Source organism: Vulpes lagopus, chromosome 14 (assembly GCF_018345385.1).
Source record: "Vulpes lagopus strain Blue_001 chromosome 14, ASM1834538v1, whole genome shotgun sequence".
Classification (NCBI taxonomy): domain Eukaryota; kingdom Metazoa; phylum Chordata; class Mammalia; order Carnivora; family Canidae; genus Vulpes; species Vulpes lagopus.
The window spans coordinates 33,346,127-33,856,812 of NC_054837.1; the positions used below are offsets into that span (position 1 = coordinate 33,346,127).

The 510,686-nt window shown below is 47.9% G+C and overlaps 1 protein-coding gene across 1 annotated transcript; it reads left to right on the plus strand.

Moving 5' to 3' along the window:
• Positions 1–160,207: 160,207 nt before the first annotated feature.
• Positions 160,208–463,400, plus strand: TMEM132C (transmembrane protein 132C). Its single transcript, XM_041728365.1, has 9 exons — positions 160,208–160,507; positions 266,156–267,047; positions 355,105–355,251; positions 401,761–401,944; positions 438,766–438,909; positions 452,751–452,956; positions 454,374–454,647; positions 455,500–455,691; positions 460,730–463,400. Exons 1-9 carry the CDS (start codon positions 160,423–160,425, stop codon positions 461,912–461,914), a joined length of 3,309 nt encoding a protein of 1,102 aa, XP_041584299.1. The 5' UTR covers positions 160,208–160,422; the 3' UTR covers positions 461,915–463,400.
• The last annotated feature ends 47,286 nt before the right edge of the window (positions 463,401–510,686 follow it).

Consider the following 510,686-nt stretch of genomic DNA (forward strand, 5'->3'; position numbering starts at 1 on the left):
GTGGTTTTAAAAGATGCCGTATTGTAGAAAAGTAATGGTATAGCTCAGCGAAATGTGGGTTCTTTAGCTTTCCAGGGTACAGCTGACTATCCAAACCAATTAGTGTTTTTTTCCCCTGAATAAAGGTATTTGCTATATCCACATCATCTCAGAACGTTTTGAACAGTTAATTCCGATATTTGAATAATTTCGTAAAGCGTTAGTAATCAATTTGGTGCTGGAAAGGGAAAATGATTCAAGCCCAGGATAATGTGGTGTCACTGCAATGGGAGAGAACTGACGCGGCGGTAGCGGTGGCCGTGGGCTCCGTAACGGGCTTCTCTGCTCCTGGTTCAGGGGGAGGACAGGACGGAGGGAAGCTGGTGGCTGCTGAGCGACCCTGGCGTGGCCCGCTGGTTCCTGCGCGGGTGTGGTCAGTGCATTGTCCCCTGCGGCCAGACCGCGTTGTTGCAGATTTGCACCTTCACACCACAGGGTACTCGAGCCCTGGCTTCGGCCCTGGTTTGGAGGGGGGCAGAGCCAGGGTTCAGGGGCTCTGTGCTGTCGTGTCGGCGGTTCCCGCGATCCGGCTCCCCTGACCTTCCTCTCAGGGTGCAAGTGGCCGCACGCCGCCAGCATCCTGTCCTCCTCCTGCAGCTCCCGAGCAGGTGGGGAAGGGTCGGGCAGCAAGAGGGAGGCTCCCACAGTTCCTCAGAAGCCTCCAGCCAGCGCCGTACCCCGCGCTCCACGGCTGAGTTGGGGCAGAGAGACGGGGTTACCGTGACCAGTGTCAGCAATCACACGTTTTGCACCTGCAGGAGGGACCTCCTGGCCCGGGGATGTGGCTGCCCGTGTGAGTGACGCTGAGGTTAGGGCAGGCAGGACGTGATGAGGGGACCCCCCTTCACAGTCAGGGGCGAGGCCTGAGCGCCTCCCCGTTTGTGTGACTCTTCCCCCGCAGAATCTTACGAGTCACTGTCCTTCCCACAGACGCTGCGAGGGCCACCACCTCCGCTCCCTCGTAGCTGGCCCCGAGCCCGTGACCTCTGCTCCGTCCCTCAGGGACACTCCTGCTGCTGGGGAACGTCGCCCGAAGCAGCTCCGGGAGGTGGCAGGTCGCAGCACCCCGGGCCAGGGCACTGCTTCCATCCGTTTCCCCGGGCAGTGGGGCCACTGTTGGTGACAGAGCCCGGTGGCCCGCGTCCCTGCCTCCTGCGGGCAGCCTGGAGCCTGGCCCCACAGCGGCCCCCCTGGCGTCTTCGCAGGGCCCTTTCCTCAAGGCTGGGGCTCATTTCCTCTTGTTTCTTGGTTGTCGTAAAAACTAAAATGTAGTTGGTGCCTGATAATAGTTTCCCGTGTACAACATTGTCACTCAACATTTGTGTGTTAGGGGTGATCGCAATGAGCCTGGCTCCCCTCCGTCGCCGTGGGAAGTTCCAGTATTAGCTACGTGAGGCCCAACACTGCCCCCCAGTCTCCCTTGAGCCCCTTCCCCTGGGCTTCCTGTCGCCCCAGCGCCCACCCTGCCCTTGGTAAAGGATTGTTTTCTGTTTCTGTTTGTTCCGGGTTTGTTTCGTTGGCTTTTAGATTTCACAGGTTCGTGAAATTATGGGCCGGTTCTTTCTCTGACTCCTTTCACTGAACATAGTATCTTTAGATCCATCTGTGCTGTCACAAAGGGCAAGATTTCATCCTTTCTCGTGGCTGAGTAATATCGCGCACACGTCCACGTGTATGTTCACGCATCTCTATCCCTTCAACGACCGAAGGACGCCTGGGCTGCTTCCACACCTTGGCTGTTGCTCGTAATTGCTGTGGCTCTGACATGCAATTCTATGTGGAATAAAGGTGATGAAATTGGGCATCCTCGTTCCTTGTACTGAGGCTGAACTTTCTTTTTTCCCTTTGAGGATGATGTTAGCTGCGGGTTTGTCATGTCCTTCATCATATTGAATTTCCTCTATATTGTCTTTGAGACTTAGTATATATAGATGTTGAATTTTATTAAACGCCTTTCCTGCCTTGTGACATGCTTTTATCCTTTTCTTGATGTGATGTATCATGTTGATTTATAGATATTGAATCATCCTTGCATCCCTGGAATAAGTCCCAGTTGATCATGGTGTATGGTCTTTTTCATGAATTGCTGAATTCCAATTTGCAATCTCATATTTTGTTGAGGGGGGCACCTGGGTGGCTCAGTGGTTTAGTGTCTGTCTTTTGCTCAAGTCATGATCTTGGGGCCCTGGGATCTAGTCCCACCTTGGGCTCCCCGCGGGGAGTCTGCTTCCCCTCTGCCTATTTCTCTGCCATAAATAAATTAAATCTTAATAAAATATTTTAAGAGTTCCTGCATCTGTATAAGAAAATATAACCTTAATTTTCTTATTATTCACTTTATCTTTTCATCATGCTATGTGCGCTTTCTCATCCTTTTCCCCTATTTCTCCCAATCTATCCCACCCCACTTGCTCCCTTCTGGTAACCATTAGTTGTCTATAGTTAAAAGTCCGTTTCTTGGTTTCTCTTTTTTCTTTTGCTTGTTTGCATTGTTTCTTATATTCCACATATGAGTGAAATGGTATTGATCTTTTTTTCTGACCTGGCATTATATCCTCTTGTTCCATCCATGATGGAAATGGCAACATTTCAGTTTTCATAGCTCAATAATATTCCACTTATTTATTTACCACATCTTTATCCATTTATTAGTAGACACTTGGACTCCTTCTATTATTTGACTATTATAAATAATTCTGCAGTAAATATTGGGGTGCATGTATCCCTGTATATTAGTATGTATCTTTGTCTTTTTGGGGTACATACCCACTAGTGTGATTACTGGATCATAAGGTAGTTCTGTTTTTAACATTTTTGAGGATCTTCCATATTGTTTTCTATAGTGGCTGCACCAATTTATCTTCCTACCTACAGCTCTAGAAAATTCCTTTCCCCCCAACATCGTCTCCAACAGTTGTTTGCGGTTTTGATTTTAACCATTCTGACTGGTGTGAGGTGATACCTCATTATGGTTTTGATTTGCATTTCCCTCGTGATTAGTGATTTTCAATAACTTTTCATGTGTATACTGGCCATCTGGATGTTTTGGGAGAAATGTCTATCCATGTCTCCTCCTTTTTAGATTGTATTATTTTATGGGTGTTGTGTAAGTTCTTTATATATTTTGGAGACTAACTCTTTATTGGATATGTGATTTGCAAATATCTTCCATTCGATGGTTGCCTTTTTAGTTTTGTTGCTTGTTTTCTTTCCTGTGCTGAAGCTTTTTATTTTGATGTAGTCCCAATAGTTTATTTTTGCTTTTGTTTTCCTTGCCTCAGGAGACATATCTAGAAACACGTTGCTGCTGCCAATGTCAGAGAGATTTCTGCCTGTGCTCTACTTAACAAATTTTATGGTTTCAGGTCTCATATTTAGGTCTTTAATCCATTTTGAGCTTATATTTATGAATAGTGTAAGAAAGTAGCCCAGTTTCATTCTCTCGAATGTAGCTGAACATTTCCCAAGACAGTTTGTTGAATAAAGATGGGCTTTCAAATTGTATATTTTAGCATTCTTTGTTGAAGATTGAGCATATAATTGTGGGTTTCTAGACTCTCTATTCCACTGACCTATGTCTACTTTTGTGCCAGTATATATGGTTTAATTACTACCATTTTGTAATATAACTTAAAATCTTGAATTAAGATACCTCCAGTTTTTCCTTTTATAATATCAGAAAGGGAGACAGAACATAAAGACTCCTAACTCTGGGAAACAAACTAGAGGTGGTGGAAGGGGAGGAGGCTGGGGGGTGGGGGTGAATGGGTGACGGGCACTGAAGGGGGCACTTGACGGGATGAGCACTGGGTGTTATTCTGTATGTTGGCAAATTGAACACCAATAAAAAATAAATTTATGTAAAAAATATATAAGATCTCTTTGGCTATTTCAGACCTTTTTGATTCTGTAAGAACTTAAGGATTTTCTAGTTCTGTGAAAAAATGCTGTTGGTATTTTGATAGGGATTGTATTAAATGTAGATTGCTTTGGGGAGTATAGACATCTTAACAATATTTGTTCTTCCAATCCATGAGCATGGAAAGTCTTTGCATTTCTTTGTGTCATCTTCAATATTCTTCATTAGTTTTAATAGTTTTCAGGGTACAGATCTTTCACCTCTTTGTTTAGGTTTATTTCTAGATAGTCTTTTTGCTGCAGTAGTAAATGGGATCATTTTCTTAATTTCAATTTCTGTTTTATTATTAATGTGTAGTAATGCAACAAACAAAAGAGTTTGTTTTGTAGGTCTGTACATTGATTTGTATTCTGTGATATTACTTAATTTATCAGTTCTAGTAGTGTTTTGGTGATCTGTAGGGTTTTTTCTATGTAGTATATTATCTACAATAGTGCAAGTCTTAGTACTCCTTTATCAATTTCTATGACTTTTCTTTTTCTTGTCTGATTGCTGTCACTAGGACTTCCAGTACTATGTTGAATTAAAGTGATGAGATTGAGATTTTAGTATTGCCAGTTTTTGGTATTCTCTTTTTGCCTGTTCCTGACCTGAGGGGAAAAGTTCTCAATTTTTCCCCTTTGAGTGCAATGTTAGCTGTGGGTTTTTCATGTATGGCTTTTATTATGTTGAGGTAAGTTTCCTCTAAACCTACTTTTGTTGAAGGCTTTTATCATGAATAGATGTTGTACTCTGTCAAATGCTTTTTCTGCACCTATTGAAATGATCATGTGTCTTTATTCTTTCTCTTATTGATGTATCATACTGATTCTTTCGCAAATATTCAACTACACTTGCATTCCAGGAATAAATCTCACTTGATCACAGTGGATGATTTGTTTAATGTATTGTTGGATTCATTTTGCTGATATTTTATTGAGGATTTTGCGGGCTGTGTTCATCAGAGATATCGGATTGTAGTTCTTTTCTTGTGATGTACTTAATTTGGTTTTGTATCAAGGTGATACAACCTCATAGAATGAATTTGGATATTTTTCTTCATCTTCCACTTTTTGAAATAATGAATAAGTATTAACTCTTTAAATGTTTGGTATAATTCTGTGAAGAGTTCTCATGCTGAGCTTTTGTTTGTAGGGAATATTTGAACCATTGACTCAATTTCATTGCCAGTAGTCAGTCTGTCCAAATTTTCTATTGTTTCATTTTTTCGTAGGTTATATGTTTCTAGGAATTTATCTATCTTTTCTGGGTTGTCCAATTTTGGGGGATACAATTATTAATAATCTGTTACAATTGTTTGTATTTCCTCTTTCATTAGTGATTTTGCCAGTTTGGGTATTCTCTTTTTTGATCAATGTGGCTAGAGGTTTATCAATTGTGTTGATCTTTTCAAAGAAGCAGCTCCTTGTTTCATTGATCGGTTCTATTTTTCAGTTTATTGCTTATGTAAGCTCTAATCTTTATTCTTTTGGGTTTGGTCTTTGTTCTTTTTCCAGTTCAAATGTAAGGTGAGATTGTTTGAGATTTTTCTTTTTTGGTAGGCCTCTAACCCTTTTAGACCTGCCAATGCGGAATTGCAAAGACTTTTTGGACCATTGTATTTTCATTTTCATTTGTTTTCATATAAAGTTTGATTTTTTCCTTTGATTTTGTGGTTGACCCATTTGTTTCATAGCATATTACTTACCCTCCATGTATTTGTGTTCTTTCTAGAGCTCTTCTTGTGGTTGACTTCTAGTTTCTAGTGTGTTGAGTAAGATGTATGGTGTAACTTCTATCTTTCTGGTTTTGTTAAAACTTGTTTTGTGCCCTAACACGTGATCTATTCTGGAGAATATTCCATGTGTATTTGAAAAGAATGTGTATTCTCTTGTAGGCTAGGAGTGTTCTGAGTATACCTATCAAATCCATCTAGTCCAGTGTGTCATTCAAAGCCACTCTTTCCTTGCTGATTTCCTGTTTCAATCATCTGTCCAAAGATGTAAGTGGGCTGTTTATAGTCCCCTACCATTATTGTATTACTATTGATTATTTCCTTTGTGTTGTTGTTGCATGGATTTGGGTGCTCCCATACTGGGTGTATAAATATTTATAACATTTATCTTGTTGGATTGTCACCTTTATTATATATATGTGTATGCACGCACACACACACACACGTCCTTCCTTTTCTCATGTCTTTGCTTTAAAATCTACTTAGTCCAATTGCTTTCCTGTGAATCTGTTTGCATAAGTTTTTTCCATCTCCTCACTTTGAGTTTGTAGGTGTCTTCAGGTCTGAAATAAGTCCTTTGTAGGTAGCATGTAGATGGGTCTTATTTATCTATCGTGTCACCCTATGGAGCAATTAGTTCATTGACATTCAAAGAAGTATTGATATGTATGTATTTCCATTTTCGTACTTGTTTTGTGGTTTTTGTAGTTTTTCTCTAAGCCTTCTCTTGCTCTCTTTCATGGTTTGTTGGCTTTCTTTAGTGATATACTTCTATTCCTTTCTCTTTATTTTTGTGTACCAGTGGGTTTTGATTGGTGGTTACCATTCAGTTTGTATATAGCACCTTCCACAAATAGTGTATATTGAGTTGTTGGTTACTTAAGTTTGAACCCATTCTTTACCCTTCTGACCTTCACATTTTACATATATGGTGTTATGTTTAATGAACCCCTTGACTGATTTTTACAGAAATACTTTTACTGCTATTCTCTTTTTACTTTTAATATTCTCACTTCCCTTTTGCTTTTTTTCAGATATTATTTGACAGAGTATAAGCAGGGAGAGCAGCAGGTAGAGAAGAGGGAAAAGCAGGCTCCCTATTGAGCAGGGGAGCTTGATGCAGGGCTCAGTCTCAGGACCCTGAGACCATGACCTGATCTGAAGGCAGATGCTCAACTGACTGAGCCACCCACACACCTCTGATCTTTCCTTTTTACTCAGAGTCCCCTTTAATATCTCCTGTAGGACTGGATTAGTGGTCATGAACTCTTTTAGTTTGCCTGTGAAACTCTTTCTCTCCTTCTGTTCTGAATGATAACCTTGCTGGATAAAATATTCTTAGTTGGAGGTTATTCCCTTTCGATTGTAGGGAAATTTTTCCCTTTTGATTGCACTGGTTGTATTCTGTCCCACTCCCTTTTGGCCTGTTGAGTTTTTGCTGAGAAATCCACTTATTGTCTCATGGGGTTTCCCCTGTATGTAACTGTCATATTTTTTCTTACTGCTTTTAAATTGTTTTCTTTGTCACTATTTTCCATCTTAATTTCTGTGTGCCTTGGTGTGGACAACCTTGGATTGACTTTTGGGGGGATACCTCTGCCTCCTTGGTCCCCCACAGATTAGGAAAGTTTTCAGCTATTATTTCTTCAAATGGTAGTTTTCAGACCCCCTTTCCTCTCTCCTCCTAATTGGATCCCCATAATGTGAATATTGTTATGCTTGTTGGAGTCACCTAGTTTTCTAAGATTATTCTCAACTTGCATATTTTTCTCTCATTTACTCAGCTTAATTTCCATTTCTCTGACCTCCAGGTCATTAGTTTATCTGTTTCCTCTAGCCTATGTATTCCATTAAGTGTATTTTTAATTTTAATTTTACTGTGTTCTTCATCTCTGATTGGTTCTTTTTTATCTCTTTGTTAAAAGTATCACTGATGTTCTCCAGTCTTCTCAAGTCTAGAGAGTAGCTTTGATCATTACTTATGTTCTCTGTCAGGTACATCTATTTCACTTGGTCCCTTGCTTGGCTTGGTCCTATTCTTTCATTTGGCAGATTTTCCTCTGACTCATTTTGTCTGTTTCTCTGTGTCAGGAAACTCAGCTACATGTTCTGTGATTGAAGATAATGGCCTGTGGAGAACAGGTCCTGTAGTGCCCTGTAGTGCAGTGTCCATTAGTTGCCAGAACCTGGCACTTTGGGTATGTCTCCCGTGTGTGTTGTGTGTGCCCTGTTGTTGGGTCCTGGATGCTTTTTACCTTCAATCCAGTTGTCAGCAGAGGCTCTCTTTTGCCTGTTACAGGAAGTTCTTGGTCTCTGGGCTGATAGGTGCATTTTAACAAGGTATGTGCTGTTTTGGTTACAAAATGAGACCTGCCACTGCCACCTGAACCAAGGCTCCACAAAATGCATGAGTTGGAGATGAGATGTTGGTTAGGTTTGCACTAGTCTTCTGGGGGAAGGGTGCCTGCAATATTGGAACTGAGGCAAGTGTGACTGGGAAGGGGGGATCCCCTGAGTATGGAGACAGACCTTGGTGTGAGCAAGTTAGGTATGGAGTGGACACTGCACCACTGGTGCCTGTAGGTGATTATGTTTATAGTGGGGGGTGGGAAAGGGCAATGGTACCTGCCAGTTCCTTTGTTCCTGGAGGGGTTTCTCTATGATCCCCTGTCTCTCTGGGCCGTGCTCTGAGTTATGAATACATAACTCTACCACCTGTCTGCCCCTGGTATGTTTCAAGCTGCTGCTTCTGTGCTGTATCTGCATGAGCTGTTTTGTCATATTGTCTTTTGAAGAGCAAGGACTCAGCTTCCTAACAACCTCCATGCTCTCCCAGAGCTGAGCTCACTGATTCTTAAAATTCCAGGCTTCAAGTCCCACTGGTTATAAGAACTTATGAAATTTAGCCTCTCTCACGTTCATAAACCAATGTTATAAGGATTGGTCTTCCCCAGATGGGCTCTCCAATGTAATAGCCTGTTCTTTACCCTTGTCAGTGCCCCGGGCTCCCTCTCTCCTTACCACAGGTAGCCGTGGTACATTTCAATCCAAAGACGCATCTTCACACTTTCTAACTTCTTAGCATTTATTCATGGAGTTTGTTATGCCAGTCTTTGGATCATTTTCTGTGGTAATTACATAGATATAGGTGTTTATCTAGTTGTATCCATGAGACAAAGTGATCTTAGGGTCCTTCTGCTTTGCCATCCTCCCAGCCTCCTCCTATATAGTCTTTGTTTCAGAAGTCTATTTTGTGTGACATAGACTTGCTACCTTAGCTTTTTGTTTCCATTTGTAGTAAATCTTTTTCCAATCATTCACTTAGTCTTCACATGAAATGTGACTCTAGTAGGCAGCATTTAGATGGATCTTGTTTTATCCACCCAACCAACCTGTGTCTTTTGGAGCACTTAGTCCATTTAAATCAATTATTGATATGTACTTGTTACCTCTTAAATTTTACTGGATATTGTAGCTCCCTGTTCCCACCTCTTCCTTGTGATTTAATGACTTTTTTACACTAGGATTTCTTACTATTTTCCTATGTATCTGTCACATGTATTTTGTTTGTGGTTACTATGAGGTCAATCTATAACCCCCTATGTAGACAATATATTTTATGTTAAGTCATTTAAGTTCAAGCATATTGTAAAAGCACTACATTTTTACTCCCCCCAAAACACTCCATTTGTTTGTGACATATTTTGTGTCTTTGTGTATCTCTTGACTAATTATTGAAGGTCTAGATGACTTTAATACATTGGTCTTCTTCATACTAGCTGTGTAAGTGGTTGATTTACTACCTTCACTATGTTCACTTTCACTGAGATTTTTTTTTTCTTAATAAGTAATTAAAACCCTTTGTTTCTCAATTTATAGTCCCTTTAACATTTCTTTCAGGGATGGTGTAATGGTGCTGAACTGCATTGGCTTTGGTCTTATCTCTATTTCAATTCCAAATGGTAAACTTGTAGAGTATTCTTGATTGCAGGTTTTCTTTTCAGCATTTTGAATATATCTTCCCACCCAAATTTCTGCTGAAAAAATCAGTTGATTGTCTTATGAGGGATTCCTTGTATGGAACTAGTTTTCCTCTTGGTACTTTTAAGATTCTCTTTAGCTGTTGACACTTTGATGACAGTGTCTTAGTGTGGGTCTCTTTTGGGGTCACCTAATTTGAGACTTTCTGCTTAAGGATATGGATGTATATTTTCCTCACTAGGTTAAGGGAGTTTTCAGCCATAATTTCTTCAAATATTTTCTGGGCCTTTTTCTCATTTCATTCTTGGAACCCTAATATAAATGTTAGTGCACTTGAGGTAGTCTCAAAAGTCCCTTAACTATTATGCTTTAAAATTCTTTTCTTTTTTACTGTTCCAGTTGGGTTATTTCCATGACCTGTCTTCCAGATCACGGATTTATCCCTCTGTATCTTTCATCTGTTGATTCCAGCTAGCTTTCATTTCAGTTATATTCTTCAGCTCTGATTGGTTCTTTATATTCCCGTTGTTGAAGTTCTCACTTTATTCTTCTGAGTTCAGTGAGATTTTCATAAGCATTATTTTGAGCTTTTTCTGAAAGTTCAAAAGTTTTCTTTTTGAACATATTTCTTTGTCTACTCACTTTGCCTGTTGTTTCTATGTATATTTTTAAGAGTTTTTTTTTATTTATTCATGAGAGACACAGAAGCAGAGACATAGGCAGAGGGAGAAACAGGCTCCCAGTAGGGGAGCCTGAAACAGGACATGATCCCAGGACCCCAGGATCACACCCTGAGCTAAAGGTAGATAGTCCAATCACTGAGCAACCCAGGTTCACTGTTTCAATGTATTAAGTAGACTAGTTACACCACCAGGTCTTGAAAAAGTGGGTTTATGCAGAAGGTGTCCTGTAAGGACCAGGAGTGCAACCATATGCCCCCCTGCCACCAGTTCCCAAGCCAGGGGTTCCAGGGATGTCCCTTGTATGGGCTTCATGCACCCTCCTGTTGCAGCTGGACCATGATTGCTACAGACTCTTGGGCATGTGGGTCTCTCTGTCACCATGGCTGCAAGAGCTACAGGGAACCGTGGGGGTGGGCCGGGTCTCTAGGCAGCTGGTTGAGTTCCAGCTGGGCCTGTGGCAGGTGCTTTCATGTGTGGAGCTGGCTCCCTGGGCAGAGGATGCTGATGCCAAATGAGACTGCCTAGCCAGAAGGGCAGGGGCCCCTGGGGGCCATCTAGCATTCCATGCATCCATGATGGATGGTCTGTGAGCTCCCCAGTGACACTTTAATGAATTGGTTCTCAGCTTAGTGTATCAGTCAGGGTTCAACTGGAAAAAAAGAAACCCAAAGAGCTATGGTGAGATATTTCTGGCAAGGAATTAGCTTGTGTGATGGTGGTGGGGGTATGGCCAGACCAGCGTGACATCCATAGGCTGGATGCCAGGAAGAGCATGAAGTAGAGCCGCAGGTCACAGGCAGAGAGTCTTGTTCTTCAGGGAGGTCAGATCTCTTCTTGGATGCCGTTAGAGTTCAGAACCCCAACCAGTCCCATGACATATACCAGGGCTCTGGATTTCTCCTAGGCAGGCAGGTGGCCACATGAAGCCATGCAGACAGAGGAATGCAAGGGCGTCCTCCTCATAGTGGCACAGTCCCAGTTCAGCTTGCATCTCCTGCTTCCCTGAACACCGCGATCTGCCCAGTGCCAGGAAGTGTAATGCAGTGATGACACTCAGAGGAAGCAGCGGGAGCAATGGGGTAAAAGTCGACTCCCGCCTCGAGTTCAGCTTCTGCCACGCAGGACAGAGCTCTGAGCCCCAGTTCCTGAATCCGGAGAAGCTGCTTGTCCAACCTGCTTTCCAGGTTGCTATTTTATCACACCTGCCTCTTGTCTTGCAATTATCAACTACCTTTAGGATATGCCACCAGTATCTACTGTGCCCTGAACATGGGGAAATCCTTCTCACCTCTATAATTTTGCATGTTGCTGCCACTGCTGCTCAGAACGTCAGGGCCACCTCCTTTTCCTTGGCCGATTCCCTCTTGCCTTATACATAGTCAGGAAATAGTTCCCAAACTCCTTGGTGGGTGCCGATGACCCTCCCCCATGTCCCGCAGCATCCTGAACTCCTAGTGGCTATTACAGACCATGAAGGCCATGGGTGCCAGGACCATGCCAAGTGCTGGGGATTCAGTGGCCCAAGGGCAGATGTGGACTCCCACTCCAAGGGGCTCATTGCCCAGCTCACTCTGCGGGGCTTTGCCTTTTGCCCATCAAAGCTTTCCCTTCACCTACAGTGAGATGGACCAGCAGGAGCTTACGCTGTCCTGGGCCATGAGCCCTTGAAATGTCAGGTGGAGCATGATGCTGAGAGCTCAGCTCAAACGTGTTATTTTGATACACGTTGAAGAACAAATGTGTATCCCCCGCAGTGGGAGCCTTGGTGGGTACCATGCAGCTGGTCTCCATCTCATTTCCCCCTTCTGGTCTAGGACAGAGAGCCGTTTACAGGAGTTAAAAACTACTCTGCTGATTCTTCAATACTGTAAACGTGAGCTTACCATAGGAGCCAGTGATTTCACTCTAGGGGACACACAGCCAAGGACTGAAAACCAGTGCGCAGATTTATCCGTGAACGTTCAGAGCAGCGCTGTCCACAGGAGCCAAATGGTAGCAAGAACTCAAATGCCCACCAGGAGATGAATAGACAAAATGTGGTCTCTCCGTACAGTGGAATAGGACTCAGCTGAAAAAAGTGAAGTATCGGCACATCGTGTTCAGTGAAATAAGAAGCAACAGGGTGCCTGGCGGAGGGTTCCACTTACCCGGAATGTACAGAAGAGTCATGGATTTCAGGACTTGGGAGGGGGGAGGGGGAATGTGGAGTCACTGCTTCATGGGTACACATTTCCTTGTAGTGGGATGAGCATAGCCTGGAACTAGATGGGGAGGATGGTGGCTGCATAACCCGGCGAGTGCACTGATGTCACTAATGGTGAATTGTGTGTTGGGCGTGTTGTGCCACCAGGGATGGGTACCACCCCGTTGCTCTGCATTACTGTGAGATCTGGTCGCAGCGTCACAAACCCACAGAAGCACATACTGAAAGCTGTGGAGAGCCTCTGGATCATCTGCTCAGTGTGATTGGACAGGTTTGAAAGGTTATTTAAGAATACCTAATATGCTACAAGCCATCCTATCCGAAAATCCTACTGTACCATTTGCCAGGGGGTTAGTTCATACCTGCACATCTCACCCATTCTCCTCGTCTGCTCCGGGCTACACCAGAACACCCTCAACTCCTTTATTTCTCGCAGGGCCGGGGCTGGGGGTCGGAGAATTTGGTTCCTGGGAGGCCATCCCGCCTGGCTTGCAGACAGCTCCTTCCCTGCTGGGTCTCTGCAGGACAGCTGCTCTCCCCACAGGGGCACTACCGCATGCCCGAGGCGCTCCCCTCATGACCTAATTACCTCCCCAGGGCCTGCCTCCTCATCCCTTAGCCTTGGGCATCAAGGCTTCCTACAAACTTGGGGGACACAGTCTCGGGCACACCGGGCTTGGAAGCACCACCATGTAGCGGTTTCTCTCTGAGGGTCATGTTTAAGGCACCGATTCTCTGGCGGCAGCAGTGAACTTGCTCGCACAAAGGTGTGAGGGACTCTCCAGGCAGACGCTCCATGGTCTTTATTTCTTGTCTGGTTTGATGCAGGGAGCCAGGAATGTGTTCTGAGTTTCCCTGAAATTGGGCCGCCTCACCCCATCTGGGCTCTATCAACAGCACTTGAGTGTGAGAGTCAACGTCTCCCTTCTAGATGTGCCCTTGTTTCAGGATGCTCTTGGTTTGGCTGTTGGTCTTTAATTCTTTTTCACACAGCAAAGTAAATGCCTACAAGCGGGATCTGGGCCCTAAGGTTACTGAACTCTTTACAATGGTGCTGGTTGGGGCATCTGGGCTGCTCAGGGGCCCCTGTTTATCGGACACCTGCTGCTCCTCTCCCTCCTCTCCGTCCTCCTCCAGGCTTGTGGGCTTTCTCTCTCTCTTCTCAATCTCTCTCTCTCTCTCTCTCTCTCTCTCTCTCTCTCTGTCTCTCTTGTTAAAACAGCACATGTTCAAGAGTGGATGCTCCTCCCCAGCCCAGGTCTACGACTGGTCCCCACGGCACTGTTAGGACAGCAAAGGCTCAGCCATCGGTTATTAACTTGGTGGGGGGAGTCGATAGTAAAGTGGGCACGTGTACTTGATTATCACTGCAATCCTTACCTGCTACCTTAAAATCTCAAGGTCTTTTAAAAACCAGAAGGAACGTTCTTTATGCTTTGGGTTCAAAACTTGACAGGAAACACCGATTTGAACTGACAGGAGGCTCCTGGTGGCCTTCATCCTCCTTGGAGTGACTGGCCACGTTTTCCTGTGGAAAGGCTCAAGGGTGGAGCTGCGGGGCACGGCCCAGACCTCGCAGCAGCAGACACAAAGGACGACGGAGCATATACGCCTTCCTACATTCCAAACCACTCTTGGATTTCAAAGGTCTGGCCCACAAGCCTAGGAAGGAGAATTGTAGATCTATATTACCCAGCAGTGTTGGGCTTTGTCTCTGAGGCCTGGTGCTTACGTACTTACCAACACACACTGGTTCCTACAGTCCTGTGCTGCCCGCCTGTGTTCCAAAAATCATTAGAAGTAAAGCGTGATCTTTAATCCCTACTTAGTCTGACCTCCCACGTGGGCTGGGGATCCAGGCCTGGGGCAGAAGTGCCTCCTCAGTGTGCCATCCCTGCACCCAGCACTGGGGGCATCTGAGACCCCATTCACTCACTGTCATCCTGGTGACCACAGGGGAGGCCTCAGGGAAAACAGCTCAGGAGGTGGAGCTTTAATCCTCTGGCTCTCCCTGGCTCTCCTGCCCACCCTGTTCTACTCTTAACATGCCTGCTGCCATCTCAGCCCCATGGAAGGACTGCTGACATCCCTGCAGGGACAGCTGGAGCCGCAATGACCTGTCCTGCCCATGGTGGCCAGGAGGAGCCCCTCCCAGCCTCTGGGGAGCTTTTCAGCAACACAGCTTTTAAAGCACAAAGCAGCAGAACGCAATGAGGTGTGTTACTCGATAAGAACTGTTAGGACAAGGCGTCGTGTATTTACAAGGGAAGTGATTTTGTATTGATCGACAGTGAATTGAAGCAGGTGTCTGATGAAGGCGTTGTGCACTCAGCTGTTTGCAGGTGAGTACAAGCCCCATGAGCTGCCTGGTTGCCCACTCCCCAGGAGTCCCCTCTCAGGATCCTCTTATAGGAAGGGACCAAGCTAATGACTGTTGGTACGTACTTGGGCATGTGAGACCAAGAAGAACAAACGTACAAAAATACCAGATACCTGACCAAATCTGTAAGCACATTACTAAACACCACAGGGCGGCTGCTGGAGAGTCACAGGGACCTCGCTGGATTCTGGTTCCACATCTCAGGGGGCTGGTCCTCTCCACTTGTTACCAGACCCCCAACCAGGTTGTTTTTAAGACAGTCATAAGATGCCTTTTCCCATGGTTGGCCTTCTCTTAAGGCTTCTGGAAAATAGGAATACTAGTGCAGCAGGCTTTAAGTGGTCTCTTTTAAGTTTGTCCAGACAATCCTTCCTCCCCACTGGCTGTTATCCTTTGTTTGCTTTCCCAGGAGGCGTTTGTCTCTAAGTGTAGAGACACTTCTAACCCTTGCCTCAGATCAGGGGATCTATAGAAGTTAAGTCCCTTGTTTTTCTATATGATCTCATCTCTGCCTCCACCAAGATTTCTGTCCTCATTATTCTTATGGGAGGATGAAGGTCCATAGTCCACTTGCTTCTGGTTCTCAGCAGCATTTGTTCCTTTATTTCCCTGGAGGTGTAAAAAAACTTGCTGACAGTTCTGATGACTTCTAAGGACTTGGATCCTCCTGCATGGTGTAGATTGGAACACTTACGCCTCGTTAGCTTCACTTGGAATTATTAAGGCCTGGACGACATAAACTTCAAGAGGCTAAAAAGGCAGGGCCCGAAAGTGACAGCAATATAATGGCCATTAAGCATCTAAGGAAAGGCAAGAAGCAAGTAGCATTAAGTAGGTTCCCTTGAATGGAGTCCCAGATGGTTTGATTTGTGAGGGTAAAATTTTGTAGCCCAGTGGATGATATCAGCTCTTGACAGTTTATAATGCACACATGCTTGGAAGCAACACCACTTAAGGTTTTTCTGAGACTCGATTTAAAGGACGGGTTTGTATACACGTATTGTATGAAGGGACCAGGAATGTAGATACTGTTATTGACAACTGCCTGCAGTGTTTCCCTTTCATGTACTAAACATGCAGGTATATATGAATATGTGGTGAATCAGAAGTCTTGAAGGTTTTCCACAAGATACACCCTGACATCCTATCAAATCTGCACCCTGCCACCCTGTGCATTCCAGAAGCTGCTTAACTTATTTTTCAGGACCCATCACTTGTAACATACAAGTATTCATAGTAATTAGTAGATACTAATTTCATTGTGTCTTCTCTAACCCAGCACCTATCAGGTGCTAAGAGGTTTGGCTACAGAATCTGCAAGACCCAAGTCTAGTTGCAATGTTGCAGTTTTCAAAACCAGAGACTCTAAACTCAGAATTCTCAAGCTCCCAGTATGCTTTTTTGAAATGTTTAACATGTATGCTGACAAGTTTCAGCTTTTGCACACATGTCACAGAATCAGGCTCATAAGATGGATGGGCCCCTCCTAGGACAGGTCTCCTGCATGCCCACATGCTGCCAGTCTTAACCTGGGGCCTGGCCCCGCTGCCCCCTTGGCACTACTACTGCTTGGTGTTCTGAACTGCCCCAGGTGTGGAGGGGAGGCATCCTGCCCAACACTGGTACCCCATGCTGCTTTATTCTCAAAACTTTTAACTGTCTCCTTGGGTTCCTTTTTCTTGCTTAATTCATCCCAGGTACTCCAGGAGTTAACCTGTTCTTACCATCCACCATGAATGCTACTGCATTCCAGAATGTCCGGATATGGTTCAGGAGGAAAGAGGTAACACTAAATCTTTTATGAAACTTCTCTCAGGTAATGACTAGGAAGCTGAGAAAGCTGTCTTCCTTTTATAACTTCTGAGTGTGGGGACAGCTGTAAAGGACCTATAAATGGAACAAGGGCTGAATTATGCACCTGGTCTCAGTACATTAAATCAACATGGCATCATGACTACCTGGCAAAGGCTCCTGATGGAGGCGTGCTGTAACAGCAGAGACGGTGAAGAGGATTTTATGTTTAGTGATAGAAAAGACTGACAACAAAGGGATCATGACCCCCAAGTTCACAAATACTGTTGATTGAAGACTGTTCCCCGTGGATTCTTCCAAAACTCCAACACCACAATAGAGCTCTTTTTGTAAAACCCTATATTTCATTGCAACTATAATCCTGAGGACAAAAATCTTGTGTCCTTTTGCTCTGGAGAATGTCCTTCCAAAGGGATTTTGCTGGCTCTGCAACCTGTTAAGATGGAAAATAGTGCTAAGCTCAGTGGTTACAATCTCTTTGCTTCTGGATCAGAACCTTGATCTTCCCAGCAATTCCCTGACACTACATCTGAGTAAGCTACTGGACTAGTGTTTGTATTTGGAGGCAGCAGACTGAGGACCTGCCCACATCTTCAGGTGTGTTATTCAGATTAATGATGGGGGAGATTCCATGATGTTCAGTCATCCCCCGAACAGGAACTCTCACCAGGCATTTAAGATTCCCCATTTATTCTTTATGACCTTTGTTGTTGCTATTGTGAATTATTGATTAGAGGAAGCAAGATTTTTATTTTCAAATGATTTGTGGGAGAACCCAAGAGAGTCTACTAAACCATTAGCATTAAAAACATTAAAATGATTAAAACTTATAAGCTTCTATAAAATATTCCACCTTAACAATTTGTATGTTTTTTACATAAAAGCCTGCTGTAAGTCAAATTTTATTTAGGAAAAATTGCTCTTGTAAAGATGAGACATTACTTGAACCTATACATTTTCATTGTTACTATTAAATGTAGTGTTTCACTTAAGATCTTTTATTTTAAATCCTATCTGGCAGCTCAGAAAAATGCAGTGAGAGGCCTGAGCCTCAGTCTGTGACATCCATGCAAAAGTTGGAACTTGTATGCTATTTGGTAATAATTACACGTGGACATTTTACTAAAGCATACTGGGAGTTAGAGAATTCTTCCGAGTTTAGAAACTCTGGTTCTGAAAACTGCAGAATTGCAAAGTTTTTGTTACTGAGATGTACCACCATCCAAGAATTTCACTTGGGTGTATATTTCCCACTCAACACTTCTATCTTGTCTCCATATTGAAAGGTGTTTGAGGAGAATAAAACTCAATAGTGCTCCAACTAAAATTACTTTGGAAGTAGAAGAACTATTAAATCATGGGGATTGTAGCAGGGCCAAGGAGGAGGGTGGCTGTGGTATGGCCCGTCCTCCATCCATTTGGTAAGCATCAACCTCTTATCACCCTGCACAATCCAGCTACAGGGGTAGAGGGACTCGATGTAAATTTTGGATTGTGGGGGCCTTGCAAATCATATAGCTGGTCCCTTAAGGTTATCATCAAATAGATCTAGGCTCTGAGCCTGCCTCAGCATTTCATCTACTGCCATCCAGTTCCTGATTCCCATCATCTGGCTCTGGGGGCTAGAGTTGACTCTTCGGGAGCTCTGTGCTGTGGTCCTTGACCCAGCCTATGGTCTAACCACAACCAGCAAATCAGAGATGTTCTGGCTGTGTTTATACCCTCTACTGGCCCCTGCTCACCAGCAAGTCCTGAGAGATGCCTAACCCTTCCTGGCACACAATTGTTCCTCTATCTCACACTCTCTTCCATAACTGGCCTTCTTGCTCTTCCTCAAATACACTATATATGAATCTGCCCCAAGGCCTTGGATTATTCATGAATGTTCCTCCCATCCTCAGCCACCCCCATGACTCCTTTATTTGTCTCAAAGTTCTCAGTAAAGCCTTGAACAGCATAACCTAGAAGTAATGACCAACAAATGAATGGATCAATGAAATAAGAGGAAATTAAAGAGAAATAGAAATGGAAACAACTTTCTAAAAATCAGTGAGACACAATAAAACAGTTCTGACAGGGAAGGTCATGGTGGTAAAGGCCTACCTCAAGAACTAAAACCCCAAATATACCTTCACACCTAAAAACTAGAAGAGGAAATAACATTGATAAATCTTTCTCCAGACTCCTCAAGAGAGTTACACCTGACATCACAGAAACAAAGGATCAAGGGGTCACTATGAACAGTTATATACCAACTGGGAAAACCTAAAAGAAATTGATAAATTCCTAGAGACACACTATAAATTGAATTTTTTTTAAATTCCAGAACAAAACAGCTTCACAAATGAAGTCTACAATCATGAGTCAGTATCTTTCCTTCTCAACTCATTTTGAGAGCAGCATTATTACCCTGATACCAAAACCATACACATATATCACATAGAGTATCTATCCCTAATGAACATGGATGTAATCCTCAACAAAATATTAGCATATAACACTTAACAATATATTTAAAGGACCATACACCATGATCAAGTGTGATTCCAGGGGTGCAAGGATGGTTCAATATCCATAAATCAAGGTTATATACCTCAAAAGGATAAAAATTCTATGATCAGCTCATTAAATACACTTAACAAAAGTCAATATCCATTTATAATATTCCTATATTATATGACTATATTATAGTCAACACAGGTGAAATATACCTTAACGTAATAAAGACCATAAATGACAAGCTATAGTAATCAAAATAGTATGGTACTTGCACAAAAATATAGAACAAAGGAGTGCTCAGAAATAAGCCCATGCATGTGTGGTCAACTGACCTATGGCAAAGAAGGCAAGAATATAAAATGAGGAAAAAAACCTTCTGTTCAGCAAATGGACCACTTCCTTACACTATACACAAAAGTAAGTTTAAAATGGATCATTGAAAGATGGCTGGATAAAGAAGATGTGGTGTATGTATACAATGGAATATTAGCCATTAGAAACAACCCACCATTTGCTTCAACATGGATGGAACTGGAGGGTGTTATGCTGAGTGAAGTAAGTCAATTAGAGAAGGACAAACATGGTCTCATTCATTTGGGGAATATAAAAAATAGTGAAAGGGAATAAAGGGGGAAGGAGATAAAATGAGTGGGAAATATCAGTGAGGGTGACAGGACATGAGAGACTTCTAACTGGGAAACAAACAACGGGTAGTAGAAGGGGAGATGGGTAGGGGTTGGGGTGACTGGGTGACATGCTCTGGGGGGGGACTTGACAGGATGAGCACTGAGTGTTATGCTATATGTTGGCAAACTGAACTCCAATAAAACAATATACAAAAAAATAAATAAATAAAATAAAAAAAGACTTAAACAGTAAGCTCTCTGACCTTAGTCTTGGCCACACTTTTCTGGATCAGTCTCCTTGGGCAAGGGTAACAAAAGCTAAAATAAACAAATGAGATTATATTAAACCAAGAAGCTTTTGCAAAATGAAGGTAACCATCAACAAAACTGAAAGGCAACCTACTCAATAAGAGAAGATAATTGCAAATCATTCACCCTTTAAGATGTCAATATTCCAAACAAAGAACATACAGGACTTGAGAGAACCTAGGGAGCTGGTGATACAGGAACAGGGGACATTGCCCTGCAGGGCACAACAGGACTACAGGACATCGTCTTCATAAACACCACTATTTTCAGAAGTAGGAGACATAGCTGACTTTCCTAATGGGCAAAAACAGGGACTTAGACAAAAGGAAGAAACAGAAGAATCTCTCAAATGAAACAAAAGGACCAAGCCACAGCAAGAGACCTAAGCAAAATGGATAGAAGTAATATGCCAGATAGAGAATTTAATGATCATAAAGATACTCACTGGACTTGAGAAAAGACTGGAGGACATTCATGAGATTCTTAATAAAGAGAAAAAAATAGATGAACACAAGAAATGAAATTAAAAATACACTAAATAGGCTAGAGGAAGCAAAGGGATGAAATAATGACCTGGAGGACAGAGTAATGGCAATTAAACTGAGCAAATGAGAGAAAAAAGGAACTCAGTGATTCTGTCAAGCATAGTAACAGTCATGTTATAGGGATCTCAGAAGGAGACAAGAGAGAAAAGAGGGAAGAACATTTGGAGAAATAGCTGAAAACTTCCCTAATCTGAAGAAGGAATTGTGTTTAGATCCAGGAAGCACAGAGATTCCACCCAAAAGAATCATCAACCCGAAGAGGTTCACACCAAGACACATAGTAATTAAAATGTCAGAATAGGAAGATACAGAGGTTTCCTGGCTCACAGAGGCTATAAAATTTATTTTGGATGAAATTTGAAAAAAAAAAAAAAGTCACAGGAAGTTCCAAACCATACTTTGTAGTTTAAGTATGAAATGCTTGATGGAAGCTTTATCATGCAACATTAGTTTGCTTATCTTCTGTCACAAGAATAATTGCCTAAACATAAATGAAAACATGAGCTTTTTCAGTTAAACATAATGCTAAAAATAGCATTTTCTTTTGGGATTGCTACTAAAAGTAAACATTTAAATGAACTAAAAGATATTAATCAGAACTGCTATGTGCTATTTGTATTTTAAAAATCTTTTTTGGGGATGCTATTAAGGTACCTCACAGTCCACCAGTTGAAGACGTTTGTGTTTTCAAATTACCTTTTTCAAAATATAATAAAAATAACCAAGCTCTTTACATGTATTAACAAATATAGTAATCCTATCACCTGAAACTATTTTACATGTGAGAAAACATTTAAGAAACTTGCCCCAAATCACACTCCCAGTAATGAGGGAGACTTGGATTTCAATGTCTGTATAAACTAAAAATCTTAACTGCTATGTATATATTTAATAGAACATTTTCAAAATGCATGGAGGAAGAAAAATTCAGTCTCATTACCCACCGATGAGATAATCTTCTTTTATATATATTTTTCTTTTAGTCTTTTTATGTTTTTAACATATATTGAGACTATATGGATAAATAGAATTTAGAGCTAAAACCTCTAACATTTAAAGATTATGATGCATATTGCCAATGGCTTTCCATAAGATTGTAAAACAGCAAGACTAATGGAGGAGAGGGACAATCTCATTTGCCAGTATTGAATGTTCTCTTCATAAATAAATGATCCATGATTCAATTTTAAATATCTGCCATTAGTATTATGTAGGCTGAAGTGCAGACATTTTTTTTAATTCATTGCACCTAAGTTCCTGTCACATGATAGTTAAATGTTTAACCAAGCTGAATTCTTATTAATATGTTATATTGTTGGTGGTACATAAATACTTTTTATACCTCCAGAAACGTCTCTGGTACACATGAGTGATTTCGTATCTTTGACCTTTTGTTTTCATACCTCCTAATACTGTTTAGGAGAAAGATGAAGGAAGGGGGCTCAGGGAACCGGTATCAATCATAACTACTTATGTTGCTCTGATTTCTGTGTTGTTCAGAAACTTCAATTTAGAAGTTTGAAAAAGTAATGGTTAACTTGAATCTCAGAGAAGGAAAAAGTTGATTAAATTGGGGATCTGAAGAAATAGCGGTTCTTAAGAGAGGCCTTTTTATGCATAATCATTTAATTTTTAAAATAATCTTGAGCACTGGGTGTTATTCTGTATGTTGGCAAATTGAAAACCAATAAAAAAATAAATTTATTATTAAAAAAATAAAATAAAATAATCTTGTGAAGTAACTATCCCACTATACAGGTTAGAAACTGAAACTCAAATGTCAATAGCATTCCCATGTTCACACAACTAACAAATGGCAAAGTAGAATTCAGAATTAAGCTTATTTAAAGATCATATTCATTTTAATATAGTACAGTAGCTGCTATAAATAAAAGATTGTAGCTTTGTTTTAATCACTTCTTGACGAAAACAATGCTGGTAAACATTTGACTTTTCTCCTTTAAACTCTATAATTATTAGAACTATAGCCATCATAGAATTAATCTTTATCAGCAGAGCTCACTGCCACTCAGCTGCATATAATTACATGTGTAGTAAAATATATCTGTGCCAAAAATACCAAAACAAAACAAAAAAATTACATGGAAAAATATGAAAATGGAAGCAACAGTCCAAAATTTTCGGGATGCAGGAAAAACTGTTTTAAGAGGGACATTTACATGGGATACTTGGGTGGCTCAGTGGTTGAGTGTCTGTCTTCAGCTCAGGTCATGATTCCAGGATCCTGGGATTGAGTCCTGCATTGTGATCTCTGTGGGAATTCTGCTTCTCCCTCTCCCTGTGTCTTTGCCACTCTCTCTGTGTCCCTCATGAATAAATAAATAAAATCTTTTTTTTAAAAGGCCTCTATTTCTGTAAGTAGAGGCCTACCTCAAGAAGAAAAATCTCAACCTAACCTTACACCTAAAGGAGGCAAAAAAAGAACAAAATCTGAACCCAGCAAAATGAAGGAAATAATAAAGATTAGAGAAGAAATAAATGATAAACTGAAAAAAAGATCAATGAAACCAGGAACTGGTTCTTTGAAGAGATCAACAAAATTGATAAATCTCTAAACAGATTCATAAAAAGATAATATCAGAAATGAAATAATAACCAACATGACAGACATACAAACAATTGAGAAATATTGTGAAAAATCATATGCCAACAAATTGGACTACCTAGAAGAAATTGGATAATTTCCTAGCAACATACAATCTACAAAATTGAAGCAGGAATAAATAGAAAATTTGAACAGCCCAATTACCAGCGATGAAATTGAATCACTAAAATTCCCAACAACAAAAAAAAAGTCTAGGAGCAAACAACTTCACAAGTGAATTCTACCAAACATTGATAGGGGAATTAATCGTTATTCTTTTCAAGCTATTAAAAAAAAATTGAATTTGGAAGTTTTATTTCTAGGAGTCTAGTTTTACTCTGATAGAAAACCAGACCACCACCATACAAACACAACTACAGGCCAATATCTGATGAACATAGATGCAAAAATCCTCAACAAAATACTAGCAAACTGAGGGGATCCCTGGATGGCTCAGTGGTTTAGCGCCGCCTTCAGCCCAGGGCCTGATCCTGGAGACCTGGGATGGAGTCCCACGTCGGGCTCCCTGAATGGAGCCTGCTTCTCCCTCTGCCTGTGTCTCTGCCTCTCTCTCTCTGTGTCTCCCATGAATAAATAAATACTAGCAAACTGAATCCAACAATACATTTTTTAAAAAATCATTCACCATTATCACGTGGTATTTATTCCTGGGATACAAGAGTGGTTCAATATTCACAAAATCAACATGACACATCACAGCAATAAAAGGGTAAAAATCATATGATAATTTCAATAGATTTCAGAAAAATTATCTAACAAAATACAACATCCAATCATGATTTAAAAAAAAAACACTCAACACAGTAGGTCTAGAGGGAACATAATTCAATGTAATAAAGGTGATATATGAATAACCCACAGTTAACATCCTACTCAGTGAGGGAAAAATAGAGCTTTTCCCTAAAGTCAGACACAAGACAACAATGTCCACTGTCACCATTTTTATTCAATTAGAAGTCCTAGCTACAGCAATCAGACAACAAAAAAGAAATAAAACTTTCACTATTTTCAGATGGCATATTACATATGGAAAACCCTGACAACTCCACAAAGAAGTACTAAAACTGACAGATTAATTCAGCAAAGTCACAGGATACAAAAATCAATGTACAGAAATCTGTTGCACTTCTATACACTAAATGCAGAATTAAGAAAAGAATCCTATTTATAATTGCAACAATAAAAATACCTAGGAATATGGGCGCCTGGGTGTTCACTGGTTGAGCATCCACCTTCGGCTCAGGTCATGATCGCCAAGTCCTGGGATTGAGTGCTGCATCAGGCTCCCTGCAGGGAGTCTGTTCTCCGTCTGCCTATGTCTCTGTCTCTCTCTATGTGTCTCTCATGAATAAATAAAATCTTTAAAAATATACACTTAGAAATAAATCAAAGATGTGAAAAAACTGTACCCTGAAAACTATTAAATATTGATGAAAGAAACTAAATATGACACAATAAAACCCAAAGACATTCCATGCTCATAGGTTGGAAGAAGATATATTGTTTTTTAAGATTTTTTTTAAGATTTTACTTATTTATTCATGAGAGAGCCAGAGACACAGGCAAAGGCAGAGGCAGAAGCAGGTTCCATTCAGGGAGCCTGATGTGAGACTCAATCCTGGGTCTCCAGGATAACGCCCTGGGCTGAAGGCAGACACTTAACCTCTGAGCCACCCAGGCATCCCAAAACATATTGTTAATGTCTATACTACCCAAAGCAATCTACAGATTTCATGCAATCCTATCAAAATATCAACAGCATTTTTCACAAAACTACAAAAATTTTAAAACTCTATGGAACCGCAAAAGACCTTGAATAACAATGCAGTCTTGAAAAAGAAAAAAACTTGAGATATCACAATTCCAGCCTTCAAGTTACATTACAAAGCTGTAGTAATCAAAACAGACACATAGATCAACGGAACAGAATAGAAAACGTAGAAATAAGCCCACAGTTATATGGTCAGTTAATCTTGAACAGTGGAAGAAAGAATATCCAATGGAAAATAACAGTATCTTCATCAAATTCTTGGGAAAACTGGACAGCTATATGCAAAAGAAGGAAACTTGATCACTTTCTGACACTGTACACAAAAATTTTAAAAAGGGAGCACAGGCAGTAATTTCTTTGACATCAACTGTAGACACATTTTTCTAGAGGTCTCCTGAGGCAAGGGAAATGAAAGCAAAAATTATTGGACTACATCAAAATAAAAAAAAAACTTCTGCTCATCAAAGGAAACAACAAAAGTTAAAGGCAATCTACCAAATGGGAGAAGGTATTTGCAAGTGATATATCTGATAAAGGGTTAATATCCAAAATATATAAAGAACTGCTATAACTCAACACCCACAGTGTTTTATTTATTTTCTTAATAAAAATAAGCAAAAGACACATAGATTTCTCCAAAAGCAACATCCAGATAGCGAACATACACAAAAGATGCTCAACATCACATGTAAGGAAAAACCAAAACCACAATGAGATTCTGCTTCACATCTGTCAGAATGGCTAGTATTAAAAAGACAAACATGTTGGTGAGGATGTGGAGAAAAGGAAGCCTTATACACCATTGGTGGGAATGTAAATTACTGCAGCCACTATGAAAAATAGTATAATAGTCCCTCAAAAAATTAAAAATAGAACTACCATACAATACAGCAATTCCACTTTGGGATATTCATCTGAAGAAAATGAAAACACTAATTTGAAGATATCTATGCAACCTCATGTTCTTGGAAGCATTCTTTATAATAGCCAATATATAGATGCAACCTAAGTGCTCATCCATAGAAGAAGATGTATCTATAGATGTATGTGTATCCATATATATATATGGATGGAATATATAAAATGGAATATTCAGCCATAAAAAATGAAATCTTGGTGCAACTGGGTGGCTTAGTCAGTTAAGCATCCAATTTAATTTCAGCTCAGGGCATGATCTCAGGGTCATGAAATCGAGCCCTGTGTTGGGCTCTACACTCAGCTCAATCTGATGGAGAGTATCTCCCCCCCAGCCCTTCTCTCTGCTCCTTGGGCTCTCTTTAAAAAAGAGAAAAAAAATCTTGTCATTTGTAACAAAGTGCATGGACCCACAGGGTATTGTGCTAAGTCAGAGAAAGACAAACACCATATGATTTCACTTATGCGTGAAATCTAAAAAATGAACAAAGACTCAGGTACAGGAAAATTATTGGTTACCTAAGCAGGGAGGAGTTTGGGGGACAGATGAAATTGGTGAGGTAAAAACTCCCAGTTGTAAGTCATGGGGACATAATGCACATCACAGGAAATATAGTCGATGATGTTGTAATTACTTTGTATGGTGACAGATGGTAACTAAACTTATTGCTGGAATCATTTTGTAATGTATAAAGATATCAAAGGAGGGGATTCAGGGATAATGGTAGAGTAGGAATATCCTAAGCTTACCTTGTCCCACGGACACACCTAGATAACAGCCCCACATCAGTGCAACTGACCCAGAAAGTGACCTGACACTGGCAAAATAGGCACCGTTATGAAGAGAGAGGAGGCTACAAAACACATAGGAGTAGGGAGGATGCCATTAGGAACCATCCTCCTGGGGAGACGAACCACAAACTGGAGGAACATCACAAGCACAGAGAAGACTCCATACCAGGCACCCAGACACTGATACTGGCACTCGGAAAACAAGTCCCAGTAGCATTTGGCTGTAAAAACCAAAGGGGCCTAAATTCAACTGTGTTTACAGTCAGTGAGACTTAAACTCTATGTACTTTAAGTATCAGCAGGCTCAGCTCTGGGAGGGCCAGAGAGTGTTAGGGAATGGAGTCCTGGCCCTTAAAGAGACAGCATAACCAAACCCCACTGTGATGCAGCATAGGAGCAACAGTTTTAAACCTGCTTGGGATATAAGGGAAAACATATTGATTAATCTCAGAACATATGCCGGAAGACCAAAGATCTTTGAGAGGTTTCTACAAGAACAAAAGAACTAGCAGGCACCATTTCTCTCCCCCAACTCCAGCCTAGATACCTGGACACCTGTGAGAACCAGCATGAACAGTGGCCACCTACCTGGCTAACCCCTCCATCCCACACATTCTCCTGCAAATCCACCCCATCCAACACACCCCCCTCAGCAGGAGTCCCTCCAAAGTGGCACTTGACATGTCTCATTCTGCAAGCAGCTTTGACAGTGATAGGACATTGACCCCTGACAGATGCCAGCACCACTCCAAAGTGACTATTGGGCCCTTGGGGAGGAAAGGAATAGAGGGCATACCAATTCAACCACAGCCGCAGCAGTAGGCTGGGGGCAAGGTGCCTGGTATGACTGCTCTCTCACCCCCACACACCCACCAGCAAAAACTTCACAGGGTGCAGCACAAACAGAGCCTTATAGTTTTTGGGTCATTGCAACTCTAACATATGGACTGGGACAGGCATGTGTTCTGATTGCAGTCCCTCCCCACCAAAAAGGGCCTCTCAGAGGACAATCCAGGGAGCAACTGCAGCCCTGACAAGCAGGCTGAGAGCAAACATTGCCTGACCCAACTGTAAGTCCAAGGTGGCCCCAGTCTGACCCTTTAACAGCACAGGGACCGAAATCTACTGCCAGCAAAGGGGCCATGGCAGCCAAGTGGACTGAAGGCAAATGCAGTTCAGCCACAACAGCAGGACACATGCAACACACATAGGAGACACTCTGAAGTGCCTTGTTCTGTTGAGCAGGGAACATTGCACTGCAGGACCTCATCATAAGGACACTGCTTCCAAAGCCAGAAGACGTAGCTGACTTTCCTAACACAGAGAAACACACATACACAGAGGTAGACAAAATGAGACTAGGAATATGTCCAAATTGAAAGAACAGGACAAAACCACAGCAACAGAGCCAAACAAAACAGAAATAATCAATATACCTGAGAAAAGAGTGGAGGATCTCAAAAAAAAAATTCAAAGATGTAAAACTCAACTGAAATTAAAATACGCTAGAGGGAATCAATAACAGACTAGAGGAGGCATAAGAACAGATCAGTGAGCAGGAAGATGGTAATGGAAAGCAACAAAGCTGAACAGCAAGAGGAAAAATAAGAATTTAAGAGAACAGTAACATCAAGCACACAGGGGATCCTAGGAGGAGAAGGGAGAGAAATGGAGCAGAAAATTGGAAGAAATAATAACTGAAAACTTCCCAAACCTGAGGAAGGAAAGAGACATCATGATTCAGGAGGCACAGAGAGTCTCCAACAAAATCAACTGAAGGAAGTCTACACCAAGACAGAACTAAAAAGGCAAAAAGTAGTGATAAAGAGAATTTTAAAAGAAATGAGAGAAAAGATGATACATACAAGGGAAACCCCATAAGGCTATTGGTAGATTTTTCAGCAGAAACTTTGCAGGCCAGAAGAAAGTAGCAGTGATACATTCAAAGTAAGGAAAGGGAAAAGACCTGCAGCCAAGAATACTCTATCTAGCAAGGCTAGCATTCTAATAGGAGATAAAGAGTTTCCAAAACAAAAGATAAAGGAGTTCATCACCACTAAACCAGACCTACAAGAAACTAAAGGGGATTCTTTGAGAGGAAAGGCCATAATCAGGAATAAGAAAATTAGAAAAGGAGGGGCACCTGGCTGGCTCAGTTGGCTAAGCATCCAACTCCTGATTTCAGATCAGGTCATGATCTCATGGTCCTGGGAATGAGGTCCACACTGGGCCACATGCTCAGTGGGGAGTCTCTGTTCCTCTCTCTCCGCCCCTCCTCCCCACTTACATGCACACACTGTCTCTTGAAATAAATGAAATCTTTAAAGAAAATTAGGAAAAGAAAAAATGTCATGGGTAAATACAAACAATGGAAATGGTAGATTAATCACTTATAAAGCCAGTACCAATGTTAAAGCACAAAAGCAGTAACATTAATTATATCTATAAAAATTATTCACAAAGGGGCACCTAGATGGATCAGTTGGGTAAGCATCTGCCTTCAGCTTAGGTCATGATCTCAGGGTCCTGGGATCAAACCCTGCATTCTCCTTCTCTCTGTCCCTCCCCCTGCTTATGCTTGCACTCTCGCTCTCAAATAGAATCCTTTAAAAATTATTCACAAAATAAAAGGATATAAAATATGATATCACATACATAAAATGGGGAGTAAGATTTTAGTGCTTTTAGAATGGGCTCACTTAAATGACCATCAACTTCATAAAGAGTGCTATATGCATCAGATGTTATATATCAACTTAGTGGTAACCATAAGTCAAAAACTTGTGGTACATGTGCAAAGAATAAAGAGAAAGGAATCTATCAAACCACAAGAAAGCAAGAGAAGGAACAGAATTTAAAAAAACATAAAACATGTAACAAAATAGCCATAAATACATACCTATCAATGATTACTCTGAATGTGGGTGAACTAAACTTTCTAATCAAAAGACATAGGGTGACAGACTAGATTAAAAGATTAAAAAGTGAGTCCAATCTATATACTGCCTACAAGAGACATTCTAGACCTAACAACTCCTGCAGATTGAAAGTGAAGGGACAGAAACACGTTTATGCAAATGGTAGGGAGGAAAAAAACTGCGGTAGTAATACTCAGACAAAATAGACTTTAAAACAAGGCTATAGCAAGAGACAAAGGACACCACATAATGAGAGAATAATCCATCAAGAAGATAACAGCAATTGTAAACATTTATGTACAACATGGGAGCACCAGAATATATAAAGCAACTGTTAACAGACATAAAGAAATGGATAGTAATACGGTAATAGTATGGGAACTTGGGACGCCTGGGTGGCTCAGTCATTGAGTGTCTGCCTTTGACTCAGGGTGTGATCCTGGAGTCCCGGGATCGAGTCCCACGTGGGGACCTCTGCATGGAGCCTGCTTCTCCCTCTGCCTATGTCTCTGTCTCTCTCTCTCTCTCTCATGAATAAATAAATACAATCTTTTTTTAAAAAAAGGAGGGGAACTTAATGCCCCACTTACATCAATAGACAGATTATCCAGATGGAAAATCAACAAAGAAACAGTGGCTTTGAGTGACCCATTGGACCAGATGAATCTAACAGATACACTCAGAACATTCTATGCAAAAACAGCAGAATACATTCAAGTGCACATGAAATGTTCTCTAAAATAGACCACACAGTCGGCTACAAAACAAGTCTCAAATTCCAAAAGATTGAAATCCTATCATGTACCTTTTCCAACCACAACTGTATGAAACTAGAAATCACAAGAAAAAAAATCTGGAAATTCCACAAATACATGAAGGCTAAATAACATTCTACTTAATAATGAATCAACTGAGAAATCAAAGAGGAAATAAATAGATGGAGACAAGTGAAAATGAAAAAACAATCATCCACCATCCTTGAGAAGCAACAAAAGCTGTTTAAGAGGGAAGTTTGTAGCAATACAGATCTCAAGGAGAAAAATTTCAAACAACCCAACCTTATAGCTAAAGGAGCTAGAAAAAGTCCAACCCATAGAAGGAAGGGAATGACAAATATTAGCACAGAAATAAGAGACGTAAAAAGCAAATAATTAGTGAAATGAAAGGCTGTTTCTCTGACAAGATCAACAAAATTGATAAACCTCTAGCCAGATTCATTTTTAAAAAGGGCTTAAAATCAGAAATGAATAATTGAAATCACAAAAATGCAAAAGACTGTAAGAGCATATCATGAAAAATTGTAAGCAAACAAGTTGGACAACCTAGAAGAAATGGATAAACTCCTAGTAACTGAATCGGAATACAAAATTCAGACTGATTACTAGCAATGGAATTGAATCAAACTCTCACTGATAGTCCAGGACCAGATGACTTCACAGGTGAATCTTACCAAACATTCAAAGAAGATTTAATATCTATTGTATTCAAGCTTTTCCAAAAAATAGAAGAGGAAGGAAATATTCCAAATTCATTCTATGAGGCCAGCATTACCAGATACCCAAACTAGATAAAGACACCATAAAAAAATAGACTCTAGGCCAATATCTCTGATGAATACAGATATAAAAATCCTGAATATTGCAAACCTAATCCCACAATACATTTAAAAAATCATTCATCACAATCAAGCGGGTTTTATCCCAGGGATGCAGATGCAAACATGGTTCAATATTCAGGAATCAATCAATATGACATATCACATTAACAAGAGCTATGATGAAAAACACATGATCATTTCAGTAGATACAGAAAAAAGTGTTTGACAAGGTATAACATCCATTCATAATAAAACTCAGTAGTATAGGTTTAGAGGGAACATATTTCAATATAATAACAGCCATATATGGAAAAAAACCACAGCTAATATCATACTAAAAGATCAGGAGCAAGACAAGGATGTCCAATCTCACCACTTTTATTCGACACAGTACTGGAAGTCCTAGCACAACAATCAGATAAGAAAAGGCATCCAAATTGTTAAGGAAGAAGTAAAACTCATTATTTGCAGATGATACGATTCTATGTATAGAAAACCCAAAAGACTCCACCAAAAAATTACTAGAACTGATAAATGAATTCAATAAGGTTGCAGGATACAAAATGTGTTGTACCTCTACACACTAGTAATAATGCAAAAGAAATTAAGAAAGCAGTCCCATTTACAACTGCACCAAAAATAATAAAATATCTAGGGAAAAAAACCTTAACCAAGGAAGTGGAATACCCGTACTCTGCAAAGATTGATGATGTAAAGTGTGATGAAAGTAATTCAAGATGAAACAAATGGAAATATATTACATGCTCATGAATTTGGTAAATGTATATTATTAAAAAATTCATATTGCCCAAAGCAATCTATAGGTTTAGCACAATTCCTGTCAAAATACCAACAGTATTTTTCATAGAATTAGAATTCTAAGATGTATATGGAACCACAAAAGACCCCAAATAGCCAAAGCAATCTTGAAAGGGAACAAAACTGGAGGTATTACAACTCCAGATTTTAAGATATTCTACATAGCCATAATAATCAAAACAGTACGGTACTGGAGCACAGGCACACAGGTCAATGGGACAGAATAGAGAGCCCAGAAAGGAGGCAAGTATATAATGAGAAAAGTCCCTTTAACAGATGGTGATGGGAAAACTGGACCACTTTCTTTACACAATACAAAAAAATAAATTCAAAATGGATTAAAGAATTAAGTGTGAGAACTGAAACCATAAAAATCCTAAAAGAGAGCAGAGGCAGTAATTTCTTTGACATCAGCTATAGAAACGTTTTTCTAGGTATGTCTTCTGAGGCAAGGAAAACAAAAACAAAATTAAACTACTGGGACTACACAAAAATAAAAGGCTTTTGAACAGTAAAGAAAACCATCAACAAAAGGCAACCTACTGAATGGGGGAAGATCCTTACAAATAATATATCTGATAAGTGGTTGATATCTAAACTGTATAAAGAAATTATGTAACACCACCAAAAAATCCAATTAAAAATAAGCAGGGGACCTGAATATTTTTTCCAAAGATGACCTACAGATGGCAGACAGACATATAAAAAGATTGTCAACATCATTCATCACCAGGAAATGCAGATACAAACCACAATGAGGTATCATGCCCTCACACTTGTCAGAAAGCCTAAAATCAAAACTCAAGAAATAACAAGTGTTGGCGAGGGCAGGGAGAGAAAGGAACCTTCATGCACCGTTGGTGGGATTGCAAACGGGTGCAGCCACTGTGGAAAAGACTATGAAAGTACTTCAGAAATTTAAAAATAGAATTACCACACAACCCAACAATTCCATTACTAGGTATTTACCCAAAGAAAAGGAAAATGCTAATTGAAAAAGACATATGCATCCCTATGTTTACTGCAGCAGTATTTATAGTAGCCAAGATATGGAAGCAGCCCCAGTGTCCATTGATTGGTGGACAAAGAAAATATAAAATTTTATATATACATACATATATATATATATATATATATATATATATGAATATTACCCAGCCATAAAAATGAAATCTTGTCATTTGCAACAACATGGCTTTACCTAGAGGATATAATACTAAGCACAGTCAGGAAAAAAAAAAAAAACAAATATCATATGATCTTACTTATATGGGGAATTTAAGAAAACAGACAAAATGACAGACTCCCTTAGAGAACTGGTGGTCACCAGCGGGGAGGTGGGTGGAGGACAAGCAAATTAGGTGAAGGGGATTATGAGTACAATTATCGTGATGAGTACGGAATTATAGAATTCTCTAGAATTATAGAATTATATTGTACACCCGAAGCTAATAGAATACTGTGTTAATTATACTTGAATGAAAAATTGAATCACTATGATGTTCACTTGAAACTAATAGGATATTCTGTAGAGTTTTTCTACTTCAGCTTTTTTTTCATTAGAAAGGTTGCCAAGGTCAGCAAGTAAAAATATAGAACCTCAATTAATTTTGAATTTTAGATGAACAGTGAATTTTTTTTCAGTGGAAGTCATTATTGCATGGAACTCACACTGAAAAATATGGTCTTCCCAGTTATAAAATTCAGCACCCTGCCACCGCCCGTCACCAGGGGCCCCCGTCCTCTTTTTGCCACCTGCCCTGCTATATATTTGAGTTATCCTTTCATTACATGCCTATCCGCTCAGCCCCTGTGAGCTCATGGCCATAGGGGGGTAAATCACCTTCACCCCAGCATGGTTTAGAGTCGGGGGATCAGGGAGAGCCAGCTGGTGGCTGTTCAGGACAAGTGTGGAGGAATGCATGGCTAACCACCACTCTTGGAGCAGCATTCCTATACCTCGTGCACAGAGAGCATGCAAAAAAAAAAAAAAAAAAGAAGGTGGGGGCGGCCAGTCCCTTAATCCGATCCCAATTCCGTCCTGAATCTGACTGTATTTTGGGTTTCCCCCAAACACAGCCTTTTAATTAAAACTCACTTTATTTGCTCCAGCTGCTCCATCTGGTTAATATCACTTGCAACCAAAGAAATCTTTTTTTTTTGCTAAAGAAATCTTTTTAGCAATGGAAGGACCCCAGGAAAAAGTATTACAGGATCCTATTTAAATTCAGAACATCCTCTTCCCCTAATCTAACCCACACTATGTAAAGCTAGCTGCTTCCTTATGCCCACGGGTCAAACCACCTCCTTATTTCAGGGTTCTGTGGGACTCCTGTTCTCCAGAAATGCTCTCGAGAATCACCTGGGTGACAAAAGCAGCATTTTAGGGGTAGAAAGCCTGACATCAGAACTTTAAAGATCTGCTTTCTAATTGCAACCAGGATGGAGAGTGCCGTCCAGATGGTGGCAGAGCTGGCCTGGAACTGTGTTTTCATGACTCAGCGGTGGTCTTTTTCGGGACATGGCATCATTGAGGGTCCCTGTCTCTACCCTGGTGGCAATAGTTTAGATTGTCCAAGTGCCGAAAAAGAAGCTTCTACCTTAGGGATGATGTTCTTTATGGACAGGAGAACTCAGGTCCTCTCGTTTCCAAGGATTGACTGTTAAGTTCCAGGTAGATTCACTAATCTACCTTTATACTTTAAGGAATCTGTCCATCTCCTTCCCTAGGGCAAGCCACTGTCCTCTCCTTCCCTGGACCACTCTGAAGATCTCTTACGGAGTCTCTGCTTCCACTTTAGTGACCCATGTCCTCCATCTATTATCCTAATTTAAGCCAACATTGCCTTTAAAGACAGATGTGAATAAACACTGTGGTATATCCAAACAATGGATTATTCAGCAATAAAAATGAGCTATCAAGTCATAGACAGGGGGAAACTTAAATGTGTAGGGGCACCTGGGTGGCTCCATTAAACATTCAACCCTTGATACCACCTCAGGTCTTGATCTTAAGGTTGTGAGTTCAAGCCCTGCATTGGGCTCCATGCTGGGTGAGGAGCCTACTTTAAAAAAACAAAAAACAAAAAACAAAACAGAGTTAAATGTGTATGGTTAGGTGACCAAACCCAGCTTGAAAAGGCTACGTTCCATAGGATTCAAACTACATCCAGGACATCCTGGAAAAAACAAAACTATAAAAACCATGGAAATCAGTTGCCAGGGGTTGGGAGATAGGGGAGAGAAAATGTGGTGCAGAGGGTTTCCAGGGCATGGAAACTACTCCAGGTGATCTGTGACATCCTGCGTTGGGTATTCGCTCTAGAACATACAGCACTCAGGGTGAGCCCTGGTGTAATCCTTGGACCTTAGTCAACACTGGTCCACCCACGGTGGCAGATGTACACACCCAAGCAAGATATTAACAAGGAGGACTGGGATGGGGGGTGCCATGGGGATTCTCGACCATCTGCTCAATTTCTCCGTAAACCTAAAATCGCTTTCAAAACTAATGTCTATGGCAGTTTACACATATGATGAAATAGGAATCAGCCCTAAGCAGGAGGGAAACCGACACACATTACAAAGGAGATAAACGTCGAGGACATTATGTTTGAATTCAGAGAGACAAACCCAAGGGTGAAGGGTGGGGAAGGGGTGCGGAAGTATGTAATGGGGACAGAGCTGCAAGTGGGGAAATTGAAACTTTTTGGAGGTGGATGGGGGGACGGTTGCACATCAATGACATAGTTACACTAATGCAATGACCTGTACACCTAAAAATGGTTGAAATAGTAACTTAGGTTCACAATAAAAACATGTTTGAAAAAATCGATCACATAAAGAACAAACTTTCAGCTTCTCCCTCCCACCCCATTTACCTCTTCTCTCCTCCTGCCCCCATACACGGTCCCCCAGCTGCTGCTTATGTGCAGAGTGGTTCACCCACAGCCCCTGAGGGAAACAGGACACCCCACCCGTGATGATGCTTCAGTGTGACTTTCTCAGCACCCTCTGTGGGGGCAGGGAGCACCCTGGAGGCATCCCCTCATCCAGCTCCCTCCTGGAAGAGACGGGTGCTCAGGCGCCCACTGTGGAGTCACTGATGGAGAGTCCCTCCCCTTCCCTGAGGAAGCCTGCCCCATGGCAGATGGACTCCTGGGGCTTGTCACAGACTCCCCTGGCTCCCCTGCCCCTAGGGGCACCTGCAGCCATCTCCAGCCTTGCAGAGCACATCTGGGAAGTGTCAATCCACCTGTCCCAGTCTTCATTTCTGCCTCCCCTCTCCCTGGAACCCTCCTCTCCGTGCAGAGAGAAAGCAAGGCTCTTGAGCGACTTCTCGCTTCTCCCCAGACCTTGTTGCATGGTTCTTGTCTCACGGATGAATGATTCTCATGGATACGGAAGGGTGAAGTGAAAGTTTACTAAGTGAAGGTGAGAACAGAAAAGGAAAGCTCTCTGGAGTGAGGGGGGTTCCCAAATGGGTTGCCCCAAGGGCTTTCACTGTAAGTCCTTTATAGAAAAATGACCGGGAAGCTGAGTTAGTATCCGTAGCAGCTGTCTACACCTGGGATTTCTGTGAGCCTGGCTACACTGGCCCCTACCCCTCTCTCCCTGCCTTGCCTCACCTGGCCCTTACCCCAGAACTGTGTGGCTCCCGGGAGCCCCACGCCCTGCTGCTCCACTGGGCCCATCTGCTAAGGGAGGTGCCGGCGGCAGCAGGGAAGCTTGTGAGCGGGTCCCTGGCTACTCGCATACACTGTCAGCAACCCCGGGGGACCGGAGGTGACAGCTCCCAGGCGGCACAGAGTGGAGAAAAATCCAGCCCTTCCACGCGTATGGATGGTGACCCTCGTGCTTAGCCCTGTACTTACCACAAGCAATCCTTGGATCAAACAATCAACTTTTAGGACTAAATGAGGATTCGAAGCATGAATCTGAACTTCGAAATAGGGCTCCGAGCGTTTGAGGTCGCAGTGCCTGGATGCTATGCTGCCAAGATGAAGGGGAGGAAGGCTCAGAGGAGCCCAATGTCTCATATACGAACAGCCCGAAGCAAAAAGAGCATTCCAAGTAGTTAAGGTTTCTAAAAATCAAAGTGTCTTTAAAAGCCTAACTTGCTGAGTCTCTTAAAGGCACTGCACTGGGTGTGGGGACAGAATGGTCACCGCACTCCACTGCATGGGCCTCGCTCCCCGTGCTCACAAGCTGGGGCAGCACAGCCCGTCGTGCAGCAGCAGGACCGCCTGCTACAGCCACCTGTCACAGGCACGTGCTACAAAGGAATCTCAAGCTCCATGGCCCTGAAGAGGTCACCCCCACCCCAAATCCTTCAGTCCATCCCTTACAACGGCCACTACCACCACCATCCATGAGCGTGCAAGTCCTATATTTCAGGGGACTTTCCGGGCACGTGGGACGGCATGGCCCTAAGCTGGGTGGCATCCCCACCTGTTGTGTACCTCGCTTTTGTGTTTATTGCTCTTCAAATGTCTCCATCTTACCCCTCCTCCAGGCTCCAAGATGCCTTTAGCAACTTGCTCTTCTAATTGGCTGCTATGCAACTAACTCCAGATAACCAATAACTGATGTCGGATATAGATGGACTCTGGATTCTTGCACAGAAATATTACAAAATACATTTTTTAGAGTCTTTTTCAGTAGTAAAATTTCCTCAAAATATTTCTGTTCATTAAATATGGTGAATAAATGATTACCAATTCGACTCAGCTCAAGGTCAACCTGGCTCAAGGTGAGAGACAGAGCTGGCTTCCGGGTCCTATGGATCTGGGAGCTGAAACTACCTTATCAGGTGCCGGTCTCCCAACCTCCCCAGGGCTTACCTGGGCTGGCTCCAAGCTCTGGGCCTACATCCCCCCAGCTCAGCATCCCCTGGGGCGCACTAGTCAGCAGGTGCAGCAGGAGACCCAGCACAGAAGCCTCTGCTTATCCTAAACTCAAAGCAGGAGGGGGAGACGGGAGCAGCTGAGAAAGGAAGTTCTGGGAGGGGGACCAGCCGTGGAGCCAGGAGAGGGGTGGGTGAGTGTCCTCACCAGACTGGTAAGGAGAGCGCCTGGGTTTTCCGGGGAGAATGGAGCAGCCATCACCAGAATGTGGGGAAAGTTACTGAGTGAACCAAAAAGCACATGTTCATAACTGTGTTCAGTTTCCCTTTTTAACAGATTTTTTCCACATACTTGTATACAGGAAAGTAGAGAGGGGCCCCAATTTGGGCTGTTCATACAGTTTCGGTGTCAGGGAACCAATTCTACTCTGCCTCGTTTGGGCTGGGAGGACGGGATCTCCAAAATGGAAAGTATAAAAGGAACATTCTAGATCTATATAAAAAGGCCAAAGCAGTTGCCATTGGCACCGAAGGCTGGTTAAAGCACCACCTCTTGTTCCTGGTCACTCTGCCTGACAGCAAAGAACCCCTTGACGGAGACCCTATGAACACGGTCACCCTGTTTCCACCATCAGCTCATCTCTGAGACACAGCAGCTGGGAGCAGGAAAGGATGGATTGTAGAGGTCACCACTTTGTCCCTTGCTGGCATCCCCTCCACCGCTGCCACACTAAGTGGTCATCCAGCCATGGTGTCTGGGGCTGCATGAAGTACAGGTCTCGCTCGTTATTTTTTTAATGTAGAGTTTTAGGTTCATAGCAAAACCGGGGATGTATCTTGCAAGAAGTTACTGTGGCCAAGTTCAAAAAGGGTGTTGCCTGTGTTCTTCTCTAGGATTTTGATTGATTCTTGTCTTACATTTAGATTTTTCATCCATTTTGAGTTTATTTTTGTGTGTGGTGTAAGAGAGTGGTCTAGTTTCATTCTTCTGCACAGTGAGGTGATGGGGTAACTGGCTGACGGGCACTGAGGAGGGCACTTGATGGGATGAGCACTGGGTGTTATACCATATGCTGGCAAATCGAACTTAAATTAAAAAAAAATTGGGGATCCCTGGGTGGCTCAGCAGTTTAGCACCTGCCTCTGGCCCAGGGCGTGATCCTGGAGTCCTGGGATCGAGTCCCACGTCGGGCTCCCTGCATGGAGCCTGCTTCTCCCTCTGCCTCTCTCTCTGTCTCTCTCATGAATAAATGAATAAAATCTTTTAAAAAATTAAAAAAAAGAGGGGGAAATAGATCATTCACATACTTTCTGGCCCCACATATGCATAGCCGTCCGTCCCCACCAGATAGGGCATCTGTTATGACTCATGGACCTACATTAACATGTCATCACCTGGACCCATGGTTTACATCAGGATTCACTCTTGCTGTAGTCCATCCTGTGGGTTTGGATCAACCTAGAATGGCAGGTACCCACCATTATGGTCTCATGCAGAATAGTTTCACTGCCTTAAAAATCCCGTGCTCACCTATTCATCTCCCCACACATACACACACCAACACCTGGCAGCCACCGATCTTGTCACTGTGTCCATAGTTATGCCTTTTTCCAGAGCTTAGCATCCCTGAGTCTGCAAGAGCCGTTTGTTTCTGAGATCCTCAGTCTGTATCGAGTAGTAATATTCCAGCTTCAACCTTGGTTCTTGTGCGTTAACAGGTGCTATTTCAGTAGAATTCCTCAGATGGTTGGGGTCTTGGATTCCATCACACAAAGAAATGACAGGCAAGTGTGTCCTTCACTAACTCAGGGCCTGGTCTGAGACGTTAACTCATCGTTCAAAATGAGCACCCTGCTCAATCCCAAAAGCGTTGTATGGGGGCTCATGCCTCGGCCCTGGGAGGGCTACAGGCTTGTGTAATAAAGTCCACATGTGTGGAGGAGTGGCATGTCCTCTGCACTGGGGACAGCCACCAACCAGCCCTGCACAAGCATCATCTGAGTTAATCTGCAGGTACCTCTAGAATGGAGCGTCCCTGCTCCCATGTCCCAGCAGGGGACCCAAGACACAAAGTACATAATTCCCAAGGTCACAGCCTGTTATGAGGCAGAGTTGGGATTCAGAGTGACTCCTAGTCCCTGCCTCGTGTCATCCACAGGTTCCCCGCAAGTGGAAAAATCAGCCCCAAGGGGAAACTCCTGGTTTCCTGTGCCTTCTACCAAAATTAAAGCCCAAGGTCTCAAATGAGCAATGCAATCTTAAGTAACTTCTTTCAGCTCTGTGGGTTTGTTTCTTCAAAGGAGAAGGCAGGGATGTGTGCCACCTATTTGATGGAGTATTTAATGGAATTGTACAAGGATGCCCGTTTCATTGCCTTGATCTTGGAAAGGAAGATAGCCAACAGCCAGAATCATCCTCCATTCCCTGAGGCTGAGATAAACCAAACTAGGGACCCAACACCCATTACTCCTGAGGCCTTAGGAGACAGAGTGCTTCACACTGAGTGTGCCCCCACCCATGCCAGCCAGGCTCCAGGCACCTGCTGCCAGAGAAGACTCCATCAAGCTGCGGGCTCCCTGCTCGGAAACCCACCCCTTTGACACCTGGTCTCAAGGGCTGCCAAGTTGGAATAGACCCTGACTGGGTCACCACCTCCACAATCCCTCATCTCATCTACTTCGCTATTCTTACAGCTTTCCCTGTGGGTTGTGTTTTCTATATATGTAATTTAGTTGGACTTCTCCAAACCAATTTAGCCAGAACAGAAAAGGCAACAACCTTGCCACTTCTCTCCCAGTTTCACCATGATCTTAAATTACTAGAAGGGTTTTGCATTCACAACAGAAATACAAAGCGATCGATAGCACTTAGGTCATGCGAAGTTTTTTCCTCCCTCCAATCCAATAAAAGAACAAATACTATAAAAAAATATTTCCAGGCAGTTATAAATACAGCAAAATAACGTAAAGGTATGGCATCTGAGTGGAAGCCCTGGTAATCATTTTAAAGCAGTTACACATTCCCGAGTAAATGCACCTGATTCTATGTACTCCGAGAGCTGACGCAGCTGAATGCAGTTCCGAGCAGCTCTTGAAGAAAGGCACTGTGTGCTAAGCCAATTGGAGGGATGAAATCAGAAAACTGAATATTAAGTCTGATAATGTGAGTCTGAGGTGTGGGGAGAGGTCAGAACTGGGGTGATGAAGTCTCTTCCAAATAAAACCCTGAGATTCCAGGATGTGATACACCTAGTTTATGTAGCACTTGGACCTTGCATTTAGCATCTTTGTGGGTCAAAGAAATCAGAGCATTTGACCTGGAATTAGTCAAAAGCAATTTCACAAGGGGGGAATTGCAGCATGTAGGCTAGTGCTTTGTTTTACGTGAGCTGTCCTGCCTTGGTCTTCCAGGGTCAGCAACCAAAGGGATCCCAAGATCCATAGTTTAGAGCAGGGTCAACAGGCTTATTCTGGAAAGGGCCTAAGTGCATGCCCCCTGGCTCTGCAGACTAGACTGTGCCACACCCACTTCCCCTGCCACTGGGGCAGGGAAGCATCCACCACCGATGAGCGCTCTGTGTCTAATGGCACTTCGTCCACTGAGCAGCCACATGACTGCCTTCTACCTGAGGACTGTACTCTGCTGACCTCTAATTTAGGAAACAGTCCTCCGTTTTGTATTTTTTAATATATATTTCAGGGTCAGGGAGGAGTCACTTCTCTAACCATGAGTGTCGACTGGAGAAAACACTTTTGCTTCGGAATTCAATAAGAACTTGCAATAATTTCCAAATTTGGATCCTGACTGCCCGGGCTCAGGCCAAGGTATGTGCTGAATTTCAGAACAGTAGAGAAAGAAATGACCATCCTGCAAAGAGTAACAGGTGAGTTTTACTATAGGGTAGGGTTAGCTTGGGGTTCTGGATGGGCTCAGCAAGCCAAGCTCACTGCACAGAAAGGTATGTGGGATCCTTCCAAGTTGGGATATTAAATATGTAGTTTTGAGTTGGAGACTGGAGATGGTCTAATTCTCCATCTTCCAAATGTTCAACAACACCCAAAGGCTTTGGGAGAGAGGAAACCAAAGTGGCAATCAAGAGCTGGATTCCCAAATCCAGGATCATCCGGGGACCATGGCAGCCTCACTGATAAGATGAATGAGCTAAACCATCCGGAGGAGGTGGCTAAAGCCAACAGGGCCAAGAGGGAGTTGGCAACATGGTGGCAGATACCGTGAGGTGTCCACCACCCATGAGACTGGGCTGAGACCTCCTAGCATGGATGTGGCAAAAAACACCATAGACTACTAGTGAGTTACACAAATCTGTTGGTCTTGTTGCTTGTCTGCATATTATGAAGGCATATTATGAAGGGCATTTGCCTGATTGTAGACTATTTGTACCAAGTAATTCTGCACCAAAGAGAGAAGGCAAGAACCTTAAGGCCCATTAGACCTTTTGCCAGCAGCCAAAATATAATGCCACCGGAACACACCTGTGCATCCATCCGCAGTGGACAGACATCCTCCTCCTCCTCGGTGGGTACTGTCCAAACTGGTTGGGACCCAGGCTAGGTCAGGTGTTAAGTACTTTGAGTATCATACCCAACTCAACACAAAATCCTGTAACTTCAACATGAAGGACCCTGGAACCAGAAGCTACCTCTTTCTAATTAATTCCTGAACTTCAGGTATTACATGGGAGGTAAATAGCTCTGTGTACTGAACAAGGATGCAGCATCAGACTCTGAACTTCCTGTTTTTAAGACATTAATCCATTTGTGCAAAAAGCATGCCACAGCTAAGCTTTTATAATCTCTTTGTGTTCTCTCTTTGATGAAATGAATCCTGACTGGTGCATAAGAAGTATCAACAAATCCCTGGATTACCAGTGATTTTTTTTGCAGGTTGTGGAGGGGAACAGTTGTCATAGGGGGGGATTATGGTTCACAGGCAGGCACAGGAGTTGTTAACACACACAAGGCCCCAGCCCTGTTATGATTTCATCAATCCTCACCAAAACGCTAAATGATAAACATTTATCCCTGATTTTTAAGGAATGAAAAGTACAAAGATAGGACAAAAATCATCCAAGTTACACATCTTGTAAACAGTGGGGATGGATGGGGCTCATCCATTTCTTTGTTTGGGTACCATAGGTTTGGCAACCCTTGGACAGAGCCCCAAGTGTGGAAGAATGGACTGTACATACTCTGTGCTTAGATCAGGGGACAGAGACCCACTGGGAGATGTATAAGTCAACATGGAACATCCCCACTATACAATCTCCAAACACCGGGTTTCTTAAGAGTAGGATCTGGTTCGAGCCACTGACCACCAGCCTAGGGCTTGGTGGACAGAGAGCCATGGAGGCTGATGTGTGATAGAATGAAGGAATATACACAAATCTCAGCCCAAAGACACACCTGGTACACTCTCAGGGTAAACAGTTAGAAGGTTAAATACTGTGAAATAAACAGGGCTCTGGAAGTCCATCATGCTATGTAAATAGAACTGACAAAACCATGCCTTGTATGCAGGGAAAGACGCGATCAACCTATCTGTCAAGGCCAGAGATGTGTACAGGGCAAAGCAGCAACAGAAGCAGAAAGCTGGAAATCATCCCTATGGTTTCCATTTAATTGAATCACCTGAGAGCACAATACCAAAATATATTTTAAAAGATGACTTTTTAGTTTTTTTTATGTTACTGATGGATGTTTCTAAAAATTGGAACAAATGGTGAGCCAAAGTAACACTATTTTTAAGCATACAAACCAGCACCAAACCAGCAAAGGAGCCTTTCCCCAAGATCCTGGAACATTAGACAGGGAGAATTGCCGGAGTTACAAAAGTAGGACATTATTTGAACATTTATATTTAACCAGTAGACTCTTGTGATAAAAAATAAGATGCTATCCAATTGTGATATTCTCCAAATAACTAAAATGTTGGGGAAAGTTATTTATAGTAGACCCCAAGCAGTAGTTAGATCCTGGCTTAAATATTTGTATGGAATGGTTTCCACCAGCCCTATTAGTGGGTCCCTGAGACTGAATGTATCATTGTGTGTCAATCACACCTACTCTAAATCTTCAGACATTTGTGAATGGGAGGTCCCCCAAAATAGATCTTTCCACCGTCTTCACTCGGTGACAGGCCTTGCAAAGAAGAAGTACATCTATCCCTGAAAAATATTTTTAAAAATTCAGATACATCTAAGATTTTTTACCTTTCAATTAGATAACATATGAATATTCTTTAGAAATGGTTCTGCAAATTTTAGGTTGCTTTATTATATGGATCCTGAAAAGGAACCGTAGCTCTAGGTAGATACCAAGTGTTATTCACCAGAATGATGGAAGTCATAGTAAACAAGAGAGAGTGGGTGCTTTAGACATCAAGCTAGAAGACGGAAGACGGAGTTTCCTGCCAGGAATGATGTACGGACAAATGAGGATCTGTGACTTACCTGCCTTCTGACAGGCTTGCTTGGTGTCCCAACCAAGAAGAACGGTCATTGCCAGACATTGGGAAGAATGAAACACAAGCAGTGTGCCCTCAACACAAGATGATCTTCTTTTAGGACCTCATTGCTTTACTTACCCAAACATAAAATCTAAACCTAAAACCTTTATTACACTAATGTAGTAAGGACTTCACAGATAAGACACACCAAATCATGATTCATTAGAAAGAGTTGCTAAGGGATGCCTGAGTGGCTCAGTGGTTGAATGTCTGCCCTTGGCTCAGGGTGTGGTCCTGGAGTTCCAGGATCCAGTCCCACATGGGGCTTCCCGGCAGGGAGCCTGCTTCTTCCTCTGCCTGTGTCTCTGCCTCTCTCTGTGTCTCTCATGAATAAAAAAAAAAGAGTTGTTACATTTCATCATAATAAAAAAACCTGAGTTCTAGCAATTATGCTGCCAAGAGAATGGACAGGCAGGCCTCGGACTGGAGAAAATAGTAGCAAAATTATGTTTGAAGAAGGGCTTGTATCTAGTACATTAAGAATGCTCAAAACTCAAGAGGAAAACATCCTAATAATAAGGCGAAATTATTTGTAAGGAAGCTACAAATAGTACAGGAAAAATGTTAGTATTAGTCATTAGGACAAAAAGTTAAAACCACGAGACAATACTGCACACCTAGAAGTTACAGTATTGTCGAGCAAAAGAGAAGCACTGGTAGGGGACACAGGGTATCTGGCAACACCTACATTGTTGGCATGCACGCACAATGGTATGCCCACTTTGGAAAACAATTTGGCAATTTCCTGTAATGCTAGACAAGCACCTACCCTCTAATCCAGCCATTCTACTTTTGGTATTTAACCAAGACAAATGAAAACTTGTGGTCACGAAAAAAGCCACAGGTGAGTGTTTGCGGTGGCTTTCTTCAGAATCACAGCACCAGAAACCACCCAGATGTCATCTGCTAAACGAACGAATGGCACCATGTCCAGACGATGGACTGTCTCTCATCAACTAACAGAAACACAAAATCAGATCAAATGTTTTGAATAAAAGGTAGACTCAAGGTTTGATATTGTATCATATGATTGACATTACTCTCTAGGGTTCCACCAGAATGACACAAAGGTGGCACTGGGTACCAGGGTTAGAGGTTGAGTAGAAAGGGACAGGGAATTGGGGGAAGGGACTTTTCTATTTCTGGACTGTGGTAGTGGTTCCACAAATGTATACATTGGTCAAAATAGAGCCATACATAAACAGGGGGACTCCCATGGGGCATAAATTAAACTAAAAAAAATAAATTTAGTATCACCTCCAAAAGGACATAAGGAGAGAGACTTCAGGCAGGAGGGAAGATGAAGGGGGAATGAACATAGGGGATTTATCATGAGGGAGGAAGAGCGAGGCAGGCACTTGCATCCCTGCCAACATCTTCGGTCTCCAGGCCCTGTGCAGAGTTTCTTTCCTAAACCCAGACCCTGAACTTCCTCAGCAACCTCTGCAACCCTGCCAAATATTTGCCAACGTGCACTACTTTCTACTGTCTTCATTTTCTTATAATTTGTGGGCTTTCAATCATTTCAGACACTAAGACACTGGTACATTTCATGATTGAAGTCATTGATTTTCTGACTTAACTCTTCCACAAGATCATAATATCAACATACTCCCCTATGCAGACCTTGACTTAGGTGAACCCCTTTGCTCATAAAGGACCCACAAGGTCACAGTGAGTCAGTCAGAAGGGGCTGCAGGCTTTATTCACGCCCCACTACTCACCACGGGGTGAGTGCCCTGGCTCTCCACATACCCAGCAGTTCTGACAGTGTGGCTTATCAGATCCTTCTTGACTGATTAAAGCCAGCTTGTATCAGACCCCAACCAGTCTATTTTCCTAGCATCTCCTAAATACTCAGATGGTGAAGGAAGTCCAAGAAGAAATGTAAGAAATGTTCCCTCCACTGGAGTCAACCATAACCTCATTGGGAAAACAAGACCTACACTGAGCAAGCAGATGTGCATATCTTATTATTAAATATTGTACAGAACTGGAAGTATCAGAGGACTTTAGAGCAAAGAGGTGAGCTGGGCACCACCAGAGTGGGCTTGTGAAAAGGCACAGCTGGGGCTCTAGAGGAGATGCTGAGCATGTAGTTATGTGAGAATAGGGAAGAACGTTCTCAGAGTTTGATCCAAGTGGATTCATATTCTATTGAATTTCGTTGCTTAAGATTGTCATGGTGGAAAAGCACGGGATTGAGGAAATGCGGACCAACAATTGCCTCCCCCAAAACATACACCTAGGTCTGCCCCACCACGGCCTTCCCTCACGGCCAAGAAGCAAGATCAACAATGGGTTTGAAAGTAGTAGTAGAGCTACATGGTGGGGAAAACCAGTTTTATGTGTCATGTCCCAACCACAGCCCAGAGACTTTCGCCTGTATCACACAGCTAGTCAGTCATTGGATGGAAAAGCAAAGGGTGGTACTAACTTTGAGGCTGAAGCCCAGGACATGGCCTCATCCCTGCCCTTACAAATGCCTGGGTAGGTATGAATCCTTCAGAGAGCCTTCACTTCTAGACTACTTAGTCCACAACCAGTTTCTCAGGCACCTCTTGGTCTGGGACATTATCATCTCTTTGGCAGGAATATGGTTCACTCTTAATTTTTCAAATATACCCTGTAAAATACACCAGCTATCTTACTTGTCTGTACCATTTTCTTAGATTGTATTGAGCTCCATCCCATTTGGAAAGCAATCAAAATCCTTAGGGAAAATAGAGAAGCCATGGCATGACCTTTTGAAGACTAAGCCAAGGATAATAGACGCCTCCCAAATATTGGGATTTTTTTCACTCCAGTATTCCCAGAAAAACCAAAGACTTAGAATTCACATTTAAGTAAGCCTTGCACAAAACTAGTTTATTATGGTAGGTACTGATGATCCATCATAGATGTAGTGAACATACTACCTTGTCTTATGATGCCAGTAGGGTGTGATTTAGTTCACAAGTCCTTGCTACCAAATAGATTACTCCTATTTAGACATCATGGGCCACAATTACTGAATTTTCTAAATTAATTCACTAATGCTAGTCTTCATGAATATTGCATGGAGATCCTGGGGAGGGAGGAAAAGAGAAATTCGTATGTATGGTGGGTAAATTTTGCATTCTTTGACATTTAAAATAGTCACAGTATTTATGTCCATAGTATGCTTCACATCAGAGTGCTCTTTGAGGAAAACTCAGACGTGACATTTACTTATTTGTACTCTTAGCTTTCATAGTTTACATGGATGATGCATAATTCATGCCAGAAGTCCTTTGGCTCAATAAAAACTAATTCAGCTTATTCCCTTCCAATGCAACTTCAAACACACATGACAAGATGTGTGGATTCGGGGATAGAGCGTGGATGTGTGTCAGAGCACAGTAAAGCTAGGTTCAATATTTCACTTTGTCTCTTTTGGGAGTCTTTAAATAGAATTTCTCATTATAGGGAGTCTTGATTTATTTTTCTAGAAATAAATCATTATTCATTAGTAAGCAAAGATAGACATTGGCATTGCAGATAAGAGAAAATGAACTAAAGATAGCTTTCCTGTGTATTGAAGTTGCTGTGCTAATCGTAGCATAAAAACATAATCAGTATTCTCTCACTATAATAACAATTCACAACGAAACATGAGGTATGCTTGAACAAGTTTAACACCCAAACGTTTAACAAGTAATGTCAACAAAATGGCAGAAGAGGATTTTTCTGTTCCCTTCAAGCCTGAACCCCCACCTTCATAGCAGTGTTATCCACAATGGCCACGACATGGAAGCCACTGAAGTGTCCATTTACAGATAAACGGATAAAGAAGTTATGGTGCATATGGACAATGGAAGATTCTTCTACCATAAAACATAAGGAAATCCTTCCAGATGCAACCATGTGGGTGAATCTAGAGGACAGGATGCTAAGTGGAATTAGCCAGACAGGGGAAGGCAGATACTATGATCCCACTTATACCTGGAATAAAAAAAAAATTGAACCCCTAGAAACAGAATGGTGGTTACCAGGGACTGGAGGAAGTAGGGAGAGGTTAAGTCAAAGGGAATAAACTTCCTATTGGGATATTCTGGGGATTTAACAGCACATCAGGGTGATAAGAGCAAATTTTAAGTACACAACAGAATTAGCTTAGTTCACACCAAAGAGAAAAATGTAGGTACGTGAGGAGGTGATGCGGGGTAATCAGCAGAGAGTGAACACACCTGCTAACCCCCCCCCCCCCGTACCCTAAGTATGTGCAACTCAGCAGTGCTACCTCAGTGAACTGGCCAAACAAACAAGGTGTTTAACATGGCCATGAGTTCAGAGGACTCCTGGCCCCCTAAGATGCATCAGTGATCTACAGGTGGCATTTCCAGGGAGCGGAGTCGGCCCAGCCCCACGTGCCACAGCAACTGAATTTGTGATATGTGGACATGCAGGTGCTGGAGTTGAGGTCTTTTCTCTCGAGGGAAAAAGGGCTTGGCATCATGGGGGCTATGGCACACCCGTGTCGAGTTCCCCTCCCTTCTCTGATAGAAAATCTGGGTCTCAGAATGAGACCAGAAAAGGGGGATTCAGCAGAAGGCAAGCAAAGCCCACCTGTCTCAGCCTCTTGGGATCTCCTGTCAAGGCCAAGCAGCCCCCTGTTCAGTGCCCTCGGGCTGGACTGGGGCCAGGGCACCTCCAGGAAACCCTAAAACAAAGGACCCTCAGAGTTCTCTACCTTCAAAAAAAAAGGGGGGGGGAAGGAAAAGGAAAAAAGCAAATCCTGTTAGAAAACTAGGCATCCACATGTCTGGGTGGAGCGGAACAGAAGAGAGGAAACTGGGCATCCCGAGCTCCTACCTTCCGACACAGCCACAGTGTAGTCTTGGCCTATTTCCCGCAGCTTCGCTTACATAAAGGGCACTAGGAATAGAATCCCGACTTCTCCTCTCTGAAACTGCACCCTAAGCATTCTGCACACTAGGAGAAGCTTTGAAATTTTGATTCAAGGATTTTTATTTTTCAAAGTAAATACTGTAAAATTATTTCAGAAAAAGCTGCCAAGCAACGAATGAGCAATAGTGTCCCTGATTTTGTCACCCACATTCAGCACCTTTTGTCCACCCAAATATCTTCCTATGGTCCATCCCACAAGCTAATGTTTCTGGAATAGATCTTGGGACACAGGCATGGAGGAGGGGAGAGCTGTACCCCGATGCAGGGCTTGACCCAGGCAGCCTCTAGCAAAGATCCTACCATCATCTGTGACCCAGAAATATTCCCAGCCTTCGAATGAAGGGTGCTACCTTGTTGGAGGGCCAGATTCCCCTCTCCCCAACCATGAGGTCTCCTACTGGATAAATCCAGAACCCCAGGTCAACCATGGATGTGGGCTGGAGTTTCACTCTCAAATCAACAAGCCTGGTCTTTGGTAACTACATCAAAACTAGTTTAAAAGAGACAGTTCCTGCCCTGCAAGCATTGCTCCAAGCCCCTTAGGAAGGTTAACAGTTTTTGCCATTTACAGCAATAAGGAGGCAATTGTTAAAACCATTTTACAAATGGAGAAACAGGCTCAAAAGTCATGTGACCTCGGACCACGCGGTTTGTGAGCAGGAGACAAGACTGAAGCCAAGGCACCTGCTTGGGGGGTTCCTGATTCGGTCTGGTTTGGAGCACAGCATCCTCACCCCATCGCCCCCAGCACTACTGACAGCCCAGCACTTTTCACGTCCATACAGTTGGTTAGGAGGATAAAGCTGCTCTTCTGTGCAAACCCCCTCTAGAAACATTATCTCGTCTATTATGCCATTTCCATATAAGCATTTCCAGGTCCCAGAGCAAGATCTGGTTGGAACCCCACCGCAAACACCAGGCAGCATGCTGCAAAGCCGCGCATGAACCACCTGTGAGATGCACACCTGGAGTAGCAAGACACACACACTGTTGGACAGTGGCCCTTGACCTGGAGAATCACCAGGCAAAGCCTGAAATTCTTCAGAAGCCCCGGCTTCCACCTGCAGAGATTCTCAACTACCTCTGAGTAGAGGTGGACAGGGGGCATATTATAAGTTCCCCTCTGCTCGTGATGGACTCTGGAGTTGAGAACCACGCTGCAAAGAGACATCTGTGCTGAGCTAGCCTGCCTGAGAAAACCACCACCTTGGTTACTGAGCGGAAGAGTCCATGAGAGATTGGAATTTTTTTTATATCCCTCTCTCAAGAAAGCAGCCCTGAATGCCACTGTCAACTCTCCTCCCTCAGGAAGTCAATAGGGAGCCTGTGGACCTTCCCAGAGAGGAAGGGCTGCAGTGTCGGTGTGAGGAGTGGCACACTGTGAAGGAGAGTGGGCACTGGGGCTTCTCCTGAGTTTTTCCTGGCACCTGAGGACCGGGCTCAGGTGGAGCTGGCCACCTGCCCAGGCAGCGGGGCACTGGGCTTGTCAGGAAAGGGAAGGGTGGGCTGTCTGAGTGGACCCTGTGGCCCAGGAAGGGGGCTCCAGGTGCAGCAGCCAAGGTGGACTGAGCACCAGAGGTGACCTCGATTGTGGCGGATGTGCTATGCCAAATGCTTCAGAATCCCACAAGAAGGACATCCTCTCAACTACCCAGGATGTCCTGCCAACCACTGTGGTGGAAAGAGAGAGACTAAGATACATTTAGAAATGGAAATGTGATGTGGTGCACTTGAGGGCATATCAGAACTGGTTTTTACATAATTTTGGACTATTTGAGGAGTGTGATAGGTGACATACCCCTCCCAAAAAAGTGTCCAGTCTCTAAGCCCCACAACTTATAAAGAGCTACATAACAAGGTGTATGGGGGGAGACTTTACAGATATGATTAATGGTCCAGACCCTAAGAAGATGGGAAGAGCATCTGATTATCCATATAGGATGCATCGAATCCCATGAGCTCCTAAAAGCAGAGAATTTTCTCCAGTTGAAGCAGGAGAAAGACAGAAGCCAAATTCAAAGCATGAGGGTAGATGCAGCAGGTCCTCAAGGTTTGAAGATAAATGGACAAGAAACACAGGTACCTGGCAGGCAGCCAGTGGGAAAACAGCGACCAGCCCCACAGAACTGAAGTCTGCCCCTTACCTGAACTAGAGCCAGGAGGGAGATCCCTCCCAAAGCCTCCAGGTAAGAGCTCTGACCACAACACAGAGCCGGCAAGAGCTCCCTGCTGCACTTCTGGCCCACAGAACGGACACCATAAATCAGGATGCTCTAAGTCACTACACTGATGGCAGCAGCAGGAAACCAGAGTGGGGCAGGGGAGGGGACCAAGCTTCACCATAACAACCCATGGCGAGAGGGAAAGGCTGAACCCTCCTACAAAGGCATGTGATAAGCCAGGGAACACTGGACAGTGTTGTTTCAACCCTAAAAGATGTGGATGCTAGAACCACAGAGCTTTCTGGAAAGCATGGAGTTACCCGGAAGAAGCAGGGAGACAGTGGACCACTGATGCTATCAAGCTGATGAGACTCTCAGACAGAAGAGTGATCCATGAGTAGGGTAGGAAACCTCATCATTTCACGGGGTTCTCTTCATTTGTCCAGAATTTAGGAACAGAGGTTCTCCTGAGTTCAACGGCCTCATGCAGCTATTTCTTTGAGAAAAAAAAAAAATTCATTTTCATTGTTTAAATAGGAAGTAAAAAAAAAAATCTACATGACGAACATTTTTACAGTCTAATTTAGTGAAAGTTATATGAAAAATATAGAAAAATCACTTTTCCCTAGTAGTGTGGATCTGAATTCTTTTCTATTTATATGCAAATGTCAGATGCCTGAGCCTATTTTATGTTTCACAATTTTGAAATATTGCCTATTTCATAAACCATACATTAATGAAGTCCTGATAAGATAGTGAGGTCTTTCAGAAAGCAGTTTCAGAAAATGCGTTCCTAAAAATAAAGTTTTCAAATGTACTTCTTTGTTCTGCATAAAGCCACAATGAGCAATTCTTAGATGTAATCTGTTTTCCCCCCCCACATTACATGAGCACGTGCTGATCCTTTCTTAATTAAATGTTAAACTTAAAAATAAACACCAGCCTCACAGAAGCAAATCGAACTAGCTGGATCCTCCAACATCTCCTGCAATGACCTGCAAAGTTCCACCTGTGTAAGGAGCTGCTGTTCAGAAAGTCTTGTCTTACCTTCCTCAGGGTTTCACTTGATTGGGTTTTCACTGTACTGAAGGTCCCCTTAGAAGAGAAGCATATAATACAAATTAGAGAAATTATTTAAATCCACTGAAATTATAAAACACTCTGGTCCATGCAGAAGGATAGTCTAGCAGAAGGTGACTACACAGAGAGCGGTTTGCCTTATTTTTAACCACGCTGCTGGGGGAAAAGCAGCTCAGCCAAATACTGCTACATTTTGGTGCTTTAGGACTGTGGCTGCAGATAACCCTGAGAGAAAATAAGGCTCCAAGCCCCCGCCTGGAGTTGCTCCGAGCTTTTCCGATTGCCAAGGGGGAGGGTGGAGCAGAGAAGAGACCACCTCACTGCAGATGGCACAGGAGCAATCCAGCCTGGCGCCTGCAGCTGTCCAGTGGCCCTCCTGAGTCCTGTGGGGGCTAGTAATGAATGGGCTTCTAGATTTCTCCTCTTAGAGCTGGTTTCTTTGTGGGTTTTTCCTATGTGGGTGATTGTCTATGCTAAGTACCAACCCTTGAGAGGGGACTCCTGGGAGTGGGCAACCAGGCAGCTCATGGGGCTTGTGCTAGCCTGAGTGCAAAACGCCTTCATCAGACACCTGCTTCAATTCACTGTCGATCAATACAAAATCACTTCCCTTGTAAATACACGACGCCTTGTCCTAACAGTTCTTATCGAGTATTACACCTCATTGCGTTCTGCTGCTTTGTGCTTTAAAAGCTGTGTTGCTGAAAAGCTCCCCAGAGGCTGGGAGGGGCTCCTCCTGGCCACTATGGGCAGGACAGGTCATTGCGGCTCCAGCTGTCCCTGCAGGGATGTCAGCAGTCCTTCCATGGGGCTGAGATAGCAGCAGGCGTCTTAGAACAGGGTGGGCAGGAGAGCCAGGGAGAGCCAGAGGATTAAAGCTCCACCTCCTGAGCTGTTTTCCCTGAGGCCTCCCCTGTGGTCACCAGGATGACAGTGAGGGAATGGGGTCTCAGATGCCCCCAGTGCTGGGTGCAGGGATGGCACACTGAGGAGGCGCTTCTGCCCCAGGCCTGGATCCCCAGCCCAGGGGGGACGTCAGACCAAATAGCGATTAAAGATCACGCTTTACTTCTAATGATTTTTGGAACACAGGCGGGCAGCACAGGACTGCTAGCACCAGTGTGTGTTGGTAAGTACGTAAGCACCAGGCCTCAGAGACAGAGCCCAACACTGCTGGGTAATATAGATCTACAATTCTCCTTCCTAGGCTTGTGGGCCAGACCTTTGAAATCCAAGAGTGGTTTGGAATGTAGGAAGGCGTATATGCTCCGTCGTCCTTTGTGTCTGCTGCTGCGAGGTCTGGGGCGTGCCCCGCAGCTCCACCCTTGAGCCTTTCCACAGGAAAACGTGGCCATAGTCACTCCAAGGAGGATGAAGGCCACCAGGAGCCTCCTGTCAGTTCAAATTGGGGATTCCTGTCAAGTTTTGACCCCAAAGCATAAAAAACGTTCCTTCTGGTTTTTAAAAGACCTTGAGATTTTAAGGTAGCAGGTAAGGATTGCAGTGATAATCAAGTACACGTGCCCACTTTACTACCGACTCTCCCCACCAGGCACATAACCGATGGCTGAGCCCTTGCTGTCCTAACAGTGCCGTGGGGACCAGTCTTAGACCTGGGCTGGGGAGGAGCATCCACTCTTGAACATGTGCTGTTTTAACAAGAGAGACAGAGAGAGAGAGAGAGAGGGAGAGAGATTGAGAAGAGAGAGAGAAAGCCCACAAGCCTGGAGGAGGACGGAGAGGAGGGAGAGGAGCAGCAGGTGGTCCGATAAACAGGGGCCCCTGAGCAGCCCAGATGCCCCAACCGGCACCATTGTAAGAGTTCAGTAACCTTAGGGCCCAGATCCCGCTTGTAGGCATTTACTTTGCTGTGTGAAAAAGAATTAAAGACCAACAGCCAAACCAAGAGCATCCTGAAACAAGGGCACATCTAGAAGGGAGACGTTGACTCTCACACTCAAGTGCTGTTGATAGAGCCCAGATGGGGTGAGGCGGCCCAATTTCAGGGAAACTCAGAACACATTGCTGGCTCCCTGCATCAACCCAGACAAGAAATAAAGACCATGGAGCGTCTGCCTGGAGAGTCCCTCACACCTTTGTGCGAGCAAGTTCACTGCTGCCGCCAGAGAATCGGTGCCTCAAACATGACCCTCAGAGAGAAACCGCTACATGGTGGTGCTTCCAAGCCCGGTGCGCCCGAGACTGTGTCCCCCAAGTCTGTAGGAAGCCTTGATGCCCAAGGCTAAGGGATGAGGAGGCAGGCCCTGGGGAGGTATTAGGTCATGAGGGGAGCGCCTCGGGCATGCGGTAGTGCCCCTGTGGGGAGAGCAGCTGTCCTGCAGAGACCCAGCAGGGAAGGAGCTGTCTGCAAGCCAGGCGGGATGGCCTCCCAGGAACCAAATTCTCCGACCCCCAGCCCCGGCCCTGCGAGAAATAAAGGAGTTGAGGGTGTTCTGGTGTAGCCCGGAGCAGACGAGGAGAATGGGTGAGATGTGCAGGTATGAACTAAAGCCCCTGGCAAATGGTACAGTAGGATCTTCGGATAGGATGGCTTGTAGCATATTAGGTATTCTTAAATAACCTTTCGAACCTGTCCAATCACACTGAGCAGATGATCCAGAGGCTCTCCACAGCTTTCAGTATGTGCTTCTGTGGGTTTGTGACGCTGCGACCAGATCTCACAGTAATGCAGAGCAACGGGGTGGTACCCATCCCTGGTGGCACAACACGCCCAACACACAATTCACCATTAGTGACATCAGTGCACTCGCCGGGTTATGCAGCCACCATCCTCCCCATCTAGTTCCAGGATATGCTCATCCCACTACAAGGAAATGTGTACCCATGAAGCAGTGACTCCACATTTCCCCCTCCCCCCTCCCAAGCCCCGAAATCCATGACTCTTCTGTACATTCCGGGTAAGTGGAACCCTCCGCCAGGCACCCTGTTGCTTCTTATTTCACTGAACACGATGTGCCGATACTTCACTTTTTTCAGCTGAGTCCTATTCCACTGTACAGAGAGACCACATTTTGTCTATTCATCTCCTGGTGGGCATTTGAGTTCTTGCTACCATTTGGCTCCTGTGGACAGCGCTGCTCTGAACGTTCACGGATAAATCTGCGCACTGGTTTTCAGTCCTTGGCTGTGTGTCCCCTAGAGTGAAATCATTGGCTCCTATGGTAAGCTCACGTTTACAGTATTGAAGAATCAGCAGAGTAGTTTTTAACTCCTGTAAACGGCTCTCTGTCCTAGACCAGAAAGGGGAAATGAGATGGAGAGCCAGCTGCATGGTACCCACCAAGGCTCCCACTGCGGGGGATACACGTTTGTTCTTCAACGTGTATCAAAATACACGTTTGAGCTGAGCTCTCAGCATCATGCTCCACCTGACATTTCAAGGGCTCATGGCCCAGGACAGCGTAAGCTCCTGCTGGTCCATCTCACTGTAGTTGAAGGAGAAGCTTTGATGGGCAAAAGGCAAAGCCTGCAGAGTGAGCTGGGCAATGAGCCCCTTGGAGTGGGAGTCCACATCTGCCCTTGGGCCACTGAATCCCCAGCACCTGGCATGGTGCCATGAAGGCACCCATGGCCTTCATGGTCTGTAATAGCCACTAGGAGTTCAGGATGCTGCGGGACATGGGGGAGGGTCATCGGCACCCACCAAGGAGTTTGAGAACTATTTCCTGACTATGTATAAGGCAAGAGGGAATTGGCCAAGGAAAAGGAGGTGGCCCTGACGTTCTGAGCAGCAGTGGCAGCAATATGCAAAATTATAGAGGTGAGAAGGATTTCCCCATGTTCAGGGCACAGTAGATACTGGTGGGATATCCTAAAGGTAGTTGATAATTGCAAGACAAGAGGCAGGTGTGATAAAATAGCAACCTGGAAAGCAGGTAGGATAAGCAGCCTCTCCGGATTCAGGAATTGGGGCTCAGAGCTCTGTCCTGCGTGGCAGAAGCCGAACTCGAGGCAGGAGTCGACTTTTACCCCATTGCTCCCGCTGCTTCCTCTGAGCGTCATCACTGCATTACACTTCCTGGCACTGGGAAGATCAGGGTGTTCAGGGAAGCAGGAGATGCAAGCTGAACTGGGACTGTGCCCCTATGAGGAGGATGCCCTTGCATTCCTCTCTCTGCATGGCTTCATGTGGCCACCTGCCTGCCTAGGAGAAATTCAGAGCCCTGGTATATGTCATGGGACTAGTTGGGGTTCTGAGCTCTAACGGCATCCAAGAAGAGAGCTGACCTCCCTGAAGAACAAGACTATCTGCCTGTGACCTGTGGCTCTACTTCATGCTCTTCCTGGTGTCCCGCCTATAGTCTGGCCATACCCCCACCACCATCACAGTAGCTAATTCCTCACCAGAAATATCTCACCATATCTCCTTGGGTTTCTTTTTTTCCAGTTGAACCCTGACTGATACACTAAGCTGAGAACCAATTCATTAAAGTGTCACTGGGGAGCTCACAGACCATCCATCATGGATGCATGGAATGCTAGATGGCCCCCAGGGGCCCCTGCCCTTCTGGCTAGGCAGTCTCATTTGGCATCAGCATCCTCTGCCCAGGGAGCCAGCCCCGCACATGAAAGCACCTGCCATAGGTCCAGCTGGAACTCTCAGCCAGCTGCCTAGAGACCAGGCACACCACCCACCCCCCAGGTTCTCTGTAGCTCTTGCAACCATGGTGACAGAGAGACCCACATGCCCAAGTGTCTGTAGCAATCATGGTCCAGCTGCAACAGGAGGGTGCATGAAGTCCATACAGGGACATCCTTGGAACCCCTGGATTGGGAGCTGGGGGTGGGCATATGTTTGTACTCCTGGTCCTTACAGGACACCTTCTGCATAAACCCACTTTGAGACCTGATGATGTAACTAATCTACTTAATACATAGAAGCAGGCAAAGTGAGGAGACAAGGAATATGTTCCAAAGGAATCAAACCTTTGATAAAGAACTATATGCAATGGAGTTCAGCAATCTATCAGCAGAGTTCAAATAAATGGTCACAAAACTGCTCACTGAATTCAGAATGAACTCAGTGAGAACTTCAACAAAATATAAAGAACCAAAGACCTTGAATATAATCCCTGAAAGCTACACTAGAGGAAATAAATAAGTTAGATGGTGATGAAGAATGAATCAGCCATCCGGAGGACTAGTCATAGAAATCACCCAGGTAGAACGGAAGAAAAAAAAAAAAAAGAAATCAAACGTAGTCACTTAAGGGACCTGTGGGACAACATCAAGTATACCAACATTCACATTACAGGGGTCCTAGAGGGGAAAGAACACCTATTTGAAGAAAAATGGCTGAAAACCTCCTTTACCTAGTAAAGGAAATTCACCCTGTTCATGGCAATGAGTCCCCAATTAGATGAACCAAAAAACATCCACACTGAGACAGTATAAAGTGTCAACAGAGAGAAAATTAAAAGCAGTAAGAGGAAAACTCATTACGCACAAGTGGTGCCCATAAGACTCTCAGTTGATCTTTCTCTGCAGAAACTTTGCTTTCCTGAAAGAGGGGCAGAATATATTCAGAGGGCTGAATGGAATGCCTACAATCAAGAATACTTTACCCAGCAGGTTGTCACTCAGAATTAGAGATAAGGAACCAACAAATGCTAAAGGAGTTCACCACTGGGAAGCTGGTGGAGTAAGAGGACCCTAAGTTCACCTCCTCCCTAGGGGCACAACAAAGCAACACATCAGTCTCAATAAACCCAGAAAATGATCTGAATGCTGGCAGAACAAATCCATAATGAACGAGAGAAGTGGCTACATACAAGAAGGTAGGAAGAGCAAAATCATAGTCTGGGGGAAAAAATGGACCATGGCCATCCATGGTGGGGAGGGAACTGGTGGTCCAGAAAAGGGAGAAAAATCAGACTTTCACACAGAGGAGCCCACAAATGGGGAGGGTGAACTTTGCAATAGTTGCCTCTCAACATACAAGAGGCAATCTCAGAAGTTCTTGCAGCAGGACGGCCCAGGTGGCTCAGTGGTTTAGCGCCACCTTCAGCCCAGGGCGTGATCCTAGAGAGCCAGGATCAAGTCCCACATCAGGCTCCCTGCATGGAGCCTGCTTCTCCCTCTGCCTGTATCTCTGCCTCTCTGTGTGTGTGCCTCTCATAAATAAATAAATAAAATCTTTAAAAAACAAAAAAAGAAGTTCTAACAACCAATGGGACTTAAAGCTCAGATTTAAAAAAAAAAAAATGATGGACTTGGCTCTGGGAGAGCCAGAGGGTGCCAGGAAGCAGAGTCCTTGACCTTAAAGAGATAGTATGACAAACAGCCCATGGAGATACAGCTGACTCCCAAGAAAACACCAGGGACAAAGAGAAAGAGGGGGGGGGCAGAGAGAGAGGGAGAGAGATGCTCATCTCAGAGTGTGATCCAGAGAGGAAGGGATCACAGGGAGGCACCGCTGGAAACCAAGGAGCTGGCAGGCACCATTTCCCTGACCAGCTCCCAGCATAAACAGAGGTCACCTACAGGAACCAGTGGGGGGCATCAACACTGTCTACCTAACTTGCCTACCCCAACCAATGCATCTCTATGCTTCAGCACATCCGTCCTTTCCAATCACACTTGCCTTAGTCCTGGTGCTGTGGGACCCTCCCAAAGAACATGGGCACAAAACCAATACTACATATCCTGAACAGCACATCTTGTATTATCTCAGTTCTGGTGACAGGGGTAGGTCATGGTTTTCAAGCAGACTACCCTTCCTGGGAACCAAATACTGCCAACAAAAGGCAAAGAAAGCCTCTGCAGAAAACTGAAAAAGAAGCCGGGAAGACTAAAGAATGTCAGTGAGACCCTTAACAGAGTAAAACACCAATCAAAGATGATGAATAAATGAAATTAAAAATACACTAGATGGAATAAATAGTGGGCCAGAAGAATGAATTAATGAAACTAGAGGACAGAGTCATGGAAATTAATCAAGCTGAGCAAATGGGAGAAAAAAGAATTATTCCAAGTGAGAATATAGATATAGGGAACTCTAACTCCATGAAGCATAATAACATTTGCATCATAGGGATTCCAGAAAGAGAAGGGAATGGGGGAAGGGGGGCTGGACACAATTTATTTGAAGAAGTAACTGAAAATTGCCCTAATCTGGGGAAGGAAGTCTGGTATCTGGTAATCTAGATCCAGGAGGCACAGAGATATGCCAACAAAATCAACCCAAGGAAGTACATATTGAGACACATAAAAATTAAAGTAGCAAAAAAGTAGTGATAAAGACAAAAAAAATTAAAAGCAGCAGGGGAAAAGAAGGCAGTTACATACAGGGGAAACTCCATAAGGCCATCAGTTGATTTTTCAACAGAACCCTGGCAGGCCAGAAGGGACTGGCTTGATATATTCAAAGTGTTGAAAGAAAAAAACCTGCAGCCAAGAATACTCTATCAAGCAACGCTGTCCTTCAGAATAAGAGAGAGAGTTTCTCAGACAAACACACACTAAAGGAATTCATGACCACCAAACAAGCCCTACAGGAAATGTTAAAGGGAACTCTGAGAATGGAAAGACAAATGACAGTATGAAGGTAGAGAAACAAGCACTAAAAATAAGTGTTTCTGTAGGAAGTAGTCAAGGGAATCCTAAAATAAGAGAATATGAAACCATATACCTAAATGTGTGACCTAAAAGGAAGGAGTAATGACTGGGTTTAAAATTAAGCAACCATCAACTTTATATAGACAGCTATATGCCAATATTCTACACAAACCTAATGGTAACAAGTCAGAGACCAGTAACGTATATGCAAAATAAAAATCAAAGTCACTAACAGCCAGTAAACCATGAAAGAGAATGAGAAGAATCAGAGAAAAACTATAAACCAACCAAAAATAACAAAATGGCAATAAATACATATTGCTAATTACTTTGAATGTAAATAGATTAAATGTTACAATCAAAAGACATAGGGTGACAGAGCAGATACAAAAAACAAGACCCATTTAAATGTGGCATACAGGAGACTCATTTCAGAAATAAAGACACCTGCAGATTGAAAGTTAGTGGAAGGAGAAAATTATAAAAATGGATATCAAAACAAAGAGTAGCGATACTTATATTGGACAAAATAAACTTGAAAACGAAGCCTGTAATGAGACAAATAAGGATACACTATAATAATAAAGGTGACAATCCAACAAGAGGATATAAATGTTGTAAATACTTATGCACCCATTAGGCAAACACCCAAATCCATAAAACAGTTAATAACAAACAAAGGATATAACCAATAGCAATAAAATAATGGTAGGGGACTGTAAGTCTTCACTTCCATCAATGGATAGATCATCCAAACAGTAAAACAAGGAAACAGTGGTTTGGCATGGTACAGTAAGCCAGATGGATGTAGTAGATATACTGAGAACATTCCATCCTTAAACAGAATACACATTCTTTTCACATGCCTATGGAATGTCCTCCGAAATAGAGCACCTATTAGGCCACAAAACAAATCTCAACAAATTCAGATTGGAGTCATTCCGTGCATCTTTTTTGACTACACTATGAAACTAGAAATTGACTGCAAGAAAAAGTCTGGAAAGAGTACAAATACAGGAGGATTTTTTTTTATGATAGTCACACACAGAGAGAGAGAGAGGCAGAGACACAGGCAGAGGGAGAAGCAGACTCCATGCACCAGGAGCCCGACGTGGGACTCAATCCTGGGTCTCCAAGATTGCGCCCTGGGCCAAAGGCAGGCTCTAAACCGCTGCACCACCCAGGGATCCCAATACAGGAGGATTAAATGACATGACACTACATGTAAACAAATGAAAACAAATACACAATGGTCCAAAATCTTTGGGATGGAGCCAAAATAGCAATATAGGCCTACCTTAAGAAGGAATAATCATCTTGTAGAATGTAACCTTTCACCTAAAGGAGCAAGAAGAAACAAAACCCAAAACCAGCCAGAAGGAAGAAAACTATAAAGATCAGAGCAGAAATAAATGATATAGACACTAAAACCTCAAGAGAGCAGTCAATAAAACCAGGAGCTGGTTCTTTGACAACATCAATAAAACTGATAAACCTCTAGACAGTCTCAACAAGAAAGAAGACTCAAAATCACCAATGAAAGAGGAGAAATAACCAAATCACAGAAATACAAGGGATTTTAAGAGAATAACATGAAAAACTATATGCCAACAAATTGGACAACCTAAAGGAAATGGATAAATTCCAAGAAGCATAAACTATCAAAACTTAAGCAGGAATAGAAAATTTGAGCAGGCCAATTATCAGCAATGAAACGGATTCCATAATAAAACCTTCCCAACAGAAGTCTGCAGAGGGGGGCCCTACCACATATTTAAAGAGGAGTAAATATCTATTTTTTCCTCAAACTATTAAGGAAAATAGAATTGGAAGGAAAACTTCAAAATTCATTCTATGAGGCATTAAATGATACCAAGACCAGATAAAGAGATCACTAAGGAAGAAGCCAATCTCTCTGATGACCATGGATGCAAAAATCCTCAAAATACTAGCAAACTGAATCTGACAATACATTAAATAAAAAAAAGCATACACCATGATCAAGTAGGTTTAATCCCAGGATGCAAGTCTGGTTTAATGTTCATAAATAAATGAATGTGATACATCACATCAATTAGAGAAGGGATAAAAACCATATGATCATTTTGATATATACAGAAAAATTATTTGACAAAGTAAAATATCCATGACAAAAAAATCCTCAATAAAGTAGGATTATAGGGAACATTCCTCAACATAATAAAGGCCTTAAATGAAAGTCTCACAGCTAACATCATCCTTAATGGGGAGAAGCCTGAGAACTTTTCCTCTATGGCCAGGTACAAGACAGGGATGTCTACTCTCACCACTGTTATTTAACATTAGTACTGGAAGTCCTAGCCTCAGCAATCAGACAACAGAAAGAAATAAAAGGCATCCAAATTTGAAGTAAAACTTTCAGTATTTGTAGATGACATGATACTATATATAGAAAACCCTAAAGACTCCACCAGAAAAGTACTAGAACTAATTGGATGAATTCTGCAAAGGCACAGGATACAAAATCAATGTACAGAAATCTGTTTCATGCCTCTACACTAAAAATGAAGCAGTATAAAATGAAATTAAGAAAACAATTATTTACAATTGCACCACCACCAACAAAGTATCTAGGTATAAACACAAGCAAAGAGATCAAGAGCTGTACTCTGAAAACTATACAATAGTGATGAAAGAAATAGAGGATAATACAAAGAAATGGAGGATAACACAAAGAAGTGGAAAGACATTCCATGCTCATAGAATGCAAGAGCAACTATCATTAAAATGCCCGTACAACCCAAAGCAATCTATAGATTTAATGCAATCCTCATCAAAATAACAGCTTCTTGTACACAGAATTCTAAAATTTATGTGAAACCACAAAGCCCCCAAATAACCAAAGCAATTTTGAAAGGGAATGAAGCTGGAGGTATCAACTCTAGATTTCAAGAACTACTACAAAGCTGTAATAATCCTAACTGTATAGTACTAGTACAAAAAGACACATAGATCAATGGAACAGAGGAGAAAACCCAGAAATAAACTGACAATTATATTGTCAATTTCAGCAAAGGATAAAATAATATCTAATGGGAAAAAAGTCTCTTCAACAAATGGTGCTGAGAAAATTGGGCAGAAACATGCAAAAGAATGAAACTGGAGGACTTTCTCACATCAGACACAAAAAAATAATCTTAAAATGGATTAAAGACCTAAATGTGAGACTTGAAATCATAAAAACTCTGAAGAGACCACAGGCAATAATTTCTGACTCGGTCATAGCAACTTCTTTCTACATAGATCTCCTGAAGTAAGGGAAGTGAAAACAAAGTAAACTACTGGGACTATATCAAAATAAACTTCTGCACAGCATAGAAAACAATCAAACTAAAAGGCAACCTACTGAACAGGAGAAGATATCTGCAAATGACATATCCAATAAAGAGTATGACAAAATATAGAAAGGACTTATAAAACTCAACACCTAAAAAACAAATAATCTAATTAAAAGTGAGAAGACATGAACAGACATTTCTCCAAAGACATCCAGATGGCTGACACCTCTTTTCATGAAAAGATGCTCAACGTCACTCGTCATCAGGGAAATGCAAATCACAACTATAATGAGATATCACCTCGCATTTGTTAGGATGGCTAAAATTAAGAAACAAATATTTACAAGGATGTGGAGAAAAAGGAACCTTCATGCACAGTTGGTGGGAATGCAAACAGGTGTGGCCACTATGGAAAACAGTATGGAGATGTCTCAAAAAGTTAAAAATTGAACTACCCTACAATCCAGTAATTACACTACTGGGTATTCTGCAAGAAATACAAAAACAGTAATTGAAAGGGATATTTGGACCCCTATGTTTACTGCAGTATTTACAATAGCCAAGATCTTGAAGCAGCCCAAGTGTCCATCAACAGATGAATGGATAAAAATGGATATATGAAATATGTATGTATAATGAAATATGTATACACACATCTACATGCATATATACAATGGAATATTATTCATCCATTAGAAAGAATGAAATCTTGCCATTTACAACAACATGGGTGGATGTAGAAAATATAATGCTAAGCAAAAAGAATAAATAAATAAATAAATAAATAAATAAATAAATTCATTAATTAAAAGAAAGACAAACAGCTGCAGAGAACAAATGGAAGATTAGGTCACCAGGGCGGAAATGGGTAGGGGGATGGGCAAAATAGGTGTTAGGGTTTGAAGCATACACTTTTCATGATGAATACAATAAAAATAAAGGAGTTTAGTGACACTACACCAGCCATGCAAGAAATGCTAAAGGGACTTTTAATGGAAAAATAAAAGTTTGTAACTGGATATCAAGAAAAAGGTAAACATAGTAAAGTTAGTGGATCAACCACCTACATATCTAGCATGAAAGTTACAAGACCAATATAGTAAAGTCATCTAGATCTACAATAATTAGTCAAGGGATATGCAAAATAAGATGTAAAATATGTCAAAAACCGAACAATATGGGAGATAAAAATGTAGTGCTTTTACAGCACATGAACTTAAGGGATTATCAATTTAAAATAGACTGCTATATACATAGGATGTTATAGATGAACTTCATGGTAACCACAAACCTAATCCCTGCAATAAATGTGTACAAAAAATTAAGGAATAAAACTCTAACGCTAAAGTCATTAAATCAGAAGGAAAAGAAGGGAACAGGGATCTACAGAAACCAGGACGTTTTAAAAACAAAGTACCTAACAATTATTTTTTTTTAATTTTTAAAAAATATTTTATTTATTTGACAGAGAGATAGAGCCAGAGAACACAAGAACAGGGAATGGAAGAGGCAGAGGGAAAAGCAGGTTCCCTGACACAGGGCTCAATCCCAGGACCCTGGGATCATGACCTGAACCAAAGGCAGATGCTTAACCGACTGAGCTACCCAGGCACCCCTCAACAATTACCTTAAATATAATGGACTAAATGCTTTAAAAAACACAGGATGGCTGGCTGGATAAAAAAAAAAACCCAGACTCATCTACAGGCTTCCTTCTAAAGACTCACTTCATGTAAAGACAGAAAGTGAAGGAATAGGAAGAAGATATTCCACACAAATGAAAGCCCCCAAAAAGCTGGGGTAGGAATTCTTGTATCAGACAAAATGGACTTTTAAAATAGACCTAACAAAAAAATGAAGGCATTACATAATGATTATGTACCCAACATAGGCTCACTTACGTACATATAAATAGTAACAGAGAGACACTGACAGTAATACAATAGTAGGGAATCTTAACATCCCATTTACAACAACACACAGATAATCCAGACAGCATCTGCAAGAAAACATTGGCCTTGAACAACAGATTAAACCAGATGGACCTTATACACAGAACATTCCATTCCTAAAATGCATAATACCATTCTTCTTAAATGCATTTGGAATATTCTCCAGGATAGATCATATGTTAGGACACAAAACAAGTCTCAAATTTCAGAAGATCCAAATCATATTAGGCATCTTTTCCAACCATAATGGTATGAAACTAGAAATCATTTATGAAATACGAAACCTGGAAAAGACATCCACCCAGAGGCTACACCTGCTACTAAACCACCAATGGGTCAATGAAATGAAGGGGGAAATCAAAAAATAAGATAAAGAAAATGGACACACGATCATCTAAAATCTATGGGATGGAACAAAAGTAGTTCTAAGGGGGCAGTTTATAGCTATACAGACCTACCTTCGGACGTAAGATCTCAAGTAATCTAACATTCTGTTTAAAGGAGCTAGAAAAAGAACCAACAAATCAAAGTACATTAGAAAAAAGGAAGAAATTAAGGTCAAAATTGAGAAGAAATGGAAACTAAAAAAAAAAAAAAAACAATGAAACTAATAGCTGGTTCTTCTAAAAGAAAATGGATAAACCTTTAGCCACACTCATCAAGGAAAAGTAGAGCCCAATGAAGTCAGAAATGAAAGAGCAGCTACTACTGATACTACAGAAACACAAAGAATGAGACTACTATGTATATTTATGTGACAGATTAGAAGTGGATAAACTCCTAAAAACATACAATCTTCAAGACTAAAAGAAGAAACAAAATCTAAGCAAAGTGATTTCTAGTGATACAATTGCATCAGTAATCAAAAAAAACTCCAAAACATCTCGGATCAGATAGATTCACAGGTGAATCCTACCAAGCATTTAGAGAACAGTTAACATGTATTTTTCTCAAACTATTTCAAAATTTAAAAAAACACACACAAAAAACAAAAAGTAAGAGAGGAGCTCATTCTATAGGTCCAGCATTACCCTGATACCAAAACCAGATGTCACCACAAAAATATTACAGGCCAATATCCCTGATTAATATAGATGTAATAGTCTTCAACAAAATGCTAGCAAGCTAAATTCAACAACATTGAAAGACCATACACCGTGATCAAGTGGTATTTATTCCAAGGATGCAAAGATGGTTCAATATCTATAAATCAACATGATACATCACATTGAAAAAAGGATAAAAGCATATAATAATGGCAGAAAAAGTGTTTGAAAAAATTCAACATCCATTTATAACAACTCTTGAAGTCAATATAGAGGAAACATAATAGCAAAATAAAGGCCGTAGATGACCCACAGCTAAAGTTATACTCAAGGGTAAACAGCTGAGAGCTCTTCCTCTAAGATCAGGAACAAGGATGTCCACTCTGCCACTTTCATCCCACATAGTGTTGGATGTGCTAGACCATCAGACAAGAAATAAAAACCATCCAAATTGGAAAGGTAAAACTCTCACAATTTGCAGAGAGCATGATAGTATAATAGAAAACTCTAGGATTGCTAGAACTAAGGAATTACTTCGGTAAATGCACAGGATACAAAATATAGATAAACCTGTTGCATTTCTATGCCCCAATAATGAAATATCAAAAGAAATTAACAATCCGACTCCTAATTGCACTGAAAATAACACCTAGAAATAAATTTAACCCAAAACACTGAAAACAGTAAGACATAGACGAAGACAACTGGAGATGACCCAAATAAATGGAAAGATATTATATGCTTGTGGTTTGGAAGAATATTAAAATATCCACACTACTCAAAGCAATCTAGAGGCAATGTAATCTAAAAACTATCAATGACATTTTCATAGAACAACAAAACCTAAAGGAAAGACCCAAAACTCAAAGTGGATTAAAGACTTTCATATAGGACTGGAAATCATCAAATTCCTAGAGGAAAACATTAGGCAGTAAGCATGGGGACACTGGTCTCAGGGCTAGTTTTTTTATTCTGTCTCCTCAGACAAGAGAAACAAAAGGAAAAACAAACAAATGGGACTCCACCAAACTGAAATTCTTTTGCAAATTGAACGAAACCATCACAAAACGAAAGGCAAGAATGGGAGAAGATATTTTCTAATGATACATCCTATAAGGAATCAGTATCTAAAATATATGAAGAATATACACATATTAGTATCCAAAATATATAAAGAATTCGACAACTCATTATTTTAAAAGTCCAGTTAAAAAAAGCAGAGAGGGGGATCCCTGGGTGGCGCAGCGGTTTGGCGCCTGCCTTTGGCCCAAGGCGCGATCCTGGAGACCCGGGATCGAATCCCACGTCGGGCTCCCGGTGCATGGAGCCTGCTTCTCCCTCTGCCTGTGTCTCTGCCTCTCTCTCTCTCTCTCTGTGACTATCATAAATAAATAAAAATTAAATAAAAAAAAAAAGCAGAGAGGGATGCCTGGGTGGCTCAGCGGTTAAGCATCTGCCTTAGGCTCAGGGTGTGATCCTGGGGTCCCGGGATCGAGTCCCACATCCGGCTTCCCTCAAGGAGCCTGCTTCTCCCTCTGCCTGTGTCTCTGCCTCTCTCTGTGTGTGTCTCTCATGAATAAATAAGTAACATCTTTTAAAAACAAAATGATCAGAGAACCTCAACAGACATTTCTCCAAAGATGACTTACAGATGACTGACGCAGGAAAGGGGATCAATATCCCCTATTGTGAGGAAAAAGTAAATTAAAACCCAGTGAGGTTACTTTACCACTGTCAACAGCATTATCAAGAAGAAATAAAATGGGTCCCTAAAGATGTGGAATAAAGGAAATCCTTGCGCACCAAGTTGGTGGGAATATAAAATGGTGCAGCTAATGGAAAACGAGATGGAGATTCTGGTCAAATTTTAAAAGAGAATTACCATATGATCCGGCAATTATCTTCTGGGTATTTATCAAAAAAATAAAATAAAAAAGATGTATGCACCCATGTGTTTGCTACAGCATTACGTGCAACAGCCAAGGTGTGGAAGCAGCCCAGGCGTCCTTCGGTCGTTGAAGGGATAGAGATGCGTGAACATACACACGTACGTGTGCACGATATTACTCAGCCACGAGAAAGGATGAAATCTTGCCCTTTGTGACAGCACAGATGGATCTAAAGATACTATGTTCAGTGAAAGGAGTCAGAGAAAGAACCGGCCCATAATTTCACGAACCTGTGAAATCTAAAAGCCAACGAAACAAACCCGGAACAAACAGAAACAGAAAACAATCCTTTACCGAGGGCAGGGTGGGCGCTGGGGCGACAGGAAGCCCAGGGGAAGGGGCTCAAGGGAGACTGGGGGGCAGTGTTGGGCCTCACGTAGCTAATACTGGAACTTCCCACGGCGACGGAGGGGAGCCAGGCTCATTGCGATCACCCCTAACACACAAATGTTGAGTCACAATGTTGTACACGGGAAACTATTATCAGGCACCAGCTACATTTTAGTTTTTACGACAACCAGAAAAGAAGAGGAACCGAGCCCCAGCCTTGAGGAAAGGGCCCTGCGAAGACGCCAGGGGGGCCGCGGTGGGGCCAGGCTCCAGGCTGCCCGCAGGAGGCAGGGACGCGGGCGACCGGGCTGTGTCCCCAGCAGTGGCCCCCACTGCCCGGGGAAACAGATGGAAGCAGTGCCCTGGCCCGGGGTGCGGCAACCTGCCACCTCCCGGAGCTGCTTCGGGCGAGGTTCCCCAGCAGCAGGAGTGTCCCTGAGGGACGGAGCAGAGGTCACGGGCTCGGGGCCAGCTACGAGGGAGCAGAGGTGGTGGCCCTCGAGCGTCTGTGGGAAGGACAGTGACTCGTAAGATTCTGCGGGGGAAGAGTCACACAAACGGGGAGGCGCTCAGGCCTCGCCCCAGCCTGTGAAGGGGGGTCCCCTCATCACGTCCTGCCTGCCCTAACCTCAGCGTCACTCACACGGGCAGCCACATCCCCGGGCCAGGAGGGCCCTCCTGCAGGTGCAAAACGTGTGATTGCTGACACCGGTCACGGTAACCCCGTGTCTGCCCCGACTCAGCCATGGAGCGCGGGGTACGGCGCTGGCTGGAGGCTTCTGAGGAACTGTGGGAGCCTCCGTCTTGCTGCCCGACCCTTCCCCACCTGCTCGGGAGCTGCAGGAGGAGGACAGGATGCTGGCGGCGCGCGGCCACTCGCACCCGGAGAGGAAGGTCAGGGGAGCCCCATCGCGGGAACCGCCGACACGACAGCACAGAGCCCCTGAACCCTGGCTCTGCGCCCCTCCAACCCAGGGCAGAAGCCAGGGCTCGAGTACCCTGTGGTGTGAAGGTGCAAATCTGCAACAACGCGGTCTGGCCGCAGGGGACAATGCACTGAACCACTCCCGCGCAGGAACCAGCGGGCCACGCCAGGGTCGCTCAGCAGCCACCAGCTTCCCTCCGTCCTGTCCTCCCCCTGACCCAGGAGCAGAGAAGCCCGTTACGGAGCCCACGGCCACCGCTACCGCCGCGTCTGCTTAACCTGCTCCAGCTGCTCCTCACCAACCGTCTCCAGCCTAAGCTGACCTGAGCCTTCCCCGGTTTGCACTGTGAGCCCCCCCCCACCCCCAACCCCGGCCTTTGGGCCTTTGCCAGACTCGGGAGGCTGACGGACCCCCCCAGGGTAGCAGACTCGGAATAGCACGAGCATCCACTTGGCTGACCTGTGCTTGCACACCTGTACTTCCTGCAGAGACCGTGGGGTGGACACGCCTTCGCTGCACTAGCATATGGGCACACGTGCTGTGGCTCGGGGCCCCCGGTGTCTACTGTCCACCACCTGATCCTTCTGCCAGACAACTCTCGGGAGGGCACGGACTATGGTGGACTGAGTGATTAACGCCCACCTCTCTTCCCTGCTCCCAGGGCCCAGGCAGGCACGGAGCCGACCCTGCTCATCCCCACAGGACGGGCCCCCGATGGAGCCTCTGACAGGGACAATAGTCCACCAATACTCGCCCTCTGTGAAAGGAACACGAGAGCCGAGGTTTGCTTTCCTATTACACATGGAGCCTGGCTCCTAAACTCTGATGTGGGCCACATTGAACCCCAAACCCCACAACCCCCTTCCCAGGGAAGATACTAGATAAGTTACTTCTGAGAACGGAACTTTCAAAACATCAGAAGTCTCTGCATGGATGTCTCCAAACCTCTGATGTTTAACACACAAGTTGCCAGCACAGGCCTCAGCCCGCGCTCACGTTTGATGGATCCTGTGCGTCTGGAGGTGAACACGTGACAAATGCTCAGAGAGAAGGGAACAGGCTGCGGAAGAGCAGCTGCGCTCTGCTGCCCGAGCCAGGCACACGGTCTGCTCCCACAGCCCCAAGTAGTCCCGGCCGGGGTGCACCGAGCAGGTGGGGCCTTCTCCTAAGCTTAGGATCAACAGCCACTCAGGGTGGACCCAGTGGGTGGTCTAAGGCGAGGTCCACAGGCTGGGGGGCATCACGTCAGCTCATCACTCCTGTGATTATGGAGGTGACCTTGGCGGCGGGGCCCTCATCAGGTGGGTGTGGACATCAGACCCTCCTCTGGGAGAAGGAACCCGGTGTCACAGGGCACCCTGTGTACACTGTCCACCCAGCACGGTGAGGACTTCATATCCAATGGGCCCCTGTGGTCCTAATCACGACCGTGTGACAACAGCTCCACACCAGCTCCTGTGGGTGCTTTCCCAGGGAGCTTATGGGAGGCAGAGACCGGTTTGCTGGATGAGCTGCGCTTTAAGGCTGGAGCACATAGAGCGTCACTTGGCCAGGAGAGGTCACCAAACAAAGGACCCCCAGGGCCCAGCCTCAATGTGGACAAGACATTTCGGGAAGGAGAGAGCAAAACTCCCATACGGAGCACCTACTACTGCTCTGCATATAACTGAATTTTCAGAGGTAAGTTGTGTTTTCCCATTGCATGTGTGGGAAAGTGGAGGTTCGTAGGTGTGACGCCCTGACACCCGCGGGTACAAGTGACAAGGGACCTCAGGCCTATCACCTTGCAGCAATGTCCCAGGACCTCAAACCACAGCTAGAGCAATACCCACCAGGCTACACTGAATTCTGGAGTTACTGGGGAGACTTGATTTTTATTTTGATAGGAGGGAGTGTCGAGCTTTCTGCATGAAAAGAATTTGAATAGAAGTGTTTGGAGATGAATTGGGCCTTAGCTTGAAAGGAGCCTGTGCCAGCACAGAGGGAGGGCAGGAAGGACAGAAACAGAGGGAGGAGGACGAGAGGAGTGTGCCAAGGGCAGAGGGCAGGAGAGGACGGGGGGGGGCGGAGAGGACAGCCCACGGGGGCGGTGGAGGGCAAGGGCTGCCACCTGGATGTGGTTCAATGAGGAACAGCTGTGAGAGTAATTGGAGACGGCGTTACCTTAGGCCGAAGGTTTCTAGGTGAAACACGCGTTTCTCCGTTGAGTGGCCTCAGGTTCTCAGAGGCACGCGAAGGATCTCATGGTGCCGCGTCTGCAGGGGCGTCTGAGATGTCCAGGGGCTGTGGGTACGCACACAGCGGGGGCCACACACAATCTCAGCAACCTTGGGATCCGGGTGCCGGGGATGCGCTCGTTCACTGCACTGTGCCCAGCAGCCTGAGGACCTACAGTGCGCAATGGGCGGAAAGTCTTAGAATGAGCGTGTTCAGAGTCATCCTTCCCTTGGCTTTGCTTCTTACCCGGACATTCGCTGCGGCAGAGACGGTGCCCTCGAGAGCCTTCCGGCTTCTTCCCAGGCTGAGGGGACCTGGTTTTGATTCAAAAAGTGCCAAGACCTCAGGGGACGAATCAGAGTTGCTCTGATACTCAGAGCAATACCACTCCCCTTGCCAGACACTCATTTCCCGACCTCCGTGGCAGTGAGGGGACCACGTGACTCGATCCACACCAGGGTCACATAAGGGAAAGTTTGCAGAAGCTTTGCTGTTGCTCAATATTTTACTCTCCATGAAAAGCTGTAAGGGTGAACGAGCTCTCTTCTCTTTGGAACCTCTCATGGGGGAATGTGATTCACGGAGCAGTTGCAGCTATCTTGTGCCCATGAGGAAAGTGCTAGAGAATGCAGAGATGCTTGCCCAGAGTGCTGTCATTGGGGCCCGAACAACCCAGCATCCATCCCCCAGAGTGTGTCGTGTACGAATGAGCTCTCCCGTACAACACCTTGGGCGACGTGCTACTTGAGCTCACCCCCGCCCCCCAATCATAATCGGCTTATCTTCCTAAGATTTCAGGCAAATACATTAAGTTTGTGACTTCTTTGATGTGGTGTCTAAAAGACGAGTGAGAACCCAAATCAGAATCAAGCAGTTCACTGACCAAGTTACCTACAGTAATGGATAAGCCAGAAAACCAGGGGATTTTTTTTGTAAATCAAGTAGTTCAGCAGCAAGTTTATCTGAAGCCTCCACTCCCAGGGAGAAAACAGGCTTGAGGGGCGCCATCGTCCTGTGTCCTTTGAGGGTGGTAGCGAGGGATGCTCTTTGCTGGGCTGCTCCTCCCTCTGGGGACGGGGTTGAGAAGCCCTCACGAAGGTCATTTTGCTCGGTTGTCAGGGTCCCACCCCAGCCCCGCTCTGAGGTGTCTCCAGGACCCACGTGGATTGTGGCAGGGGAGGGAGATCCAGGTCTCAGGAAGTGCATATTCCCAGCAAGAGTCAAATGAATGAGCTCGGTCCTCTGTTCCATGTGCAAAGGCTGCATCCTGAGTGCGCTCTGCAGGGTCTGGGGTGTGACAGTCCAGATCTACCCACAGCCGTCACCCGCCTGCTGGCTGGCTTTGGGCAAGGGGGTTCTCGCTGACCTCCCTGGTGCTCCCAGCACCTGCTCACACCCAGGGTGGGCTCAGAAGAGAGGGAGGATGATGCAGGTAGCCTGCGTCTCGGGGTTGCCTCGGGTCTCCAATACACCATATGATCGGAATGATGCTGAGAGTGGTAGAAACTTGCCACCTAACCAGTATGGGGCCGACAGTATGAGTTTCTAACGGCCACTCCAAGGCGGTGTTAGAATCGTGTCTCCACAACCCACTGGGAATGGCTCAGAGTGGTTGTGGGAACCGGTAGTAGGCTCCTGGGCCCCAGAGAGGGGTCAGACTGTCCCTGACCTGTGCTCACTTTGTGCTGAGATTAGTTGTATGTGTCGTTTGGTGTCAATCTTCACTCTCTCAGTTTTCTTCCCCATATTTAATATTTAAGAAATGTACACCTGGGGCCCCTCGGTGGCTCCGTCATCAGTCAGCATCTGGCTCCTTTTCTTGGTACAGGTCATGATCTCAGGGTCGTGAGATCGAGCCCTTTAGCAGGCTCCCCACTCAGCACAGAGTTGGCTTGAGATTCTCTTGCTCTCTTGCCCTTTTCCCCTCATACTCTTCTCTCTAAGATAGATCAGTCTTAAAATAAATGTACACATGAACGAATGTACAAGAAATTGTGTCTGGGGAGATGTGGTTCCATGATAGAGAGCACGAAAGCCGTCAAATCCATACACAAGTACAGTGACGGGACCTGCAGAAGCCTCCTGAGATGCACATCATACATCAACTGGCCCTTCCCGTGGGCGGGACAAGTTAGATGCTTTAGAATGAAGATGCCACGGTCCCCATCCACCACACATCCCTGAAGTCCCCCATTTCCTTCCTGCTCTGTACACATGGCTCCTCAGAACAAAGACTACGTCCTCCAGCCCCCTTGGCGGCTACACCTGCAGGCAGGTCTTTAGGATCTTGCCCATGGGCTGTGAATAACATACAGGTCTTGCCCTGAATCCTGGGTCCCTCACATCTATGGGAGTCAAGACAATCCGCTGAGAACACGAGGCCGCCAGATACAAGGCCCCTGTGGGTTGACAACATGGTGCAGACACATCTGACCAGGCAAGACCACACACCTGCCCCTGGATCATCAGCAGATAGAGACCTGTATGTCACACCAACCTTCTGTCCCTGTGTTCGGTCCTCACTGATGAGGTAGTGGAGCCAGTCCCCAGAACGTCCGACTCGGCCCTGGCATGCTGTCCTCCACTCCTGAGTCAAGCTAAGGTATTACATTATTCCCACTTGGCTGCTGAGAAAAATAAAGCAGAGTTGATGTCAAGGGTGCAGGATCACACAGCTAGAAACTGTCTCGCTGGTCGTGAGCCCACATCTTCCAGACACAAATGTGAGCTTACAGGCCTCGGTGAAATCGTTTTTGCTGTGCCAGTAGGAATGTGTACAGCACATTTGAGAGGTCATTGCTGTGCTAGAGAAGTATCGAAGCCCCTTTGACTATGTTGACGAGACAGCGCCCACGGGAGTGAGGGAATGTACCCAGGACCTTCATGCTGGACCTGTTGGGACACACAACAGACAAAGAGAGGATGTGTGGACGTGACTTCCCAGCGGAGTGTCAAATGACTTACCATCTACATAGGGCACTGGGCTCCTCCTTAGTGTGGAGCAACCAAGTCCACGAGGCTAGAAACCCGCAGCCGTCTGCACCGCTGTCCCCCCTCCAGGGGGGAAGTGTCCTGTCACTCAGAGCAAATCTGAACATGCTGCGCTGAACTCCAGTGCTGGATTATTTTTTTTTCTTTTTATGCTGCTGGATGGTGACACTGAGCCTCAACGGCTCCTTAAATTTTAAGTAAAAATTTCTATTCTTGATATTTTTGCAGTAACTTCTCAGTCTGTTAATTAACAACTCCACAGAATGTTCCAAGGTTGCATTTGGGCATCTCTCTTTTACAGAAAATCTCCATGAAGCACATACATACCTGATTCCTGAGAGAGGATGCTAAGCTTCGCTCTATGGTTAAAATCAGAGCCAGTATAGCACTTGGTGAACTCTTCTTGATTTCCCAGTAAATTCATTTTGTTCACACAAAGTTGTACGTCAGGCACATACACATACATAATGCCTGGCACAGAACACGTGTGTGAACACCATCCGGCAGCAGTTCATGCGTTACTACCACACCCTTGACCTTGAGTCAGTGAAGAGGGTTCCTCATTTGAATTAAGTCCTCAGTCTCAGGGCAGCAGCCCTCATTTAACTACAGAAGAGGAAAATCAATATTCTCATTACTTTCCCTTTGACTGGGAGTAGAGAGTGGAAGTCGGTGCAGACGGAGAAGCCTGTGATCAGGTGTGTTCCAGTCTGCGCAGTTGAGAGGCGTCCTTGCTGTGGAAAGGACACCGTGTCAACGGCAAAGTCACACCCACTGCACCCAGGGGATTCACACCCATCCCACCCTTAGAATCAGGACAGCTCGGATGCCCATCCTTCCCCCTTGAAAAGGAGTGGATCCACTGTTGGACTCATTCGGTGTGCCAGAGAGGTGCGGGGGCTCCATCTGGTTGAGGGACATTTAGGCGGCAGCTTCCAGAGACTCCTGCACTGGGTCTTTGACCCCAACAACACTTCCTAGTGAGTGTCATACCTCAGGAAAGCAGGATCACATATGACATCTCAGTCATTGTCGAGTTGCATCAAGACGCTCCAGCCTCTTCAAGCAATGGGGGAAAATGAGGTTAAGCCTGAAAGCGGATCCTGTTTGTTTGGGTCTCTTCCTTCCTGGTGGTTTTGGTCTTTATGCCCATGTAATCAGACAAGGGAGCAGTTTTTCCCTTTGGGACCCAAAAGCCCACCAGGTTGCATCATGAATCCACACTGTTTCATGGAGAGGGATACAGAAAGGTCATAACCATCCTTCCATCTGCTGTGCCATCATCTGTTAGTTCCTCGGGATTCACCCCCAAGTGCCTGAGGGTGCAGTGTATAGTGACCCAAGGGGGCCAGTGGAGCCCAGATCCAAACCCCGGATGCTTAGTTATGGGCTCCTACAGCCTAGATAGGATCCATTGTGCAGTCCCACCTCCTGTCCCCTAGGAACACAGAAAGTAAGCAGAGGGAGGAGGTGACCACAGGAGGGTCAAGGGGCAGTGTTGGCGCAGTAGCCTCGATGGAGGACTGAACCAGCTTCAAAATTCAGATTCTAGACTTGTCTGCCTGTGTCCTTGACTACCACCTACTGTTTCTAGAAGAGCTTTCATCCTCCTGATGGCCCTAGAAGACCTGCTAGTACCCGTCTCAGGGGAGCAGAGCAGGGGCTCAGAGAGGCTCATGGGTCCAGGATTGTAAGGCTGATCTCCAGTGTCCCAGGGCCGCACCCCACTGTCTAGTTGCACATTTCTGCTCCCTTAGACATGTCCCTGAGGCTGGAGGATCAACCAGCTTATCCTCCACACACCAGCAGGGGGCCCAGCATGCTGGGGCTGCTCCCAGCATCTTGGTTCTCACCTGAGGTCCCTTGCCTGTCAGAGGGAGCCCACCTTGCTTCAGGCCAAAGGCCGCCTGAAGCGGGCCCCTCTGTCACACCAGCGAGACTTAGAGCCAGTCGATTTAGGGGACTGAACCCCGTGGTACCATCGGTGTCTGAGCATCCCCACAGGAAAGGCAGGAGCAGAGACACTGTGGTCACCGTGTGGCCAGAACAAACCACAGGCGTCTGCTCAGGTGGTCACAGCATATCCCTGCCCTCAGAGCACTCCCATCGCTGTTCTGAGCCTCCATCCTGTCTCAGTGAACTTGGGGGGGCCTTGGGCACCTTATTTCACCCAGGGCTATTCCCTCAGCTTTGACGTTGAGATAACAGCACCCACATGGCAGGTGGTTAGGTGGATTCTAGAAACCCGTATGGAAGGTGTATGCAAGACTGTACAACGGGTGTACTGTTGGGTCATGGTCACGTTGGGGTTCACCCTGCCCTTTCTCAAATGTGTCAGGTTTGAGGCAGTGGGGGTTGGATCCTGGCCATGTAGCAGTTACCTGGCCAAGCAGGTGATGCTGAGACAGCGCCTGTGCTGCTGCCCCAGCTACGTCAGGGCGTGGGGGTTGCTCCCAGTCTCTGTGACACTTCGGCCACTAGCCGTCTGCGCCCGCTAACCTTACATACATTGAAAGCTCCGTTCCCGTTTCCAGAGCCACATGTGGCACGTGGCCTCCATAGTGGATGGTGTGGACAGACACCATGTCCACTGTCACAGGAGGTTCTCTTTGCAGCCCTGGTCTACGTGGCTCGTTCTTCCCCGAGAGGCCCTACCCGCCCAGTGACAGTTTCATGCCTGTTACAGAGGACGAGGGAGTTCATGCTGGGCCCCACATCCCACTGGGGGCTCTGGGGACTCTCAGTATCCGAAGACCAAAGAGAAACTAGGAGAAAATTGGCTACAGTAAAATTCAAACTATTTGAATAAAAGCAGGCAAGAGTCCTTTAAATGAAAACTCTACAAATCAGTGTGCAAAGTGTAAATCATGTACTCTATCACTGATAGAGCTGCTACGTTCTAGGCCTGGAGTATACGCCAGATCATGGTTACAATGAAGATTAATTGAAATATTTTAATATGACAAAGAGGACTACATGTTAATTAGTCTAGTAACTTTATTCTATTTTCCTTTGAAATCACTGTTTTGGATACAGTCCATTACTATCTTTACTACTGTTTGTCAGAATCTTTTAGATGATTACTCCTGTGCATTCAGTAGCAGGAAAAGAAGGAATGTGGGAGAAGCATAACTGGTACAAAATTCCTAAAGTTTGCAGAGACCTTCAAAGACTGTGATTTAATAATTTTTTTTCTATTGAAAAATAGTTCTGGGATTCTGGGGCAGCTCAGCGTTTGAGCATCTGCCTTGGGCTCGGGGCATGATCCCGGTCCGGAGATCGAGTCCCCCATCAGGCTTCCTGTGAGGAGCCTGCTTCTCCCTCTGCCTATGTCTCTGCCCCTCTCTCTGTCTCATGACATGAATAAATAAATAAAATCTTCAAAAAAAAAAAAAAGTTCACCACTCCTGAAAACCTGTCTCCGCCTGCCTTTTGGCAGCGGCTAACAATAGGACTTCATCAATGGGCTCCATGATTTTGTTGGGTTTGGTCAACAAGAAGCCTCGGCTCGGAAAGGGAATTCTGCACACTTATCCCTCTGGATTGCTCTCCAAGAGACCATCAGGCTGGATATGTCTCCCAGGGCTCCCTGCTCCTCTCAAGGGGGCTTCTCTCCCCTCAGGGTCTGATAGAAAGTCAACGGCAAGGAGAGACTGTCTGGAAGGGAGAAGGGCAGCTCCACAGGGACCTGCTTTGGTTCCTGCTCCATCCCTGTGATGCTGTCACACTCCACAGGTTGTAAAGTTAGCTCCCTGATAATACTCCCTCTTCAGAGGCCACCCTGGTAAAACTCCTCTTTGCACACTCGCACGGGGCTGGTTAACCATTCCCTCTGCTCCCAACCACGTTGGGGCTTAGAGACCGCCTGCCTCACGTGCCCAGTACCACCTGGCTGTTTCTACCACCGGGTCCTACACCTGCAATGGTTTAGATCCAGGAAAAGATGTGCATGTCTTCTTTCCCTGCTTCATAAACCCCTGAAACTTGGATTACTTCCTTAGTGTGGGAAAGAGGAGGTGACCTTTCTCAGGGACCCACCAGGACCTAAAGGATCAGGATCTGGTTTTCCTTCCCTTCACCTAGGAAATGTCCTATTTCATTTTCTGTGCAAAAGTCCTTTCAATTACTCAGAGTTAGACTTTCGAAATCCACAAGTCAAGCAGGACCATTGCTTTCATGGGTCTTACTCTGAGTTGAGCATTTGCTCATTTTCTGGCGTAAGTACTCCCCAGATGGCAGATTCCAAGGTACCAGAGGCCCTACTTGCTGATGTAAACCTGTGTCTAGGGAGAACACACAGGCCAGCACCAGTGCACCATGGATGGCTTTCCTCTGACTCCTGACTCCTGGCTCCTGAATGACAAAGTGATGAATTAAGGACCTTGAGGAGCAGGAAGAGGATGGAGTATGTGGACCCTAGGCTCTCCTCCTAAAACACAACTGGATAACTATCCAATCAACCTAAACACCCCAGAAATCTACCTGAAGATTGAAAGAACAAACTCCACAATGGGAGGGAGAGAAGAGGCCACATGGATGAAAGTAGGAGATACACAGAGATGGTTTGGGGGAGAAAAGATTCACAGCTGCTGTGGATGGGAAGGCGCCGTGGTCACAGAGAAGGAGAGGAACACACAGAGGTCATACGGGGACATTTCCCCAAATGGTTTGGAAAATGAGAAGGGCTGAATTTCATGAGTCATTGCAGCCGGCAGGGCTTATGGCCTGGCTTTGTAAAGGTCAGCAGGCTTGGCTGGGTAGAACCTGGAGGGCACCGCTCTGGCTCCTGAGGAGAAGGCAGGACAACCCCCGGGCACAGACAGCATGGAAACCTGCAGAGGGCTCGGGACACACGGTGGGAGATGATTCATTCTTGGCGCGCGTCCTTGAGAGGGAGTGTTTGCAGAGATAGTTCTCTGGGGACCAAGGAGCTGCCTGGTACCATTTCCTCCCTCAGCATAAACACAGAGCCACCTGTGGGAAGTCACTCTGTGCCCTCACCGGCTGCCTAACCTGCTTACATCATGTCCCCCACCTCTGCCCCCTGGGCAAACTGCCCCTCCCAGTCATCTTTGCCTCAGTCCCAGCACAGTGGGCCTCTGTCCCAGAAAACCAGCACAAACCCTGGCCCACATCCCATCCCCTGGCCAGAGACTTTGCAGGGCCTCATTTCAGTGGAGGGATTGACAGATCTCATGTAACAAGCAGACCAGAGCACACCTAGCTAACACTCTCCACATGCAGGCCAGGGACCAAACACTGCCCAGAACAGGCTGGGAGAGCCTTTGCAGACACCAGCCTGAAGGCCAGAGCAGCCAGACGGAACAACAGAGGGCACAGTGCACACACTCGAGATGCTCCCTGAAGCGCCTGGCCTGGGCATGACATGACCTCTTCTTCCAAAGGTCATTAGTCTCAAGAGTGGGAGATGTAACAATCTTTTCCAACACACAGAAGGAGGCAGAGACTTTGACAAAATGTGAAGATAAAGAAATTTATCCCAGATGAAAGCACAATGGAAGACCGTGGCCAGATATCCAAGCAAGACATAAGTAACATGCCTGTGGGAGAATTTAAAGCAACCCCCATAGGTCTACTCAGTGGGCTGGAGAAAAGGCAACCCCAATGAGTCCCTTACCATAGAGATAAGAGTTAAAGAATCAGAGGTGAAGAATGTAATACATGGGATCAGAAACATGCTTAATGCAATGAACATCAGGCTAGAGGAAGCAGAGGAATGAATTAATGATGGGGACAAAGTAATGGAAATAAGCTGAATAAAAGAGAATTATGCAACAAAAGAATAGACTTGGGGAACTCAGAGACTCCATCAAATGTAATATCATTCAATTTAGGAATCCCAGAAAAGCAAGGGGGGCAGGAAAATTTGAGGAAATAGTAGCTGAATACTTTCCTAACCTGGGAAAGGATTCAGACATGTAGATCCAGGAGGCCCAGAAAACTCCCATCAAAATGAACAAAAGCCATTAGAAATGACGAATACTCACCATTTGCTTTGACGTGGATGGAACTAGAGGGTATCATGCTGAGTGTAGTAAGTCAATCGGAGGACAAACATTATATGGTTTCACTCATACAGGGATATAAAAAATCTTGAAAGGGATTATAGGGGAAAGGAAGGGAACTGAGTGGGAAAAATCAGAGAGGGTGACAGGACATGAGAGGCTCCTAACTCTGGGAAATGAACAAGGGGTAGTGGAAGGGGAGGTGGGGGGGGATGCGGTGACTGGGTGACGGGCACTGAGGAGGGCACTTGATGGGATGAGCACTGGGTGTTATACTATATGTTGGCAATCTAACTCCAATAAAAAATATACAAACCTCCCCCAAAAAATTTTAAAAAAAGGAGACCAACATATTATAATTAATTTTGCAAAGTATAGTGATAAAGAAAAAAATTAAAGGAAGTCCTAAACTTACAAGGGAATCTAGCTGGAGAATTTTGAGCAGAAACTTCATAAGCCAGAAGGGAGTGATAAGGTAAATTCAAAGTGCTGAAAGGGAAAAATCTTCATCCAAGAATTCTCTATCCAGCAAGGCTATCATTCATAATAAAAGCAGAAAGTTTCCTTAACAAAAACCAAAGAAGTTTGTGACCACTAAACCAGCCCTGCAAGAAATATGAAAGGGGTCTCTTGAGGTGAATGGAGACACCAAAAGGAACAGTATAAATGCAGGAAACACAATCCTTAAAAATGAATATTTCTGTAAAAAGCAGTAGAGGAACTCACACCCAAAAATTTGTAAAATAGCATATACCTATACAAGGGCAGTTTTCTCTCCATGTTTGAATGCATTAAACTTGAATGACTATCAATGTATATAGCTATTCACAGAAGAGTTTATATACAAACCTAATAGCAACCGTGTATCTAAAAAGCCACTAACAGGCAAGTAGAAAGAAATCCAAATATATTACTAAAAAATATCAGCAAAACATGAAAAATAAGGACCACAGAAAATCTCCAGAAACAACCACAAAACAAGAAGATGGCTGTAAATACATATATATCAATAAGTACTTTGTAAATAGACTAAACATTATAATCAAAAGACATAGGGTATCAAATGAAAATAAAACACTGAGCCTCATTTACATGCTGCCTAGAAAACACCCATTTTAGACCTAAAGACACAGTGATACTACAGGGATGAGAAATACGTATCATGCAAATGGAGGTCAAAAGAAAGCCAGAGTAGCAAAACTTATATTGGAAAAATAAACTTTAAAACAAAGCCTGTAACAAGAGACAAATAAGAACAATAAATAATAAAGGAGACAATCCAGCAAGAATATAGAACAATTATAAATATTTATGCACCCAACATGGGGACCCAAATATGTAAAACAAATTATAAAGGAACTAATTGATGAGAATATAAGAATATAAGGTGACTATAACACCCCCACTTATATCAACAAACAAATTCAACAAGGAGACTGACTTTGACACTGGACCAGATAGACTTAACATATATTCAGAACATTCCATCCCAAGGACGCCTGGGTGAGTCAGTGGCTGACCCTTTGGTCCAGGGCATGATCCTGGAGTCCCGGGATCGAGTCCCACATTTGGCTCCACGCAGGGAGCTTCTCTCTGCTTCTCTCTCTGCCTGTGTTTGTGCCTCTCTCTCTCTCTCTCTCTCTCTCTCTCTCTCTCTCTCTGTCTCTCATGAATAGATAAATAAAATCTGAAAAAAAAGAACATTCCATCCTAAAACGATACATATTCAAGTGTACATGTCAATGATACATCCAAGTCTGGACATTTGCCAGAATAGATCACGTATTAAGTCACAAAACAAGCCTCAGCAAGTACAAAAAACAAAATAAGTCACCCCATGCATCTTTTCTGACCATGAAGCTATGAAACTAGGAGTCAACCACAAGAAAAAAAAAATCCGAAAGATCAAGAATACATGAAAGTTAACACACTACTTAATGGGTCAATCCAGGAAGTTAAAAAAGAAATTTAAAAATACATGGAAAAAATGAAAATGAAAACATAGTGGTCCAAAACTGGGAAGCAGCAAAAGTGGTCCCTAGGACAGAAGTATATATAGCAATACAGGAATTCCTCAAAGAAAGAACCCCAAAGACTCAACCTAACTTTACACCTAAAGGAGCTAGAAAAAGTAATGAATCCTAAAGACAAAAGGAAGGAAATAAAGATTAGAGCAGAAATAAATGATTTGCTAACTAAAAAACAATAGATCAATGAAACCCAGAGCTGGTTGTTTCAAAAGATGAAAATAGATAACAATCTAGCCAGACTCAAAAAAGAGGTCTAAAAATCAGAAAAGATATAGGAGAAATAACTGCCAATACCATAGAAATACAAAGGATTGTAGCATTATGAAAAGTTACATGCCAACAAATTGGGCAACCTAAGAGAAATGGATGAATTTCTAAGAAACATAACCTCCAAATTTTCTATTTCTTCCTGATTCAATTTTGTTTTTTTAAATAATAAATTTATTTTTTATTGGTGTTCAATTTGCCAACATACAGAATAACACCCAGTGCTCATCCCGTCAAGTGCCCCCCTCAGTGCCCGTCACCCATTCACCCCCACCCCCCGCCCTCCTCCCCTTGCACCACCCCTAGTTAGTTTCCCAGAGTTAGGAGTCTTCATGTTCTGTCTCCCTTTCTGATATTTCCCACACATTTCTTCTCCCTTCCCTTGTATTCCCTTTCACTATTATTTATATTCCCCAAATGAATGAGACCATATAATGTTTGTCCTTCTCCGACTGACTTACTTCACTCAGCATCATACCCTCCAGGTCCATCCACATTGAAGCAAATGGTGGGTATTTGTCGTTTCTAATGGCTGAGTAACATCCCATTGTATACATAAACCACATCTTCTTTATCCATCATCTGTCGATGGACACCGAGGCTCCTTCCACAGTTGGGCTATTGTGGACATTGCTGCTAGAAACATTGGGGTGCAGGTGTCCCGGCGTTTCACTGCATCTGTATCTTTGGGGTAAATCCCCAACAGTGCAATTCAATTTTGGAACAGCCCCATTACCAGTAATGAAATTGAACCAGTAATTTTTTTTTAAATGCCCAATAAACAAGTTCAGGACCAAATGCCTTCACAGGTGACTTCTACCAAGTATTTAAGAAGAGTTGAAGAGTTAATACCTATTTTTCTCAGACTCTTCCCCCAAAAAATAGAAAAAAGGAAGACATCTAAATTCATTCTATGAGGCCAGCATTACCCTGATACCAAAATCGGATAAAGACTCCACTAAGAGCGGCAGCCCTGCTGGCTCAGCGGTTTAGCGCCACCTTCAGCCTGATCCTGGAGATCCAGAATTGAATCCCACGTCGGGCTCCCTGCATGGAGCCTGCTTCTCCCTCTGCCTGTGTCTCTGCCTCTCTCTCTCTCTCTCTCTCTCTCTGTCTCAAATAAATAAAATCTTAAAAAAAAAAAGACTCCACTAAGAAAGAGAACTGCAGGTCAGTATCCCTGATGAACATGGATGCAAAAATTCTCAAAAAACTAGCAAACCAAATACAACAATACATTGAAAAAAGTCATTCACCACGATCAAGTGGGATTTATTCCTGGGATGCAAGGGTGGTTGGATATTTGCAAAAGAATCAACATGATACATCAATAAGAGAAAGGGGAAATAAAACACATGATCATTTCAATAGATGTTCAGAAAAAGCATCAAAGTACACCAATTCATGATAAAAATCCTCAACGTGGGTTTAGAGGGAACATACTTCAATGGAATAAAGATCATATATGGAAAAAAAATACAGCTAACATAATCCAAAAGGGAGAAAAACTGAGAACTTTTCCTCTGTCGGGAACACAGCCAGGATGTCCACTGTCACCACTTTTATTCAACCTAGTACTGAATGTCCCAGACATGGCAATCGGACAAAAATAAAAGGAATCAAATATGTAAGGACAAAGTAAAACTCGCCATCTGCCAATGACATTATATTCTATGTAGGAAACCCTAAAGACTCGATCAAAAGAACTGCTAGAACTGGAAAATGAGTTCAGTGAAGTCAGAAGATATAAAATCAATATACAGAAATCTGCTGCATTTCAACACACCAAAAGAAAAAAAAAAAACAGCAGAAGGAGAAATTAAAGAATCAACTCTATTTGCAACTGCACCGAAAACAGTGTCTAGGAATTAACAAATAGGTGAGAGTCCAGTTCCTTGACAATGATAATACACTGATAAAAGAAACGGAAGACAACACAAAGAAATGAAGAGACATTCCATGCTCATGGATTGGAAGAATATTGTTAAAACGTCTATACTACCCAGAGCAATCTACAGATTTAATGCAATCCCTAACAAAATGCCACCAGTGATTTTTCTCAGAACTAGAACAAACAATCCTAAAGTTTTTATAGAACCGCAAAAGACCTTGAATAACCTAAGCTATCATGAAAAAAGAAAGCTGGAGTCATCACATTCTGGACTTCAATTTATATTACAAAGCTGCAGTCATCAACAGTATAGGATTGGCACAAAAATAGACACAGAATGGAACAGAATAGAAAACCCAGAAATGAAACCACTATAGGGTCAATTAATCTTTGGCAAAGAATAATGGAAAATCCAGTAGGAGAAAGTGTTTTCAAGAAATGGTGCCAGAAAAACTGGACAGCACATGCAGAACAATGGAACTGGACACTGTGTCACATGATACAAAAATTACCTCAAAATGGATTAAAGGCCTAGATGTGAGACCTGAAATCATAAAAATGCCAGAAGACAGCACAGGCAGTAATTTCTCTGACATTGGTCATAGAAACTTTTTTCTGGACATGTCTCCTGAGGCAAGAGAAACGAAATTAAAATAAACTTGACAGGATGAGCACTGGGTGTTATTGTATATGGTGGCAAATTGAACACCAATAAAAAATAAATTTATAAAAAAATAAATAAACTATCAGGACTACATCAAAAACAAACAAACAAACAGAAAACCCACTTCTGCACAGTAAAGGAAATAATAAAAAAAATAAAGTTAACCTATGGAACAGGAGAATATATTTGCAAATGACATATGTGATAAAGGGTTAATACCCACACTATATAAAGAACTTATAAAGCATCAAAAAGGGAGTAGTTGAGTTAAATTGGCAGAAGACATGAATAGACAATTTTCTAAGGAGTTACAGATGGCCAACAGACACATGAAAAGATGCTCAACATCACTCATCAACAGGTAAATACAAATCAAAGTCACGATGAGCTGTCACCTCACACCTGTCAGGATGGCTGTAATCAACAACATAGGGAACAAAAGGTGTTGGTGAGGATTCCAAGAAAGGGAAACCCTCTTGCTCTGTTGGTGGGAATCCAAACTGGTGCAGCCACTCTGGGAAACACTAGGGAGTTTCCTCAGAAAGTTAAGAAGAACTACCTATAATCTAACAATCTCACTACTAAGTGTTTACCCAAAGAATACAAGAATACTAACCCAAAGACATGCAGGCACCCTAACGTTTATAGTAATGTCACATACAATAGCTAAATAATGAAAATAGCCCAAGTGTCCACTGACTGATGAAGATGTGTGTATACAAACACAGATTCCTCAGCCATAAAAAGAAGTGGAACACTGCCGATAACAACATGGGTAGATACAGAAAGTATAAAGCCAAGCAAAAGTAAATAAATAAATACCCTTAGATTACACTCATGTGGAATTTAATGAAGCAAATGAGCAAAGGGGAAGAAGAGGCAAGGCAAGAATAGACCATTAACGATACAGAACTGATGGTTACCAGAGGAGAGGAGGGAGGGGGGTGGTGAGATAGGTGACCGGGACTCAGGGGCACATTTGTCATGAGGAAAACCAGGTAATGCATGGAAGTGTCACATCACTGCATTCTACACTTGGAACTAATATGACACTGTATGTTACGAGTTTAGTACAAACTTTAATAATGATATTTAAAATAATTCTCTTAAATAAAGGACCATGACATGGGTTGGGGGTATGGGGAGTAAGAGAAAAATCTGTTGGCATTTCAAAATACCATTTCACCACAACTACAGGTTCACCTTCTGGTGACTTCAGAGGCTGGGGATTCCTGGCTTTGGGACACCTGACCCTACTACTTTAGGGAGACACACGCAGGTCACCTCCCCACCATATAGGAACCCTGTCCTTACAGCAGATTTCACCACTCCGGGAAGAAGAGGGCAGAGGAGAGACGCAGCAGACATGGAACATGCTGGAATTCGCCAGGTACAGACCCTCCAGAACATGTCACCACTCTCACAAGTCCCCTGGCAGAGGCAGGAAGAAGTCCTCTGCAGATGAAGGGGAACCACTTCGAGCCAGACTGAGAGTGAGCCCCAGGTCTGAGCCCCAGGCTCTGCCCACACCCAGCCCACTCCACAACCACAGGGCCCCACGTGTCTTTGACAAACGGCTTCCCATCCTGCTTCGAGAGCTATAGGACTCCCGTGCTCCTTTCTGTTTTGTCCCTTTGTAGCTCATTAAGGGGTTTCCTTAAGTAAAGCGAGAGCAGTCTTACTGCTTACGTTGACTAAAATTACACAAACTTTAAAAATTGGAAGAAACGACTACTTTACCACAAGTTATATGCCATGTTCAATGTAGATTTAAGGCCTGGACAATCATTTTTCAGATTATCAGAAATTCACTATTCAAACTTTATGTTAGACCGTAACAGTTAATCTTACACCCAAACATTATGGGGTAGAAATACATTTCCTTAGAAATGCTCCGTTGGTCACGTTTCCCCCAATAGCGACCTCCCCGTAACGTGCCAACTTTAGCTCAGAGCCCCACGACGGGCCTCCAGTATCTCTCGCCCTGGAAAGCTGGAAAGGCGGGAGGCAGCAGCATCCTCGCAGAGTCGTTATTCCACAGGAACTCAGAGCAAACCAGCTAGCGCTCTTGCAGGCAAATACACGATGCAGGTCAGTAGTCCCAAAGGCATCGAGAACAGTGTCCTGAGACAGAGCAGACACTGAGGCTGACCAAATGTGGTTATGTGTGGCTTTCCCAAGGTAGCTTCTCTGCAGGTCAGGAAGCAGAACTAAGTGAGAGGGTGCTACTAGGCAAGAGCCAGGTGCTGGAGACAACTCCCCAAACAGCTGTGACCCCACCAGGATGAAGAGACCCAGATGCTGGAGCAACTTGAAGCATCCCTCTTCCCCTGGGCTCTTGGGAGTCGGATTTCAACTTCAGCATCTGGATTCTGGTCCATTTTGTTGGCCGGGCCCCTTGCTTCCGTTCATTCTTCTGAGACCTAGGGCGTGTGGCGTGGTTCCCAGACCATTCGCATGAACGTCTTCCTCTGTTTCTATAGTCTATGTGGCTCAGGGCTTACCAGCCTCCAAAATTCACCAGGAAAGCTCATCAAGTTTGCCAGGTCCTGCACCCACCTCAAGAGGTTCTCATTCAGAAGGTTCATAGTAGGGTGCCAGAGAGTGCACCCAGGAAGACTCTGATGCAGGTCATTTGGGAGTCACCACCCACAAGCCGGGAGTCCAAACCACTCATCTAGTATTCCAGAACTGGGTTTTCCATGCACTGTCTGGTTCCAACTCCTCCCTTCCCCTCCCAGAACACAGTTCTTCCTCCCAGCTCACAAAGTCGATGTCTATTGAGTACTTTCCATTTGCCGAGCATGACCTTAGACTCTTACCTCATTTAGCTAGAACAATCCTCTGAAGCACACGCTGTTTTTCTTTTTCCTGAATAAAGTAAAGCTTGCAGGTCCAGCCACTGGCCCAGCTCCCCAACAAGCCAGCAGGTTGGGTGATGCAAACCAGGCCTGTCTAAAATCAGAATCCCAATGTCATCCATGCCTCCAAGTTGTCTTATCCATGCTGCTAGACTGCCTGTCCCCGTCGCCATGCCCCATCTTGGTGGCTTGGAAAAGATCCGTGTATTTATCTAAAGAGTCAGGAAATATGGCCAAGCTCCTGCCCATCTCTGAAATTCCAAGATGCTGAGCACATGGTATCTCCCCACCTCAAAACCCTTCAGTTACTGGATTCAACACACCCAACTCTGTTCAAAGGAATCATTTTTTAGAGTTTACAGTTAGTAGGGCCTTTCCCAAGCACAAAGGCTCACACAAAAAGAAAAAGTCAAATTGCCGGCCTTTGTACAGCCAGTAGCTGTCTACCAGAAAGGCCAGACCCAGTACTGTCGCCTACCAGGGCCCTGCTGTGAGCTTCTGTGGTGGGGACATACCAAGGCAGGAGCACAGGAGCGGTGGACAGGACCCAGGGATCAGGGAAGGATTTGTTCCAAGGATGTTTCTAAATGTGTAGACTTGATACTTATGCAAATAAAGTATTGAATGCTTCCCATGCACCCTTCCTGCATTATGTCATTAACCCCACAGCAGCCCTATGATGAGGTGCTCCAGCATCCCCCTTTGTCAGATGAGAGCTTAAGCCTATGAAGGGTTCAGTAACTCAGATCACTCAGCCCGCAGGAGGGCAGCTTGGATTCCACCACAGGCAGTGACTCGGGAGCACTGGTGTTGAACTGTCAGCATAAAAAGACTGTGAGGCTCCCGAGCTTTTAGGAAGCCACTGGTGGTTCTATGAGGCTATGAACAGAAGGGGCAGAGAAGAGGACACAGATAGGGGGGGCACAGGCTGGAAGTCAGGGCTTGTCTATGTGAGTAAAACCAGAAGCCTGTCCTAATTCTTGACCAGAAAGAAGCACATGAGCAGATCTCACTATTGAGACCTCACTCTGTCCTATCATGAGCCAACGATGTAAAAGGAATGGAGGCAAAATTGAGGTTGGTTTTGAAACCTTCCCATCACTGAGGAATTAAGGGCAAAGAATGAGGTGTTAGAAGCTGAAGGACAGTGTTCTATGGTCAACTGGCTGTGGGATCCACCAAGAGATGCTGGCTATTTGTTTGAAGCCTAGAATGTTGGGACCAAGCATCTTGGAACAGGTGTGAAGGAAGCTCCATCTCCATCAGAAGAAGACATCTGAGAGGAGCAGGAATGTTCGATGGTCTGAAAGGAAGATGTGGGTCCCAGGGGAGTGGGTTCCTCCCATGCAGGTTACTCACCAGCTCTGATTCCACTTCCTGCATAACGTCTGGGCAGAGCACCCCAGCCTGTAAGGGCTCGCCCCTTCACTGGTCTCTGGACCTGGTACATACACAGTGGTTCTTCTGGATCACTGTGCATCTCCCTGTTTCATGCATTGCCTTATGCTATGGTTTCATCGAGACCAGTGACGCTGTTCTGTGCCCCATGTGGCTACACTGCATCACACACACTCCCTTGTCCTCCTAGTTAGTAGACCCAAGAGAAGAATCTCTGATCTGAGAATCTGATCTCACCAGGGGCACATCACGGGAGGAGTACAGATGGGTCAGCGTATTTATGCACCACTTCTGCCTCAGATGCTATGCTTTGGCATGTTCTGTGTGCCTCCAGACAAGTCCATGGAGATGTCCTTCCCAGGCCTGTGCCTCCCCCATGGACACTTGTGCCCATCCCATCCCCCACTTGTCTCTTTCAGCCTCGGGGAAGTAAGGACTTCCACACTGCAAGCCCTGGGTGATCCCCTCAAGCCTTCCCACACCACTGCCATCATTTGACAACTTACAATCTCTCTACGCGGTCACCTAGTTCCTCCTGAGACCCTGACTGGTACAGATTGGTTTTATTTTCTTCAGTCTTTTCCAGGACCACTCAGTATCTATGACATCTCTCTCACCTGAGCCTGGAGGCCAGACTTTAATGAATGGCCCTTTGTCACATAGCATCTCCCTTTGAGGAGGGGACCACACAGTGGAGTAAGGAGAACCATTCCCCACTGACAGGAGGACAACCTTCTCTGGGGAGACAAGCCACGTCACCATCACATGGTCCCTGAGCTAAAACATGCACCTCCTCCCTCCTCCAAACAGTCACATATCTTTAAAAATCAACACAGGTGTCTTACAAAGGGTGAAGAGTGACCTCAGGTGTAAGGGAATAATTGGAATGAGGACAAACTCCCTAAGCCTTGCTGTGAGACACTTCTGGGCAGTTGGAAGGTCCCCGTAGAGGAATCCCTTCCAGACAATCTGTGCAAGGAGCCCCCTGTTGTGTGGGTATAGGGAACCAGTGGGGTCTGCTCTGGGCCGCTCAGGATACTGCTGGAATAGATGGCAGGGAGTCCCCGAGAATCACCACCCCCCTCCAGCTCCCAAGAATACGTCTCCTCTCACAGACCAACTTTCCTTTCAAAGACCTTTTTAGGGAAGCAGCAGGAGAGCCCAATATGCCAGCAGGCTCCATGTCCACGTGGGCTGGCATTGCTTGGCATCACATGATTCAGGATGGAAATTCAGCCTCTTTTGCTGGTTTCCATGAGAAAATTAATCTACATGCTAGGTCTTTTTGGGTAGACCTCATTGCTAATTTGGTGGATCATAGGGCCTGCTCACATCACTCTACATAAAGGCCTTACCACTACTTGCTTCCTCCTCACCAGCCCCCTCTGCCAGATTCCCTGCACCTATTTTTCACAATGCCGAGGGGCAGCACAGGTCAGTGGCCACTCGAACTGATCACCAGGTATTTCCAGTCTCCACCTCCAAGGTAATCCCTGCCCTCTGTGGTGGGGTTAGTAGGGGTCAGGAAACTTCTGTGCATTGGGACTGTAAGGGAGAGATGCTCTATCTGTGGTGCAAATCCCATCTGTTTAAGACTCTCTGGATGAGGGCTCCCTCTGCTGTGACTGGTTGGTCAGTGGGAGACAAGGATGGACATACACTATCCCATAACTGAGCTACAAGCTGATGTAGGGAAAACATGGGGAAACCATAAGCTCACTAAAATATTCCTGCCATTTTGGACAATAGGAGCTTAAAATCAACATTGTATTTTTAAAAAATAAAGGTGGCTTTTTTCCCTACCATTGACTCAGTGTGCTGAGTGTCATACATATTACAGAGGAATTCCAGGGCAGTCATTAACTACATTTCCCCATCTTATTACATATACTCCAACTAACTCCTGGCTCATGGCAGCAGAAGGTACAACAAAGTCAGGTCTTTATCACCAGAGGGGTAAATCACTGCTTCCTTCTCGTGACATGTAAAAACTATTTCCACTGTACATTTGCTGAAGCACCAGCTCATTCAGGAATAGTCTGTAGCTTGACAGTGTTTGCTGAATGCTGCTCCTAATGCATGTGCAGAACATATGGGGAGAACGTGGTCTCGGCACTGTGCACCCATTGTCGCCCTTAATCCTCCTGAACCTGTAAGGTAGATATCTTGGCTACTCCAAACAAAACAAACATTTTCCTGCTCTAAGAGTCCGTCCATGGAGAAAGTGGTGAGACTGTGATCACAGTTATAGAAGTGTTAGTAATCTTGAAAGTAAAGAGGAAGGCAGAAAGTGAGAGGTAGGAGGTGGTCCAAGTGAGGATGGAATGGAAGGAGCAGCTGGAATACCTGAATCTTCTGGAATTCAAGTCACTGACTGGAGTTCACAAAACAATTCAAATTACAGAGTGCAGAAGGAGCAGCCAGGAGACCTCCTTACTGCTAACCTTTTGGAGCTGGAAGGAGAAGCAGCAGGTGAATGGGAAAAATTCCCTTTCACAGATGAGTAAATGTCATCTAAAGCTGACAAGTACAGAAATATGCTTATTATACTGTTATAATATTCTGGAGGAAAGTGGCATAAAATCAAGTCTTTGAAGCTTAAGAGGATGGTTCAGCAGTGTGGGTGAAGGGGCTGGGTGGAACAGGGTCTTCTGAATTTCATCACAGGCTTCTCTGAATGACTTAATTAGCACCATATGCAAGTGTTACAAGAGGACAAATATTGATTTGTTCAGGACCACACAAATTAAAAGGATTAAGTGTTTTTGGAAGCTGAAAGCTTTTTCACATCCCTAAAACGTGAAGTATGAAATATTGATACATAACCTACAGTCCAATAACTATCCTGGGAGAAAACTCACCCCAACTGTATTTTCATTCAGACACCACAAGATTTAGCATCCTTGTACAGTTGTAAATATCTATGCACCCAACACAGGGCACCACAATATCTAAAGTGAATATTAACAGATGTAAAGGGAGTGACAGTAATACAATAGTAGGGGCACTTTAATACCCCACTTACATCAATGGATAGATCATTTATGTAAAAAAAAATCAGTAAATCAAGGTCTTTAACAACACATTAGATCAAGTGGACTTAACATATATACATTCCATCCAGAACCAGAAGGCCTCTTATGTACATGGAACATTTTTTAGGACAGATCATGTTAGGCTACAAAACAAGTCTCAAACCGAAGACCCAAACCACATCAAACATCTTCCCTAGCACAATGGTATGAAACTAGAAATTGCACACACACACACACACACACACACACGCACGCACACGGAGGCTAAGCATGCTACTAAACAAATGGGTTGTAGAAATCCAAAAGGAAATGCATGGAAATGAAATATTAAAAATACAAAGGAAAATCTTAAAAAATGGTCCAAAACCTGACACAGTGAAATCTGTTCTAAGAGGGGCAGAAACAGCAAAGCAGGCCTATTCCATACAAAAATTTCAAAGAATCTAACGTTACACCTATAAGAACTAGAAAACAAAGCACAAAGCTTGTAGAAATAAAGATCAGAGCAGAAATGATAAAGACTAAAAGTAGGAAACATCAAGGAAAGCAAGAGCTGGTTCTTTGGAAATACAATTGATAAACCTTAGCCAGTCACTAAAGAGGACCCAGATAAAAATCCAAAAACAGACACCACAGATATAAAGAAGATTGTAAGAGATTGTCCAATTTGTTGTATAAATTGTCATAACCTAGAAGAAATGGAGAAATTCCTAGCAACGTATCTTCCAAAACTCAATCAGGAAGAAACAAAATCTGAACAGACCAATTACAAGTAACAAAGTTGGTTCAGTATTTTAAAAACTCCCAAACCAAAATCCAGGACCACATGGATTCACAAATGAATTCTACCAATCATTTAAAGAAGAGTTATAACCTATTCAAAGCAATTGAAAAGGAGCACTTTCAAATGCATTCTATGAGGCCAGCATTATCCTGATACTAAAACCAGAGATGCTAGAAAACCAACCCACCCATAGGCCGATATATCTAATGAACAGATACAAAAATACTCAAGAGAATGTTAGCAAACTGCAGTTAGCAATACATTAGCATTAGTCAGGACAAAGTGGGATTTATTCCAGAGATGTGAGGATGGACTATTTGCAAGACATAATATCCATTAACAAAATGAAGAATTAAAAATTATGATCACGACATGCAGAAAAAGCATTTCATAAATTCAACATCTGTTCATGATAAAAACTTGCAACAAAATGGGTTAAGGGGAAACATACCTCAACATTATAAAGGCCACATGTGACAACCCCACAGCTATCATCATACTCCGTGGTAGAAACACAGCTTTTTTTTCTGAGATCAGGAACAGAACAAGGACATCTACTTCACACTGTTATTTAGCATAAAACTAGAATTCCCAGCCATAGCAGTCATATAAGAAATAAGGGCATCCAAATAATTGGTACAAAAGTTCAACTGTTACATACAGTGACATGATACTATACATAGAAAACTAAACTCCACCAAAAACAAACAAACAAAAAGACAAAAACTATTGGACTAGATTAATTCACTACTCTTAGTGGCTTCAAAATATACAGACATCAGTTCTGTTTCTATATCCTAATAATGAAATATAATTCAATCATTTTAAATTGACAAAAGATACCTAGAAAAACAAGCATAACTATGGGGTAAAAGACCTGTACAGAGAATTCACTGAAGAAATTAAATATGACACAAATGGAAATATGTTCCATGAAAATAGGCTAGATGAGTACTGTTTAAATATCCATAATACCTAAAGCATGCCTTTCTAATGCCATTTTCCACAAATTAGAACACAAACTTTTATGGAACCGCTAAAAGATCTCAAATCATCAAAGTAACCTTATGAAGAGCAAAGCTTGAGTTACCACAATCCCAGATTACCATACAGTACACGAAGCTGTGGTCATCAAAATAGTATGGTGGTAGGACAAAAATAGACAAACCAATACTACAGAGAGTCCAGAAAATAACCCACCAAGGAGGCAAGAATACTCAGTGGAGAAAAGATGATCTCTTCAACAAATGTTGCTAACAGGATGCCTGGGTGGCTTGGCAGTTGTGCGTCGGCCTTTGGCTTGGGGCAGGATCCTGGGTCCCGGGATAGGGTTCCGTGTTGGGCTCCCTGCAGGGAGTCTGCTTCTCCCTCTGTCTGTCTCTGCCTCTCTCTCTATGTTTCTCATGAATGGATAAATAAAATGTTTAAAAAAAAAACCACACACACACAAATGTTGCTGGGAAAACTGGACAGCTATATGTGGGGGAAAAAAAACACGTTCTTACCAACTCAAAATGGATTGAATTCCTAAATCCACAGAACTCCTAGGAAACAGGCAATAAGCTCTGACATCAATCTTAGCAACATTTTTCTAGATATGTCTCCTTGGGCAAGAGAGACAAAAGTAAGAATAATCTGTCAAGACTACACGAAAACAAATGAAGGAAACCAATAAAAAGAACCTACTGGATGGGAAAAGATATCTGCAAATGACATATTTGACAAGGGGCTAATATCCAAAATATATGGAGAACTTGTACAACACCAAAAAATCTGATTAGGAAATGAGCAGGAACAGGGATGGACATTTCTCCAAAGATGACCTATAGATGGTCAGACATATAAAAAGGTGCTCAACCTCACTGATCAGGGAAATGCAAATTAAGGCCATAACAAGAGATCACCTTACACCAGTCAATGGCTCAGGTCAAACAGACAAGAAGTCTTGGTGAGTATGTGGAGAAATAGGAACACTCATGCACTGTTGTTGGGAATATAAGTTGGTGCAGCCACTGTGGAAAACAGCATGGAGGTTCATGAGAAAAATGCCAAATGATCCAGTAATTCCATTACTGGGTATTTTCCCAAAGAAAACAAAAATACTAATTCAGAAAGATAGGCACCCGTGTGTTTATTGCAGCATTTATGCGAAGATATGGAAGCAACCCAAGTGTCCATGGATAGATGAAAGGATAAAGATGCAGTATATAAAATAGAATATTACTCAGCCATAAAAATGAATGAGATTTTCCATCTGAAACTACAGTGATGAATCTAGAGGGTCAATATGCTGAGTGAAAGAAATCAAAGAATAATGATCTAAAGAATAAAAACAAGGACTTCCAGGGACGATGGTGGAATAGTAGGACCCTAGGCTCCCGTCATTCCCAGGCACGCAACTAGATAATGCTCACATCAGTGTGAATACTCCAGAAAGGGACCTGGAGAGTGGAAGAATAAACTCCACAGCAAAATGTAGAGAAGAGGCCGCATGGAAGAGGATAGGCAGAGTGGAGACGCTGATGGGAACGAGGAGGACTCACAGCGCTGTCCATGGGAGAGATGCTGTGGATACAGAGGGGAGAGCAACAGACTCCCACACCAGGGAGCCTGCATAGTGAAGATGGAGGCCTTAACACGGACATCGAAATCCAGAGAGGAAGAATGTCAGGAGTTCTTACAACCAGCGGGAGCTAAACCACTGAATTTTAAGAACTCAAAGGGGTTCAGCTCTGGGAGAGCAGGTGGGTAAGGAAATTGGCTCCTTGCTTTTGAAGACACAGTACAATGGCCCATGTAGAGCATAGAAGCAGCAGTTTGAAAGGTGCCTGAGGCACATGGGAGGTTCTTCACTAATCTCAGAGCATGTCCTGGATGGACAGAAATTGCTGGGTAACACCTCCAGGAGCAAAGGAACTGGCAGGTGCCATTTCCTTTCCTTTCCCACCAGGATCAACACAGGGCCACTTGCAGGACTCCCTTCCTAACTTGCTAGCACTGCATGACTCCCACCTCAGTCTGGGGGTGCAGGACACCTCCCACAGTGGCCAGGAAGGGAGGATGCACAGAGCTTGCTAGACACATTCCAAAGTGACTCTTGCCCCAGAAAGAGGGAAAGGAAACCACACACACCCTCAGAGGCCCCCAAAATGGGCTGGAGGCAGACAACTAGTCTGACTGCAGGCCTTCCCCACCAAGCTTCTCAGGAGACACCACAGGTAAAGCACCCTATAGTTTGGTGCTACTGCATCTCTGTTAAATGCCTGGTCTGACTCAACTGAAGCCCAAGGTGTCCCCAGGCAGGCTCATGAACACCATAGGGACTAAACCATGCCCACAGCCGGCAAAGAACCAATGCAGAGGACTGTATTGGGGAAAAAAAGTGTCCAGGACATGACAGCGAACATAAGCAACACACACGGACTCCCTGAAGCACCAGGTTCTAGGGAACAGGGGACACTGAACTGCAGGACCTTTCCTTCATAAGGCCTCCACTTTCAAGAGCAGCAGAAGTACCTGACTTTCCTAACACATGGGAACAGAATTAGAATGAGGAGACAGAGGACTTTCCCAAATGAAAACCAAGATGATAAATGAGGAGCTAGCAAAAAAAAAAAAAAAAACAAACAAACAAACAGAAAACCCACTTCTGCACAGTAAAGGAAATAATAAAAAAAATAAAGTTAACCTATGGAACAGGAGAATATATTTGCAAATGACATATGTGATAAAGGGTTAATACCCACACTATATAAAGAACTTATAAAGCATCAAAAAGGGAGTAGTTGAGTTAAATTGGCAGAAGACATGAATAGACAATTTTCTAAGGAGTTACAGATGGCCAACAGACACATGAAAAGATGCTCAACATCACTCATCAACAGGTAAATACAAATCAAAGTCACGATGAGCTGTCACCTCACACCTGTCAGGATGGCTGTAATCAACAACATAGGGAACAAAAGGTGTTGGTGAGGATTCCAAGAAAGGGAAACCCTCTTGCTCTGTTGGTGGGAATCCAAACTGGTGCAGCCACTCTGGGAAACACTAGGGAGTTTCCTCAGAAAGTTAAGAAGAACTACCTATAATCTAACAATCTCACTACTAAGTGTTTACCCAAAGAATACAAGAATACTAACCCAAAGACATGCAGGCACCCTAACGTTTATAGTAATGTCACATACAATAGCTAAATAATGAAAATAGCCCAAGTGTCCACTGACTGATGAAGATGTGTGTATACAAACACAGATTCCTCAGCCATAAAAAGAAGTGGAACACTGCCGATAACAACATGGGTAGATACAGAAAGTATAAAGCCAAGCAAAAGTAAATAAATAAATACCCTTAGATTACACTCATGTGGAATTTAATGAAGCAAATGAGCAAAGGGGAAGAAGAGGCAAGGCAAGAATAGACCATTAACGATACAGAACTGATGGTTACCAGAGGAGAGGAGGGAGGGGGGTGGTGAGATAGGTGACCGGGACTCAGGGGCACATTTGTCATGAGGAAAACCAGGTAATGCATGGAAGTGTCACATCACTGCATTCTACACTTGGAACTAATATGACACTGTATGTTACGAGTTTAGTACAAACTTTAATAATGATATTTAAAATAATTCTCTTAAATAAAGGACCATGACATGGGTTGGGGGTATGGGGAGTAAGAGAAAAATCTGTTGGCATTTCAAAATACCATTTCACCACAACTACAGGTTCACCTTCTGGTGACTTCAGAGGCTGGGGATTCCTGGCTTTGGGACACCTGACCCTACTACTTTAGGGAGACACACGCAGGTCACCTCCCCACCATATAGGAACCCTGTCCTTACAGCAGATTTCACCACTCCGGGAAGAAGAGGGCAGAGGAGAGACGCAGCAGACATGGAACATGCTGGAATTCGCCAGGTACAGACCCTCCAGAACATGTCACCACTCTCACAAGTCCCCTGGCAGAGGCAGGAAGAAGTCCTCTGCAGATGAAGGGGAACCACTTCGAGCCAGACTGAGAGTGAGCCCCAGGTCTGAGCCCCAGGCTCTGCCCACACCCAGCCCACTCCACAACCACAGGGCCCCACGTGTCTTTGACAAACGGCTTCCCATCCTGCTTCGAGAGCTATAGGACTCCCGTGCTCCTTTCTGTTTTGTCCCTTTGTAGCTCATTAAGGGGTTTCCTTAAGTAAAGCGAGAGCAGTCTTACTGCTTACGTTGACTAAAATTACACAAACTTTAAAAATTGGAAGAAACGACTACTTTACCACAAGTTATATGCCATGTTCAATGTAGATTTAAGGCCTGGACAATCATTTTTCAGATTATCAGAAATTCACTATTCAAACTTTATGTTAGACCGTAACAGTTAATCTTACACCCAAACATTATGGGGTAGAAATACATTTCCTTAGAAATGCTCCGTTGGTCACGTTTCCCCCAATAGCGACCTCCCCGTAACGTGCCAACTTTAGCTCAGAGCCCCACGACGGGCCTCCAGTATCTCTCGCCCTGGAAAGCTGGAAAGGCGGGAGGCAGCAGCATCCTCGCAGAGTCGTTATTCCACAGGAACTCAGAGCAAACCAGCTAGCGCTCTTGCAGGCAAATACACGATGCAGGTCAGTAGTCCCAAAGGCATCGAGAACAGTGTCCTGAGACAGAGCAGACACTGAGGCTGACCAAATGTGGTTATGTGTGGCTTTCCCAAGGTAGCTTCTCTGCAGGTCAGGAAGCAGAACTAAGTGAGAGGGTGCTACTAGGCAAGAGCCAGGTGCTGGAGACAACTCCCCAAACAGCTGTGACCCCACCAGGATGAAGAGACCCAGATGCTGGAGCAACTTGAAGCATCCCTCTTCCCCTGGGCTCTTGGGAGTCGGATTTCAACTTCAGCATCTGGATTCTGGTCCATTTTGTTGGCCGGGCCCCTTGCTTCCGTTCATTCTTCTGAGACCTAGGGCGTGTGGCGTGGTTCCCAGACCATTCGCATGAACGTCTTCCTCTGTTTCTATAGTCTATGTGGCTCAGGGCTTACCAGCCTCCAAAATTCACCAGGAAAGCTCATCAAGTTTGCCAGGTCCTGCACCCACCTCAAGAGGTTCTCATTCAGAAGGTTCATAGTAGGGTGCCAGAGAGTGCACCCAGGAAGACTCTGATGCAGGTCATTTGGGAGTCACCACCCACAAGCCGGGAGTCCAAACCACTCATCTAGTATTCCAGAACTGGGTTTTCCATGCACTGTCTGGTTCCAACTCCTCCCTTCCCCTCCCAGAACACAGTTCTTCCTCCCAGCTCACAAAGTCGATGTCTATTGAGTACTTTCCATTTGCCGAGCATGACCTTAGACTCTTACCTCATTTAGCTAGAACAATCCTCTGAAGCACACGCTGTTTTTCTTTTTCCTGAATAAAGTAAAGCTTGCAGGTCCAGCCACTGGCCCAGCTCCCCAACAAGCCAGCAGGTTGGGTGATGCAAACCAGGCCTGTCTAAAATCAGAATCCCAATGTCATCCATGCCTCCAAGTTGTCTTATCCATGCTGCTAGACTGCCTGTCCCCGTCGCCATGCCCCATCTTGGTGGCTTGGAAAAGATCCGTGTATTTATCTAAAGAGTCAGGAAATATGGCCAAGCTCCTGCCCATCTCTGAAATTCCAAGATGCTGAGCACATGGTATCTCCCCACCTCAAAACCCTTCAGTTACTGGATTCAACACACCCAACTCTGTTCAAAGGAATCATTTTTTAGAGTTTACAGTTAGTAGGGCCTTTCCCAAGCACAAAGGCTCACACAAAAAGAAAAAGTCAAATTGCCGGCCTTTGTACAGCCAGTAGCTGTCTACCAGAAAGGCCAGACCCAGTACTGTCGCCTACCAGGGCCCTGCTGTGAGCTTCTGTGGTGGGGACATACCAAGGCAGGAGCACAGGAGCGGTGGACAGGACCCAGGGATCAGGGAAGGATTTGTTCCAAGGATGTTTCTAAATGTGTAGACTTGATACTTATGCAAATAAAGTATTGAATGCTTCCCATGCACCCTTCCTGCATTATGTCATTAACCCCACAGCAGCCCTATGATGAGGTGCTCCAGCATCCCCCTTTGTCAGATGAGAGCTTAAGCCTATGAAGGGTTCAGTAACTCAGATCACTCAGCCCGCAGGAGGGCAGCTTGGATTCCACCACAGGCAGTGACTCGGGAGCACTGGTGTTGAACTGTCAGCATAAAAAGACTGTGAGGCTCCCGAGCTTTTAGGAAGCCACTGGTGGTTCTATGAGGCTATGAACAGAAGGGGCAGAGAAGAGGACACAGATAGGGGGGGCACAGGCTGGAAGTCAGGGCTTGTCTATGTGAGTAAAACCAGAAGCCTGTCCTAATTCTTGACCAGAAAGAAGCACATGAGCAGATCTCACTATTGAGACCTCACTCTGTCCTATCATGAGCCAACGATGTAAAAGGAATGGAGGCAAAATTGAGGTTGGTTTTGAAACCTTCCCATCACTGAGGAATTAAGGGCAAAGAATGAGGTGTTAGAAGCTGAAGGACAGTGTTCTATGGTCAACTGGCTGTGGGATCCACCAAGAGATGCTGGCTATTTGTTTGAAGCCTAGAATGTTGGGACCAAGCATCTTGGAACAGGTGTGAAGGAAGCTCCATCTCCATCAGAAGAAGACATCTGAGAGGAGCAGGAATGTTCGATGGTCTGAAAGGAAGATGTGGGTCCCAGGGGAGTGGGTTCCTCCCATGCAGGTTACTCACCAGCTCTGATTCCACTTCCTGCATAACGTCTGGGCAGAGCACCCCAGCCTGTAAGGGCTCGCCCCTTCACTGGTCTCTGGACCTGGTACATACACAGTGGTTCTTCTGGATCACTGTGCATCTCCCTGTTTCATGCATTGCCTTATGCTATGGTTTCATCGAGACCAGTGACGCTGTTCTGTGCCCCATGTGGCTACACTGCATCACACACACTCCCTTGTCCTCCTAGTTAGTAGACCCAAGAGAAGAATCTCTGATCTGAGAATCTGATCTCACCAGGGGCACATCACGGGAGGAGTACAGATGGGTCAGCGTATTTATGCACCACTTCTGCCTCAGATGCTATGCTTTGGCATGTTCTGTGTGCCTCCAGACAAGTCCATGGAGATGTCCTTCCCAGGCCTGTGCCTCCCCCATGGACACTTGTGCCCATCCCATCCCCCACTTGTCTCTTTCAGCCTCGGGGAAGTAAGGACTTCCACACTGCAAGCCCTGGGTGATCCCCTCAAGCCTTCCCACACCACTGCCATCATTTGACAACTTACAATCTCTCTACGCGGTCACCTAGTTCCTCCTGAGACCCTGACTGGTACAGATTGGTTTTATTTTCTTCAGTCTTTTCCAGGACCACTCAGTATCTATGACATCTCTCTCACCTGAGCCTGGAGGCCAGACTTTAATGAATGGCCCTTTGTCACATAGCATCTCCCTTTGAGAAGGGGACCACACAGTGGAGTAAGGAGAACCATTCCCCACTGACAGGAGGACAACCTTCTCTGGGGAGACAAGCCACGTCACCATCACATGGTCCCTGAGCTAAAACATGCACCTCCTCCCTCCTCCAAACAGTCACATATCTTTAAAAATCAACACAGGTGTCTTACAAAGGGTGAAGAGTGACCTCAGGTGTAAGGGAATAATTGGAATGAGGACAAACTCCCTAAGCCTTGCTGTGAGACACTTCTGGGCAGTTGGAAGGTCCCCGTAGAGGAATCCCTTCCAGACAATCTGTGCAAGGAGCCCCCTGTTGTGTGGGTATAGGGAACCAGTGGGGTCTGCTCTGGGCCGCTCAGGATACTGCTGGAATAGATGGCAGGGAGTCCCCGAGAATCACCACCCCCCTCCAGCTCCCAAGAATACGTCTCCTCTCACAGACCAACTTTCCTTTCAAAGACCTTTTTAGGGAAGCAGCAGGAGAGCCCAATATGCCAGCAGGCTCCATGTCCACGTGGGCTGGCATTGCTTGGCATCACATGATTCAGGATGGAAATTCAGCCTCTTTTGCTGGTTTCCATGAGAAAATTAATCTACATGCTAGGTCTTTTTGGGTAGACCTCATTGCTAATTTGGTGGATCATAGGGCCTGCTCACATCACTCTACATAAAGGCCTTACCACTACTTGCTTCCTCCTCACCAGCCCCCTCTGCCAGATTCCCTGCACCTATTTTTCACAATGCCGAGGGGCAGCACAGGTCAGTGGCCACTCGAACTGATCACCAGGTATTTCCAGTCTCCACCTCCAAGGTAATCCCTGCCCTCTGTGGTGGGGTTAGTAGGGGTCAGGAAACTTCTGTGCATTGGGACTGTAAGGGAGAGATGCTCTATCTGTGGTGCAAATCCCATCTGTTTAAGACTCTCTGGATGAGGGCTCCCTCTGCTGTGACTGGTTGGTCAGTGGGAGACAAGGATGGACATACACTATCCCATAACTGAGCTACAAGCTGATGTAGGGAAAACATGGGGAAACCATAAGCTCACTAAAATATTCCTGCCATTTTGGACAATAGGAGCTTAAAATCAACATTGTATTTTTAAAAAATAAAGGTGGCTTTTTTCCCTACCATTGACTCAGTGTGCTGAGTGTCATACATATTACAGAGGAATTCCAGGGCAGTCATTAACTACATTTCCCCATCTTATTACATATACTCCAACTAACTCCTGGCTCATGGCAGCAGAAGGTACAACAAAGTCAGGTCTTTATCACCAGAGGGGTAAATCACTGCTTCCTTCTCGTGACATGTAAAAACTATTTCCACTGTACATTTGCTGAAGCACCAGCTCATTCAGGAATAGTCTGTAGCTTGACAGTGTTTGCTGAATGCTGCTCCTAATGCATGTGCAGAACATATGGGGAGAACGTGGTCTCGGCACTGTGCACCCATTGTCGCCCTTAATCCTCCTGAACCTGTAAGGTAGATATCTTGGCTACTCCAAACAAAACAAACATTTTCCTGCTCTAAGAGTCCGTCCATGGAGAAAGTGGTGAGACTGTGATCACAGTTATAGAAGTGTTAGTAATCTTGAAAGTAAAGAGGAAGGCAGAAAGTGAGAGGTAGGAGGTGGTCCAAGTGAGGATGGAATGGAAGGAGCAGCTGGAATACCTGAATCTTCTGGAATTCAAGTCACTGACTGGAGTTCACAAAACAATTCAAATTACAGAGTGCAGAAGGAGCAGCCAGGAGACCTCCTTACTGCTAACCTTTTGGAGCTGGAAGGAGAAGCAGCAGGTGAATGGGAAAAATTCCCTTTCACAGATGAGTAAATGTCATCTAAAGCTGACAAGTACAGAAATATGCTTATTATACTGTTATAATATTCTGGAGGAAAGTGGCATAAAATCAAGTCTTTGAAGCTTAAGAGGATGGTTCAGCAGTGTGGGTGAAGGGGCTGGGTGGAACAGGGTCTTCTGAATTTCATCACAGGCTTCTCTGAATGACTTAATTAGCACCATATGCAAGTGTTACAAGAGGACAAATATTGATTTGTTCAGGACCACACAAATTAAAAGGATTAAGTGTTTTTGGAAGCTGAAAGCTTTTTCACATCCCTAAAACGTGAAGTATGAAATATTGATACATAACCTACAGTCCAATAACTATCCTGGGAGAAAACTCACCCCAACTGTATTTTCATTCAGACACCACAAGATTTAGCATCCTTGTACAGTTGTAAATATCTATGCACCCAACACAGGGCACCACAATATCTAAAGTGAATATTAACAGATGTAAAGGGAGTGACAGTAATACAATAGTAGGGGCACTTTAATACCCCACTTACATCAATGGATAGATCATTTATGTAAAAAAAAATCAGTAAATCAAGGTCTTTAACAACACATTAGATCAAGTGGACTTAACATATATACATTCCATCCAGAACCAGAAGGCCTCTTATGTACATGGAACATTTTTTAGGACAGATCATGTTAGGCTACAAAACAAGTCTCAAACCGAAGACCCAAACCACATCAAACATCTTCCCTAGCACAATGGTATGAAACTAGAAATTGCACACACACACACACACACACACACACGCACGCACACGGAGGCTAAGCATGCTACTAAACAAATGGGTTGTAGAAATCCAAAAGGAAATGCATGGAAATGAAATATTAAAAATACAAAGGAAAATCTTAAAAAATGGTCCAAAACCTGACACAGTGAAATCTGTTCTAAGAGGGGCAGAAACAGCAAAGCAGGCCTATTCCATACAAAAATTTCAAAGAATGTAACGTTACACCTATAAGAACTAGAAAACAAAGCACAAAGCTTGTAGAAATAAAGATCAGAGCAGAAATGATAAAGACTAAAAGTAGGAAACATCAAGGAAAGCAAGAGCTGGTTCTTTGGAAATACAATTGATAAACCTTAGCCAGTCACTAAAGAGGACCCAGATAAAAATCCAAAAACAGACACCACAGATATAAAGAAGATTGTAAGAGATTGTCCAATTTGTTGTATAAATTGTCATAACCTAGAAGAAATGGAGAAATTCCTAGCAACGTATCTTCCAAAACTCAATCAGGAAGAAACAAAATCTGAACAGACCAATTACAAGTAACAAAGTTGGTTCAGTATTTTAAAAACTCCCAAACCAAAATCCAGGACCACATGGATTCACAAATGAATTCTACCAATCATTTAAAGAAGAGTTATAACCTATTCAAAGCAATTGAAAAGGAGCACTTTCAAATGCATTCTATGAGGCCAGCATTATCCTGATACTAAAACCAGAGATGCTAGAAAACCAACCCACCCATAGGCCGATATATCTAATGAACAGATACAAAAATACTCAAGAGAATGTTAGCAAACTGCAGTTAGCAATACATTAGCATTAGTCAGGACAAAGTGGGATTTATTCCAGAGATGTGAGGATGGACTATTTGCAAGACATAATATCCATTAACAAAATGAAGAATTAAAAATTATGATCACGACATGCAGAAAAAGCATTTCATAAATTCAACATCTGTTCATGATAAAAACTTGCAACAAAATGGGTTAAGGGGAAACATACCTCAACATTATAAAGGCCACATGTGACAACCCCACAGCTATCATCATACTCCGTGGTAGAAACACAGCTTTTTTTTCTGAGATCAGGAACAGAACAAGGACATCTACTTCACACTGTTATTTAGCATAAAACTAGAATTCCCAGCCATAGCAGTCATATAAGAAATAAGGGCATCCAAATAATTGGTACAAAAGTTCAACTGTTACATACAGTGACATGATACTATACATAGAAAACTAAACTCCACCAAAAACAAACAAACAAAAAGACAAAAACTATTGGACTAGATTAATTCACTACTCTTAGTGGCTTCAAAATATACAGACATCAGTTCTGTTTCTATATCCTAATAATGAAATATAATTCAATCATTTTAAATTGACAAAAGATACCTAGAAAAACAAGCATAACTATGGGGTAAAAGACCTGTACAGAGAATTCACTGAAGAAATTAAATATGACACAAATGGAAATATGTTCCATGAAAATAGGCTAGATGAGTACTGTTTAAATATCCATAATACCTAAAGCATGCCTTTCTAATGCCATTTTCCACAAATTAGAACACAAACTTTTATGGAACCGCTAAAAGATCTCAAATCATCAAAGTAACCTTATGAAGAGCAAAGCTTGAGTTACCACAATCCCAGATTACCATACAGTACACGAAGCTGTGGTCATCAAAATAGTATGGTGGTAGGACAAAAATAGACAAACCAATACTACAGAGAGTCCAGAAAATAACCCACCAAGGAGGCAAGAATACTCAGTGGAGAAAAGATGATCTCTTCAACAAATGTTGCTAACAGGATGCCTGGGTGGCTTGGCAGTTGTGCGTCGGCCTTTGGCTTGGGGCAGGATCCTGGGTCCCGGGATAGGGTTCCGTGTTGGGCTCCCTGCAGGGAGTCTGCTTCTCCCTCTGTCTGTCTCTGCCTCTCTCTCTATGTTTCTCATGAATGGATAAATAAAATGTTTAAAAAAAAAACCACACACACACAAATGTTGCTGGGAAAACTGGACAGCTATATGTGGGGGAAAAAAAACACGTTCTTACCAACTCAAAATGGATTGAATTCCTAAATCCACAGAACTCCTAGGAAACAGGCAATAAGCTCTGACATCAATCTTAGCAACATTTTTCTAGATATGTCTCCTTGGGCAAGAGAGACAAAAGTAAGAATAATCTGTCAAGACTACACGAAAACAAATGAAGGAAACCAATAAAAAGAACCTACTGGATGGGAAAAGATATCTGCAAATGACATATTTGACAAGGGGCTAATATCCAAAATATATGGAGAACTTGTACAACACCAAAAAATCTGATTAGGAAATGAGCAGGAACAGGGATGGACATTTCTCCAAAGATGACCTATAGATGGTCAGACATATAAAAAGGTGCTCAACCTCACTGATCAGGGAAATGCAAATTAAGGCCATAACAAGAGATCACCTTACACCAGTCAATGGCTCAGGTCAAACAGACAAGAAGTCTTGGTGAGTATGTGGAGAAATAGGAACACTCATGCACTGTTGTTGGGAATATAAGTTGGTGCAGCCACTGTGGAAAACAGCATGGAGGTTCATGAGAAAAATGCCAAATGATCCAGTAATTCCATTACTGGGTATTTTCCCAAAGAAAACAAAAATACTAATTCAGAAAGATAGGCACCCGTGTGTTTATTGCAGCATTTATGCGAAGATATGGAAGCAACCCAAGTGTCCATGGATAGATGAAAGGATAAAGATGCAGTATATAAAATAGAATATTACTCAGCCATAAAAATGAATGAGATTTTCCATCTGAAACTACGGTGATGAATCTAGAGGGTCAATATGCTGAGTGAAAGAAATCAAAGAATAATGATCTAAAGAATAAAAACAAGGACTTCCAGGGACGATGGTGGAATAGTAGGACCCTAGGCTCCCGTCATTCCCAGGCACGCAACTAGATAATGCTCACATCAGTGTGAATACTCCAGAAAGGGACCTGGAGAGTGGAAGAATAAACTCCACAGCAAAATGTAGAGAAGAGGCCGCATGGAAGAGGATAGGCAGAGTGGAGACGCTGATGGGAACGAGGAGGACTCACAGCGCTGTCCATGGGAGAGATGCTGTGGATACAGAGGGGAGAGCAACAGACTCCCACACCAGGGAGCCTGCATAGTGAAGATGGAGGCCTTAACACGGACATCGAAATCCAGAGAGGAAGAATGTCAGGAGTTCTTACAACCAGCGGGAGCTAAACCACTGAATTTTAAGAACTCAAAGGGGTTCAGCTCTGGGAGAGCAGGTGGGTAAGGAAATTGGCTCCTTGCTTTTGAAGACACAGTACAATGGCCCATGTAGAGCATAGAAGCAGCAGTTTGAAAGGTGCCTGAGGCACATGGGAGGTTCTTCACTAATCTCAGAGCATGTCCTGGATGGACAGAAATTGCTGGGTAACACCTCCAGGAGCAAAGGAACTGGCAGGTGCCATTTCCTTTCCTTTCCCACCAGGATCAACACAGGGCCACTTGCAGGACTCCCTTCCTAACTTGCTAGCACTGCATGACTCCCACCTCAGTCTGGGGGTGCAGGACACCTCCCACAGTGGCCAGGAAGGGAGGATGCACAGAGCTTGCTAGACACATTCCAAAGTGACTCTTGCCCCAGAAAGAGGGAAAGGAAACCACACACACCCTCAGAGGCCCCCAAAATGGGCTGGAGGCAGACAACTAGTCTGACTGCAGGCCTTCCCCACCAAGCTTCTCAGGAGACACCACAGGTAAAGCACCCTATAGTTTGGTGCTACTGCATCTCTGTTAAATGCCTGGTCTGACTCAACTGAAGCCCAAGGTGTCCCCAGGCAGGCTCATGAACACCATAGGGACTAAACCATGCCCACAGCCGGCAAAGAACCAATGCAGAGGACTGTATTGGGGAAAAAAAGTGTCCAGGACATGACAGCGAACATAAGCAACACACACGGACTCCCTGAAGCACCAGGTTCTAGGGAACAGGGGACACTGAACTGCAGGACCTTTCCTTCATAAGGCCTCCACTTTCAAGAGCAGCAGAAGTACCTGACTTTCCTAACACATGGGAACAGAATTAGAATGAGGAGACAGAGGACTTTCCCAAATGAAAACCAAGATGATAAATGAGGAGCTAGCAAAAAAAAAAAAAACAAACAAACAAACAAAAAAAACAAAACAAAACAAACAAAACCCCACAAGATGAAGATCACATTAAGAGACCTTGAAATCCCTGAAATGGATAGAATATGCCTGTAAGAGAATTTTTTTTTTTTTTGGTCCTGTAAGAGAATTTAAAGTAATCATAATGATGGTCTCTAGACAAGGGTGGAGGGTCTCATTGAGACCCTTAGTAGATAAAGAACCAGAGATAAAGAACACAATAAATGAAACTAAAAATACACTAGACTAGATAAAGCAGAGGAATAAATCAGATCTAGAGGACAAAGTAATAGAAAATAATCAAGTTGAACAGATTTTTTTCATCTGCAAAATGAGAATAGACTTCAGAAACTCAGCAACACCAAGTGTAATAACATTCACACTATATGGATCCAAGGAGAGAAGGGGCAGAAAAGTTATCTGAAGACATAGCTGTAACCTTTCTTACCGGGGGAAGGAACAGATCAGATCCAGGAGGCAAGAGATCCCACAACAGAAAACACAAGTGAGCTGACAGTACAACACAGTAATTAAGATGGTAAAAAGGTAGTGATGGAGAAATTTATTTTATTTCATTTTTTTATAAATTTATTTTTTATTGGTGTTCAATTTGCCAACATACAGAATAACACCCAGTGTTCATCCTGTCAAGTGCCCACCTCAGTGCCCATCACCCAGTCACCCCCACCCCCCGCCCTCCTCCTCTTCCACCACCCCTAGTTCGTTTCCCAGAGTTAGGAGTCTTCCATGTTCTGTCTCCCTTTCTGATATTTCCCACTTATTTTTTCTCCTTTCCCCTTTATTCCCTTTCACTATTTTTTTATATTCCCCAAATGAATGAGGACATATAATGTTTGTTCTCCGACTGACTTACTTCACTCAGCATAATACCCTCCAGGTCCATCCACGTCGAAGCAAATGGTGGGTATTTGTCGTTTCTAATCGCTGAGGAATATTCCATTGTATACATAGACCACATCTTCTTTATCCATTCATCTTTCAATGGACACCGAGGCTCCTTCCACAGTTGGGCAGCCCGGGTGGCTCAGCGGTTTGGCGCCGCCTTTGGCCCAGGGCCTGATCCTGGAGACCCGGGATCGAGTCCCATATAGGGCTCCCCTCATGGAGCCTGCTTCTCCCTCTGCCTGTGTCTCTGCCACTCTCTCTCTTATGAGTGATGGAGAATTTTAAAAACAACAAGAAAAAAAACCAGTTACATATAAAGGAACCCCATTGGCCATAAACTGATTGCTCAACAGAAATTTCACAGGCCCAAAAGGAGTGGAAGGATATATTCAAAGCCCCAGGGGAAAACAATCTGCCACCAAAATTACTTGACCCATAAAGCCAATCATTCATAAGATAAGGAAAACTAAAGAATATCTCAGACAACAGAATTGTAGGACTATTAAATTAGCCTACAAAGATATTAAAGGAGAGTCTGAGTGGAAAAGACTGAATGTTAAGAACAAAGTAGGTAATGCAAAAGCAGTGAAACTAAGTAGATCTGTAAGCAACAAAGAACTCACAAAATAAAAGGATGTCAACTATGGCACCATACACTTAAAACATGGGCAGGAGAGAGGTGAAGAATGAGTTCAAAAAAAAAAAAAAAAAAGAATGAGTTCAAATTAAGGGCCATCAACTTAATACAGTCTGCTATATTCAGATGTCATGTACAAACCAAATGGTAACCATGAATCAAATCCCACTAATAGATATGCAAATAATAAGGGAGGCAGCATCTCAGTGGCTCACTGGTTGAGCTCTGCCTTTGGCTCAGGTCATGATCCTGGGGTCCTGGAATCAAGTCCCACATCGAGCTCCCCGCAGGGAGCCTGCTTCTCCCTCTGCCTGTGTCTCTGCCTCTGTGTGTCTCTCATGAATAAATATAATCTTTAAGAAAAAATAAAGAGGAATCCAACTATATTAAAGGAGACAACTAATTAAAAGAGCAAGAAAGGAACAAAAAAAAGCTATAAAACAAAATAGCAATAGCAATACTTATCTTCAATTACTTTGAATGTTAATGGACTAAATGCTTCAATCTAAGGACAAGAGTGACAGAATAGATTAAAAGAGCAAGACCCATCTATTTGCTGCCTACAGGAGACTCATTTCACACCCAAACATACCTGAAGACTGAGAGTAAAGTGGTAGGAAAATATTTATCATGCAAATAAATGTGAAAAGGAAGCTAGGGTAGTAATAATATTGAACAAAACAGGCTTTAAAACATGGACTGTAGGGATCCCTGGTGGTGCAACGGTTTAGTGCCTGCCTTTGGCCCAGGGCGCGATCCTGGAGACCCGGGATCGAATCCCACATCGGGCTCCCGGTGCATGGAGCCTGCTTCTCCCTCTGCCTATGTCTCTGCCTCTCTCTCTCTCTCTTTGTGTGTGACTATCATAAATAAATAATAAAAAAAAATTAAAACATGGACTGTAATAAGAGACAAAGGAGGATACTATTTAATCATTAAGGGCACAATCAAGATGACATAACAACTGTAAATATTTAGGCGCCAAAATGGGAAGACCACAACCTAAAGCAGTTACTATCTATTAAGTAACTAATAGATAGTAATACAATAGTATCAGGGGACCCTAACACCCCACTCACAGCAATGAATAGATCACCTACCCAGAAAAATCAGCTAGGAAACGGTGGCTTTGAATGGCACACTGGACCAGATGGACTTAACCAATCTGTTTTAGGAATGTTCTGAACACACATTCAAGTACACACAAAACATTCTTCAGAATAGATCACATATTAGGCCACACAGGGGGTCAAATTCAAGAAGATGGAAGTCCTCCCATGCAACTCTTCTGACCACAACACTATGAAACCAGAAATTAACCACCAGAAACAAATCTGGAAAGATTGAGACACATGGGAAGTTAAACATCCTATTACTAAACAACGAATGGGTCAACTGAGTGGTCAGAGGATATAAATATATGGAGATGAATGAAAATGGGAACAGAATGATCCAAAACTTTTGGAATTCAGCAAAATGCTATCCTAAGAGGGAAGTCTATAGCAATGCATACCTACCTCAAGAAGAAAAATTTCCCCTTGGTGTCCATCAAAAGATGAATGGAAAAAGAAGATGTGGTCTATATATACAATGGAATATTCCTCAGCCATTAGAAACGACAAATACCCACCATTTGCTTCGACATGGATGGACCTGGAGGGTATTATGCTGAGTGAAATAAGTCAGTCAGAGAAGGACAAACATTATATGGTCTCATTCATTTGGGGAATATAAAAAATAGTGAAAGGGAATAAAGGGGAAAGGAGAAAAAATAAGTGGGAAATATCAGAAAGGGAGACAGAACATGGAAGACTCCTAACTCTGGGAAACAAACTAGGGGTGGTGGAAGGGGAGGAGGGTGTGGGGTGGGGGTGACTGGGTGGTGGGCACTGAGGGGGGCACTTGACAGAATGAGCACTGGGTGTTATTCTGTATGTTGGCAAATTGAACACCAATAAAAAATAAATTTATTATTAAAAAAAAGAAGAAAAATTTCAAATAAACCATGTAACCTTACACCTAAGGCACTGGAAAAAAGAACAGACAAGACCCCAAACCAGTAGAGGGAAGGAAATATAAGAGCAGAAATAAAGGAAATAGAAATAAAAACCAAAACTTACCAATGAAACCAGGAGCTGATTCTTTGAAAATAAAATTAATATCTAGCTAAATTTATCAAAAAATAAATAAATAAATGAGAGAGAAATAACTTACACCACAGAAATAAAGGGTTTTTTTTAAAAAAATTTGCTGGAGGGTGGGGGTAGAAAGCACACATGCATGAGCAAGGGAGAGGGAGTAAAAGAATCCCAATTAGGCTCCATGCCAGTACAGAGCACAATGGGGCTCAATCCTTGAACCTGAGATCATGATCTGAGCCAAAACCAAAAGTTGGATGATCAGCCGACTGAACCACCCAGGTGACCCAAGGGTTTTATTAAAAACAATATGCTGACAAGTTGGACAACCTAGAAGAAACAGATAAATTCTAGAGACCTATAACCTTCCAAAATTGAATGATGAATAAATAGGAAATTTGAGATTAATAATGAAATTGAATCAGCAGTCAACTCCCAAACAAAAGTCCAGAACCAGATACCAGATAGCTGCACAGCTAAATTTACCAAACATTTAAAGAAGAGTTAATATCTATCCTTCTCAAACTATTCTGAAAAAATTCCAAATTCACTATGTGGCCAGATCACCCTGATACCAAAACCAGATAAAGATACCATGAAAGAGGGACCCCTGGGTGGCTCAGCGTTTGAGCGCCTGCCTTCGGCCCAGGGCATGATCCTGGAATCCCGGGATCGAGTCCCACATCGGGCTCCCTGCAGGGAGCCTGCTTCTCCTTCTGTCTGTGTCTCTGCCTTTCTCTGTGTCTCTCATAAATAAAATATTCTTTTTAAAAAAAGATACCATGAAAGAAAAGAACTACAGGCCTCTGTCTCTGATGAACATAGATGCAAGGATCATGAATATTAGCAAACCAAATCCAACAATACATTTGAAAAAATCCTTCACTAGAATCACATGGGATTTACCCATTTCAGGATGCAAGGGTGTTCAGTATTTCCAACTCAGTGTGATATATCCTGTCAATAAGAGAAAGGATAAACACCATGTGATCATTTCAATAGATGCAGAAAAAGCATTGGACAAAGTATAACATTCATTCATGATAAAAACCCTCAAAGTAGGTTTAGAGGAAACATACCTCAACATAATAGAGGCCATATATGAAAAATTCACAGCTCACATTATACTCAATGGAGAAAAACAGAGCTGATCCTCTAGATCAGGACCAAGACAAGGATGACCACTATCACCTGTTTTATTCAACATAGTAAAAGAAATCCTAGCCACAGCAGTTAAACATGAATAAAAGGCATCTAAGTTGGTAAGAAGTAAAACTTTCATGATTCGCAGATTACGTGTGCTACGTATAGAAAACATGACTCCACCAAAAACTGCTAGAACTAATACATTTAGTAAGGTCACAGGATACAAAAATCAACGTACAGAAATCTATGCATTATTATACACTAATAATGAAAAAACAGGCAGAAACTAAGGGATCAATCCCATTTACAATTGCACCAAAAAAAAAATGTCTAGAAATAAATTAACAAAAAAAAAAAAAAAAAGAAAGAAAGAAATAAGTTAACAGAGGAGGTCAAAGACTTGTATTCTGACAGTAAGAAACAATGATAAAAGTGATTCAACCTGACACAATTGGAAAGATTTTCCATGCTTGTAAGAATGTTGTTAAGATGCCTACTACCCAAAGCTATCTGCAGAATTAATGCGATCCCAATCAAACTACCAACAACATTTTTTTTTTTTTTTTTTTACTGAACGAGATCCTAACATTTGTATGGAACGAAAAAAAGACCTTGAACAGCCAAAGCAATCTGAAAGAAAAGCAAAGTTGGAGATACTACAAGTCGAGATTTTAAGTTATGCTCCAGAGCTGTAGTAATCAAAGTATACGGTACTGACACAGGAATAGGCACGTCACTGGAATAGAAGGCCCAGAGTTTTATGGTCAGTCCCTGATAAAGAAGGGATAATATGCCGTGGGAAAAAGTCTCTTTGACAAATATCCTGGGAAAACCGGACAGCTCCATATAAAAGAACGGAACCGGAGAACTTTCTTAACCATACACAAAACAATCTCAGAGTGGATTAAAGGCCAAAATGTGAGATTTGAAACTTTAAAGATCCCAGAAGGGCACATAGGCTGTAATTTCTTGGCTATCGGCCATAGAAAATTCTTTCTAGATACATCTCCAGAGGCAAAGGAAACAAAATAAAAAATAACTTTGGGACTGCATTAAAATAAAAAGCTTCTGCACAGCAAAGGCAAGAAAATTTGCCTCCCAGCCCAACGGCCCGTGGCCCCAGCCCCGAGGAGGGCAGCCTCCCTGCGCTCCTCCTGCTGCTCGGGCTGGGTTCGGGGTGCGTCTCCCAGGGGGACGGGGGTGCCCAGAAGAGAGCAGACTGGCCGCGGAGCAGGAGGCGTCCTGAGGGAACAGCCGAGGCAGGTCCCACTGGCAAAGCCCCAGACGTCACCCCTGAGCAGGCCCGCGGGGACCCCGCCGCTTCTCGGCTCATCAGCCTTCCGTGGACTGGACGGCGGGGACGCAACAGGAAAGACGGAGAGGAAGCAGGAAGGCAAGGAAAGAATCCGAAGGAAGAGAGTCCACGCAGGCACCTGAATCTCTAAATACTCACTAATATTTTCCTTTACTCCACGAACTGGAAGCTGTGCTTTTAGTGAAAATGAAGCTTTAGAAAAGTAATGAAGATACGGGAGGGTAAAGCAGCCTGGCAGAAATGTAAAATACGGGCAACATTAGACATTTACGTTCATGAAATCTCCCAGACGGTGGAGCTGAACGAGAAGCATCAGCACAAACCAGCCGAGACGGGCAAGCGCGACAGACGACGGAGGTGATGGTTTGGAGCACGAGGTCAGGGAGCTCACTGTTGCCGCGAGGGTCCCGGCGGAGGACGGGGGACACCGTCACGAAAGCTTCAAGCGGATGCCCGAGATGAGAGACAAGCCGCTCCAAGGTAAAAGTGGTCACCAAGGACTTGTACCCATGAATTTTCACAAAAGAGACAAAGACTCACTCAGACGCACTGGAGTGACTCACTCAGACGCACTGGACTGACATTTCAGGACAACAGGGCTAGAGATTATGTTCTGGAGGCTTCCAGAAAGAGAGCACCTTGGCACGCCGCGGACCAGACATCTGACCTCCCAGTAGAAACCCTGGAGTGTAGAGGATGCGCGACCACAATGTGCTGGGGGAAATGTGGCCCCAGAGACGACCACAGACCTCACACAGGCTTCGATCAATCCTCCTGCAAAGTGCCAGAGAGCCGGCCCAGCACCCCGGGAGCCCAGGACCGCCGGGGGCACCACGTCCATCACTCGTGCTCATGGTGATTCCCCAGGCTGGGGGTGACCACAGCCCTTCGCTCTGTGACCCACCCACCCCCTCCCATTCTCTGGCCTGCTCTTGGTCACGGGGAGGCAGGTGTCTCCGGCTCCCCCGACCAGGGGCACCTGGCTGGACTGGGCCAGGGCAGGTCCCTAGGGAGGCTGGGGGGCGGGTGGAGAGAATGCAGAGTCTCCTCGCTCTGCCTCAGGCGGCCTCCTCGGCCGTGGGGACAGCCCTGCAGGGGCCCCACTGGGCTGCACGTAGCAGTGCCAGCTCCCAGGGTGGCCTGGCTCCTGGGGCCCATGACAGACCCCGTTCCCTGTGTCCTCCAGCCCTGGGGGCAGCGGCTCCCTGTCCTGGCTTGTGTGCTGGTGGCTACGTCATGTGTGGGGCTTTCATCCCAGGTCACCTGCATAAGCCCTGCCGTGCACTGAGTAGAACCGCGTCTACGATCTTGGCTGGTCCTGATTGGCACAAATTCCCACCAGGCTGAGCTCCGCCTGTGTTCCTGGCTTGAGCCCCACCATCACCCCTGTGGGCAATGTCTATGTTTTATCAAGTTCCCTGTTTTGTAGGAGGGACCCAGCCTGAGAGGAGATGCATTGCCCAAAGTCTTACAGGCTCCCGGTGGCCCGGCAGTGCTATGGCCATCGGACCCTAGAGCCCGGGCTTGGTCTCCTGAGGCCCCACTGCCCGCCCGGTCACTGTGCACCCTGCACCAGCTCATCCTGGCCCCGTCAGTGCCAGTAATGCACGGGCTGATCACTCCGCTCCTGGGGTGGGGGAGCCCCTGCACGCAGCCGTCAAACAGACGCAGGACTCAGGTCGCGCATGAAGCCCGACTTGGGGACTCTGTCCCGTGGCCACACCGAGCCCAAGGCAGAGATTGGAGTTCCCCTCCCGGACAGTGACACCTGTGAACCTGTGGATGTTGTAGACCTTCCCAGGCTGCATCTTAGAATCCCAGTCGTCACCTAGGGGGGGAGACTCTCCACACCATTAGTCATCGAGCAAATGCAAAGGAGAACCGTGAGGAGATACGACACAGCTGGCCCAGGAGGCCAAGAGGAAAGCCAGCAAAGTAGCAGAATCATGTGCTGGATGACGGACGCTCCACAAGTACGGGTATTTCTGTGTCTAGCCGTGATCACCGGAGAGGGGCTTCTTTAAAATACAATTTGCAGTGGTATTTATTTATTTATTTATTTATTTATTTATTTATTTATTTACTTTTTGCAGTGGTATTTAAAAGTTACAGTACTTGGGGATAAAGTGCAGGAAGGGTCTTCACAGTGGAACCTGCAAACTTTGCTGGAAACTTCTTGGAGGCGCTGAATTCGGGGAGCGATGGAAACGATATTCATGCTCCGGGAGACTCGGGTTGTTAAATCCTCACACTCCTCCAGAGCAATCCGTGGATCACTCAGTCTCCCTCACAGAACTGCTCCAGTGCGTGGGTGCAGCACCCGCGGTCTATGCACTCGTCAGGTCGTGGACACGAGTGCTGCTTCCTGTCTCGTGAGGAATGTTCCTATGAAAGTCTAGTCCAGGCCGTGCGGTCCCTTCGCGTCTCGGTCTATGTTGGAATAAAACACGTAATTGGAGCCAGGCCATGTGATCCGAGGGCCCTCCGACTCCCACCCCAGGACAGCCTGCGCGGCAGTGGGTTTGCCACCCCCCCAAGGTAGAGAGAGAGGAATGCGTGCGTGCAGGTGCACACCCGTGCACACCCGGGGAGGAAGGAAGGTCTACCTCAGAGCGCCAGGTGCCCTGATAGGTTTTATTCAGCGGGTCATAGCTCCTCGCTGCCTCCCTGTCCATCGGCTGAGACCTGGGTCCTGCCGTCCCCCATCCTTGTTGCCGAAATGCCTCCCCTGATTAAGAATCTCTAAGAGACGTTCCCAAAGCCTCCTGCGTGGACGAGCGTGTTGGGAATGTTAAGTCTCCCATTCCTGACACATGCCCTTGGACGGAGTTTTAAAGAGCGTTGACATTTACTGACAGACAGTAATTAGTGTGAGAAGCTGACTTCTGCCAAGTGCATGACTTCCTCTGAGTCATCCTGCACGTCCTCCCTCCCCTCCACGTCACGGGGACCAGGAAGGCGACCCCCCCTCTGTGCTCACCCGGCTCACCCCGAGGATGGCTCTCGGCACCCTGTCTTCTGGAAGCATCTTGAGAATAGCCCCGTTGGGGAAGCAGGCTCAGGACGGTGCACGAAGGGAGGCGTTGCTAGCGACTCCCAGCCGTGCATTCAGGACCGCGGAGAACTTGGTCCTTTCGGGCACTGGCAGCAAAGGCGATCGCTGCCAACCAGAGCAGACCGGAGAGGGGCGCAGGTCAGGATGCACAGGTGTGAGGGCGGGCGGAGACCACAGCACCCCGCTGAGCCAGGTGGGATGGGCCCCTCCACGGGCGGATCCCCAGTTCCACATTTGAGCTCTTTGTCTGCTCCCCCGGGATGACCCTCTTCGCGTTGGCAGACGGTTCAAATGCCACCTCTCCTCCCTCAGTCCACTGCCACCAGTGTCTTCTCCTTCGTGGCTCTGAAACATTGTCCTGTGTGTCAGTGGAGCCACTTGGCTTGCACAGGAGAGAAACTCACTCAGCCTCTGGATCTCATGTTGTTCTTCCGTTTCTCAGGCTCGGAGCCCGCAGCTCCGGAGTGGGGACCCCTGTGGGTCATGTAAGGCCTCGTGACAGTCATGCCTGTTCCGTGTCACACCTATACTTTTCATGTGTTTTCTTCTAAAAGTTTTATGGTTTTTGTCTTTCTTCCCACCAGCCAGATTTGGAGGCACTCTGAGCCCCAGCTCTAAAAGAGGCTGTAATGTTGTGTATCTGGCATTTCAGTTTCCATAGAAGGGAGAGAAGGACTTGGGAATATGGAGCAGGGGCTGGAATAGCTCCTGGGTGGGCACCCATGACGCTGAACCCTGGCGAGCCCTGGTCTAGGTGTAGGCAGAGCTTGTCAGTGGCCCCCTGCCATCCCTCGCCTTGTTAGGTGGACAGGTGGGACTGAAGGAGGGCACTCCAATATAGCAGCACTGCCCCCACCCCCGAGATGGGGAGACTAGACCCTGTGGCCCACTTTCCTGTAGGCGCCCTTTAGCCTGAGATGCCCCACAGGACGGCCTTGGCTCCCACTGAGCTGCAGGCCTTGCCTCTTCCCATCCACATGGAGCATCACCCCTCCCACCTGGAGGCTCCTTTGCGCAGGACCTCCCATAAGTTATAAGGTGGGGACATTTTCTATGTAAGTTCCATTTGGAATTTCTAAGTAGGTTACAATCCCACAATTCAAAAAAAAACTCATTAATAAGAGAATAACTGGACTGATATTTGGGAATGAAAGCTCCAAATGGGGAAATGCATCCCTAGATACTGTCCTGGCTCTGTCCAGGTGGGTCAGGGTGTATGGGGCCTGACAACCTGCCTGCCACATCTCCCCCGGGGCGAATTGGAGACAAAGCAGGTTCCTTCAATTTAGGAAGAAATAGTGGAAGTGACATTTGTTGCCCACGAAGCCTGGTCCCTCGGTCAGTCCCGGTCCCCGTGGCAACATGCTCTGTGCCCTCCTGTCTGCCTGGCTGCTATCTGCTCGCACCTGTCTCCTCATAGATTGATTGCTGGCTCCTCGCTGCTGGTGCAAATCCTTATCAGGTTGAGGGTGGAAATCAGCCTGCTGCCTCCCAGCCCAGGGACAAGCGTGGAGCCCGGCCCCAGTCAAGCCCAGCAAGGTGACCTCCCGATGGCCATCCACACCCTCGCTCTGGGGAGCCAACGTGGATCACAGGGAAGGACAGAAGCTCGTGTCCCTGTGCTGATTGGCCATTTCCCCCAGAAAGGCCAGAGACACCTGCTCTCTGGCTGGAAAAGCTGCTCACAGCCTGCATGACATGGACCTGGTGACCTGGGGCCTGGAGGTTGACAGGCTCATATTTCTCAAGAGAAAGCATCGTCGTTTGCCCCTCCTGGATGCCAGTTACAATCCCATCTCCTCCTCCTACCTGTCAGCTCTGTGTTAAAAGTGCCTTTTCTTGTCCCAACAATAGGTTTATCCAACATAAAACATAACTTTAGTTCATGTTCATTAATCCTCAGGCTCCCACTCATCTCCCTTTTGCAGAATCACATTCCCAAACCTTTTGTGGTGCAGGAGACAATTACATCCCTGAGAAAAGCAGACAGGTGCCCTATCTGACCCTGTCATCTCCAGTATTGATATATTTCTGGCTTTCACTTATTTCAGCTTTCAACAGCTCTGTCTGCAGGCAAAAGCATTAAATGCAACCAATGTCTCTCAGTTCTAAGCAGAGATCGTAAATGCTTGCAGTGTCTTCTTAAAGCTTGGAAATTATGAGACCATGTAAATACAGAAATGCACTGGGTAGCTACGGAGACTTTGTGGTCCTAGAGAAGAGTTGTGTGTTTAGATACAGCACACAGAGCACAAGCAACCTTCATCAGCACTTCTGGGAGCACCTGCCCCTCGGCCCTGGGGCAGACGGGGGGAGGGGGGAATCAGGAGTCCTTATGCATCAATCCTGTCCCTGCTGTGATTAATGGACATGGACAGTGGCAGTCATTAGGGCGCCTCCTCCACGGGGCCTAAGGGAAGTCTTTTCTCAACTACCTTTGGAGGAAATCCCTGAGCTTTGTAGAAAGCAAAAAGAATCCAACACCTTAGATCAGTTCTCTGAGAGCTGAGGACAAGAAGAATCGGGTGATGGATGCACAGGAGGAGCCTAAGAGGACATCTAATTCTTGTGCGGGCAAGTTAGGCGGACTGGTGAGGTGACACCAGGCACTCGGAGGGAGGTGGAGGCATGACCATGTGCGTGACGCCTGCATAGGCCACCGTCACTTGGCAGTGAATCTCCCGTGTCTATCCACAAGACCAAAGTGCCTTCAGCAGGTGGGATTATTACAGTTCAGGTCACTGATGCCAAAATAACTGGGTCATTTTGATGAAGGTGACAAATGGCAAATATGCAAAATGTAAAAGCATCAGCATCACAGATCTCAGTGACCTTCCTAAGAGTTTAAATGACAGTCACATAAACATCCTCTTTTTGGCTCCAACTGACCTTATTAAGTGTTTCTGAGTTTCAGCTATGAGACACCAGGCAGTGAAATTGCCAGTCCCTCTACCTGGTTCCTACTAGGCACCTGGGAATGACGGTGCAGAGATGAACAGGAGGACTTTCCTAACAAACGCCAAACCTCCCTGGGCTCTACCCTGGCTACACGAGGCTGTGTGACGTTGGAGAAATGATGTTCTTTTGTTTTTTAAAGATTGTATTTATTACTTATTCATGAGAGTCAGAGAGAAGGCAGTGACCTAGGCAGAGGGAAGGGCAGGCCTCCTGCAGGGAACCCAACGCGACCAGGATCATGCCCTGAGCCAAAGGCAGACACTCAACCGCTGAGCCACCCAGGCAGCCTGAAAAATGACCTTCTGAAAGCCTGTCTGGAAAGAGAGATTTTAGACTCTCCGATATAGCCAAGTGCCCAAAGTCATTACTTCATATTTGTTTTAATTTTATTAGACCAGTCGACTTTGAACGAGAAGCGCCTAAGAAGATTAATAATGGAGAATAATCCACCCATGAGTTCCAGATGATGGCAGCAATTGAGGCAGGTGGTACAAGAGATGTGGGCCCACCCAGCTGACCCGTGGTATGGACGTGGAGGCTAGCCTGTGAGTTCAAAGCCACATCTCAACAGTCATGGGTGGCATCACCAAAGCCTGGTTCATTGCCCCCCTGTAAAGAGAGCTGCTCTACCACAAGAAACAGAGACTTGTCCCGGGAGTCCTCTCAGCACCCTGGTCCTGTCTGTCAGTACGAGAATCCTGATACTGTTCTCTGTTCTTCCCACTGCGGAGACTGGAACAGCACCAGGTGGCTAACGTGGACTCTGGCTTTTGGTCGGATTCAGGAGAGCCAGGAGAAGGATCTAATGCTCTTCAGCTCTGTGGTGTCACCACCAGGAGGCTCTCCCTGCCCCTTCTGACACGAGGGTGAGGACTCCTTGACGTTACCAACCGCAGGTACAGGGGCATCCCGGTTTCCCCACATCCTGCTCACTCCCTTGCAAATTATTCCTTTGCTGAGCTTTCCCCAAATCCAAGGGCACTATCTGTTTCCCACTAAGATGCTGACTGATGCAGAGCGTGGCAGGAGAACAGACATGGACAAAGGAGCTCGGGGCTGGAAGACAGAGAGGGAAGAGAAAGAGGCCAAAAAGCAAAACATAGTCATCATTTATCTGGCTTTCATTATGTATCTAGATCATTGCTAAGCAGCTTTCTTTCTTTCCTCCACTCCTTGCTGCCCCATTCTCACATATTGACATAAAATTCATATAACATAAAATGAACCCTTTTAGAATGAATGATTCAGTGGCATTTAGTATGGCCGCAAAGCTGTGCAACCACCTCTTCAGTCTGCTCCCAAATCGTTTCCATCACACCAAAATAAAACCTTATCCCAAATAAGCAAGGAATCCCCCAGGCCTCGGCAACCACTACCTGGCTTTATGTCTTGAAATCATACAGAGCATGTTTTCCAACCACTCTGGACTCAAACTGGAAATCAGGAACAGAGAGATAACGGGAAACCCTCCAAACATTTGGAAATTAAACGACACTCTTCTAAATAATCCATGGATCAAAGGAGAAATCTCGTGTCTCAATCACATAGTACATTGAACTAAATGAAACTGAGGATACAAAATACCAAAATCTGTGGGATGCACCTCAAGCAGGGCCCCGGGAGAAATTTATAGTCTTAAATACAGAAATTGGGAAAGAGAGAAAGTCTCAAATCAATAATCTAAGCTTCCACCTCAAGAACCTAAAAAAAAGGAAAATTAAAATAAACCCAAGGCAAACAGAAGGAAAGGAACAGTAAAGAGTAGAAATCAGTAAAACTGAAAACTGAAAAATAATACAGAAAATCAAAGAAACAAAGAGCTTGTTCTTTGCAGGGAAGGGGATCGATCAAATTAACAAAGAGGGGAGCCCCGGTGGCTTAGCAGTTCAGCGCCACCTTAGCACCACCTTCGGCCCAGGGCGTGATCCTGGAGACCCAGGATCGAGTCCCACGTCAGGCTCCCTGCATGGAGCCTGCTTCTCCCTCTTCCTGTCTCTCTCTCTCTCTCTCTCTCATAAATAAATAAAATCTTTAAAAAGAAGCAAATTAACAAAGAAAAAATTAGAGAAAAAACAAATTACTATTATCAGGAATGAAACAGGAGCTATCACAACAGGTGCTGTAGAAACCTGAATGGTAATAAGGGAACGCTACCAACTACTCATACATATACATTTGACAACTCAGTTGAACCCGATAAACTCTTGAAAACACAAACTATCACTTTTGTCACAATTGATGAACAAACCTATACATCAACACATCATAACCACCTCAGTCCAAACTGTACCTTAAGGCTCACTCTTGGTGTTGGACATTCTGCGGATTTGGACAAATATGCAACGTACGCTTATCCACCAGTAGTATCACCCACAGGATTTCCACTGCCCGGAACAACCTCTGTGCTCTGCCTTTCCACCCCCAGCGGCCGCTGGTCTTCTCACTGTGCCCCATAGTTGTGTCCTTTCCAGAAGGTCATGTCGTTGGACTCCTACAGTCTGTAGCCTTCCCAGATTGGCTTCTTCCGCCTAATCACATGCATCTAAGGTTCTTCCACATCTTTTCACGGCTCAATCACTCATTTATTTTCAGCTCTGAATAAAAGTCCATTGTGTGGAGGTAGCGGAGTTTAGGTTTCAACTATTCAACTACTTCAACTGCTGAAGGTCATCTCAGTTACGTCCCAGTTTGGGCAATTATGAATAAGTCTGCTATAAACATCTGCGTGTGGGTTTTTGTGTCAATATAAGTCTTCAGCTCTTTTGGGTAAATACCAAGAAGCAAGACTGCTGGATGGACTGATCATTGTATGTTCAGTTTTTGAAGAGGCCACATACCAGACTGTCTTCTAGAATGGCTGCACCATGTTGCATTCCCACCAGCAATGGATGAGAGTTCCTGCCATCCCACATCCTTACCACCACTTGGTGTTCCGAGTGTTCTGGATTTTGACCATTTTAGTAAATGTGTAGTGAGACAATCTATTTTTACCTGTGTGCCTTCTCCGAGCCAACCACTGTTCTAGGTACTGAGGATACATAAGCACACAAGGCAGATAAAGTACCTGCCCTCATGGGGGTTCCGACTGGGAGAGGTTCTCATGTCACGTCTCTGTTTGTGGCTACTCAGATAACCAGATAATTAGAGGTAGAAATGCTAACATTTTAGACTTAAATTTCTTAGAGATACAACCCATAGCTTAAAGAAAAATGGAAATTCTACAATGTTCTTGAACCTAGGGCTCTCACTAGGTTCACTTAGAATCTGTTCATTGTCTTGTTTCATTTTTCCTTCTGCTGACTGGTCTACCATCAGTCCAAGAAATATTTGTTTTTGCTGCATCCACGAGACTGGGCTTTTTAATCTTTTCTTTGTATGCTTTTATTGTATTTTTTATCAAAATATTGAATTCTATACATATAGTGTGTCAGTCTGGGTGAGAATTCCATCAGATTTATGGACATTTCTGTTATTATTATGCTTGTTTTTTGCTTTGCCTGCAAGTAGGGAGTCAAGGAACCCGTTCTAATTTCAAGTGTTTTGTGTTGTGACTTTGTGTCGTCACTAATGTTCTCTGCTTTAAAGAACTGTCATTTGCTCTCACAATAGAATGTATGAGGCACGAGACACCGTTTACCACACTCCTTGTGCTAATCCTCCACATGTCAGTACCTGCCATTACTAATACACTTCTTAGCTATGTGGTTTCATGCTTCCACTCCATGGTTGAAAGACTGTTATCCAAAACTGTTTCCTTTTTTTCTTTTTTAAAGATTTTTTTATTTATTCATGAGAGACACAGAGAGAAAGAGAGGCAGAGACACAGGCAGAGAGAAATGCAGGCTCCTCACAGGGAGCCCAATGTGGGACTCGATCCGGGGTTTCTAGGATCATACCCTGGCCCAAAGGCAGGTGCCAAAACCACTGAGCCACCCAGACATCTCCCAAAACTGTTTCCTATCACATTCCAATCAAAGTATGTTGGATTTACACAGGCAAAAATGTAAAATCTGTATTTTCCCTTATAAGATAATTTGAAATCACTTCCAATGTCTATATGATGAAAAGTATTTGGATTTTTTTATCTCTTCTCCCCCAAAAAATCCCTGAGAAATAGAATGTGTTTCATACTCTGGCATAGCTTATAAATGAGCATCTTAGAAGTACCAGAAACTCCAAACAAAAGAAGTTGAAGTAGCATTTATTGGGCACAGAATTTTACGTGGAATATTTTATGTAATCCTCAAACGACCATGAGGGAGGCGTGCAGGAAAGAGGTCATACAGCAAGTCTGAGACTTTCCCTAAACAATCAGGTGGCTCCCTGCACCTAAACTGTCTGCGCAGTCTGATCAGTTATACTGACACCTGATTTCCTGCAGGGGTCTGGAATGTGGGTACGTGCCAGGCAGACTGCCTGTGTGACCAGCCCCCCATAAAGACCCTGCATCTGAGTCTCTAATGGAGCTCTCCACTGGGAGAAGGCTCTGGAAACTTGTTCCAGGTTCTCGCAGACTTCACCCCACATTCTTTTTTTTCCTTTGCTGATTTTGTTTTGTGTCCTTTTGCTCTACTAAGTCACAGCCATGAGTGTGACCATATGCTGTGTGCTGAGTCCTCCTGGTGAGTCACAGAACCTGAGCACGGCCCCGGGGACCATCCACACAGCTGTGTGTTGTCACCACTGCTGTTTATGGAACTGAGGAAGGGGAGATCCAGGGTGTGACCTAGGACACAAGTGGCAGAGCTGTGGACGCCTCCTTCAAAAGCTCAGGAGACATCCTCATTCCTCAGGCTCCCTGTTGAAGGGAAAGTGCTCCATTTCACTTACGATTTTTATTAGTTCTGTGGGTCAGATGTTAGAAGCTTGTCCTCAGGAGGAGTTTGTGGAATCATCAAATTTCAGAAAAACATGAGAATAGTGATTCTAGATTCTAGAAGCTAGTGGGGCCCCAATAAATGGCTAAGCATACAGCACACATAACCACCCCGTCTAACGGTCAACATCCACCACCGGCAGTATGTATCTGTCCTCTGTCCCCAGTGTCAAGATACACATTTTTCCACCTGTGAACAGTCCTTCTACTGGGACACATTTGAAAACAAATGTGTCTGCAATTGTAACTGGAGGCATTTTAAATGGAGGTCTACAAAATATTGATAAATCTCACAATAGAAGGAACCTTAGAGTCGATAAAATAAGGTTATTTATTCTAAGAAAATTTCTCCCTCGTGACAGTGAAGTTTCTTGTTCTAACCAGCTTGGCGTACTAGAACTGTCTTCTGACAGGTGGCAGTACGTGTCATCGGGAAGAGCTGGCAATTTTTGAATTTTTCATAAGTTCCCGGTATGAGCTAGCTGTGGTGACACAATTCAGGCAAACATAAAAAGGACTTCCCTCCTACGTGGAAGCAATTAATGTCAGTAATTAAAGCTAAAGGGGTTTGTTTCCCTTTCAAGGTTTCTACACGATTCAGCTCACTTTACAATTTTAAAGCAGAATTTGCATAGTTGTGCAGTCTCTCACCAGAGCAGATGAAAGAGCAGCGCATTTTCTACCCTGACACGTTCAAACTTCTGTATTTCCTTACCGCCCACTTAAATCCATCAGCACCCAAACTCTTTCACATCGTTTGTGTTGTTGACACAGTTTCTGCCCCATGCCTCATGGGGTTTTCTCATCTGGGCCAGCATGGAGCCCGGTCACACACAGGGGAACCAGAAACTGGGCCACCGTTTCCATCTCACAGGAGCCGAGGTCATGCATGGAGCTGGAGTGGCACTCTACTCTCTGACCTGGCCCCCGACCCCTGAGCCTCGGCCCCAGATGCTGCTCGGGAGGCAGTCACATGGCTTCCAAGGCAGGCCAGGGGCTGCTGGAGCTCTCCTCATGAGTGTCATTGGTGTAAAGTGGCAGGACCCAGGGTTAGGAATGCTTGCCTCTGCCCAGCCCAGGAGTGCAGGGTCTGTGGTTTGCATCGGTGGTCTCAACCTCAACAGGGATGTGCATACACCTGGTGTTCATCAGAGTTACAGCCATTTCTGCAAGCCGCACAGTGTTTGGAGATCCCCAGAAGGACACCTGCTTCTTCTCGTCCTTCTTCATATTCTTTAATCCCAGGGACTAAGAAAAAAAAGTGTTCTGGAAGGGAGGGGAAGGGAGGCTTGACATTTCCTAATAGAGATTTGGGTGTTCAAATCTTAGAACAAGGTCATTTTCTGTCCGTCTCTCTGATCATGCCTCAGAATGATCATAAAACGCACATTTTCGCTTCACTTGAAGAGGAGTCCCAATGATTTATTTGTAAATTGACATCATGTGTTGTTCACAGTGAAAGCAACCCTGGTGATCATCTGGTGTCATGGAGGCCCACCTGACAAGTGACTGGGCCGAGGTCCAGACAAAGGCAGGACCAGGAACAGCCTGAGACCTCTGGGCTCCATCAGAGGGGTGGATTTTCAAGCATGGCCAGGGCAGGGGTGTAGAGGAGTCACTGATAGAAGAGGAATAAATTATGGGGAGACGAGACCACACAGTGAGTGGAGAAGACAGAGGAGGGAGTCTTGTCCAAGAGCTTTTGGGGACCCCACCCTAGATTTCCCTGAAGCTGAAGGAGAGAAGGTCCCTGAGGACACACTAGCATTTATTCCCAGCATCCTTCCAAAAAAGACCATTTTATGTCTCTGATGTGCACGAAATTTGAATGAATCATATTCTGTACTTTTCCCATTAATATACAATAAATTGTCAAAAAATACTTCCTGTCCTCTAATTGTCCATAAAAGCCTAACTTATACTTCTAAATTTCTCATGCCTATCCAGCCCAGTCTCTTAATTCCACACCACTCAAATGTAGGAGTATGATTCGGGCTCAACTTTTATATAGCCCAGGACCTATAAACAACTGTAAGGCCATGCCTTGGAAGAGGTGGCCTTTAAAGAGAGGGAAGGATCCTTTTTTTTTTTTTTTAATATTTCATTTATCTATTCATGAGAGACACATACTGAGAGAGAGAGAGAGAGAGAGAGAGAGAGAGGCAGAGACACAGGCAGAGGGAGAAGCAGGCTCCATGCAGGGAGCCCGACGTGGGACTCAATCCCGGGACTCCAGGATCACGCCCCGGGGCCTAAGGCAGTGCTAACCCGCTGAGCCACCCAGGGATCCCCATGGGAGGGATCCTTTTAAGAGTGACTGGCCAGCACTGAATTTATTCAGTCTCCACGTGCAAGATTTAGGATCTCCTGACCCTTGGGTCTAGCTAAAGTGTGATCCATCACATTGCAGATCTGCTCACCGCATGGCACCGTGATACCTAAGGGCCTGTGATAATTACGGGTGGACACTGGGTGCTCAGTGACTCGCTAGGAAGGAGTCAGGGAAGGCATATCCAATGCCTGGAGGGATTTCTCAGCTGATTGTAGAGGTTTGGTAAAAGCAAAATAAAACCGAGGACAGTGGTAGTGACATCCAATCTGAGCCTGGCTCTTGTGGGAAACATCTCAAGATTTCAAACCAGGTTTCCCAATACCCCTCCTGCTGGTTTCCTTTTTAGAGATGTCTCTTTTCATTGATCTTGGTCAGAGGGTGACAATCCCCTAGGGGAAACCAGAGTCAATTATCAGTGATCCTATACAACTTCCTCCTTCCTTAAGAGCCATGGTTAGAAAACCCTGTTTTCTCCAGACTTCTGTTTGTCAGTCTCTTGAGTTAAAGTCTGTTTTCGCAAAACCCCAAACTGTTCTATTTAAGAAATAACATGCGGCATAAGAGATCAGAGATGCCCTCCTTTCCACCGTAGATGCGGACAGACATTCCACTCTACTGAAAAAAATCACAAATTTCACAAATGGGAATGTTCTTCCCTTCCTCCAGTGATGTCATCCCAGGCCAAGCTCACAGCATCAGCAGCCATCATGTTGTTTTTAAGCACCTATCAAAAGATACTTTGAAATGTCCCTGTTAAGTCTTTTTTTAAAGTTGCTATTGAAAATATGCAGAGTACATTTTTCCCCCTCTGAGATGGATATGGTCTGGAAGAAGTGATTCATCTGACTTCTTAGAGCTCCCTGGGACCACCAGCAATCCATCAGTGCATGGGTGCTGGATGGTGAGTAAGCCAGAGCAACCCAACGTGTGTCCCGAGAACTTTGGTGGTGACAGGGGGTGGTGAACTGGAGTAATTTCAAGGAGCCTCCATCCATCTTTTCAAGCATTTTTTAAAAGATTTTATTTATTTATTCATGAGAGACACAGAGAGAGGCAGAGACAGAGGTAGAGGGAGAACAAGGACCCCTGTGGGGAGCCCGATGCAGGACTAGAACCCAGGACCCCGGGATCACAACCTGAGCCAAAAGCAGATTCTCAACTACCGAGCCACCCAGGCATCCTCATTTCAAGCATGAGGTGACACTGCGAGGTTCCATACCCACCACCCACTCACCCCTTAGAGCAGGTGCATCCACCCCAGCTCAATAGTAAATCCAGGATGGCCTAAGCTGTCATGGTATCCCTTCCCTTGCCAGTGATTGGTTTAGGAATGGGCATGGGACCCAATTATGACCAATGAGATGTGAGAGAAAATGTGCTGGCAAGTCCCTGCAAAGGGTCCACTTGCTGATGGAAGGGAACATACAGAACATACTGCTGCATCATGATAGAAACCTTGGAGCTTCAGCTGCCATCTTGCAAAGTTAGGGGCGCTGGCTTGAGACCCAAGCGTGCAGCCAAAGATAGAAGCAGAGAGATAGAAGAAGCCTTACTTTGAGGTATTATAAATTACCCTGTTCTGAAACCCCCACACCTTAGGGCTTCTGAATGTGTGAGATACTAGATTTTACTTGTTATTTAGCTATTTTGAGTTGGTATTTCTGGAAGGATCTTTACAAAAACTCTGCACCATGTTTTTTTTTTTTTATTGGTGCACCGTCTTTTTTTTTTAAATATTGTATTTATTTATTCATGAGACACCAGAGAGAGACAGAAAGGGGCAGAGACACAGGCAGAGGGAGAAGCAGGCTCCATGCAGAAAGCCTGATGTGGGACTTGATCCTGGGTCTCCAAGATCACACCCTGGGCTGAAGGCAGCACTAACCCACTGAGCCACCGGGGCTGCCCATGGTGCACCATCTTTAAACACAAAGGTTCTTGGCTGGCTGCCGCAGAGCCCACTGCACTCCTGACACACCAAGTTGTTACAAACACCTGCCCTCCTTCCCTCCCTGAGTGAGGCCCCAGACATCTGCCCTCTGACGCCGAGCCTGTCATTTATGCCCCATCAACTCTAAAGTATGACTCAGGACTTCTCCCAAACCCCAAGGATGACAGCGGGGCAGTCTGGTGAGGGTTTTGCAGCTAAAACATCTGGTTTGGATCCAAACCCTGTTAGGATGGGCAATGACCCCCCCCCCCAAAGAAGTCCATGACCTGTAATCCTTGGAACCCATTAATATGTATTTTACATGGCAGAAGGGACTTTGGGAACAGCATCAACTTAAGGATCTTGAGATGGAGAGACTATCCTGGGTTATCTAGTGGGCCCAGGGTACCACAAAGGTCTCTATGGGAGGGAGTCAGGCAGGTCACCCAAGGAGATGTGACAACAGAAGCTTGGGAGTCATTTGTGACAACAGCAGTAGGAAACCAGGACGCCTGCTCTAAGGCCAACCTCCTGTGGGGGCTCCAGGATCACCTCTGAGCTTTGGCTGTCTCTCCCTGGCGACAAAAGCTCTCAGGTCTGTGCTGGTAGCTTCACATGGTAATACTGGTTAGGCCCTGAGAGTAACCCCAAACCTAGAAAATGCTCAATGAGCTTAACTCGTGTTAATATATCATTCCCTCCCACCAGTCTATTTTACAAAATCATTGAGCTCTTTTGAATTTGCTGAAAAAATTCCAAGGGGAGGAGCTGAAGGAAAGAATTTTTGACCATGTGTACTAGATTCCAGGTACATGCCTCACGACACCAGCAGGTGTTCCGGTCTTTCTTCCCTTCATGTGCTGCCCCGCACGTACACACCAGACGCCACAGTCCCAGCCTGTTCCCCCTTAAATACGGTGTGAACTCTCTTCTCCATGCAGATGATGTCCTGACTCAGAGACTGAGGGTATGGCATGGCCTGAGAGAGGCCCTGGCACAGTGAGAGACACCTGCAGAAGGGCCAGGCCCACGAGAAGGTGGGAGAAGCTTCGTAGAGGTGGGACCCGAAGGGGTCAAAGGACCATGATGCCTTTTACCACATGATACAAGAGAAGAGGGCTTTGCCCCCAGCTCGGCCACCAGCCCTGCCACCAGCTGGGCCACCAGCTCTGCCTGAGATGACCACGTGATGGTCATCTGATACGAGGGTGAGAGCAACTAGAGCTCGTTGTATGTATTTTAACATAGTCTGTAAACATTTTAAATTGTTTTCATATTGAATTGGATTTTGTAAAAATTCAAGTCTTGCTAATAAAGCCAGATGAGGTCAAAGTCCCCCAAAGAACTTAGAGAGGAAAAAGGATTTGAGTTCGCATTTTAGTATTTTGGCTCAAGGACCATCTGAGCCGGTGGGGGGTGAACCTGCTGGGGCAGGACACGACCCTCTTGGCACCCAGGAGACCCGTCTCAGCACCCTGCCCAGGCCTGAAGCTCGAGAACCCAGGACAAAGGGGCGGAGAATGCTCTTTTTGTAGGCGAGCAATGGGGGTAAGAATTTGATCTCTTCAGAAAATGAGTGGGAAAAATCAGAGAGGGAGACAAACCAGGAGAGACTCCGAACTCTGGGAAAACGAACAAGGGGTCGTGGAAGGGGAGGTGGGCAGGGGGTTGGGGTGACTGGGTGATGGGCACTGAGTGGGGCACTTGATGGGCTGAGCACTGGGTGTTATGCTATATGTTGGCAAATCGAACTCCAATTAAAAAATATACATATAAAAGTAAATAAATAAAAAATAAATAAATAAACCAATTATTTTAAATATTTTCAAAGGGGTAAAAGAAACCATGTCTAAAGAAGTGAAGGAAAGTATAAGAACAATGTTCCACCAACTAGAGAACATCAATAAAAATAGAAATTAATAAAGAAAAAAAAGAATTAATAAAGAAAAAAAAGAATTGCTCCTGCCTGGAGCAGGGGGCTTGGAAATCAGGTGCAGTCCCCAGAGCGTCTGCCAGGTGTGCTGCCTCCGGCTCAGGGTGGGAGATTCAGAACACGTAGAAGGAAGCAGAGTGACCCCCTCCGCTCTGATGGATGGTCCCCCTCCGCATCAGGGGGCACTGGGCCGCCACCCCGGGCCGTGGGGAATCCATGTGCTCCTCAGGGTGGCCCACCACGAAGAACACGTTTTCTGATGCCACAGACTGACCCTCCACTCTGTCCCCAGATGTTAGCACCGGTTTATCATGCCACCTTCCTCCCGACACGTTGCCTTCCCTCTGAGCCCTGAAGCCATTAGTTATGCACCAACTCCCAGAAGCTTTGTGGCTTGGAGTTGAAAAATCAGCTTGTTCAATGTTGCCAGGTGATGAAAAGTGAGTATTGATTTCCCTCCAGGAATGGAAGGGTGGAAGGCTCTGAGTTACAGGAGAGCCCGGAGTATTAATCTGCGCTCAGGGCCGAGCAGGGGAGTGTGCAGGGGGGGGGCGAGTCAGTACCTGTGTCTCAGCTCCTACGGCACCGGCCACCCCTCAGGTCCGCACCGGCTTCCTAGCGGGTCTCCTGGGGGTCTGCTTGCACCTACACGGGGTGGGCAGCCCCAGACGTGGCCCCTTGCAGCCGCTGGAGCTCTCATTGGTCCCGCTCGAGGCTGGGCAACATCTAGGCTGAGGTTCATGTTCTCATAGAATCCAAACCCATGGGGCTTCTCCTAGGGATGCCAGGGAGGCGGGAGGTGCTGGGGTGTGACCTCTGAATTGGGCTTCTCAGATGGAGAATTTAGTTCTTTGCCCAGGGAAAGCTCCAAGGTCTTAGGAGACTCTCAGAAAGACAGGGAGGGGCGGAGCAGGACCCAAACCACGTGGCACTGAGTCCCAGGTGTGTCCTCGTCTCATGCAGCCCCACTTGTCTCTGGACGCCGTGTGACATGGGAAGCTCGGCCGTCCTCCTTGCAGCCCGGGGAGCACACTCCGTAGTGGGCCTTCCCCACGCGTCGTCATTCTAACATAGGTGGAATCTTCTTGAGGGGTGTGACTGCTGGGCAGTGTGGTGTCTGGGAACCTGTGCCCCCAAACATCTCCCGGTGTGCCCAAGAGCGGGGAGGAGGGGACCTGCAGCATCTACTCTAGACTTCTGGTTGCCGTGAAGATGCTTCAAATGCTGAGATTTTAGTTGTGTTTGCATTTCTTACCTGCCTGTTTTCCCCTCCGGACATACTATGTCATCTCCCTGCAGTCCCCACAAGGGATGTGTGTGTGTGTGTGTGTTTGAAACCTCCGAAAAGCCACTTCCTTCCACCAAAGCAGCTTCTATAGTTTTCGTGAAGACACCTGAGTAAACAAACCCGTCGATGAGGTAGAGGCCTTCTCAGCAGGCTTTTTCCTTCCTTGATCTTCAGGTCTCCTTCATGTACCCAGAATCGACTTGTCTTCAATTTCCTGGTCCCCTCAAACTTTTTTGTTTCCTATCATTCCCCCAAAGAACCCAGGAGCTGCCCGTATGCGCCCAAATGGTGTGACTTTGTTTCAGTCTGGTTTTCCTACACAGTGTTTTAATTTTTTCATTATCATAAAAAAAAAAATCTGGCTTTATCGCTTCTCTTGAGCCAGTTTCCCACATGGCGATGCTCCGCAGAGGACGCTCGTGGCTTGGATAGGGACCACCTTCCTTCGTGCAGCAAATGACTTCGAGCACCTGTGACATCTCAGAGCTGTTTTAGGCTCTGGGGACACCACAGAAGACAAGATTTCAAATCTTTTTCTTGACTGGGTTTTGACACATGGCTGAATCCTACATCAGAGAGCTGGGGCCATGCTCCCAGCAGCTGGCCCCACGGGAGATGCATCAGAGAGATGTCTGTCCGGAGCATGCAGGGGGGTCCTTCGGGCATTAGGCATGCTCCTGCAGCAGCCTGACGTGGGAGGGCCCCTGTGGCATGCGGGGCAGGTGGGGGGGACAGCTTCATTCCCACTTGATGGACAGAGGAACGAGCCATGGAGTCTGCCTGACTTTCCGAAAGCCCCACAGAAGCAGACAGCAGCTCCTCTCTCCTCACAGGGGCTTCCCCATACCTTCTGTCTTGCCTCTCGGCTGTGACAAAGCTGCTCTTCATAACCGTGAATTTGTGACCGACCCACTGTCCTTGGTCCCACGCCCCCTCCAGGGTAAGAAGGCAGCTCTGGCGTGGCTGGCATATACCTGCCCACCTATGATCACCCCCCACTTACCGGATTCTTTATTATGATCATAAATGCACCAGCTTCCCTCAATGCTACTGAAACATTAACTGCTTGGGTCTCCACTGCTCAGGGAAATCTTGCTACAAAGAAATTGAAGCTGTTATGGGATCACAGAGACTCTGCCTTTCCAATCCCAAACATGGCTTCTTAAGCATAAAAAGGTAAATACAAAGTACCTGGTGGCTTGATCTTAAATGACAAAGTCTTCAGTATGATACTCCAGGGATTTTGAAATACTTGAGAAACCTACTTAAGACCATCTTTCAGCAAGTTTTATGATGCAGCTGGTTTAATTTCCATGCCTAGATACACAGTCTGTGGAGCTTTCTCTCCAAAGAAGCCCAGCTCCGTGTGGTTGCAATATTAGGGTGGATTGCCAGTGTTCGGGAACGGGAAGGCATACACCTGAAAATATTCATTAAACTTTGTCACTTAGCAAAGTTGTCATAGTCAAAGGCGTGTCCCTACTTAGGAAAGAAAATAACTGCTTAGCAGGCACGGGGTTTCCTTTGGAGGTGACAGAAAGTTCTGGAACTAGATGGGAGGTGATGGTTGTATGTCCTGAGTGTACCTGACATCACTGAGTCATTCACTTTAAAATGATGAAAATGGCAGATTTCATGTTATGGGTATTTGGCCACAATAAAATAATAAATTAAATGGCAGGTGCTAAAAAGAGTTTCAGCCTCTTTGAAAGAAGATAGGACTGCACCCACTCATTCACCTAAACAGTGTGCATGGCACCCAGTCTATGCCAGGCCTCTTCCAGACCTCAGGACGCAGCCCAGATCGACGAGGACAAAGAGTCAGAATAAAGGTGGGAATCTGGGCAGCCCTGGTGGCCCAGTGGTTTAGCACCGCCTTCAGCCCAGGGCGTGATCCTGGAGACCGGGGTTCGAGTCCCACGTCAGGCATGGAGCCTGCTTCTCCCTCTGCTTGCTTCTCCCTCTGCCTATGTCTCTGTGTCTCTGCCTCTCTCTCTCTCTGTCTCTCATGAATAAATAAATAAAATCTTAAAAAAAAAATAAAGGTGGGAATCTGAGGAGTGGGGAATGCTAAGAGGACATGTGACAAAATTAGGTGCGCCAGGGCTGCCAAAGGACCCTGGGCAGGACCACAGGCTGGGCCAGTTTAAACTACAACTTCCATTTCATGCAAAATGTTCTTATGTAAATAATCCCCTTTGGAAATGCATTTTAACCCCAAAGAATGGCTCTCCCACAGGGAATCTGAGGTTCAGTGACACCCGTAGGGCAAATGTTGGATGTCCCCAAGATACAAGCAGTTCATCACTCAAAGGCATTGGGGGTGCTTTGTCCCGGGTGCTTTGTGTAGAAGCGAAGGAGCCCACCTGCAGAGCCAGTGGGGGGGGCAAGAGTGCACGTGTCCCACAAGGATGAGGGTGTCTTTGGCAGCATGTCCCCATGTGCTCCAGTGGTGCCTTCCCTGGGCTGTTCCCTACATGGGGTGCTCCCTGGAGTTGTGCCCTCAGTGGTTCTGAGTGGATCCGCCCAGTCCTCACAGCGGCAGTGAGAATGAGACCCTCACGTCCTCCTCACTTGGCCGGGAAGGCCAGATGTCGAAGGTGGCACAGATGATGAGCAGCAGACCGCGGGTTTGGTTCTGGGCAGAGCAGCTGCAGGAGTCACCCTGCGACAGTCACCTGCCTCCTCTCAGCTGGTCCTCAGCCCCCTGGAGTGCAGACAACCCCCCTGGGGACTCAGTGGGCTTCTCCATGGCCTACCAACAGACACAAGTGGCTGGAACAGCAGTTACATTTCTTACTCAACTGAATAATGTGGCTGAGATGCTTGGGTTCCAAATGCAAATGACCAGGTAACCTCAGGAGGAAAGCAGGGGCTCCTGACTCTTCACCCCCACCTGAGTCCTCCCCCTAGACCCTCCCCTGCCCTGGAGCTCCTAACTTCCCTGTCCCTTCATTCCTGCCTCTTCTTCCCCAATCTCATGGTTACTGGTCTTTGGTGACCATTAGAGATCTCTCTCTATAAGCCAATTAATCCTCACCACAAGCTTCTGACCTCAGAATGATGACCATTCCCACTTTACAGAAGAGAAAACAGGTTCACTGAAACAAAGGAACTTGCCCCAAAGTGTTGGAATCAAAGGCCAAGATGGTGCTCAAACCCCAATGGTCTTAATCCCGATGGTCCTTCCATGAGCGCTCCCGGGCCTCTGCGTTTCCTTCTTCTCCTCCTCCCTTTCTTTCGTTATTTCCCTTCACACTGGATGAATGTGACTGTCCTTATTCTTTAATAAGGGAAGTCAGAGCCTGGTTAGGGGAAGAACAGACGAGGAGAAGGAGGAGGGAGCCAAAAATCACTTCTGCTTGTTAGCTGATTACCGGATTCTTCTGGATGCCCTGCAGCTGCAGCTCCAGAGAAAGGCAGCTCCCAACTGCACCATGGCAAGAACGTTTTGACAATAATAATGCAAAATCTATTTATTCTTGTCTGCTAATGCAGCCGCGACCCTCCCCCTTCATGTGTGCATGACGGAAGGTGCGGGAAGGAAGCCACTCTCAGCAGAAGCCAGTGCCTGAAAGACGGCAGTCCTGCTTCTCTCCTTGTGGCTGCCACGGTTCTCTCCCAGGGGGCTGGCCACCATCCCTGCCACACTCCTGGGGAGCTCTGCTGTCTATCCTGCTCCTGGAATGGAGAGGGATCTGGGCTGCTGCTGGAGATGTGTCTTGCCCTTGCAGCCACACTGTCATCTGCTGGTGTGCCCGCCCACCATTTCTTCTCCAGGGTCCGTCTGTGAGAGCCCAGATTCCAGGCACCGATGTGACCCACATCTCCAGCCATAGAGATGGGCTCAGGAGTCGCTCATGCCCCACACCACGCCCATGAGCTCTTCCGGGGGATTTCTTCCACCCCTGGACTCCCAGCTTTCAGATCAGGAGCCTGTAAGCATACTTTGTCCGGTGTGCAGGAATCCTCAGTGATCAAGGGCATGCACTGTGGGCACCTGCTGGGTGCACCTGTGGCACCAGTGGCACCTACTGAAATGTCTTTTTATCCACTCCATGTGGGCCATGCAAAGCAAAAGTGCCCTTGGGAGTAATATGATACTCCAGAGGTCCCTGCGGGATCTGGCCACAGCCAGGGCTAAGCTCAGAACAGGTGCACCTGCTGCTGCTGTCACCTGTCACCTGCCGGCTACATCACCATGGGCCACCCTCCCAGAGACTCCTATTTCACTCCGTTCTATTTCATGTTTTAAATGCTGGTGGCAGCGCATTAAGTCAATGTCATGATCCCCTAATCTAATGGGTCACAACACACTGTTTAAAAATGCTGAGACAGATCCTGTGTCAACACAGACCCAGTTACCCAATGGTCCCAGACGATGGGATGCAACAATGGAATCAGTTGCAAAATAATCCTGTGACTCAGAAAGTACAGGTCTTGCTTCCCTTTTTTAAAAGAAGAGATTTCTTCTCTAAGCTGCTTGCCTCCCTGAAGCCCTTCTGTAGGGAGAGAACCATTACCATCTTCCAAGCAGGGACATCCATGACTGGCCTGGTCAAGTCCTGACCATGCCCGCTGCTCCTCGGATTCCTCACACAGGATCCTTTGGGCTGAATTTCTTAGTCTCTGTTACAGCCAGGAAGGAAATAATTGGAGATTTTGAAAATAACCAAACTTGAGTACATCAGTTTAGAAAATAAAAGTATGCCAAATTGTTAACCATTTCCAATGCACAAGCATATACATAAGCCCACTTGAATCTTTCCAGAGATTTTGGGGAAGTGGCATGACCCCCTCCCCTTATTTATTAAATCATCCCTAGAGCCCTACTTCCATGAGCTGCAGCTGTCTAGAAGAGGCCACTTCCAAGGAGAAGGTATGGGGCCGCCCTCAAAATACCTGCCAGGAAGGGCAGATCTCCTGGGGACACAGCTAGTTTAATAGGTTGACAAATGATGTTAAATTAAATACCCTTCATAATAAAATCTTTAAAAAATTAAATCTTAAAAAACAAAAAAAGGGATACCTGGATGGCTCAGCAGTTGAGCATCTGCCTTCAGCTCAGGGCATGATCCCGGGGTCCTGGGATGAGGTACTGCATTAGGCTCCCTGTGAGGAGCCTGCTTCTCCCTCTCTCTGTGTCTCCCATGAATAAATAAATAAAATATTTTTTTAAATACCATTCATTTTTCTCGCTCTGTTTTGGATGATAGAATAGATAATATGTTCAATATGAAGAATTTGGAAGACAGATTTTTTTTAAAAAGAAAAGAAAAACACCCATGCTACAGCCACTTGTCACACTTAACTATATTTTTCTGTTCTGGTGCTGTTTTTCTGTGTATCTTTACTGATACTCTTATTTAATAAAGTTTTATTTATAGGCATTCAAGTGGTGCACATGATGAGGATTTATCTTTTTCTGTTTGACCACAAGGGAGAGGTTAATTTACCCATGATGACTTAGAGCAGCGGTTGGTGTCCTTGCAGTGGGAGGCCCAGGGCTTGTCAGGAACCGGGCCCTCTCCCTTCCTCTGCACAATCAGGTGCTGGCTTTCTTCCTCATTCATCCTCAAGTCACTCATACTTTCTGAATGGCTGTCTTTTCTGCTTTCCTTAAGTGAAATTTCACAAAGTTTTAACAAAAAGTAGATTTGCATCAGATGTATATTTAGCTTGCACAAATTCAACTGTATCCTATTTGCTGAAAGAGATAGAGAAGACCATTTATTTATATAACGAGGGCGATTCCGCCCTCTCTTTTGAGCCCAGGGTGACAGTGGGAGGGGGGCTCTCCTGAGTCCCCACCTGATCTCCAGAGAACACTTCATAAAATAGTATCCCACCACCTTTGCTCTTTACACTGCATTTAGGGGACAATTGTATTTAGGGAGCTTTCAAATTCCATACACTAGAGGTTGGAAAAATATTTTCAAGAGCCAAGTAGTATTTTCAGCTTTGTGGGAATAAGGTTCCTGCCACAGCTACTCGGCCCTGCCATTGTAGCAGGAAAAGAGCCACAGACAACATGTTAATGGACAGGCGTGGCTGTGTTCCAATAAAACTTTATTTATAAAAACAGGCAGGGGGCCAGGTTTGGCCGACAGGCTGTAGTTGTCAACTTCTTCTATCTACAATTTGGGGCTTTTGCCTGAACAAGGAGGCTGCTTCCTCCTCAACAACTGCCATTTCTACAGAGCGGATGTGAAGATCCCTCTCAGCCCCCACACTCTGGAGGGTTGGGAGCCAATAGGCACTTTGCTCCCTGCTCCTCCCTGACTCCTCTCCACGGACAAAGAGTGACTTCTCTGATGGGTGAGGTTGACTGTAGCAACAGAGCCATGGAACCCAGCCCTGCCCGCCCCCCCCTCTGTCAGCTGCATTCCAGGTGGCCTGGTTCATACAAGAGGACAAGGGGAGGATCTGAGTCTGGCCTCAGGTCAGGTGTATCTTCTAGGCTAGCTCCTTCCAGTAATAGAGCACACGGATTTTCCTCCATTTTTTTGGTTCCTGTGTCTACCCCTCCACTGATGCTGACCTGGGAGGGCGACTGGGTGTCTTCTGTTGTTCCCATCGGTCCTCCTCGCTCTGTGCCCAAGGAGGCTGCATCACTGGAATCCCTGCCCTCCGCATGCAGCTGGCCCGGCTGGGGGAATGAGAGATAGGAGCAAGGCCAGCATTACCCCTCCCTACTAGGTCTTCCTGGCTGGGCCACGTCTGTCAATCACCCCTCCTAGCTCATTGCCTTATGTGTGAGACTCAGGGGAAAAGATCTGATGAATCCTATCCCTCTCCTTCCCCCAGTCGCGCCTTCTGATGCTCTGGCGGGTTGAATTATGCCTCCAAAACCATATGCCCAGCTGAAAACTCAGAACATGGCCTTATTTGGAAACAGGGTATTTGCAGATGTCATTAGGGAAGGATGACTTAAGTGGATTGGGGTGGGCCCTAAACCCAGTGAAAGTGTCCTTTCCAGAGACAGAAGAGGACACACAGGGGAGGAGTCCGCATGAGGACAGAGGGAGAGTCTGGAGAGATGTGTCTGTGATCAGGGAACACTCAGGCTGCCAGAAGCAAGGTGACGCAGGAAGGCCCCGATCTGCAGCCTCCAGAGGAGCAAGGCCCCACTGACGGCTTGATTTGGGGCTTGTGGCCTCCAGATCTGTGAGAGAGCCCCTGGTCTGTGGCCCTTTGCTAGAGCAGGCTGAGGACGCCACAACCTAACTGAGGAGTGCATCCCTTTGTACGGCATCTGGATTTTCCGCAAAACATACCCACATCTTTTCCTCCATAGGTGATACCGACGAAGAGAACCCCATTTGTTCAGGGGCACTTAGATGATAAACTCACAAGAGAAAGGCTTCTTCCGGGGCACCTGCACTTCTGCAAGCTGACCTTGGCCGAGCTGCCCAGCCTGGCCCAGCCCCAGAGGGAGGACAGCATGGAGGCACCAGCATTGGCCACATGTCTGCATGGAGCACCAGCCACCCGCGTGTGTTGTCCCCAGTTCCAAAGTGTCGTTGCTGTTCACTTACAAGCTCAGGCAACCTCGCTTCCTTCCAGAGCCCAAACCAGTGTATCCTCCTCCGATTCCCACTTCGTGATGTCTGCCATTCAATGTTTAGTGGCAACTGTAGTGCTTCTGAGAATCCGTAGGTTTGTCTACTGTGGGGCCAAGGATGGTCAGGGTTTTATGCCTCAAGTTCTCTAGGAGTATTTTTATGCAGAGATTTCCCTTGGGGTTTTGACTGCTCCTTTAGGACAAAGATCACACAGTAGGAGCCAGAAAAACTCATAGGCCACAGGATATCGTTTCTTTAAGTAGTTCACATTTGAAAGAAATGAACTGGGTAGCCAACACTTAACTCATCAGGACGGTATTCCAAATTCTCAATTTCATAAAACTCAGGCCATTACACTGGGCCTCATTCCCACCTGGCAACAACGGGTGAGTGTTGAATAAAAGGGCTGCCTTTTAACCCAGAGGGTGGATGGCAATTTGCCACAGTCCCCACGTCTCTCTACCGTCCCATGGCTGCTCTGACTCAACCAGTTGGGGTCTCTCTAGATCTGCCTCCCCAGATGGCTTCATAACCTCTTACTTACAAATCCTTAGCGAGCGTGTAAGACTGGCCAAACCCTGTTACGTACTAGGGATGCAACAGTCCATTAGGCAGGCACGGTCCCTGCCTTCCCAGGGCGTACACTCAAGTAGATGACCGAGGTCATAGCACTATGGGATGAAGGAACACAATTTAACCCTGCTTTGCCACCCCCAAGATTTAGGACTCGCCAGATCGGCTTGGCGGTGCATTGACTGTCACCTCCTGGTGCACAACGTACAAAGTTGCCGTGAAGCTGGGGAGTCAACGCTTTGATTTCGAATGTATTTCAAGTTCTCCCTGGCCTCAGGCATTTGGGTTCAGCCACCTCCCCAAATTCCCAGCCTCGTATTGCACCTTCTGGACTCCCAGCCATACCACATCCAATAGCTGATGTGGCCTTAAAAAAGGATATAAGTTTTGAACTTGTCAGTAATGGAAATTCTCCTCTAGTTAAAATCTCTTCCCCGACCTGCAGGAACTAAACCTCCAATCATTGTCCATCGGATAAGCAGCGGGTTTACCACAAAACTTCCTCACAGTGGGAGAGAGCTCTTTGATGTATGGGAGGAAATAACCTGTTTTAAGGTTAATCAAGGGTTGCCTTTAATTAGGAGGGTGTTTTTTGTCTTGTTTTTAAATGTTCATCACCTGGGCATGACCTTCCAAAGCCCAGCTTTTGTGAGTTGGAAACCTCAGGAACCTCCAGGGGGAATGGGAGGCAGCCCTGCTCCTGAGGGTAGGAAGGAAGCAAAACCCTCCGGACGCCGGGCGGCAGGGGCGGGCCGCAGGGGCACCAAGCAGGGGAACGTCATGCCGGGCTGGTCTGACCGGCGAGGCGAGGCTCTCAGCCCGCGCCTGCCCGCCAGCATCTTGGGGTTCCCAGAGCGGCCTCAGTGAGGTCCCTGCACCATCCACACGGTCTCGGCGCCTCATGTCTCTCCAGGCTACGGTGGCCTGGAAAGCTGCTCCCCCCCATGGGAAGGGCAGGCAGCCCCATCCTCAGGACAGGACTGCGAGGGGCCTCCCAGGTCCAGGGCCGGCCGCTTGGCCGGGGTCATGCCTGTGACCCTCGACACTCTATTGCATCCTGGTGGAGAAACCGAGCAATTCTGCAAAGCGTTTCCTTACTAGATCTTCTTTTTTTTTTTTTTAATTTTTTTATTTATTTATGAGAGTCACAGAGGGAGAGAGAGGCGCAGAGACACAGGCAGAGGGAGAAGCAGGCTCCATGCACCGGGAGCTCGATGTGGGATTCGATCCCGGGTCTCCAGGATCACGCCCTGGGCCAAAGGCAGGCGCCAAACCGCTGCACCACCCAGGGATCCCTGTTGGAACAGCACTTGTAACTTTTCCGTGAACTTTGGTGTTTCTTTTTCAACCTCATCTTCAAAACAGCCCTGTGAAATAAGCACGGTCACGGACGTCTGACGTCACCACGGCTGGGGGCAGGTGACATGGGGGTGGTGTGGAGGTGAGCACCGGGGCGCACCCAGCCCTGTCCGGGCTCAGGCAGGATGTCCTCTGCCTCTGTCAGAAAGTGAGGTTTGCTCTTCACACCCCAGCAACCCCCCCCTGCGGGCAGATGGCTCAAGCCCTGCGCCTCTGTTCGCTGTCTGGGTGAGGTGCCATCTCCAGGTGGCAGGGCGGCGGGCAGGGGCCCCACTCAGGCACCTTCGAGCATCTGTCACTGCTGCGCTGCCCCGGAGTTAGCGCCCGTCCTGCCTTCTCCTGGGAGCCCTGCCCAGACCCTTTCTGCTCCCCTTCCGGCCTCTGTCCCCCGCCTCCCATCTCTCCTCCCCCAAGCCCTGCTTTTGTCCTGTCTTTGAGGACAAAGAATCCACTCCACCAGCACACACCTGGAGTCTCCTGTCCCAGCCCCGCTCCATGTGAGCTCTGCCTGACTTCCCGTGGGTGGAGCCTGGCACAGCCTGGCACACTTGGAGCAGCGGGAGCCTCACCTCCTGCCCCAGGGCGGCCCTGTTGACTAGCCGTGAGACACAGCACTCACATGTGCACTCCCAGAAGTGAGAGGCTTCACGCACGGGATGAGCACTGGCCTAGTGGACGGTGGGGGAGAGGGCAAATTCTTCTTCCTTTCCTGCTCACCTGGACTGCTCTGAGACCTTCTCCGTCCCACAGCCTCTTAGAAGCCAGGCCTGCAAAGTAGAGCACCAGTCCTGCATGCACCTGGCATGCAGAGGGTTTGCAAAGACCCTCATCCCTCCCACCTCCCTGGTTGTGCACAGTCTAATAAAGGAAGCCCACTGAGACAGCATGTGGTCTCTCTCCCTGCATGTGTTCACTGGTGGGCCTGTGACCCAGAGTCGGCCAGAGAGGGCCTCCTGCCCCAGATGAAAGTCCAACCCTCACAAGAAGGTGTATGTGTATTTTCCATTGTGGCCACAGCAGATACCATGAACACAGCCCTGAAGACAACACCATTGCCAGCTGCTGGCTCTGGAGGTCACAAATGATCTACTGGGCTCTATACTGAACTAACAGCCCTATAGGGCTCAAATCAAGCTGTCAGTTGGGCTGGACTCTTATCTGGAGGCTCCAGGGAATGGCCTGCTTCCAAGTTCATTCAGGTCACTGGAATTCAGTTCTGTGTGGTTGGAGGGCTGGAGTCTCCTCCAGGGACCACCCACTCTCAGCCCCTAGACATAGCCCACATTTGATTAGGTTAGGCCCAGCAAGATACACTTGTGATTAATGCAAAATGACTAACAACCTTGCTTACTTCTACAAAATTCCATTTGCCCTGTAACTATAATCACAGGCAGCTATCATACCAATAGTACCTGGGATTAGGGCAGAAAATCTTGGAGGACCATCTCAGAATGCTGCCTACCATAGAAGGCCGTCTGCTTTCTCCCCCTTTCCTCCTTCCTCCTACCTGGAACAAAGACAGGAAACCTGGAGGCACAGCAGCCATTTTGCAACCATGAAGCATCCGAGTGCTAATGATGGTGGCAGAACAATAGAACCCGGTCTCTGAGATTAAATCAAGCCACTGTGCAGTCTGGAATCTCTACTTCTCATAAAACACTTCACATAAATTCATTCTCTGAAGCTACAATTAGCTGAGTGTTGTGTTAATTCTCCCAAACACAATCCTATCCGATACACCAGACCTGGCCCTGCCTGCTCTCCATTGGTGACCTCAGCTACCCCAAGGTCACACATGTTTTCTTGAGCAGGGATGGAGCAGGTGGTGACAGCAGCTTCCAGACTATGTCTTCGTCCCTCCCGGGCTCCAGTGTTCTCAGCTACGGAGCACATTGCCAAGAGAAGAGAGAGGACTCTCCTTCTCCAGCCGCTGAGGCTGGAGTCCAGCCCACGTTCCAGACTCATGCTCTGCCCTCCCACCGCACGTCTGAATTCAGAGCACCAGCTCACGGAGCAAATTGCATCATCTTGTTCTATCCATTTGCTAGCAAGGAGCCTAACAAGGTCGGACAGGTAATGCAATTCTCCCCAGCTCCTAAGCCATCTGAGTAAAACAGAGCTTGATCTGATTTTCATTTCATAAAGCAGCCTCGGCATAGTGGCTAGACAAGAAGAACTTCTCTTTTCATCGGAGCAAGCACTTTCACCTTTGGGTTAGTTTGTAATAAAACAGGAATCTTTGGTCTTGACAGAGCCCATGACCTTCACCTCTGAAGCACCTGCCCTGCCCTGCAGTGTTGTGGGGGAAAAGGCTTCTAAGCAGTTGGTGTCTTCGAGTTACTCTTCTCTACCATGAGAACAGAAGCTACCAAATGTCCTGTAGCTCCAAGATGAGCCCCTTGGAGCAGAGTCGTGATTAGCTGTCTTCGTGGACATGTCTAGATTTGTTGCAAGGTGTTTGGGTCATTACTAATAGGAATTGAGAAAACAAAACAAGAGTAAATCTAAGTTCCAGGCAGGTTCAACACACACCTATAATTGCTTGAGTGCTTCCACTTTTGGATCTTTTTTTAATTATGAGCTAACACAAGGCAACGAAGCCCAGTTCCAAAAACACCAATAAAATGTCTTTTATTCACCTGATCAAATTAGCAGAGCCATGAGTCAGATTGCTCTGGCTTATGAACTGTGTTGTCTGGCAACACTGGCTGGACAGCTGAATGACCTAATTGAATCCAGTGCTGATGAGAAATCTCTGAGAAAGAAGCTAGTGGATGCTGAGCCGGCTAGCTGTGTTTGCTTCCCTGGTGGCCGACTTCAGGCGTGGTGACACAGTCGGTTTACTGCAGAAATAGGAGCTTGACATGGCAGTCGGGAGCCTACCAGATACTGAAGTCTCTGCCGGTTTAATTCTCTACTCACCCCAAACATCTTGCTTTTATGGTGGTGTCCAGGTGTGGGAAAATAGTGCAACTCTGATTAAATCTGGAAATGTCTGCTGCCTGTAGACCTTTCTCCTATGGAGGCCTGAGAGAGGGTGATTCCTCTTCCTCCCCCTGACAGAGGGAACTGGCAAAATCACAGGCACTGGTGGGACAGTTAGGGGCCAAGGGAAAAAGCCCCACACGAAAGACACTGCCCACCTGGGACACTGTCCACTGGATGTTACTGTTAGAGCTGGTGCCTTACAGAGAGAATGAGGATGTGGCCAGGATGAGCCCATACCCAAGTTGGGCTCCAAACAGGACACCTGCCAGTATCAACCAATCAGGGCCAGGCCCTTGACCATTTAGGAAGAGGCACTTTTTACTCTTTCCCTCATTAGCATATTAGATAGACTAGGAACCTGACAGAAGCAAGGCGTCCCTTCAGCAGTGAGAGGCCAGCCTAACTGCCAGTCTGTCTCCCCTCAGCTCAACCCATGGCCCCAATAAAACTTTAGCCTGTGCCTTTTTTGGGGTCTGGGCTGATTTCTGTTGTGAGAAACCAAGAACCCCACCAGGTAACAATGAGATTTAGGCAGTCAAGGTCCAGCTGTGCGATCTTGGGCAAGTGACTAACCCTCTCTGGGCCTTGGTTGTATCAGCTGTAAACTGGAACAAGTAATCGCATCTGGTGGGCCTGCCGTGCTGGATTAAGTGAGTCTTCTTATTTAAAGAGCTCACCAAAAAAAATAAAAAATAAAAAAATAAAGAGCTCACCATAGACAGGGGCTGGACCCTTTCCCCTTTCCTCCCTCTGGGTGACTGCCATGCCAGTGTCGCTGCCAGGAATATCTACTTCTCTAATCCCTGAGGCCCAAATAAACTAAAGCACAGGAAATTATAATTCAGAGGCACAAGATCTGTGACATCGCCTCACTCATGGATGCAAGCAAAAGAAATCGCGTGATACTACTTCAAGGTCACTGCCGGTTGGCAGCAGAGCAAGGAAGAGCGTGCAGGAGTGAAGGTCCTGCATCTGTCCTTATGCCTTGTATGGCTGCAGAAAGCTCACCTGCCATGGCTTCGATGACACTGGAATTTACTATCTCATTAATAAAAGGGCACTTGAGCCAGGGCTGGTTAATTTATGTCAGTGACATCTTGCCCTAATTGGGCCCTGCCATCCGGGATGCCAGCTTTGTCTTCAGGCTGGCTCCACCATGGTGACAGATTCAAGATGTCACTTCCACTCACCGCTGTGCCCATGGGAAGAAGAGTCATCCAGGAGCCTCATGCAAAAGAGCAACGAGATAGTGATGCCTGAGGGAATTATGAGGGCTGCGGAGTTGATCACCTGAATCACGAGATCCAGACCTAACCTTTGCCCACACAGCTCCCTATTCATGGAGCTCCTATTCACAAGAAAGGGGGGAAAAGCCAGCACAGAGAGTCTGTAAGCCACATTCAAATAAAGTCTATAAAACAAGCACATGAGGAAAAGTCAGAAGGACCCACCTCCTTCGGTAATGCAATGGTCTCCAAGAGCCTGCAGCTTCCCCACCCTTTAAAGACTGCATATTTTTACCCAAAGACTAAGCAGTTTATCCTAATGTTAGGAAAACATTTACAGTTGTCAGGAAAGACAAGAGGCCTTTCTTTTGAAAAAGTTGCAAAAATGCTCCGATTCTTTCCAAGTGCCGTGTTTTGCTCTGTGGACGTTTCCGTGACATCAACTGCGTGCAGATGATGTCCAGTCCCAGGGAGCGGGGGTGCCCCTGTAGGCTGACGTGGCTGGGGGATCTGATCACCAGGTGTGCTTGCCCCGTGAGTGACCTTGCAGGCACATTTGAAATTTAAGTGGGCGATTTCAGGAGCAAGGAGATGTCATTTCTTTCTTTCCTCTAAAGGAATGGGTTGGGCATGGAAAATTCTCATTTTCCAAGGAGGTTCTGCAGTGGGACAGAGCCCAGCCGGGGACACATTAGCCCCAGGAGAGGGGGATGGAGGGATGCCTACCGGGCCCTGGGAGCCACCTTACTTCCCACGCTGGTCTCCTTCACACAGTCGGGGGCTGGCGTGTCTGTGACTGGCACTTTGATTTTCTGTCAAGCCCCACTGTCTCTTGCTTTCCTAACGCTAAGAAGTCCCATTAATCTGTAGCCACCACCACCATCTGCTTCTCCGCGGTAAAGGCTTAATAAACCATTTCATATAGAGGGGTTAAAGATTTATTGCTTTCAAAGGCATTTTATTTGCAGAGCAAGATGAAATCTCACTTAGATAATTCTGCACCTATTGACGAGTATTTCCATTGGGCTCCCAAATGTATGAAGAGGAGACACCTGTCCTTGGCTGGGGTATGTGTCTGTCCCCTTCCAGGAAGATCAAGCCTCTCAACAAAGACACAAGGGCAGGCTGGGTGACCCAGAGTGGAGACCCGGGATCGAGTCCCATGTTAGGCTCCCTGCATGGAGCCTGCTTCTCCCTCTGCCTGTGTCTCTGCCTCTCTCTCTCTCTCTCTGGGTCTCTCATGAATAAGGAAATAAAATCTTAAAAACAAAAACAAAAACAAAGACACAAGAGGCATCAGGCAGGACCGTCTGCATGTGGGGACATTCGTGTACTTTACAGGTGGTCCCCTGCCCACACCTTACATACAGCGGCACCTCCAGCCCCTGGGACAAGCCAACTGCCCCAAATTTCCAGTGCTCCCAGTGAGCACAGTGAGCACCCAGGTATGTATGAAATACCCGGGTGAATAGCATGTGTGATGCACTGCTCTACTCCCATCCCCAGGACGCGATACTGGATCACAAAGGCTCAAATGCAGCCTTGTTCTTTTAGGGAGCGATGCTCCTGACCACCACCCCCGTCTCCCTTCCTACACACACACACACACACACACACACACACACACACACACACACCATTCCGTGGCTGGAAATACCAATACCATCCACTCATGCAACATGGCCTGTCTGGTGACATGACTTGAGGAAAAGCTGGACCTCTGACTCACTGGGCTGATTGAAGCCCCTTCCCTGGATCTTCCAAATTTATGATGGAAGACCATGAGCCCATCTTGGCACTCCTGGTCCCAGGCTCCCTGAGAACAGGTGGCTAAGTGAGGACGGTTGTTGCCAGGGGAGATGGGCAGGAGGAGAGAGAGGGAGGACCCGAATGTATTCTAGGTTCTAGCAGAGGCTCAGACCCACTCCACACTGCTCTTCCCGAGGTGGGTAATACATGAGGATTTTTTTTCCCCATTTTTGTGGGTTTCTGCCAATTTCAACCAAGTGGCCTGACAAACACAGAAGGAAAAGTGATTAATAACCATTTTTAAGATCAAGGAATGCATGAGTGACTGCCTTCATCTTGTCCTGCAAGTCACAGTAGGCTGCTCAATTTATTAATGGAGAATTCTCACCGCGGCGCTGTAATAAATATCACCGCATGCCTCTAGATGAAGGACGACACCTGCGGGTCTCCTGGGGTGCTGACTGCTGACAGCCAGTCTGCCCGCTGCTGCCCCTGCCCTGCCCGAGTCGGGGAGCCTGTGTCTTTTGCCATTCTGTCCTGCACATCCTTTTATAATGTGTTAGAATAGTCCTTCTTGTATGAAATCATAACCGCAACTGATTGCAATCTATAATTTGCTGAATATTTAAAATCTATTTAATTTGCAATTATTTATTTATTTACTTATTTATAGGCACCACTGCCATACTCCTAGGCAAAGACTTTTGGTTGACGATTTTGCTTACCCAGTCCTCATTATCCTTCTGTTAACAGCCCCCCTGTTTTTGTTTGGGCTAACTCCCTTCACTCTCACTTGGTGCGGCTCATGGGGGCCTGAGCTTATTTTCTGGTGCCATGAGTGGGGGTATGGCCTGGAGCTGACCAGGCAGGGCTCAGATCCTGACAGGCCACAGTAATCAAATCAGAATGAACAGAAGACCAAAGTCACCACCAATGAGGTGCCGCCCCAGTGACTAGGAAAGAGAAGGTGCTTCTCTACCCAGGTGAGATAGACACCTGTAAGCCCCGCAGCTGCCACTCTGTAGTCCGGTTCTCTGAGGACACATGGTTGGTTCAAGTGCACAGAAGCCACCACATGGTACTGGGAAGCTCGGCTTCTAGGCCCCACCTTGACTGGGAAACAGAGCTGAGGAGCTTCTGTGTTGTCTTCTGACTCTGTGGTCAGCCTCACTGGAAGCCTCTTGGCAGTCTTGTTTCTATCTCCTAATTTAGGTGCTGATCATCTATTCTGACAGGTTTCTATGCCCACATCCAAACTTCTGGAAGCATCTCTCAGTTACCCTATCCAGGCACAATGCCAACAGTTGAGGTAGGTCACCCCACCTTCTCTGGGCTTTCCAGCTACTCTACCAGTGAAGTTCTCATGCTCAGATTTAAATTAATTCTCTTCTGTTTCCTCTTGTACTGTGAAAAGCTTCTAAATTTCCCTGGATCATTACAAGGGCTACATGAATACTTGTTATTGATATAATAGACACATGTTTTACCCTAATATCCATCCCTTATTGGAATATGATTGCTACCACCACAACTGCAGTATTAATGTCAAGATTAAGCCTCCACTATTAAGATTTTGACCCCTAACTATGTGCTGGTCACACATACAGTGTCATAATCTGTACTACCAATCCATGGTGATAGCATTGTTCAAATTCAATGGTATAGATGAGCAAATTGTAGCTGTGGGAGACTAGGTACTTTTTAGGAGAAGTGAGCCTAATACACAGAAAGAAACAGAGTCAGTAGATGAATAGATAGAGGTATGTCAGATGTGTGGTTCTGTCACTGACCCTGGATTCAGCCATACCTGAAGCTGCCTATATCCTTGAATTTACCATTTGTGGATGTTAATAAATGTTCCCTTCTGCTTTAATGTATTGAACAGGATTAGCTACACTAACTTGGGAGGTAAGTGTAATTGGAATAATTTATTTTATTTTAGCAACTAAAAAAAAAAAAAAAAAAAAAGGCTGAGCAGCTAAATCACTGACCTAGGGCTCCAGGAAGCAAAAATTGTTTCTATTTTGCTGAATATAAGAATCTACATCTTCTAACCAAACACCCGGGACTCATCAGGAAAGGAGGAAGATCCTTTACAGTTAAAAGATGGAAAAGGCAGGGTTTTAGCTGAGGTTCACTTGCTTATATGAGCCTTAAAAACGTATTCCTCTATTTGAAAGCATGTACCTGATAGTTTTTCCTCTGGATCCTCTGATCGCTTTCTCTTAGTAATAGGAATGCAAAAATACTTACTACTTCCTTGGTTTCAGCCAAGAAACAATGCAAGAAACAGGAACTATAGTACATTCTTTAAACATAGTTATTTAATGAAGGAATGCACACTAAGGAAAATCATTGGGATGGCCAAAGGAGGGGGTTTTAGGCTCTATTTCCACATATTCCTGGATTTTGGATGTCAAATAATTATGGATTATTTTCTGTACACTGAAAACATTATGCTGTGAGAATTCTGAATTCTGTGAAGATTCTGGATTCTGTTATATTCCTCAGAAAAGTGTTAACTTTTTAACTATGACTGGCAATCACCTTGGCCAGATTAAAACCTGTCTCTTGGGCTGTAGCTCAAATCAGTTAGGTTCTTTTATTCTCCATGTCTATGTGGTCCATGGGTCTTCCAAAAATATGGGCAGAACTTATATGCACAGAGTTTGGGGATCTTCCTTTCTGGCCCCATCTGTTTTTAGACTCCTGCTCCCTACTTTCCAGTGACTGTCATTGTTCCAAACTCTGTCCTCTGGTCTTCAGACCACAAAGAGCAGATTTCTACAGGAAAATCTATCGTTTCCAAGCAGCAATGAAAGTGACCTGTCCTTGGGGGTGGGGGTGGGGCAGAAGCCATAGAAACAGGTAGGTTTCTTCATGCCTTTTCCTTCTTCCAAGTGTCGGCTCCCTTCTGGACTCTGCCTGTCTACCTCCCTTCATTCTTCAGTGCCTTCAGGAAGTTTGTTATGCTCATTTGTCTGTCCTTTTCTTTTAGTTTTGTATTTTATTCAGAATTGGGAGCTGTAACCTGTGTGGCTGTCTTTCTGGCTGGCATCTACCTAGCCACAGCAGAGGCTGCACCCTTTTGTGGCCTCCTTGAACATTCCCCCTGCATTGTCCTGCTCTAGAAGCTGGACACTCCTGCCTCTGTGGCCTCTCTGCAAGGTCCAGTCTGTTCACCTGAAATAGGCTGGTAGCTTAGCTCTCCCTGAGTCATGTCAGCCCTTCAGGAAAGCTGGTTAGTGACTTTTGCTTATCCTCCAACTCCCCCTTCTGGATTTTTATTTCTTTAGCTTCTCCCACAATTATATAAGGTCTCATTCCTGAAATAAGCTCCCTAGTCATGGTGGTTCAGCTCCCCTAATTGAACCGTGATGAATCGTGGCCTCTGAGCTCCATCAGTAAATACAAGGGCAACCTATATGATTTATGTTAAATCCTTCTGCAGCAGTCACACAGACGGTCTCACTCCTTCCCCTGGGCAGGCTTGTTCCTGGGTCTGGCTGGCCCAAACTTTGATCTCTTGAACTCTCCATAAAGGCCAAATGCCAATCTCTTGAGCTCCATGAGGGCAACTGCTTTATGGGAAGAACCATCTACTGGAATCCTACAGAAGATGGGTCAGGAAGCATCACACCTTTCACTCACAAGTCAGAGGCAGAGCAGCTGTAGTGACCAGGATGGCCTCTTGAGAAGAAAGACATTCATTTGCGTGAAACACTGTTGGACTTAATGACACTAATGATCTGTCTGCCACTTTGCTCAGACCTGGAAATTGGAGCTTTTCTTCTTTGCTTCTCGGCCAGCAGAAAATGCCAGTCAGCGCCGCCAGGGAGCACTGTTGACTCTAGAACCATTTGCAGCCTGCCCGCACGGGAGGGAGCAGAGCTACTCCTCACATCAATTCACGGAATTGGCACTGCATTGTTCCAGCTGCCAAAATAACACAGTTTTGGCAGTTTTCCATTTGAAGCTCAATCTCTTCTTTAACCGGCCATCAGGGAGTTTTAAGGGGAGTCAAGAACAAATGCAGGGGGTCTAGCTACAAACCTTCTGTAGTACCTGGAATGTTTGAATGTGGGAAAGGTGGTTGAAAGCTGCTGGTCACACTAGTTGTCTGTGTGCCCCCTTCCCTGACACTAGCTAGGTCGGTGATGAATCATTAACCACGCCATTGCTTAGGATGCTGATCACAGGCGGCCAGGAGGGGCTTTAAAAGGGACATTAATATCATCGTTTACATGGTGGGTTGCATCTCACAGTGGTTTGGATGAGTTTGAATTGAATTATTCCCTATTAACAATTCCAAGTTTAGTTCTTACCAAATAATGACAATAAAATTGAAAACAAAAAAAAAAAAACAAAGATCTAGGGGTGGAGAGCTTGAAATCATAGAATGGCTGGACCCACTGCAGCTCAGTGCCTATGACTTTGGAGTTGGTTTAATCTGTGTCTTCTGGATGGCAGTTATGAGACTGAATGGAAGTGACAATTTCTATACCTGTTTATGGGCTGCCCTGCGTTCCTGTCTTGTTCTTCCTTCCACAAAGGCTCTGCCCTCTTGTCTTGCCCATCTCTACTCTTTTAAAAAAAAAAAAAAACAAAAAACTTTATTTTTAAGTAATCTCTAACCCAGTGAGGGTCTCCATCTCACAAACCCTGAGATCAAGAGTCACCAGCTCCTACAGACTGAGCCAGTCAGGCTTCCTACACATCTCCAACCTTAGTCTCTCACCATCCCTGCAGCCAATGATAGAGCATCACTTCCCCAAAGCTGTAGCTAAGAATTTGTTCAACAGTATTTATTTCTCACTCCCTGAGTTCTGGGTGGGAAAAAGACTTTGCCGAGGCGGGCGGACATTTACGAGGAGAGAGAAATTATTACAGGGCTCTCGGGGAGAAAACATCAAGTTCAAAGTCTATGTAGGGAGAATAAGCAAAGTTTGCTCAGGAAGCAGAAGTAAGATCCCATAGATTAAATCATTCTGATCTGCTCTGGGCTCTTGTAACATTTCATTTGTGCCTGTTTTCTGATGTTCATTCAAGACATCTGCGTTTGCATACCATCTCCCTTGGTACACTTTCTGAGGACAGGTTCCTAGCCCAAAGCCCACCCATATTAATCACTCAACAATTACTTATAGGAATAATGAAGGATGAGACATGGAGAGTGTTTTCCTCCTGCACCAAGATCTGATTATCCACAAGGAACAAGAGCATTGCTGAGTGAGTGAAGCCTGAATTTGAGTGTCTGGTGCATAGGTCATATTATGGTACAGCATCCAACAACTCCAAAATGTCAATTGCTTAAAACAACAAACATCCATGTCTCGTTCAATTTTTTGCTGACCACTGCTGATTGGCAGGGAACTCTGTTCATTGAGGGCATCCAGGGACCCCAGTGATAGAGCAGCCGCCACACTGAAAAAAGCCAGCTCCCATGTTCATCCCCTCTGAATACTGAGTTCAGTGCGAGGTGTGTATTAAGCAACTGTCCTTAATAGACTCCATAACAAACTCTCCCAACCCGTGTTTCTTCTGGAATGATGCAATGCACTGAATGTGCCTATGACTACTCTGTGTTGAGACACAGGAAAGGGTTTCACTCTGGGGACATTTTCAGATAAAAATAGTTTGAATAATACGACTTTGGATAATTACATAGGGAGCATAGTGGAGTAATGATTTAGGGAATTGCTATTCAAAGGCTGGTACCCTGGTGCACAGCCTCAAGATGACCTGCGGGCTTGTTAGAAACACACTCATAAGCCCCCCATCCTGATCTACTGAATTAGAATCAACATTTTAACAAGTTCCCAAGGTGATATGTAAGCACAGTAAGGTCTGACAATTGTTTACAGGGATTCTCTAGCCAGAGTAATTGGATTCAAATCCCAGATCTACCAACTACTAGCTCTATGACATTGAATAAGTCGCCTAAAATGTGTCTTAATTTCTTTGTTTGTAAATGGGGCTAATGACAATATTAACGTCATGAGATTATTGTGAGGGTTAAATGAGTCAGAGTACTTGTCAAAGTATTTAAAATAGTGCCTAGCATGACATAAAAGGTCTGGAAGTGTTAGAGATGCTGACGGTGGTGATGGTGATAGTGACAGTGAGGATGGCGGTGGTGATGGTGATGGTGGTGGTGGTGGTGATGGTGGTGATGGTAGTGGTAGTGGTGATAATGGTGATGGTGGTGGTGGTGGTTATGATGATGATGATGATGATGGTGATGGTGATAATCATGATACAAATGCAGTTAAGGAAATGTCAGTGTGATTACTTCTATTTGTCACTTAATCTGAAGCATTATTATTCAGTTTATATAGAACCACTTGCTGAACTTGAATCCTGAATAGATAGGTGATGGGTAGAAAAATCCTTTCTGTGGGTCTTTGCTCAAGGTCTGGGAAGGTAACAGATACCAGGAGGGATACAGGAAAAGGGTCAATGTGGGCATCTGAGCATCAGTCTTAAAGTTGTTCTCATGCGCCAAAAGTCACGTGCATCTTGCATCTTAGTTGGGGTGGCTGGGCCCATGTTCCCTCTCAGAGGAAATTAATTTCCATAGAAGCTAAGTTCAGGCAGAGATAGATGCCAAAGCAGCACAAGGCATTGGGGTGCTTATCTGTTAGGTTGAGTGGAAGTTACAAAGGGATACTTTTTCAGTGTTTGTTCAAAATAGAAAGGTCTAGCAAGCAAGACCTAACACAGGTTACCAAGACACCTGTGCAGATATGAGCATGCATCTGAACACAGGTCAGTGTAATGAATGATCGCAGATGGCCTAGATTCAAACCCAGTTCAACCACTTCCCAGCTGGGTGACCCTGAACAAGCCACATAACCACTGTGACATGAGCTTCCTTGTCTGTAAAATGGGATAATGAAGTATATATCCATAGGTTGTTAACAGGTTTATTTGGCAATTAGCAAGCATGTAATACATGTTCCTGCCATTACTGTGATCATCATGTTTTACTCTTACAGGCAAAGTGAGCTGAAGGTAAAATGCGTGAGGCTCAGCTTCCCCTTTGGTAAAGTGGGGCTAGTAATCTATAGCTTCACGATAGCTACTCACTGAGCAGGGTTTATCTTTGCGCACACACTTGTTGAAGGACTAGAAAGGAGCTGATGTGGGCTGGGGAAAGTTGCAGATAGACAAGAAATAAATGAGGGTGTAGTGCACAGGAGTGTATGGTGAATGGTCCCCAGTGTTGCCACCAGGCTGGAATCCGGATCCATGTAAGGCAGGTGTGTATGTAGGAAGGAAGGAAAGACATGCTGTTTCCGTATTCTACTTCCTACCCTGCTCCATCTTAGCCAGGTTCAGATCCGGAGTCTGCCAAAGGAAGAGAGAATCCAAGGCTTATGGATTTTACCAATTTTAACTCAGAGTTGAGGGCTACAGTCCATTTCTGGGCCAGATGGAGAGCTCACCTGGACCGCCGCCACTGCCATCTACTGGTGTGTGGCTTTAGCTCCTGTCCCAAGCCTTAGTCGCCTCCTGTCCAAAGTACCCCCAAAACTGCTCACCTCCTCATCTTTCCTACCTCTCTAAAAGGCATATTAGGTACCCAGGTGCTTGGGCCAAAACCCGACAATTGCTGCCCTCTCGCCACCCCCACCATCCGTCAGCAGGGCCTTTGCTCCCACCTGCAGGAGGCAGCATCAGCTCCTTTCTGCCTTCACAGCACGACCCTGTGTCTACCTCCCACTGTAAGCCTCTATGAGGCCAGTGACCCTTCTGAAGGAAAATGGGACCTTTGGCTCTTCCACCTCCTGGCCTTTGCGCTTTGGGTTTCTCGGGCTGAAAAGCAATTCTCCGGGAAATCACTGTCTTATAGGATGAATTTCTTTAGAGTCTGTCTCCTGGAATGCAAGATCTGTGAGTGTAGGACCTCCATCTGTTTGGTTCAATGCTAGAACCCCATATCTGGGCCTGACAAATGGTGAACAGTCAATAAATATTTGTTGACTGAATGAATGAAATGTCAAAGGACAGTAAGAATTCTCCCACCAGGGCTATAGTGAGGCTTAAATGAGTTGAGGCCCATAAACATTGAGAAAAATGCCAGCCCAGATGACTAAACACATGCCTTCCTTCCTCCTTCCTTCCATCCCTCCCCCCATCCCTCCTTTCCCTTCCCTTTCTTTCTTCCTTCCCTTCCTTCCTTCCTGCTTCCCTTCTTTCCTTCCTTCTTCTCCCTCATACAAAGGACTTCATATTACACCTGTAAGACAACCATAGCTGTCTCATGAGGCCAACACATAGCCCTTGTTTTCCTTGTTCTTGGTAATATTATACCTATAGGTCCCCCATCCAGAGGCACACCTTATGAGAAACAGGTGAGCTAACTTCATGAGTTCCATCCCTCATTTTACACGGTATTAAAAATGTGGAATGTAAGCAATCTGAAGTCATCTGACTTAGGAACCCCAGGCACGCGTGAAGGCAGCAGGCTTGCAGCAGGCTTCCTCTCGATCAGCTCCTATGTCCTATAAATCACATCAATTGTCTCCATGTGCCCACAGCCCACAGGGAGTTTCTCAAAAGCCTTTGAGGGGATTAGTGGTCTCTGATGTTTGTTATGAAATTCAGAAAAGCATCTGGAAGTCATTTAAGTTAAGGAATCAATGATTTGGGGGTTAAATAACACATGCCTTAATATAATAAATACAGGAAACTGTAAGCCCATGAGCCTGTAAGTTCTTGCCTCTATTTCGGGGGATATTCCTAAGAAAGGGGTCACTCGACCACATCCTCCCTTGTCTTTGTTTGGTTTTGCCCGCAAATTTGTTTGATATCTAGAAGGTCACAGGGTAGATTAAACGGGATCCTAAACAGATTTGCAGAAAAGAAGCACCCATTGCCTGGACCCCCTTGTGTCCACACCTGAAGGAGCAGGAGGGAGGCTTTTGCCGGCCAGTGCTTGTGCTTGGAGACCTCAGTCTCAGGGACACCTGACATTCAGAACACTGATGGTACTGTAAAGTGGGTTCCCCTGACTGAGGACCTTCTTGTTTTTCTTCTCATCTTCAATTGTTATGTACCTTTCCGTGGTTTGTTCAGTTTTTTTTTTTTTTTTCTGTCTTGATTATTTGCACCATGAAGTCCTGGACCACCTCCTGCATTTGGCTTTGCAGTGGTAGGCAATATCTTGTGGCAAAAGAAAAGAAATTATGTGTATGCGTGGAGGAACAGGGTGGGTTGCAAATTACAAACCTACAAATGAGAAGGGCAAGGGAGTAGAGGGCATTATTAGGGGCTTTTTGTTTCTATCATCAGACAGGAGGGAGAGAAGATGAAGCAGATCTCAACCCTTCAGTCAGGAATAATATGTTGTATTTCTCACTGAGGCTAGAAACATTTAAATGAAAAATATTTCTTCTCCAGTGACTTTAGGCTAATGAATAAAAATAAGAAGGAGATGTGTTTTCCATTTTAGGAACCCGAGTCTACTTTATGGCTGCTTCCCGAGGTTTGTCTACACTAGCTGAATGAGCTGAAGAATTGGGCAATTATCAGCATAATCCACTTTAAAAATGAAGTCTCTGCCACCCAGGCCTCCCAGAAGTGGCCTGGCTGGTTTTCCTGCTTTCCTGGCTGCTTTGCCTTCTCCCCACATCAGGCAAGTGGACCAGACTGAGAAAGAGGGCGAGCGGTGAGTGCTCTATCCAGAATCCCAGCCAGCCAGCTGGGAGAAGGAAGGGCCCCCAGCTGGGAGTGCACCAAGCCTTCACCCTCCCCCTACTCCCCACAAGGCTGGTCTCTCCTCCTGCTGGGCCCCTGCTCTTTTGTGACTGGGCAGGGGTGGGGCGCCAGAAATGGGTTTGAGGTTGCACTGATGATTTTCGTTGTTCCTTTTCGTTCCATCAGATACTGTTTTTTCTTTTATTGGAAATTCATCCCAGGCTCTAGTGGCCAGGTAGGATGATGACACATGGCACAGGTAGGCTTCCTTTCCAGAGGCTGGACTAAGCCAGCCCCCGTGAGAAGTGGTTATTAGTGGGCTGCCGAACTCTTGTGTCCCAGGAGCCCAGACCCCAGACGCCAACGTCAGGGGACCACCAGGTGCAGCTGGGGAGGGGTGCCCCACCCCGAAGTTTCTGGGCTCCTAAGGCACAGCCTCTTACTCACAGACAGGAGAGGAGTTGGGGTCTTGCCTTCAGGTAGTTCTGACCCCCCCGCGTGGCCCATGTGGCAGGAGCATCAGTAAGGGCGCAGGCTAGCAGCTGGGGTCCCCGCGAGGGAGGAGGCCAGCGCAGGAGCGTGAGCTGGGGGCATCTGGAAGTGGGGTGGCATTGGGGCGCGTGTACATCTCCCAGGCTATTGCGGAGGCAGGTCTGCTAGGGGAGCGGGTATTTCCTCCCCGAAGAGTTAGTGAAAACACAGGGGAGGGAGGCGAGACCCAGACACATAAAAGGACATGCCTGCACCCCAGCGTCCCAGTCCCCGCTCAGAGGTCCCGCTGTGAGCTTCTGCCTCACCCACACCCACACACCCACACAGACGTGCACACGCCTTTATCCGCCCGGGTCCCTCGCTAGGCCGCTCTGCACGATGCCGGCCCCACCGAATGATGGATCCATGTATCCGAGCTCTCCGCAGCAGATGCACGGGGCTGGGAATTCCACATGTCCTCGGATCTCCAGACAAAAAACATCAGGGGATGACCTGAAATCGCGGTGCGGGGAGAGACTCCCGCTGGCCCCGCCGCGGCCGCAGGAGGGGAGCCAGGGAGGGGGTCCAGCTCCATCCCGAGTCGCGGGTCCCCGCGCGGAAGCCTCCGGGACGCGAGCCGCAGGGAGCGGGGAAGGGAGGCTGCGAACCTGCGGAGCCGAGTCGGCCAGAGCCCGGGGCCGCCCCCATCCCCGCCCGCGCCCGCGCCCGGTCCTCTCCCGCCCCCCGCCCTCCCGCACCCGCGCCCCTCCCGCGCTCCCGGCTCGGCTCCCGCCCGGGGAGGGGAGCGGGGAGGGGCCCGGGGCGGGCCGGGGGCGGGCCGGGGGCGGGCCCTGGGGGCGGGGCGGGCCGGGGCGGGCGGCGGCTGCGGCTGTGGCTGGAGAAAAGTTGTCCCGGCCGGAGCGCGCGCTGCCGCGGGATCCGGAGCCGCCACCGCGCCACGGCCCGCGCTGGCGCCACCCCCGGCTCCGCAGCCGGCCGGGCCGACTCGCAGCTGGGGGGCTCCCCGGGGCATGGGACAGCCGGCGGGGCCCCCGGGCGGGCGGAGCGCGGCCTGAGCTGCCGGGACGCAGGATGCGCTCCGAGGGCGCGGCCCCCGGGCCGGTGGCGCCGCTGTGCGGGGCGCTGAGCCTGGTGCTGGGCGCGCTGCTGGGCAAAGGTAAGGCGGGGCGGGCGTCGGGCCCGCGGGCGCTGGCGCTCGGGAACTTCCCGGGGCGCGGCGAGCCCGTTGCGGGGCTGCCGCGGGACCCGGGGGGGCGGGGCGGGGAGCGGGGGGCTCCGGTCCTGGCGCTGGCGCTGGCGCCCGGGGCGCCGAGAGGCCCTGCCCTAGCCAGGAGGACCCAGCTGCGCGCCGCCTGCCTGGGATGGGGCAGATTCAGAGGTCGCGCATCCCGGGATTCGGGGCGCTCTCCGGGGCTGGGGGGCGTGGCGGGGCGGGGGCGCGGGCCTAGCCCATCCCCAGCAGTGACCCTGTGCAGCGCGGGGCCGGCATCCTTGCCCCGTCTGCTCCCCCGGGCCGGTCAGGCAGGGCTGGAGATCCGGGAGGGCGAACCGGGTCCTTTGCGCCCCGGCCCCCGGGGACGTGCGCTCAGAGCGCAGCTCGCGGGGAGCCCGGCTGCGGCCGCGGTGCCTGGGGCGTGCGGAAAGGGGGTGGGCGCGGCCCGGGCTCCGGCAGTGCGGTCCGCGGAGGCCGCGCGCCTCAGTCTCCTCATCTCGGCAATGGGGGGACCGCGAGGCTGGGGAGGCCGGGAAGGCTGCGGCGAGGAACGGCGGGAGCGCAGAGGGCTCGGCGAGGGGGGCGGGGAGCGGGGCCGGGCCTGAGGCGCCCTTCCCCGCGGGGCCCGGTGGTGGGGCTCGCGCGCCGGGGCCGCGGGCGGGCGGGGACCGCTGCGCGCACAGGGCCGGGCCGGGCCGGGCTGCGCGCCGGGCGCCGAGAAGGACCGAGGCGCCTGCGCCCGCCAACCGCGCCGCGCGGGGCGGGGGTCCCGGGTCCGGGGGAGCCGCGGGGCGCCCGCGACCTGCACCTTCGCGCCGCTCCCCCTTTTGGGCTCAGCCGAGTCCAGCCACCGACCTCCGGGCTCCCTCCGCCAGCAGCTCCCCGGGCTGGGCTGCAGATGCGTCGGGAGAGACAAGTTGCCACTGGAGGTGAAAAAAGTAGCAGCGGTTGTTCAAAGTCCTTTTAGCCCGCCGGAGAGTCCAGAGAAATTGGCGTTGCGCGCGGCTGCAGGTTCTCAGGCGCACCCACTGCACCTGCTCCTTTCTTGGGGAGCTCCAGGCAGAAGCAGCTTGTGTGCGCGCTGAAAGACATGGGGACGCTTTCCAGTCTGGTGCCGAATGGAAAGAGCAAACAGGAAGCTTCTGGCGCTTGAATTCTGCTCTGAGCTCTGGGTTCTATCATGTGTAAGACTCAGTTTCCCAAAATGTAAAGTGGCCATGAAAAAAAAAAAAAAAAGAAAATCCCTCCCCCAAATTACTTCCCAGGGACTCTTTGATGGTAAAGAGACTTGGTGAATGGAAAACGCTTTGTAGAGCAAGGTGGTGTCATTTTATTTTGTTTTTATTTTATTATTCGTATTTTTTTTTTTTAAGGATTTTACTTATTTATTCATGAGAAACACAGAGAGAGGCAGGGACACAGGCAGAGGGAGAAGCAGGCTCCATGCAGGGAGGCTGATGTGGGACTGGATCCCAGGACCTCAGGATCAGCCTGGGCTGAAGGCAGGTGCTCAACCACTGAGCCACCCGGGTGCCCCAGGTGGTGTCATTTTATTTTATTTTTTATTAAAAAAATTTTTTTTTATTTATTTACGATATTCACAGAGAGAGAGAGAGGGGCAGAGACACAGGCAGAGGGAGAAGCAGGCTCCATGCACTGGGAGCCCGACGTGGGATTCGATCCCGGGTCCCCAGGATCACGCCCTGGGCCAAGGCAGGCGCTAAACCGATGTGCCACCCAGGGATCCCCAGTGGTGTCATTTTAAAGTGAGCAACGGCTGGGTCAGAGTTCCTGATTTTCTCCCCACCTTTGTAGAGGATTTAATCAGGCAAGAACTTTGAATGTTCCTTTTAAAGTAAGTCGTGAGCCTCTCTTAATTAAATTCCTTTTTTTCTCCCCTGTCTAGAGGATTTTAACTGTGATTTAGAAGAGCAGCCGTGTAGAAGAGGCTAGGAGCAGCAATTTGGTTGGAAAGTGGAACAGGGACTTTGTTTTAAAGATGCTGTTCACACAGCAAGGGTTGTGGGTGATGAAGATGGTGGGGATGGAAGTGTCCCACCCCTACCCCTTTCCTGACTTAGTGCCACCTTCAGCTTCCTCTCCTCACTTTGGCCTAACAGTTTTCACCTTGTGGTTTGGGGGCCTGTGGGCCACAACTCATCCTCTCGCAAATATTTTCCATTGCTTCCCATGACCAAAAACCCGGCACCACAATGTCTCCTCTGATTCCTCCACAAAGAAAATGTTTACTCCGTGAGATTTCTTATAGAAAGGAAAGTTTCCTGACCCTCATTTAAATGTGTGCTGTCTTTAAAATAAATAAATAAATAAATAAATAAGCCACCTCGGACTCTTCCTGCCTAAGGATTTAAGTGCTGATTTCTAGGATCCTCGAAACCACTGATCAATTTTTAGTACCAATTGTATGTTTATTTTCAGCTGTTGGATTTAAGGCTCTGCAATTCTTCAGGCCTTGGAGTGGAGTCATTGTTCCTGGGAGGTTCTATAAATAGCCAGGGCATTGAAAGATTTAGGATTTAAGACCTAAGGTTTAAGACTTGGGTAGGTGAGGTGAAGTGTCCTTCAGTTAGAGGTTGAGGTATCGACTGACACCATATGGAGCGGCGGAAGGGCCTTGGTGGGCTGCGATGCCATCAGCGTGTACTAATGGTTGTTCATGACATGAGGGACCCCTGGGAAGGTCACACAGGACAACAACCTATTCTGAAGTTGTTGGGGCCAGATGTACTTCAAGACTGAGAATGATGGAAATCTTTGAATAGCTGGCTAGCTAGACTCAAAGGATCGCATACATCTATTGTAACACCCCCAAGCTGGGTATGGTCGCACCCTGTCCTTGCATACATGGGTCACTCTGCACCAACTGTATAAGGACATAAGGGAGGATAAGACCCTAAGCAGCCTCACTTTACTTTAGATCAGCATTGGCCACAAAGTGAATGAAGATCAAACAAGCAGACCTTTGGGATGTTGAGTTTCTGATAAGGGATTTGGGGCCTAGGTCAGGTTTCATGAGTAGAAAGTAGGGTGGAGAGTGACCCAGGGTGCACACTGACACCAGAGAATGATGATCATGCTTTGTCCTTCCTACATACACAGCACCCACACCCACTTGGTAGACATAGTGCACACGGATGTCCATTCCTGTCTCAAGTTGAAAGTCTGCTGCATTGAAGCTTCTTAGAAGTGATTTCAGCTGCTTGGAAGTCATTCATTCTGTTAAACCACCAGACTCGGCTTGTTTTAATTCTTTTCTCCGTAGCCACAGCTTTTGACTTGTGCTTGTAAACGTCATGACCTGCAGACACAGACAAGCATTGTTTTGTCCACACGGTGTCATTTTTTTAAAAGTGAATGAGCTCCCCCAAATTGAGGAAATTCACATATAAAGCAGAGTTTCCAACTTCCCTTAAGAGTAAGGGTGCTTGGGAAGCCCCGGTGGCCCAGCGGTTGAGCGCCGCCTTCAGCCCAGGGCGTGATCCTGAGGACCAGGGATCGAGTCCCACATCGGGCTCCCTGCATGGAGCCTGCTTCTCCCTCTGCCTGTGTCTCGGCCTCTCTCTCTCAGTCTGTGTCTCTCATGAATTAAAAAAATAAAATAAAATCTTTAAAAAAAAAAACAAAAAAGAGTATGGGTGCTCTGTCAACCTTGAGTACACATGTTCATATGGCTACAAAGCTGAGCCTGGGAGTGCCTCCTGGGTGGGGTGACTATTCAACTGCTTTTCCCTCCTCCCTGTGCCCCACTAGCCACTTGGGCCTCTGGCTCTTCTTCCTTCATCACACTGTTCACAGTTGACAAGAGTGGCTAGTGTCAGGCAGAGAACTCAGAACTCTCAATTATATTAGTAGTTAGCACCTCCATGAGCAGAGGTTAAAATAAAGCCTCTGCATGCATTAGATATTTCATACATCCATAGTCATGAGGAGCGAGGTTAATAAAAATGAGTCTTTGGTAATATTAATTGGAGTAAAAGAGAGTATTACTGAATTAATGGAATAAATGGAAAGTCTGATTGATAGAACTATTTTTTTTACAGCAATCCACTTTGTTTAAAAGTCAGATTTATTAAGATACAATTTGCATACAGTAAAATTCGCCCTTTTGAATACAATGATAGGCTTGGACAAATTTATGTTGTCATGCAGGGATCCCTGGGTGGCGCAGCGGTTTGGCGCCTGCCTTTGGCCCAGGGCGCGATCCTGGAGACCCGGGATCGAATCCCACGTCAGGCTCCCGGTGCATGGAGCCTGCTTCTCCCTCTGCCTGTGTCTCTGCCTCTCTCTCTCTCTGTGACTATCATAAATAAATGAAAATTAAAAAAAATTATATGTTGTCATGCAAACACCACCACAGTTAAGGTATAGAATGTTTCCATCACCCCCACCCCCAAATTCTTCTGTGCCACTGGGTAGCCTGCCCACAGCCCCTGGCAACCACTGATTCCTTCTCTGTCCTTGTAGTTTTGTCTTTTTCATAATTCCATAAAAATGGGATCCTGCAGTATGCAACTTTTGAATATGCTACCTTTTGCTTAGCACAATGTGTTTAATAAATATCCACCTATATACAATACAGAGATTGTTCCTTTTTAATGATGTGTGATATTCCATCAAATGACTGTGTCACACTTGTTCATTCGTTTCCTAGTTGAGGGATATTTGGATTACTTCTGGCTTTTGGTAATGATGAAAAATGTCACTATAAATATTCACAAACAAGTCTTCATGTGGACGCAGTTTTCTGTTTCCTTTGGGTAAATGCCTAGAGCGGGGATTGCTAGGTGGTATGCTAACTGTATGTGTAACTTTATCAGTCTCCAAACTCTTTTCATGCATAGTACCCAGCAGCAAGATATAAGAGTTCCAGTTGATTTTTACCTCCAGCACTGCTTACTGTTCTCCATTTTGTTTTCTTTGATTTTAAGAGTTTTAATAGGTGGGCAGTGGTATTTCTTTGAGGTTTTAGTTTTCACTCTTATAACTAATGATGTTGAGCATTATTTTTTTGTGCTTATTTGCCATCTTCTGTCTTTTTCAAACCTCTGCCTATTTTTTTAAATTGGCTGTTATTTTCCTATTATTGATCTTTGAAGGTACTTTATGTATATTATGGATGTGAGTCCTTTATCAGATACATGTTTACCAGAGAGTTTCTCCCTGTCTATGTCTTTAGATGAGCAAAGGTGTTTAATTTTTTTTTATTTAATATATTACACAATGAAAACAATACATTTTATATACTTTTCACAGCACTTGTTTTCAATATAGTATATGTTTTTGTTTATACAAAAAAAAATTTAAACAGGATATTTGTAAATAGGCAACACAGCTCATTATGTTTTTATTTTGAGCATTTTGGGATCTTTCAAGACTGCTGTTTCTCTTATATGCTCTGATTTCATTTTTGTATAGAAGAATGTACTTTAAATCTCTGACACTATTGATTTACCAGTAAAAGGTGTTTAATTTTAATGAAGTTCAATGTATTAATTTTTCTCTTAGTAATTTGGTGTCACATGGAAGAAATATCTGCCTAGCCCAAGGTCTTCAAATGTTTATAGTGTTGTTCAGGTACTTCAAATTCCTGCTGACTTTTCATTTTTTTCTTTTGTCAGTTATTGAGAGGAGTGATGAGATCTCCACCTATGTTTTGCATTTGTTGATTTTTCACTAAAGTTCTGTCAGCTTTTCCTTCATGTGTTTTGGAACAGTTTTAGGTACATACACACTTAGTGCTCTTGCATCTTCTTGGTGAATTGACCTCCTTATCATTATGTAATATCATTCTTTATTTTTGGAATTTTTTTTGTTTTGAAGTCTTTTTTGTCTGATATTAATAATAGGCACCTCAGCTTTCCTTTGGTTAGTGGTTTCACTGTAAAATCTTTATTTATTTATTTTTTTAATATTTTTTCTTTTTTTATGATAGTCACAGAGAGAGAGAGAGAGGCAGAGACACAGGCAGAGGGAGAAGCAGGCTCCATGCACCGGGAGCCTGACGTGGGATTCGATCCAGGGTCTCCAGGATCACGCCCTGGGCCAGAGGCAGGCGCCAAACCACTGCGCCACCCAGGGATCCCTGTAAAATCTTTTTTTAAAGACCAGTCTATGTCTTTATACCTAATGATGATTATTGGTAGGCAGCATGTAGTTGGGTTTTGTCTGTTTATTCAATCTGATAGTCTCTGTCTTTTAATCATTATGTTTAGACCATTTATATTTAATGTGGTTATTGATACATTTGTATGGAAATCTACCACCTTGCTCTTTGTTTTCATTATATTGCACACATTCTTTACCTTTCTTCTTCTTTTTCTGTGTATTTTTAAATTGGATATATATTTTATGATTCCATCCATCTCATATATTTGCTCGCTATTTATATTATCTCTTTCAATATTAGCCATTGCTCTCAGACTTATATATACATCTTTAATTAATCAAAGCCTATATTCAAAATATATTATGCTGTTTTATTTGTTGTGTAAGAAACTTAAAACAGTGTATCTCTAATATTTCCCCCTCTATGTATAATCCTTTTCAAGTGCATACATCTTATACCCTAAGTATGGCTAAGAGAATTGTTAATTAGAGTTTTTTTTGTATATGCTTTGAGGAAGGATAAAAATGCTGTTTCATTGGCTCGCTTTGGTTTCCAGGTGGGTACTTCTTGTACCCTTGAAACTGTTTTCTCTGCAGGACTTTTTCCTTCCTGCCTATGTGCTGAGCCAAACAAAAGTGTTTAAGCACCTTAGGGATTTAGAAGTTAACTGCCTTTAAGGAGAGAACAAAGGTGAAATACAACTCAGCCAAGTCTGAATTAGCAAAATTTCCAGGACAATGGTTCTAGATACTCTCCCAGAGTTACTGATTCCTTGTCTCCTTCAGTGTGCACATTGCCTTTTTACTGATTAAGGATGTTCTTAGTGGTATGAGAGCAGTGTTAGGTTCACACCTGCAAATGTTTCGAATGCCGAGGCAGTTCGAAGGCTCCATAGAAGACTGTTTTCTTGACATAAAATGCCTTTTCTTTCTTCCTCAGCACCCTTTCTGTTGTCAGCAACACGCAGAGCTGTCACTTATGGATTAGTTTGGGAGGCTCAGCATCATAGAAGCAGGAGCTTAAATTTGATCCTTTGTTCTGCCATTCCCTGGATGCATTGGTCAGAAGCCTGTTAGCAGCAGAAGCCTATCAAGGCCACCTGAGAAATAGGGATCTGGAGCTCATGATCTTGAAGGTAAAAGACCAGGGTTCCTAGGGGGCAGAAGTTGCCTGTTCAAGAGTACCTGTTGTTATAATTGATGCCTTGCTTTGGGGTGCTCCAACCACCTTATTTGTTTTTATCTCTATGCTCAAATTTTAAATTCTAGGGAGAAAGAAGCCCAGAATGCTGGCTGAACTTTAGAATCACCTGGAAGCTTTCAAAAATGCTAACCACTCCTCTACCCCTCTCCTGCCCTCCCCCACCCCTGGCCCCACCCCAAGCTGATTGAGTCAGGATCTTTGCTAGTGGTAGACAAGAAGTGAGCAGAGATGCATGGTTGGTCATTTTTATTGTTTAGAAGCACTTCTGATGATTCTACAGTGTATTCAGGAATGAGAACAGGTTTCCTAGAGCCTAGAGCCATCTCTATCTAGAAAAGGCTAAGGCAATTAGATGGACACTTCTACCATTTCGTATCTGGGGGGAAAGAGCATTTCTCCCAGAGAAAAATTGAAGAACTGTTTACAAAAGACGATGGGATGGGGACTGGATGCAAAATCAACCAATATCCATCCAGCCTGTTTTATTTATTTATATTTATTTTTAAGATTTATTTATTTATTTGAGAGAGAAAGCAGGAGCATACAAGTGGGAGGGGCAGAGGGACAGGGAAAGAGAAGCTCAGTCCCACAACCCTGAAATCAGACCTGAGGTGAAATCAGGAGTCGGATTCCCCCAGTGGACCATGCTGCCCAGGTGCCCCAACAGCCTCAGTTTTATTAGATTGAAGTTATAACACCCACTTTGTAGGATTACTGAGAATGTTGCATGAAGAGCCGGGCAGGAAGCCCTTCACTCAGGACGTTAGTATCCTGAGGCTGCTGTAACAGGTGACCGCAGACTGGGCAGCCCCATTCCACAGAAGCTTACTCTCCCTCAGTCCTAGAGCGAGACACCCCAACTCAAATGTGGGCAGGGCCGTGCCTTCTCTGAAGACCCTGGGGGAGGATCCCTCTTTGCTCTTTCAGCTTCATGGACTCCTGGTGCTCCCCGGGGGCAGGTGTACATCCCTCCAGTCTCCTGTCATTCTCACATAGCCTTCTCTGCCTACTTTCTCCCTTCTGTCTTAGAAGGACACCTGTCACTGATTTGGGGTGATATTAATCCTGAGATGCCTGCCTAACTTACACCTGAAAAGACCCATGTTCCAAATCGGGTCATGTTCACGGATTCTGAGTGGATGCATCTCTTGGTGGCCACCATTCCACACACTTAGGTAAGATCATGCACACAGGAAAGTTCAGTAAGTCATTGCTATTCTTACATGCCGACTTATCAAAGCCATGGAGGAGAAGAAACATTGTGACCCAGTCGAAACTATACATGGATATGTTGTTTAAAGATTTTATTGATTTATTCCTGAAAAACACAGAAAGAGAGGTAGAGACAGAGGCGGAGGGAGAAGCAGGCTTCCTGCTGGGAGCCCGATGTGGACAGGATCATGCCCAAAGGCGAAGACAGACGCCCAACTGCTGAGCCACCCAGGCGTCCCTCCAGCTTTACATTTGGTTCACACAGCACACCCAGGGATTCCCTAATGGTTGTAGAAAAAGTGGGTGGAGTGCATCTCACATTGCTCCCTCGGGTGCCCGGCCCAACTGTGAGCCCCTCACTGTGATGAGCTGAGAATGGGTCAAGCCTGGGACACACTGGTCTCGGGAGCCTGACCTCATCTCCACCGCAGTGATGAGGGCAGAGAGTGAGAGGGCCTGGTGGCCCAGAGACAAGTCGGGTGGTGTGAGACACGGGAACAGACACTGGCCGGCAAGTCTGTCCAACCAACCAAATGAACGACACAAAGAAAAGCGAAGGTCACAGGTGGAGTCGGAGTCGGAGGAGCAGTCCACCTGCGGCTGTATGCACACGCAGCTCGGTGCAGCACGTCAGGCCGCCCACCTCCCCAGGCACCTGCCATGTACAGTGGCTTCTTATTCTGTGTTTGCTTTGGCTCTTGATCTTCCCTTCATTCCTCCCTCTGACGGACTTCCCTTTGGGACCAGCTGTGGACCGGGCACCCTGGGGCCCTCCTCGGAGACTAGGGTCCTTCGTGCTGCGGTGGAGGTGCCCACCTGGGTCCTTCAGGGGCTCTGGCTGGGTTCCTAAAGCTGCCAGAAGCTATGCATCAGCAGTGGGTAGCAACTCTGAGAGGCTTCCTGCTCTGGCCTCCTCATTTAGGAAGGAAAAAAAAAAATCCTGGGGAAAGTCCTCATTTTGGGCCAATTTGTTCTGCTGCAGCTCTATTTCCTCTTTCCCGCTTTCTAAGCAGTGATGTGCTCTTTTCTTCAATTTTTGTCAATCTTTTGGGCCAGTACACAGCCTCCGGTGACCATTTTCTTTATTTTTCCCCTTTTTAATTGTAAGCAGTGACTTGACTCCGAGAGCAGACTCTTTGCATTTTGCCTTGAAATTCAGTGTTTTCATCTATTGCGCAGATGTCCTGATAACAAAATGCCATTTTTTTTAAAATTTAAAGACTTTATTTATTTGAGACAGAGAGACAGAGAGACAGAGAGAGAGAGTATGAGTGAGGTGAGGGACAGAGGAAGAAGCAGACTCCCCGCCAAGGAGGGAGCTGATGCGGAACTCGATCCCAAGACCCTGAGATCATGACCTGAGCTGAAGGCGGATGCTTCACTGACTGAGCCACCCAGGTGCCCCTAAAATGCCATTTTCTTGCCAGAGTCTGTGGTTCCCTGCTATTGTTCAGCTGTTTCCCTGGCCGTGGCCCTTGGACACCTGTCCCCTGCCACCTGTGCCATGGGTCCACCAGCAGTGGCTTTGGTGGGGAGGTGGCCTGGGGGCTCACTTTCTCCTTCACAGGCAGGATGTCTGTAGACATCAGCTTCTTACCTGTCCTCAGTGGTCTGGGATTTCTTGGTCAGGTGTTCTTTTGTTTTTGTTTTTGTTTTCCTCTCAGATGTCTTAACCTCCTGTTCTCCAGGCACACATGTTGCTAATGGTTTGGTCCTATCACTTCTTTTTGCAATTACTGCTAGTCCTGTAGAGACAATCTTTAATAATTCTAAAGGAAGACCAAAATGTCCACCATCCACTTCACATAGCAGCTGCATCTTGGCTGGGGAGGCCCCCTTCAGACTCCTCTTGAGGCAGTGAGATCGCGTTGTCCTCTGTTTAGAATCCTGTAGAGGCTCCCGTCACATTCCGAGGCACCCTTCTGGCCTTATCTCAACCCCCATGATCTCACATATGCACTCTGTTCCATTCCCATTGGCCTCCTCGCTGGTGCTCACAACACCCACATAGGCTCTGACCTCAGGGCCTTTGCACCTGACTGCTGTGGGGAAACATCCAGATATCTAATTCAGGTCTCTGGTCACAGGCCATCTTCTCATAGAGGAGTCACCCTTTGTGCTATCTGCTCTTATCCATTATGGCAATTTCTGTGCCCCTTCCCTATTTTGTTTTTCTTTGTCTTCTCACCACCTGATAAAATGCACAGATTTGACTTACTTGTTTATCTATCTTCCTCTCCTCTAGAATTTAAGCTGTGTGAGAACAGAAAGTGCCTGTCTCATTTGCTGTTGTATCTATGTGTTTTGCTTAGCGGCCCTGGTGTCTGGCACATAGGAGGCTCTTCCTACTTAGTGAGTGAATGACTTCATTCTGTCTTCGGCTTCTCACACTGTCTGTCTTTTACGCTGAGTGAATCTCTTAGATCCTGCTAAGGTCAGAAAAATAGGGAGGTACGTTTTCACATGCTGGACATCTCCAGATGGCCACATTTTATGAAGGGTTTCTAAGTGAGCACAGAACCCACCACTATTCCTGCTTTCACCCAGTTGCTTCAGAGACGTGTTCCTGTTGGGTTCGAGGTGAGAAAGTTTGTCCAGGACTGTGATGCTCAGATGTGCTGGCCAGAGGTGACATTTTCAAGTCACCAACTTTCTTTCTATGTGGCATCCTTTTCTGCGCATCACTGCCTCTTCCTTCCTGGTGAGATTCGAGAGGGGCTCCTTTGCTGATAATGCTTCCCAGAGATGGCCATATGAAAGGAATCAACTTAAAACAGAGACCAGAATTTCACTGTAAACAGGGAAAAACATCCTTGATTAGGACTTTCTCTGAACAACTGAGTGGATTACTGAAATAATGGCAAGTGATTGCACATGGGTACAAGATATCTTTTGGGGGATGATGAAATTATACTAAAATTAGTCATCAGATACGGCTTGATCCAGGTGTTCAATTATGACATCAGTTTTGTTTTGTATTTTTTGTTTCTTTGTTTTAGTTCTTTTCTTTGCCTGTTATGGTGTGGGTTTCATTTTTAGGTTCTTTGTGATAGCTCTTGGCCGTTGCAAGTTCTGCCCCTTGCTGAGGTGGGGCACCCAAGAAACCCAAGAAAGGCCATACTGTGTTTTGTTTGCTCTGGTTTGGTTCTAAGACCTGGGGGAGGAGTTTTTGAGGGCTCAAAGTGGGGTGCAGAGGAAAAAAGTGAGTGATTAGGGACAAAACAAGAATCAATATTCCTACATTTCCAAATTCAAGAGTATGGGCAGCACAGGTAGAGAAGACAGAGAGAAGTCATACAAACAAGTTGTGTCTCTTTATTGCTCAGAAATCCACCTGAGTCAGTGTGGATGAACAGGAGGCAGCATCAAGATGTGTTTGACTAATTGAGTTTGTGTCAGACTTGCCTGAACTGGGGATGAGTAAACATCGTTTATCACTTGCCTGTCAAGCCAGCACTCTCTGCCATCAGGCAAAATCAGATGCAAAAGATGATTGGAGAGACAAAGGCAGGATCCCGAAAGAGCTTGTTTCGGCACTTCAGGGCCTCAGCTCTGGCCTCACCTGATGGGTCCTATTTGGGAAGCAGGAGTAAGGTGTGGAGCTCATACCTTCCTGAGTGAAATCCCTGCTCCATTGTGTCGAATTGGGCATGCTGCTTGATCCTGCAAAGCCTCTGGAGTTTGTGAATCTGTGCAGTGGGCCTCAGAGTGACTATAAAGGGGCCAATGGGTTATTGTATATTTGCCCACATTCCAGATATGATGTCTCTTCTCTACACCCTAGTCTGGGCCCTGGTAGGCTGACCTTTGCAGAGGGCAGTTCCTGTGTCTGCTGGAGTCCATCTGGGGTTGGCCAACAGGGCCCTGGTAGCTGGAGTGCAGGAGAAGAAGGAGGCTGGAACATTTATGTCCCACCTGCTCCCGGAGCCTCTGGCCCCCATGATTGCAGCGCCTGTCAAGGAGCCCCTGTGTAAGACCCCCACTCTCACTGGGCTCAGTAGCACTCCCTTTTCTGGCCCCCTCACGTGGGGACTAGATCCCATTGTTTCTCATTGTTGGGCGCCCAGCACCATCTTTTCACTTTCTCCATGAGTAGTGCCCTCTTCGAGGCACACTAGTCCTTTGAGCTTGAATATCCTTCTTCCTGAGATGGACAATAAGTTGGAGGTTTCTTGTTTTCATGTTTAAACAAACTCAGACATCTAGAAAAGTTTCAAGGACAAGCACCTAGAACGTTTGCCTGCTAAGCCATTTCTGAGTAACTGACAAAATAGATGCTCATCACCCCTGGATGTTTGTTTGGTGTGTGTTTTCTTACCAACAAAGACATTGTCTTGCAAAACCACAACACAACCTCAAAAATCAGAAAATTGACGTGGCTGCATTACTACCAGTTTTTAGAGCCCTGCTCAGTCTCCCCTGTCTGGACAATCTCTTTAATATCAGACGTCTTTTTTTTCCCTTCAGTCTTTTCTTGAATTTCATGACTGTGACACTTCTGAAGAGTGCAGGCCAGTTATCTCCCAATTTGGGTTCATCTGATGTTTTTTCATGATTAGATTCTGATCACACACCTTTGGCAGGAGTGCCTCAGAAGGGATGTTCTGTTCTTGTTGCATTTGGTCAGGTGGCCCATGATTTAAATTTGTCATGGTGTGAATGATGGTCATTTTGATCACTTGATTAAGGTGGCATGTGCCAGGCTTCTCTACTGCAAAGTCACTCTTGTTCTCTTAGAAATTAATAAATATTTCATGAAAAGATGTTTAGAGATGATGTAAATATTCTTCTTCCCCTTAGACAACATTTCATTTGTGAATTTATTAGCAGAAGGGGCTCCAGGATTTCTTTCGTCTGTGGCTTCTTTTTCATTACTGTCACTATTATGATGCTCAGAATATCTAACATTTGGCCAGTGGGAGTCATTCTACCATATTCTGTGTCCTCTCACATGTGCTCATTGTCCTTTAAGCTCTTCCTTCCTTTCTGGGGATAAGATCTTCCAGGCACACTTTGTAATTTCCTTGCCCCAGGCCTAGAATCAAGCTGAGTTCCTTTTAGTCAGTATGGTATTTAGAAACCAAAATCTAGGCTCTCAATGTGCTCATTGTTATTGGGGTGCTCCAGTCCTCTCAGTGGACAGAGCCAGGGAGTGTTGTTACACACATCACCACCATTGCTCCCTCTAAAAAAAAATATGGGTTCACATTGATATTTCAAATTCTAATTCAGGATCACAGAGCTTACTCCAGATTTCATCTCTTCTTCTTCTCTCTTTTTTTTTTTTTTAAGATTTTATTTATTTGAGAGAGAGAATACAGAGGAAGAGGGAGAAGTAGACTCCCCGCTGGGCATGGAGCCCACTGTGGGGCTCAATCTCAGGACCCCGGGATCATGACCTGAGCTAAAGGCAGGTGCTTCACCAACTGAGCCCCCCAAGTGCCCCAGATTTCTCATTTTCTGTGTGTGTCACTCCTTGCCCTGTTTCCATACCAGGCAGTTCTTCTGCTTGCCACCTTCTCAATCCACTCAGTTCCAGCACCTCTTGCTGACTGCCCTCCTTGCTCTACCAAGTCTGTAGTGCCTGAGTTTCCAATCCCAGGTGGCCACTCTTCCATCCACCCTACCTGTGGTACCTGGCCAGGGGCCACTGCGTCCACTGCCTACCATGCTAATTCTGTCCTGGTGGCATTGCACTGAGCTACTCGGAAAAGGGGGAGTGTCTGTATTCTTATTTACATGAATTACACTATATTATTTTCCTAGACAATGTCTATACATTTCAAATCAGAAGGATAGGCTGCAACTTCTCTATGTCAAACTGTCCTTCTTTTTAGGGGTGAATGAACACTCCAACCAGAGATGGCCACGGGCCACACCACACTGACCAGCTGTCCTGTTTTAGACACTCCTTGTTCACAGGGTGAAGGAAGGAGTGTGTGATGCTACCTTATTTTTATTTATTTTTAAGATTTTATTTATTTATTCATGAGAGACACACAGAGAAAGAGGCAGAGACACAGGCAGAGGGAGAAGCAGGTTCCATGCAGGGAGCTGATGCGGGTCTCGATCCAGGATGCCAGGATCACTCTCTGAGCTAAAGGCAGATGCTCAACTGCTGAACCACCCAGGCATCCCATGTGATGGTACTTTAATATTCTCTTGTACTCATCAGTGATTATCAAGATGTACCAGGTGTGGGAGATTCTAAATGAACTCAACTTAAATAGTTTTGCATTTGCAGTACCTACCAAAAAAAGAAAGTACTTTTTGTGCATCCAAATACCTTTTCCCCCTTCAAACAAGTGGGTAGTATTCCCAAAGGGCATTCTTTGTGACAGATGTTCACATATATATTTTTTAACTCAATCTTCACAAAAACATCAGGAGATAGGTACAATTGTTACACTGATGACTGGAGTCACTGAGGTCTTAATGATTCAAGTAAACCAAGAAATCAAGATTTTTAAAAATGGGAAATGGCCCTGCTTTCAAGTTGTGGCAACACATCCAAAATATACTAAATGCTTTGTGGGATGAACGGTCTGGATTAGGGCCTCAGGACAGCCAATCTTTCACCCCTGCTTCTGATCACTCAACTTGGGTAGGAAAGGTGAGGTACTAGTGATGGTCCAGTTTGCGCGTAGTCGTCACATGTGCACACAGCAGCAAGATCCAGACAAATATTGAAGTTTGCATCCAGTCCACGTGGTTGGGGCCAGGAGAAGAGTGCTTCCCAGGAGAGGGGATGTTGGTACTGGAAGAAGGGATAAAAGGGTTGTCAGGCAGACCAAAGCAGTGTCCACTGGAATAGGAACCTCTGGATGTGGTGGATGGAATGTGCCAAGATGCTGGGCAGGAGACAGAGATGGAGAGAGAGAAGGCTAAGAAGGAGAATATCCTGAAGAAACTTGTCTCTTCTCTAAGTATTTCAATCAGGGTACCACACCCCTTCCCCAGTTATGACAACCAGAAATGTCTGCAGACATTGCCAAGTGTCTCCTGATTGAGGAACTCTCGTTTGAATAATGCCTGCTGTGTATCAAGTAGGTCTTGCATCATAATATTTTTTAAACTTTTCACTTGGAAATAATTTTAGATTTCAAGGAAAGTTGCAAAAACAGTACAAAGAATCCCATATACGTTTCACCTAGCCCCCAAATTAAGAGTTCACTAGGCTTGCTTATAGCATTCTTTCTCTGTTTTAATCTCCCTCTCCGTCTGTGTCTCTATTTTTTATTTATCTATGCACATTTTTTCCTGAACTAATTATAAATTAGTTGCACATACGACTCCCTTCAGTGTGTGCTTCCTTAAAACCAGGACATTCTCTTACATACCCAACCTGGCAGTGATCAAAATAAACAATGTGACGTTGTCACAGTACTGCTACCCGGTGACAGGCTTTTTAAAGTGTTGCCAGTTGTCTGATAATATCATTTGCAGCAAAATAAAGTCTTTCCTGGTCCAGAATCACATCCAGGACTGCACACTGCTTAGTTGTGAAATTCCTTTAGGTCTTTTTAGAATCAGGAATCACTGGGCCCCTCTGTCTTGTATAACCCTGAAGAGTACCGGCCAGTGTTTTGGTGGACCGTCCCTCAGTTTGATTGATATTGATTGCAAAGCAGTTGCTGTATTCAGTTTGGATCGACCCGGCCCTTCTGGACATGAAGTTCTGAGTATGGATGATTGTATTTGCTGTAAGCTTGGTATCGCCCATGTGCCATGATCCCTGCAGGGATCTTCCCTTCTGTGACCTGGTTCACACGACAAGAGTCCCCATAAGCCTACTTGCAGGACACCCCCCAGCACAGTGGAGGCCAGTGTGAAAATTTTAACCAGAGGTTCTGAAGAGCAAGAGGAAAGCAGGGGACCTCACTGGCAGCAGTTGTTCTGAATCATCAATGGGTCAAACCCCAGTCATGCCCTGAAGCCCGACTGTCCTGGAGTGTCTCCTGTTAGGTAAGCCGTCCGTTGGTGACAGTCGAAGGCAAGAATCCCATCTTCTTGCTTCTCCCTGCCACCTTTCCTCCCTGGCATAACCAGCTTTTCTGGGCTTTCACGCTCCTGGGCAAAGTGCTGACACACGTGGGCACACACACAGCCTCGGGATTAGATGTTAGTTTTTAGGCCCAAGGGACTCTAAATCCATATTTAGTTGTTAAAAAGAAAGAAGAGTCCCTCTCCTTGGGGTATAATCCTGTTAGAACATCCATTTATGTGAGTGAACAACACACTGAACATCTTTATGGGGTTTGTGGAGGTATCACAGCATCTGTACAAACACAGGGTATGTGGTTTGTAGGGGTGCAGTGCCCCCCCCCCCCGACACATGCACTTGCAGAACTCATTTTGGAAGGTTTTCAGAGAGAAGGTTTACCCGACAGGTGTATTTCAGTTCCCATCTTCAAAGACAGAAGATTGCACGTGACTTTTAAATTAGTATTTCCTAATTTGCAGTCTCTCCTGTGTGACTCTCAATAATTTTTGCCATTTATTAGTCTCATCTGCATTTCCATTTACTTAAAAACAGCTCTTCTCTTTTTCAGATCTTCAGTCTGAGCTTTGCCCTAAGCAACACTTTCCACGAAAGTCACTGCTTTACATGCTAATTGCATTTCTCCTCCCCCCAAAATATTAAAATAAATACATAACTGATAACATGTCTAAAAGCCTTTCTACATTTCACCCAAAATTGTCTCCCACCTCACACCGGGACAAACACTGGCTGGAGGTGTGGCGGCAGATGCAGCAGGCAAATCTGATAGGTGCCGCTTCCTTCTCCATGCTTGAGTGCCCCGATTGCCCCTCTGTCACAGAACTGGGAGCCAGGGCTTCTGGAACAAATCGAAGAGAGACTTCCCCAAATCCCGAAAGAACGAATCTAAAGACCAAGAAGGGAATGTTCTTTGCAGTCATGGAAGTGCAGTGGAGCCTGTGCTAACAGGATCCTGTGAATCTCCAGTGATGAGTTCTCCTACCTGGAGGCCATCTGCATCCAACTGTCATCAGAGCAGCTGCCTCCTCAACTGGGTGTTGGATTGTTCCAGACCAGGACAGAGTCAATAAACCAATATCTAAGGCAGCATTCCCCAGATTTAAACATATATGCTCTTTTTCCAATAATTATAAAAATCCGGAGATTTTTCTCTGCTCCTTCTCCCAGAGGGGTGGACTCTTCCTTAAGCCTCCTGTTCTGTCTTCTGCAAGCAAGGAGAGCAACAGATCCTTGAACTTTGCCTTCTGCAGTTCATCTAACGTCAAACATATGTCATTTTTCAGTTCCTCATTGGAAATATCGAATAGCATGTTGAATGCTAAGTGTAGCCCCAGGATCCTGATCTACACACCCTCCACTCCCAGCTGAGAACCATGATCTTGAACAGAAGCTCACATCATTTCACAACAGAGACCAGCTTACCTGGGCACTCAAGAGTTGAGGGCACTGCCCTCCTGGCGAGGTTGGGTGCTGCAGCCAGCCTACCTGGGTGGAAAGGGAGGACCCAGAGGGAATTGGGGCACCTTCAGAGAAGTTCCTGGGGGAGATCCTAGAATTCCTCGTGAGCACAGCCAAGAACAGGTAAATCCGAGGTGCAGTAAAAGCCACAGTGGTCATGCACTCAGGAAGCTTGTGAAGCCAGCCCTGCTTCCAGGGTCTAGGAACTTGAACCCTGTCTTCAGGGTTTCCACCTCCACCCACTAGTTGCCAGGAGCACCCTTCTCCCAGATGTGACAATGAGAACTGTCTCCCGGCATTGCTAGATGACCCTGCCTCTGGGTGGGCAGGTGCCAAAGGTGTGGCTGAGAGCTGAGCTCCCCGGGGCTGTGGGAGGAACCGAAGGAGGGATGCCAGTGATGCAGAAATGGGGGGAAGGGAAGGAGGGTCCAGAGGGGCTTAGAGGCCCTGGTTTGCTTCCTGTCTCCCCGATGGTTGCCTGGTGCCCGCACCTCAATGTGGCCCTGCCATCCTTCCACTGAACACCTGGCACAGGGGCCTGCCTGGAGGTCTATTGCTGGTGTCCTGTGCTCCTGTGCTCCAGGGGCTGCACCTCTGGACTCCCTTGCTCCTGGTTCCCAGAGGTGCTCTGAGATCCAGACAGAAGACTGTGGGGAGATTGAACCACAGGTGCCTCTCCCCCTTCACTTTGCTTCTTGTGCTGCCTCTGGCTGGGGTGGGCTCTTCCCATGGCTCTGCTACTACTAGGCTGCCCCCACCCTAAGGGTCCCATTTTGTTCCCTTGCTTGGCCCTGGCCTCAGGAAGCACCGCCTCCCCTCATTGTCCCTCCACTCCAGGAGGCATGTTCAAGTTTGCTTTCTGCTTCTTGCAGTCAACAGACTCCTGGCCAAAAAGGATGTGAAGAAATATACTTAGATGGAGATCCTTGGACATAGACCTGTATCAGATCCCCCCCTCCCAGCTCCACTCAGAGCCTATACTTTTATCAGTCAAAAGGAGATTGATAATCCCTGCCCACCTCCCATGCGGAGTAGACGTGGAAAGTGCAGCTGGCTGTGTCTTCCTAACTCACAGTGCTAGGAGGTTAAGTTGCGCAAGAGCAAGGATTCTGCCTCTACTGGCTATTCTGAAATCCAGGTACACAGAGCAGTGCTGGGCATACAGTAAGCACTTCATAAATACATGTTGAACTAATGCATAAGAAAGCAGTGAAATCGATATAGTGGATTGCTACCAGGGTTTCTTTTTAGTTAATGCAATAGGATAAAACTCTCAGCGTGCATTTCACATGGTAGGTCTCAGTGTTCTGTGTGTGTGTGTGTGCGCGTGCACATGCCTGAGCCTGGCTTGCATTGTAAAATGCATTTCTGACAATAGATCTTGAGTTAAAAATGTTTAAAAGCCAGCAAACAAGACTATAGGTCAGCTTTCTGTAAGTGGTAAGGAGTAGTGTAAATCTGACCATGTGGTGTCTCCTGAACTCTTCGTGAGCCTAGAGCATCCCTCCCAAAGTCCGGGTTCACTCACCTCTCTGGCTTCATCTGGCATCTCCGTGCAGTGCAACTCTCTTTTCTGGCCATTCCAAATGGCTTAATTCTCTACTATGAGGATAATCTATCATATTGAAATTGTTGCATGCTTACACCTTATTAATAAGGTATCAAAACCAAAAACGTTTGGTGATAAGAAAAGTCACAGAGTAGGTGGGTTTTATGTCTTTATTTTATTTTTTTGAATGTTTTATTTATTTGTTTGACACACTCAGAGAGAGAGCACAAATAGGCGGAGTGGCAGGCAGAGGGAGAGGGAGAAGCAGGCTCCCCACTGAGCAGGGAGCCCGATGTGGGGCTCCATCCAGGGATCCTGGGATCATGACCTGAGTTGACGGCAGACTCTTAACCGACTGAGCACCCCAGGTGCCCCTATGTTTTGTCTTTAATACAAAATATCATCCCTTTCTCCTTGAACTTTTTCTTAATTGCACATACCACCCACGGGAGGGGTAGGGGGTGCAGAATAGGTGTGTTTCTTTCCAGAGCTGGCTCTGTACGGTATCTCCGGGCACTGGGGGTGCTTGAATATTGCCGTGTATCTGTAGGATAAGACAGGATTCTTCATTTCTTCTTGCTGATGCGTGAACACAGAAGCTGGAACTTGTCCGGAGATATTTCCCCCTTTTAGTCAGGGGGAAAACATCTTTTTGGGGATCCTGAGTTTCACCTTCAGAAGCAGAACTCCTCCTAAACTGGCCTGTCATTGTTTTATTTGTTTCTCAACCTGCTGAGGTCAGGAGTAATTCTTGACAACCAACAAGGAACGTTCTGGTGGCAGGACAGCCTCCCTTAGAACAAACCGGAGCGTGCATCTCGTGCATCCTCCCTGTCACCTCCCTGGGTTTTATTTTAATTGCCGTTCTCTTGAAAAGCATGATTCCTATTAAATTATTCATGGTGGTATAATGTTTATGTGATCGGGGTAATTATTATAATTATGCTTTGTGAATTTTCATAATTAATGACCTGGCTCAGGTTTCATTTGGCACAGAATATTTCCAGAGGGGAATCAGACAATCGGATCTCCTGGGGAATCAGAGTGAAAGAAAATGGTGACTGATTTTGGGTTTTGCTAAAGCAGTAGAGGGTTTGGTGCTCACCCCCTGGGAATGGGGCTGGGAGGCATCTGGAGGAGAGGTGTAAAGGATGGAATCCATTTCATGGAATGTGCTAGAGGCTCCTGGTTTAGCATCTGAGTGCGCCTGTCTGAAGGTGTCCTGCTGGTACAGCGGGCTGGAGCAGTAAGGTGATGGGGGGAGGGCACACAGCTCCCGTCCTATGCTGCTTCGACAGAAACCGGGACCTGCCAGTGTCTCTCCTTGTCCAAGACCCCCCCCCCCAACAATACTGAACAATAGTGAAACCACTCCCTGTGACTCCTGAGAGCACGGTGGCATTTCTGAGGACCTGTGGTTCAGCTAGCCCCCCCCCCCCCACCGTTCTTGAAAGAGAATAAAATGGAAGCAGGCAGGAAAACGGATGGGGGCATCCTGAGCACAGGAAGACATGGGATGTCTTGCAATTCATACTGTAGGTGGATTTCATGTATTTTATTTCAGTGCCTCAATTCCCCCTTGACTTGTCTCCGAGGAGCTGGCTTGCTGTAACCTCAGCGTCAATGGATCATATGACTGCTTTTAAAGACCTTTCAAATGAATAATTCCATCTTAACCTCAGCCTTGCCTGAGAGCAAGACAGCTCCCCTTCCCATTTCACAGATGGGGACGCTGAGACTCAGTGTGGCCCAAGAGAAGTAGCGATAACCTTCTGTGCGGCCGCCTGCCTGCCCCGGCCGCTCTGCCAGGTGGGACCCTTGGCACAACTTCTCAGGCTTTTCCCGCTGTGTGCCTTTCAGTTCCCTCAAGGAGGAGCCAACTCGAAAAGGAAGAGAACAAAAAAAAGTCCTACGTAAAGTCTTGCTGGGCAGCGGGAGATCAGCTGTGAGCACCAGCTCAGTCTCACCGGCCTCCGTGCCCGGCCCTTCCGTCCTCTTGCGCGGAGGGTGCTGCACTTTCCAGACCCTGGTGAGCCGTGCATGCTTCCGTCGCCGCCCTGCTCTGTGGATTCTTGAAGACGTGGACTTGGCCTTATTGCTTCTTGTATTTTCTGGATGTTCTGGAGTATCCAGTGCATCCAAGTGAAACACTGCTTGAAAGAATGAACAGAGCTCATTTTCCTGGGTGCCTCTTCTGGCCTCTCTTCCTCGTGTCCAAGGATGCTTGTCTCTCTTGGTCCTGGTTTAATTACCACAGGAGCTTAGCATTTTAGGGGATATGTGCTGATTTGGTCTACAAAGCTCATGCTCTGAAGCCTGAACCCAGGAGCAAATACTTGGGGCTGATCAGATATTTTTAGGTCAGAGGGTCTTGATCTCTGGCCATATCATATAGTATCACAATTATGGTGCTTTTGACGTGCAAGTCATAATATCTCAGGTACATTCCAGCTCACACTCCAGAAGTAGTGTAGTTCCCGTGTTCATTGATGCTTGCTGTTCCCTTAGTGGTCAACATCATCCTGTTTCTTCTGGAACATCCTCAGGGCTGGCCTCATCCTCACGCTGCTTGTCCTCATGGTCACAGGATAGCTGTCTGTGGCATTCGGGTGCACAATATATTTTATCATGGCTGGAGGGGTCCACCAGGTTTTCAGGGCTTTCTTTCAAGAATGGAGAGAACCACCTTACAAATTCCCCTTTTTTGTCTTGTTCATCATATTTAAGACTCCTACCCATTCTGGAGCCAGTCACAGGGAAGGGAGCTGGATTTGCCTCGGACAGATCAGAATCAGCCCCTGGAGCTGAGAAAGGAATTGGTCTTGGGTTACCTGGTTCCTGGCTCTGAGGGTTGGGGAGCAGAGGTTTGGATAAAATCAGGAGTATGCCACGAATTAATGCTTTTCATTAAACTATTTCTTTAACTTACTAACATATAATTACTAACTTACTAGTAATAATAACATATTTAACTTACTAGTATAATAACATATAACTTACTAACATAATATATATATATTATATATTTAAATCTCAGGGTTTGATACACTTGTAATAATTTCTTGTAATAGGCATTAAAATAAGTGTATTAAAATAATAAAAAATAAGCCATATTTATCTGTGTGCCATTTTGGGAATTACTGGATTTAGATTAATCTAGACTTCTCTGCCTGCCTCTTCCACCCAAACTCATCCTGTGATCTCTGGGTGGAAATCGGGACGTGGGGAGACGCAGCTGTAATTCTGCCAAGTAGATGGTTTTTTCCTAATTGCAGTGGACATATATTAGTTTTTGCCTTTTTAAACTTTCATGACTCAACAGAAAGAGTCAGGAGGTTGTTTTCAGGGGTTGGGCTCGCCAACTTTTCACTTGGCCTTAGCTTGAAATGAAGAGCAGCAAATAGAATAAATAACTTCAGTGAAGGAGATAATGTAGTATTGACTGCTTGCCTCTGGGTAATTTTCTGTGCCGTGAACACGGTGCTGAAGCAGGGCCGGACCTGACGGCCTCCCGCCCGCGTGGGGCCAGCGGCAGTGAATATTAGAGGTTTGTAAACTCAGAAAGGCTCTAGTGTGGAGCCACATTTATTTAGAGTCATAAATGGATTATTGGATTACCCCTGGGTCAGGCCTCCGAGTAATATATGGTCCCAAGTGTGGCTCCAAGTCTCTAATAAGCTCCACCTCCCAGGGTTGGGGGTTAGTGAGTGTCTGACCTTAATTAACGTTGAGTCTCCTTCATGTTCCTCCTGCACTGGGTTAGCATTTAGCTGGCAGCTGCGGGTGCTGACTTAGAAGTTGCCATAGACTTGAACTCAGAAGATGCAACTATAGTTCTAGCTCTCAGTCCTTTTGGAGCAATTAGAAATATCTCCTGATTGGTGCATTGTGTGGTTTATTTTTTTCTTTTTTTTAGGATTCTGTGTCTCATCTGGACATTTCTCTCCTGACACCCAATGATTCTAAGGAAAAACTCTTAAGTGTAATGATCTGTTTGAATTTTAAAGCATAATCCAGGGAAACCTGGGTGACTTAGTGTTTGAGTATCTGGCTTCAGCTCAGAGCGTGATCCTGGGGTCCTGGGATCGAGTTCTGCATCGGGCTTCCTGCAGGGAGCCTGCTTCTCCCTCTGCCTCTCTCTCTCTCTCTCTCTCTGCGTCTCTCACGAATAAATAAATAAAATCTTTAAGCATGATCCATAAATAGAGAATGGAATGGTCGTTGGATACTAGGGGTCGAGGGTGGGAGAAATGGGGGGATGTCAGTCAAAGGGAACAAACTTCCAGTTATAAGAGTCAGTTCTGAGATCTCATGCCCAGCAAGTGACCGTGGTTAGTACTATATTGTGTACTTGGAAGTTGCTGAGAGTAGATCTCTTTTTAGAAAAAAGACATTTTTAAAATTTACTTATTTGAGAGTGAGAGAGAGATGGAAAGAGAGTGAGCAGAGGACAGAGAGAGAGGGAGAAGCAGGCTCTCCACTGAGCAGGGAGCCTGACACGGGGCTTGATCCCAGGACCCTGAGATCATGGCCTGAACTGGAGGCAGACACTTCACAGACTGAACCACCCAAGCACCTGGCTGAGAGTAGATCTTAAATGTTGTTGCTACAAACAGATAGTGGTTATGTGACATGATGGGTGTGCTAACCACTGGGACTGTGGAAATCACTGCAGTGTGTTTGTGTATAAGTTTGTTGTGCGCCATCAACCTACACAGTGTTATATGTCAAATAGACCTCGATAAAGCCGAGGGAAAAATAAAATACAATCCTTTCCCCGGGGCCTGATAAACCCCTGAGACCCTACACAGTGAAAACAATGTCATGGTCTCCTCTGACTGTCCTCAGGTCACAATTACTACAGTGCTTATCAAGCAAATGGAAGAGAGCCCAACAAAATATTTATTTTCTCAGGATTCTGACTTCAATTATCAGATGTTTGGGGAAAAAACGCCCCCTCTTACCACCCCCATGCTTGCTCTAATTGCCTCTAGAGTGACCGAGGACTGCTTTTAGCTGCAAGTGTGCTTTGAAAGGTCACAAAGCATTTTCAGGTTTTCCTCCCATTTACCTTCTCAACAGCTCTATGGTAGGCCCTTCTGCCCAGAACCCTGTTGAGGATGCTGCCAGAGAGAGTCATAAGGACCACGTCGTCACCGTGAATACTCTGTGCGTGGATCCCCTCCTGGGCATCAGCCCCAGGTTGCCTGTGTGTTCTGGTCCCACCTACTGCCCCCTCCTCTACCCCAGCCCTGCTCCCTCCTTGAGGCTTCAGCTTTATTCAGAGGAGTGGACAACTGTGCTTGGGTGGGTTGAGAACATGCTTCTCTCTTAGAAATTTGGAGGACACCTGGGTGGCTCAGTGGTTGAGCGTCTGCCTTTGGCTCAGGTCATTATCCTGGTGTCCTGGGATGGAGTCCCACATCGGGCTCCCTGTGAGGAGCCTGCTTCTCCCTCTGTCCGTGTCTCTGCCTCTCTCTCTGTCTCTTAGGAATAAATAAATACAATCTTAAAAAAACAAAAGAAAAAAATTAGAATTTGGGTGGATACCAAATTCTATCTGTGGTGGAGCTGACCTCATCTCAAAACTCAGGGGCTGTGGGCAACCACCATTTACCATGCACATGGGAGACCCACCAAAGAGGCCCTCTTTCCCTGTGGCCCCAGCATCCACAGATCAGTGTCTCTCACCCTCCCCCGGAACCACGTCTCTTCCTACACCTGAGTATTTGCCTTGATTTCTGAAGAATCAGTTATACATTATGGGATGATAGTATTACTATGTTAAATTATTCAATTAATTAAATTTTGTTCTGCCTACCAGCATCATCACTAAATGAGGAAAGAAGTTCCTAGGGATCAGAGGGCATTAGGCCCAACAGGGATGTGCTGAGTAGGACCTAGTGAAGTATCAGGGAGAGGAGTCCGGGAGAGAACTTGGTGTTTACCTTTTATATTGTGTCATTAGCACCAGATAGACTCAGGTCAGCTGGCAAGGGTCGTCCATAGTGTTTTCTGGTGGTGTCGTCTCTCTCAGGTCTAATGGGCACATCACGTTCTATAGGAAAGCGGTGGCAAAGCATGCAAAACCAGGTTTCTTGATCCCTTTATAACTCACAGGGGTTCCTCTGACTGGCTTTTTCCACTGGGGTGCCATTTGGGGTGCTGATTTTGTCCAGAAGATGCCATTGGTACTCTAGTCCAGCCAAGTAAGGAAGTGCCATGTGCCTGGCCATGTCACAGATTTGCTAATAAGATTTGCTGAGCATATACTGTGTGCAGGTGATTGTGAGGTGCTAAGGAGGAATGGACTTTTCGGGGAGAGCTATAGGTGCTTCCTCGGGAAGTTTGTAAGTGGGGGTAATGAGACGCATCCATGGGACCCAATGTCAAGGCATCAGAGCTTGGATCTCAGTCAATGTGAAATGATTTATATGTGTTGAAGACACATGGGCTGAATGGTGGTTTATAGTTGGGTAAGATTAACCCAGATGATCTAGATCAAGAGGGTCTCTCAGACCTTATTTGTGGACATTCGGGGCACCTTCCTGTATCAGGTTATAAAGTCCCTAAATAAAGTGTCTTAGCCAACAGATTGGGAAGCATCTGTGGATTTGAGGGCAGTGCCCCCCTGCCCCACCACCCCAGCTCATCTCCTCTCATGGGAGCAGGAAGTGGTGGGGGAAATAGAATAGGCCACAGCTTTCCTTCCAAGGCCTCAGGATCTGTGCCCCTTTGTTATTTGGTTACCAGGCTACTGATAACATCCAAAATTTATTACTTGACCAGACCCGGTGAGCTCAAGCTTCTGCTTATGGGTGTTGAAACAAAAGTAATCATCCTATCTACCTGTTGCTTAAGCAAAAGGAAATTTGTTGTTCTCCCAACAAAAGGGTCCTATGACAGCACCCATGAACATTTACAAGTAAAAACGGGGCCAAGCTTTTAGTGGCTTCACCACAGTCTCTGGTCAAGCCTTGTGAGGCCTGCTTTCTCAAGGGTCCCCACCCCCCAGACTGCTCCCAGTGTCGGTGTCCTGGGAGATGTTCTGATAGTGACATAGCACAGAGATCTCTCATTTCTGACCCTGGGTCCCAACATTTGCTTTGCTTGGAGAGAGAGGGCAAGGGATTGTCCTAATAGTCTTTACAGAATTTCAGCCCTACCCCTCAGAATAACTCCTGGCCACATAATCATTGGTCAGTCCGAGCCAATGGTTCATCTGATTCTTTTAAGGAGCAAAGGCTGTGGCAAGAGGTCTTGGCCCATGAGCATCGGACAATGGCACGTGGGCCTGAGGTGTGGACATTGGTTTTCGTGGCAGATTGCAGAAATGGCCACAGTTCTTCCCTCCGGGGATGCAGGCCACTTTGCAGCTCCCCCCACCGTGAGGAGAGTCTTTCCTTCCTGCATCTTAAATCCTGCTGTCCTTGCGGTCGTGTTGGCCAAGGGAAGTGACCAGAGCCAGTCAGTTCAGAGCCGAGACCTTGGGAGGTTTGTATACTTCTGTCTCCCTCTTGGGAACAATCTGAGCTGCTATGTGAATAAGCCTGGGAGAACCTGCTGGAAGAGGCTGAGAGACAACCACGGAGGAGTCTTCCAGCTCAGCTCATTCCTGACGAGCCAGTCTCCAGCAGCCTGATGGTCACTGCAGGTGCAGAGGTGAACCCAGCAGAACCTGCAGATCTGAGCTAAATGCTCCATTATTGGGTTATTGTTTTAGGCCAACTAAGTTGTGGGGTGGTTGGTTACACTTCAGAACAGATTGGTACAGTCAATGTCCCCAGGAGTCATGAGCAACAGGTAATTAGATTACTGAGAAGTGTTTTTGAGGGCATAAACACATCCCTTTTCTTTATCTTTTGTGAATGCATTTTTCCCTTTTTTCTCTGCCCGAAAACAAGTGTGGACGATTGAGCCTCACTAATCGTTCAGAAGTGGCATTTGCTAAAATTCTGCAGGTGAGAGATTGCATGCATGCATGCGTACATGAGTGCTGAGCTTTGGAACAGCCTTCTAGAAGGACTGGATAGAATCTATTTGAAGAGAAAGTCTCAGCACACCAGAAACAAACATGGGAAATTTAGGCGCTGATTTCAGAAGTGTCGCCTGCTTGGTTTCCACTCAAAGCTGCCATAGCTTTGAAGGTTGGGAGATGGAGCACAGGGTGTCTGGCCAGCCTAGGCAGGAGATGCTCCTGGGACGGGACAGGGCGTATGGGAAGAGAGGCATTTGGAGCATATGGGGCAGGAAGCAGGGTACCCAGGCAGGAGCTGCTCTGGCTCAGACCAGTACCAGAGGCCCATGGCCAGCGGGTTTGGATTGGGGTGATATGGGAAATGGCATACGCCCCCCTCGCATGCCTATGGCCAAGCCCTCCTTGGAGGCTCTGTGGGTGGTATCTCAGCCCAGGAGTGAGGGTTTAGCTTATAAGGAGAAAGAGACCATTTCAGTTATTTGCATACAATCCCCATCTTGGCATTTACTTTCTTTTCCCATTACCCAAGCCTCTGAGAAGGCCTGAATCCCAAAGTTCCTAGGCACCGTGAAAATGAAATATGTTCTCCAAACTTGGTCAGCTCTGCACTTTGGCTGATTCTGTGACTCCACGTTGTGGTTTTTGTGGCTTTTCTTTGTTCATTATTATTATTATTCATAATTTAATTATCTGGAATGACGAAACCACAGCTGTTACACAGTGGGCATCAGATGACATTTAAACATCATTACCTGAGGCTCTAATGGGAGAGTTGGCTGGTGATTAAAAGCAGGAACTCCCCACAGCCATCCAAAGAGTTGTCTTTTGCAAATTGCCTGTTTTAAGAAGGGTCCTCCATCCTCCCATCTATTACTTGGTCTTTCAAAAAAAAGTATAATGCCAGCATCCTTTGCCTCTGGACTTTGAAAGAACCATGTGATTTTTAGCAGACGTTTCTCGTGTGATCCTGAAGGTTTGGTGTTTGCCTGTATAGACAGTGCCTTGAACTGACCGTAGCAGGTGATGTCTGTAATTATAACGTGATGCTTATTTTGGACATTATGTCAAGGAGCCAGAAATCCATTTTCAGGCTCTCCTTGGATTGTAATCAGGCATTCAGAATCTTGCATGATGTGCAGTTAGTGGGGTCTGCCTGAGTCTACCTTCCCAGTAATACATTGGCTGCCAGGGACAGTAGGTCTCGAGGTCCAGCCAGGAATGCAGACTTTCCATCCTGAGAAAAACTTCCCATCTAAAGACTTCAATTTAAAATGTTTACAAGTAATGATTGCAGCTCAGAGCACACCTCTTGGCCTCATGAAGAAATTTTGTTGTGCAGTTTGGTGGTTTATGCTTTTTTTCTTTTGTCATGTTATTTTTAGAAAGGCTAGAGGGTGAGTCTGATGATTGCACGAGGGGTAATACATACACAACTGCAGGATCTTTGTAGCAGCATGAAGTTGTTTTTGCTGTTGTGGGTTCTGAAGCCTTTAAAAAGGGCACAGAAAGAGAAGGAGACTTTGTCAACTTCCACCAAGGCTCGGTTTCCCCATCTATCCAATGGATTATGGCTACAGTTTGGAAGGAAAGGAAAAATGAGTTAACGAGGCTGCTCTGGTTCAAATGTTAGTGTCCACCCAAAATCCATGATGAAATCCTACCCTTGGAGGGGATATGTGAATGGGGTTTATATCCTGGTAAAGGGGACCCCAGAGAGCCCTCTCACCCCTTCTACCCCGGAAAGATGAAGGGAGAGCTGGCCAGCCATCTAAAACCTGGAGATGGTTCTTACTCCACCCCAACCCTGCTGGCATCCTGACCTTCTGACCTTGGGCTTCCAGCCTTCTCCTTCCACCCATGAGGGATAAGTGTCTGTCGTCTGCAAACCCCTGAGCCTGGGGTATTTTGTGATAGCAGCTCCTATGGACTAAGGAAAGGTAGGCTGCTACAGGAACAGGAGGTGGGTCCTCCTGCACCTGCAGTGGGTCACCTGGTTGTTATGCTGGGAGACTGTGGATGCTCCAGCTCTGGCTGTGGTAAGCACTGAGGGTGGGGGCTCAGTCCTGGGGTAGAAGGGCTGCTTGAACATCCTGAATCATCACTACAGGGACCAAGGGAAGGAAACACTCGAGCCCAAATGAATGACCCCTTCTCTCTAGCATCCTCAAGAGTCAGTGTTTGGCTGGACTTCTGTTGACCATGGTTGGGTCATGCACCCACCGCAGTGTATATGGCACTTTCCAGGGGCTTTACCAGCTTCCAGGACTTACTTTTTCACTAAGATCAGACCGTCTTGAAAGAGTGATATCCCGCCCCCCTCCACTGCCTCATGAAATCAGGGTGCTCACCCTCTTTTAGGGAGGAAGTTGTCAAGATGTGCAAATATTCACCCCCCGACCAAGGGCCAAAATGTGTTTTAGAAATTTAGGAATGTTTGGCTAAAGATGTTCGGAATCATTTGCACATAAATCTGTAAGCCCTAGCTCTCAGAATTTGAAAAAAAAAAAAAAAGATAGCAAAGCTATATCAAGAGCCCATATTTTAATGCACATTATTACATTTCACAATTGTTTTGCAGGATAAATTTCTATCAGGTGACATGAAAATGAGGCCAGATATTTCCATAATCTCCTGTGACCCAAATGTATTATGAATCCCTTCATCCAGTTTTAATATGACTCTAAATTATTCCTCGATGTCTATTAATAATTAAGGAAAGCAAAAACTGTATTATCACTTAATGGCATTTTGACTTTTTCGTTTCTTTTTGGAATAAATGTTCCTGGTGCGTTTCTTACACAGTCGGGATTCTCAAGAACTCCAGATCTCCTGTTCTGGGATGTTCATGCCATTGGTTGCCCGAACCCCGCCGTCACCACGAACATCCCCACCAGCCCCTGCACTCCCGTGGATCAGCCTCGTTACAAGGGGCCATCATCTCACTCTTCGTGGGGAAGCTACCTGCCTTCCCCCAGTGCCTCAGTGGAGGGTGCCAGACCCCAGGCTCAAGAGGCAGTCACAAGACCCAAACCCCCTGACAGCTGTGTATTTCATGGGAGTTAGTGGCTGGCTCAGGGGTTGGCAGATTTTTAAAGTGGGGCCAGTCAGACTCAGTGAATGGCAGTCCTGAGACTTTGGTTGCTACAATTAGACCTTTTTTTTTTTTTTTAACCTGAATGGTAACTCCTGGGGCTGCTGGTGGCCATCCTGCAGATAGACACAGCCTAGAAGCTCTTAGGACATCATCTGAGCTCTTAGGTCCAGGGTCTTTAGAACCCAAGCATCCCCCACCCTCAACCCCTGAGACTTCTCAACCATAGGATCCCACAAAATAGCCTCTTGGGATATTAAATCTCAGTGAGTTTAGTTGGTTTTTTTTGTGCTACTGAGTCTTATCAAACACACCATCCTATTTCCGTGTAGTTCCCGTGATGAGATTCTGGAAGTTCCTTCTCTTTATCACATTCTAGAAACACACTGCTCAGGACAGTAGATAGTACCGAAGAAGGAGCACAGGGACCAGTGTACAGTGGGACTAGAGTTGTGTTGGGCAAGTCATTGGCACTCGGCAAGATTGGTAGGATGGAAGGAAGACCAGGAAAGAAATGTAAGCATCAGAGGGCTGCTGTCTCTCCAGCAGGAGGAGTGGGCAAGAGAACCCTGCACCTGCTCTTCCGGTCCTCCACTGCGGCTGCCCTTTACTGAGCCAGCATCCGCTGAGCACCATGTCGACACTGGAGGTTTGCTCCCTGGGACTCTTCTGTGGCTCTCCCACAACTCCAGAGGAGATGCTAGAAATCTTCCGGTCTAATCGTTGTGGACTGGGGCTCTTCCTTCAAGTGAACTAATTAGCTCTCCGGTTCAATTACCTTGTCTCCCTTGGTTCCCACAGAAGGAAATGGTATTTTAAAAAGGTGATAGAAAGCATTTTCCCCCAGCTGTGGTGACACGGATAATTGTCATCTCTGATCTGGGATGAGGCCAGCCTTGTGGAATATTGGGTGTGTCTGGGATGACACAAGACTCAGGAGACACTTGAGAGGCATCTGTGTCCTCACCGGAGCAAAGAGAGGGTCCTTTCCATAACGTCCCTTGAGACCAATACGGCCTTGCCCCGAGAGCTAGTGGGCAAGGATGTCTAGATTCAGAGCCAAGCTGGATGCTCGAGATTGTGAGCCTAGGAACGAGGAGCCAGGCAAGAAAACGATGCACATCTTGATTTCTCTCTCTACCTTGTGACATTTGGCAACCTACCTGTCCCTCCAGAGCGTCCAGGTCTTCTTTGTAAACTAGCAATGCATAGCACGCAGTAGGGACCAGCATGCACATTTTCTTGGGGAACTGAAATTCTCGCAACATTCGATTAACCTTCTTAAAGTGTGCAGGTCAGTGACCCCAGTGCATCACAATGCTGTGCGGCCGACACCTCTCTGTAGTGTCAGAACATCTTCATCATCCCAGGAGGATTCGGGTACCCATTGGCACTCACTCTCTGCCCCCCGGCCCCCACCCCGCAACCCCTGATCTACTTTGTGTCTCTGTGGATTTGCCGGTTCTGGGCATCGTGTATAAAAAGCATCATGCAATGAATGCATGGCCTTTACGAATGGTTGCCTTTACTTGGCATGTTTTCCAAGATTCATTCGTGCTGTGGCCTGTGGCCTTCTTCGTTCCACTGTGTGCCTGGACAGCGTCCCCCTGAACAGATGAACCACACTTTGTGTTGCCGCTCATCAGCCGGTGGACATCTGGGCTGTTTCCAGCTTCTGGCGAGGGCGAATAGGGCTGCCGGGAATGTTTGTGGACAAGGATCTGTGTTTTAATGATGGTGAACCGTTATTATTAGTCATTTATATTAATACAGAATTAATTAAATATGACTTAATTGATAGCTATCAAATAACATCATTAGCCATATTCACACTAACTATTCATACCTCTGCATTAACATCATAACGTTGATACTCCTTGCAATAACTCACACATGCCAGCCTGCAGAGCCATTTAGTTAGACTGAGGCCCCGGGGGGCTCACCCCGGAATGCTCCCCGTTCCCCAGTGGTTCAGACCCACCATGCCAAGTGCTCTGATAAAATCAGGTCCGGACTACTTTGCCACTGTGACATCAGCCACGCCAGATGCAAAGGCGCATGCAGAGTGGGTTCTCATTGTTTTCCTCCTGTTACTTGGTGCAGCTGTGGAATATCACCCACTCAGTGAAGCAGATGCTGAGCTGCCTTTCCACGATGAGTGCGCACTACAGGGACGGGTCCTCTGGCCCTACCTGGGAACCACAGCAAGGCTGGTAAGAGAGGCTGGTGTCCCTGGCCCTCCACTCCACATTGGTTTTCTAAAGTCAGAAAATGCCTCCAGAGTGACCGAGTTGCCACCAAACACTAGAGTGGATCAGATCTGCCCAGAGGTGAGTTCCTCGCCCGCATCGCTTTGAGGATGGTTATGCTGTTCTCTCTCCCTTGTGGGAGACACGCGGAGGCACATGTGGAGGGCTGCTGTGTAGACGCCACCCCTCTGTGCGGCTCCTGCAGATGATGACACACGTGAGGCACCCTCACCTCCCCGGCTCAGCCTTCCTGTCCAGCTGGCTCTAGAGGGGTCCCTTCCTCCCTGGAGTCCTCAGCCCCTCCCAGCCACTATAGACCACATCTGCAGGCTGCAATTGCCTGTTTTCCAGGAGCAACTTAGACTCGGAAGGTGAGTCGGACCCTGGGCCTCATTCTAGGCTTGTTTCACAGTGAGTGCATCAGGATTCTAAATGGCAGGTGCCAGGCATCCGGCTTCAAATGGCACTGATGGGATCCACGGGACGTGGTTGACTCCCCAGGGACACAGCCCAGTGGGGGAGACCGTTCCAGGCACAGTGGGCTCCAGGTGCCAGCGGGACCTTCCAGTGTCTTTCCTCCCTCTCTCGGTCCTGCTGTCTTCTGAGCTGCCCTCCGTGGTGGTGTGAGCAGTGTCTCCCAAAACCCAGGGTTCCTGAAAGCTCCTTTGTGACCTTATTTGGAGATAGGATGTTTGCAGAGGTAATTAGTGAAGGTGAAGTCCTACTGGAGGAGGAGTGAGCCCTGGGTCCGATGACTGGTGTCAATGGGACAGGAAAGGATGGAGGAATTTGGAATCACGGATGCATAGGACAGACGCTGTGTGTGACCATGGGGTCGGAGACTGCAGTGATATGGCCACGAGTCAAAGACCCCAAGGATCCCATGAGCCACCAGGAACCGGGAGACAGGCTCAGACCAGACCTCCTCCAGGGTGTCCTGCCCACACCTTGATTTGGAGCTCAGGGCCCCCAGAGCGGGGAGGCAGTATGCTTTTCTGCCAGGTCGTGGTCATTTGTTAGAGCGGCCTAGGAGCATCGTGGCCTTCACCCACTGCCGGTTCTCACCCAGCAGAATCTGTGATGGCTTCGGCTGCACCGGCCTTGCCAGCTGCACCCCTGAGCTGGCTGGGAGATGAGCCTTTCCCCTTCCTTGCTGTTGAATCCGCCCGGTGGAGGGGTTGCCCAGGCCACGTGTCTGGCCTCCTGCCTGCACAGAGGGCATCCTCAGTTCTGCTTGGGGCCAGGCAGGCAGGCTCGGTGCTTGGGGGAGATGGCGTGGTTCCAGAGAGCCACCTGGTCACGCCTGTGTGTCCGGCATCACGTCATTTCATACCCACGAGCAGAGCGCAGAGAAGCCAAGTAACCCCCTCAGGGTGGCTCGGTGACGTTAAATCCAGAATCAGCCTCAGCACCGGGCTGTCTCCGGGCGAGCACTCCTGCACGGTCCCCCCGACATAGGCGGCGGAGCCCGGAAAAGCAGGGGGTTCTTCCCCGGGAGGTCGGAATTGCTGGGCATCATGACAGGCTCTCTCCGTTTTTATTAAGAGGGAGCCAAGTACGTTTCTGAGGGCTGCGCTGTGGATGACCTGGAGCAAGCAGAGACTTCCCTTCGATGAGGCCCTGGAGGACCTACGGTTTCTTTTTACTCTGATTAACAGATCAGTTAGGACGCAGCCCTAGATTAAGTGGTCGAACTGGGATCCCTTGGGGAGGGGGGCCACAGCCTTTGGATATTTGTATCCTACAAGGTGATGTCTTCCTATGGGCGCTGTGGGCAGAATCGCAGAGAAAACACAGCGCGTGGAACGAGGGGGTACAGGGATGGAACAGGAGGGTACAGGGATGGCTGAACATATGGGGATTAATTTACTTTATTATATTTCTTCTCCGAGGGGAATCTTTGAGTTCCCACAAAGAAGAAAGACCTACCCCCCTTGTTTGAGGCTAGATATTCTCTTTATACTGCAAGTTGTCTGAGAAGTTGATTAAATCCATCACTCACAGCAGAGAAGAAAGGGGTAGGAACCCCCACAAGTGGCGAGGGTCCCTGGGAGACACTTGAACTTGGAATCTGTTTAATAACTGTTGGCACGGGAAGCAAACAAGAGTCTCCCAGAGATCAAAGGGCTTTTATCTCGCTCAGCGGAGAAATCTGTTACTTCAATCACCGATTGTTTGAGCCAAAAATATCCCCGGAGTGGGAAAAGAGGAAGAAATGTGTTGTCCATTTCACTCTTTACTACAAATCTGAAGGTTTGCTTTTTGGTGATTCTGAGTTTTCTAAGAAAAAAACATTAATTGGTGAAGGCACGAATTAACAGCTGACTCTCCTGCCTTTTGTCCGGGCTGTTCAAAATTTGAAGAGTTTAGAATGTGTCATTGGCAGGGGTGCCTGGGTGGCTCAGTTGGTGGGACGTCTGTCTTCCACTCAGTTTGTGATCCTGGGGTCCTGGGATTGGGTCCTGTATCGGGCTCCCTGCTCAGCAGGGAGTCTGCTTCTCCCTCTGACCCTCCTCCCGCTCGTGCTCACTCAGTCTCACTCTCATAAATAAATAAAATCTTAAAAAAAAAAAAAACAATAAACAGAATGTGTCATTGGCAGAAAGCTCGCTCATTAATCCCTCAGTGTTTAATTGAGAGCCTACTATGTGCCACCCACCTTTGGGAAAACTTGGTGGTAGAGTGGGTTGCACACCATTCCCTAAAATTTCATGTCCCCTCAGAGCTTCAGAATGTGGCTCTATTTGGAAGTAGAGTCTGTACAGATGCAATTAGTTAAATTAAAATGAGGTCCTCCTGGATTGGGGGGATCCCTAAATGCAGTGACAGTGTCCTTGTAGGGAGAGGAGAGCACACAGAGACTTGCACACACACGCAGAAGAGGAGGTACGTGGAGACGTGGGCAGAGGCAGGGGGTGCCATGTCCACAGCCCGGAATCGCCAGGGACCCCAGACAATAACATTCTCTCCCGGAGCCTTCCCAGGGAGTGCAGTCCTGCAGACACCTTGATTTTGGACATCTGGCCTCCAGATTTTTGCAAGAATAAATTCCTGTTGTCTCAAGCCTCCCACTTTCTGGTGCTTTGTTTCAGCCGCTCCAGCCCAGCAGCCCAGCAGCTTTGCAGTGAGGTCCCCCTTAAGAAGGGAATAGGGGTGTTTCATAAGAAGAGAAAGAGAGGCTCAGGCAGGGGAAAGGGTGTGTTTGGAGGGGGGGGGGTGTGCGTGCAAGAACGGCCTCATTTCTTCCTTTGTCACCGGTCCAGGGGCCCTGTGCTACCGGGAACTCCTTGGCCTGCTGGTGCCCATGGTCGGGGCAGCTCTGGGTGTGTGGGATCCCAGGTGGTCCCACCCATCCTGATTCACTCATAAAGCCAGTGGGGCAACTTTCTCTCCTTCCCTTCCTTCCTCATCCTGTCTTCCTCTCCCAGCACTAAAACAGACCCGACAGACTTGCTAGAGGGTTCTTGGTTGATTCTTCCCATTCTAGGGAAGAGAGGACAGTTTGCACCCACGGTTGTCAAAAAGGACCTGGCTAAAGTCATCTGCGATGTCTCTGAAGGAAGTGGGCTTTACATTTGGAAATGCAGCTTGAGAAAGCCCCGGACGTATGCTTTGTGGCTTCTAGCGTCACAGACTTGGGAAGACCAGGTTGCGAGTTAAAATGAGACTTCCAAAAAAATAAATAAATAAATAAATAAATAAAAATAAAATGAGACTTCCCCGCGAACTTCTGGGGTGGAGGGAAGAGCAACTGTCTCTGCTTCATTATTGTTAACTGTTTTTCATTGGCTCATTATATTTTCTCTGACATTTTTAACATGACATCATCTTGGTTTAATTTTTTGTTTTATTTTTATGATTACTTTTTGGCTACAGGTGCAGATTTGGCTTAATCGTGACTTTTGTTCTGTGGCACTCCCTTCTCTGCATCATGTGTAACTCATTTATATTTATATAGTTATTTAATTAATTGGGTCTAAATAATGTGTTAAATACCTGCATACTCACCACCTAACACCAAATCTGGGACCTTTGGATACATCCATTTAACCTGAATTTTTTAAATAGCTGTCACCCCCAAGAATTTTTTTAAATTTTTAAAAAGATTTTATTTATTTAAGAGAGAGAGAGCATGTGAGAGAGTATGTGTGCACAAGCAGGGGTGGGGACAGAGGGAGAAGCAGACTCTTCGCTGAGCAGGGAGCTCAATGCGGGGCTTGGTCCCAGGACCCTGGGATCATGACCTGAGCCAAAGACAGACACTTAACCAACTGAGCCACCACCCAGGTGCCCCTGTCCACAAGCTTTTAAAAATCGAGCTATATAAATACTCTGAAGGTTTTGAATTCTTTGGTTTGCTCAATAATCGGATCTGTTTCAAGCATATCTGTAATTCTCAAGTTGGAGTTATCTGTATCCAAAACCAGATATTTCTCCATCGTCTTCTGTGTGGACTCTTCTCTACTGACCTGCATCAAATGTAGCTCTGGAAGCATTTTTTTTCCTAAGCAAAACTTTCGTCTTTCTTAACTGGTTTCTCGGAGGAACAAAGCCAGGAGCAGGTTGCCCTGTGGTTATATAACAGCAGAAGTAAGAACAGACATTCAGTAAAGTCAACCACTAATAAGCTTGTCTTTTCAAGCCAGAAACACATATTAAGTGTTGTGAGGTTCCAGATCACGGTAATAGATGTTCAAATACCAGATGATAAAACATGAGAGGGTTAAAAATAGACAAGCCAGTATCTATCAAGCCACAGAAAAGATGAGTCAGTAAACTTAAAAAAAAAAAAAAGTTTGACATACTCCGAGTTTCTTTTCTGTTTCCTTTTACATAACCCCCTTAGGGGTTTCTAGAAAAGCAGTGCTCTGTAGGAGAAGTGGGCTTATAAATCAGTGAGAATTGTAGAGATTTTAGAAGCAAGTCAATTCTAGGTGTTCAAGGATCTCAGATATGATATTAGAAATATAGGCAGTGTGGGATGTTTGTGAGCTCATGAATGCAGGAAGTATGTAGTGGAGAGACCTGCTAGATGCCAGACCGGGACTTGACCTTGAAAACCCCCTGAATAAAACAGACATGGTCCCAGCCCTACAGCTTGCCAAGGATGCATCGAAAACGGAATTTTGAAAGGGATATTGAACTTGACTTGTGTTCGAAGGTAAATTCCTACAGGGCCACTTTTGAGTTTGCTCTTCTGGTGCATTGTACCGCAAATGGCTCTTTATCAGTAATGAAAAACAATTCCAAGTTTCTCACTTACTGAGTCCCAGGGAGCAGGTGCTTGAAAAGTTATGTCTTGCATTTCCCTGGCATTGTAAATGCAACCAACCTATTGGCCAAGTGCCCATTCAAATTGGTTTATGTACTTAAATGATAAGTAAAAACATGCACTCCCCTAGAGGAATATTTGACTTGCCAAAGGATTTTGTTTAGGAACAAGGGTCATTAGGAGTCCTGGTGGTGTATGACATCAGTACAATTTCAAGAGTTAATTACATTCTTAATTACAGCTTTGTATTGAGTTAGGGAACTATCATCCATAGCATAATTGAAACCCTGCTGAGATCACGTCTGTTGCCAGCTAATTGCACGCCATTTTTTAACCAAACTTTAAATAAAAACCAGTATTTCATTTGTCTCTTCTTTAATTAATTGACAGGAGAAACTTAATCGAGGTGGGGGGTTGTCAATAGATTGAACATTTTTAAATGATCACTGAGAACTGAGTTACATTCTAGCACAGCAGCCTTCAGATATTAAACTATGAAGGCACTCACGTGATATTTAGGGAAGAAACCTGAATAGAAGTAATTTGTTGCCCTGTGAGAGACAAATTGGCCCGAAAAAAGAGGTAACCAGGTATCAGAAGTTGTAGGGTTCTAAGCCCCTGCTGGATTGCTAAAACATACCACTTCTCTTCTAGGGCTGAAGCATCTCCAGCTCAAGAAAGAGAGTTGGATATGTCTTAAAAATCCCTTTGGGTTCAGATATCCTACCTTGGTAACTTAGGGTAAGATGCCCAAGTTTGGGAGGGTAGATATGATGCCAGTGATGAGACCAAGTGTTTAAGGTCCTGAGTCACTGCTCTTTTACAGAGTAGAGTTCCTGGTTGGTCAGCAACAGAAACTCCCTGTTAACCTAACAGAGAAGGGATTCCAGAAAAGATCCCAGAATGATCGGCGTTAGCAAAAGCCAGACACGAGAGCCCTGCCAATGGTGTAGTTAACAGAAACCCAACAGCCCTATCAGAGCATTGCTAATGGAATGAAGTCTCCTTATATGTTTTCTGTCTCTGCCTTCACTCCACTCAAGCTTCAGAATCCATCTGGAGGGGCTGTTGGGTCAAGCAGGACTCCCATACAGTGTCTCAGCAGGGGGGTCACAGGATGCTCCCATGACAGTCCTGTCCAATTTCACATGGCGCGGAAGAGGCACTTACCATGATTAGAAATGACAGTGTGGTAATCAAAAGAAGGGGTATTGAATCCTGGACAGCCCAAATCAGCAAGCCTCACTGTCCTTTCCCACCTTGGACCTTTGCAAACATGTAAATGACACGTCTGACATCTGTCTGAGGAGAATCCCTGCTCTGTGTGAGATCTTGGACATTTTCAAGAAATGAAAACATTAACATCGGTGTTTAGAAAAGGGTTGTCAGCATAAAGATTGTGGATCTCAAGGACATTAAAAAAGAAGAAAAAATTTGACTTCTTTAACTATCTTGCCCAATAGTCTAGTAAGACTCAACTTAAAACTCCGGAAATTATTGTTAATAACACCTCTGTTGTTTGCTCTTGTGGGCTGTTTTATCTGCGTGTATTTTCCTCAGGTGAATTTTCCTTTTCAAAAAAATCAACTCATTTTATTTCACTCATCAAGATGTGATGAAATGTGAGATAAAGTGGGAGCCTACCTGTAACTTTTTTTTCTTTTCTTTGGGTTGTTGTTTTTTGCATGGAAGTCTTCATTTGAGAATTGTTCAAGTCAGTTTTGTTTTTGTTGACTTTTGTTGATTTGAGTGTGACTTTTTCTTGAATTATTTGTTGTACCAGTAATTTAGGATCTATACTTTTCTTTCTATTCTTGTGCTGATTCTCACCTGTCTTTTAAGGCCAGTTGGCAGTGGCACATCCCGAAGGCAAAGGTATCATGAAGGATAAGACAATAACTTATTTTCCAAAGAAGTTCCTGGGAAGTTGGAGGCTGTTACCAATATCTATTTCTTGGACTGTTGATGGAAAGCCCTTGTAGGTAGGAGTGTGTCAACTGCAGTTCTTGGTAGCCTACGTTAGGAACTGGTTTGGGATAATTGAAGCCAAAGAAAACTCATCCAAAGCTGGTCCATAAAATTGGTGTGAAAACCAGAACAGAGTGAAGGGAAGTGCAGCAATGGTTTGCAGTAGCGGGAGCATGCTGTCCAGGCTGCCATTCCTGAAAAACAGATGAATGATCCCAGCTGTTTCTTCAGTCCTTATGTCATGGTTTGTAACTTAAAATTCTGAGAGATCATGTCCTTCAACAGGGGAATGGTTGGGCAAGCTGTGGTCCATCTGTTCTGCAGAATACTGTACAGCAGTGAAGAGGAGCAACTGTGATCCGTGACACACTGAAATTTTGGGTGAATCTCTAAGGAAGTACATGGATGGTAACAAGCCATCGTCACAAGGCGACCTACTGCATTATTCCATTTAAATCACACTTTTAGAAATACCAGTTTTGAAATGGGTGAATGCATTAATGATTGCCAGGGGCTGGGGTTGAGGGGATGGGTGTGATTATAAAGGGCAACAGGAGGTATCCTGATACCTGAACTCTGCACTGTGACTGTGGTGATGAATCCGTGAACCAGGACATGCAATTACACCGTACAGAGCTAAATTAAGATGGACATAAATGACCAAATTGGGAATGCCTGAAGACGGCCGTGTCATTGTGTTGTTTTGCAAGATGATGCCATTGGGAGAAACTTGGCTAGAGCCCACGATCTCTCTGCATTACTTCTTACAACCGCATGTACATCCGTAAGTATCTCAAAAAAATTTCAGTGTAGGAAAGGCATTCTAGGTGAGAGTGCACATTTGACCGATTGCCTACCCCGACAGGATTGGGTAGGAGCTGTGGTGGGAGATCCATCAGAGACTCTGCAGCTTGCTTAGCTGGAAGCCAGGACCTTGATTCATTTAATGTGGCAAATAGATCTCCTCAAGAAGACTCTTCCAGAAGAAGAGGGCACATGGCATATGCCCCGATAAGAGGTGGAAATGATTTCCCTTCCCCTTGAAACTGGGTAGGCTTGTGATTTATATAACAAATCGAACATGCTGATGATGCCATGTGACATCGAGACAGACTGACGGAGGTGACCTGGCTTCTGCCAGTTCCCCGTGTCTCACTTGGGGGTCGTTTGTCTTTAGGACCCACTGTGTGCAGATGCTCAGTCCACGTGGCGGGGCCACGTGTGCATTACTGGCCAGTGGTCCCACCAGCAGGAGGACCCACTCCAGACCTGTGAGTGAGCGTCAAGGTGATTCTAATCCCCAGCACTGATGTTGCATGGAGCTGAGGCAAGGTGTCGTGGCCGAGCCCTGCCCAAACGATCGATTTGTGAGCCAAATAAAAGTTGTTTGTAGCCAGAAATTGGGGGGTGGTTTGTAATAGAAACGACTGAGCAGACCATCCTCTTTACAAACAGAGCACACAGAGGGAAAGTGGAAATTTCCTGCTAGGGGGATGCTAGAAACAACATATGGCTACTCCATGGGACAGGAGCCAGTGTCATCTCTTCCTGCACTGGTCACTCGTGAGAGCTCACTGTAGGGCTTGGAGAGTTAGGAAGACACCAGTGGCCAGAAGAAGTCAGACCAGGAAACCGCCCAAGAATATCCTTTCGAAGCATCCAGGGGGTGTTCTTTTATTTAATATTTTGGGCATCCATTATATGTGATCACTGAATCATCTCTAACTGAAAAACCACCTGTTCTCTTGAAGGTTTCCTGACTTCTACACAGACTATCCGTTCACCCTGCTGCTCTGTCCATACTGAAGGAGAGATATCCATTAAAATCAGATGCAGTTAGACTCAGGGAAGGTTAAATATGCAATTTTATTATGCAATATAAACCAGAACTCACCCATTCATTCAGCATATATTTTCAATCGCCTACACTGTCTGGGACAACAGATATACCAGGAACCAAGTTGCACAGGGTCCTTGCCCCTGTGGGTCTGATATCCTGGTGAGAAGACTGAGACACAGAGACAAGCAAACCAGCTCGCATCTGTCATTTTCTGCTGAAGCATTGAGAGCATCAGGAAAAATGCAGAAATCAAACGCTGACTCCAGGAGAAATACTTGAGTGAGGTCCCAGCTCCATGTGGGCGACATGAAATAAGAACCAAGAACTCTATCACTTAAGAGAGGCTAAGTTTTCTGAGCCTGGGCTGATTGGGAACGTGGAAGATAAAGTGTTAGGCCCATCAGTTGAAGATTGGCCCGGAGCCACTGTGCACAGCCTGGAGAGCCCACCAGCCTAAAAGGCGAGATTGTCAGGCGTGACAAAGCAGGAATTTTAGCCAGAGAATATTCACAAATAGCAGACCAAGAGGGAAGTGGGGATGTGCATCTTCTCTTTGCAGCTTTGCTCATTGGGGGACCCGCTGTCCTTTATTGTTAATGTAAAAATCAATATAGCAAGAGGCGAATCTTTGCTGTGATAATATTGGCTCCTTTCACCAGGCGTGTGGAATTAGATTACTGATAGACGGGCCTCTGCGCCTCCCCGGGCTCCAGATAGAATCTGCCGGCTTTGCCAATAAGCACAGTGACAGAGCATGGATCTTGGACCAGCAGGTGGCCAATCACAGCAGAGAAAATGTAATTCCCTTGCAAGACACTATCCTGGAGGGAGCCGGGGAGGCGGCTTATGTGAGTGTGTGTGCGCGGCTGCCCCAGGGCCAGAGTGGGCGCTTGTGTGTGCGGTGAGGATGCACCACGCAGGAAGGTGGCTGCCACTGAGGCAGGGAAAGGAAGGGAAGGAAGGAAGGAAGGAAAGAAAAGGAATGGAAGGAAGGGAGGGAGGAAGGAAGGAAGGAAGGAAGGAAGGAAGGAAGGGAGGGAGGGAGGGAGGAAGGAAGGAAGGAAGGAAGGAAGGAAGGAAGGAAGGAAGGAAGATGAGAAGGCAAGGAGGGAGTCAATGTGCAGAAGGCAGGAGCAACTGCCAGCAGTGCTTTGAGAAAAGCTGCTCTAACGACCTTGGCTAAAATGTGGAACTTTAAAGGAAGGGGATGGATCCTGTATGCACTTGCCCACACGTGCCCTGGCCACAGGGAGGCCTCGTTCGTAAGCACTCGTCGTCAGGATCTTCTCCAGCACTGCCAGCCACAGTCCTTGATGCATCTTTGCTAAGACTGGAAGCCAGGTGCCCTGACAAGGACCGCAAAGCAAGTTCTAGACCAAGGTTGAGACGAAATGGGTGTTTCTACCGTGCGGGTTTTTCAGACTGCAAAACTAAAAAGACATGTAAACAATAACATAAAAACTGAGAGTTGTCCCCACTCCGTAACATCGGCCGTCAACGATTTTACATATTTCTTGCCCATGTCCTTAACCCAGTGCTCACTTGCTTACTCTTTCTCTATATGTCTGCGTGTGCACGTATATAATTATATCATTTGTTTGCCAAGTTAAAACCAGATGGTATCTCCAGGTCCTCTTACAGATTTCTTTTGGCCACTTCATATCATTTTGTAAGCATTTCCTTACTTCCAGAAATTATCTTTGAAAAGAAGACTTCATTTATTTTTTTATTTTTTAAATAATGTCACTTATTATTTGACACAGAGAAGAAGCCAGAACACAAACGGGGAGTGGCAGGCAGAAGGAGAGGGAAAAGCGACTCCCCCTGAGCAGGGAGCCCAGACTCAGACTCAGGGCTCAATCCCAGGACCACAGGATCATGACCTGAGCCAAAGGCAGATGCTCAACCGACTGAGCCACATAGGTGACCTGAGAAGAAGACTTTAATGACTATGTCTTCGATTCAATCACATTAACAGACACTTGAATTATTTCCAATTTTGTGCTGTTATAATAATACTCCATAAACAGTGTTAGGTGTAAATCACTGTTTCATTTTTAAGTCAATTATTATAAACCCCTAAAAGTAAATTCCTTCAACCAGATTCTTAGCAGCAGAGCGACTGAGTTGGAGTCAAGGAGTGGGGCCGTCCAGGGTGCTGTGCAGCAGGACCCAGTCACCCTACAGGAGAGGCAGGAGTGGTCAGACAAGTTGTGGTTATTTCCAGTTCAGGGCATTACTAACAGAGACCCGATGTCACCCCAGTGCCATCCTGTTAGTCCTCATTTGGTAACCTGGAGTGGTCCAGGTGTGCTGTGCCCCCAGCAGCCTGACCACCAGGCTGTGCCCCCCCCCCCCCAGTATGAAAAGCCTTCTGGTGACCTAAAGCCAGCCCCACTGTGGCTGTTGGGCCACTAACATGTTTCTCTGTCTTCAAATCCTGATTCCTGGCCCCTTGGCTCCACATGGACGGACAAATGTGGCCCCTCCTTGAGTGCTTGTAGAGTCTGGGCTGGGTGAGATTCCTGGGGCTCAGGACATTGCCAGTAGCTGCTCAGTAAGGGGGTGAATAAATGAGTGAGCGAATAAATGAATGCCTCTGTTTTCCAAAATATAAATATCACCTGTGACATTGTGTTACATTTTTTATTCATTGCTTAGCAAACTCCAAAGAAAGCATCAAGGCAAACACCTCTCTTGGTGTCAGATCTCTGTTCATCCCACTGCCTCTCTCCACCAAACATCCTGCCTCCGCAGACCCTCCCTTGCCTCCAGAGTCTCTGGATAGGACGTGGCTGTTTTGCCTAACCTGGCAAGGCTGCACTTTCCAAGCAGCCAGGTCTGCTAGAAACGATTACAAAGAAGAATACTTCTTTGCCTTTGGCTGATGTCACCAGTCGTCCAAACACAGATTCACAGATCATGCCGGACCTGCAGAGGGACCTGGGTTTTCCATCCTCGCAAGCGTCACGTTCCATTGCGCAGCCCAGGCATCTCCAGTATCTGGAATTGAAACCATAGCGGAGAGGAGCAAGGTGGTAGGAGACAGCTCCCAGCAAGATCTGTCCACAGCCTGGGAGAGATGGAAAACTGGAGTGCGACGGTACCTGCTCCCAGAGCTGAGCCCGTGGAAGGGTGTCTTCACACCCCACTGAGTCCGTGCAGCTCCAGAATCTCATTACGTCACAAGATGGTCTTTTTCTTTCTCAGAAGTGCGGCAGAAGAACACCCCGGAATTAACTGTATTTTCTATAAAGCAGAGCCTCATTTTTCTGTTTTGATTTATTGAGTTTTACTTTGCATTTGCGTAATCCTGAGAAGCTTAAGAGTGATTACCTGTGTGGTAGGGGAAAATATTTTTAAAAATTATTTAAAAAGTAAAAAAAAAGTTTCAGCAATTATCATTTTTCCCTTTAGTTTTCTTTCTTCCCAAAACCCATTGGCTGTCACAAATGACATTATGAGGCAGGTGGGATCGGTGGTTGGTCATCCCCTTGATTTACTCCTTCTTGGGTGGCCTGCTGTCCCCGGGCAGGCAGTTCTGGGTACATGTTCCCCAGGCAGGAAAATGGGTGTGCGTGAACAAGTAGATGGACAAGGAAGCATCAGGTGTGATAAAAAGTAAATAAGGAAGGGGAAAGAGGGGGCAGGGGATTTGGTGGCCGTGCTTTTAAAATTATTTTTAAGCTGAAATATTTCAAAATGACTAGCTCGTTAAAGCAATAATATCCTGTAATTGCCGAGAACAAGGTTGACTTTTTACATGAGCAGATGGAGAAAAAGAGTCAGGTGAACAGTACCAGTCCTAATTAGATAAGGCCAGATTGGGATGCCAGTCACCTTGAGAGAGGGGGGCACACATGTGCTCACTGTCTAGGGACAGGAGACGCAGAACGGCTCAGTGATTTAAACCAAATACAAAACAGCCAGAGTCGTTGGGACTCTGGGGACCTGAGTCTCCCCTCCACATCCAGGGAGCCAGGATTCAGGTATATGTTGCCACTGGTTGCTATCCTGTCTGCTCATCGCTCTTCTCCCTGCTTCTCTTCCTGCTGGTTTCCATGGGAACCTCCATCCCTGACCTCTGAGTCAGAGACTTCTGCCCAGGGCCCTGGGACTTCCAAGGGAAAGGGCAGCCCTACTTCAAGCAACAAAACTGAGGTAGTCATCCCTGGCCAAGGAAAACACTTTGCTGACTGACGGGTTTCAAAAGCATTTCTACTTGTTTCATCGAAGTAATTCTGCATTTCGTCCTGAAAGGAATCCAGCATGCTTGAACTTTGGGATTATTTGGGGGATGAAAACTCTATTATTTGCATACTTATGTTTTTTTTTTCCTTTCTGTTTAAAAAACTTTTTCATTTTTTTTTAATACCCTGATCTCAGTACCCTGTCAGGGAGTCAGAAGAATGGGAAGCGGGTGGGAAGGCTGAGATTAATCCTTTGAGGGCCCATGGCCACAGAGCCTTCCGGCCATTTGTGTGCCACCCAGAGCATGGGGTCGGGATTGCTCTGTGGCAAGAGGATTAACTTTTATGGGTTTCTGAAAATATCAGTTTTGAGGGAAGTTGAACAAAAGTTGTGTTTTCCCTGCCTGGGATCTATAGAGGAGCTGGGTCCTGCTGTTCTTTTCTTCTTTCTGTTTAGAGACATGGAGATGGTTTAAATTATCATCCTGCAGATGGATGCCCCTTGATCTTCAGATGGTATGCAGAGGTCTGGCAGCCCTGGGGGCTCCGAGCTCTTGCAGCCTCCTGCTGTTCCTGTAATGGAGAGGCGGGCCGTGGAGGGAAGGGGGCCCAGAGCTGGGCCCCGTGGAGAAGGCATGTGGAGGCCATTAAGCTGGTCCCAAGATGTCTGGGCTGCTAAACGTTAATAAGGAAAAATGTCCCTCCGATATATAGAGCCAGATATTTGGTTAAGATCACCCTCATTAAAGGTGCCAAGGTTTGATTTATCATGTTGCATGGGGGCTCGTGACATGCAGGGTGACAGAGTTCCTTGTGGCTCAGGTGCATGTGTGCACGTGTTCCCTCACTGTCCTCTTGGCGCAGAGCTGGCGTCTGGCCTGCAGCCAGGGAGCCTCTTTTGTCCCAGTTGCGTCTGAGAAGTGAGGGACGACGAAGCAGGCTCGTAGTGGAACGGAGCCTCGCTCTGGCCGGTGTCGCCTGTCAAGCCCTAGGAAACGGACTGTTTATTTATCTTATTTCATCTCCGTCTGCTGGTAGGAAAGCAGCCACTCTGGAGGAGCCGCGGCCCACGGGTGCCTCTCCAGGTGCACAGGCAGACGTCCACAGCAGCATAAAGTGTGCGGCCGGTGGGTGCCTCCTGCTGATGCCTCTGGAGGCCCCGCAGAACTGCGCACAGTGTAGTTCTGCCCTGCTTTTGTGGCCGTGGCAAACAATCTGATTGTGTCAATGGACACGATTTTAGAATCTGGTGGTCGTTCCCTCTCGGCTCTGAACTAACCTTGAGCATGTTATGGTACCACAGGTCTTAACGTCTCTAACACATTTGTGGTAGGGAAGCCTGTTCGTTTTTATAGATTGTTTCCTGACTGCTCTGTTTCATTAGAATCCCTCTGTTCTCTTTTGTAAATCACGTGCACACGCCTGTCCTCACTTGTTACTCGTGTCCCCACTCTGGATCCCCAGTAGAAAAAATGTCTTACAGTTAGAGGAAAATATCATCCATTGGTTTCCAATTAGGAGGGAAGAATTTAAAAGGAAGCTGTTAGGGATCCCTGGGTGGCGCAGCGGTTTGGCGCCTGCCTTTGGCCCAGGGCGCGATCCTGGAGACCCGGGATCAAATCCCACATCGGGCTCCCGGTGCATGGAGCCTGCTTCTCCCTCTGCCTGTGTCTCTGCCTCTCTCTCTCTCTCTGTGACTATCATAAATAAATAAAAATTTAAAAAAAAATTTAAAAAAAAAAAAAAAGGAAGCTGTTAGAAACACCAGATTTCCTTATGCATGACTGTTAATCCCTGCTATAAAAATGAAAAGGAGGCCTTTAAAAAAAAAAGGCATTAAAGAAGATAGAATAGCATAGAAAGAGATATAACAAACATCCATCATGGAATAGCAGATGCTAACACCATCCTGTTTGCTTCAGATCTTGTTTTTTTTTTTTTTTTTTTTTTTTTTAATCACAAAGAATAAGTCAGATAGCACTGATAAGGTTGGAATTCTGTTCAGACCTTCCCAAGAACCTGCCTGGTGGTCCTTCCAACTCCATCCCTCCGTCTCTAGAGGCAGCCGCCGCCATGGGTCTCATGTCCATTTCTCAGTCCATGACTTTGAACCTTTCATCATGTAGACATATCTCAAAGTAAAGTTGCTTAGCTTATTTTGAAACTGGACAGAGTGCCCTAGTGTATCTTTCCCCATTTGCTTTTTTCCTCCAGTGTGACGACTTCACTCTCCCACCCCGAAGGCACCGTGGTTCAAGGCCATGCATGTCCTCTCTTGGCTTTGCCTCCACTGCATGGTGGTGCCTTGAGCTTGCAGCAACTCTTTGCAGATGGGCATGTAGGTGAGGCCCGGTGTGCCGTGAATGCATTTACCAGGGCCCTGTGTAGTGTGCTCACACCTGGAAGAGGACGAGGTCTTGGGCGGAGGGATCACTTCACATGTTTGCGGAATGTCTCCAAGACATATAAGTCCCGTGCAGGCCTTTTGCTTCTTGAAAGGCAGAGCAAGGTGATTTGCTCAAGGAAGGTCGGCCTTTTTGCTTCTCTGCTATCCTTTTTCTGTTGCTAGAGGAGCTGTTTCTGCACCCAGCCCTGGGGCTGTCATCTGGAAATATTAATATTAAGAACCACGTCACTTTTGCTGTCTTGTGTTTCACGATTGTTAACAGCTCTTCTCTGGACAAGTATTTTCTCTCCCTCATTCATCTCTGCTGTGAGCCGCCGTGGTTTCTTGGAAGTGATAGACCATATAATTCTCACATGTCAAGGTTCTGAGCCCAAACCCTCCGGCACTGCCTCTGATTTTCCTGGAGAATTAAAAATAGGAGGCCACAACCCTGTCAGTGGTGGCCCAGGCCAGCAGCTCCTCGGTGCACCTGCCGACGGGACACCGCAGGGACAGGCTGTGTGTCCTGTGCTGCAGGGTGCGGTGGCCACAGAGTGTCCACTGCAGAGGCCAGTGGCCGTGTCCCAGGGCCCTCTGTCTCCATCCATCTCCTGCAGGAGGAGGATCGGGCGGTTCCCAGTCATCTCTGAGATTGTCTTTATTCTTCAAAGAGCTGCAGTTGTCTGAGTCTCTGCAAGGCTTGCCAAGTGGCCTGGGATTTTGGAAACCAGCCCAGTAGCTCTTTGGAGGCCCTCCACCCTCTAGACAGCCTAGAATCCGCTGCGGAAATTGTGGGTCTTGGAGGCCAGTGTTAGAAAACACTCTGAGACGCCTGAATAGCATTAGGCTTTGAATTGTTAGGTTTAGAGGTCTCCTGGTTATTTGTGTGTGCATGAGTCTGTGTGAGCTGTGCATGCTGTGTGCATGTGTGCATGAGCTGTGTGTGCATGTGTGAGGTGCATTGCTGTGTGCATGTATGTATGAATAGCACATGCTAAGTGTACATATGTGAACTGTGTGTGCATGTGTTTGTGAGCTGTGTGTGTACTGTGTGCAAGCTACATGTACCGTGTGCATGTGTGTGAGCTGTGTATAAGCTACATGTGCTGTGTGCGTGTGTAAGCTGTGTGTATTGTGTGCATGTGTGTCAGCTGCATGTTTTTGTGACTACCTCCCGCTTACCCCAACTCAACAAAAATTGGAAAAGTCCTGGATTTCATGAAAGGCTGAAAAGAGTGATAAAGAGCATCTAGTCTCAGCACACACTCAGCTGTATGACCCAAAAAGGGGCCCTGTCGGTGCAAAAATGCTGAAGCGGCCACTGCCCAGAGCACCCCCTCAGTGTCAGCCTGGTGTGTCATGGGGCCCCCATGCGCACCCCTGGCTCCAGATTCACGGCATCAAGACTCCTCAGGCCCCAGGACCTGCTCCAGTTCTGGGGCTGGAGCACCAAAACGTGTTTAGTATTTTCTGACTCCCTGTGGCGCCTAATGGTTTCCAACTGCATTCCACGGAAATGCCTGGCCCTCTGCAGATACATAAACATGTACTTCCAATGTCATTAGCAAAACCCTTTAATCACTCTTAGTTTCTTGAAATGAAGCATTATTCGTTTATTGACATTCTTCTATTATATACACACGTCTAAGACTAGAGACTTGCCTGTCGTGCTGCTCTGGCCGAGTGTCACTGTGCCCTCGCTACTTAGCTCCAGAGAGTTGGGCTTTCCATTTAGATCACTGTTTATTTCACTCAAGGGTTATTTGGATGCATTGTGATTGCTGAAGCTATAGGGCCGGACCAGAACTTTTTTGAAAAGCATATTCCTTTTTGTAAAATTATCCCCTTTCCGTATCCTCAGCTCAGATGTTGCTGATGGTGAATGAATGATGGCTATGCCTTTGGTAATAGTGTGATAGCATGATAATCTTATTACTTTTGGGGCAATATCTGACTTTTTATCTGTGGCAAAGGAACTTTAGCTGTATGCGTATCTATCCTCTAAAATGCCCTCATCTTTCTCATTCATGAGGGCTATAATAAATCATTTGATCAATTTGAGTTTATGCAATAAATACATAATGACGTTTAAAGTGTTTTATATGTTGACATTTGATTTTTGAAAAGAGAGGTCAACTACTAAGATTTGCAATCATGGATATATTTTGACTTTCTATCAGTATATCCAGTGAGGTCCAGAAAGATCAGTAATAGCCAACATTGGTTCAAACACTTCTTATAATTTAGTGGCACCCATGCCTACAAAATCTCATCCGGTTATTCTGGTTCCTATGAAGAAGGGCCAGTGGTTATTTTCATTTTACAAAAGAAGAAAATTGAAACAAAACAGGTAAAAATAACTGACTCACTCAGTGACTGATAAAGCCAGATTTAAACTGCCAGTGCTCACTGCAGCCCCACTAAGTAGTACTTGCATGATTCCGTTCTACAGCTGGGGATACGGAGGCACAGAGCGGGTAAGTTACTTGCCCAAGGTTACCCAACAAGTATTGGGGGGCGGAGAACAATCTGGCGGCATAGCTGCAGTTCTGAACCCCTTTCCTGGATGTACAGGTGCAAATCCCCCACTCCTGTGTGTTCTTTCTGTCACTCCAAACGGCCTGTCCCGGAATTACTCTGTGGGAAACACAGAGTGTGGATGCTCTCCTAGATCTGATCCTTAATTATCCACAGTGCTTTATCCCAGCTCATTAAATTAGATCAATGGGGGAAAAAGTGTTATTTTGCCTCTGTAGTATTGGAGTTTAAGTGATCAGGGTAATTTTCCATTATAATTTTGTGTTTTAAATAAATAGAACTGGCTTCATTGTGAAAACATTTGTCTAATATCGGGCAATAAATGTTTAAGTGATTTGGGTTTAATTACTACTCATACTATTGCACTGGATAAAATAGAATTGTTTTTGGATTTGTTCATTAGATGGGAAGAAGCCGAATTTATAAAAATACATGTGTGCCTTTATTACTACATTTAAATATGTGCATATGTAAACAGATGCTTACTTATTTATATACATGGTCATTACAGGGCTTTTGTGAGAAATAGCATTCCCTCGGCACAGTCTGTGGTTCTGTGGGAGGGGGGATTGTGCTGACACGGGCACCCATTTCATAACGCAGTGTCTTCAGTTAACTAATTATACGATGAAGATGTCCCAGCTGCAACTCTATATTTAAGACCGAGTTACTATTTCCAGCAGGACCATTCTTTCGAAAGGTTGATAAGTCATTCCTTTTGTTTTGCTCTACAATTTAAATACCACATATGCATCATTTTTCTCAAATAGGCAGCCGTTTATCCACAGGATCTGCTACTGTTTTTACTATGCTCCAGGGCGAAACAAGCCAACCGTGATGAGAAGCCATCTCGGTGAGCCATCTGTCTGTCCCTGGGCTGTGGTGGCATTTCCTCTCCGTAGCAGCAGGAGAGAGACACTAGGTGAAGTGCCATTTATTATGCAGGAGTCCCCAGGATGCAGCTCCTTGCCAGCAGTTTTAGGAGGCCGCATCTCTGCCATGCTCTTTCTTTCCCTCCTGCGAGCCTAGGAAGAGTGCATCACGGTCCAACTGCCAGTCAGTCCAGAGAGACTTCCTGGAGAAGGTGGCACAGAGTGAGGTGTGTGCTCACCCTCCTGTGGGCGTTTGGGGAGCTGCTGCTCTGAGACTCCATTGCTTCCGAGTTGGAAGATTCCATTCATCCACAAACTGGCCTCTTTCCATGTTGGTATGACCAACTGGAGTCTCCAGGCATGGAAATGGGAGCACAGTCAGCCTGGAAGCCAATGCTGCAAGAGAGCTGGAGGAACAAGCCATAGAGCATCCAGGGGGAGCGCTTCCGGAGGAGACCGGCTGGGAGCTTCTTAGCTTCTTCCTCTCTTGCCTGTGTGAGCTCATGGTCTCTGATCTCGTTAGCATGTTCTTGCATTACTACAGCTGTTTCTGCAACATTTTGCCTACAGATTATAGTGTCTGGTTCAACAGGGAATGACAGGATAACAATAATTATCACTGTGCTGGGGCTTGGTGCCTTGATTATATTTTTCCATTGTTCCCCAATCTTCACGCGGTGTTCAGAGCTCAGCCTTGCCTGTGACTCTAGCTGATGCTAAATCGGGGTGAGGCTTCGGAAAAGAGTGTGAATTAATCCAAGGTGGGCTTTCCATCACATTTCCACCTTCTTCTTCTTCTAGTTTCTTGGGCTGGGATGCCCCTGGTGTGAAATGTCTTGAAGCCACACGCCCTTCCTGGGATGGAGCAAAAAACCAAAGATTTAACCAACCTGGCGTGTGGAATCCAAATTAGCTTCTGCATGGGGCAGTCCTGGAAGCCTGATTTCTGCTGCAAACAGACAGAGGGTCTGGGGTCTGGATGATCTTCACACTGTTCCCTGAAGCTCTTTGCAATTATAGCAGCCTCTCTGCTGTTTCTGTTCTTTGGGAGAGTTCATGGCATCCCTTCTCATATTTCAAAAGCTCTCTGTTGGACTTTTCCCCTCATGTTTGGATGATTTCCTGTCTACTTAATTCTTTCCTTGTGGAGTTCTCAAAATGGATGCATGAAGTTGAAGATATATACATATATATATATATATTTAATCCCAGTTCACAAACATGGGAGGCTCTGATGCTGTAGTCATGCTGCAGCTTGTAGCACCCCAGGAAAGGTCAGCTTCGAGGTTCCGGAAATAACCAGGAACGTGAAAGCCTGTGCATCCCCAACTTCATGCCCCTTTTCTCTGCTTTGAACTCCTTTCACTCTGATGCAGGCTTTACACCTGCCTTTTTTGCCTTCAGTTTCTCCCTGCTGCCTGGAGAAGTTCTCAAAGCAGAATGACTGATTTGTTCAAGGGCCAGGCATAGTGTTTTGTCTCTAACACGTAGTTCAGTGACTGGACCAGCTGGTTAGGTTGGCACATCGTGTCATGTAGGTTACAGCAAGGGGGAGACAGAACTGGCACGTGGGGAATCATTGGAATCCCAGGGAAGGGTGCGCTCTGGCTCACAGAGGTAGAATCCTTCAATCTGCACACACACACAGGACACAGACATCTCTAACGGCTTCCGCAGAAAATGAGGAACATCTTTTGTGTGGGGCTGGCTCTGTTCTGGTTTGGCATCAGCAAAGTTGACGGTGGCACGGTCCTCTTATTAAAACCTGTTGAGGGTGGTAGATCTGTTTATCTTTGTAAGGCATGACCCCACACCACTTGGATTTGTGAGCATCTAAGCAACTGTCTGCTTTTCCAACCCCTTCTGCTAATATTTATTACTTCCTACCTCTGTCCTTAGGGAGCCTCATGGGCGTTCTGGCTTTCTCAGCCCTAATCACCTCCATTTTAATTTTGCCCATGAAAAAACAAATGACTAAGAAAGTTAGACTCTCAGGAGGAAAGTAAGAACGGAGGAAGACTGGGATCTCTCTTCTTAGATGTTTCTTTACAAAATCAAGTCAGTTGCTCTTTAAGGAGAACTTTTGGATGCTCAGACTTGTTGTCTCTTTTACCTATTTCGGGTTGGGACCAGTTTCTGGATGAGGGGGTGGTTGATTTCACGATGTGCCTGCCAGGACGCATGATGTCTTCTTAGAGGGGGCTAGCAGTGGCCCGAAGTTCCAGAGGGAGCGTTTATTGGGTAAAAGTGTGGAGAGGAAAGGAAAGAGGAAGCTATTTAGAGAGGAAATTTATGGTGACGATCCCGGTCTGCTGAGGTCCACTGTGACCGTGGAGTTTATGTCGGGCACTTGAGTGGAAGGAAATAAAGTGTGTCCTCAAAAGCCGGTGGGTAGAAATGCAAGTTGGCTCTTGATATCCCAGGAGGCTGGTAATCCTGAGGGTACCAGCAATGGGATCCATCATTGGTTTTCTCCCAGAAGGGACCCAGGCTATTCCTCCTGGCTTGGGAGGCATTCTAGGTATGCTTGTGTATTTCCGGTGTGATGGTCCTATCCTGCCTGCACCCCAAAGATGCAATATTTCCGCTGCATCCCAGAAAGTAGTCACCAGTCTGCAGAAATCAGATGTTGAGAGGTCTACATGGCTTCCTCCTTCATGCCCATCGACTGTCTGTTTGGCGTCACCTTCCTAGAAGTCCTATGGATTAAAATTATAGCCTGCAATGTCTGCACACGTATCAGACGGCCTCCAATCCAGAATACCGGCCATGCCCAACGCGGGCAAGGATGTGGAGCAGCAGGAACGCTCACTCGTGGCTGGTAGGAGCACAGAATGGTGCAGCCACTTGGGAAGAAAGTTTGCTGGTTTCCTACAGGGCAAAACATAGGCTTATCATCTGATTTGCCATCGTGTCCCTTGTCATTTACCCAAGGGAGTTGAAAACGTGTGTCCACACAACAACTTGCACACAAATGTTTATGGCAGCCGTTATTCATACGTTGTCAAAACTTGGAAGCAACCAGATGTCCTTCAATGGGTGAATGGATAAACACACTGAGCTCCATCCAAACAATGGAATATTATTCAGTGATAAAAAGAAATGAGCTGTCAAGCTTTGAAAAGACACAAAGGAACCTTAAATGCATATTAGTAAGTGAAAGCAGCCACTCTGGAAAGGCTACAGACTGTATGAGCCCAGCTCTAGGATCTTTTGGAAAAGGCACAGCTGTGGAGACAGTAGAAAGATCAACGGTCGTCAGGGGCTGGGAGAGAGGGCTGAGCAGGTGCAGAGAGGATTTTCAGAGCAGAGTAGGACGCAAGTGGTGGCCATATGACATTATGCATTTGAGAAAATGTATGGTCTTTGCAGTGCGAGGAATGAGCCTAGCACAAGTGGTGGAGTTTAGTAGTGATGTATCAGTATGAGTTGTCAATTGTGACACATGTACCACACTGATGAAAAATGCTAATAATAGGGTAGAGTGTGTGTACCTGTGTGTGTGTGTGTCTAAGAGGAAAGGAGAGAAGTGGGATTTCTCTGTACTTTCCACCCAACGTTTCCGTAAACCTAAAAATGAACATGGTGGACATCCAGGAAGTCCAGTAAATATCGCTCAGTAGATGGATGGAAGGAAGGGGGTGGGGGGAATTCTCCAAAGCCAGCGGGCTTCATGTACCCCCCATGCCTGAACTCTGCTAAAGCCTTTGGCTGCCCCCGGCTAGAGCTGACTGCACTTAGATCCTCCTCTTAGTTTCCTTCTTGAGATTATATATACATACACAATTTCCCTTCCCCCCCCCCCTTTTTTTTTTTTGCACAGAAGATGAAATCCATCCCAAGGCCTTAAGATTTATTAACTGTTGGCTGATACCTTTCACATGATGTCAGGGGAGGAGGCAAGCCGCGTCTCCACTTAGAAGTGCCCTGCACAAAAGGGCTTTGGATAATTCCTTCGATTTTGTAAAGATGTTGGTTGGCTTAAGTGATTAGCAAGAGATCCTTAAGGAGGACTTAACTTAAAGCATTTAAGGATCTTCTGTGGCTCTCTGAGCACCCCTCCTGGGTTGTCTGGATTTTCACATCTGGAAGGCAAATTTAAAAAGGGTTTCCAGCCTCCCTTCTTCCTCTCTGCTTTTTTCTTTCCCTGAGCTGTGTTTGAGCGTGTGTCTGTGTTGGGGGAGGCCCCCCACTTCAAAGCGCTGGAGGTCAGCCTCCCCTGCAGGCATGTGGTCTGCTTACGGGGAGACTTGCCAGGCACCTCTGGGGCTTCCAGCTCACAGAGGCAGAGGGGATCAAGTTACAGAGGCTTCTGCTTTTAAGTACATCTGCCAGGGACTGTGTCAGCCCAGGGGGCGGAGGTCTGCCTCTCTAGATCTAATCTTGCCTTAGCTGGGTCATCCGGAGGAGCCGGAAGGTCAGAGCAAGGAGGGGCCCCCTGATTTCATCTCACTTGCATATCAAGGGCTCTGGTTCAGAGTAGGTCATCTTCACACGAGGTACCTGAGGGGCCCCTTCTCTCCCCCTCCCATGGTTGGGTAGAGGGAGGATGAAAGGAAAGTGGCCACATGCAGGGGACCTCAGGTGGCTCCCGACATTGGGACTGTGGTCTTGGTGTTGTTAAGTGTCTTCCCACGAAGATGGGGCTGTGGAGAGGGGTTCTTCGTCCCATGCACCCCACTGTGAGTCTCTCCACTACTCAGTTGCAAAACACCAGGATTTCCTAAGGAAACTGGGGCAGTGTGACTTTGTTCTCTAGGCTTCTGAGAAGTCTTCAGTCCTTCAGAATGGGAACCCCAAGACCAGTGAAGAGGGAGATTGTCAAGTCTGTCTCCATTGCAAGCAAGTGCCGAGCGGCTCTAAGATGTTGCTCTGGGCCTCCCCACGCCTGGTGCGGGCGGGACTGTGCCTGGGGACTCCCCTCAGGAGGATAGCCCCAGCTACTTAGCCTTCCTGGTTCCATGGTACGGACAAGGCATGGGTGCAAATCTTTGCACAGACAATTGGAAAGTGAATAGGAGAAGGAGAATAGTTGAATTATTCTCTTGAGCTTATGGGGAGCATCCACATACCTTCCCACACCCATGCAAAGCCCCGGTGGCTTCTTAAACTGACTTTCAGCTGCTGGGCCTTCCGATGCTTTTTCCTGGAAAGAGTCTCTCTGTTGGAAGTATGGGGATGCACCAAAGGTCTTCAGTGTTTGGGAGCACAGGAGTCTTAATAATATGAGGACTTCGGTAAAGAGGGACTTTCACGCAGAAAGTATGTTTGGTTTTCCCTCCTGTGCCTGGTCTAGAAAGCATCATCATCATCACTCTGTAGGTCAAACAAGTTCTCTACCTGATTCTGTTCACCAACTGGTTGTTCTTCATGCTGAGTTTTTCTTAAAGATCCCTTGTTTTATTAAAGCTTATGTTGAGGGCTCCTGGCGGGCTCTGTTGGTGAAGCGTCTGCCTACGGTTGAGGTCATGATCTCAGGGTTCTGGGATCGAGCCCCTTGTTGGGCTCCCTGCTCAGGGGGGAGTCTGCTTCTCCCTCTCCTTCTGCAGGTCCCCATGCTTGTGCTTTTTGTCTCCCTCTCTCTCTCTCTCTGTCAAATAAATAAATAAAATATTTTTAAAAAGTTTGCATTGATTTGAGCAGGATGACAGACATATTTTGTTTTTACTATATAAAGAGCTTTTATGAATCAATAAGGTGATATAAGTATAATGGTGTAGCAGGGAACAAAGGGCAGGGGTACGAAGAGACAAAGCAAGGACCTGCTATATTAAAAGAGTAAGTGAACCTATTTGTCTGTGATTTTGCCTCAGGCATTCCTCACTGACTCAGACTATTAACCACGTGCTGGAAGGGGGTTCAGGGAGGACGGGACGAGGTGTACAGTGCGTGGGGAGGCATGCAGCTCACGATCTCGGTACCCTGGACTCTTTCTCGGAGTCTCTGCTGGTAGAGCTCCTGTGTGGCTTTACTTCCCTGGAGTCATTAAGGATGGAAAGGCAATCTGACCGCTTTTGTTCTCTTTACTGGTGGTCAGGGGAATTCTCAATAAATATTTTAATTTGGAGTTGTAAAGGAAAAAAAAAATTTGGAGTTGTAAAGGAGATGGGAGTCGTTCCCTGATGTAAAAGAGAAATTACTGTCTTTACCAGCCATTTACCCCTAAGATGTTCATTTTGGTCCAAAGGACTTCAAAATCATTGAAGCTCAATGTCACCCACACATTTTGACTCAGGTAAACATGGGTAGTTTAGGAGAAAAGATGACATTATTCACCCCCTTCCCCGAGCTTCCCCCTTCCCTTGGAGCTAATTAATCTATACAACAGATAAAAATGGACACAGAAGGTGCACCTTTGTTTTTTTAATATTCACTTATATATGTGTGTGTGTGTGAGAGAGAGAGAGCGCACAAGCAGGAGGGGCAGGGAGAGGGAGAGAGAGAATCCTAAGCAGACTCCATGCTGAGCTCGTAGCCTGATACAGGGCTGGATCCCATGACCCTGAGATCATGGCCTGAGCTGTAACCAAATTTAGACACCCAACCAATTGTGCCGCCCAGGCACCCCAGGTGTGCACCTTTTAAGAAATTTGTTTAAAAGGACTGGGACAGGCTTCTTCTCTTTTCTTCTTGCTGCTGGCTAGAATGTAGATGCAATATCTAGAACTATGCAGCCATCTTGGGCCATGAGGTAGGCATCACAGAGAAGGTCATGTGAACTCATGGATCTCACACAATGATGCTATCAAACAAGCCTTGGACCACTTTACTTCTTTGGACTTTAACTGAGAAAGAAATAAGGTCTATCTGCTTTATAAACCACTGGTGCTTTGAGTTGTCCTGTCTCTTCCGGATCACAGTACCACGGTCAAGCCCATTCCCCTTGTTAAAAGTTCACCTGACCACGCTTCTTTGAGATTGTGTGGTAAGAAGAAGGAAGGGAATGAAAGCAACCTTCTGTGCTAGGTTCTTTGTCAGAACACGTTTCCAGCTACCTGGAGTTGGAAGTATCAGGCAAGGAGTGAGTCATGTGGATGGCATTGGGTAGAGGCTCCTAGAGACCCAGGTGAAGCAGGAGAAGGGAGCCCAGGCCCTGCTTCTGGCACATCCCCTGGCTGCAGTGTCACTCGTCACTCACAGAGTTTGATCACCAGCTGCCATCCCCTCCTTCCTTCTGTTCCCTGGAGCCTGCTGAGTGTTGAGAAGCCTTTACGTCTGATGCTCCACGAGCCAAGCCTCCTCTCCAGACCAGATGGGTTTTGTTTCATCCTGCTTTGATCCTTCCCAGGGATGGCAGAGATGGAGTTCTCTTGCCTCCTGCTGCTTTTCTCCGCCTTGGGGTGTCTCCTGGCTGGAGATGTTTTCTATTAGCGGGCAGGGGGCGTCCCCCTTGGAGTGCATGGAGGGAGGGCCTGCTCTGGCCAGCCGGTGAGAAGGCACACTGAGGTGTGCGGAGAGACATCGACGGACGGCAGCCTCCTTCGCAGTCTCGGGAGGCTCTGGACCTCTTGTTTATAGGGCAGAGTCCGCTGGGTCCCTGCACTGGCCCCACGGAGACTTAGCAGATGGGAGCCTCAGGGCCAGGCAGAAATTTAGGGTGACAGATGGTGCCAGGCAGTGGCTGGAGAAGTTTCAGGGCAGTCTAGCCATTAGTGTGGGTAGGCTGGGGGATTCGGGATTCGAGGGAGAGCTACTCGCTTACCTCTTTTTGTTAAAAAGCAACTCTGTCCTGTCCAAGTAACCTTTTCAAAAGCTGGGAGTACTCTGGGACTTCCTTGTAGTGGAGTATCCTCTTCGGTGGTCTAGGAAGTGATCAAATCATTCTATTCATTTGTAAATGTGTTTTATTAAGAGGTTTCCTTGCAGCCCAGGGGAAAAGGGAAATGTGAGTTAACACGGGATTCTCCCGGTTCTGAGGAGACAGGCCCCGCACTGCACGGGCAGCCAGGAGCGGGGAGTTTCTTACGGAACGGAGGTGCCCCCCAGCTGCCTAGGCCCTGGCAATCTGTCCCTCCTCACAGCGGTGCCCAAGGTGTCTGCCCCACGACAGGAGCCCAGGGCCCAGCAACAGAGGGCGGCCCAGAAAGAGTCATGTAGGTCAAGGTTCTTTGATGCAGTTCCTTGCTGAGGCTGTCCCTGGGGTGCGTGCTTCCCGTGACTCCGGCCACTGGGAGGGTGAGGCTTGCCTTCCTGCAGAGCACACGGTGGGCCCCTGGCTCTCCCCCCTCCGCTCCCCACCTGTGGGACCTGGGCTGAGGGGCCTGAGCTCCTGGGGCTTGCCTTCCCCCTCCCTTGCCCTATAGGGCCGGCCAGAGGATTAAGTTAGGCTACAGGAGAGACGCCCTGGGATGGGACTTCATTATTGCCCACAACCTGCTTTTCCTTTATAACGAATATGTTATTCTGAGCTACCTGAACTGAGGAGGGCATTTGACTCATCTCATCAAGGTATTATAAAGGGGAATGCTCTGGTGAAGTCTTTTTTTTTTTTTTTTTTTAAGATTTTATTCATTTATTCATGAGAGACACACAGGGAGAGAGGCAGAGACACAGGCAGAGGGAGAAGCAGGCTCCATGCAGGGAACCCGACGTGGGACTCGATCCCGGGACTCCAGGATCACGCCCTGAGCCGAAGGCAGATGCTCAACTGCTGAGCCACCCAGGCGTCCCTCTGGTGAAGTTTTGTACAAGTATAGACCGTCAGCAATAAAGAGACGTGGCCTGACGGGGCTGAAGCCTGCGGTGACCAGTGATGGGTGACCCCTGGAGAGTTGCTGCTGAAGGAAGGCTGAGTGTAGCGGTCCTGGGGGAGTCTGATGCAGCGGGGACACCATCGTGGTCACTCACCTGGACAGTTGCAGGGACCTCCAAACTGGTTTCCTGCTTCTACACTTACTCCCTCTCACTCCACACACAACCCAAGTGATCCTCTTATATCCCAGGTGCCACCCCTCTGCCCAACACCCCCGAGGTCCTTACAGTCACCTACAAGGTATGATCCACACCTTCCTCCACACAGACTCTTCTCCCTATTCCCCTCCCTATTCCACTCGGGGCTTCTGGATAGTCCTCAAATACTCTGGGCAAACTCCTACCTCAGGACCTTTACACTTGCTCTCTCCATTGCCCATAAAACTCTGCATGCTCTATTTTGCCTCTTCTGGAGTGTTACTTAAATCCCATCTGCTCAGTGAGGCTTCCCAGGGCAACCTATTTAAAGCTGTCTCCTCCTACTCCCTTCTCCTTTCTGTCTCGTTTCCAGCTCATCTGCTGTGTATTTTATTTACTTTATCTTGCTTGCTGTTTGTTTTCTGTCCTAAGCAGCTCATCTCTGCCTGGGGAGGTGCTCTGTCTGTTTTCTCCTCTGCTCTATCCTCAGCCCCCAGAACAGTGCCAGGCATCCAGCAGGCACTCAACAGATCTGTGTTGGGAAAGTGGATAAGGAAATGCATGCTCACAGACGTGAATTCCCCTCGAAAATCCTTAGGGCTTGAAAATTTGAATCTTTTTCCCCACTCGTAGAATTGATGGCTCTTTCTGAGATAGAGCTCCCGAAGAAAGAGTTTGCTTGTATCTCAGGGCCACGTTGAATGGAGCTGAACGGAAAATATGTCTTTAAAGACTAGAAGGACCAAGCAGCAGGGGAGGCTGGCATTGAAAGAAGCCAGGGATCCAGCACCCAGGGAGTGAATACAAACCCAGATCATCTATCACGGTGCTCCCCTGGGCACACGGTCACGGTGCCGAGCAGTGGCAGCGTGAACAACACCCCGGACTGTTCTCCTTCTGGACACAGCATCTGCAAATAGCGTTCAGTGACCCCATCACATACACACGCACAGAAGTGTGCCCTTGTACGCACTTGCTCTCCTGTCTGCTCAGTTAGGAGGAAGTCAGTGACTCTCCGATGGACCCAGGCCCCCCCAGAGGACAGGCTGTGTCCAGCCAGAGAGGACAGAGCTAAAATGGAAAGATGGAGGTGTGGGTCTGCGCACTCAAATGGCTTTAGCACAATAATTAGTGATTTTCCAGCTTTGAACAGGATGCTTCCTGCTTTCATGGGAAAATCAGGTTGCTGCTGACCATCCCTAATTTCTAGAGCGCCGAGTAACCAGCCTCTAATTTGGTTGTAATGAACCGTGTGCTAATGTTACAGCCCCACTCTGGAGACCTCACGCCATGTCTGGCCTTGTAATGAGTCTTGTCAGCGCCGTGGTCCGCCTTTCTTGGGAGGCTGCTTTTGTTTTTCCTCTGAAAATGTGCTTGTTTCCACCTAAAATAGAGATGGATCCTGCAACTCACCCAAGATAAATATAGGAGATAGAAATCTCATTTATATTTAAAGTTATGTAAAAGTCACCTTCCCTGCCCCCCCCACCTCCTGCCACCCGACGCATGTGCACCACACACACACACACACACACACACACACACACACACCCTAAGCATCTCCATAGATGAACTGGGAGACCCCTTGAGTTGCAGACAGAACAGTGTGCCCCTCCCTCAAATGGACTAGATGTTGGGGTCCACGCATCCACTTGACTATGAGGGTCTGGTAACTGAGCTGAGCTCCTTGGGGACAGTGCACAGACCTGTCACTCCCTGCACCCAGGACCGCTGTCCTGACCATGGTTGCAAGATTCCCCACTTGTGTCTGCATGGAGGCAGCATGCACTTTCTCAGGGACAGCACCAACTGACTCTGGAGCTGACCCTGGAGCAGCCACCCCAGTGGCTTGCTCAATTCAGAGAGAGCCAGAAGATGCCCCCCGGCCCTGTCCCTGCCTCCAAGGGCACAGCCTGTGCTGCAGTTTATACCTTTATACCTCTGCTCTCCTTCCTCCACCCTTACCTCCCCAACTCATCTCTCCTTGGGGAGCTGCAGGGTGCTAGGGATGGGGGGATGGCACACAGGGCCTGCCCCACTCAGGGACCACTGTGCGCTCAGGGTGCTGGAGGCTCGCTTGGGGCCTCAGGGCGGTGTGTGCGGGGAATGCTTCTCATGGGCAAGTCAGGCTCCTGGGAACCCCAGCAGCCAGCCTGCACTCCAGGGTGGAGAGGTGAGAGCAGGCTGGCTCCCCTCCCTGGGTCCTCCCCTCCCTGGGGCAAATTTGCTTAGGGCTGGGTGGGCAGATGGAGCTGGTGGAGGGAATACTGTGGCCTCAGGTCACAATGACTCCAAGAAAGGAGGTTTACAGAATCTCTTCTGTAAAGAACCAAGTATCTGACATATCCATAGGATGCTACTTTAAAACTTTGAAATCCACTTACCCAGCTCAATATCATCGAAGAAGAGCCTGTGGATGGGAGGCCTTCTACATTGATGAGCAGTGTTCTGAAGCAAAAACAATCGCTGTTCTGTTTCACATTCTCTAATGTAAGAAGTGGATTTTTTTTTTCACTGAAAACACCAGTAGTGTTATGGAGCGATAGTAGAAGAATATTGTGACCACTTTTATTTTTATTTTTTTTTATTTTTTATTTTTATTTTATTTTTATTTATTTATGATAGTCACAGAGAGATAGAGAGAGAGGCAGAGACACAGGCAGAGGGAGAAGCAGGCTCCATGCACCGGGAGCCCAACGTGGGACTCGATCCCGGGTCTCCAGGATCGCGCCCTGGGCCAAAGGCAGGCGCCAAACCGCTGCGCCACCCAGGGATCCCTTGTGACCACTTTTAAAATTGTGTGTGTGTGTGTGTGTGAGAGAGAGAGAGAAAGAGATTGGATCCCGTTGAACCAGTCCCGGGTGTGAGGGTGGGGGGACCTGTCTCAACCACCGAGGACACTGGAATAGGGCTGGGAACCAGCCATGCAGCCCCCAGGGCCAGGGGACAAGAGCGTGTGCATTAGGGCCAAGCCTCGGCAAGCCCCCGGGACGCCAGAGCCCTTCAGGGCATGTCAGAGGGACTTTGTATCAGACTCCTGCGTGGAACAAACCCAAAGAGCATCAGGGAAAATTACATACAAGCTTGAGTTGTGCACAAAGCCTTTCAAGATGTGAGGTAGGAAAACCTACTCACACTTCGATGATACTTGAGTTTGTTTCCTGTCTTTCTAACTGACATAAGAAGAGAGCACACAGACTGGTGCAAGCCATGACCGTGGCCACAGCAAGCACATGGCAAGTGTGTAATGTGGCCGGTCACTGTGCTGGAGCCTCTGCTGTGCATCAGCCTATTTCATGCATGGGACATCCCCAATTCTCAGACGACAAAACTGAGGTTCCAAGAGGCCCCAGATGCACGTGAAGCCTCAGAGGTACCATGGGGGCAGAGTCTAGGCTCACTGCTAATCACGATGTCCTTCCACCTCATGGTCTTTCTGAAGAGCTCTTAAGACCTTTGTTTGTCATTTTCTATCGCTACGTGAGAAGCAAAGCCACCTGCTCCTTCTGGATGTAACTTTCCACCAATCCTATTCTAAAACGTAAATAGGGGATCCCTGGGTGGCTCAGCGGTTTAGCGCCTGCCTTTGGCCCAGGGTACCATCCTGGAGTCCCGGGATCGAGTCCCGCGTCGGGCTCCTGGCATGGACCCTGCTTCTCCCTCCTCCTGTGTCTCTGCCTCTCTCTAAGTCTATAATAAATAATAAATAAATAAATCTTTTTTAAAAAATAAAATAAAACGTAAATAATGCCCAATATTCATACTTGTGTTGGGGTTTTCTGAGGGTGTTTTTGTCTTGCAGGACCCCTACCCCACACGGTCATGTAGTCTCCACTTTCAGTGTGGCTGCCAGTCAGACCCCCAGCAATTCCAGAACGTGCCTTGCCCTGGGTTGTCACGTGACGACCGCTCATCAAATAGACACCACTCAACAGGACCTTGATTGGTGCTAACTGAAAGATAATGGCTAATTAGTCTTTATACTGAGATAAAACTAATTTGAAGCAAGCTAATGAGAGTGATGCTTGTAGCATAGAAGGCGAAATACCAGTTTAGAACCCCAGAGGACTGATGATGAAGGATGACTTAATTTTTTAGTCATTTCTGTTAAATTACAAGGAGAATGATAGTCATTGCAGCTGGTTTGAATGCCACTCCTGTATTTGTTTGGTATTTATTGAGTGTCCGCTCCAGCCTAACCTCTTACCCAGCAGCAGATACACAATGGTGATAAGAACAATCCTATGCCTGCTCTCGATGACCTGAGTCTAACAGAAGAATCAGATGTGGAGCACCTGGGGCGCTCAGTGGGAAGCATCTACCTTTGGCTCAGGTTGTGATCCCAGGGTCCTGGGATCGAGTCCTGCATCAGAGTCCCCGCAGGGAGCCTGCTTCTCCCTCTGCCTGTGTCTCTGCCTCTCTCTGTGTGTCTCTCATGAATAAATAATAAGTAAAATCTTTTAAAAAAAGATAGAATCTGCAGTTTATGAAGCTCAAGTTACAAAATCAGGGCAAAGAGGACATCATGTACCCGAGTTTGATACTGTTTGTTCCCCTGCAACTTACCCTGGCTCTCTGGGCCTGCGTTTCCTCATCCGCCACCCAAAGGGTTGGCTAAGGTGGAAAAGGAAGATTCCTCTGTCTTAAAACCTGTGTCACTACAAAGCAGAGAGAGGGCCGGTGTGCCCAAACATGTGTAGTGTTCATCAGGCAGGGAGACAAGTTGCAAAGATGCTGTGTGCATGGCCACAGGCTTGGCCAGAAGATCCCAGGATGCCTGTGTGTCTGGGTGGGGACATCTGTCACAAGTGGGCACCAGGGAAATCTGAGGGTGCCTGCCTGGTCCTCACCATCACATCACCCTCAGCAAGAGCAGACCATTTGAAGTCAGGGCTTCCCCAAATAGCAAATGTCTCCATCGGTGGTATTGCAACATTTAGTAATTGGTTGCAGAAAATGCCTGGTGACTTGTGTGCTTGATGGGCAACATCTTGAACTGCTTTTGGGTGCTTTAGTCTCTCCAAACTTGAAACACATTTCTCCCAAGTGCTCTTTCTTTTAAATTTCTGTGTACCCCATGCCTGTGGCAAGAAAGGAGGGCCATGTGCTTCCAATTCTGGAGGACTCAGCCCTCTAAATCATGCACTCAGAAGGGCGTTTGCCATGCAGCCAGCCAGGGCTTTTGGTGCCTGTGGCCCCGAAGAGGGTTTCTTTAGGAACAGGAGGCCACCTTCTTTCCCATTAAGAGACAAATGTGAATCACAGAAACGTTTGAAACTCCAAGACTGTGTAGTCTCAGCGGGTTGAAAACATAGGCAACCCATCGATCAGAGTGAGGGGAGTTGAGGAAGGAGGAGGCGTCTGCCCTGAATCCTCCAGGGAGGGGACTCTTGCTCTAGATGTCACAGGCCTAAGTTCCCCCTCAGGATGCTGCCACTTGCACCTGTGAATGGCCAGGTGAGGTGAGCAGCAGCTACCAGCTCAGCTCCACACCAGCCCAGGGACCTCTCCCAAAATAGGAAGACATCACAGTAGAGAGCGAGCAAGATGACCCTGACATCTCAAGAAAAGGAGTGAATGCGTTCCGGAGGCATGGTGTGGTGTGGTCCTCATCACCCACAAATCCTTGCAGCTTGTCACGTGGCATTTGAGTGGCCACAGTCCCTGGTCAAGGTGATATCCTCTGCTGGAGAGTTTCCTTCATGGTGTGACTAGTGAAGAGGCAAGCTGAGCATCCCACCTGCCGCGCAGTGAGAGCCTTTTCTTGCCCACGTTCTAATTTGGGAGTACTGGAAATACCCACCCGTGTGATGCAAAGCAGTGCAGTGATGCAATGCAAACATGCAATGTTTTCCCACAGTGAATCTGCAAAATTTACAGAAGGTGCAGGGTTTCCTGAAATCCTCAAAAGGGATTGTGTTGGTGGGCCGCTTGGTGCAAAACCTGTGAGAACATGCCCGGGGAGTTGGAGGGGTTCAGCCTGCTTGCAACTGAAGAAGGGGACACAGAAAGGGAAGGACTGAAGTCTCAAGAGAGGGCCTTAGTAAAATCGATAAAATAGTCTAAGCCTTTGTGAAAAAACAAACAAACAAAACCCTAAAAAGTCCTGCTTTATGACTGAGCTGCAAAAACCCACATATAAAAACATGTTTATAGCACCATCACTCAATTTTGTAGAAAGAAGTCAAGTTGCCAGTTTTTCATTTCATAATGCTTATTTCACTCTGTTCTAAAAGTGAGCACGTGGTTTTAATTAAAACCTGCACTTTGTTAAAAGGCAGATTGATTTTTTTTTTCATAACACTCATTTTCCAAAAGAAAGCCCTAGACAATGCCTTCTCGTCCCACCCCACTTCAACTCTCCAGTGAGGTTCAAGACTTCTCAAGGTTAAAATGAGCCCCTGAGAGCTCTCATGTTGAGACAATGAGGTAGGGGACACCAGGTGATCTCTCTAAGGTGGGTGGGGACTAGGTGAGGTGGAGGGAGTCCATATGGGGTCACACGGTATGCTCCTGCCCTGGGTCTGCCCCTCAGGTGGGCGAGGGCTTATGGTCCCTTTGCTCCATGGAATGGGCCCAGTGCCCACACATAGGATTGTTAAAAGGACGAAGATTCCTTTCCTTCAGATGGATTCCATAGGACGTGAACTCATGATCCATAAGAGATTTCTGTGCTCCCGTGTTCACTGCAAAAGTGCAATGGCCGAGACACAGAAACAACCCAAGTGTCCACCAACAAATGAATGGATAGAGAAGACGCGATGTGTGCACAACAGGATAGCTTTCAGCCTGAGAAAGAGGAATATCTTGCCACTTGCAAGGTGGATGGACTTGGAGAGCATTATGCTGAGTGAGAGAAGTCATGCTGAGCAAGACAAGTACCACACAAGCTCACTTATGTGTGGCATCTTAAAGCATTGAACTCCCTGGAAAACAGTAGAGGGCTGGTTACCACGGACCAGGTGGAGCAAGTGGACAGAGGGCCGAGGGACACAGGCTCCCAGCGATGAGATGAGTAGGTCCTGGGGAGTGTGGGGTTCAGCACTGACTGTTACCAACACTACCGTATTCTTGAAAGAGGATATTCCTGCTACGAGATGAGATCTCAAAGGTTCTTATCCCCCCACAATTTTTAAAAAATAATAATTTACTTATTTATTCATGAGAGTCACAGAGAGAGGCAGAGACACAGGCAGAGAGAAAAGTGGGCTTCATGTGGGGAGCCCGGCGCAGGAATCTATCCCAGGACCCCAGGATCATGACCTGAGCCGAAGGCAGATGCTTAAGCACTGAGCCACCCAGGTGCCCCCCCCCTCAAATTTTAAAAAAAGGCAACGATACAAGGCAATACGTGTGTTAACTAACCTCACTTGACAGTACCTGTGAATCAAATTGTCACACTGGCCTTCAACATATACAATGTGATATGCCAATTAGAGCTCAATGAAACCAGAGAGGGTGTAAAGGAGAGAGCCCTGTTCAAGTGTTTGAACACCTGGCCAGCTTTATGTGGATCTCACTGAAATCGCTGCCTGTTGCCCCTGCTGTCGTTCCTACCATACTACTCTTTATGATACTCTACGATTTTACTGCTGCCGCTATTCTTAATTTACCGACATAACATTTTACTAGTAAGTGATAAGTGACTTTATGAATTTAAAATCATCCTTGTTATCCTTACGCTTTTCCAATCAGATGCACATTTCTTAATTCCTTTTTAGAATCCAAATTCTAGAAATCTCTGAAGCCTAGAAATTTCTGTCTGCCACCTGAGGTTAGCATGGGATTTTTGGAGCACAGTTTTGGCAGGGGGCGTGATTTCCATTGAGCTCTTAAACCAAATAAAATGCAAATCTCCCAGGCGGATGGCTTCCCTCCGTGCCCTCTTGGTTGTGGCTTCCCTGGAAGGGTGTCTGAATTTCGTTTTTACAAGGGGCCTTTAAAAAGCCCCTGGGCCCCCTGGGAAGCCCCAGCCCCCTTTGTCCAGATGGGATGGAGGAGGCCAGGCTTCCCCAGGGGATTGTGCTCCGAGGAGCCCTCCCCGAGAAGGCTGTGATTTATATGCCAAGGCTTGTCACGGGGTGAAAGGAAGGGCCACTTTTTCATTTTGATCAAATGTTAGGTTTGAAAGCCACTCGCTGCTGTAAACTCAGCCGAATCCGAGGGCCAAGATGAAGCACATTGCCCGCTTTGTTGCAGAGATGGTGTTTGGGAAGGCACCGTGAATGGGCTTCCCTTTGCCCCGCGCACAGAGACAAGATGTGTGCTGGGGAGGGCGAGGTGCCTGGCTCCCCCACTGCCAGGGCACCAGCCCTTGTCTCCATGCGCGTCTTCTGACATGCAGACCCTTGATCCCTGCCTTTGCTTTCCCCACTGTGTCCCCCCATCATGCGAGCTCCCAACGTGCCGGTCTTGGAAGGAACGGTGCTGTTTGGGGCATCGTTCCCAATGTGGACAAGTACACAGTGCAAACTCGCTTGCTTCCCTTGGTGGGTCCTGTGGGGTTGGGTTTAAAAAAAAAAAAAAGGAACCAGTGTGTCACCAGAACATGCAGTCGCTCTTAATGACATTCCAGCTTCCCAGCTGGACAGGGCTCCTCATACCCCGGGATCACAGAGCTCTTTGATGGTGTCCTGGATCTCTGGCGGCTGTCTGATGCCTTAGTAAACAGGACATGGAAATAGCGCTTGTCTCTCTCCTGTTGGTTAAGCCGGAGCTTGTGTGATGGGCAGGCAGCGCGGGGGGGTGCCGTGAAGTGGTCTCAGAGGTCTCATCTGTGACATTTGGCGATTGCACTAGACGGTCTGTAATACTCTTTCCAGCTTTATTCATTCATCCAGCGTGCATTGATGAAGCTCCTGTTGGTAGCTGGGTCCTGTGTTACAGGAAGGGAAAAGTAACCCAGGATAAGAAAGACAAGGTTCCACATGACATCCCTATGGCCAGAGCTGGAAAATAAGCAAGCACATAAATGATCAAAGTGAACTCAGAGAAGTATACACAGAGAGAAGGAAACCAAATAGGTAGTGTGAGGGTACCTGGGAAGGGGTGCGGTCAGAGAGGGGCTTTTTGCAGAGGTGACATTGGAGCTGACACTAGAGTCAGATGGATGAACCAGCTGTGGGAAGAGTGTTCTGCACTGCAAATGGAATGTGCAAAGGCCCAGGGGCATGAGAAAGTAAATCCCCGGGCTGCAAAGAAAGGCCACCAGTGTCATCGGAGTCAGAAGGTAAATAAATGGGAGTGGAGGCCTCCAGACTAATTACCAAGGGTTTTGGTAAGCGTGTTTGTCTTACAGAGTCCTCCAAAGCTGTGTCCATTCTTGGGATGAGTCCTTGAATCGTGATTCCTGCAGATGCTTCATACCTGAGCTCTTGTACTGTGCTCCTTATGCAGAATGGCCATGGTTAAGGGAGGAACCGGCAGCTTGATCTGATGGTGGTCTCCATCTGCCACCCAGAGGGTTGGGAAATGTCACATTTTTTTTTCGCAGCAGCCCCCTTTGACATGCCCCACCTGGGCTGATGCCCTCCCCCGCATAGTCCAAATGCTCAGCGGACCCTGCTCCCACCCCAAGTAATGACGTTCTCCAGTTAGCTGAGCCAGATACCTCGGAGTCGTGCCTGTCCCATCTCGCCTCCTGTGGGTCACCTGCCCTGTTGATTCAGCCTGTCTTGTTTCTCTGGAATCCTTTCTTTTTCTGATTCCACTGCTTTGTTCAGCTCCTCAGTATTCCTGGTGGGACATTTGTCTTCATCCTCTAAAAAAAAAAAAAAAAAAAAAAAAAAATTGATGCAATTCCAGATTTAAGAAAAATTGTAAGAACGGTACATGGAATCTCATGCCCCCTTCACCCAGATTCTCTGTGTCCAGCATCTGGATGTTAACATTTTACCACATTTGCTTTATTCTTTCATGACCCCTCCCAATGCATGTGCAGATAAACGTGCATATTTGAGAGCGTATTGAAGACCTACTGCCCGTTCACCATGGAATTTTGCAAAAACGAGGACATCCTCTTACATCATCATGGTACCGTTCAAATCAGAGAATTAACACTGATGTAGTATTATAATTGTTCTACAAACTTCATGTAAATGGCAAGTCCCAGGGACATGTGGCATTCGTTTGTTACAGTGGCTTGCTCTATGTGAGTCCAGAACTGCCCCTCGGCCTCGGGCTCGCTGTGACATCATGGTCAGGCCACACCTTCGAAGGGAGGCCGGAATGCACCTCCCTCCCATCTCCTGGGGTTTCCTCATGGTCAGATGCGGTCACCAAGCCGGGGATGTCACGTCCTTCTCAAGCGTTATGTCAGGGGACGTCCCCTCCTGGGCGCGACCATCACTCACCTACCAGGTGTGTCCCTCTGTGAAGCCACTGCTTCCCTTTGTGGCCAACGAGTGTGTCGTGGAGAAATGCTGCACAACTGCAGAAAGGCCTTGTTTGTTACTCCTCCATTCTCTGCTCGCTTTCTCGTCCCTGATGATTTCTGCGTAAAATAATTGTGATTCTGGTGGTTGTGAATGGTGATGTTTTCCTAAGGTGTGTCTTCCTATCTTCCTTCTCCCTTGATCCCTGGCTTCCTGCTGTAAGAAGGAGCTTTCTCTTCTCTGTCATTTATTGCCTACTTATTTGTCTGCTTGCCTTGCATTAGGTACTGGCCACTGGCTTCTTGAAATAGTCCTTTTTGCCTTCAAAACCGCATCCCCTTCAGTCTCCTGGGTTTTTACTTAGAGTTTTTACCCAAATACAGATATGAATTTTTCCCTTCTTAGGGATAATCCTGGCTGCTGCTCTGGACTGTCTGGACCAGAAAATCAGGAATGTGACTGATTAGAAGTGAGAGTGTTGGTATCCTGTGCCTTCCCCACTAGAGGCCTGTGGGCCACCCTGGTGGCACCTGCTGGTGACCCTCACCCTGCTCTGCCCCGTGCACTCTCGAACCCTTGGCAGTGGGCGAGTCAAATTGAGATGTGCTGTTAGTGTCAGAAACACACTGCCTTTTGAAAACTTGCAGTGAACAAAAGAATAAAAAAAATCTCTTGGATAATTTATAGTGATTGCATATTGAAACCATAATGTTTGGATATATTGGGTTAAATAAAATATGTTATTGATTTTACCAGTTTGTATTTATCTTTGACTGTGGGTGCTAGGAAATTTTCTGTGTTTAGCTCACGTTTGAGGCTTGCACTGTGTTTGTATGAGACAGCCCTGGTCTAGCAATCACACCACACTTCCACTGAATTGAGAGGAATAAGAGGCAATATCATGTAGGACATTCCCAGAGCTCTGGCTTGATGCATGGCAACTTTGTATGAATTAGAAAAATCTGGTTCCTCTGTGCACAATGAAAAGAAAATATCTCCTTTTCCAAAAAGATCCAGTTCCTAGCTGGGGGCATGGCTTGGAAAGTGGAAAATGGAGCATACTTCAAACTCCACCAGTGCCCTCTTGGCCAGGAGCGTTTGTGCAGTTCACAACCTGCTCAGCTGTCTATAGCAGCCCAGGACTGATTTGTCTCCTGTGTCCTGCTGCATAGGCAGAACCAATATGGTTTGGTTTGGGTGCCAGGAAGTCTTATTAGAAGCAAGTTAGCCTAGTCGTCGATACTGTAGTCTCTAGGGTTAGACATGTGTGAATTCTGGTCCAGCTGTGAAAACAAAGTACCAAACACCTAATCTTGGACAGGTTACTTACTTAAGCCCTCTGAGATTCCATTTCTTCATTTGTAAAACAGCAGTGGCAGTAATAGGGCCTTATGGGTTTGATGCAGGCATTGATGACTCTCCGCTGTGTCCGGTCCTGACATGTGGCAGTCACTCCACTGCTGTTCTCTGCTGTCTTGATGTCAAGTGTCCTTGTTATAGCTCAACAGGATGGGCGCGGGACATGAAGTGTGAATGGATGAGCTTGATGAAGAAACTCCTCTCTGGCTTTGGAGGACCCTCGATCTACTAGTTGGATTATTTTATCCTCCCACAAAATGATCCTGTGAAATACAGATCATGTTTCCTGCTCACCATGGTTAGGTGTGGACTTATACATTATGTCACTCCCAAAGCAGACATTGTCAGTGCATTCCATAGGTTCGGAAACGGAGTCAGTGGGTCAAGTTAGAGGGGAACAGTCCAGGGGTGGGAGGACAGGCTTTGGGGACAGACCTTCTCCTGAGGGTGTAGAGAGCTTGCCACATCTTGCTGTTTAGGGATGGCAGGGAGAGCCCTCCAGAGGCTGAGGGCTCCAGAGGCTGAGATGGCCTCTCAAGGAAGGCACGTGAGCTGGTGGTTGTTATCTGTTGGCCTTGTTTCTTAGGCTACTACTACTTTGAGGAAGCCACTTAATTTTCATGACAGTGCAAAGATGATGATGAGGTGAGGTGGTGGTCATGGTCACTATTGTTTTATGATCACTTTCTCCTAGATACTATTTTAAGCACCTTATCCAGATTATCTCAATGGCCCTCGAAACAACCCCCAAGAGGCCCTGGTGCAGCCCTTCGCCCTCCACGCGCAGGTGGACTGCAGATCTGCACTCCTGACGTGGAGCTGGACAGGTGTTCTGACTCTTGGAGTCTCAGTCTTGTCATATGTAAAAGAAGGGGTGATTGTGGCATCATTTCACACAGTTATAGGGCCAGTTAACAGGAAGCTGTGGATGAACGTCAAACAGGCAGAATGAGCAGCCGGGAACTGCCACCTGTCTTTACTGCTTTTCATTTGAATGAAAGGCTTCAGGATTGTCACCTGCATGGAGAGTGGTCACCGCAGTTTCCGTTCGTGAGTCTAGACCTTGAGATGGACGTGTCTCGTGTTGAGTGGGGGTTTTCAGCCAGTCCTCAGTGGGATAGACTGGGGATTGAAGCCATGCTCTCTTGGAGGTGATCCTAAATTGGTATATACATTACGCTGTAGCCACTCACATATTCCCAGGGCTTCCCTGGCTACCGCTCCACCCCAAACTGGTGTCAAGTCTAGAATTGGGCTCTCTGCTCTGTTTGTTCCTGATCAAGCTTCCATTTCTTAAAACCCTGTCCCTTCTTCCCTGACTGTCCCTGTTCTCAGCATCCGCCCACTGCTGTGTCTCCTTACATCTCTGGGACCCAGGCTTGGACAGGCAGATGTCCCAGTTAGCAAGCCTTGGGCCAGAGCTACACCCCAGGATCCATGCCTTCCATTGGCATGTGCATGATGACACCCAGTGCTCTGGTTCTGGAATGGTTTCCTTTTTCCCACTGTAAATAGGGTGAGTTTGGACATTTCAGGGCAGCTATAGGTGCCTCGAACGAACACAGGCATGTCAGGGATTATTCCTATATTGGTGGCATCCCGGCAAACAATAGAATTTACCCAGGGTGGTTCAAAAAAATGCATCTTTATTTATTTTAAGTCTTAAATTTTTAATTCCAGTATAGTTAACATACAGTGTTACATTAGTTTCAGATGAATGAATGGATAAAGAAGACGTGGTACATATACACAGTGGAATATTACTCAGCCATCAAGAAGAATGAAATCTTGCCATTTACAACATGGATGGAGCTGGAGGGTATTATGCTAAGTGAAATAAGTCCGTCAGAGACAGACAAATACCATATGACTTCACTCATATGTGGAATTTAAGAGACAAAACAGATGAGCAAAGGAAAAAGGGAGAGAGAAACCAAATGAAACATCTTTAGTGAAAGGACAATAGACCGAGCTGGGGCCAGAGTGAAGGGAATAGAAAAATAGAAAAAATATCCCAAGGCACCCAGGAATATGCAGCAGAGGGAAGCCGAACCGTTTAGTGCTCCTTGAGCCAGTGATGTCGAGAGCTGCCAAGGATGGAGAGATAAACCAGGAGACAAGTGGCCACTGCCATAGATACAGCATCAAAACTAGGAGGGACATGGAAAGACATCGTGATCTCATGCTCTTCCCACATGGTCTCCTCCCTTGCCAGTATGTAAGGAATCCAGGTGATGCACTTGCAGGGCAGGTCCCCAGGGCACAGAGAAAGACAGAGATGAAAGGAGGTGGGGTAGGAAGGCTCCTAACACTAACTTCCATGTATATTCCTAGAGCTGAACCTCTCCTGCGGAACATGAGAGTAACAGCAAAAACTCAGAAGGAGCCTGCCATGCTCCAGGCATTGCTCGCAGGGCTTTCTGTGGACTAAGCCGTTTTCTCCCACAGCTCTTTGAGATAGGTGTTATACTGTCCTTGCGCAGCTAGAAGGGGTGAAGCTGGCATTGCAGTCTGTGTATTTTGGCTCTAGAAAAATCTGTAGTCTTCATAAGCATGCCCAGGAGCCTCCTGTGACAGTGGCAGGATGGCACTGTGCCCCCAGTTGGGCAGAAAGTGTGTTGGTATGTGGGTGTTGTTGCTTTGCCTACTGAAAATCTATTTCAGTTTTCCCGTTAGTAGCGTCCAGATTTTCCTTGGGGAAACATCCTCCCTAGCTCTCTGTCAATGGAAGTCAACTTTGTCTGGGCTCCAGGTGAGGCATGTGAGCCAACCCTGTCCAATCCAAAGGTTCCTCTCCCTGCCAGAGTGATTGGGCCAAAGATGGGCATGAACACAAATTAGACCCATTAGAACCAATGGGACTAGTCCTGGGTTCTTACTGGCTCTGTTGAGGGAGAGGCATCATCTTTGCATTGGGAACGATGGGGTGATGGGATGTAAGCTTCCAACTGCTGTTCACTTTTTTTTTTCATTTAAACAACCTTGTTGAAGTATAATTTATATACTCTAAAATATTACTCTTTGAAGTGTACGACTCAATGATTTTCAGTAACTTCACTGAACTGTGCAGCCATCACCGTGAGCGCAGTTTGAAGAGGTTTCCATAATTCAGTAAGACCTCTCTTTCCCCTTTGGAGCTAATCCACAATCCCACCCCACCCTGCTTGGTCTCTGTGCATTGCCAGCTGCCATCCTGGCACGCTGAAGATAGGTCTTGTCTGAGTTTGGAGCAAGGCAGAACAGGAAGTGAGGTGAGCCCTGGAGAGGCACTGAGTCCTGTGACATTGTTTGAGCCCCTGGATCTAGCCAGACATTGCTCAATCTTTGCTCCCAAAATTTCCATCTGTAAGAGGCAATAAAAAGCCCTTACCTGTAAAAAAGTATGTGTGCGTGCACGCGTGTGTGTGTGCACATGAGTACTCACGCACGTGTATCTGCATGCATTTGCTAACAAGTTAGATTTTCTGTCTCAGGTAACTGGAAGTATCTTGACTTCCACAAAAATGATAAGTTATTTTCCAGAGGGGGAGAGAGAGGCAGAGACATCAACATGAAATGAATGTAAGAGAGAGTACAGGTGAGATTTGCTGGTGACGATGAGCCGGATACGATGTGTGCATGTAATTATTCTCAGCTAAATTGGCATCGTGTTTACTACCCCTTTGCACAAAAAAAAAAGTGTTTGAATGCATACTTATTAATTTCTTATATTCTGTCTTATACAAAAAATAAGACTCACAAAGATGCTGACAAGACAGAAAGAGGAAGTAAAAAAAATAAGAAACGTGAAGCAAAGAGGAAGTGGGGGCTGGGAAGGAAGTGGCAACTCAGAGCTCAGTAAACAAAAAGCTTAAATGAAGACTTATATGAACAATTATTGAAGGCTGATATTACAGTTGAACTCTAGGCTTTATAAGTATCCAAAATTAAGGGAGAAATATGCTTAGTTTTTAAAACATGATGTTTACAAGTTGGTGCAAAACCAACTAGTTGTTGGATTTCTCTCTTGAGCCGCTCGCTCCACAGTACAATGTGCTAAAAGCAATTTTATAGGGGCCCAGATGACCTAGTCCGTGGGGAGCACAGGATTGGTCCTAGTTGAGAGACTGGGTGCTTTGTGCTGTGCACTGTGCACTGTGTGCTCAGCTATTAGGGTATTAGGATACTCATGAATCTTTCTGGCTGCAAGTAATAATACAAGAAGCCACAAAGGCTTATAATTATTTTTAATAACTAGAGCTCTGACAGGGGCAGGGTGGGAGATGGAGGTTCCAGGTGTGGTTCAATGACTCAGATTTCCTCAGAAACCTAGGGTCTTTCTCTCTTTCTGCTTGGCTTTCCTCAGATTTGGCTTCTTTCTTCAGGATCCAAAAGTTACTTGTGTCCCTTGAGCCATCACATCCTTGGTCATGAAAGGAAGAAGAGTGGAGTTAGTCTTCTCTGCTTGTTTGTTTGTTTCTTTGTTTTCTAATCAAGAAAGGAATCTTTGCCCTTAAGCAGATATACCCTTAATTATAGATGAGCAGAATTAGATCACCTCTACCTTGCTTGGCTGGGAAATAGAGAAACCCGTTCAGTGGCAATGGGATTGGGGATTAACAGACCAATTATCACCACCTTGCTGAACTCAACACAATCCAGTATCACTTGGCAAGGAAGAATAGGGCTAGGGCACTGGCAATGTTCGGGAAAATGATGAAAGTGACCAATTCCTGGGCAGATGATTGCTCTCTCTTGTGCATAAGACAGAGAGAGGTATGGTGTGCTACAGAGCATAGAAGGTAGGTACCTGGCCCTATAGGGCTTTGGGGAAGATCCAGAGTTGTTGACTACTGAGCTTATCTTATTTTTTTTTTCTTTTTTTTTACTGAGCTTATCTTAAAGGATAAGTGAAGAGTCACTTGAGAATGGAGGAGGGGAGATAGAAAAGGCTTAGTAGGTAGAGGCATGAGTTAAGAAAGGGAGGTCTCAGTCTCTTCAGTGTATTAAAAGAAGCTCAAGCAGTTCTGTGTTCATATATCATAACATGAGATTCAGGGAGATGAGACCAGGAAGGTGCCTGAGGAGGAGGTTGTGGGTGGTCTTGCATGCTCCACTTTCAGTGGATTCCACTCCTAGAGCAACAGCCTGCCTTCCATGCTTCAGTTAGGGAAGTGGCTGGACTTCAGATATAGAGTAGGTAAGAACATGGGCTCTGAGTCTGAATTCCTAGGTTGAAATCCTGCTCTCGCCCACCAACCTCCATTGTGCTTTATGTTTCTCATCTCAAAGGGGGAAAATAAAGAGTGGTTACTTCCATAGGGTTGTGGTGAGGCATAATGAGTCAATTCAGATGAAATATGAAGAATGATGGCTGACACATGGCAAACCATGACACATGGCGATGACAGTGATGGTGGTGATGATGTTGATGATGATGGTGGTGATAGTGATAGTGGTGATGGTGATGGTGATGGGGTGATGGCAATGGTGATGATCATAGGGATGCTACTGATGGTGGTGGTGGTGGTGGTAATGGTGGATGATGATGGTGATGGTGATAATAGTGATGATGATGTTTTAGGTTCCGAGGCCATCATGTGGAACAAGACACAGTCTCTGCCCTCCTGGAACTTACTTTCTAGAGGCGGAGACCCAATAAAGCAATAAATGAGTAATCACATGGTAACCGTCTTCCAGAGATAAGGCTCATAAAAATAAGTGAGGGTAAATCATGGGTTAAAAGAAGATTTCTCAGCCTCAGTACTATTGGCCATTGACCAGCCAAGGCTTTGTTTTAGGGGGCATCCTGGCCTTGTGAGATATTTAACAGCATCCCTGGTGTCTACCAACTAGATGCCAGAAGCATGTTCTAGATGTTCCAACCAAAAGTGCCTTCCAATCTTAACAAACATCCCCTGTAGGACACAGTTTCCATGGTTGAAAGCACGACATGAGTGGAGCATTACTGAATGGCTGAAAGTGGACGGGGCTTGTTCACTACAAAGTATAAAGGGGTCTCCCCATGTTCATTTCCTGGGGCTGCCATTAAAATTACATTACCTTGGTGGTTTATAGCAATAGAAGTTTCTGGACACCACAAATCTGAAACCAAGGTATCAGAAAGGTTGGTTCTTTCTAGCATCTCTGTGGGATAGCATCCCACATCCCTTCTGGCTTCAGGTGGCTGTGAGCAATCCTTGGCTTGTGGCCACATCGTTCTAGTCTCTGCCCTGCGTTTGCATGCATGGCCTTTCCTCTGTTTGTCCCCTGTGCCTGCATGTTTCAAGTATCCCCATCCATTCTCCGGCCAGGAAACCAGTCATTGGAGTAGGGCCCACCCTGAGTCCAGGATAACTCATGAAGAGACTCCAAACTTACTACATCTGCAAAGACACAAGGTCACCTGCATAGACTAAGAATGAGGACTTGTATGTATCCTTTGGGAGGACACATTCAACCCGCATGCTCCCTACAGAAGTGACAAGTGTGGGAATGAGGCAGGTACAGAAGTGTGTATGTGTGTGTAAGAGAGAGAGAAAGAGTCTCCAGAAAGGATGCAGAGCTGAGGGTTTGAGCAGGAAGCTCAAATGAGCATGGTGTGTCAGGGAGAAATGGTGGCAGCTGGGCCAGGGCTGTCAGGAGCTGGGGGAAGACTTGCAGTATGAGTTTGGAGGGCTTGGGTTTTGGGGGCTGTTAGAAGAGGTTTGGGTTGTATTCTGAGAGCCACGGGAGCTGCCGGGTCTGAGGCTAGGGTTGCTCTGGGTCTGTGCTGATTTTTCGTGTTTCATCTGATGGAGGCTTGGGGAGAGAGTGACTTTGCAGCTGTTAACCATCAGGAAGCTGTAAACACCAAGAGAATGTTGGAAATCATCAGTTGAGTATTTTAAAAAGGAAGCGAATGAAAGAAACACCATAGTAGCCTGCCCTAATTATCTTCTGGGCTCCAAGTAACCAGGTGCATTGAAGAGATGAGTTTTCCTCCTCTGATTTATGAAGGTCTCAGGGTCTATCTACATTTTGAAACTGCTGATATAATGCGTTCTAGGATGTTTTCATGGGAATCTGAAACTTTTCTACTCATCTCACAATAAAATTCCTATGATTACTCACTTAAGATCTTGATAAGGGAAAAAAAAAAAGCCTCCATAATATCTGTTGTGGCACAATATTGTCTTTATATATGAAGAGAATCGGGATCCCTGGGTGGCGCAGCGGTTTCGCGCCTGCCTTTGGCCCAGGGCGCGATCCTGGAGACCCGGGATCAAATCCCACGTCGGGCTCCCGGTGCATGGAACCTGCTTCTCCCTCTGCCTGTGTCTCTGCCTCTCTCTCTCTCTCTCTGTATGACTATCATAAATAAATTTTAAAAAAATTTAATAAATAAATAAATAAATAAATAAATAAATAAATAAGAAGAGAATCTTGTAATGTTAGTTATTCTAAAAGGGGAAATGAGGGCCATAGTCTTAAAGAATTAAGAGGCTGTCCGCTCATGAACTTGAAGCCATAGACAAGCCACTCAGATCCTAGGAGTCGTCAGCTTGTGTGTCAGGTGTGATTCAGCCTAGAAAAGGCGGATGGGATGAGATTGTGAAATTATTTAGGGGATTTTGAAAGCCAGAGCAGTGCTTTGACCATAGAAGGCCTTCAAAACAATTGGCTGGATGAGTGAATGCTTATTCCAGAGATGAGAAAATAACACTCACACATGGTATTAATCCTCTTGCGTATTGAGAACAGAAAGCATAAGAGAAAGAGAAAGACAAAGAGGGGAAAGAGCTTGATCCCACTGCTGCCACATTCCTCTGCTCTCACCTCCCTGCCCTCCTGACCGTGTGAGTCAACTGTGTAGAGATGCACGTTGTCACTGTAGCGTAGCTCCCTGAAGCATCCAACTTACCACCTGTGTTCAGCTGCAGAAACATCTACTTCCCTGATGCTGGAGGGAGATGCTGCGGGGCTCACTGGAGCTCAGAGATTTTATATTGTTCTTCACCATCATGCTTCCCCAAGAACTTTTTCCAGGGATGCATTGACTATATATTTTGCTTCATGAACTAACCATAAGACGTACCGCCTCGGATGTGATCCCATTGCACTGTTGCCTGGTGTTTTTCAAATTGCAAGCAAAGACCCCTCAGAAGGGAGTGAGATTTTATATATATTATATATATGAGTGAGAGTGTGTGTGTGTGTGCTAGAATAGCATAGAATGCAATGGAATCTAATGGCACAGGGCAGAGTGGAGTAGAACAGGAAGCATAGGGCATTGTACAGTGATGCTTGCATTTTGGTTTGGTGAGTTTAGGTACATGTATGTATGTGTCCCAGTCATGATGCAGATGTGTCCTTGCAGACACACCAGAAATGTTTGGAACTGTTGGTCTACGTTCCGCTTTCATCTTCTCATCAATAAGTTGTGCAGTGGGGAGACCACTCAGATGGAATGGTTGAGGTGCTCAGAAAGGCCACTTATAGAGTTTTAGCGCTTCTCCACCCATGTCATCTCGGGGGATGGGCCCCGGAACCTGAGTCGTCTGGCTGATATTTGAGGTTTGTGACTGTCCCCCATGTAAAAAGTTGGCATGGAGATTTAAGAAGAGAACAGACTTTCTCAAAAGTGTCAAGTATAACTATTCATTTACACCTTCATTACACAGTGGGGAGATCAAGATTTAATGGAATCCACATAGTGGAGGCCTGTCCTCGATTTTGACAGGAGAAAACCGTTTTAAGGCTGCCCTCATCAAAGGACTAATTGGCACCGTTAGGGTGTCCCTCCCCACTGCCGGTACGGTTGGCATGGTGATGGCGATTTCTCTGGGCTAGGGGAGGAGGTGAGGACCAGTGTACAGCGGAAGGCGCCGGGCTTTGCTGTGCTGCGGATAACGGGCTGTTTGTTGGAGCTGCGTGTCCCGTGCCGCTATGCAGTTCTTGTTGTTCAGGTGAGGGAAAGATGTGGGTTGAGGGCCAGCTCGTAGGGACAAAGAGAGAAGGTAGATGTCCTGGATGGTGTTGGTGCAGATTGGCTGAGCACCTGCCTCTGTGCCTCCTTCTGTGGCCACACGACATGGGAGTCCTGGCTGACTTTCCTCAGCTGCGCTTCTTACAGCCTGCACCAGTCCCCACGGCTGCTACAACAAAGGACCACAATCTGGGGCGCTTAACACGGCAGAAATGTGTTCTCTCAGTTCCGAAAGAAGGCCAGACACCCAACCCCACTCCCTCTGCAGGCTCCAGGGCGGGATCCCTCCTGGCCTGCCCGGCATCTGGTGGTTCCCAGCGTCCCTTGGCTTGTGGCTGCTTCATGCCAACTTCTGCCTCCAGTGCCCACCTGGCCTTCTCTGCATCTTCTCTTCTGTTCCATCAAAGGTTCACCCTAAATCCAGGATGATCTCATCTCAGGATCCTTAATTCCGCCTGCAAAGAACCCCTCCCATGGAAATAAGGTCACCTTCACAGGATCTGGGGTTTTGGAGTGGATCTACCTTTTTAGGGGCCTCCATTCAATCCACCATATAGTTTCAGGGAGGGGGACATACCCTCTAACGGGATCAGAGTCCAGCTCTTACAGAGAGCATGCAGTGTGCTGTGACCTGGGGGCAGTCAGTTAGGAAAGGTGGAAATAGAAGGAAGTGGTGTCACAGCTCCACCAGGGACCTCGGGCAAGTCACTCCGTCCCCATGTGCCCCTACTCCTCCCCTTACACCTTTTTCCTGGTTGCCACCTTCTCTGTGGGACCTTTCCTGGTCATCATGCTGAAAAGACACCAGCCCTGCCCCTGATATGCTTTGTTCTGCCCGATAGTCTTTACCAAAATCTGACCCACTACACACTGCACTTATTTATTTTCCTGTTGCCTTCTTCTCCGGACAGAAAGTAAATGCCAGAAAGGCAAGGTTTTGATCTCCTTTGTGCACTGTTTTTAAGCTGGGTGCCTAGAACAGTGCCTGGCTCATAGTAGGTATTCAGGGACCGTGTGTCAGACACCTGGGTGGGTGGCAGGCCGTGTCAGCAGACGTCAGCATCAATTAGATGAGAGAATCTGTATAAAGTAGGGTAGCAGGTGCTGTGTGAGGTTCAGCCCCCTACCATCCCCTCTTCTGCGGGCTGTCACAATAACCTACGTCTGTAGTCCGTATGTCACTTCTTCTACACAAGACCAGTGATGCCGGGATCCCTGGGTGGCGCAGCGGTTTAGCGCCTGCCTTTGGCCCAGGGCGCGATCCTGGAGACCCGGGATCGAATCCCACATCGGGCTCCCTGCATGGAGCCTGCTTCTCCCTCTGCCTATGTCTCTGCCTCTCTCTCTCTCTCTCTGACTATTATAAATAAATATAAAAAAAAAAAAAGTAAAAAAGACCAGTGATGCCTGGGTAGCATTCATTCTCCATAAGAAATATGCCTCAGGATTTTAAGTAATATTGTAGTGAAATGTATTATTCGAACTTCCCATCTCTGCCAAGGCAGGGGTGCTGGTGAGAAATATGTTGATTCTCATTACATTGTTCACAGTGATTTTGTTCCAGAAAAGTCACGGTGAACGCCAATGAGCAGATACTGAGCACCACTCCTTGCGAGGGTCTGGTCACCACACTTCCCTCGGCCGACAAATGCATAACCTGCTGTTATGTGCACTTCCGTTTGAAGGTCCATGATTTAATATTCTGCCATCTATTCATTAACACCAAACTCATGGCCAATGACATCATAACTCAGGCCCGAATGGAGCTCATCTAAGACGTATTTTCTCCACAAGGAGCCTTCTGCAGTCAGTGACTCTGGCTGGCACTTCAGTGGTAACCTGTTTTAAACAGCAAAATTACCAACAAAAAAGCACAAAATGGCAAAAAGCGTGACTTTAAACCGACCACCACAAGGACACTTGCTTCCATGCAGTTGGAGAGCTGATGGACAGCGTCATCCTGCTTGCCCCCAGCTGGGGACATGCCCTTGGGGCCACTCTGCATCTTCTCCCCTCTGCCTTGTCTGCGAGTGACCGTGAACATGCCATCCATGTGGACTTCGACTTTACAAATAAACCTCAGTGAGCAGATGGCCTCTTGGGTCTGGAATCCTCAAGTGTGAGGATTGGCTGTGGATCCAGTGCAGCCCCTTGGAAGATTTGAACCCGGGGAGGTGACTTGTTTGGGACTCCTCCGAGGAAGCAGAATCCAGCACTCCGGAGAAAGCTGATGCCCCTGCTGCCGAACATGAGCACCATGCAGGGGACCCTCATCTTTGCAGGGAAATAGCTGTGACCAGGTGGTTGTGTATGCTCTTTTGCAAAGGCTAAACAGAGGGACGCCTAGGCGGCCTGGCCCAGTGGTTGAGCATCTGCCTTCAGCTCAGGGCCTGATCCTGGGGTCCTGGGATCAAGTCCCATCCCACATCGGGCTCCCCCACAGGGAGCCTGCTTCTCCCTCTGCCTGTGTCTCTGCCTCTCTCTCTGTGTCTCTCATGAATAAATAAATAAAATCTTTTTAAAAAATTTGAAAAGGCTGAACATGGCAACACCACAATGAAGGATGTGAGAGGGGAAGCATATTCATTTTAAGCCCCCCCAGGGTGTGACCTGGGGACCCTCTTGCACAGGAAGCACTGTTGCATAACCCAGGCCAGGATCCTTGGAGACAGACCCGCGATGGGGCCTTCCCGGCTCAGGGGCTGGACCGGCTTCACCCCAGGAGAGTCCCAGGGAGCAGCTTGGAGAGGAAGACATCTGCCAGCACGAAGAGGGCCAGTGGCAAGACACAGGCAAACATCAGTGGCTTAAAGAGGAGCCCTCCTCCCCCGGGAAGCTCCCCTGATTTTGTGCACAGGGAAAAGTGGTGGAAGCTCTACTGCCTCCTGAGAGGAAGGGAGGTTTGCTTTTCAGAGGACGGTGGCCATACATGGGGGAAACCATCCCGATGGGCTCTGGTTCTCCAGCCTCCCTCTCTGCACCCACGTCCTGGACAAGACGCCCCTCCACGCTCCCCACCTGGGGCGTCTGCTTCACTGTGGTGTTCTGTATTCACTGTAACTTTGTTTTCTGGAACACAAATATAGCCCAACACCGTACTGACGAAGCTAACTGCCTACTGCCCAGCATCCCTGATATTCCAGCCCCTCTTTCAGAGAAGGAATGTGTCCTTATCCTAAACCCCTGGACCCGACCCTCTAGTGATTTCCACATACACAGATACACACCCCTATGGAAACGCTGAGTGTTTAGTTTCTGAGTTTGAGAAATTATATAAATGCGATCATGCTGTATTTTTTCCTCAGTCTTTAAACCCAAGATATTTTTAAATGAGTTTTTAAAGGTTTTATTTGTTTGGGGTGGGGGAGAGAGCATGAGCAGAAGGAGAGGGAGAAGCAGGCTCCCCACTGAGCAGGGAGCCTGATGCCAGACTCAATCCCAGGGCCCCAGGATTAAGATCTGAGCCAAAGGCAAATGCTTCACTGACCGAGCCACCCAGGTGCCCCTAAACCCAAGATATCTTTAATACCTGTGTTGCTAGATCCAGATGCAGACAGTGTTGACCAACAGAACCTCCATGATGCTGGAAATGAGCACTCGAAATGTGGTGAGTGGGACCGAGGAGCCGAGTTTTGAATCGTATCTGATTTTTGTTCATTTAAATGTCAATACCCACGTGTGGCTGGCAGTTGTGATATTGTTCAGCAAGCACAGGACTTCATCACTGTTTTTATTATTTTGCAATTTAACATTTTGCTACGGGAGTTTCAGACATACACAGAAAGGGGAGGCCCATGTCATGAATTCCCACGTATTCACTTGGCAGCTTTAATAATCATCATTAAGGCACAATGATTTTTCTAGATTCTTCCTTTTAACTGCTCTGCAGTATTCCCTTGCTTAAAAACATGATGTTTTGGCCATCTTTCTCCCATTGATGCATGGGCACTTAGGTTGCTTGTAAGTTCCTGCCAAGACGTGTAAGAGAATGAACCTTCTTGCATATTTCTCTCCATGCATATGGTGTGTCCATGTGTGCATGCGCGTAAGTGCGCACGTGTATGTATATGTCTGTGTGCATGTCTTCCTGGGTATGTCTATCTGCAAGTGCATGTGCACAAGTGTGCACGTGTGTATATTTGTGCACATGTGTGTTTATGTATCTACACAAGTGTGTATACATCTGTGCAGGTATCTGTGTGTGCATAGGTGTGTGCCTGTGTGTGTGCGTGCAAACAAGAGTGTATGTCTGTGTGTGTTTCTCTAGGGCAGAAACTTAGAAATACATTATGGGGTGGGTGCATTTTTTTTGCCTTCATAAGGGCCAGGGGCCCCCTGGCTCATCTGTTTCCATAAGCAGTGAGACAAACACCACACGCTGAAACATGATCCGGGCACTGGAGGAGCTCCCAGCGATGCCCAAATCCGCCCCTCCACGGTGAGGGATGCTTGGGCCGTTTCCCATGGCGCTCAAGCTCTGGATACCCGACTGGGAATCCGTGGGTGTCCCTGGACTCAGGGCCAGATAAAGGCAGGTCAGATTAATGACACAAAGCCCTCCTGTTCTCCTAATCATTTCGTCATTCCTAAATTTCTCTCTCCACCCCCAGGGGATGTCTATTTGCTCCCTGTCTTGGCAGGGCAGGGGACCATCGGTGTTCTTAGAGTTTACTTGAATGAGTTTTTCCAGGCTAGTACTTTCCCATAAAGGCACAATTAATGCGGGAAGGAATCCGAAGCTCTGGGACGAAAAAAAGCTAAGCCACTTTGCTTTTCTAACAGTTTGCAAAGTTGTGCTTTGCTTCCTGGAACCCTGGTATTGTAACTGCTCTTTTTAACTGAGAAATCCCTCAAAATTGGGATAGTTTGGGCTTATCTCCGTAACTATGCTTTTCAAACTATTAAGAGAACTGCCATCTGTTCTGCTAGTGTACTATGGGCCAATTGTTCATACCAGGTGTGGATTTTAGCTAACCTGCTCAGTTAAAAAAAAGAGAGAGAGAGAGAAATTTTGTTTTACATTTTTTTAAATTTAAATTCAATTTGCCAACATATAGTATAACACCCACTGCTCCTCCCACCAAGTGCCCCCCTCAGTGCCTCACCCGGTCACCCCAACCCCCCACCACCTCCCCTTCTGCAGTCCTTTGTGTGTTTCCCAGAGTTAGGAGTCTCTCAGGATTTGTCTCCTTCTCTAATTTTTCCCTCTCAGTTCCCTTCCTTTCCCCTATAATCCCTTTCACTATTCCTTATATTCCCCGTATGAGTGAAACCATATGATGATTGTCCTTTAACATATAAAATAAAAGGAGGCAGTCAGGTTCCAGAGAAGGGATAAAGGGAGAAATCCAGTGAGCAGCCTACATCGTTATTGGAGGGACAGAAGCCTGATCTCCTCCTCGGAGGACAGGGAAAGGTCTGGAGGGGAGGTTGTGACCAAAATCTACTGCAGCCGCTGATTGCAGGTGTGCTGGACATGAGCCCGGGCAGCAGAGGGTGAGGTGAGCACAGCCTGCCACCCCCGCAGGAGGCATTGAAGGGAGCAAGCACCCCGTCCATGGTGGGTCTGGGTGGGTCTTCCTTCAGCCTCGGTCCTGACCCCAAAGACTGTGTGGGGCAGGACTTTACTATTCGGTTGCGTTCAGGTGAAGAGAGGTCAAGAGCATTTAAGGACTATTTTAGGGCTTCTCGTCTCATGTGTCAAACAGAGGTCAGATGCTGATTTTCCTGATTCTGAGTGAGTCACCTGGGTGACAAGCATCTGATGGCGTTTCTGCTGGCTTCGAGAGGCCACCGTCTGGGAATGTGTGTCATGATTCTCTGTCTCCAGAGTCCCCTGTTGTCTCCCGAGGTCAGGGAGTGGTCATTCTAATGCATGCATCTCATCCAGTTCTGATTTTTTTCGCATATTTTTAGGGACTTTGGGTTGATGTAATCAGACCTCATTCAGTAGGTGTAACATTGGGTCTCTCTGGCTGCCCTACCTCTGCATGGTGGTGGCACCAAAGAGCAGCACAGGGACGCTTTCCCTCCACTCCCCAGTGCCGTCCCCCACCCTCCCTGCTCTGACACGCACAGCTGGCTCACCAGCCTCACACCCGGTATCACACAACTTGAGCCTTCAGAAGTCCCCTCAGGAAGGATACGTCCCTCTCCAGGCTCCTAAAGCCTTTGGCTCACCTGTGCTGCTCACGTGCCGAATCTGGCAAAGTCCGGCCTCTGGACCCCAGCCTCACATCTTGATTTTTTTTGTCACTTTGTCTAGAAAAGATTTAGACCCTTCATGGATCACAGCTTCAGACTTCTGCAGGTGCAGGTAGCACAACGCATGGAAAGGGCTTAGGTTTGGAATTTGGGTGGAGCTCCTTGGGATCCTGCGTGACGAGCCTTAGTTATTAGCCTGTCAGCCTCATTCTTCCCATCCGTGCAGTGGTGATAGCAAGACCTAGCAGGAGTTTTTTATTGAGATGTCACTGATACACTTGACATATCACATTATATTGGTGTTGGGTTTACAGCGTAATGATTCGATATTTGTTGATATTGTGGGATGATCACCACAGGAGGTCCATCCATCACCAACACAGTCACACTTTTTTTTTTTTTGTCGTGATGAGAATGTTTACAATCTGATCTCTTTACAACTTCCAAATGTATGAGAAGGACGGTTAGCCCTAGTCACCATGCAGCACGTGGCATCCTTAGGACTTACTTATTTTCTGTCTGGAAGTTTGTACCTTTTGAGCTGTGTCCTGCACTTTGATGACCTCAGGAGTGTTACCAAAAACCTCAGACACAAACACGCACTTCCTAGTGCAGCACCTGATGCCCACGATGGGTGACCATCCAATTTCCATTTGCCCTGGAACTTTGATTTGGTTTCTCAGTTAAGGTCAGTGGCGGTGAGAGAGGACCCAGCCCGTGTGCTGTTTGTGATGAGCAGAAAACTACTTGTCCACATTATGTGGGCACATTGAGACATCCACGCCTGTGCCCTTTCAATCCTTAACTGCTGTGGGGGATGGCGAGGTGGGAGATGAGACAGGGCTCTGAAAATCCGAGAGGGCCTGTGAGAAAGCCAGCGTGTGCGCTCTTTCACGGCGGCCCCACCACACAGCACACATGAGCAGCAGGAGGCAGTGGATTTGCAGGTCTGTTTGGGAGACCAGCACCAGGAATGGGTGGGAGGCTCATGGCACAGGTGGTCTTGAACCCTGGCTGTGCCCTCCACGGCCACCCCTGCTGCGAGCTGGGACCGCGGGCCATCCTTGGGCCTGAGCCAGGCCTTCCTCACTTCCGGAGCTGGCTGGCTGGAGGGTGGCTGGCACAGCTGGCAGGCGTGCATGTGGGCGGTGGGCAGCCAGGCTCTACTGCCCAGCTCCTTTGTGACATGTTACCTAGCAGGGCCTGGCTGGCCCCGAAAAGGCTTCTTATTAGCCAGGGTCGGGCTGGGATTCTGTCCCTGTCCTGGCCCAGGCGCCCCTTCCTAGATTCGGTTCTTACCGTCCAGGTTAGGGGTGAACCCAGCACCATTGTCTCTCTGACCAACATTTAATGCGTCCTTTCCGAGACTGTGGGAGGATCAGCACCTGACAGTTTGGGGATCTGCATGCGAACCCTACGAGGGCACAGGAAAGATGCAGGAAGTCCCCAGGCCACGGACACCCCGGATGGACAGCTTCCCAAAGTGGGGCTTCTCATCCCTTCCCTGTGTTTCTCTGCATCCCCATCACAGGCTGGCACAAGCCTGGTTTTTTACGGCAGCGGCAGCAGGAGGCGAATTGAGGCCCGGGCGGGCTGGGAGAGGTTGAGAGGGGACAGGAGCACCTCCAGGCCCACGGTCATGCTGCCACAAGCACTGGGGGGCCCATCTGCAGGCATGGTGCTAAGCCGTCCCTGGCTTCTGGCTTCTTGATGACCTTTTGGGCAGGTGCTCCTGTTCTCCTGTGTCCCAGACGAGGACGTCTGTAAAGGAAGGTAGGCCTTTGGCCCAGGGTCACACCCTGGCAAAGGGCCGCTGTCCCTTTTCCTGGACGCCTCCCCGGGTCTCTGCCGCCTCACGAGTTCTCCTGGGACTGTTCCCCTTCGGCCGCCCCCGCCACCCGCCCCGGCACTCGGTGTGACATGGCGTGTGCCCTGTGTGTTTGCCTCTCTGGCCCTCGGATGCCTCTGTCAGGTGCACGCCGTGTGCATCCAAACGTCCCGGGCGGCAGTAAAAGCCTGGTGGTTCGGTGTGGAGGGGATGAAGCACTCGCAGGGCTCGGCAGAGCAGCGAGCTGTGTCCTGCACCGACCCACTCTCAGCGCCGGGCCCACATGACAAGTCGTGGGCTCTGGGTGCTCCTGCCCGGCCTGGAGGCCTGTCCCCTGGCCCCTGCCACTCATGAATGAACGTGGACTCACTATCGTCCCGGATTTGGAGTTTCTGCCTGAGGGAATGTAGCCTAGCACCTAGCACCTAGCACCTAGCACCTAGCACAACCCAGCGTGGAAAACCTGTGCCCTGATCCGGGACCATAAGCCCAGCCCTTTGCCCGCTAGCCTGTGACTTTTCTGAGTTCTGTGGTGGAATCTTCCAGCAATTCTAAAGAACGGCCTTGCTTTGCATCCAGTCTGATTAAAACCAGAATCACTGAGAGTTGCCCTGGCATTGTGGGGGGAACGCGGGGTGCTGCCCAAGGCTGGCCTCTGCGTGCCTAGAGGACTGGGGGGTCTTGGCTGCCTGCGGCTGGCTGGATGACCAGCCGCTCCTGGCTCCCATCTAGCCTGGGCATGACCTGCACACCTCGGGGTCTCCGCCTGCCCTGGGCCCCTCAGAGCGTACCCTCTGGTGGTGCAGCTTAGGAATGTGCTCTGCTCTGTGGCCAGGGGGTCCTGTGTGCCCCCTCTGATTTTCTGCGGGAGAGGCCATGTCTTGCAGAGCATCGGATGCCCCCTCTGCTTTGGAGAGCTTGAGCCAAGGCAAAAGGCTGGGTCAGGGCTTCTCTGGTGGCAGAGCTTGGCTGGGTTTGCATCCCTCCTTTGGGGTCGGGGCTTGAGCACATGGGATCCTGGATGGGGTGGCTGATGCAGGAGCAGGGGCCTGCCCGGTGGGGGTGCCGGGGACCTGGAAACCTATGGGGTCCACTCCCTCCCGGTTGCTGCCTGGCAGGAAGGTCAGCTTTTCCTTTTTTTTTAAAGAAACTAAGAATCTAAATGTGTATGTACTCCCTGTAATTTCAAAGGATTGGCAGCCCTCTCTCTCTCTCTCTTTCTGCCTCTCTGGCTCCTTCCATCCCTCTCTGTTTCTCTTTTAAACACCGGGCAATGCAGTAAACCTGTCTGGGGGCCCGTGTGGCCCCTCGTACCCCCAGTTTGAGAGACCATCTCTGGGGAGGGCTCCCTGGGGCTCGAGCTCCGTGGCCCTGTGTGGGCCTCTGTGTGGGCGATGCATGCCCGAGCTGTCAGGTCACTGCTGCAGGCCTCCGGGGCCACCCAGGCAAAGGCCCACTGTCTCCCAGCCCATGCACCCCACGCACCTCATGCACCCTGTGCCCGAGCCAACTGCGTCCTTCCCTCCACGTCCCGCCCGCCCAGTGCTGTGTTGGTGCCCCGCTCTGACCCTCTCGCCTCGAGCAGCCTGCTCGAGGAACACCGTCCTGGCTTCACATGGAGTTGGCAGAGGGGGTGGCAGCGGCCTGGACGCACATCAGCCACTGAATTCACGGGAGGCAGCTGGAAACACGGTGGGTGTGGAGACGCACTAGGGTTTGTCAGGCTCGATGGCTGCCTTCAGACGCGGGGGCCCCCGGGGAGCCCAGGCCGGAGACCCCCGTGGGGTGTGGGAAGCCACTCGGCCGCTCTGGGGGGGCGACCTGGGGGTCCCAGGGCACCTAGGCATCTGTTCTCTTCCTTCCTTCCTTCCTTCCTTCCTTCCTTCCTTCCTTCCTTCCTTCATTCATTCAGAAATACCTACTGAGTGTCCCCTGTTCCAGGCACTGGCCCAGGTCCTGAGTTTTCCCGGCTAGCGGGAAGGACAATGTCTGGCACCGGCGCTAACGCAGAACCGAGCAGGACAGCAGGTCATTCGGAGAGACGAGGGGGAGCCACAGGGCGGTAGCCCCGCACCGCAGTGCAGGCCGGTGGGCTGGCGAGAGCTGCTTTGGCTGGGCCGTCCGGTGGGGCGTGAGCTCCCGACACGCAGGCTCCAGGGTCCTGTTTGCTCTGGGGCCTTCACTGTGCAGAGCAGCATCCGGCATGAGGCAGGTGCTCCTCAGATTGTCTTGCAATGTCATCAGTGCCAGGGAATAGATAGGCCAATGCAACAGATGCACCTGCAATCTCTTGTGAGTGTGACGTTACCGTGAAAAACTTTCAAAACGGTTGTGTGTGTGCGCGTGTGTGTTGTTGTTGTCCTTGTGATTTTCACATAATGATATTGAATGTATTAATATTCTAGAAATATCAATATCGATAGTTATTTTTAACATATTTTAGCATAAATGATATGCTCCTTCTGTAATAATTGTAAAATAATGCTAATTGCCTATGCAATATCCCTTCTTCCCTCCTCTTTCTTTACTTATTAATTTGCTAGAGGTGGCAATGTGCCCAGATAAAAATAATCACCTTTCCAGATTCCCTCACAACTGCGTAATTATGAACCAATATTGGCAAGAAATTATAAACAGAAGTTCACTGGGGGAGTCTTCCCGGAAAGCCAATTTAAAAAGCCAGTATTATGTAATATGCTCACCTAGCAGAGACGCTGTTTCCCTTCCTTTTTTTTCTTTTTCTTTTTCTCTCTCTGGAACTCAGATGCAATGGCTGGATAGGTAGCATTATTGTGACCATGAGCATGAAAGCCTGCTTTCAAGATGGGGATCCCGAGTCCTTAATGAATCTCTGGGGCCCAGTGAATAAGTCCTGGGTAGTGTTTCTGGAAAACTTTGTGGGAAAAAATAATCTGCAAAATGTAATCCAGACCAGTTTTGTTTTGGTATAAATGACTTTGTCCTGCAGCCTGATTTTCAGCCAGTGCTGTGTCCTGGAGATGTACCCACGCTAGTGCCTGCAGCTGTCCTGTCCAGCCGCTGGCTCACCGTAGTTGCAATGAATGGACGGTGCTGCTGAGTGCCTACCCCGTGCCAGGCACCTCTCTGAACACCTTACATGAGGAGCTGCTCTGACCTTCCCGGGGTCCCTCAGGGCGTGTGCTGGCACTGAGTGCATTATAAGGATGAGAACAGCGAGGCACAGGTGAGCTAAGTGAGGAGCCCCCCCCCCACCCCCAGCCGGGAGGTGGCAAGGCTGGCACTGGAAACAGGTGAGCCGGCCCTGCGCTGGCCTCTTGCCTGGGCCCCTTCCTCTGCCCCCGATCTTCACGGCGCTCTGTTCTGGGGCCGCTGCCTGGAAGCCCTCTGCCCTCCTAGGCATCTCACCATTTCCAACTTGCGGCAGTTATGGAGAGTGTTGCCACGGACACATCGGACCTGTCCACCTGTGCCCGTGGGCAGGAGTGTCCCCAGGGAAGCTCCTGGCTGGGGAGTTTTGGGTCAGTGGCAGGAGCATCGTAAAGCCCAGCAGGTGCAGAGACAGTGTCCTGCAAACTGGCAACACAGCTTGAACCTGGGCGGTGGCTGCCCCTCTGTCCCCACCAAGCCCTGTCCTGGGGAGCCAGCGTCCAGCAGCCCAGGGTGGGTCTCTGCCCCCTTCCATCAGCACCCTGGGGTCTCCCTGCGCTCTGGGGGCATGCTCCCCTGTGCATCCTCTCTCATGTCAGGGCTTTGTCCCACGAGAGGGAAAGTTTGTGTTTGTGTCGGGCTTCCTCTTTCTATAACGCTCCCCTCTGACCCATGTACGTGACTTTCCAAAGAGAGGGGCTGATTCTGGAGCAATCACAGAGGAGCATGGCCCCAGGCCCCAGCTCCAGCTGGACATCTAGGTCAAGGCGGGGAGGTATCCATATGCCATAGGGATTGCACCAAGGACGTTGGTCCTCGTCAGCACAGCAGCGCTGGCAAGCCTTGCCACCCCGTGCGGACACCACCCCTGTGATGTGGGTTCTAGCCCTCGTCCCTCAGCACCCACCTCTAGCTTCGCTCCTCGTGTGACCACCTTCTGCTTCCACACACCTCTTCAGGAGCTCGTCATCCCTCACTCACCGTCTTACCACGCTTGCTCAGAAACTTCTACTTTCACTCTTGCCTTCTGTGGCTGGTCCCTGTCCCCAGCTGGCAGTCCATGCTGACCTCTATGTTTCCCACGGACATGAGGCAGCACAGGACACAGTAAAAACTCTCAGGTGATGTTTGTTGAACAGAGAGCGTGTCTCATAATACCCCCCGGTGGATTTTGGGGGGAGTTTAGTAGTTTCTGTTTTTGTTTTCTTTTTGCTTTAAAAGATTTTATTTATTCATGAGAGACAGAGAGAGAGAGAGAGAGAGAGAGAGAGGCAGAGACACAGGCAGAGGGAGAAGCAGGCTCCCTGCAGGGAGGACTCTATCCCAGGACCCTGGGCTCACGACCTGAGCCGAAGACAGACACTCAACCACTGAGCCACCCAGGTGCCCCTGAGGAGATTAGCGTTAAGACCAAGAGGGATGCCTTGCCCTTGCAATTTACTTATTTATTTTTTGTAAAGATTTTATTTATTCATTTGAGAGAGAGAGAGAGCACACAAGCATGGGGAGAGGTGGAGGGAGAGGGAGAAGCAGACTCGGGGATCATGACCTGAGCCAAAGGCGGCTGCTTAACCAACTGAGCTACTCAGGCGCCCCTTGCCCTTGCAATTTAAATGAGAATATTTGTGAGCTCGTTGGGCTCATCACTCAAACCAGGATGCTGAATATCAGTTGGTTCAAAGAAAGCCCATCTTGGACTGACTATCCAGCTTCAGGCGCTGCTGGATCCGGGGGCTCCGTCTCTCAACCATTCTTTCCACAACATGAACCTTACTTTCAAGCTGGAATTGAGTGTCTCTGGACTGACACAGGGTTTAGAAAAGTACACTCACCACTACTTTAAATATTTAAATATTTTGGGGATCCCTGGGTGGCGCAGCGGTTTGGCGCCTGCCTTTGGCCCAGGGCGCGATCCTGGAGACCCGGAATCGAATCCCACATCAGGCTCCCGGTGCATGGAGCCTGCTTCTCCCTCTGCCTGTGTCTCTGCCTCTCTCTCTCTCTCTGTGACTATCATAAAAAAAAAAAATTAAATATTTAAATATTTTAATTGTTTTAACAAGCTCTGGCACTCTAACTCCATACTCCAAGCAGGATCACATAAAGGTGATCACGTGGGTCTTGAGTTCAAATCCTGATTCTGAGATTCCTCACTGTGTGACCTGGGGTAAGATACATAACCTCTCTGAGTATCCATCTCCTTATGTGTCAAATGGGGTGGGGAGAGTATGGAACACAGAGGGTCACCGAAGGTTTAAAGGAGCACCTGCTATGAGAGGGAGAAGATGAGCACCCAGACCCACAGGCTACTGTTTCCAACCTTCTGGGTCAATGATGCAGGATTCATGAGGTGGAGATTTCATCTTCTGTTTTAGGGATTTCTTTTTTCTCTTTGCTTTGTAAAAATTCTTCACTATACATTCTCCCTTCTCCTAGGGAGGCTCTGAGCAAATGTCTCCTTTCACGAGAGAAAAGTTAAAGACTGTATAATGAAAGAGAAAATAGCTTTCATCTTCTGGTGTATTCTTTCTTCTTTTTGTTTACTTCGCCATCAGGAAAGCATTTTCTACTTTGTGTCCTAAGACTTCTCATTAATATAATCATCCTAAATACTGGTGTAACCAAACAAAACTACAGATGCTAACTAGCAGGCAAATGGGATTCATATGTGGGGAGAATGGGATGACTCAATGGGATGGCGAAGAGTTTTTTTTTTTTAATTATCTGTAATTAGTGGGAAAGAAAATATGTGGGCTATATTAAAAATAAGCTTTCTTTTTGAGGAAAAAGACCCTCGTAAAGAACGGGAATGCTGTTCTCTTTTATTGGCATGAATTGAGATAATTGGAACTCTCAGGATTAATGTAAGGTTCCATCATAAATAATACCACCATCTGTGATAAATAGATGCCTCTCTCTTTGAATAGACACAGCTAAACATCCTCAAACCATAAGCTATATGAGCGGCAAATGCAGCGATTTAAATTCTGCTATAAAGGCTTATATTATGCAACTCTAAATCCCTTCTGATGTTTGATCAATTTTGTTTTTTTTTTTTTTTTTTTTTGCTTCAATATCCAAGCTGTTTTGGAAGCATAGTAAAAAGCCGTGTTTACATTTTGGATCAATGAGCTAAACCTGGTGTATAATTCATACTATAAAGGGCCCCGAGGAAAACACCAAGAAAGCCATCATCTGCATGAAACACAACTTATGGAAGGTCTTCGTCCTTGTCAGAGGTCAGCAAAGGGCAGCCCCGACACCACATTCGGACTGCTGCCTATTTTTGGAGGGCCCAGAAAGGAAGAATGTGTTTACACTTTTAAGTGTTCAAGAATCATTTTTCAAACAACAGTGTTTCTGACATGTGAGAATTCTATGAAATGCCAGTTTCAGTGTCCACCAATAAAGTTTTATTGGAACAGGGACACAGTCATGTGTTGACATCTGCCGCTGGCTGCTCCTATGATACAATAGCAGGGCTGAATGGTTACAGAGACCACTTGGTCCATAAAGCCTAAAATATTTACTATCCAGACCCTGACAGAAAAGCATACTCATCTCTTCTTTATGTGACATGCAAAGCCAATAAACTCCGTTTGGACAAAGCCTACATGTATCATTTTAGAGACTTTTGGCTGGAAGAAAACAATGATGCACGATAGATGTCCACTGATCAACCTAACAGTAAGAGTGGCAGGGAAGCAAGATTCAGGGTGTGTTCAGGCCTTGCTCCCTCTCTGCTGTGAAGACCTACTCCCACATCCCTCTGCTGTGCCCACCATCGCTGACTGTGTCTGTGGGGATTTCACTCATAGTTCTGGGATGGATGACAGCATTAATGGGGCCACCCGGTCTCTCATTTGCCTTTGGAGAGAAAGACATTTGCTTCCCTGGTTCTCTTGCATGTGAGGGCACTTCTTCCCCAGGAGCCCCAGCAAACCCCTTTTCTTTGCTCATTGGTCCTGACTGGTCCAGGGCATGGCTCCCCACTGTTGGCCTTTGATTCTGTGTAGTGGTGCTGTCCTGTACATGGAAGATATTGAGCCATATCTCTGGCCTCCACCCATGAGATGTCAGTAACACCCCCCACACCAACCACGACAATCAGAAATATCCCCAGACATTGCCAAATGCCCCCCTGGTGGCCAGCGTGCTCCTTATTTGAGAACCACTTGTTTAGGCCTATGCATAACTGAACAAGTTGCTGGAAACAGGTTTAGAATTACCTGTTTGGTTTAAACCAGGGCTTGGCAAAATAGGGCATCATGGGCTTTATCTGGCCTCTCACCCATTTCTGTGTGCCCATAGCAAAAATGGCTTTCACGTAAATGAGCGTGTAGGTACCTATGTAATATCGATTTTGCCTCTTAGCCTGCAAAACCCAAGATAGTTACTATATGGCCCTTTAAAAAAAATTGCCAACCCCTGGATTAGACCAGCGGTTTGAATCCTCACCATTATACAGCATAAAATTAAATTTGTAATATTTTTAACAGGTTTATTTATTATTTATTGGAGAGAGAGAGCATGGTGAGGAGGGGCGGGGGGTGGGGAGAGAGTGAATCTCAAGCAGGCTCCACCCTCAGGGCTCAATCTCACAACCCTGAGACCACAACCTGAGCTGAAATCAAGAGTCAGATGGTCAACCAACTGAGCCACTCAGGCACCCCTAAATCTGTAATCTGACAACCTACTTACATATATGATTAGAAACAAATCTGCACAGTGCCCTGTCATAGACCAGAAAAATATGAGCAGAGTAATCTGTAGTAAAATAATATCTTAATGTGTGTCCTAGGAGAGCGGATGTAGTAGGCAGGTACCTGCCCTGTATTTGGAGGCCCCGTGGATGTGTCAGCCACAGATTCTGACTGGCATGGACAAGTCTGGACAACTTGCATTCACAAACACACTGGGCATTGCTGATGTAATTTCCTAAAAGGATAAACACTTTTTCACTAAAGTTTTATCAAATCAAAGTACAATTTCACCCCAGTAGTTGCAATACTGGAGAATGTACAATATACAGAATTATCACCCCTTGCTCACTGTTTTTGTAGCCATTTGAGGTAGCTTGTTGGTGGCTATTTATAGTAGATTGTGAATATGTTGTGGGACCCCCAGAAGTCAGTGCCAGACCTGGAACATGTAGCAAAGCTGGAACCCGCCGTCTGAATGACCTTGGGGATCCTCGGAAATGCCTCTACGGTTCCCCCGAATGCCACGCATGCTGGGCTGAAGCGTCTGCGCCCCAACTGTCAGAACCTACTAATATGTGACCTCACTTGGCTAAAGGGACTTTGCAGATGTGACTCATTTCAGGATCTGAGATGGGATTTCGTCACTGGGGCCCCTGTGAGAGGGAGGCAGGAGGTCAGAGGGAAGAGAAGCTTCGGGCTGCTGGCTTTGAGGAAAGAGGAATGGACCAGGAGCCAAGGACTGTGGGTGCCTCTCAGAAGTGGGAAAGCCAAACAAACATACTCCCCTGAACTCACAGGAATGCAGCCCTACCCATACCTTCCTTTCAGACGTTCAGAACTGCAGAACTATAAAAATATATTTTTTTTTCAGTTTTAAGCTACTGAGTTTGTGTAATTTATTCTAGCAGCAGTGGGAAACGAATCCACCAGCTCAGTGGGGAGCACTTCTCTAAGGGGAACCCCAGCTTAAGCCCCAGAGCCCCCTCGGGACCTGGGGTCCAAGCCACACCCAGGGACACGGGTGTGGAGGGCTCGGCCACATGGCCCCCATGCTATTCGCCAAGCTCAACTTCAGGAACTGTGAGTCCAGTGCAGTTAAAACGTTGCACTTCAGATTATGGCTTTCCCTAGTAAATATTTCCCTGGTGTGTGTGTACCCAAGGCACCGTTCTCATGCTGAGTGAGTCTGAGATTCCAGGTGTTTTAGAGAATTTGTCTTTGAAAAGCCTAGGTCTTTTGCTTTCCTGGGGCTGGGATAGGGATTGAGTCACACCTGAAGATGATTATGGAGTTCTCCCAGAAAAACAGGGGGTATCCCCTCAGGGGCTCGGAGGGCGAGATAAGTACCTGCTCTTTTAAGGCAGAGTCTCTGTTCCGAAATTGCAAACCACACTCTGTAATTTCAGCAAAGGGTATTCAGGGGCTTGTTCAGAAGAGGCATTGAAATAAAATAATCCATTTATCAAGGTGCCTTTTGTTTTAAGAAAAAAGAAACAATGAGCCATATTTAGCAGAGAGAGACATTCTGTGTCTGGAGAATGTTAATAAATCACAAGCCTGGAGAGGGAAGAAAACCTCAGAATACTCCAGCCGGATTGTGTTTCGTGTGAGCGGTGGGGACTTGGAATGAAATCCCATCAGGGTTTTCCTTGAGGTGAATAGAGACAGGTGGGCTCTGTTTCCCGGGGGGACAGGATACGAGGTGGGTCAGTGGGAGCATCTGGGGCAGCGTGGCCCCCTGGACTCGCAGAAGGGCCCACCCGCCACCTTGGGTGCCAGGATCTTCTCACACAGATGGGGGCCCCTCCCCTTCCTTTCTGCATCTCTGTGGCCTTGAAAACTCTCTGCTATAACTTATGAGCATGCCTGGAATCATGGTGATAGTAATCAGACTCGGAAGGCTAATATAATAGCAACAGCACCCTCCGTACATTGCCTTCTGTAAATGGGTTGTGATAGGATTCCCTTTATAAAAATGAGGATTCTGAAGCTCAAAATTTTAAGGTATTTGCAAAAACAAAACAAAACAAAACAAAAAACAATGAAATCTTTATCTAGTACATTGTGGAGCAGGGATTCCTTGGATTTTGTCTGATGTCAGGAAGGCCCTCAAACCACAAGGATACCTTTCCTTCCCTGAATTGAGTAGGGTTTGGCCAAAACCCTTACTCTGTGTCTTCTGTACCTTCAATGAAGCACCACACACCTTGTACGTGAGTCAAGTTAGATCAGGCTCTCTCAGCCCCGGTGCTGCTGCTATTTTGGACGGGACAGTGTTCGGTGCTGGGGGCCTGTCCTGTGAGCCTCACTCTACCTCTAGATACCAGGAGCACCCCCTGCCACCAGTTGTGAGAATCAGAAATGTTTTCAGGAATTACCAGGTGGCTCTCAGGGACAAGGTGGCCCTTAGCTGAGAATGCTTTACGCAGCGTAAAACAATACCACTCGTGCATTTCGGTTATTCCAGTGATTTTTTTTTCCCTTAGAGCTTAAATACACTAACTCTTCTAGGTGAATGCTTTCCTGTTTATAAAATGAACAGATATCTGCTCCTTTTGTTGTTGTTGTTTTTAATCTCTCAGACCATGCTTTCAAAAGCAAACAGCGTGCATACGTGGGTGCGCAACCAAAGGCAGTATCAACCCGTCCCCTCTGGATAGTCCTTGAAACAGGCCTGCGCCAGGGTTTTTGTTTTTTACATTTCCTAATTGCAGAGGAGAAATGGACCTTGTATTTTTATCAAGTACCCTGAGGGCATCCACTGCTTACTCCATTCAGAGCGAGCTCCGGGCCCCTGCCCTGCTCCTCACATGCCACGGTAGGTCCCGAGCCTCTCCTGCTGCCCGTGCCCCCTCCTGGGGGTCCTCTCTCCAGTCTGGCCAACCTACCCATCCCAGCCCAGAGAGAACCAGCTCTGAAGAATCCGCCCCATCGACACACCCACACGTGAGTGTCATGATGAAGGTGACGCGTCCTGCTGGCTGAAAGGGTCATCTCCCCCAGCGTGGTTCTGTCTGGGTGCTAAGTGACATGGACTTCTCCTGTGTTCACTATCTTACAATCTCAAAAACTCAATTTCCGGCAGCAGCTTTGCCGTGGAGTTCTCTGATGAACACCTGATGGAGGACACAATATCCCCAGCACTGACAGGCGACACAGATAAAGAAAATGGATAAACAGGAAGGGAGACCACAAATGAACGTGCTGTCAACGGGGAGGCCAGATAAAAAGGGCCAGCTGTCACCTGCTACCCCATTCCCCTCTCCTGTGGCCTTAGGAAACCAGCGTCAGACTTTTCTGGGGTTATTGTTGCAGATCGATAAAAATTACCGAATAATCCTATCTTTCTGGGAGACAGTGTGAGCAGATGAACCAGGTGGATATTTATCTGTGCTCACTGGGTCCTGGCAGCCACAGGGTGGTCCCCCGGTAATCAGCAGATGAAGCTGATTTCAGGAAAGAAATACAAGGAAAGCTGATAATCACCTCTGCTTCCTTCATCTGCTGGACGGAGACTCCTCAAAGTGTGAAATGAGTGGAGGTGATAGAGTCACAGCACAGTAGGGTGCAGAAGGGCACGGGTCCTGGGGGAGCCATTCTCATGAGCGTCCACGGGGTTGGCTTTTGAGGTACATGGACAGGGTGTGAAGCCACCCGAGTCTCACAAACGAGAAACCGATTCCCTTTTCAATTCTGTTTAAATTCTTTGAATTTCGTCAAGGAGAAAGTCTCATCGTGGTGTGTCTGTATCTGTAGCACCTGACACTTAGTCACCTCTCCATTTAACAAAGAAATGGTCAATGTCAGGCTCAGAGCTGTAGACTGGCAGCGATTTGGATCACGGGAGCCTCTGTTTTATTTATACGGGGATTCTCTAAACAAATGTATTAATTCACTGATATTTGATTATTTATTTTAATAAATTATTAATTATTGATAAAATCGTTGATTGATTAGCAATGCATAAATATCTGGCTGATGTCATGAAAGTGCTGTTTGAGGGTCTGGAGCTTAGGCAACACCATCTTCAGTTGGAAGCATTGCATGTGCAGGGAGATGTTCCTGGCAGTCATGGGCATGCATATGCTCAATAAATTCTTGTTTTTTGAAGACTTTATTTTTTTAGAGCAGTTTAAGATTCACAGCAAAATTGAGAGGAAGGTACAGGAATTCCTATGTGCCCAAAGGCCATAGTTTACTTTTAGGGTTCACTCTTGGTGGCATACATTCTGTGGGTTTGGACAAATGTATAATGACACACGTCCACCATTGCAGTATCATACAGAGTATTTTCACTGCCCTTGAAATTCTCTCCGACATATTTGTTGGCCAAAGTAAATGACACAGCCCACATAGATTCAAGGAGTAGGTCAATAGACTCTTCCTTTTAGAGGGAGGTTTGCAGAGCCATAAGCAAAAGCAGTAGATACAGAAGGAGAATTAGTGCCATTTTTAATTGTTCTACACAGCTACCGTGATATCCCTTATATCTGGCTCTACCTACCTATTTATATATCTGTCTACTTATGTATGCACCCATCCATCCACCCACGTCCACCCATCTGTCTCTTCACCTACCCATCCATCCATCCATCCATCCATCCACCCCCGTGTCTGTCTCTCCGTCCATCCATCCATCCATCCATGCATGCATCCATCCTTCTATCTAACCATGGCAACTGAAGCTCCCAGAAGGTAAGACTTTGCTCAAGATCCCATAATGGCTAAGTAGATCAATACTCAGTGCCTCCCTGGCCAATCATCATGCCCTTAACTAGACCCATACTAGACCCACTTCCTTTTCCATCATGTTTGTCTCTTCCTGCTCATGTTAAATCTCTCATGAATGAGAAATTCGGAACTGGGTTTAGCAGGAAGGTAAGAGTGAGGCACTTTTTGTTCATGAGAAGAAGAAAGCAGTGACCTACTTAAATAATGGAGAATCCTGAGAGGAGACAGCTGGACAGAAAGCCCACTCCAGCTTATTTTGTAGAAAACAAACTCAGCATTTATTTAAAAATAAGAGATTCATATTTTAGGCTTCTTTTGGGGAACCCAAAAAAGTAGGAAAAAGGAATCTCTACACAAAGGGAGAGTGAAGAACGTGGAGAAGGCTTGTTGGTAGTGCTTCCTGCGGTGAGGTGCATCTGTCACAAGTGGGCCCTAGCATCCTGCTCTGCTCCTTCCAAGAACCTGTGGCCTCCAGAGCCCCAAACAAATCAGTCTCTCAGTGTCCACACTTCAAGGTTTAAGAGGTTTTTTGGAGAGGGATTGAGTACACTAGAATAAAACATCTGATGTGGCAATTTAGTTCGGTTTTTACAAAATATTGTGAGTTGCTTCAGTAATCGATGGCTTTTTTAAGGACATGGAGTCAGTACTCTTTCTGGAATGCTCTACTTTGTCAAGGCCTTCTGAGGGTGATTTAAGCAGGTTCTGGAATGAGAGGGTTAAAATGGAAGTGCAGAGACATCCCTCCAGAGAGAGAAGGGCAAGCACCCTTGTTCCTGGTGGCCTCAGAACAAAGCCTCTGGCAGAGAACAAGGGAGGAGGCTGTTTCTTTGAAAAGCCATCTTGACAACCCAGGCCCTGTTTGGCTGCAGCCCCACCGAAGGCAGCTTTGATCTGCTAGCCAGTGTCCCTGCCGGGAAAAGGATAAGGGGAGCTTCCAGAGGAGAGAGGCACAGGCCGCCCCATATGCTGGATGGGCTGTGCCTGCTGCCATCAGGAGGAAGGCCAGCAGGGGAGGCTGGAGCAGCCGGAGTAGACACAACTGGACTCTCCCACAGTATCTGAATGGGGACCCGCTTATGTTTCTGGGCTGATTTTTTCTTTTCTTTTCTTTCCATTTAAATTCCATTAAAATATAAATTCCATTTAAATTCCATTTAAATATAAGCCAACGTATAGGACATTATTAGTTTCAGAGATAGAGGTCAGTAATCATCAGCTGCATATCACACCCAGTGCCCATCATGTTATGATTGGCCCTCCTCAATGGCCATCCCCCAGTTACCCCATCCCCCTTCCATTTCCCCTCCAGCAACCCTCAGTTTGATTCCTAGAGTTAAGAATCTCTCATGCTTTTTCTCCCTCTCTGATGACTTCCCATTCAGCTTTCCTCTTGTCCTCTATGATCCTCTGCACTGTTTCTTATATTCACGTATGAGTAAGATCATATGATAATTGTCCTTCTCTGATTGACTTCACCCAGCTTAATACCCTCCAGTTCCATCCACTTTGAAGCAAATGGTGGGTATTCGTCCTTTCTGATGGCTGAGTAATATCCCATTGTATATAAAGACCACATCTTCTTTATCCATTCATCTGTCAAAAGACATTGTGGCTCCTTCCACAGTTCGGCTATTGTGGACATTGCTGCTATGAACATTGGGGTGCAGGTGCCCCTTCAGATCACCACATCTATATCTTTAGGGTAAATAGCCAGTAGCATAATTTCTGGATCATAGGGTAGCTATATTTTTAACTTCTTGATGAACCCCCACACTGTTCTCTAGAGTGACTATACCAGCTTGCATTCCCACCAATGGCGCAAGAGGGTTCTCCTTTTTCTGCATCCTCACCAACATTTGTTGTTTCCTGACTTGGTAATTTTAGCCATTATGACCAGTGTGAGATTGTATCTAATTGTGGTTTTGATATGTATTTCCCTGCTGCTGAGGGATATTGAGCATTTTCTCGTATGTCTGTTGGCCATTTGTCTGTCTTCTTTGGAGATGTGTCTGTTCATGTTTTTTGCCCATTTCTTGACTGAACTCTTTGTTTTTTGGGTGTTAAGATTGTAAATTCTTTATAAATCTTGGATAATAGCCCTTAATCTGATGTGTCATTTGCAAATATCTGGGCTGGTTTTCAAAGACAAAGGCATGGCTGTGGGCTTCTGAGGGCTTTGCAAAGTCAGCCATTGGGCATTTTAACCTGTTTGTCCTGCGTGGGTAGGGAGTCCTTAGTGAACTTCCCACAGTATAGGTGAAAGCCATGGGGAATCTTTACAGAGAAGAACCTTTAGGCGGCAAGGAGCCTGCTGGTTGTACTACTGTCCATGTCTGCAATGGGCAGAGAAGGTCAGGAAGGTAGTGGTGATGCTCTTCCCTATCTCAGCACTGAGCCCCAGCCCGTGCAGATTGCAGTCAGGGCTTTATGACTTAGATGCACCTGTGCAGTTACAAGGAAGTAACTTCACTGAGTGCCATGGCCTACTGAATGACTTCACCCCTTGTTACCAGGTGGGCATAATACCTAAATGTTGCCAGGCCCTCCCATGTGTAAAGAGAAGCTGGAAACCCAGATAATTCCCAGTTGTTCAAGATAGTTCCCATCTTATCGATCTTCTAAAATACAATGGACCAAACAGAGTCCATCCCCAGGCTGGGTCAAGTGCCATAAGCCACTGTCTCCCTATGTGCTGTGTTTCCTATTGGCTTTATGAATTTTTTGTTATGCAAAAGATCATTATTTTTTTTGCATAAGCAAGTTTATCAATTTTTTAAAATTGCATTTGGATTTTGAGTTGTAATTAGAAAGCTTTCCCTACACTCAGCTGATAAAGGAGTTCATCCATTGTCTTCTTTTAGTACCAAAAATAAATTATTTCCTTATATCTAGATTACTGATTCACTTGACATTTATTCTTGTATGTGGTGTGAGGTATGGATCTAATTGTATCTTTTGTTTTAATTGCATCTTTTGTTTCAAGTGGCTAGCCAGTTGTCCTAGAACCATTTATGAGAAAATCTCTCTTTGCTTCATGATTTGGATACTGTCTGTATCACATGCTAATAAATTTCTAGATGTACATGAATGTATTTAGGGACTCATCTGTTCCATTGGTCTGTTTTTCTATTCATGTACTCATGCCATTAAATATGTTTTAAACTCATGCAAATTATTAATAAACATCCCAACTTCACACTCGTGGATATCTTGCCAGCTTTCTGCTCGGTGGAATTATGTAATTGTCACTGTTTAACCATTCCTAATATACAAACATCCACATCTCATTAGCCTCCCCCTAATACAAGTATATATTTTGCAGATCGTATAGTCCTTTACTGGCCTATCCCAGGAGGACCATGAAAATACTAGCCATGAGAGCTCCAGAATGTTCATCCTCATTTCTAAATTGCTTATAGACTTCCTATCCAAGGAGTCCAGCCCTAACCTCATCTTCGTTTTTTTTCTTTTCTTTCTTTGTCCTCTGCAGTGATCGAGGGCCGGGGGATCACAGACAATGTGCCGCGGTTCTCTTCTCTGCCACCCTTCCTGCCTGTGAGCTACCACATCCTTGGAGCAGAGACCTCCTTCTTCCTGAAGGAGGCCAACCAGGACGTCCTGCGCAACTCCAGCCTGCACACCAGGGTGGAGTCCTTCTTCACCTACAAGGCCAACCGGCCCCCAGTGCTCAACGCCAGCTACGGGCCCTTCTCCATCGAGCAGGTGGTGCCTCAGGACCTCCTGCTGCCCTCCAGCCCCTTCGGAGCCACCAGCAAGCTCTCCCTCAACTGGAGGCTGAGGGCGCACATCCTGCGGGACAAGGTGTACCTGAGCCGGCCCCGGGTGCAGGTGCTCTTCCACCTGCTGGGCCGGGACTGGGCGGCACAGAGCCCCGGCGAGCGGCTGCCCTGCCTGCGGCTGTTCGCCTTCCGGGAGACCCGGGAGGTGCGGGCCGGCTGCCGGCTGCAGGGCGCCCTGGGGCTGTGCGTGGCCGAGCTGGAGCTGCTGGCCGCCTGGTTCGGGCCCCCCACCGTGGTGGCCGGGAGGAAGCGGGCGCCCGGGCCGCCCGAGGGGAGCCCCGTGGAGCTCTACTACTCCGTGCAGCCGGGGGATGCGCGCGGGGACTGTGCGGGCGGCGGCGACGTCAGGAAGGACAACGCCATCCGGCCCGGGAAGGACGGGCTGGACGAGGCCGTGCCCCACCTGCAGAGGATCGGCGCCGTCAGCCTGTACCGGGCCCAGGACAGCACCCAGCTCAGCGAGCTGCGTTTGGACAGCAACGTGGTCATCTGGCTGCCCTCCCGGCCCGTCAAGCAAGGAGATGTGGTCACCGCCTACGTCACCATCGCCAGCAACTCCACCGTGGACCTTTTCATCCTGAGGTAGGTGCCCAGGCTGGCCCAGGGCCTTCTTGAGCGCGCCTAGGATGAGGTGGCACCGGATCCCTGGGGTTTCGCTACGTTCGGGGGATGCTCCGGCTTCTCAGTGAAGCTGGATCCTGCAGCTGCCCAGGTGCACTCAGCAGTTCCTCTTCCATCGTGGATCAGGGGGTGGGAGGAGGGGGCCAGAAACCGCATCCAAGAGAAGCAAGAGTAATCAAATCACTCTCTCTTTCGTCATTGAACTTGCAGAAGGATCGGATTCTTTCCTTAGCCTGGAATTTTTTCGTAGACACACAGATACTTGTTGCATGATTGAGAGCATATTTCCTCAGAGCCCAAGAAGAGACATAGGGTTTATGATATTTATAATATTTTACTTTGTGTGTATACGTGAAAAAAAGGCAAGGAAGCATCCTTTAAACAAGAATTCGGTGCGGTTCTTGTTGGCAGGCTGGGGATGGGTGAAGCTCAGTTCCTGAGCATGGTTTAGCTGTGATTAAAGGAGTCTGGCCAACAGAAAATTATTGCACAGAGGTATTCCATCTCATAAAAAAAGAAAGAACAGAAAGTAAATTGAAACAATGGGATAACCCACCTGCTGTCACCACTGCTGGCTCAGCAGATTGCTTAAGTTCTAATAGGGCTGCTCTGTCACTCTGTGTGATGATTCCGAGGTCCATCTGGGAGCGTCTGCCTTCTGAGGATTATTCATATTGGAGAAGAGCCACTTACAGAAAATCCTCTTAAAATGTGGGCCAGGATTTCATAATAACGAGAAAATATTTGAGACTTGTTTAAAAGATAAAGATGATAAAAAATTTTTTTTCCGATTCTAGCAAGGAAAGACTTAGTTAGGTAATAATTACATCTCCACATTGGAATAAAAAAAAATTAATCACATGTTGAATGAGTTGCTTGGGAAAATAACTGCAAAATAGAGTGATACTATTTTATAGCATATTCCTTTTTGTGTAAGTTTTGTTGTATAACTTTAAGAATGGTCATTCTCAAAGGCTTTGTTTGAGTTTGTTTTCACAAAATGCACTCAAAGGCTTCAATGTTTCTCAAGGCAATTCTGCATCCCTGGGATTCTCATAATTCTTTCCTAATGTGTCTGTCTGGTCATCGTCCTTGGAGTTTTTTCTTGCAATTTTTAAGTAGGCTAATTTTACCAGATCCTCCCTTGCCAGTGAGATCTGGATACAATTGAGGACTTCCACAACATCATGATCAGTGATGTGATGAAATCCTCCATCTTTCACAAGATGCACACTTTGCCCTTTGAGGACTCCCATCACAGCTACCTTCAGACTCAGTGGGGCCAGGCAGGCACCTGCTGACCGTGTATGAGGGGACACACCTCCCTGTCAGGGTGCCAGAGACTTGGTGGAAGTGTCAACCTCACAACTGAGAGGCCAGGATGGCAGTTTTTTTCTCTTTTAAAGGTTTTATTTATTTATTCATGAGAGACACAGAGAGAGACAGAGACACAGGCAGAGGGAGAAGCAGGCTCCCTGTGGGGACCCCAATACAGGAACTTGATCCCAGGACCCCGGGATCACGACCTAAGCTGAAGGCAGACACTCAGCCCCTGAGTCACCCAGGCGTCCCTCAGGTCATTTCATTGTAAAATAAATATATACAGCCTTGGCTTTGGAAAGTAGATGCAGAAGTCAGGGATGGTACCACTAACACGTGTTAGGATTCCAGAGTCATAATTATCTTTGTGCTTGTACTGATCCTTAACTCTGCTTTCAGAAATGCAGGCTGTGTGGTCTACCAAGGGTGGGTTTGGGTGAACCACTGGGTCCCTGGTCCCAGGTGCAAGGCCTTCAGCTGCTGGTGGGCCCCCAGACCTGGTGTGTTCGACAGAAGGGGCTGTTTTCTGTATTTGTCATCATCACAGGCATAAAGGGTGGTGAGGATGAGGTCCTGCACTCAGCTGGCTCAGCTCTGAGCCTATCTCCTCCACTGCATGGTGGTGGGACGGTGGGCAGCTCACCTGGCCTCCATGTACCTCTGTCCCCTCATTTCTGCATCAGATGTCATCATGGCACCTCCTGCTTCCGAGGACGGGAGGACCTCGTGGGCCAATATTTATTTGTAAGATGCCTATAACAGCACCTGGAACATAAAAAGTATTTCTATGAATGTTGAATATCCCTAACAGGGTTGTGTTTAAACATCCATCAAACTTCCCTGAGTGCTGAATTCCGTTTTAGCAGTAAAAGGACTTCGTGCCTTGCATAAAACCACAGCAAGGTCTGTTCTCCATGCTGTATTGATTCCCACTTCACCACAATTTTGTTTAAAGAGCAAAACTGGTTTTTTGGTTTGTTCTGTTTTGTTTATAATGACAAGTGCTTTGGAGCACAGAGAGCAGTGCTGGCGAACTTCTCGGGTGGATGCCACTTACTGCCGTGAGGTGCAGCATCTCTGTTTCTGCCTTCCTGATCTTTCCAACTATGCACCCGAGTCCTGGGGGAGAGGCAGAGGAGACATGGAGTCCAGGATGACTCCCAGATGTGTGGCTGAAGGATGCCACCGCCATGACTGATGGCAGACCACGGGGGAAACAGGATTTCTCTTTCCAGATAACATACGTGATTTTAACTTAGTGAAAAGTAATTTTCATTTTTAAATGAACTATTTCAAGGATAAAACATTCAGTAAAAGAATGCAAGAGGATGTACACAGACACGGCATGGATAGCGACACTACATGAGAACGCATGCTCATGGGAACCCACGTGCCTCCAGCAGCCTCCACCCGTGGCTGCAGGTTGGATCACAGGGAAATCTGTCCTGCCCTTGCTGGTACCTTTCTACCGAGAGATTTGGGGGATTTGCAGGAGAGCTTGAAAGCCCTCTACTGACTGTGAAATCCAAACGTATTCTCCTTTGTCACCTTGCATGATGACTTTGATGACAAGGCTATATTTGGAAACAGCTAGGACTTTTTAGGGGTTTTATAGGGCCAGTAGTCTATTTGGGAACCTGGCCTAGGCTTCCCTGATAGGATCATTTTCACAAATGATACTGTCTTCTGTAGGCCCAAAGAAGCAGCCTGCTGTCCGCTGGTAACTTCGTGAATTTAATCTAAAGGCAATCCGTGATTTATGATCAAATAGGTTCCTGAGATTCTTACAGCAAGCAGAGGCATTGCTCACTATTGTGAGGGCTTCCAAAATACATTGACGACTAGAGTCATCAGTCCTGAAAATGCCCATTGCCACCCCCACGTGCCTGGATGCTACAGAGAAGGCCTTGGGATGCAGAAGATGACCGCTGCTTCCTCAAAGCTCTGGGTTAGAGTTTGCAGAACATCTTCCTGTTTCAAATCAATGTTCACTCTGCCTTAGTTGGTCCTGGCCTTGCAAAGTCATTAGAGGGGAGAGCTGGGGAGGCCACACTGCCTCGGCCTCGTCACTCAGTAACTGAATTAATGCCTCCAAAGACAAAGGACGTAGCTTATGGTCCTCCGCACCTGAGGACAGGCTTGCTTTGTTGTATCCAAAGTTCAGGGATAGGGATCCCTGGGTGGCGCAGCGGTTTAGCGCCTACCTTTGGCCCAGAGCGCGATCCTGGAGACCCAGGATCAAATCCCACATCGGGCTCCCGGTGCATGGAGCCTGCTTCTCCCTCTGCCTGTGTCTCTGCCTCTCTCTCTCTCTTTGACTATCATAAATAAATAAAAATTAAAAAAAAATTCAAAGTTCAGGGATAAAAAAGAAGTTAAACTAATGAACACTGAAGTGGTAGTCAGTAAAAGTTTATTGTGAACGCACCAAAAGGACCATTTGCACATGAGGAGCCCTCAAAGCAGAGCCTGGAATGAAGCTTGGGAGGTGCGGGAGGTTGGCATACATGTTAGAAAAGCAGCTCTCAGAGCCCCGAGGCAGGGACCGACTATTCTTTACAGGCCTTATTCACGATGTTAGGATTTTCTTAAATGAAAGCAAAGGGGTGAGTGGTGACCTCCTATCAATTTGGGGGAACAATTTAAGTCTTGTGTATGATTTTCTGAGACATAAGCAAGCAATGACCCAGGTCAAGTTGGCCTCGCTTGTCTTGCCAAACAAGCTGAATTAAGCTTTGCTTGTCTGATGAAACCGGGTTTGTCAGCTCAGGGAATTTTCAAGGCTGGGCTCTGTTCGTGTATGATTTTAACATCCTCTACACTTTGGGTCCGTCTCTCAGCAAACTGACAGTGTGAGCAGCTCCTACGGTATTCGCGTCCCTACCACTGGTAATGCAGCCAGGCGGGGGCCTCCCACGTTCCCCTGCTCCAACAGGTACATCAGCACCACGCACCCAAGCGGTCGGGTCAGTGAGGTCCTCAAGGTGCCTGATCCCACTGGACGTCGTTTGACGTGTGAATGACTGCCGAGGAGCGTTTAAGACCCTGGGAGGAGGTACAGGTCAATAGGATGACTATTGGACAACAGTTGCCAAGGAATGAACCCCTCCCACCCCGAGCAGATGCCCAGAAGCCAAGACCCAACCAACTAAGCAACTCAAATGGGTTATAATCAGAGTCAGGTTTTACCTGTCAAAGTGAACCTGTGGCATGAGGTATGCAACCACCTATCCTCATGGTCACTTAGGGCCTGATGAACTTGAAAATGTTCTATTTCAGGAGATGGTGCTATAAACAGGTCTAAACCAGGTCTCTGTCTGATGGGAGCAATTAATCATTTAATAAGAGATATCTCTTTAGAAATATAAGAAAAGCAAAGGTTGATAATCTAAGTAGATCATAAGCAGCCAGTTGAGAAAATTTCTTGATTTGTGTTGGAAACATCTTCAGAGGGTAGAATGAGGTTGGTGGCTTCAATTCCACAGGTCTCGAGACCCTGGTTGGCAATTTGACCCTTTGGTGATGTCACCGGCATTCCCACCTGGCAGCTGGCATGGAGGTTGTCTGGGTATGTTCCGTTGTGGTGATTTCTCTGGAGTTTACATGCACCAAGCCTCAGAAACAATTGACAATGAGAGTCTGATCATAGGTACGCTCTAGTTTTCCAACTGAAATACAATTTTTAATTTTTTATAGTTATTTCATTTTCATCACAGACATTCACAGTGAAACGAATTTGTTTGTTAAAAAATAACTTGTCCTATTAAACTTGGATTTTTGACATAAATGTAGTAAGGATACTGATTCTGGTTCTATTCCCAAATGTGATACTCAGTAATAACTCTGGTCATATCCAAGGAGCTTCACTGGCTTCTCAAAGTCAGCCTCAGTTCTTAAAAATTGTCTGATAATAAGGGATCTTAGATAGACTTTAAAGTGTTTTTATGTTAAGAAACCAGGCTATGGACTTCTCTAATTGCATCCCACTGCAAAAAGAACAGATTTTCATTGAGCGTATTCTAATACTTATCTTGTCATGAAGAGTGAGGATATTCATCTGCTGAGAGTTTCTAAATTCTAGAGAAATCAGGTAGGGAGAAGAAGGAAAATGTTTCAATCCGTGTTTACAGTTGTATGCTTTATCAAATTGTTGCAAGTTATAAATGTCTTAAAAGAGAGGAGGAAAGGGCTCCTTTCAGCCTGGAAAACAACATATTAAAGAACCAACAATGTCTGTCACAAAGATGCGAGTCCCTCCATCCGTTCATTCAGTCTCCTGTAATTAATTATTGCTTCACTTCATCTGGGCTAGCAGCTTGCTGAACCAGTCTGTTCTCTGTTAGCATTTGAGAAGTTCTTTCCCATCAGTGTTGTGACCTTAAAGTCATCATGTGTCCCGGAGGTCTGTTTGCGCCTTCCACTGGCCTCTGAAGACGAGGGACTGTGGCCGGTAGTTGACTGTACATGTGCTCAGAGAGGGATCATCGAGTGTAAACAGGAACTGTCTGTGATGGGAGACTGACCAAACTGTGACAGCTGAAGATCTAGGGAGTTCCTCCGTGTGCCTGGACTCCCGTGGACCTCAGGTTGGCGCTCCATGTCCTGCCAGCCCTGGACCGGCCACCAAGCCTTCCCCTGAGCTAGCTGCCCTCTGCACCTGCCAGCCCTGCAAGGGAGTAGCAACAGCAATCCACACACTTCCCTCTCTGTTCCTTCTTAGGGGCCTTGTGATGGTTCTCAGGAACACCTGACAATAGGGCAGCAGTGTGCAGGGCTGCTTTGTCTTTTCTGGGTAGGTTTCATGTGCCAGCATTGATAATGGAGCCTTCGGGGCATAAATCCGAAGAGAGGATTTTTCTTTCTTAAGTAAAACACTATGAAGGAAGGAGGTAGGCTTCCCAGAACAATAAAAAGGGAGCAGAGAGCGACACTCTATGCTGCCACGCAACTACTTTAATAACCGTTGCTTTGTAGGGCAGGGTCACAGAATGGTGGAGCAGGGGAGGTACCCTCAGCTGGAGCACAGACGGCCTTGGATGCAGGGCTACCGACTCTCGAGTTCTGTTCCGGCTTGACTGCTGCATGCGTGCTCATTCTCGTTAAGAACTGGCATCCCCCCAACCAAATCAACACAACGTCCTGTGCACTTAACAGCTGCTCTGCGTTCCCAGCATCTTCCAATAAATAAATAAAAGGATAAGGGGCGGAAGCAAGGAAAGAGGCTTTTTAAAGAGATGAGAGAAAGTGACTTTGTATGCAGGGGTATTGGGAGAAGTGTTATTTTTTCCAAGCAGGATGGTATATGTCAGTGGACTCATTCCTAGATGCTAAATGTATGAGGAGGGAATGCCGGTAGTGATCATTGACTGGCTGCTCCCTCCTCTAGAAGGATTTTGCGATGCAGACTGCGATGCAGACCTTTTATAGGTAAACCCAGTGCAAAGGGCACAGTGCTGGGTTTCCACTGCTGGTTGGCTGGTGGGATTCACGGAGCGTGTCTTTCCTGATAGACTGAAGCCAGTTGAGGAACTCCACTATTTAATCCATTTACACTTCATTATACACTAAACGTACACAAATACACAAATGTTCACAGCCGCATTATCCATGGTAGCCAAAACATGGAAACAACCCAAATGTCTATCAACCAGCAAATAAATAAGCAAAATGTGATCTCTCTGTGTAATGGAATATCGTGTGGCCATAGAAGAGACTGAAGTAGCGATCTGGGCCACGGTGTGCGTGGAGACTGAAAACATGACACTCATGGAAGAAGCCAGATTCCTGGTGGCAACAGGGCCCAAGAGCCTGGCAGCCGGGTCTGCTGGTTTCCCCGAGAGGCTACGAATGCAGGCTTTGAGCGCAACCTTTGGGCTTATACACGTGGACAACAGACTCACATTTCAGTGTCACCCTGTAGGCCTGGAGATCTGATGGTGACCCTGGGCTGAGATGTGTCTCCTGATCTAAGTCTGGCTCAAAGCAGCAGAGTGTATTTATTTCCTTGGGCTTCTGTAACAAATTACCCAAAACTGAGCAGCTTAAAGCATCAGAAACATGGTCTATCACAGTTCTGGAGGCAAAAGGCTGACGTCAGGGCACTGGCAGGGCCTCTGGGGTTGGGGGGATCCTTCCCTGCCTCTTGCTCATTCAGCTGCTGCCTCGGCTCCTGGCTGCATTGCCCCCACCCCAAGTCTGTCCTCACACGCCATCCCCTGGGTGTCCCTCTGTGTCCATGTCTCCAATCTCCTCACTTTTCCTTACACTGATCCCATCTGGAGATCCTGACCTAATTATATCTGTAAAGACCGTGTTTCCCAGTGATGCCACATTCTGGGGGCCTGGATGGACATGAAGTGAGGGGTAGCCCACCCTTCCACCTACTCCAGAGAGGACAGGACTACCCCGTGCATGTCAAGGCCTTCCACCATGTTATCCTGGGATCTTCTGAATTACTGTGCGCCCCCTTGGCAGCTCCAGCTGGTGGGAGAGTGGAGCTACAGATGGGGATCTGAGCCTTAACCCACTCGATAAACGCACCTTCTGTGCCTGGTATAGTGGCACCTGCTCTCAAATCCTTCCTCTGATTTCTGACTACAACTCGTGCCCATGCTGTTCTAAGTGAATTTGGGAGAGCTTTTTTCTTCTTCTTTCTTTGATCCCTTTTGGGTTCAAGGATATGAAGAGGCCTGAAAGACAATTTCCAGATCCTTGGCTTGCCCCTGGAAGATTTGGCTCTTCATTTCCAACCAGGCATCTGTCTACAGGGTCAGGTGGAGCTCTCGGGAATGACCCGACTGTCCCAGACTTATTATGAGGAGGAGACCCCAAAACACAGTTGGGGTAGCACTGCCTGCAGATTTGGAGCTAATTTAGACAATTCTGGAAACTCATTTTCCCACACTCTGTCTAAAATTCATTTCCCTGTTGAATGTCTCCGAAGGAAAGGTTTGTTTTCATTTTGTTCAGCTTGTCATTTTAAATGTATTCTTCTGGAACAGAGAAAAGGAACAATTTTCTTTCTGCTTGGGAAGAAGTGAAGAAATAATGTTTCCTGCCCAGGGCCCCCTCCCTGGCTCCCCACAACACATCTGCGTTGCCAGGCAGCCTGGCTTCGGTGAGACATTTGACTGTTGTGGGAAAAACATTTACACATAAAATTGACTCCAGCTCTCGGAAAAGAGAAAGGAAGCAGAGGCTTCCTGACCTAAGCCTGCCTCCTTTGTTCCACATTCTTTAACTGATTTAAGAGTCATCTTACTTTTCAAAATAAAATAAAATAAAAATAAAAATAATAAAAGGCATCTTCGTTTTTGAGCTTCCTGGATCACAGCTGTGTCTGTTGCAGTTTACCACGTGCATAAGGGGACTTGTCTACCTGGGCATTTCTGGAGAGCAGAGGCAGGCTAAGGGGTGAGTAGCAATTGCAGTAAGAGCATGAGATATTCCAGTGTCCCAGAATACTGGGGTATTTTAAAGGATTTTTATTTTTAAGTAATCTCTATACTCAACATGGAGTTTGAACTCCTGACCCTAAGATCAAGAGTCACACAATCCAGTGACCGAGCTTCCATACTGGGATTTTTTTTTTTAAAGATTTTAAAATTTATTTGAGAGAGAGAGAGAGTGAGAGTGAGAACACAAGCAGGGGGAGGAGCAGAGGAAGAAGCAAACTCTCCGCCGAGCATGGAACCCGACACAGGGCTTGATCCCAGGACTCTGAAATCATGACCTGAGCTGAAATCAAGAGCTTGACAGCAATTGACTGAGCCACTGAGGCACCCCTGGAGTATTCTCAAGTGTTGATTTGCTGCCACTTTGCTTGATGTCATGACATTACTGCAGGATTCCTTCATATGGGAAATCTGAACCATTTATGTCTTGCAACCCCAAGAATTATTGGGTGAATTAAAATCTCAGAAAGGGAAACAAGGCTTACTTAACTTAAAAAGCATTCCAATTGCATTACACCTTCCTTGTTTGGAACCTTCTTTGGAATCTCATTGCTGTTTCAGCTCCCATTCCTCGCGTCCCTAAACATGTTGAGTATATTTTCTTGTATTTACAAGTCCTTTGTGGCCAGCTGGGCTCTAGTCTACTTTCAGAAGGGTGATGCACTTTTTTTTATTTAGAAAGGAGGGGATCCTGCAAATGGGGACATGGATTCAAGAGGAGAATATGGTAGAGCATGTAGGAGGGGATCAAAGCGGGAGAGAGGAAGGCTGTGGATCTCGGGTCCAATTACCAGCCATTTCTACAGATGAGCCCAAAAGCCTCACTTCCCCCATGGCCGGGGTTCCATTGTCCTTTGCCCTCTTTCCCCCAGGACAAACCCATATTTTCAAGGCCTGGCCTTGCTACCTTAGCCTAACTTCTGTCACCTAGGACTTTCTTATTCTGTCCCTGTACCTCGGAAACATTGGCCAGATAGCATGCTCAGACCAGGATGGTGGCTGACACTGGGATAGAGCCACATGTGAAGGAAGATAATGCATAGAAAAGGATGAAGACTGTTATCTCACATTCCCCTAAAATGCCAACATCTTCTTGCATTTTGTTTTGGTATTGTGATCACTTTAGACCTGCTTTCCTGAAGAAAGCATCTCTTCTTTTGGATTTCTCAGGGAGACCTTTAAGAAATAGAATTCACAACCACATAAAGGAATCCACAGGCCTTTTTAGAGGCTCTTACCCACTCTGCCTGGGTTGGACACGTTGCTCCTGAGAAGCCACAACCTGGCTCCTCCTGGGACTGCTGTTTGGATGGCCCTGTTGGGCTTCTAGAAATGATGTTTGCATAGTGTTTGGCAAGTCATCATTCACAACATGCCGTGCAGTTCTTTCAACAACCCATTCTGAGATTCAGTCTCTCTCACTCCATCATCCAAACCCCTGTGTTCATGCTGTCCCCAACCTTTGCTGGCTCCCCCCATTGTGACTCCAGTGGTTGCTGGTTCATACAACACTTATTTAGAGTTTGAAAGTACACATCTCCTACAATGAAATACCACTTTGCACCCATTAGGATGGCTGCTGTTGAAAAGGCAGAAAATAACAAGCATCAATGAGGACGTGGAGCATTTGGAAGCCTTGTGTCCTAAGGATGAGAATGCAAAATGGTGCAGCTGAAAAACAGTATGGCAGTACTCAAAAATCTCAAAATAGAATTACTGTATGATCCAGCAATCGCACTTCTCTGTATATGCTCCAAAGAATTGAAAGCAGGATCTAGAAGGGACATTCATATTCCCACAGCAGCATTACTCACAAAAGCCAAGAAGTGGAAGCAATTCAGATGTGCATCAATAGATGAATGGATAAACAAAGTGTAGTGCACACATACAATGGAATATGAATCAGTCTTATAAAGGAAGGGGATTCTGATGCCTGCTACAACATGAATGAACCTTGAGGACAGTATACAAAGTGAAATAAGCCAGTCAGAAACTGATAAATATGGTATGATTCTTGTAATATGAGGTACTTAGAGTATTCACAGTCATAGAGATACGAAGTAGGAGTGCAGCCATCAGAGACTGGAGGGAATGGGGGAATCATCGATGGATGGGTGCTGAGTTTTGGTTTTACAAGATGAAATGAATTATGGAGGTGGATGGTGGTGATGGTTGCACAACATTATGAATGTATTTAATACCAGTGAACTGTACACTTAACATTGGTTAAGATGGTAAACTTCGTGATACGTGTATTTTACCACCACTGCCACCACAGCAAAAATCTGTAAGTAGACTTTTTTTTTTTTTTTTTTTGTAATAGATGAGCTTAAGTGAAGTCTGTTTGGCTTGGTGTAAGCCATGTACTCATCCCTACTCCATTTACTGTGACCAAATTAAATGTGTTTATTCACTCAGCTACCCTTCACGTTTGCAAGGGGTGTATTAATCTCATTAAAGACATGTTCATTGAGTGCAGAGGCAGAGTGTTTGGCAAAGGGGAAACTGAAATATAGGTCCTAGAAGACAGCGGGTTTACCTACTGGGCAGGAAGGAGCGGTAGATGTCCACCAGTAGCATCGGGATGGGGTGTAAGCTCTGGAAACGGATGCTTGAATTCAAATCCTGAATCTATCATTCTCCCCAGTGCAATGCAGACAGGTTCCTCAACCCCTCTCTGCCTCAATTTCTGTATGAAGATAAGAATGGTAGCAGTTACTGGTAGAGATATTAGGGGGCTTCAGTGGGATAGAATTTTAACCTGTGCTTGGCACATTTTAAGCACCTAATAAATATTGTTTATTATTGCATTATTATTTTTATTATTATTATGTTTTTCCCGAAGTTACAGAGAGAGATATTACAGCTGCTCTTGGGTGAGAGCCACCAGATGCACCCCAAAATATGCTGATAAACTCCCATATCTATGGTAGCATCTACATCCTTTAGGAGGAGGGATCCCCTTGCTTTCATTCCGTAAAAGCCAAAGGCTCTTGACCAGGGACCTGGTTTATCCCTCTCCCTGGGGACATGTGGGAACATCCTGAGACATACCTGGTTATCAAAGCTGGGAGAGCATTTCCTCTGATATCTTGTGTATACAGGCCAGGGATGATGCTAGGTACCCCAAAATGCACAGGACAACCTCTGTCTACCCCATCAAAGAATATTCCAGCTCAAAATGCCAGTCAATGATGCTGGCATTGAGAAACCCTGAGGAAAATGAATGGTTGATGAGCACGTGGGGCATGGCTATGATCACAGGTAATAACCCACCTTCTCTCACGCTTAGAAGCCAGCTGTGGTTCTCGGTGAGTCATGAAGGTACCCATGAGCATGTGGCGAGAACTGTCTGTTGGGAACATAATGACCTTGCCTAGCAGTGTAAGAGGCTCTGTTTCTTTGCAACACTCCTCCCAGATGTTGGCAGCAGATATCGTGGCAATAAGCCATTAAAATCAAGGCCAATTTTCATGTTTACCAAAGAGCAAGGACCTAATCTAGTTAGTTTATATTATGCAGTAAGTATGTCTTAATATACTTTCTTTAAAAAAAAAAGAATAGAAGAAGAACAGTGCTTTGATAACATCAGAGAGGTATATTCAAAGACGGAGTCCATCCTTGATATCACATTGGCAGAAAGTGTATCACACTTCAATTACACTCATTTCATTAGCTGTTAATGAGCACTTCCCAGAACAGGCTTCTTAGGCACGGGACTGGCTCTCAGAGCTGATAGATCAGTGTCAGCATTTCTCAGATGGAAGAGCTAAAGACTGCATCCAGCTGACAAACCCAATTATGCCATCCTGAGACGCACAGTGGGGAGAAGAGACTCTAACATGGCAGCTACATGAAGATGGACCGTGGGGAGGCACCGTTTTCACTGAGCTGAGCTGAGCTGTTGGCTACAGGGTCAGGGAGGCAAATGGGCCTTCTTCTCACTAACCACTCAGACTACAGAGTCTCTAATGAGCTCAAGAGACTATCCCCCCGTTCCTTGTCAACCTACGAAAGGTACTTAACCATCCATCAGCCTAACTTCTGTTGGGGGGATCATATTTTTTATTTAATAAGTGATATTTCCATCTCACTGTGGTTCCTATCCCGCCATGGTTCTTCCCAAGATTCAAGCCTAACAGGCATACATTATACAGATTTCCATGAAGCATGGGATATTGTAGCACAAATCAAAAAGAAGAGAGCAAAACCCTTAACTTTTGAACTGGAAAAAAAAATTGGGAAAATTTTTATCAGGTTTGTTCTTATTCCAAAAGATTAGATAAAAATGTTCCTAAACTGAGGGTACGGTGAAAGAGAGCATCAGATGGGACCTGGAAGGGGTTATATGTTGGCAGGACCCTAAAGGGACTGAGAGACACGTGGGAGGAGTTTGGAAAGACCAGAAAGCGGTGACCGTCTTTTCTCTCTCTCCAGAGAAAACAGGGAACACACGGGGTCTCAGACTTCTCCTGTGCCCAGCATGTGAGAAAGAGCAGGAGGAGTGGGAGTGGAGTGATGTGTCTGGACAAAGGGCCTGAGCTTCACACAATTTCCCGTATTTCCTGTGCTCTTTAAAGGGACAGAGAAGCAGCTGAGAACAAATGCTGGCTTTGTTTTCAAAGGCAACGAGACATATCAATGGACAGCCTATGAAGTAGTCCTGTTGATTAGGGAATATTCTCTTGATGTGGATGTGCCTAGAGAGCAGTGCAGACAGCTAACCAAGGCCAGTGGGGCCTGGAGCCCCAGGGCTGGGTTCCCCACTCACCCTCAACCCCCACGGAATGGAGATGCTCCTCTGGGGTGGGCATCCATCAGCTGGGGGCTTGCAGCTGCACTGAGCAGCTCTCAGCCGGGAGTAGTTTAAACCAAGGGTTCCCTACCTAGAAAGGGCACAAGAATCACCTACTGTACCTTTAAACCGTCAATCACCAGACCCCACTTCTAAAGTTTCTGACTCGGCAGATGTGGAGTGGGGCCAGAGAATTTCCATTTCGAATAAGTTCCCAGGTATTATTGCTTAAATTTGTGTGCAAAATCTACATGTTGAAGTCCTAACCATCAGGGACTTCACAAAATGACCTTATCTGGTGATAGGGTCAGTGGAGAGGTCCTTGGTTAAGGGTGGTCGTACCGGGTGCAGGGAGCCCCTCATCCAGTAAGTCTCATGGGAAAATCAAGGCAGATATCAGCAAACCACCAGAAGCTTTCAGAAGAAACCAATACTGCCAACAGCTTGAAATTCTTAATGTCTATACCTAGAGAGACAGGCAAGCAAAAGTACGCATGGGAGAATTGCAGATTTTGTCAATTTAGGTGACAGAGACAAAGTTTCAGAGACATTTATGATGCGATTCTTTCAGTTTTCTCATGATGAATTAAGTGAGTTTTCAGATTCTGTTATCCTCTGTTTGTTAATGACGTCACTTGAGGGATTTGTGTGGCTGGAGCAGGGGGCAACATTAGGCTCTGGCTTTCAGGTTGGGCCGCATTCAGGTACTTATAGAAAGAAACAAACTCCACTCTTCTTTGACCCAAGATAGTGGCAGGACGTACCTTTCCTGCTCACTGGGAACATGGGCTTGGCAACCCTGTGTCCTTCCACCACCTGTGCAGACAGGATTTGATGAGGGTTCTTTGGTTGGCTTCCCAACTGCTCCTGAGTACAAATCCCACAATTAACTGTGAGGAAAGACGTCCATGAAGTGGCCTTAAGTTGATATTCAGAGAATTCAGTAAGAAATTGTATTTTTCAAACTAACAGAGATGGAGAAGGTTGAAAGCCAAATATTTTAAAATTGTCAGGCGAAAAGGCCATTCTATCAGGCTCTCCCTCTCTTGCACTTACTGGAAGCCACGAAGAATCTTAGTCCAAAAAGAACAAAAAGTCACCTGTATCTGGAAAAAGCCTCCGACAAATCCCTGAAATTTCAGTCACCTGACATTGATGGTTCTTCCTTGCCTCTTGAATTGTCTCCAGAAGCTCAGGCGGGAGGCCTGTTGCTATGGAAATCGGTGAATTTTTTTTTTTTTTTTGCATGAAATGTTATGTAAACTCCTGCAACTTTTTTCCCCCTAGCCTCCAGATTGCTATCATTTTGGCCATCTAATTTAAACCTTTCGAAGGATGTGCATTCTACTTGAACTGAACAAAGAAACAGGTAGAAAGAAAGGGCACAGATAAGATCGCTGCCCCTCATTGCTCGTCCTAGTCTGAGCTCGGCCATGTCATTGTGCTTTCAGAGCCCTCAGTAGACTTGGGGCAGAGAGAGCCATGCCCCACTGGGATGTCACCAGAGGCCAGGACATTGAAGGTGGTGTGCCTTGTCCTAGGGGGCTCCATATCCTCCAGAGAGGCCAGGAGCTGTGTGGAGCCGGTGTCCCCCAGCAGAGCTGGCCAGTCCGATGGCATATGCAAGCTGTCTTCTCAGGCTCTTCAGCCCATCCCTGCTCTCACCAGGAGCATCTTGTGGCGGCTGCTGAGAAGCCGTCCCCGGGCTGGAGAGCGGAGGAGTCACCCCAAGTGCCTGGCATTTGCAAAATCTCCAGAGAGCGTCTCTGTCAGGGTTCTGGCACGGACTGAAAATCTGTGTGGAATAAGAATGAAGTCTTCCCTAATGGAGTAAAGAGTGATTAAGAAGCACCCCCTGGGGATTTTGCTCTGGTTTCGAGAATGTCCTATCTTCAGACACGCAGCCAAGCCTGTTTGTAGCACATGAAAGGAGACACCACAAAACACTAAAGAGTCACAATAATTGAGTCCTAATGAATGTGAGATGATTAATCTCCGTCATCTTCAGAGCTGCTGACAACCTTATAGTGCTGTGTTTTCTGCACAGGCGGGCCTCCAAGACTCCTCGGGCCCAGTCCCAGACTGCCACAAAAAGAGACTATTGCCATAAATCAAGTCAAATGAATTTTTTGGTTTCCTGGTGCACGTGAAGATTATGTTTGCACTACACCATAGTCCATTAAGTGTGCAATAGCATCATGTCTATAATGTACATAACCTTAATTAAAAATACCTTATTGCTAGGAAATGCCATCATCTGAGCTTCCAACAACTCCTAGTCGCTGATCACAGATAACAAATACCATAGTATTGGAACCGTTTGAACCATTTGCAAGGATTACTGTAATGTGATACAGAGACACGAAGTGAGCACACGCTGTTGGCGACATGGCACCAACAGACTTGCTCAAGGCAGGGTTGCCTCTAACCTTCAATTTGTGAAAAACACATCTGCAAAGCGTGATAAAGTGAGTTATGCGTGTATGTCCTCTTTTTCCTAATGCTATCAAAAATAAGCACCAGGGGAGGACTGTGTGGTCCAGCGTATATCTGCAGCCAAGAGTGTTTGCCTTCTCAGATATGTTGAGGGAATTCTGCTTTCAGCAGGTGGCAGTCCCGATTCTGCCCACTGTCTGCACAAAATCATCACCAGCTCCGGAGCAATCAGACTCCCAGGTGTCCATGCGAGGGTCGACCCTTCCTCGGGTCTTCTGAGGAAGTCATTTGCCAGTTCAAGTCTCAGAACTGAGAAGCTCTGGATCCCGGGCCATGAGAGGTGAAGACAGACTCACCAGCCTCACTTGTGGGACAGTGAGCGGCAGACACGGTGAGTCCCGATGGGGACGCAAGACACTCGAGTGGGAACAAGCGCTAAGCGTCTGTCCTCGGGTGAAAGCCCGGCCACCTGATCCTAGAGACCACACATTTAGGAGCACCAGCCTCCCCAGATCGCAGGATGCCACTCTTACCATTTTCCCAAAAGCATCTGAATCTCTGCATCTCATTCATTCATTCACTCATGCTTCATTCCTTCAGTGGACTAGTGAGCCAGTGTCTGTTGACTGGATTCCGTGGTCAACCAAGAAGAGCACAGGCAGCACTTGCAGTCCCTGGGCTCCAGGGACCTCTCTGTTCTGCAGCTCTGTCCTCTGCTGCCTTGCACACTGCCCCTCTACTTGGGGCCTGTACTTCGGGGGGGGGGGGTACTGCAGTAATTCAGGTACTCCAAACCATTTTTAGCCCTTCCCTAAAAAATGACGTCACAAGAAATGTCCCTCTTCAAATTAAAAGGGCAATACTTCACAATTCACGTCTGGGGACTGATGGCACTACTGCTTTCTGAAAGTGGTTCCGTAGGTGCATATATACATGAATGAAGAATATATGGATGCCAAAGTCGCAGGTCTAGGAGACCATAAAGCTCTTTCTACCTCTAGTTCTGAAAAATCACTCAAGACACACAGGGCGGGGTGGTGGTGGGGGGGAGGGACACCTGGGTGGCCCAGGCTCAGGGAGTGATCCTGGGGTCCTGGATCAAGTCCCACATCGGGCTCCCTGCAGGGAGTCTGCTTCTCTCTCTACATATGTCTTAGCCTCTCTGTCTGTGTCTCTCATGAATAAATAAATAAATAAAATCTTTAAAAAAAAGAGACACAGGGGATCAGAGGTAATCCTACAAAGAAATCTGATGCCAGCAGATTCTGTTAAAGAAGCGACGGTGTTTGACACCAGGCTGAGAGTGTAAGGGAGGCATGCAGAGGGATGCCAGCAAGTATCTGGTAACCCTTCTCTGTGGGAAGGGGAAAAGACAGTCCTTATTTATAGTGTGGGCCGGTTTCTGTCGGTGTAAATACCCCCCCTATCCACAATACTGTCTGGCTCGTAAAATTCCAGAAGACTTTGTACGTGGGCTCACGAGCTAGGATGAGACAGTCTCAGCACGCCCTGGGATGCATGTCGTTATTTCTTTTACTTTCTCAAAAGCATACTAATATAATCCCTTAAACAAGCCTCCCGCCTGTGCCCGATTTCTGGAAGAAGTGGCCTGCTGAGGGTTACAGTTGCAAAATGAAGAGTTCTTTGCTTTTTTATTTTTTTAAGTTGTTTCTGATAAAAAAAAGGACTGTCCTTTTTAAAAATCAAGTGAAGAGGGGCACCTAGGTGACTCAGTGGTTGAGCATCTGCCATTGGCTCAGGTCATGATCCCAGAGTCCTGGGATTGAGTCCCACATCAGGATCCCCACAGGAAACCTGCTTCTTCTCCCTCTGCCTATGTCTCTGCCTCTCTCTGTGTCTCTCATGAATCTACTCATGATCTACTCATGATCTACTCATGATCTATTCATGATCTACTCATGAATCTCTCATGATCTACTCGCCTGTCGGCCCAGCTGGCATCTCTGCTTCTGTGGGTGGCTGTCCGCGCACAGGGACGCTGGGGCCTCGAGGCCCATGTGTCCCATCAGCTGGCAGGCTGGCCTGGGCTTGTTCACAGGGCGGTGCCAGGGCTCAGGGAAGCACCCCAGCTTGGGATTTGTGCATCACTCATCAGAGGATGGGGACATAGACTTTCCCTCTTCATGAGAGGAGCTGCAAAGTCGCTTTGCTAGGGGACTCCTGGCAGGGGAGGCAAGTATTGTGGTCATTTTTGTGATCTACCACAAGGGATAACCTAATCAGGAAATTACACTTTTTGTTTCTCCTTATTAACTGATTCATCAAAACATTACTGAGTACGTAGCTTAGGCTCTGGGGACTTGAGGACATGTTTTGTTGGGGGTGCATAGAATTTTAAAAATAAATTGTATTTAAGAGTCCGGTTTTCCGTTGTCCCTTAAAAAAAAATCAGAAGATCTGAAAATTGAGCCCATTTTTCTGCTCCTGAGATTTTGGAGCTAACTTGGGTCTGATCTGAGTTGGGGTGGAGGGGAGGTTTGCTCTCTGCTCCATCACCTCCAGGACCTCCTTACTTACCTAAATTGCTCTCCTGATCCCTGGAGGCATTTTGCTCACAGTCCTGACTCGAGCATTGCAGCGGTTGCTCGGCTTCATCAAGTTAATTGCGTTAACCTACTCCACTGCGAGAAACAGGCAGAGCAGATAGCTCCTTATTAGTCTGGGCTTTGGGTCTGTTTCCAGTTTATTAGGATGACTTCTCCATCTGGACTGAAGCCAAGACAAAGCCTCATTCTTGTTTGATGTTATCACGATTCCATTACGGAGGAAGTCATAATAGCTTCCCAATATGTAACGTGTAAAGACGCGGTCTTATCAGGGCTTGGCGACGTATGCATTACAGTGTGCCCATCAGAGTACAAGAAGATAATGCTGTAAATGATCCCAGTATCTCAAAAATAGCAGTGTGCTTTTGACAGGTGTCTTCTTAACTATGTGAGAGTCAAGTGAATAAGGCTGTTGCTTCCTGGGGCAGGTTCCACGTGGTGGACACTTTGCCAGGAGGTGAAGGCATATTTGACACATGGAAGCAGGAGGAGGCAACTTCTGAAAGAAGGAATTATGTTTACTATCCAGAGGATTCCAGAAAATTCCAACAAGATAACCACAGGGAAATAAGTTTAATACAGAAGATTTCAGAATCTTCGTATGAAGATTTGGGGATGGATCCTTGTCTCAGTGTAGAGTATGTGGGGCACTGAATTTCATAAATGAATTATAAGAAGTAGCTCTTGGGCATGGAGGGAATGCACGGTGCTTCCTGGAGCAGAGCTAGCCGGCAGAACTTTGCGTGGTGATGGAGAAGGCCTACATATGTTTGCTCTAGACAGCAGAGCAGCCTCTACCCCTGGGTGTTTATTTGATCACTTGAAATGTGGCTGTGAGATGGGGGCACTACATTTTGAATTAGATCTCATTTTAATTCATTTTCACTTAAATAGCCACATGTGGCTGGCATATTGGCTACCGTATGTGGCTACCATGAGCGCAGAGCATTCAGGGGCCTGGCCTTCAACCCTGACTTCTGGATCTAGAATAAATGGTGGAATGCGCCCACTTCCTTTTATACTTGGGGGTCCCACTGAAGGAAGATCTTTTGAAGTTAGGCTGTTTTCTCATTTCTCTGTCCTCGAGTCCCATGGAAGGTGGGGTCAGCTGTTATTGACCGTCACATGAATATGAAGGCCAATGAGATGCCCAGTGTTGGGTAGAAAATTCGTTTCAGAAGTAGGGCGAATGGGCCAATGGCCATATTACCAAACTTTAGTTACTAAATGGGCATGCTTCTTCCCTTTAGTAATTACCATTTGCTTTAATATGTATGTGAAAATTATAATTAGGTTATAAAACTAGTGGTGTCATAGATAAGAGTTGAGGCTAAATTATTTACAAATCATTTGGATTGAATTCATCTACAGAAAAAAATGGTGCATACACAATGCCATAATTGGTCCTCAGATAAGGCAAACATGGCAAAGTCAGAGAGGAATTAGCTGAAATCTTCAGAACTGCTGATGTGGATGCTGGCACTTTTCGTGCTCTGATTATTCTAAGTTTTTTCTGTTTCTTCTTCTTCTTTTTTTTTTTAACAGATGCACATGTCTTAAAACATAAAATCTTGTCCTTCAAACCTTTGTGCAGCTGAGTGAACTACTTTTTTTTTTTTCTTGTTTCATTTGGCTTCTCTTGTTTTTATTTGGAAGTAAGCCGAAAGCATGAATATTCATGATGCTGTTAAACAAGATTTTTATTGAAAACAAAAATGGATCTGAAGTTTTCCATTTGTGGTTTCTCTAGTTGGGGAGTGAAAGCCCCATTGAAACATCAGTATCAGAGATGTGGGGTCACTTCGCATTTACTTTTGCTAAGGACGTAGATTTTTTGGGTTACTGAGGTGATGCCTCTTTTGCAACAAAATGCAAAAAAAAAAATCGTTATGTTTATATACTTCCATTGTCTATCCTCGAGAATCAGAGGAAGACAGGAAAGATGGTTAATGAAAAAGGGGCAGTGCTGTGTTGTTCGGGTGTGCGAAGTACAAGAAGAAATGCAATAGGCATGGAAGGCTAAAAATGTGCCTTTGGTTTCTCTCTGGCCCCCTTGGCCTTCTGATTCCTAGAAAATTGATTCTCTTCATCCTTTCCCATTTGTGTGTGTCTCCGCCCGCCACCCTCTGCAGGAGAGGGGGGGGCTGCATATTTTGTGAGGTTGATTAATCAACGCATTATTCTTTCTCGCACATTCCAAGGTTCAGGGCTGCCCATTTTTCATCAGACCCATTGTTACTTGGCAGAAAATAAATACACCATCAAAAATGTATTGCGTTTGCAACTAAAATATGAAGGGAAGTGAGCATTTCACTTTGGGTTTGTGCAAACAGTATTGATTTATGGGGGAAAAAAAAGATTCCCAGGAGAGTCTTTATAATCAAACAAGTTTACTCTTGATTGGGGGGTGGGGTGGGAGTTATAGGCTTTGAGGCATAAATCATTAATTTATTCATTTATTCTTTTAGCTAGTCTGTATGTAATTAGCACCTACTAAGGGCAGTTTCTACATCCTGATAGATGTAGGAAAGGGAGTGAAACGGACAAAGAGTGTCCTCATGGGGTTTCCACTGTATGGCAGGCAGTGATCAGATACTGAAATATAGTAGCTTAAAAGTATGGTGATCGTGCAAAGGAAAAAAAAAAGATTAAAACAAAGATTAAACTGATTTTACTGTATTCTCGACAAATCTTACATCCGCAAATGATTTGAGGAGGAGAGAGAAGACACAACGCAGAAGAGCCATCTGTTTCCACAGGTGGACCTAAGGTTTTCAGGTGTGGTTCGTGCGTTGCTCCTGGTCTGTGGGTCAGCGTCTAGCAGTTTTAGCATTAAGGCGCCCTTCCAGTCTTCTCAAGGGATGTGAGTTTTCCATCCACAATAGTACTATATAGTTTCATTTCCTAGTACACTTATTAGTAAATAAAGCAAGTTGTTGTAAAGAAAAATACTAAGTTCGTTACAGAAGTTATAGCATATGGAGATGAGAACATTTGTTTTTAGAGAGTTCTTTTTTAAAGATTTTATTTATTTATTAGAGAGAGAGAGAGAGAGAGAGAAAGCAGGGGGAGCAGCAAGAGCAGAGGGAGAAGCAGACCCCCCACTGAGCAGGGAGCCCCACATGGGGTTCTATCTCAGTGCCCCAGAATCATGACCTGAGCTGAAGGCAGATGCTTCACCGACAGAGCCCCCAGGTGCCCCAGGTGTAAGGACATCTGTGACCACTGTACACACGTGGCTGTTCCAGTAAGCTGAGGGCGAGCTGTGTGTGCAGAAATAATAACCCAAGGGAGAAATGCAAGACAGGACCTTGTTGATTCATTGTCGCAATGTGACCATGAGTTCCTCCCGGTGTGGTGACCTGCTGAGGGTTCTATTGCTGCCTGGTATGTGACCCTCAAACCCAGGATGGTCACCCAGGACTCAGCCCGTGTGCGGGGCTCTGCTTGTGCAGGACAGGCTGGGCTTCCCCAGGCAGCTGCAGGCTCTCCCCGCCTCGCCCGCCGTCTCGTCTCCCAGCTAGGGCTTCTCTCTCCTTGACCTCTTCTGGCCTTGGCATCTCTCCCTCCCTGCAGTCTCTCCAGCATCATCGCTGGGACTCTTCCTGGGGCAGCTCAGGACTTTGAGAGAACAAATGTAGAAATTGCCAAGTTCAAAGCACATCCCTGGCCAGCCCAGAATCATCGAGGAGGGGAGCTCTGAGTCAGTGGGAAGAGGTGCAAAGGACATGGGTAGCGGGAATGCTGGTGGGAGCCACGCTTGGTCAAGTCTACAGCAATGCACCCTTTGGAATCAGAAGCACGCTGGAATCATGCAAGCAGGAAGCGCTCAGAAGACTGTGGCTGGTGGTGGCTGGCATGGGGGCAGAAGGGCAGCGTTCAGGGCTTAGAGATCTTCAAATAAGAGAAGGAAGGAAGGAAGGAAGGAAGGAAGGAAGGAAGGAAGGAAGGAAGGAAGGGCAGGAGTACAGGTTCTTAAGTTGTCAAAACCAAGAGAGATGGGCTGATCAGCATGGCGAGATCAAGCACCTTTTTACTTGAGTCTGAGAAGAATGCTGGTTTGAGGACACACTCTTATGGAAAAGAAGGGAAAATGTGTGGAGGCCATGAGTCAGGAGGTGGAGAAGGAGAAACAAAATGCTCAATAAAAACATCTAGCCATGGGGTCCTTTCTATTTGAAAGGAAGATCTATTTGTCTTTGACTCTGTGCATTTTTTCCCACCTAGATCAACAAGGAAGGAGGCAAGATAACCAGATTTTACTCGTGAACTCCTTGGGAAGGTGTATGAGAAACTCTTAAGTCCATTTGCACATAGAATGATAATAGAAATGACTATCATTTATCAAGCCTTTATTATATGCCAGGCACTATGTTAATACTTTGCTCAAATTAACTCACAGGAGGTTAATGCATTGAATTCTTCAAAGTTGTAGAAATTACTGCTGGTGCCTACCCAGCATCCGTTTGCTCCATCCTAACAGATTCTCAGCTCAGTGCAAGCTCATACATTCACCCTCCTTAGCTATCCATATACCTCAGGGAGTGTTGATTTCTCCTCCAGCACCGGAGGTTGTTGTGATTCTTGAGCTGGTTGCTACTGTTCACAAATTACTCCGAAAACTACAAGCTTAGAATGACTCTTTTGTTTTGCTCCTGATTTTGTTGGGACAAGGCTTTCCGGAACATCTCTTCCTGGGGGTGTCTCCTGAGGTTGTAGAGATGTTGGTTGAGGCTGAAGCGATGTGGGACCTCTACTGGGTCAGATGGCGTCGTCCACTGGGAGTGTAGCCTGACTGTTAATGGTAGCCCAGTCTGTGATCTCTCAATATGGTGGCCTCGGGGTGGTCAGATTTCTGACCTGGTGACTGGCTGTCCTCCAAGAAAGCATTCCAGGAGATCTTTTCCAGACCCAGCCTTGGAACTCACATGCAACCCTTCTGACATTCTCTGTTGGTTGAAGTTATGGGGAGGGCACATAGACTCACCCTCTTGACAAAAGAAGCAAGTGTCAAGGAATTTGGGGCCATATCTTAAAACTCTCACAGTGCGTCCATGGAACATCCATCCCTTTCACCCTTAATTGATTCAAGAAAAGACATGGGTCCCAGTTGGTGTCATCTGAAAGTTTTCTTTCTTTCTCTGAGTGTCACTGTGTCTGATGTGACACCTGGAATTCAGTGGCCAGTTGTACACCAGCTTGAGGATAAAGCCAACGAGGGAGGTTGCAGGTAGGAGAGAAGGAAGGAGGCAGTCCTTGATAACTGAATAAGCCTCTGGAGTAGCCAACTCTGAAACCCATGAGATACCTGTGTTTTGAGGTTGTATATTCCTTGATTGGTCGAACCAATTTGAGTGAGGCACACCACATACACCTTGGCAAACCTACATTGATATTTGACTCTTCTGACATCAATGACAATGGGAGAAAATGGTCAACTGCATCCTAACAGGTGCCTCCTGGACCTCAGCTGTGGTCTTTGCCCAGCCTCGGTGACTCGACTTCTGGATTTTGGACTGTCACACCACCTCCATCAAATTTGGTGACTTTGTGGGGTGCCTGGGTAACACAGTTGGTTAAGCATCCAATTCTTGATTTCCGCTCAGGTCATGATCTCAGGGTCTTGAGATCAAGCCCCATGTCAGGCTCTGTGATCAGCATGGAACCTGCTTGGCATTCTCTTTTTCTCCCTCTGCCCCTCCTGTTTGTAATCTCTCTCTCTCTCTCGCTCTCTCTCTCTCTCTCTCTCTCATAAATAAATCTTTTTTAAAAATGTGGTGACTTTGTGTAAGAGTAAGTTTGCTGTTTGAAAGTACTGGATCCATGTTATTACTTTCATTCTGGTGCCTTCTAGTTCTTTGTTTCCTCCCTCTTTCCCTACCTCCACCTCCGTCTCTGTTCATCTTGCCATCCCCCATCCCCCATTCTCTGCTTGGCTTTGATGAAATGCCCGAGGGTCCTTTGCGAACTTCTAGAGTTCTTTTAGGAAGCCTGGAGCTCTTAGGATGGAAAACATTACAGATATGTGCAGTAATAGGTTTTTGAGCATTTCCTCCCAGGGTTAAACGATATTTCAGGGAACTATACATTTATTGCTGGGTGGAAAATCAAAATTGGGTCAAGGTGATTAAGAGGAAACTGTTTTCTATTTTAAACGTGGAACTAAATGAATATAAAATGAAACACACCGAATCCTTTCACCTTTTGACATTTGTAGAATTCATTTAAAAAGTGGATGATTCATCTGGTCTGAATTAAATATGAACCAACGAACCGAATAAATAAAAATGCTAAAGTTTTCTATGTTTATCCGCAGGGTGGCAGGTGTGGCTGTGTCCAAGAGACCCAACCTGGGGGCTCTTCACTGGGTCTTGGTACTCAGTGTGTTACCCGTACTTGTCACCCATACTTGACCCATACTTGAAAGACAGGTGCTTAACAATGGTGTCTGTATCCACTGTATCATCCAGGAGCTCCTGGAGCTGGGCATTCCCTCGCTGGGTGACGCACTTCATCTGGCAAGGCAGGCAGCTAGGATTGTTAGCACTGCCCGCTCACGAAGGGTCAGGGGCACATGGGAGTCACCCGAGGAGGAAGACAGAGGCCTCCCCACCATGGCACAGGTGCCACCTGCCCCCCGACAGCCTCAGGAAGCTATGGGTGTTGAAGAGCAAGACCCCTCCTCAGGCCCCCTCCCTTTGCATCATTCCCCTAGGACCATTTGCACCTCCTTTTGGGACTGGGGCCCTTCTGCAGGCTCTGAAGGTCCTTTCTGGCTTATTGAAGGCATCACCTAAGATGACTTGGATGTTTTTTTATTGTGCTCCCTCGTCCCTGGCGACGTGACTACTGAGCAGATTTCATCAGTAAGCAATCTCCTGTCCCGAGACCTCACCCTGCAGGTCTCCTGTGGTTAATAGTGCCTTTGACCGGGAGCTCCCTGAAAACGCAGCAGTGTCTCCTGCACCCAGCCTCCCTGGTCTAGCATGGGGAACAGGCTGAGCTCCATGCCTGTGTAACTTGGTTACATCACAGACCCAATAGGACAGTCCAGCAGCCTCGGGACACTCCTTTGGAGTAAATCCCGCAGCTGGAGTCTCCATCCTCTTGGGACCTGCAGCCTATGTCCCCAGGGCCAAATCCAGCCTAATGCCTACACGCATGCAGCCCAGGAACTATGAATGTTTGCACATTTTTTAATTACAGATAGAGAGTTCCATATGCTTCATGATGCATGACAATTGTATAGCGTTTCTATTTCTCAAGCACATAAATGAAATTTTCCTGGGGTGTGGACCTGCCCATTCCTGCCTGCATCACCCTTGGCTGCTTCCATGCTTCCACCGGGCCCTGCTTGGGGCTCCACTAACTGCCGTGATGCAGCTCTAACTTGCTGGGGTCAATGAATCCTTGGTGGAAATGTGTTTCCTCCCTGATTAGATGGGGACCGACATAACACCCTCAGATATGCCTCTCAGCACAGATATGCCTCTCGGCTCGAGTATTTCCTCTCTGGCCCTTGATGGAGGAAGTTTGCCATGACCTAGGCTGGTGTGGGCAGAGCTTGAGCTCAGATTTCACACCTGCTCTGGTGGCATCACCATCTGATTGAATAGCAAGTGGCTGGAGAGAGCGGGATAGGGGGCCGTGTCACCCTCTGGCTTGCCCTCAGGACGTGGCCCCGGTGATTTGGGGCGCTGTTTCTCCCCTTGGGCAACATGAGCCCCCAAACAGGATAGAAAACCAACATCGTGCAGATTAAGAAAGAGGTGACACCTGAGAGGTGTCACAAACATGTTCTAATGTCTCCTGGCTTCTGGCACGTGCCCAAGAGCTGATGTCCCCTGTCCTCACTGTGTCCTTGGGCACAAGTGGAGAGGGGCATCGAGCCCCTCTGAAGACGGCAGCTGATTCTGTCCCTTTTGAAATTGGCCTCCAGCCAGAGCCAGTGGGGTCACCTGCCTGTTCACCGAGGTAGAGCAGGGGCGCTGGAAGCTCACGGCCCTCCCCTTGTGTCCACAAAGCAGATAAGCAGATAACCATGGACGGTAGAAACTTGAGGCCGTGGAGTGGTGTTATTTTTTTTTTCTTTTTTGGGTCCTTTGTGGCATGCTTCCTTCCTCAGCCTCCTCTTCCGTGACTATAGAGTGTCTGGAAAACCCTGAAGTTTTGGTCGTCCGAGTAAGCGGGACACAAGATGCGTCTTCGGTGTGATTAGGTCTTGAAGCGAAATGCTGCTCCGTAAATAAGTCATGGCTGTCAAGTCCAATTAAGTGGGTCTGCGGTGACTGCACCCAGACTCTCCCCCCGAATGGTGGTGCCCGATTTCAGAAAGAACAGATGTGGAAACGTGCGAGCCAGCTGCGTGCTGTGTGATTCAGACCCTCAGTCTGGGTTCAAGGACAGAGTATGTGTCTCACCTGTCTAGGTGACATGCTGGTCCCACAGAATGACAGGGGAGCCATGAGTAGGAATGATGGGACACTCGTCATTCATGGTGAGAGAAAGTAACTTTTTCGCACCAAGATGTGTGAACTTACTAGTGAATCAGGGCGACTTAATTACATGGCCTGGAGGAGCAGGTTTTCCACTGTCTTGTCATTTTAATCAGCGAAGCAGAATCAGGACCTTGTTCTGTGGGTAATGAGTAAACAACCTCTGTCATATTAGCACTTTTAAATGGCAGGCGGTGCCCCCCTGCCCTGGGCAATAAAGGTCAAGGAAAGAAAGTTAGATCTGCAGGGTCTGGGGAGTGACACTGACACCGACCTGAGGTCAGTAGGGCAGGGGTCCGGCCCCCTGCGCACCTGTGCTCATGATGCGGTCCCAGTACCGCGTGAGGATGGATGCTCATTTGCAGGATCAGGTCAGCGTCGTGCATCCACTGCTGTGCCCGGTGTTGGTGACGGGGAGACGGCTGAGATGTACTCAGTGAGCTCATGTTTCTAGTCCGGGGTGGCAGGTGCGTCAGCTCCGGTCCCCTGCATGGCTGGAGCGATGCTGGATCAGGCTGCTGAGGCCGTGGCTCAGGGCAGGAGCAGGGCACCGATCGCCAGTGGCTGCCGGGTGCCAGGAGGATGGTCGCCTGCAGGCCGCGTGCACGAGTGCAGGGCCCGAGCTCCCAGTTTGGAGAACCCAGAGCTTGGCAGCAGACCCCAAAGACCACATGTTCGAGGCCCAAGGCAGTCTCCAGATAGTGACTTGATTTGTGAGAAGGCACTACCTTTTTTTTTTCTTTTCTTCCCCCCATCTTTCATTGTTTATGGAATCCACTGGCATTCTTCTGATTCTTTGTATGTTCCCAATCTTTTTCCTATGTTTTTATTGACATGATTTGCATACATTAAAATGTGCCAATCTTAATGGCATGGTCTGATTGCTTTTGACAGATGCACATGCCCTTGTAACCCACACCCCTATCAAAACGGAATGATTTCCCTCATCCCAGAAAGCCCCCTCCTTGACCTTCCAGCATCCTCCCGCACTGAAGCAGCCAGTGATCTGGTTTCTAACACCTGACTGGGGCGCCTGCTCTTTAACGTCATGTAAATGGATTTATAAGTAATAAACTCTTTCCTCTTTCCTCTGGCTTCTTTAGCTCAGCTTTTTTTTTTTTTTTTTTTTTTTTTTTTTTTTTTTGAGATTCCTGCATGTTGCTACTCGTGTCAGTACTAGCTGGGAACTGTGTTCCATCTGCAGACACACTCCTGCTGTCCACCAGCCATGTGTTTCCGGTGTGGGCTGTCATGCACAAAGCTGCTGTGAATATTTGCATACAGGTTTTTGTGTTGGACAGATGCTCTCACTCACTGAAAGTTGCTGGTTTATAGGTAAGCGTATGTTTCCCGGCTTGAGACCCTGTTAGTTTTCCAAAGTGGTTATACCCTGGCACACTCCTACCTACCCTACTATAGAACAATGTATCCATGTGTCCTCTTACTCGTCCATCTTTCTCACTTAACCTGCAGGAATCAGCGGTGTAGGGTTGCATGATCCTGTCCCTGTGGAGGGGACACGGGCGCCTGCTCACATCTTGTTCTGCCACCTGTGAGTGTTGTCCTCATTGGGCGGGTAGCCCAGCACCACTCAGTAGCTCCGACCTGTGGCAAAGAGGAAGTGGAAGGAATTGCCCTTGGTGTTAACACAGTGGTGTGCTGGTAAATGTGGAACAACCGGACCCCACATGTGGTGGGGGAGGTTCATTTGTTGCTTTTGCCAGTTTCTGTGGTATAAATACCCAACCCTGGGGATGGCCAACAGGAATGGGCAGTTGGGGAGAGACCCCTACAGGGCAGGCTGATCCGGGGATGCCCCGCCACAGTGCTGATGTAGGAACATTATCTGAGAGTTGTACAGCATCACTTCTTCAGACATCCCTGACCACAGCTCAGACTCACGGCTGTACTCAACTGTGGGGCACCTGGGGGCATCAGGTGAGTAAATATGCATTTCAGGGACGTCCTACTGACAGCTCTGCAGAGGGACAGGAGGTGTGGGTCAGGGGCAGTGAGGCCAGCTGGGCGGCTGTGGTCAGTGCACTTGGGCGTAGAGAGGAGGGACTGCACGTGGCAGGTTTGAGAGATGGGCTCCCCAAGATTGGGATGTTGGTCATTACAAGGTGGTGGTGAGGTGTTAGAGTTAAAAGGTGTGGAAGGACAGAGGAAGACTCCATGTCTACAGCCTGGATGATAGTGGTGCCGTTGATTGAAATAAAGAAAAACACATGGAGGATCACATTTTGAGGGAAAGGAGGAAATTTCTCTTTGAAATCTCCTTGCATCTGAGGTGTGATTGGCACTTCTGAGTACTATCCAGTGAGTGTTAAAAATAAGGCCTGGAGCTCAAAGAGGGCAGACTGGGAAGTGATCAGGACCCACATTAGTGGTTTACAAGTTTGGCTTTCTCAGAAGAGATCTGTTCGGGGTATAATAAACAGGGCCATTTTAGTGATGATGGCAGAAGGTCAAAATCAAACTTTGGCTTGAGGAGAAGGGAAGAAAAGGAAATAGTGGTTTACGTAATGGAAAAGTCAAGGATGGACGAAGCTTCAGGCATGGCTGGATCAAGGCCAACAATGGTGTCATTGGTACAGGACTTCCTTTATGTTCAGCTCTCACCCTGGTTTCTTGGCTTCACCCCCAGGTATCCTGTGTGCACCCGGTGGCCAGGTAGAAGCCAGCACACCCGGGCCTATCTCCTTTCAGCTTGGCAAGTCCAGCCATTCCAGCCAGAGTCCTGGGGCTGGTTCTCAGTGGCCCATATTGGGTCACTGTGAATCATCTCAGTCTGGCTTGACTATTATGCCCACCCCCCAAAACACAAGAGTGGGTTGGTCCCAGCTAAGCCACACTAAGTGGTAAGGGCCACCCAAAAGAAAAGAAAAGGCATCCTCAGAAAAAGAGAAAGGATGCTGGCAGAGCCAACACAGTAGACGTCGTCAGCCGAAGCCAGTCTCCAGAAAGAGGCTGTTTTCATTTGGCTCCTACTCTGCGACTCGGGAGGGTCATGCACGTTGGCGTCCCTTACCCACCAGAGCTCCGCTCTGGGTCAGCGGCGGGCCTTGGGCTCTTGCTGCTGGAGATGTTCACAGCCCAGCATCCCCTTGGGTTGATGGAGATCTTACCAAAGAGAGGGGGAAGTGGGCCGGGGCCGTCCTGGTTTCGGACGCTCAGCCCGCTGCCGATGACTTAATTGGAAAATGAGTAGCCGGGGAGAGGACGTACATTCATCAAAAGTCTTGGACTTCTTTGTACTATTTAAAAAAAATAATAAATTAATGAAGGTGGGCGTGTTTGAAAGGAATAACAATAACATAGTTCTATTGGTGACCTTGTCTGTGACCCAAATTAAAAAACCATTTATCTTCTCTGTGTGAAAGTTTTATCTCAGAAAGTTTGCTCCTGGCAGCTGTTAATTAGAAGGGAAAAAAGAGGCAGTTGGCATTCTAAACTCCATCCCTCCACGTTCTGATTCTCTTCGTTCGGGAGCCACAAGAGACCAGGCGGAGCGAAGGTTGCGCGCTGGGAATGCTGGTTAACAAAGAGGAGTGGCAGGATCTGTAGGCAGTTGATCAGTGAGCGCCTGTCCCGTTGTAAAACACTTTGAGTTATTTAAAAACTCTATGTAGGTCACCCCCTCACCAGAGAAGGAAAGGAGGAAGAAAGAGGTCTGGGAAATTATTTGGCTTGAAGACTGTTAATTGAGAACCCCCCCCCCAAAAAAAAAAGTGAAGCAGAGTTTTCACTGCATCTGATCTCAGTGGCTCCCTCCTCTCTCTGCAGGCCTGCTGTGCACAGTTACGCAAGTTGTTCACTGCTCAAGTAGGCTCAGCTGAGAGGATGATGGAGGCTGAAATGCTCACCAAGCCAGGAGCCTGTGGGCCTGTGTCTGTCCAGAGGAGACCCTTCTTTGTAATTCATTCAAAGGCGATATATGTGCTAGTGGCCTGCCTTCCCCACTTAAGCCCCCTAAAGTAGCTCTGTTTTTGCTCGGTTTGCTTCCCAAGGCTCATATTTCTGAGCTCTGTTCTCTGGAGATAGTTCCTGGCCTGCGACCCACTCGTAAAAAGGCTTTTGAGTTAGAGAGCTCAGTGCTGTTTGGATGACACTTCGCTCTGTAGCCGGGAGGTTTCTGCTGTTTCTCAAGTGTGCCACCGTCAAAGGGCAATCACAGCCTGGCCTGAGCATCTGGCTCAAGCTCCTGTGCTCAGCAGCCGGTGGGAGCCTTCTTCACGCCGCGGTCTAATCTCCTCGGAGCTCTGGGAAAAAAAATAGTTTCTCCTCCGCTTCTGTGTTTACAAACATGAACTTAACACAGAAAAGTGTCTGTGACAATTACGTGCGCCCATTATTCAGAGTGGATTTATTGAGCACCTACTGTGTGTTAGATGTTCTGAAAGCACATTTGTAACCAACAGGGTCCAAGAGCCATTTCTCCCTGGAGCTTACATTCCAGTAGCGGATGAGTACAAGAAGTAGGTAAATTAAGGCAGACAGGACAATTGCAGATACCAATCAGTGTTTTGAAGAAAAGAAAGCAGGGTTGTGAGAGTGGTTGTTTTTGATTGGGCTCTCAGGGACATTCTTCCCGAGCAAATGGCATTCCAGTGGCATGTGGATAACAGGAGAGGTCTGGCTAACAGGAGAAGACCAGGGAAGGGGGTGCACCAGCTGGTGAGAACAGCCAGAGCAAAGGACCTGGGGTAGGAACAAGCTTGGCATGTTCCACGCACAGAAAGATAATTGTGGCTGGGGTGTGCAAAGGAAGACTGGAGAAGGGGGCAGGGCCCAGTGGAGAGGGTGTGTGGTCCTTATCGCACAGGGGGACTCCTGAGCTCTCCGCTGTGTGCCTGTCTTGTAAATCCAGCCTCACCTTTGATGTTTCCATTTGGGTGCCTACTGTTCCGTTTATCTCAAACCACATAGACACAGCAGAACCCTTGGCCCGTGGCCCACAGCCTCCCACTGCCAACCCCACCGCGGAGGGGAAAACTCTGCAGCAGTGCATGCCATGTTCTCCATCTCCATCCTGCTGATGGAGTGAATGCACCTCCGTCCACTCAGTGGCTTGCACCCCAAGTCCACAAGTCATGCTGGATTTCTCCCCTTTTATCACCCCGGCTGCAACTCCAGTTCTCATCTATTGTCTCCGCAGCAGCCAGGGAGACTTTTAGACAGCATCAGTCAGAACATGTTGTCAACAGCTTTGCTGCAGACTCCCCAGAGGCTTTCTACCCCATGTGGGGTGCCCTCTTGGTGGGACCCCCAGGAATTCAGCCATGACTTTGTACAATGTCCCGCCTTTCTGCTCTGAGTCTGTGAGTCTGCACCCCCACCACACTGTGATGTCCTGGGCGGGAGCCGACTGCTGTTCGTCTTCCTGCCCAGCCCCCCACACAGTGGCTGGCACCCAGTAGGTGGGCAGCAGCCATCGTTCAGGAAGATGAGTGGTTTGACATAGTCATGGAGCATCTGCAGTGCAGCGGGGGCCACGGAGAATTCTCTACTGCAGAGTCTCAGAACTGGATGACGCGTGTCAGCCTCAGGGATTGAGAAGGTGGGATGCAGAGCGGATCACAGTGACCCGCACAGATCTGATGAAGGCTGAAAGACCACGTACAGGAGACACTCAGCGACCCCTGGAGAAGGAACTGGACTGCCGCTCTCCCTGTTGGATCACCTGTTGACCCTGGCGGCTCTCGTGTGTTTCTCCTGATGTCCCCAGAATTGTTGGTATCCCGAGGTGTGAGAGCTAAGCATGTTCAAGCAGAGCTTTCACGAAGGTGGGAACACGCCAGGGCCTGGCCACGCCGTGGAGCTCTCCTGATGAAGGAAAGCCAGACCCCAATCCCTTTTATTGCTTCTCTCTCTTTTTTTTTTTTTAACTTTTGTTTCATCTATAAACTCAGAAAAGTTTCTGAATGTGTAACTGTGCACAGAGGTGTCCAAGGGCCTCTGTGTGTGGACGCTGAGGAAGTGGTCGTTTGTAAACTTTACTAGGATCTCATGGATTTGGAAGAGGAGGAAGGGGACGACGTGTCCTGGCTTGGATGTGTCAGGTGGGAATGCTTTCGGCCACAAGTCCCCATGTCCCCAGATGAGAGTGGTTTAAAGCGGTGGGGGGTATTTCTCTCCCAGCGCAACCCACACTCAGTGCCCCATTGGCGTGGAGACCAGGGCTAATGAGTGTGCAGTGTGCTGGGTCTTCCCTCGGTCCCTGCACACGACTGCTCCGGGAGCCAGGCTGACCTTCAGGCAGGAGCGCGGAGCCCTGCCAGCATCAGCTGTGATGTGCCCTCTTATCAGAAGCAGAAGCTAGCCTGGAGATGTTCTGGAGGCTTCCAGTTACATGTGATGCAACCCAAATGCACCGCGTGGCTGTGTCTGCCTGGCACAGAAGCAGGAGCAATCAGTACCCCTTTCTGTCTGCTTCTGTGATGATGGCAGAGGGAGGAGCTTGCCAAAACTCCATGCATCCCTTTCCTAGGTAGGAAGCTGTCCCCAGAGGGCTGCCTGCCTAGAAACCATCACCCGGCTCCCCGAGCATCAAGCAGGCATGGGCTGGGCATGGGTCACTTCCTTCCCCAGTCCCTGTGGGTCCCCACATCTCTTCCCTGACCCCTAGCTGCACACAGAGAACCCCGAGGCTCTGGGGGCTGGGTGCACTCTGGAGTGGCAGAGGCCTGCATCTTTGAGTGACTCCATGCGAGAAGTCGCCACAGGCCTGCCTTGGACCGGGATGTGGGCAGTGAGTCAACATACACTGTGTTCAGCCACCTTGGTGGAGGCATCGCTGGTTCCCAAAGCTGGGGTTCCCCAGGCTGGTCCAGGCTGTCCACAGGCAGGGAGAGGGCCCAGAGAAGGACCCCATGTCTGCCCGGGGAGCCAGCCCTCCACGTCTGTCCAGACAGCCCCCAATCCGTGGGGGTCGATCCTGTCAATGCTTCTCTATTCCCACCATGAGTAAGTGCAACTCTTGGGCCCCCTCTCTGCTGGCCTGGAAGAGCGCTGCTCCCACGCGCAGGAGGCCGTGCCTGGACAGTTGCTCCACCGGTGGGTCCTCATCAGGCCCAAGTGCAACACAGTGGGCCTGGGCGTGGCTGCTGCCTCTGAGTGCCCCACGCCCAGCCCTGCCCACAGCCTGATGGGGTCACCTGCATGCACAGCAAGAGCCCGGCCGCCTCTGGATTGAGACCCACTGGACCAGGGCCGTCTCAGTCTCTCTCAGGGCATCTGGAAATGGAACACCAGGACAGCAACTGCAAAGCTGGGAGGGACCCCAAGCAGCATTTGGGGGAACCAAGGAGGGTGAAGGTGCAGGAGAGGAATAAGCCAAGAAGCCAATGCAGCAGAGGGAGGAGTGGGGAGGGATGAAGAGGGAGAGAGAGGGAGGAGGAAGACAGGGGTGTGGGGGCCTTCCACACCCCCCAGGCCTCTTCTGTATGCCTTCTCACTTGTGCACCACCAACACCTACCTTCCTATGCAGCACCCGTGCTTTCGCTCATCTCCCATCCAGGCGTCTCCTTAGAACCCCTGGGAATGAGACCCCAGACCTATGTGCCATTCATTCTCGATTGACTTATGCACCCAACACACGTTTGTGAGGACTCGCTAGATGAGCAGTGCTGCTGGACACTGAGGGCTCTCCGGCCTGACACCAGCACAGCCTTGTCCTCGAGAGGCTCGCAGTCGACCACTACTTGGGGCTTTCTGACTGATCATGCCCCGATGAGGGCTGCACTCGTGAGCAGTGGGGGATAAATCCACTCTGGTTTGCTGGGAGAGTCTGAAAGGTGCCTCGGGCCAAAGCAGCACCCCCACCTGTCCCATCGATCATGCCCTCCTTAAGGCGCAGAACCCAACAGAGTGCTCAGCAGTGTCTATCAGCCAGTGGAACTGCAGGATGCACTGTGCCAGCAGGGCTCTGAGCAGGTGCAGCAGGGCTCTGAGCAGGTGAATCCGGATGAGGCGACTGTCACAAGTAAGGGAGGGCCCATTTCAGGAGAGGACCAGGCCCCGAGTGAGGCAAGTACAGCACTCACCCAGGCCCAACATTTAAGGGGCCTCCAAAAATCTCAATAATAAAGGTAATGTTTTCATAGAATACTTTTAGAACCCAAAAGCAATGCAAAAAAAAAAAAAAATCCATAATGAGTAAAATACCAACATTTAAAATAAAGACAGGGCAAGACAGGGCAGTGGGGTTCCAAGTGGGAGAAGAGCCCAGAAAGGAGGCACGGGCTACTCGGGTCCAATGGAGAATCACAGATCATGTGTGAAGAGACCACATCAGAGAAACAGGAGAGGCAGTGGCTCTGTCTGCGAGCCACGGACCCGAGGGTCCAGGTGGCCCTGGGTATGAACCATCGTGTAAGCAAAGCCCTACGACAGTTGGATATGCAACCAGGTTTTGTTTAGCTTATCTAAAGTCTAGTTGCCAACATGCGAACTTTTTTTAAAAAAATTATTTATTTATTTATGAGAGAGTGAGAGAGAGGCAGAGACACAGGCAGAGGGAGAAGCAGGCGCTCTGCGGGGGACCCATGTGGGACTCGATCCCAGGACGCCAGGATCAGGACCTGAGCCAAAGGCAGACACTCAGCCACTGAGCCACCCAGGGGCCCCCATGTGAACTTTTCACTTGAAAGTCTGGGGTTCTATATACATGTGCAGATGCAGAATTGTGCAGCCACGTGGGTCCCCCAGGCCGGTCTGGGGAAGCCGGATCCCTGCTTCAGGGCCTGATTTCCCCACATCCAGACCGCAGCGCTTTGCAGTGCAAACCATCGGTGATCGGGTTGGGGGGCTCTGACTGCCCGCTTTGTGGGGGGCGACGGAGGAGGGAGGTGTCGATTCATGTTGATGCGTTTGATTTCAACGCGGTCAAGAAGGAGGTGGTTGCAGGTAAAGGTGGTTGCACACAAGTCGTGCAGAGACTCCAAGGCCTGGGTGCGTGAGTGGGAGAGGTTGTGCTGCCCCTGTCCGGCTGCCCTCTGGAGCCTCCATGGCTGGGGTTTGCTGCGCGTGGACTACCAGCCTCAGACGCACTGCTCCTTGGAAGGAAAACCCTCCTCAGGAACTATTTATACTCACTTTCATCTCCAACTCCGGGTGTGTTTGGGTGGTTTCTTCCCTAATCACTTTGTTTGGGAAATTAAAGAAAAATGCTTTTGGCATGCAGGAACAATGGGGGAAGAGCAGCTGCCAGAGATTTTCTCCTCCACACCGGCAGGAAATTCATATTCTTAATAAAAACGCCAAATTGTCATGTCTCGCAGAGAGTGAACATTCTGGAGTTTCTGATGATAATGGCTGTGCCGGCTTGGGCTATTGCTTAAATGATTGAATTAAATTAGTTTATATTTTAACGAGGTGGCTAATCAGAGGCTGATTGTTGCAGATGATTGTGAGCCAATTGAGCTAAGTTTGGTTTTCCTCCCCTTTCCTTCCAGTTGTTGCTTTTCCGTGAACTGGAACTAATCTGCTCCGTGCTGGCCTCCGAACCTCTCAGCAGCCGGGGTCGGGTAGAGATTTGGGCCCGACAGGGCCACGCTGGTAGGGAAAGTGGGGACCTCCCCAGCACAGCCCTGTGGCTCATTCAGAATATGTTCCTGGATTATGGGGCTGAATGCTTCGTAGACTTCTGCAGATGAGTGTGCGCGTGGGGGAGCAAGATGAGGAGCCGGGTGGCTGCTGACATCACAGCCCTTGCACTCTGCAGCCTGCACTTCTCCGTCTGCAACCATTCATCCATCTGTTGGTCTGGCTGGCCTTTCAGTCCACACACACGCGATGTGAGGGCAGGGATCAGCTCCTCAGGGACCTATGAGGGTACAGCCCAGGGGAGGATATGTGTGTAGGTCTGCTCGGCATGCCAGTATGTGCGCACCATCTGTGACAGGGTGTGCAAAGAGCACTGTGCAAGGCGTTGCTCGGGGGAGTGGGAAGGTCTGGCTACACAGGGAACCAGAGAAGGGCAGGGAGGCATCCGGAGATGTGATGCTGGTCAGTGCTGAAGGTGAGCAGGAACTGCTGCTCCTGCTTGCTGAGCAGGCTGAGGCGTTCACCGCACAGAGAGAGAGTGGTCCAGAAGGAAGGGCCAGCCTGGGGGTGACAAGGATGAGGGTCAGTGAGAGGCACTGCCTGAAGCCCAGGAGGGGCCCCACTGAGGCAGGAGGCAAAGTGGGTGGGGGCTTGGACCTTCTCCTAAGAGCACAAGGAAGCCACACAGCACAAGAGGGATCAAATTGGCCTTTTAAAAGGATCATTCTGCCTCTCACAGTGGGGAATAGATGTGGAGAGTCACACAAGGTCAAGACTCCCCAAAATGTAGCAAGTGTACCACCAATATTAGGGGCTTAGGGGCGCATAAGCATTTTTATTGATGAAATTATGTGTCGGGTTGCATGTGCATTAGGAAAAAACTATTACATAACAGTCTGCAATTGCACAGATATTGTTACTTAGGACAAAACATAAAAATCAGCAAAAATATTAAATCACAGAATGGGAATTATGGTTCTAAAAAAAAAAATCAAAAATATTCCAAAGGCGAGGTGTGGAAATTGTTAGACATCATTTCCCCAGGTTTTTTTTCTAGCTTTTCAGTACTTTGGTTTCTTTGGTCTGAGAAACACAGAGAATTAAACTCGTCCCTTGTAGGCAAACACGCCCTCTTAATTGAAGCTAGATCAAACTCTTAGGGGGAGCAAAGGATTTGCTGACTATGGTTTCATAACTCAAGGGTATGGAAATATTTCTGTCTGGCTTCTTCATTCTGTCCCAACAGTTTCAATCATCTGTGAAACAGCTCTCGTATCCCAAATCGTACAGGGATCACTTAAAGCAGGGTTTCTCAGCCATTTTTCATCATACACAGACTAGAACACATATTCACGTGTGAGTACACAAACCAAATAATATCACATAACATGCGTTCTCATATGCCTGTAGGTTCTGTGTATGCACACAGATCTATTTCAGATATAAATATGTACCTTTATATTTCAGAGACACCTATACACATAGGTGCACACACATACACATGTGCACATGTATGCATCCCACAAATGCACACGCATACATGCATGTTCATGCATGTTCATGTCTGAGCTAAAGCCTCACAAAACATTATTTATTTTCGCTTTGTGTGACAAGCTGATACGTCCCCACCCGTGCTCCTTCACTTCTTATAAAAGGCTGCTTGACACCCACTGAACTGATTTCAAAAGCCAGAATGGCTTGCAGCTTGACAACCACTGGCCTGCAAAGTTTCGTGTTCTAAGTGGACCAGCTTCTGAAAAGCTATAGTGGAGTGTGCGTGGGCAGGATGCCAGATTGGCTGGTGGCCACTCATTTCATTTTTGCTGGGTGACCGAGGAGGGAGGGTCACCCACCAAGGCAGAGAGAGTGGCTTGCTGACTCACCACTCTGGCCTGGCTGTTAGGACAGATCATTTCAAACCAGTGAACTCTGACTGCAGAGAAGCGTGTGTCTGAACTTCCTGCAATTCCCAGGACCAGCTTCTGCGCCGTTTAATTGATTTCTCTTTGGTTCTTTAGCTCAGACAGTGGTGAAGGGATTTTCTAGTGGCTCGTTAATCACCTGCTTCTCTGTTCCCTCCTGGTCTTGGCAGACTGATTTTCCAACAGTTGCGAATTTGGAAGGAAAAGACGCAGGGCGGCAAGGGATGGGCGTAAGGGAATGAGGCCCTTGCTAAAACTATCAAGGACCACACTGAAGAGCCACACCCAGGGAAACCCATCGGGAGGAACCACAGACTGTTAGAGTGAATTGTCTGTGCAAGAGGAATGTGTTCAAAATCTGATGGGCCCCTTAAATCTGGTGAGCAGACTTTTTCTTAAAGGGCCAAATGGCAAATACCTTTGTATTTGCAGGCCAGAAGGCCCTGGTCACAGCTCTGCCATCCACAGACACGACGTAAACAAATGAGTGCTGCATTCCAATAAAACCTCATTTCTAATAATCATCAGCTGGTTGGATTTGGCTCACAGGCCTGGCCTATCAGTCTCTGCCTTTAAACCGTGCCTGTCTTCTCTACTTAAAATTGTCTGTGGGATCCCTGGGTGGCACAGTGGTTTAGCGCCTGCTTTTGGCCCAGGGCGTGATCCTGGAGACCCGGGATCAAATCCCACGTTGGGCTCCCGGTGCATGGAGCCTGCTTCTCCCTCTGCCTGTGTCTCTGCCTCTCTCTCTCTCTCTGTGACTATCATAAATAAATTTAAAAAAAATCAAAACTGTCTGCAACAAACTGTGTTGTAGACTGTGTACTTCTTTACAGTGGGGACTGTCCTGTGACTTGCAGAGTGCTTAGCAGGACTCCTGGCTTCCATCCACTAAGTGCCAGGAGCATCCTGAACCCCAGGTGACAGTGTGGAGATAACCAGAAATGTCTCCAAATATTGCAAATTCCTGGGGTGTGAGAGAGGGGGGGCAAATTTGCCCTCTGTTGAGAGCTTTTACTTTAAATTCTTACCACTGCTTCCTTTTATGCAGCAATTCTTGTGTTAGGTCCCTTTGGCCAAGATAGTATGGCATTACTTTGGGGATTTGGCAGTGCAGACTGCTCCTGGTTGTCCCCTGCAGGATTGATTCCGATCCTAGTCTGAATCTCTGTCTTCTGAACAAATGGGAGGGGGTGTTAAGCCCTGTGCCTGCCCCAGTACAGCTCTGAAGAAGAGAAATGGATATCTAAGATAAGCATTTTAAAAGTTATCTTATGCACACAGGTTTAAGATAGGAGGGGAGTTTTAAGCGAGCAGTGGCATTGCATAGCATGGGGCTTGTATGCGCAGCTTCTGGGGGTACACTGCCCGCCTCGCAGCGCCGACTCCAGCACCTCCTGGCTGTGTGACCTTGGGTGAGCTCTCGACCTCTGTGTGTGCCAGTCTCTCGTCTGTGAAACAAGAAAAATGTTCGTGCTTACCTGCTAGGGTGTGTTGAAGACGGAATGGAGTGATATCTAAAAGCACCCGGGTGGTGTCTGAGCTGGAGGAAGCACTCTGTAAGTGATTGCCAACCAACATGAATTAAATAGAAGCTAAAGTCAAGGAGGACACCTTGAGGTCCAGTTCCTGGCATCACCGAATTGGGAAATCTGGAAATGTTTGCTTAGGTGTGGAAAGCAGTGTCCTGAGTGCCCTAAAAATCAGACACTTGATATAGTTACAGGCTGGGGGTGGTTTGGGGGTAACGCTGATGAATGCCCATCCTCCACCAGCCCTGGCATTTCCTAAGGGATTTGCACACGTACCACCTGGGGAGGTGCTGGTGTGTCCGGGGCCTCTTGATGTAGATGATCTGGGAGGACAGTGGGGCTCTGGGCTTCTAACAAGCTTCCAGGCTGATGCACAGCACTGGTGTGTAAATAGGAATCTGGTGCTGGGGGAAATGCAGGCTGAAAAGCCCACTGGTGGCCCCACGCATCTAGCTACCTGCTCAGGTGATTACGAGTGAGCAGTCCTTCTGCGCACCTTACAGGTAATGTACTTGTGCCTTGTGGGGTGCTGGCCTTCTTGGGGAGAAGGGTCCTGCAGCCACACAAATTTGGGAAATAGTAGATCAGCCAAAGGGAGCCAGGGTTTTGTGTTCCTGGACTTGTCAAAGTCTAATAGGCCATTACAAAGGGGACTCTGCGAGGATTGCAGGTCGAAAGGTCTCCTTCCTCCTATTGAATATGTGTTTATGTCACAGGCTTGGGAAGGCCAAGGTTAAGAGCTCTGCCCCCACGTCTGGGAGAACGCTAGTGCTGAGGAGCAGCTGACAGGAGCTTTGATGATGTCAAGGCAGGCCCTGGCTGCAACACACTCCCCGTGTTAATGATCAGTGCCACAACCATGCTGAGACTTTGAAGCAGGGATGATGTCCATGGAATTAGGAAAGGCTGGGATTGACCCATGGATGGTGTGCTGAGCAGGGGCAGAGGACACGAGCACCAAAGGGCCGGCTCTGACCCCGGCTTTAGTCCGTTTGCACTGCTAGAGCCGAATGCCATGGACAGAGGGCTGAAGCGGTGGATGCGAATTTCTCACCGCACTAGAGGCTGAAAGTCCAAGATCGAGGATCCCACAGGTTCAGTGTCTGGTGAGCCCTGCATCCCGGTTCATAGGCGGCTGTCTTCTCTGTGTCCTCACGCACTGAAAGGGCAGAAAGCTCTCTGGGGACTCCTTCATAAGGCTGTTAACCCCATGAATGGGGGCCCCACCCTCCTGACCTCATCACCTCCCAAAGACCCCCCTCAAATGCAATCAGCATAATGTGGGGGTTAGGTCTCAACATACAAATTTGTGAGAGGGACACAGACATTGTGTCTATAGCAGCCTTGATTCGTCAAGGAGCAAGTGTGCCAAGTTCCCCTGAATACATGAGCTTAAGAACAATTTTTCTCATCCTACAACCTTTGGTTATACAATGATGCCTCACAGCATAGCCGATCTTGTGGGTCCTGTGGCTGGGACCCTACATTATGCACAAGGTCAGGCCATGTGTTAACTTCTGAGAGCTGCCACCACAAATGACTCTGACCATGTAGCTGAAAACAACAGAAATGTCTTCTCCCACAGTTCTGGAGGCTAAAAGCCTGAAATTAAGCTCTTGGCAAAGTTGGTACATTCTAGAAAACTCTTCTTTCCCTCTTGCAGCTTCTGGTGTTTTAGCCATTCCTCTGCTTATGGTTGCTTCCCTCTGACCCTCTAATCTGTGCCTCCATGTCACATGGCTTCTCCATCTTCTCCTAGTCTCTGTGTGTCTATTAAAGGACAATTGCTGATGGATATAGGGCTCACCTGGACAAGCCAGGGTGCTCTCATCTTGTGATCCTTAATTATACCTGCGAAGATGCTTCTTCCAAATAATGTCACCTACACAGTTTCTGGGATATGGACTTATCTTTGGGGGTCACCAGTCAACCCATCACACGCCATGCCATCTTGAAAATCGATGTTACTTTTGATCACAACCTATTTTACAGGCATTACTGATCCTTCTACTAATTCTTTGCATTGCTGGATTATTCTGCTGTAAAACTGTAGAAGAAGAATTTTGCACCTTGGCCGGGGATCAGCATTTCCTCAAGGTTTTAACTCACTCAAAGTTAAAACCTGGATCACTAGGTTCCGCTCAAGAGTGTCTGATGTGGCAAGTCTAGGCTTGGACCTGAGAATTTGTATTTTATGACCTCCCCAGCTAATGCTCCAGGGACCCCACTTTGAGAACCACTGGCCTGATAGGAGAACGCCGGTTCTTCTTTAGGAGGAACCTCACATGGACTCTGGGTCCAGGTTTACTGGTGGTCTCTATTCCTAGCTATGTCTCCAACTCTCTCAGTTGTCACTCAAAAGTGACTGCCTTTAGCTGCCTTTAGCACACACGGTGATCCTCCAGAAAAGCATCACACTGAGGATGTCCTTGGTCCCACCAACTGCCAGACAGCACACGACCTACAGATACGTTTATTTTGCAGCAAAGGAGCAGAACAACACTTCTTAAATTCAAACACGTTTTCTTAAGTACAATTACAGAGGCAACAGAGGTAATATTTTGATATTCATCATAGTAATTAGAATGCCCGATGAGAGTGTTCACTGAAGTGGGGAAAATCCTGACATCTCAGGAGAGGAAATTATAATATAGTCTGTCTGTGACACCCCGTGCAATCCCTCATTCTTGCTAGGACTTCTGGAATTATGACTGTCTCTCCTCTAAGCCAGTGGTCTCTTGAAAATTGCACGATGGCAAGCTACACAGATGAGTGCAAAATAGTGGCTCCCTGAAATAATCTGCCCCCTTTTTAACAACAGCCACTTGGTGTTAGTGACGGGGATCACCTGTGCCTCGGGTTTTCCGTGAGTGAGCGATCATCAGACGTTCTCAACAGCGGAGGAGCTTCTGCGCTCTGGGCGGTGCACTCCCTTCAGAGAGCAGAAGAGCAGGGGGTGAGGCTGCAGAAGCAGCTGGGTAGGGTCAGTGGGCAGCAGATCTGCAGAGCAGCGGGGCAGAGCACATGGCAGGGCTTCAGGGCCATGCGGCCCTTTGCAGGACTCCGAGCGGCCAGAAGGTGGAGGGAGCAGGTAACACAGCGGAAGACAGGGGCAGGTGGTGAAATCACAGCCGTCCCCACCCACCCCATACAACGTTTCTCGGGCATCCAGCAAGTTTACCTGCTCTCTCTCTCTTTTTTTTTTTCTGATAAAAATAACTCAGGCTTCGACACCAAAGGCCACATACTGAATTTATTTCCATTCCATTTATACATAATCCCATCATACAAAATGTCTAAAACAGTCAAATCCACAGAAACTGGACGAGTAGTTGCTGGTGCTGGGAAGGGGAGTGGGAGGGCCTGCTGATGGGGATGAGGTTACCCTCCGGGGTGGTGAGGATGCTCTGGAATGAGATGGTGGTGGTGATTGCACGACTCTGTGAACATGTTCACGCCTCTTTAAAATGGTGACTTATGTGCTATATGCATTATAGCTCCATAGAAAAATTATCCAGGCTTATGATTACACTGAAGAATAACTTATCCAGCATGTGGCAAATGCAGGGGGAAAGGATTGGTAGTGCAGGCAAATCCTGTCTTTTCTTCACTTACATGTTTGTGGCTCTTTACAGTATTTATTTTGAAATAGCATTTGTTGAGCAATTACTAAGTGCAGAGTAAATGCAGTGGGAGCACAGGCACGGACGTGCTTATGCACCTGAGGGCTTCCAATATTTCCATATGAGGTGGGTCCTGTGTCACCCCATTCTGTGGTCTGCCCAGGGTCCCATCACTGGCCAGTGGCCATTTGGGCATCAGTCTGGGAAGTAGCTGGCTCCCTTTCCTGCTCACCTCCACAGCCTCTGATTAACTCAGGAGCCTGCAGAAACATCTGCCCCTCCAGTGACTTTTGCTATATAACTTTATCTGGAAGATGAATCAACCCACCCATCTGGACCACAGGATGCAACTGAGCTCCCACCTCCCTCTTGGCAGCCAGCAAAGGGCAGACTCCTCTCTAGAGCTGGTCTCCAATGAGCCCAGTGTTCTTCTCTGAGTTGGCTGTGTCTAGCAGAGGGCCCCCAGCAAAGGCTCTCAGCTGGTTAATTTACATGGAACTGAAACAGCGAAGTGTGGTGTCTGTGCCCACAAGATATGCCTATAGCATTCCTGGGGCCAGTGTCATTCCTTGCAGTCTCTGGAAAGGATGGCAGACCACACATGGCAACCCAGAGAGAGAGGGAGAGAGAGAGAGCAGTTGGGGAGGTATCCTCCCATCTCGACATTTGTACAGGAAGAATGGAAGCAAGGCCATGGAAAGAGGCTTAATGACTCTGGGAGACTTTACCAAGAGAGAAAGGATGAAGGGAAGACCATTCCTTGTGGGGTGTGTGGGTGCCTCCAGCCTGGGAGCAGAGCATTTTCTGTCCATGTGATAAAGTCATGTAGGAGAAAACCTCCCGTCTTCTCTGATATTGGCAGTGGCTATGAAGTGCCCTTAGTGTTGGGGGGGAAAACCCACAAAATTGGCCAAAATTCTTCCTCACACATAAACTCCTTCAATATTAGTGTCAGGTGATCCAGGTCTCTCTGGCATAGTTGCACCACACAGTCACTTAGGGAGCTTTATAAGAAGTGTCTGTATCCAACCCCAGACCAGCAAATTCCTGAGCTGTGGAAGGGGGGGCCCAGGTGACAGCAGCTCTTCAGAATAGAGTGTTGACAAACATTTGAAAGTTTTATTTGCCAACTATCATCCCTAAGTAAGGAGTTTCATCACACCTTCCGATCTCCAGGAGAGAATTTCAATTATCCACGTAAACACTGATAATCCAAACCTGTACATAAATTAAAGCTTCACTTTGGCTTTGATTTTGAATATATCACAATCATTTTCCCCAGCAAAATTAGCTTCCTGCTGATGGTTTGCTGAAGTTTAACTGGAAATTTATCAGCTAGCTACTATCGCATAACAAACCACCACACCCTCCCAAAAAGAAATGCAGTGGCCTTCAACAGCATGTGCTCCACTGTGAAGGTCGGCTGGGCTGGGCATTCTGCTAATGGCCCTGCTAATCCTGTATGGATTAGCCGCACTCATACATCAGTGGGGAAGATGGACCCTGCATTACACGTCTCAGCCGCCCCCTGGGGCTGGCCTGCTAGCTTAGGAATGTACTTATCATGGCAATAGCAGAGCATAACGATCCGTGGTCTCTTGGGCCCCCGCACACTGTCATCCCCCCCTTATTCTACTAGTTAATGTAAGAGTGTGGCTGAGCTCAGAGATGAGGAACTGGAAGGAAGCCAGTCGGCACTCGCTCGTGGGGATGGATGCTGCATGTTGCATGCCAGGGCTACAGGAAGGCATATAGACTTGGCACAAGTCATGTGCGACGTCTGCTATCCTGCTGAGCGGAAGGGGGTCCTAGATAAGAAGCTGGTCTCGGTCACCCATGATGGCCATTGACATGTGGCTGTGTGTCCCCAGCAATGGGTCTGTTTCCCCCAGGGAATGAAATGATGGTGCACCCAGGCTAAGATGCTGTCTTGCCAGGTCTTCCAGCTTCTCCTCAGTCCTATAGGCACAAGTCTCTGGCTTTATGAGTACTTATTTTCAAAGTTGTTTCAGTTTGCAAACTCTACCAAAACCCAAACAGGTGAAGAAGCAGCTCTATCAGAGAAAAGTAGGTCAATGCATCATTTCCTTTAAAGCCCACACACAGTAGCACATGCAGATAGACGCTTAATGAATGCTCATTCGGGATGATTACGACAGCATTTCCATCCTCAATTTAGCCATCAGCTGTTTATTGAAAAACACTGATTGTTTTTTTTTTTTCTCAATCGCTAAGCATTTATGGTTCTTAAAGGAAATAAATTGTGTGGCAAACTAGCAAAGACTTACTTCTACGCCTTTTAACTTGAAGAGGCCAGTGAGGCTCAGCCCAGGAGTGAGAAGCCAGGTGACCCTCTTGCAGAGAATTCCATTCTGTGCGTTGGCCCAAAGACCACTCAGAAACGTCGCTGTCTTTTCCACAACTCTCCATTTACCCCATGGGTGGACTGCAGAGTGTTTTCTTCCCACCCGTCTTCTATATCTTTTTTAAAGATGTTACTTTTAAGTAAAATCTACACCTAGTGTGCGGCTTGAACCACAACCTCAAGATCACACTCCACTGACTGAGCCAGCCAGACACCCCTGCTTCCCACCCATCTTCTACTTCTGACTCATTCTGGATGACTTGGGTACCGTCTTGCAGCTTGCCAGAGGGTGGTAACACAATGCCCCAGCCTTTAGACACTCCAGTAGGACTCCAGTTTCTAAATTGCAATGTCAAGGCAAGGGCATATGAGTCTCCTAAATTATTTGCACACTCGTTGGACTCAGCAAGGACTCACAAGCACCTGCTCATTTAAGCACCTCCACCCAGCACCCCAGCTTGTATTATGAGATCTCAGGATAGTGGCTATGGTAGCTGGATGGTGCAGATGGTGGAGATGTAGCCCGCCATTCCCCCCACTGTTGTGTGCATGTGTGAACCTTTGTAATAAAAAGTTAAGAGAGAGTGCATGAACACTCACCAGTGAGAATGTCCTGTGAGCAAACCCAAATCATTCAGTGTCTCCATACAGGTGGCATAGAATATTGGCTAAGGGTAGGGGTTGGCAAACTATGTTCCCCGGGCCAGATCTGGGCTACCACCTGGGTTTTTTGTTGTTTTTGTTTTGGGGTTGTTTTTTTTTTGTTTTTGTTTTTGTTTTTGTTTTTGTTTTTTTTGTACAGCCTGTGAGCTCAGAATGGTGTGTTTACATTTCTAAGTGATTGAAAACAAACTGGAAGAAGAAAATATTTTGTGATAAGTGAAAATTGTATGAAATTCAGATTTCAGTGTCCATACGTAAGATTTTGCTGGAGCACAGCCATGCTCATTTGTTATGTATGGGTTATGGCTGCCTTCACACTCCAAGGGCCAAGCTGAGTACTTGCAACAGAGACCGTATGGCCTGAGAAACTTCAAATACTTACCATCTGGCCCTTTACAGGAAACGTTTGCCGACCCCTGGCTAATAGCATCAAGTCAGGAACCAGGCTTGCTGGGACAAGCCCCAGCTCTGTGAATTTGCTTGCAGTGTAACCCAGCTGTGCCTCAGTATCCCCATCTGCATCCCAGGAATGATGGGATAATGATCACATCCTTCTCATGCAAATGTCAGTACAAAAGAACTAGCGTATAGCAAGAGCTTAACACAGCCCTTCACACTTAAAGATGATTCTTTCAGTGATGAGGAAATCGTGCGAGGCATGACCCTTTGTGGGAAACCCTCGGAACCGAATCTCCTCTCTACCTTTCTGGAAGAATTCACAGACAGCACAAGTCGGCCTGTCTTCTCTTGCCGAATCTAGATTTCTTCTTGCTGTTTCTTAGACCGTGATGAGCTCCTCAGCTTGAACAAGAGCTCTGGAGCGGTTGACACGTTTATGTCACGTGTCTCCCCAGCTACCATGCAGGAGCAAGGATGTGGCTGGGGCACCGGGCAGGGCTCACCTCTGGCTCGGGCGCTCGGCCAGCTGGACACACAGCCTGCCCAGCCTGAAGGGGAACCTCCCCGTCCTTTTCAGGGCTTCATTAGGGTTGGATGTGGGAACTCCTGGGCATCCCCCATGTTATCACTTACGGTGCAGATCTATCATCCCAGTCAGGATTACGACCATGGCTCTGAGCAGCCTCCAGAACACCACTCCTCTTGGGACCAGGGCCCGTGGGGTCCCAGAGCATTTGGCACGTTCAGTTCTACTGGTCTGAGTGGGACTGGTTCAAACGCACACACCATCACTCTGCACCTAGTTTATCAGAGAGGGTTCAGCTCTTCAGAAAGGGTTTGTGACTAGATCCTCCCCGTTGGCTCAGAGAGGATGGGCACTGAGCCTGTGTGGTTTATCACGGTTCTCAGCTCCTGGCATCATGCCGGGCACATAGTAGGTGTTTAGTAAATGGAAGCTGGATGGCTGAATCCGGGAGCGACTGTGACAGGCTAGTGGAAGTGGAATACAGGACCGTGTGTGGTCAGTTCTGCTGTCATTCATATCCAGATGCTTAGATGCGCCACTGCTAGAACCAGGAACGGCGTGCATCACGGTGCCAGTAATAATGTCAGCAGCAGATAACACTTTCTAAGGGCTCACCAGGTGCCAGCTGCGACTCTGACATCGGCATACATTAAGGTCACATAATCCTATCAGCAGCTCTAATGACTTGTTCTACATCTAATGATGTAGACACAAGTTGGGTTCTGAAGCTTGCCCAGGGTTTCACCAACAGAAGGGATGGCGCCAGGTTGTCAGCCGACTGTCTGGCTCTAGAGCCACCACTCCTAGCCTGTCTGGTGTCCTGACACTGACAAAGAGCAGGGGCTGTTTGCAGAGTGCTCCTGTGGCCCCCACTGGGGGCTTCACCAGCATGAGCCCCTAGAAGCCTCATGAAGACTTTAAGCATCCTCCTCTCCCTTCTGTGCAGATGGGGAGACTGAGGCTCGGTGCAGCTCATGGCCTAAGGCTGTGCAGACAGTGAGGGGCAAAGCAGCAGCCCCCCACCCTCAACCCAGATAGTCTGATTCTGGAGTCAGAATCCTAATCTGGCCTCCTCACCAGGGACATCCTGAACCGTCGGTGTGGCATTCACAGTCTGCATGCAAAGCTGCAGAAAACAGCACAGTGTACCCAGAGAGGCAGCGGGGAGGCCTTGGTTGTCTGGACCCTGGCTTTACTGGCTGTGTTACTAGGATGCTCCACTCGGTTCGTTGCAGCTTGAGTTCCTCACAGAGCAACAGACATTAGACCATGTAAGCCCAACCAGGGTGGTGGTAAAGCCTCAGCAGAAGCCCCGAGCCCATGGTGGGCTCACTACAGATAAGGACTATTTTTCTCAGCCATTCATTTCTTCAGGCTTGAGCCTCACCCATGCACACCTGTAGAAGCCCGAGTCTTCTCCCTTCTGGGACTCCCCTGACTCTGGTGATGGAGCCACCATGAGAATCTTGAGTTCCCCACAGTGGTCTCCTTTGACATCCTGAAGACAGGGCCCACTATTTCTTGGAAGAAGGTCCCTTCATCATGCAGCACAGAGCCTTGCACAGAGCAGGAGCTCAGCATCGTATGGATGTATGAGTAGATGGATGGATGGGTGGATAGAGGAGCGTGCAAACAGAACAAAAAGTAGTGTTTGTTCAAGAGCTGAAGGACCAAGTGGAATCATCTGTGTATTGATGGAGCTCCAGGGGCTCCAGGAAACTCTCTCCACCCCTGATAATCCCTGTATGACTCACCACATGGTTTCTAGGGTTCATAGTGATGCACCACCACCTAATAGCAATGGGCACGTTGGCAGGTTCCCCACCTCCTCGTGGCTCACTATCCCCGTTTGTAAAACGCAGTTGCTCATGCAGATCCAGATGAAGCGTTCAGAGTGGAGCAGCGCATAGTAAACTTTTTTACATGTTTGTGAACTACGTTTCTGGGGTTCAGAGTAGTGTGCAGGAGCCAGTATGCAAAACATTCTGGAATTGTCTGAACGGGTTGTGTAACACAGCCATCCCTGAGAAGTAAATTCGATGAAAGTGTCGTTAAATAAGCTGTATTAAAAACAAAGTTCGTAGTTAATCAAAATTCCTCACTCCCCAGGGATTAAGCATATGTGACTGTGCTCTTGTGATGATTCACATCTATTGGGTGCGAATAGTGGAAGTGGTGCATGATCCGCTCCCCATGTCCCTTCCCGGCTGCCCCAGGTCGGAGCCCTCCTGGCAGTAACCTGACCTCGGTAGTGTTGGCAAGACACCACAGGCACCAGCCAGCACCTGCAGGGCAGGGCTTTGGTTTTCCACCAGTCCGAGGCCTGGCTGTTCATCTCTTCCCAGCACACCCCCAGATGATGTCACCACTGGTCTCACAGGGTCCCCTGTCAGATACGGAGACCCTGAGGGAATGACATTTTAAGCTGATTTCACCATTAACTTCTCAGTGTGAAAGGTTTTATCAGATCACAGATCTGGCCAAGGTTTGGGGCTTGAGAGGGGGCAGAGGGAAGGGCGAGGAGGAAGCCCCTCCGGACACCGCAGCCGTGGGCAGCAGGGCAGGCAGGTGGCAAATGGACCGACCGAGTTTCTGGGAGCACGTGGGCCCCGCGGGTCAGGCGGCGCTCGGGCCTCCTTTGGTTCCGCACTCTGGTCGGGCCTCCGCCGGGCCTCTGGCTGCCCACTGTCCGAGCTCTTCTTGAGGCCAACAGAATAGCAGTTCTCAGGAAAGGGACGGGAGAGACCAGAGCCCAGAGCAGATGGGTGCAGGCCAGGTAAAGAAAGACGCGCTCAGGAGCGAGATGGGGGGCTGCCCAAGATAAAGGCTTCCTCGTAAGATCAACTTCTGCAAAGACTTTGGGAAGATCCCCTTGGCCACCCGAAGAGGACACTGGAGGAGGGATCCAGGCTTTGATTCAGAGGTTGTGGGTGGAGGGAGTGGGCAGGGCGGCGGATCCTTCCCCTCCCCACCTCAGGGAGAATTCTGGAAGGTCTGGAGATCTTTTGGATCGTGGCAACACTCCTGGCATCTAGTAGGTGGAGCGTGGGGATGGTGCCACCGAAGTCCTTCAGTGCACCGGAGAGCCAAACTCGGGCCAGCCCCCTTGCTGCCTCCTCCTCATTTTGGTTTTCATCCACTTTACCTTTTATAGCAGCTGTGTCTCATATTTATAGCACTAGAGCACGTAACACTTCAAGGTTAGACTCTGAGATGTCACGTTGAAGGAAAAATGGCCTCTCCCTGGGTACCTAGGGATTCCTCTTCATCGTTAGGGGACAGAGATAGACACACTGTGGGCTGATTTCATTTTGGAAATGGGACAGTGCCATAATTCACGGAGACAGGGTTGAAACTTGCTGTCCACCCCGCTATCCTTCTAGACCTAGGATGTTGTCAGATTGGCTGTGTGGTGGGTCATTTGTAGACACATCCGCTTGTTTTTGCTTCCCACAGCCTTATATCAAAGTATCACTGTTGTGGGGATGCTCGTCACCTTCATCTGGAGCCCCAGGTGACACAGTCTGACTTTGAGAAGTGACAGCATTTTTTGGGTATTCTTATCCACACTTTTCCAAGACTGACACCATGGCGAGTTAGGCAAGATCTGGAGATATCTAATACTTCTCAGGTTGAAGAAAAGTAATTAAGGGAACACATAAAATTGGACACTAGGATGAAAATAAATTGGGTGGAAATTGACCCAACATGTATCTACAAGCTAAGAGGCAAGAGTCTTCCCTCCCAACAAACAAGGCGCCTCCCCTCACACACATTTAGACTAATGGATTCTCCAAATCGCTGCCTGGCGGAAACTGTGGGTCAGTAAGACTTCAAAAAGACTTCATTCTTCTCAAAGAGTTCTGTCTCCTTGACAACGTGTCTTCCCTCCTAATTTCTCCCTTGCCTCTTTATACTCTTCCCACTTTTCAAGACACAATGACATGTGAATTACCCTGTGGGAGGGGAGATTTTGGCTGGAAGGGCCCCTCCGTTCATTGGGCAGTCCAGGGAAAGTTCTGGCTAGCAAGACACCTCAGTATCAACGCGGCATTCATAATATAGAATTTGCAACACCTGCAGAAATAATTGCAGATCCTCAAGAATGTATTTTTAGACACTTTACATACCCGTGCACATGCATGAGCACACACACACACACACACACACACACACAATTCAGCACTGTTAGTGCTGGCACTAGTGTGAAATCCAAGAAAGGAAAAATGTCAAGGAGTGATAATACTCCTGGCGTGGTGAGCTCCTGCTCTGCACTGGAAACTCACTACCTGAAGCCAGTTGATAGAAGGGGAGAGGAGCAGGTGCAGCAGGCAGTAGAAATGCAGGAGGTACAGACCCAGGAAGGCAATTCCTGGGCTGGCTGCTTGTACCCCAAGCTCCACTCGTGGGTTCCCCTGCAGTGGCAACGTGTCCAGGGAGCCAGTATCTGGTGCCACGGTGCTCCGTAAGTGAAAGCTGAGAGAGGCGTGCCCCCTCTCATGGGCGGTGTGCAGTAGTTCTTAACTGCTGTGGCACAGACACTGCGAGGTCTGTGAGAGTGGGCTGAGAGGCATGAGAAGGAATGGGTCACAGGCTCGTGAGATTTAAACACAAGCTGGTGCAAAAAAAATATATTAAAGGAATACCAGGACATGCAAAATCTGCATTTTGTGAACATACAAGGCATGGCATGTGGGACACTCCAAGATCATGCGTATGGTAAAGAGCCACCGAGGGAATAGTGTGCTGACTGGAATTTTTACAGCATCCCGATCCATGCTTTTGGAGCAAACAATCAAAAGAACCTAGAAGTCCCCATTTGTGGGCCATCAAAATTGTAGTGTTTGCATATGTGCCATGAACCTCAGAAGACTGATCGCCATCACCTGCCAGTCTGGACCATTCGCATGGTGTCCATTCCTCCGAACTAAATTCCAATTTGGGGGACTATGTGTGGAGCAGGAGGACTCTGTGCAAGGCTAACAGAGGAGGTCATTTGAGAAAGGAAGTACCCCTGTCAACCTATCTTGGTGACCATTCAGTTCCCCTCTTTGAATACCCATGAAAGCAACTGGGTTTTGAGCCAAGAACTTAGTATTGATGCAAGAACTAGCTCAGACCATGGATGGTGCTAGATCCCAACTTGTGCCTGCCTTCTGTTTTAAAAGCCAGCCTGGCTCTGCAGTGATCTGAAGCATCAGCTGGGCTTTCTCACCCTCTCTTTGCTCCAGAGATCCTCACAGTGTGCCCAGAAAGCCTTTGGGCCACCCTGTTGGCTTCCCAGGCGATGTGAAACCAAATCTCTCCCCCTACCTTCATAGGAGAGAGAATTAGCCTGTGGTGCAGCCGCAAGTCTCAGAAGACCTAGGTGAGGGCCAGGTAAGCTCCAGGAGATCCACGATGGCAGGACAATGGAGCAAGTTGAGGCTGTCACGTTGAGTAATGGCAGGCCACCACCAATTGCCTTTATAAAGAGTCTCTTCGGTGGTTTTAGTGTGGACGTACCTACCGATCACTTCTAAATAGGGAGCCAACCACAGAGCAAAAAGTCTAAGTGGTGGAGTGGGAAGAATATTGATTATAAATCAGGAGAGTGGAGATTTCAGAACTAGCTCTGGTCCTAGAGGATGTGATTCTAGAAAAGACCTGGAGCCCCTATTGCTAAATTGGAACCTATATAGTAGAGATGTTAGTATCTGTCCTTTTCATCCCATGGGATAACTTAACACCAATCATCATCCTTTCTTTAGTGATTATGGAATGCTGGATACTCTCCTCATCTTTCTGCATTTAATTCACAGTCATATGAGCACTTGCAGTTCAATGCCCATTTTTTTCCGATGAGAAAAGCAAGGCTCACTTTTTACAGACGACAGTCAGCGAGGCGTGGAGCTGGTCAGTCCAGCCTGGCGCTGACTGATTCTGAAGGCCACACTTCTCGCTGCAGTGCTGTTGCTCCATGGAGAGACCAGAACCAGCTGCGCCTGCATAGGACACTTGTTATCACCAATAAGGACCAGGGTCTTCAGCTATCTGGAGCCTCCATTATCTTTGGCTTAGAAAACAAAAACTTTGAAGTTGATGGGTTTGGCTACAGTTGAACAATTTGGGCATCTTTGTGAGTTTGGATGACCACTGGTTTCTGACCGTGAACTTAACTTCAGGCTACCCCGCCTTGTCCAGTTCAGAGCAGCACAGCCTGCCCAGGAGCGTCAGCTGGCTGATTGTCACCAGTGGAGGGAGGGTCAGCTGGACATCGGCCTTGAACTACTTCTGTGGCTTCTCTTTGGCTCAAATGTAAGTCATGAGTGTCCTGATACCTTCTCAGACTTGCAGGTGCTCAAGAAGCTTTCCTTCCAGCAGTCAGTCCCTTTCATCTTGTAACCAACTTGCTCCTGTTCCAACTCAGACCCTGGTGTGCTCAGCCCTCGGCTCCATGCCTCATCTATGAGCTCATTCTTGTCTTTTAGACTTAGCACTCATTGACATCATGTCTCCTGCACCACCCTTTCTTGGGTCCTTCTCAAGTACTTCAGGATGTTCTGGTGTCACAGGCTATCAACCCGGGGTCTCCGCTTGCAGTCAGCTCCACCCAGTTTTCCTCTTTGCAGCTCTACTAATCCTCTCCAAGGGACGATTTAAATGGATTCTTTTGGGCCAGTGGTTCTCAGCCCTTTATCATCCGTGTGGTCTTTGGGTTAACTCACAAGGATTTATAAGTTGTATAAGGATCTAAGTTTTTGTTGAGCTTTTATTTTGATTGAATAGTCCCCTTCCATAACTATAATCTCTATAAAAGCAGAAACCTTTGTGTGTTTTACTTACTACCATCCATAAAATGGAATCTGGATGATCAGGAACAAGACCAGTGTATCACTCCCACAGTTGCCATTCAGTACCATACTGGAGGTGCCAGCCATGGGCAACTAGGCAGGAAAAAGAAATAAAGCACATTCAGATTGGAAAGGAAGAAGCAAAACAATCTGTATGTTCAAATAGCCTGATGCTGTATGTAGAGAACCCTAAGAAATCAACTAAAAAACTATGAGAACCAATAAAACAGTTAAGAAAGGTTGCAGGATATAAGTCCAATACAAAAAAAATTGTACTTCTATACACTAGCAATAAATATCTGAAAGTGAAATGAAGGAAAACAATTCCTTTTACCATAGCATCAAAACAAGTAAAATAGCTAAGAAAAATTTTTTAAAAAGAAGGTCAAGATTAGCACTCTGAAAACCACAAAAATATTATTGAGAGAGATAAAAGAAGGCCTGAATAAATGGAAAGACATCCCGTGTTCTGGAACTGGAAGACTTAGTATTGATAAGATGTCAGTACTCCCTAGATTGACCTATAGAGTCAGTGCAATCCCTGTCAGCATCCCTGCTGCCACCTTTGCAGAAATTTTCAGGCTGATGCTAAAATATGGAAATGCAAGGGAACCAGAATAACCAAAAACTTCTTGAAAAAGAAGAAAAAAATTCAAGGGTCTCACACCTCCTGATTTCAAAAACTTACTACAAAGGGCATTAAGTTTTATAAGACAAAGACCTTGTGACTCTGGCACAAAGATGGGCATATATAGAGATCAGTGGAATAGTTCAATAGAATTGATCCCAGAGATAAAGCCACGGGTTTATGGTCAGTTGGTTTTCAACAACAGTGTCAAGACAACTCAGTGGGAAAACCAGAGTCATGCTGGGGCAACTGGTTACCCTCAGGCACTGAACACTGCCTCATGGAGTCTTCTAAAGGCGCTAATTGTGATGATTGATTTCATATGTTAATTTGACTTTGGCTAAGGGGTACCCAACTGGTAAAACACTATTTCTGGGTGTGTCTGGGAGAGAGTTTCTGGAGGTGATTAGAGTTTGAATAAGTAACTTGAGTAAAGAAGATGCACCCTCACCACATGGGTGGGCATTATCTAACCCAATGAGGGCTCAGCTAAAACAAAAAGATGGAGGAAGTATGAATTTTCTTCCTCTCTTCTTGAGCTGACACATCCATCTTCTGCCCTTGGACATCAAAGCTCCTGGTTTGGAAGAGGCCTTTGGAATCCGAATTATAACCCTGGCTTTCCTGGGTCTCCCACTTGCAGACAGCAGGTTATAGGATTTTTCAGCCTCCATTACACGTGAGTCGATTCCCATAATAAAACTCTTCTCATATATCTATATTTATCCTTTGGTTCTGTTTCTCTGACTAATACAGCTTTGCGTGGCACCTATCCAGATATCCCCCACTTGTGGTGGAGGGTTTGGTGGCTCCCCACTAGTCTGGGATGCTGCCTTTTTCTGAATAAAAAACACACGTTCATAGAACTTTCCCATCTGCTCTGTTCTGTCTCCTTCCCACTTAACCAGTCACAGAGCACTTTAGGAGGCTGTGTCAGTCGGAGGCTAGAATAATAGCACTGCCATTACCTCAAGCATTGTTGAGACATGAAGGGTAAAATGTGTCTCATTTTTCAGGTTCTCAGAAGTGATGGCATCAAGCCAGATGGTCCCATTAACTCTCGAGGACTTACTTTTGATGATTTCCACCTTTAAATAATAATGTCTTGTAAAGGAAGTGAAGAAAAGTTGAAGGCTATCATTGACCTCAATAGAGCAGAGTTTCTCACATCTGAAGGTGCATTATCTATGCATGAGGCTTTTGGAGTTTATCTGATGAGAGTTTGGTGTACAGTTATTAGAGTCTAGAAAATTCTCTCACTCAATTTTAAAACAATGAGGAATTCAAAATGTAGGCAAGGGGCAGAAGATTCTAGTCTTGGTGGGAGTAGTCTGGGAACACTGTTCTGTGCCTGATTCTTGCTAAGTTCATCCATAGCTTTTTCTTCCAACAGACCATTTATTTGGTCTAAAGGTCCTATGGTTTAAAGGTCCTATGCCTTTGGGTATTGATTTATCTACCCATAAAGTGGGGAATGGGCCAGACTTTCAGTTTCTGACTCTGGGGATCCCTGGGTGGCGCAGCGGTTTGGCTCCTGCCTTTGGCCCAGGGCGCGATCCTGGAGACCCGGGATCGAATCCCACGTCAGGCTCCTGGTGCATGGAGCCTGCTTCTCCCTCTGCCTGTGTCTCTGCCTCTCTCTCTCTGTGTGTGACTATCATAAATAAATAAAAATTAAAAAAAAATTTTAGTTTCTGACTCTGACATTCAGTGTTGCTGATCGTTTTATAGTGGCATAATCATAGCTCGGTGCACCAGACGACCACAATAACAGCAATAGCTAACATTGCCTGGGTGAGGACAGGACGGCGTGCTTTCTATTCCTATCCTATTCCCATTTCTATTCCGTTTGGTCCCTGTACCATTGCTGTGAAGTACATTGTGCCATTCTCTCCATTACACAGATGAGGAAAGAGAGACAGGTCAAGTGTCCTGCCCAAGATCACACAGCCAGCAAGTGTCAGAGCTGGCGTTCAAACCTAGCTCTGACCATCAACTCTTGACTGGTCTGACTCTGGGTGGATACTGGGAATAGAAGGGGAGCTGCAGGGGGGATGGGAGGATGCAGAAGCAATGTGTGAGTGACTGCCCTCACTGTGGGCTGCTGTCATCTGTGCCTGTGCCTGTAGGTTCTGTGGGGGTCTGCTACTCTCTCCCACCTGGCTTCCACACCACACCTTCTGCTGGGACCCTACCCTCTTCTACATCCTGTGACTCAGGGACTCCTATCCCAGTCAGTCCTTTGACACATCTCATTCCCACTGGCCACCTTGCTTGCTTTCAAAAGAGGTGCATGTCCTAAGCCAGAGCACGAGGAAGAGAGTCCCTATACTGATGACCTAAGGGACCCCAAGATTAACCTAAAGCACCTTTACTTTCCTGCTTCTACCATTTTTTTTCTTCTTAAATCAGTCTGCATTGAGCTTCTGATGCTTACAAGTACAAGAATTCCCAATCAGCACAGGGTGCCCTGCACTGCTGGTGGCCCCTCCTGTTTTATTTTGTATTCTATTACTCCCTCCTTCACCTGGTGACCTAATTGCACATGAGAAATGCTGGACACACTGAAGAGGAATGTGATAATGAGGTTTTCGGATGGAGAGACAGGAGAAGGTTGTGTGCGAATGTTTGCACAGGCTGTTTCTTTCCCTGAGACCAAATCACCTCTGTGGCTTCATCTTTCAGATGAGGATCCAAAGGACAGGATTTCTCCCAAGGCATCATCTGCGTTCTTCATTTCCTTGGATTGTCTTTTCAAAAGAACTCCAGGAACATCAGTGACAGATCTGAAAATCTCCATCTCTCCCACATGTGACTCAGAGCCCATGTGTGTTTCTTTCTGGGGCTACTTTCCAGGGCTGCGAGCTCAGCCAGCCTAAGTAATCACTTGCTTAAACATTTCATATGTTTCAAAAGGTGTGAAAAAAGCTCTTCTGCCGACAAGTCCATGATGAAGTGAGCAAACTCTCCTAAAAGCATTTTTTTTTGAAGGAGAAAGGGACTCCCGAGACTCCAGGTTTCTCTGTGGGTGATCATACATACATATTGATGATAGGAAATGGCTCGTGGGCAGGGAAACTCAAGCTTGTTCTGTAAAGTGGGATTAACAAGCTGTCGGTGGAGATGGTGAGAAGCCACCAGCCAGCTCTAAGTGGTTTAGTACACCCAGGTCCTAGCATATTGTCTCATCTCTGGATCCTTGCTAGATGTGACCCGAGGGGCAGCACTGTTAACTCGGACGGCCTGGGGTCACCCTGGTTGCCCCGCTTTGTCTTAGGGTGACTGTTCTCATAACCCTCGAGATGCGGGGTTCATGCCTGTTTGTCCATAGCCACAGAGATGCTGAAGGGCGGGGCGGGCACTCCAGAGCCTCTGCCCTTGAATCAGGAATGTTCTGAATAGCGAGGCCTGGCTCTGAGGACCTCCTGGTGTGGAGCTCCTTTGTAACCAACTCCCCTTCTATCTCTCAAGCTCTCCTTTGCTCAGTCCCCCCACCCCTTGCCCACTCCATGCCACACCAGCCGCTGGTTCCTGGGTGGAACATCGAGGACCCCTCACGTCCCCCTGCAAGGCCTCCTCCAGGAGCAATGCTGGCCCCCCTTCCTGACCATCTGGATGGTTGGCTCTCCCCTTCTCGTGCGGTCTTGCCTGAGCACAGTCTTAAGAGTCCTTGGACAGAGCCTGATGGGAGATGAAGGACCTTTCTAGTCTTTGTCAACTGGGGTTCATACCAACACCTTTCTCTGCAAACTATTCCCAGTGGAAACACCAGCCTCTCAACTCCCCGTGTGGGTCTTGCTCTTTTCAATATTCTTTCCACGTGCTGATTCTGTACAACGCACGCATAGAAGAGCACACCAATCTTAAGTGTTCAACTTTCAATTTTTTTGGAAATTGAATTCCTATGTAACCAGAACCCAGAGCAAGAGTCAGAATATGACCCCCCGTGATCAGAGGAGACCAGAGGGGCTCTGCAGAGGGAGGGAGCCTGAGCCAGGGCTGCCGCAGGGAAAGGACAGAGTGTGGTGACAATGCTGGATGTGCCCCAGCCGACTGCCCTGCCTGGAGCCCAGGGCTCGGGTACTGAGTCCGGGCAGCTCTCCAGGCCTACAGTGGGTTGGGTGCCTGGGTCAGCGTTTCTCCTTGTTTTTGGTACTTACCTGCTTCCTTTTCTGTTGTAACTTTTTCTTTGAAATTGGTGATCCCTCTTGGTTGATGTGCTTGGAAGCAGCTACCCTATAAAAACATACATTTACGGGTGGACAGAGTGGTGCTGGGAGACACTGCTTTGTGCAAGGATCACCTTTACGGATGACGGTGCACACAGATGGCAGCTTGGCCACGAGGGAGGATTCCCGTTTGCTTTAAAATAAATAAATAACAAGATTGGCTTGCCATCCGTCCTGTATCTTTTTCCCAGGCTACAGTCTTTCAGGCTGTCTCCTGGGCGGGCTGTACTGACAACCCCTCCACCTCCTGTGTCTGCAAGTTCTGGTAGCTTGTCATCCAGAAGGCTCACTGTGCATTTTCTGCACCACCAGAGTCTGTTGGCAACTGACACAAGGCTCTCTGGCTTCGGTTTGACTTCCATCAACTAGAGAAGAACCTGGTAAACCACGGTTCCTACTGAGTTGCCAGGTGGGGGAGGGAGCCAAAGTGATCCTGCATTTTCTGGACGTCTGCCCAGGGCGGGATTGAGGACTGGGGCCTGCCCTCTGATGCTGAGGGGGAGAGCACTTGGAGGGGCGTGGGATGCCCACTGAGCTGGCACACGTGCCTGTTAGTGCTCGCCACACTTGCTGCTCCTTACCCCCCAGACAGGGGAAGGCCTGTGACTCAGGCTATGTGCCCGCCGGCCCATCTGTGGCCGCTCGGCATTCCAACACTTCCAGGTTGTGTGTCTATGGCCAACAGCTGCTCCCTTCCGGGTCCTGCTGGACCACCCGTCCCTCAACAGGTCGACAGCCTTGGACACGGTTTTCTGCCTCCTGAACACTGCGTGCCTGCAGGCCTGGCTGTGGCGGTGGGGCCCAGGGCTTTATGTAGTTCCCTGGTGGCGGAGGGGGAAAGTGTGCCCGAGTCTGAGCACCCTGCACACCCAGGTCTGAGCCCTGCCCATCGTGCCTCTGTGCGCAGCTCCAACTGCAGACTTAGCTGCTTGCATGCATCCAGCAGGTATTTATAAGGCACCTCTGGGCAGCTTGCTGTCCAGTGGTGGAGTGGTTTATCCCTAGATATAAGATGAGCGGGGAGTGAGAGATGGAGGAAGACACAAGGGGTCCCAGAGGCAGTGCTGGTGTCGTTGTCAGGCTGGGATCTCCGAGGCTGTGACATTTCTGCACAGACCTGCTTGCAGCCACAGGCTCACAGGGGAAGAGACTGTTCTGGGCCAAGAGAGCTGCATGTGGAGATGCCCTGGAACGGGAAGGGATGTGGTGGGAGGAGTGGGGTACAATAGCCTACCCCCTGCCCCAGCTCCCAAGCAGGGGAAGGGTCAGGAAAGAGGCCACAGCAGGAATTAAAACCTCACTAATTCGTGTGTTCAGGTATAATCTCATTTCATATCTTACCTCCTTTTCCTCTGCATTTGTCAGGGAGAAAGAAAACAAGGGTATAGCAGCTGCTTTCTGCAGAGCTACCTCAGAACTTCCTAGAAGAGACTCTCAGCTTTGGGACTCTGAAATTTTGGTCGGTATATTACGTCGTTAGCTTGCAGTGAGTCCTGGGTTAACGGAAAAGGGAAGCATCCTGACTTTCTCAGGTGCAACCATGACATCTCCAATTATAATGGAAAATTCTGCTCCTTGGAGAGGAAGGGCAGGGCTGATTAGCAGAGATGGCAGGTATAAAGATGAGATGTGGGCCCTGCAGACATTTCTTTTCTCTGAAGAATCATCTAGGGGCCGTGAAGATTTTTCCTTTAATTGAACAAATATCTTCCGACACTGTCCTGCCTCCCTTTGGCAAAGCTGACACGTGCACCATGACCAGTGGGGGAACGGGCTAGGACACAGAGTCCACAGCCATCTTCCTTGCTGGCAACCAAAAGCGAATGGAGAGAAAGCCACTTGGAGGGACAGCATCAGGGCCACGCTGACCCTGCAGCAAGAGAGATGGGGAAGGCGGCATGGCCTTTTGGGTGATCTGAAGTAGCTATGCCTTTCCTGATGTTTTCTGGCTCAAATGCTTCCCGAGCAGAATAAAGACCAAAGGGACAAGTCAGAAGCACCCCTGGCCTGTGGGAGGGAGATAAATCCTCTTTCTCTCAAGGACAGCGGTGTGGGATTCCATTAATGCAAGAGAGAGCAGCCCAATCCAAGGGTAGGGCGCCCCCCACTGAAACCCAGGCAGAAATGGTTATGAAAGAAGTTTATAATTGGATTATTTCAGAAGAAATCAAAGCAGGGATCACCGGGAAAATTTATCTCTATTTACGTTGAACAAGCACTCACAAAGCTGTTACTGTGTTCTCAGCACCTTACGGATGCATTCACATTTAATCTTCCCAAAGATGCTACAATATTGGCCTCTTACTCTCTCCACTCCAAGACGAGGGCACCGAATCATGGAGAGGGAATCATTCATCCATGACCAGACATGGCTTCCCTACACTTACTTCATGGTCTTGTCTTATTTTGATGATCATATGCCTGGAAGGCCCTGGCAGGGGATGTGACAGCAGGGATTGTTCTCAGGATTTCCGTAGGTCTGATTTGGCCCCAGATGCAAAGTCTTCACCCAAAAGAAGAGGTCAGTGTGTTCGATAGTCATAGGAAGGAACATTGTGAACAGCAAAAAGAGACAGTGATGAAATCCAGGCATCAGGACTCTTTCCAGGCTATATGGAGAAGACCATGTGCCATGTGCACCCTTGTGCGTTTATCACAGATAGCACACATTTGTTGACAAATATTTGTGGAACTGTGTCAGGCATTGGGGATGTAATAGTGAGCACAGCAGGTGAAATTCTCTGTTTCACCTGCTAGTGCGGGAACTCAGACAATAAACAAATTAAGTAAATAAAATATGTCAACAGAGCAAACAGACTGTCGGCTGACCCTGAATTCCAGCAGAATAAGACACAAGATAATAACTAATGACTTGAGTAGAACAACTTTGCAGAGTGTCTACACCACCAAGACAGTTTGGGCGCTTCTGATATGTAAAGCTGTATAAGCCATACCACATGTATAACTTGATCCCTAGCACGTGAGCAAGTTCTTTGTTAAAAATTGAGTAATTGTTCATGGCAGACTTCATTAGTCATCTAACCCACAGCCATTACCAACCATTTTCTCCCTTGCACGGGAGGGGAAGCCACGCACCCCACTTCTGCTCACTTGAATGTATGGCTGCCATCTGGGAAATGCATAAGGACAGAGACAGAATCAGATAGCTCTCCTGCATTACTAGTTCTATACCCCTGATGCCTGCATTTGTACATGATAATGGAAGGATTATCAGGAGCTGTGGCAGCCTTTTTGTGAGCATGAGTATTTAAGCCAAAGTGCAGAAGGCTTTGAGGAGAGCCAAGCTCAAGTACTAAATGCACCTCTGTCTTGAGATACTAAGCAGCAGAGCTAACAGTGGGACTATCTGCCCACCTTCAATTCAATTTTATTTGTATTAATTGATATATTTTAAAAGCAAAGACATACCCTTAAAATACCAAGATAGCCACAAAGAGTATGATTAAAATGTTCATAGTAGGTTTATTCTTTGTTTTCCAAACCCAGAAATAGTGAAGTTTTCTATCAACAGAATGAAACAAACAGATGGTGCTATCCTGGGACAATGGAACCCTACTCAGCCATGAAAAGGGGTGGACACTATATGTGTTCACGCAGCCATGTGGAAAAATCTCAAATGCATTATGCTGAGTCAAAGATGTCGTACACAAAGATGATGTTCCCTATGATTCCATATATGGAAGGTTCTGTAACCAACAACCTAATACACGGTGGGGGAAAAAATCAGACCTCTGGATGCATCTTGAGGAAGTGTGGTGGATAACTGGGAAGGCAGTGGGAAGGGATTTTCTGAGGTGATGGTCATGTTCTGGACCCTAAGGGGGTTGAAGTTGCATAGGCGGGTAAAAATGTTACTGCTATGACTCATGCATTTCATCCTGTATAAATTTCATCTCAAAAGAAAGAAACTTAAAAAAAGATTGAACTCACATGCACCAGCGTTTAGGCTGTTGTATGATAACACTCTTAAATGCATCCCAAAATATGATTGATCTGTGGATGGCAAAGGAAGGATACACAGGTTGATATATGAAAAAATGTGATGAATGGTGGAATCTCGGTAATGGGTAGATGAGTATTGACCGTACAATTCTTTTAATTCTCTGCATGTTGGAACTTTACATAATAAAATTTGGAGGGAGGACATTAATGGAGTCATGGCAGAAGTTGTTACTGATAAAACGTTTCGTGTTTGGAAGGCGACAGCATCCTTCCTTTGGGGAAGGCACTTTTATGGAAATGAGATTCAGGCCTAGGAGTCTAGATGAGCTGGGAGTGGAGTTTCACTTCTTGGGACTGAGCTGTTTATGCAAATCTTCATGTAATGCCAGGGAGGAATGTCTCCAACAGATACAAAGGGGGCACGTCAGCGACCAAATGGGCTTAGCCTCAAAGACCAGAATAAACCTGTAAGCCAGCGACTTCGGGATTATGCTGCATTGAAGGTTTCAGCAAAGAACATTGAAATTCAGGTACCAGAAGTCCGCACCCTTGGGGGAAAGCATGGCTGAGCTCCAGCCTCTTCTCTTTTATTAGAATCGACATCTTATGTGGCACAAACAAATGTGTGCTGAAAGCTCTCAGGCTTAGCCCTGCCCTTTCTGGGCCCTTGGTGGATAATGCTTCTATTTTCTGGGCCACTGATTTATTTGTGCAGAAAATGAAATAATGTGATGACTATTAATGAGATTGAAATGGAAAGCACCTGGGCATAGATTGCGAGAGCCTTTTTATTTTGGTCCGGAGTTGTTTTGCAATTAACCCACAAGTTTTTATCAATCGTAGCTTTGACAGGGAAGAAGAGACAGGAAAGTCTGGATGGTGTCCGTGTCATGCGGGCCCCAGGACTGCCCTGTAGGCAGTCTCCCACCCTACAGTTTCAGGGCTCAGGGGCTCTGTGCTCGGGGAAGAGATGAGGCTCGGAAGGACACGGCCCCTGGTGGGCAGAGCTGGACTTGAGGCGACATGAATTGAACCGCTGCTGGAAACACCAACTCCTCTTTCCAGCAGTTTTAAAGATGCAAAATTTTAAAGATGCAAAAGTGGTGAGGATAGTAGCTGTTGTAGGTTTTCTGAAACATCACATGTCATTTTTTTCTTTTTTTAAAAAGATTTTATTTTATTTATGCATGAGAGAGAGAGAGAGAGAGAGAGAGAGAGAGAGAGAGAGAGAGGCAGAGACAAGCAGAGGGAGAAGTAGGCTCCCTGCGGGGACTCCGATGCGGAACTCGATCCCAGGACCCCAGGATCATGACTTGAGCCGAAGGCAGATGCACAACCATTGAGCCACCCAAGCATCACTAATTTTTTCTTTAAAAAAAAAAATGCCCACTGTCACTGCCTTGAAGTAACCATTGGGGTGTCTGTGTGGTGTACAGATGCTCCCGTGTGTGTGCATACACACATATTCCTGTGATTCCAGAAACCAAAAACAGAAGACTCCTTGGTTTGAATTCCAGCTTAAACACACACTCACTGTGTGATCCTCTGAGCCTCTAACTCTCCGTCTATCACATGAGAATAATTCTGTCTCCCGCAGAGCTTTGTGCAAGGATTAAATGTGTCGATATATTTACAGAATTTGGAAAAGTCACGCATGCAGAGAGCAGAATGTGGTACATGTGTTATTACGTATACTTTATAGATTGTGCACCAGTTGTTTCAACGTTAGCGTTGTTCTGTGTGACACCGTATTTCCCATCACTTTGCATCACTTGACTTCTCTCCTTATCAGCATGTCCTGGGGACCTATCCATAGCGACCTAAATGAGGCTGTCCTGGGGAAACCAGCTGACCCCAGTCTGATCGCCCCCATCAGTGGCTCAGCGAGCGTACACACGCACGCATCCTCGTGCTCACGTGCCTCTCTGCGCCAAATGCTGAGTAGACTCACTGAATCATAGGGCAGAGCGTTTTTATTTTTAACAAACACTGCTTTGTGGCTTTCCTACATAGCCAAACCACTTTTATAAATTGCCCTTAACTCTTAACCTTCAGCAGGGGAAACACATTCCTTTTATCTTGTACCTTCATCAAGACTCGGGTTCAGTTCTTCCTTATTTGAATGGTGATAAATGGTACCTTGTGTTTGTTCAGATTTTCATTTCCCTGATACCAGGAAGGTGAACATTTTTCTTTTCCTTCCTTCTCCTCCTCCTCCTCGTCCTCCTCCTTTACATAGGTGTGCATTTTGGCACCTGATAATTCAAGCTTGCCAAGTAGTTGTGTGATAAGGCTCATCACCTTTGCTATCATAAGCTCGCTATGACCAGGTGGGATGTTGGACTTGGTGGAATAAACCTTATCTCTGCCCATTTTTTATGTCTGTGGCTGGTGGAACATCATTTTGTTCATCTGTCATTGCGGGATAATCTCAGCCTCGCCTAACCCACAGTATCATTAAAAAGAACATATAAACTACAGAGGAATGTAAGCAGTGAAGAGGTAGTCCGTTGGGTATAATCTGGGTGCTGAGGCACTGTTTGGACTGTTAATAACCATCATGATACTGTGTAATGCTAGTGGAATTAAAATTAATTAAATTTTAAAACTTTGTGCATTATTACAGACTTCCGTGCATCATCTAGGCAAGAAAGCACATAGGTTTTCTCTCAGGCACATGTCAGCTGGACATGGGCTCTCTAGAACACCATGTTAGGGAGGCTTGGGAGCCTTAGCCAGGATCAGCAGGATTCGTTAGTGGTGTCTATCCTGGTCAAGGGAAAGGGGAAGGGACCATGAGTGCTTTGACAACAGGTAGGTTTATTATCTCAAGAAGCCAAAGGTGTGAAGGTGGTTAGCTCACAGCTCACTGATGCTCCCAAGGATGTGGTTCTTGGGACACCTGAGTGGCTCAGTTAGTGAAGTATCTATCTCCTGATCTCATCTCAGGTCTCGATCTCAGAGCTTTGGGTTCAAGTCTCACGTTGAGCTCTACCTCTTCCACCCTGACTGCTCAAACCTGTCCCCTAAAACTCCCAAGGTGGTTGCTACAACACCATGCATCACATCTTCACAGGACATGTGAACAAGTGTCCCTTCCTCTTTCAATGGTGAAGACAATGTTTCTAGAAGTTGCATGGCCCTGCTAACAAAGCCTCCTGCATCACTGACCAAACTATACTGTAGGCCTGTTCCTAAACCAGTCACTGGAGAGGGACAGGGACTTGCACGTGGGTTGTCATCTCCACACGATCCCTTCCAGGGCTGGAGGAAGGGGCCCAACTCTTTGGGAGTAATTGGTCACTGAAGTTTCAACAAAATCAAGGACTCCTGGTAAGAGAGAGTGAGGAGTTCATGGTAGGGCAAGCATGTCAGGTGTCTGCTGGGTCCTCTGGAAGCCCTATCCTGGCAGGTGGGCCTGGCTGGACCTCTGCTGTCTTCCCATCTCCAGGGGTTTTCCAGCCAACGCCTGCCTCCATCACCTCTCACTTGCTGCTCATTGCAGCTGAGATAACTGCTACTCGTTACGCCCAATGACAGCATCCACTCAGTTTCCAGCCCCAGAGGCACGCACGCCTCTGCCTGATTGGAGGGACCACCACCCTCTATCTGGTTGGCCTGTCACTGTCACCCTGCAGTAACGCCTGACCTTGTCCCCAAAGACCCCTCCCACTCAGCATGGCATCTTGGAAGAGATTTGAGGGGAACCACTGAGCCCTGAGAGCCTGCTTCTCTGTGTCCTGTCCACCTGCCCCCCGAGTACCCTGTGTCCTCAGTCCTGCTCCTGCCCCTGTTTGCAGAGAGGTCTCACAGAGTAGAGCAGGGTCTGAGCCTGAGCGAGCTGATTCCACACCTGTCCCCTCACTGCAGAGGGAGGTCACTTCCCTCCTTTTCAAGGAAACACACTCTTGAGGTTTAGTGGTTAGTTTCATTTAGCCAGTGGCCTGGCTCTTCAACTTAAGTGGAGTGGGGTTCTCCATTAAGAGGAGTTGGTGCCCTGAACTAGTCGGCAAGGAGGCAGGAACTGGGGGGGGGGGCTTCCAAAATGAGTCTTTACATGGAGGACCCCACGAAAATGATCCTGGTACAGGATCAGCAGTGGCAGGGACACTTGGTTACTTGGCGCCCATTGGCCACTAGCCGAGACAGTGCTTCACCTGGTGCATCCAGGCAGCCCAGCTTTTATAGTTGGACACACACACCCAGAGACACTGAGCCACTTGCCCAAGGTTGCACAGCTCATAAGCAGCAGAGCCAGTATTAAATCCCATCCGTCACAGGCTAGAGCCCAGGAATTTCGCTGCCCTGATGCTCCCCAGGAAGGTAAGGGCAGTGACATCAACAATTGACACGGAACTAAGTCGTTATCCTATCACGTAGCTAAGTGCACAAGCTATTTGTTCTCTGGTTCCCGGGTCTTATGTGAACTGTGTCCTGTGTGCACTGTGGAGATTGTTTTCCAGACCCAGGCTGGGACACACTGATCTGACACATGGTCAGACAACGGGGGAGGCGCTCCGAACCCCATGCCAGCTCAAGCACACCAGGGTGCACATGCCCTGTAGTGATTTCATGCTCATTCTTGTAACATCTTGTCACAACAATTAGCGATGCACATGGCAGGTAGGGAGTGGGCTCTGCAGGCAAACTCAGGTTCCACCCCCGGACGTCTGCAGGCACAGCTCTGCTTTGAGAAGGGCAATGGGTTTCTAGATCGGCTCTTCACAAGACCAGCCCCAAACGTGTCCTTCTCCATGAGAATTTTCCAGTTGTTCACTGTTCCCCAGGCAGAGCTGTCCTCTTGCTGCTGTGCAATGCCTGTAGCTGGTACACTTTCTGTCAGAGCCCCTGGTTTATGTTGCCTGGTCATGTCATTTTCTCATTTATATATATTTTCTTTATATATTATACACATATGTAATATATACACACATATATACAGATATTGTATATATACATAAACACACACACACACATATATATATATATATATTTATGTTTTTCCTCATTTGCTGTTGTATCCCTGAACCAGAAAGTTGCAGAGATTATGCTTAATCTGCAGACCATCTTCATCTGTGGTCTATTAGTGCTTCTTTTTTGCTTTATCCATTCATTTGTCCTGCTTTCTTTCTTGCATAGTACTCAGGTGGAAGGACATCTCTGTTGTTACTGTGTGCCTAGACCACTGTTCTCTACCTCTTTGGTCTCAGGACCCCTTTATACTCTTTCTTTTTAAAAGACTTTATTTGTTTGAGAGACAGAGCATGAGCAGGAGGAGGGGCCGAGGGAGAGGAAGACTCCCCTCTGAGCAGGGACCCCCCCCCCCATTGTGGGACTCAATCCCAAGACCCAGAGATCACTACCTGAGCCAAAGGCAGATGCTTAACACACTGAGCCACCCAGGTGCTCCCCTTCATACTCTTAAAAATCATTGAGAACCCCCTAAAAAAAAAGCAGTTTCCTATGTAGGTCACATACATCTCTACTTACAGTATTAAAAATAATTTTTTTAAAAAAATCGATTTTACAAGTAGTAAAAGTAATATTTTATTTAATACATCCATGTGTGCCCATTGCATGTTAGCACAAATAAGATACCTCATGAGAAATAACTGTTTCCCAATATTAAAGTGAACTCAGTGAGACATTTCACTGCCTTACATTTTTACAAACCTGGGTGTGTTCAAAAGCACCTAGATTTTCCTACTGCTTCTGCATTCAAGCTGATGGGATATTTTGTGGTTGAAGTGCATAAAGAACCTCTGGCTCACAAAGGTATATAGTTGGGAAAGTGATGACCTCTTGGATATTCCAAAGGGGGTTTGGGGAGCCTTGGAGCACCTCAGAGAACCTTTTGAGGACCACTGACTGCTGTGTGGTCCCCTCCATAGTGACATTTGCCCTTCTGTCCCCCAAACACTTAATACCTGCATGACCATCTCTGCCCCCTTCCCCAGGCTGGGAGCTACATATCCTGGTCACAGGAAATCCAGCAGTTTACATGCAACACTCAGCAGTGATTAGCGCAGTGTCTGCAATGCTCGCTGAATGTTCGCTCATACCTTCTGTAAGTATTTATGGAATACCCAGTTTAATTGGGAAAATATAGTCATGAAGGAGACAAGGGGAGGTCCCTGTTTTCATGGTCCTTATATTCTACTGGGAAGACACACTATAAAAAATAAAAACATAAATAAGACGTCTTCAGTTAGTAACTAGGGCTGGGAGGGTCTCATTAGGAAGGGGAATCAAGCCGCTCGGAGACTCAAATGACCAGAATAAGCCAATCCCGGAAAGATCTGAATGAGAAGTATTCTAGGAAGAAGGACCAGCATCTGCAGAGGCTCTGGAGTTTGAATCATTTGTGTGTCTAATGTTTGGAAAATTGATGTTTATCTACTCTCTTGTGCTTACCCACGTCTACGTGGTGATGCCTTGTTACCCGGTTCATCGGCAAACAGAAAAGTCAGAACAGTTCCTGCAGATTTTGGAGTACACATCTGTTTAGGAAATATCGGCTGAGGTTTGACTTGTTTCACGTCAATCTAAAGGGATTCCTGAGACATTGGTAAAGGCAAGCCGGGCCAGATCTCTGCTTGGGACAATGCTGTTATCCTCACTGTTACTGATGTTGGGATTCCATTGGTATTAACTAGGATTTCTTGGTTGTAGGCAGCAGAATCCTAACTCAAGCCATTCAAGCAAAAACAAAAGGAAATCCCACTTCTGAGGTTTATACAAAATAATTGAAAGCAGGGATTCGAAGTATCTGCGAAATATCTGTACATCAATATTCATTGAAGCATCATTCACAGTAGTGAAAAGGTGGAGACAACTCAAGTCTGCCCATCAGTGGGTGAATAAGCAGAATGTAGTGTAGCCAAACACTAGAATATTATTCAGTCCTAAAAAGGAAGGGGATTCTGACAAGTGCTGAAACATAGATGAGCCTCAAGGATGTTATACAAACTGAAATAAGCCAGTCAAAAGAGGACAAATACTGTATAATTCCACGTATGTGAAGCACCCAGAGGAGTCACGTACATTGATGTAGAAAGCAGAATGGCCAGTGCCAGAGGCTAGGGGAGCAAAAATAAGGAATTAATTGTCGAATGGGGACAGTCTCAGTTCAAGAAGATGAGAAACTTCTGGAGTTGGTGGTGGCAGCTGCACAAACGTGTGAATGTACTTAATGCCATTGAATGCTTGAAATGGTTATGCCAGCGAATTTGGTGTTATGTGCGTCGTACCACAATTTTTTTTAAGAAAGGAAACTGACTCACTCTCCCAGCCAACAAGTCTGGAGGTAACGCTAGATTCACGCAGAGCTGGATGCAGGGACTCGAATGGTGTTTCACGGTTCTGCCTCCCTCACTGTTTCTTAAATTTCCACAAGGTAGACCAGATGCCCCCAACAGCTTCAGCCCCACAATATTCCAGCTTAATGAGTCTTGAAAAGGGACGTTCTTTACTGTTACCCTTTCAGAAAAATCCGTAAAGAACTCTGTTCAACCAAGATTGAGTTAGGACTCATCTCCGTGGCCAGGGCATGGGGTAGTTACGGTGGGTACAAGTTTAGAGGCGCTAAGGGAATGTCACATGGATTCCTTGGAGGATTGTGGCATTCTGTAATTAGGATGGAAGAGGGGTGTTAGTCAAGGTCAGCTGTATCCCTGATGTGAGGGACCTTTTGGAAACAGTTGGGGAACGTGTGGGGCACAATCTAGCTTCTGTACAACTTTATCACGTTCGGGGTCTTGGAGGTGGCACAGCATTCTTTTGAGGATGTCAGTGCTGCATGCTGTCTGTGGGCCACGGGAGGGGTCTGTGGCCAACCGTGGCTTCTCTGCAGAGAGCCCTTCCACTGCTGCTGTGACCTCTACCGCCCATGTGCACGATGTCACGTAAGGCCCCAGGTGTCCTTCCTTTCTTTCCTTGTTCAACCTTTTTCTTGACCAAAAATGTAATTCCAATGCCAGAGACAAACTACAGGGCACAATTCATCCAAAATGAAGCTTCAGACAAATATTTGTGAATTGAGAAGAAACAAAGCCTACTCATTAAGATTCTGTGCTAGGAAAGTCATGGTGGGGTTTCAGGCTGAAACTTCCTTCTGAAGCAGGCTTTGGGGCAGGCGGGTTTCCTTGCTCTCATTTTCTTTTATTCTTACAGAAAGGGCCCACGTGGCAGCAACAGAACTCCCTATAGATGACACATCTGGTCTCTACATGTATCTGGGCTTAGGTTATAAACGCAACTGCCCGCTCACCCAGACAAGAAATGCTATTTGTCACGACTGCTCATGAGACTCTTGCCCAAAGCGCCCCACGGACACAGGAATGCCCTTCCTTGAGGAGTGGAGGATAAGACGAATCTTCCCTTCTGTTTGTCCACGGTGGCAATTGTTGTAGGTTGACTTGGAGGATCCCACTGGGATATTGGTGAGGCGGGATCCTCAGGGGCCTGTTTCAGTGCCCAGGAGTGGTCGCCCCTCCTTCACCGCTACCAGGAGTCTGCTCATGCCAAGCTTGTAGGAGGAGGTGCCTTGATCTCAGGAAGGTAGGCTGAATCCCAGGGTGAATCATGATCCTATGAGCCCACTTTCTTTTTCCAGCTAGTCCTTTTCCCAATTCCCATTCTAGCTGGGATGGTCTTCTGGCCCATGAGATATAAAGATAAGTCTTCTGCTGTATCTGAGACAGAGTCTTCCAAAGACAAAGCCTTTTGCCATCATTCACATGCCTTGGTCCCCCTGTGTCCTGCTTGTGATGGTAGTTGAAGACTTTGACACTAACACCTTTGGCAATTATTATGGAACCATGAGACAAAACCCAGGAGCCTCGTGGAGACATCAACCCAGGGGGAGCTGACCTCCATACACCCTGTGCTTTGAGACAGTTAAAGATCTTTCTTTCTTAAGCATTCCTTATACCAATTTTTTTTTTTTTTTTTTTTTTTTTTTTTTTTTTTTTTTTTTGCAGCACAAAACCTTCCTAGTCAATAACACCAAAACCGCACTTTCGGTCGATGACAGTCAATGCATGCTTTGACTTTTGTCCGGGTCCTCCCGAGAGACATACAATTCCTTGCAGTGCAAGAATTAAGAACACAGCTCCTGAAGCCCAGCTGTCTTGCCCCTTGTTAGCTGTAAGTGATTTAACTTCATGGTGCCTCAAATGCATGAGACAGAGCTTAGGTTTGCTGAGCTGTGCAGTTCGCCCGCTGGGATTTGGGAAAGCCTCCTGTTGTAGCATGCAGGGCGGCTGGGATGTCTGCAGTGCAGCAGGGGTCACTGGTTGTCCATGGCGTGGAGGGCTCCGTTGGCATCAACGGGGCCTGTATTTGACTCCATTCCAGGGGAACCACACAAATATGGCCCTGCCTTTAGGAAGCTCACAATCAAAGATGGCAGGACTCCTGGCACCAGCCTCCACGAGCGACTTGGCTGGGAACAGAAAACAGACTCTCACCCGGAATATGGAACTGCACAGAATGAGCTCTCTGTCATGAGGCTTAGGGTCTTATCTATGTATTTCAGAAACCGAGTACAATGTCAGCCTTAGGGCAATCACTCAAGAAGTGAAGATTTATTAAAATTGTTCAATAAATATTTTTGAGTACCTGTCACGTTCCAGGCATTATTCTAGACTCTGAAAATACAACAGTGTACAAAGTAGTGAGGTCCTTGCTCTGATGAAGCGTATGTTCCACTGGAGAAGACACATTAGCAAAAAATAAACAATTATATATGTCAGGCAACGATAAAGAGGATGGGCAATGAGTAAGTGGGATAAAGAGAGAAGATAGAGCAGGTCCCATTCTGTGAAGATGTGTCTAAGGTGACGTGTGAGCAAAGCCAGTCATGTGCATGTCTGAGGGAAGGGCACGCGGGAGGAGGGAATAGTAAGAACAAAGCTCAGAGGTAGGAGCCCCAGACGCCTGGCAGGGTGGGATTGTAGGGAGTGAGGGTTGCAAAATGAAGTCAAAGAGGCAGGTGAGTGGGAGATCCTGGGTGACCAACCATGCAGGGCTTTGAATAAATGAACAAGGATGGAAAGCGTCAAGGAAGTGTTGGAGACAGGATTCGAACCACGGCAGCAGACCCCAAAGCTCATGCTTTCAATCCCCCTGGCTACACATTGGACCTCCTGGAAAGCTGGAGGGAGAGATTGCAGCTTCTACCCCTCCTGAGGGTCCTCCCGCTCACCCCTCCTCCCCCCAGAGAGCCTCTGCTGTGGCAGAGAAGCGAATATGGATGAGCTTGTGCAGGAATCGGAAAGCCTCAGTGGCTGGCTGCCATGTCCCACATTGCACCCCATGTAAGAACAAAAGAAAGATGAATCCCCAAGGCACTGGGAGGGCCTCAAGAGAGTGGCTACTCGGTGATGCTGCCCCAGTGTGGGAGCCTTAGTGTTCTGTGCCACCCTGAGCTGGCGATGAGGACGGAGCTTGCACCACGTTGCTGGGGAAAGTGATGCTATGGAGAGACGCAGGGCTCCTGCAGGGGCGAGTTAGTAGGTCAGCCTCATCAAGTATTGATGGACCAGCTGCACTGCAGCCTCGCCTCCTGCCCAAGTGCCTCTGTGCCTGGCCAGCGAGCCTCAAGGAGACTTCACTTACCTGCAAGAAGTTACTTAAGGAGCCATTACAGACTTGATGGATGGGCTCTTTTGCCCTTTTTGGTTTTTATTATTAATGCGTTCTTTCATACTGGTTCTTCACTAAAGTATAGTGTAGTTGCCTATCAAGTTAAGAGCGGTGTGTGTGTGTATGTGTGTGTGTGTGTGTGTGTGTGAGAGAGAGAGAGAGAGAGAGAGAGAGAGAGAGAGAGAGAGATCTCCCCAGAAGATTTTCCCACCTCAGTGCAAAAGGTATGGCCTGGGGGACCATGTTTTCAAGTCAACACTTTCTGAACAGCTCACCGGTCCCTTCACCGAGGGGCAGGGTAGTCTGGTTGTTCTAACTCAGGAGCCTGAGTGCTCAGATCAAATGCTCGCTCTGTGGCTCTCATCCCTGTGTGATCCTGAGCAAGTTTCTCTGCTTCTATATCTCTTTTTTCTCATCTGTTTAAAAAGGAGCATAGTCATGGAATCTACTCAGTGGAATGGTTAGGAAGTCTTTATTGTGTTTTAAGACTTTAATTTTTTAGAGCAGGTTTAGGTTTATGAAAAAATTGAAAGGAAGGTGCATGCATTTCCCATATGCCCCCTGCCCCTGCACATGCACAGCCTCCTCCAGGATCAGCATCTCCAGCAGGCGGGACACCTGTTACAACTGATAAAGCTGCACTGACACATCGTTATCATCCAGAGTCCACAGTTTACCTGAGGGGTCACTCTTGGTGGCGCACATTCCATGGGTCTGAAGAAATGTATCATGATACATATCCATCATTATGGTATCATACAAACTATTTTCAGTCTCCTTAAAATCCTCTGTGCTCTGCTTATCCATCCTTCCCTCTTGCTAAGTCCTGGCAACCACTGATCTTTCTACTGTCTCCATAGTAGTGCCTTTTCCAAAATGCCACCTAGTTGGAATCACACAGCAGTCAGTCCCTTCAGACGGGCTTCTTTCACTTAGTGATGTGCATTTAAGGTTCCTCCGCCTCTTTCATGGCTCGATCACTCACTGCATTTTAGCATTTAATGATATTCCGTTGTCTGGATACATCCCAGTTTATCCATCCACCTACTGAAGGACATCTTGGTTGCTTCCAAGTTTTGGCAGTTATGAATAAAGCTACTATAAACATCTGTATGCAGGTTTTTATGCAGATATAAATTTCGACTCCTTTGGGGAAATACCTAGGAGTGTGATTGCTGGACCATATGGTAAGAGAATGTTTTAGTTTTGTAAGGAACTTCCAAACGTCGCAGAATGGTGGCACCATGGACTCCCCCCCCCCCGCCCCCCCGAGCAGGGAATGAGCATTCCCATTACTCCACAGCCTCACCAGCATCTGGCGTTGTCCATGTTTTGGATTTTGTCCATTCTGATAGGTAGACAGTGACTTCTCATTGTTGTTTCAATTTGCAATCCCTGGTGACATATGAAGGGGTTTTTGTTTGTTTTTCAAGTAACACATGGGAAACACTTTGCAGACAGCCTGGCTGATACTGGGAATTTTAGTAGTAGCTGTTTGTTGCCGGATATTTTCACAAACACAGCAGAGCACTGAGTGCATGGCTCTGTCCCTGCCTCCACAGACTCTAGTGAGTTAAAGCAGCAGAAATAATTTGGTTTGGTTTTGTGTTGGCGGGCATTCAGACGTGTCCAGGTGAGTTCCACCTCTGGGACTCGGCGTCCTCGCTCTCCGTGGTCCCCCCAGAGCATCTCTCCTGGCCTGCAGCATGAACTATCCTCCTGATGGTTTATTCCCCACTAATTAAATTAGCCCTGTGCCAGCATACTCTCTAAAATTGATAAGGTGAGATCATAAAAATTCTTTACGGTCTGTACACGTGGGATCACAGCGCAGTAATCTCAGAGCAACAGATGCACGTAGTGTCTTGGAGGAGTGCACGCAACCTATTCTGGCAGTGAGACTATGATGCCTCCCATGTGCCAGAACTGCTCAGCTGGCTGGGTGCTTGGCTTGAAGGCAGGGTTTCTCAGTCTGTCACCACGGAGAGCTGAGGCCAGGTCATCCTTATTCGTGTGGCTGTCCTGTGCATGGTAGGATGGTTAGTACCTTTCCCACCTCCACCCCCTAGACATCAGCTGTATCATCTCTTATTTGTGACAGCCAGAAACATCTCCAGACTTCGCCACGTCTCCCTTGGTTGAGACCCTCTGCTTGGGAGCCTGGCTTCGAGTGATGCTGGGGCACATAGTATATAGCAGGGTGGCAGTGGGACCCCTCCATGGAACAGCACGAAAGATCTTTGCTTAAAGGGCTGTAAGGATAGACTCCCTGTCTCAGGAAGACTTGCCCTGTACTGCTGGGACTCTGCAGGGCTTCTCATTTCAAAGCTAAAAGTTCACTTGACATCTTGGCCTTTCCAGAAATCTGCCTCTTCTCAAAGCCATGGCAAACTGGTGACCAGCCAGCATTTGTAACAGGTGTATCTCCTCTTGCCCCACCCTGGTTAACACTGATTTGTGACAGCACCGCTCCTCCCAGAAGTACACACGTAAGATATTTTAGTGTATGCTGACACCATCTGGACTCAGCACTTGATAGAATAAGAAACACAGAGCAGGGCTCCTGAGGTTTGATGCGTATGTAGGTAGGAGCAGGGCTCCTAAACCATTTGATGCGTATGTAACCACCTTTCCACTTCCAACAACCGATTGAAAGAACGTACAAGGGTGGAGGGACTGATCGGCTGGCAGTGCAAAGACACAACCGGATAAGACGGCACGTGGATGTTATAAGACAGATGACTTAGTATTTTAAAAAAAATACATATATCAGCCGCCTGAGTGAACGGAAAAGTGATACTGTTAGCAAAATAAAAGAGACTTAAGAATATAACAACTGAACGCTATGCATTGGCCTTGTTTGGATTCTGATGGGAACAAACTAATTATATCGAGTAATATCTTTGAGATAATTAGGGAAGTTTTTACATTAGGAAATTACCAATTTTGTTAGATCTTGGGGTATTGACAAGTGAAACAGCAAGATATCTGGGCTTGGGTTTGAAATATCTCAGCATGGAATCATTGAAGGGGATAGACAAAGAAGGTTGGCTCCATGTTGACAGTCATTGAAAGTGACCAATGGGTGCGTGTTATACTGTCTATATTCGCTTGAAATTTTTCAGTCCAAAACAGTTGAGTCAATGCCAGTTTTTCTTACAGTAGAGCAAGTGCTATCATGGCCAACTACCAAAGAAAGCTCATGCTCCAAATTCTACTTTCTTTAGCCCAAGAGGCATTTGTCATGATAGTTCTTCTGTTTGGGTTCTGGTGAATTATTTTAATCCATAAAGGTTCACTAAACTTACTCAAGAGATAGCCCTAAGTGTGTTACTAAAATGCCAAGAAAGAGTATGTTATCTGTTACAGTACAGATTCTGTGGTGACTTGGAGCAGTCCAACTCCGAGAAGCAGGGGAGACACAATGAGATCTGCTGTTGTAAAGGGACAGGTAGAGGTTCTTTGTCATTGTGAACGATGGAGTGAACATTACCAGGTAGGAGGAAGTAATGGGGAACTGACAAGCCACAGATGGAAGACCCGATGGCTTACCCATCGGGGTGCCAGCAGCAGGCAAAAGGCACACTACAAGGTTAATGGAAAATCATTTGCAATTGAAGGAGTGGTTTATAGAGGTATAGGCAGGTGGAGGCATGCAGGGACCCAGGAGGCATGCAGGGACCCGTTTTGCACCCCTAGGCCTAAGGGGTGGGGAAAGGACCAAGTGGCTGGGAATTCTTTCAAGCTGGAGCCTTGGAGGTAGAGCTGTCCTGATGCAGGGATGCAGCTGCCGCCCACATCATGCTACCAAGCAGAGATCAGTATGTCCCACCCTGTCCCATGCAGCGTGGTTCAATGAGAATAAGTAGTTGTTGCATGTGTGACGCTGGGAACACTTACAGTGTAGTTCATCCTGTGGAGTGCTGGCCCAGTCAGCAGCCAGCAGCGGTGTGCAGGCAAACGTTTCACAGCTGGCACTCTGGGGGGTGAAGACCCCGGTGTGTAGAGTGCCCCAATGAATGTGGCATAGACACTCTCACTGCAGCCAGTTTCAGGCTGCCACTGTAATAGCCCTGGGAAGACACGTAGAGCAGCCTTGCATGGCCCAAGCGTGTCCCCCTCAGGAACGTGTAGACACAGCTCTGAGAGCACAGGAATTCCTATACTGCGTAGGATAATTAGGGAATGGTGGGCTTTGAGCTCTTGTTATCTTTGTTATCTAGGTGATAGATTATTCCATTGTAAATTTGTATGACGTATATTTGAACGAGAGCTGTTGTCAACAAGCGACTTGCAAAATCCCCGCGATGTGACTGCCAGCGCACCACTGGTTCCTAATGACCAGCCTGAAGTTTTGCAGACACACCGGAACAGTGGGTATGAGGAGGTGGAACCAGGGGTTTTTAGAAGCCAACCTGTGAAAGCAGAACATTGGTGTCTATTTTTTGAAGGGACATCCCTTGTGCCCTGTTTATCCTTTCCTGGGACCAGAACAGCAGGAGGAGGAGAAGGAATAGAACGTGAAACAACAACAGGCTTGAGAACTCTCAGTGTTCCCCGAGCTCGGGGCTGCGCTTCCAACATTCGTGGAGTTACTGATACATCTTACTTAGCACCCAACGTCAAAGGCAGATTTGAGGCAGCAAAGGTAATGGCCAAAGGGGTCAGTGTTTGATAAGCTGAACGGAAGATGAACCCAAGCCACTCAGCTGGGAAAACATTTGTCAGCTGCGCTTTCCTACTGGACCTGAGAGGAGAGGATGCTTGTTCCACATGCACCGGCGATGACTGCTGGTCATCATCAGTTAGGGGCAGTGAGTCCTACACATGGAGAAGGAGCTGGGTTTCAGTGGTTATGCACACATGCATGCCCGTGCACACACGTGTGCACACATACATTCACATGTGTGCACACAGATCCATGCACACTCACGTAGAGGCATAAAGCACACATACATTCACATGTGTGCACACATATATGCATACACGTGTACACATGCAGATGCATGGGAGCACATGTTCGTGTATGTGCACACAGGTGCATGCCTGCATGTTCATGTGTAGAGGCATAGGAGCATACACGCACACACAGGTGCACACATGCACACATACGTACACACAGACACAAACACACAGGTTCTTTTAGGAGTTGCAACAGTGGCCACCGAAACATTTTCCACCTCCTTGAAACCAGTCTGTCCCTCATTTCCTGCGGTCTCCATTCCTGTAGACAGACAGAGAGCTGCCCCAATAGGGAATTTAGGAATGATTCAAGAGGATGCCTCCAGTGGACAGAAAGCTGGGATCCATCTACACAAGGCCACTGTCCCCCAGGGCTCTGCTGCCCCCGGTCAGAGAGTTACTGGTGGAGTGGGATGATGGTCTTCACTGGGGTCCCAGTGGGAGACAGAGAGATAGGAACCAGCTCACATTAATGACAACAAAATGCCGAAAAAGCATTTTCAATACTTTCATGACACAGGGCCCTCTGGATTTCCCTTCCCTCCATGTCCTGAAAGATCATGTATCAAAGCTGCATGCATGAAGGAAAACTCTGCATTTTAAAATTATGTGTATGTCCGTGCTTTCCTGAATGTGTTGTTGTGCACATTCAGGCAGTATGGGATGTTACTTTACACGATTCATGAACAGGCTTTTTAAATATTTTACTGTCATGTATTTATCTTAATGTGCATTTTGAAAAAGTTTTGTTTTTTCATTTGTGGTTGGTTGTTACATGCACTTCCTTTTTGAGAAAACTATGCTAGAGCAAAAAGAAGTGGCTTGTTTAAGGAAAAATAATAAATGATATCTCAGAGAGTGTATGGGTATGTCAACAATTTGAGGGGAAGGCTTGGGGAAACCCAGGCGGAGATCTCACATACCCGTAACCTGCAGTGAGCACCAGCCCGCAGTACCCAGGGTAGCCATGCCAACCTGAGGACATTGTAAGAGCAGCACAGAGGACACTACAGAGACCCAGATCACAGGTGAATGTTTGTTTTCTCTTAACTGTTTTTGCAATACCGAGAAACCCAGCCTCTTCTCTCCACACATCTAGCTTCATGGGACTTGGCATGTTACCGGGTGGAACGGACGTGAACATAAATGTGCAAGTGTTATTTCGTGGAGGGGCAAACGAGCAGTGTGTTAGGCCTTCATACACAGCAGGCACTACGTGCCAAGTGCCATCCCCTCTGTTGTCAGCTGCAGAAGCCGTCATGAGTATATAGCAGGAGCCTGTACCCCTGCAGTGCGCAGCCAGGTAGGTGGGGGTTGTTGAAGGCACAGCTATGTGCAGGGGGACATTGCCCCCCTGCTTGTTCAGGGATGTCATCATCTTGCATCACGGTATCTCCTTGTAGGGGCCAGTCCAGGGGCGGGCTGTTTCAGAGGCTGCTCGCTTCTTAGCTTTGTCCCAGGCAGCCCTCTCTGAAAGCACGCACCTGAGACCATGAAGTCTGGAGGTGTTCATTCATCACAGCCGGACTTCTCTGCCTTCCTCTCCATCCACTCAGTCCTTGGAGGAGTCCATAGACATCAGGTGCAGGTGAGCCCCTTCTATGTACATTACCCACAGGCACTGTGGTTTGGGCAGCTTGGTCTCTACTTTCCCCTTGCTGCGTCATTCATGTAGCCAGCTGTTGGATAAGCATATGCTGCTGCTGACGGCTCTGTGTGCCAGGTGCAAAAGACAGGAAATGTCCGCTCTGTGGCAGAGAGTGGTGAGCCTCTTTGCTGAGGGTCTCCACAGAAAGAATGAATGCAACATTCCAGCAGTGGAGCATCTAGAAGATACACTGGTTCTTGGGTAGACGTTTGGTCACTTGGTCCATGCCTTGGGGTGAGGATGGTCTGCTCTGTGCCAAGAGGGGTCATATAAATCACTGGCTCTCAACCAAGGATTTTTTTTAAAAGATTTTATTTATTTATTCATGACACAGAGAGAGAGAGAGAGAGAGAGAGAAAGAGAGAGAGAGAGGCAGAGACACAGGCAGAGGGAGAAGCAGGCTCCATGCAGGGAGGGTGATGCGGGACTCAATCCTGGGACTCCAGGATCACACCCTGTACCAAAGGCAGACGCTAAACCACTGGGCCACCGGGGCTGCCCTCAAGGATGGTTTGATAACCTCCCCCCATACACAAAGACATTTGGCAATGTCTAGGGACACGTCTGGTTGTCACAACTGAGGAAAGGTGCCACTGGCATTTCATGAGTAGACGCAGCCAAATATCCCATAATGCACAGAACTGCTCCCCTGAGCCAAGTAGTATCTATTTCAAAATATCAATAGAGCCTGAGTCGAAAACCCCTGATGTCAGTGGATAAAGCAAACTGGAAGCACACACTCATGAACAGCATTGCAGGCCTGCTGAGTCTGCGTGGACCAGTCATGCGCACGTGCACTTCCTGGCACGTTCCGTGGGGGACGCTGTCCCACCTCCCACCCCGCGGTTTCTATTCTCATGTTTTCTGCCCGGGATTCATTGCTGCTTCTCTAATACTGGGCCATTTTCCAGGATGTAGAACAGATTCCTAAAACTTTGACAACTTAAAAGAGCAGATGTTTATTAGGTTGAAATTCTCTATGAACCAAATTCCGGGCTGGGGTCTCCCAAGGCTGAAATCGGGTGTCAGCCTGGCTGGGTTCTTGTCTGGAGGCTCTGGGGATGACTCTTCCTCCAAGACCCCTGGGGTGGTTGGCTAAACTCACTTCCAGTGGATGCATGGATGCAGGGCTGGGGACCTTGCATCCTTGATGATGGGTCGGGGCCACGTTCAGGGCCTAACAGGCACCTCCGTTCCTGGGCTCGTGGCCTCTCCATTCTCAAGGGCAGCAGCTGCAGGCAGCACCGTGTCACGCGTGGACCCTCTCTGGTAGCCCCTTGCGCTGCCAGCCAGACAAAAGTCAGCTTACACAGGGCTGTGGTGAGGACGTCGTCTGGCCAACCTGCGTGCTCCCTAGCATGAGACCAGCTGATCTGGGTCTTCCATTCCCGTCTGCATCTCTGAGGCCCTGGGAGCAGGGCCTAGTTTTGTTGCTGAGAGATCAGGGACAGGGATCGTGGGTGGCATCTTCTGGACCCTGCCTGCCACAGGCCTCTTGCGGCAGACTTCCCCTGCTGGCTGGGGGCTCCCCCATTGTCCACATGGGTGGGCCTCACCATGTCCCACCTCTCCCCTCATCAGCTGTCCCATTTAAAATTGCACCTGTCTCCCTCCTCATTCTCTCTGCAGCTTTACTTTCACCTGTAACCTTTGCCAGCACCTGACCTGCTGTGCATTTTGCTTATGTTTTGGTTTATTGTTTGTCTCTCCCACCTGGATGTGAGCTCTCCGGGGGAAGAACTGTGGGCTCCTTGGATTCTTCTCACTGAGATTAGCACTGGGCACATGGGACCGTGTGCCACATTCAGTGAGTGTTTGCTGGATGCCTAAACATCACGGTGGCTTAAAAAGCAGAAATCCAGAATTTTACATGGGAGCATTTTATTTCATTTTATTTTAAGTAATCTCTGTACCCAACGTGGGGATCGAACCTACAACCCCAAGATCAAGAGTCACACGCTTTACCAGCAGAGCCAGCCAGGCGCCCCTCTTCTGATTTTATTTTAATGTCGGCAACTGTATTCATTTGCTAGGGCTGCCATAGCAAAGGGCCAAGGTGGTGGCTGAAAGGGCAGGCATGATGTCTCATGGTTTGGGGGGCCAGAGGTCCAGAATCAAGGTTCCTTCTGAGTCCCTCTCTCCTGGCGTGCAGACGGCTGGCGTCATCCTGACCTGGCACTCTCCCTGTAGGGCGTCTATCTACAAGCTGCCCCTTCTTCGAGGAACATGAGGCCATCGGCCCTTGTATTTGGGCCACCCCGTAGCTGCCCTGGAGCTGGATTCCCTCTGCGCCTGTGAGGTCACATTCTGAAGCGCTGGGCTAGGAGTTCAGCATACGGATCCGGACGGGAGTGCAAGTCCACCCATAATAGCAACTATTTATATTTTTTCCTCTTTTACATATTCTGCAGATCAGGTTCAGCCGACTCAGCCTTACAGGACCAGAGATCAGTGGTACCCAGCCCTCCCCTAAACCCCGCTCAAGCCACACAGATGCTCATTCCAGCAGCAGTCATACCAGTGGCTTCTAGAAGTTCAGTGGCCGTGAAGAGCTTCTGAGGAGAGCATTTTACAGAGATCCCAGCTCACCCCAAGACAGATGAATCGGATGGCAGGAATTAGGCTTTCTGTGTTCAGAATTTGTACTCAACATTGATTCTCTTTAAGTAACATTTAATCATCCTATATTACACTTGAGTCAAGCACCTTTTGAAAAGAGGGAGGAGGGATCCCTGGGTGGCGCAGCGGTTTGGCGCCTGCCTTTGGCCCAGGGCGCGATCCTGGAGACCCGGGATCGAATCCCACGTCGGGCTCCTGGTGCATGGAGCCTGCTTCTCCCTCTGCCTGTGTCTCTGCCTCTCTCTCTGTCTCTCTGTGACTATCATAAATAAATAAAAATTTAAAAAAAAATGAAAAGAGGGAGGGACGTGTTTGGGGTTGAACGCTAAAAGACTGAGGCGTGTGTGCAGGCGGCATGAGCCGGCTCTGGGGCACCCAGCCTGGCTGGGAAGCACCCCCAGGGCAGGCCCACAGCCGCGCCCTGTGTTGATGCTGCTCGGCACCCTGCACAGCACCTGCTGGGGAGCACTGCTGCCGACCTCGGTCTGGTTCGGCGGCGCTGTCTCTGAGCATCCTGACTCACCTTCCAACCCCAGCAACAGCAGACCCTTGGTTGGGGACCGCTGAACTAAACCACCCCCTAGACAGAGGCTGAAGAGGAGCAGAGGCCAGGGAGTGATTTCCCAAGGCCACAGAGCTCATCTCCAGCAGAGGCTGGACCCGAAGCCAGCTTTTCTGCATCCACTCCACCGCCTTCTCCAGCCTTTGAGATGTTGAGCAGAAGTGGCCTGTCCCGTGCCAGCTGGCTCCTGGCCCCTTGCCCCGAAGCCAGGCATCCTCATGGAGCCTCCTCTGATGCCACCACGTCTCCACACTGGCTCTCTTTGCAGAACTCCACCCTGGGGACCCCAGATTCCTGCAACAGCCAGTTCCTTGATGTACCAGGGGACATCTAATGGTCTCATACAGAAAATGCCTAATTGACAAAATCAGCCTTTTAAACCCTGTGTCTTCCTCCCACCTGACACACAGATGAGACCAGCCACGGTGTCAGGCAGCAAGAGACCTCCTATCTGTGCAAGCTATTAAGTGGAAAGAACACTTTGTAGCTTCAGTGAAACCTGGAGTCTTGAGTACGATCCAAATGTGGCAAAACTGGATTTCAAGCAAAGTCACATTTCATGAGGCATTTCTTATGGGTAGTAAAGTTAGAAGGTGTCCCTGGTAAGAGACTGATGGGGCGTGGATTTCCCTGTCTTGAGACAAATGGGGGCTTTTGCGTGCTGATGTGTCCGTAATGTCTATCCCTCAGGTATGCCCTGGTCTCCGTGCACCAAGGTGACACGTGTGTGCGGCACATCATTTTAGCACACGACTTGGGAGAAGTTTCCAAAGAAGAGGTGCCTGTTGCTGCTGACGAGCTCTTGCAGCTCTGGGGGATGATGCTGAGTAGGAGACCCTAACTTTGAAAGTGGAGATGGGGCTTGTCAACCTTTGGTTCCCTCTCAGTGACTGCCGGCCTCGGGTTTGCTTGACAATGTTGACCTATTCATGAGGATTTGTGTCCTCCACTCGGGGAGGGGAGTGGGGCAGGGGTAGGTGTGTGCATGTGTGTGCATGTGTGTGTGTCATTTTCCAAGCTGAAACTCTGTGTATATCCTAAGGAGTCAAAGAGTTCTGCAGCGTTTGTTGGTAAACAAAACCCTTCTTTTGGAGTTTGTTCTGGGCAATATCTATACATTTTCCACCACAAAGGACAAAATATTGCCCCCCATAGGGGCACTCCTTTCCATATCGCCATCCTTCCAATATAAGAATCATATTTTGTCTAGATTGATATTCAGTGTTTAAAATAATATAAGCATGGGTGCTCATCGCCGTAAAACCAAGTATGAAATTATGATCATGTTGCCTCTTTTGAGTGATGACTTCTTATCTTCAGGATTAAAAACTGACTTGGTTTTATTCTTTTCCTTTGTTTTCTGTTTACTGAGCTCTTGTATATTCCCAGGCTCTTCGCTGACTGTCTAGATCTCCTAGATCAGAGCATTTGTTTTGCCCAAATTCCTTAGGAGAATGCCTGTTTCTGGAGGGCATGGCTACCACACTCAACTGCTCGTGGGGGGGGGGGGGAGCCGGGGGGCTGTCCCCTTAGCCACCCTCCCTCTGCTTGTGTGTGGGATCTGCTTCCTGTGCCTCTGACATCTGATGCGTTTCTGGGTTGCTCCCTCTCTTGATGGAGCACATCTTCAGGACGTAAGATGCTCGGTTTTTGGAGAGCTTGCACATCCAGAAACATTCTTCATAATCCAGCTGGTGCAGAGGGCTAGGTTGGGAATCACACCCCCACTGATCCCAAAGCGGCTGCTGTGAGTTCCAAATCCACGCTCATCCCTGACCTTTCCCGCTCTCTGGAGGACTGTTGAATCCACTCCTCTGTAGCCCGAACTGTGTCCTATGCCAGGGTGCAGCTCTGTCCCCACTCACTGTGCTCATCACCAAGGGGACCCATCCAGCCTGGAAACTCAGGGCCTCTACTTTGGGGAAATTTCTTGAATGACTTCACCGATTATTGTTTTTTTTCTTTTATTTTTTTCTTTTCTTTTATTTCTTTTCTTTTTTCTTTTATTTATGTTATTATTATTTTCTTTTATTTTTTCTTTTATTTATGTTATTCAAATATTGAACCTCAAATTAGCCTTCTCTGTTCATATTCTCTATTTCTATTTCTTTGCTTTTTTTTTTTGTTTTGTTTGTTTTTGTTTTTTTTGCCACCTGGGATAAATTTCCTCTCTCCATCAGTCAGTCTACTGACCTTCCATTTCTGCTACGACATTTTTAACTTCCAAGCACTTGTTTGGTTTTTTTTTTTTCTGAGTGCTTTTTTTTTTAATTTCAGATTTATTTACTTATTTTAATTTAATGACATCCTGTTTTTGTTTCATGAGTATGGCATGTTCTCTGATCTCTCTGTGATCGTGGGTGACAGTGTGGGTTTTAAAATTATGGTCTTTCCCGCATTGGCTCTATTTCCTACAGGTTGCTTTTCTTTTCTGTTTGCTTCTTTTAGAGGTCTCTGGAATAATGTGGAGACTTTTCTTGGTGCCCGGCACCTGTCGCCTGCTCCTGTAAGTGAATGAGGGACTAAACCACCATGGGAAGCTCTGAGCCCAGGCGCCCTGGCTAGCTGTTTGGAGAAGCCCCAATGTCCGCCTGAATGTCACATTTTTCCCAGGGGAGCGAGGGCCCAGCTTTGGAGATGGAGGCTGGGAATCTCAATGATCTTTATGCATAGGGTCACATGGTCACTCTGCTGCCAGCATGGCAATCCCATTCTCAATTCCCCTGGGATCCCACAGCCCCGGCGAGGGGTTCTGCACTCACCCTGTTGGGTGGGAAGGGGAAAAATATTTGCATCTAGCTGCTTCATAAACAGACTCAGAGAATCTTCCTTGTTGATCCTCATCCACTCTTGCGTGGGGGCTGAGACCCCCGATCCCTGGGGCGAGTGACTGTGGCATAAGCCCTGCTGGTTCTGGCTTTTCCCACTGACCATGGGGGCTGCGTGTGGAAGGCTTGCTCCCACGTACCCCTGCCTGCACCTTCTATCGGGTTTCAGAATCCATGGCAAGGACAATCATATGGTTTCACTCATATGGGAAATATAAGAAATAGTGAAAGGGATTATAGGGGAAAGGAGGGGACTGAATGGGAAAAATCATAGAGGGAGACAAACCATGAGAGTCACCTAACTCTGGGAAACACACAAAGGGTAGTGGAAGGGGAGGTGGGCGGGGGGTTGGGGTGACTGGGTGACGGGCACTGAGGGGGGCACTTGATTGGATGCACACTGCGTGTTATACTATATGTTGGCAAATTGAATTTAAATAAAAACAAAAACAAAAAAAAAGAATCCATGGCAGCCGTGCAAGTCCCTCCCCACCTCGTCTTTACAAACGGGGCTTCTCCTATGAGCGGGATTTGGGGGACAGGACAGGTGGGTGTTGTGGTCCATCTACTGTCTTCTCTCGGGTCCATTGCTGAGAACGCTGAGGCTCTCGGAGGCTGAGCCCCCACCAGAAGGTGGGCCCTGGAGAAGAGCTTTCTTTTCTCCAAGTCCTGACATAGTGCACTTTGGTCGGTGCCTGCCCCAAGGAGGCCCAACACTCACCCAGAGCAGGATGAAGTCATGGAGCAATAACTAATGCTTATTAAGTGCTTGCTGTATGCCTCATGCTACTTTAATCTCTTTCTCTGCATGAATTCATTTCATCATTCAGCTTTATTAGCGGATCCATTACAGAGGGGAACTTGTGGCACAGAGAGGTTGGCCCAGAGCCACACAGCGACAAAGTGGTGAAACCAGAGCATAAGCCTTGGGGCACAGGGGGTCCCAGCACAGCCACACTCCACCACACCCCCTGACTAATGAGCCTGTGTTGTGGGAGCCTGCGCGGGGCACTGTAGGATGTTTAACTGCGTCCTGGGCTTCCCACTCCCTGACCCAGTGGTAACAAGGAGAAATGTCTCTAGACATTGCCACATGCCCCCTGCAGGACACTACCCCACACCAGGAGTGACAATGATGTGCCAAGGCAAGTGGATGCTCCCCTTGAACACTTAATGGGGCTACTTCTCAGTTTAGGGTCTGTCCAGGGACACTTCCCCTCAGATCTGGATAGCAAGATCCACAGCTCGGGAGTCTGGGGTCGTCCCCCTTCTACTCCATCTGTTCACCCCTGCATCACCACCCTCTGGTGCCCTCCATCCATCTCCACGTGGGCCACGAAAATGTGGAGAGTTGGACAAGGGGTGGTCGCCTGCAGCGTAGTGGAGCTTGGGCACATCTGCAGAAGCCTGGTCTTTAATGCTGTGGCTCTCTCTTGCCTGTCTTCATATCCGCAGAGCCAAGGTGAAGAAGGGGGTGAACATCCTGGGCACTCAGACCAGCGAGCCCCGGCAGTGGGATGTCAAACAGGAGATGGGGAATGGCGGGAAGCATGCTACCACCACCGTGCTGTGCCAGCGCCTGGGGTCCAGCACACGTAACAGGTAAGCACAGGGGACGCAGGGTCCAGTGACCGGGTCACCACCTGTAAGGCTGGCCTTACGCTCACATTTAACTGCTGCTTAGCAGAGCTATTAACCCCTGGGCCTGGGAACCTGGAGGCACTTACATCAGCTGGCAGGACCATCTGGCAGCTCCAGGCGGGGCAGGCGCGGCTCTGGTCCTGAGTCTGTTGTTTGGGCTTTGGGGCAGAGGCAGGCTGGCATGGTTTGCTCTGCCTCCCGGGCCTCATGCATTCTCTGCATGTGGGCTCAAGTCCCTGGGCTGTGTTACCTGCCCTTGCCCTCTCTAGATTATCAGAGGCTGCTTTCTTCCAGGCACTCATTCCTTGAGGGTGTGATGTTGTGCTTTATGATAAGAAGTAGGCATTTGGTCTTCATCCCTGTTCCTGGATGGAGCTCCTAAAACCCTCAGAATTTTGCACGTGAGTGATCAGAGCAACAAAGGTGACTTTTCTTATGTTAATGATGTGACTTTTAGAAAGCACCTGGGTCACCCCAACCCCACCCCCAACATCTCCCGGGAGGGCAGAGGGGCTGGAGATGGACTTCAGTTCCCAATGGTCAGGGATTTAATTAGTTTTATGCCTGTAATGAGGCCTCCAGAAAAACCTGAAAGAATAGGTCTCGGAGAGCTCGCAGGTAGGTGAGCCCATGGGGATTCAGGGCGAGCAACACCGACAAAGGACGTGAAGATGTCCGCCCTGTGCGTCTCCTCCATCTGGCTGCTCCTTACCAGTTATGTCCTTTAACCCAGTAAGGGAAGGTTTCTCTGAGTCCTGCCAGCTGCTGTCACAAACTAATCAAACCCAAGGAGGCAGTCAGGGGAACCTCGAGTTTATAGCGGGTGGGTCAGAAGCTCAGGTGACAGCCTGGACCTGCCACTGGCACCTGCAGGGGGCGGCGGGGGTGGGGGGGAGAGTCCCGTGGGATGGAGCCCCTACCTGGGGATCCGATGTCATCTCCGGGTGGACCGAGTCAGGATCACGTGGAACTGGAGGGCACCAGCTGGTGTCTGAGGGCTGCTTGGTGGTGCAGGGAAATGCACACATCGGAGCTGGTGTCAGAGTCGTGCAGGATTAGAGCCAGGCTTCAGTGAGGAGGGATTTCGAGATGGGGTGACGGCCCATGACAATGGTACCTAAGGGTGTGCTATGCGAGGTTCTACACAGAGAGCTGGATTACTATTTAAAGGAATCGTTTGCTGTGTATAAAACAACACATACTTGCTTTAGAGTATTTGTAAAGCACAGTTATGTGAGGGAAAAAAGCTAAATAATATATCGCTGTTCTGCCTCCCAAGGATAACCCACAGCTAACGTGCTGCTTCATTCCCTTCCCGGGTTTTATACCTGCAGTAAATGCGTAGTCGGTTTATTTATCTTATAAATCCGGTATTGTAATCTATACATGGATTTTAAGATGCTTTCACTTCTACTGAAAACATTTTCTCTTGACGTTAAATTGTCCCCGAAAACACATTAACGGCCTCGTGATATTCCATCATATAGATTTAACGTTACTTAAATAACCATACCCGTGACTTTAGACTTTGCAGTTGTTCTCGACTTTTACTCTTATGAAAAACAACGCGGCAGTAAACCACCTTTCACATCAAGCTTTATCTACTTCTCTTTTCACTTGAAGTGGCTTCTCCAGAATTGAAAAGTTTGATCATTTTTAGGGCTCTTGGCACGTTCTGTTTGTGTATTTTCTTGATGGGAGTGACCCTAAAGGGAAAAGCAGCCCATCATTGGACACATTTTCTTCAACAAATGCTACAAGCCTGCCAAGGAAAATTCTGCCAATTCTCCACTTTGTTTAGAAACACCCAGTTCTTTGATCGTAAACCCTCTCTGCGGTCCTTCCTTTCATGGGTCGCCAGGGAAAACATCTGGCCGCCCGAGCAGCTCCCTGGTTCAAACACCAACCTTTCCCCTGATCACCCCAAGAAGGACTGTTAGTGCCGCATGTGGGGTGAGGGTCGTGTGTCCAAATGTTCCGACTTGTGAAGAAGTAACCAGAAAGAAATGCATGCCAGGGTCCTCTGGGTATAAGCAGAAGACCAGAGGCACAATTAAATCTCCGGAACCAAATGCACATAAAGTCTGACTAGCCCATAATACTGGTGTTGATTAGACAAATAAAAATGAAGGTATTCATTAAGAGACAGTGAAGTTGTGCAGGTAAGTCATTCTTCATGACACAGTCAGGAGGAGTCTCGAAGTGAGGGAGGAAGCCCTGTGGTGGCTCCTTCTTGAGGGTCCTGGAGGCAATCCTCTATGTGCTGAGTCTTCTGGGAGGTCTGCTCTGGGCCAGGTGTGTTTGCTAGGAGGTGAGCTTCTGGGTTTTTTTTTTTTTTTTTTTTCTGGAAAGCCTGCTTAGCAGCACTCCGCTGATGGATGGGTGTTCATGCTCACTGCCTTCCTCGCCACGCTCTGCGGAAAGCCTTGGTTGGTACCCATGGGAGGTGCTGTGTGCTATGCCCAGCAGATGTCCCCTGAAAACTGAGTCAGATCCAGGCCACCCCCCATCAAGGAACCTGAATGAGGTGGAGACCTGGGACCAGAAGGACCCCAACTCAAGGGTGTTCATTGACATGGATGATGCAAGTCCCCCTGGGGAAAGAGGGCTACTCCCCACTGCCTGTAGAGCCAAGCACACTTGTTTCCTACAGCTGTGTAACAAAGTACCCCAAAGCTTACGAGTTCAGAACTTGTTTATTATCTCATAGTTTCCTTGGGTGAGGGAGGTAGGCACATCCTCACTGGGACCCCTTCCGGAGGGTCTGTCACTAAAAGGCAGTCGGCATATCCTCCACCAGGACCTGTGGTCTCATCTGAAGGCTCAGCAGAGCCAATCCACTCCCAGGCCTATGTGGTCATGTGCAGGATTCAGGTCCTCGAGGGCTACAGGACTGAGGGCCTCGGCTTCTTGTTCCTTGCCAGGTGTCTTCCTCCATCAGATCAAGCCTGTGAGAAGGTCCAGGGAGAAAGGAAGTGCCAGCAAATGGAAGTCAGAGTATTTTATTACATAATCTCTCAAGTGACATCCACACACTTTTGCTGTATTTTGCTCATTAGAAGCAAGTCTAGGCCGTTCTCAGAGGAGGAGAGGACACAAGGTTGACTGCCAGGCGGTGGGGGTCCCTAGGAGCCCTCCTTAGCCTCTGTGAGCCTGACGGCAATCCCGGGCTGTGGAGGGCTTTCCCTTATGAGCTCTCCTCAAAGGATGAAGGATGGGGGCAGGGGAAGGAATAGAATATGCAGGAACAGAGAATGACAGCCTTGCAGGCACAGACAGAGGCCCCGCAGGCCCTGAAATCAGGTCCCTCACGCAGAGAAGAGCGCAGGTGTGGCCTGGCTGCAGGTGGCAGAGAAAGGACTTGCTGAAGTTCTTCCAGGAAGGGGGCTGGGCCATGAAAGGCAGGGATGTGGATCCCACACTGGTGGCTTTACCTGGCCTTCCCTGAGCAGGACATCCCCTGTCCTCCTCTTCAGATGGACTTGCCTTCCTCACTTAACTTAAGCCTAGTTGATTCAGAGGGAGGTTTTAGGTTCCTGCCTGGATCGGTGAGCTTTGTCCAATGCACTCACAAGTGATGATCCTGGCTTGTTCCATCCGAAGAGCAATTTATCCAAGGGATGTTGTTGGGGACACTGTGGTGTCAGCTTGGAAAGTGGGAAACCCCAGGTGAGTCTCAGCAACAGTGGCCCCTGCCCACAGTCACATCTTGTCATGGATGCTTGCGTCGCTTAAGAGTCTAATCTGAGGGATCCCTGGGTGGCGCAGCGGTTTAGCACCTGCCTTTGGTCCAGGGCGCCATCCTGGAGACCCAGGATTGAATCCCACATCGGGCTCCCGGTGCTGGAGCCTGCTTCTCCCTCTGCCTGTGTCTCTGCCTCTCTCTGTCTCTCTCTCTGTGACTATCATAAATAAATAAATTTAATTTTTTTTTTAAAAAGTGTCTAATCTGAATCAACTTTAAATTGCTCTGGGTATTTTAAATTCACCTGTATCTTTAGTGATAATATTCTTGAAAGTATACAGGTCAAGTACCTCTGCTAGGCCCTAACATGCATCACAATAAGCATACAATTATAAGAACTATTTTATAAGATGATCCTCGGTGATTAGGACCGGGCGTCATTCATGCATATTCCTGTCGTAATGGGAATTTGTGCCATGAATCGCCCAGTGTGGTGCACATTGCCCACTGGGTCCCGCTTCAGGCCCCCGTACTGCTTCTGTGTTCTTGCGTGGGCTGGTAGTCTGCTCTGGCGGCTCTAACAAAATGCCACCGATGGGGGCTAAAGAATGTTTATTCTCTCCTAGTTCTTGAGCTCGAAGTCCAAGATCAAGATGCTTTAGGGTTGGTTTTGGAGGGGACCTCTCTCTTCTTGTCTTTCCTGCTGTGTCCACACATGGCCTTTCCTGTGTGTACCCTGGGGGGGGGGGGGGGGAGAGAGAGAGAGAGCAAGCTCTGATGGCTCTTCTTATAAGGACCCCGGCCCTATCAGATTTGGACCCTACCCTTATGGACTCATTTAACTTTAATTATTTCCCTAACGGTCCACTCTCTGAGCACTACCACATTAGGCATGAGGGCTTCACGAGATGAATTCCAGAGTGGGGGGGACCCAGCCAGTCCCTAGCAGCAGGCCTTGCCCTGACACCCTGCACCTGTGTCCTTTGGAGCCCTGCCCTGGGCTCCTGGGCACTCTCACCCACTCTCCAGACTGTTGGGAAAATCTGAGAGTTAACATTTTTTTTTGGGGGGGGGGCAGTCCTTGCACATGACGGAGGGGTGCAGAGCATAAAAACTCACCTCCTCTCCTCCCAGACAACTGTCAATTGTGTGGACGCTGCAGAGCTCCCCAGGGATCCAGGGAGGCTGGCACCCTCTCTGATCACATCCTGTCCCTTATGTGAATTGCTTCCCTCGTCCCCATCCCATGCCTTGTAGAATCACTTACAAGTGGACCGACGGCTCCAGGTCTGCTGCTAACAAACCCAACCTGAGATTCTCAGCAGCATAACAGTCCCTGCTTCCTTCCCTGGTGGAATGGCCTCCTACGTGAAGAGTTTGTTAGGAAGGCCTTCCTGTCAATGAAGCACTTTGTCCCCCGAGTCCAGAACTTCCAGGCTTCACACCCTGCAACCCCTCGTCCGTAAACCCTCAGATCCAAGAAGAGTTAGCAACTGTCCATACAGTCGTGTTGCACTTAGTCTCTAACCCCTAGATGAATATTTTAGCAGTCTGAGCATCCCGGCAATCATGCAAACTCCGCTAACAACCTACCAGATCGTACTTCATACTCACAGGGTGTCAAGCCCATGGAGCAATTAATGTTCTGTCCAGACACCCCCAACACACACGCACACACACACACACACACACACACACACACACAGGGCCATGAGTCCAAGGGAATCAAGCAGACAGCAAATGCCTCTGTGTCCACGGGAAGAGGATGCAGGATGTGGCCGGCCAGTGGCAACACTGGGGTGCAATCAGAGGTGCCATCGGTGTTCGCTCCAGAGGGAGCCTCTCCTGCCTTGGCGTTTTATCTCCCTCCCCACGTGGAATCCTTCCTCAAACCTGGGTATGAGCAGCTGGAGCTCGCCCGAGCAAGAACCCCAGGTAGCCCAGGAGGTGACCCCCACCTGGAGGGAGGGTCCAGCCAACCTGGGCTGGTGCCAAAGAGTCTGTGTGTCTTTGAACTGTGGATGTGCCGTTAAGTGAGCAGCGGGCTCCGTGTTGGGGATGCAGCCGCGGTGGCTGTGACGGAGGCTGGCGCCCTGGAAGTGGGGGCTCCAGACATGCCACCTAAATGACTCTCCACGGAGCCTCGCACACTGCTGGTGGTCACAGAGCACCTTCGTTAAAACCCATTCACTGGGGCAAAAATTCTAAAATTTTTCTATTGGGCTTCGTTATTAAAATATTGCTTTTAGAATCTCTTCCAGGAGGCAAACATCATTATCTTAAAAATAAAAATCTAAATAGTAGTGATACTCTATATAGTGCTTGGCATTTTACAGAATGCTTTGTATACACGATTTCAGTAAATCTTTTCCATGGTTTCTCAAGCACTCCGTTTGGCAGGCCACTGGGCAGGTGAAGAAAAGACAGGAGGGCAAAGGGAGGAAGCATCTGACTGTATATTTGTGCTGATGATTAAAAAAAGTTTTCTTTTAAAATAACTTTCACGTCTATAAATAAATGGAAAATGCTCGAATGTGTGGCATGAATTAAAGGTGAGCGTAAAGAGCTACAATTGGAACTTACAAACCTTGTTGTCAGTGTCAGCGAAGTCTGTGCACCTGCTCAGGGGCTGGAAGGGGAGAGAAAAAGAGGCACTAGCTTCAAACTGAGACTTTATCTTGCTTCTTTATCTTGTTATTACCTTTTCTTTAACGCCTGTATGTCACCTTCAGCTTCAGAAAAACATATTCAAAAACCCATTTTGTGGACCTGTATTCCACACCTGATGTTAACTGTAACCATTATTGTGCATGTGAGTATTTTTACACAGGTGGGACCAGCCTGCGACATGTCTCCATTTATAAAGTGATGTTGCCAAACACCTGCCCCAACCTTAGTTATGTGGCTGGTTAATAACTTATTAAGTGGATGAGTCTTTATTTAGAGAGTCTGCTACCGCAGGGCATCATAGTTACTAACTTTTTCACAGAAACAAACCAGCAATGCACATCTTTATGCCCCTATGGCCTCTCCCGGGGCCCCTCACTTCCTGGGAGATGGCAGCGTCCCCTAGAGACTTGCAGATCTAAGCTACAGATTGGGTGCTCAGCCCACCGGCTATAAGCAGAGAGGATGGCCACATGGGAGAGCTCGGGAGGGATGTCTGTGTGGAAGCCAGACCGCTTCACCAGGGGCGCAGCCAGCCAGGTGGCTGGAGGGCCAGGCAGGTGGATGGAGGGCCTGAGCCCTGCGTGCTGGCAGAGGTGGATGGAGAACAGGATGAAGTGCGCCTGCCTGCAGGGCCCCCCCTCCTCCTTCTGAGCCTTCCTGGTAGGAATGCAGCTCCCTGTTGCAAAATCTCCAGATTTATCTAGAAAAGCTGAAAATCCAGACTGTCATGTGAAATCTCCCAACTTTTAAACATTTGCTCAGATTTGTAAAATCACTGTGCAGATCCTGAAACAGGAATATTGTTGAGGAACGTGGTTCACCAGCGAGTGAATCGTGTGTAGTAGTGGCCAATGTGAGCACATCACACGCTCCACTTTGGATGAGATCACACCTGTGATCTGTAGGGGGTTGGTTGTATCCGCAAGGTATAAAGTCTGCAGCAAAATAGCCATCCAGGCCTAGATAGAAAGCTTCCTTTAGAGGGACTTAGAAGTGAGGCCAGCCCTTTTGCAAGACTCAGTGTCCCCTGTTTACCCCACACAATCCCTCCTGAACAGATAAAGGTGCACTGACCCCCTGTGTTTCCAGCATATTTGCAAACACACGCCTGTCCTCTGGTTCCTCATTTTCTTTTACCCTCGACTCTCTTAAGGGGCAGCCCTACCTGGGAACCTGCCTGGGCCTGGGGCCTGGTGTCCCCCCCGTTACTGCTCCCCTTGTCGCCTAGCTCCTGTGTGGGGGGGTGGCAGGTCAGCTGGCCTGCTCCAGCTGGCCTAGACTGGAGACGCTCTCTGGGTCCGTGCACTTCCCTGGACCACCAGTTGACGCCCACCCTGCTCTCCTCGCTCCTTGGAACCAGCAGCACTCCGGCAGCCCCCAAGCCCGTCAGCTTGGCTCGGCTCGGCTGCAGGAAAGACAAGTAAATCAGGCAGCTAATAAAAGGAGGGAGGCTTTTCCAAATGCAAAAATCACAGAAAATGGTGAATAAAATGCCCATTGGTATTCATGTACATCGTCTCGATTGCAGACCTTATGTCTGTAACTGTGCTCGGCTGTTTGTTTAGTGGAGAATTCTGGAATATGAATGTTGTCATAGCTGCTTCATGTAAACAGTTTGGGCAGAACTTAGGGGAATAGTACAGCAAGATAATCTGCTTTTCCCTGAAGGAAATTGCCCAGACCGAGTCTTCTCCTTAAGAGAGATTTGAAGATACCACAGAAAATACGCCGGGCACATTTCCAACAAGTGAAAATCTCCCAGTCGATGGCATAGGCGTGCACTCCAGGTCCCCAAAGGAAGAGGTTGGAGGTGTCCCCATGCAGTCCTCTATATGCTCAGTGGGCTCATGTCAGCACCTGTGGCAGGAGACTTTGTTGATGTGCACATTGTGTGTGTTCTCCTTAACACGTTCCCTTCTCTCCATGCTCAGCTTCTTGTGCCAAAGGCTAAAGCTCAAAATGATTGAGGTTATTGGTATTTTCTGGCATTTTTAGACACTAAACTCTCCCAAGAGAATTTGCTTAGACGCTCCTGTGGGTGGGAGAACAGGTAGAGAAGAAGCTTTGAGAAGCCTGAGAGAAGAGATTTTCCTGGAGACCAGATGGCATCCAACATTGATCTGACGTCTGCAACGGCCGTGGGGTTCCTCCATGGCATGGTGTGTCTTATGCGTCCAGCATCCATGGTGGTTCATGGTGTTTCATCACATCGAGCCTGCCGACGGTGGAGGAAGCTGCCAGCTTTCCTCCAAGGAAATCAGCTTCTATAGAGAAAGAGCAGACCCTGGGAGTTAAACCCCTGGTACGGGGATGAGCCTTCACAACGTTGGACACATTGGGCACTCCGCCACCTGCCTCCCCAGATCCCACACAGGGAATGTGGGACACACTCAGTTTCCAGATGATGACCCCGTGTATGAGAGGTTGTGTTTTCCAAAAATGTTTGCAACGGACAAATTCTCAACGTCCTCACCTGTGTGTACTTCTGGATGGCACTACTCACCCATTACAAGGTGGAGCCTTTGTCCCTCCCCTTGAAAATAGATGGGCTTTTGTGACTGGCTTAGTGTGAGCCCAAGTGATGCTGTGTACCCTGGAGAGCCAGCGGACAAGCAGCCCCATTGCCCCGAAGCCACCAGTCATTCCACCTGGAGACACCCCCAAGGAGCCCCTGACAAGGGAGACAGTGGCATCTGGCCGGCCATCCAGCCCAGCCCTTCTGGAATTCTTGGATTACAGAGACAGTAAAATGATCATTTTGGGGCTGCTAAGTTTGGAGGGAAGTTTATGGCAGAGCAACTTAAAACTAGAACCCAGAGCACCTAGAAAGGTCGCACTGCTGTGACCTCCCACAGCTTCTCAGGGCCACTTAAACCCTGCTCTGTCTCATCCTGCACCTCCCAGTGACAGGAAGACATGCCCGAGTGCAGACATGTGGCAGGGCTGGTTGTCTCACCCCAAGCTTATTTCTTGGCATTATGCCCCGGAGCGTCAGTGAAGGCTTTGGGGAGGGTTTCTGGTTTTTTTCCTTCCACCACAGGCTGACATGCGGTCCCCTGTCCAAAATGAAAATGTACCAAGTGAATAGATCTCAGCATCTGTCCTGGGATGACGTACTGGGGCACATTAAGGGGTCTCTTGAGCTCTTGCCAGACCAGTGATCTACTTTAAGGGGAGGCTGTGGCCCTCATGCCATGGCCCTTGAACCCAAACAGGTGGCAACGCCTCCATCGTCAAGCATCCCATGAAGCAAAATGGTGCCACAAAGAACAGCGTGGCCCCTGGAGCCAGGCAGGCAACTTGAATTCTAGTCTCAGCTCTTCTACCTGGGACCCAAAGAAATTATAATAAATAAGTAATAATAACAATGATAAATAACAGCAGTACCTTTGTCATGGAGGACTCGTGAGTGTTAAAGATGCTGGTCTATGGTGCGTGCCCACAGAGACTGTTGGTTCTTGTGTTCCCCATGGAGTGAAGCTTCTGTAAGTTCTTCCTGACGTGTTTACACTCCCTCGCATTGTAATCGTGACAAGGCACAGCATCTCTTTCCTTGGTGACGCACGTCAGTCATGGAGCCACACTGACCCATTGGCTGGGACTTCATCCCCATCATTCCACTGGAGCTCCACCTGCTCATCTTCCCCCTCGTCCCCCTGCTGATCCTCTTGGCTCATTGTCTTCTCAGACTTTCAGTAGCTGGCTGGCTCTGGGCTTCGCCCCCACCCTCAGGGCACCCTAGTGTATAAGGGACGGCTCAGATGGGTGCCGGAGGTGCCGGAGGAGCAGCACCTGTGGGTTGAATATTCCTTGCTTTGACTACCTATAAGCCAACTGAAAGGTCGAAGGTTTGTTGTAATTTGTCACTTTACTAAGGCACATTTTCCCCTTACGCTTTTATTATTTTTTTTTTTGCCCTTAATTTTTTTTTTTTTGTTTTGTTTTTGGAGAAGTGGGGGAGAGAAGGTAATGTATTCACACAGTTCCAAACTCAAAATGTAGACAAGCCCCCCGCATGCAGAAATCTCTGCCTGCCGTCCCCTTACCCAGCCCCCTTCCCGGAGGCCACCAACACCAGCTCTTTACCATTTACCTTTCCAAAGACATTCTCTGCATATGAAGGCGTGCGCGTGTACACACACACACACACACACACACACACACACAACACACATTCCTCCCCCACTTCAACTTTAAACAGAATTGCTTCTTTTTTCCACCCACTCACATACCTGGTAATTTTTTCATATCAGCCCATGAAGTTCTTTATTATCCTTGAAAAAAGCATTTGCTTGGGATGCCTGGGTGGCTCAGTGGTTGAGCGTCTGCCTTTGGCCCAGGGCCTGATCCCAGGGTCCTGGGATCGAGTCCCACAATGGGCTCCCCATGGGGAGCCTGCTTCTATCTCTGCCTGTGTCTCTGCCTCTCTCAGTGTGTCTCATGAATAAATAAGTAAAATCTTTAAAAAAAGAACAGCATTTGCTTATTATGGCACAACGCATTGATTGCCCAAGTCAACAGCCATCAACTGGCCATTAGGAGCTTCTGTCTTCGACCTGGAGTTGCTACTTTGATCAACCTTGTGCAAAAACCATCTTGCACTTCTGTGACTGCATCTATGGGATAAATTCCAGAAACATGCTGAGTAGAATGGCATGGACATGTGCAAATGTGTGGACACCAACGTGTTAGTCGGCACCAGGCCACACCACCATCATCCTCAACCACACATTGCTGACAAGCCCGTGGCCCTCTCCATGCTCCTGCTCTGTTTCCTTGGGGATGACCTGGCTAGAGAGTTACCTGAGAGCACCCCTTGACTTGGGAATCATGGTGTGGCTCTTTAGAGTGTTGGTCCCAGTCCACGCGGTCCTTCCTGGGAAGCTCTGATTGTTTTTGTGGCCTTGGGACCTGCCATGTTTCTGGAGCAAGTCCCTTGGGTGTGTAGTGCTTCTGCTGTAGGAACTGCAGCTGTTTGTAAACATGTGCCTTGTGCAGGCTCTACATTAGGTCACTTGTCAGTTCTCACCTAAGCTGAGCTCACTGTTGGTACTTTTGCCATCCACTCTTCTCAAAACAGCCCATTTTTTGTCTTTAAAACATAATCAGATCATGGAACTCCATATTGTCTCAGCCTCCAGGGCTTCCCACCACACCCATCATAAAACCCCAGCCCTTGTCTATGACCTCCAAGGCCCCGCCCACCCCCCTGATCTTACCCCTATGCTTCTCTCATCAGTCACCCATCTTCCTTTACCCTGGCATCTAGGAGGCCTGTCCCTATGAGTCAAACTTGTTCCCGCCACAGGGCCTTTGCACCTGCCATTTCCTCTGACTGGACTCTTTATATGAGTTGATCATTCTAACCTTTAGGTCTTAAGTGAGACGTCATATTCTCAGAGAGGCAGTCTGTGATGATTCACACCAATCACCTGATTGACTTTCTGGAACCCACCAGAGTAAAATGACTTCCTTTGCTTACCCTCCCCACAGGAATGTAGACTCCATGGGGGACCTGCCCATAGTCTTCAGTTCTATAATCTTACATAGATCAGTTCCTGGCACACAGGGCCCTATGTTCAGAATGTGAGGGCTGTTTGCTGAATGACTAGATAAAGGAACGATGCTTGTCAGGCTATGTTGAGTTAGAGCGTGGTGCCACATTGTGCAGTTGAAGGTGTAAGTTCAGGGAGTTTGTATGTGCTGGAAGGATGATGTCCTGGGAGCCAGTGAGGGGTGCCCCCAGGTTTTGGGAGGGGCACGCAGTGGAGATCAAGCCTACCATCGTGCTCCAACACTGCTTCCCCCACACCTGCCATCCTCTCCACTTCTCACTGTCTCCAGGGCTGGAACAAAGGACAGGGGACATGGTGTTCGCCCAGTGAGGGATCCATGAAGCCATTTGTATGTGCCAGTGTTGTGCTAAACACTGCTGCCAGGCAAAGAGACATCTTCTTGAGCTGGCATTCCAGTTGGCAAGAATTTCATAGTTTTGCCCAAGCCTGAAACTTTCCAGTCAGAAGGAAAAATAGCTTTGCTTCCTCTTGGTGTTTCATGCCGGGCCACCACCCAGCGCTCAAAGATCTGCCTGGAGCAGGAAGGCTCCAGCTGTTTGCCCAAAAGCTTGGGAAGTAGGGAGACTAACAGTGTTGCATTCTGAATACCTGTTAAACCATCCCAGAAAGGAAGCTTCTGACTATATAAACCTTATTGGAGGGTCTCCAAGTGTCAACCTGAATTTTTGTATTTGTACTCAGTAATAGAACACTCAGAATATTAGGGTACACCAGGCAAGTATGGTCCCTGACCTCATGGGATTCATCGCCCAGTGATAAGTATGCCAGGAAATATCTCAATATCTCCCTGCAACGCCGGCAAACACTATGGAGAGGCGAGTGGTATTAATGAACTCACAATCAGGGCATGTATTGCTTTCGAGATGGGTCATTTGCTTCCATAAGAAAACTTGTTCAGGGTAGCGCATGCTGAAGAGTATTTTTCTGTCTGGGAAGGTTTGGTACCTCTGCTCTGCCATCGCCCTCAAAAGCCCAGGCTCTTTGTCTCCCCTTGCTCGGGTCCCACTGGGGCCTCCTCTAGCTCACAGGATGGCGCACCAGCCCATGGGAAGGCAGGGGATGGAGGGGGTGGATGCCAGACCATGGAGGCGTGGTTGTCTTCATCTGAAGAACAACGCGGAGGCCTTAAGCTATTTGAAGCAGGATGGCAGCACCTGCTTATGCCATGTGTATGCAAACGATACTGCCAGTGAGTACGTAGAAACAGGTGAGGGAGGGGTCCAAGAAGATACCGGCAACTAGAGCAGAAGGCCAAAGTGAGGAGAGAGGTCTGTGCTAGCCACCATGAGCTTCCTGCACGACCAGTCACCTCATCTACCGTCTCCTCTGCCACCTTGGTGTCAACCAGCACCAGGCTTTCTGCAGTGGCAGCCCAGCTCCCCAAGGTGGCCAGAGGCTTGAGGCCTTTGTTGAGGAGGAAATGCAGCAATAGTTCTCGGACAGAAAAAAAAAAAAAAAAAAAAGACTGTGGAAGTGATGCAGTCTCAGCACCAAGAGATTATTCTAATGACTTTAAATGAGTCCTTCAGGCCCCTGCTTCGTTCTTTCTCAAAGACCCCGTGAAGGCTGCTCTGCAGGCTGCTCTGCGTGCCTTGCCAACCTAATACCTTTTTCCTTTCTGTTTCCCACATCGCATTAATTCTTCATAAGTGGTCCTTATTATTCCTTACTTCTTCTGTCTTGGGTGCAGTATCTCCTCGCCAGCGACGTGTAAACTAGGCCAACTAGATGGCACAGACACTTCATCCATCATGTCTTTAATTCTCCACCTTGGGAGGAAGCGCTGAGGCTCGAGTTAAAGATAAAAGCCAAGTCACCTGAATACTCCACCGGGGGGGGGGGCAGGCGGTGGTCCCCACGCAGGTGCAGATTAGCTCAGGCAGACAGGTCCACGGCTGTGACGGAGACCCTCCTCACGCCCGGCCTGAGCAAGGTGGAAGTCGATTCCTCTCCCATCTTATGTTTGAGTTCCTGAGGCAGCTGCTCTCTGCAGAGGCGTGTTTAAGCCACAAAGTTCTGGAGGTAATTTTTGGCAGGTAGTAGATAATTCACACAGTGTTCTTTCAGACACCACAGGGCTGTTCCCGTGGACTGCTAAGATTAAAAATGATACTGAATCAGGGTATGTGAATTGTGAGACATAAATGTTCCTTGTGACTTCATGGAGCTTTATCATTTGCAACAGCATCTCAATGGATGTATTGGATTTGAACATCACAGCAAACCTCTGAGGGTTGGAGAGGGTCCTGGCTGTTGTCTTCTTGTTATAGCTGGAGAAATGGAGAGTCAAAGGCATTCAGAGTGAGTAGTCCAACAGCACCTGGCGGGTTAGGAGGAGCAAATTACATTCTACCTTCGAATCCTTTGTTCTAAGAAACCCATCACATCTTTGCAAACACTGAGAGCGTGTGTCTTTGGCCATGATTTGACTGACCCCGAAGAACCAAGTGAAGGTCGGGTGATGTAGCATCACTTGAACAGATACAAGTTTTGAAGACATCAGTAGCCACCTCTGATCTTTCGGATTCCCTGCATTATAGGTGTTCAGATTAAAAGTGGCTGCTAAACAAGGATATGCGGGAACAGAGGTCTGGTGTGGAGAACCAGGACTGGCCCTTTGTACGTATATTTCTGACAACTGTGTTGCTTGGGGAAGTTTTTCCTAGGGGACTTGTTGACTTTCTGGATTTGAACACATTGTTTCTTTCCTCATTTTACTTAAATGGGTTGGGTTGGTTCCATTCTGAAATGCTGTCGGCCCTGCGTCTACTGCAACCACACCACATGGGGACCGATGATCTGCAATACTGGGGCTTGCTTCTGCCCCCACCAGTCTAGAGTACGTCAGGCTCCCACCAAAATCCTATGAAAGGATTTCTGAGGCGGAACAAAAATCGGATGCCGTTCTTGCATGACAGCAATCTCTGTGCCTGAACCTTCCGTGAGGGGAGCAATGAGTAGATGAGTAGCCACACCACCAGCTGCACTGCCTTGTCATGCCAGTAACACCACAGGATGCTTCAGAGCTCGGACCCAGAAATAAGGCATCCAGCATTTGGATTCTAACACCTTGTCTCCCTGGTGGGACGTTGGCAGGTCACTGAACTTCTCTATGTCTTTGTTTTCTCATCTGTAAAGCAGGGACGATAATGAGAGCATCTTCCTCCTACTGTTGTTCTGAAATGAAATGAAATAAGAGCTTATGACAGAGTCTGGCATGCATTAAGCATAATAGTGTTATTATTGGGGTTCCTGCTCTTTGGGGGGTTGAAAGGACAACAGCTGGAAACTGTGTGGGGGAGGGACCCACAGCAGCTAGATGCATCCTTTTGAGAAGGAAATTCAATTCATTGACCTTCCAGATGGCATCTAGTCCTGGTTCCAGATCTCCTCAGTTGACTCAAGCATGGCCAGTCTTCTGAGACCCTTCCCAACAGCAGAACATTATAACTTCTCCTTCGGGGAATGGTCTGCCCAGAGCTGGCTTTACCAAAGATATTCTTTCAAGTCAAAAGACAGAAGCATCAACCTAAACTGAACTGAGAAAAAAAGAAAAAAAGAAGAAGGGGAGTAGAGCGTGAGGAGTAAACTTCAGTCTACACAAGAGGGTTAGGCTTCAAGTTCTGTCAACCGATAATGACGTCCTCCCTCTTTAGGTGTTTGTTCTGCCTCTGCTTCCCTTGACGGGAGTCATTCTCGCCTTCCATGCTGTCACATCATGGCCATGTCAGCTTCAGGCTTCTGACTTCCCAGGTTCCAGCCCAGTGGCAGAGAGAAGCCCTGGTCCTGTGGCCATGCCAAAGCTCCCGAGGCCCATTCTGCCTTGTGGGTCCAGGCTGAGCACCCGTGTGTGCACCCAGCACGGCACCTTAGTGGACGCGCTGTGCTGCGATGGGCTACAGCTGTGTCCTGTGCCGCACCTCTGGGCCACGTCTGCATCGCATGCACTGGGAGGCAGGGATAAAAAGATCCCAAGTTAAAAGAAGGAAGAACCGACATCCATTGCACAGCCCTTCCTAGGCTGAGACCACAGGCAACGACATTTTCTTCGTGCTCCTGCCACCGTGCCTGAGAGTTCGGGAGGGGACGGGTTTGGGGAAAGTGGTGGTGGGGATGTCTTTGCTAAACAGCATGGGTGCTTCATTGCCTTACAGAAACGTCCCTTACTAGTGCTGTTTGCAGTCCCAGGGAACAGTGAGTCCCTCGCAAGGACAGACCAAATGCCTTTCATGGAGTGGAGCTGCTTCACCACGAAGACCTCTGGTTTGACTGTTTGTGGAAGGCAGCAGGTTCCAGTGAGAAGGGCACGTCCAAATGTATGAAATTGAGGAAAACAAACCATCGATGTGCCTGGCTCCTGGCTTCTCCCCAACAGCTCTATTATTCATGCTCACGCCCTCCTCCACAGAGGGCTTCTGGTGGTTTACAATATTCTAGGAAGCCAAGACCAAGTTCCAACAAATGATACTAGCACATACTTTGCTGGTGCTTGCCACACACCGGGTATTTCTCAAAGTGCTTTATACACCCTCCCTGCATCTCCACATCCTTGCCAGGGAGCCGCTGGTATGATCTCGTGTGGTCTACAGATGAGGACCCAGAGCACACAGAGATGAAGGGTCTTCCTGGTGTGTGCAGCTGGTAAGCAGTGAGCCCAGACTCCAGCTCAGTCTGGTGCTTACCCTCTCAAAGCACTGACAAGGACACGATAAAGGCAGACAAGTGGGGTCAAGGCCAGAGTCTACTTAGTACATGAAACAGATGCCTTGTGACCTGGGACCCTTGCTGGGAGTGGCCCCAGATGCACCTCTCAGCCTTCCCACGGCCCTGGACAGCCAGCCCTCACTCCACCTGCAAGATGTGGAAGTCCCCGTGTCTCTGTAAATGGAAACAGTCTGCCCCCAAAAAACAGTCAAGGTGAAACCTGAAATGAATTTCTATGGGGTGTTACTCTGCAACATGCTGCAGGCTGCACCTCCATGCATCCATTTATCACAGAGGCATCCAGATGCTTCTCTGTGCCAGGTACTCGCCAAGACAGAGTGCACTGGGGAGACCGAGACCATTCTTGCTCATGGGTTACCACCCAGGGAGGACAGAGGAAAGGGACAAGAAAAAGCAGAGAGGACAGGAAGTATGTGCTATAACTAGGAGGAGGAGGTAGGCATGATTGGGGATACTGAGGCAGGGCACGGTTGGGTCAGTAAACCAGGTCCCCCTAGAGGAGGTCATGTCTGACACCTGAAAGAATCCAAGAGTGAGCCCCTTGGCTCTGTGGGGAAAGGATGTTCCCGGCAGAGGGACAGACGAGGAGGGGGTGTCAAGGTCAGAGAGGAGAGTAGGGGCCATTGATGATGTCATCGGGACAAGCGTGTCACCGGCTTGGGGGGCCTCGTTCCTTTGCAGTCTCCTCTCTATAGCAAGACTCAGTTCCAGTATGGTATTCACTCTGTATGTCTTACACAGACGGGTGTTAGAGGCACTAGTGACCCCTTAAATGGAGCAAAAAGAGAAAGTGCTTCCACCTCCCCTAACAAAGGAGCACGTGTGCATGTATATATGTTTCTAAAGAACTCATGTGAAAAGAACAGGACAGAGGACTTTCTAGCCAAGGAGTAAAAGGAGGGAAGGGGAAAAGTAGCACAATTTACATTTTCCATTTATGCCATCGGCTTTTTATTAGCCAGGTGACGCGGAGACGGAGCCCCCTCCCAGCGCTGCTTGTGCAGAGGGCAGTAAAACCTGACAGGTAATTTGGTGAATCGAGACAGTCAGCAACCATCTGTTGAGGGTGATAATATTCAAGGGGTTTCATTGTTTCCATGAAAACTTACTTACGCCAGGCTCAGATTAATTTTTCATTGTCTCCAGTTAAACGAGGATTGCTTACACAGCTGCCTCAAATAGAACCTTGATTGCCTGCCGTCTTTTGCCAAAATCATGAAAGACTAGGGGGAAAAGAAACAATAAAAAAAGAAGTGGAATAAAATCAAAGAGTAACTTCAGATGGAGTGAAGTCACTGCTGCCCCTCTGAGCCCCTGGATCCTTTCCTCGTCCACCACATTCTGTTTTGACTAGTGCGTATGCTCTTTTATTATCACACCGGTGCTGTGAGAAGGGAAGGCAAACCTGGCCAAATATTGGGCAAAAGTGGGGAAAAGGGTATAAGCCAGAGTGAATACAGCTTGGGGTTCTTTTCTCCTTGTAAAGCCCCTTAGCACCAACGAGGACCGGATGGGGCAAGAAGGAAGATGCCGGGACGGGGACACACGCACCCACGTGCACACACACATGCACACACGTGCACACCAGGGTCATGCTGGAGCTCAGCCATGCGGGATGGGCTTTCTCCTGTCGGCTCCCTTTGCAGACAATTAACACCACTTGAATGCATTTATGGGCCTCCCCAAATCTCGTTTGGATGTGCGCGTCCGTCCGGGGAGAGCTGCCCGGATGAACGAGGCTCAGGGTAGACCTCCTGCCAGAGTCTGGTCTGCGTTGCCTTCTTTTCTGCACATGCTCCGTCCTCGGGGATGCCTCTGGGGATGCCGTGAACAGAAACAACCGCAGTGGCCGACCCGGACAGTGCGTGTCCCTCGACTCGAGTCTGGCCAGCCCAGGCAGAGAACGTAGGCCCCAGTTGTCCTTACCGACGTTTATTATTTTAAGTGCAGCCGTTTGCAGTATCTGACTTACCCCTGAGGACGTGTGTGCTTACAGCCCGTCTCCTAAGGGGCCAGTGGACTGGGGCCACGGTAACGTGTAGTGACGTCGAGGTCCAGCGTGACCCTAGTGTGCATGTGTGTGCATGTGTGTGAGGTCACCTACCACCACGGTATTCTTAACTATGCCCACCACGCCGGACAGTACACCCTCAGGATGAATTCAACTTAGAACTGGAAGTTTGTGCCCTTGGACCAACGTCTCCCCATCACTGCCCTGTCCCTGGCAGCCACCACTCTACCCTGTGTCTATTTTCAATTGTTTTTTTTTTCTTTTTTACATTTCACATGTAAGTGGTATTATACAGTGTTTGTCTTTTTCTCTCTCTGCGTGACTATGTCCCTTAGTGTAACGCCCTTGAGGTCCACCCATGTTGTCACAAATGGCAGGATTTCCTCCTTTCTCACAGCTGAGCAATATTCCACTGTGCCCATATACCATATCTTCTCTATCCATCAACCGCACCGACCTGGGCTCCTAATCCCATTCTTTACCGCCTGCCTCTTTTCGCCTTGGGGAGAAAGACTGGCAAATGGAGAGGGAGTAACCTCCTAGCCCCATGTGGATTGGGGGTACACCAGGGGACACTCCCCACTCTTCTTTCCTGGGTGTGGTTGGAACCAAAGCTGTGCTTCTGTGAGCAGATGCGCTGAGTCCTTGGATGAGCATCTGTTCCCAGGCCTTGGAAACATGCCTCCTGTCAACTTATTGGCCCATAAAGGGATTGAACACCTTGGGCACCGCGTACTCTGCTATTAACTGAGCTCTCCATTCTGGCCTTTCCCTCCTGGAGTGGCTATTGATCTTTTAAAAGTTTTATGATCCCATCTTGGGGTTACAAATAGAGCTGTTGCCTGGACTTCCCTAGTATGAGACTAGTCCTCCTTCTTCCAGCTAACCAGCTCTATGCACTCAGGGTCCTGTCCTCGCGGAAGCCTTGCCGTCCTGCCTCCCTCATGCTGACCTCAGATGACTCTGCAGGACTGCAGGACCTCCAGGTACTAGTGGCAGAGTTCCCTAAATGCCATTCCTGATTTTTGCCACATCCACAGATCCAAGTACTATTATTATTTAGTGTTTTATATTAAAGTCAACTCATCCTTTTTGCTACTACTTCAATAGATTTGTTTCAAGGGGAAACTGCATGTCATTACTAAATATGAAAAAGTCAGGATCGTTTGCCATAAATAGAAAGGAAACATACAAGTAAATGCAATTAAATGCTTGGTCTGGAGCCCACTTCTCTCCACTCCAGTGGAGCCTTGTGATCCTAAAAGCTTCCCCTCCTCCTTGCTGATGCCCCAAGAGAGCTTTCCTCTTAATCCTTCTCTTTTGTATGAACAGAAGGGTGCATCTGAAATGAGAATGTAGGTCATGCCTTGAAGCCAGGCAAGCTGCGTGCCTCCCCCCTCCCAACCCTAGACAGTCCCGCTCACAATCAGCTTGAGTCCTACCTGCTGTCTGCACACAAGTGTTGGGTGATCCGTGGCGGTGTCTTGCCTTGACCCTCTAGGACCCCATCAGCAACAAGTGAACATGAACCCTTACCGTCTTCTTAGCCTGCCCCCTCCCCTGGCCCATCTCCTTGGGTGCCTACTCATGACTATGTTCATCCCCACTCCCCATCCAAGCTCTTCCCCAGTCATCCAAAGTTGTTCCTACTTTCCAAGCCTACCTCTTATCTGATTATTTATCAGATGCAAATTCTTTCCCAAGTAGATTCTCTCCTCTAAGCTTATCTGGATGGGAAATTGCAACGTTTAATATATATATTAAAGACAAGGGCACCTGCCTGGCTCAGTCAGTAGAGCATGTGAGTCTTGGTCTCGGGGTCATGAGTTCAAGCCCCACATTGAGTATGGAGCCTACTAAAAACAAACTAATACAGACAGTTATACTTAAGAAAGCTAAAAGCAAAAGCAAAACATAAAAAGCATTACTCCAAATGGAAGTGACTGAGGATTTTTATTTTTAGAAGATTACCCCTATCACCCCACCATCCAAAAATTAAATCAGTCTCCCAAATCAGTAGAATGCTGATGCTACAAATAAGTAAGGAAACACATGCTACCAAAGAAAAGTGTACTTGTGTACAGGTGTCTGTGTGCACCTCTACCTGAGTGGAGGTGGTGAGTGGCTCCATCTGGTTAGACCAGGAGCAGGTGCAGTGGAGGGGCTCCCTTGGCCCCTGGAGTGGGTGTGCCCACTGGTGGCTGGAGAGCAGGTACCCAGGAAGGACCCCCTGCACATCTCCACCTGGTGCTCCAGCTCTGCTCACGCTGCAAACAGACTGGCCCTTATCGATAAAACATTTCCACTCAGATGTCTTCCATTCAGTATATATTGGTTGTCATACCCACCTATTGCTCTAAAATGTGTTAGAAAACTGCCACTTTGTGCAAAAATGCTGGGGTAGGGAGAACATGAACAATCCTCTTGCATGACTCCTCACTCCTCCAAACAAACACCTTCAAACACCTTCACCCCTGTTCTCTAGTCACACAGTTTGGAGAATCATGCCATCTGTATACCCTTTCTTGCAGCATCCCGGAGCACCTGACACAGCAAGGCTCTGATAAGTCCTGTAGCAAGGAAGCTTCCTGCTTCCCAAATGTGCTGGGTGGCCGAATCACCGCCCCAAGCGCGCACCCAGAGAGCCCGCTCAGAAATGGTGCAGTCACTGCTCCGTGCCACCCTCCATGCAGGGCAGGGGAGAGGGGAGGAGGAGGAGCCATGCGCCTGCCTGCAAAGGGCTTAGTCAGCGTGGCGGTGAGCCGTTGTGGTAGTGACCAAAATTAACCAGGATGACTGTCCCCAGCCACCGGGCTGTAGGGATCTGAGGGGAGATGAGGATGCCTGGGTGTAGTCAGGGAAGGCTTCCTGGAGGAGCTATAGCTAGTCCTGGCCTGGATGTGCAGTTTAGATCGAGGTGAAGAGGAAAGGGAAGGCCAGAGGCAACAGCTCAGCCAGAGACCATGAAGCACGGCCTTCCAAGCAGCGAGGATAGGTGCCAGCAGACAAGAGTTCAAAACCCACCGTGTGCAGATGGCTCGTCTCTGCAAGCCTCGGATCCCTCGTCCGCAGCCCGGAGTGACTCTGGGGAGACCTGATGCAAGGATGACAAAACTCACCCGTGTGCATGTCCCAGCCCAGATTCGTCCTACTTCACCGGAGCCCTGGGAGTAGGAGCCCGAGCTCTCCACCCAAATCGGGCAACGGGACATTGTATTAATTCCAGGCAGAGGTTTGTAAATCAACACATTCTGCCTAACGATCTAGATTTCTGAAGTCTGGTGGAAAGGACGGAGGAGCATCCCACATGGCACCGACGCGCTGGGCTCGAGGCAGTGGGGTGGTGCTTCTTGCCTGTGAGAGGGCCGCCGCTCCCCATTGGGGCAGACGCCCCCCACCTTGCTGCCCTTGGTTACGTGACTTACCTCACTGGCAGGCGTTGACATTTTTGCCAGCACTTCTCAATCCTGGCTCTCCTGAAGCTCCAGGCAGGATAATTCTTTGCTGTGAGGGGCTGTCACGTGCCTCGTAGGATGTTCATCGGCATCACTGGCCTCTACCCACCGAGTGCTCATAGCATTTCCGCACCCCAGTTGTGACACCCAAAAATGTCCCCTGAGATGGCCAAGTGGTTTCCTAGGTGTGGGGGCAAACCAACCCCATAGTGGAGAACCAATGGTTTGCAGCAAACACCCTGCCTTTCTCCAGAAGCTGAGAGGCTCTTGAGAAGTAAAGAGAAATCAAGTTAATGGAACAAATCATGAAGGCTATAGAGCCTCAGGGATGGATCGGGGCTGGGCGGGTGGGGGGGTGGTCGGTGCAGATACAAAACCTTTGCAAGGGAGCCCTGTGGACGCAGGCCAGTGAGGATGGGGCATGCAGACTCTATCCCAGCACAGTTGGGATCCCCATTCCTGAAGCTTGTTTTCTTTCTTTTTCAAGCTCTGGAACAAAAGGAACGTTTAAATTGCAAATCACAGTGAGCTCCAAAACAGCCAGTCCGTGAACAAATGTGCAGCACATGTGGGCAGTGGGGCCCCTTGAAGACTCCTGCTTCCATCAGGGAAAGAGGAATCCCTCTCTACTGTGTTCACAAAGGGCACTTCAAGTCAGTGGCTCCTGGGGTATTTCAGAGCTCACTTTGACTTCCCTTTGAAGAGGGGTGAGTCTCAATGGCAATTAAGAAAAAATCCCAGGCTCCTGGAATCTGAACCTCTTCCCCAGTCTTCAGAAATGCAAAGTTCACCCTCATAATGACCAGCCAGGATTTTAGGCACATCTGAGGCCCAGCTGGAGTGTATTTCAGAGCCAGGCAGCTGAGGGCGACTTTCCTCGACATCTTTTTACTGCATTTGCTCGAGGGGGCTCTGCTTCAGGGCGATCTGAGCCGTGCCAAGTCATAAAGAACGCAGTTATGAGGAAGTGAAGAAAACAGATGTTTTATTCACATTCCCCGAAGAGAATAATTGGGGGTAATGTATAGCGGATGGTTCTGTGCCATCGAGGAAGGGCGGGCGGCGAGACGTGGCGCTGCGAGCCGAGCAGACCCAAGTACGCGACCCCAACCTGCACTTGCTCAGCAACGCGCAGCCTGACGTGTGGCCCCCGGGGACCCCAGGCCACCAAGGGGCAAGGGGTCGAGGGGTACGACCCCAGGCTGCCGGGACCACAGGGCGAGAACAGGGGGACACAGAGGGGGAAAGGAGAGGTCGAAGATGTTGGCCGCCCAGGTAACAGACGTGGAGTAGCATCAGGAATAAGAAATAAGGAAAACAGGCAAAGAGTATGACCAGGGTATTTGCCGAACAGGTAATAAAAGCGGCCAATAAACGTAAGGGGAAGTATTCCTGGGAATTAGGGAAATGTACGTGAAAACAAGATGCTGTTTCTCACCCATCGGATTCATCCAGTCAAGGCTTTGATGGACTCTCACCTTTGAGGTGTTGGAAAAACAGACTCACACCCCCTCATATGGGACTGGAAGTTGGTACAGACTCTTCGGAAAACAACTTAGGATTTTCTGTTGAGTGTGTAAGCAAGGATCCAGCTCTTAGGAGGCGCCAGTTCCACCCCCCAGTGGTTACACTGAACAATCACGGGTGCATCAGGATTTGACTCACCCAGGCTTTATAATAGTGAGAGTCAAATGCTGCAAACAACCCAAATTTCATCAACAAGGAAATGGCTAATTAAATCAGTATATACTACTGACGTCCAAACATCTTTGAATTTGTGCCTCTACTTATAAGTCACTTTTGAGCGATTCAATATGTGTATAATTTTTCCAGATTATAGAGATGCTCTTCTGTGCTCATGCAGGGTGCTATAAACCCCTACACCTGAGTAAGAAATTTTCTAAAATGAAAAAGACAAGCTATACGCCAGGGTCAAATATTTCAATGATGATCGTCTGGGTCTCTCTGAGGCAGGTATTTGGGTTTAAAAACTTCACCCAGAGGCTCCTGGGTGGCTCAGTCAGTTGAGTCTCTGCCTTCAGCTCAGGTCATGATCTCAGGATCCTGGGATTGAGTTCCCCTTCGGGCTCCCTGCTCAGCAGATGAGTCTGCTTCTCCTTTTGCCTCTGCCTCTCCCTCTGCTTGTGCTCTCTGTCTCCCTCTCTCAAAATAAATTAATAAAATCTTTAAAAAAAATTAAAAAAAATAAAAAGGAGAATTTGAGCTGTGCCTGATAGGTGCACAAGGGCCCTGTCTCCCAGCACCCAGCCCCCGGGAAGTCTGGTCACTGGTCAGGAGGCTGTTGATCCTGCTGCCCTGGTCCCACATGGAGCTCAGCACAGAAAGACACTGGACCACTAGAGCTCTACCAGCAGCTGGGGCGGGAGCTTAGAACAGGGAGGAGGACCTTGCCACTCGGTCCCCATCTTTTGTGACCAGCATGCCCAGAACCTAGCCCAGAGCCCTGCTCCCAGCCAGCTTCCCTCGGCTACACCCATGAGGGCTGAATGAGCTACACATAGAGGTGGCATACCGCTGTGAGAGCAGTAGGAGGACGTCATTCATCCACTATTTGGTTCCTCACCGAGAAATGACGGATGAAGAGGAGGGTGCCGGTGGTGTCTGTGCTCAATGGCTCTGCAGGTGTCTCGAAGCCCTAAAAGAAGAAGATCCAACAGAAACAAAAGGAAGGATCCTGGCACCTTGCCTGCTATTCCTTCTGAATGTTCCATGGGGTGGTGAACGCTGCTCATCTTTCGTAGGGGCCAGTAAACTGCTGATGAGCTGAGCTAGAAATGTTGGTATTGGAAGTAATTCTGATCTCACTGTCATCCTCAGCTGCCATCCGTGCCCACACCTCTAACATGGTTCAAGAAAAGTCTCCTGACCTTGGTTTGATTCCAAGGGAAGGAGTTCCCTGGAAATGCACACCATTATCAATTAATGAGGAACCTTCTGGAGCTCTATGCTTGGAAGTTGCAATATTGTTCAATGCCCAGAATAATTGTCACCTCCTCCATGAAGCCCTACTTGAATCCTACCACCAGGCAAAGTCCACAGCTCCTTCCCTTCTTGAACTGTGACACTTTCTCTCTGCTTTTTGCCCGCAGCACATTCTAGCATTAAGTACTTGTTTTCAGGATCTCTCCTCGCCTAACGGACGGTACTACTGGGGGTCGGACTTGTTTTTCTACCTTGTGCACATATTCCACACTATTCTGAAAGATTTATGGAATTGATTGTTGCTGCGTAACAGGCAACCGCAATTGTCATTTCCAGCCACTATTTTTCTGCTGCTCAGGGACTGGTCTGTAACCTGGGGAGCCTCGGGAAGGACTGTTCATTCCGGTCCCCGTGGCATCAGCAGGGTCTGCTTCCCGGCGTCCGCAGCGTCCAAGACGGGCCCGTGCACACAGCTGGCTGGTCCGCGCTGGCTGTCGTCAGCTGGGAGCTTACCAGGGCCAGAGCCCCTGGTTCTTCTCCCTGAGGCTTCCCAGCGGCTCAGTGGGTGGTCTCAGGAGAGTCAAGCTGCTTTCCTCAGAAAACAAAGCAAAACTGCTATATCTCCTTTCATTTCTAAACCACTTTATTGAGGTTTAACCAACCCCGGGAAAACCTGTACAGATAAAATGTATATAACTCAGTAAGTTTAGGGTTAAGTACACACTCGTGAAACCATTGCCTGCTGCAGAGGCCCCAGTCAGACCCGTCGCCTCGCAAAGTTTCCTCCCTCGCTCGTACTATTACTGTGACTGTGTGTGCGTCCGCGTGCACCTGCGCCACGTCTTCCCGAGGCTCAGGTCTGGGTCCTAGTACAGCAGCATCACTCCTGCCACATCCTCTTTGGCACAAGCCATCTCAGTGCCGGCCTTAGGTACAGGGGGACCTGGCTAAGCGGGCTTGCCTCCAGGAGGCATAGCATGACTGCATGAGCAACTAATCGCCTCTTCTTGCTTGTCACCGTGAGGTAGACTGGGCACTTGTGGGAACCCTGAGTTCTAACCAAGGAACCATGGGTGTGGAAACGCATGTTCTAGGGTGCCGCTGCTGAGATCATAACTTGGTGCAATCTCTTTGGACAGCGGTCTCACAATGTGAAATGTTAAACCCCCCAAACCTATAGCCCAGCAGGGCCCCTTGTAGGAATGCATAGGTTTGCACGGACGCACAAACGCTCCTCATGGTGTTGTCTGAAATGGGCTGGAAACCACGAGTTAAATTCCGGCACCTCCTTAACTGGAATATTACACAGCCATTTAAAATGAGTTATGTCTATATCCATTGACCTGGAAAGGTCTCTAAGAAATATTGCTAAGTGAGAAAAGCAAGGCACTGAATGGTCTATGTGGCACGTGAACACTTCAGGTAAAGAAAGAAAGAGAGAAAGAGAGAAAGAGAGAAAGAAAGAAAGAAGAAAGAAAGAAAGAAAGAGAAAGAAAGAAAAGAAAAGAAAAAAGAAAGAAAAGAAAAAAGAAAAGAAAAGAAAAAAGAAAGAGAAAGCAAGCTGCTTTAGCATCCATTTGGGAGGATGAACCTGGAGGCTCATGATGCTGAGTGAGATAAACCAGCCACAATAAGACAGATCCTGTGGGGTTCCACGTCTACAGGGTCCCTGCTGCTGTCAGCTTCACAGAGACGGCACCATAGGGGGGCAGCCAGGGGCTGGGGTGTGGGGTGCGGGGAGTTACTGCTCAACCAGGACAGTCTCCCTTTACTGAGACGAAATGGGTTCTGCAGAAGAAGGTGGTGGTGGCTGCACAAGAGCAGGAATGGATTCACCACCAGTAGCCGGCCGTACGCCCAAACCTGGGGAAGGTGCTAAGTTTTATGTCACGTGTATTTTACTACAATTAAGAAGTCAAAAACAAACAAACAAAAAAAAAGGTAAAAATAAAATAAAATTAAAGTATATCCTAGCAAATGGACACTGGATCTTTGGGAAGCTGTGCAAGGTGAAGGGACCTTCAAACTCCATTTGATCATCTCTGTTTTCCAGTGTCCGATGTTTTTTTGTTACTGTGTGCATGTGCTACATTTAAAAATATCCCTGGGTGGCGCAGCGGTTTGGCGCCTGCCTTTGGCCCAGGGCGCGATCCTGGAGACTCGGGATCGAATCCCACGTTGGGCTCCCGGTGCATGGAGCCTGCTTCTCCCTCTGCCTGTGTCTCTTCCTTTCTCTCTCTCTCACTGTGTGCCTATCATAAATAAATAAAATAAAATAAAATAAATTAAATTAAATTAAATTAAATTAAATTAAATTAAAAATTAAAAAAAAATAAAAATATCTTTCTGAGGTAACCAAAAAATGGTAAATGATTACAGTAGCCAAATATACCCTAACAACACACATGAGGCATGTTGGTACGTAATTTATATAATGTATTTATATGAATATATTGTGTTTATATAAATACAGTGTGCACATTGTAAAGATATACTTAGCAGGATATATTTAGCAATCTCTGACCTAGTTTGCAAGACCAGAATTCTTCTGTGTTGTGGGTAAAAGGATTATCAGCTCCAGGGTGAACTGGGATCCAGCTCGCCTTTTCCCACTATTACATAAGCAGAAAAACCCACCAAACAGCTCTCCAGACATAAATATTCCTTAATGATCTGGGAGACTTTCCCCCTACATCTTACTCTTTTTTTTTTCTTTGCTTTTTAAGGGAAATAATCACCCCTTTTGTGGAAAGAAACTTTGTGGCTAGTGTTAAGCAGAAGTGAAGCAGGAAGGAGGACAGCGGGTTTGAGCGGGTTTGAAGGTACTTGATGCAAGACTGTAGGGAAAGCCCCAGGGGGCAAGCTGGGTGCACATGGGCTTGTTTGCTGTGGCCTGCTTCTCTTTCACCTGAACGCCTGTCTCCAGCCACGCTGGGCTCCCGTCCAGGTGACCTGTCTGCAGCACCAGCCACCAAGGGTTGCAAGAGAGACAATCTTCCTGGCAGGTGCTCACAGCCTTAGGGTGCAGAGATCACAGTGTGGGGGCAGGTGGACAGGACGCACAGTGCTAGGGACCTGGAGAGCCTGATTCTCTCTCTCTCTCTCTCTTTTTTTTTTTCCTGGTGTTCAATTTGCCAACATATAGAATAATACCCGGTGCTCATCCCATCAAGTGCCCATCACCCAGTCCCCCCCACCCCCTGCCCACCTCCCTTTCCACCACCCCTTGTTCATTTCCCAGACTTAGGAGTCTCTCATGTCCTGTCTCCCTCTCTGATATTTCCCACTCACATTTTCTCCTCTCCCCTTTATTCCCTTTCACTATTTTTTATATTCCCCAAATGAATGAGACCATATAATGTTTGTCCTGATTCTGAGTGCGTGATCATCACTCCTCACATAGGGCACCCCTCACACATCCTTTAGGCCACAGAGGAGGAAGCAAATGGGGCAGTTTCTCAGTGCAGCCTCCTTTCAGAACGTTCCCTCTTGATGGTGGCGCTTGCAGTGGGTGTTGGCAACAGTAAGTGTTGGTGGCCAGTTAAGCCACAAAAGCATCATCCCCAGAGTATCACATACAATGACTTGATTTGGATCATGCATGTGGTGGCATCCAATCAGTCAAATCCCAGAGAGAGAGAAAGTGGGGGGACTCAGGGCTTTCTCCTGCATCAGCTGGTTTATGCCGTCCTGGCAACTAGACCTCATGTCTAACTTGATATGTTGGTATAAAATTCTCTATTAAATGAATGTAAGTCTAATAAAAAGGTTATAGGCCAGTTATAGGAAAATCAAGGTAAATAATAGAACAAAGGTACCTAGATTTGGCCAAAGGTCATATACCTTTTTTTTTTTTTAAATTTTAATACAAAACTTTGGCATTAGCAATTTTATGAAAAAAAATAAAATGTACTAAAAATAAACACTTGTACGGCATGATTGGTAAATGATGTACAAAAATAGGTTCTTTTTTTCCTTCAAGGCAATCAGTCAGAAGGCAGTTTTTTTCTCCTTCAAAACCACTCTACCTTGTTACTTCAGTGTTGATCTCTCCCGTTCTGGGAGTGAGCTCCCCATCCTGCACGAGAGCGAGATCCCCAAAGTTCGAAGTAGCTCGAGGCCAAGGGAGTTGTCACTGGTGAGGTCACCTAGGGCTGATCTTCGGTTAACTGCTTGGGTTCTGGTGAGCCTTTCCATGTCAAATGCTACATTATCAGTACATGGCAAATTTGGCACAATTCCCAGGGCCTTCAAAATATTAAGTTTGCACATTGGACAGGTACAATGTTCACTAAGCCAGGGATCCACGCAGGACTTGTGCCCAATGTGTGCCCTGAGTTTGGAGACGTAGTAAAAAGACAACCACGCATCACACCCGAAGAGTACTCACTCTCACTCCGGGTCAGAGTCCGTCCGAGGCACGTAATACATATCAACTCAGTTCATCTGGGTTCAGACCCTGGCAGGTGGACACCTGATCCCATGTTAAAGATGAAGAAGTGATCCAGAGTCTAAGAGAAATGAAGCTCAGGCACCAGATGGCTGTAAAATCCCCTTCCGAATATACATGTATGTGTGTACTTCTCTATCTTGTTACCAACTGATGTAGGAATAATTGGGGCCTTTCAGTCGTCAATCACCTTGGGCTACAGGAACCCAAACCCTGACCTGGTGTGTGAAGGATGCTGAGGAGAAAGTCAGGGGCTGTGTGCAGACTCATGGGTCTACCTCTTGCAGGCCAGGCTTGCACTGATTTTACGAGGACATTTGTGGCAGGGCTCCAGGCTGCAGCTGCCTGGCTGAGCGGCTGGAACTGGCTGGCAGACAGGGATGCCAGCACATATCATGCTCCATGAGGGGTCCTAGATTTTCCCACTGGTTCATTGCATGGAGGGGGTCAACAGACTTCCCAGGTGGACAGAAAATAAGCAGCTTTCCTGATGCAAAATACAAAGGCACAAGACACAAGAAACAAAGCAGGAGTTAGCACAAAGTGTGAGGGCCCCATCTATTGACCATCTCCTGGCAACTGCCTTGCTCCCAACCCCCAGATGGCCTCCTTTTGCCCTCAGGATCAAGATGTTTCTACAGCCTGCATCCCTCTGCCTACACACACGCCCTCACTCTCCTCTGTCCAACCCACCTCGGGGGCTTTGCACATGCTGCCCCTTCTGCTAGCTATGCTTTTGCAAGCCCCCGTTCATTTCCTTGGTGTCAGTTTAGATTTTCTTGACCCTCACTGCCCCTCCCCACATCTCCACCCCGTTATAGGCTCCCTATGACCTTCTCATTATAGCACTTTGTCAAGTTTTATAGTCATAGGTTCACATTATTTATTGCCCATTTTGATCATTAATTCAGGAAGCTGAATGTCAAATGGGCCAGCACTTTCTCACGTCTGCTTGCCACGCTTGCAGAAGTGCAACTGGTAAAGGAACAATGGACTCAAATAGATTGAGACAGCTTATTACTCACAGTGCAGCCGGCACCAGGAGCTTCCGTTCTGAACAGTGTCCCCATCCCACCAGTGGGTCACTGAGTCCCGGGCTAGGGAGGCCAGGTGCTGTGGACTAAAGCATCTCTAAATTCAGATGTTGAAGCCTACCCCTTACTGTGATGGTATTAGGAGCGGGGAGCTTGGGGAGGGGATCAGGTCATGAGGGTGGAGCCCATGATGGGGTCGGAGATCCCAGCGCTCCCCAGCCCCGTCTGCCTTGTGAACTGGGAAGAGAGTCCTCACTGCTGCATGGGCAGGTGCCTTGGTCTTGGACTTCCGGCCTGCAGGACTGTGAAAAATACATTCATGCTGCTAACAAGCCCCCGGTCTGTGGTGGTGGCGATCAGAACAGTCCCGGGCGGAGAAGGCACAGGGGAGTCTCTGAGAAATACTAAGCTTGTGGACGCCCCCAAACTCACGAGGACTGCAGGCCCTCCCGTCCAGACTTCAGACTTGGCCCTGCCGCGCGACGCTGTCTTCATTTTCCTGGTCTGGAAACCTCCTGCCCATTACCGCCAACTTCCAGGGCAACTTGCACGGCATGAAGGGCCGGCGCAGGGTGCACAGAAAGGCCCGAATCGGCTCCCGACACAGACGCCCCGGGGCTCTGAGCAGCTCTCTGATGCAGGAACACGTGACAGCCTGGATCTGAGCCTCATCCCCCTATTACCAGTGCGGCCTTGGCCGGGGCACCTAAACTTTCCGCATCTGGAAAGGAGGGATAACTACAGGACTCACCTCAAAGGGCCTTTATGAATACCCCGTGCTTGGAGCGGGGCCTGACACCCAGCAAGCTCTGTGCGGGTGCCGACTGTTCACCATCACCAATACGCCTCCCGGACCTGCGCGCCCAGCTCCCACCCCCGGCTGGGCAGAAGGTGCTTGGACTCCCGGTGCTCTTTTGAGTGGTGGCCTACCTGGGTGGCTTCACCATGTGTGCTCCCTCCTGCCCGGCCCCAGAGGTAACTTCCTCCTGTTGTGGCTCTGTGTGCTGTCCACCTCCCCACCACCCCGGTTAGTGCTCTGCTCCCCTGCACCAGAAGGAAAGCTCTGGCAGGAAGAGGGGCTTCGTTCTATTGCTGTTGGGTCCCTGGTTCCTCAAAACCCGGCCTTGCCCAGCACAGACACGCAGTAGCTCATTGGTGAAGGAGCACACGTGGATCTCAACAGGTGCAAGTGGCCAGAGACCGCCTGCCCGGCACCTGGGGGCGCTCAGAGCTGCCAGCCCTCCTGTGCCAGGCGGAGGACTGCAGAAAGTGAGCAGGAACGGCTGTCTCGGTGGCTTCCTGATGCTTGAGTGCACAAGGGCCCAGGGATTGAGACTATTTTTCAGTGAGGATGATGTTTCCATTGCCGGAGTGAACACAGTATTATTCAATTCCCCACAGCCCTCTGTCCAGGGAGTCCACCTAAACGTAGCTTATTCTACGATGAAATTGCAGCCTTTAAACTGATTTCTCAAAGGACAAGGTTCATTTCAGCATCTTTACTCTCTCTTTGGGCAGCTTCCAGACACCTAAGAATGGCTTCTACTAAATTCCAGGTCCCTTTGGATCGTCTCAGCTAAACAGCACCGGCTTCAGTGCCTTTGATTTGCAAACTCCCCCTTGGCTCTGGGTGGCAGCTGCTTGAGGGAGCTGAGACCAGATCCTGGAGGGTTGCATCCCTCTCCTCCCGTCTGAGAGGGAGAGAACCGCTCGCCAGCACCAGGCCTTCCTTACCATGCGTCATCGTGGTCAGCCAGACCGAGAGGAAAACACAGCTCCCCCGAGAACACAGTGGGGAAATGCGGATTTGATCCTCCGTTTATTTTTCCATCCGCCGCGTTTTCCCCCAGTATCTGGTTCTCTTGCTGTGTCTGGTGATGGCTCACAGGGGAGACATTTGTTCATGGCATCTGCCTGCCTTCCACGCCAGCCCGCCCTGGCGTCGCAACGTGAGGAACCGTTTAGAGTTAGAGGCGGCTTCCAGGTAGCTCCAGGGGGCGGGGGCGCCTTCCGAAGCTCCTTGTCTCAGGGCTCCAGCTCCCCGTCGAGCTGGTGTCTGCTGCGGGGAGCACCCAGCGCCCAGGACGCCCGAGCACAGCACAGGGGTAACTGGTCATTTGACCACGTCCTGCTTTTCCTCCAGGGGAGCCTGAGCCCCAGGGAGAGGCCGGGATGACAGCAAGGGTAGTAGGGACTTCGAGGCAGGAAATCAGCTGGCGCCGGCCAGAACGACGGCCTAACGCAGCCGCTCCCTCTCGACTCCCTTCCTTGCCACACTTGTTGGCGAGGTCCCAGCAGGGCTCGTCCGCCTCGTGAAGCCAGGCCGGCCATCCGGAGCAGGACAGGTGGGGGGTTCGGCTACTCTGTCTTTAAAGTGGGGGCGAGGGGGGTAACCACCAGACATCAACCTCCCATCACAGCTCAGTACAGTAGGAGGCGGAGAATTCTCCAAAAGGGAACCACCATGCTATTAAATCATATAAACTGGGTGGGCACTGGGAAGCTCAGAAATGAGAAATAGCCACTACATCAGGGCCACGCCATGTCCTGATCCCTGACCCAGTGTCCTGTCACACGGGGCTGCCTTTACGTGGGTGCTGGGGTGACGGACGGCACAGCCCTGAGGGATCTGCGCCCCTACACAGAGCAGGACTTCCCCGTCTCCACTCACCAGCCGTTCCCACTGAAAGTCATCTGTTAACGCTGATTTCCTGACATGCTTTGTCATGTCTGGAGGACGAGCCATTAGCATCCCTGAAGACTTCTCTCTCTGTGGCGGAGGTGCTTCTTTTCAGCTCATCTAGTTTCTATTAAGAACACTTAATAAAAGCTCTTCCTAAACGGGATGTGCCAAGTGGTGCAAACATACTTAGTTCAGTTAGGAGGGAGGCTCGGCCCCGTGCCTGTCTTTGGGACACAGAAGCGCCTCTGGAAAGCACAAAGAACGTCTGCAAGGGAAGCTGGGCCGCCCCTTGGGCCCTAGGCAGGATTTGATTTCCGTAGCGAGCAGTGACAGAGTGCAAGTTCTTGAGGAATTTCGGTAGCTCTGCGTCACAGCAATCCATGTCCAGGAGTGAGTTTCCTCCCCCAGCCCCACCATGTCTCCAGCCTACTCTTGCTTCCCTGAGTCAGCTGGGCCCACTGGGTGTGCCCTTCTGGAATGTTTCCAACATGTGTTGCTAGGAAAGAGCAGGTGAGTGCCCAGGATGCACGGCTGATGCAAAGGGCACTGACGTTAACCCGGAATGATGGGGCTGGAGGTACAGCAGAGCAATGGGTTCATTCATTTACCAAATAGAGATGTGTTCCTCTCGTCCTATACCACCAGGCACCTCCATAGGCCTGGGGGTACAGCAGAGACAAAGACAAAGTTTCTCATCTCAAGAAGCTCACATCTTGATAGGGAAGACAGAAAATGCCAGACAACCTCTCTGGCAGTGAACAGTGCAGACTGAACACCTGGACACATGATTGGTCCTGGAGTGTGGGTACTGGAGGGGAGGGTGTCCTTGTGCTGAGCATGTAAGTGTTGGAAGGCGCTGGCTTCTCTGCTGAGTGACCAGACAGAGCCAGGCATGCAAAGAGCAGCTGGAGCACAGGAAACACAGAAGACAAGGTCGGCGGGAGAGGATGTGACCAGGAAGGGACTCTAGGCTGTACTCTCACCAGGGTAGGAAGACAGACAGACGTCTAAGGATGTGCGAGGTCTTGTTGTGACATTACGGAAAGATGCCCCTGACTGTGGAGCCGAGCACAGACTGTGGTGAGACAAGAGTGGGGTCTGGGCATACAGGCGGCCACAAAGGTCCAGGAGAGAGAGAGGACAAGGGCCTGCATGGACGCAGTCACAGGGAGGCCACAGAGCAGTGGGCAGATGCACGGCGTGTTTGGAGGCAGAGCCCGCAGGCCTGGCCGAAGGAGCAGGGACAGGGCGGCCTGCAGCGCAGGGGGCACCGGTCATTATTTGTAGTTATCCAGCTGGAACAGCTGGAGGACGGCGCTGCCACTTACTGCGCTGGGGAAGACCGGCCACCCGAGGATGGGAATATGAGCAAAAGCCTGAGGAACCAGGAGCCCTTCCTATCAGGCAGAGTGATCCTCTTTGTAACCCACACACGTCTCCAAAGACGATGGTAAAGAAAGAAGCTGCTTGTGCTGAGCCACACGGACCCTTGGTCCCCCTGAGGCCCCATGTCCCCTCCAGCATGAGCACTGATAGAGTTCTCTGCCCGCCCCGCAGGGTGCCACCACCCTCCACTGAGCTACCCACTCTCCTCGCTGGGACCAGAGGGATCGTCCCAGCCAATCCTTTCACTCCACTACCACCACACATCCTTCAGAGGCTGCACCCCCCCGCAGGGCTTGTCCTGCATGTCTGCCCATCTCAAACCCCACACTCCTCCTCACCTGCTCCCGGAAGCCCAGCTGGGGCCGTTCCTTCAACGCATGCACCCAGTGTGATGCCTTCTCAACATTTCTTCTTTCCTTAACATAAAACAGGGACCTGACATTTATTAACACTGTATTTTAGGGCCACCTGGATGGCTCAGTGGTTGAGTATCTGCCTTCGGCTCAAGGAGTGATCCTGGGGTCCTGAGATGGAGTCCCACATGAAGCTCCCCACAGGGAGCCTGCTTCTCCCTCTGCCTGTGTCTCTGCATCTCTCTGAGTCTCTCATGAATAAATAAATAAAATCTCTGAAATTAAAAAAAAAACACTGGATTTTAAACCGTTAAAGGAATGGGTGTAAATGATGTCCCTGCCCCCCCCCACCCGGCTCTGCACCACCAGCAGTGACGCAGGATGCCAGGCTCGCCTCAAGCTTCCTCCTGCAGGTGTTGGACTACTTGTCCACACTGGTGCTTGGTGGGCTCCAGCCCACTGGTCTTCCTTCGCTCTGTAAAGGGTCTCCTTGGCCTCAGATCCCCTTTGCCAGATTCCCTGGCTTCCCCCCACTTATTGATCCAGCCGCAGCTCACAAATCACTGTTTTAGGACACCTTCTCCAACCCTTGGGTGGCCCTGCGATTGCCCAGGTAGCGTGTTTGTGATGGGGCTTTGGAAGGAATGTGTGCCGGCTGTCTGCCTGTCCCATCTCCAATCTGATCCTTGCCCTTCCCTCGCTCTGTGACCCTCCAAACTGGATGCTTTCCAGGATCCCATGCCACCTGGGTTCTGGCTAAGGTCAGCCAGTGGGAGGCCCTGGCGAGAGACTGGATGGAAGAAAGGAGTCAGGGTATCTGGTGCCTTCTGTGCTTCTGATGGTGTCTTGGGCATGGGGTCCCTCCCTGTGGCTCCAGTTCCTATGGGGAAGCTCTCAGTGTGGATGTAATTCTCCCTCCGTGACCTAGCTCCTGCGCGCACCACCCCCACCCCTTGCCCTTTGTAGGAAGAGCTTCTTCCCATTCTTAATCTCCAGGTGCGTCGGCATCCCATTTGTCCTTTCTGCCCACCCAAAGCCTCTATAACTACAGCTAAACCCCCTTGCAGAACTGCCTGGCGTGGGTCTGATTTTCTGACTTACGACCACAGTGTAAGCAGCATCCAGCAAAATGGGCCCTTCGAGGGCAAGGGGGCGGAAACTGAGGCAGAGGCAGTGGTCCAGGCCACCTAGGCCAGCTCCTGATTGTATGCTCCGGATGAGACTGTCATCTGGCTGTGGCTGCATTTGCTACAAGAATCAGGTCTCTATATTTGAAGCTATTCCCTTAAAACAACAACAAAAACAATAAACATTTCTTCTTAACCCTCGCTGCACATAGGGATACCCTAGAAGATTCAACAAAAGAAGAAAAAATTATATCCCCTCTGGCGACATCAGTTGAGCAGTTCTCGCTGCTACACATCAGCTGAATCTGAAGGGGAGAGAGGAAGAGGTGTTTCGGAAAAGGATTGGTGTTTTTTAAAAAGCTCGCCAAGTAATTCTGTCATGCAACTGGGCCTGGGGAGATGAAATAGGGGGCAGAGGTGGTTAGTGTAGCATTTCCTGAGTGGGGGTAATATGGACCCCCCACTAAAAAGAGAAGTGGTCGAGCAACAATTAGACTCCTTGCTCAACTCTGCGGCAGCTCCGCCTGCTTGGAAAACACTGCAGCAGCTCGTGCTGCAGGAGGGGAGCAGGGACGAGAGCAGAGTGGCCCCGCGACGTGCGGCATCTGTGTTCACTCTGGTCAGTCTCCTCGCTGCAGCTTTAGCCAAATGAACAGGGAACTGAGAGCAAGTTTGGGGTTGCTCCTCTTGGAGGTTTGTGACCTGCTGTGGACTGCAGGGCCCTCGCTCTTTGTCTGTGGCATTGGATGGCAGTGCCTGGCACAAGGCAGGTGCTTGGTAGACGTTGGGCAGACGAACGGCTTGGTGCTGGGCGGAGCACGCCTTCCATTCTAAAAGTAAAACTTCCCCTATATCCCTTCTGGTTCTTCCTGTTTGAGCAGCTCTTGCTGCCACTGAGACCCTCAACTCATCAATTATAAACATTAACTGTAAATTATACTTTTGCATAGTTAATTCAGCCTCCCATTATGTATTTAGTGGAGCTCAGCAGGCATAAAATTCAATAGCAAGCTTTGGAGCGGATCCAATTTCTGTCTTCTGTGATATTCAGAAAACACAAAGTTTTAGTAGTGGACCTTGGAGCGTGTCTTTCCTGGAAGGTCTCCAACGGGCTCTGCTTTTGGCTTCTCTCTTGGAAAGAGTTCAACTCTTCTGGGAAGGCTGATAGCTTCAAAGGATGCTTCTGCCCCCTTCTCTCCACTAAGCAGAGACTCCACCTCCTTCCTTGAGTGGAAATTAATATTAACCTGACCAGTGGGAGGAAAGCAAAGTGTGAATATCAGCGAACTTGGCTTCTGGAGGAATCGCTCATTCATTATTCATTCGAAAGTATTTACTGAGCGCCTCCTCTGGTCAGTGCTGTGATGTACCATGAGGACTTAACAGTGGCAGCGCAGTGTCCTTGCTCTGACGGAGCTTGCGCTTCAGAAAGGGAGGCAGATGGTGAATGACCAAATGCATATAAATGCCTAATGTGTCATGTGGTGATGCAGATAAAGTGGCTGAGTGAGCCAGGGATAATGGGGTGAATGCAGTGATGGGTGACCCATCGTGGTGTCTGGGGAAAGTCAGTGCAAAGGCACTGAGGTAGAAAGAAATTTGGAGTCTTTGACTAATACTAAAGAGGCCAAAGTAAAAAAAAGTTGGGAAGGAAATAGTAGCCAAGGAGCAGTGCAGGGGGAGAAGGACACTGAATTATTGAAACGTGGAGGATGGAAGTGACTTTCCGGTTGCTAATCCCAAGGCAAGGCTCTGAATGGTCACTCATTTGTTACACCGCATTCAACATCCGCTAACAATGGCACTGGGTGGATTTCCAGTCTGCAAACTCCAGGGTGCAGAACAATATCTACAACGTTCTTCTCTCATCTGTCATTGCACTTGGTGTCTGCCTTAGATGCCCCCTCTGCTCCACGGCAGAAAAGTCAATCTGGTTGATTCCAAGGTTGCTAAGGCATTTCACGTTTCAGCACAGCCTGTCGGTTTATTGAGCTCTACCTGATTTCCCTCAAGACGGGCCCAGTGGCAAGAGTCAGGTGACTTTGGACTGTGGGGTTAGGTCTTCAGATAGATATTCCATCTTCCTGCTTCACCCACAGGGGAGCCATCCTGTGCTGTGTGTGGTCACTGTTCTGCTCTGACATTCATGATGTTTCCATGTTTCCACCTGATCTCTGAGTGCACCACCCCTCTGCAGGAGACCGAGGCCAGCTCGGGGCCTGCTTCCATTCTCTCTGTCAGCAGACCAGTAATCTTCCCTGGCACTAGGTGAAAATTCTGCTGCTCCCCTGTACCACGTAGAGCTGTGGGAGTCCAGGCAGTGGCGTGGGCTCCTCAGGCCCTCTCCGCCCCTGGCATGCCTGGCTGATTCTGTTCGACCTCTGCTATATCCTGCTGGGAAAGTGCAGAGGTTATTCAAAAGCCATAAAAGAACTGTATCAGTCAGAGCCTGCATCCCTTCTGTGTTGCTGTGTAACAAACTGTCCCAAGTTCACTGTCTTCAAATGACTTTTTTTTTTCACACAATAAAGAGGACTTTTATGGGCAATCCCTTTATTGGCTTTCCCTAGGCTCTCTTATAGAGCAAAATGTATCAGGCACAGCAGCTTGGCGCTAGGATGGCTGGGTCTCTCTTGTTCTATATGATCTTGTATCCAGGCATCCTCATGTCCCAACTGGATCTGAAGGGACTCAGTGCTTTTCCATGGGGGTAGAGGCCACCATGGCAGCATCAGAAAACTCAACACAGTAACTACAGAACCCCAAGAGCCTTGGGATGATGGTTGGATCCATGCCTCTTCTACCAGGACCTCCAACGTCCTCTGGGCAGCTACACTTCTTGAAGTGTGACATAATTTAGCTAAAATTTCAGCTGCTTGGGAATGAATATGTCATCAATTCCTGGTATGTGAGGTTAAGGAAACTGCAGGCTGTGTGGAAAATACAAGCTAGCAGGAGTGCCTGTGCACAGCTGAGCCACTGTGTGGCCCAGGAGTCCCTGGGGTCAGTAGGGTCAAGGGGGGAGCTTTCCCACAGGAAGGGTCTAGAAGAGCTGGATGCCTCCATGTTCTTTCTCCTCATCTGTGATGGGCTCTGCTTGCTCTATGGCTTTGTTCAGCTTACTGGTGTCCATCTCACATACCCCAGTTTCTTTTACTTTTACTAATTGGGTCAGTTGCCAACATTTACACAATGTGTAAAACATGCACATTTACCTTCCTAAATATGCATGACACCCTGCAAGACCAAGGTGTATATCCCCATTTCAGAGATGAGGAGACTGAGGTTTGGGGCCATGAGTAATAAGAGCAATGTCCCAAGGCGAGGTGTACAGTTCACACCCAGGGCTTTGCCTCCACAGCCTGGGCTCACACTTACCCACCATGCTACACCAAGGAAAGTAAGTGACAGGATCTGGGCCAGCCAAATTCAGAGGCAGAGCTGGATGTGAACATGACACCCAGGAGGGACAGTTAGGTCAGGACCTGAGGGGCTTGGGTAAAGTCCTGCTTTTCCCCCACCTGCTGCATTCATCAAATCCCAGGACTTGTGGCCTCAGGTGGACAAAGGTTTTCAAGTCCTGCCAGGTTACTGAACAGCAGAAATATTACAGCCATAATAACTACCATTTGGTGGATATTTGCTTTGTATGTTCTACACGTGTGTTATGCCATTTTTCCTTGCAATGGTCTCATGAGGTTGGATTAGCACAGAACAAGAAACCTATTCTTATCGAGGTGAAGTTAGTGGTTTTCAATCCTTGCTGCATATTAGGATCACCTTAAGAATGCCAGGCTTCACTCCTAACCAATGAAAGTAGAATCCCAAAGGTGGAACTCAGACATCAGTTTTTTAAAGCTCCTTCACCAAATAATTCAGGATTACTACCAATGGTAAAGTAATTTACCCAGGATCACTCCCAACCCCACTAAAGTGTGAAATCAGAATTCCAACCTGTGTGCCTGATTTCAGAGCCCGTGGTTGCAATACCTACCCAGCTGTATAGACACTAGGATGCAAAAAAAAAAAAAAAGTCATAATAATTAGGAAGTGAGATGCTTGGCAATTCCAGAGAATCTTTTCTGTGTATAGCAGTCATTGTTGACTGCAGCCACACATTAAAATCACCTGAGCTGTGAAAAGTACTAATGTCTGAGTGCCACCAATCTTAAGATTCTGATTCCATTGGTCCAGGGTAGACCCAGCTATCAATAATGTATTCTCTTACTCTCCCCAGGTGATTACAACACTCAGCCAAGCCTGAGAACCCTGCTTTATAGGACAAGAAGGCTCAGGTTATTTCCATGAGGGCTGTGATTCTCCTTTGAAGCAATGTCATTGGTATCAATGTGATTTGCAGTAGAGCACTCTCCTCATTCCTTCATATGTTTTCTTGCTCCTGTAACATTTTAGGCTTTTTTAAGTCCAAACTCATAATCTAGTCCAAGAGTGCTTGGAAACAGGACAATCTTGAAGGCTTTGCTCCCCCATCTGCCCTTCTCTATTAACCTGCATTCTGAATTCTGTCTTGCATGCTAATTGCAGAAAGCAGGGATGAAAGAGTTGACTCCCTCAAGAGCAGGCCAGATCCCTCCCCAGTAGTCCTGGCATATTTTAGGGTGTGTGATCACAGCCAATCAGATATCTCCACTCAGCCCTTTGAATTTTAGGGTGCATGATGCAAAGAATCAAGGACAGTTGACAATGACAGTTTTGGCACCATCTTTTTGGATGACAAAACAACTGGTTTTGTCCCAGGTTCTTGTAACTTTATTTTGCTCCCATCTACTCTCCGTGTCTTTTTTCTCACACTTTTTCATCATTTTGAGGCACTTGTCAAGTTCCATTTTGTCTGCCAGCCCAAGGTGCTCTGTTGCATGCTACACGCCTCATGAGCTGAAATCCTTCAGCACCGTGGAGAGCTCTCAGAGATCCTCAGGGCATCAAGTTGACCTTGGGTCAATAGGACTATCTAATAAAGCCTTCCCGGAGGGGAAGTGTGTGTCCTTTGCCTTCATGAAATTCACATAAAGTAGAATGAATAAAATAAAAGCCTGGGCCGAATGACTTGTTCTCCTGGACCAGCTTCCCTATTACGAAGTTGATTTCTTAATTTTGTTAGCCTCATTTCTTTCTGCAGGCATTATGCTGTCAAAAGGGGCTGACACCCCATAAGTGGGGAGGTAAAGTCCTGCTGGCCTCTTCACACACACACACACCCAGACTCCGTTTTCTGGGATAGAAAATAGATAGAGTTCAATAGCTAAAAGGTTTGGTAAATTGGGTTTCCAGTAGTCCAAACTTTATTATGACTATTGGGGGAATTTATTTGTTTTTGAGTAAAGAGCTTTTTTTTTTTAAGCCAATTTTGAAAATTTCTTTCAAGGGTTACTGCAATAAATCTACAGTATTGATTTAGCAAGTGGTGGTGCTTGGGCACTCTCTGGAGTCACTTAAGTGTTTAAATTCTTCTCTTTATTACTCCAGTAGTCTCACGCGCCCCAGATGGGCGGGCATGGAGGGCTCTTAGTTCCTTCCAAGCAAAAGCTTAGGGAAGATTTCTCTCAGCTCAGAGACAGCAGGAAGGCACCAACCACAGACAGAACTGCAGACAAATTTCTTCTTTCTTGGTCTCCCTCTTCCAGAGAAATGTGTTTTACCGTGGTATCGTCTACCGGGACAGCTATGGAGTAAATGCAAATCTGAATGAACCCCAGTATGCATTGAATGGCAGACGTAGCATCTCTGCTGTGGCTTGTTCTCAAGATGCTCCTGGACCAGTCCTAGGGGGCATGTTTTCAAGGGGCCTTCAGGCAGTCAAACATCCAGTCAGTGAGGACAAATGTATCTTCAAGTCCTGCTGAAAACAAGGATAGTTAACATTTATTGATATTTGCTAGTGTGAAAATGTTCTCAGTGCATGATAGTTCCTCACTCCGGTGCATATCTTCATATCAACCCTGTGATATGGGAAGGAGTAGTGTCCCCAGGTTGCAAACAGGGAAAAGAAGGCTGAGTTGCACGTAGGTACCCAGCTAGTGAGGCCAGGGTTTGAACTCAGAAGGTCTGTTTGGAAGCCCACAGCATGATCGTACTGCCTGCTGCATTTCTTTGGCAGAGTTGTGTGTTATAATCTTGATTCCAATCCCCTATTTCCTTCATTCTTCCATCTCTTCCTTCTTTCCCACCTTTTCCCTCCTTCTATTTCTCCCTTCATCTTTTAAATAAATACTTCTTGGGGCACCTGGGTGGCTGAGTGGTTGAGTGCCTGCCTTCGGCTCAGGTCGTGATCCCCGGGGTCCTGGGATGGTGTCCCACATTGGACTCCCCGCAGGGAGCCTGCTTCTCCCTCTGCCTATGACTCTGCCTCTCTCTGTGTGTGTGTCTCTCATGAATAAATAAATTTTAAAATTTTTAAAAATAAATAAATAAATACTCCACCCTCATGTCACTCTGACCCAGGATTCTGTATAGGCCCAGTATTACAACAGGTAAGGTTGGAGCTGTTTTTCATGTTGCAGGAGTAAAGGGGATGACACTAAGGGGATGATATTAAGGACCAGCTCTGGTCCCACAGCCACCGCCATCACCACCTTGGTATGCTCAGGGCACTAGGACCACAGTTTGAAAATCCTCCCCCTGCACCTGCATTGTCTCCAGCATCTGCCACCTCCAAGTGTGGCACTTCTATGAAATCCAGGAATACTACTTTCCTCAGCCAGAGAGAGCAAACTGACAGCCAGCAGAGATGCTGCTTGAGCCACATCGTGGCTAAAACATTAAGGGTCTTATATTTTAAAATCCAGACGTATTTACAGAAAAACTGCAGGATGAAAAAGAAATTTTCATGATCCATGAGGCAGCTGTTGGCTGGAATGAAGTGACCATGTGCCCATTCATAACAGAGCTGGAGACCACTGCCCCCATATGAGTTTCTCCCCTTAGAATCCCTAAAGTCTCCCCTTCCAAAATGTGGCTCCATTCATTTTCATTTGATCTATCACATTATATTGTTTTTGGAGATCAAACAGTGAAAAGCCATGTGGGCTGAGGGAGAGTAGGAAGCGGCAGAAAGGGACAAAAGGAAACCAACAAGGGGGCTGATTCTCTTTCTTCCCAAAGGAATTTCTCCTCTTGAGTCAGAATGTTTCATCCAGGGCCTCCCTGGGGTTCTTCTCACCATCGGGCTGATCTTGCCTGACCTTTCTCTTGCACAGGTTCCCGAGGTCCCTGTGGCCTCAGAAAAGCTTCTTCTTCTCTTGGTCCAAGGTCTTTGGCCTCCTGCAGAACTGTGTCAGCCTTCTGCCCCAGCAACGCCCTCATGTCACTCTGACCCAGGATTCTGTACAGGCCCATGGAAAGCTGAAGTTTCCCCCCAAAGTGTGACTTTATTTATTTTTTTTCTATCATGAAACCAAGAATAAGTTTAGTTTGACTCACATGTGGTAGGAGGGGGAGTGGGGTGTCCAATGGACATTTGCCCAGTCATTCATCGCCTCCCATCCACCGAAGGAGGTTGAGGACCAAGTAGTGCAAACACCCTCCCTGCGTGCAGAAACACAAGGAAGTCTCTGTTCTGGCACTTGTGCAAAATAGGAACCATAATCACCTCCAAAAGGGCTTTTTATTGGGATTTGAAATAATCACGCATGGGATCTGGTCCAGTGCCTGGTACATAGAGAACATTTCATATACAATGGCTTATTGTCCTTATTCTTATATTACCTTGAGTGGAATACCCTAGAAAGGTAACCCCATTGCTCACAGAAATCATATAACAACATCTTCCAAATTCGGAAAGACAAACACTGCTTCTTTTTCGTGGACCACTGCTGCCCTTCTTCAGCAGAATTGCAACAGAGGAGGACACAACTAGGGTGTAAGACACTCTGGCCCCTCCTGCCTGCCAGGTTCCTCTCTGAATAATGGGAATGCCATCATTTCAATCGTCCAGATGACAAAACTTAGTCTCAGAGGTGCCGTCAACTATTACGATGCTCATAAAAGAGTTTTCTAATGAAATGAAGATGCGTGTAGACGGAGGCGTGTTGCAAACTGGAGTGTATCCCGTGGGATCACGGTGGGTCTTGGGGTACCTGGACTTTTGTCTCATCCATAACTAAGGAAGTTTGCTGAGTAAAGTCCATCAAACAACCCCTGGATGTCTCCAGCATACTCAGCCTGAACCTACCTCTGCTGTAGATAAAGAAGTGCCAAGGTGGGTGTTCTTGCTAGGAGAGTAACATTAACCCCCCAAATAAGGGCAAGTCTGTCACCCAGGGAAGAGAGAGGCCAGGCCAGAGCAGGTGGGAGGAATTTCTGGAGGCTGAGTCAAGCAGGCTCAGAACCCTGCAGGCCTCAGCTGCCTGAGCAGATTTGAGGCTCTTAGTTTAGAAACGCTCCAGATTCCAGACACTTCTCCCTCATTTTCCAAGGCAAGTAATTCATTCTTGAGATTGCACCGTTCATGGATTGATGCACTAGACACTAGATTTATGTCTCCTCCCTGAGGGATATCCAGCATCTCATAAATCATGCTTTTCTGGGCCCTGCTTCCAGCCCAGAGAGCATGAGGCAGATTCATGAGTCCCAGGGCTTTGGTAAGTGTGGTGATCTCCTTGCTACCTCCTGCTCTGGCCACAGAGCAGCACTGAGCAAGATGAGGTGGAGAATTAGCATTCTGGTTGCTGAGCAAACCCCCTAAACACTGGGCAGGTGTGTCCTTATTGTCCCAGCAAAAGGAAGGCCTTCTCTAGCATTCTCCATACTCTACACTCTCCAGACTGGTGCATAGTAGAGATGCCATCTTCAAGCATACTTGTTTCCTTCTTGAGGTGCTATGGAAAATTGCCCTCATTTCTCCTGAAAACAGGTAGACCTCCCAGCTGATGGCAGTGGGAGATGCTGGGACAAGCTATACCCCCTGCACTTACAGCGATGCCCAGCAAACAGGCCTCACCCCTGGCTTCCCAGCTCCCCAGACTCCTGCCCACCCTCCAGACCACACTGCATGCCTGGGAAGCCCTTCCTTCTTATTTCCACCAGTGACAATTGTATCAGTTCAGCAGCTCCAGAAAGCTCTCCAAGTTCTCCTCCCCTGACCTCCTAAAACAAGTGCTGGCAAACTTTTTCCATAAAAGTGTAGATAACACATAGGTTAGGTTCCACCAGCTATCCACTACCTAACAGCATTGCTCAACCCCGCTCTTGGCACACGAAAGCAGCAGAGACCGATGGAAACACGCACACACAAGTCGTGTTTCCACAAAACAATTGATAAAAACGGGCCACAGGCTGGATTCAGCCCTTGGGCGGCAGTTTGCTGACCCCTGCATGGGAGCCTGTGGCTCGGTGTCCTGTGATTCCACACTTGGCCTCCAGCTGCCATGGGGAAGAAAGCCGTGGAGAACACAGCGGGGGCAACCCCAAACATGCTTCCTTCAGCCTGACTGTGTGGTCGTGAGCAAGCCGCCCCCTTTCTGGGCCTTAATTTCATTGTCTGAAAAACGAGAAGCGTGGATCTTAGTTCCCAAAGCATCCCAATTGCTGGGGCAAGCTTGCTCCGAATACACATAGTGTGGGGTCACCTCGGATTTAGGGTATTGATCGAACTGCTTCTTTGGGGACCAGAGAGTCCCTGTAGCTAATGAGCTCCTCCCTGGAAGCAGAAGGATGCGGGGCAGGTCACACCATCTCCAGGAGAGTCAGCGACATGAGCCAGGGACAACGCAGTGGGGAGGAAAGAGGCGGGAAACCCACCTGCTCTACGGGGCTGCACGGAAATGGTGGTCCTGTCTGCCTGGCTCAGCGACCCCAGGGCCTGAGCCCGAACTGCCCCTACTGCTGCCACAGAGCAGCCGGGTCCCCTGGAGCTGCCACATCCTCACCAGCTTCCCAGTCTGCGTCCCCAAGGAGGGGTCTGACCCGCTGCGGGCTTGCACCTTGCTGCAGGGGAGCCCCTGGTCCCTTTTGTGCTTCTAGAACTGCGGGAAATGCTAAGGTGGGTTAAAGGTGGTGGATGAGCTGCCTGCAGCCTCTGGCATACCCGAGAAACGGAGCCCAAAATGTGCCCAACTTGGTTGCTAGGTCCCCCGGGCTCACACTGCAGGGGTGGAGCCAGCGGGCTCCTGTGGTCTGAGGAGCAGCACAGACGCCCATTAATGTGCCTGCTTCAGGCTCTGCCCAGATCCTCCTGCTGTGGGTCCTGCTCTGTCCCTAACTCACAGGTGGCGCCCAGGTCTGTGCTGCCCCCAAAAGGCGTTTGTTTCCTCCTTGGACTCTAGGTCCCGTTGTGAGGGGGGCGGGCAGGAGAGGGGGGCCCTTCCACGGAATGAAGTCAGCCTAAAGCTATGCTCCTTTGCTCCTTTTCCAGAAGCAGCAGCCTGTTCAGTGAGGTCATGCAGATGAACTTCGAAATAGCCAGCTTCAGTAGCCTCTCGGGGACTCAGCCCATCGCCTGGCAGGTGGAATATCCACGGAGAGCGACCACCGACACCGCCGTGTCCGAGATCTTCATCAGCCAGAAGGACCTGGCTGGCATCGTTCCTCTAGCCACGGTAAGATGTGCGGCCACCCCTGCACCCCGTGGTGTCCCTCTATCTGTCCCGGGTGCGTGGCACCCGTGCCTCGGCGAGTCGCTGTACCATTTCTCAGCCTCGGTTACTTCCCTGCTGGCCTCACGACACTCGCTCCCACTGCACCCCATTTATCATTGACTTCTCTGGTTATGCCACTTGTTTTTATTCTCCTGTTCCTTTTTTTAAAAAAAGATTATTTATTCATTTATCTGTGGGAGACACAGAGAGAGAGGCACAGACACAGGCAGAGGGAGAAGCAGGCTCTCTGTGGGGAGCCCGATGTGGGACTCGATCCTGGAACTCTGGGGTCCTGCCCTGAGCCAAAGGCAGATGCTCAACCACTGAGCTACGCAGGCATCCTGTCCTCTGTTCCATTTTTTATAAGGAAATGTTAGGTTAGATAAGCTGTGTATTGGTCAGATAAGCTAGGCAGGGCTGCACAGCACACAGCCCCACAAGCTCGGGTGGGTAACACAACCATGGCTGAAGTATTTAGGGGCTCTGCTTCGTGTGGGGTCTCAGGGGCCTCAATGGACGGGCCCCTCACCATCTTGTAGTACAACATCAGGAACACATGGCCCTCATGGTAGCCATCACCGAGGAAGGGGTGGTTGGAGAGTCACACGCTTTTCTAAGCAATGGCCTGGAAATGACGTGTGACTCTTCCGTATGATGCTGTTGGTCATAAGGAGTCTTGTGGCCTCGTCAGGTCTCCAGAGGGCGCAGGGGGAGGGCTGGGTGAACACCACAGTCTAGCTCCCCACGTGGCAAGTCAACACAGCCTGGACCCACACAGAACACAGCATGCATACAGCACACACAAACTCAGCCGCGACTTCTGGTTCGACCTCGTGGCCGCTGGGAATGAGCACGGAAGAGAGCATGGAGAGAAGCCACACTGCAGTTTTGCTCTGTGGTCGCGCACCTGCTCCTGCCATGCCAGGACCATTCTCCAGAGCCATGCCCGCGCTTGACTCCGCGCCACAGGGAGACACCCTGCCGGGAGGTCAGAGACGATGGCGTTTAGAGGCGTGTGGAGAACACTTGGAAGTTCAGCTACAACGGTTTTTGCCAGAATCCTCCCTCCCTCACATGGAGCCTGGCATGGATGTTGTAAACCTAATTTCTGCTCAGCTTTGGCATAAGCATGCTTCGTCGATACCAAGCTGGGAAATACATCAATTAGGATTCTTTAGGTTCCATGTTGACAAACTGCCACCCAGTTGGCTTAAGTACAACAAGAATCTACTGGCTTGTGTGGCTCAGAGTCGAGGATCCATCCAGGCCTCACGTCCACCTGATCTGGACTCAGCTCTGTCTCTAGGACTATTTTATTCCCTCTGCATTGACTCATGATGGCAGCATGGCTGCTAATACTCTTGCCAAATGGTTCAAGCCTGGAGCCCAGGAAGAGCACGTGGCTCATTTCCAGAAACTCCAACAAAGTCTCACAGTCATGACGACTCCTATGGGATCATACCGTCTACCTGAAGCATTGCCCATAGCAGGGATGTTACTCATGTTGGAACAGACTCTGTGGATTTTCTGCCCTTGCCTCACCTTCCACCTCAAGCACCAGCACATTTTTGCCTGAGATTTCTTTCTCAGTCCAAATCTGTCCTTCCCATCTATGCAGCAGGACTGATGTTGTCTGCACGTCACAATAAACCACTTGCAACGGAATCCTTCTGGGAAAATGCAAACCAAGATATGGGCCAGCTGCACAAACCATGAGAAAAACCAAAGAGCTTTCAGGATTGTTTTGCTAGAAGACGCAAGAATGGACACCAGGCAGCACACGGACACACAGCCCCTCCTGATACCTGGCATGCAAGGAGTTGAAATGCCTTGTCCAAATAATGAAGCCACTCTGTGAACGGGACTCCGCCGCATACAACCTCAGGACCAAACTCAGCCTCTGCTTGTGTTTCTAAGTCAAATTTTACAGGAACACAGCCACATCCATCCATCTCTGCATGGTCCATGGCCACTTTCGCTCAACACAGGAAGACCTGGGTATTTGTAGCAGGTGCTGAGTGGTGTACCACCCCTAAAGTATGTACTGACAGCCCTTTCTGGAAAAAGTGTACCAATCTCTTCTATAGAAGAACTGAAATAGGTATGTCTCACCCCTGGCTGTACATGTGCATCACCCAGGAGTCTTTAGGAATTATTGTTGTTTGGGCCCCACCCTGACGGATTAAGTGAGGATCCCCAGGGCTGGGAGGCAGGCACTGGTGGGCAATTCCATGGTGCAGCCAGAGTTAGAGACAGAGTAGCATCAAAGCTCCCTTTGGGACTTAAAATGCCGTTACTCTCTTATTACTGTTATCAGCCTGCCTGGTAAGAGCTTGTAAGTGAGAGTGTCACTTGGCAAAATTACATTATGGATTCCAGGAAATAGATAAGTCAGAGATCTTTGAGTTATACAGATGACTCATCCAACCCAGCCCGACTCAAACGTGGTCCATGTAACTAAAACATCTAGAAAAGCGTTCTCAAGCTAATGTGTGTTGAAATCAGCTGGAGATTTTTCCTACATGCAGATTCTCATTCAGGAAGTCTGGGCTGGGTGTTTTTTAAAGGTCCTGAGTTATGCCAGTGCTGCTGGTCTGCAGACCATCCATGGGGTGCCAAGGATCCAATGCAGCAAATGATGTCATCAAGGAAGGTGATGCTTTCACCTGTGTGTTCCCCCCGCTAGACTCACTCTGCAGGTGGCTGTGCCCCCAGAGCTGCTCTGAGCATAGCATCGTGTCCAGCAGGACAAGCCAAGACTCAGGCCAGTCTCTGGGACTGGATCTGATTAGAACTGATTGGCTTGGGGATCCCTGGGTGGTGCAGCGGTTTGGCGCCTGCCTTTGGCCCAGGGCGTGATCCTGGAGACCCAGGATCGAGTCCCACGTCGGGCTCCCGGTGCGTGGAGCCTGCTTCTCCCTCTGCCTGTGTCTCTGCCTCTCTCTCTCTCTCTGTGTGTGACTATCATAAATAAATAATTTTTTTAAAAAAAGAACTGATTGGCTTGGCTCAGGTCACGTGACCAGCCTGAAGCCAATCACTGAAGCCAAAGGCTGTGATGCTCAGATCCGTGGGGCCTGAGGAACTTGCCCCCAGGAGCAGGTGTAGAGGCTGAGAGCTGCTGGGCGTGGTGCACGGTGGGAAACTGTGGCTGCCACCAAAAGAGAGGGGGTGGACAGGTGCCAACAGCACATCCTCACCCCAGAAGGCGTCATCTACCGCCAGGAGCCGCTAAAACTCTGAGGTTGAAGATCTATTCCTCTTGACTTCTCACATCCGAGAGGAGGCGTCAACCATCTATAACCATGGGGCCAGGCTCAGTCTGCCGCCTGTCTTCATACCCTGTGCCAAGCAGGGAATGGTTTCTGTATTTCCAAATAGCTACAGTTTAAATGATTATATAAGCAGCTTTTTAATAAGCTCAGTTTTGCCGCTTGGTTGGCAAACCCTAAAATACTTCCTATCTGACCCCTTAGGGCAAAAGTGAGCAGGCCTAGGATGTGAAACTTTGACCTATCCTACCTAGTTTAAAAAGATAAGGCTTTCAGGTACTGTGAAAAGTGAAATCATGGTAAGGGGAGGAGATCTCATCTTGCCATACTTTTCAAGGGGCCACAAGAAGGCCGTCTTGGAAGCAAGATGTAATTACTTGCAGTGATTGTTTTTGTGATGCTTTTAAGGTAAAATGGAGTGACTACTTATGTCATACTCAGAATCCATTTGTTTGCAAGTAACTGTGAGTGAATTCAAACTGGCTTCATCCAAATGATCTTTGAGGGGCTCACATGGCTGAATACCGCTGGGCTGTATTCAGGTGCTTGTGTGATGTCCTCATTTTGCATCCCCTGCAAGGTACGGTTTGATCTCAACTGGGCAGGGCAGTGTGGGATGTTTGGAGCTATGATGACAGGGCACAGTAAGTGAGGCCGTTTGGAGGAGCTTCTCTTCTCTGTTTTAGTTTTTTCAAAGTTTTTTTTTTTTTCTAGAATGAATTTTAGTACAGTTTTAGGCAGCCAGAATGTAAACTTTTATTGGAAGCAACTGGTAGATAGAACTGAAGCTTGAATAGGAGACGAGAAGTTTAAAAAAAAAAAAAAAGTAAACAAGAAGCAAATCTGTATGTCACCTGCTGGCAGCCAGTGAGGCGAGTGGTCAGGTCATGGAAAAAGTTAAGTCAATTACCCCCAATTGACGCTCATTTCTAAAGAAATCCAAATGTCAGAAAGGTAAAACAGAGGGTTGCAAGATGGGAAATCTGCCTCATTGGGGAAGTGCTCACCTTCAAGCCAGGCCTTTTCAAGTGCCTTCCTCAATCCAGGTGAGAAAGCCAGGAATCCGGACTCCTCAGTGACCTTGGGTCCCCCTCGCGGTAGGCTCCAGCTCCCAGGGGATGAATGAAATGGGACCAGGAAGGGTCTCAGCTCTCCTGCAAAGTGAGCCACCGAGATGGGAGTCTCTGAGCCATGCTGACCCTTGGCACTGCTCTGTGTGGAGAGCCCTGATTCAGAAAGCCAGCATTTGCGCACCACCCCCCCGCTTTCATGCTTTCTTGGCAAAGGGCCCTCTGGTTGCTGGGAGGCAGGGAAGCCCCCATCTCAGCTCTATAGCCTTAAGCACCCCGTCCCTCCAGTCCCTGCACCTGCCTCTGCACACACAGCACCTACTTTAAGCCCAGAGTCAGGCAGGGTGGGGGATGTACAGAGAGAGGGGTCTGCATGAGAGCACCCAGGGCAGCCCAGGGCAGCACAGACCACCACATGAGGGAGCATCGGAAGCCAAGGAAGCTTTGAGATTCAGTTCTTTCACATAAGGAAGGAATATTCACGTCACAAGTTGAAAACTCATGAGTAGAGGCCTGACTCAGACTTCCAGGTGGCAGTTTCTGTGCACTGGTGAAGTGTCCAGGGGTAGTGGCCTCTTTTCAAGAATAAAGGGGCAGCAGAAGACATTCAGGGTCACACTGCACACTCCCAATGTGCAGGCCATAGTGGATGTTCACTGTGGTCGCCCCGGGGAAACCAACAGCAAACTGACAACTCTGGCTCTTGGGGTGCATACACTCTGGGGTACATACACTCCAGGGTTACATATACTCTGGGGGTGCCAGAGGGCAGCAGACATGTAGATACTTCACAGGATGGGACCGGGTAACAATAAGATGCTTCTGTGAAGACGTGCGATGCAGGGCTGGGGGTGGAACATAAGTGTTTCTAGTTCCAGTCATGTCTCCATGTTTAAAAAAAAAAAATCAACTAAATCTTATGCGTAGCCTGGAGAAGGCAGGAACCTCTGATTTGGGCAGGTGTAAGGAGATGCCCTCTGCTCCGGGACTGATGGACTGAGTTCCAGGTTGAGTTTCCTGGGAGGTGGCGAGATTCACCCTGATTTTTAAAGAGTTTCAGACAATTACCATTTTTTTTGCCTTTGCAAACTAAAAATGAAGTCATTCTCCTTGACCCCTGAAACATGGTGGGGACTTGCAGGGTTTTCTTCTTTCCTTATATAAAGCTTTCAAAATTTCTAGAACGTGTCCATGTCTCTCCGCATAAAATCAAATTTAAAATAAAGCGGCTGTCGCCAGGGCTCTTTAAAGCAGAGATTGCTACGTGTTCTCACATCTGCAGAATGATGATCTTAATCCTCACCTCTCCTGGGCGACCCGGAGATTCATTAAGGTTTGAGAAGTGCAGGGAGCCCCGGGCCAGTGTGCGGCAGGCAAGGATGGCGTGGGGGCGGGCAGGGGGCGGGTGGTGGCAGTGGCCTGTCCCCCTGCTCTGCTCAGCTCTGGGCCCCAGGGGCTGGCCTCCATGAACGGCAGCCTCCAGTCTCCCTGGGCCTCTGACATCTACTGGGGTTCAGCCAGCGGGAGGACCGGAGGTGACTGGCCTGAAGCCAAGAGAGACAGAGGCTCCTGTTGCGGCTTGAATGATGACCCCGAAAAGCTATGTTGCCGTCCTAACCTCCTTCCACACCCCCTCATCCCTCCCTGTCTTGCTGCAAGTCCTCCAGAGGCATGGTCTTCTCTGCCTGTGGCTCCTGTCTCCTCCTTCGGGGCTCTGGGGACTGGCTGCCTCCCCCTGCCCGGGGACCTGGGGCTCCTCAGAGCTCCCAGCTGCACAATCCTTGGCTCCTTCCTTTGCTCCTGCCCATGGCTCTGCCCTCCCTTCATTACACACCCTCTAACCCACTCCTTTGAGGAGAGATCCTGTTTGCAGCGAGGCCCCAAGGGATGCAGGCTCCAGGTGCCTTCCAGTTCTCTCCAGGAAACACAGTATGGTCATCCTCAAAAGCAGACATGATCAGGAAGTGGTCCTGACCACTTTCATCCTCTCTTCATAGAAAATTAACATGGAAGATACAGGTGATGGGATCTGTTGAGGTCTCCGAAGCCCATGGTTGGAATTTTTCTATCCAACAGCATCCTCTGACCATTTGTCGACATCCCTTCCCCGCTAAGTTCGGAGAACCAGATGCAGGGACTGGACGGGCACGAACAGGTGGGAGGCATGGCAGGGACGCTCTTGGATCCACCTGTCAATCTGCAAGTGACGAATGGCTTCGCTCCGCTGTAGGGTCCGTGGGGAAGCGTGTTGCCAAAATCACCTGGGTTCGAGAAGGCAACAGCAGACATATCAAAGCAGGGAGAGACATCTCCTTTGACGGGGATTGGAGAATATTATTCTTAAAGAGACAATGGAAAAATAATGTTTTATTGTTTTCAAGAAACATCCTACCCTGATATTTTATGCTCCTTTTCCTACTTGGAAATTGTACATGGTGTCTCCCCTGAGAATGTTTTGAGGATGGCTTCAATGCTCTCGGGCAATTGAAAAATGTTTGCTGGACTGAAAAATAACTATATGGGCAGAATAAGTATTTTCTTGTCGCAGCTGGAGATTTACTGGGGAATTCAATTTAGAAATACGCCTCCCTCCAACTGACTGGCACAGGTCTATGTCTAATAAGCAAGTCTGTGACTCATCTGACGCTGCTCCGACTGGGTAGGAATGTTTTCGGGGTTACCAGTTAATTAGCTGGTGAGTGATCCCTTGTCCACCACCTGCTGCAAACGGTGATGCCCAGACCGTGGTCAGCGATGGTGTTCCACACCACTGCCGCCAGTAGCTGAACCGGGTCTCCCCAGCAGTAAAGCAAGGGGTGGGGTGGAGGGATGCTCGAGCCTTGTCCCCAGTTTGTATCTCCCATTAATTTACTTATTTTATTTGGAGAGTAAAACATGTATTCTAATATCAAAGATTATAGAACTTCAGGGGCATCTGGGTGGCTCAGTCGGTTGAGTGTCGACTCTTTTTTGTTTTTAATTTTATTTACTTATTCATGAGAGACACAGACAGAGGCAGAGACACAGGCAGAGGGAGAAGCAGGCTCCCTGCGGGGAGCCTGCTGTGGGACTTGATCCCAGGACCCCGGGATCATGACCTGAGCTGAAGGCAGACACTCAACCACTGAGCCACCCAGGTGCCCCAACTGTCCAACTCTTGATTTCAGTTCAAGTCATGATCTTGGGGCTGTGAGATCAAGCCCCCTGTCAGGCTGTGCACGCAGAGGGGAATATGCTCGAGATTCTCTCTCTCCCTCTGCCTCTGCCCCAGCTCGCACTCACTCTCTCTCTCTAAAATGAATTTAAAAATCCTTTAAGAAAAGATTTTATAACTTCACTGGTGATAAGACATAGAGATGGGATTATAGAAGCAAGAAAGAAATGGAAAAATAAGAAAAACCATCTATCATGATGATGACGAACATTAGCAGACGGCTTGGCAGGCGGCACTTCCTCTCGACACTTGGTCAGCAGGAGCCACATCCTGGAAAGGGACCCAGGACAGAAGCCCACCCCACAGCGCCAGCTGACCACAGGCCCTCTGTGCACTGGCCTCTCCCTTCCCACCATGCCCCGTGCCGTGGCATCTTCAGTGTCTTCTCTGTGTCCAGAATAGAATAGGAATCGGGACCAAGTACGCCGGTGTGCATCCTAGCACTGCCTCTGAGTGGCTGTGTGACCCTGGATGAGTGACTGGACCTCCCTGGGCCTCCGTTCGTAACGTGGTGGTTACTACAGAAATGGTCACACACACACACACACACACACACACACACGCACCCCGGCCTGTTAGTGTCATCACGGCTGGAGGCAGGGGCAGGAGGTGCTCACCCAGAGAGGTGGGTCTGCTGCCCACCGAGAACCAGACCCCACGCTGCTGGGAGAGCACAGCCCCCGGCCACTGCTTCCTGAGCGCTGCGCACCTGCCCGCCTGCTGGACCGTGAGACATCAGGCGGGGGAGTGATGACCTACAGAAAACCCAGTGTCCCCTCAGGGGGACTCAGTCCCCTAGGGAGCCCCAGAGATGCAGGCAGGTGGAGGAACCTATCTGGGGCCAACTGCGCTTCCGTGTCCTGAACATCGGCCTGAACCTCACTGGTCCCTCCGGGTGGACACGGATCACAGGCCCCCGGGCGGCAGCAGCAGCCCAAAGAGCTCTGCAGGCCTTCACTGAGGGACAGTTGACACAGACATCTTGTAATCCTGTTCGTACCATTCGCCAATTAGAAATTGTGCTTGATTTTTACACTCGACACTGGATCGTATTACCTAGTGCTAGTTGCAGAAGGACCTGGATTGCCAGATCTGAGGTTCCTTTCCTCTGTAAGTCTCTGTGTGTTATTGTGTGCACCTAAAAATGTTATTCTGAGAGGGCTTCTTAGGCCTCACCTGCCAGTGAGAGGGGCTCATGGCCCCAAACGGGCCAAACATTGCTGCCATGGACAATAAGTCTTCACCCCAGTGTCTCCATCACTCAACCCCTCAGGGGACCCTCAGCTCTTTACACCCAGCCTGGGGGGAGAAGGAACCCCGGCCCCTCCATCACCCAGCCTGGTGACCACACCGCTGCCTGGACCACCTGTCAGCATCCCCTGGGCTGGAGGGTGCGATGGGCGCGGGGAGCCTCCAGCCACACCTGCCCCGCATTAATTACATCAGCATCATTGGAGTCGGGCGCCTGTTTCTACACCGCAGGTGATTGAGGCGCCCATCCAGGATGAGGAACGGCTGCCTTCTTAATCTCTGCTCAAAGCCACCTCCTCCGGGAGGCCCTCCTGCAGACCAGCCCCATTTCCCCGCGCGGTTTTCCTTCTGCAAGCCCCCGTTGCTGCCAGACGTGATGTGATGTGTGTTATCTGTTGTCCTGTCCACCGTCCACTACCCCTCTGGCTCCTCTTGCTGTGTCCCCGGCTTCTGGAAGGCAGTGGCACTTTCTATAACAATGTTCTGTCTCTGCACTGTTCCGTAGGTCACTAGCTACGTGAGCTCACTGAGCACTTAAAATTGGCTAGAGCAACTGAGGAATTTACTTTTTAACTTCACCTAATCTTAATTAACTGAGGCAAATAGCCACACGTGGCTAAGTGCCACGTTAGTGGACTGGATAGTGTTGTAGTGACGGCAATGAGGTGGCTAAGTGGGAAATGTCCCCATCGGCCCAGGTCCTGTACCAGCTCTGCTGTGAGCCAGGCTTTTCCCATCATTATTCATCTGTCCACTCTTCAGTGTCATCCCTGTCTTTGATCTCATATGTTGAAGTTAAAAAAAAAAAAAAAGGATAATGGAAGGTCTTTTAATTCCTTGTATTTTAGCAGCACAATTATGGAGCAGGTGGCAAGAACCGAACTCAACTGACTTCACTCTGAATGGAGAGTTCATTAGATTGTCCACATGGCTTCAGGCACAGGTGGATCCAGGTGCTCCATCCACACTTCTGGCCATTTGTTTCTCTTCCTTAGCTCTGGTTTTCTGTCTGCAGACTTCTTTCTCAGGCAGGGTTTCCCAAAGGTCAATACAGGCTGGCACCCAAACAATTTAGCATTCTTAGGAGAAAGTCTGCCTTTCCTCCAGGAGTTCCAGCAAAAGTCTCAGGCTTTACCTGGGTCTAACTTGTGTTGACACCCTATGCCTGAGACAACCACACTGATTATGATTGGCCAGACACGGCATGTGCACCCCAGAAGGAGGCCAGGTTCAAAAGAAGCCACAAAGAACTGGAGGGGACATGAGGAAAGTACTGGGCATGGAGCCTACTTTAAAATAAAATCAGCAAATATATACGAAGCCCTTAGGAGAATGCTTGATGCATATTAAATGCTACCTCAACATTGGTCATTATTATTTATGATAGCAGGAGTAACAGTAGCATTAATTAATTAGCTTCTGTTCCACATTCATAGTCAAATGCCTTGTTGACTACGCAGGAACAAATTCCTGTTGTTTGTTAGTCCAAACAGACTTTATTAATGTTCTTTTTAGGTCCCTATTCCAAGTTCATTAATATTATGTGAAATTCTGCCCCGACACATCTGGTGGGACTGTGTCCTTAACTCCTGGGTGAACACAAGACCCGAGGCTATGGAAATGAGCAGATGACAGAGTAAGGAGAGCACCCGGCCTCCGAGAGGGCGCCCGAGGGAGGCTCCTCGGGGCGTGTGCACAGCATCCAGCCGTGGTGCGTGCTGCTGGTCACCCAGTCCAGCCCATCTGCACGCAGGCGTGTATGGAGCACCCCTCCTTAAACTCTGCACGCCCTTGGGCAGTAATTATCAGAGGTGACATGGGAACCCCTGGGGTCCCTGAGACCCTTCATCATCTATTGATGTTTGACAATTTACCCTCAAGAGGTGGTGGCTTCAAATAGCAATAAAGGGCAGGAATCCAGGACCAGCCCTTCTGGAGTCTCATGGGGTCGCAGCCAGATGTTGAAGGGCTGGGGCTGGGGTCTGCCTCCTGGTGGGCACGCCCGCAGCCTTGCCTGGGTGGCCTCACAGCCTGTGGACTGGCTGTCCCCTCCGTCCCCCCGCCACCAGGGATCCCGGCCGAAGCTGTGACACCCTGTGTGACAGCCTCAGGGGTCACATATGGATTCTGCTGTGTTATGTTGGCTACGCAACCATTTCTGATGCGTTGTGGAAGACTAGCCAGGGCACGACTGCCAGGAGGCAAGGATTCCAGGGGCCAGTGTGGAGCCTGACTCCCCGAACTGCCTGGAGGTGACTGCCTTGTTCACCGCCTGTCTCTCCCTAGAGCACAGAGGCACAGGATGGTGGCCTTGTCCTAACACCTGGTGGGATGGTGTGATCTTGGCTTTCCAAAGCTTCTCCAAGATTTTGATTTCTAATATGCAATAAATATCAATAGGTATGATGCATGTAGGCAAGATCTGAGGGTTCCAAATAATTTTCAAGGCTATAAAAGGATGCTGAGACCAGCATGTCTGAGGACTCCTGGGCTGGGAAGGAGGGCTGAACATGCGTCTGGGCGAGGGGTGGGGGTGCCGTGTCTCAGATTCTCACCCAGAAATCTAGTCCCCTAGCCCGACAGTTCTTCACAAATGTGTGAGTTAACTGTGAGGGGGGTTTAATTCACTCACTTATTAACTTTCCACCTAGAATCCTCTTCAAGGCAGACTCATTATTCCCTCCTTCGTGTTATCTTCTCTGCTCAAAAATTGGTGATTAATGACATATTCCCAAGGTGATGGGAAAGCAGTGAAGGACAGATGTCAAGCTGACTGTAGTAGTGGCTTCAGGTACAGGATGACCTATTTGTCCTCAGAACAAACATTTACCGGATGTCTGTAATGTGCCAGATCGGCGTTCTGGACTTTGAATTTCAGGCGTGAACAAAATAATCAAGGTTCCTGCTTACACGCTGCATGAATCAACATGCCCTTCAGTAATGAAATTGAAAAAGTAAAGACATGAGACTGGGTTTAGAAGCCTGTCTACTCTTGGGAAACAGCTCTGGAAGTATCTGCATGCCGCTTCCTCATAATTCATGATGTCCTGGGGGAAGGTCCAGACCACTGGCCCATGTAGTGTCTTTATGCATATTAGAAAGAGGTGCCCTTCCATAAGGCACTTGACTTCCCTCTACCAGAAGGTTCTATATCTGCAGTCTGAATGTGGAGCCCTTGTGCAGTGCAAAGCCTGTACAACTGTACCAGACAACCCTGACTGAACTTATCAGCAGACCAAGTAAAACCCATTCTCCTTAGTTATATATAGGGAAAGAGATGCCATCTACCTAATACTCAATTTTTTGTTGTTGTTAGTTTTCCTGTCCTCTAATTTTGGGTTTCAGCACCAAACCAAGGACTTCGATTTCTGGTTTTGTTTTGTTTTGTTTTGTTTTTACCAGAGTCCAAAGTGACTGTCATTAGTGGCTTGAGATTCATGGTGTTCCCTTTACTTCTTTTCGTTCTGAAGGGGCCTCCAAAAGGCAGGGTTTACTAGAAAACAAGTATACGAGCAGTATATAATTCCTCTTCCAACTACTACTGTCGAGTGGTTGTAGCCACAGTCTCCAAGCTTGCTAATAAATGCTGGGCTGGTGTCGGTGTGTGTATCACCTACAAAAATGGTCCAGTTTCTCAGAGCAAGTACTTTAAACCACTCACTGTAATCAGACTTAAAATCCACTTCCGAATGTATCATCTCAGATACATGCTTGCATGTTATTAAGAGATTCTAAAAAAACAAACTTTGTAAGATACTGCATTGTGTCCCATAATGGAAGGAAAAATTTGAAGTTTCCAGAATGCGCACAGAATCCCTGCTGAGTGCCAGTACAGAAATCGCCAGAGCCAGAGTGTCCCTGATACTGAAAATTCTTGAAAGTAAAAATGAAAGAGAATTGTTAATGGAATTTCATTTTCAAGAACCTTAGGTGGGTACAGATTTGAATGAGAATTAATCTTAGTATTTTGCTTTACAAATTAATACAAGAACAGCTAGATGAAATGAGTTTTTTTTTTTTTTTACCTCCGTCTGGATTTTGCCATGGAGTCTAAAAAGGTCAAAATCAGCACATTCATTTATTTTATTGAAAAGTGTTTCTTTTGCCTTCTGAGCACGCATACGAGAGAGTTTCTGTTTTCCCTTAAGGGGCCACCTACTACCAGGTAACATGAACCCCTGAAACGGATCTCCATAACTAAAAGCAGACTGCTAGGAACTGAGAGCCTCTCCTGGTTGCAGCAGAGCTTTATAACAGCCCTTGGCAACTTGTAGTTCCACTTCTGAATCTGGAAGGAGCATATGAGCAGCTGTGGCTGGCCAAGCGGGTGCCCCTGACACAGCACACAATCCCTCCCTGCCACCTTCTTGCCCCAAATCCTGCCCGGAGTGGGAGGTTTTTTTCCCCCCCTTTGCCCAGGCATTGTGGCAGTGTCCAAAGAGGAGGATGAGAGTACAAAGTCCTGTATATTGTGCATCCACGGAGCCCCAACACGAGGATCCAGCCACCGCCCGAAGCCCCCACACAACCCACCCCCTCGCCGACCTTACCCATCTCAGCTCTGTCCTCCCACTCATCCAGGGGAGTCAAGGTCTCTTGCTTCCACTATGCCCTTGGGATGCTCAGCATCCCTTTCATCTGCCTTTAAAAAAAATAATAGCTTTATTGAGGCATAGATTATGTACAAAGAAAAAAACCAGCACCTGTATAATGTATAAAATTTCACGAGTTGGAACACATGCACACTCTCAGGAAAGCACCTCCACAGTCAAGGCAATGAACATCTCCATCACCTCCCAAAATTTCCTTGTGTCTGAGTTTTGGGTTTAGGTTCTCTTGGTCCTCAAGAGTACTTACCATAAGATCAGCCCTCCTAACCCACATGAGCCGTATGCCTAACCACCGGGACTGTGCTGTGCGGTACATCTCTGGAAGGCATTCGTCCTGCGTGGCCGAAAGCCCCTACCCTGTGAACAGCACTTGTCCCCTCCTCCCTCGGCCCCCGGCAGCCACCGCCCTGTTCTCAGGTCCTGTGAGGGTGACTGCGTCCGACTTTGGATAGAAGTGCGATCATGCAGTATTTGTCCTTCTGTGACAGGCTTACTCCACCGACCATCGTGTCCTCCAGATTCATCTGTGTTCTTACAAACGGCAGGTTTCCTTCCTTTTTTAAGGAGCAGTACTCTCCCACTGTATACACTCACGTGTCCTGACCCGTTTATCTGTTGACGGACACTTGGGTGGTTTGCATGGCTTGGCCATTATGAATAAGGCTGCTGTGGACGTGGGAGAGCAGGTATCTCTCCGAAACCCTGACTGCAACTATTTTGTATATATACTTAGACCTCAGTGGCAGGGGGCACCTGGGTGGCTCGGGCAGTTGAACATCTGTTTTCAGCTCAGGTCATGATCCCAGGGTCCTGGGATCAAGCCTTGCATCCAGCTCCCTGCTCGGTGGGGGTCAGCTTCTCTCTCTGTCAAGTAAATAAATAAGATATTTAAATATATGTGTAGGGGATCCCTGGGTGGCGCAGTGGTTCGGCGCCTGCCTTTGGCCCAGGGCGCGATCCTGGATCCCACATCGGGCTCCCAGTGCATGCAGCCTGCTTCTCCCTCTGCCTGTGTCTCTCCCTCTCTCTCTCTCTCTCTGTGACTATCATAAATAAATAATAATAAAAAAATTTTAAATATATGTGTATATATATACATATATATGTATATAGTAAATAAATAAGTAAATAAATAAATAAATAAGATATTTAAATATATGTATATATACATATATATGTATATAGTAAATAAATAAGTAAATAAATAAATAAGATATTTAAATATATGTATATATACATATATATGTATATAGTAAATAAATAAGTAAATAAATAAGATATTTAAATATATGTGTATATATATATATAGTATTTGCAACTTTTCCTAAATCATTCTTGCTGCCTCTTTCTCAACCGCTTGTGCTTCTCCCCACCTGCTTCTAAGAAACACAGCAAACAGAACGGGGCCTCCCGTGAGGCACACATCCCAGGTGGATCCCACCACCGGCAGAGTGGAAATTACAGAGACAGGGCTTAGCCATGTTGACTGTGAATATTTGCCTTTCCGTGACCTGATTTCTCTTCAGGCTTCTGCATCTAGGGAGGGACTCTGGGACTTTCTGAGTCAGCAAGCCAAAATGTCACTCGCAATGTTGGGACTGCTTTTATTTGAGATTATTTATATAACGAGTTTCCTGCGGAGGAACACCACGGGAAACATGAGAGTGCCTTCATTTTCTGCAGAACCTCCAGGAGCTTCCAGTTCTGCTTGAGACACCAGACTCTGGCTGTTTTGTGCTGAGTTCTGCAAAGGGATCGGGGCAAAGCACTGGCCTAGATGCCTTTCTTGATTCTGGGAGGAGTTGAAGCTTAAACAATGAGTCTCAGTCCCCTTCCCTGACATTTGCTCAGCACTCTACGGTTTATAAAATGCTTTCCCATATTTGATCTTATTTTGTGTTTTCAGCATCAGCCCTCCTTAGAGGCAGCCATCACTAGGACCTGCCTGAAAATGTGGTTGTGTCACCCTGGGGAGCCTCATCGGGGAAAGTCAGAGGCAAAACCCAGGAAGAACCTCCAGAAATTAGAGTTGCCCTGGTTTGGCGAATGTGTGACATTAAAATCTGCTGAATCACACTGAGGTTAATTTTCATGAGAATAATAACTAACATTTACTGGGCACAGACTGAGCTGATATTATCTACATTTTACGGGTAAGGAACTGAGGCCTGGAGACACAGCTACCATGCTGGTGACTGCACAGCTTAGAAGTGGTGCAAATCCAACTCCACTGTTCTCATCTTTTTTTTTTTTTTTTCACTGTTCTCATCTTTACCACCACACTTGAGAGTGGAAAATATTTATGTGAACACGTGCAGAGGAGCAAGAGAATGATGATGAAGGGCTGATGATGGTTATGATGGTTATGGTGGTGATGGTGATGGTTGTGATGGTGATGGTGATGATGATGGTGATGGTCGTGATGGTGGTGATGATGATGATGATATTGATGGTGATGATGATGGTGAGGGTGGTGTTGATGGGGGTGAGGATGATCTTGATGGTTGTAGTGATGGTGATGATGGTGATGTCCATTGTGGTAGTGGTAGTGACTATATTAGTGGCGATGGTCATGGTAATAGTGATGAGGTCATTTTTGAGAACAGCTAAAAGTCAGATCCACTGAATGAGGAAGTTGGAGAAAGAGAATGGTTCTTTGATATAAATGGTTGTGTGAATAAATTAAATAAATTAACTTCTTTCCTTTCTTCCTTGTGCCCATAAAGAGTAGAGTAGTTCCCAAAGGTGAGCAGCCAACCACAGTATCTCAGACATGGCCACCTCACAAGCATAGGCTATGCCTTATATGGTGGCCAGCCATTCCAGTTTCCCTGGGATGCAGGAGGTTCCCAGGATATAGGACTTTTAGAAAGAACTGGGATAGTCTGGGCAAACCAGGATGAGTTGTCATTCTTCCTCCCAAATCAACTTTGGGGTTACAAACAGAGGGTGTATGGTTCCCTGCAGTTCTTTTGAGACCATTGTGTTAGTCTGTGAGCAGAGATTATTAACTGGAAGAGGTCTTTTGTCTGAATCTGGCCTGAAGATGAATTTTGTTTGTTGTCTGTATATAGTAATTAGGAGATTTTTCACACAAATAAATCTGGATTTCTGACTTCTTGCAAAAGAATAAGATTTGGAATCCATGGCCCCCGTTCTTGGAAACCAGCCGTCAATGAGACTTTGGGTTAGCATGAACGGGTTTGTAATATTTTCCACCACTTCTGTTTTATCCACTTGTTATGCCTGCCCAACCTCTGTCAGCATTTTAGTTGAAATAATGCGTGCAGTCTGCACAGTGCTCGGCACGTAGGCGGTACTTAGCCATTTGAATCTCTGACTCCTGCTTGGTAATTGCACCTGTCAGCCAAGAGCACTGCAGTCATTCGGCAGCACAGAGGACCGAGGTGCTGACACCTGCTCCACCACAGGCGGCCCTTGAGAGCATGATGCTCACCAAAAGGAGCCAGTCACAAAAGACCACATATTCTATAATTCCACTGAAATGCCAGAGTAGGTAGTTCCACAGAGACTCTGTGGCTGCCCAGGGTTGTGAGGCATGAGGAGGCGACAGCTAGCGGACACCAGGTTTCTTTTGCGGTGGCAGAAGTGGTCGAAATCCCAGCTTTTTGAGATACAGTTCACATGTCCTATGGCTTCTGCACTTAAAATGCATGATCCAATGACATCATTGGGTGCATTTTTAAAGAAAGATTATGCATTTTAAAGAGTATTATAGCCTAGTTCAACTACTGCAAAGACTTCACCTCTTCGAGATCAGGCTGAAGGGGTGAAAAGAAACACACAGAAGGCTCTCTGGGGGAGGCTTGAAACCATCCCTCGTGGGAATGCGGACCCTAGAGACGAACTGTGTCCTAACCCCGAGGACCATGCTGGTACCAGCATCCTCACTCCCACACCCCAGCACCAGCCTGGGTGACATGCTGGGTCCCCCGCCACGTCCCGCCCCAGCCCCCAGAGCTTTGCTTGCACCGATGTGTCCACATGACCACGTCACCCATCATCTACTTGCTTATCCACACCAGCAGGGCCTGGAGTAATAGTTAACTAAAAGCCCCAGACATATTCTTGGAGCATCCCTGGTATGCTAGGGTCTTTGCCTGTGTGATGAACGTAAAAGGGACAAATGAGCTCCTGGTGGATGAGGATGGTCCTAAATCCATGAGCATGTCCTCATCAGATATCAAAAAAAGGAGAAGGCACACAGATACATAGAGAAGCAGCCCATGTGAGATGGAAGAAGAGATTTGGTGCGGCCCCACAAGCCAAGAAGTGCCAGGGACGCAGCCACCCCTGGACGCTGAAGGAGGTAGGCCCGTCCTCCCTGAAGGCCGCTGGAGGAGCACGGCCCCGTGGACACCTAGATGTCGGACTTCCGGCACCCCGAACCGTGACAGGATATTTGCTGGTTTTGAAAGACCCCAGTGTGTGAGGATCTGTTATAGCAGCCCCAGGCAACCAAGACAAGGTAGCCGAGGGAAACTAGAATTTCCCCCTTTTTAAAGAGAAAATAGCTGAGGCACAGAAAGGTTAAGTCATTTTCCAAGGACAGCCAGCCAGTAAGTGGCAGAGGTGGGTGGGAAGCAGGTGGCTTGTGCTGTTAACCTCCCCACGGGTCCACCTGGACCGCTGGGCAGAGACCCAGGAGGGGTTCCAGAGAGCACATCACACCCAGGGAGCAGCAGGCACCCCACCTCCGAAGGCCACTTCTGTCCTTAGAATCCTGATCAGCTCTCACTGACCCTTGGAGCAGGCTCCTTGTTTGAATTTGCCAGAAAAGCCATGGAGAAGACAGACTAATTCTCTTGTGCTTAATCACTTGAAAGAAAGAGGCAAGATCCTCTTTCCTCCCTGGGCTCGTATTTGTCCAATATGTCAGGAACTCCACGTGGGACAGGGATTTGACGACCAGATTACCACTGATGCTTCTCTAAATCAAATATGCAAAGCTGGGCCGCAGCCGAGGACACTGGAAAATTTCTCCACTCATTTGCAAAAGGTTTGCATTCGTCTGAGAGATCTGCCCGGGGCGGCGAGGGAGCCTCTTGGCTGCAGCTGTCTGGGTGTACCCTTTTGATGTGGGCCTCACGTTCCCTGGGACTCTCCCAGACTCCGGAGCAGACACACTCGTTAACAATTAAGGAGGAGGTAATGAAACCTCAGTGTGGAGTGCACTCACCCAGGGCAGAGAGACCACCTACCCAGCGGCTGCGGTGCACACACGCCAGCCGCCGAGCCTGCATGCGATGCCCTAGAAATCTCATTATTCAGACACTGACTCTGCTGGTACAGACAAGTGGCACGTATCTTTGTGAAATCCCATTTTTACAAGGAAATTTGAGATAGTGCATTGTGAAATACACACACACACACACACACACACACATATATGTTGGTAATGAATTTAAATGATTGGCCCATATAAAACGTGATTTATGCTTGCATCATTGAGCTGCTCCTAATTACCATTCTCATTTTCTTCGGATCTTTCTTTCCTTCTTTTTTTTTGCCGTGGGCCAACATGCCTCCTTGCTTTCCTATTACCTGTTTTTTTTTTCCACATCCTGTTCCCATAAAGATTAAATATGATAATGTTGGAGCAATGGTTAGATGAATTTGAGTCTAGACTTAACCAGAGTAATTCTTTTTAATGTGAAGTGTTAGGAGAATTCAAATACTCCATATTATCAGTCAGTGGTAAATGTGATCTAAAGCAGAATGAAATTGTGCCGTGAGCTCAGGAGAATGGCCGCAGCAGAGAAGAAGGAGGATACATGGTGCTGGCGTGGATGCAGAGAAACGGGAAGTGGCGTGGTTGCACAAGGCAGGGGTGCAACATGACAAACAGCTGTTGGAAGACGGCTCGGTGGCTCAATGTCTGCTTGCTGTAAAGCCCACGCTTCTACTCCTGGGTATCTGGAGACATGAAAGCACCTGTGCACAGGAGACAGGGAGGCAGGTGTCATGACACAACAGTATTTGTGATTGCAGAAAGTGGAATCGACCTAAATACCCCTCGGCTAGTCCAAGTGGGACTCAGTGGAAGGGTAGCCAGACACTAGAACTCTGGTGGCAGAAAGCGGGAAAGTATTGGTGTATTGGTGAACCAAAGAACGGGTGAGCAAAAATACTACATAATGTAGGAGAGTGTGTGTGTGTGTAATTTCTAGAAAAGGCAAAAGTGTAGGGAGAGAAAACCAATCAGTGTTTGCCTGGGGCCAGTTGTGGGACCAGAGGTTAATTGCAAACGGTGCACAGGAACCTCAGGCTGGAGGCGAGGTGCTAGCACTGGTTTGTGGCACTGGTTCTTCACTAGGTAGAGTATCTAAAATTCATCAAACCTTACGGATAAAAATGGTTAAATTTTACAGTGTGTGTATTTCACCTCAGAAGGGCCCTGGAGCAATCAGCAGGTTGAGGGGAGTACTCGCCATTCCACTGGGAGCCAGGTCTGCGTGCTGGGGCCTGTAGGTTTGCAAAATTGGGGAACCCATGAACTGTGGGTACTTGCCGGGCCTCTGTGTGTTGCCAGGCAGGGCCTGCCACTAGGGGTAGTGCCGTCCGAGATTTACCTGCAGATGCTGGGCTGTCAGTCCGTACTTACAGCCAAGTGGGACTCGTGGGTTGTGGCAGATTTGGGCAGGCAGTGGGGCGGGGGAGGGGGGACCGGGCTGTGTGCCAACAGCTATGGTAGAATGAATTGGGCACAGAGATGCAGGAACATTCTGGACTTTGAGCCTGCGGATAGACTGGACGCCTGGGCCCGCCAGCACCTCTGAGCCTTGGGGAAAGCCGGGGAAATGAGGTGGGCAGTGCCCGGGCCACCGTCCATGCAGGTGCCAGCAGCCCTGTAGCTGAGGATCCTCCCGGCCTGCCTGGCCACTGCCTGTGAGGACGGACCACCTGACGTGGGCCAGCCGGGTTCTTCTCCTCAACCTGCTTGACACAAGGACAGCAAACAACAACGAGGGGCATCCATTCATCAGCACTTCCCTGACAAAACATGGAACAGCCCCTGCCGCCCGGATTCGGTCACGGTGCTGCCCTGTTCCCAAGATTGACCACCTGCTGTGCAGACCAAGATGCTTCTGACAAATTCCCCTTTCTGCTTGACTGATCCAGAGTTCACCCCTGAGCTCACAACCCCAAGTGCCCATGTGCCGAGCACTCTCTATATGACTTTGATGAGCACCAGGAAGGCTCACCTGCAAGGTTCTCGTCCCTGACTGCGCACAGCTGTTGGGTTCAGGAGTGCAGCTCTGGTGACTCATGCCTCCGAGCTAAGCATTTTCCTGTCCTAGATTTCCTTCTGAAAATCCAAAGCCCCTGGCAGTTCGGTCTGTCAGTGCAAACGTGGGTGTGTTTGCTGGAGAGCTGTCTCCTGCCCAGGTGCATGGCACTCCTGGCTTCTCTGGATGACCTGTCAGCAGATGTCCCACTTCCTCCCCCAGCAGATGAGCACTGGAGAGAGTGATTCAACACGCCTGAGTTTACCTGTCATACCCCCCTAAAGCCTGGTGGATCGGCCTGGGCTCTCCTCCATCTGGTGACTCGGGGGTTTGACACATACCACCCTGCCACCCTACCTTGCCCCACCAGGGAGAGAAAGCAGAGAGCTAGCATGCTGGCTCTTACCTGTGTCAACCCAGAACGGGACACACATCACTTGCACTCATGTTGCATTGGCTGCAAGAGATCTGGGGCACATGTTCTCCCCAGGAGCTCAGGAAAGCAAGAAGCTCCAGGTATGTTGTGCATGTGCTTCTGGTAAGAAACAGGGTCACAGGGGCTGAGGGAACACGGGGACCGCTGGCCACATCTGCCTCCTCCATAATGTTGCTGGGGCAGGACAGCCGTGTTCCAGGGCAGTAGCGTACGTGATGCAAACATATTGAGAACAGACGCTCCAGCTTTGGAGAAATAAAGCACCTACTTCTCATTTGCTTCCTTTCTTGGCTACATTGTGAAAATGTGACCTTTCTCGAGGAAGTTGATGCCACATATTCCACATGCCATCCCAAGGGACAGTCCCCCTTAATACCTCGGTTGCGGTGCTGGACCTTCTGGAGACGCACGCCTTCTTAAATTGAATTGTTTTCTTGTTTCGAATGAGCGTTTTGGAATAGAATCTCCATCTTGCATTGGAAGTAAATTGATGGATAAGTGAAGCTGGATGCCTGCGTCCCCATGTGCCCCGCCAGTGAATCAGGAGTAAATGAGGTGGGAGGTGGGCTTCCCTGCAGCAGCAGAACCCGGAATTACTGGTCCGTTACTGCCAGCCCGCAGAGCTGTTAGCTTGCATCCTCAGGGAGGGAGGGAAATTTGCTCAGCTACTGTTGGAGGATTGATCTGTTAAATGGTGTACTGTCATGAGTCTGGTTCTCCCGGGGGGACTGCTGGCAGGGACGCGGGGCCACAGTAGCTCGGGAACGAGTCCTGTTAACGTCAGTAACTGATGTGCTTGGCACAGCTGTTTCCACGATGAAAACCCACACAGCTGGGCCCGTGGAGGCCGATTCGGGGAGGCCCACTCCCTTCTGATCACAGCACCGCGGAGCCCGCAGGGTGTGGAGGCGGGGAGGCTGCATTTGAACGAAGAGCCTCGCAGGACGAGGAGGGAGCCGTGCGGGTGTCTGGGGAAAGAGCATTCCAGGCAGAGGGACAGTGCCTGCGGGGACGTGGTCACATTCAAGGCACAGCAGAGGCCATGGTGGCTGGAAGGCATGTGGATGGGAGGGAGGGAGAAGACGAAGGCAGGGAGGCCCCAAGGTCCCCACATGTCCCAGGGACTCTGGCTTTCACTCTGAAGAAGATGGGCAGCGGGAGGAGGCCTGAGCAGAGCAGGGACATGATCTCATTCAGGTTTGAGGGGCTCCCCCTGGGTGCTGTACGGAGGCGAGGCTTGAAATAGGCCCAGCCGCATAAGTTAGCTAATGCTTGACGTCGGCGCCATCCTACCCGCACATCAAAGGGGGCCCTTGTTGGCCATGGGGTGGGGTCTGTGCCAGGAGCAGCCTGCGCACATCACATACAAGGACCCTTTCCTGTTCCCCTGAGATGGGAAGTGAGACGAGGGAGCCTCACAACACCCCATTGATCCGTGCTTCCAAACTCGGAAGGGACGCAGGCTCCAACAAAGAACGCCTGTGCCGACCAAGGGTCAGCGAGGAGGGGTCGCTCGTTAGAGATGCAGCTGGAAAGGCAGCCCGAGGCGGACACTGTAATTAATGACACACCGTCTAGGAACGTTTGGGCTTGGGACACGGCGTTCTGAGTCACAAGAAGCTGCATTCACGGAAGAAATAGGGAGCTGCCGCCTGCGTGCCCATCGGTGCAGAGGACGGGGTGCCCCGGGATGGGCACCCACCACCCTTGGCCCCAGGGCACAGCCAAGCCTACCGTTGCGGAGTCTTTATGAAATGACCCCCCAAAATAATCTTCCTCTGCCCAGATGCCAGAGAAGTGGGCTGCCCAGTATCCAGGAAACGGTTCCAGGAGGAAGGGGATGCACAAGTCCTCCGGGTCAGGCTCACTCCCTCAGCACAGAGGAGTTAAAACTCTTGATCCCAGGGAAGAGTGTGGGCGGTCACCTGGTCCTGAGGAAGAGCTTTGCACCCTTACTGCCAGATGCAAATGCAAACATTTGTCCCCCATAGAACGGTTGCTTCAGGGACGCCTGGGTGGCTCAGTGGTTGAGCGTCTGCCTTTGGCTCAGGGCGTGATCCCAGGGTCCTGGGATCGAGTGCCGCATCGGGCTCCCTGCATGGAGCCTGCTTCTCCCTCTGCCTGTGTAGCTCTGCCTCTCTTTGTGTCCCTCGTGAATAAATAAATAAAATCTTAAAAAAAAAAAAAAAAAGAACTTGTGCTTCAGTGTCACCCAGCAGCACCCAGAGGGGTCAGATCACCACCCAGATGTCCGTTGGCTGGCAAATGGGTGCACAAAATGTGTTCCATCCAACAGGCAGAGGGAGGCTCCCGGCATGACAAGAAGTGTGGTGCTAACATGCGCTACCACACGGATGACCCTGGGAACTGTGACGGCCAGTGAGAGAAGCCGGTCAGGACCCTCATGTGTGTGATCCTTCCTGCGGGACGTGCCCCGCAGAGGCGAGTCCATGGAGACAGGGGCTAGGAGGAGGGGAGGTTGGAGGGGACAGCTAAGGGACCCGGGGTCTCTTTTTGGGTGATGGAAATGTCTGGGAACCAGACGTCAGGGATGGGCTGTCTGTTACCTGAGAGTTGTATGCTGTGTGGACTGTAGCTCCATGAAGCTTGGTTTTTCAACTGCTTCTTCGAAGTCAGTTCATGGCATTTGTAGAGAGATTGGGGTTAGGGACATGGTGGCCTCCCCTCCCAAGGGCCACACCTGCCCACACCTGTGCATTCCTGGGCAGGGGGCTCCCCTCCTGCAGCTCCGTTCCTGACCCTGTGAGGTGGGGAGAATCAGGGTACCTGCCTCCCCCGGGGTGTCAGGAGGAGTAAATACATCAGGACAGGCAAAGATGCCTGGAAGAGTGTGCAGTTCTTGAGGACACTCAAAACTATGCAGTGGCCATGGGGGTGGTATGTTTACCAGTGACGACAGTGCCAACGGGCCCAGCTCAGGGTCTCCTGGGAGCTCACGTAAAGGGGCTTGGCCATCAGGAGGTGGGAGGGTTTGAGTGAAAGTCCTCCGGGCCTATTTCCCCACAATGGCAACATCCACCCTTTCTGCTCTGCCGTGTTGCACATCAAACGTGACCAGGATCCCTCGAAGTTCTCTGCAGAGGGGAGAGAGGCGTCCTGTGGATTTAATTATGCCCCCAAAGTCCTCACCCTCAACACCTAGGAATGTGACCTTAGTTGGAAATGGGGTCTGTATGGGTGTCACCGACCCAAGATGAAGTCCCTAAAGTGGGCCCTAATCCACTAGGACCGACATCCTCAGGACAACAGGGAAATCTGGACACAGACACGTGCAGGGAGGGGCCACGTATCCACTCGGCAGGAGACACCAGAGCTGGAGGAGGCAGGGCTGGATCCTCTGCCGGACCTCCAGGCGGTCACAGAACATGGCCCCATAGGCTGAGCCACCCCGTTTGTGGCACTCTACCAGCAACCCTAGAAACCTCGCACAGATGGAACCCACACTTGCAGGATGTTTTTTTTTTTAATAAATTTATTTTTTATTGGTGTTCAATTTGCCAACATACAGAATAACACCCAGTGCTCATCCCGTCAAGTGTCCCCCTCAGTGCCCTTCACCCAGTCACCCCCACCCCACACCCTCCTCCCCTTCCACCACCCCTAGTTTGTTTCCCAGAGTTAGGAGTCTTCCATGTTCTGTCTCCCTTTCTGATATTTCCCACTTATTTTTTCTCCTTTCCCCTTTATTCCCTTTCACTATTTTTTATATTCCCCAAATGAATGAGAACATATAATGTTTGTCCTTCTCCGACTGACTTACTTCACTCAGCATAATACCCTCCAGGTCCATCCACGTTGAAGCAAATGGTGGGTATTTGTCATTTCTAATGGCTGAGGAATATTCCATTGTATACATAAACCACATCTTCTTTATCCATCATCTGTCGATGGACACCGAGGCTCCTTCCACAGTTTGGCTATTGTGGCCATTGCTGCCATAAACATCGGGGTGCAGGTGTCCCGGCGTTTCACTGCATCTGTATCTTTGGGGTAAATCCCCAGCAGTCACTTGTAGGATGTTGATGATGGTCATCACTGCTGCGAACACTGGCCTCTGGACCCCTGGCAGACGCCCCATGAATAAGAGTCTGTCTGGGGATTTGTGGCTGTCCCCTGGGACGCAGGAGCTGCCTTATGGGCTATTCCTGCTCAGCACCTCTGCACTTTGCCTGGAACGGAGGCCAAGATGCTTCCTGCTGTCAGACCTGGGCCCTACCTGGGGGGCCCTGCGTACCACCCTGCGGGGCTAAGATTTCGGGAAGAGACTGCCAGGTGAGGCCAGGCAGAGGTGCCAGACAGGGAAATCTACCGAGCACAGCCACACGTGGAGGGCCCATCACCTTCTTGGTGGAGGCGGTCGTCCCTCTTGCTCCCCGCAGCATCAGGGGAACCGTCCTGGGGCAGTGAGCTCACGTCCCCTCCCTGGCCCTCCACCTCCTGGCTCTGACTGCTCCTAGAGGACCCAGAGCAGTTGCAAGGAGGAAATTACAGCAGTGTTAGTTTGCATGAGCCCATGAGCTGTGCATTCCCCACTGGCATCTCTCCAAGCATTTTAAAAATCAGTTTTACCAGAATATCGTGCACGGAACCCTGAGGCCTTGGTTCGTTAGGAAATGGGCACGGAGGAGGCGGCAGCTCCAATCTGGCCTGTTCCATCAGGCCTGCCGCTTGCAAGCCGGCCGGTAACAAGGTTCCCCTCCCTCCCTGATGAGAAGGACCATCAGACCAGGCCATGCAGCAGAGCGGGGTATGCGCTAGCCTGGTTAGAGGGGGAACCACATCAGTGGCTGGGATTTTGAAAGGCCGCCCCTGCAATCCCAGTGTGTGTCCATAATATATTCTTAATCACAGGGTTATGTAAATTGCTGGTCACACGTAACAAAGTCAGTTTGTTTATCTGATGGCTCTTCTCTGGACTCATCTGCCCTGAATCCAGAACCTTCGTTTCAGACACCTTCATTAATCAGCATAACAGCTGATTGCCGGGCAGCCTGTGCATCATTTTAACTAGGCGGCCTTGAATTGAGAAAATGAATGCCCTTTTGCAGTCTTTTTTTTTTTTTTTTTTTTGCTATTGCAAATTAGGGTGACTCGTCAGGCTCTGCTTGAGGTCTGCTCTTAGAATGCCCTCCTGTCCGCCTTGCTCAACTGACAGCAATGGCATTACAACCATCCCCTGCCCTTCCCAACATGCAGGCCGCCAGCTAGCACCCTGGCCTTCTCATCGAAGGGTGCTACATGCAAGTGACTCAGGTTTGCCCAAGTTTAACAGAAAAGTCTCAAAACCAATAACTAAAACATAAGGAAATTTTATCTCACATACATAAGTCTAGGGCTACTCCTTAGTTATGGGAGATTCAGGCTTCTCTTATCTCTCTACCCCACCACACTCGGTGAGTGTTTTTCACTTCCAGGTTTGTCTCATGGTCCAAGCTGGCTGCGCACATTCCTGTATCTGTGTTCTAGGTAACTGGGAAAAGGAACAACAACAACAAAAAGAGTCTAGCTTCCATCGAGCAGATGTCCTAAAGTGCCACATAATATTTCCGCTTACATTTGGACTAGAACTCTCCTCAAGCTTTGAGCAGCGTCAGGATCACCTGGAGAGATGGTTAAAACACAGGCCAATGGGCTCCACCTCCAGAGTTTCTGACTTAGGTATGTGCGGGGTGTGGCCCAAGAGTCCGCATTTCTAAAGTTCCCGGGGGATGCTGCAGCTGCTGGTCTGGGCAGCACCCTCGGGAAGCGCCGTGCTGAGACTAGATCCCAGGGTCACACCTCGCTGCAAGGGAGGTTGGGCAGTGTAGTGTGTCAGCGGGGTCCTCTCCCCTCCCACCCCAAACACTGTAGCTCCTTTACTAAAGAAAAGGAAGATAATGGAGACCGAGTGCTGCAATGTCACTCACTTGTATTTCTTCCGAACCAAATCGATTTATTTTTCTAGCCATTGCCTTTCTCAGGTTGCTTCTGGGATTCAGAGGCTTTTTTTTTTTTTTTTTTTTATGTTGCTGCATAGAGACACCAGACAGCCGCTTCTCTTGCTTCTTCCCAGAGGAAGGGCCATCCAGGAACTGGGTGCATGCTCCCTCTCCCTCGGTCCAAAGGCCAGGGGAGGGGACTTTCTGCTCCAGATGGGTGGGGAAGGGGGAGCCCCCTTGCCCTCCTGATTTGGGCCAAGACGCTTTTTCAATACTCGTGAACCCTCTGCTGTCTTGGGAATTTGTGGAGGCTGTTTTGCCTGCCCACGTGTCTCAACTATTCCAATCTCTCAAAATATTATCCTGCCAGACAGACCTCACGACCATAAGGCAGGCAAGAATGGGGGGAAGTTGTCTTTCTTTCCTTCAGAAAGGGGGAGCTTCATCACCTCTTGGGAGGTCGGGTCCAGACCCCAAATCCACTGAGTCCTCAGTGCCAGCAGGCTCCCCTTTCTCACATCATGGGGTTCAGTGTCAGGGGTCTGAGGCCTGCAAGCAAGGCCCATTCCCACCGCTCCTGGGGGTCCTGCTGACGTTATGTCCTGATCAAATTGAAAGTTTAATTAAGCGGATCCTCCATTGACTTGCAAGCAACGCTAATTTAGTTCCCAGTTGTTAGGGCTGCATGTGCACCGTCTTAAAGCTGAGAGCTCAGGGCTGATCTGCTGACACAGGACGTTGAAATCCAGAGTCATGGCTCTCGGGCGTTGTTTCCGGACGGAGCTAGTGTTCATGGAGTGACCACCTTCGTGCAGAGCTCTGAGCCCGCAGGGGTTGCATAACTTCTCCTCAGGTTCTCAGAGGAAAGTGGGATTATTCCATTTCACAGATGAGGAAGACAAAGCACAGAGAGGGCAGGACCTGGAACGCACCACAGCAAGTGTGCAAACAGCAAGCTGGGTGCTTTGATTTGTGTTCACTGAAGCAAGGAGGGTCTCAGCCCCCTGAATGCTGGCAACTGGACTCTTCTTGATTTCCAAACCCAGACCTTCCATCTCCCCAGAACCTGCCACCTGAGCCAGGGCCCCATCTTGTCGTGAGGATCCCGCCGTCACGAGGGCCCTGCTGGGAGCCTTGTGGCATGTTCTTCCGGCTGACGGCGCTTTGGCCAACTTGGAGGAGGAAATGGACTTTCCTGCTTCTGTATCTTTCTCTGGGAGCAGGTCGTTTTGTAATGTCGCCTCCCACACTGCAGTCTGCAAGGAGCTGTAGGAGCTTCATATTATTTGGGTATCCACACCCCCCCCCTCCTGGAGCTAAAACTGTGTACGGGGAAACAAATTCCACAAAAATAACCACTACCGTAAAATATGAATCACTTGTAAGATTGGCCGCAATTTGTACATCCCTTCCTGTTCCATGAGAGTCCTTCTGCTTTAGAGTGTCCAGGGCTTTTCGCGGGTCCAGAGCATCCAAGACTCCTGTATGCAATGCAGATGATGACAGGACGTACCTGCCAAGTCTGGCAAAGGGTGCAGGTGTCCTGCAGGTGGTGGGACAGCTGTCAAAGTCCAGCCAGGGCACAGTGCAGCAGAGCTGGTTACAACTGAGGCAGAGAAAATCCATCAGGGTAGTGACAGGCGTTCATGTCCACAAGGATGTTGATGCACCGGTCCAGCAAAGCAGAAGGACTTGGCGCCCAGAGGAGCAGGCGGGGAATGGGAGCAGCCCCCACAGGATGAGAACTCCAGCAATTTAGGGGAGTGACCCTCTTGTCCAGGGACATGCTGTAGTTTTTTTTCTGGAAGGGGCTCCAGAGTGACATTTTAGGCTTTGAAAGGACACATACGGTATCTGTTACATATTCTTAGAGTCCTGACAAATTCCAAAACCATTCTTGGCTCTTGAGTCTATGTAAGAGCAGACTGCGGGAGGATCTGGCCCCTGACTCTTGTTAATCGGCTTACACATGTCTAACATACTGTGAAAGGTGTAGGCAAGGTTGTCGCAGACCCCTTCCCTTCCTGCAGGTATTTAAATTAATCAATTGTTTAAGACTCAATTCTAAGACACAGCCCATGGTTGCCATCTCTACCCTGGCACTGATGATGAAGCAGTAAATTGTAGACTTCCATTAGCCGAGTTCACTCTGCACCACCTTCTTCGGGGAAGATGTTAAAGTCCCAGTCCACAATCAGAGGAGACCCCACAGGACATCCTGGGCTCTATCTGTATCCGTGAAGGGTGTGGATTCACCTCCATGGTTTCTCCCTCAAAGCCAGGTGTGAGGGGACACACAGATTTCAGGGCAGCTGGTTCCTCTTACAGCCTTCACAGGAGCGAACTGTGTCTCTGGCCACAAGCAAAGGAGAAAGCTGGGTCTGAGTTACTGGAAGCTAGCGAACGGTGTGGACATAAACAAGGAATAGTCCCGCGTCCCCATCCAGTGGCTTCCCTGGAGTCCAAGGCAAGATGGGCCACCAGTCTATCACACCGAGGCTCACCCACCACTGACCCATTTTCTAGAAGGAAAGAACCATATACACGCTGTGCATGATATATAGATCCTCCCATTTAGAGAGAGGGAGATCTCCAGGTCCACAGGCCGTCTCTCAGGAAAAAACTGAAGTGGCAGTCCTCAGGTGGAATTTCTTACTTCCTTGGGAAGTCTCAGCTTCGCATCTAAAAGCCTTCAACTGATTGAACCAGGCCCACCCAGGTTATCTAAAACAATCTGTTTTCCTGAAAGTCAACTGATAATGAACATGAATCACATCTGCCAAATTACCCACACAGGAGCACCTAGATTCGTGTCTGATGGAATAACTGGGGGCTGCCACCTGGTCAGGTTGATGCGTAATCACCCAAGTGTTGGCAAGAATTTCAGGAAATGGACTCTCCCGTACTGTTGCTCAGAATGCAGTTGAGAGCATGACCATGTGCAGCAATATGGCAGAATCAAAGAGGAAGCACGTGTGCTACCCGGCCCAGCGATTCCATGGGGACGAGGAGGTGCTGGAGAGCCCCAAGTGCACGCACAGAAGGAGAGAGAGTTCTTCGTAATGGCACAGTCTGAAACCCCCTGAACTTCCGTCAGAGGGTGAACAGAAGAGTAAAACATGGACAAGCCACATGATGGACACCCAGCTGCTCTTTGAGACTGATGGAATTAGATCAGCGGATTGATGTGTCTCAGTGTAGATCTGTGCTTCAGCCAGGTGGACGCGGACAGATCACAAAGACGTAACGGCGAGTGAAAAAAGAAGTAAGCAGCTGGATGGAAGCGCAATATGACCTGCGGGCGTAAATCGTGTACAACATATGTTTGTAAAAAACAAATGCGGGAACAATGCTGGAGTTTCTTTACCTATGCGGGAATGTGATAAAAGTCTAAAAATCACAAACTGCAAAGATGTGCATCAAGTTCCTGATGGCAGAGGCCTCTGGGGAGTGAAATCAGGAATCTGGATTGGAGGAGATTTGAGATTTCAAAGTGCGGAGCCTTTGTCGTCTCTCTTTTCCAAAAGGAAAAAAAAAAAAAACCTGAAATGAACACAAGACGTGGTAACATTCTGTCATTCTAGATTCTGTGTGTTCAACACCGCTAGCTGTTACCTTCTGTCTGTACGCACACATGCACGCCCCACAGAGGCCGGGGCCCTCAGTGTGCTCACTGCCTGGCCCGCGCCTCCCTGGCACACCAGCCAGCTGCCCTCCTGGTCAACGCAGGCTTCGTTCCGAGCCTGACCCGCGCACGTACATATTATCGGGGTAATCTTCACAACCGCGCTGATTATTCCGCAGGTTCACAGCCCAAGGATAGATGCTTGGAGAATTTAAATACTGGCCAGAAAGGGGGCAGAGCCGGGACTCTCGCTTGCGTCCCAGGTTCTCAGGCCATCAGAACGGGTGTTCCAGTCCTGGTGCTGCACATTTAAACCTGGCCAGGCCGCCTTCGTGCTGAGCACCCTGAACAAGCCACTTGATCAGCTCTGGGCCTCAGTTTCACCATCTGTGGACCCAGGACACTGAGACTCTGCTTCATGGGTTGGGGTACACGTGGCAGCGCTAGCGACACCTGGCATACAGCAAGAGCTCCCCAAATGCAACCCGTGGCTTTTATTAACAAGGCCTCCCAATGGCTCGCAGGCACATCTGCCTTGAAAGAGGTTGTTTCCGCCCTGTCTGGAACATTCTAGATTCAGCAGGTCCTGTCTTCAGACTCTTCATGAGATTTGAACCCCCAACATTAGTTGAAAAGCCAGGCATCCGGCCTCTAAGCTATAGATCCCGCTTCAGGGTGTGTGACCCAAGGGCGAGGGGGACTGGGTGCTCCTGGGAGGCCCCGCAACTCACCTGGGCCACACCAGGCAGGAGCCCGACCGTGGCCTTCCCAGGGCTCTGCTGTCCTTCCTTCTTTTGTGCTGAGAGATGGTCCACAGGCCATTGAGCCACCATCTTCAAGCAGTGATGGAGTGGTTCTTAGTTCGTTCTCAGAGTTGCCCCGCCACCACCACTCCTGGGTCCCGGAACATTTCTATCAGCCTGCAGATTAGACATCTGCCTCTGGAACCGTGGCTCTGTCCCCCCCCCGCCCCCCCCTTCCCCCGCCCCCCCCCCCCGCCAATGGCAACTCTTCGTCTCCACGGGCCGCTGTTCTGGACACTTAGTGTGGATGGGGCCAGGCACTGGAAGGCCTTCTGCATGGCTCCTTGCACTCTGCAGCGTGGTTCCAGGGTATGCTCCCACGGTGACCCGGGCCAGCAGGTCATGACTCCCCGTGGCATGGATGGGCCACACCGACCTGCCCTTCTCTTCCCTCCTGGGAGCCCTTGGGGTTTCACTCATCCAGCATCATCAGGTCAGCGCACAGCCCTCAGTCTAACGCTCCAGAAGTAATTCCCTATTGGTTCTTGATTTAAAAATTAAAAATACAATTTGTAAAAATACAGAAAAATAAATAAATAAATTTAAAAAATAAAAAAAAAATACAGAAAACAGCCAAACCAATTTACATTTATGAGGGCAACTCAAACAACAAAGCAGTTTCTCCAAAGCCTCGGGCTTTCTTCAAATTTGAAATGACCGTGATTTAAAGTCCCCGACTTTACTGATCTTTTCAGCAGAGCAGCAGGTGCTGGATGGGGGCACACTGAGCAAAAAACAGGAGGAGGGCAGAGCAAACAGTCGGTGGCACAGGACACTGCATTGTGCAGGGACACGGGCCGGTGGGCCTGCTCTGGGGGCAGCGGGGGCCACAGAACAGGACACCGTGCTAGCAGAGGATGGGCTCCCTTCTGTGACACCAGGTGGCACACAGCTCACCTGCCCAGAGGCCCTACCTGGGAGGTGCTCCCCTGGGTCCAGGTCCAGGGGCCTTGGGTGGATTTCCAAAAGCAGTACAAGCGTCTGCACTTCAGCTAAATACTGAGTTAGCCTTGACTGGAGAGGGATTTGGGAGGACAGCTCCGTCTGCTGTGTCAGTACCAGTGGGTGTGCGCACACATACTGCACAGAGACACACACATGGCACATGGGCACATGCATACTACATACACATGCACACGTGCACATCACACACATACACATATGCACAGAGACACACATAACACATGGGCACATGCATACTGCACACACGTATCACACATGTGCACAGTGTACATGAACACACATGGGCACACAAACATGCAGACCATGCACACATGCATGCTATACACATATACTCACACGCACATTTTGGCTCTAGGAAAGCTCCCCTCAATCCTGAAACATTCCTCTCCTGGGTCCTTGGGGCCAGACAAATGACCTCTCCTGCCCAACCTGCCCACGTGCCTGGTCCATGCCTGGGTTTCTCTGTGTTCTCCCTGCATCCACAGTGTTTGCTGTTGCTTTCCATAATCCCACAACGTCGGGGAAGTGGGAAGCTACAGTCCAACCTGAAAACAGCTCATTCACAAGGACCAGAGGGTAGAGCAAGAGTTTCTACCTCCTGACCTCTGGAATGGGCCAGGCCCACCTTAGGGAGACTGCCAGGGCTCCTCCCTGAGGACTCCGTCCCGCAGCTCCAGATGCACCCGGAGACGTGTTTTCCCACCTCTGCCTCCCCCAGAGTCTGAGGTCCACCAATACCGCTGCCTCTTGTAACATTGCGCTTGTTTTTATGTCAACAGAATCTGTCCCCCCTTTCTTCATGGTGGCACAGGCTGCTTCTCAGATCATGATAAAGGACTTGTCTTTGCCCCGTTTTGCAGCCTTCTGGGGCTACCATAATAAAAGATTGCAGGCCGGGGCTCAATCAACAGAATTTTTGTGGTTCCAGAGGCTGGATATGTAAGATTGAGATTAGATTCAGTAGGTCTGCTTTCTCCCAAGGCCTCCCCTTGGTTTGCAGACGGCTGCATCCCTGGTGTCACCTGCCATTCTTATAAGGACACCAGTCCTGTTGGATTGGGCTCACCCTTATGACCGCACAGAACCTTAATTACCTCTTGAAAGATACATCCTATCTTTAAATACAGTCCCACTGAGGATTGGGGCTTTGACATATGGATTGAGGGTGGGGGGTACAATTCAGTCACAGCACACACACAGATCCTGACCTCGAGAAATCCCAAAGTCTACACTGGAGAGCTAAAAGAAGCATCCAGTTCATCAGGGGAGGGTGTGCATAGCAAAAACCAGTATCAAAATGTGCCCTAAATGCTCACTAAGTTATTGTAGGCACACTAACCAGGTCCCTGAAATAAAAATGTTCAAAACTAAACTTACCATCATAGGCTCTTCCTCCTGCTGTTTCAGCAGACAGTCTCCCTTTGCGTCGGTCAGGAGCAAGTAGAATGTGTGGCAGTAGCAAGCAGCCCAAGTTCTCCAAGTTATCCAGCATTTATTCTTATTTCCTTAAAAATATTCATTTATTTATTTATTTGAGAGAGAGCACAGAGGGAGGAGCAGAGGGAGAGGGAGACTCTCCAGCAGGCTCCCTGCTGAGCACAGAGCCCAACATGCGGCTCCTGTGACTCTGAGATCACAACTTGAGCTGAAACCAAGAGTTGGATGCTTACCCGACTGAGCCACCCAGGTGCCCTACTCTTACTTCTTGCTCGGCCTTCATCCCTGGAGTTGGTCCACAGACGGGCCCCTAACTAACAGCCACTCAGAGCCCCAGGCTGATGGAGCAGCTACCATCTGGAATAATTCTGGTCACTCTGCCTGAAGAAAAGTCCCCACAGGAACATGGGTAACTGCTCTAGACCAGGAGTGACACATGGGGTCCAGCTCACAACCAACTGGCCAGAATTAGTCATGCGGTTCCCACCAACTGCATAGACTCTGTGTGGGAAACATGGTTTCACGATGTGTCCCAAGGTGGCCAGAAGCCAGAAGGCAAGGGGACTGTAGCTCTGTCCACACTGGCCAGCCTCGTGGGACACAGTGCAGGCAGAGGGGATCTGGAGGGACCCACAGAAGACACTCAACAGGTGACCTACACCCCGGCACCTCTCCAGCCGGGCCCACTGGCTGTGCCACAACTCAAATAGGGATGCTTGACTCAGTCCGAGCCACTGACACCCAACGCCTCCTCCACCCATGTGGAATCTCCATGATTATTCATCCTCTGCTCCTGCAGTTCTTGTTGGCTGGTGAGACATACACCGTGTCCACCCAGTCTGAATCTTGACACAACTCAGTGTAGGGATAGGAAGTGTTAGGTGGAGGCGTGTGTGCATGTGTGTGTGGGGGCATGTGTGCACCTGCAGTGACCATTAGGAAGCTAATCACAATTAATCCACAAGGGAGTTTGCTGCCTTAATGAAGCCATTAGCCAAAGACCATTCTGAGAGAGAAAATGTAAAGGCTGAGCTCTGAGCACATTACCTGTAATGAAGCTGAAAATGGACTTGGGGAGTTTCTGTGGTATTCTTAGCATCTGTAATGGCCAGTGTGTGAGCCGCCAGATTGCAGCCCCGGCGCCAGGAATCCTGTGGACCCAGGAGAAGAGCCAGCAGAGGGTTATTTAACTGCTGGCTGGTGGGTACAAGCATCAGAGAGAGACTGGGACTCTACTCATAACGGATGACTCTTTCAACTGTGCTCCTGTTTAATGCAAAAGGTCCTTTCTGTGTCAATTGCTTCCCTGGAGAAAGAAGTGAGAAAACCTCTTTCCTTACAACTCCTGCTTCAAAGTAGAGCAGAGCTTCTGGAGACGGACTTTAGGAGAAACTGGCCCAAAGGTAAAAGGTGCTAATAGATGTCCCAAAGCCACAGACCTTTTTACTTTTTTATCTTCATTTGGCCGTAAAGGGAAGGATGACAAAAGTGCAAGCAGGTAATGCCTCCAGACTCAAAAGGGAAAGTGCTTTTTTTATCACTTTGAAAATCACTGCATGTGCGGGACACGGGATGCTAATCATTTTGCATGAAGTCGGTATGAGCAGGGCGAGCCGAAGTCCCCACAACTGTGATGGAATGGGCTCCCATGGGCAGCAGAGGAAGATCTCTTTGGTTTGCATGAAAGACAGTGCCCTAGGGGTCTGGTGTCCATCACCCGGGGGTAGTGATCCTGGGCTTCAGGGGAGAAAACTGACTGACTCACTGGTCCTGTGCCAGGCATCCACTGTTGCTCTTGTTTCCTGTGTGGGAAGCTCTTCATCTCTCTTCTTCCAATAGTGACCTTTTGTCCTGGGTAATGGTGTGAGTCACAGGGGTGCCATCCTCCCCTAGACAAGGAATGGACGGGCATTTTACCCCCATGAGCCCAACCAGACCGTCCCCCCGGAGAACTTAGGTAGGTCGTCTGCAGAGGGACTCTAGAGGAGAAATGATTGAAGCTCTTCACTCCGCCCCACTCTAGAGACACTGCCCCTTCTTTCCAGTTCTCAATATCCTGGAAGCTGGCTGGGGGTCTGCATTTCCAAGGCCCACTCTAGCTTTTCCTTTGACCCTGGGGTGGCACAGGATCCAACCGAGAAGAACCTGTGTTTGTTTCCTATTGCGGGTACCAGATGAACACCAACTTAATAAATTACAGCTCTGGACCTCAGAAGTCAGAAATGAGTCCTAAGGAGCTAAAATCAAGGTAGCAGCAGAGCTGGGTTTCCTCTGGAGGCTCTAGGGGAGCTCCTGGGGACCCCCACCTCTCTCAGGTTATGATCCTATCTCTCTGATCTCTGCCTCTGTGCCTGCCTCACCCCCTCTTCCTCTGACCCTCATGATCACCTCCTAGGAGGACTATCATGATTCTGTTGGGTCTGCCCCAGATAGCCCAGGGTAATCTGCCCACCTCAAGATCTGTAATTTATTCACAACCGCAAAGTCCCATAGACCATATGTAACAGAACAGACTCACCCATTTTGGAGATTAGAGGAGGTGCATCTGGGTGGGGAGGCACATTTCTCAACCCACCGCTGCACCTTCTTGCTCAGACAAGCCGGAGTTCATTTCTGTTGCCTACAACCCAAACCTAACCGATGCATCACTTTATCTGGTCTCTGCAAAAGGAGAAAACATATTTTTCGACCATTGCCGTTGGTAACCAGGAAGATGATCATAAATAAATTGTTCAGTGTTCTTAGAAAATTATCCTCCCAAATGGCCACTTTTGCCCAAGTTCCCAAGGTGAGTGCTACAGGGTCTTGTTCTAAATAAGGACAGCCTGGCAAGCACCTTGGGAGCTTCCCCCTGGGTGTTCAAGAGCACTGACTAGCTCCCTTGACCCTAGCATGTCTGGTTCTTCTGGCAGGACACGGAAATTCTGAATACTGCCATCCTCACGGGAAAGACAGTGGTCCTGCCCATCAAGGTGGTCTCTGTGGAGGAGAACAGTGCCGTGATGGATATCTCCGAGTCGGTGGAGTGCAAGTCCACAGACGAGGATGTCATCAAGGTAAATGTCCTCATTAATCATCTGGATTGAACTGATGGGGACTTCTCTCGGGCATCCCATTCCCTGAAGAGTTTCAGCCCCCACCCCACAATAAGTTCATTTAGTCAGTTTATGGACACCACACTTCCAGCTGAGTTACTAAATTTTTCCATTTCAGTCTTTCTACGTTGGCATCACTCCAAACCCGGTTTTCATCAGGTGTGCTTTGGACTGGGGCTCAAGCCCCAAATACTTTACAGTAACCAAGCAGGTGATTGCAGTGGGGGCAGAGTAAGCCAGACGCAGCCTGGGCTAGAGGGGCAGAGGTATTCAGCTACAGTGAATCGTGGCCATGAGTAAATGTGAGTTCGGTACTGCTGGCTCTTCAAGAGAAACTACAGATTTGGATTTTATGTAAAGATCACTTGTTTTTCATCATCGGCAACCAATTACAATTTTTTTTTAATGGGTAAAAAACACATCTGCACTGTGAGTCTGGCCCATGGGGCAGCTATTGAAACCACTGATAAGACAGACCATGAACCATGAGTCAAATCCAGCCCACTCTGTTGTGTCAATAAAGCTTTATTGGAACATGACTGCTTAAACCTATTTTTATATTGTCTATGGTGGCCCTTGCAAGGGTCACACAGTTTTGACAGAGACCACCTGACCTGCAGATCCAACACATTTGTTATTTCACCCTTCCAAGAAGAAGGTTGCCTAGAGCAATCTCGGCTCTAGAGTGTAAGTTTCTTGAGGGAATGACCCTAATTTGTGATCTTTCCCACCAATATTTGCTGTGATAATGTACCCACAATGCTTGTTCAAGAATAAGACAGCATGAGGGTTTCTCCAAACCAGAAACGAACCACTTGGTCTTTCCCCATATGTTTTGTAATCCTGCAAACACACCCAGAAGAAAACATAAAGATCCAAAGCAAGCAACAAGATAATGCTTTTTTTTTTTCTCTCAAATGGGTCTGACACAGCATCAGAGCAACACTCTTCTCTGGTGTTGAAAGCAGCACATGTAAGTAGAAGAGAATCTTACAAACTGCTGAGTGTGGGGAATGGGGTGGAAAGATCCTTCCCTGAAAACCACAGGACCCGCCCAGCCACTACTGCCCACTGCACTCAGGGCCACAGTCACGGGGTGGGTGGGCATGCAAGCCGTCTAGGTTATGACAACCCTCCAGCAGCAGCAAGGGGTCCCAGCAACACCAGCATATTCTCAACATCTCAAGGAAGAGAGCTTTTTCCTAATTCCCCCAAGAGTGATTTACTGGCTAATGGCAGCCCCAAATCTACAATGCCTTATGGGAGGTCTGAAAAGAGCAGGGAGGGCATGAAGTTCTGAACCAAACTGTCCAAGAGAAGTGCAACGTGAGCCATGCATGTGGTTTAAATTTCTCCAACGGTCACATTCAGAAAAGAAAGAACAGGTGAAACTAATTGTTTTATTTTAAAGATTTTTATTTATTTATTTACTTAAGAGAGAGAGATAGAGCATAAGCAGGGCGAGGAGCCGGGAGTGAAGTTGACTCCCCGCTGGACAGGGACCCCTATGTGGGTCCCAAGACCCTGGGATTGTGACCTGAGCTGAAGGCAGACGCTCAAGTGACTGAGCCACCCAGGCATCCCAAAACTAATTGCTTTAAATACATATATTTAACCCATTATATTAAAAACATGATCATTTCAACATGTGATCAATATAAAAGTGATGAGTGTCATGTCCTATTTATTGGTACCCAGCCTCCCGAACCCAGTGCGTATCTGATGTGTAGGGTACGTGTCCGGTCTCCCTGGCTGCCGTGGCGAACAGCTCCTCTGTTGGATGGCAAAGATCTCGCCTCGGGGAGGAGTTCGCACTGTCAGCACTACCAATGCTCTGTGCCCAGGTAACCTTCATTAGGGGGCTTATCCTGTGCACAAGAAGTGATCCTGGCTTCTACCCAGCACATGTCTATGGCACTCCCAGGGTGGTGACAACCACACGTGTCTCCAGACATTGAGAAGCATCCCCTGGTGGGTAGAATTTCTGCCATTAGAGCCACTACTCTCAGGGAACTGCGCTCTGTTTCTTGCTGGACAGTCACCTCACTTTCTTGTGGCCAAATCACCTCATTTTCTTGGCAAGGCCAAGGTAGGGAGAAGGCACTTGGTTGGATCTAGAGCCAGCCCCCACTCTGCCCCATCCGCAATCTCATCCCCAATCCTTGGCATCTTTATGACCGTTTTTGCAAATTCCCTAAGAGCCAGGACTCCAGCCAACACATGGAAGGACTTGACTCTGACCCCGGTTGGCTCAGGGAATCCCTGGATAGTCCTATGACGCAAGACGGGGCTGCAGGTGGAGCACCGATGGGCATAATCTGGGTGGCATTCACAGTGTGGCTAAAAACATTAGAATTACAACTTATCTACTTATGTAGACTTCAGTGATGTTTTGGTAAACTTACTGAGCTGAGTAACTATCATCATGACCCGATTTTAGAATATTTTATCATCCCATTTACTGTTAATCCTCATCCCCACCTCTAGCCCTGGGCAACTACTAATCCACTTTCTATCTCTATAGATTTGCCTTTTTTGGGCATTTCATATAAATGGAATCAAACAATACGTGGTTTCTTATTAAAACAGTTTGGTGATCATTTTTTACACATCTCTCTTGACACATCTATGCATATCCATATATAGAGCTATAATTTTGTAAAAAAAAATGGGATCACGAAATACAAACTTTTTTTAACCACAGTTTTTTAACTGGAAAATCTATACACATATGCCTACAGCACACCTGCCAGCCCCCCAGCCCTCCAGGGATCAGTGTTGACCCGCCCGCCCTCCTTCTATGCCTTTCTCGACACTGATAGGGTCGTGTACATAGAAGCGTAGTGCGTCCTGGGGTGCCTTGCAGAGATGGGCCACAGCATTTACACAGCTTTGCCTGTGTCCTCCTTTCACCTCTGCCCTCATGTGTCCCTGACTGGAGGGCATCTGGGAAATGGAAGTGGCCTGGTCTACAGGGCGCTCAGTGCTCAGGGTTTGGGTTTGCAAGCATCACAATGTGCGTTGAGGATTGCTGGATTCTGGGAACTCCATAAGCGTCTGTGGGTTTCCGATCTAGAGGAGAAAGAGCTGTGTCCCAGGAAAGGCAGGGTCCCATCCAAAAAGGTCTCATGAACAATAACAGGGAGGACATGCATGACAAGGACAAGCATCCCCAGCCCCCAGAACCACCAGAGTGTCTGCTGTGCACATCTGTCCACACGTCAGCTTCTTTGAGACAAAGACGTGTCCTGCAGACACAACAGAGCACGGGGTCCCCTCAGAGCTTTCTGCCTTGTGGTACGTGAGGTAATCGCATCCTCAGGGCATACATTGAATCACGTGCTGGTTCATTCCGTGAGGTGTGTTGGCAGTTTTCTAGGGCCTGTCTTGGTACTGGGGACTCCTTGGTTTTTCCTGGTGACATTAGCCAAAGCGATGACCTCCCTTGATGGAGCCAGAGGCCAAGAGGAGGCGATGAAGTCTGAATTCTCATCTCCGGCAAGCGTGCGCCCCTGCTTCTCCCAGGAGGATGTGGCCCTGCAGTTGGCTATGAAGCCAGCGGGTCATTGGCAAGGAAATGGGCACCTGCTGTGTGGAAAGCTTAAATGGAGTGACCCCAAATCAGAAGAGGAAAACACCTGTCGGATAAATACAGTACACTCGCTCGAGGCCCAGACCAGGCTGGCCTGCTGCTGGCATCTGGTGCCTGAGCTCCCAGAGGGGAGTCAGATGTGGTCGCAGCCAGGGAGCCTGGCCCCAGGGCTTCAGGACACCCCGCCCAAGTCGGCCCCGACCGTCATGTGGCTGGATTGTTTCCATCCTCACTGCCCAATTACAGCCTCTGCTCCTCACTCCTGGTGACAGAGTGGGAGTGCCAGGTGACGGCACTGTGTTCAGGCAACGGCGGCTATTGCCCCCCTGTAGCTCTGCCAGGCTGGGGGGGGGTCAAAGAGAAGCAGTGGGGCACCCAGTCCCATCATCACAGGACCGTCTATGCCTTGTGTCCTGGATCCCAGGACTTGAGGATCTCAAGTGACATCGTGAGGAAGGTCAGGCAGATGGCCCCCTGGGGGGTGGGACTGACCCAGGGCAACAGCTACTGGAGAGAGGTCAGATCTGTTTCAGGCTGTCACTCTGGAAGCTTCTTTCCATGCTCCACCTCAAGGCATGAGAAACCAACGCCCCTGTACACACACTTCTGGGGTTAAGTCACCCTGTCTGCCCAGCCCTCTGCAGATTCCCCATCTGCTGGGCCTGGCGCCACCTGCCCACCCGTCGTGTGGGGGCACTGGGCTAATTCCTACATTTGCAGGATTTCTCACCCAATTCTCCTGGCAGCTGTGAGATGCCATGGTGTCCCCACATGGCGCATCCCGGCCTGCTTCCCTGACGCACATCCACCCACCACCCTTGTGCTTCTACAACAGACCCAGCCCTGTTTTGGGACTGTGCACCGTGTAAGGGGGCAAAAGGGAGCCTTGCTCACCATCGTGAGCACTGGGCATTTGCTAGGAGAACAGATACTGTATTAATCCTTCTCAGCACACACACGTCCACACGTGCAACAAGAACCGAGTCAGCAGCAGTGTGCGCTATTGAGCTGGACCGTGGGGATTGTCTCATGGTGTGTGTGTGTGTGTGTGTGTGTGTGTGTGTGTATCAAAGCATCAGGGTGTGTGTCTTAGATACATCCAGCTTTGAGATGTCAAAAATTTCTCCCTAACATTTCAGAGAAAATCCAAGGGTTTTTTTTTTTCTTCAAAAAGAACTATGTTGGGGCACCTGGGTGGGTCAGTGGTTGAGCATCTGTCTTTGGCTCAGGTTGTGATCCTGGAGTTCTGGGATTAAGTTCCTCATCAGGCTCCCTGCTTGGAGCCTGCTTCTCCCTCTGCCTGTGTCTCTGCCTCTCTCTGTGTCTCTCATGAATAAATAAATAAAATCTTTAAAAAAAAAAAAAGAACTATGTTGCTCCTAAATTTCCATGGAAAGAATGGCACGTGCTGAGGGGCCCGAGATGCAGCTCTGCTCTTAAAATCACATGAGTCGTTGTGCATGATGATGTGACACTGACTCCTACTGAGAGAGGAGAGGATTGAGTCTAATGTTTCTTGTTGGTGAGCGCCGTGGCTCGGAGACGTCACAGAAGGAAGAGCCATTCACAGACCCCAAGAAATGTCTCTATGTCCACTGTTCTTTCTAATTCAAAAGCGAAAGAACAGAGAGAAGTTTTCACCAAATTGGCAAAGATCATTTTTAAAAAAAGAGAGGAGCATTTCTGGAGCGAGACCACTGCTTTCCATCCAAGTCCAAGGGCCACTAGCTGTGTGACCTTGGAGATGTTCAGCCTCTCTGTGCTGCAGTGTCCTCCCCTGCACAGTGGCGCGTGTGAGGATGAAAGTGCATGTGCGCTCAGCGCAGTCTGGCATACAGCAGACACTTCATAAATGCTCGCTCATCTCGTCGTTTCTCTCTCCTGGGATCTTCGTCCCCCAGATCCCGCATGGCTGCCACCTTCCTGCCAGTGACGATTCCGTCTGACAAACGTCACCTCCCAGAGAGGTCTGCTCTGTGCTCGTTCCCCATCATGGGTCATTCATCCACTTTGCTCGTGGTGTGGGCTGCCCACGGTGGCTTCCTTGCTTGCTTGTCCTCACCTGTGGCTGTCCTCCCGAAATGGGACCTCTGGAGAGCAGTGTCCGACCTCTCACGTCCCATCTCAGCACTGAGACATGTGCCTGGAGCAGGGCAGGGCACAGAAGTGGAGGCTGAAAGGAGTCCTTGTTCGGTGGACGAAGGAGACACAGTGTAGGGCGGCAGCATCGGCCACACATCCCAGGCAAGTGTGCTCCCTGCCACACGTGGAGGCCACGTGGACGCTCCCCTCCCCTTCCCTGAGCCCGAGTGCCCCAGTCAGCATCACAGCTCAGCCTCCCCTCCCAGCCTCTCCCTTGGGCCTTCTGGCCTCCGTACCCTGCCCTGTCCCCCCTCCTCCCGGCCAGGCCTGGCCCAGCATAGACACCTCCGAGAGGACAGGGTTCCTGAGCCGAGAACGCGTGGCGCTTCCAAGTCTTGGCAGCGTTCTGCATTGTCAGCTGCATAAAGTGCACGTAATCGCTGAACAGACTTCCAAGGCCGTGGGACGTGGGAATCCCGTTTGGCCGCCACAGTGAGAGGCAGGAAGGGCAAAGAAGGGAGATGCCCAGACTTCACCTCAGAAACACAGGCTGGCCTCAGGCCCTGCTGGTCTCCCTTCCTTGTCCCCCTAAGATGTCAGAAGAGCCACTATGACACCTTCAGTGATGCTGGAACCCCCGGCGGGCACCAGGCCTTCCTGAGCCGGAGCATCTCCCTACGGCAGCCGTGGAGGAAGGCTGTCTGTGCACAGAAGCCAGAGGGGCCAGACGGTTCGTGGGAGACCTGGGCATGGAGAAAGGAACGGGGTCCGAACACCCAAAACTGGGTGTCCACGCAAGCGCTACTGCTCCAGGAGGAGAAGCGCTCCAAGGAGGCTCCCCAAAACCACTGTGCCCCTTCCTGAACCTGGGAGCAGAACTCGCCATCTCCTCGTCCTCCCAACCCCGGCCTCACTGCTTCCTGAGGAGGAGAGACAAAGGATAAGATGACAGGAGTGGTGACAAGGCAGGGAGGAGCATGGAAGCTCCTGAGAGTGACAGGCTGGTGCATCTGCCCCTGAGCACTTAGCAGAATAAGCCAGGCAACTGTGCTGCATAACAAGTGGCCCCAACGTCCATGTGGTTTTAACACTGATCGTTTCTTCTTGCTCATGCATTTGCAGGCCAGCTGGGGGTCTGTGGGCTCAGCTGGGGCTGACCATCCCCTGCAGGTAGGGCCACCTTGGGCTCCTGGGTCTCGTTCCAGGGCCAGCTGAACGGCCGCAGCTGCTTCAGGGAACTGCCGCTCATGGCAGAGTGCACAAAGACTGCCCGAATGTGTGGCACCGCTAAAGCCTGGGCTGGGACTTTTCAGCTGTCCCTTCTGTTCGCATTGTCCTGGCCAAAGCTCATCATGGGGCCAGGTCCACCATCAGCAGGAGGGGGAATGGAGACCACCCACAGTAGGAAAGAGGGAAGAATCAGAACCAAACAGCTCCATCCTCACAGAGCCAGTGGGAGCAGAGGGTTGGGGTTGACTATCTGTGTGGCTCACTGACTACCTGCTGTGTGATGTTGGGGAGTTACATCACCTCTCTGTGACTTTGATTCTTCACTTGAAATGTGGGTATGACTCAAAAGATAAAGTAACTCCCTCATGTGGTCCTGACCAGAGTTCACTGAGATCATCCATGTGAACTCTTTAAGTGGCTCCTGGCTCAGTGTAAATGCTCAGTGAGCGTTTGCTGTTACACAGCATACCATCACCAGTGAAAACCCACCTCCTCGCGTGCACCTGTGCATGCATACACCTGTGTGTGCACCTGTACCTACATGCACCTGTATGTGTGTGCACCTGTGTGTGTGCACCTGTGCATGCATGCACCTGTGTGTGCACCTGCACCTGTATGTGCATGTACCTGTGTCAGCACCTGTATGTGTGTGCACCCATGCACGCATACACCTGTACGTGTGTGCATCTGAGCATGCATACTCCTGTGTGTGCACCTGTGCACAGTGGGGGCACTGTGGGACCTGGTAGGCCTGAGTGGCCCCTCCGGCAGGAAGTGTGTGGTGAGCCTCATATCTGAGCACTAGGTACTATTTTAATCACTGAAAAAAACACTGAAAACTGAACAAAGCAGTCAAAAATCTTTGTCATCCCAGAGTTTAGGTTCTAGAAAGAGAGGACAAATAATAACCGCAATAAATAGGTAACATTCATAGCATATGTGAGGGTAATACATGATAAAATAGAAGAATAAAGCAGGGGAGGGGTCTGGGGGAGTTGTGATCTGAATAGGAACGTTGGAGAAAAGGCCTCTGAGAAGCTTACCTCTGAGTAAGGCAGCATCTGTCAGCCTCAGCAACTGACATTTAGGATCTGCTGATTCTTTGTTGGGGGCTGTCCATGTAGTGCAGGATGCCAAGCAGCATCACTGGCCTCAAACATTAGATGCTAGTAGCACATCTAGCTGTGACAATTCTTCCCCTAGTTGTGACAACCAAAAAGATCTCCAAGGATTGTCAGATGTTCCCCAGGGGACACAGTGGCCCCTTGTGGAGAACCACTATCTTAATGACCAAGAGGACAAGAGGGACAAATCGCACAGATGAATAGTGGAGGAGCCTTCAGGTAGAAGAAAAGGCAAGTGCAACGGCCCCGTGGCAGGAGGACCACCACCCAGAGGCACAGTGCACAAGGGAAGATGTGCAGAAGATGCACGGGAGAGATTTCAGGGGTGCATCAGGGAAGAGCTTGTACTTCTCTAGGGATCGTGCTAGAGTTTAAGAGGGTTCTGTGATTCACACAAAGTTTTCAACATTAACCCTAGACTAAGAAGATGGGAAAATGCTGAGAGAAGGTCTCTGTGTTGGAAATTCCTACACATCCTTTCAGATCTCTCTACCTTCTCCTCCCGCCATGGGAGGCCGGCCTTTGGGGTCACTTTACCAGGCCTGGCCATCCCCACTTCCCCTGGGGGGCTGAGGCCATGGGAGACTCCAGTGGGCAGGGGGCGAGGGGAGAGACGTCAGTCTCTGGGCCCCTTCCTGCAAGCTTGCAGGTTGACAGTGGCTGCGCCCTCCAGCGAGGTCCTAGCTCCTGGAGGCAGGTATCCCCGAAGGGGCAGCGCCCCTGCTGGGTTCCAGTAGCTGTCCCTCGCCTGGCTCTTCCAGGGGTGGCAAACTGTACCAGCATCCTGGGCCTGCCATCACAGATGACCACACACTGGGGGGCTAAAGCAATCCTGCTCCCCCACAGTTCTGGAGGCCAAAAGTCCAAAACCAGGGTGTGGGGAGGGCCCTGCTCCCTCTGAAGGCTCCGGGGTCTGGAGAGTCCCTACCTTGCCTCTGCCTGTTCCCGGTGGCCACAGTCCTTGCCGTTCCCTGGCATGTGGCCGCATCTGTCCACCTCTGCCTGTGCCCCACATCACCCTCAGGCGCTTGCCTCTGCATCCTCTTCTCTACCCATGCGGACACCAGCCCTCCGTGGCCCACGGTAAGCTGGTTTGACCTCACTTCAGCTGGTAACTGCAAAGACCCTAATTCTAAACCAGCTCCCATTCTGTGGTTCTGGCTGGACCTGGATTTTGGAGATGCTTTTTGACCCTCTACCCCTGTATCTCTGGCGTGCTGTGCTGTCTCTGTTGGTTTCTGTAGCCCTGCCCACACCTTTGTAAAGAGTTCCTTTGTCACAGCCTCCTCCAAGTCACCTGTAGCTTCTGTCTCCTGCCTAGATTTGGACCGATCCAGCCCGTCCGAGCGGGCTCACATAGGATGGGCCAAGATACAGGGCCAGTGCAGCTTATAGAGAGGATGTGGACATGATACCTATGGGACTCGCTGGCCAGTGGCCTCTCTCAGCCCCTCCTTTCCCTGCTCACCTGCCAGTAGGAACAGAGATGACCCTGAGACCCCCGAGGCATGAAGGATGACTTCCAGGGCCACAATCTCAGGATGCCACTTGCGAGGGCAGCATCATCAAAGTAGTCTGTTGAATCTGCCATCTCATCTACAGCTGTCATCAGTAGGTGGCTCACCCCACCTCCCCACCACGGGCCAGCCACCGGGTCAGCGAGTCGCAGCTCCCCGTTTCCTCTTCTACACAATGCTGCTGGTAGCTCCAGAAAGGGCCAAAATAAGGAAGGCATATTGCACGTGTTCTTTTATAAGAACACATTGCTGCTTCACAAGACCGTGCACTATTTTGTGTGAACAGGGCAAGTCTACGAACTCAGGAGTGCAAGAAATGTAAATCTGATATTTTTGTATCTGAATTTAATTTCTATTTCCAGCCTCTGGGCTCCTAAGCGGCAAAAAAAAAAAAAAAAAAAATGCAAGGAATTTGATTTCCAAGCTTATTGAGATGCTAATTAGAGATCCAGGTGGAGTTGTTGAATAAGCCACCGGGTTCTGGAGATAGGATTCTGGGAGTCAATAGCACAGAGGTGCTATAAAGCATCATAACTGAATGATTATAGTACTGGAAGGAATATGTTGTGGATGGGATGTCTGTGTCTCTCTCACCCCACTTCCTCAGGTGAGACACTAACCTGCAATGAAATGGTATGAGGAGGTGGGGCTTCTGGGAGGTGGTGAGGTCATGAGGGTAGAGTCTTTGTGGATGGGATTATGACCTGAGAGCAGCGTCCCCAGACAGCTCCCTTACTTTTTTTGCTGTGAGGACATTGTGAAAAGCTGGCATCTAAGAGATGGGATGGGTCCTCACCAGACGCCGGGCCTGCTGCCATCTCATCTGGGGCTTCCAGCCACTGGAGCTGTGAGAGACAACTGTCTGTTCCTTAAGCCCCCAGTCTGCATTACTCCCTTCCAGCAGCCCGAACGGATTGACAGGAAGTAGAAGGTGCCATGGAAACAGAGGAGGGGAATTGCATTATTTCAAGAAGTGCATCTCCACACGTGGTCCTCAGACTCCGAGCCTCAGCATCAGCTGGGACCTTGATAGAAATGCAGACATGGGAGCTCCACCAACACCTGCTCAGTCGGAAACTCTAGGGCTGGGCCCAACAGTCTGTGCATTGACCCTCCCTCTTGGATTTTCTCAAGTTTGAGAACATGCTTGGCTGCTTTTTTCAGACGAAAGTTGCATTGGATGTCAGTGGTTGACCAGCAAATGGCTTTGCCCTCCCCATGGAAAGTGGTCCCCAAGTGGTTCCCCGTGGGAAAGAAGCAGGTGCTGTCATCAGGAAGTCGCCAAGGCCCAAATGACAGCAGAAGATGTCAGCTGACCATGTGCTGCTTCACCAGAGCAGTCCGGCCACTGTGCGTTTGGACTGGATGGTTTAAATGTCAGAGTGGGCAGAGGCCAGCGGGCGGCTTTCTCGGCGGGCGGCCCACCCACAATGAAGGATGAAAGAGTCCCAGAAATGAAGCCAAGGAACTAAATAGATTCCTGTGGGGTTTTCGGTTCCTACTCCGCAGATGAGCCAGCTCGTTTTGTGATATTGTGGTTCTCACTTCTAGCCACTTAGGAGATGATTAATGCATCCCGAGACTTCCCCAGACATTTATGACACCTTCAGGAATAGCAGTGACAATGGCTCTATCATGCACCGCAACTTCATACCCTTGGCATTCCTCTTAATTATTTATATATTCTGGAGCGGCCAGGTTCCCTCCCACCAGAGCTCAAGAAGGTAATAAATGAGTAAAGTCAATGGTCTGTAAATTACAACATTGATTAAAGAAGTGATTACTGATATAACTCTTGCTCGGCTATTATGCTAATGCCTGCCCAGATCCAGGACAGTGTTTACATGCTAATGGCAAGTCTGGGACAGCAGCTAAAATTGGTTTCCACCCTTAATCAGTAGGTAAACATTTTTAAACCACTCTTGACCATGAGTGAGAGGATCCATCCATGTGTTCCCCTCCCAGCTGCTCCTGCCACTGTGCCCAGCAGATGGAGGAGCTTCTCTCAGCACAGCCCTCACCAGCTGCCCTTTCAAATAGAAGCAAGAGTTGGAGATGAAAATCGGGCCCAGAGTAACCATCCATAGTTCCCAGAAGCTGAGGAAGGAGAGGGTGATCACTCGAGTTCATTGCTCAGCATTGATGTGATTTAACTGGGTCCACAGACCCCTGGAAGGAGACACTGCTCCTTCTAGAGTACACAGCCCCGACAGGAGACAGATCAGCAAATTGGCAGCTATAGCTTAGTATATGGTAAGTGCTCTATGAGGAGTCCACGTGTGAATTCATTAACTCCAAAATGTTATGCGAAACTGTATGTATATGCATTTCCGTAGCAAAAATTAGCTTGACGTGTGTTCTCAAAGGAGTCAATGGCCCAAAAAAGATTAAGAAAACACTGCTTGAGAGCTTTCTGGTAACTTTCAAGTAAATGTCTTGTGTTTCCACTGCTCTTGGCTCCATCATATCTCAGTCTCCCTTCACCCTGAGATCCTTGTTTGGTTGTCTTGAAGCAGACGTCCTCCTGAAGAAAGGCTTCTTCACTCATCTCCCTAGCTGTCCATCAATAATCTATCCATCCATCTGTGTGTGTGTATCCATCTACCTGTCCACCCACCCATCCAGTCATACATTCATCCATCCACCCAACCATCCATATATGCATTCATCCATTCATCCATCTACCCACTCACCTGCCCATCTACATATCCAAACACCCATCCATCCATCCACCCACCTACCCATCCATCCATCCATCCATCCATCCATCCATCCATCCATCCATACACACATTCATCTATCCAGTCATTATCCACTCTGCTAGGTTCCTGCTTCAGGAGCATCTGCCGTGTGGAACTATATCAAAGATTTTAAAAAGATGTGCTTCTTTCCTTCAAGGATTTCATAGCTTGGTGGTTGATCCGGACACACGGGGCCAGTATAAATCACATCCGTCAACTTGTATATGCAAGACAGTCATGCCATTTCTTGAAAACACAAATTGATTTCTAGTCTCAATTTTCAATTCATTAAGGCTGCAGAACATAATCCCAGTCTAATTTTCAAAAGATGTAACTATTGCCAAGGCCTTAGGAGAGGGGGGGCTTCCAGTCTTCTTGAGTGTTCTGCTTACAATCTCTCAGGGCATCCATCACCAGTCAGATACAGTCCAATCCCTGCTCATAGTGCTCCTTCAAGCCCACTCCCAAGGGCCATGGGCATCTTCCTGCCACATGAGAATGGCCATGGCGCCGTGGGCAGATTCATCTCCGTAAGGGATTAGATTTTAGAACACATAGTCTTAATGTTCGCAGACTTTTATTCTATTTTCTATGTGTTTATATTGCTTTGTGCTCTGTCTCCGCTCTTTCCCGAGGCAGTGATGTGGTAGGAATGGGAAAAGCAAAGGGAGGAATACAGGGGGAGGGACATAGGCTGGTAGTCACTAACGCGATGCGGCCATTCCCAAGATAAGCAGTTATACTACAAATACGTAAATGATCCTAGGGGGTCGGCAAGGTGCCTGGCCAGGCCAGTAGGGAAGAAAGGGTGTTCTCAGGCAAAGGGAGCCTGGTGCACAGAGGCCTGGGTGTCTCAGACTGTCAGGGATGTGTATGATCAGAGGAGAGGGTGTAGGCACAGCAAGTCAGTCTCCAGAGGAAGGTAGCATGAACCCTTTAGATCCGGGGAGGCTGATTGGGGTGTGGCTCACTGTATGAGCAGACATCAGCCTGAGGAACAGACACTTCCGGTGTCCACTCAGAGCTCAGTCTCGGCTGCAGCTCTACACAGATTCCAGCTCACTCCATGATTATACTACATTCCACCTCAAGCTACTACTGTGTCCTATCCCAGGCTCTTTTCAGGTGCCGTGGGCCTGTATCTCAGCCTGAAAGTGCCGGGGAGTTAACACATAGGGGCAGTGAGAGATGGGAGCTGATACATAATATTCCTGCTTCCTACTCTTTGGTGACAATTTTGTAGGCTTTCATGAGGTTCCAGAGAAACTGATCCACAGCAAAAAAGTAAAGAAGTCGCTTTCTGTTGACTCATCCTCTTTCTTTCTCGCTCTGCTCCCTACTCGCTTCTCCCTGGAGCCATCTCCCAAGTAGACCAGATGCACAGAATCCTTGTCTTAGGCTCTGCACTGGGAAGACCCTAAATTAAGCATGTGTGCTTTGCTAGGGGAAAACACAAATGCAAGAAGAGTAGTCGGTAGGGCCTGGTGACTTCTCCACCCCCTTTCTGTCTTTGCAGGTGTCTGAAAGATGTGACTACGTCTTTGTCAATGGCAAAGAGATGAAGGGCAAGGTGGATGCGGTGGTGAACTTCACCTACCAGCACCTGAGTGCCTCCCTGCACATCACCGTGTGGGTGCCCCGGCTACCCCTACAGATTGAGGTCTCGGACACAGAGCTGAGCCAGATCAAAGGCTGGAGGGTCCCCATTGTGTCCAGTAAGAGGTGAGCCCAAGATGGGAGATGCACCAGAGCCGTGATCACAGCGGCTTTGTTGATGATGGAGCCAGGACAGGGCCCAGCACATGGTAGATGCTGGCCTGATTGTACGTTACCTCTTGTCCAGCCTAACCACGGCCCAGGATAACCAGCCAGGCGGGAGGCTGAAAAATGGCAGGATCATCATCAACCCCAGACTGTGTATACTTTGGACTTGAGCTTCCTGTAGATGGTCCTGAAAGTGGCTCCCCCAGAATGACATGAGAGAAGTGATACATTTTTCTAGCCTCTCAGCCCTCAGGGAAATTTGAGTTTGGGGTTATTTACTCTAAGTGAAATAGTAGTTTCTTTTTCTGTGCTTTATGAATATCTACAAGCTTGATTGGCTCTGTGCATATCAAATAACTGCATAAAACTTAATTGCATTCATATTGGACCATGGTGTCACCATTTGCTCTTAAACCAAAAAAAAAAAAGAAAGAAAGAAAGAAAAAAGAAAGAAAGAAAGAAAGAAAAGGCTCTAATTTATTCTGTGTGACTCTGGATTGTCATATGGAGGAGCTGGGTCGTTTCCTTGGCTCTGTGGTCCTCTGGTCAGGGGAATAAGAGCTGTTGTCACCTTCCTGGTCTCCTTCCTGGGATCTTCCATCCTGAATGCTCAGGGCTCCTTTCTGGAGTCTCCCAGGCAATAGATCTTCATTGCAAGGGGCAAGCCAGCGTGCACTCAGGGAGAGCCTCTCTACCCATAAGACAGCATCTCCCTCTCCAAGGAAAACTTGAAGGAATCTGCCCCAACTGGGCAGGGGGGTCAGCCATGAATCCAGGCAGTCCTTCAGACTGTTTGATGGTCACAAGTGACCCAGAGAATGAGTGTGCTCCACGTCCCTGGGGAGGGCAGACCTGAGACTTGCTGCCGCAAGGAGGTTAAGAGCGTGTACAGGTGGCACCTAGAAGGGCACATCTACCCCAAGAGCGTAGTACAGCTCTGTTCAATACAACTGGCTGCAGTGGTGGAATGTTCTAGAACCACAGTGTCCACTGTAGCAGCCCCTAGCAGGTGGGGTTATGGGGCACTTGGAATATAGCTTGCGTGACTAAGAAATTTAAAGTTTTAATTTGTTTAATTCTTATTCATTCAAATTAAATTGTGAGTAGGTGTGTGTGGCTGTTCGCTGTTATTTATTGGATTGTGTAGACTTCGTAAGTGTGAGCTCTTAAGCCTTTTGCCAAAGGATGTCTTTGAGACAGAGAAGCCCTGTGTGCTGCCTGTGGTGGAATCAGCGCTCCCGCAGGGTCTTGAGGCTCCTGCTGGGACTGTTGTCCCCTGGAGGCTGCGGCAGGCACCTGCCTAGCCTGGCTTGCAGCTCCAGAGCATCTTTGGACCCATTCCTGGGACCTGAGGGCTCCTTCTCTTTCCCCCAAGGCCCACTCGAGAGAGCGAGGATGAAGACGAGGAGGAGCGGCGGGGCCGAGGCTGTGCCCTGCAGTACCAGCACGCCACGGTGCGGGTCCTCACCCAGTTCGTGTCGGAGGGTGCTGGCCCGTGGGGCCAGCCGAGCCACCTTCTCAGTCCCGACTGGCAAGTCGACATCACCCACCTGGTTGCAGACTTCATGAAGCTGGAGGAACCTCACGTGGCCACACTCCAGGACAGCAGGATCCTGGTCGGGCGGGAGGTCGGGATGACCACCATCCAGGTAGGAAGCCAGAGCTCAGGATTTCTGCATGCCCCGAGCTGAACCCCATGCCTCACACTGGGGGAAGCTCACAAGAAGGGTCGGTCCCTGGCCCCACTTCCTGGCCCCCAGGATGGTGTCCTCAGGACTCCAGGAGATGAGCCTGGACCAGCTCTATGAGTCCCAATCTCCTTACAAACAGAATCAAGAAGGCTGTCCTACACCTCTGAGAACCCCACTCCCCCACCTTCCACGCTGCTCCTGCCCGCGGCTGGGGGAAGGAGCCTTCCTTCTTCCCTCGAAGCGTTTAGTCATTCTGCCATGGATTCATCCAACAAGCTCTCTTCAAAGTCCTACTACCCTTTTGTTCAAGGAAATGCACTGTATGGTAGGATCTCAGATAAGATGACAGGGAGTGGGAGGGGCTTTCCGGAAACCCCTCAAGCTCTGCCCCACTGAGTGCACCTTCTGGGGATATCATTCTGGATCCTGAGACCACAACCATATGTGGAAACAATGGGCATCATTTCACCTGGAGATCTCAGGTGGCACAAAGTCAACTTCATGAGCCTGGCCCACAGGGTGGCCATGCACAGTTAGCCAGGTTGTACAGTGTACAAGAGTGCCTCATCTAAACAGGAGGAGCCATTTCCTTTTAAAAAATAGAATGGATTTTAATATTTATTGCAATTTTCCAACAGAACTAAAGTTTCTTGGGGAAAGGCGGCTTTATCTGATTCTTGCAAAGGCTTGCTATGGGCAGGTGCATCTATAGTGGGATCCCTTAGCCCCATATTCTGGACCCAGGCCTGGGGCAAGGAGGAAGCAGTGCTGAGGGAGATTCCAACATTTGGGAATATTCTGTCCTGCCAGGTGTTGTCTCCGCTCTCTGACTCCATCCTGGCAGAGAAGACGGTGACCGTGTTAGATGACAAGGTATCGGTGACAGACTTGGCCATCCAGCTCGTGGCTGGGCTGTCTGTCACCCTCCACCCCAGCACGGAGAACAGCAAGGCCATCACCGCTGTGGCCACAGCTGAGGAGCTGCTGCGGACCCCCAAACAGGTAAGGACCCAGAAGCCAGAGGCCGAGAGGGGCAGATGAGCTTCTGTGCCTGACTCCGCAGGGAGGGCCGGGTCAGAGCAGCTGGACCACGTTCCAGAAGGCAGTGACGGGGGCTCGGAAAATCCACAAGACGACATCGTCTGGGTCCTGGGCTCTGTGATGAACCGGAGTGACAAGCTCGGTGGCTGAAAACAACACCCACTTAGGAGCTCAGCTCTGTGGGCCGGGAGCCCGGATGAGCTCGCTGGGCGCTAGGCCCAGGGCACAGGGCACCTGAGGGCCTGAGTCGGCGGCCGGGGCTCTCCTTGGGATGTACTGGGGAGTTGTCGGCCTCCATGCTCCTCCTCTCCGCAGTCCTGGGTCAGGTGTCTGTTTCTCTGTGGGCTGTTGTCCGGGGGCGTCTCTCGGGACCCCAAGGCCACCCGTGTTCCTTCTCACTTCCCACACCCACATTATCTTCAAAACCAGCAACGAGCATGGAGTCCTTTCATGCTCTGAATCTCTGACCTCCCGTCTGCTGCCATCTAGAGAAATCTCTCTGCTTCCAAAGGCTCACATGACCACGCTGGGCTCACCCGGATGATCCAGGCACATCTCCCCATCCATCTCCCCATCTTCAGGTCAACTGCGCGGCACAACCTGGCATAATCACGGGAGCGGCCTCTCGTTACAGTCCCAGGCTCCAGAGCTGGGGGCAGGGCCATTCTAGGAATCCTGCAGTCGCTCGCGGACTTTGCTCCAGGGCATCAGCGGGAGGGACCCCATCCACCTCAGGGCCCCAGAGCTGGCTTCCCTCCATCTCCTGGGGGCCTGGTGTTTTCTGCTTTCTAAAGAGCAAAGTAAGGGGGCTAGAGAGGAAGTGGGGAGACAAAGCAGGGAGCAGGGAGCTTTTGCTGAGAATGGGTGATTAATTAGGGGCTGATGGGCTCGACTGCCCCACTGGCATGCGGCAGCGCCCCTGCCCCCGTGCGGTGCCTCCATGTGCTCCCATCAGCCCATGGTGAGCGGATGTCCCAGCACTGACTCGGGGTGGGGGGATGCATGGATGTGGTCCACTCTATTTTCAGACATGACTCATCCTTTCATGAGGAATGAAAGGGATACTCTACCGTATCCCTGGGCGTGCGTGTCAGGTCATCTAGAATTTCTGATCCTTGGGGAAATGCGTTGGCGCTCCTGGGTAAGCCCCGGCTTCCCCGCCCTGAAACGAGCTAACCGAGGGCCTTACCTTCATTCGCGCACCGGGGTCAATGGAGATGGGTTTGGGCAAGGCCACCGTGCGCTGAGGGCTTAATTCAGACTGTCTGCCGTTGGGGCGTGGGGGCTGTTTTAGGGGAAGTTCTTTCTCTGCCGAGGGTTTGTGGAGAAAAATGAATTCAGGAAGGAAGGTCAGCCACGATGAGCTCGCAGGCAGTGGGAAGGGTGTTTCAATGTCAGCCCTTGGCGTGCGGAAAGCTGGCACCTTGGTCTTGGTATGTCAACCCTGAGATACAAAAGCTGAAAGGTGTTTAAGGCTGTAAATAGGAGGGCAAGAGGAGACAGCTCCGCCGTGCTTCATCTGTTTGGGGAAAGTCAGGACAGAGAAGTGAAAGGGGGATCCCTGGCCTTCATGCTTCCCAGCTAGGCTCCCGGGGGGGCCCGTCTCATGGCGTGACTTGCCAGTGGATGTGGACAGACGGGATGAGGGTGGGAACCAGATTCCTGAGCTCTGTTGCCTGCCTTGCTTCTGATGCCCTGGGAAGGTGAGCGTGGCATGAGGATTCATGTTCAAATACTGAATTCGAGTGGTGAAGGGAGCCCCGGTAGAGGAGTCGGGAAGTGCTACGAGGGATGGCAGACAGTCGAGTGTGTCCCCCGCCCGGCCCCCAGAGTGGGCTCCTGGGGAAGCCTCCAGTCAGTGTCGACCAGGGGCAAGGGAACCCGTGGAGGGCTGCCTCTGCATCGACTTAATTCCCTGCACGTCCAGCTCCAGGCATGGCCACAGGGATTCCAGAGGCCAGGGCCTGCCCTCAGGCAAAACCATCTTGCAGAGCCGACCCCTGAAAGCCGAGCAGTGGGTGCCACAGGGGAGTGGAAGGCACCAACAGTGGGTGCCATGCCCTTCGCAGATCCCATGCACAATCCCCCTCGCCCCTGCCCGGGCCAACGGCATCAGCACTGGTCTGGGCTTTCAGGTACAGGTCCAGAGACCCAACCCAGGCTGACCCCAGCCTACGTCGGCTTTGATCAGTTCGTGCCTGGAGGTTTGTCTTCAGGTCAAGCTAGATCCAGCTACTCACTGTCCCCAGAAGCCTTCATCTTTATTATCCACAGTTGTTCTCAATTCTGGAAAAACTCCAGCCATGATTTCTTTAAATAGCGAGTTCTCCCATCTGTTCCTTTCTGGAACTCGTCACCAAAAACTCTTACCCTGTCCCTTGTTCCTTTCAACTAGTCTTTTGTACGTTTCTTCCTGTGATTGTGTTGTGGGTAAATTCCTTGGCTCTGTCTCTCCAGATGTGTCTAATCTGCTTTGCCCACCAGCCATTGGGTAATTTGTTTCCACTGAAGCATTTTTTTGTTTGTTTGTTTGGTTCTATGTGGTTCTTCCCACACCATCCTGGTCTTTCCCCGCACAGCCGTGCTCGGCGTGTGGCATCTACTCTGTTCCATGTCCCATGAACTGTTTATTTCATGGGCTGTTTTGCCATTGTTGCTGGCTTATCTTATTTTATCATCTTTTTCAGTTGTTCTATTATCCAAAATCCTTGCTCTGCTGGTCGACGTGAATGTTTTATGACTCCCTCTCATGGTAAAGCCCTCTCCTTCAGGATTATGAATTTTTTTTTTTTTTGAATCCAGAGGGCCTCTTGAGCTGTGGCTGCTTTGCTTTACTCCCAATAGCAATTCTTTGCATTGATGCATTTGCATGGTTGTTGGCGGCCATGCACCATACAGGTCAGGTCACTGCAGACCCCAGCCCACTGGTGTGTGGAACCAGTGGGGTTTTGATTTCAAGGGGACACATTTTCCCAGCAGGGCTCAGAGCACAAATAAGTATCATTGCTCTTTCTGGCCAAGCAGTTAGGATTTCCTCATCCCCCTCTGGGCAGTCCTGGCTGTATGCAGAGGGTCTCATCCTATCTGACAGCCCCTGGGTGGGTATCTGGCTCCCCGCCAAGCCTTCTGAGCAGTTCTGACACCTGCCCCCAGGCCACCTCGGTTACAGCTATCTATATGCGCCCCTCTGGGATGCGTTTCCTCTTCACTTCTGATCCCTGGGAATTTGCATTGTTTTTGTTTGTTTGTTTGTTTTGTATATTTTTGTCTAGTTTTTAAGTGGTTGATCCTCAGACAGTCTACTTTGTTGTTGGGACATGCCCTTAAACAATCTCTCTCTCTCTCTCTCCATCATCTCCATCATCACTCTTCTCTCCCCCGTGCTGGTCTCCTGTTCCAGCAGATCCCCCCCCACCCAGTTGCAGGATGGCCACTATCATTACAGGCCTGTACCCCAACTCAGCAGCCCCAGGGAATGCAAATTTCTCATCTGTGGTTTCTGCCAAAGCCCAGGGAACCCATCCCATCAGCCAGTCTCCATCCTACGCCCCTTCCCGAGCCAATCACTGAGGACAGGATGGTGGAATATTCCGAGAGGCCAGGCCTTGGTCATGTACCCGGGTCTGGCCCTGGAGCAGTCGGTCTAGCCCACCTGGGCACACAGACCCTGAGTGGGGAGGACCTGGTTCCCCCCAAGGGAAGCTCATGTTCCAGTCCCTGCTGGAAAGGAGGGTAGAAGACAGCCAAGCCACGTAGATGTCCATCTCAGATCCTGTGGCTGAGGTGTGCACACTCCCACTGGCAGTGTGGGAAACTGAGACCCAAAATGATCATTCTAAAAAAAAAAAAAAAAAAAAAAGATGGACCATGGACCAGGAGAAATAGTGGATGCATGTATTTATTTCAAAACTCATGTCAAATTCTCCACCCTTCCACATCATGCCCAGAAGCCAGGATAAGAGAGGACCCTGGATCCTTTACCCATAACAGACCCCCGGAGCTCCATCAGCCCTTCGCAGTCTTGCAAATGCCTGCCCTGCTCCTTGCTCCTCTCACAGAGGTTAGCCTGCACCCCTGTTATGGGAGTGCCCATGCCTCCCCTCCAGGCCTCCCACCACCTGCCCCCGATCCCAGAGCCCCCCGAGTGCACATCACACACACGCAGCACACTCAGACCAGCGCAGACTTAGCATCCCCGCCCACCACCACCACCAACCGTGTGTGTCTCCTCTCCCTTTCTGGCTCCCAGCCCTCCCGCAGCCCTCTGCAAGGCTCCTCGGTGTCTGGCATGGGCTTCTCACACACGTCACTAGATCCCCAGTCTTAGGTAATAGGCAAGAATTCCAGACACATCGAGACTGTCTCCATCCCCGGGCCCACACAGTGACCTCAGAGCCACAGACAGCCAGGAGACAGGGCAGCCGTGGTGGTTAGGGCTCAGGCCGGACCTCTGGACTCTAACCCCAGCCTCAGCACATGCCTATGCGAGCTTCACAGAGGGAAGTGAGGAGCCCTGCCCTGCAGAACAAGAAGTGGTGATGGTCACGGCATCGACTTGGGGTGTCGCTGTGAGGGTCAAGTGAGTCTGTGCACAGGTGACACAGAGGACAGCGGCAGGTTCCCAGGAGGCACAGCTAGCATTGCCCCTTGGCAGTGGGGTACCGAGGGTAGCCACGTCCCAGCTCCCATACCCGTGCATGTGTCACCCGTCACCGCCGGGCAGGATGGACTTCGCAGGTGTGAGTGAGATCCTGAGATAGGGAGGTTATCAGAGACGATGTCACCACAGGTCTACATGTGTTCTTACTTAAATTACAGTGATTCTCGGATCTTGATATAAAACCTGTGTGTCTTCTCCCCAGATTCATCAGCCGCCAAGTCTGGATCTGAGTCCAGCCTCTGGACTTTGGGTTCTGTTCTGGGAGGGCAGGCGGGTTCCGAAGAGAAGAGGCCTCCCCGCCCGCAGACGGTGCCCTCCTAACAGCCTCTCTCCCCGCAGGAGGCCGTGGTCAGCACTTGGCTCCAGCTCAGCGATGGCTCCGCTACCCCCCTGGACATCTACGACACCAAGGACTTCACCCTGACCGCCACCTCCCTGGACGAGGCCGTCGTGTCCACCCCCCAGGCCCGCTCTCCCAGGTGGCCGGTGGTGATGGCCGAAGGGGAAGGCCAGGGGCCGCTGGTGCGAGTGGACATGTCCATCGCCGAGGCCTGCCAGAAGTCCAAGCGCAAGAGCGTCCTGGCCGTGGGTGTGGGCAGCGTCAGGGTCAAGTTTGGCCAGGGCAACGCCGACTCCAGCCGCGGCGCGGACGGCGACGGCGGCGAGATCAAGAACCACGCCAGCGACCGCCGGCAGAAGGGCCAGGAGCCCGAGGGGCACCTCCAAGGCGCCCCGGGGGAGCGCGAGGACGGCGCCCTGCAGAGAGGCGACAGCACGGCCAGGCCGCTCCTGGACAACAGGGTGGTGAAGAGCGGCCGGCCGGACGCGGGCAGGCCGTCCGGGGAGGACCAGCTGCAGAACATCCCCCTGGACTTCGCCAACTTCCCGGCGCAGGTGGAGCTGCCCCGGGCGGGGGGCGGCCTGGGGGCCAGCGACCTGGTGCAGACGCCCCGGGGCCTGAGCGACCTGGAGATCGGCATGTACGCCCTGCTCGGCGTCTTCTGCTTGGCCATCCTCGTCTTCCTCATCAACTGCGCCACCTTCGCCCTCAGGTACCGCCACAAGCAGGTGCCCCTGGAAGGCCAGGCCTCTGTGACCCACTCGCACGACTGGGTGTGGCTGGGCAACGAGGCGGAGCTCCTGGAGCACGCGGGCGAGGGGTCGCCGCCGCAGGACGAGCACACGACTGTCCTGGACCGCGGGCCGGGCGGCAGCGACGACGGCAGCCGCCTGCTGCTCAACGGCGGCGCCCGGCAGCACGTGCAGGGCCAGGTGCACCGGGCGGGCTCGGCGGGCAGGCCGGCCAGGGACCCGAAGCTCGAGCCCCTGCATTCGCCCACCTCCAAAAGGAAGAAAGTGCAGTTCACCACCTTCACCACCATCCCGCCCGACGACGGCTGCCCCACCGTGAACTCCATCCTGGGGGGCGGCGGCGAGGACATCAAGTGGGTGTGCCAGGACGTGTCCCCGGGAGCCCCTGAGGAGCTCAGAAACTACCTGGAGAAATTCAAGGACCCGGCCTAGGCCCCCGCGGGGCCTGGCTCCTCGCTCGGCTCCAGAGTGGGCTGGCCCGGGCGTCGGAGGGTCTGGCGCCGAGCGAGACACACCGGGGCCGGGGGACCGCGGAGGCCTCCGAGCGGGGGAGGGCTGTGTGCTTCTTTTGCAGCAGCGGGTTTAGCAGTTTTAGCCGGTGACGGCGGAGTTCCCAGTCAGCGGAGCAAACTCCGGCCTGCACCGTTGGAAAGTGAGTTTATGAGTCAAAATAGAACAGACAAGCTACCAAAAATCATTTGTTAAAAAAAATGCAAAAAGACAAATAAAAAGACAGAAGTGATCATCTCTTTATATTTCTAATAAAGGAGCAAAATCTACAGCGAGGGGCTGCTAAGGGACAGGTTCAGTGTTGGCTGGGCGTCCCCTGGGAGGACAGCCTCGATCCACGCATCCCCCTGGGTGTGGGGAGAGAGGGCTCAGAGCCCCAGCGCCTCTTGGGGTGAACCTAAGGGTTTTCCATCTTTACCTGATAATCTTCTGAGTTCCCATGCTGTGTCCCTCACACCCCATGTTTTCCTTCTGGTGTCCAAGTCCACTTGATTTGTATTTAATGTTTATTTCCGAGGATCAAATGATATATTTTTCCTAAATTAAACGTACGTTATATTCCTATATGTTAGATGTATTCTTAGCAACAGTCTCAATTAACCCATCCTTAAAGTAGTAGGTTTGATGCTTTTCTCTATCCCTCCATCCTTGATGTTTGTTGAGGTTTTGCAATCAGAGGGGAGGAGGCGCTGTCTTGACCTGCCACCCCTGCCACCGCGGCCCCAGGTCCACAGCCAATGGGTGGGACGCTGCCTGAGGCTGCTCCAAGGGGGCGCAGCCACCTGCAGCCAAGCCCATGGCTGCATCGCTGGGAATGCGGGGACACCCCCACATCAGGGGAGGTCGGGTCCCTTCCACGTGGGAGAGGCCGTACCCAAGAATAATCTGTGCAAGCTCCTGTGGCTGATCTGTCACAAGACCTACGGATACTGAGAAATGAACCAAGAGAGAAACTGTCGGAGGGTTCCTGGGCTGTTTCTCTTGCTACGTGGGGCGGAGCATACCAGCATGAAATGACAAGATTTAAATCTATGTTAGATTGTCGACCAACTGTGGTTTTTAACAGCCTGATTGTGTAGCAGCACATTGCAAACTGCGTTCATCCAAAGTCAATTGTATGTGGCGGAGCAGAGCACGTGTTGTGAACAGCGCCTCGGTGACTGCCACGCTCCGGGCCGCGGGCGCCGGCTCGTCCTGCCCTCCCCGCAGGCGACGCTCGTGCACCTGGACGCCCACTGTTTTTATTTTTTTAATTACTAAAATCAGTAGCTAAGAAAGGGTCCTTGAAGCCTCGTAACCTTAGCGGGACCTTTTAAAAAGATATTTCTAGCACATATTATAGACGGACAGGAGCTATTTATTTATACCTGTGATGCCAGTTGTCATTAAAATGCTTTCCATGGCTTGACGAGTCCGTATCTTGTGGGCTGTTTCTTTCTCACTCCACGCCTACTTCCTGTTTCCCCGCCAAACGTCCGACTTCCCGGAGAAGCCTCCTGTCCGCTAGGCTTGCGGAGCTGAGCTCTCTCCTCCTCCTGATTCTGGAACTGACGTGGAGCAAGTCCTGGGGGTCTCGTCCACCGTGCTGGGCCCAGCGCCTCTCCAAGCTGCACATGTCCCGACCCGCCGGGGGGCTGGTAACCCCCGGAGTGCTGCGCGGGGGCCCTGTGAGCATTCCCGGCTGGCCCCAGGCCCCCCCGCCCTGCTGTACGAGGAGGACGTGGGCAAGTCTCCACCGTGGGGAAAAAAGGTCTTCTTCTGGCTTGACTGTTTCTGTGTTTGTTGTTTGAGGTTTCCGAGGGATTGTTGTTGCTATTGGTTAGCTGGGGTAGAGAATTTTTTGGTAGAAGGTGAGGTGGTGAGATTTTTTTTTTTTTTTAAGATTTATTTATTTATTTTTGATAGACATAGAAAGAGAGAGAGAGAGAGGCAGAGACACAGGAGGAGGGAGAAGCAGGCTCCATGCACCGGGAGCCCGACGTGGGACTCGATCCCGGGACTGCAGGATCGCGCCCCGGGCCAAAGGCAGGCGCCAAACCGCTGCGCCACCCAGGGATCCCCGAGTTTTTTTTAATAACAGTTTTATTCAAGACGCGATGAACCATTTAAAGTACACAATACAATAGTTTTTAGTTTATGTACAGCATTAGGCATCCATCACTACACTGACTGTATCTTGTTGGTTCCAGAAAGAAACTGCATGTCCATCAGAATCACTCCGCTTTCCCCGAAAACCCTCAACTCCAGGCAACCCCGGATCTACTCTCTATCTCTTCAGATTTGGCCAGACGTGCTGCTGTCTTACCTTATGGGAGACTCCTGACAACTCCCTGAGTGGGATCGTAATCCCCACAATGTCAAATGACATCAAATGACGGCTGTTCTTCTCATGGTCGGGCTGATGGGCTTCATGTGCTGTGAGGTTTTCCTAATTAAGGCACCTGTGCAGCACAGCTGGAGGGGTCCGGTGGGAGACCCTAAATCCAGCTACCTACCTAGCTAGCTCATACATCTCTTCAAAAGATGAAGGCTCCAGATAAGGGAAAGGGGGCCTGTAGTTGGCTGGGTGCTTAATCCTTACCCTGAACTTAAAAAGGGACCAGAACCATCCACACCTCACCTGTGTGCACCTGCAACAGGCCAGCTGCTGGCCCTGGGCAAATAGTCCCATGGTCCACTTGAGTCACCTGAGCTGCACCAGTTCCTGAGACAGTGAGGGCAGTGGGAGGCTTCCTCCCCAGGCAAGAGGCTCAAGGAACGCCTGCCCTTGTCGGTGGAGAGCTGAGAGTCCAGGCTGGGGTGGCTGCCTGGTCCCGTTTCGCCTGGGGCTGACCCGGTTTTAAAACTAGAAGACCTTTTTCTAAAAAAAAATTTCCAAGTTAACGTATTATATGCCTTAAATTTATACGATGTCATGTGTCAACTATTTCAATTAAAAATAGATTAATTAAAAAATAAATCAGAATACCCCTGTCCCATGAAGCCTCTCAAGGGAAGCTGGGATGGCTGACCCCCCTGATCTATGTTAGCAATACCAACTCCCATTAAAAGCTTTGTGTTGTCAGCAGGGGCCACCGCCTTATGGGCTTATGACACAGGATTGCACCATGCCAACCTCTACCTCGGGGCCAGAGCCCCTATCCTGTGTGTAGACCTGGGGTTTGTGCCGAGTGGGGTCAGAGCGATTTCTCTTTTATGTGTACATGCACTAAATAAATGTAATTTTTAAAAAATTTGTCAGACCCTAAAACACATTGGATCAGTCATGAGGATTCCCTACTCTCCCTTCTCGTGAGCACCGATGCTCTACGCCCTCCAAGCCCACCCGTCCGCCTCACAGGTGCCCTGTGTCCCCACTGACTGAGTCTGTGGCTGTGCATCAGCTCCTCCTGCAAATAAGGTCACAGGTGAGATGCACCAGGTCCATCCGCAGCGCGGAGAGGTGCTCACAAGCAGCAGGGAGGCTGCTCAGATACACGAACTATAATTCTTCTGTTCAGATAAACAGGGAGAATAAGAGTAGCTTGTCTCGTTGCTGGTCCCATTATTCATTTGGCACACACCCGTTGGACACCTGCTCTGGGCCTGGCCCGGGGCAGGGCGCAAAGGATGGAATGATAAAGGAGACCCGAAGCGCCGGCAGAGGGTGGAGGCAGAGACGCAGAGTCAGGGGCGGCGGCAGCGCCGGGTGGGTGCGTGCTGGGCGCGTGCTCCCTGCTGCTCTTCCCTTCCCACCTGTGTGTGCCCCAGCCAGGCTCGTGCATTTTCTTAGGACATGAGACTGTTCTATCTCAGATGTGAATAGATCTTTAATATTAGTGTGTATTAGCATTAATCTTTTTTAATATTGGCAAGCACATCTTGATACTATTTTTGCTGACATTAATGCTTTTTAAATATTAACCTTAACTACAGTAATAAAGGTAAGCCACTCCATTGCACAAGTCTGTGCCAGGCCCAGTGGGGAGCATCCCTGACGGGCTCCCTCGCAGCCATCCCTTGAGGCAGGTGTGTTACCGCCATGTCACAGATGATGAAACAGGCTCCGAGCGTCCCTCCCAAGGTCCCGTAGCTGGGACACAGCCAAGCTGGGTCTCAAACTCATGCTTACGCCCCCAAAGACAGCAGTCCTAATAATTATACAAGCTGTATATATATTTTTTCTAGCGTAAAAATGTACTAGAACTAAGAAGCAATTCAGGCTTATTACACAAAATCTGGAAAACAAAGGAAAGCAGAAGTAAAAGGGGAAAAAAATCCCTCTAGTGTCCTCCTTCCCAGAAATAAAACTCCACAACTCGCCTTATAAACCTTTCCTTTTTTTTAAACCAGCGCACACAATTCATGTTTTTTGAAAGTCTATCATTACAGATGTGACTTTAAATTTTTTTTTTTCCAATTTTAGTAGCACAGAGTAAAGTATTTAGAAAAACGATTGAATGCGCCTGTGTTGGTGCTTTGGCTTTGGCCTTTATAGGTTTTTGCTCTCAGATTTCTCTTTGCTTCCAAAGTTGAGATCAAAGTGCAAATATTGATCATTAAGCATAATGAACAGGGTAAGTTCTGCAGCCTTTGACAGAAGACAGATGGTCGCATAAGTCATGAGTGGTAGCACAGGTGGGGAGGTGCATGCCGGAGCCCCAGGGGGTGGGGGACCTGGGGCCTGAAATCCAGCCCATCTTTGCTGGTCAGCATGTGGCTGCCTGGAGCTGAGGCCAATGGCACTACTTTGAACTAAAGCACCATCTGCTTGCCAGGTGAGGCATGCGGGCTGGCTCTTCCAGGAGGAGGCTCCAGGCCACACTCAGCACCCAAAGGCAGAAGGGGCAGTGGGGGACAATGTAAAAGGTGTCGCGGTGACCACCTGCCTCACCTTCTGTGGCCCAGGGAGGGTTTCCTCCATCCGACTGCCTATCCCACAGACAATCATGGCACGAATGGCAGGAAGTCTAAAAAGTAGCTGTTCGAAGGTATCAGAGAGCTACCCAGGCATTGGCACTGAGGGGCGAAGACCCTAGGGACATGGGCAGGGTACAGAGTGAGCACCCATCCACCGCCACACTTCCCCTTGGGGCCTCACTGGCTCTCATTGCAGAGCTTGGAGATTGAACATAAGGCAGAGTCACAGCTTGGAGCAGGCTCTCCGGGCCGGATGGACAAAAAATTAGATCCAGGACTCAGAAGGCAGCAAGGATCCACGGCCCCATATGCCTCAGAAAGGGGTCTGCAGAGAAGCGAACCCTGGATGCAATATGCCGTGTCCTCATCAGGCACCTTCCAGTCCCTGAACTGGACATGAATGGGACAATGACCACGAAATGAAGGAAAGCTAAAGGATCAGGAGAGGGAAAGGCTAAGCTCACACATCCCTCACTGTCATGTTTCTGGTGAAGAGCTGCCCTGGGAGGACATACACCTGCAGGCACAGCATGGCCTCCATGCAGGTGGGCAGCAGGAGGTCCCTGAGCCAGAGGCGGGGGCAGGGGGCAGGATGCACCCCGGGGCCGGGACCCAGAGCCCTAGAGCTGGGCGGGCATGACCACCACCCATCACGACTACCGATGGAACTCCAGAGCGCAGTGACCATTCACTGGGACACGTGTCCACAGAGGCAGAAGCCAGGACAGCCCCTGACTGGGGCACTGGGGTGGCCACCAAGCTCAGCCAAGCCACACTGGGGACATGAGGCAGCTGGAAGTGTGGGTGCATTTGAGGTGCTGAGTGATGTGGGTGACCTCCAGGGTGCTGCCAGGGGCTGAGGCACTGCGGGGACCACGGGCCAAGTGCACGGGACATGGTGGCCTCCCAAACACGCCTTTGGGCCACATTCTTCATAGCAGCCCTGGACGGTGAAGCTTCGACCAAATCCTGAGGTTCTTCGTTGTTTTCTGCCTCTGGACACTCCCAGCTGGAAAGAGCAACACGAGGTGGGCTTCCCAAGAGCCTGTTGGGACAGGATCACTACCTTCTGCACAGCCAACAACTAAAGTAAAGGCGAGCCCAGGGGCTCTGACGTGGGGGTTCTCTGAGAGGCAGGTGCTCATCTGAAAATTTGGATCAAGCAGGTTCATAAAGTAGAGCTGAGAAGAAGGAGAAAGTCAGGTTATCTTGTTACCGTTTCTCTTTCAGGAAGAACATTAGATAATGTTTCAAAGAATGAAGCAAATCAAGACTTTTTTTTTTTTTTCAATTTATATTCCACTGACCAAAATGTCCAAAAGCCTTTTTTCTTTTTTTTTTTTTTCCTGTCAGAAAGGGCATTTGGGTGAAAGAAATTACCAGACTGTGAAATTTCATTGATCTTAAAAATGCAGGTTAAGTTCAGGGTCGAGATTTACATTTTCTCTGATTTTCTCCGTGCTCTGAGTGAGGGCATGCTGAGAAGGGCAGGGCCGTTCTGACCCGGGAGGAGTCTGAGTGCTGGGCCTTCCGAGCATGGCATCGGCCCAGAGAGAGATGTCACATTCAGTGTGACGCTGCGGGGTTAGACCAGATAGGGCAGAGAACGGGGCCTCAGACAGAGGAGAAGTGCATTCACCTGTCCTGTCAATAAATGTGTATGGAGATGGGTCTGTGGAGGAGAGGCTAGCCTCTGTCCTCAGAATATGACTGCAGATGGGAGCAATGGGGGCCCTGTAAGCTGCATGTGAAACTTATACTGTTCACAGGGGAAAATATAGAACACAAGTATTAACAAAACCAATGATTTTTTTTATCAGACTGTGAAAAAAAATAACATAATAAAGGGCATAAGCAGATATGGAGAAGGATAATTGGGCACCATTCATGGAAGGGACTGCTTGACATAGAGCAGTCACGAGGCAAGATTATACTGGGTAACAGGTTCCAGACAAAGAAGGGCAGGTGCAAAGTCCCTGCAGCAAGAATGAGCTGATGCTGCCTTGGAGAACCAGAAATCGCCCTGGTGGCTGGAAGGCAGTGAGCCCTGCGGGAGGTGGGAAGTGTGCAAGGCACAATGTGTAGTAAGGGGAGGCATGAGTGAGAGGCTGCCAGAGGCTCCGAGCAGGAGGTGACATTCCCTGAGTGGTCTGAGAGGACAGGTGGTGCCCCCATGAGAAGAGAACTTCGGGAAGGGCACTGGATGAGGAGGCTCTTGGTGCCTGTCCTAGTGACAGGTTGTGGGGTTTTAGCTCTGGCGGGGGAGGTGGAGGACACAGCATGCATTTTGCAGAGTGGACATGGCAGACGCTGTCAGTGGTGCCCACACTCCCTGACATGGTGCAGCCCCCACCAAGCCCTCCTGGTGCAGACGACATGGGGCGAGCTGAAGCTCGGACTGTAAATTCAGGAGATCCCGAGCCATAGCCACCCGGCTCTACTGCTCACAGATCTTCACCCCAGGACCTGTGAGACCATGAATGTCTGCCTTGTAAACTGCCCAGTGCCAAGGTGCTCTGTCACACTGCAACAGGTAACCGATGCACCCGTGTGCTTGGGGTAGGATGACTCTGAGGTGTGTTGAGCACCATCGGGGGATGCCCCCCAGCTGGCTTGCACTGGCTCAGAAAACCTGACTGCAAGATTCTCTTCTCAAATTGTTGTTCAGGGACATCTTGTTGATAACTGGAAATCAGCCATCGCAGGGAATGTTTACATCATGAAGTTGGTGGAAACACTGCATGTGTCAGAGTCCTGGGGCTGCTATAAAAACTGGGTGGCTTAAAACAACAAACTTAATCTCTCACAAAGACAACCTAGGATAAGGAGAAAGATGTTGGTAAATGGTATTTCCATGTCTGGTAAGGATTAGTAGCCAATATACATAAAGAATTGATACAATTCAAGATAAAAACCCACAAATAATCCAGTTAAGAAATGGGCAGAGGACATGAACAGACATGTCTCCAAAGAAGACATCCAGATGGTCAACACACGCATGGAAAGATGCTCAACATCACTTATCATCAAAGAAATGCAAATCAAAAACCACGATAAGATACCACCTCATCCTGTCAGAATGGCCTCTGTCAATAAGACAAAAAACAACCAGTGCTGGCGAGACTATGGAGAAAGGGGAATCCTTGTGCACTGTTGGTGGGAGTGCAAACTGAGGCAGACACTGTGGAGAACAGTATGGAGATGCCCCAGAAAATTAAAAATAGAACTACTCTATGATTCAGTAATGCCACTACTGGATACTTACACCAAAAATATAAAAACAGTGATTCAAAAGGATACATGCACCCTGGTGTTTATTGAAGCATTATCAACATTAGCCAAGTTATGGAAACAGCCCAGCTGTCCACTGACAGATGAATGGATAAAGAAGATGTGGTACATAAACAAGGAAATATTAGTCGTCAGAAAGAATGAAATCTTGCCATTTGCAGTGACATGGATGGAGCTAGAAAGTATAATGCTAAGTGAAATAAGAGAAAGATAAACACCGTATAAAACATAAAATATTTTACAGGATAAACACCTTATGATCTCACTCATATGTGGAATTTAAGAACAAGTAAAGGAAAAGAGACAAGCCAAAAGCAGGCCCTTAACTAGGAGAACACACCGATGGTTACCAGAGGATGGGGGTGGGAGAATGGGTGAGATAGGGGATGGGAATTAAGGAGCGCCCCTGTCGTGAGTAGAATTGGCGGAATCACTGTGTTGTACACCTGAAACTAAGATAACACTGTACGTTAACTACACTAGGGGAGAAAACAGAAATTTACTCTCTCATGGGTCAGAGGGCCAGAAATGTGAAGTCAAGGTGTTGTAGGACAACACCGGATCTGGAGGCTGCGGGTAAAGTCTTCCCTTGCCCCTTCCAGATTCTGGCAGCTCCAGGCGTTCATCATTCCAAACGTGGCTGCGTCATCCCAATCTCTGTCTCTGCCCTCACGTTGTCTGCTCTCTGTGTGTCCCTGTCTGTGTCTCTGTCCTTCTTATAATGAAGGACCCTAGTCATTGGACTCAGGGCTCATCCTAATCCAGTTTGGTCTTATATTAGTAATTACATCTGCAAAGACCCACATTCCAAATAAGTTCACAATCTGGAGTTCTGGACGTGAATTCTGAGGAACACTGTTGAACCCAGAATATACAAATTTAGTCACCTGAGCCCAGATCCTTGCCCCCCATTCTACTCCTACTGGAACACCACCTAAGACGGAAGGCCAGCGGGATTTGCAAATAGGTCACACCTGGGTTAAGAGAAAGACAAGAACCTGGGATTTTTACGTGTGCAACTGGGAGACAGGCCATCCATTTACTAAGATCATGGTTGAACAATTAAAACAAATACAATCCCAACAAATGACCTCTGTAGAGAAGCCTCTGTGAAGTGCCCTCGCCCAGACCATAGCAGGATGCAGGTTCTGTGCGGGAGCAGGGCCAACAGCCACCTTCTGGCAGCCTGTCAGTGTTTGCATTGGATGCTTCGTCTGGTCTTGAATAAGTACTACTCTTCTCTTTACTCTCTCCCTTTGATCTCACTGCCTGGTGTAAATGAAGTCTTAATTCCAGGGGAGCCCGCTCTCAAGATCCCATCCAGGAAAAGAGATGTGAATTGCAGCAAATCCCACAGTTGCATAAACACGTGGGGACTAGGGTGACTGAGATGCACAGCAGGACTTACACACGTATCAGGTATTTACCAATAAAGCGGCCAACAACTTCATGAAAAAGAAAAGTTGTAATTACCCAAATTCAGAAGTAGCAAATAAGAGGATGTTCCTCATTTGCGCTCTCAACGACTGTGGTTTGTATCATGGATGCTCATGGCCTCGGGCAGACATGGAAGGTTCTAGAATCCTCTGATTCTTAACAAATGGCCAGAATAATAAATAAATGACTTAACGGAGTAAGGGCAAATGGGCCTCCAATTTAAACAACCTCAAGGTAGGAAAACTTATTTCCAGTGGGAGGGGTTTTAGGCCACAAATTCAGGTATGTCAAAAATAGAATTTTCTTTCTTTTTTTTTTTTTTTTGCTATACCTGAAATTAATTTTTCTTATGATGAAGGCTTTTACCTTTAGGAACAAGAATTTAATTTCAAGCAATTCATTTTCTCCTCCTTGCCCCCCAGGGATGCATCTAACTTCCAACAGCCTGAGGGGATGAGGGGAGGACTTCATCTAGGTGGGTGGGTGATCCACACAGGTACCCGTGGGACCTTTCCTATACCCGGTACAACACCTGCCAGGACTTGCTCCCAGGCTGCTCGAGAATTCACAAGACAATTCTAGGGTTCTCACCCATCGTGGGGCCTGCAGAAGACCTCACTAGGCTGCCTAAAACCACTCCCCACACCCGTGTTACATCTGTGTGCATCACACCTGTTACAACCAAACCACCTTGAGCATAAAGGGACTCTTTGATGCAGGTTTTTAGTGATGTTTAACCTCACAGAGATCAATATATTGAATACAAACTAAGATATGTTTCACAGACCCCAATTTGAGTATTAAAACTTGTATTTGCTCCATTTAATTTTTTTAACGATCTTGGGATAGTCACCTTTCCTGAAACTTTTTTTTTTTAATGTTTTATTTATTTATGATAGTCACAGAGAGAGAGAGAGAGAGAGGCAGAGACACAGGCAGAGGGAGAAGCAGGCTCCATGCAGGGAGCCCGATGTGGGATTCGATCCCGGGTCTCCAGGATTGTGCCCTGGGCCAAAGGCAGGCGCTAAACCGCTGCGCCACCCAGGGATCCCCTCCCTGAAACTTTTTGCCTGGCAAAAGGATCCATCAGAAGAGACTTTAAAAAGTAAGTGCATAGGCTGTGTTTGAAATGTGATTACTCTGCACACAGGATGCACAAGCACATTTGTTTAAAGAGCAACATACTCAGGGTTATAGGGGACAGGTAGAAGGACAACACGGATTCTGGCCTCTCAATGCATATTGGCATTCGTACCCTCAGCATGACACTTGGTACATAACATGCCTCCAGGAAAAAAAATTAAAACAATAAAATGAAATAAAGTGCCTCCAAGGGCTCAGCTGAGTGAATGAGCAAAGGGACGAGAACTAGTCCAGGTGAGCCACTGGCCCTCAGGTCTTTTTTTTGTTGTTGTTGTTGTTCAGCATGCCCATGACCCTCGAGATCCCTTCTTCTCCTGCACGGTAGTCAAGGCAAGGATTCACAGACCTGGTGGAAACCCTGAGTCAGCGACTTGAGTGGGTTAGAATATACACCTCAGTCCTGAAAGGGAGGGCCGCTCTGTATCAACTCTGAAACCCCACAGTTGTGTTTGTGAGCAGGACTGTCAGTGGGACGCAGCCCAGGTGAGCCTCCCTGTGATGTTGGAGGAAACAGGTGTAATCAGAATAAGACTGTCTCTCTCTGATATTCTGCATAAGTAACTCCCCAGAGGTATCTACATCCTCATCCCGGAGGCTGTAAATGTGTCACCTTACCCGGCATCACAGGGTCCTCGTAAGGGAACCAGGGACACAGGAGGTCAGAGAAGATGTGACAATGGAGGCAGAGGCCAGAGGGCTGCCAACAAAATGTCACGAGGTGAGGGACTTAGGCTGCCCTAAGAAGCCAGGAGAGGTGCACGCGGCTCCTCCCTGAAAGCCTCCAGAGGAAGCACAGTCCTGCCCGCACCATGATGTCAGGACTTCTGACTCCGGGGCTGGAAGACAGTACATTGGGATTGTTTTCAGCCACAGGGGCTTGTGTGCCATGTTACAGCAGCCACAGGACACTCATACTCTGCCTCCCAGCATGGACATGAAGACTCAATGGCAGGAGACAGGACACTGCTCTCTCAACGCACTGGGTCTGTGCCATCAGCTGCAGGACATTCACTCACTCACTCCCCGCAGCAAACCCACATAAGACTACTGTTGTTACAGTCACCGTTTTACAAGTGAGAAAAATGAGCCCACAGGAGGCCACACCGTTTGGTGGGGTCACCCCACTGTGCCTGACTGGAATGGAGCCACTGTCCATTCTAACCTCTGCACCCATTGCCCCCCACACCCAAACATCCCCGAGTAACACACTTCATATTGGGTGCCTGCTGGATGCTCAGTACGTGTGGGCTCGTTGTGGTCCTCTCTGATCTCCTGGATCAGGGAGAGATTAGGAAGCAACCACAGACTTTTCCTCCCTCTGGAGCACAAATGCAGCTTTCCAGGGCAGGCAGCGTCCACACCCTTGGGCCATGCTTTCATGCACACTCATGGCGTGCTGGGTTCTTGGGTCAGGGCCGCCGCTCCAGGGCTGCCGTGTCAGTGCTCAGAAAACCCCAGAGCCAAGGAGTGGGCCACAGATGGGACGAAACCTGACGACAGTGCCCATCTCTGCAACACTGAATGTCTAGGCACCTGTTTTTTTTTTTTTAAGGGTTTATTTATTTATTCATGACACAGAGAGAGAGGCAGAGACACAGGCAGAGGGAGAAGCGAGGAGCCCAATGCAGGACTCGATCCCAGAACCCCAGGATCACACCCTGAGCCAAAGGCACATGCTCAACCGCTGAGCCACCCAGGAGTCCCTGGGCACCCGGTTTTTCTGTTTGGTTAAAGGCAGGCGGACTTTGAGGAGAGCTCCACTTCTTCTGGAGTTACTGATGAGATGGTCCTTCCTCCAGCCGTGAAGCCACCTGCTCCTGCCTGCAGCACTCCTCTGGCCAGTGCTGGGAGAGACTGGGGAGCTGAGGGCTCTGCTCCCTCTGCAGGTTCAAATAGCTCTGAGTGTCCAGAGGGCAGGGTGGGACACACAGGTGCACGCTGCCGTTCATGCCTGCCCTGGCGCACACGGCAACGTGGATCTGCCCACGCAGGCTTCCTGCTCCAGCATGCCTCCCAGACGGTGCTTGGTGAGGGACACAGTCATTCCATCTGTCCGTATTCCCTCTTGGGTCACCTGTGCTTTGCACATAGTCGCTTCTCAATAAATGCATTGGTTGTGTGAACAGACAAGACATTTCACATTGGTCTTAGACCTGCCCTGTTCAATAAAAATATAATGCAGGCCATAGGTGCAATTTTAGATTTTCTAGGAGACACATTTTATAAAGTAAAACAAAACAAAACACTGAACTTAGTCTTGCTCTATTGTATTTAATTAAATCTACCTAAAATGATATCCTTTTGGAACGCAACCAGTAAAAACATTTACTAATGGATATCTTGTATTTTAACACTAAGTCTTCAAAATCCAGTAAATACTGTATAAGTACAAGTAAATCCATAATAATGTACTGAGCATATCTCAGTTTGGACTCACCACATTTCGAGCGCTCAGTAGTATTTAAAGGGGTTCATAGTATGCCACCGCAATTATTTTGAGTTGAAGACACTTGAAGCAATCACAAGAAAGACTCTCTCTGCCATCCCCTTCTCTATCAGGAAGGACAGGTGATTTTTCATCACTGGACATAACTTTGAACTCTCACCGGCCCGGAGATGGCACCAGGGGGGACCCTTCACAACAAGCTTCCCCAAATATTCTTATCTCCATCGCTTTCCTCCCTATATTTGTCTTCCCACAACATTTACCCTGCCTAGAAGCTCACAGTCCCCGCCCTTTGTCTTGTCACTCTATACAAAATTATTGTCCTTTTGTGAAAAAGCTTTACGGCAAGTTCTAGGCACGCTTTGAGTTACTGACCACTGAGTTTTCCTGTGTGTGTGTGTGATGCACCTGTTCATAAACTTGTGTTGGTTTTTCTCTTGTTAATCTGCCTTCCCCCACAGGGAGTTGGCAAGGCCCAGGCGATGAACCCAGGCATCTGCAGGCACGTCACATTTGCTGCTGGTCACAATCCATGCCCACATGTCTGAACATTTCAAGCATGCCAAATAATGAGGGCTTTTTGTCTGACTCAACCTGTGCTACTTGCTTTATGGCTTCCAAAACGGTACCTCTGTAGCTTGGTGAATTCTCTTCATTTGGAGCAGTTTAATGAAAAATAGAAAGTCCTAATGCAATGGCAAGGAGAACAAGAAGAGAAATGAGAAGAGCTGCCAAACGGTCTCTATTCTCATTAGCTGAGCATGTTCTGCAGCTCCATAGAAGTCATAGTTGGGCTTGACTAATGTGTCTCCCTTCCCAGGCGAATGGAGTAAGTCTTCCCATGAATTGTTACTTATCACTGAGGGAAAGGACAAAGGGGAACCACAGACAATTCAGACTCGGGGGTGCAGAGAAAGGATGGTATTTAATGAGGACTCAGAGGTGCTGGAGAATTTCTTCTGTTTTCAGCTTCTTAGTAACTTCTTCCCTCCTTGAAGGTCATTTTCGTGTATTGACCAGCCCCTAACTGGCAAAAGAAGAAACATAAAGAATCAATAAGCATCTAAAAAATGGCCAAATGATTGCAAATGAAAATAGTCCATCATCAGTCATCCTCCAAAGTAGCAACGATTTTTGCTGAATTGCCTTACTGAAGTTACTCCAAGTCAGGGCTGGAGGTACACGGAGCGAGAGCAATGTAACCACACAGGCTGACGGGGGTTTAGATATTATAACTCATCTGCAGAGCAACTGGAAAATTGTGCAAATGTGGAAGACCTGTTTCCAACTAGGAATGGATTGCCAAAGAGACACAAACTATACAAGCAAGCTGACCAACCAGCCGTGTAGGAAACAGAAATATTTCAGAGAACAGAAGATTGGATCAAGAATCCCTCATTACCATTTTCAGAGCAGCCATACCCAGAGCAGCACCCACAAGAAGATGATGAAGAAACCATCAAAACCCAAAAATGACCCCAAAAAATGCTCTTGGAAATTTAAAAGTAGCATTGCTTAAACTACAAATTAAGGTGAATGGCTGGAAAATACACTGTAGGAATTTTGTAGGATACAGAGTGAGTCAACAACCATGGAGAGCCCAAAAGATGCTCAAGAGATACTCAGACAACGGGGGGAAGAAAAATATCAGAGAAATAGTAAAAGAAAAGTTTCCAGCCCAATAGAGAGATATTAATCTTTAAAAAAGAGAGTTCACCTCATATAGACAACAGCACATTTTTAAAACATCCACACTAAGACATGCTTGGAAATTTAAAGGACTTTGCAGACAAAAAGAAAATCCCAAAAGCTCCAAAAAATAAAAAAAAAAAACATCTGTAAATGAGTTACAAATCAGGCTTATAGCAAACGTCTCATCAGCAATGCTCAACGCCACAAAAATGTGGAATAATTATTTCAAAATTCTGCATGGAAATTATTTTGGACATTGACATTCAAGCCTAGGCGAACTGCCATGCACAGATGAGTGCAAAACAAAGCCATTTCCTCATAGGTAAAGACCCCAACCCTGCCCGTTTCTGAATTAGTGAGCTGTCGGGGACAGTCATGGGAACTCTAAAGGAGTCAAAGGGAAGCCTATGAAGCTGCAAAACTGATCTGGATGCCCACTGGAAGCAAAACAGCACCATCTCCCTGGATTGTGACCAGCCCCAAATGCGATGTGCCTGCTCCAGCTGGAGCAGGAGACAGAAATTCAAATTAAGCATGAAGTCAATGTCTCGCTGGAGAATATCTTCAAGAAGAAACGTGGAGGGCTCCATTTCAGGACATGGAAATGAGGGCAAAACTGGAAGATTTAGCCACATTGGAAAGACATATATTTCTTCTCCTCAAAAATAAGGAAAGGTAGTTCGAGAAATCTGGAAACCAATAAGCCATACCAGAAAAACACAGCTCTGGGTTACTAGTAAGGATTTTCTGGTTCCAGACGGAAGAGGTATGGCGATAATTTGGTTTTCTGTGCTGAGAATAAGCAACTGTCATTTTGTTGAGGGCATCTGAGCCATTCTATTGAAGGGAAAGGATGGAAAATTGTATCTTAGGACTCCCTATGGTGGTGAAATGAAAATCTTAAGTAGCAAAATTGTGTGCTCATTTTCAACTTTTAAAATCAATTTATAGTTAAAGCAGGTGTTATTTAATTAGGATTGCTGAAGAGTAAAAGTTTCTGAACTTTGTGTTATCAAACCAAAGGTAGACTGACATAAGAAGGCAAAGAGAGATGGAAAACAGGTACATTCCCATCTGGTCATGAGGACATGACAATGTAAAATTTGATGTGGGCGTATCAAAAAGTAGAGATTGCTGTATATTATTTAATGTTACAAATACAACCAACTAAAGATTGAAAAATAATTATATGGCCGTCAACCACTCAAGGGAGAAGCTGGGAAGGGTGGTATACAATACGGCAGCGGTGGTTGTCATAGTAATGGGGGTGGAAGGAAACTTTAGGAGGTGATGTATATGTCTGTGAGCTCAGTGATGAGGCTGGTTTCACAGGTGTATCCTTACCTCCAAAATCATCAACCTGGATACATTAAATATGTACACATCAATCATACCTCAATCAAGTGGGTTTTATTAAAAAAAAGAATGAAAGAAGGTATTACACTGAACTTTGTATGTACATATCAGCACTCTTCATAATGGCCAACAGGTGGAAAATGCACATCTGTGCATGCAGGGATGCACAAAATGTGGTACAAGCACATGGTGGAATATTATTCAACCATGAAAAGGAAGCCAGTTCTGACACATGCTACAGATATGTGGAGGAGCCTTGAAAAAATATTCATGGAAAGAAGCCAGACACTAAAGGACCCGAACTGTATGATGCCATTGATATGAAATGTCCAGAACAGGAAAAGTCACTTTGACAGAAAGTGAGCAGTTGTTGCTGAGGGCTAAGGAGAATGGGAAAGAGACAAAGGAAAAATGTGGAGTTTCTTTTGGGGTAAACATAATCTAAAAATGACTGTAGGGATGGGTACATGGCTCTGGGGATATACTGGAAACTCCTGAATGGTGCACGTAACAGACAGACAAGCCTGACTTGCTTGGACATTTACCAGCTGAGTGGTCATCTGCAAATTACCCGGTGACTTTTTTCCTCAGTTTGCTCAGCTGCAAAATGGGAATAAGGCCCACCTCCTGCATCCCTGGAAGACGGTCTCATTTTTAAAGTGGGCAAGAGAGCCTGGTGCTTGCTCTTGGGAAGTACCCCATAGAGGGTGCTGATATTGGTAGGTCTCCTAATTGCTGCAATGAGGAAACACTCACTTATTATTGGGTTGAGTGTGGATCAAAAGCCTCTGTGGTAGGCTTCAGGCATGCAGGCGTGTCTACAGGCTGAGTATTGCCTTTGAGGCTCCATGTTCAGCAAATTCTATCCTTTTGGCTTTGTTCTTGGGAGGAAAAATTTGGAGGGGATGGGACTCCTGAGGGATTTGTTAAGAAGGGGACCTGGCTGGCAAGATTGACAAGTAAAGCACGTGTCTGCATCCCCATGTCCACTTTGCTGGGAGCCTCCATGGGGAAATTTGACTTTTTGCTAATGTTTCCATTTTAGCAAATGATCAAACTTGGTTGTCCCTCTAGAGAAGAAAAATCAACCTCGGTTCAGTACACCCTTGGCTTAAACTGTAAACTCTGAATCTTTTGATCAATCAGGAAGAGCTTTTCCATCAGAAATGATGGTGTTCTGCATGTCCCTTGTGAAGACAATACACTCTTTTGGAAACCACTGAAAAGTCTGCTTCTCCCATCAATATCACTGGCTGGCATTTGTTTCCTTTCTTTAGTTCTGAAAACGGTTAATCTAACAATAGATTCAGTGATTCTTCTATGAGCGGACCACAGTCAACTGGATGGACAGCCTGTTACTATTAGCAAAATGCTGTAGTGTCACAGCCTTGCTCCTACCAGGGGTCCTACGAAGAAAGCTTTGTGGTTTCTACAGAGCAAAGCTCATCACTGGGCTAGTGCAATGGGCAGATGTTGTCATGGCCCATGGGAAGTAGGATCTAAGAGTACCATTTAAATGACCTGTCCGTGAAAATTGGTCACCAAAAGCAGAGAGACCAGAGCAGTAGTGTGAGTGGAGGGCAAATGGCAAGAGCAACGGAGCCCCTACGCCTGGGTACAGTGGGCCTCCAGGTCAGAGGGCCTTGCTCTGTGTATTGTCACAAAACTGTGTCTCTCCTGAGGAAGAAGCCTGTTTGGGACTGACCTGTGTCTCCCAAAACTCATGATGAAGCTCTCACTCCATCACTCAGAATGTGACTGTATTTGAATGTAGGGTCTTTACAAAGATGATGAAGTTCATGAGGCTCTTGGCATGGGCCCTAATCTAACCTGCCTGGTGGCCTTATAAGAAGAGGAAATGTGGACACACAAGGGCCCTGGGAGTACCCACCCACAGAGGGATGACCACGTGAGGACACGGGGAAAGGGCAGCCATCCACAAGCCAAGGAGAGGGGCCTCAGAAGAAACACCTGCCAACACCTTCATCTGGGGCCGGAAGTTAATGCAGAGGCCAATGGAACATGCCCACCAGGATGTGCCCTCCTTCCTGACCATGCTCGGGGTACTGGGGTACCGGGATCCCAGAATCACCTGTGCACCAGCCCACACTTCCTCTACCATGAAGCTGACCTCCTAAGGAGGAACTGAAGCCTCTGTGCCCAGTGCTGGCCGAGAGAGGTGCCAGGGGGCAGCTGTATTCAGGGCTCTGAGCAGGCTTGCTTCTGCAGGACAGGGGTCCCCATGCATCCAAGCATGGAAGAAAGACATGGGAAGGAAGAAAAGTTCGGAGGACCATGGATTAGGCATCAGAGGCTGCTTTCTCTGTTCTAGCATTTTCTGCATGCAACTCCAAAAGAGCCAAAGGACTTTCAAGTCAAGCCTGGCCATCTGGGCTGTTAGGAAGGCAGAGCATCGAGGCAAGGGATGGAAGACATTTCGTTGCATACTTAGCTTGATTAGTAACGTTGGTGCCTTTGCACATGGCACGTGGGCACATTCATGCTCATTCATGCTCCCGCGTTGGGGTGCCACAAATGGGGGGATAAGGCCAACAGCATCCAGCCGACATGGGCTTTTGGGTGGCCACATCTCCCCTGATCCTGATGGTGAGCAGGGCCGAGAGACAGTCTATGGATTCTCTCAAGCGGCTTTTTCCAGCCGCTTTAATAGAAAAGTCAGCCAAACATATCCAGTTGTGGGAGTTACGAATGGTGCTGGCTGAAGACAAGCTTGAAAAAAGCCCTGTGAATCAGGCACCGCAGATTCAGGAGCACAGCACAAAAGCAGGATTTTGGTCAGGGTGGTGGGTCTAATTCTACAGAGCTAGGCTCCAATTTGTGGTTGTCTGAGGTTCGCAGTTTGTGCTAGCAAAGTGGGGTTACCATGGAAACCCCTTTCAGGCTCTGTGGCGGCCCATACTCCGGTTCTTGTCATCCACGATGTCCAAGTTTTTATTTTATAAAAATTCTAATGTGTTCTAATTATCCTGAAGCTGCTCCCTCCATAAGTGATGTTCATATAGAAGAGCATGTTGTCCCGGCACTTACAGCTCAAAGCGCAACTGTGCCTTTCTTAGGAACCAGTTCATTGTCATGTTTGTAGACACAGCCCCTAATCAGAGAGTCAAAATTCCTCTTTTTTGTCTTCTTCGGGGAATAAGAAGAGGTGCTGGGCACTGTCCAACAGGTATCTGGAATCAGGCTGCAGTTTCTGTGGTCTTCGTTAAGGGTTTTCTTCTGTGGAAAGGAAGAGAGATTACAAACAGCCTCTTCCTTGCAGCGGGACATTTATTACCCAGATGCCAGGAATAATGATAGAATCTGTTCACTCGTAAGTACAGGCTTCGAGATCATATACTAATACTTCAGTTCTTGGGGGATCCTTGGGTGACTCAGCGGTTTAGCTCCTGCCTTCGCCCAGGGCGTGATCCTGGAGACCCGGGTCGAGTCCCACATCAGGCTCCCTGCATGGAGCCTGCTTCTCCCTCGGCCTATGTCTCTGCTTCTCTCTCTCTCTCTCTCTCTGTATCTCTCATGAATAAATAAATAAAAATCTTTAAAAAAAATTCAACTAATACTTCAGTTCTGTAAGAATCCTGGAAACGGAGAATGTGGAGACTATGACCTGGCCCTTGGAAGTGCAAACTCGAGCACAAACATTAACTTGGGGAATTTTCAAAATTAAAAATCCCCCCAAACCTTATAGAGCCCCCTCGGTCCATACCCCTATATATAGAAAATCAGCTTTTCAAAGAGATGTCTGAGCTTGAAAAGTGAAGCCTAACTTTGGACCTGGAACAGCTGTGTCCCAGGTCAGCGGCACCATCTCCTTCGTGTTGATGCTGTGATACTGCGCCAATGCCCAACTCGTTCATTATGGTCAAAAGGCGACATTGTGACAGTGCTAGCAGACAGCTGGAAAACCAACTGGAAGGGGAAGCAGATAAGAACAACAGAATGTGAAAATGTGAGGGCAAAACACAACAGAAAAGGAGATATAGGAGGGAGAAGAAAGAATGAGAAATCGTAAGTGATTTCTGTAGGAGGCGGGACTCTCTGGGTTCCAAGCAGTAAGAAATTGAACTCAAAATTGTTTCAGGAAGAAAGGCATGGGGGTGGCTAGCTGACATTAAAAGGTCCAGGAAACTTCAGGCAGAGCTGGATCCAGGCGCTCCTATGAGGTTCTCATAGGATTGTTGTCACTTTCGTGGGCTCTCAGTTCTGTCTTTCTGAGTTAACCCCATGGCCAGGCAGGCAGAAAGATGGCCATCAGGAGTGTCACACTGGCTTTGCAGCCTCTCAGTGCCTCTGAGAACTGTTCTTTTCACTAACCATTCAAACAAGATACTCAGAATTGGATCTCTTTAGACCATTGCCTTACATGTCTACTGATCAAGCTGCCGCTATGTCTACAGGCATTAGATGCTCTGGCTGCCTGGGTCAAGTGCCTACCTCCAGAGTCAATGAAAGCAGAGTCTGAAAGCAAGGTCACTCTCCCCCCAGGTTATATGGTTTTGTTACCAGAATAAGGAGTGATAAGGTAAGAGATGAAAATTGCATGGCTTTACCAAACAACTCAGCACTCAGAGGATCAGTGCCTTTCAGAGGTGACGACAGGGCACCCTGAGAGCCCAGGGGGTTCGTGAGTGAATGAATGACTCTCCACTCTCTTCCTTTCCCCTGCCCACCCAGCAGTGGAGGGCTTTAAGACACGTACATCACATCTTAATGCCCTCCCTTAATGCATTTCACTCCTCCGGCCCTGGCACGCCACGCACAGGCTCTAGGAAAGTGTGGTGCACCTGGGGAAAGAATCCAGGGGTTGCTGAATACAACGGGGCATATGCTTTGTCATTTTCTTATCGTAGTTCATAATTTTGTGGTTTTGACATTTTGTCTTTAAGAAAATAGCAAATCTCTCTTTCTGCTTTCCTTCTCTCGCCCCCACCCCTAGGCTAGCCAAGGTGCCTGGGAAAGATAACAAGATTTTGGATTATATAAATATATGGGGTTTTTAGGTGGACAGGTCTGTGATGTTGTCAGATCGGTCAAGTGGAAGTTCTGCGTGTGCTCACCAGGGCGATGCTGAAATCGCTTATGTTCAGCCTTCATCAGAGCAAGCAACAACTTCTCCAAACAGAAAGTAAATCAATAGCAGTTGAAAGCTGGATTTTCCTGGTTCAGAGACAGGAAATGTTAATAATGTCTCCTCTCTGATTCCCTTTTCTGTCTCTGCAGTCTTCAGTTTAGAAGCGTTAGCAGAGGAAATGGTGCATTTTGGAGAAGAGTCCACCTGCCCCAGGGGGACAAGTGTATTTGGGAAGATATTTTCATTTACTGAACCAGCAGGACATTGAGACACATTTTATACCGTGATTGCAGGGGTCCACAGGTATACAATTTGGCTAACCTTTCAGGGTATATTCTCTTCCTAAATTTATACACACACACACACATGCATGCACACACGTGTGTAAATCCCAGGGTCCCAGATAGCTCAGCCTTGTATGGAGCTACATGATAGCAAACACAAGAAAATAGTCCAGGGGCCAGAAGTCATAGTTTAAAAATACCTTTCTTGAAGATCAAGTTTCTTAGTCATAATTATCAGAAACTGACTGAGTTCAAAAGAGTTTCCCTCGATGCCGTTGGGGCCCTCGCAGATCCTTGCCAGGACTGGAGAACCAACAAGCAAGCTAAGTATCTGGGAACCACGCCCCACACCATGCAGCAGATGCAGCCAGCTGAAGAAGTTGGCACGGCTCTCACTGACCTGCTGAGTCCCAGAGAAGACCCCCGCGCAGGTGCAAACGTCCGCTCCCCTCGGTGATTCCGCTTCTGCCCCAGGAACTTGCCCCACATCACTGAGAGCAGTCACTCCCATTGCTAATCGCTGACCTCACTTCAGCCATGAGAGCCAACAAATGCGACAGCTGCGAGGCTGAGTTTCTTCCCATTCTTCACCTTGGGATGCAAGTCACATCCAGGTGGATCTCACTGGATCCCGTGGAGCCGGTGCCTATGTTGAGAGAGGCACTTCCCTGGTCCTAGAGCATCTCTGTGTGTCCTTGCTGTGAGGACCATCATCCCCAATACTGGGCAGTCTCAGTAGCTAGTCATACAGGCAGTGCAGAAGGTCAAGGTGCCCATGGAGGGACCTTGCATGCTCACTGCCTACACATGCTGCCGAAGGCTCTGGGTCTTGATCCTGTGTTTCCTGGCTTTGGTGCGCTGTGTGTATGTGTGTAGCCTCCCACCTCATGGGACCTGGGACAGGGGAATGGGCACTCTAATGCAGACCCTGGCATTGTTTCATGTGCCGTGAGTGGTGAATTCCCGGCTCTGGTGCCTCAAGTCTGGTTGTCTACATTAGCAGCCCTAGAACTGTGGCAGCCCAAGCAGCTCACCTCCTTCATCATCTGCCCGAGCCTCAGTTCTCCCTGTCCTTCTATGGCTCTGGGTCTTCTCTGAGAAGCAGAGTCCTTGCAACAAGACAGGAGATGGAGAGCTGGGGCACCTGGGCTCTGCCTCCTAAGATGGGAAAATGAGGCCAATGTCAGGAGAATTTCCCTGAGATGAACAGATTAACACTGCCCTTGTCCTAGACTCAGGAACTTGCAAATGTATTACATTCACAGCAAAAGGAACTTTGCAGATGTGATGGAGGACCTGCAGATGAAGAGAGTTTCTTGGATTATCCTGCAGGCCAAGGAATGCCAGCAGCCTGGGGAGGCTGGGAAGGACAAGAAGGTGATTTCTCCCAGAGCCTCCCAAAAGAACATAGACAGGCTCACGTCCTGATTTTCAGCCTGGCGAGTCCTGTTTCAGACTTCCAACCTACAGAACTGTAAAATAACAAATGCGTGTAGTGTTAAGCCACTTACATTTGTGGGTGATTTTTTATAGCAGCGATAAGAAACTAATACATTCCCTGAATGGTAAGAGACTACTCAAAAGAAAATGAGGGAACAAAATGATGTAGGAAAGAGGAGACATAGGACTGTGTTGTGCGAGGTCAGGGTTCTCCAGGGAATCAGAGCCAACAGGATCTACGGGACTGATTCATGATTACGGAGGCTGAGCTGTCCCATGACCTGCCCACCTGCCATCTGCGGCTGGAGGACCAGGAGCAGTGGAGGGGTGACATGGCACCAGGTCTGAAGGCCTGAGAACTAGGAGACTGGTGTGGAAGCCCCACTCTGAGCACTGAGACCTGAGACCAGCAGGCCTACATCTGAGGAGGCCTCAGGTCACACATGGAGGGAATTTGCAATCCTACTTTTTGTTCCACACAGGCCCTCTACCTACTGCATGGCACCTGCCCACCCTGGGGGTGACCTTCCTGGTCTACAGAGTCAGAGGCTGATCTGTGCCAGAGACGTCCTCACCGATGCACCCAGAAGCAACCCTCACCTGCTGTCTGGGCACCTCTCAGTCCTGCCGGTTTGACCCACAAAAGAAGCATCACAGGAAGACTCATGCTTCTTAATAAAAGTGAAGATGCGTAGCTGTTTTCAGGCATGTGTATAACTGCTGAAAACACATCATGAAAACTGTCTAAAGGTGAGATGTAATGACAGGTTTTGTAATATTCTGTTATGATTATTTACTGAGGATACTTACTCCCCAGATCCCTGGGTCCACAGACACGTAGAGCCCCTGTTTGACATACTTTCAGGAATTGGGTGGGAAGATGAGGGCTGCCCAGGATGCAATGATGGAAGGTTCTGGAACCCAGTCCATCCATCCCCATTGGGCTCAGTCCTCTGGTCACATTAACAGCACTCAGAATTTGGCTTGTAAAGTGACATGAATTGGATTTACGTGAATATGGGGTGGAGGGGGGTGACTTTAAAATACCAATAAAATCTCAATGATTAGTAATATTTTAAATGACACGAATCCCCTAAATTAAAAAATGCATCAAGAGTCCCATCTATTGGGGTACCTGGGTGGCTCGGTGGTTGAGCATCTGCCTTTGGCTCAGGATGTGATCCCGGGGTCCTGGGATCCAGTCCCACGTCGGGCTCCCTGCATGGAGCCTGCTTCTCCCTCTGCCTGTGTCTCTGCCTCTCTCTCTCTGTCTCTCATGAATAAATAAATAAATATATTTTTTAAAAAGTCCCATCGATTGAAATCTGTGGAATAAAGTCTGCTGTGACCACTGTGCTGTGTACTGACACATTCTGACGCCATTTCCCACCAGGTAAGCAAAAGTAGCCCCAGCACAGCCAGGAGGAGCCCAGCTCTTGGCCTGCCTGTGCTCTGCGTCCTCGGCAGGGTGGCACACCCCAGAGCCCCCTTGCCCAGTGGCTGTGACGCTTAAAGGAAGTCACGCACCTGAAATGTCAGGGTATTTCCTAGTGCCCCTCCGCACCTCCCCAGGGGGGTCGGTCTTGAATGTGACTCTCTTTACCCACATACCACGCCACCAACGTGTCCTCTTTCCTGGCTCCTAACAGGCTCTTTATAGGTGCTGAATTAGGTACACACGTTACAGATCTGTTGGGTGAGTCCAGCACAGGTGATGTGTCCACACTGGAATGCCGCATGGTTCTCCAGAGGTCTGAAAATTATTACTCTTCCACAAGTCTGCCCTTCAACAGATGCACACCCTTAGCAGACAGGCTCTGACCTTCACAGCTTTGCTCAGAGGTGGGAAGAATCTGGAATGTTCCGCCAGTCGACACCAACCCCGGGGCCCTGATGTTGGTTCAAACATGATTACATCTTGCAACAAGGGTATTATCCAGGTGATTTGCAGTTGGATCTCTCTGTCTTCCCCAGCCTGATACAATGATGCCAATAAAGACTTGTCCAATCACATGGGGGTGGAGGAGGAAAACAGACACAATGGCAGCAGAAACCATCTGCAGGCCTGGCCTCGCCACTGCCAATGGCAAGTTTCCGATATGAAGGGCATTTTTTTTTCTTTAAATGAAAGACTTTGTCAAGATTTGTGGCGAAGCGTGTCTAAATAACCTTGTAACTCATTCCCACCTGGGGTCCTGGCATTAAGGTAACTATGCAGGTACATCTGGAGGAACCCGGCACCCATCGCTCAGTTAGTGCCCTCCTGCACGAATTGGAGACGAGGGCAGCTGGGGAACATTTTGCACCTGAGGCAAAACTAGTCTCATTACCAGGTAAGGAGATTTCCCTCCACTGTCAATTTGTTGATGTTGCCAGAAGCAAAGGAAGAAATGTTTTTTGGTTGTTACACAACCAGGGAAAGAATGTTCCTTTGCAAAAGACTGGAACCAAAATGTCTGAGGCTTGAGGAAGGAGCAGCTGGCGCCTTGTGGCCCTTAGCTGCTGTGTGACAGTCGCATCCCGAGACATGCCCTAGTGGGGACAAGGTTGTAACTCAGAGCCTGTTTAGGGTCATTAAATATCCACTTGCCACGTTTCTTAATCTCCCTGTTGACCCTGTCACTCATTCAGGAGGCACCCTGCGTGCAAAGCTCAGTCCTAGGCAGTGGAGGAGCGTCAGCCAATGAGACAAGGAAACTCCCTGAGGTCACAGGTCTCACACTTTACTGGAGAAAGACAGATTGTTAATAAGGAATCCAACGAAGGGCACTTTCAATAAAAAGTCGTGATGGTGGGCAGCCCCAGGAGCGCAGCGGTTTAGCGCCGCCTGCAGCCCAGGGTGTGATCCTGGAGTCTCGGGATCGAGTCCCACGTCGGGCTCCCGGCATGGAGCCTGCTTCTCCCTCTGCCTGTGTCTCTGCCTCTCTCTAGCTCTCTCTCTCTCTCTGTGTCTCTAATAAATAAATAAAATCTTTAAAAAAAAAAAGTCATGATGGCTATGCTAAAAGTGTGGAAGAACTTCGGAAACATTATGCCAACTCAAAGAAGCCAGGGTGAAAGGCCACATATTGAATGATTCCATCAATATGAAAAGTCCAGGAGAGGCAAACCCATAGACAGAGGTGGACTGGTGGGTGCCAGAGGATGGGAAAAGGGATACAGGGTGCGGGGTAGGGTCATGGCTAGGTCGGGTGCCAGGTGTCTTTCTTCGATGATGAAATGTTCTACTGTCAATTGTGCTGATGGACACACAAGTCTGAATGTACCAAAGATCACCGCGTTGTAAGAAAAGGTAAATTGCAGTAATGTGAATTTTATCTCAATAAAACTGTTACGGGAAAATTATAATGGTGACTGTAGGTTACTGTTGAGCGATGTGCTGCCCCCAGAAGATGGGACTTGGCAATTGCCTGTTATGGGTTCTGAGTTTATGCATCAGCTGGGGGTTTGGCTGCTCTTGGCTGGTGGTCAGCTGGGGAGGGGGCTGAGGGCTGCTGATCCAAGATGGTCTCACTCACGTGTCTGCTGGCTGGCTTGCTGTCAGCCGGGCAAAGGGGTGACCAGACTGTCCTTGTCTTCCCCCACACTGGGCTGTGCTTGTCTACCAGGCCCCTGCCATGTGTGAGGCCCCTGGAGGCCTAGGACCTGCCATGGCTCACCTCTACTACATCCTTTGGGCCATGGCAAATGGCAAAAATAGTCCTGAATCAAAAGCACAGACTCTCTTTTAATGGCCCTACTAAGCTTCCGGATGCTGTCCAGTCGTCTCATTAAAGTGTTCATTTCCGTGGCTTCTTGTATATCCACTGCGACACTCATGTCATGACAGTCCAATCTAGCAAATCCTTGTTACTTCTCAGAGAAATACTTTGCCCCTCAGCCTCACCCCTTAACCTTGCAATCCCCTGTGCAAACGCTAATGTCTCTGGACTGTCTGATTCTGCACATGTCACACAAATGGGGTCCTTCTCTCTCAGCATCCTGTTGTCAAGATGCTTCCATGCTGGAGCAGCTGTGAGTACCTCATTGCTCGGCGATGTCCCATTGTGTGTCTGTCCCGTAGTTAAGGGCTGTAGATTCCCCCTCTTTATAGAGAAGCAGCAAACTCGCATTGCAAGGAGCATAGACCAGGATGGCAGGGAGTGGAGGCCACCTTTGCAAACAATCTACCCAGTGGCACGGATCCATTTGTATAGTTTGGAGAGCGGTTTGGCTGTGTCTGGTGAAGCGCGTGTCCCCTTTGTGATGGACATCTGGTCCCCTCTCAGTGGTTACCCCCTGTTTTTGCTACGCTGACTTCATACAAGTGATGCTGTGCCCATTCTCAGGGATGAATCATGATTGGTCCAGGCTAAGCAGCAATCTCATTCTTTGGCCAAAAGCTTGTTGGGGGAGGGGGACATGTGACATAGCTCTGGGCAATGACAATTAAGGGGAGTCTGCTGGGGGTCTCAGAAAAGAGTTTCTTCCTTCATAAACAAAGAGTTAGCTGAACATGACTTCTGCGTCTACTTCCCAAGGGGCTTTTAAGGGTCATTGTGACCGTGCCTGATTTTCCCCAAATGCAACATCTGTAGAATTCTCATTGTGTGTCCCAAGTTGAACACCATGTCCACCTAAATTCACATGCCCCTGGACCCTCAGATCGTGACCTTTTTTAGAAACAGGATCTCTATAGCTATAATAATCTCATTAAGATGAGATCACACTGGATGGGGTGGGAATCATTCATCCAATGACTGATGTTCTGAGTAGTGGGAGATTCAGACACAGGGAGATGCCATGTGGCAGTGGGAGGAGTGTGATGCATCTACATGGACGCCAATCCTGCTGCCACCTGCATTTTGGACATGTCACCTCCAGAGCTGCCATTCCATTGTGGTCCTCTGTTACAGCAGCCTTGGGAACTAATAAGCTATATTATTCCATTATTTTTTTAAAATAGTCAAACTTCTCATAACAAGCCATGGAGAAAGGAGATGTTCCCCTCCAGGGCCTGTCCAGATACCAGGGGAGCAAGAGACAGATGCTACAGAGGACGAGTGTTCTGTGCCTCCCACCTCCAGGCTCAGTGCCCCTTCTACGGGACAGCTTGCTTCTCCTCCTGGTGAGTGACCTTCATTCAGCAGGACAACTACAGGAAAGCCGCCAGCATGCTCCACTGTCCTCACAGAGCCGAGCCTTTTTATCTTAGGAGAAAAAAATATACGATTTCTCATTTTAAGGGATTATGGGCCATTGATGCTCGCTTTCCATATGTTAGGAGCAAATAAAATTTTTTGAGCGATGAAAGTGAATAACTGGAGGTCTGCATACAATAAAGTAATTTTATTTTTTATTATGAAGCACTTTGGTTTGAGGTGACAAAAAAGACGCTGTTAACATTTGGGAGAGATGGGGCTTTTTTTTTCCCCTTTGGTCAAGGACAATGAAAGACTTGTTGAGTCTCCAGGAGGTCATTTAATTACCTACAGTTGCGAGAAGAACTTGGATGACATTAAGTATCCCAGCAAGTGATAACTTCCTGAGGTTCTGTGCCCACGGGAACAACTCAGGTGATCCGTGCACACATGCACATATACACATACAAACCTCACAGTCATGGTCCCTACACGCACAGGCACACACCCGAGCTCACACACACATGAACAAATACACATACACACACAGATAAGCACACACAAGAGAAAGACACACAAAACTCACATGCGTGGCCTCTACCCCTAATGCACACATGTATATATGCACGGAGATGTGCTCACACATGTACTACAGACACATATGAATACACATGAATCGAGTGGACACATAGACATGCAGACGCATGTAGACACAAGCACACATACAACCACACATGGGCACACAGATATGCACACATGCCTTTCCCTAGCTGACCCTACGTTCCCAGACGTCACTGCTACCAGACGCGTTTAGTCTGTGGTCAGGAGGCCCTTCACCAGAGGTCTGCCATGGAGGACTGCAGCTAAAATCTGAATTTCCTGGGTCTCTACTGTCATGCAGATTGTGTAGACATCCTCTTAAGAAAAGGATCCCATGAGATGAAAGACTTAGCTCCTAACAAATGAGGTTTTTTTTGCCACGCTGCCTTCCTAGGGGATTGCAGGCCAGCAACCCTGAGCACATGGCTTCATCCAAGAGAACAGAGGGATCAAGACGGCAGCGGCTCTCACTGGTTTGTACTCCAGTCGCCCCAACTCACACGCACAGAGCTGTGGGTCTGGGAGACTGATCTGCCTGGCTTCGCCGTACAGTTACTGGGAGCCCATGACTTTCCCTTTCATGCATCATTACTGCTTCCCACCATGAGAGGGAAACCTGCCTTCTGTTGCTGCAGGGGTGAGATTCACGTGGAATAAAATGACCTGCAGTAATGTGTGCCACTCAGCGATTTTCGGTACATTCACATTGTGAAACCATCCCCTCCATCTAGTTCCAGAACAATCTCATACCCCCAGAAAGAAGCCCTGTGGCCATTGGCAGTCCCTCCCAATTGCCGAGCCCCCAGCTCCCGCCCCCACCAGTCTGCTTCCTGTCCCTGGGCATCCACCTGCTCTGGACGTGTCATTTCCGTGGAAGCACACAGCATGGCCATTTGTGTCTGGCTTCCTTCCCTCAGTATCAGGCTTTCAAGTTCATCCACAGTTTCTGCTTGGCTCTTCTCTTTGGCCAGTGCTCACTCTGGAAGAAGACAACTATTTCACTGTGCCGTAAGGAAGCCACAGGTGTCCACACAGGGATGGAACCACAAGGACAGACCCACACAGATGGACCCCCAGAGATGGCCCGCAGAGACGGACCCACACAGAGACCACACGGAGGGAGATACTTCATGGAGAGACCACAGGAGTGGTCTGGTTCCACAGGAGTGGAACTGAGGCTCACGGGCAACAGCTGGCATTAACCCTTCAGAGGGTTTTAGCCCCTGACTTTAAATTTTCCAGCTGAGGCTCCAGACCATTGATCACAGAGCAGAGATGATCTGTCGAAATTCCTGCTCCATGAAATCCATGAACATAACTAATGGCTGTTCAATGCCACTAAATTTTGTGGTCCTGAATGATGTAGCCATAGCAGGTAAGTGGTCAGATCTTCCTTAAAATGAACTACGCTCTGTGCCATCTACAGCCAGGGTTGCTCCTTGGGACTGGACAAGGTGGGGAGTGCATCCTAAGACACCTGCTTCCAAGGGGTATTCAGCTGAGCAAAACAGACAGGGCACGGACGGATCACCTCCCAGCGTGTCCAGACTGGGTCACAGTACAGCAAGGAAGGTCAGTGGAGTGAATCACGTCCAGCACAGGGACCCACATTTGGGGTTCCTGCAGGATTACCCACTTCCAAACGACTTTGACAATAGAAAAATGTATTCCTGCATCTACTCCTGTGACAGTAGCTCCAAGATTGGGAAGTTACAGTTCTTGACTCGGATGATCAGCAGAGCCTGCGAGGAAGTGGGTTCTTTGCACCTTCCCATTTAGGGTGTAGATGTTGCCTCAGATCTCCCTCCACAGTTTCAACCTGGCAGCCAAGTTTTCGGGCATCGCTAGGGACAAGACAGGTGAGGGGATAAACTGTTGGCTGCCGCACATGTGTTTTTAAAAACAGCGTTTCCTGAAGCCTCCAAGTAGTCCCATCTGACCTTCTGGCCAACATGGTTTCATGTGCTCCTTCTCGAACCAGTCCCCACTGAGCAAGGCAGGGTTCTCATGACTGGTCTGGGGAAGCAGATGGCTCCACGGGGAGGGTGAGCATCAACCCAGAACGACAGGTTCCTTCGGCACAGGCGGAGGGAGGGCAGGTGCAGGGGTCACAGGGGCTCCTGTGGGCAAGTGGGAGCTGAGCTGCTCTCCAAAGCGGAAGGTTCTCGAGGAAGAAAGCATCCTGGCAGAGCCATTCAGCACTGGGTTCTGCTGAGACGCGTTTAAGGCTGAAAACCCCTAAACCTTCTTCCAGACTCAAGAGCACCGATCGCTCTTCTTGACCAGCATTTTAAGATGTCTGTGTTCAGCATTTTGCCACTTTGATCAGATGTCCAAAGCCTTCTCAGCTGTTTAACTTAAGTACCCAAACAGTGACACTTTCTTATCTATTAACGTCCTCAGTGGGGCCGAAGAATGTGTGAATCAGATTGAATTTCCCATCAGCCTCGAGCTTAATGTTAGCAGCAGCCAGGCCCCGGGGAGAGAAGTCGATGGAGAGGTAATTAGGGATCATGTAATATCGGGGAAATAATTATGGGGGGAGGAGGACCCTAGGCAGTGGTTCTCAGATGCTGTGGCTCACCAGGTGATTTGTCAGCAAGCAAAGGCACGAGGATTCCTTTGAGGCAAGGAAGGAAAGTGTTCTTGATACGGCAATCAAGGGAATTAGATATCGGATGGAGGTGTAATTATTCGAGGAAGGAAATCATCCTTTCTCACTGAAGGGAAAGCAGAAATCTCACAGCAGTGAGTACAGCAGAGCGAGGCAGGCTGCGGCGAGGAAGGGGCGTAGAAATAGCAGATATTGGTGGAAAACAATCTGCTACGTGCCAAGCTCACGTCACATGGGATCTGGAGCACAGCCCAGCCCTACTGTCCAAAAAGGTTAAACGTGACACAAACCCTCCTTTGTAAATATAGAGGTTTACTCGTCACTTCAGCAAGTGCCTCAACATCCGTGACACGCCACTTGGGCCCTCACTAGGGAAGGCCAGAAGGCACCCATGGCGAGCATCCTGGAGTCCCTTGATGCCAAGGTAACAAACGCTCCAATCTCAGCGCCTTGCAAAGGCACAGACGGGTTTCTTTCTTTTTTTTTTTTTTAAGGTTTTATGTATTTATTCATGACAAACACACACACACACACACACACACAGAGTGAGAGAGGCAGAGACACAGGCAGAGGGAGAAGCAGGCTCCATGCAGGAGCCCGATGGGGGACTCGATCCTAGAGCCCCGGGATCACGCCCTGAGCTGAAGGCAGGCGCTAAAGCACTGAGCCACCCAGACACTGCACAGACTGGTTTGTCACTCACATCGTCCTCCAAGGCACGTCAGGAAGGCCTCCCGTGGCCACGCTTATGGCAGAAGCGCCAGGATGAAGCCTCACTGCTAGGGAGACGACCTCGGGCTACGGGGGCAAGTCCGACCACAGAGCCCGATCCTTCTGAGAGGGATGCAGACGCCACTGACATACCAGAGGCTGGCAGGGAGAAGAGGTGGGCCACAGACACGGAGACTGGAATTAGCCATGAGCCGAGGGATGTCTGCAGCTTCTGGAAGCTGGAGGAGGCAGGGGACGCATCCTCTCGAGGCCCCCGAGAGGAACCAGCCCTGCGCTGCACTGAGTTGCACCCCGGGGGCCAGCTACTTGGAGCTGCCTTAGCAAACCGCCACCCACCAAGGGATGGAGGCCGGCTTGGGGGCACAGGGAGAGGACAGCGTGTACAAGCATAGGACAGAAGTGGAACAGGCAGGTGGCTGTCCCTCAGGGCCCTTAGGGGAACCTGTCCACCCTGTGGACACCTGCATCCGGGACTTCTGTTTTCAGAGCTGTGACAAAGTGACGTGCTGCAGTTTTATCAACTCTGGATTTGCCTCTTCTGTATCCTTGTCAGGGAGACACGTTCCCAAGCAGGTCCCTATCAACAGCCTTAGAAATTTAGTCATTGAACCAGAGATCTGGCCATCCAAGACCCTGCAGGACAGTGAACTCTGAATTGCCAGGTGTCTGGCGTGGTGATGGTCAGTAAGTTTCCACTCAGGGGTCGCCCCATCCAGAGAGGTCCCAGGCATCCTTGGCCTTCCTCCATTTGCCATTCAGAGACCAGGAATCCGTCTCTCCTACAAGTGTCAGGGAGCGATGCGTAAGGCGCTCCTTGCACAAGGACCTCCCGCCAGCCACCTGGCTAGGACCCGGAAGGGGTGCAGGCTGTGCTTACTGCTGTGCCTCGATTTTCCCATCTGAAGAGGTGTCTAAAAAATGGATCTATATCACAGGGCACATCTGAGGATTCAGGGAGTTGATGTGCAGCAGAGTTAAGTCAGTGTTGGGCACGCAGTAGGCGTTCCACAGGCTGAGCGATGACGGTGTGCACATACCTGGCTGTCATTTGAAGCCTGTGCCATCATTTGAAGCCCCTTCCATGCACCTGCCACTGGGGGTGCAGACTTGAGTGTGACACAGGCTCTGACCTCAGCCTGGGATGGAGCGGCACGGTCCCCCACCATGCTGCCCGATGCACGCGGTGCGAGCCTGGCTCTAGTGCAGGCCGAGGCTTCCATATGAAAGTTCTGCAAAGTGGAAACTCCACCAGGGGGACACAATCATGCAATTCCCAGGGCAGGCTGAGACTCAGTTAGGGCTTGAGTGATGGCTTCAATCATCTTTCACTGTAGCTAAACTTGGTTTGCTTGTCCCCAGCGTACAACTGACACGGGGAATCTGATTTGAATGGAAACATCTCAATTTCAAGGATGTTTGGGATTCAGTCTCTGAATCTGGCAGAGAATGGAAGTCCAGATATAGCGGGATGCTCCTCCAGGGACTGACCCTGGGGTGACAGGTGCAGCTGTGGGGGAGGGACTGGGTCACAGGTCTGAGTGCAGATCCAGACATCTGCACTCCAGGCCCCCCTGCCCCCTGCTGGCTGTGTATCCATGGCGAGCTATTTAAACTCTCTGACACTCAGTTTCCTCTCCCATAAGATGCGTCAGACAGCAGGACCTACTCCACGCAGCTGCTGTAAGAATTATATACGACACCAAACACGGAGTCATATTCAGCAGAGTGCGCATGAGTGTGCAGAATGATACAGGCGACAATTGTAGCAGAACCCTCCCTGAGGAAGGGGACTTTGCTGAGTATTCTAGAAGGAGACAATGAGCTGTGCGCTAGGAGGTATGGGGGTGTCATCTAGTAGAGGTTGCAAGTGGACAGCATAGTTTCATGTCAGGCCTCAAAGTCCCAATACTGTGTTACCTGGGCATCTGGGGCAAACCAGAAGCTCCTCAAAAGTCTTCATTGAAAGCTCCTCCCTAGCTCTGCTCCCAGAGATCAGGTCCCCAGGCCAAATGAAGTCTGCAGCACGGGAACCAGGTGGGCTCCTGCTCACCCTCTAGCAGGGGGTTCGATTGTCTTGTCTGTGCAGGTGCCATTCAAGCAGGCCTATCGCACCCTCCCAGGGAGCCAGGCATACCCACCCCTGGTGACTCCACAGCCCTGGCTGGTTCATGCACCCCATCCCAGCCCTGCAGCCCCAGCTCCTTGGCACCTGGCATCCTCCCTCCCTGGCTGTGAGTACACACAACCAACAAACTGCTGTTGGGCTCACCACTCCGACATCAACTGTCACGTGTTCAGTCATCCCCACGCCCCATGGTGAGAATCCCTCCCTCGCCAGTGTGCTGAGTGGGAGGTGATTAAAACAGACAGGAGGGAAGCGCAGACCCAGTTGAAACTGGGTTTCAACCCTCACTCTTGCAATCAGTTGAACATGCCAGAGATGAGACCCTAGCATCAGGGCTTCTACGTACCCTACAAGACTCAGGACAGTTCAGCAAAGTGACAAGTTACCTGCTCAAAGGCTGATTGCCGTCCCATTGGGAAACAGCAGAGCCACCTCACTGGTTGGTTGGCTGGAGCCAGAATGGGTGACTAGAACAGCATGTCCTACACACAGAAGCCAGATCAATTGCTTGTCTCCCTGCTTGTGGCTACTGGGGACGCACAACCCTCTACCGGCTCCCTCTCTGCTCTCACCACACACCTCCTCCCTGCCCTGCTAAGCTACACGCCATCCTTCTGTCCTCCAGAGAGACAACATCGGATCCTTCTCTCCCCCACCACACACCTTGCCTGGTGGAAGGGCTAATGGAGGCAGGCTTCATGGGCACTATTCCTTACTCGGCCCAGCTCACATGTCCCTCTTCTCTGAAGTCCCCCCAGTCTGAGGGGTCCCCAGCCTGCTCGCCATCGCATCCCTGTGTTACATGATGCACCCGTGGCCTCATCTGGCTGGAGCTGTTGACTTGTTTCCTGTCCATCTGAGTCCTCCACCAACTGGGTTTTAAGCTCTGTGAGAGCAGGGATTTAGGACTAACTCCTTTCCTGCACATTGCCTAGTGCCTGGCAAACATTTGTGGAATGGATGAGGGATACGTGCATGTCTCTGCACCCAAATTTCTCTTCTGTTAACATGGAACAGTAATTCCCATCTCCTAGTACACCTCCTAGTACTGTGTAAGAACAACAGAGGGTCATAGTAACCACATCACAGAGGTAACGTGTGGATACATGGTCGTCTGCAAAGGTCCTGCACAAGGCAGTGTCCTGGGGATCTGGCGTTGATGTGCTGTTACTCCTCTGAGAGAAGCTAGGCCTGCTGCAGGTTTTCCTGCTAACGATTCCACCTCCTTCCCAACTCACTGAAAGCCACTGAATGGAGAGGGCTGGGCCAAGGGCCATCACTCCTCACTGGCCCTCCGGTGCGTGCAAGGTTGGCCATCCTCGCTGTTCTAGGCTCTGGAGTCCACCTGCCGAAGGGGCCCATCAGTCAGACCACATCTCCCTTTTCTCCATCTTTATCGTGTATAGTGTCCACTCCCCTTTGCAAGAGCTTCTTTAATCTGAACTGATTGAAAATAATTCTGAAGGTTGTGTCAGTGTCTATTGCTCCCAGAGAGAGTCAATATTTAGACAACACCTGAACGAAACCAAAATAGCCCAGCCACAAGGCATCCATTCCCTGTTCTGGGCAGGGAGCTGGGGTGAGGGGAGGGGGGGAAGGTGGGCTTCCCTCTGCAGGTCCCAGGGAGGCGAGCTGTCAGCACTGCAGGATGGCCCAGGCCCTGTGGTCATGGTCCTCACCCAATGTCCTGTCTTTATAATCTAAGAAAAGGGTGAAGGCAAAGATCTAGTCCCAAAGGCAGATGGTGGAAGGATGCCAAAGACGATGGACGTTTGTGCCGATATTATGTTTTCTGTGATTTCTGTCCCCGTTTTCCAGGAAAAGGCACTGTTTTGTGTGTGAACCCACCTCTCTGGCTCAGCCCAGTGCTTCACAGAGCAGGTAATGGCATCGGCACGTAAGCCAATCGGCACGTAGCATGGCTGTGGCCAGTCCGCTTCGCTCAAGGGTAAGCATGTGATCTGAGTGCACCACATCCCCGTGAGCCTCAAACTCTCGCAGGAGCCCTCCCAAACAAAGACAATCCCTCTTACTCTCAAACACGGAACTGAGAGGATGTGGAGAACCAGTAGCCACTCTGTCAACCCTCGGGGGAAGATGCCAGTGGAAAGTCAGCTGAAGGACAGAAGGAATCAGCGTTCTCATCCTCATAAAATGCCATGGAAGCCTCAACTAGTGAAATTTGGGTGAATCCAGGTAGTGTGGGACCAGAAGTGAAGGAGCCCTAGAGGCAGGATCTAGAGATTCGATGAGAGTTGGCACGGCACCAAGTTGCAGTGCAAACTGTACTTGCACCTTGATTTTTTTTTATTTTATTTATTTGTTCACGATAGACATACAGAGAGAGAGGCAGAGACGTAGACAGAGGGAGAGGCAGGCTCTATGCAGGGAGCCCGACGTGGAACTCGATCCCGAACTTGGGGATCACCCTTGAGCCAAAGGCAAACGCTCAACTGCTGAACCATCCAGGAGTCCCGCACCTTGATTCAAACAAACTGTAAACATGAATAAATACATAAAACATTTACAGATCAACTAAAAATCTGAATATCTCCTGGGCCCTTGATGATACTATGGAGCTACTGTTGATGGTTTTAGGTGTGAAAATGGTTATGTGTTTGTTTGTTTGTTTGTTTGTTTGTTTGGTTTTACAGGTCTGATCTTCTAGAGGTACATAATAAATATGCAGGAATAACAAAATATAGTGTCTAAGGTTTGCTACAAAATAACACAGGTAGGAAGGAAGTGGATAAGGTATAAGGACACAAGGGTGATCAAGATAATCATTCTTGCAGCTGGGTCTGAAATACATGGCATTTTGACTTGAACTATGGGTATATTTAACATTTCGCGACATAAAGAGTTTGAACAATGAGCAGTTATTTGAGTGCTCTCTTCCCAAGGTGAGGGTTTCCCACATACAGCTGAAGTAAGGCCATTGACATTTTCCTGGGAGGTATGGCTTTTCCGTTAGATCAAGCCATTACTCTTCTAAATTAATTTGCTTCTTTTGGATTCCTCACATTCTCGCCTGTGTTCAAATACTGAGGTGCGAGGTGCTTGCTCTACTGGCAGACGAGGATCTCTGCAAACAGATAAACGACGCCCATTTGATATTGAATGCTCCCAGTAAACATCGGTTATCACAATAAGGGCTCAATTGTTTTTCATCCGACTATTGAAATCAAAGCCAAGGTTTTGGGAGTCCATTTGGCAGAAGATGGGTGTCTGATACAACTGTGAATGTTCTTGCAAATTCACCGATACCCACACTGGAGATAAGAGCTGTTTTCACAGTAATAACAAGAACACAGACTTTGGGGTGGCACAAAATCATGAGAGAAAAGCAATAGTGTACAAACTCAGGAAACTTGATGGAGCACAAGTTCCTTGTTTTGGTTGCAGGCAGGGCGATTGCCCTCCCAGACCAGTAAATGCCGAGGCACGTAGTCTTTTAGGGCGGACCCTGGTGGTCCTCACCCCCTCGTCCTCATGCCTTTGGAGGATCTCCACCCTGGAGAGATGGCTGGACGGCGGCATTTACTTCCAACTAACAGAACACAGCCAACGTGAAGGGGTATCGCCTCTGAGCCGCTTGCGAGAATTTTGCTTTCTGCTTTGCTCCATCTCTTCCCACTCTCTCGGTGGGAAAAGCAAGCTGCCATGTTGTAAGCACCCGATGGAAAAGCCATGTGGCAAGCAACCCAAGGCTCCAGGCAACAGCCGGTGACAATCTGAGGCTGCCAAGAGCCACATGAGTGGGCTTAGGAGAGTATCCTCCTCCCCGCCCCCATCAGACCTTGACATGATGGCAATCCCGGCCAACACCTCAGTTGCAACCTTGTGGAAGGACCCAGCAAAGCTCTGCCTAGATTCCTGAGCCACGGACACCAGGATGTAAGAAAGGGTTGTTGTTTTGAACTACTGAGTTTGGGGGTGATTTATCATGCAGCACTGGAACTAGTATAAAGCTCTAGATAGGGATCCCTGGGTGGGGCAGCGGTTTGGCGCCTGCCTTTGGCCCAGGGCGCGATCCTGGAGACCCGGGATCGAATCCCACATCGGGCTCCCGGTGCATGGAGCCTGCTTCTCCGTCTGCCTGTGTCTCTGCCTCTCTCTCTCTCTCTCTCTCTGTGACTATCATAAATAAATAAAAATTTTTAAAAAATTAAAAAAAATAAAGCTCTAGATATAAACACTTAGGTCTATTTCTATACATTCAGAGTAAGTGGACCTCAACATGTTTCCATGAAGGTGACCTGCACGTGAAAAATTCACCAATGCAGAGCACACTTTTCGTTTGGGGCCACTATTCGATCTGGGTTTACAATGTCTGAGTCTTTGGAGAGCTGTTTTGCAAATTCACCCAAGCGTCCTGCAATGCTGTTGAATGATTTGCTAAAAACTTGAGATTCAGGGGATCCCTGGGTGGCGCAGTGGTTTGGCGCCTGCCTCTGGCCCGGGGCGCGATCCTGGAGACCCGGGATCGAATCCCACGTCGGGCTCCCGGTGCATGGAGCCTGCTTCTCCCTCTGCCTGTGTCTCTGCCTCTCTCTCTCTCTCTCTCTGTGACTATCATAAATAGTAAATAAAAATTTAGAAAAAAAAAAAAAAACTTGCGATTCAGTTTGCATTCTGTCCAAAACCAGACAGAGCTCTCTAGTCAGAGTATTCAAACAGTGAGTGTCACAAACCTTAGCTTTTAGAGCTTACAGCAAACTACAGTTGTTGAGGGAGTAAACGCTGGGGAGCAAGAAGACGTTGAGGTGTATCCCCACAAAAGTTAGGGAGGAGCAGAAAAATCTCAGCAGTGAGGGTGCAGAAAGGCGAGCTTTAATTCTGAAATCACAGGTTTGTGGTGGGAGACATCCTGGCCCGGGAGAATGTTTGGATAGAGTTTGTCTATTTACTTAGGTAAATCTATATTCTGTGTCAGAATGGAGCAAAATTGAGAAAGGCTGTAATTCCGTAGGATCCAAATGTGGTAAAACACTAAAAGGAAACTTTAAGTAGAGGTCAACTGTTTGACAGGTTTTGTGTGGTAAGAATATTTGTCAAAGAAAGGTCTTCTGGAAGGAGGCCAAAAGGACACTGTCTGTGAAAATATTTGGGCTAAATATTCTATTCATTTTAATATGTTAATACCTAACAAAAATGTGTTTTATGTGGCTGCACTGGTTCTAAATTTATATTAGATATATTTTACTGACAAAAAAAAAGTATTCGTTCAAAAAATAACTGGCAGAGTATTAGAGACAGATGTGACAGAGAAACTAATAAAATGATAGGAATCTGCAATATGATGGTTAATCTCATGGTCAACCTGACTTCCCAGACAGGTGCTTAAACCCCGTTTCCAGGTGTGTCTGCAAGAGTGGGTGTTTCTGGAAGAAATTGACCTCTGAATTGGTAGATGAGTAACGCAGACGCCCCTGCCCAGCGTGGGCGGGCCCCTCCCAATCCACTGGGGGCTCTGAGGAAACCCAACAGGTAGAGGAAGGAAGAGTTTCCTCCCTCTCTCTCGGCCTGACTGCTGAGCTGGAGCCCCTGACCCCCAGGACCCCTGTCACCTCCACCTCTCAGGACCCCTGACCCCTCCGACCCTCAGGACTCCTGTCCCTTCTGACCCTCAGGACACCTGTTTCCTCTGACCCTAAGGACCCCTGTCCCTTCCTACCCTCAGGACCCGTTTCCTCCGCCCCTCAGGACACCTGTCCCCCCTGACCCTCAGGACCCATGTCCCCCCTGACCCTCAGGACCCATGTCCCTTCCAACCCTCAGGACCCCTGTCCCCCCCGATCCTCAGAACCCCTGTCCCCCCTGACACTCAGGACTCCTGTCCCTTCTGACCCTCAGGACTCCTGTTTCCTCTGACCCTAAAGACTCCTGTCCCTTCCGACCCTCAGGACTCGTTTCCTCCGCCCCTCAGGACACCTGTCCCCCCTGACCCTCAGGACCCATGTCCCCCCTGACCCTCAGGACCCATGTCCCTTCCAACCCTCAGGACCCCTGTCCCCCCCGATCCTCAGGACCCCTGTCCCCCCTGACACTCAGGACTCCTGTCCCTTCTGACCCTCAGGACTCCTGTTTCCTCTGACCCTAAAGACTCCTGTCCCTTCCGACCCTCAGGACTCGTTTCCTCCGCCCCTCAGGACACCTGTCCCCCCTGACCCTCAGGACCCATGTCCCCCCTGACCCTCAGGACCCATGTCCCTTCCAACCCTCAGGACCCCTGTCCCCCCCGATCCTCAGGACTCCTGTCCCCTCTGACCCTCAGGACACCTGTTCCCCCTGACCCTCAGGAGCCCTGTCCCCTCCGACCCTCAGGACACCTGTCCCCCCTGACCCCTCTAACCCTAAGGACCCCTGTCCCCCCTGACCCTCAGGACTCCTGCCCCTCCTACCCTAAGGACCCCTGTCCCCCCTGACCCTCAGGACCCCTGTCCCTTCCAACCCTCAGGACCCCTGTTCCCCCTGACCCTCAGGACCCCTGTCCCTTCCAACCATCAGGACTTCTAGCCCCTCCAACCCTCAGAATGGGACTTATTACATGCACCACTGGCCTTCTTGAGCCTTCAGCTTGCAGGTGACAAGATCACAGGTCCATAAACATGGACAATTCCTCATATTTCTTTACATGTGTTTCATATATACATACACATATGCATATGTACTTGACTTACATACGTTTTGTTTCCGTATATAAATACTCTATGTATTATATACGCATGTGTACTACTGGTTCTGTTTCTCTGGAGAACCCTGATACATCCACCAAGAACAATTAGCCCGCTTACGTTAGTTTTAAATGAATATAAGATATTTATATAAAATGGAATAACAAACTATTTTTAATATAAATAATTTAACATTTTTTCCTGTAATGTACACAGATTATGTTTCAGAAAATACTATAGTTTTGACAATAGTTTCTAGATACATCTCATGGATCCACTGACATCATCAAACCAATCTGTCAGCCCATAAAGATATTATGGAGTGGAGCATTAACTATTTCTAAAACCCTGACTCTGAAGGATGTCTTGGCGTAGGTGATGAATGATCGGTCACCCTTCTTGAGCAAAGGGATGGACATTTCCTTTTCGAAACCAGGAGGGATGGGGAGAGGCGTCCCTGGCTCCTGTGAGATTTCTTCTATTCTTTCCGGTTTCTGAGCTTTTTGCTGGTGGTGTTGCTGCAACCAGTGATGCACTCTCTTTCCCCATCAAACATTCTCTGATTGAAATGGTCTCGTCCTTTAAGGCCAAATGCAGGGTGCTCACCACTGAGAGTGCAGGCAGGGCAGAGAGGTAGCCTGGAGGTACCAAGGCCCAGACGCTCCCCTCCTCTGCAGTGCCTCGTGCTTCCCTGACGCCACGCTTTACCTGGCAAACAGCGATTTTTTAAAACCCTGGACTGTATGCATCCTATCACTGCCCTGCTCACAGCCACCCGATGCCCGTACCCCTGCCTGGCTCTGAGGAATATTCCAGGTACTGGTGATGCAGCCACACCTCCACCTCCCAGGGGTCCTCCCTCCCTCACATTGTCTGCAGCTGCCAAGCTGCCTACGTGGCCTCCTTGGATAACCGACAGTTCCAGGGGGCTGACCTGCCTCCCTGGGAGGCAAGATGAGGTGGTGGGGACTCCTGTGTTCTCATCTCTTACCCTCCTCCCCTTGCTAAGGTGCCCCTTTGAATGGAATGTGTTTTCTGGGCTCCGCCACAAGCTGGCTTTGGGCAACCGGATGGAGCCCAGACCCCGGCCGTTGCATTCCATGGACTCTCGGGGTTTGACCTCTGTGCCCCTGCCTGCCTGACTCCAGGAGGCACCCCCCAACCCTGCCGGGGAACTGCAGGTCCTTTTCTGATTCCAGGGCAGAGCCAGGAGGAGCCAAGCTGAGCCTAATCACTTGTTCAGGGCTCAGGTTCCCCAGTGGCAGCCTGGCCCTGAACCTCTGTAGGGTGGCTCCAGAGCTCAGGCTCATGCTATCATGCACGTCACTCTGGGGGGATTAAGGCCCCCAATGTCCTTGCTATTAACTCATAGTGGAGCAAGGGGCTGTAAGGGGGAGCACCCGATCTGAACATCTGTCAGAACAGACAACTGTGGATGGAGTCCTAGAAGTAGGGCAGGTGTTGAGCAGATAAACAGGAAGGAAAGCCCACCAATTCCATTCTGGGGCGGCATGTGTGGCAGATGTGTCCCAGCCTCTCCATACGCTCCTCTCCAGCTCTGTTGGCAAAAATCTGGGCCGGCCCAAATGCGACCAGCCGGAAACCAGACAAAGCGATTGTGCTGCAGCCACGTAACAGAAAACCAAGTGGGAGTGAAGATGAGTGGGTGGCAGCTGGGTGCATGGGCAGAGCGGCTCCCATGTCCAGAACACTGCAGCCAGTCTTCCAAGAATGCCTACGGCGTGAATCCATCCGTGCAACACTCCGCTGTGTGCAAAACTAAAGAATCGTGTTTGGGACACGCGCATGTGTAGTAAAATAATGAAGACAAGAAAGAGAGAAAAATACAAACTTCCCAACAGAAGATGGGGCAAAGGAGGACACAAAGCAGGCTCTGAAGTACCTCCTTCCCTGGATGGTGGTGCATGGGGGCTTGTCTTATTCTCCTTTATATGACAGTCAGGCTTTGTGCATTACTTTTTAAACAGGGAATTTTGTATCATTTAACAAGTTTCTTTTTTTTTTTAAGATTTTATTTTTCTGGGATCCCTGGGTGGCGCAGCGGTTTGGCGCCTGCCTTTGGCCCAGGGCGCGATCCTGGAGACCCGGGATCGGGTCCCACGTCGGGCTCCCGGTGCATGGAGCCTGCTTCTCCCTCTGCCTGTGTCTCTGCCTCTCTCTCTCTCTCTCTCTCTCTGTGACTGTCATAAATAGATAAAAATTGGAAAAAAATTTAAAAAAAAAAAAAAAGATTTTATTTTTCTATTCATGAGAGACACACTGAGAGAGGCAGAGACATCATAGGCAGAGGGAGAAGCAGGCTCCCCACAGGGAACCTGATGTGGGGCTGGATCCCAGGACGCCGGGATCACGACCTGAGCCAAAGGCAGACGCTCAACCACTGAGCCACCCAGGTGCCCCTGTATCATTTAATTAAAAAGGAGGGGGCATCCATGTAGGGGGCATCCATGTAGGGTAACATGCATGCAATGCTCAGAAGCTCAGAGAGGGAGAATTATTGGTGAAATGGGCAAGCTCGGCCTCTCTCTTCTATTAATCCCTCCAATCCCTCCAATCCCTCGGATTAAAAAGTGAGCTTCATTTCTCCTGCCCCGGCTCCAGGTTGGCATGTGGAGAGGCTGGCAGGAGCAAGAGGACCAAGGACCCTCGTGTGCCTGTGTGTGTACATGCATGCACGTGTGTGTGTGCACATGCCTGAGTACGTGTGCTTGTGTGTACACTGAGATACACATTCATGTGGGGGGGGGGTGTATGAGGAGACAGCCACTAAGCTTTGCCGTTGGCAGGTCCCCCTCTCAATGCAGAATCTGAAGACAAAGGGGGGCTTTGTTTTACAGACTCCAACAGCTGACAGAGCTGTTGGGGACTGGGGACCAAGCACAGCCGCCACTCTGGGGTGAGTGTGGACTGCTTCCTCCTGCAGCAGCTGACGGAGGGCTCATCTCCGGGGCGATGGCCTGGTATGTGGACCTGCTGGCCTGGCTCGGCTGGCACCAGGCATGCTCACACCCTGTGGAACGAGCTGCACACACTGCGCCCCGCTCTCCACCACACCCCATCACTGGAAGCAAGGGAAGCACGAGTCCCCTGCTCTGGGCCATGGTCTGAGGCTACACATGACGGCGTGAGATTGCACTGACCCGGAGACTCCACATGAGAGAATCACTCCCTTTGCGATCTCCCCGGAGGCCCAGGAGAAAGCCTGGGCCAGGTGCTAGCAGGGCGTTAACACTGCTCCAACTCTCGCTGACTTTCATTTTTTAAGGGGCCAGCCATTGGTGGGGGACCATGTGTAGCTGTTTCTATGACATTTAATTTGACAATTGTCTCTCACTGTTAGTGTGTGGTTGTGGTTTTCCATTTAAGAGTGTGATATGATTTTCTTTTATAATAAATCATGTAAGGACACCCTCGGCACCCCTCTCCTGTGTGCCAGGCACCGGTCGGGGTCCTATGCACATCCCCTTGTTTCACTCCCCTGACCACCTCACAAGGCAGGTACGATTATTCTCAGGCTCGGCAAAGGCCACAAGCACCTGGAGCCTCCTTCCTCAGCTAGAAAGTGGAGGGGCTGGGACTCGTCCTGGGGAATCTGCTCTTGGATCTGTTCCCTACCAGCACTCTGTGCTTGCTCTCATGGAGGTGGGACAAAACACATGGTTTAAAGAAAAATATTAATAATACTGGGCATTGTGGGATGAATCGTGTCCACCAAAACAATGTGTCCAAAGACCCAGGGCCAAACCCAGGATGTGTGAGTGTGAACTTATTTGGAAACAGGGTCTTTGCAGGTGGAATCAAGTGCTAGGTCAGGGTGGGCCCTGAGTCCAATAGCTGGGGTCCTCAGGGACAGGAAAGAAGATGCAGAGATGCAGAGGAAGACGGCCACGTAGCAACGGGGCAGAGACTGAACACAGGGTTGTGGCGGCCTCAGGAAGAGGCGAGGAAGGGTCCTCCCCCAGGGGCTTCAGAGGGCGCAGTCCTGCCCGCACTTTATCTTACACTGCTGGACTCTGGAGCCCTGAGACAACGAATTTCTGTTGTTTCAAGCCCCCAGTGTATGACACTTTGTCAGAACAGCCCTAGGAAGCCACATGTGGAGCGGCAAACTCACTGTGGTACCTGAACGAATGTGAGACCTGGAAGCACCATGGGCCACAGCTGGGCTCCGGGTTCCCCTTCCAGGACCACCTCTTTATTTTCAGGACTGTGGTCCCGCTGTCCTCCACTGACCCAGGCACACAACCAGTGTCCCAGATCCCCAGGCTTATACCCCTGGAGACCCCACTGTCGTGGTTTGCAAGCTTTAGCTCTGGGCTTTGTCACCATTTCCACAGGACACAGCCCACAGTTCAGTCCCCAGCATAGGAGTGCCCTCAAAGATTCACAGAGATACACCCAAAAGACAGCAGACCACCCCCTGGGCGGAGCCCCTGAGTGGCGTGCAGCACCGTGCTTGGCAATTTAATAAAAAGATCTTGCTTAGTGCTGGCAACTCACGGTGCTTTTGTTTTGAATGACCGTAACGGACCAGCACCTCTCACATCAAGGGCCAGAAGCTCAGACCTTGCCTGGCCCAGGCAGGTGACATAAATACATTGCGTAGCCTGGTGGAAGCTGCATGTGTGCCTCCTCAATGAGGCAGCAGCTGTGAAAATCAGAAAGACACCCTTCCAAAAGAGGCAGCTCCCACTTATGCCCCAGGGACTGGAATCCCATCTTGACCTATTTTCTCATGTCTTCAGAGGCTTAGATTTAAAAAAAAAAAAAAAAAAAACACGTAAAATCTCTGGATTTTCCACTGTTGGCTGTAGTGGTTTGAGAGGTGTTTCCCCAAATTCACAATCTCCTAGATCCTCAGAATGTGACCTTATTTGGAAACAGGATCTTTGCAGATATAATTAAGGGAAGGATAGAGATGAGCTCACACTGGGCTGGGCTGGGCCCTAACCCCAATGCAAGAGTCTTTATCAGAGATCAAGAACACACAGAGACACACAGGAGAGGCCACAGGAAGACAGAGGCAGACATGGGAATGATTCAGCCACACACTGGGTACACTAGAGCCCCCAGGAGCTGGAAGAGGCAGGAAGCATCCTCCCCTACAGTGTTCAGAAGGAACATGACCCTTGTCCACACTTTGATGCCAGATCTCTGGTCTTCTGAATAGTGAGAGGATGAACTTCATTTGTTTTAAGCCACAAAGTTTGTAGTAATTTGGTGCAACAGCACCAGAAAGCTGATATATTGGGTGAATTTTTAAAAATACTCAAGCTTAGCCTTATGCAGGCTCAGGATCTTGACCCAGTCCAACCCTCAAAGGTGACTTTCTCCTTGAGGCCAGCAAGCGGATCTGACCACACCTGTTCCCAGAACCGCAGGGGTAAACCATGTCTGTCAAGACTCTCTGCCCTTAGAAGTGTTTCCATGGTTGACAGAGGGGAGGAGGCCTAGTATTTTCTCTCTCGGGAGAAGTGAAGGCATAGATAAGAGGGGTCTGTCTACGTCTACTCCACTGCCTGCAAGTGGACGGTCTTTGCTTCTGTGTGTGAGCCTCCCTTGCCCCTGAGAGGTTTTTCTGCAAACTCCCCAGGCTGGTTACTGGCTCAGTCCTCAGGACTGGACACTTCTCCCCTCCTTCAAAGCCCTTTTGGCAAAGGAGAAGCCTCTGGCTCCTGCCCTGGGTGTTTTCTGACTCCCCAGGGAGGGATGCCTGAGGACCTGCTCAGCCCTCATCCTTGGGTGACCTACCAGCAGACTGGGAGTGAAGGCCACATTTGGCAGTGGGGGATGGGACTGATGGATGAACTGTCCCCCTTTGCCCAGGCAGACACTTCTGGGATACATTTTAGATTTTTCCAAAGGACCCACAGAATCCAGGGCCAGGTACCTGTGGTGGCAGCAACCGACTTAGTGACTTGTCTCTCATCTGCTCCTTCCCTCTTCTCACTCCCCGTCCCCCACTGCTGCTCTGAGCCCCCACTGCAGGCTCTCTTCCAGACAGACACGGGCTCACAGACGTGGTTCTGCTCTCAAACTCAGGCTTAGACTGTTAAGCAAGAACCAGCACATGATCCTTGATGTGTTACAAAAGAAAATCTACAACCTGCCAAACCCTCTTATGCTAAAGTAAAAAGAAAAAAAGAAAAACAAGACCCCACAAAACACAACTATATACTTGTGCTCGATCTCATCAGCCCTTGTTACAAGACCCTGTATGCAAGAAGTGTAATGAAGCTAAAGACAAATGCAACTTATATCAACCCTAATACATTTTAAGTGGTTCTCAATAATTTTGTTGACTTTGAACCTAAGAAGCTTCAGAAAACTCACTCAGATGACCATATGACATATAAACATTTTGGTGGATTCTATTTTTTGTCCTGATGCAAATTTCTTTAGTTTTTTAAAACTGAAATACAATTGCCACGCAACTTCATAAGTTTGAGGTGTACAATGTGTTGATTTGATACGTGTACATACTGCAATACGATCACCACTGTCGTGTTAGCTAACACCTCTCTCGCCTTACAGAATTACCAGTTCCTTCAAAGTTTGTAATACATCGTGGTTGGCTATAATCATTGTGACATGCATCATCTCCCCAGGATTTATTTATCTACTAGCTCCTAGAGCGTAGAGGCACTCAAAAAATTCATTAGGCTTTGAAAATCACCTGCGGTTCCATTTTTAGCCACTAGATGGCAGGACAATGAAGAACTGGCAGATCCTAATGGGCTTAGTTGACAAGAAGGGGCAGGGGTCTACAGGCAAGTGGCCTTCTCCAAGTCTTTTTTTTTTTTTTAAGATTATTTATTTATTTATTCATACACACACACACACACACACACACACACACACACACACACACAGGCAGAGGGAGAAGCAGGCTCCATGCATGCCTGACGTGGGACTCAATCCTGGGTCCCCAGGATCACGCCCTGGGCTGCAGGCGGCGCTAAACCGCTGAGCCACCGGGGCTGCCCCGCCTTCTCCAAGTCTTGCTCTGCATTAACTGCCTCACCAGAGGGGATCATGCTACACTATCATCTTAAATTGTTTTCACCACAGACCTTACACTTTCAGACATGTTATTGTTCGCCTACATGTTTACTGTTTGTCTCCTTCAATATAACATGAGCTCCAGAAGAGCTGGGACTTTGTTCTATTCCTAGCTGCACCCCCTGAATTTAAAATAGATCCAAGTAGCTCAGAGGTATTTGTTGAATGGATGAATGATAGGAGTGACAGATGAATGTGACATTTGATCCACACTAATGGTCCAAGTCTCCTCGGACTTTCTTGTTTCCAAAAGCACCACGACTCACTGTGAATGAAAATCTGCACTTAATGTGGTGTCTGGGATGTTAGCAAACTGCTGAACTCCACAGTTTGGTTTATGTCTTTGAAATATCTGAGCCCTAAAGAGCAGTAAGCAAGTAGTCCTCTGGGTCTAACTAGCTTGGTTTGAGTTTAAAATTTAAAATGGCAAGTATAAATCTACTTGGAGGCTCCTGTGATCACGCCTGAAGGATGTCCATCCTTTCCAACTCCAGGATCGACAAATGACTCATGTAGCAGTGAGACTGTAAATTCTGGTGAACTGAGGTTTCTTTAGATAAGTCACCCATTTGCAATTCGTCAAAGCAGTCAAAAGATTTTGCTGGGCTTCTGGGGAGTGCTGCACATGTTATACCCTGTGGACTGAGAAAGTGGGTGGACCTGAAC

Excerpts from the sequence above, each read along its gene's own strand:
- TMEM132C (XM_041728365.1), top strand. The coding sequence starts at position 160,423 with ATGCGCTCCGAGGGCGCGGCCCCCGGGCCGGTGGCGCCGCTGTGCGGG. Across the intron at positions 438,910-452,750 it reads CAGACGAGGATGTCATCAAG|GTGTCTGAAAGATGTGACTA; the intron begins GTAAATGTCCTC and ends CTGTCTTTGCAG. Across the intron at positions 455,692-460,729 it reads TGCTGCGGACCCCCAAACAG|GAGGCCGTGGTCAGCACTTG; the intron begins GTAAGGACCCAG and ends CTCTCCCCGCAG.